This window comes from Mobula hypostoma, chromosome 18, assembly GCF_963921235.1.
Source record: "Mobula hypostoma chromosome 18, sMobHyp1.1, whole genome shotgun sequence".
Lineage (NCBI taxonomy): Eukaryota > Metazoa > Chordata > Chondrichthyes > Myliobatiformes > Myliobatidae > Mobula > Mobula hypostoma.
The window spans coordinates 6,870,081-7,446,796 of NC_086114.1; the positions used below are offsets into that span (position 1 = coordinate 6,870,081).

Sequence of the window (576,716 nt, forward strand, 5' to 3'; positions counted from 1 at the left end):
AAGAAAGTGAATCTCAGAATCAGAATCAGGTTTATTATCACCAGCATGTGTCATGAACTTCGTTAACTTAGCAGCAGCAGTTCAGTGCAATACATAATCTAGCAGAGAGAAAAATAAATAAACAAATAAATCAGTAAATCAATTACAATATACGTATATTGAATAGATTAAAAATCATGCAAAAACAGAAATTATATTAAAAAAGTGAGATAGTGTCCAAAGATTCAATGTCCATTTAGGGATAGGATGGCAGAGGGGAAGAAGCTGTTCTTGAATCGCTGAGTGTGTGCCTTCAGGCTTCTGTATCTCCTGCCTGATGGTAACAGTGAGAAAAGGGCATGTCCTGGGTGCTGGAGGTCCTTAATAATGGACGCTGTCTTTCTGAGACACTGCTCTTTGAAGATGACCTGTGGACTTAGTGGGCTAGTACCCAAGATGGAGCCAAATTTACAACCCTCTGCAGTTTTTTTCGGTCCTGTGCAATAGCTCTCCACCGCGCCCCCCCCCCTCCATACCAGACAGTGATGCAGCCCGTCAGAATGCTCTCCACAGTACATCTATAGAAGTTTCTGTTGACATACCAAAATCTCTTCAAACTCCTAATGAAGTATAGTTGCTGTCTTGCCTTCTTTATAATTGTATCGATATATTGGGACCAGGTTAGGTCCTCAGCGGTCTTGACACCCAGGAACTTGAAACTGCTCACTCTCTCCACTTCTGATCCCTCTGTGAGGATTGGTATGTGTTCCCTCATATGCAACCTCAGAATTGTATATGGTGACATACAGTATATGTATTTTGATAATAAATTTACATGGAATTTATATTTATTTTGACTATCCATTGTTAGACAACAGATGGAGAGCCCAATTTGAGAAAACATTACTTCTATCTTTAAAAGCAAAAAGAGCAATCCTATTCAAGTTTAAGTTCAAGCTCTGTTTGTCATTCAAAGTGTACACATATCCTGCCCAATTTAACAACACTCCTCCGGACCAAGCATGTTGTGGTGTACAAAATTTTGTAAAACTATTCAATGAAAGTCAGAACAATGCCAAGTGACACTTTAACTCTTTGTGAGCTCACAGCATATAAGGTGTTGGTACAAGTTAAACACTGCAGATTTGTTAAATGTTTGCTAGTAGCAGCTGAATTCTTTTTGGCCTCAAGCACCAGTGCCGTGAGAGCAAAAGACCAAAGAGTTTATCTGCCTCTGTGTGTCTCTCAATGCTTGTGGATTGAACCCCTATTTACACCTCGCGCTCGGTTCTTGGTACTTCACCTCAGAAATATCGAGGAATCATAATCGTCGGTTCCTAGGACTGACCCAGGGTGGTTTCACGAGTCAGACTTCTGAGTTCCCCTGACAGCAGCAACAATCAAGTCCCCCGACGACAGCAACAATTACCTGGAGACTAATTATCACGAACCATGAACTCTTTGTGGAAATCTTTGTAACTTACTATGTAGTGCTTAGTGTAATTTATTTGTGCTTTCTGTTTTATGATAATAAATTAGGCTTAAGTTACTTTGTTGTGTTTGTACACCTATTACCACATCTCCTGGACACTTAATTGGTTTGGGTCTTCTGGGTCTGATCCAAGAAGATCAGACCCAGAAGATTACACCAACGGGCACAACACAATGCATGTAACTCACGCACATAACACATAAAGTAATATTACCACATGTAAATTAACAAATAATAAGGTGCATTTATGACACAAGGTAAAAAATAAACAGTATAATGCTCGATGTGCAATGAGACCTGGGTGGTGGCAGGAAGTTCAGTAGTCATATGGCCTGGGGGAAGGAGCCGCTTCCCACTCTTACAAACCTTGTCCTAATGGTACGATCCCTCCTGCCTGATGGTAGGGGGTCAGAGAGATCGCTGTACGGACAGGAGGGATCACTGACAATGCTAAGTGCCCTGCGTATGTGCTGCTCATGATAAATATCTCTGATAGGTGGAAAACAGACTCTGATGATTCTCTGTAGGGACTGTGGCCAGATGCCTTGCAGTTCCCATAACAGACGCTGATGCAGGTGGTCAGGACACCCTCGAAAGTGCTCCCGTGAACATCGGTTAGAACTGGGGGACACCGGAGCCTCACCTGAATCAGTCTGCTCAGGAAGTGATGTTGCTGTGCCTTCTTGACCAAAGAGGCGGTGGAATTGACCTGCCGAAGGCGCCTTGCCATGGACTTTGCACCTTTCTTGTCTACCTGCACCTCTTCTGTAACAATATCCTAAGTATTCTGTTATTGATTTCTTTTTGTACTACCTCGATGTACTTTTGTGTGGAATGACCTGTCTAGGTGACATGAAAACAAGCCTTTTCATTATGTGTCACAATATCAACAGTCAGGGATCCACTTTATTTGCCAAATATATTTACATATATACAGATATGTTGAATTCCCACTGCTTTCCGTAAGGAATTTGTACGTTTTTCCCATGACCGTCTGGGCGCTTCGGTTTTCTCCCACAGAACAAAGGTATATTGGTTGGGAGGCTAATTGGTCATTGTAAATTGTCCAATGGTATATAATTGAAAGCCCCTTTCTTCTCAGGCATCTCAGGAAATAGCTCGTTAGCTCTTGCTAGCAGTCTCCTAAAGGCCAATTTATACATGCATCAAATCGACGCCATAGGTACGGCGTAGCCACGTACCCTACGCCATACCCTATGCCGTAGCCTGACGCACACCTCTCCCAAAATGTAACTACGCATCGTGGCGTCGCAGACCGCAACAACTGTGATTGGTCCGCTTGGTAGCATCGCATTTCCTCCTACGCTGCAATAGCTTGCCATTGGGCGACTGAAGGGCAGGGAAGGAACTCTGGCTGCAATGCTTTCCATAAAGCTTTACAGACCTCCGAAATTATGGAGGACCCTGTGCTTGACGCCAGTTTGTAGCTAGCTGCTACAGCCTGTTGACTTCCACCTGAAGCTAAAACTCGAATGGTGATTGCCAGTCTCTGAGTACACTGTGTGTACGCTGATGCGAAATAAACAGTTGGAGACGATGAACCAAATCGTCAAGTCCACCTGCTGACATCCGAAAATATTTGAAATGCATTTCCTCGTCCATGTCTCTCAGTGGCCAGACAAGCACAGAAAATTCACCCTCCTTCAGTTTCAGTCACCATTGTTTGAAGTTTGAGTTTCTTCATGTTGAGTTTCAACATGAAGAAACTCAACACAGTGGCATAGAAACCCCACCGCCAACTAGCGTTTTGGCGGTGAATTGCAGAGCGACGCAGACACACCAACACACAAATATAAATGCTCACAACGTCATAGCCCACTTGTGTAGGCTATGGCGTAAGCTAGTAGGCACAAGTATAGCTCAGTGCCGAGACACACACCTTTCTCCGGCCTCGTTCATCTATGGTATACACACTATACAGAGTTTGGGATGTTTCACCCACCCATGTACCAGTTTGCATGAATGCTGTGTGATTTGCCACCCTGTTACAGCGCGGTGCAGGAAATATCAGATTGCACGCTGCATACAATTAAAAGAAGCATATTCATGAATATTAACTAAACTAAAGAGTTAGTAGAGAAAAGAAAGAGGAAAACAGAAAGGCTCTATTATAATGAAACAGTCAAATGTGCAGGTTGGAGCTCAAGTTTTCCAAAGGCCATCGTCACTGACCCCCAGTGAACTTCCGCACCTTGCCTCCATTGAATCAAGGTCCTCACCGGATCATGTCCTACGACTGATGCTGCCCAGCGTCTTCTCTCTTTATCTCACGCCGAACAAAGACAAAGACTCCCACCGGTGTCAGGCACAAACCCCCCACCCCCCCAGTCTTCTCTCCTGATTGGATGGCCCACATTTCTAAACACACCTTATCTCTAACAAAAGCCCAAAGATCCAAGCACTGAAATCTTTACCAAGGCGTTAAATAATGATTAAATACCCTGCTGTATTTGTTTTGTTTATCTATGCATAATTCATTTGTAGATCTAATTCTTATTTCCTAAATTATTGTGTGTTATGTGTATAACTATGCTTTACACCCTGCTCTGGAGAAACATAGTCTTGTTTTGCGATGTACATGTCTACAGTTAAATGACAATACTCTTGACTTGATTAGGTCAGGATCAATGCAGAAACTGCTGGGCAATGTGTCTCGAAGGTCTGGTAGGGCCTACTCCCTGCTGTATTTTAATAAATAAATAAATACATATATCAAACATTTGCTGTGGTGTGTTGGTGCAACATGCAACTACAAAAAAACCCCCATAATATTCAACAATTGTGAAAGATAAAGAATTATATAAAAAAAACTAAAGTCAGAAGTTAAAATATAAATATGGATCAAATTCGTGAACAAATTTCACGACACATGCTGGTGATAATAAACCTGATTCTGGAATAAAATGTGCATGAATATATAAATACCAGTATGTATTTGCAATGTAAACAGCATTAGTAAAAGTGGTTTTAAAGTGTTTACACCACAGCAAATGTTTGATATGACTGAGGTAATAGATAGAGGAGGGTGTGGGAAGGTAACTAAAATTGTTGATCAGGTTAACGGCCTGAGGGAAGAAACTCTTAATCCAATAATATAAAGCTAATCACCAATTACCTATTTTCTAAAAACATATTCTCCCTCAAATATCCATCAACTCAAAGACATAAGAGATTCTGCAGGTGCTGGAAATCCAGAGAAACACACAAAATGCTGGAGGAACTCAGCAGGACAGGCAGCATCTATGGGCCTAGACCCTTCATCAGGACTGGAAAGGAAAGGAAAGGGGAAGAAGCTGGAAAAAGAAGGTGGGGAAGGGGAAGACGTACAAGCAAAGAGGTGATAGGTGAAGCCAGGCAGGTGATAGGGAAGCCAGGCAGGTAACAGATGAAGCCAGGCAGGTGATAGGTGAAGCCAGGCAGGTGATAGGCAAAGCCAGGCGGGTGATAGGCGAAGCCAGGTGGGTGATAGGCAAAGCCAGGCAGGTGATAGGCCAAGCCAGGCAGGTGATAGGCCAAGCCAGGCGGGTGATAGGCGAAGCCAGGTGGGTGATAGGCAAAGCCAGGCAGGTGATAGCGAAGCCAGGCAGGTGATAGGCCAAGCCAGGCGGGTGATAGGCAAAGCCAGGCAGGTGATAGGCCAAGCCAGGCGGGTGATAGGCCAAGCCAGGCAGGTGATAGGCAAAGCCAGGCGGGTGATAGGCGAAGCCAGGCGGGTGATAGGCAAAGCCAGGCAGGTGATAGGCCAAGCCAGGCGGGTGATAGGCGAAGCCAGGCGGGTGATAGGCAAAGCCAGGCAGGTGATAGGCGAAGCCAGGCAGGTGACGGGTGAAGCCAAGCAGGTGAGGAAAGGGGAAAGAAGTAAAAAGCCGGGGGGTGACAGATGGAATGGGTGAAGGGCTAGAGAAGAAGGAATCTGACAGGAGAGGAGAGTGGACCATGGGAGAGAGGGAAGGAGGAAGGATAGGTAGGAGAGGAGAAGAAAGAGGTAAGAGAGAGGCCAGAATGGAGAATTGAAGAAGAGGGAAGGAGGATTAAGAAAAATTACTAGAAGTCAGAGAAATCAATGTTCAGTTGCAGCTACCTAGATGGAATATGAGGGAATATGAGGAATCATTTTTGTGAACCTCCTCATGACCCTCTCCAATCTCCACCTAGAGAATGGCCTCATTGAGGCAGTAGAGGAGGCCTACACCAGCATGTTGGAATGTGAATGAGGATTGGAATTAAAATGGATAGTCACCGAGAAATCTTGCTTTCAGCCTATTGAATCTGCTTTGCCATTCCAGCATATCAGATTTATTATCTTTCTCAAACCTGTTCTCCTGCCTTCCTCCCATAACCTTTGATGCCCTTACTAATCAAGAATCTATTAACCTGCTTTAAATACGCCCAATAAGTCTCCACAGCCACCTGTAGCAATGAATTCCACAGATTTCCCATCCTCTGGCTAAAGAAATTCCTCCTCATCTCAGTCCTACTCCGGTGCCTAGCATCACTCTATGGGCTACAATCAATCTATGTATATCAGCTATTTTATGTATTTATATTTATTGTGTTTTTTTATTATTGTGTTCTTTGTCTTGTTGTGTTTCTCTTTGTGCTGCATCGAATCTGGAGTAACAATTATTTTGTCTTATTGTGTTCTTTTGTGTTGCATCTGATCTGGAGAACAATCTTGAATCTTGAAGCTGTTATTGAAAATGTTACATCAGGCCATTTTTTATGGTAACAGGGCCATCTAGCCCAAACGACCCACACTGCCCAATTACACCCATGTGACCAATTAACCTACTACTGTAACACTTTTGGAACGAATCCTTTTTCAAACTCTTTCCACCCTTCATTCCTTTCAAAGGCAAATGCCCTGTAACACTGAAAGAGAGATCACATTTCAGTTCTGCTTCACTGTAGATGAAATAGCAGGAAGATACCTGTAAATCCACTTTTCATTCACTGAATCATGATAAATGTATGGAACAAGAACATAGAACAAGAGAGCACAGTACAGACACTTTGGCCTACAATGCTGTGCCAACCCTTTAATCTACTCTAAGATCAATCTAACCTGCCCCTCCTACATAGCCCCATTTTTGTTTTTCCATGTGCCACAGAGTCTCTTAATTATCCCTAACGTACTTATCTTTACCACCATCTCTGGCAGTGCGTTACATGCACCTTCCACTCTCTGTGCAAAATAACCTTTCTCTGACCACTGCCACCCACCCCCCACGTAGTTTCCTCCACACATCATGAAATTATGTCACCTCATATTAGCCATTTCCACCCTGGGAAAAGTCTGGCTGTCCACTCTATGCTTCTTATCTTGTACACCTCTATCTTACAGGCATCCATTAGTCTCATGAGACCATGGATTTGCGCCTTGGAAGGTTTCCAGGGCGCAGGCCTGGGCAAGGTTGTATGGTAGACCAGCAGTTGCCCATGCTGCAAGTCTCCCCTCTCCACACCACCGATGTTGTCCAAGGGAAGGGCACTAGGGCTGATACAGCTTGGCAGCGGTGTCATCGCAGAGCAATGTGTGGGTAAGTGCCTTGCTCAAGGACATAACACGCTGCCTCAGCCAAGGCTCGAACTAGCGACCTTCAAATCACCAGACAAATGCCTTAACCACTTGGCCACGCACCAACACCTCTATCAAGTCACCTCTAATCCTCTTCTTCAAAGAGATAAACCCTAGCTTGCTCAACCTTTCCTCATCAGACGTGCTCTCTAACCCAGGCGGCAACGGTAAATCTCTGCGGCCTGCATCCTTCCTATAATAAGGTGACCAGAACTGAACACAATACTGCTTAGTGTGATCTAACCGGAGTTTTATAGAACTGCAATATAAAATGGAAATATCAAAGCTATTCTGCACTAAAACAGTTTGCTGACATCTGCTCCTATATTTTATGGTCTTATTTCCTAATTTGTTCATTCTACAACTAATTATAGAGTGAACAGAAACAGGCTATTTGACCAACTGAACAGTGCTGATTATTAAACCCAAAATGTTTCTCATTCTATGTTAATCCATTTTACTCTCCACATGTTTCCCACCCACTCTCCCTCCTTTTCCTTGCTGGTCAGAGAGGGAAAAGAATAAAAAGACCTTCGCAAACACGAGGAAATCTGCAGATGCTGGAAATTTCAGCAACACACACAAAATGCTGGGGGAACGCAGCAGGCCAGGCAGCATCTCTAGGAAGAGGTACAGTCGATGTTTCAGGCCGAGACCCTTCGTCAGGACTAACTGAAAGAAGAGATAGTAAGAGATTTGAAAGTGGGAGGGGGAGGGGAGATCCGGAATGATAGGAGAAGACAGGAGGGGGAGGAATGGAGCCAAGAGCTGGAAAGTTGATTGGCAAAAGGGATACGAGGCTGGAGAAGGGAGAGGATCGTGGGATGGGAAGCCTAGGGAGAAAGAATCGGGGGGGGGGAGTGCCAGAGGATGGAGAGCAGGCAAGGAGTAATTACGACAGGGACAGAGAGAGAAAAAAGAGAGGGAGGGAAAAAAGGGAAAAAGTTAAATAAATAAATACCCCCATCACTTATTTATTTATTTGTTTGTTTGTTTAATTGTTCTTTTTTATTTTTTCCTTTATTTCCTCTCTCTCTCTTTTCTCTCTCTGTCCCTCTCACAATTCCTTGCCTGCTCTCCATCTTCCTCAGGCACTCCCCTTCCCCTTTCTTTCTCCCTTGGCCTCCACCAGCATTTTGTGTGTGTTGCATTAATAAAAAGACCTTCATCACTTTCATACAAACAACACTGGTTTTGGCTCCCTGCATCTTTTAGATTTGATTTTAAAATTCTCTTACCAGTTCTTAAAGCTCCCTGTGGTCTGAGACCAGAGTACATCGCAGAATCATTTTCATTTCATAATCCTGCTCGAGCTCTCAGGTCCTCTTAAATTTAAACAATCTCCCTCATAAGATAATGGGCAGGTCAGCTTTTCTGAACTATGCTCCTAAACCGTGGAATTCAATACCTAAAACTATAAGGGATTCAGACTGAGTTAACACTTTCGAACACCAGTTTCAACCTATTTATTTAACCTTGCTTTTAATTAACATCCTTCAGTCTTTTATTTTCATGTTTGCTCTTTATCCCATTGTAAAGCACTCTGAACTACATCACCTGTATGAAAAGTGCTCCGTAAATAAGTTATTATTATTTATTATTAATAATTAATATTACATGCTGGATAACAAAGATGAGGCAGCACCTATGGATAGAGAAACAGAATTAGTATTTTATCAGTAATGTATCTGTAGGAAAGCAAGTTACATTTAACTCACAGAGAGAGTTGGGGAAGGTGGAAAGAACAAAATTCACTGAATAGATTAGGGATTTTGAATAGGTATAGGAGAATGAGGGGGGATTTGATAGAGATATACAAAATTATGAGGGGTATAGATAGGATACTTAGATACTTCTAAGAATTTTGACGACAAGAGCTAAAAGTAAGATACAAGCTGAAATAGGTAAAGAACAATGTGATTTTATGAAAGACAAAGGTACAAGAAATACGATATTGATGTTAAGGGTATTATCAGAATGAGCTATTCAAGTGCAAAAAGATTTGTTTGTTTTTATCGACTACACAAAAGCATTTGATAAAGTGAAATACAATAAGTTATTTGAAATATTACAGAAAACTCTAGATCTAGATTCGAAAGACAAAAAAAATATCTGAGGATGTCATGAACAGAGCAAGCACAAAAAGAGAAATAATGTATGAGATCATGGAAAGGCAATATAACTTCATTGGACATGTGATTAGGAAAGAGGAGTTAGAATGCACGGTAATTATGGGAAAGATTGAAGGGAAGACAGCAAGAGGAAGACAAAGACAAATGATGATGGAGACAGCAGTCAGAGAACTGGAAATGAGTACCAATGAATTGATCCACTTGACCTGAAACAGGAGTGTGTGGGCCATGGCAGTCAAAGCTCAAACTGGGCATGGCACCTGATGATAATGATGATGACAGATAGGATAAATGCAAGCAGGCTTTTTCACTGCAGTTGGATGACACTAGAACTAGAGGTCATAGGTGAAGGGTGAAAAGTGAAATGTTTAAAGGAAACCTGAGGGGTATCTACTTCACTCAGTGGGTGGTGAGAGTGTGGAGCATGGTGCCAGTGGAAGCAGTGGATGCAGGTTCGATTAGAAGTCCATACCCCTCCCAACCAGGTACCTATATAAATTTCACTTAAATGTTGCAATTGAACCCGTTTCCACCACTTCTGTTGGCAGCTCGTTCCACACTCTCACCACCCTTTGGGTGACGAAATACCCCACTCAGGGGAATGAAGCCAGAATAAGCAGGTGTGGGGAGGGCAATGAGTATAAGCTGGCAGGTGATAGGCCCTTGGTCTGAAACGTTGACTGTTTATTCCCCTCTATAGACGCTGCCTGACCTGCTGAGTTCCTCCAGCATTTTGTGTGTTGCTCCACGTTTGCCCTAAGCTACTGGGAAACTGCCCCAGTGCTGGTGATGGAGAGAATGGCCCGAGGGGGTTGGGAAGCTAATAAGACTCAACGCATCAGATCACGTGCAAACTCCAGATCATTACCACCTCCTGCCACTCTTATTTACGGAATCAGCACGTTCCAGGACAACGCCTCGGGAAGGCGGCATCCATCATTACAGACTCTCACCGTCCAGGACGTGCCCTCTTCTCATTGCTACCATCAGACAGGAGAGCCAGGAGTCTGAAGACACACACTCAATGATTTAGGAACAGCTTCTGCCCCTCTGCCATCAGATTTCTGAATGGACAATGAACCCATGAACACTACCTGATGTAATGAGAAGGGGGCAAGTCCTGGATGGCGAGAATCCTTAATTATTTTGCTCTCTTTTTGCATTATTTTTTGTGTGTATAAATAAATAAATAAATAAATAAATATATTCTTATTGTATGTTATAGTAATTTTTACACATTGTACTGTAGCCAAAAAGCAACAACATTTCACGACATATGACAGTGATAATTAATCTGATTCTGATTCAAGGGTTTCCACCTTGAACACCTCTGTGAAGAAGCAAAGAGTGTAGTGGGATACAACACTCTTTACCTGGGGTTCAGTACTTTGGCGTCCCTGACCAAAGACACTGCCAGTACAACAAATTGAGATACCCTATCCCAAAATATAGTTGTCAGACTGGGACAGTGGGACATGGGAAACAAACCCACTCCGATAATTTCCAGCATCTGCAGAATTCCTGTTGTTTCCAATAATATGTTCATTTGTTCGTTATGTGTCAAGTCATATGACATGGGCAATCATGGTCTTTCCACAACCATGATTGTTCTTGGTAAAGTTTTCTACAGAAGTGGTTTTCTATAGCCTTCTTGAGTGTATTTGTTGACATGCCAAATCTGTTCAAACTCCTAGTAAAGTATAGCTGCTGTCTTGCCTTCTTTATAACTACATTGATATGTCGGGACCAGGTTAGAACCTCAGAGATCTTGACACCCAGGAACTTGAAACTGCTCACTCTCTCCACTCTTGATCCCTCTATGAGGATCAGTACCTGTTCCTTCATCTTACCCTTCCTGAAGTCCACAATAAGCTCTTCCGTCTTACCGACGTTGAGTGCCAGGTTGTTGCTGTGGCACCACTCCACTAGTTGGCATATCTCACTCCTGTTCGCTCTCTTGTCACTACCTGAGATTCTACCAACAATGGTTGTATTGTCAGCAAATTTATAGATGGTATTTGATCTGTGCCTAGCCACAAGTCATGTGTATATGGATAGTACAGCAGTGGGCTAAGCACACACCCCTGAGGTGCACCAGTGTTGATCGTCAGCGAGAAGGATATGTTATCACCAATCCACACAGATTGTGGTCTTCCAGTTAGGAAGTCGAGGATCCACCCTTAATAATTTCTCTCTTCTTGCTCCTCACCAGACTGTCTAGCCCTGCCTTGACAATTTGTGAAGATTCTGCTCTTATTACCTTGAGGAAAAGTTATTTTAATCAATGACTCCTCATACTAGATTCTCACACAATTGCAAACATTCTCATTCACACTTACCTTGCTCAGAAGCCTTAGGATCTTATATACTTCAGTCAAGCTCCCTCTTGGTCTGCAAAGCACCAACAACAAGCTCACACTGTCCAATAATTACTCCTAGGACAACCTATCTGTTCCTGGTGCAAGCCTAGTAAACCATCTCTGAGGTAAGAAGATTAATATTGTTACACTGTACTTCAGTTATGATTTGATCAATGTCCTGTACAATAGATTCCCGTTAACTGAGCTATTAGTTATTCAAGATGCTCTTTATTGATTACATTTCATCATTCAATGCTATCATCACCTTAAAACTAATCAATAAACTTCAGGACCTTAGCCTCAAAACCACCTTGTGCAATTTGATCCTCAATTTCCTCACTTGCAGATCCCATTCAGTTCGGATTGACAACAACATCTCCTCCGTAATCTTCATCGGCACAAGTGCATCAAAAGGTTATGTGCTTGCCCCCTGCTCTATTCGCTTTACACTTGTGACTGCATGGCCAAGCACAGCTCCAAGTTCACTGTGACACCACTGTTGTGGGCTGAATCAAAGGTGGAGATGAATCAGTATATAGAAGGGAGATTGAAAAATTGGCTGAATGGTGCCATTGTTACATGCTCAAGGAGATTTGATTTTTTTGTGAGAATGATGTAATGGTCTTTTGGAGGTCACCTGATGTAATTTTCCCGCCGATGTGAGGTCACGTGATGACATGTGCACCATGAGTATTTAAGGGTCAACCCAGGTGATGCAGTTGGTTTTCAGTTTGTAGATTTCCAGGTAGAACGTGCTGTGTCTCCGTTTCTGTTGCGTGTTTGTTTTTGTGACGCAGTTTCATTTTTAAAACAGAGTGTTGCGTTCTGTTGCAAGATACCATATTATTGGACTGGAAATTTTTGCTAGATGTGTTGATTTACCCAATTTCAACAGTAGAAGGGAGAGTGAAGAATTTATCGAAGTGCAGGACCAAAGGATCGAGAGGAGTCGGCATCGTTTGGCAGTTTAATAAAGGATCGAACTTATTGAGTCTTCGTTGGAGGAGTACGACCTGCATTATGGATAACTCTTGCCAAAAAGAGCAAGGAGTTCATGCAAAGGTGTGCTCTCTCTCTAAAGGAATTTAAGGTCAGTTGATTTAAACTGTTTATTTTCGGCATCGTGAATCCTGTGGACAGAACCAGCAGGAAAGTTGCATCTGTGAAGAAATCCTTCTTCAGAGAAGTCTCTCCCAATTGAACGTGTAAATCTGTTGGACTTTCGAAGTATCGCTTTAAGAACTGTATCTGACTGTATTGCTTTAAGAACTGTTTTCGCATTTAACGCTTTAAGAACCAGAGCCGAGTGACGAGTTGGTGAACGGCTGCCTATCTGTTAACTTCCGGTTAAAGTTTTCGTTTATTTTTTTTCTTATCGTTTGGTCCGTGTTTAATAAATGTTTGGTTGTTTTTATATACCCTGTCTCGATTGATATTCATTGTTGCTGTTTACGTAACACCATAATAAAAACTCTTGCCCAATATCAACAAGACCAAGGAGCTGATTACTTACTATAGGAGGGGGAAACCAGAGGTCCATGAGCTGATCATCATCAGCGGAATAGCGGTGGAGAGGGTCAGCGGCTTTAAATTCCTCAGTGTTATCATTTCAGAGGACCTGTCATGGGTTCAGCATGTAAATGCCATTACGAAGAAAACACAGCAGCACCTTTACTTTCCTAGAAGTTTGTGAAGATTCGACTTGACATCTAAAACTTTTATAAACTTCTATAAGTGTGCAGCGGAGAGTATTAGAAACACAGAAACATAGAAAACCTACAGCACAATACAGGCCCTTTGGCCCACAAAAATGTGCCGAACATGTCCCTACCTTAGAAATTACTAGGGTTACCCATAGCCCTCTGTTTTTCTAAGCTTCATGTACCTATCCAAAAGTCTCTTAAAAGACCTGATCGTATCCACCTCCACCACCATTGCCAGCAGCCCATTCCACGCACTCACCACTCTCTGCATAAAAAGCTTACCACTGACATCTCCTCTGTACCTACTTCCAAGCACCTTAAAACTGTGCCCTCTCGTGTTAGCCATTTCAGCCCTGGGAAAAAGCCTCTGACTATCCACATGATCAATGCCTCTCATCATCTTATACACCTCTATCAGATCACCTTTCATCCTCTGTCACTCCAAGGAGAAAAGGCCGAGTTCACTCAACCTGTTTTCATAAGGCATGCTCCCCAATCCAGGCAACACCCTTGTAAATCTCCTCTGCATCCTTTCTATGGTTTCCACATCCTTCCTGTAGTAAGGTGACCGGAACTGAGAACAGTACTCCAAGTGGGGTCTGACCAGGGTCCTATATAGCTGCAACTCCTAAATTCAATTCCACGATTCTTGGCTCCTAAATTCAATTCCACGATTGATGAAGGCCAATACACCGTACGCCTTCTTAAACACAGTCAACCTGCACAGCTGCTTTGAGTGTCCTATGGACTTGGACCCCAAGATCCCTCTGATCCTCCATACTGCCAAGAGTCTTACCATTAATACTATATTCTGCCATCATATTTGACCCACCAAAAAGAACCACTTCACACTTATCTGGGTTGAACTCCATCTGCCACTTCTCAGCCCAGTTTTGCATCCTATCAATGTCCCGCTGTAATCTCTGACAGCCTTCCACACTATCCACAATACCTCCAACCTTTGTGTCATCAACAAACTTACTAACCCATCCCTCCACCTCCTCAACCAGGTCATTCATAAAAATCACGAAGAGTAGGGGTCCCAGAACAGATCCCTGAGGCACACCACTGGTCACTGGCCTCCATGCAGAATATGACCCGTCTACAACGACTCTTTGCCTTCTGTGGGCAAGCCAGTTCTGGATCCACAAAGCAATGTCCCCTTGGATCCCATACCTCCTTGCTTTCTCAATAAGTATTGTTACAATATGGTTACTCTATTCTTCAGTTATGATCTGATCAATGCCAGGCAATGCATTGGGCCTTTGGTTAATTGGGTAACTGCTTATTTGGGACAACTCTTAAATAACAAAAACCAAATGAGAAAATAGCTGGGATTTTTAAAATAGTGGCTTTGGATCACTTGGACAATAAAAATACCCATGTCAGGATACCGTTTATTGACTATCGCTCAGAATTTAACGCCATCATTCCTGCAATTCTGATCGAAAAGCTACAGAACCTGGGCCTCTGTGCCTCTCTCTACAAGTGGATCCTTGACTTCCTAACTGGAAGATTACAATCTGTGCGGATTGTGGTGGCATGGTAGTGTAGTGGTTAGCACAATGCTTTACAGTACAGGCAACACGGGTTCAATTCCCACTGCTACCAGTAAGGAGTTTGTACGCTGTCTCTGTGACTGTGTGGGTTTCCTCCGGGTGCCTCAGTTTCCTCCTACAGTCCAAGGACATACAAGTTAGTAGGTTAACTGGTCATTGTAAATTGTCCCATGATTAGGCTAGCATTAAACTGGGGGATTGCTGGGTGGCATAGCTCAAAGGACCAGAATGGCCTATTCATGCTGTATGTCAGTATAATAAAATAAAACATTAAAAACATCTCCACTTCGCTGAACAATCAAGAATATGTGGTTAGCCCACTGCTCTGCTCTCTCTACGCCCGTGACTCAGTGGCTAGGCACAGCTCAAATGCCATCTATAAATTTGCTGACGATATGAATATGGTTGGCAGAATTTGAGATGATGACAAGAGGGCCTACAGGAGTGAGATTAACCAGCGAGTTGAGCAGTGTCACTGCAACAACCTTGCACTCAACGTCAGTAAGGCCAAAGAGCTGATTGTGGACTTCAGAAAAGTTAACCAATCCTCATGCTGAAATCAGAAGTGGAGAGAGAGTGAGCAGTTTCAAGTTCCTGCATGTCAATATCTCTGAGGACCTAACCTGGACCCAACATACTGAAACAACAGGAATTCTGCAGATGCTGGAAATTCAAGCAACACACATCAAAGTTGCTGGTGAACGCAGCAGGCCAGGCAGCATCTCTAGGAAGAGGTACAGTCAACGTTTTGGGCCGAGACCCTTCGTCAGGACTAACTGAAAGAAGAGCTAGTAAGAGATTTGAAAGTGGGAGGGGGAGGGGGGAGATCCAAAATGATAGGAGAAGACAGGAGGGGGAGGGATGGAGCCAAGAGCTGGACAGGTAATTGGCAAAAGGGATATGAGAGGATCATGGGACAGGGGGTCCAGGAAGAAAGACAAGGGGGGGGTGACCCAGAGGATGGGCAAGGGGTATATTCAGAGGCACAGAGGGAGAAAAAGGAGAGAAAGAAAAAGAATGTGTGTATATAAATAAATAACGGATGGGGTACGAAGGGGAGGTGGGGCATTAGCGGAAGTTAGAGAAGTCGATGTTCATGCCATCAGGTTGGAGGCTACCCAGACGGAATATAAGGTGTTGTTCCTCCAACCTGAGTGTGGCTTCATCTCTACAGTAGAGGAGGCCGTGGATAGACACGTCAGAATGGGAATGGGATGTGCAATTAAAATGTGTGGCCACTGGGAGATCCTGCTTTCTCTGGCGGACAGAGCGTAGGTGTTCAGCAAAGCGGTCTCCCAGTCTGCATCGGGTCTCGCCAATATATAAAAGGCCACATCGGGAGCACCGGACGCAGTATATCACCCCAGCCGACTCACAGGTGAAGTGTTGCCTCACCTGGAAGGACTGTTTGGGGCTCTGAATGGTGGTAAGGGAGGAAGTGTAAGGGCATGTGTAGCACTTGTTCCGCTTACACAGATAAGTGCCAGGAGGGAGATCAGTGGGGAGGGATGGGGGGGGGGGGGACAAATGGACAAGGGAGTTGCGTAGGGAGTGATCCCTGCAGAATGCAGAGAGAGTGGGGGAGGGAAAGATGTGCTTAGTGGTGGGATCCCATTGGAGGTGGCGGAAGTTACGGAGAATAATATGTTGGACCCGGAGGCTGGTGGGGTGGTAGGTGAGGACCAGGGGAACCCTATTCCTAGTGGGGTGGCGGGAGGATGGAGTATGAGCAGATGTACGTGAAATGAGGGAGATGTGTTTAAGAGCAGAGTTGATAGTGGAGGAAGGGAAGCCCCTTTCTTTAAAAAAGGAAGACATCTCCCTGGTCCTAGAATGAAAAGCCTCATCCTGAGAGCAGATGCGGCGGAGACGGAGGAATTGCGAGAAGGGGATGGCGTTTTTGCAAGAGACAGGGTGAGAAGAGGAATAGTCCAGATAGCTGTGAGAGTCAGTAGGCTTATAGTAGACATCAGTGGATAAGCTGTCTCCAGAGACAGAGACAGAAAGATCTAGAAAGGGGAGGGAGGTGTCGGAAATGGACCAGGTAAACTTGAGGGCAGGGTGAAAGTTGGAGGCAAAGTTAATAAAGTCAACGAGTTCTGCATGCGTGCAGGAAGCAGCACCAATGCAGTCGTCGATGTAGTGAAGGAAAAGTGGGGGACAGATACCAGAATAGGCACGGAACATAGATTGTTCCACAAAGCCAACAAAAAGGCAGGCATAGCTAGGACCCATACGGGTGCCCATAGCTACACCTTTAGTTTGGAGGAAATGGGAGGAGCAAAAGCAGAAATTATTAAGAGTAAGGACTAATTCCGCTAGACGGAGCAGAGTGGTGGTAGAGGGGAACTGATTAGGTCTGGAATCCAAAAAGAAGCGTAGAGCTTTGAGACCTTCCTGATGGGGGATGGAAGTATATAAGGACTGGACATCCATGGTGAAAATAAAGCGGTGGGGGCCAGGGAACTTAAAATCATCGAAAAGTTTAAGAGCGTGAGAAGTGTCACGAACATAGGTCGGAAGGGATTGAACAAGGGGTGATAAAACAGTGTCAAGGTATGCAGAAATGAGTTCGGTGGGGCAGGAGCAAGCTGAGACAATAGGTCGGCCAGGACAGGCAGGTTTGTGGATCTTGGGTAGGAGGTAGAAACGGGAAGTGCGGGGTGTGGGAACTACAAGGTTGGTAGCAGTGGATGGGAGATCCCCGAGCGGATAAAGTCGGTGATGGTGTGGGAGACAATGGCCTGGTGCTCCTTAGTGGGGTCACGACCTCACCGCACCTTGTCCCCATTCCAACCTCACTCCTTCGGAACGCTCTGCTCTCCACTCCCTCCGCACTAATCCTAACCTTATTATTAAACCCGCCGATAAGGGGGGTGCTGTTGTAGTCTGGCGTACTGACCTCTACCTTGCCGAGGCACAGCGACAACTCGCGGATACCTCCTCTTATTTACCCCTCGATCGTGACCCCACTAAGGAGCACCAGGCCATTGTCTCCCACACCATCACCGACTTTATCCGCTCAGGGGATCTCCCATCCACTGCTACCAACCTTATAGTTCCCACACCTCGCACTTCCCGTTTCTACCTCCTACCCAAGATCCACAAACCTGCCTGTCCTGGCCGACGTATTGTCTCAGCTTGCTCCTGCCCCACCGAAGTCGTTTCCGCATACCTCGACACGGTTTTATCCCCCCTTGTTCAATCCCTTCCGACCTATGTTCGTTGCACTTCTCACGCTCTTAAACTTTTCGATGATTTTAAGTTCCCTGGCCCCCACCGCTTTATTTTCACCATGGATGTCCAGTCCTTATATACTTCCATTCCCCATAGGAAGGTCTCAAAGCTCTACGCTACTTTTTGGATTCCAGACCTAATCAGTTCCCCTCTACCACCACTCTGCTCCGTCTAGCGGAATTAGTCCTTACTCTTAATAATTTCTCCTTTGGCTCCTCCCATTTCCTCCAAACTAAAGGTGTAGCTATGGGCACCCGTATGGGTCCTAGCTATGCCTGCCTTCTTGTTGGCTTTGTGGAACAATCTATGTTCCGTGCCTATTCTGGTATCTGTCCCCCACTTTTCCTTCGCTACATCGACGACTGCATTGGCGCTGCTTCCTGCACGCATGCAGAGCTCGTTGACTTTATTAACTTTGTCTCCAACTTTCACCCTGCCCTCAAGTTTACCTGGTCCATTTCCGACACCTCCCTCCCCTTTCTAGATCTTTCTGTCTGTCTCTGGGGACAGCTTATCCACTGATGTCTACTATAAGCCTACTGACTCTCACAGCTATCTGGACTATTCCTCTTCTCACCCTGTCTCTTGCAAAAACGCCACCCCCTTCTCGCAATTCCTCCGTCTCCGCCGCACCTGCTCTCAGGATGAGGCTTTTCATTCTAGGACGAGGGAGATGTCTTCCTTTTTTAAAGAAAGGGGCTTCCCTTCCTCCACTATCAACTCTGCTCTTAAACGCATCTCCCCCATTTCACGTACATCTGCTCTCACTCCATCCTCCCGCCACTCCACCAGGAATAGGGTTCCCCTGGTCCTCACCTACCACCCCACCAGCCTCCGGGTCCAACATATTATTCTCCGTAACTTCCGCCACCTCCAACGGGATCCCACCACTAAGCACATTTTTCCCTCCCCCCCCCCTGCATTCCGCAGGGATCACTCCCTACACAACTCCCTTGTCCATTCGTCCCCCCCATCCCTCCCCACTGATCTCCCTCCTGGCACTTATCCGTGTAAGCGGAACAAGTGCTACACATGCCCTTACACTTCCTCCCTTACCACCATTCAGGGCCCCAAACAGTCCTTCCAGGTGAGGCAACACTTCACCTGTGAGTCGGCTGGGGTGATATACTCCGTCCGGTGCTCCCGATGTGGCCTTTTATATATTGGCGAGACCCGACGCAGACTGGGAGACCGCTTTGCTGAACATCTACGCTCTGTCCACCAGAGAAAGCAGGATCTCCCAGTGGCCACACATTTTAATTCCACATCCCATTCCCATTCTGACATGTCTATCCACGGCCTCCTCTACTGTAAAGATAAAGCCACACTCAGGTTGGAGGAACAACACCTTATATTCCGTCTGGGTAGCCTCCAACCTGATGGCATGAACATCAACTTCTCTAACTTCCGCTAATGCCCCACCTCCCCCTCGTACCCCATCTGTTACTTATTTTTATACACACGTTCTTTCTCTCACTCTCCTTTTTCTCCCTCTGTCCCTCTGAATATACCTCTTGCCCATCCTCTGGGTTTCCCCCCTGCTTGTCTTTCTTCCCGGACCTCCTGTCCCATGATCCTCTCATATCTCTTTTGCCAATCACCTGTTCAGCTCTTGGCTCTATCCCTCCCCCTCCTGTCTTCTCCTATCATTTTTGATCTCCCCCTCCCCCTCCAACTTTCAAATCCCTTACTCACTCTTCCTTCAGTTAGTCCTGACGAAGGGTCTTGGCCTGAAAAGTCGACTGCACCTCTTCCTAGAGATGCTGCCTGGCCTGCTGCGTTCACCAGCAACTTTTATCTGTGTTGCAACATACTGATGCAGCTACAAGGAAGGCAAGACCGTGGCTATATTTCATTAGGAGTTTGAGAAGATTTGGTTTGTCCCCAAAACACTCAAAAACTTCTACAGATGTATTGTGGAAAGCATTCTGACTGGCTGCATCACCGTTTGGTATGGGGAAGGGGGTTGTTGGTGCTACTGTACACAATTGAAGTAAGCTGTAGAGAGTTGTAAACTTAGTCAGCTCCATCATGGGCACTGGCCTCTGTAGTATTCAAGGAATGGTGCTTCAAAAAGACGATGTCCATTATTAAGGACCCTCATCACCCAGGACATGCCCTCTTCTCATTGTTATCATCAGGAAGGAGGTACAGAAGCCTGAAGGCACACACTCAACGATTCAGGAACAGCTTCTTTCCCTTTGCCATCCGATTTCTGAATGGACATTGAACCCGTGAACACCACCTCACTACCTCTGTATTGCTGTTTTTGCACTATTTATTTTAGCTATTTTAATATACTTTTAAATACCTGCTGTAATTTGTTTTTTCTCGATATTTATCATGTATCGCATTGTACTGCTGTCATATTGCCTTTGTTTATTTGGGACACTATACTGGTTTATTGGGGCAGGAGATTGTTGCAGAACAGTTTCTAACTCGGCCTCAGTCACTAACTTGCTCTTTCTGTTTCCCAGTACTTTCGGGGTCTTTCAACTTTAAATTTTCTATCGACGCTGCCTGATACACTGAGTGTTGTAGCACCACTCACAACATGCTGGAGGAACTCAGCAGGTCGGGCAGCATCTGTGGAAAAGATCGGTCAATGTTTCGGGCCGGAACCCTTCATCAGGATCCATGGATGCTGCCCGACCTGCTGAGTTCCTCCAGCATGTTGTGAGTGTTGCTTTGACCCCAGCATCTGCAGATTATTTTGAGTGCTGTAGCACTCTGTTTGAATTCTTGCCGACCAGATTAGATTTAAAAATCTAAAGATTAGCTGTATTTGTCACGTTATTTGAAACATACAGTGAAGTGCATCTTTTTCATCAAATAAAATCAGCGAGGATCGTGCTGGGCAGCCTGCAAGTTTTGCCACACTTCTGGTGCCATGGGAATGAACAAGCAGTCGATGTTTCAGGCCGAGACCCTTCTTCAGGACTGGAAAGGAAGGGGGAAGATGCCAGAATCAAAAGATGGAGGGAGGGGAAGGAAGCTAGTTGGTCGGTGAAACACCAACGACTAGGGTTCAATTCCTTCCACTATCTGTAAGGAGTCTGTATGTTCTCCCCATGACCATGTGGGTTTCCTCCAGGTGCTCCTGTTTTCTCCCACGTTCTAAAGTAAATGGCGACACGGGTACAATTGGGTGGCGCGGGCACACTGGGTACAGTTGGGTACAATTGGGTGGCATGGGCACACTGGGTACAATTGGGTACATAAGAACATAAGAACATAAGAAATAGGAGCAGGAGTAGGCCATCTGGCCCATCGAGCCTGCCCCATCATTCAATAAGATCATGGCTGATCTATCTATAAACTCAGCTCCATCTACCTGCCTAATCCCCATAACCCTTAATTCTCTTACTGTGTAAAAACCTATCTAACTGTTTCTTAAATATATTTAGTGAAGAAGCCTCAACTGCTTCCCTGGGCAGAGAATTCCACAGATTCACCACTCTCTGGGAAAAACAGTTTCTCCTCATCTCCATCCTAAATCTTCTCCACTGAATCGAGGCAATGTCTCCTAGTTTTAGTATCACCTACCAATGGAAACAACTTTCCTCCTTCTATCTCATCCATTCCCTTCAAAATTTTGTATGTTTCTATAAGATCCCCTCTCATTCTTCTGAATTCCAGAGAGTATAGTCCCAGACAACTCAATCTCTCCTCATAGGTTAACCCCTTCATCCCTGGAATCAACCTGCATTGCCTCCAAAGCCAGTATATCCTTCCCCAAGTATGGAGACCAGAACTGCACACAGTACTCCAGGTGCAGCTTTACCAGTACAATTGGGTAAAATTGGGCGGCGCGAGCATACTGGGCTGGAAGGGCCAACTACCATGCTGTATCTCTAAAATATAAAAAAAGTATTGATGTAACATTTTTAATGATAGCTTTTAACAGTTTCACTTCAGCAGATGTTAAGCCAGCTGCTCTGTAGTTTCCTGTTTTGTGTCGAACTCTCATGAGTAAAGGATTTATTTATTTAGAGTACGTTATACAGGTGCTGCAATATGTGGCAACACTTACAGGCTGGCTGCCCTCAGAACATCTTTGGATGTGTCGTCACATTTCCCTGTATGCTTTGATTTTCGTGTGATAAATAAGTCTGAACCTGAATCTGAGATAAAGCCTGGTGATAGGACCTTCTGGCCAATGAACGCATGATGCCCAATTACACCCCTGTGAGTAATTAGTCTACTCACCCGAATGTCTTTGGAATGTGGGAGGAAACTGGAGCACCCAGAGGAAACCCACGCAGCAATGGGGAGAAGGCACAAACTCCTTACCGACAGCAGCAGAACTGAATCAGGATCTTTGGCACTGTAATAATGTTACGCTAACCACTACACTACTGAATTACATTCATTATTTTCAAATAGTCATAGAAAAGTATGGCACAGAAACAGGCCCTAGTCCACGCCGAACCATTTAAACTACCTTCTCCCATTGATCTGCACTGGGACCATAGCCCTCCGTTCCCTTACAATCCATGAACCTATCCCAACTTCTCTTAAATGTTGAAATTGAGCTCGTGTGCATCACTTCTGCTGGCAGCATTGTTCCACCCTCTCTCAACCCTCTGAGTGAAGAAGTATCCCCTCATGTTCCCCTTAAACATTTCACCTTTCACCCTTAACCCATGACCTCTAGTTATAGTCTCACCTAATCTGAATGGAAAAAGCCTGCTTGCATTTACCCTATCTATATCCCTCGTAATTTTGTATATCTCTATCAAATCTCCTCTCAATCTCTATCTTCCAAGTAATAAAGTCCTAACCTATTCAATCTTTCCTTATAATTCAGACCTGGCAACATCCTTGTAAATTTTCTCTGTAATGGATTTCTCTGACTTGGATAGCTGTATATTCATTAACTGCAGTTAAGCTGTGGATTAGATTTCTGGATATTGGAGGCCCTCACTCAGTGTTTCAGGAACAGCTTCTTTCCCCCTCCCATCAGATTTTTGAATGGACCATGAACCCAGAAACACTACCTCGATTTTCGGCTTTTGATCTATTAATCCTGTAATTTACAGTAATTTCTATATCTAGCACTGTACTGCTGCTACAAAACAACACAAATTTCATGATGTATGTCAGTGATCATAAACCTGATTCTGATTCAAGGCAAATGGTGTAGCCATAGAGCTCTACAGCCCTGAAACAGGCCCTTTGGCCCATCTAGTCCATGGCAAACTATTATTCTGTCTAGCCCTATTGACCCACACTAGACCATAGCCCTCTGTAACCCTCCCATCCATGTACTGTACTTACCCAAGCGATCTTAAGTGTTGAAATCAAACCCACATCTATCACTTCCACTGGCAGGTTGTTCAGGTTGTTCCACACTCCAACCACCTTCTGAGTGAAGATATCCTCTTTCGTGTTCTCCCTAAAATTTCACCTTTCACACTTAACCTATGATCTCAAGTTATATTCTCAAACATAGAAGTAGCTAATCAGCTGCAACCTCATTAGAATAGCAGAGCAGGTTCATGGACCACCTTTGACCACCTGCTTCTACACTCAATAGCCACATTATTAGGTCACCTGTACACCAAATGGTTAATGCAAATACCTGATCAGCCAATCATGTGGCAATAACACAATGCATAAAAATATGCAGACATGGTCAAGAGGTTCAGTTGTTCAGACCAGGTATCAGAAGAAAATGTAATCTAAGTGACTTTGCCTGAGGAATGATTGTTTGTGCCAGATGGGGTGGTTTGAGTATCTTCGAAATTGCTGATCTCCTGGGATTTTCATGCACAGCAGTCTCCAGAGTTTACAGGGAATGGTGCGAGAAAGAAAAAAAGAACAAGATCCGGTAAGTGGCAATTCTGTGGGTGAAAACACCTTGCTAATGAGAGAGGTCACAGGAGAATTGGCCAGACTGGTTCAAGCTGACAGGAAGGCAACAGTAACTCAAATAACCACGTGTTACAACAGAGGTGTGCAGAATGGATGCAGCATCTCTGAATGCACAAGATGTTGAACCTTGAAGTGGATGTGCTACAGCAGCAGAAGATCATGAACACATAGCCAATGGCTACTTTATCAGGCACAGAAGGTACCTAATGAAGAGGCTATGGAGTATATATCGTACATGTGATGCTTTCACTGATCTACTTGTTGCAAATGTGTCTGTCCATAAGGACACTGGTAGAAGCCGTCATTTCTCAATGTAGACACAAAGCTTTGACCTCACATTGAAGATGCTCTCCACTGTACAGTGAGGCACCACTGCGTGATAAATGGTTAAAGTTTAGGATATTATAAGTCATTGAAAACTGGTTTCCCTCTCGCCCCTTCTTTTCAGGTCACTTACCCATCACCCCTTGCTGGGTCCCCTCCTCCTTCCCTTTCTCCCATGGTCCCCTCTCCTCTCCTATCAGATTCCTTCTTCTCCAGCCCATTACCTCTTCCACCTACCATCTCCCAGCTTCTCACTTCCTCCCCTCTCCCCCCACCCACCTACCTGGACACCCTCACCTTGTTATTCTGGTTTCTTCCACCCACCTTCCATTCCAGTCCTGATGAAGTGTCTTGACCCAATATGTTGACTGTTTATTCCTCTCCATAGATGCTGCCTGACCTGCTGAGTTCCTCCAGCACCTTGTGTGTGTTGCATTGAAAACTAGTATTTGTGTGTCTCTCTGTGCCATTAAGAATAAAATTGTTTTTCACTCTTATCTGTAATCGATCACCACTCATGTACCACAGAACTATCGTTATTAACAGTGACTTGAATGATATGAAATTTGTTGTTTTGCAGCAGCAGTACAGTGCAAAAACAGAAAATTGTTACAGATGAGAAAACTACAGATCCTACGGCCTACAAATTCACTTTCAAGGACTCTACAACTCGTGTTCTCAGTATTTGTTTCTTGTTTGTCTTCTTTTGCACATTGGCCGCTTGTCAATCTTTGCCTGTTTATGTGTAGTTTTCCATAAATTCTATTGTATTTCTTTTTCCCTGTAAGAAAATGAATATCTAGGTAAAATACTGTATATGTACTTTGAAGATAAATTCCCTTTGAACTTCGACGTGTTGTCAGTAAGTTTCCACAGTACCTGTACCTGCAGATGACTTTACTTGAATGGGTGCCACAGTAGTGTAGCCGTTAGCGCAATACTATTTCAGCTCGGGTGTCGTAGTTCAGAGTTCAATCCCAGCATCCTCTGTAGAGAGTCTGTACATCTTCCCTTTGGAATGTGTGAGTTTTCCCCGGGTGCTCAGGTTTCCTTCCAATTGTCCCGTGATTAGATTGGGGTTAAATCGGGGGTTGCTGGGGTGATGCTGCTTGAAGGGCTGGAAGGGCCTTTTTGTTCGAGATTCCAACATCTGCAGCATAGTGTTTAATTTTTATTCCCAATTCCAACATCTGCAGTGTATTTGTTTTTGTTCCAGATTCCAGCATCTGAAATCTCTATTGTCTTCAAGATTACTACATGCATTCAAACTTCTTGCAATAAAGGTCAACCGTATTCTTTATCTTCTAGTTGCTGCATGTTTACCTACCAGTGATTTGTCAGGGGCACCGAAGCCCCTCTGAAGACCATCTCTTTTCATATGTTCACCATTTAAAATATTCTCTGCTGTTCTTCCCAAGGGGATAACTGGATATTTTTTCTGCATTGCGCTCAGATTGAGTGGATCATTCAGATCGTTGATGTGGATTGCATGCAAAGCCCGAGAACCTTGTAGAATTCCTTTGGTCATTCTATTTTTCACTTAGAAGATTATACATGTCTTGGTTCCCCTTGCCCTACTGGAACCATCTACCTATCCCTACTGAGACTCCTCCCTCTACAGTTCCCATCTCTCCATCTCCATCTCTCCCACTGGGTTCCCTCCCTTCAGAGTTCCCATCTCCCCATCCCCATCTCTCCCATTGGACTTCCTTCCCTTTGCTGTTCCCATCTGCCCATCTCCACCTCTCCCACTGGGTTCCCTCCCTCTGCAGTTTCCATCTCTACCAAAGTGAGGTTATCCACTTTGGTAGCAAGAACAGGAAGGCAGGTTACTATCTAAATGGAGTCAAGTTAGGAAAAGGGGAAGTACAACAAGATCTAGGTGTCCTTGTTCATCAGTCACTGAAAGTAAGTATGCAAGTACAGCAGGCAGTGAAGAAAGCTAATGGCATGCTGGCCTTCAGAACAAGGGGAATTGAGTATAGGAGCAAAGAGGTCCTTCTGCAGCTGTACGGGGCCCTGGTGAGACCACACCTGGAATATTGTGTACAGTTTTGGTCTCCAAATTTGAGGAAGGACATTCTAGCTATTGAGGGAGTGCAGTGTAGGTTCATGAGGTTAATTGCCGGGATGGAGGGACTGTCATATGTTGAAAGATTGGAGTGACTGGGGTTGTATACACTGGAATTTAGAAGGATGAGAGGGGATCTGATTGAAACATATAAGATTATTAAGGGATTGGACATGCTAGAGGCAGGAAACATGTTCCCGATGTTGGGCGAGTCCAGAACCAGAGGCCACAGTTTAAAAATAAGGGGTAGACAATTTAGAATGGAGTTGAGGAAAAACTTTTTCCACACAGAGGGTTGTGGATCTGTGGAATGCTCTGCCTCAGAAGGCAGTGGAGACCAATTCTCTGGATTCTTTCAAGAAAGAGCTAGATAGAGCTCTTAAAGATACTGGAGTGAAGGGATATGGGGAGAAGGCAGGAAAAGGGTACTGATTGTGGATGATCAGCCATGATCACAGTGAATGGTGGTTCGAGCTCGAAGGGCTGAATGGCTTACTCCTGCACCTACTGTCTATCTCCCCATCCCCACCTCTCCTGTGTGTTCCCCTCCCTCGGCTGTTCCCAGGTGCCCATTTCCCCCTTTCCTACTGGGTCTTCTTCCTCTACTGTTTCCATTGGCCCACCCCATTTCTCCCAGTCGTTCCCCTCCCTCTACTGTTGCTATCTGACCACCCCACCTGTCCCACTGGATCTTGTCCTTTTACTGTTGCCATCCGACCATGCCATCTGTCTCGATAGGTCCCCTCCCTCTGAACACCCCACCTGTCCCACTGGGTTTCATCCCTCTACTGTTCCCCTCTGACCACGCTATCTTTCCCTGTAGGTCCATTCCTTCCACTGTTCCCCTCTGACCACACCATCTCTCCCAGTAGGTCTACTCCCTCTACTGTTGCTATCAGACCACCCCACCTGACCCACTGGGTCTTGTTCCTCTACTGTTGTCATTGCCCATATCTATCTACCTGCCCTGAGTTTGGTGGAGCAACATCTCAAATTCCATCTGGGTAGCCTCCAACCTGATGGCAGGAACATCGATTTCTCTAACTTCCAGTAATTTCCCCCCTCCCCTTTCCTCTTTTTCCTTCTGCACTCTGGCTCCCCTCTTTCCTTACCTCCCTATAACATCCTCCTGATGCCTTACCTCATTCCCTTTCTCACATGGTCCACCTTCATCTCCTCTAAGATCTTTTCTCTTCAACCCCTTACTTATTCCACCTATCACCTCCCAGTTTCTCACTTCATCACCCCTCCCCAACCACCTGACTTCACAATCACCTTCTAGCTATACTTTCCCTCTCCCACTGTCATATTCTGCCTTCTTCCCCCTTCCTTTCCAGTCCTAATGAAGGGTATTGGTTAGAAACATTGACTGTTTATTCCTCTTGATGGATGCTACCTGATCTGCGGAGTTCCTTGAGCATTTTTTATGTGTTGCTCCCTTATTTTACTCCACTTTCCTCTATTGTTAGAGAGCCCTTTGTTACCTCAAAATATTACCTCCCCAACTCTGCTATTTCCACTCTTCCCTCATGCATCTTCCTCACCTGAATTTACCTGTCGCCACTCCCCACCTGGATCTACTTATCGCCTGCCAGCTCTTGTTTCATCCCTTCCCTCCACCTTTCTATAGTAGCTACCTCCCCTCTCTGGTGACGGGGTGGAGATACGTCGCTATCAAAGGAGGCATAAGGCACTCCTTCCCTCCGCTGACCTGTAGATCACCTTTGGGCAAGGTGTAGCACCAGCTTAGCCCTCCGCTCCCCACCCCCCACCAAGATCAGGGTCATGTGAAGCCATGGGAGCAGGTGGTGGATGGTCGTATGAGCAGCTGGTGCATATAACAACATCACATGTCCAGCTTAGGCAATCTCTGAAGAGTATTGATAATCGATGGGGTCACCTGTGTTGAAAAGGCACTACCCAGAAGAAGGAAAAGGCAAACCACTTCTGTTTGGAAACTACTTTCTGCTTGGAAAATTTGCCAAGGGAAATCACAGTCAAGGAAAGACCATGATTGCCCACATCATATGACACAGCACATAACGAATGAATGACCCTCCTCTCTAACTTTCAGTCGCAACCCAAAACATTGTCCATTTCCCTTCACAGATGCTGCCTGACACACTGAGTTCTTCCAGCAGTTTGTCTGTTGCTTCAGATTGCAGCATTTGCCAACTCTTATGAGTCCAGATTACGCACGTGTCCACTTTTGACAGTTAAACAAGTTTTCCTCAAAAACATTGGGTATGAAAATTAAAGCAGTTGCACACAGTTTCATCTGAATACATATTTATTAGATAAATATTAGGTTGTCACATCATCTAACTACATACAGTTTGCAAGACTAAAAATCACAATTAGTTTTCTGACCAGTTTAAAGTATGAAATGATTGCATTGTACATACAATGTACAAACGGGAAAAAAAACAATGGCCATATTTGCAAGTGACACAGGAGATTGTACCCTTTTTGAATTCCTGAATGATCATGATATCAAAAATTGTACAAACTATGAATTTGGTTACAATCTTTTTTTTTAACCCCCCCCCCTCATTTTCTTCATTAATTTTGTAGCACCTTAAAAATATGCAGGTGATCTACTTGATAATACACTGAAGCTAAATATTACACGTAGGTAAAACAAAGGTTTCATCTGAAGGATCAGCGTATATTACAGAGGTGAATGAATGTCAAGACTTCACGTAAGATAACAAACAGTATATCTCTTTCCACACAGTCACTTCTGATGAATTTCAAGCCGGTTGAGACAATGCACATTTCAGGAAAATGAATGCACTTTTCTTTACATTGAACATGTCTCCCTTTATCATTTACATATGTACACGTCCCTTAGTCCCTGCTATCTGTCTCTGTATGTCTGTCTGCTTTGTCCTTACAGAAGTCCGAGCAGGGACTCAAAGATCACCAAGGTCCCTTCCCAGCCAGGTTTCCACAGTGATACTTGTAAAACCATGGAGACTACGTGCGTGAAACAGCTCTTTAAAAAAAAATCAACACAAAACATGCCAGTGCTCACTCACTGGCCTTCTTCTTTGTTTTAAAGTAACATTACAACATGTTAGAATTTTTTTTCTGGAAAAAAAACTCATTGGCAGTGCATCATCTGTCATTGGAAACTCTTCACTTATCCTAGGCATTTTGTTGAAGCCATTTCAAATGAACACGCTCCCACTTTGGAACCAGTACCTTGCTGGACCAAGAGACTGGCTGCCCTTAAGATGGGGATAAATTGAAATGAAAGGTGCAGGAAGTAGTCTGTGATGGCCACACAGCCAGGGCAAGAGTCACTTCCTGCTGGGTCAATTGAGCCCAGTGAGTGGGGAAGAGGATTCTTAAGGATGTTAGGTTATACTGAGAGCCAACTGCTGACGTGGTCACGCATGTAACCTTCTCAGAAAATGTAGATTTATTTATACCTTGGGCAATCACATTATAGTCTCAAACTATAAGGATAGGATACTTCTCAATAATTGTCATCCAATATGCCAGGAACTATCCAACATTCATGCCTGGATGAAACATACGACTGTCATATGTTTAAGATCATTTTGACTTCCTCCCTTCTTTCTGTACACCTTATTCATTAACATGTTTAACAGGATAAATCCCTGCAAATTGAGTACCTTTATACACAACCTGTCATTCATCAAACATTTTTGACATTTACAAAGACCAATGAAGAGATTATATTTCGCAATTTCTCTTTCCGTTAAAAGAAACCATAAAACCAAGTAACAAAACATAAACTGCTTATAATGCCAGCAAGTGAAACACATCACTCATTTAACAGAAGTGAACTACACTGCACTAGTGACATGTTCTTCCCTATAGTTCAATTGAGCACACTTGAGATTTAAGAGGGCTAGAAAGGGTATGGCAACATTACTTCTATATTTCGGGAAGGGTGGAGAATGGTTCCTCTGCTCTGTGGAAGAATGGACGGGACACAATTTAAAAAGCACAGGAAAAGACAACCAGTCCCGGTCGTGGAAAAATGTTGAATATTATCAAAGACGTTTCTAAAATATTCACAAAGGTATTTACAATCGCATTTTAAACAGTTTGCAAACGGAACATTGTGTTTTACAGGAGATGGGGGGGGTGGGGCATTTCAGGAGTATTTATTTACCTGGCAGGTTTCTACAGGACGATTACAGATTCAGTACTGCTACTAACAAAGGCAAATAGTCATTCATTTTCATATCTACAGCTGCATACTGGAAACTAGCATACAATATACAGCAGTTATGGATCAGATGTCATCTTCTTTGAAAGGGAGCAAAGAGGGTGGACAGGAAACAGGAGGTGGCTTTGGAAGTGAAAGCATCGAACAGGCTTCCAGCATCAAGCTTTATGTTGGGGAAAAAAATCAGCGCAATAAAAATGAAAAATAAAATAAAACAATAACTATAAGGAAATGCAACAAATTCCTTTGACACTGGCAGATGATAGTGTCACAGGTTAAAAAAATATATGATTTTTGGGAGTGTAGTTACTTGATTCCTTGGTGGGTGTAAAAAAGGGTCAGACTGTATCAACTACATGGGTACAGGCAATTGACTCGCACAGGCAGTTTTTCCTCTTTCTTGTCAGACAGCTATTGAACAACGCTGAGGAAGGTACATCAGGACAGAGGACTAGAGAGAAGAGGTGGCTCATGCAGATAAACTGGAGGCTTGCATGACAAAAGAGGAAAAGGTTCACTGGTGCAAGGACTTCAGTATTGTTTCAAATCCCAAACTTGCAAGGAGAGCACCTGTCTCCGAGGGAAAGCAGAGACCAGGGAAAGGTTGCCAATGCCTTCAGTCCCTGATCATCAGGGCTCCCGGCTCTGCCGGTGGATCCTGTCTGGTTGTCAGTCTGTCCACTGCAGCCAACTGCCCTAGGATCGCTGCTGTCACCGTGAGCCTTCTGAAGAAGACTGAGTCACAAATGAGAGAGGTCCATCCATCGTCCTCTCGGGAAGGACAGGACGCTGGCTTGTCAGACCCTGTTGGCAAAACAGCTGAGGACTGCTCTAAGATACTGCAAGGAGGGGATGCGCTTGCATACAGACAGCAGGCTGTCAGCGGCCCCTTGCATTGCCGAACAATGAGAAAAGCAAGCTGGAGGAGACCTCTGTACAGAAGACTTGCTGGGTGTGGAAGTCACGACTTCTCATTCACTGCTTTTGCACCAATTTCCCAATTTGATATCCAGGTCAGTGGTTTTGTGCTTTCTTGTTGCATTCTGACCTAAATACTCTATGCCTGTGACTCCTTAGGTCATTCGCTCCTTCCGCAGGAGCTGCCGTGTGGAAGATTACAGCTTCTGGCGATTTAAAGGGACTCGGGACGGGGATAAGAGTGGGTGTGGCGGTAGTGGAAAGGAACATCTTGGAGACTGGTCTGCGAAGATAATTTCTTCCCGCTCTTCGTTGCTGTTTTCTCAAATTTAGCACCTGAAGCTCTTCCTATTTGTTCAGAACACCGGTTTGATAAAGCTTACAAGAATGTTTCTGATGAAGGCAAATACCCGGAACTCAGTAGCAAGACCTAAGAAGCTGCCTTCCCCACCCCTCTGCCCACGCTGCTCTCTGCCTGTGGAAGTGTGTAAGAAGATCATTCCGGAAGGACTAGGATCCTTTTGCACCATTTCATCTAGTGTATGGACGCTTGCAGAAAAGGGTGTTTGACTTCTTGTGTGGCTACCTGGCAAAGGATGGACGAAGGGCTGGGCTCTCAGTTGGTCTCAAACAGAGAAAGGAGGTCATCATTGCTATTGCTGGGCAAGTCAGGAGGGCCAAGGTAGGAGAGGAGCTCATCTGGATTTGTGAATTCTGGAATAAGCTGCAACAAGATCAAAAAACAAACATTCAGTGATATCCTGGGTACAACAACACAAGTCATAACTCAACAACAAGACAGCATTAATCAAAGAAAAATGATCAGAACGGAAAGGCTGTAGACTACCCATACATTTTGATTGTAGATTGTTACCAGAGCCATTAAACAGTACATTTTACTAAGTTATAAAAAGAAATTTGCTCCCATCATACTGCAGCAATGGGCAAAGTGTAGTATTCTCACTGGATTAAATTGTATCTTGAAGCTTATTGAGTTAATGATGAAACTGTTCTGCTGTAAAAGGCCTCATCAACACCTTAATTTCTTCTCCCCATTTCATTTTGAAAAGAGATGGTAAGAAATGTCTGGCGGGATATCAGACAGTTTTGGACCACTGATCCAGAGATTGAAATTTTATTTAGAGATACACTGCAGAATGCTCGCTTCCAGTCCAACGAGTCACACTGTTCAGCAACATACTGTCTTAACCTTAGCCTAATCACAGGACAATTCACAATAACCAATCCATCTACTGACTGGTACATCTTTGGACTGTGGGAGGAAACTGGAGCACCTGGAGGAAACCCACATGGTCACAGGGAGAACGTACAAACTCCTTACAGACGGGGACAGAACTATACTCCGAACTTCAATGTCCCGAGCTGTATTTGCGTCATGCTAACCGCTACACCACCTAACATGAGTTTATCAAGTGGCTCACTTGTCTGAGTCTAAAGTGCGCTAGTTCAATGAAGTTGTGGCTCCAAAGTGCTGCTGAGAGTACGCTGTATCTGAGGGCCAAAATACCTTGGTTCAGGGAGCATTTGGGAAAATCTAAATGTCGCTGGTTAATTATAGCACTTACACATTGTGATCAGGGTGTTAAAAGTACAGTTTGGCCATTTAGAACTGCAAAGATATTCCTTCACACAACCAGATGAATCTTTAGAATTCCCAATCCTGATTCCCAGTGGTCAGTCATTAAAATTCAATATCCCAAAGCAGCTGAGTTAATTGAAAACTGAAACCAAAGGATTTTGCGATTTTTATAGAAATCAAGGGATATGGGGTCAGGGTAGGTGTTGAGGGAGAGATGGACAGCAAACATAGTGTTGAGATGCTGAAATATCTATTTCTGCTCCCATTTCTAATGTTTGTTCGATTCATTGTAAAGTACCTCATTAACATTGTAGTTTGTCCACTCAATTTCATTTCAAAAACAGGTGGGTAATTTATTCAGATTACCTGTTATCTAGAACTTCAAGCAACATGGTAATTTCATAGATATTGGATGGGTGAAGGTGTAGTCTAACCTACATAATACTGGGTGGCACGACAGCGTAGCGGTTAGTGCTAACACTTTACAGTGCCTTTAACCCGAGTTCAATTCCTGTCACTGTAAGGCATTTGTACACTCTCCCCATGACCACCTGGGTTTCCTCCAGCTACTCTGGTTTCCTCTCACATCCAAAAAACAGATGGCTTAGCAGGTTAATCGGTTACTTGGGCCACCTGGCTCGTTGAGCTGGAAGGGCCTGTTACCGTGCTGTATCACAAAATACAAAAAAAAACACTTGATTTACATTAACCTGTCAGTTCAAACCACTTTCAAAATTTGACATAGTAAACTAAAGCACCAGAGGCGTGTGCTTAAGGTGATGGGGGAAGTTCAAAGGAGATGAGCAGGGCAAGTTTGTTTTTTTTACACAGAGGGTGGATGCAATGTTTGAGGGATGTGATAGATGCAGATATGATAGAGGTGCTCAGGAGGCTGTGAGGCAGGGAAAGGAGGGATAGATCAAGTGCAGGTAGAAGGGATTCAGTTAAATTTGGCATTGTGTTGGGTGCAGACATTGTGGGCTGAATGGCCTGTTCCTGTGTTGTTCCGTCTCTTGGAGAGTTTTGAGCATTGGCTCTGTAAGAAAAGTCATTTTAAAGATTTAAAAAGATGAGCTTTATTTGACACACATACATCGAAAAGTACATTGAAATGTGATGTTTGCATCAACAACCAACACAGTCTTAGCAAGTACTGGGGGTGGCCGTATGTGCCCGTAACTTACTAACCCTAACCCATTGAGATACATAAGGTTTTGAGGTGGCAGGAAGGGAGAGTTTCAAACGAGGGACAAAGTTACAGAATAAGGAATGGTGATTTCAAATGAAGGTGCCTACAAATTTCCTTCTCCCGTGTTCTTGTGCTCCTGCATCAAGAAGCACAGCAAGTGTATCTGTTTGGGTTATCTGGAGAAATCTGAGGTAGCAGAACATTGCATTCGCAATGCCCATAGGATTGAGTTTAATGGCACAAAACTACTGTGCCACGCCAAAGGCTTTTGGGACCGCCTGGTAAAGGAAGCCATTGAAAAGAAATTTAACAAAGACGAAGATCTTGCTCTAAGTAAGAACTGGAATTTGATTGTAAACAAGGCGAGACAGCAGAAATCTGATTGGATGAGGACTAACCAATCAGGATGGATGGACAACAGGGGTATAAATACCATCGGACTAGACATGCCCAGGCATCATCCCTGATGAAGGTGGTAGGGTTTGTCACTGAAACGTCGGATAAAATTGATACCTGTACCCAGCTGTAAGTCCGAGAAGAGTTTATTTGTAATATCCGTCGGGAAAGCTCTTGCTCCTTCTTCAATCTCAGGGTGACATATGCATACTTTGATAACACATTTACTTTGATCCCCAAAGAGTAGGGAAGCTAGATCATTAGAAGTATTTGAGGTTGATATTTTTGAAAGATAGGGGAATTGGAGCCTCTGGCTGGGGAACTGGTGCAGAAGAGGAGATGAGATCAGTGGAGCTCAGCCAAGATCACACAGAATGATGGAGTAGAGTTGAGGGACCTACTCTTGTTGCACTTACTTGGTGTTTTTGTGACACCAATGTCTTCCATGAACTAAGCACCTCCTTCTACCCAGATATAAGCTGGCAAATGGTGGATATCAAAACACAGCCAGATTGGAAATGTATACAGAAAACTAAGTGGAAAAGGGCACCTTTGTCCTGATCTACTTTTCATAATTTGATGAGAGATATATTGCAGAATCAAGGATCCAACATGAATGAGGAATTGAGGGAAATAAATAGGTGTCAGAACATTGTACTAGAGAAGTTGGTGAGCTTAAAAGCTGATTGACATTGCAGACTTTTGAAAGAGCTGGCTTATTTTTATTTATTATACTTTATTTAGAGATACAGTGTGGAACAGGCCCTTCTAGCCCAACGAGCCACACCGCCCAGCAACCCATCAATTTAACACTAGCCTAATTGCAGGACAATTTACAATGACCTAATAACCTGCTAACTGGTACATCTTTGGAGTGTGGGAGGAATCTGAAACATCTGGGAAAAGCTCATGCAGTTCATGGGGGAAGGTACAAACTCCTTACAGATAGTGCCAGCATTGAACTCCAAACTCCGGAACGCCGTGAGCCGTATTAACATTGCGCTAACCACAATGTTATCATGCCACCTCTATGCTACCAGAGTTTCAGGGAGAGTGATCCTCTGATTCTCAACTTCCAAAGTCCAACAGGTTCTGGGATTGCTTTGGTGATTGGAGAATCACAAATGTGATCTCACTACTTGAGAAGGGAATAGAGATGGGATACTTAATGTCAATGTCAGGGAACATTCTGGAATCTAAAATAATGTCATAGAAGCATCTATGGAGGGGAATAAATTACTGACATTTTGGACCTGATGAAGGGTCTTGGCCTAAAACATTGATCATTTATTCCCCTCCATAGATACTGCCCGACCTGCTGAGTTCCTCCAGCATTTTGTGTGTGTTACTCTGGATTTCTGGCATAAGCAAAATCTCTTGTGCTTAAAATATCATAGAAGAACACGCAGAAAAAAATAATAGGACCCAACGGAGCAAGCATGGAGAGATGAAGAAAAATCATGCTGGAATGACGTGCTGCAGTTTTTTGAGGATGTGGCTGTTCCAACGGATAAGGTGGAAACGAATGGATGTGACGTAGTTGGACCTTCAGCAGGTATGTGATGAGATCCCACATAAGAAGCTGGTCAGCAAAGTTTGAGCACATATAGTTGGGGGTGGTATACTGACATGCAGTAGGAATTAGTCACAGGACAGAAGATTAACTTTGTCACTTGTACATCAAAACATCAAAATATACAGTGAATTACATCGTTTACATCAGTGACTAACACAACCCAAGGATGCGCTGGGGGCAGCCTGCAAGTATTGCCGTGTTTCCAATAACAAAGTCGCTGCCCACAACTAATTAACCCTACACCATACATCGTGTTTTGGACTGTGGGGAGAAAGCAGAGCACCCGGAGGAAATCTACATGGTAACAGCAAGAAGGTACTGTAAAGTGTTGCACTAATGACTATGCTACTGTGCCACAAAGGAAGCACAGGGAACAGGGAAATTAATTTTCCTCAGGATAGCTGATGGGGTACCACAGGAACTGGTGACAGGGTTCAGCTTCTCACAACTTTGCTGAGGGGTTTGACTGAAATCCTGCCAAGTTACCTAATGATACTAAGCTAAGTGGAACTGTCAATACACAGGAGGATGTAAGTGTTTTTTGTTTATATATATTTTTTTCTTTTTATTTCTTTTTTTAATGACTAATTTCATTACGAGTTTGGAAGTCTTTTATATCTATGTTACTTAAAATTCATTTTATATATGCTGATTAACATTATTCCAATCTCTCTGTACCAAATTTGTTATTGAGTTTATAATTTTGAAAATTAATAAAAAGATTTAAAAAGAAAGGAGGATGTAAGTGGACTTTAAGCCTCTCTGCTCATTAATACAATCACAAAGAAGACATATCAGTGGCCATACTTCAATTGGAGTTTAAGGACAATTGGTATACCACAAAGACTCCAGCAAATTTCTGCAGATTTACCATGGAGAGCATTCTAACTGGTTGCATCACTGCCTGGTATGGAAATTCCAATGCACAGGATTGGAAAAAGCTCCTGAGGAATGTGGACTCAGCCAGCTCCATCACAGGGATTAGCCTCCCCCCCCATAGAGGGCATCTTCAAAAGGCAATGCACCTGTCTCTAAGGACCCTCACCATCTGGGACATCACTACTCTCAGGGAGGAGATAAAGATCCACACTCAAATTTTTAGGAACAGCTTCTTCCCCTCCACCATGAGATTTCTGAATGGACATTACTTCACTATTTTGCTCATTTTTCACTTTTTAAATATGTATTTCTTATAGCAACTTATAGTAAATTTTTAATGTATTGCACTGGACTGCTGCCAACATATTTCATGGCACATGTCAGTGCTATTAAACCTGATTCAGACTCAAGGAGAAATCGACAGCACCGTGAGTGGGCAGGAACATGGCAGATGGAATATAACGAGGAACAAAAGGAAAAATCAAGATGGGACTGCACTGAGGTTCTTCTGCTGGAGGTACTGCCTCACAAGATTAGTGACCCTCCACTGCTCTCTGTGTGGAGTGTGCAGTTCCTCCCGCATGTGTCCTCCCTCCCACCCCACGATCCCAGTTACATCTCACATCCCAAAGACCTGCGAGTCGGGTGGGGTACTTGACTTTCGTTCCGGTGACAAAAACTGTGGTGAATTGATGGGGAGAATAAAATGGCTAGCACAGGCTTGGAGGGCCGAAGGGCTTGCTTCTGTGCTGTATGAGTCTATGTACAGAAGAGTGGACTATTATTCACATATGAGAGTCTGAATGGTAACACAACACTATTACAGCACCAGCGGTCCAGGTTCAATTCCCATTGCTACCCGGAAGGAGCTTGTGCATCTTCCCATTGCTCCACCTTCCTCCCACATTCCAAAGATGTACGGGTTTGTAGATTAATTGGTCACACGGGTCTATTTAGGTAGCGTGGGCTCACTGGGCCAGAGGGCCTGTTACCGTGCTGAATGTACAAACAATTAAATAAATAACGTTCACACTCAGAAGGACTTGGACGTGCTCTGAGAAAGTTCACATGAAAGCTCAGTAATCATTAACAAGGGTTGGCAGGGCAGTGTAGTGGCTAGCACGAAGCTTCACAGTACAGATGACCCTGGTTCAATTCCTGCCACTGTCTGTACGGAGCTTGCATGTTGTCCCCGTGACCATGCGGGCTCCTCCCAGGTCCAAAGGTGTACCCGTTGGTGGGTGAATTGTCCTGTGGTTAGGGTAGGGTTAAATTGGGGTTACTAGGTGGTGCAGCTCAAGGGGCCGGAAAGGCCTGCTCCACACTATATCGCAATCAAAATTTTAAAAAGTCTAATGGTAGATTAGTCTTCATTGGATCTTACTGGGATTTAAATACAAATAAGAAGAAGTCTTATTGTAATTATACAGACCACAACTGAAGGAACGCATAAATTGTTGGTTTTTTCACCTAAGACAGAATGGATATGGACAGAAAGAGACTGGGGAGGAGGAGAGAACGGGTAGATCAAGAGTTTAGAAGAATGAGAGGAGATCTCATGAAAACTGAAAACTTTCTGAAAGGATTTGACAGGCTAGATGCAGGGAGGAAGGTTCCTCTGTACTTTGTGGACTGCCCCCAGCACATCCTTAAGTTGCATTGGATGTTAACACAGCTGACACATTTCACTGAATGTGAGGAGATCAAAGGAGATGCCAGGATGCTGCCTGGACTAGAGAGCAAGTCTTATGAGCATAGTTTGAGGGAACTAGGGCTTTTCTCCTAGGAGTGAAGGGAGATAAGAGGTGACTTGATAGAGATGTATAAGATGATAAGAGGCACAGATCGAATGATTACAACCAGAGACTTTTTCCCAGTGTAGAAATAGCTAATACGATGGGGCATAACTTTAAGGTGATTGGAGGAAAATATTGGGTTAGGTTTTCTTTACACAGGGAGTGGTGGGTGCATGGAACGTGCTACTAGGGGTGGTGGTAAAAGCAGATCCATTAGGGACACACAAAATGCTGGAGGAACTCAGCAGATCAGGAAGCATCTATGTAAAAGAATACACAGTTGATGATCCAAGCAGAAACCCTTCATCAAGACTGGAAAGGAAAGGGAAGAAGCCAGAATAACAAGAATGAGGGAAGGGGAAGGAGGACAAGCTGGAAGGTGATAGGTGAAGCCAGGTGAGGGGGAAGGGTGGGACATTTAAGAGACTCTTAGATAGGCACATAGATGATAGAAAAACGAAGAGCTATGTGGGAGGCAAGGGTTAGATTGATCTTAAAGTAAGTGAAAATGATGGCACGGCATTGTGGGCGAAAGGACCTGTGCTGTTCTATTTTCTATGAGATGGAGATACCGCAAGAAAACGGTGATGAAATGAGCCCTGATCTTGAATAACAGTGGAGGAGGCTTGAACAGCAACCTGAGGATGGGAATACTTGTTGCTGACACATGGAAATTTTATATATCGAGCCCTTGTCAGCTGATTCATTTTTGTGTGATCAGTGAAGACTCAAAATATGTTTGCTTTTCCACAATTCTCAATTAGAACATCTTATTCATTTTGATATTTTTGGAGGATTCTGACTGAAAATATGTTAACTATAAATCGGCAAAAATAAATTACCTGTATAAGTGCACAGTCTGAAAATATTTGCAAAAAACTAGTATAAAGGGAGAGCCATGATTGAAAAGTGAAACTGAATGTTTTTCCCTCGTAGGAAGGGTTTGCTTTGTGGCAGTTAGGGATTCCTGAAGTCAATTTAGACCGCATGAATGAAGTGTGGTAAATATTCCTGCAACAAATTAAAATGAATTGGGCATACTCATCACAGTTTGCCGTCGGTATATGTTTGAAGTTATAAAATGCTGGAAGTTTTTAAAAATAATCTTCTTGAAGTGTATTCCCAATAATAAATTTGGAGCTGCAGACCACACAGATTGAATGCCCCATGTGCTGATTAAATCCAAGGTTTTTTAAATGCACTTAAAATATTTACATGTTTTTAAATGTATCGCAGCTTCATAAACCCCTACTTAGGCTGCATCTGGAAATTTGCATTCACTTCTGGTCGCCCCATCGTAGGAAGGACGTGGAGTCTTTGGAAAGGGTGCAGCAGAGGGTCACCAGGATATTTGCTGCCTGGGTTAGAGGGCATGTGCTATAAGGAGAGGTTGGACAAACCTGGGTTGCTTTCTCTGGAGCAGTAGAGACAGGGGGAGACCTGACAGAAGTCTGTAAGATTACCAGGGGCATAGATAAGAATAGACAGCTGATCTCGTTCTCCTAGGGTCGAAATGACTCATATTAGAGGTGAGAGGGGGCAAGTTCAAAGGAGATGTGCAGGTTTTTTATTTTGGATTGAGTGCACTGGGTGCCTGGAATGCGCTTCAGGGGTGTTCGTAAGAGTCAAATAGGATAAAGATATTTAAGCAGCTCTCAGAAAGGTACATTAATATGCAGAAAATGGAATGATATGGACTTCGTACAGGAGAAAGGATTACAGTCAGAGTCATAGAGCACTACAGCACAGAAACAGGCCCTTTGGCCCAACCAGTTCACGCCAAACCATTATTCTGCCTAGTTCTATCAACTTGCGCCTGGACCATAATTCTCCATACCCCTTCCATTCATGTACTTCTCCAAACTTCGTTAGTTTAGTTAGATGTTTAATTACTAGCTTAATTTGCTAAGAATTTCCTTCTTAATTTATTCACAGCATGTTGTAGTGGTGTACTGTTCTCTGTTCTGTGTATATTTATGTTTGCTGAGGGCACTTGTCCTGACATTATACTGCCACTTCCTGCATTAAACACAAACAGGAATAATGGCGAATGCATGGGTTCCAGTACAAATGTGGGATAAACCACGTGAATCCTTTGCACATTATTTTTTGCTATGTTTAATGTAACAAAAAATCTAAAGATGCATGCTTATGTGTATGATTTCCAATTGTAATGTGGAGGAAAGAAATGTGGAAAAAGATTAAAAAAACACTAACTCCAGCAGTCACTTTTAAACTTGGATCCTTTTTCAGTGGGTGCCACATCCTTAACACTTCTATTTAATGTAAATCAGTGGAGATTTTTGGAGTGGACTTCGTGTCCTGCACATAAACATCGTGTCACAAATGCTGTTTCCTATAGTGGATGGGACAATTAGCCATTCCTTTTGGAAGAAGGGTCTTGGCCTGAAACGTTGACTGTTTATTCTTTTCCACAGATGCTACCTGACCTGCTGAATTCCTCCAGCACTTTGTGGGTGTAGCATTTCTTTAACAGCTTTATACCTGAAAACTAAGTTGAAATTTGTACTCCTGTGTGTTTGGGAAACTCAGCTACCCTTTAGTATTACCCAACACACTGGGGAGTTAAGGTTAAATACTCACAGATGCTGACTATCCACAAAATAGTTTGTTTCTTTCTGTAACATGATCAGTTTTGAAACCATTTGAACACAGTTTTACAATATTAATTCTTCTTTCAAGGGGCAATGGGGTGAATGTTACAGACATTACTATGAATCGTAAATTATACGGAACAATTTGATTGATGGTTGGAGGTGAAGAAGTCAAATGTCAAGAGCAGTTTAAGAAGGGAATTCAGCTGTATAGAAGGCCCAGTCTCGGTTGAGTCCAGTTGGTAAGGCTGCTCCAACTCATTGAGACTGGCTCTTCCCGTTCTCTGTACACCAATTTAATCCCAATCTTAGCCATAGCTGAGTCCACAAGTCATTCCATAGGCTTGGAAAACTGTCCTGTTGTTTCAAATGCTGGAAATCTTGCACGACATGCACACACACACACACACACCCACACCCCAAATGCTGGAGGAACTCAGCAAGTCAGGCAGCATCTCTGGAGGGGAATAAGCAGTCGACGTTTCAGGTCGAGACCTTTCATTGAAATTAGGTAGACTACAAGTTGGCAGATAACAGGTGAGACCAGATGAGGGGAAAGTGGGTGGGTGGGGAGGGGGCTGAAGTGAGAAGTTGGGAGGTGATAGGTGAAATTGGTAAAGAGCTGAAGAAGAAGGAGTCTGATGAGAGGACAGTGGACCATGGAAGAAAGGAAAGGAGGAAGGGAACTGAGGGAGGTGATGAGTGATAGGGTAACTTGAATTGGGATGGGGGGGGGTAAGAAATTACTGGAAGTTGGAGAAATCAATGTTTATGCCATCAGGTTGGAGGCTATCCAGATGGAAACCTATCCCCTTCTCAGCTTCTTACTATCACCTGGCAGCTTGGAATCCTTCCCCTTTCTTTCCAGTCCTGATGAGGATTCTTGGTGCGAAATGTTGATTGTTCATTCCCCTCCATAGATGCTGCCAGACCTGCTGAGTTCCTCCAGCATTTTGTGTGTGTGTTACTCAGGAAAGGTTGTTTCCAGTTGGTCAAAATGTTTAAGAGGAGATTGCTCCATCTTCAGCACCAATTAGAACTTGAGCCTTTCCTGTTTCCTATTCTACACCCTCCAAACCCCCAAGATAAGCAGCAAAGTTGGAAATTCATGGCTTCATTTTGGCCAGCGAGCAGCAGCAAGTAATGGGCGAATGATCAATGAGTCCGCACCACTGGAGTTTGTTAGGAAAGCAGAACAAACCAAAATGATGAATGAAGCGAGGTGATAAAGGAAAGTCATAAGATAGGCTGGACGTGGTGGAGTGGGAAAGGTAAGTGAGATCTCACTTTTCCTGTATGATCGCAATTTATTGTGCCAGAGCATTCTGGAAGTTGGAAAAGTTTTGAATCCATTGGGATGAGGCACAACCAGCACTCACTGCCATTGAGAATGTGCTGATGAGGTGCAATTTTGAGCCTTTGCTGCCTGTGTGATGATTGTGTTCGGACAGTGCTTTTGGAGGGGGAGTTCCAACATTGTGATCCAGGAGTTTTGTTTCCAAGTTGGGGTAGTGTGTGACTGACACTGAACTTGAAGGTTGCCTGAGGGATAAAGGTTGTGAGTTTGGGAGATGTTGCTAAAGCTGATGGGAAGGGTGTACAGAGGGTGATGAGGTCATAACCTCTGTAACTAGGGCAATTTCCAATTTCTTTGCTACCCTCTCACTGGTTGTGCCATGTGAACAATCACCTCCGAAGGATTGGAGAGCCTCATGCTATCACACGTAACGTTTCCCTTCTCACATCACCCAGTCTTAATCACTTCTCGGAGACAAAAACGGGGCCGAATTATAGTGATGTGCCCATCCCCCGCCAGGAAAGACTCAGAATGAGAACTTCCACAACACAGAGTGAACCATTTGAGCCTCATGCAGTCTCAGCATTTGCGTTTCTACACCACCGATCCCCACAAGAGGTGAGGTGGAATTAAAATTGAACCCAATGTCCCGTCCCATGCCAGGAACCAACTCTGGACAGTTTCTAAACCCCTGCTGCTATCAATCTTAAAACGATTTAAAAACAGATCACGTTAAGAAAGCATTTGTGTTACAGCCAGCCTTTTGATTGTCTTCCCAACTGCTTTTTATGTATTTTAGGATGACTTGTCAGTCATTAGAAAATCTGCTGGACTCTTTGCCTCACTGTATGAACCAATTCTTGTTTCCTGATCACTTTGCTTCCTTTCCCGTTAGATCATTCTGATGTGTTGTACAATAAACGGTCATTTCTTTAACAGAACAACAGACAGGTGAATTGAGCAGCCAAGTATTCTATCCTCTCCCTAGAGTGCTGCAGTACAAAGTAACACGTGAAAATGTATGACACAATGGTGTGACATGAGGTGCATTTCTGTGCCCGGAATTTGCTGGCAGTGGATGGGCAAGCAAATGAGAGCACGACACACACTTACATCCAGTGATGGTTCCGGCATGTCAGACGCTCCCTGACCACCAGCCTGACCTTCCAAGGTGGAGGGCGGGTGAAAGGTCAGATCACTGTGTGGATGGTTGCTAGGAACAACCTGCCGGGGTTGCTGGGCAGGACCACTGTGATGTAATGGCTGCCCTGATTGGCTGCTGGGGTGAGGTGCGTGCATACCTTTCTGCATGGAACTATGGGACTGATCAGTACTGCCAGGATGAGACATCTGCGGAGGAGGAAGCAGCACAGAGTGAGGCCACAAGGTACAGTGCTCAAGACGTCTGAAGAATGTTAATACCAAACCCAGCCATTAGACAGGAGCGAAAGCCAGTCCCCACTCAAGACCTTCCAAATCTCACTGGAGGAATAGAAGGAAATCAACTCTGCAGCATTAACTTGCCTAACATCTGCCAAGCCTAAAGCACCTTTAAGAACATTTACCCAGATTTCTGCAGAACAGCTGAATTTTAAGATGATTTACACAGAATTCTAGAGAACAGCTGGATCTCCAACAAAATTTCTAGGGATTAGCTAGATCTGCAGGAAAATTTACAAGATATCTCGAGAACGGCTAGATCTTTATCAGAATTTCAAGGGAACAGTTGGATCGCTAAGAAAATTTACAAAATTTCTTTAGTTCAGTGTGATCCTTAATAAAATTTCCAGAAAACAGCTGGATCTTAAAGTAAACTTACAAAATGTCTTGAGAACAGCTGGATCCTTACTAAAATTTCTATTGAACAGCTGGATCTTGAAGTAGATTTCTAGGGAACAGCTATATCTTTAAGAAATTTTTTAAAGTTTTGAAGGAGCAATTGGATCTTGAAGAAAATTCATCCAGAATTCTAAGAGAACAGCATCACTTAATAATTTAATTCAAAATAATAATTTAAAATCTCTTGATATCCAGCTCTTTTTACACCATTAACAACATATCAGGGTCAGGTTGTGCTCAGATGTCTAATAGGACGTTCCTTTGGTTTGGTCTATTTGGGCTGAAATATATTACCAAGTAAAGTTAGCCCCTCTGTAAAGAAAGTGACTCTTTTCTAAATGATGTTTTATTAACTTTAAGGGAAGGGAAACACGTTGAGGATCTTGATGGGGATTTACATTTGGAAAGAAAATTTAGAAAATATAAATTGATACAGAAATTTTCATTACATGGTTCAGAATGAGGCCCTGGCCGTGAGCAGAATTCTCTGTTTAGCTCAAAGAAAAAGGCAGTGGGAGGGAAATTTGTTGGTTATTTGTGCAAGAAATCAAGATAGTTGTGAACTATGCATTGTACTGAATTGCTTCATCCGATTCTGTCAACTATCATACTTTAAGAACAAGAAAGATTTCTGCCCTACGCATGAACCATATAGGGGAGGATGCTTTATTCGTGCTCCAAAGAGCCTTTTATTATTAAGTTTAAACCTTCCAACCAGCAATCTTATATCATCTTCAAAAACATATACTGTCAGCTGAATACTGCAGAGTTGGGAACATTGTTCCTCCCTTTTAAACAAAATCCTTACTTGTGTGTGCATGTATTTCCCCGGGAAAGCTTGCTAACGGCAATCGTACCTTTCCAACGTCAAAGGTCAGACATGCACGTACTGTCCACTTTGACATGGTGGAGGTAGGTGAGGGGTTGGCAGCACCCAGTGACATCGTTAACATTCTCAGCACCAAGCAACTGCTCGGCAGAACTTTCTGCTCAACACTTTCCGATGCAGACTTTTGTTTTGGGCGGGGACAGCAGTGAGAAGGACTGGGCAGGAAGGAGAAGCTTATCCAGTTGTACCAGAAGATTGGTCAGACGACACTGGAATATTCTGAGCAGTTCTAGGCCCCTTATCTAAGAAAGGATTGGAGAGGGTCCGGAGGAAGCCCACAAGAATGATTCCAGGAATGAAAAGGTTAATGGATGAGGAGTGTTTGATGGTTCTAGGCCTGAACCCACTGGAGTTTAGAAGATTGGGGAGGGGGCATGATCTCATTAAAACCTATTGAATATTGAAAGGCCTAGATAGAATGGATGTGGAGTGGATGTTTCTGATAGTGGGTGGGCCTAGGACCATACGGTAAACAACCTCAGAATAGAAGAATATCCCTTTGGAACAGAGATTAGGAGGAATTTCTTTAGCTAGAGAGTGGTGAAGCTTTGGAATTCATTGCCACAGACAGCTGTGGGGGCCAAGTTACTTGGGTATCTCTAAAGTTGAGGTTGATAGGTTCTTGATTAGTAAGGGCGTACAGAGTTATGGGGAGAAGGCAGGAGAATGGGATTGAGAAAGATAATAAGTCAACCGTGATGGAATGGTGGAGCAGACTTGATGGGCTGAATGGCCTAATCTGCTCCTGTGCCTTATGGTACGTCGGGAAGTAGTTGAGCATAATTTAAACAAGCTGAGGGAAGATCTTCTTTTGAATCACCTTGATCTGTATTTAAGATAAGCCATGTAAAAAAAAGCTGTCAACATGGTGAGGCAGCTCGTGTCTCCAGCCCTGGGGTCCACCAGTGAGTGACAAAGCAATGGGACGCTGGCAGCAAGTTCAGCAACATAAAGTGCTAATTGCCCTCAAATTCCACTTGTACGAGACAACAGTGAAATAAGCACACACAAAAAGCGGACCAGGTTTGTATGGAGAGAGGAAATAAAACAAGGCAGATGAATAAAAATGTCAGCGCTGTATAGAAACATTCCAAGCCACACTGTACACTCAGAAACACAATCAGACAGGAGTGTTTGCAGAGAATTAGTTAGAAGGACTCTAGATGGCAGATATGCTAAATTAATCTCTGTTCTTTCCGTGACATCAGTAGCAGCCGGTGGGGTTTTGCTACACATCATCCTGTCCCACTTATGTCATTCTTATCTGTGCTCTCTGTCCTGTGTTGGCATAGTTAGCATTCCGGAACAGTTGTAAAAGAAATACAGTCCCCGTCCCCTCCCTCCTTGCCCCCACCCCCCACCCTCCCTCACTGGATGCCCCTCTTAGGCTGAATGTATCCCAAGTGCAAGTGTAAATGGTCACTGTATGAGACAAAGGGAGAGATGGACAGAAATGGTGTCACTTACCTGGTCTGGCATGGAGTGGCTGAGAGGCTTGTCAGGAGTCATAAGGCTGTTGGGCATATCTGGAGGGTGCGACAACTGGGGCCCATGCATGAAGTCGTTCATTGAAGCACCGGCAGGGTTACCATGTGGGAAATCAAAGTTCCCATGGCTGGGGTAAGTGTTACCTTTTGGGGGAGGATTATGACAGTGTTATTAACAAGTCTACCTTCTCAAACAATCTGCATCCCTGTCTGGACTGAAGCAGGTTCAGTGTAACCAGCTGGTGCATCCCACACTGAAAGCCATCGCCAACAAAATGGGAGTGTCATTTTGCCCAATTCCTCTTTTGTAACTTGGTACACTGTGTTGCTAGCTGCAAAACTTAACCAATTCAAGAGGGCATCCTAATTGAATGGGTTAATGAAATATAATTCAGTTCACAATCACCCTGGAAAAGCTGAGAGGTACTTTAACCGAACTGACTCTGCCTCCTCAGATGCTGCCTGATCTACTGACCACTTCCAGCATTGTGTTCTTATTGCCAATATCCATCACCTTAATATACAGTGGATTCCAGTAAATTGGAGCAGCTACTATTTGTGACAACTCCTAAAGAATAAAAACTAATCAAGAAAATAGCCGGGATTCCCTTCATTTATTTGGGACGCTACACTGCTTAATTAGGACAGGAGACAGTTGCCAAACAATTTCTAACTAGGGTCAGTTGTATGGCTGCAAGTCATGCTTGGAGTGAACGGGTTTCAAATAGCATCAGTAGCGTGTGTTTGTATTCAGAAAGCAGTGATTTTGGTCACTGATAGTTGGCAAGAAGTAAACAGTAAGACAATTCAGAACTGTTTTGCTTACTGTGGTTTTAAGCATTCAGGCTTGGAGATGCCAGAAACAACCGAGAGTGAAAATGAAACAATTTCACTACTTTGAAAAGTTAGAAACTACGGAGAATTTGAAGATATTGTCAAGCATCTTGAAAATGAAGATTTGGAGGATGCAATCGTCGAAAGCAATTGTATGAAGGCAGTTCATTATCTACATTAGGTGTTTGTGCTGATTTTGTTCATTCAGTCAATCAAAAGAACATGTCAGCACTCATTGGAAGGGTTCCCCTGTCAATAACTATTATAGTACTGCAGTAGAATCAGAATCAGGTCTATTATCATCGGCATGTGATGTGAAATTTGTTAACTTAGTACTGGTAGTAACTTAGAATTGGTAGTGTTTTAATTTATTCTGTGTTTCATTTAAATACAAAATTTGTTATGGTATTTGTTATTACAAAATGGTAGTTTGTCCTTTTTTACACCTTTTATACTACTTCCATGATACTTCAGCCAGTCGGGCAGCTGCTTAATTGGGCCAAAAGGCACTGGTCCCGGTGAGTCCCAATTAACTAGAGTCCACTGTATTTGCTTTTAGACATATTCTTCTTCTCAAAGGAAATATTCTACCCATTCAACCCCATCTCCAGTGGTGGAGTCAACGCGTGACTTATCAGAATTTGGTTTCCTTTTACTCTGTAACCCAGTGAGTGACAACTGCATTCGTTGCTTGAAGGTCTGAACAACCATTTTTGCCTATTCCTGTGTGTATAACTACATGATCTTATGTTTGACAGTGGAATAAATCTGTTTCCTCTCTGTGGTCTATATGTCTTTTTTCTATTAAGTTTAACTGACCCTCCATTCCTCAGCCATTGCAGTGATGAATTAAGTCAGAGTATGTTCTTGATGTGGCTTTGTGATTCAGAGCAAACATCTACCACAGACCCTAGGTTCCATTTCGCATTTAACTTAAACTGCACATCACCAAGGTTCCCGTACAACCTAGCTGTTGAAATACCAGGTCCCACTGATCACTGAGGCCACTGCAGCTGTGTAAGGTCTAAGCTAAGGTTGGTTTCGATCGGGGTCCATGGAACCCTTGCTTAATGGTGTTGGTCCAAGGCATTAAAAAAAAAGTTGGGAACCCTGATTTAGATAATTTTTTGTTAAGTAAGGATTGCTTGCTCAATACCTATCAAAACATCAGAACTGTGAGATAAGGAAAAATCGAAGGGACCCATCAATATGACTACATTTACATCATATGTTGTCCATACCATGAGGGACTCTAGACCAAACTAGTTGATCACCCTACGCACAGGTTTATAAATCCTTGAAGAGTTCTTGCTCCAAAAGAAAAAAAATACTATCCATGTCAAAAAATTTATGTCAAGTTTTTACTCTCTTCAGCTTGCGTCTATTACTATAAACACCAAATTCAGATGGTTTCTTCTTGGAATTAAAGTTGTTCATCACCACTGCCAGAGTCTGCTGATCTACACTTCAGGATGTGATTATTCCCTCAAATAATTCTACATTTCTACATTGATAGTGGTGTGAGATCGCCCTAAAGGAAGGTGAATGGAATGTGTTCGATCTGTACTTTTGGTATTCCCTCCTGAGTTGTTGGCCAAATTTATTCCATCTTAGGGTGGATTCAAGCCTAGAGTTCAACTAGAAAATGAGAGAAGGTCTTCAAGGGGCTGGTTTCGAAGGGTTGGACTAAAGCTGCTCCCTGTATCTGGTACATTGGTACTGGGGGTACAACGGTCAACAATCAAAATACACTCATACTAATGTGTTGACACATACAAAAGACACATATTAACTGGCATAATGAAAAATAATAATATTGCACAAATACCATGGTTGAAAAGAACAAAATAAAATCTCTCGACAAGAGCTTTATTCAATACCCCAGCAAGCTGGATAAACACAATGCTAATGATATGTATGTATGGATAAGGAACTTTAATGTCATTGAGAAACCTACCCGGATTGCCATACTCATTGCCACTGCTGCCCCCTGGAGGTGGAGGTAGGGAAGGGTATGGTGACGGACCAGGCCCAAGGGCTGCTATCATCTCCATGACATTGGGCATAATCATCTGGCTGGGGCTCATGGTCTTAAACCTCTTGGAGAGTGGACCATCGGGATCATCTTTAATGTGAATGTCGGACTTCAGTGGGACTGGTCTCCAGCTACAGGTCGGATCAATGGTGACTTCTTCAAACTCAGAACTGCAAAAATAAAAATAAATAAATATCTACAAGGAAATGTGACATAAGTATTAAACTATGTGCTTCCGTTACTGACATCTGTAAAATGTCTGGATTGTAAAATGAAGTTTTAATATATTTTTTTGACTGTAATAGAGATTTATACAATATTGAGGAACATACACTTAGTGGCCATTTTAATAGGTACACCTGTACACTTGATCGTTAATCCAAATATCTAATTAGCCAGTCATGTGGCAGCAGCTCAATGCATAAAAGCATGCAGACATGGCCAAGAGGTTCAGTTGTTGTTCAGTTCAAACATCAGAATGAGGAAAAATGTGATCTAAATGACTTTGACCATGGACTGATTGTTGGTGCCAGAGGGGGTGGTTTGAGTATTTCAGAAACCGCTAATCTCCTGAGATTTTCACAGACAACAGCCTCTAGAGTTTACAGAGAATGGTGTGAAAAACAAAAAAAAAGTGAGTGGCAGTTCTGTAGGTAAAAACACCTTGCTAATGAGAGAGGTCAGAGGAGAATGGCCAGACTAGTTCAAGCAGACAGGAAGGTGACAGTAACTCAAATAAACACACATTAAAACAGTGGTGTGCAGAAGAGCATCTCTGAATGCACAGCATGTCAAACCTTGAAGTGGATTGTCTATAGCAGCAGAAGACCATGAGCATACACTTTATTAGGTACAGGGGTATAAATAAGATGAATGATCACAGGCTTTTCCCTCAGGATAGGGGAGTTCAAAATGAGATGGCATAGTTTTAAGGGGAGAGTGCAAAGGTTTAAAGGGGGATCTGAGATGGCGGCTTTATCTACACAGATGGTAGTGAACACATGGAGCGAGCTTGCAGAGAAAGTGGAAGTTAAAAGATAAGTTTTATTTGTCACATGAACACCTAGCCATTGAAATATACAGTGAAATGCATCGTTTGCGATGTGCTGGTGGCAGTGCGCATACTTCCAGCTCCTCCACAGCATGCCCATATCTTACTAACCCTAACCTGTATGCCTTTGGAATGTGGGAGGAAACCAGAGCACCCGGTGTAAACCCACATGGTCATGTGACTCCTCACAGTCACTGGTGGGAATAGAACGCAATCAGTGATCGCTGGAGTTGTAAAGCGTTAGCACTGACCGCTACGCTACAAGGCAGGCACAATTACATTTAAAAGACATTTGGATGGATGCATGGAAGGGAAAGGTTTCGAAGGATATGAGTTAAATGCAGGATTATAATGCTAGTTGGGTGAGGCAGTTTGGTCAGCACGGACAAGTTTGGCTGAAGGGACACGACGCCAATAATAGCCATTTCACACTAGGATCTGCTGACATGATGGCAGTTGTTGTTGTTGTTCCGTCTCATGCCTTGCGATGCATTGGGTGGCATTTTTGTCACTTCTGTAGCATTTGACTGTTTTTTACGAGGCTGCGTTGCTAGCTTGATGCTCAACCTAGTACGGATGGAGAGAGTGCAAGGAGCCAGCTGGGTCTGAACTCAGGGCCAGTCACCTCGAAGTCCAGAGCTGACGCCACGACACCACTGATTGGCATGGGCCTGTTTCCACTATTCTTTGTAATTGCTCAACACGTAAGTGTATATGGCAATTAAAGTTAATCATTGACTACTACATTGTGATGAAGGGTTTCAGCCTGAACTATCAACTGTTCATTTATTTCCATAGATGCTGCCTGACCTGCTGAGTTACTCCAGCATTTTGTGTGTATTACTCTAGATTTCCAGCATCTGCAGAATTTCTTGTGTTTTTTACTACAATGTGGTCAATAGTGTCATCAATGGTGTCCTAGACCGTGACTTCCAGATCCAGGAAATAAATTAAAACCATAAATTAAACATCATATTGTCTATTGATTGGGGATAATTTATAGTCATTGAGTTCTACAGAACCAACTCAAAATACACTCAGTGGCCACTTTATTAGCTTGTTAATGAAATATCTAATCTGCTATTCATGTGGCAGCAACTCAATGCATAAAAGCATGTAAACATGGTCAAGAGATTGTTGTTGTTCAGACCAAACATCTGAATGGGGAAGAAATATGAACTAAGTGACTGACTATGTAATGATTGCTGGTGCCAGATGGGGTGGCTTGAGTATCTTAGAAACTGCTGATCACCTGAGATTTTCATACATAACAGTCTCTAGAGTTTACAGAGAATGGTGTGAAAAAGAAAAACATCCATTGAGTGGCAGTTCTGTGGGCAGAAGCACCTTGTTAATGAGAGAGGACAGAGGAGAATGGCCAGACTGGTCCAAGCTGACAGGAAGGTTGACAGTAACCACGCATTACAACAGTGCTGCGCAGAAGGGCATCACGGAACGCACAACATGCTGATCCTTGAAGTGGATGGGCTACAGCAGCAGAAGATCACAATGAGTTCCACTCTTGTACCTAATAAAGTGGCCACTTGGGAAGTGAAGAAAACAAAGTCGAAAGCAGCAGAGAGAAAGGAGATCGAAGTAGAGATGGTGCAGAAACCACCCAGGTACATGATTTTACAGGCTCACTGTGGCCTGGATATAAACCCAATTGCGTCACCCCTCCTGCTTGTGGTTAATGATTTGGAGGCAATGAAACAGAGCTGCCTTTCTTTAGAGCCACACTCATGTGTTCAGAACTGAATGTACATTCCTTAAAGATGAATTTCACAGTATTCTTAAAAGGGAAATGAAATAAAAAACTGTTTACATCATTTCGTTTTACGTTCTATTTTTGATTAGAGATATGGTGCGGAATGGAACTTTCCTGTCCAATGAGCCTCACTGCCCAGAAACATACCCACCAACTGTATCTAACAATAGCTTAATCGCAGGATAATCTGCAATGACCAATGAACATCTTTGGACCGTGGGAAGAAACTGGAGCACCCAGAGGAAACCCACACAGTCATGGGGCGAACATACAAACTCCTCACAGGCAGCGTCAGAATTGAACTCCGAGCTCAGGAACACCCCAAGCTGCAATAGCGTTGCGTTAACCACAATCACGAGCCGTAGCAATTGCACGGAAGCCTAACACTGCTCTGCAGAATGAGCTCAACTTCATTAACAGTGTATAGACAGGCAAATGCATTGGTTGGTTGGCACAGCAGTTAGTTTAACGCCATTACAGCGCCAGACACCTGGGGTGAATTCTGCCGGCGTTTATAAGGAGTTTGCGCATTCTGCCGGTGACCGCGTGGGTTTCCTCCCAGCGCTACAATTTCCTCCCACATTCCAAAGACATTCCCGTTAATAGATTAATTGGTGGTGTAACTGGGTGGTGTGGGCTCATTGGGCTAGAAGTCTAAACAAAGATTAAATCTAAATCAGGGATCAAGGATCAACTTTATTCACCGTATACATCTACAGTTTTAGAAATCTGCACTGGTGTGTAGGTCAGGGCGTGACAAGCAACCAAAAAAAAAAATCAGCAATTATAAAGCATTAAATATATAAAGAACCTCATAAGGTTAGAGGTTAAAGGACAGATATGGAATGAAATATGTATAAACACATCAATAACAGCGTGTCTTTACAATGTAAACAGCGTTATAAAAAATGGTTTAAAGTATTTACAGTACAGTGCAGCAACAGGGATAATGGAGGGGCCGGCTAACTAGAATGGTTGATCAGATTAAAAGCTTGGGGAAGAAACTTTAAAGATGATGTGAAGTTTTTGTTTTAATATCCCCATGGTGCTCTCTAAAAAAGGCAGTGTGCGGGGTGGGTTGTGCCCTGAATGATTTTCCCTGCCCGCTTTTTGTCCTACACACATACAGGCCCTGCTCTGATGGGAGGCTGCTTTTCTACTAATGCAACCTATCGCTGTAGTTTTTGTACACTGTGAGAGGATGCTGCACCAAGCCAGACAGTAATGGCTGATGTGAGGACACTCTCTGTTTTGGCAGTCTAGAATTGCACTGGTATGTACTGGGGAAGATGGAATTTTACCAACCGTCACGGGAAGTACACACTCTTACAGGGCTTTTCTGTTAATGAAGGAGATATGGTTCTTCCACACAAGTACCGTGACAAGACTTATTTAAAACTAATAATGGAATGTGTCATTATTTCACATAACACACGTGCAAATCTGGTTACACATATAGATACAGATTCTGAGACACACAATACGTAAGGAACCAGGATGAAACCTACTTTTGTATATTGGAAAGGATGCTCCACATGTACTGGTCGACCTCAAGTCCTTCCAGGAGTGCCGTTTTACTGTAGAGAGTGAAGACAATATCATGAACAACTCCTTCAAAGTCAGTTTTTTTTAAAAAAAAAACTCTAAACCTGTATTTTCAGCTATCATTTGAAGGTTCCCATACCAATAAAACCTTGAGATGTTCTGATAGGATAGAGGGTCATTTGCAATCAGTACAAGGTGTGGGCATAAAAGCTTTGTGGACCAGCAAACAGAGTTCTGGAGCAGTGATCAGGAGAAAGATGGCAACTGGGAAACTTAAATTTGGAATTGCAATCAGAAAGCAGAACTATGAAACCAGCAAACTATCATAACAAGTCACCTGGTTCATTAATGCCTTTTGAAGGAAGGAAATCTGCCATTCTTTGGCTGCATGAGATTCCAGACCTACCCAAGTGGATCACTTCACTCACCTCAACACTGAACTGATTCCACAACCTATGGACTCACTTTCACGGACTCTACAACGCATGTTCTCAGTATTATTTATTTACTTTTGTTTTGTATTTACACTATGTCTTCTTTTGCACATTTTTGTCAGTCTTTGTGTAGTTTTTCATTGATTCTATTGTATTTTGTTCTACTGTGAATGACTGCAAGAAAATTAATCTCAGGATCATATACGGAGACATATATGTACTTTGATAATAAATTTACCTTGAACCTTTTTGAAATTTGAAAGCATAACTGGAAAATACTGTTAATCCATTATAAAATTAACAATTATTCATTATTCATTTATTGCAGTTTGCATTCTTTTGCACATTGGTTGCTTGTCTGTTGTTGTTTCTGTGTAGTTTTGCATTGATTCTATAGTATTTCTTTGTTCCACTGTGATTGCCAGCAAGAAACTTAATCTCAGGGTTGTATAAGGTGACATATAAGTATTTTGAGAATAAATTTGCTCTGAACTATTAAGTGTCTCCTTGCGTCAGAGGCAATTAAAGATGGCCAAAAAATAGTAGCAATATCACAGATCCAAGGAGGAAATGAACTAAAATATATGTTAATTGAGGAAAAGTTCTAGTGGAAGAAAAAGGTGAATTTCTTGCTATATGTTACGACCTTGAACGCACATCCTCAGAGTGTAGTGAGAGCAAATCAAGTAATAATTTCTATTGGAGAATTAGATACACAATTGAAAAGGAGAATTTTGCAGGACATTTAAGTAGAGGTAAGGGATTAATTAGATTTGTCTTTTAACAAGCTGGCACAACCACTGTAGTGAGTAGCCCTCTGGTGAGACATTCCACTCGAAGGAAATGAGGTGAATTTCCAGATAAAAACAAAATACTAGGGAACTCAGCAGGTCAGGCAGCATCTGTGGAGGGAGCAGTGGACCATCTTACACTCCACCATCAGATTTCTGAATGGACAATGAACCCATGTACACGACCTCACGATTTTTTGGTCCCTTTTTGCATAACTTCTTAAATTTAATTTAATTTTTATTTATGTATATTTCTTATTGTAATTTACAGTTCTTTTTATTATTATATACTGCAATGAACTACTGCTGCAAATTTCATGACATATGCCAATGATATTAAACCTGATTCTGAAATGATAGTCTATGTTTTGTATCAAGACCTTTCATCTCTTTACGCAAAATATTTCCTTCCGCAGATGCTGCCTGACCTGCAGAATTCATCCAGCAGTTTGTTTGTTGCTCCAGATCCCAGCATCTGCTGTGTCTTGTGTCTTTAAGCTACAAACCAATTCTTCGAAGATATGTTTTTTCACCCCAGTTTTAGATTTCCCCGGAAATAAATATGAGCCTGGGATCTGGTAACATAGCAACAATTGTCCGGTTTACAATCTGGTGTTGGAAGCATTTCAATAGCATGTTTATGGTAGAGTAACTTCAGAGCAACCTGGAAAAGGTAAGCAGATGAAACTGTTTTCAAAACAGCATTCAAACACTAGTCTAATCACAAAGTGACATACTGGAGGAATTTAGTATTCAATCGGCCCAGCTGATCAAAACTAATAAAAGCAATGAGAATTCTCTGTTTGGAATTGGCTTGGTACTGAGGAATGGTGTTTAATAGTTTTGGTAATACAGGTTTACAGGGCATCAAATCAATCAAATTTGGCTCATAAGGATGTGAAACCGGCAAAGCCCCAGGAGATGTGGAATGTAAAATCCAACAGTTGATAACGTCTAGAGACAGCTTTAAGTATACTCCACATCTGTTTTGGGGGGGGGGGGAAGGAGAGGAAGCAAGAATACTATGAAAGACTCAGCAAGTATGCCTTACATAATTTATCATGCATAAATCTGGACAGTGTTGAAAGAGTTGCTTAACTAGAAGGTGATACACTTTATTTCAGCATTCACTAAATGTCAATCTCAAAGTAAATGTCAGTACAATACTTAATTTACCAACATCAATGACTGGCAGAGAAAGAAAATTCTCCACATTTGATGGGGAAAGCCAAAGAGTTTATTTTCAATAGTTTATTGGAAAAACAGCCCAGTGTATCTGACAGAGTTAAGATCTCCCTGCAAATGTTTCTTCCATTCTTTACAGTGAAAAGGTTGCCCAGATTTATGTTCCTTGCAACACCTCAATTCATTTATGGTATGGAACATTGTGTACCCATATGTCGTCTAATGCACGGTAAGTAATTCATGGAGGTGCTGAACGTTGGAACTGTGGCCAGGATCCTGAGAAAAGGGACTGCTTACCTGGAAACAAAGACAAGGGGGTAGAAATTGGATCTTGCTTGCTTCAGTGTGTTTTACACTACTTATGGAATGCATTATCACTGATTTCAATGGAACCAAATTAGACAGAAACTGTTTACAAACCACAGCCACATCTACAGTGGATGTTGAGAAGTGATATTAAATCTGATTCTGAAAATTCCATCTTCAGGGAGGCCCAGAGGAATTTTGTGTCTCGTCTCATTATGTTGCCAAGAAGTAACTGGGACAAATACAGGGAAGTGAGTATTCGCAGAAAGCTCCCCAGAGTTGCAAACTTTAGACAAGGACACACATTTCTCAGGTGTTCAATATCTTCACTTACTTGCATACAGGACACCGCCAAGTTCCTCTCTCACAGTTCAGCTGTAAGTACGATTCCAAATCAAAACACTGCAGCAGCAAAAGACACAAGGAAGACAAGCCCATTAATTCTTGTTCCATATAGTATGAATAACAATAATCATATTTAATCTCCCAGCAGATTGGACGATACAAAGATAGATGGAGAGGCAGTGCTGAGGAAGCAGGGAGTCTGCAGAAGGGCTGAGACAGATTGGGAGAATGGGCAAGGAAGTGGCAGAAGGAATATAGCGTATGGTCATGTACTTTGGTAGAAGGAATAAAGGTGTAGATTACTTCCTAAACAGAGAGCGAATTCAGAGATTGGAGATATGAAGGAACTCGGGTTTCATTAACCATTAACTTGCAGGCTGAGTCAGTAGTAAGGAAGGCAAACATAATACAAGTATTCATTTTGAGAGGACTAGGATATAAAAGCAAGGATGTGATGCTGAGGCTTAATAAGGCATTGGGCAGACCACACTTGGAGCACCGTGAGCAGTTTTGAGCCCCTTATCTAAGAAAAGATGTGCTGGCATTAGAGATATACGGGAATGATCCCTGGAATGGAAGGGTTAATGAATGGGAATCCTCTGACGACTCTGGCTCTGTGCTTACTGGAGTTTAGAAGAAAGTGAGGGATCTCATTGAAACCCAAAGAATATTGCAAGGCCTAGATAGAGTGGATGTGCAAAGGATGTCTCCAATAGTCAGTGAGTCTAGGACCAGAGGGTACAACCTCCGAATACAAGAACATCTCTTTAGAACACAGACAGAGAGGAATTTCTTCAGGCAGAGTGTAGTAAATCTGTAGAATCCATTGCCACAGGTGGCTATGGAGGCCAAGTCATTGGATGTATTTGAAGTGGAGTTTCATAGACTCTTGATGAATAAAGACATCAAAGGTTATGGAGAGAAGGCAGGAGAATAGGGGAGAATAAAATGGCCTAGATCAAATGGTGAAGTAGACTTGATGGGCTGAATGGTCATGCTTTGCTCCTATGTCTTATTGCCTTATTATCACTTCCACGTAGTTAAACCTTCACATGGAATTTAAGGTTCAAGATGATAAACTTTGATTTCAGATCCAATCTCACAATCATTAAACACACACCTCACAAATAAGTTAATCGTTATAAAAGCTGATTCTTGGCCAAGATCTCCTTTGAATACACTGGTCTTCTCTGAGGCTATAATGTAGGATGTTGCACTTGGTTACCTGTACATGTTTACAATCGTGACCTCTTGCTGGAAGTTGAATCCTCCTGAAGGTGATGGGACATTTCAGCGACACCTTGATTGCCGTCTGCTCCACTCCATCCTCCCCGTTCAAAGTGGCGCCACCCGAAGAGGCTGCCACACTGCTGAAGTTTCTTTTTACTGGTTAACAAGAAGGTGGGTCAGAGTTCACCAGTGATGCCATCAGCACAGACACACTTGCAACACTACTCACACCCAATTGGTGTTTTAGCCAACTAAGTGAACTAACTTAACAGATTAAAGAACAACTTCTTCCCCTCCACCATCAGATTTCTGAATGGTCCACGAGCCCAAGAACACTACCTCACTATTTTTGTGTGTCATGCACAAAATACTGGAGGAACACGGCATGACTGGCAGCATCTGTGGAGAGGAATAAACGGTTAACGTTTTGGCTGAGACTCTTCATCGGATTTTGGCCCAAAACGCTGGCTGTTTATTGCTCTTCATAGATACTGCCTGACCTGCTGAGCTCCTCCTGCACTTTGTGCGTGCTGCTCTGGATTTCCAGAATTTATTGTGTTTATTTTGGAGACACGGAGCAGAACAGGCTCTTCCGGCCCTTCAAGCCGCGACACCCAGAAATCCCCCAATTTAACCCTTGCCTATTCCCAGGACAATTTACAATGACCAATAACTTACCAACCAGTACGTCTTTGGAATGCAGGAAGAAACCGGAGCACCCAGAGAAAACCCACGTGGTCACGGGGAGAATATTCTGACTATTTTTGCTCTCTTTTTACACTGATTTATTTATATATTTTTAAAATTGTAATTTATAGTATAATTATGTATTGCACTGTAGAGCTGCTACAAGTGTACAAGTATAAGGCATTGGTAAGGCCAAATCTGGAGTATTGTGTACAGTTCTGGTCACCGAATTATAGGAAGGATGTCAATAAAATTGAGAGAGTACAGAGGAGATTTACTAAAATGTTGCCTGGGTTTCATCTCCTAAGTTACAGAGAAAGATTGAACAAGTTAGGTCTTTATTCTTTGGAGCGTAGAAGGTTGAGGGGAGACTTGATAGAGGTGTTTAAAATTATGAGGGGGATTGATAGAGTTGACGTGGTTAGACGTTTTCCATTGAGAATGGGGGAGATTCAAACAAGAGGACATGGGTTGAGAATTAGAGGACAAAAGTTTAGGGGTAACATGAGGGGGAACTTCTTTACTCAGAGAGTGGTAGCTGTGTGGAACGAGCTTCCAGCAGAAGTGGTTGAGGCAGGTTCTATGTTGTTGTTTAAAGTTAAATTGGATGGATATATGGACAGGAAAGGAATGGAGGGTTATGGGCTGAGTGCAGGTCGGTGGGACTAGGATAGGGTAAGAGTTCGGCACGGACTAGAAGGGCCGAGATGGTGTGTTTCCGTGCTGTAATTGTTATATGGTTATACAAAACAACATGTTTCACGACATAGGTCAGTGATAATAAACCTGATTCTGATTGTAATTCACATTAGAAAGGCTGTGGAGATTGTGGCGAGGGTGCAGACGAGGTTCACTAGGATGATGCCTGGACCAGAGTGTGTGAACTATAACGAGAGGTTGTATAAACTTCTGTTGGTTTCTCTGGAGCAGCAGAGGCTGAAGGAGGTGACATGATAGAAGATTATGAAATTATGTTAGAGGTAGACAGTCAGAATCTTCTTTTCCTCCCAGGGTGGAAACATCAGAGAACATGCTTTTAAGATGACGGAGGAGAACTTCCTAAGATGTTTGGGACAAGTTCTTTTCACAGAGAGAGTGGTAGGTATCTGGAACGAGCCTCTGGGGGTAGTGATGGAAGCTGATACAACAGCGGTGTCTCAGAGATTTTTAGGCAGACACAAAACATGCAGGAACAGAGGGACATGGATCATGTACAGGCAAAATAGATTTAGTGTAGTTTGGCATTGATTGGCATAGACATCATGGACTAAAGGGCCTGTTCTTGTGCTACGTTCTATGGCTCTTAATCATCCCTCCCTCCAGCACTGCCTGGAGATTATTTCCATGAATTTTCAATTCAGTACAACTGCTTCTAAGGTTTAGCTCTGGGTGAAACCTCTCCCAAGGACGACGTTAGCCTTTGAGTGCTGTTTCATTGGCTTTCAGTCAAGGGCATGAGGTTAAGACCACCCTTGGTTTCAAGGTCTGTGTTTCCGCAGCAAAGACCAATGGGAAAAGCTGATCCCCAACTTGCATTAAAAGTGAGAAATGTAAAGATTCTGACCACTAACCAGTTTGTAGCCGCCTAAATTGGTACACTATCTGAGCAGGTACTAGGTGAGTACTCAGGAGTATTAACCTTATTTCACTCAGACACACACACACGGTTGTTTGGAGAAAGAGAAAATAAATTAGTGCCTCAAATTACTGGCTAGACTGGGAGTTAATAACATCAGGAAACAAATGGAACTAGAGACTTACTCCTTGCTGTTTCTTGTATCAAAGAGCAGAAACATGACCCCACAGTCTTTGTCTTAACTCGGATACCATGTATGTCCTACAGACATTCCCCTCAAAAGCAGATCACCGTTTTATACAAAACCTTTGTCAATTTTTCCATCCTGGTCAGTGACTCATACAACTCCATAATAACTTTCTAATAAAATCTCCAGCTAAACACACGTCCTGTGACAGCAGGCAAAGAGATATGTGCATGTGCATGCCTGAGTAGGACAGGCTGCTCAAACTAGACCATCCCCAAAGAAAACTAACCAAGTCTATCTTCAATTGTAAATAACTAATCACTGATTTAAAATTCAGTCATCGTTGATGCAGGAGTTTTCAGAAAGCTGAGGCCTTTCTACAATTATTTGAAAGGACTTCCTTTTCTTGAAATTGACACAAACATGTATTTTATGAAAAAAAAATCCATGCAAACTATTACTTTGCACACAGCTGCTGTGTCTAACAAGGTAGCTGTGCTCATGAGGTTTCACATGGATTCTCCAACAATTTATCATGTCTCTGGAGACAGCAAGTCATTTGAATTCAGAGCTTTCCACGAGCTCAGGCCTAGAATGGAGTCTACGATATTGAAAAGTTCTTGGTGTTTTTGAAACAGCAAATTAAAGAAACCTTTCAGAATGTTGAATAAAGGAACTGAATTTCCCCTCTAAGGGCCACTCAGGCTTTCCTCCTAACCCCTGGAGAGATTACTTGAGAAAGCTGAACACTACAGACCATCTCACCATGATGGAAATTTAAGATTTAAGATTGTTTATCGTCATTCTTCAGTATACGATTGTGCTGTAGATTTCTATGTTCTATGAAATGTTTGCTACTCTGTATTTGATCCAGCATTAAAAAAACACAATAAGCTGTAAATAAGATTGAAAAGAGTGCAGAGAAAATTTACAAGGATGTTGCCAGGTCTGAAGGGTCTGAAGGAAAGATTGAACAGGTTAGGACTTTATTCCGTGGAACATAGAAGATTGAGCTGAGATTTTTTTAGAGATATACAAATTATGAGGGGTATAGATAGGGTAAACGCAAGCAGGCATTTTCCACTGAGGTTGGCTGAGACGAGGGTGAAAGGTGAAAAGTTTAAGGGGAACATGAGGGGAAACTTCTTCACTCAGAGAGTTGTGAGGGTGTGGAACGAGCTGTCAGCACAAGTGGTGCATTGCGAGCTCGATTTCATAGTTTAAGGGAAGTTTGAATAGATACATGGATGGTAGGGGAATGGAGGGCTGTGGTCCTGGTGCAGGTCGAAGGGAGTAGGCAGTTTAAATGGTTTGGCATGGACTACATGGGCCAAAAAGCCTATTTCTATGCAATACTTTTCTATTTCTCTATGACTCTAAGCATAAAGAACACAATAAATAAATATATATCACATATAAATAAGACCAGCTTATTGCATAGACTGATTGTATGTACACAAAGTAACTCCAAGTACTGGAATATCTGTACATAATATGGAGTTTCCTTCTGTTCTGTTGCCAGTGTGATTGCTTAGACTATAACCCACTCCTAATGCATAGGTGAGAAGTTTTCAAAAGAACAGACATAGCAATCTGTAATTAAACACTTACTTTTTGTGATGCAGTGCTCAGCGGGGAGAAGCCTCTTCTTCAGCAAGCCTTGAAGGACTGATCGAACTGACGGTCTGTGAACCAGCTGAAGTACGAACAAGTGTGACTGCAAGAGGATGAAATGGGTGGATTGGTGAGGACAGAATCAGGCAGTTCTCGAGGCAGAAATTGAGATTTAAGGTTTTTAGTTTTATTTGTCACATGTACATTGAAACCTACAGTGGAATGCATCATTTGCGTGAAATTGAATTAATGAGGATTGCGCTGGGCAGCCCGCTAATGTCGCCATGTTTCTGCTGCCAACATAGCATGTGCACAACTTATAAACTTAACGGTATGTCTTTAGAATGCGGGAGGAATCCGGATCACTAGGCGAATGTAAAATCTTACAGGCAGCGGTGAGAAGTGAACCCTGATCAGTGAACGCTGGTTGGCATTAAGAAGTAAAATGCTAACGGTTACGCCACCATGCCGCCCTAAAACGTTGTCACGTTAACAGAACACACTAACCCCTCGTTCAAACACACCAAGCCAGCTGGAGATTTCAATTTCAGTTTACTACATTAATTTGAAGTAGAGATTAGATTAGCCGCTGCTGTAGCCCATCTACTTCAGGGTTCAACACGTTGTGCATTGGAGATGCTCGTCTGCACACCCCTGTTGTAACGTGTGGTTATTTGAGTTACTGCCACCTTCCTGTCAGTTTGAACCAGTCTGGTCATTCTCCTCTGATCTCTCTCATTAACAAGGCGCTTTTCGTCCACAGACCTACCACTCACTGGATGTTTTTTTGTTTCTTGCAGCATTCTCTGTAAACTCTAAGAGACTGCTGTGTGTGAAAATCCCAGGAGATCAGCAGTTTCTGAGATACTCAGATCATCAGCAATCATTCCCCAGTCAAAGTCACTTAGATCACATTTCTTCCCCATTCTAATGTTTAGTCTGAACAACAATTGAATCTCTTGACCATGCCTGCATGCTTTTATTCATGGAGTTGCTGCTACATGATTGGTTGATTAGATATTTGCATATACGAGCAGGTGCACCCAATACACTAAGTGTTCCCGCTGATGGGGGAGTCCAGAACCAGAGGCCACACTTTAAGAATAAGGGGTAGGCCATTTAGAACGGAGTTGAGGAAAAACTTTTTCACCCAGAGAGTGGTGGATATATGGAATGCTCTGCCCCAGAAGGCTGTGGAGGCCAAGTCTCTGGATGCTTTCAAGAAAGAGATGGATAGAGCTCTTAAAGATAGGGGAATCAAAGGTTTTGGGTTAAGGCAGGAACTGGATACTGATAGCGGATGATCAGCCATGATCACAGTGAATGGTGGTGCTGGCTCGAAGGGCCGAATGGCCTACTCCTGCACCTATTGTCTATTGTATTTTCTTTTACTTTTGGTGCATTATATCAATGTTCTAAGTAAAAGATAAGTGGGCGACATGGAAGCATAGCAGTTGGTGTAACATGTTAAAGTGCTAGCAAACTGGGTTCAATTCCCACTCCTGTCTCTAAGGAGTTTGTATGTTCTCCCTGAGACCACACGGTTACCTCCAGATGCTCTGGTTTCCTCCCACAGTCAATATACGTTTATACTGGTTAGTAAGCTAATAAGTCAATGAGTGTAATTCGGTGCATTGGACTGGAAGGGCTGGATACCACGCTGTTCCTCTAAATATAATAAGCTTGCCCAGAGGAAGGTTAAGACTGATTCACTCACACAGCAACAGGCAGTAACTGTGATCTGGATGGTGTTCCTTCCCGGTTGGCAGACATGCTTTAGGTGCAAGGGCTTGTGTGACGTCTTGTTGTCCCCTCTCTCGATGGTGAGCGGTGTGGCGTTCACGCTGACCTGCACTGACGCTGGCCAGTTTGTGTTCATCTGTCTGTCCTCATGGTGGTAGCACTTGAACTGAAGCTCCAAGTCAGACCTGAAACGGGAAGCCATTTGTCCTTGTTAATGTTTGATGGATTAGCCTCTGCAACACAGAACCCGAGGCCCAAGCAGTATATGATTTTACACAAAGCCTTAAATTCCAGTCTGCCCATTTCCTCTCCAAGAAGGTTCAAGCCACCTTGAATCTTCCACACCATCAAGGACATCGTCAAGAGGACATGACTCAAGAAAGTGGCATCTATCATTAGAGACCCTCACCATGTGGGATGTACCCCCCTCTTACTAATACCATTGTGCAGCCTGAAGACCCACACTCAATGATTCAAAATCAGCTTCTTCCCCTCCACCAGCAGATTTATGAACAGTTCATGAACCTATCTCATTATTTCTGTACTATTTATTCAGATTTTGTAATGTATAGTAATTTGCACTGTACAGCAGCTGCAAACAACAGCCTTCATGTCATATAAATCCTGTTGGGGGCTCTTGGCCCGATACGTTGACTGTTTGTTTCCCTCCATAGATGCTGTCTGACCCGCTGAGTTTCCCCAGCATTGTGTGTGTGTGTGTGTGTGTGTGTGTGATTTCTAGCATCAGCAGAACCTCTGATAGTAAACCTGATTCTGAACCGTTGAATGTTCTGAAGAAAAGCAACACACACAAACGCTGGAGGAACTCAGCAGGTGAGGCAGCATCTATGACGTGAATAAACAATCAACATTTCAGGCTGAGACCCTTCTTCAGGACTGAGAAGGGGGAAGATACCAGAATAAAAAGGTAGGAGGAGGAGAAGGAAGACAGCTGGAAAGTGATAGGAGAAGCCAGGCGAGTGAGAAAGTTCAAGGGCTGGAGAAGAAGAAGAGAGTGGACCATAGGAGAAAAGGAAGGAGAGGTGATTCAGGAGGAGGTGATGGGCGGGTGAGGAGAGGTAAAGCCAGATGGGGAAATACAGGAAGTGGGTGAAAGGGAGAAAACTTTTTTTACTGGAAGGAGAAATCGATTTTCATGCCGTCAGGTTGGAGCTACCAGATGGACTATAAGGTGTTGCTCTTCCACCTTAAGACTGACATGTTGGAACGAGAATGGGAATTGCAAATTCTCAGCAGGCAAAACAGCTGCCTGTTCAAATAGAATTGCAGTGAAGATTTCCTTCCCAACCTCCACCCTACAGTGCATTGCTTGTAGTAACCTAGCTGCGGCTGCTAAACCATTTCTCCCCCTTGCCCTTCCTGAAGCCGTCAATTCCCGTCTGGTTCCCACAGGTGTTGGACACCCTGCTTTATCGGCCAAATTTACATGCACACGTATGTACAGAGTATGATTAGAGAGCTACAGTGGATTACAGGCATACCCTTTCCTGCAATTACACTGACTGTAAATTGTTAATGCTGAGGCTTTATAAGGCATTAATCAGACTGCACTTGGGGTATGGCGAGCAGTTTTGGGCCCTCTTATTTGAGAAAGGATGCACTGGCATTGGAGAGAGTCCAGAGGAGGTTCACAAGAATGATCCTGGAAATGGAAGGGTTAGCATATTAGGAGCATGTGATGGCTCTGGGCCTGTACTTACTGTGCTTGTTCTAAAGGGATGTCACTGAAAAATACTGAATATTGCAAAGCTCAGGTCGAGTGGATCTGGAGAGGATGTTTCCAGTGTCGGGGGAGTCTTGGACTAGAGGGCACAGCCTCACAAGGACACCCCTTTTGAACAAAGATGAGGAGGAATTCATTTAGCCAGATGGTGTGAGAGGTTACGGGGAGAAGGCAGGAGAATGGGGGTGAGAGGGATAATAAATCAAACATGATGGAATCATGGAGCAGACCCGGTGGGTCGTGTGGCCTAATCCTGCTCCTAGGTTTTATGGTCGTTTGGCTGTTGCATAAGCCCCAAGCCATTACCTCCCTCACTCTCACCTCCACATCAGCGTCTGGTGCACCGACTGTCGCAGATGGAACACGTGGTTGCTGACGGCCAGGTTGTGCTCCAGTCGGAAGGGCTCCAACACGACGCCGTCCCGCACCGGAAAGGTCAGCCGCAGTTCGTCGTTGGCTGAGACCAAAGAGGGAGAGAAAGTGTCAACTTTCCCTTTAGCATCTGCGGTACAGCAAATCGTAGCGTCACAAGGCTTTCATCGTGCGCAAGTTCAGCTTCCGACCAGATCAACCTTCCGGTTAGACCAGGGGTTCCCAGCCTTTTTTACGCCATGGACCAGTACCATTAAGCAAGGGGATCGTGGACCACAGGCTGGGAACCCCTGGGTTAGACGGAGTGCGGCTGAAAATAATCACGAATCAGACTGGAAAGATATGCAACTCTACCAACTTATCAACTTTAACCCTACCAACTTTACACCATTTAATCCCTTTAAGAGTGAACTTATATCGTTTAAAGTCTGTAATATTCTACATTGGGTTGGAGTTGTCAAATGTTCTTACTCTTAACATGGAAAATTGTTTCTGAAATGGGCAGCAAAGTAACATAGTAGTTAGCTTAAGACCAATACAGTGCCAGCGACCCGGGTTCAATTCCACCGCTGTCTGTAAGGAGATTGTACGTTCTCCCCGTGACCAGCTGATTTCCTCCAGGTGCTTCACTTTCTTCCCACATTTGGAGGATGTACGGGTCAGTAGCTTAACTGGTCACATGGGTGTAACTGGGCAGCGTGGGCTCACTGGGCCGGAAGGGCCTGTTACTGTACTGAATCTCCAAACAGGCAAAACTAAAGTTTCATCTTGTCATCCACGCATCTTTCCGAATGGACAGTGAACCCGTGAACACTACCTCAGTTTTTTTTCCCCTTTTTTACCCTCTTTTTGTGCTACTTATTTAATTCATATATTTTTTATTGGAAAACATAAAAATAATAAACTGTAAATTACAATGTATTGCTGTCAGAAAATAACAAATTTAATGATATATGTCAGTGATATTAAATCTGATTCTGATTCTGAAATAAATAAAACTCCGATAGTTTGGAATCCAACATTCAGAAGTGCCGAATGTCTGGCACCTTGCTGAAATCCAGAGGTTCAGAGTGTATGTTGGGTGTGAGGCTGGAGCTGGGCTTCCCATACAAAACACCAGGAGATCTGTAATGTGGCTGGGTTTGCAGTCGGAGCCAGCGTGAGGAGGTTTGTGCATATCCTGCTTTCTTTAAACTCACCGGGTTCATTGGAAAACGAATAGGAGTATTGCCCAACAGGCTAGTCCGACACCACCAAAGTCCCAAGATTAATACTGTATCCCCAAAAACACCAATTTTAGGGATAATACTGTATCCCGACACACTTTGTCAATCGTCTGCTTGGAAACTTGTTCTAGGTGTTTGTTACTCCTGGTAATACCTCATCAGATCCGACCCCATCTGCAGTTGCTAATTTTGCAGAGAGGTTAAGGATTAACCTTTATGTGTAACGATGAAAAGGGAAGGTCATTAAAAAAGGAAGAGGTAGCAGCATTCTTCAGCAAGTGTCCTGTAATGGATAAGTTCCTGGACTAGCAGGATGGTCTGGACCAATAATGCCAGCCTAGAATGAATGCAACCATCAAATCATCAGATGAAACAACCTGATAGGACAACCTTATCCAATGTGCTCTGCATGTGACTCAAGATGCACTAATGAGGTTGACTGTTAATTGTTGAGGGGAATTAAGGATGGACGATAAATGTCCAATGGTAAAGCTGCCCAAAAACCCAGTCAAAGTGACCATTTGGAAAACTTCAACACCTTCATGTAGGACCTTGATACACATAACATTATTTGCGTAACTTTACACAAAACCATTTATCAGTACAGGAGCAATGCACCTTACAAACCCAGGACCATTTTCTCCTGACCAGTTAACCTGATACATCAGGACACTAAAAATAATAAAAATTAAGAGGAAAATTTCAACAAGACGTGAAGGTGAAGGGAGCTTTGAAGGCAAGGATCCAAATTAACTCACAACTAACACATATGCCATTAGATGTGGTCACCTTTCTGCTTTAATCTCTGTCATTTTTGTGGAGCCTCAGATATTTGTCAGTCCACACCAACAGCACAAGGTGCAAGGTACAGCTGAACTGAGCTTGCTCAGGTCTGACCTGGAAAAAGGTTCTATTCACTGGGCATCAGGCAATTTACCCTAACCCTTCTGATCTTTTTCCTAAGTTCCCATCTGATTCACCTCCTCCCACAACTGCAAAGTCAGGGAGGTTCTTGATTAGGAATTTAAGATCAGAAAGACAGAAACAATTTAGAATTGGGATAAAAAGCTTGTGATGCCATGGCAACCATTGCAAGGCTATCTAACACTTTATTTAGAGAAGCAGCATGGTAACAGGCCCTTCTGGCCCAAAGAACACATGCTGCCCAATTACACCCATGTCACCAATTAACCCATTGTACGTATTGGGACTGTGGGAGGAAACCCACACGGTCACCGGTTGAAGGTACAATTCCTTACGTACAGTGGCGGGAAATGAACCCAGGTCACTGGCGCTGTAAAGTGTTACGCTGACTGTGTGGCCTACTTCTACAGTCAATGCCGGGCATCTTGGGATCATACTCCACCCCTAGGAAAAACTCAGCAGCAATGGCCATTCCCACTGATGTTTGTTCCACCAACGTGAGTGCAGTAGACTGGGGCTGTCATATCAAGGTCACTCTTTGAGCTACGCCCAACCAAACAATTCATTCAACAATAAGGCACTCCTGTTCTTTTTAATCATTATATTGAAGAGGCCCTCAAAGCAATATGGAGCCTTGTAGGGAAGTATGTCACTACATCACAACCTCTGCATTCGAAATATTTTGCATTGCTGTTGACGTCCGACTCACTTGGAGGTGGTGGCGGCAAGGAGCTCAGGTTGGGTTTAATGTCCGGCGGGAAGGGAGGCTTGACATCCTGGTTTGGAGACAAGTATGGCGGGATACTGCTTCCTGGAGTCATAGGTGGAGTGGGATTTCCCGGCACAGGAGAATGAGGGTAACTTGCCACAGACCTTGGAGGCTAGAAGAAAAAAGAAAAAAAAAGTGATGCTGAGGTGGAATACTTTACTGAGGTCATACACAAATCCATGCATGGTGGCTCTATTTTGGCCAATTATCACATCATGCAGAAAAATTAATACATTTTAATCCACTCAAACTTTTCCAAAATCTTACTAATAGTTGATTTCAATCAGTCGTTAGAATAAGCTACTGCTGTAGTTGGGGCAGCTGGTGGAAGTGACCCATTCCCCTCTATTTCACAACTGCCCCCATCCACTATGGGTAAACAGATGTCCAATAGCACGATCCATTAGCAAGGGGCCACCTCCTTTAATGACAATTCCATTTCTAACACCATCAGCTGGGACGGAGAAATGTATCAGACTGAGTGAAATCCTGTTTCAGGGCATGCACACAGGGCAGTGAGATGCACAAATTCAACTTCCAAATATTTGGTCTGAACTATTGACTATGGAATTTTGACGATACCTGATATGTTAAGGCTTTGCCTTGGCTGAATGGTTTCATTATTGTGAAGTATGGTGGGAACAGGGGATTAATCCCATCTTGTAAAATAAAAAAGACTGACTGAATTATTTCATTATCCCTGAGCCAGCAAGGTTTTTTCCTGATCCTCTGAATTTTAATTTCTTGCTTCTGAAAGGTTACCTACAAGTTCTACCTCCTCACAACTTAATGATTTTCACATCATCCCTGACTCAAGCTTGAACCTTTCCCACAACCTCAACAGCCCCCTTAACTCTGACCAGTCTTCAAATTCTTGAAACCTTCAACCACAAGACTGGAGTCTTCTTAACATTTTGCAAGGACAACTTTGTTCAAAGGGAAGTGAGACATGAAAATAGAATTCCCAGGAAGACCAGAAGGAATAAAATTTCTGAAGAAGTCTGTCCCACTTCCACTTCTCTCCAGGAATCCCATAAACAATGAGAGATGGCTCAGAGAAAATTGCCTCTCCTTCCTCCACTCACTCCCAACCTGCACATTGGGGACCCATCTTCAAATGTCCTTTAATGGGTTCAGTGCCTCCTCTGAGACACTGTCGTCAAAACCTGTTTTAAAAGACTATTAGACAGAGGAGAAGAATTAGGTCTTTCACCCCATCAAATCTGTCCGGTCATTCCATCATGGCTGATTTATTATCCCTCTCAACCCTATTTTCCTGCCATCTTCCTGAAACTTTTAATGCCATTACTAATCACGGGGTGGAGATACGTCTCTACCGAAGGAGGTGTAAGGCACTCCTTCCCTCTGCTAGCTTGCAGGCCACGCTTGTAGCACCTGCTTAACACCCCCTCTCCACCCCAATCAGGGCCACGTGAAGCCACTGGAGCAGGTTGTGGATGGTCACATGAGCAGCTAGTGCATATCACAAGTCCTGATTATGCGACCACAGTGACGCCAGGCAGACAATCTCTGAAGATTATTGATAATTGCTGGGGTTACCTGTCTTGTAAAGACACTGTCCAGAAGGCGACAATGGCAAACCACTTCTGTAGAAAAATATGCTGAGAACAATCATGGTCATGGAAAGACCATGATCAATCATGTCTTAGGACATGGCACATAACAAGCAAACTAATCAAGAACCTATCAACCTCTGCTTTAAATATATCTAATGACTTGGCCTCCACAGCTGTCTGTGGCAATGAATTCCAGATTCACCACCCCCGGCTAAAGAAATAACTCTTCATCTCTGTTCTAAAGGGGCATCGTTCCATATGCTTATCTTTACTCTGTTTAACCAAGTACCCTGCTCTAGAAGCCATGACACTCCCTGTACTCAAAAATACCTTAACATCTAGAACAGGGGTTCCCAACATGGGGCCCACGGACCCCTTGCTTAATGGTATTGGTCCATGGCATAAAAAAACGTTGGGAACCCGTGATTCTAGAAGATTACCGCCAAAACATTCCCCTGGAGATATCAGTAGTCAGATACTAAATGGTTGTAGATGCCGGCATTGTAACTGAACAGATATCAGCTCTAAATTTGCTAAATAAACAAAAAAAAGTTTCTTTTTATGCAATTTATTTTGTCTAATGTGTGGAGAAGGATCACTAAGAGACAATGTAATCTTACTTTGGTTTCTTTTCCATTCCCAGCATTAGTGATGGAGAGACAGAGAGGACACTACCCAGGCAGTCAGCGATCACAAGAGGATGGGACGTTTCCAATTATTGTGTTGATTAATAATGAAAAACAGAATTGGCAGGTTTACTGTACTGCAAAAAACTTGCTAGCTCAACATTGAAAAAGCAGTGCTTTCTGTATGTGATATAACCTTTAGAAAAAGCCATTGCTAAAGCATTAGGGAACCTACATTTTGCATTTCCACATATTACGTCAGTGTTGTTATAGAAAGGCACTGAGGGACATTTGGTTCATTTTCCAAGGATGTGGCCGTGGCTGGGCAAGAAAAGTGAGGGTTTGTGACAACCAGAAATGCTCAGGTCAAGTGTAATGTGAAAACTATACGTCAAATGGGGAAAAAAAAAGGATGAACATGAATTGGGAACAATGAGACCCATCAAGAAAGAAGGAAAAACTATGTCTCAAGAATTTAAACTGTGGTACAAAAATTAGACAAAAATAAATGCCTAAAATACTGTGAACGAGGGCAATTTTATCAAGTGACATGGATCTGTTAACAGAAGTCCAACACATAGACAGCATTTTGAAAGACCAAAGTTGTCAAACAAACAGAACTGTAATAGTTCCTTCATTCCTTTCAATTCAAACCTTATCCATTGGCTTAGAGTGCATTATGGATGTCAAAAATCGCACTAACCATTGTCAAAATCATTGATCACTTACTAAAATAATGGATTCATTTACAAGAGAAACCCCCAAAAAGTGATCGGTGAATGAAACACATTGGGAGACAGACAAAATAATAGCAAAATATTGGGTTTAAAAAATAAAATTACCAACAGCAATCCGTAGAGAATCTTAAATAAGTATAAGGAGAATGGGGATAATAAACACAAGAGAAAATCTGCAGATGCTGGAAATCCAGAGCAACACACACAAAGTACTGGAGGAACTCAGCAGGTCAGGCAGCATCTATGGAAATGAACAAACAGTCAATGTTTCGGGCCGGGACCCTTCATCAGGACTGGAAAGGAAAGTGGCGGGGGGGGGGGGGGAATAGAAACCAACAGGAACAGAAGCAGACATGGCTTTTCCCTCCTTCCTTTCCAGTCCTGATGAAAAATGGAGATACCTACCTGAATGGGTTGGTCAAAATGGTGGAATGAGATACATACACAAACATGCAAGCCTTAAATATATCATTTGTATTCAGATAAATCCATTAGCCCCTTCTTCTGTGAACATGTGAGCCAAAAACAAGCCAGCAAGAAAGAAACAGTGTGTCTGAGTGACTGATTTTAACATGCACACAACATGCTTACGGTGACAGTCTTGGTGAAGGGTGAAAGGACCTACAATGAGTGTTGGAAACCACTGGACTGACAAAGTTTAACACAATGTTCTGTGGCCAGCATTTTCAAAATCATTCATCATTCCCAATGGGGCAGAAAGATCCTTGTTTGCTGCCCTTCAAATTTAACATAAAAATCCGCGGGGCAATGTACAAAATTCCTGTTCGAGATCCTTGTCAGAATGTACTCAATGTGTAAAATGAAAACTGGAGGCTCAGCTTTTTTTTGTTGAAGGTCCTCCAATGTTCAGGAAACAAGTCTTTGGAACATTTAATGTTATGATGTGGAGGGAGGGGGTGGGTTAGTGTGGGAGAACCAGTGAGAAGAGAGGTGGGACAGTACGTTACGTCACTACCCCATTCACTAACCCTCTGTTGCCTGACCTTTTTTTATATTGCGAGGCAAGAGGTCATGGGTTAAGGGTGAATGATGAAATGCTTTAGGGGAACTTCTTCACTCAAATGGTGGCAAGAGTGTGGACAAAATGCCAGTGGAAGTGCTGAGTACAGGTTCAATGTCAACATTTAAGAGAAGTTTGGATAAGTACATGGATGGGAGAGTTATGCTCCAGATAAGAGTAGGTAGCATGATAGTTTGGCATAGACCAGATGGTCTGTAGGGTCTGTTTCTGTACTGCAGTGTTGTATGTAGGTAACATCAGGAATCGGGAGTGGACAATAATGACTCAGGATGGCCTATGAGATTGTAGTACTTCAGTCCGCACTGTGGCACCTCAGTTGCACTGTAGCCTTCCAGCAAAGAACAATTCAGTCAGGAAATGTTGGTGGTAATTGGTTTGCGGTTGGGACGTGTGACTGTAACTCTGAATTGTATCTGCCTCCTTCCCAATCTCCAAGCCTCCCTCATGACATTGGCTGTAAAAGCTCATGAATACATGATGCTCTGCAGACGCTGGAAATCCAGAGCAACACGCACAAAGTGCTGGAAGAACTCAGCAAGTCAGGCAGCATCTATGGAAAGGAATGAACAGTTAACATTTCAGGCTGAGTCCCTTCATCAGAATTGGAAGGAAGAAGGAAAATTCAGGATTGGAAAGGAAGGGGGAAGAAGCCAGAATAAGGTGGGTGGAAGGGGAGGAGTACAAAGTGGTGAGTGAAAGGTCAAGACCCTTCATCAGGTCTTCTATCAAGTTGTAAGAGGTCAGTGTAGGCCAGTTAAAGAATATTCCCAGACAATATAAGCTTTGGTTGTGAACAAGTCAGATCCTACATTCTGTAAGACTCATTTACCATGCTAAACAGATCACATTTCTATGCAATGGACTTGCCAAAAGTCTTTCCCTGATTCAGTGGGAGACTAAACGGCCCTACAAGAGTGTTAGACCTGAAGCTGAATTCAGAAGGTGCATAAACAAGAGACGGGGGGGGAAGAGCCCTCCCTCTCTCATGAACTTACCCCATTCAGACTACTTTGACTGTAGGTGTATCCACTTCCAGCAAAACTGTTGTTCTGCCCGTTAAACTGCTCTGCCTGTGGTTGTTAGGGACACATATTGATAAAGTGGGGTTGGAAGAAACAAGTAAATAACAGTCAGTGGCCAGTTCAACTCAAGCACCAAGATAAACCAAGCAGCGATCAAGAGAAGGATGGATTACCTTGTAATACTGAGGCATGTTAACAGGGGGCGGCGGGTACTGGCCTGTGCTTTGCTGGCCTGGCATCCTCTGTCCTGGGTAACCGGGCGACGTAATGGGCCTCTGGGAGTTGGCAGCAGGGTACTGCCCAGCCTGGTTGGGGAATTGGCTGTTTGGTCCATACTGCTGGGCTCCGTAACTTGGCTACAGAAACACAAAAGCAGAAGGAAGGATTTACCATTTGTCCGATACGGTCAGCAAAGTAACTTGTGAGAAGGTCACAAAGAATCTGAAAAAGTTTAGACAGGTTAAGTGACATGGAATAAAGAGAGCAGATTCAGTGTACTTTCCTGTTGTATACACCTGGGAGCAGTGAAGTTCCTCAGAGGCAATGATCACTACAGCACAGAAACAGGCCCCTCGGCCAATCTAATTCAGGCTAACATGACCTTCTAATTCCCAGTTCTCATGAAGGGTCTCAACCTGAAACGTCAATTGATTATTCCCATCCATAGGTGCTGCCAGACCTGCTGAGTTCCTCCAGCACATTCTGCGTATTAACCTGATCCTCCAGCACATTCTGCGTATTAACCTGAACTTCTGCCTAGTTCAATCCACCTGGACCCTGACCATACCCCTTCCATCCATGTACCTATCCAAACCCATCAACGTATCTATCCAAACCCATCAACGTATCTATCCAAACCTATCAACGTATCTATCCAAACCCATCCATGTACCTATCCAAACCCATGCATGTACCTATCCAAACCCATCCATGTACCTTCCAAACCCATCAACGTATCTATCCAAACCCATCCATATACCTATCCAAACCCATCCATGTACCTATCCAAACCCATCAACGTATCTATCCAAACCCATCCATGTACCTATCCAAACCCATCAACGTATCTATCCAAACCCATCCATGTACCTATCCAAACCCATCAACGTATCTATCCAAACCCATCCATGTACCTATCCAAACCCATCAACGTATCTATCTAAACCCATCCATGTACCTATCCAAACCCATCAACGTACCTGTCCAAACTTCTCTTCGCTTCCTTGCTAATGTGAAGTGCACAAGCAGCTTCCCATCTGCCATCAGCTTCCTGAACAGTCCAGGAACACTTCCTCATAATTCCTCTGTTGCACTACTTACTTGTTTAATTTTTTATTGTAAGTTATAGTAATTTTTATGTCTTGTACTTTACTGTTGTCACAATAACAACAAATTTCACAACATACATTCCTTGGCCACTTTATTAGGTACACTGTACACCTGCTTGTTATGCCAATATCTAATCAGCCAATCATGGGGCAGCAACTCCATGCATAGAAGCATGCAGACATGGTCAAGAGGTTCAGTTGTTGTTCAGACCAAACATCAGAATGGGGAAGAAATGTAATCTAAGTAACTTTGACTGTGGAAAGTTTGTCAGTGCCAGATGAGATGGTTTGAGTGTCTCAGAAATTGCTGATCTCCTGGGATTTTCATGCGTAACTATCTCAAGAGTTTACACAGAGTGGTGCGAAAAACAAAAAACATCCAGTGAGTGGCAGTTCTGTGGGTGAAAGCACTTATTAATGACAGAGGTCAGAGGAGAATGGCCAGACTAGCTCAAGCTGAAGGTAGGTGATAGTAACTGAAATAACCACATGTTACAACAGTGGTGTGCAGAAGAGCATCTCTGAATGCACTAAATGTCGAACTTTGAAGTGGATGGGTTACAGCACCAGAAAAGCACACTGGGTTCCTCACCTGTACCTAAGAGTGTGACCACTGAGTGTATGCAATGATAATAAACCTGATTCTGAATAAATACAGTGATGAACACCAAACAGCAGAATGGGGCAAATTAACAGAAATGTCGCATGAACCAAAGTAGCAAGATATGCTGACGTCAGAGCCTGTACCCCAGTGTTATCAGACTCCGGAATTGACCTCCTGTAAGACCAGGGTGCACTCTTGACCTCACAATCTTCCTTGTCAGATTCAGATTTATTTATTTATTTATCATGTGTATCAGGCTAGCACGTGGGGTGAAGATACGTCTCTACCAAAGGAAGCATAAGGTGCTCCTTCCCTTCACTAGTCTGCAGGTCACCCTTGGACAAGGTGTAGCACCTGCTTAGCCCCCGATCATGGTCATATGGGCAGGTGGTGCATATCACAAGTCCTGGTTATGCCACCACTGATGGCAGGCAGACAATCTCTGAAGAGTATTGATAATGGCTGGGGTCATCCGTCGTGTAAAGACACTGCCCAGAATAAAGCAACGGCAAACCACTTCTGTAGAAAAATCTGCCAAGAACGATCAGGGTCAAAGACCGTGATCACCCACGTCGTACGACACGGCACATAATGACATTAAAACAAAGTGGAATGTGTCGTTTGTGCAATCAACCAACACAATCTAAGAATGTGCTGGAGGCAGCCCGCAAATGTCATCATACATTTTGGCACCAACATACCATGGCCACATTGCAATAACATGCCCAAGATGTTGTGCTGACCTATAAACCTACCTAAGCGTCAATCTAACCCTTCCCTCCTACACGGCCCTCAATTTTTCTAGCATCCATCTGCCTAAAAGTCTCTTAAATGGCCTAATATATCTGCCTCTACCACCATTCCATGCACCCTCCATTCTCTATGTAAACAAAACTTGTCTCTGACACCCCCATTACTTTCCTCCAATCACTCCTTATGCCCATTGTCTTAGCTTCACTATCTACCAGATTATTCATGTATTTGCAATGATAGGATTAGCTAAGCAGGACTGGGAAAAAAGTTCTAAAGAAATCCAACGCAAGACAAGGCTTGAAGGCTGAAACTCTGGGCCCACGAGCCCACAAGGAAAGTTAGAGGCCCAGTGTCTGAGAGTCCGCGAGTCCACTGGAGCCTGGAGGCCCAGAGGCCTGTCCTGGGGTTGGAGGCCTATCTGAGTGTGTGAGTGTGTGGGCAGGAGGGAGGGAGAAAAGGGCCTTGTTTTGCTGTTGCTGTTGTTGTTGCTTGTGTTGTTCCGCTGAACGTGGTAGGGATGTTATAAAGGTGCCAGAATGTGTGGTGATATTTGTGGGCTGCCTCCAGCACATCCTTAGGTTGTGTTGGTTGTTAATACATTTCACCGTCTGTTTCAATGTACAAATGATAAATCAGTGAATCTGAACCTGAGCCTGCACGGATCGGCGCCATGGCTTTGCTCACCTCTCCTGGGTACGGTCGCTTCACTCCCTGTATTGCTATCTGCTGAGGTGGCCTGGGGCCTGGGTAGCCCTGCTGCGCCACTCGCTGGCCATGGGAGGCGAACACTGGGCTCATTCCGGGTGGACGGGGCTGGCTGATGGGCATGGGCGGCCCGCTCATGCTGGACGGGGTCATCCCCGTTCCCATTCCCCCCGGATTCATGCTGCCTTGAATGGTGGAAGGTCCTCGAGTACCTTGCTGGTTCATGAACTGGCTGTTGTAGGCCTGGGCCGGACCCATCTGGAGAAACCGAAAGAGAAGAGAGTCAGAGCAGCACAGAAGGCCGACAGGTCCCTTGGTCCAACTTGTCACATCAGAGGTTTCTGCAGGTGCCGGAAATCGTAGCTCTGCACGCAGGATCTTAAAGAGCACAAGCTGGAAAGTGGCAGGTGGCTGGGTGCAGAGGGGGAGAATGGAAGGAAATGGTTTGAGGTGGTGAAAGGTGATGGGTGGGGCAGGTAAAGACCTGGGGAAGTAATGTGACAGAAGAGGACAGTGGACGATGGGGAAAAGGGAAGGAGGAGCAGAGCTGGCCAACCAGGATGAGGGAAAGCAAAGGAGGTGGGGGAATTAAAATACAGGGAGTGGCTACTGTAAGTTAGAGAAATTGAGATGACCACGGTGGAATGTCCAGGATTTCCAGCATCTGCACAATCTCTTCTCAGCAAGACAGTAGCTCACTTGTACCAACTTCCACAGGTGCTCAATGACAGCACCTGTAGGCTGCCACCCAGACCGGGCCTCCTCCTTACCGGTCCGTACTGGTTCATCTCCTGGTTCTGCTTCTCCTGCAGGGCAGCCACCGTCGCCGTCGCCGTGGCAGTGGCCGTTGCCGCGGCGGCTGCAACTGCTGCTGCGGCCGCTGCCGCTGCAGGCTGCGTGAAGTCGGTTGGCGGCCTGCTGTGCGGAGGAATGCCCATGGAGCCAGGAGCGTTGGGGCCTCCGGGGTAACTGGAAGAGATTGGAAGACAAACACAACAACCAGTGAGCTTATTGTTCTTCCAAAGAGTGTAAACCCCCCCACCCCAACTCCGCAGTAGCTACTCATGACCAGATTCTGGGGGACACAGTGATTCTACTCCCCAGAATCAGAATCAGGTTTATTCTCACTGACGTAATCACCTGCTTCTTATATCTAATCAGCCAATCATGTGGCAGCAACTCAATGGATGAAAGCATGCAGACATGGTCAAGAGGTTCAGTTATTGTTCAGACCAAATATCAGAATGGGAAAGAAATGTTATCTAAGTGACGTTGATCATGGAATGATAGTTGGTGCCAGACGGGGTGGTTTGAGTATCTCAGAAACGGCTGATCTCCTGGGATTTTCACGCACAGAGTCTCTGGAGTTTACAGAGGGTGATGCGAGAAACAACAAAACATCAAGTGAGCGACAGAATCGGTGGTCGAAAATGTCTTTTTAATGACAGCTCAGAGAAGATGACCAGACTGATTCAACGTGACAGGAAAGTGACAGTGACTCATATAATTATGCTTTACAACAGTACCTGGCGTGCAGAAGAGCATCTCTGAACACACAACACACTGAACCTCGAAGTGGATGGGCGACAGCAGCAGAAGAGCACACTGGGCCCCACTCCTGTATCTAGCATAGTGGCCACTGGGTGTATGCCATGATAACAGAGCTGATTCTGACTTGCACATATACTGGGGCCTCTGCTGCTCAGCCACAATGCACCGTGGCGCCAGAGTTCGGAGGGCAATTCCTGCATCCCCTGCATCTAAGTTCTTTCTGGTGTGTGTGTGGGTTTCCTCGCCCAGGTCAAAGACGCACTGGTTAGTAGGTTAAAACGTCATTGTAGGTTGTCCTGTGATTAGACTAGGGTTACATCAGGGATCGCTGGCTGGGGCAGCTCAGTGGGCCAGAAGGGCCGGTTTCACGGTGTACCTCTAAATAAAATAAAATACACAGCGTGTGCTCTACCTGCTGCCAAAGTTGCCGCTCCCGGGGTAGTTTGGTCGACCATACATGCTCTGCTGCATGTACGCTTGGCTGGAGCCACCTTTGCCTGCCGAGAACTGCTGCTGCTGTCCAGCAAACTGGGGCGAGTTTATCCCCGGGTTATTTCCCGACATGCCGGATCCCATCGGGTTGCCTCCCGGGGTCATGGGGTTGCTTGCATTTGCCATCGGATTCCCCAGCACCTGCTTGCGTTGAGAAGAACACAGATGACGTTAGACGGTGGTGCTGCAAGATGCACACACAGCACGGACTTCTACTGCATTGCCCCTTGGTGTGAGTCCAACATCCAACTCCTGTGTGACTCCCGGTGGCACCATCTGAATTACTTCAGCCTACCACTAAACAGACCATTCAGTCCACTGAAGTGATACTAACTCCTGGCTTGAATACTGTTATCTCATCCCCATAACGCTGCATGTTATTCTCACCCAATGTCATTACTACCCTTTTCACCATTCTTTGCAATCTCTTCCATTATAGACACTCCAGCCATTGCCCTCTTTAAAGGGTCCTCCAACTAAAGTACTGTGCAAACATCTCAGGTAGATGCAAAAATATTCTGTAAAGCCATCTTCCAAAAATAATGAAGAAGTTTTTAAATGTCAAACAATTTATGATAAAGAGCAGTGAAAAAACAATCAAATCAATATTTGGTGTGACCACTCTTTGCCTTTAAAACTGCATCAATTCTCTTCGGTACACTGTCGTGCAGTTTTATAGGAAAATCAGCTGGTAGGTTGTTCCAAGCATCTTGGAGAACTTGCCACAGTTCTTCTGCAGACTTTGGCTGTCTCGCTTGCTTCTGTCTCTCCAAGTAATCTCAGACAGCCTTGATAATGTTGAGATCAGGGCTCGGTGGAAATCATATAAAAAACTAGGGTGCCTAAGACTTTTGCACAGTACTATTTTTTAATTAATTGCACAGCATTATTTTTCTCAGTCCACTGGATAACCGACCATGTTAACCTCATCTTTATGCCATAGGCTACTTTGCAGCTAAATTCTTCGTATGTGTTTCAGTGGCAAACAACAAAAAGGAAATCAGCTTCTTTAGTTTAAAAGATTAGCTTTATTTGCCACACATACATCGATACAGAGAAAAGCATCATGCGTGTCAGCATAGTCTGATGATGTGCTGGGGGAAATTAGTAAAAGTCGCCCAGCTTCTGATGGCAACGTAGCATGCCCCTAACTTGCTACTCTGCACCTAGGGAACGCTTAGGGAGGGATCCCGAGCAAACCCATGTGGCCTCTGGAAGAAGGTACAAATTCCTTACAGACAGCGGCGGGATCAGAAACCCCTTCACTGGGACTGTAACGCCTTACGCTAACCACTGTGCTACTGACCATCTTTAAAAAAATGAAATGCTTCACAACTTTGTGTGTCACCCTTCCCCCTCTCTTGCTCACTCCCTGGTTTCTACAAAACACTTTAAATCTACATCTCCTGGCTGTTACGTCAAATAGGTCCTCCTTCCTTTTCATGTCACAGTTTGACACAGCACTGGTCAAGATTTTTCAAAGTACATATATGTTACCATATACACCCTGAAATTCACTTTCTTGCGGGCATTCACAATGAATATAAGAAACACATTAGAATCAATGAAAGACCACACCCAACAGGACAGACAGACAACTAATGTCTAACAGACAACAAACTCTGCAAACACAAAAATAGAAAAAACAAATAATAATAATACTACTAATAAATAAATAAATAAGCAACAAATATCAAGAACATGAGATGACGAGTCCTTGAAAATGAGTCCACAGGTTGTGGGAACAGTTCAGTGATGGTGCGAGTGAAGTTACCCCCTTTGGTTCAGGAGCCTGATGGTTGAGGGTTAATAACTGTTCCTGAGCCTGGTGGTGTGGGTCCTGAGACTCCTGTACCTCCTCCCTGATGGCAGCAGTGAGGAGGGAGCATGGCCTGGGTGGTGGATGCTGCTTTGCTGTGTCAGTGCTCTGCACAGAAATGCTCAGTGGTGGGGAGGGCTTTAGCTGTGATAGACTGGGCCGTATCCACTACTTGGATGTCTTTGCTTGAATCCACTTTGCAGTCAACTTCAGTCAGAAGCTGCAAGATCGTTGCATAGTTTTACCCTGTAGCAAGGCTGTCTGGCTTTGTGCTGTATGTACATTGTAAACTCACACCTGAACTCAACACGGTAAAGCTGCTCTTACCTGGCTCTGTGATGTGTTAGTGACTCCCCACACTGTCGTAACTACAGACAGCGAGCCTGGAGGCTGACTTGTGTTTTGTTGCCAAGGGACGGGGTCATAGGTAAATGACCCATCACTACAAGAGAGAGAAACACAATTATTCAGAGATACAATGTAGAATAGGGTCCTTTTCAAAACGCAAACACGAGAAAATCTGCAGGGAATTCAAGCAACGCACACAAAATGCTGGTGGAACGCAGCAGGCCAGGCAGCATCTATAGGAGGAGGTACAGTCGACTGTACTTCTTCCTATCGATGCTGCCTGGCCTGCTGCGTTCCACCAGCATTTTGTGTGCGTTGCCAGAATAGGGTACTTCTGGCTCTTTGAGCTGTGTTGCCACAGTTAGCCCTGACTTCCCTGATTTACTTTAACCTACTCACAGGACAATTTACAACGAACAGTTACCCTACCCGATGCATATTTGAACTCTGAGAGGAAACCAGAGCACCCGGTGAAAACCCACGCATTCTGTGGTGCAGGATGTACAGAGACCCCTTACAGAAGAAGCCGGGACTGAACTTTGAACACTGACGCCCCAAGCTGCAATAGCGTTGTACAAACTGCTACACCACCACTAGCACGGGATAATCCTGCCCATTCATCCATGTGAACTATTGCTTGTGATTGTATCACAGGAGCTGAATTTGGAACATCAAATCTCACCAAGGGAATTAAAATTTATAATCAGATAAAAATGAAAAATTAAGGTGTTAACAGTGACCAGAATGTGATAGAATCTTGTCCGGTTGATTGATGACCTCTGCTGAAGGAAGTCTCCCGTTTTGCCCCAGTCAGGTATTTCTGTGAGCCTACAGTGGCCGGACCTTGAAACAGTCCAACAAACTGCTCAACTCAGGTCCAGTTTAGGATGGTCAACTAATATTGCACTTAACTATGGAGTTTTGAATTGGAATTGGTTTATTAGTGTCACACGAGATACAGTGATAAACTTGTCCACACTGTTTACACAGATCATTACAAAAGTGCATTGAGGTAGAACAAGATAAAACAATAACAAAATACAGAATAAAGTGTAACAGCTACAGAGGAAGTGCAGGGCAGGAAAAAAAAGGTGAAAGATCATAACGAGGTAGATTATGAGGCCAAGAGTCTAAATTGTGATACTAGGAAAATATTGAAACAGCAGGGTAGAAGCTGTCCTTCAACCGGGTGGTGTGTGCTTCAGGCTTTTGCACCTTCTGCCTGATGGGAGAGGGAAGAAGAGGGGGGAGTCATTATATCAGATGCTCCACTGAGGCACTGACAAGTGTAGACAAAGTCCATAGAGGGGAGGATGGTTTCTGTGACATTGTCATCTGAGTCCACAACTCTGTAGTTTATTACAGTCACTTGCAAAGCAGTTGCCATACCAAGCCGTTGTGCATCTAGGCAGAATGCTTTCTGTGGTGCATCAATAAAAATAGGTAAAGGCTGGCAGGCACATCCCAAATTTTGCTCAGCCTTCTGAAGAGGTAGAGGTGCTGGTGAGCTTTCTTGGCCGTGACATCTATGTGCTTGGGCTAAGACACACTACTGGTAATGTTCACAACTAGGAATGACACTCTCAAACACAACACTGTTGATATAGACTGGAATGAGCCTATCTGCTATCAATTTAAACTAAAACACAACTCAGAAAATAGTCTTTGAAATGAACAATTGGTGATGAACTCCAAAGGTGCTGGTAGACCCCACAGCCTCTAAAGATTTATTGTTCACGACAGTTTCTGCACACTTGCTTGTCCTGGAAATTGATTAAAAATCAACTCCAGTAAACACTAGCTTCCTTCCTTCTATTCCAAAATACTCTTGACACCTACTCTTTTTTCTTATTGCTATTTCTGAGCGATTTTGTTTTGGGGCGCTTCAATGCAGACTGACACAGTGTTAAATTGATCTGAACTGAATATTCCTAGCAAGTTGTAATGCGTACAAAGTGCTGGAGGAACTCAACAGGACAGGCAGTATTTTGTGTGTATTACTTTGATTTCCAACATCTGCAGATTTTCTCCTGTTTGTGATTCCTAGACGTTTCAAGGACCCTGTGGTTTGATGCTCAATATTATGTGTGCTATTCACTTTATTTTTGCCGTTTACACAATTTGTTCTTTTTTTTTTGCGTGTTGTGTGTTTGATGTTTACTCTGATTGGTTCCATGCTGTTTCTTTGTTTTGTGGCTGCCTGCGGGAAGATGAATACAGTACAAGTACTTTGATAATAAGTACTGTCTATCTTGAACCTTTGTAATCCTCATAGAGGGTTGAATGATTGGAGTTCCATTTGGGGAATTTGGGATACTTAGAGTGGCAGCAAAAAACAAAATAACCTTTAAGAATATTATGCTAATGAGGATATTTTGTAAGTAGTGGTCAATTGCAACCATATTTAGAATGATTTACAGTTGGCAAGGAAGGTAACCATTCATAGCCCTCTCTTGTACATGATTTAGTCTCCTCTGTGTCAACTGGTTTCTAAGAGGGGGTGGGTGTGTGGAATGTGCTGCCTGGGGTGGTGGTAGAGGCAGATACATTGGGGACTTTTAAGAGAATTACAGACACATGAATGAGAGGGAAAGAGAAGGATATGGACATTATGCAGACAGAGGGGATTGGTCAATTCATCACTAATTTATTTGTTTTGGCATAACAGTGTTGGCTGAAGGGCCTATTCCTGTGCTGTACTGTCCTGTGTTCTAAGGCACCCAAAAGTCCATTCACGAATGACTCTTGGCACAAACAGAAACCCAAATTTGTTCAACTTCCCTTTTCCTGGTTCCAATTCTCATTTGAAGTTCCAGGTACTTTTCTGACATTTATTTCTTTGTTTGTTTTTCCCATCCCAAGTTCCTGCTCAAGAGGCAGGACAACCCAGTTCAGGTCCACTGTTGCTCTCTGCCTTGTTTAAATTCCATGACACTTCATAAACACGGGCATGTATGGCCCTGCAGTTAATCAGCAGTTGAACTAGAAGTGGGGTTCATAACCAGTTCCATGTATCAGATCACCAGATGACAGCTTCGGCCCCCTTCGACCCTCACCCAATTTTTATCAATTCATCACAGAAAGCATCCTGAAGGGTCTCGGCCCGAAACGTCGACTGTACCTCTTCCCAGAGATGCTGCCTGGCCTGCTGCGTTCACCAGCAGCTTTTATGTGTGTTGCTCTATGGACGTATAACAGATTGGTAAGGCAACTGCTCTGCGCGTCACTGCAAGAAACTGCAGAGTTGTGGACGAAGTTCATGGAAACCAGCCTCCCCCCCAGGGATTCCTGTCTTAGCTTCGCACTGCCTCAGTAAAGCAGCCAGAATAATTGAAGACCCCTCCCAGCCCGGACACTCTCTCTTCTCCCCTCTCCCATTGGACAGAAGATACAAAGGCCTGAAAATGCATACCACCAGGCTTCTGCCCGACTGTAATAAGACTATTAAGTAGATTCCTAGTGGGATAAGATGGACTCTTGACCTCACAACTTACCTCATAATGATCTTGTACCTTATCGGCTACCTGCACTGCACTCTGCCGTTGTTACACTTTATTCTGCACCTGGTATTATTTTACCCTGTTCTACGTCAGTGCACTGTGTAATATTTGATCTGTATGAACAGTATGAAAGATCCTGGTACATGTTACAATAATAAACCAATTCCACTATTGACATTAACAATTTATTAGCCCTTGAAGTGCCAGCCATGATATTCCTCTGATGAAGATATTGAGCAGCATCCACCACTACCCCAGCGGCAGTGGAAGTCCACCCTGGTTTCCCCACTGATTAGCCCAGAGAGAGAGAGAGAGATGGACAGTCACTGACCTGTGAGGCCCAGGAGGGAGTGTGGGCTTCATGGAGTTCATGGGGTTCATCGGAGGTTGCATGGGCAGCTTCCCTGGGGTGTCGTTCTGCCGGCTTTTCTGATGGCGTAGCAGCAGGAGCCGGCCCAGGTCCTCACACCAGGACGACAGGAGAGCTGTGCAGAGAGAGCAGACACAACATAAGCACCTCAGCACCGTGAGAGAACCCGCTGGCGATCCCCCTCCTCAAAACGGTACACAATCAGTGAAGGAGGAAGGCGCTCAGTCGGGGGAATTTAGTCCCATCACCTCAAGGTGAACATTACGCTCAGCATTGTGGGAGTGGTATATCAGTGCCGGGACGCGCGGCGACACTTGCCGGTTACCCTTGTGTTGGTTGTTAAAACAAACAACACTTGACTGTTTTGATGTACGTGTGATTAAAAAAACAAACCTGAATCAGAAGGTGCACACATACACGCACACGTGTGCGTTCCCATATATATGTACATACACACATACAAGCACACGCACATACTGTACAATACACTTACACACAGGCACCACCACGCGTATGTATTCTCACACACTTAGAACATTGGAACAGGCCATTCGGCCCACAATTTAACACCTAATCCCTTCCGTTTTCACAACGTCCGTATCCCTCCACTCGTGGACATTCATGTGCAAATCGAACTGCCCCTTGAATGCTTCACCTCAACCCCAGGCAGTACATTCTAGGCTGCACACACGCACGAACCCAGACACACAAACGGGCATGCAAGGAAGCACACTTGCATAGACCCACATGCATGCATATCCACATACACATGAACGCAGACACACCTGCACGCACACACATGCATCCCCACAGATGCGTACGCCTCCACTGCATAAACAAAAGCTCATCGTTAATCACTTAACTCCACTCCGCGCCTTTAATATCTGCAGGATTGCACCATACTGCTCCATCTGGCATTTTACAGACTTACACATCCACTAATAAAGGAGTGCTGTTAATTTTCCTGCTTGCACTGTGATTGTGATAATTTATACTCATCTGGGGGCCACTTGTGATAATCCGGTTAAGTCTGTAAAATTCCTGACCTCACAGTGAAGTTTTTATTGACGGAATGAGTGGCTTCCCTCTGTTCTTGTCTGGGGGTTTTATTTATTGCAGCCCATTCAACACGAGTGCCTGATATGAGTGTTTTAGCTCAAGTACCAAAGGGAGTTCGATGGGAGAAGAAACTGTTTAAAGACTGAGTGCTCCCTCCTCAAGGATACTTACCACACAGGCAAAAGACAGTCCGAGCAGCAACCTTAGCTCACTTAATGTGGATAGGCAGTAAGTGTGGACAAGAGGCAGGGAGTGATATCAAACGTAGAACACTACAGGCTGATCGGCCCATGATGTTTTGCCAATCCTTTAATCTCCTCTAAGATCAACTTAACCATCCCTCCCCAACAAAGCCCTCCATTTTCCTATCATCCATGTGCCTATCTAAATGTCTCTTCAATGTCCCGAATGTATCTGCCTCTACCACCATCCCGGCAGCATGTTCCACGTACTCTGTGTAAAAACTTACCTCTGAGATCCCCCCACCCCCGTACTTTCCTCCAATCACCTTAAAGCTATGCCCACTCATATTACCCATTTCCACGCTGGGAAAAAGTTCCTGGTTATCCATTCTATCTATGCCTCTTATCACCTTGTACACCTCTCATCCTCCTTCGCTCCAAAGAGAAAAGTTCAACTTGTCCTCATAGCACATGCTCTCTAATCCAGGCAGCATCCTGGTAAATCTCCTCCGCACCCTCTCTAAAACGTCCACCTCCTTCTTATAAAGAGGTGACCGGAACTGAACACAATAGTCCAAGTGTGGTCTTTATAGAGCTGCAACATTACCTTACAGCTCTTGAACTCAATCCCCCGACTAATGCTCAACAAGGAGATGGTGTTGGACTTTAGGAAGATTAAGCCTGCATTGCTCCCTATTACTATTGATGGTGAGGATGTGGATGTGGTGAGGAACTACAAGTACCCAGGGGTGCACCTGGATGACAGACTTGAGTGGAGCACCAACACAGGGTCCGTGTACAAGAAGGGCCAGAGTTGCCTCTACTTCCTGAGGAGACTGAGGTCCTTTGGAGTATGCAGGCCTCTCCTTCACATGTTCTACTAGTCCGTTGTCGCCAGTACAATCTTCTATGCAGTGGTGTGCTGGGGCAATGGCATCAACATGGGTGATGCCAACAGGCTCAATAAACTGATTAGAATGACTGGCTCTGTTATAGGAGTCAAACTGGACACACTGGAGGCTGTGGTAGAATAAAGGACCCTACAGAAAATCCTGGTAATTCTGGGCGGTGTTTCTCACTCCCTGCATGCCACCTTGGCTAAACAGAAGAGCACTTTTAGTAATAGACTAAGACAACTGCCCTGCTCCAAAGAGTGCTTTATGAAGTCATTCTTATCCTCGGCCATTAGGTTCTGTAAGGAGTCAATCTATAGCTGGGGAAGTGATGACCCCCTCCTGTTAGACTGTTTGTAGTAACCTATCTTTTATTCTTTCTACTTCTCTTCTAATATCTCTATCTGGGCACTTGTAATGCTACCATGGCACTGTAATTTCCTTTGGGATCAATGAAGTTTCTATCTATCTGTCTATGAAAGCCAGATATTTCTGCATACAGTAAACTAATTTCCAAGTCCAGTATCATGGGTTATGAACAAGAGAAAATGTGCAGTTGCTGGAAATCCAAGCAACACACACACACAAAATTCTGGAGGACTCCTGTTGAAGGGTCTCAGACCGAAACGCCGACTGTACTCTTTTCCATAGTTGCTGCCTGGCCTGCTGAGTTCCTCCAGCACTTTGTGTGTGATCATGGGGGTCATAGTATGTTTGAGAAATTTAGTTCTAGCCTTGGGATCCAACCAGCAAAACAAGTCCTAATGATACTAGGAACAACCAGCAGGTGGCAGCCCTACCCAGCCATTACGCTGATGACACCCCACACTCACACACAACAACCCCCCCACCCCGTCAGAGGTGGGAATTTACCAATAAGCATTTGATCAAATCAGATGGATCACAATAAACGTGTCAATTACAGGCAGCCTGTGTCCCCTTTTTACCAACCAGACAATATCACAGTACTGCAACTGTCAGTGATGCTCAGAAACTGCCTTTTCACTTCGAGTGTGGTGGGCTGCCAGTGTATCTGGGGGAAGAACTACCCAGGCAAAGAGCGGCCATATTTTATATTTTACTGATACTATTACATCAGTATTATGTTTTATTCTGAGTATTCTTTTATATTCTCAGAATTTTTTAATGTTCAGCATTATGTTTTATTCTGAGTACTATTTTTATTTGCAGTTTTGCAAATTGATTGTCAGTATCTGTTTATGTATAGTTTTTACTATATTCTATTGTGTTTCTTTATTTTCCTGTAAATGCCTGCACAAAAATGAATCTCAAGGTAGTATATGGTAACATATAGTTACTTCGATAATAAATTTTGCCCTGAACTTTGAACTCTGATATCAGACCGCCCCAGCCTTCACTGTGCAATAGAAACCAGCCATTTTCAGAGAGGAACTCACACTGGTGACAGTCTACACTCACACCCACACACAATCCTGTTCTCAACCCCCACCCTGCGCTCCTTGGAGTTGCTCTGTAAAGAATGACAAATTAACTGAAGTCGAGGGAGAATGCAGAACTTGCACATTCTGGTGCCAAGCAATTTCTTTATGACAAGCCCCTCGTTTCTTTGACTAAATATTTAGTGAGATACAGAACAGGGTTTAAATGGAGGCACAAGATGCTGCACGAAAGCCTGATTTAGCTCTCTCTGCATCTCCCTCCCTCTCTCCCCTGCAGTCCCCACCACAGAGCACACATCTGTAAACGGGTTTGCACGCACATTCCAGTCCTGAGGTGAGGCCGTAATAAATTATTCATTTTCTCTCTCAGACGTGCCGGGGTGGCAGATGCAAACTCGCTGACGCTCACTGAGAAACGAGTGTGTGGCTGACACCCTATAAAGCCGGCAGCGGGCTGCAACAAAATGGCTCACTCTCTGCTTACGAGATGAGGGTTAGACCTGTAACACAGGCAGTCACCTCCTTTGTACAATCTGTGTCCTGCCAATGGGTATCAAATATCAATTGCCCCATAGACACAAATCATTATATAAAACAAATATAATATTTTAAAACACACCGCAAACGAGGCAGTATATAAATAGCAACATGAATAACAAAGACATTACTTATGGTGCTTTAAAATTTCTTCTTATTGTTTTGGTATGAGAACATAAAATATTGAACATTACGGGGCTTTTGGCCCAAGATCTTGTGCTGACATTTTAATCTCTAAAATCAATCTAACCCTTCCCTCCTACATAGCCCTCGTACTATCTAAGAGTCTATTAAATGTCCTTAATGTATCAGCCTCTAGCCCACCCCAGGCACCAAGCTTGATGCACTCATTGCTCTCTGTGTAAAAAAAATGGTTTGTTGCCTCCCGGGTGCCAGGGTCCGGGATGTCTCTGACCGGGTGCACGACATCCTGGTATGAGAGGGAAAGCAACCAGAAGTCGTGATACATGTTGGCACCAACGACATAGGCAGGAAGAAGGATGAGGTCCTGAAGTGAGAGTTTCGGGAACCAGACAGAAGGCCGAAGAACAGGACCTCAAGAGTGGCGTTCTCAGGATTGCTGCCAGTGCTACGTGATAGTGATGGTAAGAATTGGAGGAGATGGCAGTTGAATGCGTGGCTGAGGAGTTGGTGCAGGGAGCAGGGTTTTAGATTTTTGGATCATTGGGATCTCTTCTGGGGAAGGTGGGACCTGTACAGACGGATAGGTTGCATCTGAACTCGAGGGGGAGCAATATCCTTGCAGGTAGGTTTGCTCGAATGGTTTGGGAGGGTTTAAACGAATTTGCAAGGGGGATGGGACCTGGAGCGATAGAGCAGTGGAAGAAGTGCATGGAGTAAAGCCAGATCTAACATATAGAGAGGCTTTGAGGAAAGAGAAGCAGAATAAACAGTGTAAAGGTAGAAAGATAGAAGGGCTAAAGTGCGTGTACTTCAATGCAAGAAGCATCAGGAACAAAGGTGATGAACTGAGAATTTGGATACATACATGGAATTATGATGCAGTGGCCATTACAGAGACTTGGCTGGCACCAGGGCAGGAATGGATTCTCAATATTCCTGGATTTCAGTGCTTTAAAAGGGATAGAGATGGGGGGAAAGGGGAGGAGGGGTGGCATTACTGGTCAGGGACACTATTACAGCTACAGAAAGGGCGGGTAATGTAGCAGGATCCTCTTTTGAGTCAATATGGGTGGAAGTCAGGAACAGGAAGGGAGCAGTTACTCTATTGGGAGTATTCTATAGGCCCCCTAGTAGCAGCAGAGATACAGAGGAGCAGATTGGGAGGCAGATTTTGAAAAGGTGCAAAAATAATAGGGTCGTTATCATGGGTGACTTTAACTTCCCAAATAATGATTGGCACCTGATTAATTCCAATGGTTTAGACGGGGCAGAGCTTGTTAAGTGTGTCCAGGACGGATTCCTGTCACAGTATGTTGACAGGCCGACTAGGGGGAATGCCATACTAGATCTAGTATTAGGTAACGAACCGGGTCAGGTCACAGCTCTCTCAGTGGGTGAGCATCTGGGGGACAGTGACCACCGCTCCCTGGCCTTTAGCATTATCGTGGAAAAGGACAGAATCAGAGAGGACAGGAAAATTTTTAATTGGGGAAGGGCAAATTATAAGGCTATAAGGCTAGAACCTGCGGGTATGAATTGGGATGATGTTTTTGCAGGGAAATGTACTATGGATACGTGGTCGACGTTCAGGGATCTCTTGCAGGATGGTAGGGGTAAATTTGTCCTGGTGAGAAAGATAAAGAATGGTAGGGTGAAGGAACCATGGGTGACAAGTGAGGTGGAAAATTTAGTCAGGTGGAAGAAGGCAGCATACATGAGGTTTAGGAAGCAAGGATCAGATGGGTCTATTGAGGAATATAGGGAAGCAAGAAAGGAGCTTAAGAAGGGGCTGAGGAGAACGAGAAGGGGGCATGAGAAGGCCTTGGCGAGTAGTGTAAAGGAAAACCCCAAGGCATTCTTCAATTATGTGAAGAACAAAAGGATGACAGGAGTGAAGGTAGGGCTGATTAGAGATAAAAGTGGTAAGATGTGCCTGGAGGCTGTGGAAGTGAGCGAGGTCCTCAATGAATACTTCTCTTCGGTATTCACCAATGAGAGGGAACTTGATGACAGTGAGGACAATATGAGTGAGGTTGATGTTCTGGAGCATGTTGATATTAAGGGAGAGGAGGTGTTGGAGTTGTTAAAATACGTTAGGACGGATAAGTCCCCAGAATATTCCCCAGGCCGCTCCACGAGGTGAGGGAAGAGATTGCTGAGCCTCTGGCTAGGATCTTTATGTCCTCGTTGTCCACGGCAATGGTACCAGAGGATTGGAGGGAGTGAATGTTGTCCCCTTGTTCAAAAAAGGTAGTAGGGATAGTCCGGGTAATTATAAACCAGTGAGCCTTATGTCTGTGGTGGGAAAGCTGTTGGAAAAGATTCTCAGAGATAGGATCTATAGGCATTTAGAGAATCATGGTCTGATCAGGGACAGTCAGCATGGCTTTGTGAAGGGCAGATCGTGTCTAACAAGCCTGATAGAGTTCTTTGAGGAGGTGACCAGGCACATAGGTGAGGGTAGTGCAGTGGATGTGATCTACATGGATTTTAGTAAGGCATTTGACAAGGTTCTGCACGGTAGGCTTATTCAGAAAGTCAGAAGGCATGGGATCCAGGGAAGTTTGGCCAGGTGGATTCAGAATTGGCTTGCCTGCAGAAAGCAGAGGGTCGTGGTGGAGGGAGTACATTCAGATTGGAAGATTGTGACTGGTGGTGTCCCACAAGGATCTGTTCTGGGACCTTTACTTTTCGTAATTTTTATTAAGACCTGGATGTGGGGGTAGAAGGGTGGGTTGGCAAGTTTGCAGACAACACAAAGGTTGGTGGTATTGTGGATAGTGTAGAGGATTGTCGAAGATTGCAGAGAGACATTGATAGGATGCAGAAGTGGGCTAAGAAGTGGCAGATGGAGTTCAACCCAGAGAAGTGTGAGGTGGTACACTTTGGAAGGACAAACTCCAAGGCAGAGTACACAGTAAATGGCAGGATACTTGGTGGTGTGGAGGAGGAGAGGGATCTTGGGGTATATGTCCACAGATCCCTGAAAGTTGCCTCACAGGTAGATAGGGTAGTTAAGAAAGCTTATGGGGTGTTAGCTTTCATAAGTCGAGGGACAGAGTTTAAGAGTTGCGATGTAATGATGCAGCTCTATAAAACTCTGGTTAGGCCACACTTGGAGTACTGTGTCCAGTTCTGGTCGCCTCACTATAGGAAGGATATGGAAGCATTGGAAAGCGTACAGAGGAGATTTACCAGGATGCTGCCTGGTTTAGAGAGTATGCATTATGATCAGAGATTAAGGGAGCTGGGGCTTTACTCTTTGGAGAGAAGGAGGAGGAGAGGAGACATGATAGAGGTATACAAGATATTAAGAGGAACAGATAGAGTAGACAGCCAGCACTTCTTCCCCAGGGCACCACTGCTGAATACAAGAGGACATGGCTTTAAGGTAAGGGGTGGGAAGTTCAAGGGGGATATTAGAGGAAGGTTTTTTACTCAGAGAGTGGTTGGTGCGTGGAATGCACTGCCTGAGTCAGTGGTAGAGGCAGATACACTAGTGAAGTTTAAGAGACTACTAGACAGGTATATGGAGGAATTTAAGGTGGGGGTTATATGGGAGGCAGGGTTTAGGGTCGGCAATGTTCTATGTCTATAAAACTTACCCGTGATATCCCCTATACTTTCCTGCATCACCTTAAAATTATGGTCCATTGTTTTAGCCACTTATGCCACAGGAAAACTTCTCTGGCTATCCATTCGATCTATGTCTCTTATCATCTTGTACACCTCTATCAATCCCCCTTTCATCATCCTTTGCTTCAAGGAGAAAAGCCCTAGCTCGCTCAACCTATCTTCATAAACATGTCCTCAAGTCCAGGAAGCATCTCCTCTGCACCCTCTTTAACTCTTCCACATCCTTCCTATAATGAGAACTGAACACAATACTCCAAGTGTGGTCTAACCAGAGTTTTACAGAGCCCTGATGAAGGGTCTCAAGCCGAAATGTCGACTGTTTATTCCTTTTCTATCGATCCAACTTCTGCAGAATCTCGTGTTCTTCATAGAACTGTGCATGAACTCGCAGCTCTTGAACTCAATCCTCCAAAAGGAGCACAAGCTTGTCACAGGGTTTGGAGGCTTGTGTGTCTCAATGACCCAGAGAGCCAGCCTTATGCTTTGGCTCTTGGTAGGGTCACCCATGCCAAACAGGTCAAAGAGTAGAGGCCAGACTAAGAGTGGTCGACTGGTGTTCCTGGTTCGCGGGTTCAGCTCAGGGCCAACAACCCTGACAGGTCAAAAGAAAAAGCTGTGACGGAAAAAGCAATGAAGAACCCGTCTACAGCTGTGTGCAGCAGAGATGAAGGACCTTGACTGCACCAGTGGTGTAACGGGCAGTAATTAAAATTAGTTCTTAAACAAATTTTCAGTCCCACTGAAACCCATTGGGTTTTTAGCCCATTCCCCTAACCGCTCAGCCATGATCACCACGTGGTGTCACGGTAGCCTAGCGGTTAGCCTAGTGATTATAATGAAATCCTGGCAATGCTCAGATGCAGACGAGCCTCAGACAGAATTTATACTGGAGATGTACAGTAACAACCGTGTCTGAGACAAAGTGCTGCTTAAAATGCATTTGAATGCCAATTTACTTCCAGTCTCAAGCAGTGATGGAGAGGGATAATTGTTCCAAGTGGTTTAAAATCTCATTGGTATTCAGCGGGCTGCATTCGCTTGCTGCCTTTCCTGCAGCAAAGGACCCGAGGGATTTTGCAGGGGTGCAAGGACATGTACAACAAGTGGATTGCAGCTGGACACATAATGCAAAGGGCTGAACTACTGATCATGTACGACACGAGTTCAAATTCTCCCACGATGGATGGGGCATTTACATTCCAACTCATTCAATAAAAGATGCTAAAGTATAAGTAATGTTAACCATAAACCTGTCTGATTGGAGTGAAACAGGATGCATGATTTAATAATGGCCTCTGTGGTGCAGAATATCACTCATCCTAACATTACCGTCAAGCAGGGGTGGCACGATGGCGTAGCGGTTAGCAAAACGCTATTACAGCGCCAGTGATCACTGATTGGTGTTTATTTCCTGCTGTTCTCTGTAATGAGTTTGTACGTTCTCTCTGTGACTGCATGGGTTTCCTCACTACCTCACAATTTTGCTGTCTTCTCCCGCTATTTATTGACTTTTTCCTATATATTCTTAGTATAATTTATAGTATTTTGACAATATGTATCATGTTCCCTGAGTACAGTAGAGTAACGTAGCAGTTAGTGCAAATGCTTCACAGAAACCAACTGTGTACGATCGGGTTTCCATTCTCTGCCGTCTATATGGAGCATGTACGTTCTCCCCCACCTATAGGGAGTGTGTACATTCTCCACCGTCTATAAGGAGCGTGTAAGTTCTCCCCGGATGCGTGGGTCTCCTCCCAGTGCTCTGGCTTTATCTCGCATTACAAAGACACACGGGTCAGGGTTAGTGAGCTGTGGGCACATTATGTTGGCACTGGAAGTATGGTAACACTTAGGGGCTGCCCAAAACAATCCTCGCTGATTTGATTTAACAGAAAATTTCTCTGTATGTTTCAACGTCCATGTGACAAATTAAAAGCTAATCTCAATCATTAAACCATGGAACCTGCTCATGATTGACAAGGACACAGAGATTTTATTTATTTAAGGATATAGCATGATAACAGGCCCTTCTGGCCGAGCGAGCCCGCACCCGCCAATTACACCCAACTGATTAACTAACCTACTAACTCCCATGTCTTTGGAATGTGGGAGGAAACCAGAGCATCTGGAGGAAGATTGTAAATTGTTACACTAACTGCTAATGCTATCGCACCACCAGGGAAACAGGCCATTCAGCCCAACTCATCCATGTTAGCCAAGCTGCCAAGAGAAGTTCCTTCCATATGCCTTTGTTTGACCCATATCCCTGTAAACCAGGGGTTCCCAACCTTTTTTAGGTCATCGACCAATATCATTAACTGAGGGGTCTGTAGATTCCAGGTTGGCAGCCGCTGGTCTAAATCTTTTCTGTCCATGTTCCTGTTTCAATCTTCTTAGTGCTGCAATTGCACCAACCCCTACCACTTCCTTTGTCAGCAGGCTGCCCAGCAATTGCTCACTGATCTGATTTGAGGGAAATGATACATTTCACTGCATGTTTCGATGCACAGGGGACAAATAAAGTTCATTTTGTCTTTATGGTAATGGCTAACAGTTTGGAAGGGAATTTCCAGATTTTCAGGAGAGAGCCTCCAGACTTACAGAGCTCCAGTTTCCATTTTTTCCAGAGAAAAGAATTGTGCTGAATGAGAATTCAACCAAAAGCAATGCACAGATGGAGAGTTGTGAGAGATTGAGATGCCAAGACAGTATCAAGGTCGGGGCAGAGAGGAGGGAAAAGAAGAAAGAAGAAAGGGGAGAAGAGAGAGAAAGGAGATTGTGAATAGAGAGAAAGAATGAGATGGAGGAAAGAGTGAGACAGAGAGAGAGGATAGAGTTGAGAGGAGAGAGAGAGGAGACTGAATAGAGACAGCAAGAGAGAAAGAAGACAGAGGGAGAGAGAGGAGTAAAGAGGGAAGAGGGGAGAAAAGAGAGGAGAGAGGAGACAGAATAGAGAGAGAAGGAGAAGGGAGAGAGAGGAAGAGAGAAAGATACAGAGAACAGAGAGGTGAAAGAGAGATACAGACATAAGGGGAAAGAAAGAGATGGAGAGAGATTGTTACAGAGATAATGAGGAGACAGTGAGAAAGATACAAAGTGAAAGAAACAACGAGATAGAAAGGGAAGGAAGGAGAACAATCAAATGAGCCTGGGTCAGTAAAGAGAGAGAGAGACTAACAGGGATAGAGAGGAGAGATAAGACTCAGAGATACAAAGAACAAAGGAGATAACAATTTGCGCATCCACATCACGGGATGATACCACGGCTACCTCACTTATAAATTTTGACAAACCTAGCCAGTAATAACCTAGATAATTCAGCTAAACAAGTTCAGTGTTGCTTCTGCCCATGTCAGGCAACAAGCTTTAAGCTCTTTATATTAAATTTGCATAAAACAATGAGTAGTCCTATTTCTAACTGAGATACGCAAATCCTGTTTACTTGGCCATGCCGGCATGTTCCCTCACAGAGGTCAGGACTAAGTAAGAAAACAAGGAGGACCTGCTGACTGGGAAAATGCAGAGAACTGAATATAAAGTTCATACCTACAAACACACTGAGCAAATCTGCTGACTGGTGAAAATATAGCTTGGCCACCCGTACAGTGAAAAGGGAGAGAGAATGGGAAGTGGAGATTGTGAGAGGTGACAAAGAGGTAGATGTAGGATGATGACGGACTAGCTGATGTAGAAAGATGTAGATATAGTGATAGATAGATAGATAAGGAGATTGAGACTGTAGGAAGGAGAGACAGAGATGGTTACACAGATAAAGCACACAAAATGCTGGAGGAACGCAGCAATTCAGACAATATTTATTGAGGGGAATGAATAGTCAATGACTCAGGCCAAGTCCCTGCACCAGACTGAAGGGGAAACAGCCAGAATAAGGAGGTGGGGGAGGGGAAGGAGGGCAAGCTGGCAGGTGACAGGAGAGACCAGGTGGGAGGGAAGTTGGATGGGTGGGGTGGGGGAACGGTGATGAAGTAAGAAGCTGGAGGTGACGGTTGAAGAAGTAAAGGGCTGAAGGAGGAGAATCTGGTCAGAGAGGAGAGTGGACCACATGGGGAAGGGTGAGAAGGTGAGGAGAAGAGAAGGGGTACGAAGGGAGCGAAAAAGGGGAATGGAAAGAGATGGGAGGGGGCTCAGGTTGGAGGCTACCCAGACAGAACATGAGGTGATGCTCCTTCAACCTGAGGAATGGCATTGGAGAAGATCACGGGCTGACATGTTGGAGTGGGAGTGGGAGGTGCAATTAAAATTGGTGGCCGCTGGGTAAACCCGCAGATGGGGTGAAAGAACTTCCCCAAGTTTATGTCAGGTCTGACCGATATAGAGAATGTTGTTAGGACACTAGTCTCACTTGCAGTGGTCAGTGTTGGGTGGGGGAGAGAGAAAAGAGAGGGGGGAGAGAGAAAAGAGAGAGGGGAGAGAGAGAGAGAGGGAGAGGGATGAGAGGGGAGAGGGATGAGAGGGGAGAGAGAAAAGAGAGGGGGGAGAGAGAGAGAGGGAGAGGGATGAGAGGGGAGAGAGAGAGAGAGAGGGAGAGGGATGAGAGGGGAGAGGGATGAGAGGGGGGAGAGAGAGAGAGGGAGAGGGATGAGAGGGGAGAGGGATGAGAGGGGAGAGGGATGAGAGGGGGAGAAGAGAGGAGGGAGGAGGAGGGGAGGGGGAGGAAGAAGTGAGTTAAGATACACAACTGATTTACAATTATTTAAGAACTTGGATAAACCATTTCTTTCTTTAATGAATATGTTGCAATCTGATAAGTTAGTTGTAGACAAGATGGTGAATTTGAACTCTGGAGTTCTGGCCTGCTATATAAACGCTAATGTCAAAGAATGGAAAAACCTACAGAAGGTGGTGGATACAGCCCAGACCATCATTGGAAAAGCCCTCTCCGCCATTGAGTGCATCTACAAGGAGCATTGGAACGAGAAAACAGCATCCATCATCAAGGATCCCCACCATCCAGGCCATGTTCTCTTCTCACTGCTGCCATCAGACAGCAGGCACAGGAGCCTCAGGTCCCACACAAAAGTTACTACCCTGCAACCATCAGGCTCCTTAACCAATGTGGGTAACATCACATCACAACACTGCACTGATTCCTCAACCTACAGACTCGCTTTCAATGACTCTTCAACTCACGGTCACAATATTAAATATTATCATTTTTATTTGTTTTTGCATAGTGATTGTTTGTCAGTCTTTTGTGTGTAGCTTTTCACTGATTCTATTGTATTTCTTTGTTCTACTGTGAACGCCTGGATGAAAATGAATCTCAGGGTAGTATATGGTGATATATACGTACTTTGATAATAAATTTACTTTGAACTTGTGAACTATTATTCGAACGGCACAATGGCTTGCATTTTGCTGTGATTTCAGTAAGCAACTTAAGCACTGCACTCGAGCCAGCTCTGCACCGCGAGCACAGTAGTGTAACGCTTCACAGCGCCAGTGAGCAGCGATCAGAGTTCAGTCCCACCGCTGTCTGTAAGGGGTTTGCATGTTCCCCCTGTCAGCAGGTGGGTTTCTGCCCACAGTCCAAAGACGTAGGGGTCAGGGTTAGTAAGCTGTGGGCACGGTATATCGGTGCTGGAGGTGTGGCAACACTTGTGGGCTGCCCCCAGAACATCCTCAGACCACGCTGGTTGTTGATGCAATCAATGCATTTCACTGTGTGTTTCGATGTACATCTGGCAAGTAAAGGTAATTTCTTAAAAACCTCTAAATCAAATCTCCCTGAGGGTTTCACACTTTTCCACTTCAAGCAGCTGAATTCAAATCAAGTCTCAGCCTCACCCTGCTGGTTGGGCTTCTGAACGATCTGGAAAATCATCCCAGCTGGACTAATCTAAAAGAACTCCTGACTTTGCAGCTCCTGCCGCCAAGGAAGGCAGGGGCAGAAGGTGCTTGGGTACACCGGATTCTATCCCACTGTTACCAGACCTGTAAATGGACCTCAGTAGTACTCAGGACATCTTCAAGGAGCAAAGACTCAAAAAGGCAGCATCAATCACTAAGAACCCCCATCACCCAGGACATACCCTCTTGTCATTGCTACCATCAGGAAGGAGGTACAGAAGCCTGAAGGCACACACTCAGCGATCCAGGAACAGCTTCGTCCCCCCTGCCATCCGATATCTGAATGGACACCGAACCCATTAACACTACCTCAGTACTTTTTTATTTCCATTTTTGCACTACTTGTTTAATTTAACTATTATTTATTTATTTATAGAACATAGAAATCTACAGCTCATTACAGGCTCTTAGGCCCACAATGTTGTGATGATTATGTAATCTACTCTAGAAACTCCATGTACCTATCTCAGAGTCTCTTAAAAGTCCCTATTGTATCCAACTCTACCACCGTCGCTGGCAGTTCATTCCACGCACCCACCACTCCCTGTGTGAAAAACTTACCTCTGACATCCCCCTTGTACCTGCTTCGAAGCACCTTAAAACTATGCCCCCTCGTGTTAGCCATTTTAGCTCTGGGAAAAAGTCCCTGGCCAACCACACAATCAATGCTCCTCACCATCCACCAGGTCACCTCTCATCCTCCATTGTTCCAAAGAGAAAAGGCCAAGTTTACTCAACCTATTCTCATAAGGTATACCCTCCAATCCAGGCAACATCCTTGTAAATCACCTCTTTGCTAATACCCCAGTGACAATGATCAATGGCTGGCAGTTGGCTAAAGTCTCTTGGGTAGATAGTCCATGAGTGGCGGAAATCCACACACCCAACAACTGAATTGGAGGAGAACCAGGATCTGTTTTTAGAAGCCTGGGCATCCAATACGGCCTCTAATGTTTAGAACTGTTAAGGTGGAGACACAGGACATTGCAGAATCTAAAGCATGGGTTCCCAACCTTTATGCCATGGACCGACACCATTAGGCAAAGTGATCCTTGGACCCATGATCTAGAGCAACAATCAATCTGTTGGAGGAACTCAGTGAGTGGAGCAACATCTGTCTGGGGGAAAGGCACTGACGACAGTTTGGACTGTTAGGATTCTGGGTGTGAGCCGGTTATCAGAACTTTTCCTGCTCCAGGTTTTAAGTGCCATTGAACATAATCTTCACTGCGAGTTATGGGATATAGAAAGTACACTGTAAATGATCAGCAAAGTAGCTGGAAATTTAACCAATTAAATATAAAATACAAAATAAATGAGCCTGGCTGAGCTGAGATAAAAAACCAGAAAATATTGGAAGCACTCTGCAGGTCGGACCGTATCTGCAGAAGGACAGATCTGGGACCTGTTTTTCCCTAACAAAAAACAAGTGTTTCAGCATTTCATATATTGAACACCTGCAATTGTTTGAATTTTGTAGGTTTTGTCAAATGATACACTTCAGTCCCTCAGTCAACGACAGACTCCAAGCACAATGATTTCCGCCTCTGGTTTGGCCAACTTTGGACAAATTTCACAACACGTGCCGGTGATAATAAACCTGATTCTGAAGTTCATAGAATGATAGACACAGGCTATTCAGCCCAAAGAGCCCATGCCCCCTCCCTCCTTTCCTCGTTCAATTCTATCAGTTGTCAAATTAGTCTCAAGACTAAATCTGAGAATACTGCAATACTCAGTAGGCCAGGAAGCATCTGTGGGAAGATAATCCGAGTTAATACTTCAGGTTGAAGACCTCTTCCTAAGAACAGATTTTCTCAATTCCCTTCTCCCTGACAGAGTTGTTCATCCTTCCCTTAAATTCAACTACCTGCTAGCCTGACCTATTGTGCTAAGCTCCACATTTTATCTATTTATTAAGAAAACGTGCGAAGTAGGCCCTTCTGGTCCTTCAAGCCATGCCACCCAGGAATCCTCTGATTTAATCCTAGCCTAACAATGGGACAATTTACAATGACCAATTAACCTACCAACTGGAATGTTATTGGACTGTGGGAGGAAACATGAATACCTGGAGGAAACTCCCATGGTCACAGGGAATTCCTTACAGGCAGCGGCAGGAATTGAACCCAAGTCACTGGTACTGTAAAGTGTGTGCTAACCACTATGCTACATGCCGCCCCTGAAATAGGAAGCCGTTTGTCCTTGTTAATGCTTGATGGATTAGCCTCTGCAACACAGAACCCTCAGCACTCATTTGGTAATGAGACCTTTGCTGAGTTCTCCATTTGTTTTCCTGGTGTCTGCCCGTAATGACACCTTCTATAAACACAAGAGATGCTGGAAATCCAGAGCAATGCACAACTGTCTGACCTGCTGAGTTCCTCCCACAGCTTTCGGTTATCATCTTTCACTCAAATAGAAATATCCTTCCTAAATCCACTCTATCAAACCCTTCCATCATTTTAAGAACTCTGTTAGGCCACCTTTCAACCTTTGCTCCTCAAGAGAAAAATATTGTTTTAATTTCTTTTTATGTCTTCTTGTAGTACTTTCCCACATCTTTGGTGTCATCCCTGTAAATCACTAGGGAGGCCCTGTCTAGTATGTCAAGATGCTTCTTCAAGATGCTACCCAGATGTTTCAGCTTCCAGATGTTGATGGACTTGCTGAACATTTCCTGCATCTGCAGTTTTTCTCTCAACTGCAGAAATGGATGACTGAAAGAGGAAAATGTGAGGTAATTGAACTTTTAACAGCTCCAAATTGTAGAGTTTAACTGTTCTTCCCCCTGTCCCACTGACCACACTATGCACATACACAGTCCTCTAACACCAGGACAGGCTGTCTTCTTTGGCTTCCAGCGGGCTTGTGGATTCACAGACACAGGGCCCTGTCTTCCCCAGCGGACTCACAGAGGTGGCTTTGGCCACCGAGTCTTGGCTGGACCTGAACACTCTACAGCCCCTTCAGCACCCAATGTCTGCACTGAACATGATGGCAAATTCAACTAAGTCACTTCTGCCTGTACATGATCCATATCCTTTCAGTTTGTCTAAATGTCCATTAAACGTTGCTGTCACTTCCACCAATTCCCCTGGCAGTGTGTTCCAACCACAAATACAAAAAAAAACTTGTCTTGCATATCTCATTTAAATTCCCCCTCCCCCGCCAAATAACACCCATATCTTTCAGTATTTGACATTTCTATCCAGGGTGCCACGGTACCATAGCAGTTGGTATGAAGATATTACAGTTCGAGGCATTTTGGACTTTGGAGTTCAATTCCGGCACAATTCCGTAAGGAGTTTGTATGTCCTCCCTGTGGAATGCATGGGTATTCCCCAGGTGCTCTGGTTTCCTTCTACAGTCCAAAGACATACCGAGTAGGTGAATTATTCATTGTAAATTGTCCCATGATTAGGTTGGGTTAATTGGGGTTGCCAGCTGCTGGGTTAGTATGGCTTGAAGGGCCAGAAGGGCCTACTCCATGCTATATCGCGAAAGAAATATTTTAAAAACACTATCTTTACCTCTCATAATTTTAGATACTTCTATCAGGTCACCCCACCCCCCACCCCAGCCCCCAACGGTCCAGAGAAAACAAGCCAAGTTTGTTGAACCTCTCTCTCCTTATAGCTAATCCTCTCTAACCCAAGCCACATCCTGGTGAACCTCTACCGCACCTTCTTGTAATGTGATGAGCAGAATTACAAACAATACTCCAAATGTGGCCTCACCAAAGTTTTCTACAGCAAAAACCAATGTGCAGTTTGAAGCTTGATTTTTCTTTATAGCAAATTGGGAGAGAATTTCTTACACCACACCCAAAGCAACGTACCAAAAACAGGGCCAGTGAATCTCCTTCCTAGTTGCACACATCATTTTGAAGCTTTGGGTGGGGTCTAATTACTCTGTTTCTCACGAAAAGCAATTCCTTCATTCTAACTGGATGCACACTAATATAATTACCACTTTAAAACTTTCTCCCTTTATACTTAAACACAAGAGATTCTGGAGATTGCTGGAAATCCAGCAACACACTCAAAATACTAGAGGAACTCAGCAGGTCAGGCAGAATCTATGGAGAGGAATTAACAGTCGACGTTTCAGACTGAGACCCTTCGTCAGGACTTTATACCTGATCAAACCTATTTAGGATTTGATTACTCTCTGCAATTCTCATCAACAATGCATTAAAAATGTTGCTCTGACACACACTGCCAATGCCCATGATAAATTCCCACATTATTTATTAGCAATACAGCACAAAGCAGGCCCTTCCAGCCCTTCGAGTGGTGTCACCCCAGCAACCCCATAACCCCGATTAACCCGAACCTGATCACAGGACAATTTACCATAACCAATTAACCTACCCGGTAGGGCTTTGGACTGGGAGAGGAAACAGGAGCACCTGGGAAAACCTCCACAGGGAGAACGTACTGAGACTCCTGCAAAGGGCCTGTTTAAACTTGTTCAGCCTTGTAGTTCCCAATGCCCCAGTTTATGGTGGAAACACATACGACATGCAGCTTGTTTCCAACAGTACTGATTTTTTAAAAATAAAGTCACAGAGTCATACAACCTGGAAACAGTTCTTTTGACTGCCTGTTTCCCAACTGGACTAGTTCTACTTGCCTGCTTGTGACTCACAACCTCCTAGACTTTTCCTGTCCAAGTAACTTCTAAATGTTGGGGATTCATCAGGCCAGGCAGTATCTGTGGAAAGGAATAAACAGTCAGCATTTTGGACCGAGACCCTTCACTGGGACCAATAAGGATTCAGGAGTCCTGATGAAGGATCTTGGCCCGAAATGTTGACTATTTATTCAGCAAAAAGAAAATTACAGACCTATTAGTCTGACATCGGTGGTTGGAAAGATATTGGAGTCAATCCTCAAGGATGAGGTTATGAAATACCTCAAGGTGCATGACAAGATAGGCCAAAGCCAGCATGGTTTCATGAGGGGAAGATCCTGCCTTACCAATTTATTGGAATTTTTTGAGGTAATCTCGAATAAGATTGACAAGGGAGAGGCTATGGATGTTGTGTATTTGGATTTTCAAAAGGCCTTCGATAAGGTGCCGCATATGAGGCTGCTTAATAAGATGAGAGCCCATGGAATTATAGGAAAGATATTGAAATGGGTGGAGCATTGGCTGATAGGTAGAAAGCAAAGGGTGGGAATAAAGGGATCCTATTCTGATTGGTTGCCGGTTACTAGTGGTATTCCGCAGGGGTCGGTGTAGGGGCCGCTTCTTTTTACGATGTATATCGATGATTTGGATTATGGATTAAATGGTTTTATGGCCAAGTTTGCGGATGGCACCAAGATAGGTGGAGGAGCAGGAAATGTTGAAGAAACGGAAGGGTTGCAGAGAGACTTAGTCAGTTTAGGAGAGTGGGCAAAGAAATGGCAGATGAGATACAACGTTGACAAATGTACGGTTGTACATTTCGGAAGAAGAAATAATCGGGCAGATTATTATTTAGGTGGGGAGAAAATTCAAAAATCGGAAGTGCAAAGGGACTTGGGGGTCCTCGTGCAGGATACCCTAAAGGTTAACCACCAAGTTGGATTGGCGGCCTATTCACAATGACCAATTAACCTCTGAACCTGTATGTCTTCGGATTGTGGGAGGGAACCAGAGCATCGGAGGAAGCTCATGAACACACAGGAAGAATGTACAAACTTTCTTACAGAGTACACCAGAATTGAACTGCAAAGCTCCGAGGTGTAATAGCGTCGTGCCAACCACTATGCTATCAAAGGAAATGGCTCCCCACCAGGGACCCTTATGATCTTCAGTTTAACACTCTCCTAACTGAGCAGCTGCTGTTAATATATCTGCCTCAACCAGTTCCTTAGGCAGCTCATTCTACACTCAGCACTCTCCGGGTTAAAAAGTTGTCCCTATTAAATCTTTCCCCTCTCACCCTATGCCCCCTAGTTCTTGGTTCCCTAAATATGTGCATTGATTCTATCTATATTCTTTATGATGTTCTTGGGACCTGAGGTGACGATCAGGCTGATTCAGCTTGCTGTCTCCGCGGCAATGAGGCTGAGGGACTGCTCCAGCTGCTCTGCGCTTCATGTCTGTGAGCCTCGCGGCAATGTGCCCTGCTGTGTGAGGAACCGAGGCTGAGGCTGAGGGCCTACTTTGGCTGCTCCGGGCTTCAGGCTTATGCACTCATTTTTGTTCTGAATGCTATCCCTCCCTTCTATTGTTTACGTGATTTTGTGTGTTTTTTTTTCTGTCTGCGCATTTGGCATTGGCCTTTTTAAAAAAATTTGGTTCATTCGTGTTTCTTGCTTTGCGGCCACCTGTAAGGGGACGAATCTCAAGGTTGTACAATTTATGCATACTATGAGAATAGATCTACTTTGAACATCATAAGATCACTCCTTATTCTCCCCTGGTCCAATGAGAGAAGTCCTAACCTGCTCAACCTTCCCCTGGAACTCAATAGTTCCAAGTCCTGGCAACATCCTGAAGAAAGAGGAAGGAAGATTCTGATAGGTGGGTCTGTAGACCATGGAATAGAGGGAAGTTGGTTAGGAACCAGAAGGAAGTGAGACAGGTTATAAGGGCAGTGGGGTATCATTCCAATACCATTTGGTTAAAGCAACTTGATGGTCTAATTCTTGAATGTAAATATAACCCAGCGACCTAATAGCTTAAGATATCCATAACATTCATCAACACCTTTCCTTGGAAGCAGGACAGCAGCACTTATCCAAGTCATCTCCAGTCAAGTGCCTCATGAAATTAGTGTGCAAAGATTTGAATACATATGACATTTATGAAATACTGAACATCCCACAGACCAAAATCACCACCCACAAAGCCACGTCATAACCTAATCAATTTCCTGTTCTTACTTTTCCCAGTTAGCAACATCCACCTCTCAGTGCACAGTGACAGAGATATCTGCAGCAAGGCCAGCACCCTGTGAAAAATGCTGCCCTGCCTCCAATTCTGTGACTTGCAAGTTCACGGACCTGGATAGTTGGGCACACGTTGTTTGCTCTGAAGCCTTCCCTGCCAGGAGACTTGACAACATGTGCCCTGCCTGCTTGAAGAGGTTTCAGTAGAGCCAGAGAAGCCTCTGTGTGCTCTCTGATGTCTCCCAAGAGAGCAGAAGATGTCATCTGTAGTTATGGGGGAATTTGCAGGGGGATGGAGAAACTGAGTAAGGCACACAAAATTTATTTATTTATTGTTTATTGAGAGACAATGTGGAATAGGCCCTTCGAGCCACGCTGCACCAAAGCACCTGATTAATTTTAGCCTAATCAGAGGACAATTAACAATGACCAATTACCCTACCCGGTACATCTTTCGACTGTGGGAGGGAACAGGGGCACCCAGAGAAAACTCATGGATTCCATGGGGAGGGCGTACCGACTCCTTGCAGGTGACATTGGAATTGAACTTTGAACTCCAACACCCCAAGCTCTAACAGTGTCTCATTAACCGTGACGCTACCGCACTGCCCTGGAGGAATCCAGGAGATCAGGCAGCATCTAGGGTGAGGAATAAACAGTCGACATTTTGGGCTGAGACCCTTCATCAGGTCTGGAAAATTAAGCAGAAAGAAGCCAGAACAGCTAACGTTTTAGCACTGGATGGTTTGTTGACCGACTGGGCCAAGTGGCCTCCTCCCTGTGCTTTAGTAACACGTTTCTCAGTGCTTCCTCACTGTGGGCCCGAAAAGCTTGGAATACCCTCCAGTGGAGATCCCCACTGTCAGCCTCCAGTGGTGACTTACAGAGTCACAGAGCAACACTGCAGCGAAACAGGGCCTTTGGCTCAAGCAGTCCATGTGTAATAGACAGCACTCAGTAAACATACCCCGTACACACGTGCACTGACTCACATCCTGCTCGTTTTCCATTACCATACTCACAATTGTTAGGCTTGTGTGTGAGTGAATGTGTGTGTGTGTGTGTGTGTAAGGAGTACACTTACCGAGCACTCTCCATCACACCCTGCTAACCAACAACCACTCATTTCTTACCATGATCCCATTTTATTCTCAAAGTTCAAATATGTCACCACACACAACCCTCAAATTGATTTCTCTGTGGGCATCCTCAGCTAATCTATAGAATAGTAGCTGTAACAGGATCAATGAAAGATCAACCAGAGTGCAGAAGACAACAAACTGTCCAAATGCAAATATAAGTAAATAGCAATAAATAATGAGAACGTGAGACAATGAGATAGTACTTAAAGTGAGATCATTGGTTGAAGGGACTTCTCTATAGATGTGTAGTTATCCCCTTCTATTCAAGAGCCTGATGGTTGAGGGCTAGTAACTCTTCCTGAACCTGGCATTGCGAGTCCTGAGGCTCTTGTACCTTCTACCTGATGGCAGCAGTGAGAAAAGAGGATGGCCTGGGTGGTGGGGCTCTCTGATGATGGATGCTGCTTTCCTACAACAGTGTTCCGTGTAGATGTGCTCAATAGTCGGGAGGGCTTTACCCGTGATGTACTGGACCAATTCCACTACTTTCTGTAGGATTTTCCATTTAAATGCATTGGTGTTCCCATACCAGGCCATAATGTAGCCAGTCAATATATTCTCCACTACACATCTATAAACTATTACTTCCATCATTTTCCCCCCAGATTCCATCACTCAAGTACACACTTACTCATGTCTTTGGGATGCGGGAAGAAACTAGTGTATCTGATAGAAATCAACATGGGTGACAAGGAGAAACACAAACTTTGCCCGCGCACGCACACCCACACACAGCACCTGCGGTCAGGATTGAATCCGGGTCTCTGACACCATGAGGCAGCAGTTCCACCCACTGCGCCACTCTTCCCTCCAGTATGAACTGTGCTGTTGCATTGTCCCATAGGTGGTTAGGTTGTGGAGCAGCTTTTAATGTGTCATCTTTCTAGAAAGGGATGATACTCAAATGGGGAGAGAGGGCGTAGCTGCTCACACAGTTAAACGTAAAAGAACCCATGACACCAAGGCTGAAGAGGAATTTTCACTGGTGCCTCGAGTCTGTGATTTTCATTGGCTGTGTAGTGTGTTGGAACTATCTGAAAGGGAAGTGAAATGCAAATCTTGTGTTTTTTGTTCTCAGGCTTTACTCAAACCAGTCATCACCTTGACCGAAACTAAACCATCTTGCTCAGATGATTCAGTGTTTTAAAAATTAGGCAGGGCTGGCCCTCCGCCAACCTTTCAGCCTCCTGTTTTTCTGTTCATTCCAGCGAGGAGGAACGAGGCTGAGGAAGGTCACTACACTCTCTACGAGAACAACATATTTCACTCAGGCCCAGCTCAGCTTCCCCCATTCACTTTCTCCAGCCATACCCCGCCTCCAGGGTTGTCCATGCAGTGATCTGACGGCTTCGTCGTTAAGTCATTGCACTCTCAGCCAGAGGCTTTGATCATTGATCCAGGGACAGGAACGTAGGAACAGGCTGTTTGACTGACTATGTCTGTGTTGAGCGCAAGGGCAAAAGAAGCAAGGTCACTTTTGCCTGTGGCAAGATCCGTATCCACATCTTTGGGTATGGAGGGGCCAATGCACAGGATCGGGAAAAAGCTGCAGAAAATTGCAAACTCAACCAGCTCCAACATGGGCAGTAGCCTCCCCAGCATTGAGGCCATCTTCAAAAGGCCATGCCTCAAAAAAGTCACTAACGACCCCCATCACCCAGGGCATGCCCTCTTCTCATTGCTATCATCGAGGAGCTGGTATAGAAGACTGAAGATACACACTCAAATTTTCAGAAACAGCTTCTCTGATTAAATGTTGCTGTCATTCCTGGTTCCACCACTTGTGCTGGCAGCACAGAAAATTGCTTTTGCACGTCTTGCTTAACACTTTCCCCCGCAGGTTACTCTCATGTCTTTTCAGTATTTGACATTTCTGCACTGGGTAAAGGTCTGATTATCTATCCTATCTCTGCCTGCCATAAATTTATATTCTTCTATCAGGACATCCCTCAGCTCTGGCACTCTAGAACACAATGAGTCCTTTGCAACTTCTCCCAATAAAAACAAATTCATTCCTCCAATAAAAGGTAGAACACATTTCAAATTAAGACTGCACTCAAGGCATAAAGTCTGAGCCATAAGACCATAAGAGATAGGAGCAGCATTGGCCATTTGGCCCAGCGAGTCTGCTCCACCATTCGATCATGGCTGATCCTTTTTTGACCTCCTCAACCCCATCTCCAGCCTTCTCCCCATAAGACCATAAGATATGGAAGCAGAAGTAGGCCATTCGGCCCATCGAGTCTGTTCCGCCATTCAATCGTGGGCTGATCCAATTCTTCCATTCATCCCCACCCCCCTGCCTTTACCCCATACCCTTTCATGCCCTGACTAATCAAGAACCTATCTCTGCCTGCAATGCACCCATGACTTGGCCTCCACAGCTGCTCATGGCAACAAATTCCACAGATTCACCACCCTCTGACTAAAGTAATTTCTCCACATCTCAGTTCTAAATGGACGTCCTTCAATCCTGAAGTCATGCCCTCTTGTCCTAGAATCCCCTACCATGGGAAACAACTTTGCCATATGTAATCCGTTCAGGCCTTCTAACATTTGGAATGTTTCTATGAGATCCCCCCCCCCCATTCTCCTGAGCTCCAGGGAATGCAGCCCAAGAGCTGCCAGATGTTCCTTCAATGTCATGTCCGATCAAGAACCTGTCAAGCTCTGCCCCAATACACCCAACGAACTGGCCTCCACAGCTGCCTGCGGCAACAAATTCCACAAATTCATCACCCTCTGGTTAAAGAAATTTCTCTACATCTCTGTTTTAAATAGATTCCCCTCTATCCTGAGTCTGTGCCTTCTTGTTCTAGACTCTCCCACCATGGGAAACATCCTTTCCACATCTGTCTATGCCTTTCAACATTCAAAAGGTTTCAATGAGATCCCTCCCTCATCCTCTAAATTCCAACACATAGAGACCAGAGCCATCAAACATTCCTCGTATGATAACCTTTTCTTTCCTGGAATCATCCTTGTGAACTTTCTCTGAATCCTCTCTAATGCTAACATATCTTTTTATAGATGAGGAGCCCAAAACTGTTCACAATACTCAAGGTGAAACCTCACCAGTGCCTTATAAAGCCTCAGCATCACATCCCTGCTCTTGTATTCAAGACCTCTTAAAATGAATGCTAACATGGCATTTGCCTTCCTCACCACCAACTCAACTTGCAAGTTAACCCTTAGGGTGTTCTGCATAAGGACTCCGAAAGGCTTTTGCATCTCAGATTTTTGGATTTTCTCTCCATTTAGAAAATAGTCTGCACATTTATTTCTTCTACCAAAGTGCATGATCATGCATTTTCCAACTTTGCATTTCATTTGCAGCTTTTTTGCCCATTCTGTTTAAACCCTTCTGCAGCCTACCTGTTTCCAAATTACCTCCCCCTCCACCAATCTTTGTATCATTTGCAAATTGGCAACAAGGCCATCTAGTCCATCATTTAAATCATTGGTATACAGCACAAGAAGTGGTCCCAACACCGAGCCCTGTAGAACACCACTAGTCACTGGCAGCCAGCCAGAAAAAGATCCTTTTATTCCCACTTGCTCCCTCCTACCAATCAGCCATGCCAGCAACTTTCCTGTTATACCATGGGCTCTTAACTTGGTAAGTAGCCTCATGTGTGGCACCTTGTCAAAGGCCTTCTGAGAGTCCAAATATACCATTTTTCTTAACAACTAATTTCATTACTTAGCCTAATAGGTTAGATTTACCACAGTACATAATTATCTATTTAAATGTTTATTTTGCTTTTATATCATCTCAATGTGTACTTAAGAATGTATAAATAATTGTAGATTTATACATATAAAAAAATGGAAAAGGTTATATGTGTGAAAAAAGTACATGATAATTGTGAACTCCTTATCCAAATAAAAATAAAATTAAAAAAAAAGAAAGTCCAAATATACAACATCCACTGCATCCCCTTTATCTATCTGACTTGTAATCTCTTCAAAGAATTCCACCAGGTTCATCAGGTAAGATTTTCCCTTAAGGAAACAATGCTGACTTTGTCCTATCTTGTCCTGTGTCACCAAGTACTCCATAACTTCATCCTTAGCAACTGCCTCCAACATCTTCCCAACCATTGAAGTCAGGCTAACTGGTCTATAATTTCCTCTCTGCTGCCTTTCTCCTTTCTTAAGGGGTGGAATGACATTTGCAATTTTCCAGTCCTCTGACACCATGCCAATCATTCCAATCATTTTTGAAAAATTATTACTAATGTCTCCATAATTTCTAATGCTACCTTTTTCAGAACCTTAATGTGCAGTTCATCTGGTCTGGGTGACTTATGTACCCTTATGTCTTTCAGCTTTTTGAGCACCTTCTCCCTTGTAATAGTAACTGCACTCACTTCTCTTCCCTCACACCCTTCAACATCTGGCACACTGTTAGTGTCTTCCACAGTGAAAACTGATGCAAAATACTCATGTAGTTCATCTGCCATCTCCTTGTCCCCCATTATTATTTCTCCGGCCTCATTTTCTTACAGAACTATATACACTCTCATCTCTCTTTTATTGTTTACATACTTGAAAAAGCTATTACTATCATCTTTGATATTACACTAGCTTGTTTTCATAGTTCATCTTTTCCCTCCTAATGATCCTTTTAGTTGCTCTCTGTGTTTTTAAAAGCTTCCCAATCCTCTATCTTCCCACTAATTTTTGCATTGTTGTATGCCCTCTCTTTTGCTTTTACTTTAGCTTTGACTTCCCTTATCGCCCATGGTTGTACTATTTTGCCATTTGAGTGTTTCTCTATTTTTGGAATGCATCTATCCTGCACCTCCCTCATTTTTCCCAGAAGCTCACATTATTGTTGCTCTGCTGCCCTCCCAGCATCTCCTTCCAATTTACTTTGGCCAACTCCTCTCTCATACCACTGTAATTTCCTTTATTCCACTGAAATACTGCTAAGTCAGACTTTACTTTCTCCCTATCAAATTTCAAGTTGAACTCAATCATATTCTCATCACTGTCTCCTAGGGGTTCTTTTACCTTGAGCTCCCTATTCACCTGCAGTTCATTACTTAACACCCAATCCAGTATAGCTGATCCCCTTGTTGGCTCAATGACAAACTGCTCTAAAAGCCATCTCATAGGCATTCAACAAACTCAACTCTCCTGAGATCCATTACCAACCTGATGTTCCCAACTGACCTGCATGTGAAAGTCTCCCATGACTATCATAACATTGCCCTTTTGACATGTCTTTTCCATTTCCTGTTGCAATGTGTTGTCCACATTCAGCTAACTGTTGGGAGGCCTATATATAACTGCCATCAGGATCCTGTTACCCTTGCAGTTTCTTCACTCAACCCACAAGGATTCAACACCTTCCGATCTTATGTCACATCTTTCTACTGATTCGATGCCATTCCTTACCTGCAGAGCCACACCGCCACCTCTGCCTACCCTCCTATCTCTTCAATACAACATGTAATCTTGGATATTCAGCTCTCAACTACAACCATCCTTCAGCCATGATTTAGTGATGGCCACAACATCATACCTGACAATTTCTAATTGTGCAACAAGATCATCCACCCTATTTCTTCTACTCTGTGCATCAAGATACAACACTTTGACTACTCTGTTCACTACCCTTTTTGATTCTACATCCCTATTGCACTGATACTCACCCTGCTGGCTGCAGTTTTGTCATCTGTCTGCTCTTCCTGACAGTCTGAGTGCATGCTATCTTTGCTTTTTTACCATCCGATCAATCCTGAGTCCCTTCACTCCAGTTCCCACCCCCTCCAAAGTAGCTTAAATCCTCCCCAACAGCGTTAACAAATTTGCCTGCGAGAATATTGGTCCCTCTTGGGTTCAGGTGCAACCCGTCACTTTTGTACAGGTCATACCTCCCCCAAAAGAGATCCCAATGATCCAACAACCCGAAGCCCTGCATCCTGCACCTGCCCAACCTATCCTTCTAACTCAGCCCTCAAGTCCTGGCAACAACCTTGTAGATCTATTCAACACTCTTTCAAGTTTAATAACATGTTCTCCATTGAAAGGCAACTACAACTGAATGCAATATTCCAAGGATGACTTTATCAGTGTGACCTCACAACTTTTATACACATACACCTGACTAATTTCCTGGAGGCCACTCATTTTACTTCCAATCCCCATTCCTATTCCAGCTTGTCGGTCCCTGGCTTTCTCTAATGCCATGATGAGGCCACTTTCAGGTTAGAGGAGCAACAGCTCATATTCAGTCTGGGTAGCCTCCAACCTGACAGCATGAAAATTGATTTCTATACCTACCGGTAAAATTCCCCCCCTCCCCCTACTTCTTCCATTCGCTACCCGACTCCCCTCTTCTTCTCTTCTCCTCTCCTGCCCATCACCTCCTCCTGGTGCCCCTCCTTCTTTTTCTCCCATGATCCACTCCCTCCCCTATCAGATTCCTTCTTTTCCAGTCCTTTACCTTTTCCGCTCATCTCCTTTCCACCTACCTCCCCCCTCACCTGGCCTCACCTACCGCCTTCTAAGGTTGTAATCCTTCGTCTTCCTCCATCTTTTTATTCCAGCTTTTTCTCCCTTCCTTCTCAGTCCTGATGAAGGGTCTTGGCCCAAAACTTCGACTGCTTATTCCTCTCCATTGATGCTGCCTGATCTGCTGAGTTCCTCCAGCACTTTGTGTGTGTTACTCTGCATTTCCAGAATCTGCAGAATCGTTTGCGTTTATCATCCCAAATGATTCTCATCTTACAGTGAACTAACAAAACTGCTGTTGCCCCACATCTAGTGAGCAACCATTCTGGTGACCACGAACTCTCTTCTCTCAAAGTGATTTTCATCCTAAAACTTCAATGGAGTTAAGGGGAAGTTAAAGATTACAAAAAGAAAAAAAAAAGCTAATGAAGATTGAGTTTGAAGCTGCAGATGTAAAAGGTCTTTATTCAATACTTTACAAATAGGCAGACAGGCCAGGTGGAAGAATCTTCCCAGTCTAATAATGGAGTTATGATTCAGAACGGTCATGATCTAATGTCAGCTGTGGGTCTGTGGGTTCTGCTAATTTCCTCTGAGTCAGAAGGTTGTGGGTCCTGAGCAACAAATTTTTGAGCTGCAAAATACTGCATTGCTGATGAGATCAAAACTGAAACTGTCTGCCCTCTCAGTGGCACACAGAGAACTCCAAAACTCTAGTCGACCAAGAACTTAACTTCGTATCAATATCACTGACACACAGTATGTTGTGAAATTTGTTGTTTTATGGCAGCAGTACAGTGCAATACTTAAAAATACTAATTACACTAAGAAATATACTCAGTGGCCACCTGTACACTGCTCGTTAATGCAAATACCAGCCAATCATGTGGCAACAACTCAATGCATAAAAGCATGCAGACATGGTCAAGAGGTTCAGTTGTGGTTCAGAACAAACATCAGAATGGGGGAAAAAATGTGCTCAAATTGACTATGACCATGGAATGATAGTTGGTGCCAGATGGAGTGGTTTGAGTATCTCAGAAACTGCTGATCTCCTGGGATTTTCACATATAACAGTCTCTAGAGTTTACAGAGAATAGGGCAAAAAAAATTTCCAGTGAGCAGCAGTTGGGTATGAACATTTTGGTAACGAGATTACAGCAGCGGGAATTGATCCTCGATCTGTGATCGCTATTGTCAAGTATTGAAGTGCAGAGAAAAACTTTGTTTTGCTTTCTGTCCATATCGATTATTTCATCACAACAGTGCATTGAGGTAGTACAAGGGAAAACAGTAATAGAATGCAGAATAAAGTGCTACAGTTACAGGCAAAGTGCAGTGCAAGCGAACAATGAGGTGCAAGATAGATTGTGGGGACAAGGAAATGTTCGCCTTCTGGTTTAACCCTTTTGAGACCGGTATCATTCTGTGAACTTACACTGCCTATATTCCAAGATTAGATGAGGTGTGAGGGCTTGAAGCAAAGCATCATGGCTGGAGACTCACAGCCACTATAGAGAACACAAGGCAAAACATTAAAGATACATTTAAGCAGGAACTGAATAAATTCTGGAGGACTATAAGACATCAGAGCAAAGTTAGGCCATCTGGCCCATCAAGTTTGCTCTGCCATTCCATCATGGATGATTTATTATCTCTCTCAATCTCATTCTCCTGCCCTAATAATCAAGAACCTATCAACCCATGCTTTAAATGTACCTCTACAGCCATCTGTGGCAATGAATTCCACAGACTCACCACTTTCTGTCTGAAGAAATTCCTCCTTATCTCTATTCTAAAGGGATGTCCTTCTAATCTGAGGCTGTTCCCTCTAGTCCTAGACTCACCCTATATAAGGAAACATCCTCTTCACATCCACTCTATTCAGGTCTTTCAATATTCGATAGGTTTCAATGAGTTTTCCCCTCATTCTTCTAAACTCCAGCAACTACAGGCCCAGAGACATCAAATGCTCCTCATGTTAACTCTTACATCAAAGTACAAACAAAAAGTACAAAGAATACAAAGTACATTTATCATCAAAGTATGTAAACATCATGCATGAGACTCTGCTCCTTACAGGCAGCCACAAACAAGAAATCTAAAAGAACCCATTAAAATTTCTCACATTCCCAGGATGAACCTCATTTGGTTTTATAAAAGTACTTAAAGTGTTCATGTAAGTTAAAATGTTTTCCTCCATGTGTACATATAAACCTTTTGTAAATTACCACGATAAGAAAATCAGTATGACATTTCTGCTATTCAGACTGCCCTGTCTGCAACTCAGCAACATTTCTGAGATCACCCTGCAATTTAGATGAGGCCTTACGCAATAATCTACTCATTCTGTGCGGAGGTAATATTTTCACCATATCACTGAGGGTTTTTGAGACTACGGTCGGCCCAGTACACCACTCTGCTACTGAAGCACACATCTACACTTCCTTTTTCCGAGGGCCGCTGGTGTAAAAATATTTTTAACATTGGCTTGTTAAAAATAGCTGCTTCCTGACATTAGAATAGAATGTAGAACATGATACAAGCACATGGGTCCACAATGTTATGTTGACTATTTAATGTACTCTAAGATCAATCTAACCCTTCCCTCCCACACGACCCTTCCTTTTCTTTTCATCCATGTGCCTATCTAAGTTTCTCAAAACTTCCCTGATATATCTGCCTTTACCACAACTACTGGCAATGTGATCCACACACCTACCACTCTCTGTGTAAAAAACCTACCTCTGCTTTTCTATCTCTAACTTTCCTCCAATCACCTTAAAATTATGCCCCCTTCTACTAAACCATACATCTCAGTATTAAGAATTGCCCAACAGTTATAGTGTGCTTTGCAAACCTTTCTATCGTCCATGTATCAATCTAGGTCTATTAAATGTCCCTAACATATATATCTGCCTCTACCACCACGCCTGGGAGGGCGTTCCATGCACTGTTTGCTGTAATTTAATCTCTCATATGCCCATCAACTTTATCGGAGTCTCCTGTGACCTAATCTACATCAGGATTTTCAGGATATTCCACTTCTCACGTTCGATTTGATTTAATATTTTCCCACAATAGCGATGGAGGCATTTCATCCAATCTGATCTATGTCAGCCCTTGAAGCAATGTCGTGAATCCCATCCACCAATTACATCGAACGTGGAACACGACGGCACAGTCAAGCCCTTCGGCCCACTATGTTGTGCCAACCAGAACACACTGTAAGATCCAACCCTTCCCTTCCCACACAGACCTTCATTTTTCCAGCATTCAACTGCCCTATCTAAGTGTTTCTGTAAATACGCTAGTTGGTCCCTTTTTTGTTTTCTTTGCCTAAAATTACATTTGTGTGACACCTTTCATGATCTTAAATGCCCCAAAGTACTTTACAGTTAACTGAACTACCATTTTTAAAAATGTTTTATTTAGAGACACAGCATAATAAAAGTACTTTGCAGTTAACTAAACTATCATTTTTTAAGATGTTCTTTATTTAGAGACACAGCACAATAAAAAGGCCCTTCCAGCCCAACGAACCTACGCTGCCCAATTACACCCATGTGACCAATTAACCTCCTACCATAACCCAGGGGCACCAAACAAGGCTCCACGGAACCCTTGGTTAATGGTAGGGGTCCATGTCATAAAAAGGTTGAAACCCTGCCCTAACTTATATGTCTTTAGGATATGGGAGGAAACCAGAGCACTCTGAGGAAACCCACACAGTCACGAGGGAGAACATACAAACTCCTTACGGACACCAGTGGGAATTGAACCTGAGTTACTGATGCTGAAAAGTGTTACACTAATGTGCTGCTTTAGTTTCAAGAGTTAGTTACTGCTGTACAAAATTAGTTCCTGATGTTTGGGATCACCAAGATCCACTCGGTAGAGAGGATTTTAATTTTAATCCTACCAACTTTTCAAAGTGCTGCTTGCAAAGTCATGCCTTTTGAAGTGTTGAAGAGAATAGCTGACCACGTGGACAGTGGAACAAGGAAACCAACCAAATACTTGTGCTGCTTTTTACTCTTCCAGCTTTCCACTCTCTGGCTGATAGTGACAAGCACCTCACTGCAATTCCCACTAATGGCAACTTGTTTCTTTCAAGGATTCACTTTCTCTCTGTTGATGTACAGCTGCTCCCTGGAATGAGTTCCAGTGTTTTTGAACTGGCTCACCCCCAGGACAGTTGTTGGGTCACCCAGTGATCCCCATGATCAGGGACGCAAGCCTGCGGGCCCCAAATATGAGGGCTAGTAATTTCCCCCACCTTGCCCAAGGTTAGTAAGTAATAGGATCAGGGATTCCTGTGGGGCAGGACCGGAGGCCCAAGGTCAGTCAACAGGTCTGGATGTTGGGCTCCAGCTATCCCCGAGGACAGAGGTCAGGTTGGCAGGTGCTGAGGATGAAGTCCAAAGATCTCTGTGGTCAGGGACTGTGGATGACAAGCCCCAAGGGCAAGGGCAAGGTCAAGGGCCGGTGACCCCACTGAGCTCAGTGAGTCCCAGGGTCAGAGGTCTGCGTGGGGCAGGTCCGGACGCCAGGCTTCAGCAGTCCCTGACGACGGAGGTCAAGTCGACAGGGGCTGAAGGTGAAGATCAGTGATCCCCGTGGTCAGGGTCTGTTGTTGGTGAGCCAGAGGATGAAGGCCAGTGACGCCCGATGGGTGTGTATGTGTGTGTGGGGGGGTGGGGGGGTAGGAAGGGGTTTGCTTTGCTGTTGTTGTGTCTGTCTGGGTATTGTTTAACATTGTAGGCATGCTGCCTTGGTGCTGGAAGTATGACGACACTCGCCGGAGGCCCCTACACATCTGAGACTGTTGGTCGCTAATGCAAACGCCACATTTGTCTGTCCTGGAAAAGCAGAAGAGTTAGCGTGACGCTCAGCCGATATGGATCCTTCACCAGAAAGACTGGACAAGTGCTTTTTTATCATTTTTATTTATGCACATTTCCTGCTTCCTGTTTACAGACCGGGAACTTCCTGTTTACTTCAGCACAAGCTGCTTAAGTGCTACAGAAATGAGAGTCACAGTCACAGCACCTTTGGCCCACTGAGTACACACCATCTACAAAACCCATTTACACGAATTCTTCCTGCATTCCCATCAATGGCCCTCAGATTCCATTGCTGATTTACAGACTTCACAGTGATCAGGTAACCTGCCAACCCTGCACGTTTTTGGGATGTGGGAGGAAACCAGAGCAGCCGGGAGAAAACACACGTGGTCACAGGATGAACATGCAAACTCCACACAGAGAGCACCCAAGGTCAGGGCTGAACCCGACTCTCTGGTGCTGAGAAGCAGTGGCTTGACTCACTGCAGCTCAGCCAGAGTTCAGCAGGGAACGAGGCAAAAGATTGACAGCTTAGGGCAGTGGACTCTTTGAATGAACTAAGGGACACCATGAAGACATTTTGTGCTGTAATGGACAACTTTGATAGATATAGCCAGCCCATCACAGGCAAAGCCCTCCCCACCATTAATCACTTTTCAAGGAGTGCTGCCACAAGAAAGCAGCATCCATCACCAAACACCCCCACCATGCCCTCTTCTTACCACTGCCTTCAGTCAGGAGGTTCAGACGCTTTAGGTCCCACACCACCAGGTTCAACAACAGTTATTACCCTACAATCATCGGGCATCGAAACCAGGGTGCATAGCTCCACTCTGATTTCAAACTTCGAAACTGATTTTGCAACCTACAGACTCACTTTCAAGGTCTCTAACAACTCATGTTCTCAGTATTATTTATTTTTTATTCACACAGTTTGTCTTCTTTTGCACACTGGTTGTTGCCCCCTCTTTATGGATAGTTTTCATGTAAATTCTATTCTGCAAGTAATTGAATCTCATGGTTGTATATGGTGACATATATGTACTTTAATAATAAGTTTACTTTGACAAGAAAGACTTGCTTCCTTAACTGATATAACTGGTGATCAACTGGATCAGGGTAACGAGGCTTTTTTTAAACCCAGGGCAGAAATGGCTAATATGAGGCGGTATAATTTTAAGGTGATTGAAATAAAGTATAAGGGGGATGTCAGAGGTAGATTTTATTATACACAGAGAGTTGTGGGTGCGTGGAACGCCCTGCCAGGGGTGCTGGTAGAGGTAACTCTTAAATAGGCGCATGAATGATAGAAAAGTGGAGGGATATATGTAGGAGGGAAAGGTCAGATTATTCCTGCTGCTACCTGTAAGGAGTTTGTACGTTCTTCCCATGACCGTGTGGATTTCCTCCAGGTGCTCCTATTTCTTCCCGTAGTCCAAAGATGTACCAGTTAGTTGACTAAATGGCCATTATAAATTGTCCTGTGATTCGGCTGGGATTAAATCGGGGGTTGCTGGGTGGTGAGATTCAAAGGGCTGAAAGGGCCTGTTCCACATTGTATCTCAATCAATAACTAAATAAATGTTGGCACAATATCATGGGCCAATAGACATGTACTATGCTGTAGAATCCAATGTTCTAAAACATTTTTCTTCATTCATGCATGTAAACTGGAAGAGTGAGATGCACAGCAAGGCTTCCTCTGCTCTTCCTCAATGACTTTCCTCAGTCAGACCTCTGGGCAAGAGGGGAAGAGGAATGGACTTAAATACAAATGATCCAGCTGAATTCCAGGATCTTAGTAGCTAGAATAGCCTCAGGATTGTTTCTCTGGCCTTCACTAGCATTGAGAGAAAGGAGGATTGAACTAGGGCCAATTATGTGTCCTTGCATGGCTCAGAATTCTGAATTATTTCACTGAGAAGGCAAGCAAACAAAGGGCAGAAGAATCCCACCAGACTGGATCCCTCTCATCTCTGATAGTTCTAAATATCAATGGTTATATGCAACTCCAAACCTTCTACCAGTTTATCCAAAAACTTTTCTTATATTTGATTTCCCACTCATCCAGGTTCATCATGACACCAGCTACTCCACCATTGAGAACATCGTCAAGACGCAATACCTCAAGGTGGCACCCATCATTACTACCATTAGAGAGGAGACTGAAGGCCCACACTCACATATTTAGGAATGGCTTCTTCTCCTCTGCCACCAGATTTCTGAATGGGATATGAACCCATGAGCATACTTCGTTAATCATTTTCGTCTATTCCTCCATTTACCAATCAGCTCATTGCCCTTACCCATCACTTCCCTTCTCCTCTGGCTGATTTGCTTCCATCATGAAGGACCTTCACCGTCAGGGATCTGCCCTCTTCTCAATACTACCATCAGGGAGGAGGTCCAGGAGCCTGAGACCTACACTCAACGTTTTAGGAACATCTTTTAGAGCCAGTATCCCAAGAAAGCAGCATTCATTATGAAGAACCCTCACTATCTGAGACATGCCTTCTTCTCATTAGTAGCAGTGGGGAGGAGGAAACAGGAGCCTGAAGATCCACAAACACTGATTTAGGAACAGCTTCTTCCCCTCCACTACTAGATTCCTGAACAGCCCATGAACATGAGCTCTTTTTCACTATTTAAGTCTTGTAACTTTCCATAATCTGTATGTTTTGCACTTGCACTGCTGCCGCAAAACAACAAATTTTATGACATATGTCAGTGATTTTGATGTAAATTAGTTGAAGTTGCAGTCGAACAGTAGGCCAAGCAAGGAAGAAAATGGAGAAGTTCTGGGTCAGTTGTGATTCCTCAATTCCATAACTCAGACAACTGAAACCCAATTGTGGAAGCAGAGTATAGTTACGTGACTCAGGGGTATGGGAAAGCTCACAACCTGGAGTAGCTGACACCCACAAGTGCTTGCAGAAGATTCTTGCTACCTTGTGGCCAAGGAGAATCACTGACCCAATGGTATGTCAGAAGCCGACCTGAAGGAGCTTATTCATCCTCTCTGAGACTGTGTGGTTTCCTCCTGGTGCTCCAGTTCCCTCTCCCATTCCAAAGACATAAGGCTAGGGCTAGTGCTTACTGTGTCTGACTCCAGAAGCTCTGGAAGGTGATCTGACTAACAATAACCTGGCATTGTAATGTAACAGCCAGTGTAACGCTTCTCAGTGCCAGTGATCAGCGACACGGGTGCAATTCCTGCTGCTGTCTGTAACGATTTGGTACACTCTTTCCATGACTGTGTAGGTTTTCTCAGGGTGCTCTGGTTTCCTCCCACAGTCCAGATACCGGTAAGTAGGTTAATTGGTATAACTGAGCAGCACGGGCTCATTGGGGCAGAAGAGCTTTTTATTGTCTCACATCTTAGGGAACATACATTGAAGGTGAGGGGGGTAATTTCAAAGGAGACGTGAGGGGCAGGGTTTTTTTACATACAGAGAGTGGTGGATGTCTGGAATGTACTGTGGTGTGGTGGGAGAGGCAGATACATTACAGACATTTAAGAGACGTTTAGATAGATACCTGGATGTGAGGAAAATGGAAAGATATGGACATTGTGTAGGCAGAAGAGATTAGTTTAGTTAGCATTTGATTACTAATTCAATTGGTTCAGTTCAGCACTGTGGGCCAAAGGGCCTGTTTCTGTGTGCTACTGGTCTATGTTCTTTCTACCTTTAAATACAAAATAAAAGTGAAACCAGGTATACACTGATGAGGAGTACAAAGTTGATGAGTGAGGATAAGTTTACAGAGAACTGAACAAGTTAGAACACAAATAACTTCCAATAACGAACACTTCAGCAAATTTTTTTCATGTTAGAAGCGTCAGAGAATACAAGCTGCAGATCAGCGATTTCCAAAATCACAGCACAATCAAATGAAATACCGGTATAATACAGTCTGACAAGTTTTGGTTTTGAGTAACACACAAAATGCTGGAGGAACTCAGCAGGTCATGCAACATCTATGGGGAGGAATAAAGGCCCGATGTTCCAGCAAGACCATTGATCAGGGCTTTATATTCCCCTCTGTGGATGCTGCCTGACCTGCTGAGTTCCTCCAGCATTTTGTGTGTGTTACTCTGGATCTCCAGCATCTGCAGAAGCTCTTGTGTCTGAGTCCTGGGCTTGAACTTTGCCCCAATCTGAATGTTGCCGATGACCTGCATTAGACGTGGGTAGGGCGAACATCAGTGAAGGCTAGCCACCCACATGCCAGCAGTACACACTTCCTCTTGACTGTTTGCGTGGGCCTCAAACTAGACCAGCAACAATCTGAATGTCAGAATGACTGTCAAATGCCACAGTTGAAAATGATGGGACTTCTTCAACTAACTACTGGCACAGACTCTTCCACAACTTCATCAAACACAGACCAAGCCCCTCATAACAACCTCTGCTGTCAAGATGAGGCCACTCTCAGGGTGGAGGAGCAATACCTCATAGACAGCCTCCAACTGACAGCATGAAAATTGACTTCTTTTTGTTTTTTTTTGTTTTGCTTTTCCCTTTCTCCCTTTCTTCTTCTGTTCCCCACTCTGGCCTCTTACCTCCTCTCCTCACTTGCCTATCACCTCCCTCTGTTGCCTTCCTTCTTCCCCTTCTCCTATGGTCCACTTTCCACTCTAATCAGATTCCTTCTACAGCCCTTTATCTTCCCCACCCACCTGGTTTCACCTATCACCGTCTAGGTTCTCCTCCTTCCCCTCCCCCCAGCTTTTTACTTCAGTATCTTTCCCTTCCTTTGGTGAAGGGTCTCAGCCTGAAATGTTGCCAGTTTATTTATTTCTATAGATGTTGCCTGAGTTTCTGAGTTCCTCCAGCATTCCGTGCATGTTCCTCGTAACAACAGTTCATTGTAGATGTCCACACACCAGTAGGGACTCCATGTGAGAGAAACCCACATGGTCTCGTTTACCAATGTTCCAATAACCAACGAGCTACAGTTCTTCCACCGAGGTGTAAATAGCCATTTCTGTCACCTGGAAAGACCTGAAGCTGGCCTACTGTGCCATTAGCAGGGAAAGTACCTCCATCCCCTTCTACAGCTTGCAGAACTCCCCTTGACTGAGGGTCAACAGCACCAGCCTTCACCATACCTGCCTCACGTGTTTCATGGAAAGCCACTGCAGACAAACCTCTCAGGTCTTGTGAATCGCTGTTTAGAAACGAGAAGCTTCCCTTGACTTCAACCTCCAAGCGCGCTCCCTTGGTTTGGCCCAGGTAATATAAAGCAGGAAACCCTGGAAAGAAGGCTGGTTCAGCCTTTCTCTCTCCTTCTCTCTCCCCCATGGGACCCCCTTAGCAACCATGATAGTGGCTTATAAAATCAGGGCCCCTTTCAACTTCCAACCCCTCCTCTGAATCTTTTGCCTCCAGGCAGTACAGTGAGCAGCCATCATATGCAAATGTGTTCTACTTTCCTGTTGTAATCTGTTTTTTTAAAAAAAATTCTCTCTGCTGCCTGCTCCACTTGACAGCACGCCACCTTACCCATAATCCTGCCAGGAGAAAGAAGAAACAAAAAAAAGCGTGCACACTCGCTCCTTTCAGCAGGCCACTGCTGCTTCAGAACTGCAATGTTCACTCCTCGTCCCCCCCCCCCCAGCCCACTGACCGTGCCTCCTCACAACCTCCACCACCATGCCTGTGTGCCCACAGCCGAATTCAGGAGGACAAAGGAAGTCAGAGACGGCCTTAATCTCAGAGGGCAGCCTTCTCAGGGCACTCTGCGTTCTCTCTCTCTCTCCCTTTCCCTCCCTCCCCCTCTCTCTCTCTCTCTCCCTTTCCCTCTCTCTCTCGCTGTCCTGCACAATGTACATTAATTATTCATTGCCAGCCTCCTGGCTTCCAGGAAAAGCCAATCACAGATGGAGCCCGCTAATACAACCATGCCAACGGGCTTAGACAATGGAGCCAGAATCAAACTGAACAAGACCCCCTTTGCAAATAAACTTGACAGCCATTTATTGCACCAGGGGCAGGCATAAATCCTGTTGCATTTAGCTGTGGAATATGTCTAGACTGCTTTAAATGAGAAGGAAAAGCAGTCACTGGGTGCTAATGAGGGCGTGAGAGGAAATCTTTCTCTTCCAACCACCCCCCCCCTCACTCCAACACGATCAGGAAAAAAAATCAAGCAGTCACTTATCTGTTAGGCTCAGTGGAGGAACGCTGTTACTGATGATCTTCCAGTTTAGCAGTCATCCATCTCCCTCTCCCCTCTACACACATCACACGGGCAGCCACGGCACTTTGCCAGAAGGGAAAAGCGGAAAAAAAATCCAGGCAGCTTACATTTCAAACTCCTGCAGGGGTGATGCGTCTCACAAAGCAAAGCGAGCACCGTCTTGGAGCCCAGCCAAAGTCACAAGCACCGATCAATTCAGTCGGCAGGAACCGCCACAAGTGTGCACGGCGAATTACTGAGGCATCACCAAGCAGGACAAGGAGGGAGGAAACCCTGGGCATTTAGCAAGATAAAACACCTAACGCGGTGCTTTCCCCCTTCAGAGTGCTGTTGTCTAAATCCATCAAAGTAGCCATGCTAATTAGGCTACAGAAAAGACTCTGCATTTAGGCAATGCTGGTGGCTGTCTGATATGCAGAGTTAGAAGAGGCAGTCTTTTTGTGTGTGTGTGTGTGTGTGTGTATGTGTGTATGTGTGTGTTGCCTGGATTGTGGAGGAGGGAGGAGGGGTTACAGCAGCTCTAGTCAATTGCACAGCCTCTACAGCACTGAATATTAGTGGATTTTAAAAAAAATGTGTTTTGTGTGCATGTCAGTGTGAGCGTTTCATTGCACGCTGCCCTACTAACTGTTAGAAAATACTGGATAAAATAAAAGACATATTGCAAGCTGCGCTGTTCAGTGTGGGAGCCTTTCCTGAAACTATCATGTGGTAGCCACCACTTCCTTCACAGAAGTAACCTCTCTCTCACTCACTCACTCACACTCTTTCTTTCTCACACACACTCCCCAGTACAGATACAACATTCTGCACACACTCCCACTGCCCCTCCCCATACTCACACACACACCACAGACCCCACTCCACATACACACACATGCTTCCCTCTCTCACACATGCTCACTCCTAGACTCGCTCTAACCACAACCGCCCCCACTCTTAACTCTGACATGCATTGACTCTCATGCACACACATGCATTCCCAGTCACGCACACATGCACTCTTTTTCGTACGCACAATCTCTCTCGCACCCATGCAGTCTCTACCTTGGACAATCGCACCCTGGCACCTGTGCCTGAATCCCTGCACTTTCTCTGTGAAGCACACACTTCTGTGCTCTCTCCGATACACACTTCTGCACTCTCACTCGACCACAAGCACTCATATTCACTTTCACCTGCGTTTCTTCTCATCTGCACACACTCATTCCCCATACAAAATCTCTCACTCTCATACACACGTGTGCTCCCACACACACACTCACGCATGGCCCCCCACACTTTAACACCCACTCCCATACAGGAAGTGGCTGAATGAGGTACATAAGCAACATTTAAAAGATTAACTTCACTTGACTAACTCTGTTTATGTTGCAACTTTATTTTACGCTGTTTAGGCCACAGCTGGAGTATCGCACATAGCTCTGGGTGTCCAGCTTTAGGAAGGATGTTGGGGCTTTGGAGAGGGTGCAGAGGAGGTTTACTAAGATTCTGCCTGGATTAGAGGGCATGTGCCATAACGAGAGGTTGGATAAACTTGGGCTGTTTTCTCTGGAGCAGCAGAAGCTGAGGGGAGATCTGATAGAGGTTTATAAGATTATGAGAGGCATTGATAGAGTAGATGGGGGTATCTTTTTCCCAGGGTTGAAATGTCTAACACCAGAGGGCATGCATTGAAGGTGAGAGGGGGTAACTTCAAAGGGGGATGTGAGGGTTAAGTTTTTTACTCAGAGAGTGGTGGATGCCTGGAATATACCGCCAGGTATGGTGGTAGAGGCAAATACATTAGAGGCTTTTAAGATCATTTAGGTAGACGCATGAATGTGAGGAATATGGCAGGATATGGACATTGTGTAGGTAAGGGATTAGTTTTTGGGTTTAAAAAATTACCTTTTTGCTGGTTTAGCACAACATTGTGGACGAAATGGCCTGTTCCTGTGCTGTACTGCTTTCTGTTCTATGCTGCCATGTGTACATTGAAACATACAGTGAAATGCATCAATTGCGTCAATAACCACCACAGTCCGGGGGTGTGCTGGGAGCAGCGCGCACGTGTCCCCAAGCTTCTGACGCCAACGTAGCATGTTAATCCTCCTAACCTGTACGTACGTTTTTGCAGTGTGGGAGGAAACTGCAGCACACGGAGGAAGTGCAGACAGTCATGGGGAGGCTGTACAAACACCTTACAGGCAGCCGTGGGAAGTGTACTCCTATCACTGGTGGGGTAAAATGTTACAGTAGCCACTACATGACTGTGCTGCTCCCAAATACATACGGAATGCTTCACAAATTTGTGTCATTGAAAAGATACCTGCGTAGGTACATTAAAAAGAAAGGTCGAGAATGATATGGAACAAACACTTGCAGTCCAAAGACGTACCGGTTAATTTTATTTATTTATTGAGATACAGTACAGAATAGGCCTTTCTGGCCCTTTGAGTCGAACCGCCCAGGAATCCCCCTGATGTAACCCTAGCCTAATCACGGGACAATTTACAATGACCAATTAACCTACCAACAGGTCCGTCTTTGGACTGTGGGAGGAAACCAGAGCACCCAGAGGAAACCCATGCAGTCACGGGGAGAACGTACAAACTCCTTACAGGCAGCAATGGCAAATAAACCCAGGCCACTGGTACTGGAAAACATTGTGCTAACCATTACGCTACCACGCATTATAAATTCTCCTGTGATTAGGCTAGGTTTAAATAGGTGGGTTGCTGGGTGGTGAGGCCTGTCCCACCCTGCATCTCTTTCACCAACTTCCCAGCTCTTTACTTCATCCCTCCCCCTTCAGGTTTGACCTATCATTTTGTATTTCTCTCCCCTCCCCCCCCTCCATCTTTTAAATCTACTCCTCAGCTTTTTCCTTCAGTCCTGCCAAAGAGTCTAGGCCCGAAACATCGGTTGTACTCTTTTCCATATACACTGCCTGGCCTGCTGAATTCTTTAGCATTTTTTATGTGTTGCCTGGATTTCCAGCATCTGCAGATTTTCTCTTGTTATAGATAGATTGGATTAGATTAGATTAGATTCAACTTTATTGTCACTGTGCTGAGTACAGATACAAAGCCAATGAAATGCAGTTAGCATCTAACCAGAAATGCAAAGAATAGTGTTATTTACAAAATAACTGCAAATAAAAAGTAAGTGCTACAGCACACAAATATAAAAGTACTGAGACAGTACAATATGGGTGCAATACTGCTTAGCGCTGTGATGTGAGGTTCAGCAGGATCACAGCCTCAGGGAAGAGGCCCTTCCTGTGCCTGCTGGTGCGGGAGTGGAGGCTCCTGTAGTGCCTACCGGATGGGAGGAGAGTAAAAAGTCCATGGTTAGGGTAAAATGCATCCCTGATAATGCTTTTTGCCCTGCCCAGGCAGCGTTTATGGTAGATGTTCTCAATGGTTGGCAATTGGGTGCCGATAATCCGCTGGGCAGTTTTCACCACATGCTGGAGTGCTTTGCGGTCCGATATGGGCCAATTGCCATACCACACTGAGATGCAGTTGGTGAGTATGCTCTCAATGGTACAACGGTAAAAGTCCGTCAGTGTCCTGGGACAGAGGTGAGCTTTCTTGATGCTCCGCAGGAAATAAAGATAGATAGGATTCACTGAGTGGACATCTTTGCTGACATGGACCATTTGGACAGAACGGTCTGTTTCTGTGTTGTATCATTATGACTTACTGGGAGGTGTGCACTACCAAAGCTTTTTCACACACACAAAAAGCTGTCCTGATGTTCCAGGGATGAGTGAGGAACCAACGAAATGGCATCTGCTGTGGATCTGTTGCTCTGGTAGACAAACTGGAGCAGATCCAGGTCAGCTGTCAGGCAGGAGTTGATATGTTTCACCATCAATGTCTCAGAGCACTTCATTACAGTGGATGCAAGTGCAAATGGACCAAAGTCATTAAGGCAGGTTACCGGTATGATTGACGCCTGCTTGAAGCAGGTGGGTATCTCAGATAGCCAAAGCGAGAGGTTAAAGATACTGGTGGACACACCAGCTAGTGGATCAGCACAGGTCTTTAGTACTCTGGGCTGGATGCTTTCCTGGGTTCACTCGCCTGAAGGAAGCTCTCATGGCGACCTCAGAGTCTGAAGTCAAAGGTCATCAGGGGTTGCGGGAGTTTGTAGAGATTCCTCCATGTTTTGATGGCCAAAGCGAGCATTGAACATATTGAGCTAATCAAAGCTCTATTGTCACCTATGTCGCTTGGTTTCATCTTGTAAGAGGCAATAGCATTCAAGCCCTGCCACAGCTGTCGAGCAGGCTTCATTGATTCAAATTTGATCTGGCATTGCCACATCGCCCGTGAGATGTCTTTCCAGAGGTCGTACCGGGACCTCTTGTAGCTTATGTGGTTGCCAGATCTGAATGCCATTGATATGGCCCTCAGCAGATTGCCCAAAGCAATGTCACCGTATACAACACTGAAATCCATTTTCTTGCAGATGTTTACAGTACGTACAAGAAACTCAACAGAACCAGTTAAAGACCGCACCCAGCAGAATGGACAACAACCAATGTGCAAAAAAAAAACAACAAATAGAACTATATTAGATTGTCAGAACAATTTCCAAACAACTCACAGAGGAAGATACAATAAACTACATAAAGCATGTCTACAGGTCTCAGACATCACAATTCTTATTTGCCCCTTGTTCCTAAAGTTGTCATAGTAATGGGGATAAGCTTCCACTACCTATTAAATGCTCCCAATAGTGTGTGTCTCAAGTAGCTTCTGCCAACCAAGTCCAGCTCCTGGCCTTCACGTGTGGCTTGGCTACTAAGCCCAGTGGTAACGCTTCTACTGACAGGAGAAGGGGCAAAGATTGGCGACTGGCACCTTAAAACCTGTGGCTTTGGGCAGGAGAGGCTTGTCAGCCATTGTTGGCAGTTCATCTCAGAGAAGAATAACTATGATCTCATACCTTTGCTGCCTTCTCACTATACCCACTCATGGGGAAGGCTTCAGGAATAAACCCCAAAGAAAAATGCGGAGCTGGAATCCCTAAGGCAGTCCTATGTTGAGTTCAATGCTGACTGGCAACTCCTGCAACACTGCCGATGCCAAACTATATCGGTCTCTGCCGTTGCTTTAGATTCATCAGCTGTGTGGAGAGGGAGACGCTGCTGCACGGGTAACAGCTTGTTCTCCATATTGTACTGCCCTGGCTCGTGTATCACGTAGGATGCAAAATCCATGCTTCAGTGTTGTGATTCCCTCCTATCTCACAGCTCAGGAATCAGCTCCCGCCACGAGAAATGGGTCTGTTTATCTTCAGACCCATTATAAACATATCAAGTTAAACACTTAGAATAGAACTATAGGCCTAGACATTCTTCTGTGAAATGGGAGAACTAGACATTAATGTAGCATCAACCAGTTTTGCACAAGCTTCTGGGAGAAGTAATGCTGGGTTGATACTGCACTAGGCAGGACGGTACCATAGCATTTAGCAGAACATCATTACAGCTCCAGTGAAGCGGGTTCAAATCCTGTCACTGCCCATAAGGAGCTTGCATGTTCTCCCCATGACTGTGTGGGTTTCCTTTGGCTGTTCCAGTTTCCTCCCACAATCCAAAGGTGTACACTTACTTGATCACATGGGTGTAATTGAGCAGTGAGGGGCTTGTTGGGCCAGAACAGCCTGTTACTGTACCGTATCACTAAGTATAGAATAAATAAGCTGCTTCCCACTATTGAAGTAAAGACTACAATTCAAACGGACCTCACTGGCTGTAAAGCTGTTTGGAAAGAACGTGACAGACAACTCACTTCCTCTGGGTTGATGCAGCCAGGCTGCAGACTGCTGTATGACGGGCAATTTCTGCAGTTGTTTCAACTCTCCAAGTCTGACTCTGAGAGTGAATTCCCAACACACCACACGACTGTTACAACCTGCCATACACTTCACACTGTGCTTGGGCCTCCTGGTCTGTTGCAGGATGGTGCGCAGAACCAGCTTTAGGAGGGGTATGGGGCATGCATGGGGACTTTATCACCATGGGGTAAATGTGCACGTAGGTGCATATGTGTGCATGTGCATGTTACCCGGAGAAATCAGCGGTAGCAGAACACTGCATTCGCAACGGACATAAGATTGACTTCGACAGCAGAAACTACTGCGCCGCACCAACGGCTTTCGGGACCGCCTGGTGAAGGAAGCCATTGAAATAAAATTAGAGAAAAAGAATTTTAACGAAGTCTTGCTCAGAGTAAGAACAGGAATTCAATTGTAAACAAGGTAGAAGAACTGAAACCTGATTGGATGAAGACTAACCAATGAGGAGGGACGAACGATGGGGGCTTATCTACCACCGGACTAGGCCTGCCTGGGCATCATCCCCGATGAAGATGGCAGGGTTTCGCATCAAACATTGGTTAAAATTGATACCTGTACCTGGATGGAAGCCGAAAGGAGTTTATTTATCCCATAACAAATATATATGTTTCTTATTGTAATTTATAGTTTTCTAAATTTTTGTATACTGCACTGTGCTACTGCTGCAAAACAACAAATTTCATGGCATATGCCAGTGATATTAAACCTGATTCTGGTTCTGATCTCAGCTTGCACAGATAACATAACAGTCAGACAGTTTAAAGAGAAGCAGACAACTTGGTGCCTACTCATGCTTAATTATTGGTGGTTGGAATGAAGTTAAAATAACACAAGCCTATTGAACTTCAGACATCAACAGGCTGTACAATGGGAAGCTGGATGAATGGAACCAGAAGAAAGTGATGCAAAATTCAACAATAGGATTAGTTGGTAGGAGTCTCCATTGGAGATTAATTGGCAACAAGACTGGGGGAGGGTGGGATGGAGTTCAAAGTACAGAGAGTAAGTAAATCTATTATCAGAGAACGTAAACACTCTTCGGCCACTTTGTTAGGTACCTCCTGCATTTAACAAAGTGGCCTCTGCACGTATGTTTGTAGTCTTCTGCTGCTGCAGCCCGGGCTCTTCAAGGTTCTACATGTTGTGCGCTCAGAGATGCTCTTCTGCACACCACTGTTGTAATGTGTGGTTATTTGAGTTACTGTCACCTTGTCAGCTTGAACCAATCTGCCCATTCTACTTGGACCGCTCTTGATAACCAGGCATTCCCACCCTGAGAACTGCCACTCCAGGGATGTATTTTCCCTTTCGCATCATTCTTTGCAAACTCTATGGACTGTTGTGTGTGAAAATCCCTGGAGATCAGCAGTCTCTGAGATACTTTGTAAATATGGGCCACGGCGGCAGAGCGGTTCCTGCGACACGACTCTGGCTTGGCTTAGCGGGGTACAGAGTTCAATCCCAGCATTCTCTCTAAGACGTTTGCATGTCCTTCCAGTGGGATGCATGGGGTTCCTCCGGCTGCTCCAGATTCCCCCCACAGTCCAAAGGCGTACCGGTTAGTAAGTTAATAGGTCATCGTAAATTGTCTTGTGATTAGTCCAGGATGATATCAGGGGTTGCTGGTGCCATGACTCAAAGGGCCAGAAAGGCCTATTCCGCACTTTATCTCTAAATAAATTTTAAAAAGCACCCCACCTGGCACCAACAATCATTCCATGGTCAAAGTCACTTAGAGCACACTTCCCCAATCTGAACCTCTTGACCATGTCTGCATGCTCTTATACATTGAATTGCTGCTACATGATTGGCCGATTAGATATTGTTATAGGAGTCAAGCTGGACATACTGGTAGAACAAAGGACTCTACAGAAAATCCTAGCAATTCTGGACAACGTTTCTCACCCTCTGCATGCCACCTTGGCTTAACAGAGGAACATTTTTAGTAATAGACTAAGACAGCTGTGCTGCTCCAAAGAGCGCGATATGAGGTCATTCTTACCCTTGGCCATTAGGGTAAAATGAGTCAACCTACAGCCGGGGAAGTGATAACCCCCACCTGTTAGACTGTTTGAGGTAACTTACTTGTTATTCTTCCTTACTTCTCTTCTAATATTTTTATATTTGTATATCTGTGCACTTGTAATTCTACTGTGACACCGTAATTACCTTTGGGATCAGTAAAGTATCCATCTATCTACCTAATGAGAAGGTGTACAGGTGTATCTAATAAAGTGGCCAAGGAGCGTACTGAACTTCAGACCAATAGCCAGCGGTCAAACTATTCACTACATGTCCCATACAAATGGGAAACAGGATGAATAGAACGATGCAAAATTCAACAAAAGGATTAGTTGGTGGAAGGAATTTCTATTGGAGATATATCTCAAAGTAGATGTCAGCAGATACTAAATTGAGCAACACACATAAAAATTGCTGGTGAACGCAGCAGGCCAGGCAGCATCTCTAGGAAGAGGTACAGTCGACGTTTCAGGCTGAGACCCTTCGTCAGGACTAACTGAAAGAAGGGATAGTAAGAGATTTGAAACTGGGAGGGGGAGGGGGAGATCCAAAATGATAGGAGAAGACAGGAGGGGAGGGATGGAGCCAAGAGCTGGAAAGTTGATTGGCAAAAGGATATGAGAGGATTATGGGACGGACGGGAGGCCTAGGGAGAAAGAAAGGTGGGGGGGGGGAAGCCCAGAGGATGGGCAAGGAGTATAGTGAGAGGGACAGAGGGAGAAAAAGAGAGAGAGAAAAAATATATAATAATAATAATAACGGATGGGGTACGAAGGGGAGGTGGGGCATTAACAGAAGTTAGAGAAGCCAATGTTCATGCCATCAGGTTGGAGGCTACCCAGATGGAATATAAGGTGTTGTTCCTCCAACCTGAGTGTGGGTTCATCTTGACAGTAGAGGAGGCCGTGTATAGACATATCAGAATGGGAATGGGACATGGAATTAAAATGTGTGGCCATTGGGAGATCCTGCTTTCTCTGGCAGACAGAGCGTAGGTGTTCAGCGAAAGTCTCCCAGCCTGTGTCGGATCTCGCCAATATATAGAAGGCTGCATCGGGAGCACTGGATGCAATATATCACCCCAGCCGACTCACAGGTGATGGGTCGCCTCACCTGGAAGGTCTGTCTGGGGCCCTGAATGGTGGTGAGGGAGGAAGTGTAAGGGCACTTGTTCCGCTTACAAGGATAAGTGCCGGGAGGGAGATCGGTTGGAAGGGATGGGGCGGATGAATGGACAAGGGAGTCGCGTAGGGAGTGATACCTGCGGAAAGCAGGGGGGGGAAGGGAAAGATGTGCTTAGTGGTGGGATCCTATTGGAGGTGGCGGAAATTACAGAAAATTATATGTTGGACCCGGAGGCCGGTGGGGTGGTAGATGAGGACAAGGGGAACCCTATTCCTAGTGGGGTGGCGGGAGGATGGAGTGAGAGCAGATGTGCGTGAAATGGGGGAGATGTGTTTGAGAGCAGAGTTGATGGTGGAGGAAGGGAAGCCCCTTTCTTTAAAAAAGGAGGACACCTCCTTCGTCCTGGAATGAAAAGCCTCATTCTGAGAGCAGATGCAGCAGAGACGGAGGAATTGCGAGAAGCGTATGGCATTTTTTGCAAGAGACAGGGTGAGAAGAGGAATAGTCCAGATGGCTGTGAGAGTCCGTAATTGAGATTCATTTTCTTGCAGGCAATCACAGTAGAACAAAAAAAAATACAATAGAAACAATAATAAGCTTCACATAAACAAAGACTGACAAACAATCAATGTGCAAAAGAAGACAAATTGTGCAAATAGTAAAACAAGTTAATAAATAATACTGAAAACACGAGTTGTAGAGTCCTTGAAAGTGAGCCTACAGGTTGTGGAACCAACTGAGTGCTGAGGTGAGTGAAGTTGTCCATGCTGGTTCAGGAGCCTGAAAGTTGTTGGGTAATAACTGTTCCTGAACCTCGTGGCGTGGAACCTAAAGTTCCTACATAACCAGGGAGTTGTGGTGTGAGCAACCCATTTTTGCCGGATGTCTTCAATGTATGAATTGCCAGCATTACCTGCTCAACATTTGTGCTGTCACAAGGAGATGAATAGAGCTAAGTAAGTGCAAAATCTGCTATCTAATCCGCATGGGCGGTACTCTTGGAAAGTAACAGGAAGGAAGCCATTCTGCCCATCATTCCCATGCCAGCAAAGGAAAACAAGTCCTCACAATCTACTTGCACCTTGCGTCGACCTGCTCTGCATTTTCTCTGTACCTGTTCTCCCTCATTCTGTTTTAACTTGTACTGCCTTCCCCCATATAGCCCTTCATTTTTCTATCATCCACGCGCCTTTCTAAGAGTGTCTTCAATGTCACTAATGTATCTGCCTGTACCACCACTCCTGGCAGGGCGTTCCATGCACCCACAACTCTCTGTGTGAAGAGCCTACCTCTGTCATCCCCTCTCTACTTTCCTCCAATCACCCCCTCATACTAGCCATTTCCATCCTGGGAAAAAGCCTCTGACTGTCCACTTTATGGATGCCTCTAATCATCTTCCACACCTCTATCAAGTAACATTTCATCCTCCCTTTCTTCTATATCACTCATAATGCTCTTTAATCCAGGCAGCAGCATCTTGGTAAATCTCCTCCGCTCTCCACAGGGCTGGGAGAAAGCATCCAGAAGGCATCCAGCATTGAGAACCACTGTTCTAGCTGATGAATCACTTCTGAGGTGTCATCAGGCTGATCAAAGCTGATTTATTATCTCTCTCAACCCAATTTTTCTGCCTTCTCCCCATAACCTTTGGTGCCCTGACTAGTCAAGAACCTATCAGGCTCCACTTTAAACATACCCAATTACTTCATCTCCACAGCCACGTGTGGCAATGAATTCCACAGATTCACCACCCACTTGCTGAAGAAAATCCTTCTTATCTCTGTTCCAAAGGGATGTCCCTCTATTAGTTAGTTCATTTTAGTGCCATTAGTTAGTTCATTTTAGTGTCATTAGATAAGAAGCAACACAAAGCAGGGGAAACCCCACTGCCCACCGCAGGGGCTAGACAAGACCTTTACTCCACTAGACAAGATCTTATCCAAAGGATAATCTCAGGCAGTGCAACTCTCTCTCAGTACCATACTGATGCTCATGCCCTAAATGAAATGAAACTTAAGTTTGCAGACAACACACATCAAAGTTGCTGTTGAACGCAGTAGGCCAGGCAGCATCTCTAGGAAGAGGTACAGTCGATGTTTCGGGCCGAGACCCTTCGTCAGGACTAACTGAAGGAAGAGTGAGTAAGGGATTTGAAAGTTGGAGGGGGAGGGGGAGATCCAAAATGATAGGAGAAGACAGGAGGGGGAGGGATGGAGCCAAGAAGCAGATTAAATTTGCAGATTAGATGGAAAAACTTAAACTGTGTTGGTCATGTCTAAACTGATACCAATCCTCCCTGTGGGTCTCATTGTTTGTTCATGTCCTCTGTAGAGACACGAGTAGAAATATCGAGCCCCAAGCCCCAGCAACTCATATTTGGAAGAAACATTAAACCAGGACCCTCCAGGCTGTGCTTTTCTCTCACTGCTGCCATCAGGAAGAAGGTACAGGAGCCTCAAGTCCCATATCACCAGGCTCAGGAACAGTTAATATCCCTCAAAGAACAGACTCCTGAACCAGAGGTATAACTTCACTCACCCCAGCACTGGACTTATTGCACGATCGATGGACTCCCTTTCAAGGGCTCTATAACTCGTGCTCTCAATATTCATTGCTTATTTTATCTATTATTATTTTTTTCTTTCCTTTTTTGTATTTACACAGTTTGCTGCCTTTTGCACATTGGTTGTTGTCCACCTCTGTTGTGTGCAGTTTCATTGATTCTGTCGTGTTTCTTTCTACTTACAATGAATGCCCACAAGAAAATGAATCTCAGGGTAATATATGGTGACATATAGAGTATGTACTTTGATACCAAATTTACTTTGAACTTTGAAGACCATTGTGGTTTCTGAAAGATTCTGGATACTACTGTGAAGAATGGAAGATTTATCCCAGAAGGCTGACTGGCAAAACCCTAATCACTGCAGTGATTAGCATCACATGATCCCTCTCCAATCAGATTCCTTCTTCTTCAGCCCTTTACCATTTCCAACAATCACCTTCCAGCTTCTTACTTCATCCACCACCGCCCCCCCCCCCCGGTCAACAAACCAACTTCCCCCTCACCTGGTCTCATCTATCACCTTCCAGCTTGTACTCGTTCCCCTCTCCCTCCAACCAAATTTTCTCATTCTGGCTTCTTCTCCCTTCCTTTCCAGTCCTGATGAAGGGTATTGTCCAAAACATTGACTGTTAATTCCTCTCCATAGATGATCAACTTCTAGTTTGCGAAAGCTTGCTGTGTGCATATTGGCTGGGAAATTTCCAAGATCAGAACGGTGACTACACTTTATTCTTTCGCACTGTAACAGGCTCTTCCATCCCAATGAGACCAAGACTGCTGAGTCCATTTATACCCATGTGACCAATTAACCCACTAACTGGAACATCTTTGGAATGTGGGAGGAAACAGGAGCTGCCAGAGCAAACTCACGCGGTCACAGGGAGAACATACAAACTCCTTAGACAGTGGCGGGATTTCAAAAGTACTTGCATGGGGACATGGTCAAGAGGTTCAGTTGTTGTTCAGACCAAATATCAGAATGGTGATCTAAGTGACTTTGACTGTGGAATGACTGTTGCTGCCAGATGTGGTGGTTTGAGTATCTCAGAAACTGTTGATCTCCTGGGATTTTCACACACAACATCCATTAGGGAAGGGGAGGGGGAGGGGGCCGCTGCTGAAACACAGAGCTGTCTTGCCGTTGTATGTCCTCGTTGTGGGAGAGGTGGGGGATAGGTCTCAGCCCACTGAAGGGTCTCGGCCCAAAACACTGATGGTTTATTTCTCTTCAGAGATGTTGCCAGACCTGCTGAGTTCCTCCATCAAAGTTCAAAGTTCAAAGTAAATTTTATCTAAGTATGTTTATGTCACCACATGCAGCCCTAAAATTCATTTTCCTGTGGGCATACTCAGCAAATCTACTGAATTATAACTGTAACAGGATCAATGAAAGATCAACCAGAGTGCAGAAGATAACAAACAGTGCAAATGCAAATATAAATAAATAGCAATAAATAATGAGAACATGAGGTAACGAGATAAAAAATCCTAAACGAGAGATCATTGATTGTGGGAACATCTCAATGATGGGGCAAGTGAGTGTAGTTCAAGGGTGAAGAGACAATTTCAGACGAGGTTGGAGGCGACATCGGATGCACGACAACTCTGGCAGGGTCTGCAAGACATGACTTCCTGCAGAGTGAACCCTGTATGTCAGCGATGCTTCACTTCCAGACAAACTCAATGCCTTCCATACACACTTTGAAAGGGAGAACACAACTACAGCTGTGAAGATCCCTGCTGTACCTGATGACCCTGTGATCTCCATCTCAGAGGTCAACGTTAGGCTGTCTTTAAAAAGAGTGAACCCTCGCAAGGTGGAAGGTCCCGATGGAGTACCTGGTAAGCCTCTGAAAACTTGTGCCAACCAAATAGTGGGAGTACTCAAGGACATTTTCAACCTCTCACTGCTACAGGCGGAAGTTCCCACTTGCTTCAAAAAGACAACAATTATACCAGTGCTTAAGAATAATAATGTGAGCTGCCTTAATGACTATCACCTGGTAGCACTCACATTGACAGTGACGAAATGCTTTGAGAGGTTAGTTATGACTAAAATGAACTCCTGCCTCAACAAGGACCTGGACCCATTGCAATTTGCCTATCGCCACAATAGGTCAACGGCAGACGCAATCTCAATGGCTCTCCACAGGGCATTAGACCACCTGGACAACACAATACCCACGTTAGGATGCTGTTCATCGACTATAGCTCAGCATTTAATACTATCATTCCCACAATCCTGATTGAGAAGTTGCAGAACCTGGGCCTCTGTACCTCCCTCTGCAATTGGATCCTTGACTTTCTAACCAGAAGACCACAATCTGTGCAGATTGGTGATAACATATCCTCCTTGCTGACGATCAACACTGGCGCACCTCAGGGGTGTGTGCTTAGCCCACTGCTCTACTCTCTATATACATATGACTGTATGGCTAGGCATAGCTTAACTACCATCTATAAATTTGCTGATGATACAACCATTGTTGGTAGAATCTCAGGTCGTGATGAGAGGGCGTACAGGAGTGAGATATGCCAACTTGTGGAGTGGTGCCACAGCAACAACCTGGCACTCAACATCAGTAAGATGAAAGAGCTGATTGTCGACTTCAGGAAGGGTAAGACGAAGGAACACATACCAATCCTCATAGAGGGATCAGAAGTGGAGGGAGTGAGCAGTTTGCAAGTTCCTGGGTGTCAAGATCTCTGTGGATCTAACCTGGTCCCAACATATCAATGTAGTTATAAAGAAGGCAAGTCAGCGACTATACTTCATTAGGAGTTTGAAGAGATTTGGCATGTCAACAAATACACTCAAAAACTTGTATAGTTGTACTGTGAAGTGCATTCTGACAAGTTGCATCACTCTCTGGTATGGGGGGCTACTGCACAGGACCAAGGGAAGCTGCAGAAGGTTGTAAATCTAGTCAGCTCCATCTTGGGTACTAGCCTACAAAGTACTCAGGGAGCGGTGTCTCAGAAAGGCAGCGTCCATTATTAAGGACCTCCAGCACCCAGGGCATGCCCTTTTCTCACTGTTACCATCAGGGAGGAGATACAGAAGCCTAAAGGCGCACACTCAGCGATTCAGGAACAGCTTCTTTCCCTCTGCCATCCGATTCCTAAATGGACTTTGAATCTTTGGACACCACCCCACTTTTTTTTAAATACACAGTATTTCTAGTTTTGCACTTTTTAAAAATCCATTCAATATACAGTACATATACCGTAATTGATTTACCTATTTACTATTATTTTTTTTTCTCTCTGCTAGATTATGTATTGCATTGAACTGCTGCTGCTAAGTTAACAAATTTCACGTCACATGCTGGTGATAATAAACCTGATTCTGATTCTGATCTTGAATCTTGAAGCTGCTGCAGCTGGTACCGAATAAGTGGTCACTGAGTGTACTGACATAATGATACAATGATGATGGACTTTTTAAAATACCACAGCACTGTTACAGATATGAATTGAAAATCAGCCTGAAGCTCCTATCTAATTCCCTGGGCTCCTTTATTAGTGAAACTATTTAACCAAGTCAATCTCACTTTATTTGTGGCCCATTCTGGTGTACAATATGTTAAGCCAAAGGAAAACCATAATTGCAGTCTAAGATTTGGACCCCTTATCTAAGAAAGGACGTGATGGCATTGGAGTGTGTTAAGAGAAGGTTCATGAGAGTGATCCCGGAAACGAAAGGGTTAATATATGAGAAGTGTTTGATGGCTCTGAGCCTGAACTTGCTGGAGTTTAGAAGAATTGGGGCGGGGGGGGGGGTCTCATTGAAACCTATCGAATATTGAAAGGCCTAGATAAGAGTGGATGTGGAGAGGATGTTTCCTTGTAGAGGGGGAGTCTGGGACCAGAGGGCACAGCCTCAGTATGGAAGGACGTCCCTTTAGTACAGAGATTAGGAGGAATTTCTTAAACTGTGGAATTCATTGCTATAGGTGGCTGTGGAGGCTGTCATTGGGTATATTTAAAGGGGAGTTTCTTGCTAAATAGATGCGAAGGTTAAGGGGCGAAGGCAGAAGATAATAGGTCAGCTGTGAATGAAAGGTGGATTGGAGCCCAACGGCTGAATAGCCTAATTCTGCTCTTATGTCTCAGGATTCATATTTTGAGCTCATTCAAACTTCGCTTAGAGAGTTATCACATTTTAGAGAATTATACTTCTAAGTTAAACATACTATTTTCTGAGAAACAGTTCAGGCTGGACTGCAGTATGGTGTACTGGGCTGTGACTTCTGGAGGCTAGGAAATGCACAACAATAAACGGTCAAAGCACTAAGTGGCTTGTTGTTTCATTTGCTCCAATGAAATTTTATGTCAATGAGTTAACTATGTTCCCATGGAAACATGCTAATATGGTGGTGGAGGAAAGCAACTTCACCCAACTTTGTGACTGAACTCTGTGAACTAAAGCAAGTCCTTTTTCACAGATGCTGCCTGACTTGCTGAATTCTTGGCAGTTCCATTGATTTATTTATTTACAGACACAGTGTGGAACAGGCCCTTCAGCCCAACGAGCCGTGCTGCCCAGCAACCCAGCGATTTAACCCAAGCCTGATCACTTGATTTCCAGGGTCAGCAGAACCTTTTGTACTTATAGAACAGACTCCGTCCATTTTTGTAGCACATGGAACATTACTGCACAGTACAGCCCCTCGGCTCACAATGTTGTGCCAATCAGTTAACCTATACTAAAATCAACCTAACCCTTTCCTCTTACATAGCTCTCTGTTTTCCTTTCACCCAGGTGCCTATCTTAATGCACAGAAAGTCGCTGTACTCTCATTCACCACAACCAATACTATATAATATTCCTCATTCTGAATATAAGTGTGTGCATTTGAAAAAAGGAACCAGATGACCAAGGTGAAGACTGTCTGAATGGTGATCCTGGTGCCTTGTTCACCTCACACATCTTATATGAGTCTGAGTTCAGTTTTCCTGTCGTCATATTTACCCAGGTTAAGTACTGAACCAGCTCTCTAATAGATGCAAGGGAAAGGGCAAAGGATTAAGAGGATACAGTAATCCCTTGATTTACATTCAATTTATGATGTATCATTCCAATGCCATTGGCACTTTGGCTTATATCTTTTCAAATTACAATGTTAGTTTACACTGTAACAAATGATACATTGCCAAAGCAAGCAAAATACACTCTGCATGTCTTAATTATGAAGTTTTGTTGAATTAAATGCTTTTCAGTGCTGTGGTTGGGTTCAGATTTAAGTGTGGTTGGTCGGTTGCAGATCAGCTGTGGACTGGGTTCAAACTGGGAGTGGACTGGGTTCAGATTGGGTGTGGACTGGGTTCGGACCGGGCTTCGACTGGGTTTAGACTGTGTGTGGACTGGGTTTAGATCGGATTTGGACTGGGTTCAGACCGGGTGTGGACTGGGTTCAGATCGAGTGTGGACTGGGTTCAGATCGGGTTTGGACTGGGTCCAGATCAGCTGTGGACTAGGTTCAGATTGGGTGTGGACTAGGTTCAGATTGGGTGTGGACTGAGTTCAGATCGGGTGTGGACTGGTTCAGGTTGGGTGTGGACTGGGTTCAGATTGGGTGTGGACTGCATTACAATTAGACAGGGTGATGAAAAGGTATTTAGCATGCTGGCCTTCATAGGGGGCACCAGTACAGGAATTGGGACATTATGTTGCTTTTGTGTGAGGCTACATTTGGTAGGGTTAGTTACCCTATTATATTGTTAAGCTGGTTAGACTGCAGGAATGATTTATGAGGATATTACCAGGACTATAAAGCCTGAGTTATAGGAGTAGATTAGCCAGGCTAAGCCTTTATTCCTTGGAACAAGAGAATGAGTGACAACCTTATAGAAATATTTAAAATCATGAAAGGCATAGACTAGGTGGATGTAACATTCTTTTCCCCAGGGTAGGGATGTCCAAAACAAGGGACATATGTTTTGGGAGGGAGGTGTCAGAGTGGAGAGACTTATAAGAGACTGGTGGGGTAACCTTTTCACACAGAGTGGTGAGAGGTACAATAACATCATTTAAGAAGCACTTTCTAGATCTCCAAGGAGGGGCAGGTCTGAGAAGGATATGGGCCAAGTGCAGGAAATTGGGACTAGGTGGGTGGGCACATTGTTGGCCCTGGCTGAAGGGCCTGTAACTGTGCTCTACTGCCCTAAAATGGTTCAGGGTGGGTGTAGCCTGATTGGGTTCAAATTTGAGTTGAAAGGTTGGGACAACGTCATGGGGTGAAGCGCCTGTACTGTTCTAGGTTCTAAATTTGTATTTGAGCTGACTTCCAGTAGTTTAGAGGGATTTGAGACGTGCAAGCCTGTGATGGAAAGCACTTGGTAAACACAATCCTTATACATTCACACACACACTCACAAGCATTGCCCTGTCACTCTGCAGGCATTGTTCTGAGCGTGCACTCTTCAATGTCTTCCCCAGTATATTCTCATAATGGGTCTGAAACCGAGCTGATGTGCTCAGGTTGTCTTTATGGTGCCTTTCCCACCATACACGGCAGAATTCTTCATTTCTTTAGCGATGGGGGTGCGTAGATATGTACATGTTGTTTGTGTACTCCATTTAATGTACATGCTTCTGTTTATTTTGTAATATGGTTGTAACTACATTGTGGGATGCACCAGATTCTAATTCAAGTGCCATTTTAATTGACTTTGTCAGTAATTAAAGATGGTATGTCAAAAAGGGGATGATTTCCCTCAGTGGGGATGCTGCGGACTGTGACATCAAAACAGTGAGCTGTTGGCACCCCCTCTCACTGTGGCAGGAGTGATACCTCTCCCTTGTTAGTGAGAGAGTGAGTCTGTGGGATGTTGAACTGCTGGAATGGACAGTGATGGACTCTAGATCACGGTCTCTCTGGAGGCTTTGCTTTTGCTTGCATGGTGGGGGCTGATGCTTTTGCTGAGGAAGGTGTGGGGAGGGGAAGGGGCAGGGTTGATCCTTGCTGCTGCTTGTGCATGGGTGGGGAGGGGTGCTTTCGGGGTTCTAACGTTCTTCTGTCATTCATTCTTTGAGGATTTTCTTCTGTTTCAAAGATGTCTATGAAGAGTAAGAATTTCAGGTTGTATACTGTATATATTTCTGATGTTAAATTGAACCATTGAACTGGCAAAAAGAATCAAAGTGGACTTGATGGTCATGTGTGGGAGATAATTAATTGCAGTGGTACAGAGGTATAAAGAAGGGGAACAGAACTAATGGGATTGCTGCCAGGGAGCCAGCACAGATACAATGGACCAAAGGTCCTCCAGTTTGGCTGTAATTATAACTTGAGGAACTATAATAATTAAATGAAGATAGAAAATGCATGAAATGCTCAGCAGGTCAGGTAGTATGTGTGGAGCAAGAAGCGATGCTAACCCAGCAGAGAAGTGTGGAGGAGTTGGAGGTCCTTCCTGCTGGGAGTTTCCTTCATTCTCTGTTTAGAACTGAAATCAATTGCATCATAGGGTAAACTTGTTTAAACCCTTCAGGCTAAAGCACGTGACATGGAGTTTGGCAACTTGACGCTTCACACATTAACAGGATGCATGTCATATTTTGAGCAAAGTGTGTAAAATGTCACAAAGTCACTTTTAGATTGGGCCTGAATTAGCCTTGAAGTGTGGAGAAGGAACTGGGTGGTGGGAAAGTCAGTCACCCTATACGTGGAAGGTGAGGGTGGTATAGATATAATTCCGAGAAGGAGTTTAAACACTGGCCTTTCCAATTAATAGCCCAATCACATCATCCATGTTCCTTTCTCCAGTAATGGTGGTAGCTGACACAGTCTATAGATATAGGAAAGAATCATTGGCCCATCACGTCTGTTCCAATGATCATGGCTGATTTATTTGAACACCATTCTCCTCCCTCCTCCCTGTAACCTTAACCCCCTTACCAATCAAAAAGCCATTAATCTCTGCCTTAAATAACCCTAATGGAGGACCTTGACAATTCTCTATGGTAACAAATTCCACAGAACCTTTGCTGTTGCTTTGCTCACGCTTGAGCGCTCAGTGGCGGGTGCCGATGCTTTTTTTTGCCGGTGGAGGGAGGGGAGCTGGGGGGTCTAATATTTGACTGCCATTCATTCTTTGGGGCACTCCTCTGTTTTCTTGGACGGTTGTGAAGAAAAAGCATTTCAGGATGTATATTGTCTACATTTCTCTGACATTAAATATACGTTTGAAACCTTTGAGAATCACCAACCAGCCTATGGCAGAGAAAAATTCCTCCTCAGTTTAGTCTTAAAGGGACCTCCCTTTATACTGACACTGTGCCATTAGATGATAAACCCTTCTACTAATAGAAATATCCTCTTCAGGTCCACTCTCTCCAGGCCTTTCAGTATCTGGCAGGTTTCAATGAGATCCCCTCTCATCCTTGAGGAGGAATTTCTTTAGCCAGAGGGACTAATTGCCACAGCTGTAAAGGCCAAGTGATTGGGTATATTTAAAGCAGTTACTGATTAGTAAGGGCGTCAAAAGTTACTGAGAGAAGGCAGGAGAATGGGGTTGAGAGGGATGATAAGTCAGCCATGATGGAATGTATCGATGACTGAATGGCCTAATTCTGCTCCTATGTCTTATGGTCTTATCATGTGGCCCAATAACCCACTGGGTCACCTACAAGGAATCCTTTGAAGTTCAGAAGGAATTGAGATGTACAATATTCTTTGCAGAGCAGATGTGGAGTTTCTCAGGCTTCTTATTTAGGAAAAGGAATCACCATCTCAAAAGAACGGGTTGATGAAGATGAGGAGAAATATCTTCAGTCAGAGGGAAGTGAGTCTTTGGAAATCTTTATGCAAGGCAGCATGGTTGTGTAGGGGTTAGCATAATACTTTATGCTACAGGCAACCCGGTTTCAATTTCTGCCACTGTCTGTAAGGAGTTTGAATGTTCTCCCTGTGATCATGTGGGTTTCCTCTGGGTGCTCCAGTGTCCCCCCCACAGTCCAAAGATATACTGGTTGGTAGGTCATTGTAAATTGTCCCGAGTTAAGGTTAAATCAGAGGATGCCAGGGGGAGCGGCTCAACAAATAAATAGATTGCTGTGTGGGTTTAGAAGGTTAATGTATGCAGCACAGGGATAAAACTAAAAGTTTTGGATAATATAGGAATCAAGGGATATTGGGTTTTTGCAGAAAAATGGAACTGAGTTAATAGTCTAGTCTGGATCTGAATGAATGATAGACTAATCATGTGAATCTTGCACATGAATCAGAGTTTATCTTGCTTAACAGATGATTTGTTGGCCTGATGCTTTGCTACATTGGCTAGGGAAGGAAAATCCGAGTAAAAGTATCAGGAGTTCATTTTTTTAAACTTGGCTCTGAAGTGTGCAAATGCAGGAGTGCAGGACAGGGCAGTCAGCCAGTGCTGGCCAGAGTGAAGTGCTATGGTTTGAAATGGTAGGATTTCAGCAATATGTGGTTACGTAATTCAATGGCAAGTGACACATTCACAAACAAAAAAGGGAACAATGGAGAAAAATTCAGTTTTTGCTTTAGCCCTGCAAATCTTGCTCCTTTATATCTTATCCGTAAAGAAAATCTCTTTGTCTAACAGTGATGGAAGAAATGTTCAGAAGTAAAGAGCTCTTAAGTAGCACCAGAAATTGATAAGAGTTTAAATTATTCTGCAGAAATCCCTCTGTAGTCAGTAAAAGTGACTTCTGCAAATTCAGTCCTCAGAGAAGAATTTGCTGCTTAGTTTCAGCCCACTGTTGAATGAGGAGACTAAACAACTGTATTCAGTGACCACTTTATTAGATACCTCATGTGGCCTCTGAGTACAGTGTACGTTCGTGGTCATCTCCTGCTGTAGCCCATCCACTTGAAGGTTCAATATGTTGTGTGTTCAGAGATACTTTTCGTACACCACTGTTGTAACGTGTGGTTATCTGAGCTACTGTCTCCTTCCTGTCAGCTTGAACCAGTCTGGCCATTCTCCTCTGACCTCTCTCATTAACAAGGCGTTTTCACCCACAGAGCTGCAGCTCTCTGGACTTTTTTTTGTACCATTTTCTGTAAACTCTAGAGACCGTGGTGCATGAAAATCCCAGGAGATCTGCACTTTCTCAGATACTCAAACCAGCCTGTCTGGGACCAACAATCATTCCCTAGTCAAAGTTACTTTGATCACATTTCTTCCCCATTCTAATGCTTGGTCTGACCAACAACTGAACCTCTTGACCATATCTGCATGAGTTCCTAGGCACCTTATTGGCTGATTAAATAACTGCATTAACAAGCAGATGTACAGGTGTACCTAAAAGCAACACTCACAACACGCTGGAGGAACTCAGCAGGTCGGGCAGCATCCGTGGAAAAGATCCACGGATCTGCAGATTATTTTGTGTGTACCTAATAGGTTTAGCTCTTCAAAGCTTCAGTGAAGCTTCACTAGAGAAAACAAAGGAAAGAAAAGTTCAAGATTTTTTTTCTTCACGTCTTTATATCTGCTCAGCTAAGTGGTGATGACAGGCAGGATAGTGCAATGCTCTTCTCATAGGATGTGGGAAGGCAGGGAGACCTCCAGTGCCCCTGACCACTACAACTGCGAGGAATGCATCCTGTTGAAGCTTCTAACAATCAGTGTTAAGGAGTTGGAGCTGGAAGTAGATGAACTCTGGATCATTCTGGAGGCTGAGGGGGTGATAGCTTGGACATATATTACACCTAAGGTGCAGGACACAGGAAACTGGGTGACAGTCAGGAAGGGGAAAGGGGTTAAGGAGCCATTGCAGAGTATTCCTGTGGCCATCCCCCCTCAACAACAGGTATATCACTCTGGATATTGTTGGGGGGTGACCTAACAGAGGAAAGTCGAGTGGCTGGCTCTCTGGCACTGAGTCTGCCTCTGTGACTCAGACAGGAACAGACAGGAGGTTCTGTGGGCGAGAACAAGAGATTCTGCAGATGCTGGAGATCCAGAATAACACACAAAATGCAGGTCAGGCAGTATCTATGGAGGGGAATAAATAGTTGAGGTTTTGGGCTGGGCTCTTCATCACTGGGGCACCATGGTAGCAGAGTGGTTAGTGTGACACCAATGCAGCTCAGGGCATCAGAGTTCAATTATGAAGTCCTCTGTAAGAAAGTTTATACGTTCTTCCCGTGTATGTGTGGGTTTCTTCCGGCTTCTCTGTTTTCCTCCCACACGCCAAAGAGGTAATGGTTAGCAGGTTAATCGGTCATTGTAAATTTTCCTGTGATTAGGCTAGGATTAAATCAGTGTGTTTCTGAGTGGAGCAGCTCGTTGGGCTGGAAGGGCCTGTTTTGTGGTGTACCTCTAAATGAATAAATAAATAAAACTAAGGACCCTCGCCATCCAGGACATGCCCTCTGCTGTAAGATTTCTCAACTGGCCATGAACACTACTTGTCCTTATGAAAGATCTTGGCCCATAACTCCTCCATAGATGCTGCTTGATCTGCTGAGTTTCTCCAGCAATTGGTGCGTTGCATCTTAAATATTGCTGAGATCTGTCTCCACCCCTTCTCTGATGGCATGTATCAGGGACCTAGCACTCTTGAGGTAAAATCTTGACTCGTAAATTTCCTTTAAACTTCCCTAACTCAGCTTAAAGATGAGCTTGACATCCACATTTGACATTTATATTCTGGGGAAAAAAGCCAGTCTACTCAATCTCTGCCTCTCAAAATTTTATAAAGTTCTGTCAGGAATCCCCTCAGCCTCCAGTTCTCCAGAGGAAACAATCTAGGTGTGTCCAAGCTCTGCTTATAGCTAATGCTCACTTATCCAACAGCATCCTGGTGAACCTTTTCTGCACCCTATGCACATCTTTCCCCCCCCCCGCCATAAAGAATAATCAGAACTGCACACAATGCTCTAAATGTGTGTAATTTTTTTTATACAACTACAACATGACTGACGAAGGTAAGCATGCCATAGACCTTCAAAGCCTCCCTACACCTTCTTTGCCATCCTTGTGATGCCTCTTTCAGGAAGTTATACACTTGCACCCCAAAATCCCTCTACACGTCATTGCTCCTGATGATCCAGCCATTTAACTATATATTTTCCTTTTACATTTGACCTCCAGGCCTAAAATAACCTCCCTGTTCTTTAATTCTCTGCCTTGGCGATTAAAAGAAAGCACCTAAATCCTCTGTTAACAATGCCTGTTTAATACTTTGTCTACCTGAACTGATAACTTGAAGGATCCTTGTGCCAATGTTCCCCCAACCTCCTCAATATCCTTCCATTTATTGTATGTTCCTTTGCCTTGCTTTTTCCACCAGAGGTCAGGAATGAAATCAGCATTACATTGCAACTCTCTGCATTAAATTGCATTTGCCACCTCTCTGCCCAACAGACCAAGCGATCTCCGCCTCCTCTTTGCCAGTCATGTAGTCAAGGCAAGGATAGAAAAATCCTTAGAGACACTGAGGGAATGCCCACCTTTGAGCACATTTACAAAGAGCACTGCCACAGGAAAGCAGCATCCATCATCAAGGACGTGTACCATCCAGGCCATGTTTACTTCTAACTGCTGCCATCGGGAAGGAAGGACAGGAGCCTTACTGAGGTCCCGTACCACCTGGTTCAGGAACAATTATTACCCTATCAGGCGCCTGAACCATTGTGGAAAGCTTCACACTGAACTGATTCTACAACCTATAGACTCACTTTCAAAGACTCTATAAGTCATTCTCAATTAATTATTTACTTATTTATGTATTATTAGTATAATTTGCATTTTTTGTATTTTCACGGTTTGTCTTTTTGCACATTGTCTGCTTGTCGGTCTTTGTGAGTAGTTTTTCATTGATTCTATTGTATTTCTTTGTTCTACTGTGAATGCCCACAAGAAAATGAATCTCAGGGTAGCATCTGGTGACGCATACTGAACATATTTTGATAATAAATGTACTTTGAACTTTGAGGAGAGGTTTAGGCAGGAGACTGGAGTTAGGAAGAGAGAATATAAAGCCATCTTAATATAAGCTGCAGTACACAGAGTGCTGGAGCAACTCAGCAGGTCAGGCAGCATCTGGGCAGGGAAAAAAACAGTTCAGATAAAGGGTCTCGACCCAAAATGAAGGCTTTCCATTTCCCTCCACTGATGCTGCCTGACCCACGAGTTCGTCCACTGTGCTGCTCTGGATTCCAGCACCTGCTGTCTCTTGTGTCTCCTATTAAATCCAGAATGCAGTGCAATGCAGAAGTGGTTCAGTTCTTTGGCCCTTGAACTTCCCCTCCTTCCCCCCCAACCCCGCCCCCACTGCCAAACAAGCCCCACAGAAGCCTGGTCACATTTAGTTTCCTGAGAGTAGAGCTCAGCAGCTCAGCTTGGCTGGAATTCTGTACAGAACTGTGGTAAATTCACTACTAGAGCAACACACACAAAATGCTGGAGGAACTCAGCCATCCAGAGAGCATCTATGGAGGGGAATTAACAATCGACGTTTCAATCAGTCCTGACAATGTACTCCTTCCCCACCTTCTTACTCCAGCTTCTTCCCGATGAAGAGTCCGGCCCAAAACCTCAACTATTTATTCCCCTCCATAGATGCTGCCTGACCTGCATTTTGTGTGTGTTATTCTGGATCTCCAGCATCTGCAGAATCTCTTGTTGAAGTTCACTTCTATTTGTATTGAGCCTTCCTGGTAATCAGTCAGTCTTCACTCCAGTGCTTTTCTTCTGGCCTTGCAGCCTAACACTTGAATTGTTGGATTTAGTGGGATCTCTGAGCCTTTAGTGTGAGATTTGTTTTAGGGGCCATTTTATTAGACCCTAACACCATTATATATAGGAGCAGAATTAGGTCATTTGACCCACCAAGTCTGCTTTGGCATTTTATCATGGCTGATCCAATTTTCCTCTCGGCCCCAATCTCTTGCCTTCTCCCCATATTCCTTCATGCCCTGACTAATCAAGAATCTATCCTTAAACATACTCAAAGACTTGACCACAAAAAACTCCACAGATTCACCAACCTCTGGCTAAAAAAATTCCTCCTCATCCCCTTTCTAACAGGACACCATCTATTCTGAGACTGTGTCATCTGATCTTAGACTCTCCCACCAAAGGAAACGTCCTCTCTACATCCACACTATCGAGACCTTTCACCATTCAATACGTTTTAATAAGGTAAATCCTCATTCTTCTAAGTTCTAGTGAATACAGGCCCAGAACTATCAGACGCTCTTCATATGACAAGCCATTCAATCCTGGAATCATTTTCGTGAATCTCCTTTGAACCCTCTCCACTTAAGTGAAAGGCTGAATTGGAAAATTAGCTGAACTGAGGCAGAAGTGAACGGGCCTGAGAGCATATTGAAGCAGCAGGGCCCAGGTCCGAGAGCAAGAAATAACACGAAGTTTGGACAGTTTAAGTTCTGGGCGAGATTGAAAACGTCAGGGTGTTAGGGCCAGAGGTGAGGAATGTACGGCTTGAGGGGATATGGGCAATTGGGATTATCTGGGTGGGTATTGTGGTTAGCATGTACTTGTTGTGCCGATGGGCCTGCATCCTTGCTGCATTGCTCAATTTATGACTCTACAAATCTGATGAAGGATTTTGGCCCAATTTGTCAACAGTTGCTTCCCCTCCATAGATGATGCCTGACATGTTGAATTCCTCCAGCATTTTGTGTGTGTTGCTCAATTTCTCCAGCATCTGCAGAGTCTCTTGTGTTTATGATATTCTTACGCCTGGTTAAGTGGGGGCATTAAGATATGAGCCCTCCCCATCACTGTTAGCTTTTACAGGAAGCACTGCCTCAGGAAGGCGATATCCATCATCGAGGATCGTAGCAGGTGGCAGCTATCATCATTGAAACTATCGAATATTGAAAGGTCTGCTGTAGATGCAGTGCATGTAGAGAGGACGTTTTCTACGGTGAGGTGTCCAGGAGCAGAGGGCATGCCTCAGAATACAAGGATGTCCCTTTAGAACAGAGATGAGGAAGAATTTCTTTAGTCAGAGGAATTCATTGTCACAGACGGCTGTGGAGGCCAAGTCATTGGGTATATTTAATGCTGTGTTTGATAGGTTTTTGATTAGTCAGGGTGCCAAAGGTTATGGGGAGAAGGCAGAAAAATGGGTTTAAGAGGAATGATAAATCAGCCACGATTGAATGGTGGAGCAGACTCGATGAGCTGACTGGCCTAATTCCGCACCTATGTCTGATGGTCTTATTAAAGCTGGCACGGACAGGAATACTGGAGCTCCAATACTGGGATAAGCAGCGGGAGTTTCTACATTAGAGGCTCTACCATTAGTCTGATCAACTTTTACAAGACAGACAGACACACACACACACACACACAAATGCACACAGAAACACACACACGTGCATGCACACACACACAGTCACACGCACACATACACAGACAGATGCGTGCATACACACACACACACAGGGAGTATGTCCCACAATACAAACATCATAAACAGCTGTCAACTGTACTGTTCATCATTTACTTCTGCTGTGCACTACATGCATCTTGAATTACATTTTTGTTTTCTGTGCTCTGTGTGATATATGTTCTGTGGGTGCACCATGGTCCAGAGGAACAATGTTTTGTTTGGTTGAGATATGTATTGTCAGATGACAATAAACTTGATGGTAATAAACTTGAACTTGAACAGAGATCATGGTCAATACTGTTTAAGTTTATGTTACACCTTCCCCTCGCCCCACCTGCTTGGCCTGTCGATTGTCCTCTGCAAACAGTGTGGATGTTTGGAACCGTGGGTGAATTGGCTGTCAGGCCACTCCACATCGCTAAAGGAATGTTACTGCCTGCCTTCCATTTCTTGCTTTTAAAAACAGTTCAAATGCTGGCTGAGATAAGGCCGAGAAGATGAATAAAATACAATCCCAATAGAAATGTGCAGCCGTATCACCAGTCCATAAAATGCCCTCAAGCGGTTAAATTTGTCTGAGTCTCATTTAAGGGAGAGCAATTTAAGATCAATTATCTCCTCTCCTCCCCCACCACCATCAGCTTCTCCCTTCAGGAATTCCCTAGTGCCTGTTCACACAAGAACCTCCAGAACACTTCACTCTGACCTGCACAGGAAGAGCAATAATAAAGCAGTTTGCTTCGCAGTAGCTACAGGAGGAATGTACCACTTCTCAGCTGAGGGATGCAGCCCTCGATCTATTAAAAGCTGAGAGACGAGACAGAACTAGATTCCTGTCAGGGCTTTGATCTGTGATATTGTTAGTCTAATGGTGCTCACAGAGGAGACCCAGTGGTAACCAGACACTCACAGGCCTCCATTTTGCCCAACATCCTGGCTACTGTATCAAGCAATCAAAGATTACCTTTGTAAAAATCAACCCCATTTACGTGTGATTGCATGAACATCAAAATGTCTTACCTTGTTGCTGTCACGTAGAAGAGCAGGCACAGAAGGGAATTAACTGACAAACCCCTTATTGCCAAGGCCATAGCCCAAGGACCGGTACACAGCACTTGGATGGCTCCTAAGATTCCAAAGTGCTTTGTTTTCCCTCCTTTGCAAGTTAAGTTCAGTTTTAACCCATTCATTGGCTTAATGCTGCTGAGATGGATTGAACTGTGTTCGCTGCCTCTCACACAGAACTGGAGGCTCTGACTTGGAAACGGGACCCTTTGCTGGGATCTTAGGAACTGAAGCCTTGGTTAGCTAAGCTGGCAGAAATCTGGTCGTGCCACCGAATCGAGCCCAATCAATAGAACCATGGAACACTACAGCACAGAAATCAGGCCATTCGGCCCTTCTAGTCTGTGCCAAAACATTATTCCGCTAGTCCCATTGACTTGCATCCAGTCCATAACCCTCCAGACCTCTCCCATCCATGTACCTATCCAATTTGTTCTTAAAACTTAAGAGTGAGCCCACACTTACCATGTCAGATGGCAGCTCATTCCACACTCCCACCACTCTGAGTGAAGAAGTTCCCCCTGAAGTTCCCCCTAATGTTCCCCCTAAATCTTCCCCCTTTCACCCTAAAGCCACGTCCTCTTGTATTTATCTCTCCTAATCTAAGTGGAAAGAGCCTACTCACATTTACTCTGTCTATACCCCTCATAAATTTTGTAAACTTCTATCAAATCCTCCCTCATTCTTCTGTGCTCCAAGGAATAAAGTCCTAACCTGCTCAATCTTTCCCTGTAACTCAACTCCTGAAGACCCGGCAACATCCGAGTAAATCTTTTCTGCAGTCTTTCAATCTTACTAATATCCTTCAGTTAGGTGACCAGAACTGCACACAATACTCCAAATTTAGCCTCACCAATGTCTTATACAACCTCACCATAACATCCCGACTCCTATACTCAATACTTTAATTTATGAATGCCAGGATGCCAAAAGCCTTTTTTACAACCCTGTCTATCTGTGACGGCACTTTCAGGGAATTATGTATCTGAACTCCCAGATCCCTTTGTTCCTCCGCACTCCTCAGTGCCCTACCATTTACTGTGTATGTCCTACCTTGATTTGTCCTTCCAAAATGCAACACCTCACACTTGTCTGCATTAAATTCCATCTGCCATTTTAGTCATAGTCATAGTCATACTTTATTGATCTCAGGGGAAATTGGTTTTTGTTACAGTTGTACCATAAATAATAAATAGTAATAGAACCATAAATAGTTAAATAGTAATATGTAAATTATGCCAGTAAATTATGAAGTAAGTCCAGGACCAGCCCATTAGCTTAGGGTGTCTAACCCTCCAAGGGAGGCGTTGTAAAGTTTGATGGCCACAGGCAGGAATGACTTCCTATGACACTCTGTGCTGCATCTCGGTGGAGTGAGTCTCTGACTGAATGTACTCCTGTGCCCAACCAGTACATTATGTAGTGGATGGGAGCCATTGTCGAAGATGGCATGCAACTTAGACAGCATTCTCTTTTCAGATACCACCGTCAGAAAGTCCATTTCCATCCGCACAACATCACTGGCCTTACGAATGAGTTTGTTGATTCTGTTGGTGTCTGCTACTCTCAGCCTGCTGCCCCAGCATACAACAGCAAACATGATAGCACTGGCCACCACAGACTCGCAGAACATCCTCAGCATCGTCCGGCAGATGTTAAAGGACCTCAGTCTCCTCAGGAAATAGAGACGGCTCTGACCCTTCTTGTAGACAGCCTCAGCGTTCTTTGACCAGTCCAGTTTATTGTCAATTCGTATCTCCAGGTATTTGTAATCCTCCACCATGTCCACACTGACCCCCTGGATGGAAACAGGGGTCACCGGTACCATTTTCTGGCCCATTTTTCCAGTTGGTCCAGATCCCTCTGCAAGCTTTGAAAGCTTTTCTCGCTGTCCACAACACCTCTAATCTTAGTGTCATCAGCAAACTTGCTGATCCAATTTACCATATTATCATCTAGATCATTGATATAGACAACAAACAACAATGGTCCCAGCACAGATCCCGAGGCACACCACTAGTCATAGGCCTCCAGTCTGAGAAGCAATCATCCACTACCACTCCCTGTCTTCTCCCACACAGCCAATTTCGAATCCAGTTTACAACCTCTCCATGGATATCTAGTGTCTGAACCTTCTGAACTAACCTCCTATGTGGGACCTTGTCAAAGGCCTTACTAAAGTCCATGTAGACAACATCCACAGCCTTTCCTTCATCTCCTTTCTTGGTAACCTCCTCGAAAAACTCTACAAGATTCGTTAGACATGATCTACCACGCACAAAGCCGATTAAAGTCCTTAATCAGCCCTTGGTTGTCCAAATACTTGTATATCCGATCTCTCAGAACACTTTCCAATCACTTACCTACTACTGATGTCAGGCTCACTGGCCTGTAATTACCTGGTCTACTTTTGGAGCCTTTTTTAAACAATGGAACAACATGAGCTACCCTCCAATCCTCTGGCACCGCACCCGTGGCTAAGGACATTTTAAATATCTCTGCCAGGGCCCCTGCAATTTCTATACTGGTCTCTCTCAAGGTCCGAGGAAATATCATGTCAGGCTCGGGGGATTTATCTACCTTTATTCGCTGTAAGGCAGCAAGCACCTCCTCCTCTTTAATCTCTATATGTTCCATGACACTACTGCTTGTTTCCCTTCCTTCCATATATGCTAAGCCAGTTTCCTGAGTAAATACTGATGCAAAAATACTGTTAAGGATCTCCCCCATCTTGTGAGGCTCCACACATAGACGACCACTCTGATCTTCTAGGGAACCAATTTTGTCCCTTACTATCCTTTTACTCTTAATATACTTGTAGAAACCTTTCAGGTTTACCTTCACATTATCTGCCAAAGCAACCTCATGTCTTCTTTTTGCCTTCCTGATTTCCTTCTTTAGTATTTTCTTACATTTTCTATACTCTTCAAGTACCTCATTTGTTCTTTGTTGCCTATACCTGCTGTACACCTCTCTCTTTTTCTTAACCAGATTGCCAATATCCGTTGAAAACCAAGGTTCCCTATACCCGTTAACTTCGTCTTTAATCCTGGCAGGAACATGCAAACTCTGCACTCTCAAAATTTCGCCCTTGAAGGCCTTCCACATACTGAACACATCCTTGCCAGAAAACGACTTATCCCAATCCACTCTTCCTAGATCCTTTCTCATTTCCACAAAATTAGCCCTTCTCCAATTTAGAACCGCAACTCGAGGACCAGACCTATCCTTATCCATAATTAACTTGAAACTAATGACATTATGGTCACTGGACCTAAAATGTTCACCTCCACATACTTGTCACCTGACCTGTCTGGTTCCCTAATAGGAGATCAAGTATTGTATCCTCTCTCGTTGGTATCTCTATATATTGATTTAGAAAACTTCCCTGAACACATTTGACAAACTCCAAGCCACCTAGCCCTTTCACAGTGTGGGAGTCCCAGTCAATATGTGGAAAGTTAAAATCCCCTACTATTACAACTTTCCGTTTCTTACATCGGTCTGCTGTCTCTCTACAGATTTGTTCCTCCAATCCTCTCTGACTATTGGGTGGTCTATAATACAGCCCTATTAGTGTGGTCACACCTTCCTCATTCCTCAGTTCCACCCATATGGCCTCTGTAGACGAGCCCTCTGGGCTGTCCTGTCTAGGCACAGCTGTGATATTTTCCCTGACTAGTAAATGCCACTCCTCCCTCTTTCATCCCTCCTCTTCTATCACGTCTGAAACAACAGAACCCCAGAACATTAAGCTGCCAGTCCTGCCCCTCCTGCAACCAAGTCTCACTAATAGCAATAATGTCGTAATCCCATGTGCCAATCCACGCCCTAAACTCATCTGCCTTACCTACAATACTCCTTGCATTGAAATAGATGCACCTGAGAACATTTCTATCACGTACAGACCTTTGATTTCTGTCTATACATGCAGTCCTCGCATGACCTTTATTCTCCTCCACCTCACTATCTGCTCTAACACGCTGGTTCCCCTCCCCCTGCAAATCTAGTTTAAACCCCACCAGAGCAGCACTAGCAAATCTACCCGCAAGGGCAGCCCCCTCCAGTTCAGGTGCAAGCTGTCCCGTCGGAACAGGTCCCACCTTCCCTGGAACAAAGCCCAATTATCCAGAAACATGAAGCCCTCCCTCCTGCACCAATCCTCCCATGATTCTGTGTCAATCAACACCAACTCCATCATGCGCACTAGCCTTGCCTCCATCAAGGACATCTTCAATAGGCAATGCCTCAAGAAACTGGCATCCATCATTAAGGACCCTCACCCTTACCATTTAGGACATGCCCTCTTTTCATTACTACCATTAGGGAAAAGGTACAGGAGCCTGGAGACCCACACTCAACATTTTAGTAAAAGCTTCTTCCCCACCACCATCAGATTTCAGAATGGACCATGATTTCATGAACACTATGCCATTTTTCCCTTTCTTTTTTTCACTCATCATCATTATGTGCCATGTCATATGATGTGGGAGACCATGTTCTATCCATGACCATGATTGTTCTTGGCAATTTTTTCTACAGAAATAGTTTGACATCACTTCCTACTGGCATTGTCTTTACAAGTTGGGTGATCCCAGCCATTATCAACACTCTTCAGAGATTGTCAGCCTGGCATCAGTGGTTGCATAACCAGGACTTGTGATATGCACCAGCTGCTCAATATAACCATTCACCACCTGCTCCTATGACTTCATGTGTCCCTGATCGGGGGCTAAGCAGGCGCTACACCTTGCCCAAAGGCCTGCAGGCCAGCGGAGGAAGGAGCACCTTTCACCTCCTTTGGTAGAGATGTATCTCCACCCCACTAATTTTTATATACATTTCTTATAGTAACTTTTCATGTATTACACTGTACTGCTGCTGCAAAACAACAAAGTTCGTTACATATGTCAGTGATAATAAACCTGATTCTGATTCTAAATACTCGTGACCGACTTTCAGAGTAATGGCAATCCAGTTGCCGAATGTTGCTTGGACCAATTACTTGCTTGGATCATCAGGTAGTTAGTCCAAGTCAGATAATCCCTCAAACAGGAGTTCCTTTCCACTGGCAGAACAAAAGTCTGTGTCATATTGTCTGCGAGTTACTTCACACTGTGACTCTGGTATTTGGAGAGTACACTGGACTCCAGTTAATTGGGGCATCACTTTGTTGGCACAGCCACTTATTTGGCAAGAAATAAGCAGTAAGACAGTTCAGAACTGTTTTGTTCACAGTAGTTTCAAGCATTCAGGCTTGGAGATGCCAGAATAGCCACTAGACATTATGGAGCGAACAGTTTTTAAAAAGCGTCAATTGTGTGTGCTTATATTATCCATTTGGGCCGATGGACGTTGATTCAAAAAAACAGTGATTTTTGATAAACATACACAAAATGCTGGAGGAACTCAGAAGGCCGGGCAACATCTATGGAAAAAAGTACAGTCCTCTGAAGATTTTCTCTTGTTTGTGATTTTTTGATAATTTTGTTTTTTTTAAAAATGAAGGCAGTCCATTATCTACACAAGGTATCTGCTGATGTTGTTCACTTACAGTCAATGAAAAGAACACAGCAGCATACACTATAGATAACTATTAGGAACATAGTTTTATAATACAGTAGTAGCATTGGTAGTGTTCGAATTTGTTCTCTATTTCATTTAAATATATCATTTGTTACTCAGTTTGTCTTTTTTATATCTTTTAACCATCTCCATGAAACTTCAGCATACTGAGGCAGCTGTTTAATTACTGGTCTGATGTGTTCTGATTAACCGGAATCCCGGAATCCACTCTATTTGGAAGCAGGGACAAATTACAGAAAGGGCAAATTAACCCATCTCTCGGCATGTTGGAAAGAAGAACTTCCTGACTTAAGTCCTTGTGTCAGTGATAATAAACTGGAATTGTCTTGAATGGGGTTGCTGTGGGGTCTGTCGCCCTGTCCATTCAGAGCAGAATGAACAATCGAGATCTGCGACACAGATTCTACAGATGCTGATAATCTTGAGCAACGCACACAAAATGCTGGAGGAGCTCAGCAGGTCAGGCAGCATCTATGGACAGGAATAAGCAGTTGCCGTTTTGGGATGAGAACTGCTCGCACCTCTCCCACACTGAGCGCACGTAACAGTGAGGCAGCTCCATGGCTCGGCAGCCCCTCAACTGGTGCTGTTTCCCCACTGACACCCCAACTCTCATTCTTCAACAACTTCCATGTTCATTAGTTAAAGGGGTTGACTTGCCACCAACTCCTAACAGAAATGAAGGAGAGGAAATAAATGCGGGCCTAAATATGATGTGAAAAATGGAAAAAAAAGAGTTCCTTCTCCCTTTTATAGTGATAAGAATCTCCTTAAACGCACATGTTCCACGTTTTCACAACACCATTTAACAGACACCATCTTGCCTTTATGAACCTGGCTGCCAAACATCATGATCAAAAAGATAAAGATTTGCTTTATTTGTCACAAGTACAAAGAAGCATGCAGTGAGATGTGTTGTTTGTGTCAAATTAAATCAGTAAGTACTGTGCTGTGGGCAGACTGCAAGTATCACCATGCTTCAGGTGTCAATGTAGCATGCCCACAACGCACTAACCCCGACCTGTATGTCTTCGGAATTTGGGAGGAAATTGCAGAACCTAAAGGAAACCAACGGGATCATGGAAAGTCCAACTTCCTTACAGAGGCAGGAGTTGAACCGTGATTGATTGTCTGGAATAGCACTGAGAAATGGAGGCCATGTATATTAGGGGTAGCACATAATTGCAGCAGTTAGTGTAATGTTATTATAGTGCTCGTGACCCAGGTTAAATTCCCACTGCTATCTGTAAGGAATTTGAGTGTTAATTTCCCTGTTAATTTCCTTCAATTTCCTTCCACATTCCGAAGGGTTCGGGTTAGCAAGCTGTGGGGATGCGATACTGGCAGTGGAAGTGTGGTGACACTTGCGGGCTGGCCCCAGCACATGTTCAGACCAAGCTGGCTGCTGACACAAAAGACGCACTTCACTGTATCTTGCGATGTTTCCGTGCACATGTGACAAATAAAGCTAATCTTGAATCTATCGTTATTGAGATTGCATCGAGCTAAGAGGAATGATTATATGACTTATTATCAACCCAGTCATCTGCTTTCTCATGTGCCACCTGTCATGGGTTAGGGTTTGTAAATTGTGGGCATGCAATGCTAGCAGTGGAAGCATGGATACACTTGCAGGTTCCCCATAGCACGTTCAGACTGAGTTGGTTGTTTGAGATGTGAAGACGTATTTGGGAAGTCACATTAAGAGGCAAGATATTTACAATGGACCGTCATTCTGTGATTTACCGTAAGACCACATCAAGTCTTCTCCACCATTCCGTTATGGCTTAAGTTATTATCCCTTTCAACCCCCCACTCCTGGCTTCTCTCCAAAATCCTTGACACCCTTACTAATCAAGAACCTACCAACCTCTGCTTTAAATGTACCCAAAAGACTTGGCCTCCATAGCTGTTGGTGACAATGAATTCCACAGATTGGCAAATATAGTTTAGAGAAGTGAGTGTCTGTACAGACGGAGGAAGGGGAGGAGGTACTGCAGGGTTTGGGTGGGAGAAACAGTGGGCTGAGGGGACGAATGCCCTGATGGTTTGAACTTGAATAGTAGAGGTGATGGGCTACAGGCAGAAGCTGGTGGAGATTGATAAAGCACCCATAGGGTTAGGTCATGCTGGAATTTGATTAGGCTATGCAGAGCATGCTAGAAGAAAGAGGGGGTTCTCATTGAAACTTATTGAATATTGAAAACCTAGACGGAGTGAACCTGGAAAGGATGCTTCCTAAAGTGGGGCAGCCTAGAACCAGAGGGCACAGACTCAGAATGGAAGAATGGAAGGAAGATGAGGCGGAATTTCTTGAGCCAGAGGGTAGTGAATCTGTGGAGTTCATTGCCACAGACAGCTGTGGAGGCCAAGTCATTGGGCATATTTAAGGTGGAGTTTGATAGGTTCTGGATTAGCCAAGGCATGAAAGGGTTGCAAGAGACTGGGGTTGAGACGGATAATATATCAGCCCTGATGGAATGGTGGAGCAGACTCAAAGGGCTTAATTCTGCTCTTATGTCTTCTGGCCTTGTAGAATTTGCATGTGCAAATAAAAACAGTGAATCGAAAATAGCCCCATCAGGAAGGGGCTGATGCAAGACAGGGAGAGTCTAATGTTTGCACGAGTTCGGAGTATTCTAAGCCCGAAGGGAAACTGGTCCTTCAGCCCAACTGGCCTATACTGGACCAAGATGCCCAGCTAAAGTGAAATAAGAGTGAGATGAGCTTCATTGTTAGTGAGACTGAGGTAAAGATGGAGGTGGATCGTTTTTAGGGGCAGAGGTATGGGATGGGATGGGGACAAAGAGATGTGGGAAACAGTGACTTCATGCGATAACACCGTCCAAATGTTCTTTGTCCTCGGTGACAATGTGAGCTAACCCTCTAAATCCTCCAGCTTTGACAATTTTGTACAGGCTTTATTTCCCACACCACCTCCAGTAGAAGTCCTTCACTTGGTGGGGATCGGGAATTAGTGAATTTCCAGATGTCATCTGCAGAATCTCTTGTGAGCACTGAAGTGAAATAACAAGAAAGAGTACTTCTGAAACAGAAGGAATTCTGTAGACGCTGAAAATCTAGAGTAACACACACAAAATGTTGGCAGGACTTAGATCAGGCAGCATCTATGAAGTACCCCGATGAAGGGTCTCAGCCTGAAACATCGACTGTTTATTCCTCTCCAGAGATACTGCCTGATCTGCTCTGTTCCTCCAGCATTTAATGAGTACTTTTCTTGTCAACTTTTAAAGATGACTAGAAATTATAAAAGGTAAGGAAAAATTCAAACAGTAGTTCACAATGGACATGCATAAAATATTGATAGCAACCTTTCAGTGATCCCAAAACAAGAAACAACCTTCAAAGTTTGGCACAACCCTCATATTTTTGCATGCCATAATCTGGAACTTCGCCACATCAACATCAGTCCTGCTTAACAACACAAAGGCACCCGATTAATTTTACCAGACCAAAACCCACTCCTATTTTTCAAGAAGAAAACTTCTCAGTTTCTAAAAGATTAAGCAGAAACAATGCAAAAATCATTACTTTAAATCACACTTTTACTCTAACAGAAGAAGGAAAGAAATATCTTATGCAAACCTGTCAGCTTTATCGCTTCCTACAGTAAAAATGTAGTCTGTAAAATCTACTGAATGAAACACAGGCCCAACAGGAAATGGTAAGGGCTGCATAAGTTTACATCATGTAAATGTGGTTTTCCTCTGTGAACAGTATTTTTTAATGGAGTCCGTAAGCTGCTAAATTCCTTTCTGCAATTATCAGCTTTGGCTTTGGAAGCAAGATCTCACCCCATCAAAATCAGAGTGTTCAGATTCCACCAGCATACAGCAATAACTGGCATTTATGGCTTTACTTTCTGATTGCAGAAAAATTCAAGATTCAGTACGTATTGTTAAAAATCATTTACAGTACACAAGCGTTCAGGAGAGTGAAATAATCATCACTCCGGATCTGATGCAGCAAAAAAAAACGATAAGACAAAGAACACAATAATAAAAAAAATCACTCAATAAATGTAAGGACAGCTAATATACATAGATTGATTATATGTCCATAAAGGGACACTGTGCACAGGAGTGTCTGTACATAAGGTGACTGACAGGAAATGTTAAAAGTATTAGTGTGAGGTATGTGGAGGGGTGGGTCAGTGGATGGAGGTGTTGATCTGTCTTACTGCTTGGGGAAAGTAACCGTTTCTGAGTCTGGTGGTCCTGGCGTGGATACTACGTAGCCTCCTCCCTGATGGGAGTGGGACAAGCAGTCCATGAGCAGAGTGGGTGGGATCCTTCATGATGTTACTGGTCCTTTTCTGGCACCACTCTGTACATATGAACACAATCTGGCATCTACTTGTGTTCTGGGAGAGGGAGCCAAAGAATGGGGTCAGAGAGGGAGGTTCTGAGAGAGGATTCTGGGGGTTATCACCTTGTCCTGACTGCTCTTTTCTTTATGCATCGGAGTATTTTGCCTGATGTAGAAAGTCAAAGAGGATGCCGGGTGGATGGGTGGGATCTTTAATAATACTAAGGGCCCTGCGGATGCAGTGCTCTTGATATATGTCCCCAATGGAGACCCTATGATTTCCCACAGCCATTCAAACAGTCCTTTGTAGGAACTTCCAGTCGGATGCTCTGCTGCTTCCGTACCAGATGGAGATGCAGCTTGTCAGGACGATCTTAATGGTGCTCCTGTAAAATTCACTCAAGATGGGAAGGGTTTCCATCCCACTCTTGTAACACCATTGAACAGGTTCCCTTGTACGATCACACAGACCTCACAACCTAACTTGCTGTGACCTTGCACCTTATTGCCTGTCTGCACTGCACTCTCTCTGTAGCTGTAACACTTTATTCTGCCCTCCGAACACTTTAATGCACCATTGTAATGAAATGGTCTGTGCGGACAGCACGTAAGACGAGGTTTTCACCGCATGTGACACTATAAGCTACTAATAAAACTGTCATAAGATGAGGCTGAAGGCATTGCTGCAGAATATTTGATGGATTTAATGGCCTCCTTCTGTGCCAGAACAGCCCCAGGAGTCTACGAATAATGTCCTTCTCTTCCTATTATCTACGCAGCCCCACACCAGCAGCAGCGATCTGCCAGTGTTCCTTTGAAGTCAAACGAGCTGCATTTTGGTGCCCAGTCGATACTCGATTGACCCGCCCCTCTGTGGCAAATCTATGCCCAGCCCTTGGGCTGCCCTGAGCCCTCCTGAGTTGCCTCAGACCCCGTGCCACCATCTGTTCTGTCAGAAGGCTCACTACCATCGCTGCCAACGTGTGATTGGTTTAACTGTCTCCCCGGCAACCGCACAACCTCATCTTCACCAGGCGATCCACCCCTCAGGGCCTTCACTCGAATACTGACAACAGCATTTGCAGCTTGTGCCTGTTTCCTTTATAGCAAAACCATATGTTGGGCCTCATCAAATACTGAATGCCCTACCCTGGCCCCTGGCAAAGACAAGGAGCTTGAAAATACAAGGAACATTCTTGGCAGAACGACTTCATGTCTTGCGTCAATGACCACAGGAATCCCATTAACCATTTCAGCTCTCCTCTGTCTACACATCGAAAGAGCAGAAATAAGAGTCCAGGAAGTGACCTTGGCACCTCCACCTTGAGGCAAGATAATGACTAATCCTGCAGACTCCCTAGATTTCATCCCCCCAGGGTTTTCCAATTATTAATGGACGTTATTGAATCTCCAGGGAGTCTGGATGGGAGATGCTAGCTTCAAGTTATAAGGTTAGCTTTATTTGTCACGTATACATTAGGTGGCGGGGTGGAGGAGGATTTCTACCAAAGGAGGTGTAAGGCACTCCTTTCCTCCGCTAGACTGTACGTCACCCAGGGGGCAAAATGTAGCACCTGCTTAGCTCCCCGATCAAGGTCACGTGAAGCCATGGAGCAGGTGGTGGATGGTCGTATGAGCAGCCAGTGCACATCACAAGTCCTGATTATATGACCACTGATGTCAGGCGGACAATCTCTGAAGAGTTTTGATAATGGCTGGGAGTTGTGTGTGGTGGTGGTGGGGGGGGGGGGGGTCACCTATCTTGTAAAGACACTGCCCAAACTACTTCTGTAGAAAATTTGCCAAGAGCAATTATGGTCGTGGAAAGACCATGATTGCCCACGTCATATGGCACGGCACATGATGATGACAATGTAACACAGAATGAAATACATCGCTTTTGCATCAATGAGCAACACAAGCTGAAGATGAGCTGGGGGCAGTCCACAAGTGTTGCCGTGTTTCTGGTGTCAGTGTAGAGTGCCCAACGCTGAAACCCACACAGCCTGTTCTTACACACATGCTTACACCAAAACAAACAGGTTTGACTCACAGTGATGCTGCACATCAGGACTGGTTAAAGCACTGGAACTAATTCAGAAATGATTAAATAATTAAATAACTCAGAAACCATTCAGAAATTATTCCTATTCTCACCAGTTGGAAAAGATCCACATTGCATTGCCAAATGAAATAATTAAAATTTAAAGATTAGTTCTAACTGTCACAAGTCCATCAAAACATACAGTGAAATACATTGTTTGTGTCACAAATGAGTAGAGGACAACCTGCCCGTGTTGTCAACATAGCATGCCCAGAACTGACTAACCCTAATCCTTGGTCTTTGGAATGTGGGAGGAAACTGGAATAGCCAGAGGAAAGCCACGTGGTACGAGACAGAACGTACAAACTCCTTACAGGCATATGTACAAACGAACGTACATACAGGCGAACGTACAAACTCCTTACAGGCATACGTACAGACGAACGTACGTACAGATGGACGTACAAACTCCTTATGGGCCGTGGCGGCATTGAACCTGGAACACTGGCACTGTAATAGCATTACGCTAACCATTAATCATTTTAGTCAGGGGGGGCGGGTAGAAGAGTGGGTGCAGGGGCTGGGAGAATGGTGGGGGGGAGGATGGGGGCTTTATAGTCTCATTTAGTTGGGGAAGGGGAGGGATGGTGTATGCAGAAGCGGGGCAAGGGGTCTCAATAATCAGCGGATAGGGAGGAGTTGGGATGGAACTGATAACAGCCAGTGATAATTTGATGCAAACATTCCCTAAACCAGTCTATATGACGCACTGATGTCCCAATTGTTGACTGTGGCTACGAATGCCACTGCAATATTATTATTATCATTGGCTACAACAGGACATTGTCATAGGTGTTGTCATCGGTTACAACAGGACATTGTCATAGGTGTTGTCATCGGTTACAACAGGACATTGTCATAGGTGTTGTCATCGGTTACAACAGGACATTGTCATAGGTGTTGTCATCGGTTACAGCAGGACATTGTCATAGGTGTTGTCATCGGTTACAGCAGGACATTGTCATAAGTGTTGTCATCGGTTACAACAGGACATTGTCATAGGTGTTGTCATCGGTTACAGCAGGACATTGTCATAGGTGTTGTCATCGGTTACAACAGGACATTGTCATAGGTGTTGTCATCGGTTACAGCAGGACATTGTCATAGGTGTTGTCATCGGTTACAGCAGGACATTGTCATAGGTGTTGTCATCGGTTACAGCAGGACATTGATCGGGTGCAGAGCTGGGCTAGCTGGGGTTTAATCTGGAAAAATGTGAAGTGATTCACTTTGGAAGGTGAAACTTGAAGGCAAAAAATAGATGATTAATGGAAGGATTCTTAGCAGTGAGGAGCAACAGAGGGATCTTGGGGTCTAGGTCCAAAGATACCTCAAAAATTCCATGCAAGCTGATGGGGTGGTTAAGAAGGTTTATGATGGGTTGACCTTTCGTGGTCAGGGGATTGAGTTCAAGGGCTGTGAGGTAATGTTGCAGCTCTATAAAACTCTGGTTTGATCACACTGGGAGCATTCTGTTCAGATCTGGTTGCTTCATTACACAAAGGATGTGGAAGCTTTAGAGAGGGTGCAGAACAGATTTACTAGGATGCTGCCTGGATTAGAGAGCATGGTTTATGAGGAGAGGCTGAGTGAGCTAGGGCTTTTCTCTTTGGAGGGAAGAAGATTGAGAGGTGATTTGATTGAGATGTACAAGATGATAAGAGGCATGGATCAAGTGGATAGACAGGAACTTTTTCCTAGGGTGGAAATGGCTAATATGAGGGGGCAAGATTTTAAAGTGATTGGGGGAAAGTATAGAGAAGGGTGTCAAAGCTTTTTTTTACAGTAAGAGTGGTGGTACATGGAATGCTCTGCCAGGAGTGGTGGTAGAGGTAGAAGCATTAGGGATACTTAAGAGACATGGATGATAGTTATGGGGGAAGGAAAGGGTTAGATTAATAATGGAGTAGGTTTAAAGATTGGTACAACATTATGGGCTGAAGGGGCTGTACTGTGTCATAATGTTCTATGTAACAGCTCCAGTTCATCAGAACCCAAACAACCTAACTGGGGGAGGGGGGGAGGGTAGTGCCTTTCACTCCAAAGTTCAAAGTACAAAGTAAACATTAATTAAAACCACAGTTAATACATCTTTGATCGCTCATCACTGAAATAAACAGCCCCTCACAATCTTATTCCTTGAGCGAATGAACTGACACACACAGAATCAGCAACCTTTGTTACTTGAGAGGAGTCCTCAGCCATGGATCCAGTGTCACAATGACATCATGCAGGCAGCACCGTCTGCCTAATGAGAAACAGGGCGCTCTGGTTAAGGACTCGGCTGTTAAGTGTTTGTGCCCCCTGGCTTGGAATTGCCTGCAGTGGCAGGATTGGGAGTCCCACTGCGGAGCTTACAAACAATGCTGACGAGCTGCATTCACTGGGGCAGTCACTGATTACGAACAGGAACGCTAAGAGAAGAACTATCATTGAAAAGAGGCTTAACTCCAGTATTGATTAAATAGGCTTAACAGATTGCTTCTGTGCTGTGAAGATCAATCAGAGTGAAGTGTGACACACTAAGATTTCCTGGATTACTTTACTGTCTTTAAGGAAGGCCATTAGAACGAGTTGCAGAATTAGGCCATTCGGCCCATTGAATCTGCTCCATGGCTGATTTATTATTCTCTCTTAACTCTATTCTCACAAATGTCTACAGATGTAACATGGAGAACATTCTAACTGGTTGCATCACCGTCTGGTCTGGGGGTGGGGGATGGGGCTATTGCACGGGATTGAAGTAAGCTGCAGAGAGTTGTAAACTCAGTCAGCTCCATCGTGGGCACCAGCCTCTGTAGTATCCAAGACGTCTTCAAGGAGCGATGCCTCAGAAAGGCGGCGTCCATCATTAAGGACCCCCATCACCCAGGACATGCCCTGTTCTCAACGCTACTGTCAGGAAGGAGGTACTGATTCCTGAGGGGGAACAGCTTCATCCCCTCTGCCATCTGATTTCTGAATGGACATCGAACTCAATTGCATGGTACCGCTGCTGCAAAGTCAACAAATTTCACGATATAGGCCGTTGATATGAAATCTGATTCTGATTCTGCCTTCTCCCCGTAACCTGTGATGCCCTTCACTGATCAAGCACCAGGCAACCTCCTCTTTAAATACACCCAATGACTTGCCCTCCACAGCTGTCTCTGGCAATGAATTTCACAGATCGTAATCTAAAGGTTAGATTAATCTTAGAGCGGGTTAAAAGATTGGCATAACATCATATGCCACAGGGCTGTCCTGTGTTGTAGTGTTCTGTGTTCTACGTTCAAACATTGCCTGTAAACAGGTCAGTCTGATGACCACTCAAAAACCATTGGCAATTTAATGATGAATATCACAGGGAGTGTTAAAAAGTAATATTATTGTTTAAGTTAACAATTTGTCAGATCTGACTAATTTTAATTGTCATTTTCTTTGCAGTTTATCAAACAATTATTTGCTTGTATTTTAAGTAGCCCTTATATACATAACAGTTTAATATGTCTCTAGTGGGCTATACAAAGTATAATTCTAAAGCTCCCTAATCTCCCACCACTCTATCTGGGGTAGGATTCCTCTTGTCCTCACCTACCACCCCCAACCAGCCCCCGCGTACAGCACATAATTCTCCGAAACTTCCGCCATCTCCATGGGATCCCTCCACCAAGCACATGATCCCCTCCCCCCCAACTTTCTGTTTTCCGCAAGGATCACTCCCTATGCGACACCCCTGTCCATTCGTCCCTTCCCACTGATCTCCCTCCTGGAACTTATCCTTGTGAGCGGAACAAGTGCTACACCTGCCCCTACACCTCCTCCCTCACTACTATCCAGGGCCCTAAACAGTCCTTCCAGGTGAGGCAACACTTCACTTGTGGGTCTGTTGGGGTCATATACTGTGTCCGGTGCTCCCGATGTGACCTCCTGTATATCGGTGAGACCCGACCTGGATTGGGAGACTGCATTGCCGAGCACCTATACTCTATACGCCAGAAAAAGCGAGATCTCCCAGTGGCCACCCATTTTAATTCCACTTCCCATTCACATTCCGGTATGTCCATCCATGGCCTCCTCCTCTGTTGTGATGAGGCCACACTCAGGTTGGAGGAACAACCCTTATATTCTGTTTGGGTAGCCTCCAACCTGATGGCATGAACATCGATTTCTCAAACTTCTGGTAATGCCCCCCACCCCCCGCCTTCACCATTTCCCATCCCCTTTTCCCTCTTTCACCTTATCTCCTTGCCCACCCATCACCTCATTCTGATGCTCCTTCCTCCTTTTTCTTCCATGGCCTTCTGTATCTTTCACCAATCAACTTCCCACCTCTTTACTTCATCCCTCCCACTTCAGGTTTCACCTATCACCTTGTGTTTCTCTCTCCCTCCCCCCACCTTTCAAATCTACTCCTCAGCTTTTCTTCTCCAGTCCTGCTGAAGGGTTTTGGCCCGAAATGTCGACTGTACTGTTTTCCATAGATGCTGCCTGGCCTGCTGAGTTTCTCCAGCACTTTGTGTGTGTTGCTCAGATTTCCAGCATCTGCAGATTTTCTCTTGTTTATAATTCTAGAGCTTTTTTGTTCTTTCATAAGTGGCTAGTATTTTCTCATTGATTAATGTCACGGCAGTATGGAATAAATATTTTGTAATTGGTTGTCTTTCATCAATGGAAATTTCTTATCCTTTGGGTATAAAAGTAGCTGTTTTATGCTAGGCACCATCTTTAGATCCACTTTTTCAAGTGGTAAAACTCCCTGTTATTGTTCTGTTCCTGTTCCCTTTGTTCTGTCAACTCTTAATGAAACGATTGTGAAGCAACAATCCTGAAGAAGAGTTTTGGCCCAAAATGTTGACAGTTCATTCACTTCCATAGATGCTGCCTGACCTGTTGAGTTCCTCCACCAATCTGTGTGTGTTGCTTTGGATTTCCAGCAAATCTGGATTTCTTATGTTTACAAGTATCATGCCTCGTTCCTGATGTCTAGAAGAACTTTGGATTTAAACAACAGAATCCAACAAGTTGCACTTCATCTGTGTACCTCTGGCAAAGCCACCCTATCATCCGAAACAAGAATTCATGACAAATACTCAACATAGTAATCAAATTGGCCAGCATTTTATAACACATAAGGCAGCAATCTGACATTCAAGAACTTCACAAGTAACATAACCAACGTCTGATGGTACAACTGCTGCACTGAAAGATCTGTTTTTATTTTAATCATCTGCTGTGTTTGCATCTAATCTTGTTTCTCACCACAATGTCTCCACATAGCTTTTTGCTTATCCCACGTTTCCATTCACAGTGACAATCTTTGGTGACACTCTCCGGTATTTACTTCATGTAAGTCACTCATCATGTTGTAGTTACACAACATGCAAACAGGCCCTTCAACCAACGTAGCAATGGCTAAGAGGAAGTTCCCACTCAGGGTTTCCTTAAATAATTCATCTTGGGCGTAATTTTAAGGAGGTTGGAGGAAAGTATAGAAGTAGTTTCTGCTTACACAGAGAGTGATGGGTGTGTGGAACACCCTGCCAGGGCTGGTGGAAGAGGCAGATGGATGATAGAAAAATGGAGGCATATGTGGGAGGGAAGGGTTAGATTGATCTTGGAGTAGGTTAAAATGTTGGCATAACATTGTGAGCTGAATGGAATGTATTGTGCTGTCATGCTCTATGTTCTAATCTGTGGCTCCACCGCCGCAGGGTCTGAGATGGTTGGTTTGATGGATCCGGCAGAGCCCGATCCAGCCCCCAGCAGTGATCGTGCGGACACTTTCACTTTATGACTTGGATAAGCCACCAGGAAAGACTTCATGGAGAAATTCATTGACTGGAAAAAGAGCTGGGGGACCTGAGAGCATTTCTTTTCACACAGAGAGCGGTGGCTATGTGGAATGGGCTGGCAGAGGTGGTGGTGGAGGCAGGTACAACTACAACGTAAAAAAAAATTTGAGTAAGTAACACACACCAAATGCTGGACTCAGCTGGTCAGGCAGCATCAATGGAGGGGAATAAAGAGTTGATGTTTAGGGCCGAGACCCGTCGTTTGGATTAGAACCTGTTCGGCAAGATTTGGAGGGATATAGGCCAAAGGGGACTAACTCTTGGTTGGTATGTGTGCATTGGGATGAAGGGCCAGTTTGTGTATGGTCTAACTCTATGGATCTATGAAATAATGAGTTTGTTTCTCTCTACAGATGCCACCTGCTCTACCTGCATATTTCCAATATTGTTTGCTTTTGTTTAAACCTCTCTCTAGACCAGGGGTTCCCAACCTGGGGTCCACAGACCCCTCGGTTAATGGTAGGGGTCCATGGCATAAATAAGGTTGGGAATCCCTGTTCCAGACCCAAGTAAGGAGCTTCCCAGTAAGGTAAAATGAGTCAGGTTTTTTCAAACAAGAAGTGACGACTTTAAGAGAGACACCCACATCTGATACTCTCCTTTGTGTGGTTATGTGAACTTAGTGCCAGCTCACGTTCGGAGTGCTGAGCCTTCACGGCAGCACTCCAACTGGGACAGGTCCAAGCAATACAAGTGTGAGAGGTCATCCCAAAGACGTAGCTCTCCTGTGGTCCAAGATAAACAATAGGCCCCAGTGCATTGATTGTCGAATATGCAATCTCAATCTTGCAACACACATACAATATCCTGTTCAACTCAACAAACATAACCACCAGCATTAACAAGCACTTTCTCTCTCTCTCTCTTGCTTAAGCATTTTGATCCTCAAGGGTCTTATTGATGAAGTATCAGAGCACTGGCTGGTTGGATATGTGGGGAGTTGGTTACTTCAGATACAACACTGGAAAACAGCTATGGTTGAACAGAATGTAATTATTTTACAAAAGCCAGAATTTGCATCTGTAGGAAAGCAGTGGGAGAGGTGGTGGTGGTGGGGGGGGGGGGATGGTGAGGAGGAGTGGGGGAGGAGGAGTGGGGGGAGGGAGGAGGAGTCGGGGGAAGGAGGTGTGTGGGGGAAGAGGAGTTGGAATTACAGGAAGCAGACACAAAAAATAAAAGCTCCTTCCTACCTGCAGACTTTGGCGTGAACTTGTCGCGGTTTGCAGCACACACAGCCAGCAGCCGGTATCCCAGGTCCAAATCGAACCCTTGCTGAGCTGCTACTCTGCTGACAACCTAAACCGGAAAGAAAACAGCACACCAGTCAACCCCTGGCAGATAGCAAGCACAAACAACAGGCAACGCATGCCAGAAGGCACCGGACTAGAGTCAAGTAGAGCAAACACGGTGACAGATGTTTTACAGATTCCTCACATCTTTCCTTTGGCTGCTCTGGCTCCGTGCTTTAAGCTGACACCGACTATCGGCTTGTTTCGCAGAGGTGCAGGAGGAGTAGGAGATAGCTTTGGGCTTGCATCTCACACGGGCTGGGCTTACAGCCAACTCTGGCTGTGTGCTCTCTCGTTTTCTCTTGGCAGGCCACCTTCGCTGGGTTTATCATTAACACATCGTGCTCTAGGGTGGCCCCTTAATGGGTTCAGGCATTAATTTTTAGAGGCACTTTCTGCAGTGAACGGTTTGTACTGAGGCCATCCAGAAACTAATTTCTCAGAGACCTGGTATCGCTGAAGACACTTGACCTGTTAGGTCCTGATCTTTGGGTCTCAGTTTTGATCAAATGCAACCCCCCCAGTCTTCAAGCTGAGGAGATCACGAGTCTTCAAAGAAAGATCAGCATTAATTGGCTCAAATCAAATCAGCAAGGGCAGACAGGGCAGCCCGCAAGTGGAACCACATTCCCAGTGCCAACATAGCATGCCCACAACTCACATCTTCGGAATATGAGAGGAAACCAGAGCACCCAGAGGAAATCTACACAGTCACGGGGAGGACGTACAAACTCCTTACAGACTCTGATCGGTTTGCTGCCGCTGTAGAGCAGTGCTCTACAAGGCTTTCTTAAAGAGATGGTGGAAGAGTACACTATTTTCTGTCCTTAAAAACCTCAGGGATATACTTTAGTGATTGGATTGATTTTTGAGTCGGAGCTTTCATTCAGACTGTAGTCCATGAACATGTGCCCTGGATCTGCTGTTCGTAGACTATTAGAATCTGCCCTTGGGCTCCGATCTAATTCGTCAATGCTAATAACTTCACTATTGTCTTCGTGTTATTGATCTCTGAAACACACACACACACACAGAGGCACAAACAGGCTTTTAAGTACACACTTCAATGACATCAGTTTATTTACTTATTTAGAGATACAGCACGGAACAGGCTCTACGGCCTACCGAGCCGCATCACCCAGCAACCCACCGATTTAACACCAGCCTGATCACAGGACAATTTAAATGATCAATTACCCGTACGGTGGCCTTTGAATTGCGGGAAGAAACCACAGCAAACGGAGGAAGCCCATGCGGTCACGGGGAGAATGTACAAACTCCTTACAGATGGCACTGGAAATGAACTCTGAACTCAAGCTGTAATAGTGACATGGTAACCACTATGGTACTGTGGCACTCAAAGTTAGGCAAAACATCTTCATGGATGAGTTAAAAGCAGTGAGCTAGGAAGCCTATCAGCGAGAATTCAAATAAAGGTTACTTGTCCAGTCTGGATGACCATCACTACCATCCTTGCTACATGCCCCTTCCTTTCCCATAGGGCTTATGGTGAGAGGGCAGCCCAGTAAATGGAACAAGCAAACATGAGGAAACCTGCAGATGCTGGAAATTCAAGCAACACACATGAAAGTTGCTGGTGAATGCAGCAGGCCAGGCAGCATCTCTAGGAAGAGGTGCAGTCGACGTTTCAGGCTGAGACCCTTCGTCAGGACTAACTGAAAGAAGAGCTAGTAAGAGATTTGAAAGTGGGAGGGGGAGGGGGAGATGCAAAATGATAGGAGAAGACAGGAAGGGGAGGGGTGGAGCCAAGAGCTGGACAGGTGATTGGCAAAAGGGATATGAGAGGATCATGGGACAGGAGGCCTAGGGAGAAAGAAAGGGGGAGGGGGGAAACCCAGAGGATAGGCAATAACGGATGGGGTACGAGGGGGAGGTGGGGCATTGACGGAAGTTTGAGAAGTCAATGTTCATGCCATCAGGTTGGAGGCTACCCAGACGGAATATAAGGTGTTGTTCCTCCAATCTGAGTGTGGCTTCATCTTTACAGTAGAGGAGGGCGTGGATAGACATATCAGACTGGGAATGGGATGTGGAATTAAAATGTGTACGAGCAGTGGTTGAGGCAAGTACATTAACAACATTTAGAAGGCACTTGGACAGGTACATGGATAGGAAAGGTTTAAAGCAGGGGTTCCTAACCATGAAAGATCCTTTGCTTAGTGGTATGAATCCATGGCATAGAAAAGGTTGATAATCCCTGGTTTAGAGGGATAAGCGTCACCTATGTGCAAATGTGACCAGCTTCAATGGACCAGATGCGCCAAAGACTCTATGATCCGCAAGCTAAGATCAAGAGCAAGAGGATTGTCGGGCTGCGTGGGCAGAGAGTGAGGTGGGTACCCAGAGGGTGGGGAGATTGGGGTCTCAGTTGGACAGCTGCACTCTAGATCAACACTTTTCATATGTCATAAACACAAGAAAGTCTGCTCATGCTGGAAACCAAAGCAACACCCACAAAATGCTGAGGAACTCTGCAGGTCAGGCAGCATCCATAGAAATGAATAAACAGTTGATGTTTTGAGCCGAAACCCTTCTTCAGTTTTCAAGTGTGCAATGTGCATCTAGATTTCTAGGTCATTACTTGTCGTGAAATCATTGATGTTGCTGGGAGCTGGCAATGACATTATACTCTTGGTGAGAACTTACTGTGTACAAGTATGCAGCTAAATTACTACAGTATTTGGGGCTAAACAGTCGATGTTTTGGGCCGAGAATCTTCATTAGGACTGGAAAGGAACAGGGCAGAAGCCAGAATAAGAAGGTGGGTTGAGGGTGTTGCTGGCAGGTGATAGGTGAGACCAGGTGAGGGGGAAGGCGGGTGGGTGGAGGAAGGAGATGAGATAAGAAGCTGGGAGGGAATGAGAAGTGGAAGAGGCTGAAGAAGAAGGAATCTAATAGAAGAGGATAGTGGACCATGTGAGAAAGGAAGGAGGATGGGGACTAGATCAGCAGGTGAGAAGAGAAGGGGTGAGAGGGGAGCCAGCATGAGGAATTGCAAAAGATAGTGGGGGGGAGGGGGAAGAAATTACTACAAGTTATAGATATCAAAATGATGAAGAGTATTGGCCTGAAACATTGACAGTTTATTCCCCTCCACGGGTGCTGCCTGACCTGCTGAGTTCCTCCAGCATTCTGTGTGAGTTGCCCTGAATTTCCAGCATCTGCAGAGTCTCTTGTGTTTATTACAGGGTTCAAGCAGAAATCTGAGAAATGGAAGCAATTGATGCTGCAGAAATACAAGCCTTTTACTTCCCTCATTATGACAGTATATAACACATGATGATCACATGTTCCACTGTTCCAAAGAGTTTTCTGACTTCCCGTATTGGTGGAAGCTTTACACTTTACTTTGACATCTCTCCAATCAAAATATTACAGCATCACATGACCAAACATACACAGGCATCACAAACAGCTTGCATCTCCAGCTCGGTAAATGACATGACCATTATCCCATTGGCATTAGAAAATCCGAACAAGGAGAGTCTATCTCGGCATAAATTGTGTGCAACACTTTAATGGGGTTCTTGCAGCAAATAAAAGCTCAACAGAAGAATAATTAGTTGCTGATGGTGATTGAGAATGACCAAGATGCTTAAGCCCAGACCATCTCATGTCTTGACCAGCACCTAGAGTTCTGGACCATGGCTCCAGAGACCATCAAAGCAGCCGAATGAAATTCTACAGACAAGAAATTCTGCAGATACTGGGAATCCAAAGCAGCACACACAAAACATCGGAAGTACTCAGCAGGTCAGGTAGCATCTAAGGAAATAAAATGGGGAAGTTTTGTTTCTAAAAGAAAAAAGCTAGTTTCAGTGACGATAAATGTGGACAGCTTCAAAATACATCTGGCTCAGTTCAGAGTTCCTCCAGAGTTTTGTGTGTGCTGCTCAAGATTTCCAGCAGCTGCAGAATCTTTTGTGTTTAGATCAAGTAGAGCCATAGAGTCATAGAAATATACAACACAGAAACAGGCCCTTTGGCCCACCTCATCTGTGCTGAACCATTTAAACTGCCTACTCCCATTGACCTGCACCGGGATCATAACCCTCCATACCCCTACCATCCACATACCTATCCAAACCTCTGTTAAATGTTGAAATTGAGTTTGCACGCACCACTTGTGCTGGCAGCCCATTCCACACTCTCACAACCCTCTGCACAGAAGTTTCCCCTCATTTCCTCCTTAAACTTTTCACCTTTCACCTTTAATCCATGACCTCTGGTTGAAGTCCCCCCCACCACCTCAGTGGAAAAAGCCTGCTTGCATTTACTCTATCTGTACCCCTCATAATTTGGTATACGTCTATCAAATCTCTTCTCTATCTTCTATGTTCCAAGGAATAAGTCCTAACCTGTTCAATCTTTCTTTATAGTTCAGGTCTTTCAGACCGGCAACATCCTTGTAAATTTTCTCTGTACTCTTTCAACCTTATTTACATCTCTCCTGTAGGGAGGTGATGATCCAGTCATTCCCGTCATGTTGTTGCAGGGAGTTTACTGTGCCCAAATTGGCAGCTGTGGTTTTATTTAGAGCTGACAGCACAGTAACATATCATTATGAAGTCACCCACATGATAGAGAAAGGGTATAAATGTAGAGAGCAGTTCAGGCTTATTAGGAATGGGGAAGAAGTACATCAGGAGGTATGAAAGAAACATAAGGTGAATTCAAATCCATTCCTTTGGCTTTGCTTTCTATGACAGATGATTTGTTCATCTGCATCACTGATGTGTCTTTTTAAGTTTATAGGAACTGTACCTTATGTCTTGGTGATCCTTTGTCCTTTGTTATTTGGAAATGTTTAAGATAGAAATCCTCTGTGAGTTTTAGACGCGTTTTATGAATCTTGTTTGGATTTAAATGTGTATCACTGAAAATAAATGAACTGTTTAAACTACTTTGTCAGGTGGAAGTAGGGAGGGGGGATCCACCACTCAAATCGTGTGTATTGGCAACTAAACTCACTATGGAGGGTAAACAGGGAAGTGAACTTGTCTTTGGTGATTGACTAGTTCCAGTTTAATCTCCCTTTAGTGAGAGTACTTGTGGCTATTTATATCAGACAGGGCTAAGCTCTTCATCTGAGTTTAGAACTTCACGGTAAACCATGGAAATCCTGGCCCAATAAGCCCCCACCACTCAATTACACCCATGTGACCAATGAACCCACTAGCCTGTGCATATTTGGAAAGTGGAAGGAAACTGGAGCACCTGGAGGAAGCCCATGCGTCAGGGATAGAACAAGTTTCCTCACCAGACAGCGGTAGAAATTGAAGCCAGGTCACTGGCGCTGTAACAGCGCTACGCTAACCTCAATGCTACCATGCCGCCAAAATGCATCGTTTGCATCAAATCGAATCTGCGAGGATCGCGCTGCGCAAGTGTCGCCATGCTTCCAAGCTAACACAGCATGCCTACAACTCACTAATCCTAGCTGTACATCTTTGCAATGTGGGCAGAAACCCACGTAGTTACGGGCAGCAACTGAATCCTGATTGGGGATCACTGGTGTTGTAAAACAATGCACTAACCTTTGCACTACATGACTGTCTTACAGAACTTGCCATGTTAGAACATTAGCTAGACTTCAAAAATTATTTCAGTAGCTGTAAAGCCAGTTGTGATGTTTTGACAGGAAGATGAAGGGCATTATGTATGTTTTATTGATTTTAAAGCATCAATAGCTAGCATTTGTATAGGCCCTTCCTCTTACTGAAAATATCCCATGTGCTGTCGTTGGTTAACAAGTTACATGAACCACTAATCTAGAAGTGTTCAAAAGTTAGGTTAAAGAGCTGGGTTGGAAATGCTGTAAGAAAGGGGGACGAGGGGTAGAAAAAAAAGGAAAGAGGGAGAGAGAGAAAAAATGGAAAAGGAGCAGAGTGAGAAAGGGAGGGAGGGAGTGGGAGAAGGAGGGAGAGAGAGGGGTGGAGAAGGAGAGGGGGAGGGAGGAAAGGAGAGAGAGGATAGAGGTAGGGGAGGAAGGAAAAGGAGGGGGAAAGACAGAGAGAGAGGAGGAGATGGATAGAGAGTGGAAGAGGGAGAAAGAGGAACAGAGAGGAAGGGAGAGAAGGGAAGGGGGAAAGAAGAAAGGGGAGAGGAGAGAGGGGGTAGAGAGACAGGGAGAGGGGGAAGAGGGAGGGAGGGAGAGAGAGAGGGAGGGGAGAGAGAGGGAGGGAGAGAGTGAGAGAGGGGGAGGGGAGAGAGAGAGAGAGAGAGAGAGAGAGAGAGAGAAAGAAAGAAATGTAAGGTGTCTGGAGGGAATTCCAGAGATTTGGGCCATGATAGAGGGTTGAAAATCAGCCATTTATAAACGACCAGAATTACCCCTCTCAACTTTAGTCACTTCAGTACAGACATTTTTTTTTTGCAAAACGTATTGTAAAATGACTCCTTGGGTCTGGTCCAACTGCCATATGTTTCCACTAAACCGCGTGGACTCAGTGCACCTTCTTTTGGTTATACCCCAGTCTCAGTGGAATAAATGATAACATCTGTCAAATTTTAAGGTTGATTTAATGAAAAGGGGGATGGGTGACAAAATAAGTCAGTAGATGTACTTTTCAAATTTATAATCCAGCTTGTAGCTTTTTTAAATATTTTCCACTCTGGAGAAAACTGCACTGCGAAAGGACAGGAAGGCTCTATATGAGTAGTCAAAACTGCCCAGCGCATCACAAGCATCAGCCTACCCACCATCACGGACATTTATACAGAAATGTACCAGAAATGGGTCAGTAATATCATGAAGGATCCCACCCTCCCTGTTCATGGACCGTTCGTCCAACTCCCATCAGGGTGGAGGCTACATAACATCCAGACCAGGACCACCAGACTCAAAAGCAATTACTTTCCCCAAGTAATAAGGCTGCTCAACGCCTCTACCCACTAACCCACCCGTCCACACCCACAACAACCACTCCTTTATCATTTCCTGTCAATCACCTTATGTACAGACACTCCCGTGCCTCGCATCACCCTATGGGCATACAATCAATCTATGTATATAAGCTATCTTATGTATTTATATTTATTGTGTTTTCTATAATTATTGTGTTCTTAGTGTGTGTTTTTTGGATGCATCGGAGCTGGAGTAACAGTTATTTTGTCCTCCTTTGCAGTTGTCTACTGGATATGACTTTAAACAATCATGAACCTCGAAACTTTGAAAGTGAAGGCTGTATTTAAATAGCATCTCTCATGACTAGGATTGTTATGTTTTGTAACCTCAAAATATTAAAACTTATTTAAGAAAGACACAGAAGTCCGAAATGTTGGTGTAACTTTGTCTTTACTTTCAGCGACTTACTTACTGCCCATTACGCCACTGGCGTTTAGGGCAACAATGAAGGTCCTCCATTTCTGTTTGTCCATAGCACCACACACGGATATAAAAGGATTCTTCATTGCTGTTTCTGTAACATTTTGTTTTACCAGTCAGGGTTGTTAGCCCTGAGCTGAACCCCTAAATCTGAAGGTTCAGTTGACGACTCTTCGTCTGATATCTACCCTTTGACCTGTTTGGCATGGGTAATGCTACCAAGAGCCAAAGCCAAGGCCCTGACTCCAGCCAACATAACTCTTTGGGTCATTGAGGTATGCAAGCCACCAAACCCTATGGCAAGGTAGTGATCCTCTTGGAGAACTTTAAGTGAGGTACGCACGTATCATGTGGTAGCAAGATGACATATGAAATTAATGTATTTTTTACATATAACCTGTAATTAATTATTTAAACAAATAAGAATGCTTAATGAAACCATATAAAATGCCTATAAAAATTATTCACCCTCCCCTTGGAAGTTTTCACATTTTATTGTTTTACAACATTGAATCATAGTGGATTTAATTTGGCTTTTTTTTGACACTGATCAGCAGAAAAAAGACTCATGTCAAGGTGAAAACAAATCTCTACAAAGTGATCTAAATTAATTACAAAAATAAAACACCAAATAATTGATTGCACAAGTATTCACCTCCTTTAATATGACACAGCAAATCATCAGTGGTGCAGCCAATAGGTTTTAGAAGTCATATAATTAGTTAAGTAGAGATCACCATGTTCAATCCAGGTGTTTTAATTAATTGTAGTAAAAGTACACTAGTATCTGGAAGGTCCAACTGCTGGTGAGTCAGTATCCTGGCAAAAACTACACCATGAAGATAAAAGAACACTCCAAACAACTCCGTAAAAAGGTTATTAAAGTCAGGAGATGGATACAAGAAAATTTACAAGTCACTGAATATCCTTTGGAGTACAATTAAGTGAATCACCAAGAAATGGAAAGAATATGGCACAGCTGTAAATTTGCCTAGAGGAGGCCGTCCTCAAAAACTGTGTGACTGTGCAAGAAGGGGACTAGTGAGAGAGGCCACCAAGAGACCTATGACAACTCTGAAGGAGTTACAAGCCTCAGTGGCTGAGATGGGAGAGACTGCACATACAGTAACTGTTACCTGGGTGTATCACCAGTTGCAGCTTTATGGGAAAGTGGCAAAGAGAAGGCTACTGTTGAAAAACACTCACATGAAATCTCGGCTAGAGTTTGTCAAAACGAAATCAGCTGGAAGAAGGTTCTTTGGTGTGATGAAACTGAACTTGAGCTTTTTGGTCGTCAGACTAATGCTATGTTTGGCGTAAGCCAAATACCACACATCATCAAAAACACACCATCCCTACCATGGCGGTGGCTGCATCATGATGTGGGAATGCTTTACTGCAGCAGGCCCTGTAAGGTTTGTAGAGGTAGAGGGAAAAATGAATGCAGCAAAATACAGCAAAATCCAGGAGGAAAACCTGATGCAGTCTGCAAGAGAACTGCGACTTGGGATAAGATTTATTTTCCAGCAAGACAATGACCCCAAGCTACACAGGAATGACTTAAAAACAACAAAGGTAATGTCATGGAGTGGCCAAGTCAGAGTCCAGAGCACAACTAATTGAGAATTTGCGGCTGGATTTGTAAAGGGCTGTTCACTCACAACCCCCACGTAACCTGACAGAGCTTGAGCAGTTCTGTAAAGAACAATGGGGAAAAACTGCAGTGTCCAGATGTGCAAAGCTGATAGAGACCTATTCACACAGACTCAAGGCTATAATTGCTGCCAAAGGCGCAGCTACTAAGTACTGACTTGAAGGGGGTGAATACTATGCAATCAATTATTTTGTATTTTATATTTGTAGAGATCTGTTTTCACTTTGACACAAAAGAATCTTTTTCTGTTGATCAGTGTCAAAAAAAAAGCCAAATTAAATCCACTGTGATTCAATGTTGTAAAACAATAAAACATGAAAACTTCCAAGGGGGTGTTTACAGGCACTGTATATACAAGATTACTCAAATATTAATGAAATATGAAATACACAACAAGGATGTCTACAGTTCAGGAATTAGCTTTGAGGTGTCCAATCTGAATCAGAATGAGAGCAGTACAACATGGATACAGTATTGTCCATGCTGACTACGGTGTCCACCCAGCTAGTCCCTATTTCCCACATTCCACCTATATTCTTCTGGGCTGCACTGCTCCACCCACTCATTCATGTGCTTCTGAAATAATACTATAATATGTCTTTAGCTGAGAAAATGTTGTTAAAGATAAGACTTTGGAATTTTCACTAATTCACCTTCAACACTTGCAACAGTGTTATTCTCTTTCTGTCCAATAGTCAGAATAAGAATCAGATTCATGGGTTCAATGTGCATTCAGGAATCGGACGGCAGAGGGGAAGAAGCTGTTCCTGAATCGTTGAGTGTGTTCTTTCAGGCTTCTGTACCTCCTCCCTGATGGTAGGTGTGAGAACGAGGCATGACCTGGGTGATGGGGGTCCTTAAGGATGGATGCCAGCTTTTCGAGGCATCGCTCCTTGAAGACGTCCTGAAAACTACGGAGGCTAGTGCTCAAGGTGGAGCTGATTAAGTTCACAACTTCCTGCAGCTTCTTTTGATCCTGTGCAGTAGCCCCCCACCCTCCAATACCAGTTGGAATGCCAGGTGGCAATACTCAATCAAGAAATGTGTGTATGCGTGTGCTCCACTGGAGCTTGATTGCACCAGTCAAACACTGTACTTCAAAGCTATTAGTAAACTGGTTTATTATCATCATCAGTGGAATGTCATCCATGTATATCTTTTTATCATCGGTACACGAGGGAAAGGCAATAACAGAATGTAGATTAAAGTGTTACAGTTAAAGAGAAAGAGCAGTGAAGACAGACAATAATGTGAAAGGCCATGGTAAGTTGGATTGTGAGATCAGCAGTCCATCTCATCGTATTAGAGGACTGTTCAATATCTGTCCGTGAGCCATTGCGGAGACAGGCACACAAATGCCTGCAGGGTAGTGTAGCGGTTATCACAACACTCTGCAGTACAGGCAGCCTGGGTTCTGTCCTGCTGGTACATTCTCCCCGTGACCACAAGGGTTTTCTCCGGGTGCTTCTGTTTCCTCCCACAGTCCAAAGACGTAACGGTTGCTAGGTTAATTGGCCATTATAAATTGTCCGGTGATTAGGCTAGGGTTAAATCAGGGCATTGCTGGGTGGTGACCAAGACAGGACCACTGGCAAGATGCTGTGTGTTTGAACTTCATCCACGATTAGTTTGGCTCATTGCAATAAGGGGTATAAAGTTTGTGAGGTAGATGTGGACTGATGGAATTGGAAAAATCACAGAACATCTACATTGTGTTAATCTGCAAAAACATCAATTTACAATCCTTAGTAATACACCGTCATATAGAGACATAAATCTCCTATGTCAGAGGTTAAGACTGCAAGAGCACTTATGCTTCCCCCAGGGTAAGGAACTGTTAAACTAATTCTTGACACACTTAACAAAGGTCTTTGCACGTGAGATAAATTGTAATAATTGGGAAGTAAGGGAGTTTGCCAATGAAACTCATTCGATTTTAATGGCTCTTTCAGTAGTTACTACAACTTTACTTGAAAACACAACAGCAATCTGAATGATAATTTCAGTTCCCCAAAATGAAGCAAATCATAGTCAATCATAAACAATTGCAACGTGAATTGAAAATAATTTTACAGCTTTAGTCTACCACAGAATTCCAAATTTCAGTGTGATGATATTTGGTTTGCTGTCCGCGAAGTTCTGAAATCAAACGAAGACCTATTGGACATAGACAGCTATGGATATCCACACTAATGAGAAGTTGTACTGTAACCACCTGCTCTTCAAAGGCTAAATCCCTGTTTATCCTCTATGGTGATGGAGGGCCCCCCTTCCTACCAAGGAGAAGGCTACTTTCAGCTAGTGAAGTAGTTCAGACAATTGACTTATTTTTAGTGATAGATGTTTAAATTCAGGTAAAATTCTTGAAACACATTCTCTCTTCTACTCCCACCTCACCCAGCAGAGGACAGAAAAGCCTTAAAGCACGTACCTACAGACCCAACGACGGCTTCTATCCCGCTGCTATAAGCCTACTGAATGGTCCCCTAGTATGACCGGATTTATTTATCTTATTTACTCAGAGATAAGTACAGAATAGACCCTTTCGGCCTTTAGAGCCACGCTGCCCAGCGGCCCCTGACAACCTCGATTTAAACATAACCTAATCACAGGACGATTTACAAATGACCAATTAGCCTACCCGGTGTGACTTTGAACTGTGAGAGGAAACTGGAACACCTGGACAAAAACTATGCAGTTCACGGGGAGGGAGTAGGGAGACTCTAACTCCCAACTTCGACGCCCAGAGTTGTCATAGCATCATGCTAACCACTATACATTACCGTGGTCACATAAAGATAGGCTGGTCTCCTCAAAATCTACCTCTTCATGGCATTGTTGTCTGCCTGCATTGCACTTTCTCGGTAACTGTAACACCAGGTTCTGCATGCTATTACCGTTTTCCCTTGTTCTACCTCTGTGTACTGATGTGATGGAGTTATCCGTATTGATGCCAAACAAAACAAAGTTTTTCACTATGTCTTGTGACATTTGACATTAATAAAACAGCATACCAATCTAATTTCATGAAGGTAAATGCCTCCTGCCATCTGGGGCTGCAATACTCCAGCACGCACTGTGTAACATAAGAACACAAGAAACAGGAGCAGGAGTCGGCCATCTGGCCTGTCAAGCCTGCTCCGCCATTCAATAAGATCATGGCTGATCTGGCCATGGACCCTCCACCTACCTGCCTTTTCCCCATAGCCCTTAATTCCCTTACTATGCAAAAATTTATCCAACCTTGTCTTAAATATATTTACTGAGGTAGCCTCCACTACTTCACTGGCAGAGAATTCCTCAGATTCACCACTCTCTGGGAAAAGCAGCTCCTCCCTCATCTCCATGTTGGGAAAGTTTCTCGTGGACACTATTTACGTGGGAAAGGAATCAGAGGAAATATACATGGATGAGGACTTCTGCAATAGGGACGTGGCAACATGCTTTCATCAGGCCAATCACACAACAGAGATAAGCTCATACAGTGAGAAGGCCGATAGTCTCAAGATCACACTTGTGGAGGGAGAAAACAGCATTGTCTCAGGTCAGTTTTGAGGAAAAGTCATTGATCTAAAACACTTGCTTTGCTTCTTTTCCGGCAGGCACTGTTTGACCTGCTGAGTATCTATGGCATTTTAAGTTTATTCTAGATCAAATCTGTTTGAATAAACAGCAAAATATGGAAATCTAGAAATGATCAATTCTTTGGACTTGTGCCCAGAAAAGCAAAATGGAGTTAATATTTCAGGTGTTGGAAATTCCCCTGTCAGTTGCCCTAAAGTTTAGTGGAATAAATTTCAGAGACCACAGACACGCCCTAATACTGCTACGTTGTATGTTTAGTGCTATTGGCGAGAAGTGAAAGCCCTGGTGCCACTGCCAGTGACTTTCACCCTCCCAATAATCACAATGAATGCCCCTGTGATTATTGGAATAAGATGGACTTATGGAATACTTTGTAGTTCTTTCCCCAAGCAGTAAGGCTGATCAATACCTCCACCCACTAACCCACCTCTCCACAATCTCCACCACGACGACCTTATCATTTCCTGTCAGTTACCTTATGCACAGGCACTTGTATGCCTAGTGTCAATAAAAAAACTGTAAATTACAGTAGGCTTATTTATTTTTAAAAAGCTACATTAAATTAGTAATGGCTACGATAGATCCTCAGAGATATTGACACCCAGGGACTTGAAATTGCTCACTCTCTCCACTTCTGATCCCTCTATGAGGATTACTGTGTGCTCTCCTGCCTCCCAACCAGTTCTTTGGTCTTACTGACGCAGAATGTGAGGGTATTGTTGCGACACCACCCAACCAGCAGATCTATCTTACTCCTCTATGCCTTCTTGTCAATCTATGTAAATAAACTATCTTATAGATTTCTATTTATTGCGTTTTTAGTGACTGTTCTTTATCTTAATGGGTTTTTTGCGCTACAGCAGATCCAGAGTAACAACTGTTTCATTCTCCTTTACGCTTTTGTACTTGAAATGACATTAAACAATATTGAGTATTGAATCTTGAATCTTCAATGCCACTTGTAAAAATTCTACAACATGTATTTAGTCATGTTAACTCAGTGGTAATTATAAAGAGGATTAACATGATCCCTAACCAGCAATAAAATATCCCGGAATTTAATGTCATAAGATGGATTGTGTCCTATTGTGATACTATAAAACACAGATCTATTAGTCATACAACTCATTGGGTTGGAAACTATTCTCAGCACTGAGAGGCTTGGACACATCACTTCAGTGATGGAGAAGTTCAAGTTTACACTCAGTGGCCACTTTAGCATTTACGTCCTGTATCTAATAAAATGGCCACTGAGGGTATCTTTGTGGTCTTCTGCTGCTGTAGCCCATTCACTCCAAGGTTCGACGTGTGTTGTACTTTCAGAGGTGCTCTTCTGCATACCACTGTTGTAACACCCGGTTATTTGAGTTACTGTCGCCTTCCTGTCGGCTTGAAACAATCTGGCCAAATCCCTCTAACCTCTCTCATTAACAAAGTGTTACCTCCACAGAACTGGAACTCACGGATTTTTTTTTGTTTCTTGCACCATTCTCTGTAAACTCTTGAGACTGTTTTGTATGAAAATCCCAGGAGATCGGCAGTTTCTGAGATACTCAAACTATCCCGTCTGGCACCAATAATTGTTCCATGGTCACCATCACTTAGATCACATTTCTTCCCCATTCTGATGTTTGGTCTGAACAACATCTGAACCTCTTGACCATGTCTGCATGCCTTCATGCATTGAGTTGTTGTCACTACTTTGAGTGATTAGATATTTGCATTAATGAGTGGGTGCACACGTGTACCTTACAAAGTGGCCACTGAGTATATTTCTCACATGTAAAACAAAACATACAGTTGAATGCATCATTTGCATTAAGAACTAACACACCCAAGGGTATGGTGGGGGCAGCCCACAAGTGTGAAGCACTTTCAATTACTCCAAAAGACTGAGGTTTGGTAAAATACTGAAAGGTTTTTATCCGCTGCACAATACGACCTTCACAGTGAGAGTCTGCCCCCCGGACTGAGGGGGAGGGGCAAGGCGAACACCTTTATACAGGATTCTGTGGGAGGAGCCACAGGGGCAGTCAGCAGAGGGGTGTGTCCAGACAGGTAACTGAGTTACAACATATATACATGGTTTACCACATTCACCCCTCCTTTTTAAAAAAAGAGTCCCGCGTGGTGAAGTGACTGACAATATTTACAAGAAGTATATTTACAGGTTAAGTCTATCAGGCGGTCGAGTCCATCGCTGTGACCTACGTAGCACCAGCGGTAATTGCACCGGTGATGGCAGTTGTGCTGGCTCCGGTCTGACTTCAGGTGCCAGCACGTTAGGTGTCGGTAATCCCTCGTGCATGTGCGTCGCGCCTGGTATGGGAGTGTCGTGTGGTGTCTGTATAGGGTTTGGGGTGCACGGTGTCTCGTAGGTACATACATTGGTGGGTACGGGGTCAATAGTCACCACGGAGTGTTCAGGGTAGGGGCCCGGAGCTCCTGCGGGCGCCAGGTCGCGGATGGAGACCGTGTCCTCCCGCCCATCAGGTAAAACCACGTAGGCGTACTGGGGGTTCGCATGAAGTAAGTGAACCCTTTCGACTATCGGGGAGTATTTATTGCTCCTCGCATGTTTCCAGAGCAGCACTGGCCCCGGGAACGTCAGTCAAGATGGTAGGGTAGTTCCAGTGGTCGATTTTCGGGGAAAAGAAAAGAGCCGCTCATGAGGGGTGGCATTGGTGGCTGTGCATAACAGGGAGCGGATGGAGTGGAGTGCCTCGGGAAGGACCTCCTGCCAGCGGGAGACCGGCAGTCCCTTTGACCTGAGGGCTAAGAGTGTGGCTTTCCACACTGTGCCATTCTCCCTCTCTACCTGTCCATTCCCCCGGGGATTATAGCTCATGGTCCTACTGGTTGCAATTCCCCTAGCCAGTAGATATTGGCGCAGCTTGTCACTCATAAACGAGGACCCTCTGTCACTGTGGATATAGCATGGGTATCCGAACAGAGTGAAGAGCTTGCGCAGGGCTTTTATAACTGACGTGGTAGTGGTCTCAGGGCAGGGGATGGCGAAGGGGAACTGCGAGTACTCGTCAATTACGTTAAGAAAGTACACATTGCGGTCAGTGGAGGGAAGGGGGCCCTTAAAGTCAACACTCAGTCGCTCAAAGGGGTGGGTGGCCTTGATGAGTGGTGCCTTTTCGGGTCGGTAGAAGTGCGGTTTGCACTCTGTGCAGACTTGGCAGTCCCTGGTCATCATCCTGATCTCCTCAAGGGAGTAAGGCAGGTTCCGGGCTTTCACGAAGTGGAAAAGCCGGGTGACTCCCGGGTGGCAAAGGTCTACATGTAGGGCGTATAGCCGGTCGATCTGTGCGCTGGCGCATGTTCCCCGGGATAGGGCATCGGAGGGCTCGTTGAGCTTCCCAGGCCTTTATACAGGACTCTGTGGGAGGAGCCACAGGGGCAGTCAGCAGTCAGCAGAGGGGTGTGTCCAGACAGGCAACCGAGTTACAACATATATACATGGTTTTCCAGCGCCAAAATAACATACCCACAATGCTCAGCAAATCAACACAGACCACGACAACAACAGCAAAACAAGCCCCCTTTCTCCCTCCTGCCCATCCGTGCAGATGTACAATCCTTTAAACTCAGAACAGGCCTCCAGCCTCCAGCAGACTTCGACTTGGGTCTGTAGACATTGAGTTTCAACCTCCCCAGTGGAGCTGCAGAGATTCCCAGGACCAGCATTCCCGGAAGGAATGGATTGGAAGTCGAGGCCCAACAGCCAGATCCCTGAATGCCTTAGCTCACTGGGGAAGTCGAAGCCTGATGTCTACAAGTCCACAAGTCCTCTGCAGGCTGCAGGCTGGAGAGGGCTTGTCCTGGGGTTGGAACACTGTGTATGTGTGTAAGTGGGAGAAAGGTACGGGTCCTAACTTGCTGTTATTGTCTTGCTGCTTGTTGTGTTCTGCTGAGTACTGTGGGCATGTTATGTTGGCACCGAAATGTGTGGTGACACTGGAAGGCTACCCTCAGCACCTCTTTATGTTGTGTTGGTTGTTAACACAAATGACGCATTTCACTGTATGTTTTGATGTAAATGTGGTGAATAAATGAATGAATCTGATCGAGAATTTCTCATCCTGGGCTCTGGTCCTCTCGGCCGTGTGCTGGACTGAGTACAGCATCAAGATCTAGTTTGCTGCTAGATTCGGTTCTCGTCAGAGATCTCAGCCTACTGACATAGCTTACAAGCCACAATCCAAGGTAGAATCATTACTTTAGCCCCAGGCGGAGGTAAATTGGGTGGCGGGGTCGAGATAGGTCTTCATCGAAGGAGGTGTAAGGTGATCCTTCTCTCTGCTAGCTTTCAGCTCACCCTTGGGCAAGGTGTAGCACCTGCGTGGCCCCCGATCAGGGTCACGTGAAGCCATGGGAGCAGGTGGTGGATGGTCGTACAAGCAGCCGGAGCAGATCACAAGTCCTGGTTATGTGACCACTGGCACCAGGCAGACAATCTCTGAAGCGTATTGATAAGGGCTGGGGCCATCCGTCTTGTAAAGACACTGCCCGGAAGAAGGCCAAGGCAAACCACTTCTGTAGAACATTTGCCAGGAACAATCACGGAAAGACCATGCTGGCCCACGTCATACAACATGGCGCATAACGATGATACTTTCGATTTGAGATTTACTAGAATGGTCCTGAAAGGATGTGGCTGTGAGTTGGGAGAGATTTCAGATTCAGATTCATTTTATTTATTACCATGTAAATAGAAACATACAGTGAAATGAGTTGTTATGTTATCAAGAGACCCAAGGTTGTGCTGGGGGCAGCCCCCAAGTGTCCTCAGGCATTCCAGTGCCAAAACAGAACACAATGAGTAACAAACAACAACAGCAGAAACAGCCCCATTCCTTTCTTTATTGTACCTTTGCAGTTATTGAGTGTTTCTAATTAGGCTGTGACTGCTGCGGCCAATCTTTCTCAGCAGATTCTGACCTAACATTTGCAGCAGTGAAATCGCCTTCTCAGCCTGAATGATTCTCTCTCCCAGTGGTAATTTTTCTGTCGGTTTCTTGCAGAGGAGGAATCAATATTTTTGAAAACTATCGTGTCATTGGTGAAGAAGCAATTGGGTTCGATGTTGTTCTGGAGAGAGTGAGCAAAACACAGTGATTTGGAATTCTTGTATGCTGCTCCTTCAAAATGACAGGACACACCAAGGTGTTGGGTATCACAACACTTGGGCTAAATAGAAGTCTAGGTTACAAAAGTTATATCTTCGTCAGGCCACAACTAGAGCACTGCACAATCGAATGGGGTTTATTATCACCCTCAGATGTCATGAATTTTGTTGTTATACGGCAGCACTACAGTGCAATACATAAGATATACTATAAATTACAATAGGTATATATGATCAGTGGCCATTTTTTTAGGTACATCTGAAATATCTAATCAGCCAATCATGTGGCAGCAACTCAATGCATAAAAGCATGCAGACACGGTCAAGAGGTTCAGTTGTTAGTTCAGACCAAACATCAGAATGAGGAGGAAATGTGATCTAAGTGACTTTGACCATGGAATGATAGTTGGTGCCAGACGGGGTGATTTGAGTGTCTCAGAAACTGCTGATCTCCTAGGATTTTCATGCACAACAGTCTCTGTGTTTAAAGGGAATGGAGCAAAAAAAAACAAACATCCAGTGGGTGGCAGTTCTGTGGGTGAAAACGTCTTGTTAATGAGAGAGGTCAGAGGAAAATGGCCAGACTGATTCAAGCTGACAGAAAGATGACAATAACTCAAATAACCACACGTTATAACACTGGTGTGCAGAAGAGCTACTCTGAATGCACAACAAGTCAAACCTTGAAGTGGATGGGCTACAGCAGCAGAAGACCACAAACATACACTCAGTGGCCATTTTAATAGGTATAGGAGATGTCCACTGAGTGTATGTATAAAACGAATAAGTGAGTACCGAAATTAGAGAGCAAAATTAGTGAGGTAGTGTCCATGGACCATTCAGAAATCTGTTCCTAAAACACCGTGTTTGTGCCTTCTGGCTCCTTTGTCTCCTCTCTGATAGCAGTAGTGAGAAGAGGACATGTCCTGGGTGGTGGGGGTCCTTAATGATGGATAATGCCTATTTTTTAATGTTTTATATTTCTTACTATAGGAAAGCTACCATGTGTAGTGAGCTTCTGTAAACATCTGTGGGACAATCTGGTGGTCAAAGATTGTCTAAAAGGCCACGGATAACTGCTCTTCAAAACATTGCCATGGGATCAATCATCTCCCCCAAAGGCGGATCAACCCTGGTTTGACATCTCACCTGTACAACTGACCCCTCCACACTACCATGCCCACCTAGAAGAATGGAATGAAATTTCAGGTTCCGGGTTCGAGTATCTGGAGAGGGATCAGTTTCTCTCTTTAACTAAAAACATGTTCGCTTCTTCACCTTCCTACTTCAGTTCTGCAACACTGAATGCTTCCCTCTCCTCAGATGCTGCCTGACCTGCTGAGTATCTCCAGGACTTCCTGTCTTTTTTTTATGTCATATTAGAAGGCCTCATGCCTCTCTTCAGAGAGAATAGAAACACTATGTTGTCAACAGTTAAGGGCCCCACATCTCAGAAAGGATATATTGTTATTGGAGAGAGTCCAGAGGAGATCACAAGGATGATTCTAGAATGAAAGGGTTAACATATGAGGAGTGTTTGGCAGCTTTGGGCCTGTACTCACTGGAATTTAGAAGAATGCATGGCGATCTCTTTGAAACCTACTGAATGTTGAAAGAACTAGATAAGGTGGACGTGGAGAGGATGTTTCCTATGGTTGGAGTACCCAGAACCAGAGGGCACAGCCTCAAAATTGAGGTAAGGAGGAATCTTTTTAGCCAGAGAGTAGTGAATCTGTGCAATGTTCTGCCATAGATTGTGGTGGAGGTCGAGCCCATAGGTTGATCATTTCTTCATCGGTCAGGGCATCAAAGGATATGGCAAGAAGGCAGGTGTATGGGGTTGAGTGGGATTTGGGATCAGCCATGATGGAATGGTGGAGCAGCCTAATTCTGCTCCTATGTCTTATGGTTTGATGGTCTTATGAGTGAAATGGTGGCTGGGTGGAATTATGTCTCTACCAGAGGAGGTGTAAGGTGCAAGTCTGTAGGTCACCCTTGGGCAAGGTGTAGCACCTGCTTAGCCTCCTAATCAGGGCCTTGTGAAGCCAAGGGAGCAGGTGGCAGATGGTTGTATGAGTAGCTGGTGCATATCATTAAGTCCTGGTTATGCGAACATTGACAATCTCTGAAGGGTATTGACAATGGCTGGGGTCACCCATATTGTGAAAACACTGCCCAGAAGGAGGTAATGGCAATCCACTTCTGTAGTAAAATTTGCCAAGAACAATCATGGTCACGAGACCATGATCATCCATGTCATACAACACGGCACAGAATGATGATGAGTGAAATGGATCGAGCGTAAGCCCCATCATACTCCCCCACCCCAAGGAAGATGCAGGTGACCCTTCTGACCCAACACACAGTGTGCTCCATGTCAACCCAAGGCTGCTTGATGGGGCTAATGTGTAGAGGTTGGACAAGCTTCCTCTCTGAGTAAAGATGTCCCCTCCTCAACGTAGACACAACAGACTGCAGACACTGGGATCTGGAGCAGCATCTGTCAGGGGAAAGAACCAGATGGAGGGGTTTTGATCAGAAACATAGAGAGATCCCCCCCCCCCCCCCATCAGCCTCCAGGTGCTGCTCGACCCACTGAGATCCTCCAGCAGGTTGTTTGTTCCATGTCAGTCTCCAGTTGCAGGCTGCGTCCTAATATGTTGTCATGGTAACGCGTTATCTGGAAGGGTCTGACAATGAACATAATAGATGGCAGACAAAAGCAAAGTAAAGCATCGTCTGCCTGTTCAATGCAATAGCAACTTGCATTTATTTAACATGCCCGCAATCAAGTCAGAGAGTTTATACAGCGTGGAAGCTGTTCATCTCATCCGTTCCAGCCCAGTGGCCTACCTGAGCAAATCCCATTGGCCCATGGCTCCCTCAACCCTTTCTTCAGCATGTACTTGTTGAACTGTCTTTAAAATGTTGTAATTGTACCACTTTCTCTGACTGCTTGTTCCATACACCCACCGCCCTCAGTGTGAGAAACTTGCTCCTCACCTTGAGTCAGTGGTAGGGAAAGCAAATGCAACGATAGCATTCATTTCGCGAAGACTCGAATATAAAAGCAATGATATAACACTGAGGCTTTATAATGCATTGGTCAGTCCGCACTTGGAGTACTGTGAGCAGTCTTGGACCCCATACCTAAGAAAGGATGCCCTGGCATTGGAGAGAGTCCAGAGGAGGTTTTGGAGAATTATCCCAGGAATGAAAGGGTTAACCCATGAAGAGCATTTGATGGCTCTGGGCCTGTACTCACTGGAGTTTAGAAGAATGGTGGGGGTGGAACCTTATTGGCCTAGATAGAGTGGACATGGAGGATGTTTTATATAGTGGGTGCAAGTCTAGGACCAGAGGACACAGGCTCAGAATACAAGGACGTCTGTTTAGAATGAGGAGGAATTTCTTTAGCTGAAGGTTGGTGAATCTGTGGAATTCATTTCCACAGAAGGCTGTGGAGGTCAAGTCCTTGGATGTATTTAAACAGAAGTTGATAGGTTCTTGATTAGTGAGGGTGTTGTAGGTTATTGGGAGAAGGTAGGAGAATGCGGTCAAGAGGTATAATAAATAACAATGATGACTCAATGGGCTGAATCACCTAATTCAGCTCCTGTGTCTTATCTCCTACTGGGAGTGATGGGAGCTTGGAATTGGAATTGGTTTATTTTCTCACATGTGCCATGATAATAGTGAAAAGCTTTTGTATTCTGTGCCATGCATATAGATCATTCCACACATACTTACATCGAGGAAGAGTGTTGTAGTTATAGAGAAAGGGTAGTACAGGTAGGTGAATAAAGTGCAAGGGCTACGACGAGGAGATCAGGAGTTTGTCTTTTAGCGTATGAGATGTCGTCTGTTAAGGGTGGGATAGAAGCTGTCTTTGCATCTGGAGGCACGTGCTTCCTTTCTTTCTTTGGCTGCATGGTTCTCCTCAGCCCAGTGAGGACTGAGCTCGAGCTCACTTAGCTGGGGACAGCTGTATATCCAATGGACCAGCAATTTGGTCCCATTGTCAAGCCCCAGAAATGTTCAGCAAATGGCTTCCATTGGTCCCCAGGATCAAAGTGTTCTCCTTCTTCAGAAACACTCCATCGTGAACTTGACCGTAGAAGAGGAACAGACCCCTCAAGGTCCCTTTGCCCAGGTCAGTTCGTTAAACTTTGACACAGCGACACAGCAGTTACAAGTGGCATGGTAGTGTCGTGCTTAGCATAACTCTACTGTGCCAGTGATCAGAAGGCTGAGGTTCAATTCCAGTTGTTGTCTGTAAGGTGCTTTTACATTTCCCTGTAACTGCGTGGGTTTCCTCTGAAATTATAGGGGTGATGTCAGTGATAGGGTTTTTACACAGCGAGTGGTGGGTGTATGGAACACTCTGCACGTGGTGCTGGAACAGGTCATTTAAGAGACTCTTGGACAGGCACGTGGATGAAAGGCAAATGGGTTGACAGGTTAGATTGATCTTGGAGTAGGTTAAAGAGTTGGCATAACATCATGGACTGAAGAGTTTATAGTGCACTGTACTGTTTTATCTTCTATGAAGTGGCTAATTTTGTTATCCTGTTTGTCCATAAAATTCACTTTTCACGTTGTCAAGGAGCTAAGAGACACTTTGTGAAGTCAAATTTCTTCCTCCTCATCTACCAGTTGCCCATGACATCCCATCAATCAATACCTCAAGAATTCCAGCACGACAAGCCAAGATATCTTGCAACGCCCCGTCTTACCGACATCGCAGAGGGCACCAGGCTCTGCGTTCTTCCTCAGCACCCAGATATCAAAGTATCATGTGTGTACTTTGATAATAAATTTACTTTGAACCTTGTCCTATCATGCATCTCACTAATCACTCTCTCTTCAACATAACCTTTCCCTTGATAGTGTTTCTCTGTAAACACAAGTCCCTGTAATTTTAAGCAACAGGCAGCCATTAAACATGCTTTGTATTGCTATAACTAAACAAAACACAGGAAATCTTCCAAAGTAAATGTCCTATAAGAAGCTGCTGGTTAAACAACTTCAAGGAAAAAGGAGAGGTGGACAGCTTTAGGGGTGGAATTCCAGACAGCAAGACGTTGGAGATCTCTGGTATGTATGGTCACAAGCCTGGCTGTAAAAGGAGAAGCACTGGGTATGGGGTTAGCAACCCCATCCCGTAAAAGCCCACGGCTACAGAAACGCCAGCAGAAGCTCCAAAGATCTCATCCCTGGGAGAGGAAGGACCTAGCCGTATGATGGGCTGCAACTTGAAAGACTGGTCTAGGATAAAGGATTCTAGTGAACTGTCTTCGGCAGCCTTGCCCCAGTCGGGGTGCTGGGTTTTAAGTAAGTAAGAAGGACTTTGGAGGGTGGTGATGAGCTGAAGGGAATTGGGGAGTATAAAATCATATTAAATTCCTTACATGTGGAGTCACACAGCAGGGAGTTAGACCTTCGGCCAATCGAGTCAATGCAAACCATCAAACATTCACTTATACTAATCATACACTGATCCCATTTATTCTTCCCACCAGTTTCTAACATTTACCTACACACCAGGGGTATTTATAGTGGCTAGTTAACATATCAACCCATATATGTTACGGGAGGACCTGTGGGAAACCCACGTGATCATAGCCAGAACATGTAAACTCCACACAGACAGTGCCAGATGTCAGGACTGAGCCTGGGTCACCAACACTGTGGTGACAGTGGCTCTGCTCGTGTGTGCAGTCCTACACACTAACTTACCCAGTGAACCGACTAACCCACACATTTGTAGGATGTGGGAGGAAACTGATGTGGTTGGAAGGAACCCATACGGGCCCCAAGAGAACGTACAAACTCCACATAGACAGCGCCCAAGGTCAGGATCAAACCTGGATCACTAGAGCTGGGACACACTAGGACTACCACACAAATATAAAGAAGGCTATTCTGCCCATTGCACTCAACCTATCCCTCTCTCCTGCAAGTGAGCATGCCGCCCTGCAGGTCACAGTTCTTCAGGGACACGTCCAAGGACAGCTTTGGTGCGATAAGGGTCTCTGCCTCTCCCACCTTTTGTGAGATCCACACTCCACCAACCATTGGGTGTAAAAGAGTTTCCTCATCTCTCTGCTCCTTCTAATAGTTACTGCAAATCAATAGCTTTTGGCCCTCTTGTAGGTGTTTCTCACTGTGTGCAGGATGCTCATGATGTTATACATGTGTCTCTCCCCCTTGGTCTCCTCTGCTCTAAGTGGTGGACTCAGCCAAGCTGCTGCCTCACAATTAGTGACCCAGGTTCAGTCCTAACCTTTGGCTCTCTCTGTGTGGAGTTTGCATCTTCTCCATGCAACATCCACCACAAGCAGGACTTCTCGGTGGCCAAACGTTCCGATTCCCATTCCCATTCGGATCTGTCAATCCATGGACTCCTCTTGTGTGAGGAGGAGCAAACCTTATATTCCATCTGGGTAGCTTCCAACCTGATGTCATGAATGTCGATTTCTCCTTCTGGTGAACAAATTCCCCCCCACCCCCCATCCTCTATTCCCCACTCTGGCCTTTTACTACTTCTCGCCTGCTTATTACTTCCCCCGGAACCCCTCCTCCTTCCCTTTCTCCTAACGTCCACTCTCTTCTCCTATCAGATTCTTTCTTCTCTAACCTGTGACCTTTCCCACCCACCTGGCTTCACCTATCGCCTTCCAGCTAGCCGCCTTCCCCTCCCCCCATCTTTTAATTCAGCCACCTCCCCACCCCGAGTCTTGAAGAAGGGTCTTGGCCCGGAATGTTGACTGTTTATTCTTTTCCATTGATGCTACCTGACCTGCTGAGTTCCTTACGTGTGTGATGTTCTTCCTGTGACCAAGTAGGTTTTGTTGCAGTGCTCTGGTTTATTGTCTACTAACACTGCTCTTTCTCTGTAGCTGTTACACTTCAATCTGCATTGTTATTGTTTTGCCTTGTTCTACTTCAATGCTCTGTGTAATGAATTGATCTGCATGAACAGTATGCAAGACAAGCTTCTCACTGAACCTCAGTACATGTACAGTTCTGTGCAAGAGTCTCAGACACCCTAGTACTGTATATATATGAGACTTTTGCACAGCGCGATATTTGTAGTGGAATTGGTTTACTGTCCATCACATGTAGCTGAAATATTGAACAGTTTGTCTTGTTGATGCAGATTAAATCATGACAGCGCATTGAACTAGACCAAGACAAAGCAATAACAGAATAAAGTGTAACAGCTACACAGAAAGTGCAGTGCAGGAAAGCACTGAAGTTCAAGATCACAACGAGGTGGATTGTGAGGTCGAGAGTCCATCGTATCCACAGGAGGTCTTTTCAGGAGTCTGATAACAGCGGCATAGGAGCTGTCCTGGAGCCTGGTGGTATGTGCTTTCAGGCGTTTGTATCTTCTGCCCCGTGGGAGAGGAAAGTGATGAAGAAGGACAAGAGGCCACCCGATAGAGATGTACAAGGTCAGCAGAACATTATGGGCGGAAGGGCCTGTACTCTGCTCTAAGTTGAAGAAATGTGAGTTTGAAGTACTGTATTCAGTTGCTAACATTACATTTGCCACTAGAGGGCGAGCCCTGTTTGCTAATGCGGTCAAACGGGCCGTTTGCATTCTTAAGGACTCCATCCGTTCGCAGAGCGGACATAAATCACCGCGGCTGGTCCAGACCTCACATAAAGCCCTGCTCAGGCTTTCCATTTGGTTTTCAGCTTCTGGTGTGGACGGTCAGATTGCTTCCATACATCACCCTGCTCATTTCTCCTGGGGGAAGAGACTGACTTGGTGTTTATATCAACAGAGACACAGGAGGGCGCAGCTAGTGGAAAATGGAGTGTAAAAAAGAGCAAGCTACTGTCAGAACTCGGCGGGTTGGGCAGCATCTGTGGGGGAATGGAATTGATGGCGTTTCTGGTTGAAACCCTGCATCAGGATCTTGCACTGCAACCCCCACCCCCCCCCACGCCCACCACTGAGTTCCTCAGGTAGTTTAAGCAACACACATCAAAGTTGCTGGTGAACGCAGCAGGCCAGGCAGCATCTCTAGGAAGAGGTACAGTCGACGTTTTGGGCTGAGACCCCTCGTCAAGAGGAATTGAAAGAAGAGATAGTAAGAGATTTGAAAGTGGGAGATTCTCAGGTAGTTTGTGGTGTTTATGATGTTGAACATTAATCCAAAGCCCACTTAATTAATTAAAGATCGCACGAATGACCAGAAAACCCTCAAATTGTGATCAAAATTACAACAGGCCAACACAGTCACAACGCTTTACAGGGACAGAAATCAAGGTTCAATTCCTGGCGCTGTCCGTATGTTCTCCTGGTACACAGGTGGGTTTCCTCCGAGAGCACTGCTTTCCTCCCACATTCCAAAGGGTGTTTAGAAAGTTGTGGGCACCCAAAGCATGGCGACACTCGCTGGCTGCCCCCGCACATCCTTGTGATGCAGAATGATGCACTCCGCTCTACGCTTTTGCGTTTCGGTGCGCACGTGACAATGTAATCTCTTTAAAAATCCACCTGGTTGGTTAATGCTTATGATGCTTTGAGTTGCTGCCACATGATTGGCTGATTAAATATTTGCATTAATAAGCAGGTGTACAGGTGTACTGGGTGGTGGGGTGGAGATGCACCTCTACCAAAGGAGGTGTCAGGTGCCCTTTCCCTCCGCTAGCCTGCAGGTCACCTTTGGGCAAGGTGTAGCACCGGCTTAACCCCCCAATCAGATCACATGAAGCCATGGGAGCAGGTGGTGGATGGTTATACGAGCAGCAGGTGCAGATCACAAATCCTGGTTGTGTGACCACTGACGCCAAGCAGACAGTCCCTGATGAGTATTGATAATGGCTGGGGTCACCTGTCTTATAAAGACACTGCCCAGAAAAAGTCACTGGCAAACCACTTCTGTAGAAAAATTTGCCGAGAATTCATGGAAAGACTGATTGCCTAAGTCATATGAAACAGCACATAATGAACAAACAGGTATCAAACAAGAGAAAATCTGCAGATGCTAGAAATCCGAGCAATACACACAAAATGCTGGAGGAACTCAGCAGGCCAGGCAGTATCTGGGAAAAGAATAACATCAAATGTCAGACATCCCACCCTGCAAAAACCCATTTCAGGGAGGTAGCACCATCAATTTGCAGGAGACTTCCGGGAGAGGTGGGATGTCTGCAATAGAGTAGCTCCTTAGCAGCTGGCCAGCTATGTTTGTAGTTTAAATAACGTTAGCTATGCTAATGAATGAATGACACCGTTAAACTTAACCTCAACATGTCTTTTACAGTCTTAACCCACCATGGGCAATAGAAAAGTCACTGTTGCAAACAGTGCAGCGAGCAACACTGTCATTATTTTGACCCCTATTAGGCAGGGGTACACTTTAGTGTAGTCTGGGGTGATGTACATTTTATATTTTTTTTGGAACACTCTGCCATGGCGCGCTCTCGCTCGCGCGCGCTCTCTCGCTCGTGGTCGCTCACGCGCTCTCTCTTGCTTTTCTCTCGTGCTCTCGCTCTCTCTTGCCTTTTCTCGCTTGTTCTCAAAAAAATTGATTTCCGTGACATTGTATATAATTTGTGGGCATCAGGGAGCCACTATTAATATGCGGGAGACTCCCGAAAGTTCCGGGAGAGGTGGGATGTCTGGAATGTACTCTTTTCCTAGATGCTGCCTGGCCTGTTGAGTTCCTCCAGCGTTTTGTGTGTGTTGCTCAAACATACAGGTAAACCTAATAAAGCGGCCACTGAGTACACACACTTCGATAATAAATTGACTTTGAACATTTCAAATACAGAGTTCTGTGTAATCACCAACGCTAACACTGACCACCGCTCTACTGTAGTAACTAAGGCACAGCAGAAGCTAGATTTCATGGAGGCACATTCTGATATATATATGCAATGCATGTTGCTCTGCTTTTAGATATTTACATGTTCAACACAATCACATTTCCCATTCATTAGCGGTGAACTGTGCAGAGACCTCTTACAATGCTGAAGTTGTAATGATGCCGAGAGGTTAAATGGGTTTTAATTTGTCTCCCAAACACAATAAACACAGAACTAATCTGTTTTTTAAAGGCTACTGAGAGGGTAAAAAAAAAATGAAAGGATGCTCCATCTGTAATTAAAATAACATTGCAGTGGATGGGTGACCCTCAGCCCTGCAGGAAGCTGTGGACCTTCTGAAGCTTCACTCTCAGAGTAAAATTGCTGACAGAGCCTGAGATAGTTACAGCAGGGAAACGGGGCCTGAAGCTTAATGAGTCTGCACTAATCTTCACTCTGTAGAGAAAATTTACAAGGATGTTGCCACAACTTGAGTTATACCAAAAGGATGAACAGGTTAGGACTTTACTCCCTGGAGTTTAGCAGAATGAGGAGAGATTTGATAGAGGTATACAAAATTATCAGGGGTATAGACAGGATAAATGGAAGAAGGCTTTTTCCACTGCAGTTGGGTAAGCCTAGAATTAGAGGTCATGGGTTAAGGGTGAAAGGTGAACTGCTTAAGGGGAGAATGAGGAGAGATGTCTTCACTCAGAGGGTGGAACAAGCTGCCAGCAGAAGTGATGGCTTCACATTTGATTTCAACACTTAAGCGAAATTTGGGTAGGTACAAGGATGGGAGTGGTATGGAGGGCTATGGTCTGGGTGCAGGTTGATGGGACTAAGCAGATTAATGGTTCAGCATGGACTAGATGGGCTGAAGGGCCTGTGTTCTGAGCTGTAGTGTTCTATGCCTCTATGGTCATCCAACCACCCATTTACTCTAATCCTAACTCAGCCCACTGTATTTCCCCTCCATTCCCATCTACTGCTCCCAGGTTCGACCACTCACTCGCACACCAGTTCAAAGTTCAAAGCAAATTTATTATCAAAGTACGTATATTTTTAACCACATACTACCGTGAGATTTATTTTCTTGCAGGCATATACCAAGGGCAACTTACCAATGAACCCTCCCAACCTCCACGTCTCGGGATGTGGGAGAAAACAGGAGTACCTGTGACCACATGGTCACAGAGAGCTCGTGCGAACTCCGCAAGGATGCCAAGATTGAAACAGGGATTCTGGAGCTGTTTGGTGTAAACAGCACTAAGATTAAGGCTCCTGATCCTGCCGTGTAGGCCAAACCTTCAGTGCTGTTTATAATCATAACACTGCCCCCAGAGCAATCTAAAAGGAGCTCAGTTGCCCAAGTCCACAGTTAAATGGTCCAATTTAATACCAGAGAATGTATACAGTGTACAACCTGAATTCTTACTCTTCACAGACATCCACGAAACAAGACTCCTCAGAACCCTGAAGCCCACCTTGCCCTCTTCCATCACACAAGTTTAATTGTCAGTCAACTGGACATGAATACCCAGGGATACAGCCAAACCAGATTGCGTTCCTCTGGTGTTAAGGTACAAGACACAGTACCAACAATCATACACAGCACAAAACAGATATTAGCACAGATAAGATACAGTAAACAAAGAGTCACACAAAGATAATAATCTAGCCCAAGTCCCTGAGTGTCATGTCATAGAGATTGATGGTGTATGGGACGTTGCTGGCAAGAACAAGCCTGCAGCAGTCCTATCATCACGCACTAGTGCCACCGCAGAGAAACACAATCCAGCTTGTCTTCTGTCAAGTGAACACTGGAGGGCAGCACTGACAAGAGAGGCCAGACCCTAACACGGTCTGAATCAACTCAGTTTAACTCTGGGCTTCTTCTAACCTTGGCTTATGTACCTGGATCAGTAGTCAGGGCAGAACAATTTGGAGTAATGTTCCAAGCACCCCAATGGAATAGTGAAATTGTAATCAATTAATTTTTTGATCTGGTATTAAAAAGTTAGCATTGTCAATGGTGTCTGTTAAAATATATATCTGTCTCACTCACTAATATACTCAGGAGAAGGAGATGGGATGAATGGCCTCTTTCTGCTCCTATGTCTCCTAGTCTTTTTATGCTTTTTTTAATGTGTGGCTTTCCTGCTCTGGTCTGAATGTGAGACACTAGACTCCAATCAATAGATAGTCCTGAACTAGGTTCATTTCCAGACCAACCACTGTTTATGGAAAAGAGCCCATAAGACGCTGGAGGAAATCAATGGGTCAGACAGCAAGCTGTGGAGGGAAACAGATAGTCCACGCTTCAGATCAGGAGACCCTCCATTCAGACTGAAAGATGTTCAGGTGAAGCGTCTCAACCTGAAACCTCAACTGCCCATTTCCCTCCAAAGAAGCTTCCTGACCTGTTGAGTTCCTCCAGCAAATTGTGTATTCAATCTGCAGTCTCCTGTGTCTCCGGGATACCAGACTCATCAAGTCAGGAGCATTGGAGGTAGGAACCACATCAGCAGGTTCAGGAACAGTTATCACCCTTCAATCATCAGGCTCCTGAACCAGTGTAGCTAACTTCACTCACCTCAACTCAAAGACCCCACAACTCATGCTCTCAGTATTAGTGTATCTATCTATCTATCCATCAATCTAGTTATTTTTGTCTTCTTTTGCAAATTGGTTGTTTGTCAGTCTTTGTGTAGTTTTTCATTGATTCGAATGTATTTCTTTATTCTACTGTGAATGTCTGCAAGAAAGTGAATCTAAGGGGAGTATATGGAGACATATATGTACGTTGAAAATAAATTTACTTTGAACTTTGAAAGAAAAGCAAAAAACTGCAGAAGTTGGAAGTCTGAAATAAAAAACCAAAAGAATATTGGCAGCATCAGAGTTAATGTTTCAGGCCAATCAAGTATTAAGTCTGGAGTACCTGAAATGCTAACTTTGTCTCTCTCTACAGATGCTGCCTGACTTGTTGGGTATTTGTGCTTTTAGAGCAGGGGTCCCCAATCTTTTTTGCATTGTGGACCGGTTTAATATTGACAATATTCTTGCGGACCGGCCGATGGGGGGGGGGGCGCGGTAGGGTTGCCAACGGACAAGAGTAGCAGTCAAATAGGTTGTGTTTACCCTGAGAAAGACTCCAATGACCATGAAGCTTTGCGCGGGCATCAGTGCGCATGCATGTACGTGCTGATTTTTTTCTACAAATCGTTTTTGGCGATTCTGTCTGGGGGGGTGGGGAAGGGTGATTGTTAATCACGACTGGAATATAGGTGATAAGTGGCTAATACACTCAATTTCATGTCTAAAAGGGTTTATCTAACGAATTTAATATTAAACACACAGCACATATTTTCCTCACATGAATATAGTGATAAGTCAATTATCAGGGGAGGACAGGGGAGCTTGAAGTAAGTGTTGAACGAACTTCCAGTAGAAGTGGTAGAGGCAGGTTCGATATTATCATTTAAAGAAAAATTGGATAGGTATATGGACAGGAAAGGAATGGAGGGTTATGGGCTGAGTGCAGGTCGGTGGGACTAGGTGAGAGTAGCGTTCGGCACGGACTAGAAGGGCAGAAATGGCCTGTTTCCGTGCTGTAATTGTTATATGGTTATATAAGTCACTTACAAGTCAATAGCATCATAACATTTTAAGTAATGTTTGGATATTAAACACACAGCGCATATTTTCCCCGTATGAACATATAAAATCATTGCAACACACAAATATCACTGAATCAGTGGGAGCCCTGGGCTTATTTCCCTGCAACAAGACGGTGCCATCGAAGGGTGATGGGAGACAGCGATACTCGAAGGGGGTTCCTTATGTCCAGTCTATTCCACAATTTAGTTTTTGTTGCATTCATTGCAGAGATACGTTGGAAATAGAAGCAACGTTTTCAGTGCTTTCGTGGCTATCTCAGGATATTTAACCTTGACTCTGATCCAGAATGCCGGCAGAGATGTTATGTCAAACATACTTTTCAGCCCGCCGTCATTTGCAAGCTCGAGGAGTTGATCTCCTTCCCGCGCTGACATGGATGACGTGTGGGTAATGACCTCGCATGCGTAATGGCTCAACAGTGGCCGTAACAGGGAATGAGGAAAGGTGCAGTTGACTCATATCGTTTCCTCGCGGCCCGGTAGCACATGCTTTGCGGACCGCTGTTTTAGAGAAGTGGACAGTAACAAACACAAAATGCTGAACACACTCAGCAGGTAAAGCAGCATTTATGGAAACGAATAAGCTTTCACCATTCCAGGCCAAGTCCCTTCTTCAGGACTGGAAAGGAAGAGTGAAGGAGCCAGGATAAGAAGGTGGGGAGAGGAGGAGGGGGCAGTAATTACCGATGTCCCACTGAAAATAACTCATATTAAAAGGACAGAGTTTTTCATCTTCTTTCAGACATCAGCAGACAAGCACAGATGGGCCTGTTTCAGTGGTGCGAGAATGGGTGGCAGCTCTTGCAGGCAGCCCCCAGCACGTGCTTAGTTTGCATGGGCTGTTAACTCAAAAGGTGCATTTTGATGTACACGTGACAAATACAGTAAATAAATCTGACCTGATTCCCTGTTGGTAGTAATTGAGAAGAGGGTGTGTGTGAGAGTGGGTGGGAAAGATGGGAAAGGGGCTTGCTTTGTTGTTGTTGGTTTGTTTTCGTGTGCTGTTCCTGTTGCTCGTGTTGTTTTGCTGAACGTTGTGAACTTGCAACATCGACACTGGAATGCGTAAGCGACACTTGCCATCTGCCCCCAGCACATCCTCAGACTGTGTTGGTTGTTAAGGCAATCGGCACTTTTCAGTGCATGTTCCAATGTGCTCCAACAGATAAATGTATCTGAATCTTTCGGGGCGCCTAGGCACGACTCGAGTAGCAGCAGAACTCTCAATGGATATGATTAAATATTCCCGTTTCAGCCTGATACAGCTGCTTCCAAGGTCAGTACAGTCAACAAAGATGTCTTAATGTGATTAAACGAACTATTGCTGCTTAAAACCGACGGAAACAACCCCTCAGAGGAAGCGCGGGCGTATATCAGGGTTACAAGTGCGTTTAAGGAAACGGGGTTTTAAACTCCCAATACCGACTATCTTGCTGGTGAATAAAATCGATGATCTCAGAGCCAGGGTGCTGAATCAGAGGGACATTAGGACCACGTGTGTCCTTTCTTTCACGGAATCCTGGTTAACCCCTTCCACACCGGATGCAGCGATCCAGGTCGACGGGTTTACTATACACCGTCAGGATAGATCTATAGAGTCTCTCAAAAGGAGAGGTGGAGGAGTATGCTTCATGATCAACAGACCTGGAATATCTAGCAGTAAAGTTCCGTCCTTTTTACCTACCACGGGAGTTCTCTGGGGTCATTTTGGTAGCAGTTTACATTCCACGTCAGGCCAATGTCAAGCAAGCTTTAGATGATCTGAGTAATGGGATCAACATGCACGAAACAGCACGGCCTAATATCTTCACCATCGCTTTGGGAGATTATAACCAGGCCAGACTGAAAAAAATCACTAAGCAACTAACATCAACAGATCACTTGCAATGCCAGAGGAAACAACACACTGGACCATTGCTACACCACCATCAAGAATGCCTACCGTGCTATTCCACACCCTCACTTCGGGAAGTCTGATCACCTGGCTGTACTTCTACTCCCTGAGAACAGGCAGAGACTGAAGACTGCAGCACCAGCAGTGAGGACCAAGAAGGTATGGACAAGGGAAGCACAGGAGCGCCTACAAGACTGCTTTGAATCGGTGGACTTGTCTATATTCAGGGATTCATCTTTGAATCTAGATGAGTATGCTGCAGCTGTTACCAAATTCATTAAAACCTGTGAGGATGAGTCTGTGCCTACAAAGACTAACTGTACATTCCGAAACCAAAAGCCGTGGATGAACCAGGTGGTACATCGTCTGCTGAAACCTAGATCTGTGGAATTCAAGTCTGGCAACCCAGGCTTTTACCAGAAAACCAGGAATGATTTGCGGAGGGCTATTTCAGGGGCAAAGAGACAATTTCGAGGTTGGAGGTGACATCGGACGCACGGCAACTCTGGGAGAGTCTGCAAGACATTACTTCCTACAAACGGAAACCCAACAGCATGAATGACAGTGATGCTTCACTACCAGATGAACTCAACGCCTTTTATGTATACTTTGAAAGGGAGAACACAACTACAGCTGTGAAGATCCCTGCTGCACCTGATGGCAATGTGTTCTCCGTCCCAGAGGCTGATGTTAGACTGTCTTTAAGAGAGTGAACCCTCGCAAGGTGGAAGGTCCCGATGGAGTACCTAGTAAGGCTCTGAAAACCTGTGCCAACCAACTAGCGGGAGTATTCAAGGACATTTTCAACCTCTCACTGCTACAGGTGGAAGTTCCCACTTGCTTCAAAAAGGCAACAGTTATACCAGTGCCTAAGAAGAATAATGTGAGCTGCCTTAATGACTATCGCCCGGTAGCACTCACATCGACAGTGACGAAATGCTTTTGAGAGGTTGGTCATGACTGGACTGAACTCCTGTCCCAGCAAGGACCTGGACCCATTGCAATTTGCCTATGGCCACAATAGGTCAATGGCAGACGCGATCTCAATGGCTCTCCACAGGGCTTTAGACCACCTGGACAACACAAACACTTACGTCAGGATGCTGTTCATCGACTGTAGCTCAGCATTTAATACCATCATTTCTACAATCCTGATTGAGAAGTTACAGAACCTCGACCTCTGTACCTCCCTCTGCAACTGGATCCTCAACTTCCTAACCAGAAGACCACAATCTGTGCAGATTGGTGATAACATATCCTCTTTGCTGACAATCAACACTGGCACATCTCAGGGGTGTGTGCTTAGCCCACTGCTCTACTCTCTATGCACACATGGCTGTGTGGCTTGGCATAGCTCAAATACCATTTATAAATTTGCTGATGATACAACCATTGTTGGTAGAATCTCAGGTGGTGACGAGAGGGCGTACAGGAGTGGGATATGCCAACTAGTGGAGTGGTGCCACAGCAACAACCTGGCACTCAATGTCAGTAAGACGAAAGAGCTGACTGTGGACTTCAGGAAGGGTAAGACGAAGGAACACATACCAATCCTCATAGAGAGATCAGAAATGGAGAAAGTGAGCAGCTTCAAGTTCCTGGGTGTCAAGATCTCTGAGGAACTAACCTGGTCCCAACATATCGATGTAGTTACAACACGGCAAGACCACGGCTATACTTTATTAGGAGTTTGAAGAGATTTGGCATGTCAACAAATACACTCAAAAACTTCTATAGTTGCACTGTGGAGAGCATTCTGACAGGCTGCATCACTGTCTGGTATGGAGGGGCTACTGCACAGGACCAAAAGAAGCAGCAGAAGATTGTAAATCTAGTCAGCTCCATCTTGGGTACTAGCCTACAAAGTACCTAGGACATCTTTAGGGAGCAGTGTCTCAGAAAGGCAGTGTCCATTATTAAGGACCTCCAGCACCCAGGGCATGTCCTTTTCTCACAGTTACCATCAGGAGAAGAAGCTGCAGAAGATCGTGAACACGGTGCAGCACATCACACAAACCAATTTTCTATCCGTGGACTCATTTTACACCGCACGCTGTTGGAGCAGTGCTGCCAGGATAATCAAGGACACGACCCACCCAGCCAACACATTTTTCATCCCTCTTCCCTCTGGGAGAAGGCTCACGAGCTTGAAGACTCGTATGGCCAGATTTGGGAACAGCTTCTTTCCAACTGCGATAAGACTGCTGAACGGATCCTGACCCGGATCTGGGACGTACCCTCCAAATATCCGGACCTGTCTCTCGGTTTTTTTGCACTACCTTACTTCCCATTTTTAAATTTTCTATTTATGATTTATAATTTAAATTTTTAATATTTACTAATTTTAACTATTTTTAATATTTAGTATTTGTAATCCAGGGAGTGGGAAGCGCAGAATCAAATATCGCTGTGATGATTGTATGTTCTAGTACCAATTGTTCGGCGGCAATAAAGTATAAAGTATAAAGGTAGGAGATACAGAAGCCTGAAGGCACACACTCAGCGATTCAGGAACAGCTTCTTCCCCTCTGCCATCCGATTTCTAAATGGACATTATTCTTTGGACACTACTTCACTTTTTATTAATATACAGTATTTCTGTTTTTGCACGTTTTTAAAAAAAATCTATTCAATATACATAACTGATTTACTTGTTTGTTTATTTTTTATTTTATTTTTTTCTCTCTGCTAGATTATGTATTGCATTGAACTGCTGCTGCTAAGTTAGCAAATTTCACGTCACATGTTGGTGATAATAAACCTGATTCTGAATTCTGAATTCTGAATCTGAATATATTCATCATTTGGCAGTGTGTAAAGGGGACATTTGTTCCTCTCAATGATTTATTTCAAACTGCACTGGAGGCCAGGGACTCCTGTCCCTGTTATGTTGGCCACCAAAGGCACTGAGGGGAACAAGGAACTGAACGGTGGTAAGGTATGGTGATGGAGTAAGGTTTGGTTCGGTAGTCACAGTCCACTTCTCTGAAAGCAAGTCAGGCAACATCTGTGGAGAGAGAAACTTTTAATGTTTCAGGTCCTTGATGTTTCATCAGATTTAACACCTCATTGACCTGAAGCATCAACTCTGATGCCGTCTGAATATTCCCAGCACTCTCTCTGTTTTTTATTTCAGACTTCCAGCATCTGCAAAATTTGATTTTTCTTTCCTACCTTTCAAAAGGCTCTTGAATCGATGAGTTTGCCATCCCGGAGATGCATTCTTTCAGTCGGAATCCCAAACATTACCCTTTCCCTTGGAATCCTGGGATGACTTACATAAATCTAACATGAATTGTTGGTTTTTAGTTGAGCTGAATCAATTTTCAAACCAGGATGAATACCTTTTTAATGAGCTTCAATGTGAAAACCATAAATCATCACTAGCCTTCAAAAAAAAAGGCATTAACATTTAATTACATTGTATTTTCTATCTCAATAGCCTCCCTGCAGTAAAAGGAAGAAAACTCCTGGGGAAGCCTCGTGACTTCCTGTTGGCAGATTGCAGCCATGTTTCTTGGGAACCAGCATTGGCAGAAAGGGGTTGTCCATGAGACCATAGACCGTATGTCAGAGGAGCAGAACTAGGCCAAGTCAGCCTGTTCAGTCCATTCTGCCATTCCATCATGGCTGATTTGTCACCCCTCTCAACACCATCTTCCTGCTTTTCCCGGTAATCTTTGACACCGTCACTAATCAAAAAATGTACAATCTGTTTTAAATATACCCAATGACTTGGCCTCCACAGCTGTCTGTAGCAATATATTCTATAGATTCTGCACTCCCCCGCTAAAGAAATTCCTCCTCATCTCTGTCCTGTAGCTATGTCCCTGTATTCGAAGACTGTGCCCTCTGGTCCTAGGCTCCCCCACCGTAGGGATGATCTTATAGAGGTGTATAAGATCATGAGGGGCATAGATAGATTGAACGAGGGATGATCTGATTCCATGTCCATTCTACCTAGGCCTTTTGATGTTCATGATATACGTTAATGACCCATGAACTCAAGGGTAAGTGACCCTCACATCAGTTTCAAGCTGGGGTCCAGACAAACCGGCCAGGTTCGGAAAGGCTTGTTGTCGTGCTATAACCTCTAGACCAACTACAGCTGGCAACGAGGAGAAAATGTCCGGGGTAACTCACCGTCAAGCATCCCATCAGACTCTGCTCGAAGGGCCGCTGAAACGCTCGCGGGTCGCCACACCAGTCAAGCAGCTCGGTGGCTGCAGTCTGGAAGTTTGCTGGGTTCTGTAGGTGCTGTGGGATGGAGAGAGATCAGTTGAGAGTCGTAAAGCACAAAAACAAGATTTCAGTCTGCATATATTTATATTTGTACATATTTATGAATGTGCACGTGTGTTTGTGTGTGTGTTAGTGAGTACATACACGGGTACACTCAATGGTCACTTTATTACGTACACCGGTAAACCTGCTCGTTAATGCAAATATCTACTCAGTCAATCATTTGGCAGCAATTCAATGCACAAAAAACATGCAGACATGGTCAAGAGGTTCAGTTGTTGTTCAGACCAAACATCAGAATGGGGAAGAAATGTGACCTAAGTGACTTTGATCATGGAATGATTGTTGGTGCCAGATAGGGTGGTTTGAGTATCTGAGAAATGGCTGATCTCCTGGCTTTTCACACACACAGTCTCTAGAATTTACAGAGAATGGTGTAAAAAACATCCAGTGGGTGGCAGTTCTGTGGGTGAAAATTCCTTGTTAATGAGAGGTCAGAGGAGAATGGCCAGACTGGTTCAAGCTGACAGGAAGGTGACAGTAACTCAAATAACCACACGTTACCAGTGGTGTGCAGAAGATCATTCTGAACACTCAGAACGTCAAACCTTGAAGCAGATGGGCTATAGCAGCAGAAGACCATGAACATAAACTCAGTTACCATTTTATTAGGCAGAGGAGGCATCTAATAAAGTGGTCACTGAATGTAACGTGTGAATGTATTTGCATATATGTACATGCATGTCTAAGTATTTATGCGTGTGCATGTTTGAACAGAAACCTAACCTGGTCCCAACAAATCGATGCTGCTAGGGAGAAGGCAGGACAGTGACTATACTTCATTAGGAGTTTTAAGAGATTTGGTATGTCAACAGAAACACTCAAAAACTTCTATAGATGTACCGTGGAGAGCATTCTGACAGGCTGCATCACTGTCTGGTATGGGGGGGCGGGGGTGGGTTGCTAATTCACAGGACCAAAAGAAACTGCAGAGGGTTGTAAATCTAGTCAGCTCCATTTGGGTACTAGCCTCCAAAGTTCCCAGGACATCGTCAGGGAGCAGTGTCTCAAAAAGGCAGCTTCCATTATTAAGGACCTCCAGCACCCAGGACATGCCCTTTTCTCACTGTTACCATCAGGTAGGAGATACAGAAGCCTGAAGGCACACACTCAGTGATTCAGGAACAGCTTCTTCCCCTCTGCCATCTGATTCCTAAATGAACACTACCTCACTTATTTAATATATATTATTTCTGTTTTTGCACAATTGTTAATCTATTCAATATACATATACTATAACTGATTTATTGATTACTTTCTTCTTCTATATGATGTATTCCATTGAACTGCTGCTGCTAAGTTAACAAATTTCACGACACATAAATAAACCTGATTCTGATTCTGCACGCAAGCAAATAGACATGCAGAAGGACTAACACATTCAAACTCTCCCAAACACAGATGAATATAGAAACACATATACAAGCAAAGTCACACACACACACACACACACACACACACACAGAGTTCCTTAACTACTATTCTGTTACTAGTAAAGATGATGGCTTATATAAAGCTTCCTTTGTTTCCCTCTCGGCTGAGATCTACAATCAGTCGTGGGTTTGAAAACGTGCTGTTTCATACAGATAAGGAGGGAGGAAATCGGCACTTTAAGTTTCCAAAGCAAAAACCAAGTTTGGGAGGAGAAGAAAACCCGAAGACTCCTGACCTCTTCTGCATCGAAATAACAAACCATATCTAACATGAAGACTTGGTAGAAATGTCCCCAAGGGCCTATTGCCTGACCCAGGCTCCTGCACTTCTCCAAAATGTCACAGTGTCTGGTGTTTGCCGCTTGGCCCATTGATTCTATGCTGATTTACAAATGAATACAGCACCTCTACAGAGGCGTTGAAAGCAATGGACAGCTTGGTGGAATAAAAGAGGAGAAATGCCTCCAGATGCAAATGGTGGAATTTTCCATGGATAGAAATGTCCACAAAAGTAATGAATAGAGCTCAGACACCATCAGGAAAAGCTCTCCCCACCAGTGATCAAATCTGCAAGGAGTGCTGCCACAGGAAAGCAGCATCCATCATCAAGGACCCCCACCATCCAGGCCGTGCTCTCTTCTCACTGCTGCCATCAGGAAAGAGGTACAAGAGACTTAGGTCCCACACCACTAGGTTCAGGAACAGTTATTACCCTCAACCATCAGGCTCCAAGAAAAGTGTGGATAACTTCACTCCAGCACTGGACTGATTCCACATATGGACTTATTTTCAAAGACTGCAACTTATGTTCTCAGTATAATATATTTCTTATGTATTTATGATGGTTACTATTTCTTTTTCATGTATCTGCACAGTTCTCTACTTTTGCACATTGGCTGTTTGTCCATCTCCGTGCATAGTTTCTCATTGACTCTATTATGGTTCTTTGTGTCTGCTGTGAATGCCCCCAAGAAAATGAATCTCAGGGTTGTAGGTGGTGCCATATATGTACTTTGATCATGAAGTTACTTTGAACTTTGACTTGCAATAATTCCCTCAGGAATCAAATGGGAGTTGAATAGAAGCTTTATTACCAACAGATTCAAGATTTAAGATTGTTTATTGTCTTTCTTCAGTACACTAATATAAAGGAGAACAAAATGAATCGTACCCCAGATCTGTTACAGTAGAAAAACACATCAAACTTAAATAATACCACAAAAAAACAAAAAAAAAACATAGAATAAATATAAATATGAAAGTAATCCTGTATGTACAAGTAACCGTTATATACATAGGAACACACTCGAAATGCTGGAGGAACTGAGTAGGTCAGGCAGCATCTGTGGAGAGGGATGAACAGGCGGTGTTTCGGGCCGAGACCCTTCAGCAGGTCTCAAATGGAAGGGGGAAGAGGCCAGAATAAAAAGGTGGAGGGAGGGGAAGGAGGCTAGCTAGAAGGGATAGGTGGAGCCAAGTGAGTGGGAAAGGTAAAAAGCTGGAGACTGATTATACACTGAGTGATTGTACGTACATAAAGTGACACTCGGTGATGTGGTGGTGGGGTGGATTAATGGGTGGAGGTGCTAATCAGCCTGATGGCTTGGGAGGCAACTGATTAATGGTGGATTCAATAATCTCAGTCCATGAATTCAGACTCAAACTAAAATGTAAATCTCTCAACTTCAGATTCCTTCCGTGGTCTCTAAGAAGAGGTTTCATATTTCATTTTACAGTGCACCACTTCCTTCAGCTTCAACTACTTTTCAGACTTCCCCTGAGTAGAGATACATAATTAAATCCTGGAGCTACAATTATTGGAAACCAAAATGTAATAAGAACTGGCCTTGAAAATACTTGAAGTATACAGTATATGTAAGCTTAATGACCTTGTTTTAAAAATACATATTTGAGTAAAATAAATATATTTTTATATTTATTTTACTTAGAGATACAGTGCAGTAACAGGTCTCTCTGGTCTAAGGAGCCAATTACACCCACGTGACCAATTAACCTACTAACCTGTACGCCAGAGAGTGGTGAATCTGTGGAATTCTCTACCCAGTGAAGTAGTGGGGGCTACCTCAGTAAATATATTTAAGACAAGGTTGGAAAGATTTTTGCATAGTAGGGGAATTAAGGGTTACAGGGAAAACATGGTCAGGTCAGCCATGATCTTATTGAATGGCAAAGCAGGCTCGACAGGCCAGATGGCCGACTCCTGCTCCTATTTCTTATGTTATGTTCTTATGTCTTTGGAATGTGGGAGGAAACTGGAGCACCCTTATCTCCCACAGATGCTGGTTGACCTGCTGATTTCTCCAACAGATGGTTTATTGCTGGAGGGTATATTTAAAGTGCAGGTTGATAAGTTCTTGATTAGTAAGGGTGTCAAAGGTTATGGGGAGAAGGCAGGCGAATGGGGTTGAGAGGAATAATAAACCAGCCATGACTGATGGGCTGAATGGTCAACTTCTACTCCAATGTCATATGTTCTCTCCTCCTGAGGATGTACCCAAGTGATTGCCCTTGGCTTCCAGGAGGTTGTGTATTGATCCACCGACACAGTCACGGGGAGAATGCTCGAACTCCTTACAGCCAGCAGTGGAAATTAAACCCAGCTCACTGGCGCTGTAAAGCGTTACGTTGCTATGCCACAAGGTTGTCCTTGATAAGGTATACTTAAAATATATTCATCAGGTGTGCACGGCCAACAACAAAGGATTTAGTGAATGAAAGAATGATGCACAGTTATACCAAGCACGTTTATAACTGTGAACGCTTTCTGAATGGTTTTGTGTGAAAGATACACATTTACTCCTTTAAACTGTAAAAGATGTACAGCATGAAGCAAGTTAAAGTTTTACTGTTATGACTTCATGACTGTAAGTTCCTATGAGGTTATCCATCTTGGCAAAACATTCCAGTAACTGCAGGCAGCTGACAGATTGAATTTCCTCCTCTGCCTTCAAACTTTTATTATTTTTTGTCTGCCTGTTCAAAACGTGTGTCTGATTCTTTGCTGTATCCTGCTCCTTAATTCTTCCCTCCTGTTTGTCCCAAGCTCATTCACAGGCTCTCTGAAGATGAGTTCACAGACTGATGTTAAATAGCTGGCTAAGAAACCTTCTCAGTTCCCTCCTTCCGCCCCACACTGTTACCAACTGTACCCTTCCCAACTTATTCCCCAACACATATCTTCAAGATGAGTGAACATGAGTGGACAAGATGAGTGCATTCCTAGTGAACATAATATGACCATGGTTTGACCTATAGTCATCATGAAGAAGCATTGATGCAGGTGGAGAAAACTCTCCCAAACAAACTTCCATTAATCCATAGAATTAATGCTTTGACAACATCAGCGACCCGGGTTCAATTCCCCCACTGTCTGCAAAGAGTTTGTACTTGCTCTCTGTGACTATGTGGGTTTCCTTCAGATGCTCCAGTTTCCTCTCACATTCCAGACGTACTGGTTAGTAGGTCAAGTGGTCACATGGGTCTAATTGGGCGGCACTTTTCAGACCATAAGAGACCATAAGACAAAGGAGCAGAAGTCGGCCATTCAGCCCATTGAGTCTGCTCCGCCATTTTATCATGAGCTGATCCATTCTCCCATTTAGTCCCACTCCCCCGCCTTCAAACCATAACCTTTGATGCCCTGGCTACTCAGATACCTATAAATCTCTGCCTTAAATACACCCAATGACTTGGCCTCCACTGCCGCCCATGGCAACAAATTCCATAGATTCAACACCCTCTGGCTAAAAAAATTTCTTCGCATCTCTGTTCTGAATGGGCGCCCTTCAATCCTTAAGTCATGCCCTCTTGTACTAGACTCCCCCATCATGGGAAACAACTTTGCCACATCCACTCTGTCCATGCCTTTCAACATGCAAAATGTTTCTATGAGGTCTCCCCTCATTCTTCTAAACTCCAAGGAATACAGTCCAAGAGCGGACAAACGTTCCTCATATGTTAACCCTCTCATTCCCAGAATCATTCTAGTGAATCTTGTCTGAACCCTCTCCAACGTCAGCACATCCTTTCTTAAATAAGGAGCTCAAAACTGCCCACAGTACTCCAAGTGAGGTCTTACCAGTGCCTTATAGAACCTCAACATCACATCCCTGCTCCTATACTCTATTCCTCTAGAAATGAATGCCAACATTGCATTCGCCTTCTTCACCACCGACTCAACCTGGAGGTTAACCTTAAGGGTATCCTGTACGAGGACTCCCAAGTCCCGTTGCATCTCAGAACTTTGAATTCTCTCCCCATTTAAATAATAGTCTGCCCGTTAATTTCTTCTGCCAAAGTGCATAACCATACACTTTCCAACATTGTATTTCATTTGCCACTTCTTTGTCCATTCTCCCAATCTATCCAAGACTCTCTGCAGACTCTCTGTTTCCTTAGCACTACTGGCCCCTCCACCTATCTTTGTATCATCAGCAAACTTAGCCACAAAGCCATCTATTCCATAATCCAAATCGTTGATGTACAATGTAAAAAGAAGTGGCCCCAACACGGACCCCTGTGGAACACCACTGGTAACCGGCAGCCAACCAGAACAGGATCCCTTTATTCCCACTCTCTGTTTCCTGCTAATCAGCCAATGCTCTATCCACGCATGTAACTTTCCTGTAATTCCATGGGCTCTTATCTTGCTAAGCAACCTCATGTGTGACACCTTGTCAAAGGTCTTCTGAAAATCCAAATATACAACATCCACTGCATCTCCCTTGTCTAGCCTACTTGTAATTTCCTCAAAAAATTGCAATAGGTTTGTCAGGCATGATTTTCCTTTAAGGAAACCATGCTGAGTTCTGCCTATCTTGTGATATGCCTCCAGGTATTCTGTAACCTCATCCTTGACAATCAACTCCAACAACTTCCCAACCACCGATGTCAAGCTAACAGGTCTATAATTTCCTTTTTGCTTCCTTGCCCCCTTCTTAAATAGCGAAGTGACATTTGCAATCTTCCAGTCCTTCGGAACCATGCCAGAATCTATCGACTTTTGAAAGATCATCACTAATGCCTCCGCAATCTCCATAGCTACTTCCTTCAGAACATGAGGGTGCATTCCATCTGGTCCGGGAGATTTATCTACCCTTAGACTATTCGGCTTCCTGAGTACTTTCTCTGTCGTAATTGTGACTACTCACACTTCTCTTCCCTAACGCCCTTGAGTGTCCGGTATACTGCTGATGTCTTCCTCAGTGAAGATTGATGCAAAATACTCGTTCAGTTCCTCTGCCATCTCCTTCTCCCATTACAATTTCTCCAGCATCTTTTTCTATCAGTCCTATATCTACTCTCACCTGTCTTTTACTCTTTACATACTTGAAAAAGCTTTTAGTATCCTCTTTGATATTACTTGCTAGCTTCCTTTCATAGTTCATCTTTTCCCTCTTAATGACCTTCATAGTTTCCTTTTGTAAGCTTTTAAAAACTTCCCAATCCTCTGTCTTCCCACTAATTTTTGCTTCCTTGTATGCCCTCTCCTTTGCTTTAACTTTGGCTTTGACTTCTCTTGTCAGCCACAGTTGCATCCTTTTTACACTCGAAAATTTCTTCTTTTTTGGAATATATCTGTCTTGTACCTTCCTCACTTCTCGCATAAACTCCAGCCACTGCTGCTCTGCTGTCCTTCCTGCTAGTGTCCCTTTCAAGTCAACTTTGGCCAGTTCCTCTCGCATGCCACTGTAATTTCCTTTACTCCACTGAAATACCGACACATCGAATTTCGGCTTCTCTTTCTCCGATTTCACAGTGAACTCAATCATGTTATGATCACTGCCTTCTAAGGGTTCCTTCACCTCAGTCTCTCTAATCACCTCTGGTTCATTACACAATACCCAATCCAGTACAGCCGATCCCCTAGTGGGCTCAACAACAAGCTGTTCTAAAAAGTCATCTCGCAGACATTCTACAAATTCTCTCTCTTGAGATGAAGTGCCGACTTGATTTTCCCAATCCACTCGCATGTTAAAATCCCCCACAATTATCATAACACTGCCCTTCTGACAAGCCTTTTCTATTTCCTGTTCCTTTCCTATTTTTGGAGCAGAAGGGCCAGTTACTGTGCTGTGTCTCTAAGTAAAAGAGGTAGGAAGTTCTCAGTGACTTATGACTCCAAAGGAACCACTTGAATTCTCCCACTGGACTGCAATGCTGACTTATAAAGATGAATATAAAATAAAATAAACATAAATAAATAAATACCAGTATGCATTTACAATGTGAACAGCACTGGAAAAAGTGGTTTAAAATTTAAAGGAAGTGTGAAGAAGCCAGAATAACAAAGTGGGGGGGGAGGGAAGGAGTACAAGTTGGCAGATGATTGATGAAGCCAGGTGAGGGGAGAGATGGGTGGGCAGCTGGGAGAGGAGCGATGAAGTGAGAAGCTGGGAGGTGATAGGTGGAAATGGTAAAGGGCTGAAGAAGAAGGAATCAGTGGACAATGGGGAGAAAGGAAGGAGGAGGGGCACAGGAGGGAGATGATAGGCAGAAGGGAAGGGGCAAGAGGGGAGCCAGAAAACGATAGGTTTCAATGAGATTCCCCCCCCCCCACCACCTTCCTGTCAGCTTGAACTAGTCTGGCCATTCTCCTCTGACCTCTCTCATTAACAAGATGTTTTCACCCACAGAACTGCTGCTCACTGAATGTCTTGTCTTTTGTTTCTCTATAAACTCTAGAGAATATAGTACATAAAAGTCCCAGGAGATCAGCAGATTTTTAGATACTCAAACCACCCCGTCTGGCACCAACAATTAATCCACAGTCAAAGTCACTTAGATCACATTTTTCCCCCATTCTGATGTTTGGTCTGAACAACAACTGAACCTCTTGACCATGTTTGGATGCTTTTATGCACTGAGTTGCTGCCACATGATTGGCTGATTAGATATTTACATTATCAAACCTGTGTACAGGTGTACTTAATAGTTAAAGAATCAAAGAACCCTATAGCAGAGAAGCCAGGCCCTTTGGCCCATCTAATCAATGCTGAACTATTAATTTGCCTAGTCCCATCAATCCATACCTGGAGCATAGCCTCCATACCTGTCCCATACATGTATCCATTCAGATTTCTCTTAAATGTTGAAATTGAACACACATCCACCATTTCCACTGGAAGCTCATCCCACACCCTCACCACCTTCCCCCCCCCCCCACCACCAATCTTTTTGAATGCCATCGAGTATAGGCCCAGTGCAAGGACACATGATGACTTTTTCCACAGTGGATTAGGGTGAGGCCATGCTGGTTGTTAAGACAGATGAAACACTTCACTGCATGTTAATGTATACATGTGAAAAATACCCTCAGTGGCCGTGGTCACTATATTAGATACCTCCTGTACCTAATAAAGTGGCCACTGAGCGTATGTTTGTAATCTTTTACTGCTGTAGCCCATCCACCTCAAGGTTTGACTTGACGGGTGTTCAGAGATGCTCTTTGTAACATGTGGGTTATTTGAGTTACGTGTTCGTGGTCTTCTGCTTCTGGTTCATCTATTTCAAAGTCTGAAGTGTTGCATGTTCAGAGATGCTCTTCTGCACACCACTTGTAATGTGTGGTTATTTGAGTTACTGTCACCTTCCTGTCAGCTTGAACCAGTCTGGCCATTCTCCTCTCTCATTAACAAGGCACTTCTGCCCACAGAACTGGGGGGGGGGGGGGCGGGAATTAGATGGTTTTTGTTTTTCACACTTTTCTCTGTAATCTCTAGGGACTATTGTGTGTGAAAATCCCAGGAGATAGTGCTTTCTGAGATACTCAAACCACCCCATCTGGCACCAGCAACCATTCCATGGTTAAAGTCACTTATACCACATTTCTTCCCCATTCTGAAGATTGCTCTGAATGACATCTGTACCTCTTGACCGTGTCTGCATGCTTTTATGCATTGAGTTGCTGCAACATGATTGGCTGATTAGATATTTGCGTTAACAAGCAGGTGTACAGGTGTACCTAATAAATCGGCCACTGAGTGTAAATCTGAATTTGAATCAATGTCTGATCTTCATTCTTCACGGTGGTCTCCGTTAATTCCACTATATTTTCAGCCGGCTGTATCTGAACAGGGCGAGAGCTCTGACACAGAGAGCATTTTCCCCTTGGGGGCCAGCTAGCATTAATGCCAGCTGCCTGCTGCCTCTTTGGCAGTGACCCAGTGGGAGCTTCTGCAGCATGGTATGTGTCTGTGTATCAGCAAGCCAGAGAGGAAATAAAATGGTGCAGCCACTCTGCTTGTTTAAAGCACACCCGTTGAAAAAAGGAGATTTTCACATAAATATCCAGATGCTTCACGACGGAGAGGCAGTGTGTTTAAAGGAGCACGTTGTCTGGGCGCAGGGCCGTTCCACAAGGCTTGTTTAATGTTTGCAAGTGGATGAACCGGGCTTGCCTGCCAGCTGGGCGCACCTAGTGAGAAGCACTCCTTGCTCATGTTATTCACAGCTTTAATGATGACGGTTGTGTTGTGGTGCTACAGACCATGAGATGAACGAAAAAGGCACCAAGCTGCAATCCAGTCCAGCAAAACAGGATAAGCGAATGACAAAACAGAGAATGCAGAATCAACCCATTGTTACAACACAGAGGGGGGCCAACTTCAAGTAGAGCAGTCCCTTTGGCCTATGATGTGGTGCTGACTCTTTAACACACTCCAAGATCTAACCCTTCCTTTCTACATACCCCTCTATTTTTCGATTATCCATGTGCCTATCAACACGTTTCATAAATGTCCTTAATGTATCTGCCTCTACCAACACCCTTGCCAGCACATTCCATGTAACCACCCCTCTCTGTTAAAGAACTTACCTCTGACATCCCCCTGTATACTTTCCTCCAATCACCTTAAAATGATGCCCCCTTGTATTAGCTATTTCTGCTCTGGGAAAAGTCTCTGGCTGTTCACTCTATCAATGCCTCTTATCATTTTATATACTTCTATCATCTTATACACCTTCCATCTTCCTTAGCTCCAAAGAAAAAAAAGCATAGCTTGCTCAATCTAGCCTCATAAATCAAGCTCTCTAATCCAGGCAACATCCTGGCGAATCTCCGGCCCCGTTTTTCCAAGTGTGGTCTGACTAGGGTTTAATAGAGCTGCAACGTCAGCTCATGGCTCTTGAACTCAACCTCTCACCTAATGAAGGCCAACACACCATGCACCTTCTTAACAACTCAATGAACTTGCGTGGCAAGTTTGAGGGGCCTATGTTCGTGGACCCCAAGATCCCTCTGTTCCTCAGGCTGCTAAGAATCCTGCCATAGCCCTTGTATTCTGCCTTGAAATTCAGCCTTTCAGAGTAACTCACTTCACCCTTCTCTGGGCTGAACTTCACCCTTGATCCCTGATGCTTCCTCATGACTCAGCAGCTTGTTTTGCCGATTGCTCCTCAATTCCTTTTTGAAAGCCCTGCTCCACTAGCCCTACCGATGATGAGCTCTAGATCACAAAAATTCTCTCATTCTGTAGCTTCAGACGTACATTTGCAACAAGCCTGGGTGCATTGCTCAAATATACATATTCAGTACTTAAAATATAAAAGAGAGGTGAGAGTAGATATTGGAGCACCAGAAAACAATACTGGAGAGGTAATAATGGGGGTCAAGGAAATGGTGAATGAATTGAATAAGTATGTATTTTGCATCAGTCTTCAATGTGGAAGACACTAGCAGGATGGCGGGGGTCAAGACGTGTGTGAAGTTACTATTACTAGAAAGAAGGTTCTTGGGAAACTGAAAGGTGTGAATGTAGACAAGTCACCTGGTCTAGGTGGCATACACCCTAGGTTCCTGAAAGAGGTGGCTGAGAAGATTGTGGAGGCATTAGTAATGATCTTTCAGGAATCACTAGATTGTGGAATGCTTCTGGAAGACTGGAAAATTGCAAATGTCACACCATTGTTCAAGAAGGGAGAGAGGCAGAAGGAAGGAAACTACAGGCCAGTTAATCTGACCACAGTGGTCGGAAGATGTTGGAATCAATTATTAAGGATGAGGTCTCAGGGTACTTGGAGGCACATGATAAAATAGGCTGTAGTCAGCAAGGGAGGATCTTGCCTGACAAATCTGTTGGAATATTTTGAAGAAATAACAAGCAGGATAGACAGAGGAGAATCAGTTGATGTTGTGTACTTGGATTTTCAGAAGGCCTTTGACAAGGTGCCATACATGAGGCTGCTTAACAGGCTACGAGCCCATGGTATTACAGGAAACATTCTAGCATGGATAAAGTTCTGGCTGATTGGAAGGAGTGGGAATAAAGGGAGCCTTTTCTGGTTGGCTGCCAGTAACTAATGGAGTTCCACAGGCATCTGTGTCAATGCTCCCTCTAATTCGTAATGACCAGTGTGTGCAAAATTCTTGCAGTGTGCAATTTTTTTGCAAAGTGACAACATGTGTGCACTGAATAATTTCTTCAATAAAAACAGTTGGCTGCCAGTTCTAAATCTGCAGAGAAATCATCACAAACTCCAGGTTGTCAATACTGTCCGCATCAGAAACTGGAAAAGGAAATGTGATTGTGTACGATGGTGAAGTGTACTTAACATGCCAACGAGGCAGAAGGTGACAACCTTTTGTGTGCAGTTTAAATTCCTTTGTGTGCTAGTGGCAACAGATGTGTGTGCATGCATACGCGCACACCTTAAAGGGAACATTGGTCTGCGTTGGGACCGGTTTTTTACAATATATGTCAATGATGTGAATAATGGAATCGATGGCTTTGTTGCAAAGTTTGCAGCTGATATGTAGATAGGTGGAGAGGCAGTTAGTTTTGAGGAAGTAGTGAGGCTACAGAAGGGTGTAGACAGATTAGGAGAACAGGCAAAGAACTGGCAGATGGAATAAAGTGTCGGGAAGTGTATGGTCATGCATTTTGGTAGAAGAAATGAAAGGGTTGACTATTTTCTAAGTGGAGAGAAAATATAAAAAACTGAGGCACAAAGAGACTTGAGAGTCCTTGTGCAGGATTCCCTAATTCCAGTTGCACAGCAACAAAGGCTATGTGCGTGGGAGAGTTTCAGTCACTGTTGTGGCCATGCACCCAAGCAGCTTAGCTGGAACAGTGACCATCATCTGAGCTCTACTCAGTGCCTTTCCACCTCCTTCTTAATTAGCCGCTGGTCTGTTATCTTTAGCGGCCAGCAACAACATGCTAGGTCCCTGCTGCACCAATTATCTACCTGTCCAAAGTGCAAAATCCTTATGTGCAGCCACGCTTAATTTAGGAAGAATACCACAGGACAAGACCATTCAGCCCTGGAGACAGAGACAGCTATGCAATTAAATTTAATACCTGGAAGAATTCTCTACCAATCTGCCTGCTTTCACCCAAAGTCCAATTTGATTGACAGCCTTTCCACACCCTAAAGATACGTCCTTTCCACCATAAGCTCTACAGTGGAACAGTTAATTAGATGGTTACTCATAGTTCAGTTCACTCCTGACTTCTGATGCTCTCTGTGTGGAGTTTGCATGTTCTCCTTGAAACTGAGTGCTCTGGTTTCCTCATCCCAAAGACATGAGCCTCAGTGGGTTAATTTGCCACCATCAATTGCCCCAAGTGTGTAGCTCAGAGGCAGAACCTGGGCAGAGTTGATGGGAATATGTTTGATTAAATAGCATTACTGTAAAGGAGTTTGATTGCTAGCATTCCCTGATAGACTGAAAGGTCTGTTTCTTTGCTATAGAGAGGGTACAGAGGAGATTTACCAGGATGCTAGCCAGGCAGAATCCATGGAGAGGAATAAACCAGTCTTGACCAAAATGTTGACTGTGTATAACTCTGCATAGATGCTGCCTGACCTGCTGAGTTCCACCAGCATTTCATGTGTGTTAATCTAGATTTCCTGCATGTACAGAATCTCTACAGGATACTGCCTGGATTAAAGAGCATGTCTTATGAGGATAGGTTGAGCAAGTTAAGGTTTTTCCCTTTGAAGCAAAGGAGAATGAGAGGTGACTTGATTGAGGTGTACAAGGTGATAAGAGGCACAGAGAGAGTGGACAGCCAGAGACTTCTCCCTGGAGTGGAAATGGCTAATACGAGGGGGCATAATTTTAAGGTGACTGGAGGAAAGTGTAGGGATGGATGTCAGAGGTAAGTTTTTTACACAGAGAGTGGTGGCAGAGGCAGATACTTTAAGGACATTTAAGGGACTCTTAGATGGGCCCATGGACAGAAAAATGGAGGGCTACGTGGGAGGGAAGGGTTGAATTGATTTTAGAGAAGGTTAAAAGGTCAGCATGTCGTGAACAGAATGGCCTGCAGTATGCGGTACTGTTCTATGTTCTCGGACCCAATGGGCCATGTTTGCAATCTGTAGCATCTACAACACGCACTGCAGCTACTTGCTCGGGTATTTATTTACTTAGAGACACAGCATGGAATAGGTGCTTCCAGCCCTTCGAGCCGCAACGTCCCAACGACATCCGATTCAACCCCAGCCTAATCATGGGAGAATTTACAATGACCAATTAAACTACCAACCAGTATGTCTTTGGAGTGTGGGAGGAAACCGGAGAACACCCACACGCCCACGGGGAGGATGTACACAGACTCAGTACAGGTGACGTTGGAATTGAAGTGCAAACTCTGACAACCCAAGGTAATAGTGCTGCGCTAACCAATCTTCCGTCCGTGGACTCAATTTACACCGCACGCTGTCGGAGCAGTGCTGCCAGGATAATCAAGGACACGACCCACTCAGCCAACACACTTTTCGACCCTCTTCCCTCCGGGAGAAGGTTCAGGAGCTTGAAGATTCGTATGGCCAGATTTGGGAACAGCTTCTTTCCAACTGTGATAAGGCTGCTGAACGGATCCTGACCCGGATCTGGGCCATACCCTCCAAATATCCGGACCTGCCTCTCCGTTTTTTTGCACTACCTTACTTCCCATTTTTCTATTTTCTATTTATGATTTATAATTTAAATTTTTAATATTTACTAATTTTAACTATTTTTAATATTTAATATTTGTAATCCAGGGAGTGGGAAGCGCAGAATCAAATATTGCTGTGATGATTGTACGTTCTAGTGCCAATTGTTTGGCGACAATAAAGTATAAAGTATAAGTATAACCGCTAGCTACTGTGGCACCCAAACTCCCACAGCATCTCCCACCACCAAGAGGGACAAGGGCTGTAGGTGCAGTACAACATCAGGACCTGTCGTTTCTCCTCCACGCTGCAACTACTTTGACCTGGAGATACGTCATAAATTAGTAATGGGTAACAGATGCTCACCTCGCTGGGAGTGGTGGTAGAGGCTGAGACACACTATGGACATGTAAGAGAATCTTTGATAGCCGCATGGATGATAGGAAAATGGAGGGCGATGTGGGAAGGAAGAAGTAGATTGATCATGGAGTAGGTTACAACATTGTGGGCTCAAGGAGCTGTACAATGAAGTACTGTTCTACACCCAGTGGCTCCTTTATTAGGTATCTCCTGTTCCTAATAAAGTGGCCACTGAGTGTGTGTTCGTGGTCTTCTGCTGCTGTAGCCCATCCATTTCAAGGTTCGCCATTGTTCAGAGATGCTCTTCTCCACACCACTGTTGTAACGCGTGGTTATTTGAGTCACTGTCACCTTCCTGTCAGCTTGAACTAGTCTGGCCATTCTCCTCTGACCTCTCTCATTAACAAGATGTTTTCACCCACAGAACTGCTGCTCACTGAATGTCTTGTCTTTTGTTTCTCTATAAACTCTAGAGACTATAGTACATAAAAGTCCCAGGAGATCAGCAGATTTTTAGATACTCAAACCACTCCGTCTGGCACCAACAATTAATCCACAGTCAAAGTCACTTAGATCACATTTTTCCCCCATTCTGATGTTTGGTCTGAACAACAACTGAACCTCTTGACCATGTTTGGATGCTTTTATGCACTGAGTTGCTGCCACATGATTGGCTGATTAGATATTTACATTATCAAACCTGTGTACAGGTGTACTTAATAGTTAAAGAATCAAAGAACCCTATAGCAGAGAAGCCAGGCCCTTTGGCCCATCTAATCAATGCTGAACTATTAATTTGCCTAGTCCCATCAATCCATACCTGGAGCATAGCCTCCATACCTGTCCCATACATGTATCCATTCAGATTTCTCTTAAATGTTGAAATCGAACACACATCCACCATTTCCACTGGAAGCTCATCCCACACCCTCACCACCTTCTGAGTGAAAAAGTTCCCCCTCATGTTGCCCCTAAACATCTCACCTTTCACTCTTAACCTCTGACCTCTAATTCTATTTTCACTCAACTTCAGTGCAAAAACCCTGCTTGAATTGACCCTATTTATACCTCTCATCATTTTGTATAACTCAGTAAATCTCTCCAGAATCTTCTATGCTCTAGGGAATAAAATCCTAACCTGTTCAAACTTTCACTGTACCTCAGGCCCTCATGTTGCGGCAACAACCTTGTAAATTTTCTCTGCACTCTTTCAATCTCACTGACATCTTTACTGTACTGACCAAACAGCACACAGCACTTCAATTAGCCCTCACTCTTGTCTTATACAACTTCAACATTGAATTCCAATTCCTGCACTCAATACTTTTTTTCAACCCATTTTTCCAGCCGGTCCAGAACCCGTTGCAAGCTTTGATAGCCTTCCTCGCTATCCACAATATCCCTGATCTTGGTGTCATCGACAAATTTGCTGATTCTATTTACTACGTGATCAGTCAGATCATTGATATAGATCAGCGGTCCCCAACCACCGGGCCGCGGACCGGTACCGGGCCGCAAAGCATGTGCTACCGGGCCGCGAGGAAACGATATGAGTCAGCTGCACCTTTCCTCATTCCCTGTCACGCACTGTTGAACTTGAACATAGGGTTGCCAACTGTCCCGTATTTGCCGGGACATCCCGTATATTGGGCTAAATTGGTTTGTCTCGTATTTCCCCCACTAAGGTAAATCGTTCCTATGAACCCTTTCATGTCAAAATGACGTGAAGCGAAGAAACAATTACCATTAATTTATATGGGAAAAAATTTTGAGCGTTCCCAGACCCAAAAAATAACCTACCAAATCATACCGAATAACACACTAAAACCGAAAATAAATAACACTAACATATAGTAAAAGCAGGAATGATATTATAAATACACAGCCTATATAAAGTAGAAATAATGTACGTATAGTCGGAAAGATGAAGGCAAAACCGATTCGTGGGGGAAAATATCGGCACGTATGCACATGCGCACATTACATGCATACGTCACGCATGCGCACACAAATGCCCGCGCAAGGCTTCATGGTCATGGTAGTCTTTCCTGGGGTAAAGGGTCCTGGGATTTGACTGCTACTTTTGTCCCTTATTTGGGAGTGAGAAAGTTTTACTGTAAAAGGCATGTTGAGGTGAGTTTAACCCTACTTGAACACCACCCCCCCCACCGCCCCAGTCGGCCGGTCCGCAAGAATATTGTCAATATTAAACCGGTCAAAGCTTGGGGACCCCTGATATAGATGACAAACAACAACGGACCCAGCACCGATCCCTGCGGCACCCCACTAGTCACAGGCCTCCAGTCAGAGACGCAGCCATCTACTACCACTCTCTGGCTTCTCCCACAAAGCCGATGTCGAATCCAATTTACTACCTCATCCTGAATGCCAAGCGGCTGAATCTTTTTGACCAATCTCTCATGTGGATCTTGTCAAAGGCCTTGTTAAAGTCTATGTAGGCAAGATCCATTGCCTTGGCTTCATAAACATTCCTTGCAATTTCCTTGAAAAACTTAGACATGACCTACCACACACAAAAGGGGGACGAGGGGTGAGGCACTGCCGAGGAGTATTTTTCCTTACCTGTTTAATACACTGCAGTCGATCATTCGTCTGTTGGATGTGTCTATCCATTGATGTTACTGTGTTCATCTTTATTCTCTCTTCCTGCCTTCTACCTGTAAGCCATTAAACTCTTCCACTCTGCAAAACAAAAAAAAACGGAATTACTGGTTGGGGATCTGAGAGCCCAACTAATGCACTGAGGCACATCACAGACGGCTCAGAGCGATTTGTCTTTGCAGAATGACATGTGGTGACAGTGAGTGAGTGAGCAAGAGGCGACATTCTATTGCCATGATGTCACGGAGCAACAGCTGACCTGACCAGGTTGGCACCAACTCCTTCTGCAGGACCTGTGCTGTCGGCCCATTCAACAGCACAGCAGTGCAGCCTTCACTTCTGGAGGGATTCCCTTGAGTTTAATCCCTTAATTTTCCCTCCACTGTTTACTGATAAGTTAAAGTTGACATCCTATAAATAAGTAACTTAATAACTATACTCACACACTAACAAACTCTCCCAGACACAGACAAACATAGAAGCACACATACAAAGTCACACGTAGTGTATTCACATGCGAGAGAAAATCTGCAGATGCTGGAAATCAAAGCAATACACACAAAATGCTGGAGGAACTCGGCCCCAAACATCGACTGTACTCTTTTCCATAGATGCTGCCTGGCCTGCTGAGTTCCTCCAGCATTTTGTGTGTGTTGCTGTATTCACATCATCTCTTACACACACACACACACACACACACCCACACACACGCCAAGTTGAGTTTATTGTTATATTCACAATTATATACATGCACAGGCTCATCGCATTAGGCAAATATCATTCACAAGAAAAACATATTACATAAAAATTACTCAAGGAAAAACATAATTAGAAGAAAAAAATACCCATTGTTTCGTGAAGTGGTCATAGTGTTACTATGTTGAGCTAATGTTCAGAATTTGGCATCAAGAACCAAGCTATTGAAGGGAAGTATCTGTTTTTAAATCTAGTGGTGTGGGATTTCATGCTTCTGTCTAACTGTAGCTGCGAGAACATGGCATTGCCCGGATGGTGGGGATGTTTGATAATAGATGCTGTTTTCAGAGGCATTTTCAAGTTGATACTACTGATGGTAGGAAGGGATGTATTTATGATGATACTACTGATGGTAGGAAGGGACATATTCATAATGATACTACCAATGGTGGGAAGGGATGTATTCTGATGTAATGGACTGAGTCCACTCCTCTCTGCAGCTTCTTACGTTTCTGTGCACTGGAGTTCGATCCACACCACAAACAGGAAGCAAACATTCACACACATTGATAAATATATCCAGGAAGGTAGATTTATTTCTTAATGCTAAAAGGTTCGAAGTATTAAGGGGGGAATGTTGGGGTTTAGCATTTGGATGATCAGCTATGATCAGCCTGAAGGACAGAATGGCCTTCTTCTGTCTCTGTATTTTACATCGAAGCATTCTGAGGGTTTGGAACCCCGAACTGCAGCACAGCTGAACTCTGGAAGCCAAGGTGCTTCCATAATTTCTCAAAGACATGGCCTTAAATCCTAGTAGTCGGCTTAAGTCAAGATGTGATTTCAGAAAAAAGTCATCAGGTAAGACTGTTACACTAACAAGACAGAATTGATTGTGAAACAAAACTGTAACTTGATTGAAGTATGCTAAAATATTGCTAAATATGGAAGCATAACTTTTCCACAAAGATTCTGTCACATACACACTGGGTCTGAGTAACACGGACTTTGACTCTCTCTGGAAAACACTACAAAAATTTTCTCAAAACCACAAGAGTAATAAAGATGTTGGAGAAAATTCCACCCCTGTCAGCTTCCTCCACTCTCCCTCAGGAACTCTGATGTAAACAGTTGCCTTCCCACACTGCCTTTATCTCGCGTTCTGCTCCAATCAGATTCCCCAGACCATGGTGAGCTACTGTTTACTTGGCCTATCTCAGTCTGATTGATCGTCCCTCTGCGAACCAGAAACAAAGTCTTCATTCAGATGGACGGCCCAGTTCTTCCAAACAAGGGTGACTGGGATCATCGGAAATAAGTCAAGACCTTCATATGGTCTTCCGCACAGAATATTAGGTACGAACTGATCTTGATGTGACCACGGAATCTCGGCTTGGCTGTAATCATCCATACCATCCATGTAAACCTTCATGCTCCAATCCAACCACAGGAACACTCACAACACGCTGGAGGAACTCAGCAGGTCGGGCCGCATCCGTGGAAACGATGAGTCAACGTTTCGGGCCGGAACCCTTTGTCACGACTGTAGGGGGAAGGGGCAGAGGCCCTATAAAGAAGGTGGGGGAGGGTTGGAAAGGCCCGAAACGTCAACTCATCGTTTCCACGGACACTGCCCGACCTGCTGAGTTCCTCCAGCATGTTGTGAGTGTTGCTTTGATCTCAGCATCTGCAGATTATTTTGTGTTTACGAATCCAACCACAGGACCTGACCGTCTCTAGCGACACACGCACGCTGGGTCAGGCAGCATCACCCTCCAGCTCACGCTCCTCCCACTCCTCCAACCTTTTATTCTGCCCCGTTCCTGATGAATGGCCTCAGCCTGAAATGCTGACTGTTCATTTCTCTCTATAGATGCTGCCTGACCTGCAGAGTTCCTCCGGCATTTTGCATGCATTGCTCCAGATTTCCAGCATCTGCAGTCTCTCGTTGTCTCTGTCTGATCATCCCTTAATTTTAATTGTTCACCTGACGTCAGCCATGGTTACGGTTGCCAAGGGCCTAAGCTCTGGAATTCCTTTCCCCAGATCTTCCCACTTCCCTTTCCTCCTTTGCAACCCTGATCCTGATGCAACGGCTATCCGACTCTCGCAATGGCCAAGCACTTTGTAACTGACACCAACATCCATTTGAGTGACTCAACATCAGTTTCCGATTGATAAGCTCACTGCACTACACACTGCCTCCTGAGCAGGCATCCATCATCAAGGATCCCCAGGGCATGCCATCTCCTCACAGCTACCATCAGGCAGAAGGTACAGAAGCATGAAGACCCATGGGACCAGGTTCTGGAACAACTACTCCTTAACCATTTGGTTCTTGAACCAACCAGCACAATCCTAACCTACCTTAGTAACAGAACATTATAGACTACTCTGACACAACTACAGGCTTACCTTAAAATAAGTTTTTGTAGTTTTACTGTAAGGGTTTGCTGTTGTATATTCTTTTTTCACTGTATAGAATTATTTTATGGATAATGTATCACCTTAGTGAGCAGGTCCTGTGAGAGGTTCCAAGACTGCGTGAAAGCTAACATGGCACACGCTGGGCTCGTACTAAAACGGCTGGAACGGAGTGCGCAAGACCGGAGTGGCTGGCAAGCTTGGTTAGAACTGCTCACAACAACCTGGAGGGCAGACGACCGGCAGTACTAACCGCTGCCCGACAAAGAAGGAAAGCACTCCCCGATCCAGCAGTTTTCATGTCCGTTGTCACTCACAACTTGGACTCAGCAGCATCTACGAACACACAACAGGACTACACAAATCTAACTGGCACCGCCGGATACGACGGACAGCCAGTCATTCTGGGTGTTGTCTGCATCTACGTGCCTGTAAAGTTGCTGCAAGCCAATGTTTAATTGTACTTGTACCTCACGTGACGTTAAACTCAACTTGACTGGGGACACCATTGCCCTGTAAGAGGTAGAAGGTAAATGGAGATGATTTCCAGCGGCACTGATGTTTTACGGTACTGGTCTGTGGCCGCTCCCACCCTTGGGAGGCAACATCTCCGAGGATTGACCTTGGGCCCATCACCTTGACGCAATCGTGAAGAAGGCCTGCTAGCATACTTCACGAGGAGTTTGGGAAGATTTGAAACGTCACCAAAGAAGCCTGAAGAAGGGCAGCCTCCATCATTAACAAATCTCACCACCCAAAACATGCCCTCTTCCCATTACTACCATCAGGGAGGAGTTAAAGGAGGCTGAAGGCTCACACTCAACGTTTTAGGTAAAGCTTCTTCAGCTGCGCCATCAGATTTCTGAATGGTCCACAAATCCACAAACACGACCTCACTATTTCGTTGTCACTATTTACATTTCTTTAACTTATAGTAGTTTTGAATATTGAAAGGCCTCGATAGAGTGGACATGGAGAGGATGTTTCGTATAGTGAGGGAATGTAGGACAGAAGGATGTCTCTTTAGAACAGAGATATAAAGGAAGTACTTTAGCCAGACAGCAGTGAACCTGGGGAGTTGATGGCTGTGGAGATGTGGAGATCAAGTCACAGAGTATATTTATAGTGGAGGCTGATAGGGTCTTGATTACTAAGGGTGTCAAAGGTTACCGGGAGAAGGCTGGAGAATGGAGAAGAGAGGGATAATAATTCAGCCATGATGAAATGGTGGGGACAGACTTGTTGGGCTGAACAGCCTAACCCCACTCCTATGTCTTATGTTCTTATAGTGATTTATTGTAACTTATAATAACTTGCTCTGCCTATATTGTGCTATAGTCACAAATCACAAATTCTGCAACACACACAAAATGCTGGAGGAACTCAGCAGGTCAGGTAGCATCTATGGAGAGGAATAAACAGTCGATGTTTCAGGTTGTGATCGTTCATCAGGACTGAGTAGAAAGGGGGGAAGATGCCAGGGTAACGGTGGGGGGAAGGGGAAGGACAATATCTGGAAGGTGATGGGTGTAGCCGGGTGGGTGAGAAAAGTAAAGGGCTGGAGAAAAAGGAATCTGGTAGGAGAGGAGAGTGGATCATAGGAGAGAGGGGAGGAGGAGACAGTGATCTTGCCTCTTAGGACAGGCATGACAAGTGCCTGTGACAGTAAACCTGGTTCTGATCCTGGGGATCATTTACCTTGTTCAGGTCAGTCGTTATGAGAATATGGTTCTTCCAACCTAAAGATACTGCTAACTTATTACCCTGGCTTCCTTTGATCACTTTTTTCATCAACTCTCATGGAATTAAATTAAATCCACTCATATTCTGATGATATTTTCTATCCAGTCGCCAGATAAAGAGTCTTATAACGAAAACCCTGTTGAAGGCTTAAAGGTTAATTCTAGCATAAGAGGGGCCAGTAAAGCTTACACACTAAGGATCAAATCCATCTGCGGAGGAATGGATGTCTGACCTGAATATGCAGGTTCAGATCCCACCACAGACATCGGGGATTTTTAATTCAACTAATGAAATAATTTTGCAATAAAAAGCTACCACTAGTAAGAGTGACCATGAAAGCAGAAACACATCTAGTTTGCTAATTGCTTTCAGGAAAGGAAATCTGCCTGTCTTACCCTGTCTGAGACGTATGAGACCAGTTTCAGGAACAATTATTACTCATCAATCATCAGGCTCCTGAACCAGCGTGGATAATTCAACTCACCTCAACGCTGAACTGATTCCATAATCTACAGACTCATTTTCAAGGACTCTACAATTCGTGTACTCAGTATGATTTAGTTACCTATTTATTTATCTATTATTCACATTCGCAGTTTGTCTGCAATCTCAGGGTAATATATGGTGACATATATGATGCAGCTTGAACTTTGGACATGAGACCCAGAGTGAATATGAACACAAGAACTGTGTGTGTGTGTGTGTGTGTGTGTGTGTGTGTGTGTGTGTGTGTGTGTGTTTGTGTTCAGCACATCTTGCCCTGACTGGTGAATGCTTGCAGCTTGCAGGATATGACAGCTGACGCCAAGCGATAGTGACAGGCACCCTGTCACAGACTGACCCGCTGATGGCGGAGATGAGCAGACTCGATGGGCCGAATGGCCTACTTCTGCTCCTTTGTCTTATGGTCTTATGGATTCGCACAAAGGTGAGATCAGCTGCAGCAGAGGTCCTCACAGCCCTCAGGAGTGTGGGGCTAATGGGCTGTGAACAGAAGCAGGACTGGTGGGGGTGGGGGGCAGGCAGGTGTGGGATACTGGGTGCTCATCACCCCCTGAATGAACCTCTGCCTCTTCCGTGCCCCCTGCCTGTGGTGGCCACAAGTTGTGATGCTATTGAACTTTACTGCCCCACTCCCTGGAAGTCAGCACAGCCCAGAACTGCAACAGAAACACTACCCAGTAAACCCAGAGCAAACTGCACATGCTTCCCAATCTAGCCACATCACCCAATACTGTCAGGAACCCGTCACCCCAAATAATGCATCTCAGTCAGTGCCACCGCATGTTCCCACTGTCACGGGGGCACCAGAAAACTGGCTCCCCCTACGGTTAGAAATTACCAGGCACTCTACCTCCTGTAGAGGTCCACACTACAAAGCTAAACTAAAATGTGCACTTTAGGCATATCTAAAGGCAAATAAAAAAAAAAAAAAAAATAAAAAGGCGAAAACAAAATTAGTGCATCAAGAAACAAATCCTATGCAACTAATAGAATGTAGGAATATTGTCACGCTCCTGATTTAGACTCTGAAATGAGCCTTTTGTTTAAGAAGCTCTTAGGCACATGAATGGGATAAAAATGAAGGGCTATGTAGGAGGGAAGGGGAAAGGTTAGAGTGATCTTAGAGTAGGTTTAAAGATCGGTATCATACAATGGGCCAAAGGGCCTGTAGTATGCTGTAGTGTTCAAATTTCTACGTGACTACATTGTCTACAACTCCACCTATTTCAGGGCAATACACACAACGTGCTGGAGGAGCTCGGCAGGTTAGGCAGCATCTATGGAAGGGAATAAACAGTCCACTTTTCAGGACGAGAACCTTCATCAGGAGTAAACTTTGACTGTGCATTCCCATCCATAGGTGCTGCCTGACCTGCTGAGTTCCTCCAGCACATTGTGTAGGTTGCTCTAGGTTTCCAGCATCTGCCACCTACTTCCACTAACTGACCAAACATGCTTTGTACAATCAAGTGAAATGGAAACCAAAGGTCGAAGTAAATTCATTATCGAAGTGCAGTCATTGAAAGTGGGCATGCAGGTACAGCAGGCGGTGAAAAAGGCGAATGGTATGCTGGCATTCATAGCGAGAGGATTTGAGTACAGGAGCCGGGAGGTTCTACTGCAGTTGTACAAGGCCTTGGTGAGACCACACCTGGAGTATTGTGTGCAGTTTTGGTCCCCTAATCTGAGGAAAGACCTTCTTGCTATAGAGGGAATACAAAGAAGGTTCGCTAGATTGATTCCTGGGATGGCAGGACTTTCATATAATGAAAGACTGGATCGGCTAGGCTTATACTCTCTGGAATTTAGAAGATTGAGGGGGGATCTGATTGAAACGTATAAAATCCCAAAGGGATTGGACAGGCTAGATGCAGGAAGATTGTTCCCGATGTTGGGGAAGTCCAGAACGAGGGGTTACAGTTTGAGGATAAAGGGGAAGCCTTTTAGGACCGAGATGAGGAAAAACTTCTTCACACAGAGAGTGGTGAATCTGTGGAATTCTCTGCCATAGGAAACAGTTGAGGCCAGTTCATTGGCTATATTTAAGAGGGAGTTAGATATGGCCCTAGTGGCTAAAGGGATCAGGAGGTATGGAGAGAAGGCAGGTACAGGGTTCTGAGTTGGATGATCAGCCATGATCGTACTGAATGGCGGTGCAGGCTTGAAGGGCCGAATGGCCTACTCCTGCACCTATTTTCTATGTTTCTATATATGACCATATACTACTCTGAGATTCATTTTCCTGTGGGCATTCATAGTACTGTGGATACAAATGGAATTAACGAAAAATTATATACAAAGAAAGACTGGCAAACAACCAATGTGCAAAAGAAGACAAACTTGCAAACACAAAATAAATAAGTAAATACTGGGAGCATGAGTAGTGAGTCCATAGGTTGTGGAATCAGCTGTGTTGAGGTGAATGAAATTATCCACTGTGGTTCAGGGGCTGGTTGGTTGAGGGATGATAACTGTTCCTGAACCTGGCGGTATGGGTCCTGAGGCTCCTGTACCCCCTTCCCGATGGCAGCAGTGAGAAGAGAGCATGGCCTGGGGTGGTGGGGGTCCTTGATGATGGATGCTGCTTCCCTGTGGCAGTGCTCCCTGCAGATGTGCTCAGTGGTGGGAAGGGGTTTTCCTGTGATTGACTAGTCTGTATCCACCACTTTTTTCACCAGAACTCAATAAGGAAATTGAGAAAGAGTAAAGGATGAGATTGTGAAATTTATGTTCATACCCTCCTCCTTTCCAATATCCTGATAAACCCAGTGCCACAACAGCGATTACAGTGAGAAGCTGTGAGTAAAACCCTTCCATTCAAAGGGAGGTCATATTTCTTTGATGTGCCAACATGAAGTAAACGATGCAGACAGCAGACTTCACATAGAGCCGATTTGATTCAGGCAAGTGTCCCAGGATGCGCCTGGGCAGTTCACCAAATTCCTTACTCGAACGGGATTTGTTTACCGAAGGTACAAGTATTTTCAAAAATGATCTTTGCGTCAGCAGGGGGCTCGCTGGGTGGTTTACTTAGGTTCAAGTCTCAGACAGCAGAGACATGAACATGAATATCAAGGTAGTGAAACTGGGGAGAGTGGGGCTGTTGCAAGCATTCTCTTTCACACAGGACTGATCGAAAGCTTTTTCAGAAGTCAAGAATGAGGCACAAAACTCGTTGCCTTTCACTGTTTTATTAAATGTTACACCAGCGAAGAAGGAGAAACGTGAGGAAGAGAAATAAAGGAAATCAGACTAAATAGTAGTTGTGGTCTTCTCATACCAGATGAGAGATAACAGAAATTCCATTGACAACAGTTAACCAACAAGAGCATCAGATTCAAGTAATCTGACACCCACCACTGAAACCAAGACGTTTCCTCAAAATTACAGAGGCAACTGGATCATAATTACTTGAAAACTCAGTGAACAATTATGTGTACATAGATGATGATATAAAAATACAAACGAGCATAGGAAAATTAAACTACAAGAAAAATAATAATTCTACTGCTTAATCCAACAACCTCTCAAGTTAGCATAAAGACTCCTCCCATGCACTATCTGAGGGTAGGGGTTGGAGGGAGAAGTCCTCCCTCATGTCCAGAGCTGTCCTCTGCCAACCTTCACTGGTCTCTTGCATCCACCAACAAGCCCCACTTAACTGTGGACAGAACAACACTCACAACACACTGGAGGAACTCAGCAGGTCGGGCAGCATCCATGGAAAAGATCGGTCGACGTTTCGGGCCGGAAACCTTTGTCAGGACTGTAGGGGGAAGGGGCAGAGGCCCTATAAAGAAGGTGGGGGGAGGGTGGGAAGGAGAAGGCTGGTAGGTTCCAGGTGAAAAACCAGTAAGGGGGAAGGTAAAGGGATGGGGGAAGGGAAGCAGGGAGGTGACAGGCAGGAAAGGTGAAGAAGGAATAGGGGAAAACACAATGGGAAGTAGAAGGAGGCGGAACCATGAGGGAGGTGATAGGCAGCTGGAGGAGGGGGCAGAGTGAAATAGGGATAGGGGAAGGGAGGGAGAGGGAATTACTGGAAGTTGGAGAATTCTATGTTCATAACAAGGGGCTGGAGACTACCTAGACGGTATATGAGGTGTTGCTCCTCCAACCTGAGTTTAGCCTCATCATGGCAGTAGAGGAGGCCATGTATGGACATATCTGAATGGGAGTGGGAAGCAGAGCTGAAGTGGGTGGCTACTGGGAGATCCTGTCTGTTGTGGCGACGGAGCAGAGGTACTCGATAAAGCGGTCCCCCAACCTGCGTCGGGTTTCACCGATGTAGAGGAGGCTGCACCGGGCGCACCAGATGCAATAGATGACCCCAACAGACTCACAAGTGAAGTGTTTCCTCACTTGGAAGGACTGTTTGGGGCCCTGAATGGTGGCAAGAGAGGAGGTGTAGGGACAGGTGGACTGTGGACAGATGCTGCTGTGTCTATAACTCACGCTGGAAGTATTGTTTATCTTTTATTTGCACAATTTGTCTTCTTTTACTCATTGGTTATTTGTCAGTCTTTATTTATGTGTAGTTTTTTTGTACAAATTCTACTGTATTTCATTATTTTCTTGAAAATGCTTGAAAGAAAATGAATCTTGAGGTAGCATATGACAACATATATGTACTTTGACAATACATCTACTTTGACTTGTTAGAAACCATCTAAGTGAAATTTAAATAAAGATTGTCCTTCCTTATCGATTAAAGTTTAAAACAAATACTTGGACTCTGCTGGAACACTATCCGAGTGTGCAGCACTTAATATTTTTAGCATAGGATTATCTGTTGAGTATGAAGTCAGGAGGTCATGGTGCAGTTGTACAAAATACTGGTAAAGCTGCATTTGGAGTACTGCCACGATGAGGCCACTCTCACGTTGGAGGATTTCATCTGGGAAGCCTTCAACGTGATGGCATGAACATTGGTTTTATCTAACCTCTGGTATTTTTTGCCCCCCTTTCCCTTCTCTCTTTCTTCATTCCCCATTCTGGCTCCCCACTTACCTCTTCATTTCTCCTCACTTGCCTCTGATGCTCTTCCTCCTTCCCATTCTCACTTGGCCTACTGTCCTCTCCTATCAGATTCCTTATTCTTCAACCCTTTATCTCTTCCACCTATCATCTCCCAGCTTCTTACTTCGTCCCTCCCCGATCTTCCCTCTCACCTGGCCTCATCTATCACCTGCCAGCTAGTAGTCCTTCCCTCCTCCACTTTCTTATTCTGGCTTCTTCCCCCTTCCTTTCCCGTGTGATGAAGGGTCTCGGCCCAAAATATTGATTGCTTATTCCCCTCCACAGATGCTGCCTGACCTGCTGAACTACCCCGGCATTTTATGTGTATTACTCTGGAGTATTGTGTTCAGTTTTGGTCTCTGTGATATAGAAAATATGTCACTACAGTGAAACGATAGCAGAAAAGATTTACAGCATGTTGGCAGGACTTGAGGGGCTGAGTTGCACAGGTGAGGACATACTTTCCTTGGAAAGTAGGAGACTGAGAGGTATCTATATAGAGGTGGATAAAACCATGAGGGACAGGGATAGGGTGAAAGCACTCAGTCTTTTCCCCAGAGCTGGGAAATCAAGAACTAGAGGCCATTGGTTTTAAGATGAGAGGGGAGAGAGGGTCAACTTCATCACCCAGAGAGAGGAAGGCATATGGAAGGAGCTACCAGAGAAAGTGATTGAAACTGATACAATATCAACATTTAAAAGACAGTGGATAGGAAAGGTTATCAGAATCAGAATTATTATTACTGACATATGACATGAAATCTGTTGTTTTGCAGCAGACATACAGTAAAAAAATAAAAAAATTATAACCATAACCATATAATGATTACAGCACGGAAACAGGCCATCTCGGCCCTTCTAGTCCGTGCTGAACTCTTACTCTCACCTAGTCCCACCGACCTGCACTCAGCCCATAACCCTCCATTCCCTTCCTGTCCATATAGCTGTCCAATTTAACTTTAAACGACAACATTGAACCTGCCTCAGCCACTTCTGCTGGGAGCTCGTTCCACACAGCTACCACTCTCTGAGTAAAGAAGTTCCCCCTCATGTTACCCCTAAACTTTTGTCCTCTCATTCTCAACCCATGTCCTCTTGTTTGAATCTTCCCCATTCTCAATGGAAAAAGCCTAAACACGTCAACTCTATCAATCCCCCTCATAATTTTAAACACCTCTATCAAGTCCCCCCTCAAGTTTCTACGCTCCAAAGAATAAAGATCTAACTCGTTCAACCTTTCTCTGTAACTTAGGAGATGAAACATTTATTATGAAATAAATAAATAGTGCAAAGAAAGAAAGAAAAAAAGAGTGATATACTGTTCATAGGTTCATGGACCATTCTGACCGTGACCAGTGATTCAGCTGTTTCTAAACCACTGAGTGAACCTTTGGACTTTGGTACCTCTGCCCGGATGGTAGTAATGGGAAGAGGGCATGTTCTGGATGGCGTGGGGCCTTAACACTGGCAAATGGGACTATTTTGGATGGAATGTCTTGGTTGACACGGTCTAGTTGGGCCGAAGGGTCTGTTACTTTGCTGTATGATTTATGATTCATCTATTCAGAGCAAGATAGGATATTCCCTGGAAATGGGAACATTCAGAGAAGAACGCTAATATCCCACGTTGGTGAAATATTGATTCAACTTTGACACCACTAGGTGTACGATTATGGATTATAGATCAGAATTCCTGGATTGTAGCTGGGAAAAACTGTTTTGGATTTGGAGCAATGAGAAAGGTACAAATGGCTGCAGGTGGAATGAGAGACCAACTTATAAGATGATAAACTGGAAGCAATTGAAGTACTTTGGCGCAAGATTGAAAACAAATTGATGCAAGTGTCAACCATCTCCTGTATATCACTGACACCAGTTAACCAAATCTGGCAAGTGACAGCAGTGAAGAGAGGTAATTCTGAGATGAGACTATCTTAAAGACTTGTCAGAAGCCTCACGAGTTTGACCAGAACATTCCCACAATGCATAAATTAATTATAGAGCCCACAAGGTCAAATTAACTCGAATTCTAAGAGCCATCTCAACATAAATTGAACATAGAACAGTACAACACAGTACAGGCCCTTTTAACCTACTCTAAGATCTATCTAATGCTTCCCTCCTATGTAACCCTCCATTTTTCTATGGTCCGTGTGCCTACCTAAATCTCTTGAATGCCCCAAATGTATCCGCCTCTGTGTTGGTTGCCACCTGTGATCGGGTTGTATTGGAAACTATGGATGTAACTACGATATGCTATTGAAACTTTTATTAGCTGTCAGCAATTTTTTTGAGCTTCCTCTTTCAACAGTGACCACAGTTCTAAAATATTTCACTGGCTGTAACCTCCCAACAGCATGAATGGGCTGTAAAATGCAAGTTCTGCTTTCTTCTTCTTTCAAGATCAGCCTAAGCTTTTTTTCTCTGCATTGATAATGACAATGGAAAACAAACGGATTCTGCATCGTTTGCAGTTGCCTTACGGCGCCAGTGATTACAGATTGGGGTTTGACTCCTGCCGCAGTCTGTAAGGAGAATACACATTTTCCCTGGTGACTCTGTGGGTTTCTTCTGGGTGCTCCAGTCTTCTCCCACATATTAAAGACACACGGTTAAGTGGTCACATAGATGTAATTGGGCAGTGGGGGGCTTGTTGGGCTGGAAGGATCTGTTACCAAAAATAAATAAAATAAACAAACAACTAATGCGTTGGGTCCCTCACTGAGCAAACGGTGAAGATCAAGAAGCTCCAGATGTGGGAAATCTGGAATAAAATGCCGGAATTACACAACAGGTCAGGCAGCATCTATGGAGAAGAATTAAGAGTTGCTGTTTGAGAACCTTCATATTTTCTGATTCATGAGACCTTCAAAGTTCAATGTTCAAAGTAAGATTTATTATCAAAGTACATATATGTCACCATATACAACCCAGAAATGCATTTTCTTGTGGGCATACTCAAATCTATAGAATAGTAACTATAACAGAATCAATGAAGGACCACCAAACTAGGCCTTTCTGCTAGAGTGCAGAAGACAACAAACTATGCAAATGCAAAAAGAAACAATAATATATATAAAAGCAATTAATTTCAAGGACACGAGATTAAGAGCCTTTGAAAATGAGTCTGTTGGCTGTGTGAACGTATCACTGATAGGGCGAATGAAGTTGAGTGAAGTTATTCCCTTTTGTTCAAGGGCCTGATGGTTGAAGGGTACTAACTGTTCCTGAACTCGGTGGTGCGAGTTCTTTGGCTCCTGCACCTTCTTCCTGATGGCAGCAGTGAGAAGTGAGCATGTCCTGGGTGATGGGGTTCCTAGTGACGGATGCTGCTTTCTTGCGACAACGTTTCATGTAGATATGCTCAATGGTTGGAAGGAAGAACCCTTTATCAGAAGTGTGAATGAAAGCAACATATTCGATTTAGAGAGAGTGGAAAAAGGATGAAAAGGATGAAAAGGATGAAAAGGATAAAGGGAATGTGCCTGATTCTATCAAATGAAATTAGACATATTCCTTTGTTCTATCCAACTGTTCCCCACTCTCTCTAAATCAAAACAGTTTACTATTCCCTTTGTCTTGTCCATTTCTCCCTTACGCTCACTGCAACTTAAAACTAACCTGATCTTCCCCCTCCCCCCTTTCCTGTCCTGATAAAGGGCTTCCACACCGAAACACTAACAAGGCTTCTCCTTCCACAAATGCTGACTGACCTATGGAGCATTTTTTGATTTTTTAGAAAAGTGTGCCCCTAGTGGCACTATCTCCAGCACGTCTTTTGAATGTGACATGGAGACAGACGAGCCAGCATGGTCTTGAGATTCTACACCAACAGGCTCGGGGTGATGGGGGTGATGGGGGCGGTGGGGTTAGGTGGTTGCAGGGGGCAATGAGGATTAAATCAAGGTCAACCATAGCTGCTGAACAAAATCTTCCCAGCAAATTACTCTTTATGGCTACTTTATTAGGTACAGCTGATCATTAGTCCGAATATCTAATCAGCCAATCATGTGGGAGCAACTCAATGCATAAAAACTTGCAGACGTGGTCAAGAGGTTCAGCTGTTGTTTGAACCAAACATCAGCATGGGGAAGACATGTGATCTAAGTAACTTTGACTGTGGAATGATTGTTGGTGCCAGACAGGGTGGTTTGAGTATCTCAGAAACTGCTGATATCCTGGAATTTTCATGCACAACAGCCTCTGGAGTTTACAGAGAATGGTGTAAAAGAAACAAAAAAAAAATCCAGTGAGCAGTATCTCTGCGGGCGAAAACGTTTTGTATATGAGAGAAGACAGAGGAGAATGGCCAGTCTGGTTCAAGCTGACAGGAAGGTGACAGTAACTCATAACCACATGTTACAACAGTGGTGTGCAGAAGAACATCTCCAAATGCAATGTCAAACCTTGAAGTGGTGGGCTACAGCAGTGGAAGACCACACCGGGTTCTACACGTTCGCCTAATAAAGTGGGCACTGAATGTAGTTTCTGTTTTATTTCCTGGGCTGTCTGGTTCTAGTCAATTGATATGGACAGGATGCTGCATGTTTTTGAATGCATGGGCATTGTTTACACATGTAAAGTATTGTATGCAGAAAGGCAGCAGGAAATGTCAAGGCAATCCTTTCCAAGTCAATAGATTCAGTATTTTCCAGGTTCAGCAACAGGGAACATCCAGAGCCCAGCCTCCCCACAAGCGAGGGCGAGGACATCTTCAAAAGGCAATGCCTCTAAAAGGTGGCATCATTCATTAAGGACCCCATCACCCAGGACATGCCCTCTTCTCATTGCTACCATCAGGGAAAAAGTACAGGAGCCTGAAGGCACACATGCAAAGTCTTAAGAACAGCTTCTTGTATCAGATTCAGGCCATTTGGCCCATCGAGTTTGTTCTGCCATTTCATCATGGCTGATCTATTTTCCCTCTCAACCCCAATCGCCTGCTTTCACCCTGTATCAACTTCATGTCCTGAATAATCAAGAATCTATCAACCTCAATCTTAAATATGCCCAATAACTCAGCCTCCACAGCTGCCAGTTGGCAACAAATTTCACAGATTCACAACTCCCTGGCTAAAGAAATTCCTCCTCATTCCTGTTCTAAAAGGACGTCCTTCTATTCTGAGGCTGTGTGCTCCGGACTTAAGACTCCCCCACCCTAGGAAACATTCCCTCCACACCCACTCTATCCAGGTCCTTCAACACATAGCCAGTTTCCATGAGGTTACCCCTCATTCTTCTAAATTCCAGTGAGCACAGGCCCAGAGCATCAAATGCTCCGCATATGACAAGCCTTTCAGTCCTGGAATCATTATGTGAACCTCCTTTGAACCCTTCCCAATCAGATTTCTGAATGGACAACGAAGCCAAGTACAAACAAGAGAAAATCTCCAGATGCTGGAAATCCAAGCAACACACACAAAATGCTGGAGGAACTCAGCAGGCCAGGCAGCATCTATGGAAAAGAGTAAACAGTTGACGTTTTGGGCTGAGACCCTTCAGTGGAACTGAAGTACACTACCGTAGCATTTTGTTCTCTTTTTAATGCTACTTATTTAATTCAATTTTTAAGTATTTCTTATTGAATTTATAGATTTTTAAATTATGTATTGCGATGTACATCTGCCGCAAAACGAATTTCACGACATAGGCAGTGATATTAAACCTGATTCTGATGAAATGACACATAGAGGCTTGACTATCATCAGGGTTTTGTGTGAAGCGAACGTTGCCAGCTTCACGCCAGCAGGTGGCGCTCGCCACTGCCGAAGCCTCGCTTTCTCGCCCGGATTACACAGACCTACGGTGACACACACACACACACACACACACACACACACACACACACACACACACACACACACACACACACACACACACACACACACACACACACACACACACACACACACACACACACACACACACACCTCACCAGCGCTGAGACAGCCCGCCTGACCTTGTAGTTATTGATTAACAATCTTTCCCGTTCTGCTCTCCCGCTACGCTTCACTAATGAATGCGGCTCGCTAACCCGAGGGCAGAGCTCGTCGCTGCCTGCCGCTGTTGAAGCCACTGCACCTCTGCGACCGGGTGAGAAGCAAGAAGGAATAAAAATACATTTTCTTTCCTCTCCCCCCCCCCCACCATTTTTAATGGAGCATCGCGCCATTCCCACCTCGCTGTTACTGATAGACCAATTTGTGACAGTACTAAATGGCTGCCCAGTGACCGCCGCTAAGCTCACAGAACAAACAAAGCAACCAGAAGGTGGAGGAGCAGGGGTTATAGGTTAATTTAATCATTAAACACTTGAGGAAAGGAAATTCTCTTTAATAAACCTCCTTGTGGTAGACGGTGTAAAATGGGCCACAGCTGCTTGGCTGGTCTTTGTAAAAGGCAGTGTCAGACAAACAGAAGCTGGCTGGAAGCAGAGGGGTTCGAGATGTGTCTCCTGCCCACGAACACAGAAACATTTCCATTGTTCCTCTGTAAACGCGTTTGTAAACCGAAACAGACCGAGGCTGTCCTGGGTCACACACTGTGTACGTGTGTGCGCACCTACACACACACACACACACACACACACCACTCAGACCATGTACCCCACAGGTGCACAGCCACGGCACGCAGGCACACTTAACCCACCCACAGCATACAGACACACAACACATACATGCACACACAAACACACAACATACTCAGAATGAACTGTGGGACACAAAACATGCAAACAACACACCCCCACAACAAGCAGACTCACAACACACACACAATGGAGTAAAATATATCACTGCTCCAAAAGTCCATTAGGTAATATATTTACATAAAATGCTCACAGACGAACGAGTGGAGATTTGGTCTCTGTTTAACAGCCAGACTCCAGGCAGTAAGAGTGGGGGGGCTGAAAAGAGGCCTACATGCTCGTCCCCCCCTCCCCACCCCAGCTCAAGAATAATGAAAGCCACATGCGACAGCGGGAGTGTGGAAGGGGCACAGAACACACCGTCTGCAAACAGCTCTCACTCATGGGCCGCAGTGTTCCCTTGGTGCCAAGGTCTTCGGTCTCCCTCTGCATCAGGATTACATTGTCTGAGAGGTGACAGACAGAAATATCATACCGACTGGACCTTTGGAAGGAGAGTGGGATTTGCAGTCACTGTTGTACATGGTGTGTGTGTGTGTGTGTGTGTTTTATCTTTGTTTGTTTATTTATGATTGTGATACAGCATGGAACAGGCCCTTCGAGCTCTACGAGCCGTGCCACCCAGCAACCCCTGATTTAACCCTCGCTTAATCACGGGACAATTTGCAATGACTAATTAACCCACCAACTGCAGCGTCTTTGGACTGTGGGGGAAAACTGAAACACCTGGAGGAAACCTACGCTATCACAGGGAGAAGTACAAACTCCTTACAGGGAGCGATGGGAATGGAACCGGGTCACCTATACTGAAGCATTGTGCTAACCACTACACTACATTGTGCTAACTCTACATGCACAAGACATGGCAGGATCTGAAATCCGCAGCAGAAAGCAATCTACTGGAGGAACTCAGCCTGTCGGGCAGTATCTGTAGGGGGGATATGGATAGATGATGTTTCGGGTCAAAGACCATCCTATGCACCAGGTGAGGGGCCTCAACCTGGAATGGTGACTGTCCATCTCCATCCACAGAGGCTGCCTGACCCGCTGAGTTCTTCCAGCAGACACAAGAGGCGGAAGATGCTGCAGTCTGGAGCAACAAACTGCGGGAGGAACAAGAAGGGTCGAACAGCATCTGTGTTGAAAGAAACTCTCAATGTTTCTGGTCCAAGTTCTGGTGCATGGTTTTGACCCAAAACGTAAACACTCCTTTTCCTCCCACAGGTGCTGCCTGACCTGCTGAGTTTTTCCAACAGTTTGTTTGGAGGCAACTTCTGTGCATTAACTTTGCAATGAGTCTGTGTTTCTAACTAAAAGCTTGATTGATGGTGGTTGGAAAAGAGGGAGAAAAATCGAAAATGTTGTTTCCTTTCTGTACTGCCTCTTGATCTCCTTTCTCAAATGACAAAGGCAAAGAAAACCAAGCATGACGGGGTGAAGTACACAGAATTAAAAGGTGGCACGGTGGGTGGGGGGGAAGAGTGTTTCCAGATCAGGGGATATGGAAAATTACAGCATGGCAGGTGACCCTTTGCAGGGCAGTGATTGAAAGCCCGTTTCACCAAATATTGAAAGGCTTAAAGTGGATGTGGAGAGAATGTTTCCAATAGTGGGGAGCCTAGGACCAAGACAGCACAGCCTCAGAATACAAGGAGGTCCCTTTAGAACAGGGATGAGGAGGAATTTCTTTGGTCAGAGGTTGGTGAATCTGCAATTCATTGCCAGAGACAGAAGTGGAGGCCAAGTATATTTTAAGTTCAGCTTGACAGTTTCTTGATTAGCAAGGGTGCCAAAGGTTACGGGGAGATGGCAGAAGAATGGGATTGAGAGGGATAATAAATCAGCCAAGATGGAATAGCAGAGAAGACTTGATGGGCTGAATGGTCTAGTTCTACTCCTCCAATGTCTTACGGTCTTAAGCCACAAAATGAGAACATCACCAGTTAAGCTGGCAGCCAGGACAACGTCCCCATGTGTTCTGGATGCCTCAGATCCAGGACTTCAACAGCGTCCCATGTTTCTGAAAATATAAATCTTAGAACAGTACCGCACAGTACAAGTCCTTTGGCCCATGATGTGCCAACCTTTAAACCTACTCCGAGTTCAATCTAACCCTTCCCTCCCACACTGTCCTCCATTTTTCATTCATCCACGTGCCTATCTAAGATTCTGTTAAATATCCCTAATGTATCTGCCTCTACCACCACCCCTGGCAGGGTGTTCCACACACCCACCACTCTCTGTGTAACAAAAAACTTACCTCTCACATTCCACCCCCAAATCACCTTAAAATTATTCCCCCTGCTATTAGCCATTTCTGCCCTGGGAAAGTCACTGCCTATCCATTCGATCTATGCCTCTTATCATCTTGTACACCTTATCATCTATGCTTCTTATCACCTGCCTGACAGATTTGATTAAGGTCTTAAATAAAACCGTGTCCCCACCCACTGCTCTCCCACCACCTCTTCTTCCAGAGAAACATTCATTAGGCCAGGGAGCAAGGAGGTTAATTATCACCTGATGAAGCACGGGACAGCAGAAATACGGTGGTGTAGCAAATGAGACGTTAATCTGTAGGTGTGCTGGATATTCCTTATGCTGTTCATTTTGACCGCCCACTCGGGAGACCTGATAGGAGAGAAAATTGGGAATTGTTTTCCACAACCTGAGCTATCAGAGATTCAGTGGTGGTCTGGGTTACTCTCAGCTTCCTGAGGACGAACAATCTCCCTCGCCGTGGCCTTGCAGACACTGGCGGAACTGAATTCCCATTGCTCACGCTGTAATAGCATGACGCTAACTGCTACGCTACCTGCGTGTCCGGAAGGCTTGCAAACGTTTTCCACATGTGACAACAGTAGCCCGAAACGTGTTTGTCCGCCAGCGCATCGAGATGTCTGCTGGAGGAATGCTGCTCACCGGCAGAGTCTAGACCGCTGCAGTACGTGCTGAGGGACGTACGAAGCTTGGTGCAGCCACAGCACGGGCCTGCTGGGGAACGGCCACGGTGAAGGCTTCTTCTCCTACTGGAGAGGGAGGGGCCAAATTGGGCTAAGAAGCCCCTCAATTATTGTAGTAGTTAGCAAACCGCCCCTCCAAGAGGACCACGTCCTTGTTATAGGGTTTGGAGGCTTGTGTGCCTCAATGACCCGGAGAGCGATGTTGGCTGGAGTCAGGGCCTTGTGCTTTGGCTCTTGGTAGGGTCACCCATGCCAAACAGGTCAAAGGGCAGAGGCTGGACTAAGAGTGGTCCACCAGTCCTCCAGGTTCTGGGTTTCAACTCTGGGCTAACAACCCTGAATGGTCAAACAAAAATTATTACAGAAACAGCAATGAAGGATCCTTCTGCACAGACAGAGATGGAGGGACCTCCCTTGCTGCCCTAAACACCAGTGGTGTAACGGGAAGTAAGTAAGTTCGTACACCACTCCAGAGGACCACAAGAGTGGCAACAGTGCTATTGACGTGTAGGAATGTTATAGAACAGTAGGGAAAGCATCGATCATGCCTCTAAAAAATAAAAAAGGCATTGAACGCTTTATTCCTGTAAATAATTCTTTATTATGAATAAAGTTTATTTAGTTTAAAAAAATAATAAACCAATTCCAATACAAAGGCGATGAAAGGAAGCAGGGGTGTGTAGATGGGAATAGAAGAATTCTTTCAAGAAGGATTTTGGAGGGTTCTGTATGACTTGCAGGCAAAAGAGATTTATTTTAATTTGGCACTGACATTGTGGGCCTAAGGGTCTGTTCCTGTTCTATGCTGTTCCAAGTTCTATGTACAAACGTTCAGCAGTTTACCCTTCGACAGAGAAGTGTCGGGCAGCAAGTTAAAGCAGGGAAGGTGTTAGAGAATACGGCAGCAGTTCGCACAGTCTGGCATTCACAGGGTAGTGTGTTAGCCTCGGCTCGGCACAATGCACGGCAACCTTTAACCTCTGCTTCATGACTCAAACAAATGAAACATGAAAACCTCTGTCAAACACGGCCAATGGGAAGCCTCAGTCTAAAGGGGTGGGGGGCCCCACGGGTGGAGGGAATGTAATGAGGAGGTCAGAGGCCACATTACTGCGCCACTCAGAAGGCAAGGCAGGCCACATAACAAGGCAAATCTGCAGCGAAAGTCAGCCATCCCCTTCACACTTATCCACAGCCTTTCTTGACCAGCAACTGTATCTAATTTTCAATGCTGCATTTCACGGTTCAAATCCCTCCTAAGCAGGTTAAGTTAGCGAAAAGACAAACTGTTATTTACCAGCTAAATTTGATTTACAACTTTGAAGTAAACAGAATTGCAAATCTCGCTCACAAATCTTCCTTATCACCCGTTGTGGGACGTGCAGGCTTGTAATGAATTCATGAGAACATACAAGCCACAACCTTCTCTCACCTACACAAGCGTAACACTTACACCTCTAATTTGCTGGTGATTGCTTTTTGCCGTGTCTAAATTGTCCTTGTGCTTGTGTTGTGTTGGCAGAGGGCATGTCTTACACTGAAGCAGTGTACTAATTAGCATGAAAGTACGGGGAGACAAGGGCTTTCTTTATCTAGGCTGGGTGCCGTGAACAGGAGTGTATCAGGCACCCAGCAACCGAAAAGTTTTGCTTCGACAAATGACAAAATGGCAGAGGTAGGCTGGAGAAACTGGGATTCTTTCCCTTGGGAGGGGTAAGACAAGAGATACTTAAAATCTTGAACGAACAGAGAAACTGTTCCAATTGGCAGAAGCGCGGTGAACAAGGGGACACAGATTAAACGTGATTGGTGAGGAGAAGCTCCAAAAGGTTGTGGGTGGCCAGGGTTTGGAAAGCACGTATAGGGGAGAGAGGAGATAGATTAAAATATGGCATCCAAATGGGAGACTCAGCCAGCTCCATCATGAGTACAACCCTCCCCGCCATCGAGGACATCTCCAAGAAGAGGTGGCTCAAGAAGGTGGCATCTATCACCAACATTTGGACATGGCTTCCTCATGTTGCTTCAACTGGATAATTACTTTAATCACTTGTCCATCACGTCCTTCTGATTCCCCTCCTCCCTCCCTTTCTCCCACGGTCCACTATCCTACTAGAGTCCTTCTTCTTCAGCCCTTTACCTCTTCCAATTTCTTATTTCATCCGTCCCCCATCCATACACCTTCCCCCTCACCTGGTCCCACCCATCACCTGCCAGCTTATACTCCTTCCCCCTCTCCCCACCTTCTTTATTTTGGCCTCTGTCCCCTTCCTTTCCATTCTGGATGAATTTTCAGATGTTTATTCCACTCCGTAGATGCTGCCTGACCTGCAGAGTTCCTCCAACATTTGTGCGTGTGTGTTGTTCAAGACTTCCAGCATCCGCAGGCTCTCTTTGTGTCTATGACATTAAACCCGGCAAGTGGGTAAGCTCACCCTGCTGAGGACAAAGGGTTTGAAGAAATGGCCGGACCGGAGTGGGAACTGGCTTCCGTCGTTGACAAAAATGCAAAAACACCCACACGCGCCACCCAGCCCCAGCTGCCTATTGTTCTAATTTCCTTTCCAAGTGTCGGATGAAAATATTTGTCTTCTCAAATATTCTTATCAGCTTGCATATGCTTTTGATTAAAACAGCAGGCTGTTTAGAAATGATGGCATCAGGGATCTGTTAAGTGCATCCTAAGAATTCTGAACACTCCAAAACACCTCAGACACAGTTTCTCTGCACACTCTTTCCCACCAACATAGTTTTAAACTCTTAATACTAATGCATTAACAATATTTTATGTGCTGTATGTAATCTATATACAGTGTTTTGTACTGTGGTCCCTGAGGAACATAGTTTCATTTAGCTCTATGGTTCAAATCAAATGGTTTAATTTAATATCAGAGAATGTATACAGTATACATCCTGAAATTCTTACTCTTCACAGAAACATCTACCAAACAAGAAACCCCAAAGAATGAATGATTAGTGGTAACAGAACCCCAAAGCCCTCTCCCCCTCCCACACACAAGCAACAAGAGAAGCACTGACCCTCTCCTCCCCTCTCCCCAACTGCACCAACAAAAGCACCGATGCCCCTCCAATGTAAGCAATAGCACAAGCCCCCAAAGAGACCTTGATCTAGAAACCATCAAAAACTACAATCCATAACCCAGCACCAGTATCTCAGCAGGCCAGGCAGCAACTTTGATGTGTGTTGCTTGAATTTCCAGCATCTGCAGAATTCCTCGTGTTTGCACCAGTATCTCAGACAGGCTCTCCTTTCCCATTGAGGGAGAGGGAGAGCACTCCTGCAACAACGCAAGCGGGAGACCAGCAGCTCACTGTTCCAATCTTACAACCTTCCATGCCCTTTCTCTAAGCCCCACGACCTGGGAAACCGACCGGCTCTCACCCTCCGTCGAGAGAGTGAGAGGAATTGATTGAATGACAATGAAGCTGAACTTGAAATAAAATTAAGGAATCATGAAATTCTTGCACTGAAGGTCATTTGGCCCATTAAGTCACTGATAGTTCCTAGTTTCTCCCTCTCCCACAAATCCCACTCTCTCAAGTGCTTCTCCAGTTCTCTTATTAAGATCTCAATTAACCCTGTTTCTGTCTCTCTTGTGCCTTTTGTAAAATCTTTTAAATCTAGTCTTTGCTCGGGAATATTGAATCAATCTGGAGAGACCTCGGTTCCCTGACTCAAACCTGACAGGACCCTGCCCTATGTAAACACAAGAGATTTTGCAGAGGAAATGCAGAGCAACACGCACAATTCTGTGTCGGCACAAGTCAGGTCAGGTCAGTCTGAGTAAAAAGGAATAAACCCCTCCAGCTCAGGGCAGATCACGCCTGGGCTGGCAGCTATTTATAAATGAACTGGCTAACGAGGTCTCCAGTTATTTCACCGTTTCAAAACAAGGCTTAGTAAATTAATAAATTGGTGGCACAGTAGCATTGTGGTTAGCACAATACTTTACAGTACCAATGGCCAGGGTTCAATTCCCACCACTGCCTGAAAGGAGTTCATACATTCTCGCCAAGACCACATGGGTATTCTCCGAGGGCTCCTGTTTCTTCCTGCAGTCCAAAGACGCACCAGTTGGTAGGTTACTTGGCCTAGGGTTAAGTCAGGGTGGCTGGGTGGCATGGCTCGAAGGACTGGAAGGGTCTGTTCCATGCTGTATCTCAATAAAATAAAATAAATTTAAAAAATTACTGCCCTCTGTTCAGCATCAGAATCAGGTTTATTATCACTGACTTATGTTGTGAAATTTGTTATTTTACAGCAGCAGTAGAGTGCAATACATAAAAATACTAAAAATTACAATAATATGCACATGTAAATAAATATGCAAAAATGGTGAGATAATGTTCATGGGTTGGCTCATTGTCTGTTCAAAAATCTGATGGCAGAGAGGAGAAGCTGTTTCTGAAACATTGAGTGCAGGTCTCCAGGCTCATGTACATCCTGCTTGATGGTGGTAATGAGAAGAGGCCATGTCCTGGATGGTGGGGGCCTTTAATGATGGGTGCTGCCTTTCTGAGGCATTGCCTTGACGCTGGGAGGCTGGTGCCCATGATGGTTGCTCTGTTTTATGCTGTCTGGGTTACATAGAGGAGGTCTGGTGCTGAATGCATCTCGTCTCCATGAGGGGGAGGTCTGCCATGTTGGAGTAACCAGGGTGAATCCCGCCAAATGCCAGGGAAAGCCCCCGCTGGAGTGGGCAGAAGGTTTGGACTGAACTGAGGAGACTCTGCGATGGAGCGTCAGCGAGATAGGAGCAGAGAGGGAGTTACCTTTAATGCTGAGATTTATAATCAGGAAGGGAATCAAGGGTCGTAGGGTAAAGGGCAGGAATGGGGGAATGTTGGATCTCCTTTGATCCCATTGAATTGCACATCAGAATTGTAGGGCTGAATGGCCTGCCTGTTTCTCATCTTATGAAGTATGTGCAGGCTTTGGGAATTTGGATGGCGGGACTCACTTTACATCGCACTCTGTCGGAGCAGTGCTGCCAGGATAATCAAGGACATGACCCACCCAGCCAACACACTTTTCGTCCCTCTTCCCTCCGGGAGAAGGTTCAGGAGCTTGAAGACTCGTACGGCCAGATTTGGGAACAGCTTCTTTCCAACTGTGATAGGACTGCTGAACGGATCCTGATCCGGATCTGGGCGTATCCTCCAAATATCCGGACCCGCCTCTCGGTCTTTTTTGCACAACCTTACTTTCCATTTTCTATTTTCTATTTATGATTTATAATTTAAAATTTTAATATTTACTATCGATTTGATAGGGAGCGGGAAGTGCAGAATCAAATATCGCTGTGATGATTGTACGTTTTAGTATAAATTGTTTGGCGACAATAAAGTATAAAGTTCAGGTTTTAAGATTAGACCCCTCAAGGCTGATTCATACTGGTGTGAGTTGTGTGAACATTTTCTACACTGGGAACATTGGTGATGGTTGGATGAAGTTGGTTATCAGTAAAAACCACTCATCGGGTTCAGATTGACTGAGTCTGGCTTATTTCGAAGCAAGTTATTTGCCAGTGGAGACACAAAAGACAGCAGGTGATGGAACCTGGAGCAAGGCATAACTTGCTGGAAGTACTCAGTGCATCAGACGGCATGTATGAATGAAACTGGACAGTCGACGTGTTGGATTGAGCCTTTTCATGAAAGGTCTCAAGCAGAAGTGTTGACCGCCCGTTTCTCTCCATAGATGTTGCCTGACCCAGCGAGTTCCTCTGGCACTTTGTGGGCTGCTGCATCTTCAGGCCCAGTTTACACAAATTCCACTGGGCATCAGTGAAAGTCATGGCGCAGGCAAACACACAGCATGCAAGAGAATTCCTAGAAGCATGGTTTCCCGCAAACAAATCCATAAACAAACATGCAGAACTCAATCCCATTTATAAGCCAATGCGGGCAAAATTCCAGACAATGCACAGGGTTCACCACGCAACCAATCAGAGACGAGACCCCCTCCCTATGTCATGATTGAGTTTCCATAATGACGATCAATCGATTGATTGATAAGTATATAAAGACCAAGCACTCAGGATACACAATAAGTGAACAGTGCACTGATGATGTCTCCACATATGGTGACAAAACGTTTGCACATGGATTGCCAAGATTGGAGAACAACCCAACCAGTTTACACTACCCTTACCCTACCGGGGTGTGTGACTTCAGACCCTCGGTTTACTGAAGCAGTTGAAGGAGAGTTATGGATGGGCAATGAACAGTAGTCTTGCCAGCAACACCCATGCCGACTCACTCAATTTGTTGATATAGAAAATTGGAAGATCATTTGAATATATAAATCCCTCTCTCTCTCTCTGTAAGGTCCAACAGTAAGGTAGGTTTTCAACAGATCACACCAAAATGAAGACAAAAGAGCATTCAAGGCAAGTCAGGAGAATGATAACAGAGAAGCACAAATCTGTGGAAGGGTAAAAGACCATCTCAACTGCACTGAATATATTGTACCTCGGAGCTCAGTGCAGTCCATCGTGAAAAAGTGGAAAAAATATGAAACCATAGCCACACTGCCTAGGTCAGGCTGCCTCTCTAAATGTAGTCACTGGAGAAGAATGGCACTTGTAAGAGAGGCTACCGTGACACCAATGGTCACTGAGTGACCTGCTGAAGTCAGTGGCTGCAACTGGAGATGAAGTTCATGGCTCCACAATTTCTAAGGCCTTACACAAAAAGGGTATTTATTGAAGTGTGGCAAGGAAGAAGCCCTGGCTAAAAATAAAAGCATATCCTTGCCCCTAAAGACTTTGCTAAGCGTCATTTAGAAGATACTGTAAAGACGTGGAAGAAGGTCTTGCGGTTGGATGAGAGTAAAGTGGATCTTTCTGGCCTCAGCACTAAACAGTGCATGTGGTGTGAATCTAATCAGCCAGATAACACCATCCCTACTGGAAAGTACGGTGGAGTAGGGATGCTTTTTAGCAGCAGGAACTGGAAACCTTTGAAATTGGTGGGAGGATGAATGCTGCCAAACACAGAGAGATCCTGGATAAAATCCTGTTAGCCTCTGCCAGAATGCTTAAACTGCGGAGGAAGTTAGTCTTTCAGCAGGACAACAACCCAAAGCACACTGTCAAGAGGAACCATGGAGTGGCTTCAAATGAGGAAAATCAATGTCCTTGAGTGGTCCTGTCAGACTGCAGACCTTAACTGATCAAACATCTCTGGCAAGACCTCAGGAGTGCTGTCCACCACTGTTTTCTAAGTAACCTGGCACAGCTTGAGTAATTTTGCACGGAGGAATGGGCAAACCTTGCTCCATCACGTTGTGCAAAGCCAATAGAGACTTGCCCAAAAAGACTACCGGGCTGATATAGCTGTAAGACATGGCTCAACTAAGTACTGAGCAAAAGGAGGGTGAATACTTTGGAGCTGCTGGCATTACAGTTCTTGATTTTTTAGTTTTTCGTACTTTACAGTTTTCCCTGTTTTTAGGGCTGTACTGTGAAAAAAGGAGCATGTGATTCACAAATAAAAATTCTCAGTTAAAATGATCAAAATCCCTGGTTGTAATACTCATTTATGTGCACAAAGAGTTGGGGACAGAGTACTTTTACAAGGCACTGACTAAACTCTCAAACACATGGACTACGTGCAGGAGTCAGTCACTCAATCCGCCAGACTGCCCCAGCTTTTCATAAGATCGGGCCCGATCTGACAGTAACTTCAGCTTCACACTCCTGCTTCGACATGAAGAAGGCTCGTTAGCACCTCTAGTTTATTACAAGGTTGAGGAGATTCAGCACGTCACCAAATGCTCTGACAAACTTCTACAGAGGAGAGCATCCAGCATTGTGGCTTGGTACGGCAAACCCAATGCAAAGGAATGCAAGAGGCTGCACAGAGTAGTGGGTAGAGCTCAGTCCATCATGGGTTCAGCCCTCCCAACCACTGACAGCATCTACAGGAGGTGCTACCTCAGGAAAGTGCATCTTCAAGGAATCCTACCTCCTTAGGTCCTTGAAGGTGAGAAAGGTCATCCCTCCTTCTCACTGCTACCATCAAGCAGGAGATGGAGAATGCTGAATTCCCAAACCATTAAGGCAGCACGGTAGTACAGTGGTTAGCACAATGCTTTACAGTACAGGCAACCTCGGTTCAATTCCTGGCAGGGGAAGTTTGTACGTTCTCCCCGTGACCACATGGGTTTCCTCCAGGTGCTCCGGTTTCCTTGCACAGCCCAAAGACATACTGATTGGTAGGTTAATTGGTCATTGTAAATTGTCCCGTGATTAGACTACGGGTAAATTGGTGGGTTGCTGTGTGTTGCGGCTCGAAGGGTCTATTCCACACTGTATCTCAATGAATACAATAAACTGGAAGATTCAGGAACAGTTACTCTCCTACAACCACTTTGAACTGACCCCAACCCTACCTCAGCAATGGAACACGACAGACTACCTCTTGCATTACCATGGACTTGTCTCTGATTGCAGCCTTTTTTTGCATGAAGGACTTTTTACAATCCTTTTACCTCTGGACTGTCTTGTATAATTGATATATGACTTACATTCTCTGTACCTACATGCCTGTTATGTTGCTGCAAGTAAGTTTTTCATTGCACCTGTATCTCACCATACTTGTGCATGTGACAATAAGCTCGACTTGGCTTGGTTCCTGATAACCTTTCACCTCCTTTTTTACCAGGAATCTATTTATTGGGTTGAGTTGTTTTTCGATCTTGGCAATTGTTTCACCACCATACGAGGAGACATTGTCAATGGGCTGTTGAGTCCCGTGTGTCCTCTGAATGCTCGGTCTTTGTATACTCATTGGACGTCATTTCGGAAATTCAATTGCGATGTGGGGAGGAATTCTCATATCTGATTGGCTGGAACTTCATGCGTTTGAACAGTAAATTGCCAAGATCGGAGAACAACTCAACCCAACTATCAATCACCTGAGCTACACTTTTCCCGTATTATTTCCAATCGATTTATTATTGCAATTCATTTATTGTTATGTTTTCATTTAAAATTGCAGCTGAAATATTCCCTCCTACTCACTGACCAGTTTCAGTTCCTCTCCACCCCCCACAGACCCTCACGTACGGTCCAGAGGAGAGTCTTGGCAATTCCTTTCCCCTCCTCCCTCCGCCCCCCCCCCCCCACGGCCACAGTTGCTGCTTGATCTGCTGACTTCCTGCAGAAGTTTGTTATGTGTCCTGTGCGCTGTAATATCATTGCCCTGCCTCCTTCCTGGCACTGACACAGCTGTGCGTGAATCTCACTAACGGCATTTAACCAACTTTTATTTGATAACAAACACAACTGACTTTTAGCACTAGCCACTTATGGCACGAAAATCAGATAAACCCTTTACTGCAGAGAACAAGCTCTTTCTGCGAGTGCTGGTCTGCTGGTGGACGGGTTCCTGCTGTAGCTGCCCCCTCTCTACTGCCATTCCTCTGGGATCTTTGCTCTCTGTACTGCAGTTCCAGAAGCAGGTCAAAGCAGCCAAGGCAGAAGGGAGTTGATGTAGGTGGGGACGAGGCAGAAATATCTCTCACTCGACGTCAGCAAAACCAAAGAGCTGATTATCAACAACAAGAGAAGTATAAGCTGTGAGACCATGAGCTGCTTATTATTTACGTGCAAGACTAACAAAAAAATAATGTGTAAAAGAAACCAAATACTAAAAACACAGGGTTAGCACGACACTTTTCCAGATCAGCGTGTCAGAGGTCAGAGTTTGATTCTGGCTTACTCTGAGCAAGTTCGTACATTCCTAACCAATAGACCTCAGGCAGTCAGGATGCACAACTCTCCTCCTGCCCCACCACTTGATTTATTTATTTATTGAGGTACACCGTGGAACAGGCCTTTCTGGCCCATTGAGCCGTGCTGGCCAGCAACACCCGATTTAACCCTAGCCTAATCACAGGACAATTTACAATGACCATTTTGACCTACCAACTGGTATGTCTTTAGACTGTGGGACAAAACCTTCATGGTCATGGGGAGAACATGCAAGCTCCTTACAGACAGTGGAAAGAATTGAAGGCAAGTCACTGGTGCTATAAAGCATCGTGCTACCCTGTTGCCTTATCTATTATCCTCAACACGGGTTACCCCCCCAGGGCTGTGTGTCCAGCCCATTGCTGTACACTCTGTTCATGTATGACTGCACAGCCCCACAGAGAGCAGGTGGAAGAACTTGAGTCCTGGAGCCAGACAAATAACCTCTTCCTCAGTGTCCACAAGACAAAGGAGATGGTTATCGACTTCAGGAGAACTCGCACCACTCACATCCCTCTACATCGATGGCATGGCAGTGGAAACTGCGAGGAGTTTCAAACTCCTGGGAGTGCACATCTCACACAACCTCTCATGGTCCCAGAACATATTCTACACAATCAGCAAACATCACCTTTCCTGAATGCATCGAGTGTGTCAACTTTCTGGGGAGGCTGAAGAGACCTGGACTACGCACCTCCATACTCATGTCATTCTACATTTGTGCAGTACAGAGCATCATAACCAGCTGTACCACTGCTTGATACAGAAACTGCAGTGTGGTGGTCTACAACTGCCCAACGCATCACTGGCACCAGCCTACCCGCCATCAAGGATATATATACAGAAAGATGCCCGAAAAGGGCGACTAACATCATGAAGGATCCCACCCACCCTGCTCATGGACTGTTTGTCCCACTCCCATCAGGGAGGAGGCTATATAGCATCCACTCCAGGACCACCAGACTCCAAAACAGTTACCTTCCCCAAGCAAACAACAGGAATTCTGCAGATGCTGGAAATTCAAGCAACACACATCAAAGTTGCTGGTGAACGCAGCAGGCCAGGCAGCATCTCTAGGAAGAGGTACGGTCGACGTTTCAGGCTGAGACCAGGTCCTGACGAAGGGTCTCGGCCTGAAATGTCGACCATACCTCTTCCTAGAGATGCTGCCTGGCCTGCTGTGTTCACCAGCAACTTTGATATGTGTTGCTTGACCTTCCCCAAGCAGTAAAGTTGATCAACACCTCCACCCACTAACCCACCACACCACATCCACAACACCAACACTTTATCATTTCCTGTCAGTCACTTGTAATGATTGTAGTAGTTTTATGTATTACACTGCACTGCTGCAAAAAAAACCCAACAAATTTCATGCCATATGTGAGTGGTGATAAACCTGATTCTGATATGGGTCTCTATTGTGGGCTAAGAATGGGAATGGGGCAGGAAGAAGGAAATCGTGGTTGGGAAAAGGGGGAGGGAGAAGGGAGGGAATGGGAAGCACCAGACAGACATTCTGTAATGATCAATAAACCAATTGTCTGGAAGCAGATGACCTTGCCTGGTGTCTCGGGGCTGGGTGTGTCTGCCTCCGTGCCAGCCCCCACGCCAGCACTCCTCTGCCACCTGCCCCACACTCCTCCCACAGCACCCCACCCTCCCCATTCCCACCACCCTTTGCTCCTGCCAGATATACAAACTCGCTCTCTGCTCCACGTTGACAAGTATAGTACTGTGCAAAGTTCTTAGGCACCCTGGCTGTACATATATGCCAAAGACTTTTACACAGTGCTTTTTTTATTGTACTTTTCTTATTATTATTGTGCTCTTTATCATATTTTGTTTCTTTTGTGCTGTATCAGATCTGGAGTAGCAATTATTTTGTTCTCCTTTACACTTGTGTGCTGGAAATGACATTAAACAATTTTGAATCTCCTATCTTTAAGGTATAATTTTTCGTGAACTTTATTGTATTTCTTTATTTTCCCTGTAAATGCCTGCAAGAAAATGGATCTAGGGTAGTATATGGTGACATATACATACGTCGATAATAAATTTACTTTGAACTTTGACTTACTGAAGAATTTGGTAGAGTGTAACACAGAGATCTCACAAAATCCATGTGATATATAGCCAGTTCATCACCAACAGAAAGTAACACAGCTGGCTGTCATGGTGTCATGGTTGTAAATCTAAGCGGAAATCCATTTAGAATTCCATGAGAAAACTTTAAAAGTGTTTAAGTCTCCTGTGAAGGCATTTACTCAACTGAATTGAAGATCTGTTTTGATTTACAGTTTGCCTAAGTTTCTGAATCTCCAGAGAGAGAGAGAGAGAGAGAGAGAGAGATTAGCTTTATTTGTCTCAGCATATTGAAACATACAGTGAAATGCGTCACTTGGGTCATCATTTGCGAGTGATTCGGGCAACCTGCAAATATCAGCACGCATCTGGCACCAACATAGCATGCCACAACTCACTAACCCTCATTATAGATTTTTGGAATGTAGGAGGAAACCGGAATATCCAGAGGAAACCCTCGCAACATTGGGGAGAATGTACAAACAACAGCAGGAATTGAACCCTGATCTTACAGATGGCATTGCAAAATGTCACACTAACCACTACACTATCGTGACATCCTGTTTAAGTCCTCTGTGAAGGCATGAACTAAACATAAGAATCCATTCTGATTTACAGGTTGTCTTTAGATCCTTGGCTTCCATTGAAAATTTATGGATCATGTGCTTCCAGTGAGATACAAGGTCCGGTGTTGTCAAGTATCCCTGGGGGTCGAGCAGGAAAGAGAACTTTTCTTTAAGTAGTGATTAAAGAGGCTTTGGTCTGCCATGGGTAGCAGAGGTGGTAGATTCAATATTAATGTTCAGAATGTTGGTAAGGATGGAGTTTGATGGGCTTTAGGGGAATGGAGGAAGATTGGGTGAGCTGGATTGCTCTTGCATGCTCTTTTCATGTTGTAACCCAAATGTGATTTCTCAACTGACCCAAAACATCTAAAAATCACAAGCTATCGCATCGAAGTCTGGCAGAGGAAAGAGAGTCTAATAGTTAGAAAATGGTCTTGACTATTTTGTCCCTGTGTTGGCAGTCCAAATCCCTGACTGGAAACTGGCTTCATACTGGCTGGGCAGGGGGACAACACTGACATTATGTAGATGTATAAACAATATGGAAACTCTATTTCTCCCTCCCGAGATGCTGACCGACCTGCTGAGTGTTTCCAGAACTTTCTGCGTTAAATTTACAATGGAATATCAGAAAAGGGGTTGCTCTGCTCATCATTGACTGCATTTAATTCTTCGTAACGGATTGGAGGAGAGTATGGATGACATGTGAGAGGTAGAATTTTTACAGAGAGTGGTGGGTACATAGAACTCCCTGCTAGGCGTTCTGGTAGAGGCAGATACATTAGACACATTTAAGAACTCTTAGATAGGCACATGGATTGTATTTTAATTCTTAGGAATTTTATTTTTGAAACCTTTAAAGGCCAGGCCTTAATTATGCAATTTGGCTCTATATTTGAACCAATGAGCTACAGGCAAAATTGTGCCTAATACACTGCACCTTTTTGTGCGATGGATGTGACACTCACAATCTATTATCTCAAATTGCTTCCACTACTGCCGTGAGTGGTGACAGACCTTTAACCAACAATACTTCACCTTCATATTGTATCTCTCCAATTACCCTCCCCGGGAACAGACACGTTTAGAGAGAGTCTGCACTGCCTGGTGATTCTCACAGGTCAAGTTGTCATGATGTGAAAATTTCACTCACCCACAATTATCCTTTGACTAAAATTTTGCCAGCAACATATGCGCAGCCATCATAATCTAATGCAGTGTGATCACTAAGGGTATTCTACACACAACAGGGGTAGATTATCCTGTGCCTTATTTTGCCAGCACTGATCAACGATAAATCATTTTTAGAAAGCTTGCTGATGTGTCTCCAGCAGATACTCTGACAGTATATTGACAACGCTGTCAGCATGTTGAACAGATACATTGACAATCTGGTTTGAACTAAAATACGGCTGTTAGCGAAATTACAGTGAAAGGACTGAGACATAATGTGATGAATTTGCTCTGTGAGTGGTGGATTACTGTCGCATCCCACTTACTTCTTAAGAAAATGTCAATCACTTCCTTATGAGAGGTTTTCAATGTGCAATGCATTTGTTTAAATGGGAAATACACTGGGACCTGCAAGTTAATAGGCTTTGTGGTCCTAACCTTTAATTTGTAATTATATATTATTGGTACTTTCTGAACAGTTAGGTTTTTCCAGACCGCGTGTGACTTGATAACCATGAAACCAGTAAATATATTGATAAAGCAACACGCGCACAGTGCTGGAGGAGCTCAGCAGATCAGGCAGCATCTGTGGAAACAAATAAACAGTCGACGTTTCGAGCCGAGACCCTGCTTCAGGAATAAATTTAGAACCCAAGGGAAACTTCAGAAGGAAGGTGTGAAGATCCCTCATTCCCTCACGTTCGGGAGCAGTAACTCTGCCTTCAGAACATCCCTCACCGACAGCTGACAACACTGGACCTTGTGTTGCATTGGATACAGTGGGTCTCAAACTACCGAGGAGTTTTGGGAGAGGTGTTGCCTAACGAAGGTCTAATGATGCTGGGGGGTGCGGGGGGGGGGTGGTGAGAGGGGTGGGGATTTAAGGGTGATGGCCAAAGTTTCTGGAAAAGAAGGAAACTATATCACATAACCACAGGGGAAACTTTAAAGTTCAAGAGGTCTGGATACTTTGATATTCAGTTGCTGACATTTACACTCAGTGGCCACTTTATTAGGTATAGGAGGTACCTAATAAAGTGGCCACTAAGTGTAAAAGTGATAGGAGAAGGTACCTCAATGATATATATGGCTAAACATATGAACATTACTCAGTGTTAGAACACAGTACCATAGGGCACAGGAAGAAGCCCTTTGGTGCCCGATATTGTGCTGAACCCAATTAACCCATGAAGCATGGTCCATTTTCCTCCATTCCCTCCATCTGAGAGCCTTTCAAATGCTTATCATCATGTTTCTACAACCACCCCTGGTAGTACATTCCAGGCACCCACCACTCAGTTTATCAAAAAACTTGCCCCACACATTTCCTTCTAACTTACGCCCCTCTCATCTTAAATGCAAGCCCTCAGTTTAACCCTGAGGAAAAGACACTCGTCCCCTCTGTCCATTGCCTACTCCACCAGCGGACCAGACTGTGAGTGTTAGGTGACCATTCCCTCATGACTGCATCTGGACGGGTGCTGAACCGCAGACTGAGGGAGGGTGAATGGTGGAGGAGAGAAGAACAAAAGTCTGAACCATCGTCACATTATGAAAGTTGGAAACCCTTTGAATTGACCAATTCACTCCAGGAAAGATCACCAACGCCTATACTTCCTCAGGAGGTTAAAGAAATTTGGCATGTTCACTGTCAACTCTTGTCAATTTTTAATCAATGCACCAAAGAAAGCATCCTATTTAGATGTTCACGGATCTGCAAGTGACCACAGGAAACTGCAGAGAGTTGTGGACACAGCTCAGCACATCACGGAAACCAGCCTCCCCTCCATGGACTCTGCCTCCCTCTCTCACAGCCACCATAATCAAAGACCTCACCCACCCTGAGTATTCTCTCTTCTCCCCTCAAAAGGCTGAAAGCACATACCACCAGGCTCATGGACAGCTTTTAACCCACTGTCTCAAGACTATTAAATAGTTTCCAGCATAAGATAAAACTCCACCTCACAATCTACCTCATTATGATTTTGCACTTCAAAGTTTGAAGTACATTTATTATCAAAGAATGCATACTTTATACAACATTAAGATTTGTCTCCTTACAGGCAGCCACTTAATGGTTTTCCTGCACTGCACTTTGTCTGTAACTGTTACACTTTATTCTGCATTCTGGTATTGTTTTATCATGTTCTAGCTCAGTGCACTGTGTAATGATCTGATCTATATGAACAGTATGCAAGACAAACTTTTCACTGTATTTCAGTACATGTGACAATAATAAACAAATTCCAATTCAAAGATTCCAAAACAATGTTCTTCACATAAACTGTACCCAGCACTAGACTGTGGGAAGGTCAATGTTTTTGTACAGCAGAGAGCTGTCTGCATTCTGACACCACCCACAGCACAATTACAGATACAGGCTGAAGTTAAACGCTCTATCCTCAGTCTTTATATCAAGATGTGTTCATTCCATCTTCAGCAGTCCTCGTATTGAAGGGTAAAACTCAGGTTCAATCCTGCCGCTGTCTGTAGGGAGTTTGTATGTTCTCCCCGTGACCGTGTGGGTTTCTTCCCACATTGAGTATAGGAGCAAAGAGGTCCTTCTGCAGCTGTACAGGGCCCTGGTGAGACCACACCTGGAGTACTGTGTGCAGTTTTGGTCTCCAAATTTGAGGAAGGACATTCTTGCTATTGAGGGAGTGCAGCGTAGGTTCACAAGGTTAATTCCCGGGATGGCGGGACTGTCATATGTCGAAAGATTGGAGCGACTGGGTTTGCACACTCTGGAATTTAGAAGGCTGAGAGGGGATCTTATTGAAACATATAAAATTATTAAGGGATTGGAGACGCTGGAGGCAGGAAGCATGTTCCCGCTGATGGGTGAGTCCAGAACCAGAGGCTGCAGTTTAAGAATAAGGGGTAGGCCATTTAGAACGGAGGTGAAGAAAAACTTTTTCACCCAGAGAGTGGTGGATATATGGAATGCTCTGCCCCAGAAGGCTGTGGAGGCCAAGTCTCTGGATGCTTTCAAGAAAGAGATGGATAGAGCTCTTAAAGATAGCGGAATCAAAGGTTATGGGGATAAGGCAGGAACTGGATACTGATTGTGGATGATCAGCCATGATCATAATGAATGGCGGTGCTGGCTCAAAGGGCCGAATGGCCTACTCCTGCACCTATTGTCTATTGTCCATTGTCTATTGCTCTGGCTTCTTCCCACATTCCAAAGACATCTTCTGAAGTTTCAGTGCATCTCATCTGCCCCCATGAGATTACCCTCTCTAGCATCATGTTGCTAGTATTAGAATTGGAATATAATCATCATGAGGACTGATTTATTGTTAAAAACTTAGTTTTGGATGCCATCCCAACAGATCACTTCAAAACACAAGTAACATGCTGGAGGAACTCAGCAAGCTAGGGGGACATCTTTGGAAAAGTGTAAACAGTCAACGTTTCGAGCTGAGACACTTTGTCAGAACGCAGAACATCGTGTTACAACGCAGGGAGAGGGCAGTGGATGCAGGTAAGTAAGGTATAAGGACCATAACAGTGAAGGGCGTGACACTATTACAGCTCAGGGCATCAGAGTACGGAGTTCCATTCCGGAACCCTCTGTAAACAAGTCTGTATGTTTCTTCCCACGTGCGTGGGGATTTCCTCTGGGTGCTCTGGTTTCCTCCCACAGTTTGAAAGCGTACTGGGTTAGTGGGTTAATTGGTGATTGTGTATTGTCCTGTGTCTAGGCTAGGGTTAAATCAGTGAGTTGCTGAGTTGGGCTGTCTGAAGTGCCAGAAGAGGCTGTTCCATTCTGTATCTCCAAATAAAGATAAAGTGAGTAAAAATGCTGAGGAGATTGTAAAGTACAGAGTTCAACATTTTTCAAAAATCTTACTGCAGTGGCGTAGTGGCTGCCTTTGAGCCAGGTGGTGCATGTTTTACAGCTTTTGTATTTTCTGTCTGATAGAAGGGGTCGAGGGGGGGGGGGAATAGACTTTTGCTGCTTTGACTATGTTTCTGCAAGCCCCTATCCCCTTTGTTTGTTTTTACAGATTTCCTCACTCTCATAAACTTGGATAGCCCTCAGTTACACACCTGCAACGAACGTACTTCCAAACCTTTCATGTGGAAAATGTTCAAATTAAATGCATGCAAGTTCTGCACTGCAAACCAGATCGAGCTGAACGGAATGGAGAAATCGGTTCTCTCTAAAACTAATAATGAAAAATTTGTCTCCTGCAATGTTACTTTAAAAAAAATCGATGCCTTTCTGTGAAAAGGCAACTCAAACTGCTGGTCTGACTGAACACTGAGTGTTCTTTGTTGATTCTGAGTCCACTTTGTTCATCTGGCCCACTCTGTCCTGAAAAAAAAGCCTGGCCTCGGATGGCAGTTACCACGGCAACCGTGTTCATTCAATACTTGCAAACAATGAAGACAATGTGTTTTCCATTTAGATGAGTTCAGTGTATTTGAAGGAGTCCTACACTTAACAACTCCCCTTGTCTGCAGGGATAATGCCAGCAGTTTGTATCAGTACCTGTTAAAGAGAGAGGCCTACACCCAAACCACAAATGACCTTCTCCTACTGCTCGCTGAGGTGACATGTGTGCTGCCATGAAAGTGCTAATTATCACTGGTATGGGTAGACATTGTGCTCTTCTGTGTAAACATATCTAACACTGTACTTGGAGAAACACAGCTTGAGATTTCCTCTTCTGACTCATGACTGGAAAGCGATTTGTTTAAGATGGTTACATTAGGACACACCTCTTCAGTACCACTGCCCCTTCGAGTGGTCATTTCTCAAAAGAAAGTTTGCCACTCCTCAGACAAAACAGTCTGCCAGAGGAACCAAGAAGGTATGGACAAAGAAGGTGCAGGAGTGCTTACAGGACTGCTTTGAATAGGTGTATTGGACTGTATTCAGGGATTCATCTTTGAGTATGACTGAGTAAACTACACAGCTTGTAAACTTCGCTCCATCATGAGCACAAGCCTCCATAGTATCCAGGACGTCTTCAAGGAGCGATTCCATCATTAAAGACCCCCATCATCCAGGACATGTCCTCTTCTCATTGCTACCATTAGGGAGGAGGTACAGGAGCCTGAAGGCACGCACTCAATGATTCAGGAACAGCTTCTTCTCCTTTGCCATCCGATTTCTGAATGGACTTCCTCACTTTTTTGCACTACTCATTTAAGTTTGAAATACATATTTTCTTATTGTAATTTATGGTTCTTTTTATTAAGTATATATTACACTGTACTGTTGCCACAAAGCAACAAATTTCCTGACATATGCCAGTGATATTAAACTGGTTTCTGATTCTGAGCAGCATCTGTGAGGATGGGGGAAGGAAATGTCGGCATTACCATTGGAAACTCTGTGTAAGGACTGAGGGCAGAGAGGCGAGATGGCTGGTGTACAGAGGAGAAAGGGAGTGATGGGAAAGGGGTTTGGGGTGAGTAGTGGAAGAAGGAGGGGCATAAGAGATTCTGTAGATGCTGGAAATGTTGTGCAACACACACCAAATATGGCTTCTATGTCACATGGTCTCACGGTCTGGTCTTCGTGTGCAGCTCAAGAAGACAGGCAGCTTGTGCCAGGTGGAGTTGGAAGACAGTGGCAGATGGATAGAGATAGATACACAAAAATAAAGAAAAAGGGGGAATGAGGTGTGGGGAGGGGAGGGTAAAGATTGAAGAAGCTGCTGGAGGTTGATAAGCAGGAACACAAAGGGTTACCAGTGCCGGACTCTGAGAAGATTCTGGAGCTTCATCAGCATTCCAGCTGCAGTCTCTTGCATCTCCAGAGTAACTGAGGGATTCACTGGGTGCATTTCCACAGAAGCAGCCAGCAGCTTTCTCTAAGGTGGTCCCCCTCAGCAAAGATAATACATACCTCCAGACATGACCTGTCCCACTAATGAACTTGGGAGTGCTTGAGTCCTCCAGAAGCCTGGTCCTCAAAATGAGGGTCTCCAGGGTAGAAGATCGTCCAGGGTTCAGGGACTCCATTTTGCAGAGCAAGTCTACCTGAGGACGTTGCCGAGTTAGGATTCCCTTCTGAGATTCAAACTCTGGGATTACTTGAGGAACAGTATGCAGTTTGACCTATTAACTACCACATGGTAAGGTGGCAGTTTGATGGGCAACCCTTCAACAGAAACAAGGCATCCCTTAAATAGTGGAAAGGGGTTTTTTCAGAATGTACTGCAATGGGCATTTCCCTCCTATCATTCTTCTCCTGCGTAATACTTGATCCATAGAGCTTTACAGTCATTGCAGCCCAAGAGCGAGGGAAAACTTTCAATGAGAAGCTATCGTGATCCAAGTATCTTTAGGGTATAAGCATTCCTAGCCTGAAGTAGTTGGCTACTGGAGTATAGTGGTGGCTGTGAGAAAATAATATGCAGGGCCCTAGGGATAGTCTTGCATGGAGACAGTATAGACTCAGTGGACTGAATAGCCTCATTCTATGTTGGAACAACAAGATCCTGCCAGGGCAAAGTAGAGTTCCATTCCTGTGAATTGTTTCCAAGGAGAACAGATTGTAAGATGGAATTGAGCTTCCAGGTGACAGGAGATGCCGTTAGCTAGCAAACCCACCCACCAGTCTCCCAAATATTTGTTTGTATGTACGGCCTGTATATAGGCTGGGTGTTCATAACCCAGGGAGGGCCTGTATTATGTATTCCTGTTTAAATCCCACCTTGACAGCTGAAGAATTTAATTCTGAAATGATCTAGTATCAGGAAAAGCCAGTACACTGCCTGGTTTACTAATAAATTCCAGTGAATGATACCTGCTCCTTCACCCAGTCTGGTCTCCAGGACGACCAACGTGGTTGACTCTAAACAGTTTCCCGAAATGACACAGTTCATTAGGTGTTAGGAGAGGGCAAGAAGTGGTCATCTTGCCTGCATCCCAAAAAGAAATCAGAGGTCAAGGGTTAGAAGGCCAAGTGTGATATTATGCCTCAAGTTGGTCTACCAATTAAATGACAAATTTCTCAGGCTGGACAGCACACGACATGCCACAGCTGAGGGCTGCAGTTTGATCTCTGAAAGATGGAACTCAAGCATCATCTAGCCTGGCATGTTTTAGCACAGCTCTGGTTGGCAGATGACAGCCAGTTATTAACAGTTACTGAACAGCCATCCAAGCTGCAGACAACATTGCCCCTGCCCCTTCAAAAGGCCCTAAACAAAGGGTACACATGGCCATCTGGCATTCATGCCAATCAATCTCAACAAATAGAATGAGGAATGTGACGATACCCTCCTCCATTTATTTTGGAAGCTGGTAATGAAGGATATCCAAAGATTTATGTGGTCGGGATATTAAGTTGTGGGCATGCCATGCATTAGGGCAGAGGTTCCCAACCTGGGGTCTACGGACCCCTTGCTTAATGGTATTAGTCCATGGCATAAAAAAGGTTAGGAACCCCTGCTGTAGGGGAAAAACGCAATGGCCAGTTAATGTACTAATGAGCAAATTCTGAGATATGGAAGCTAGCGTCACGCTTTACAGCGCCAGCAATTACAATCATGGTGCAATTCCTGTTGCTGTCTGTAAGGAGTTTTTAATGTTCTCCCCGTGACCGCGTGATTTTCTTCTGGGTGGTCTAGTTTCCCAAAGACCTATGCTTTTGGCTCAGTGAGTTGTGGGCATGCTACGTTGGCGCTGGGAGCACGACAACAATTGCAGGCTGCCCCAGCACATCCTCAGACTGTATTGGTTGTTGATGCAAAGGACAGATTTCACTCTATACTTCAATACATGTGGGACAAATAAAACTAATATTTGATCCTTAACCCTTATTACCTGGAACTGATAATAACTTGACAGGGTACTTCTATCTAAACAATTACAGAATTTTTTTTCCCCCTTCTGGCCCTTTCTTAAAAAGCTACACCAATGGAAAACAGGTTCCCTGGTCCAACACCTCCACCTCAACCACCAAGCACCTAGTGGCACTAATCCAACGCAAATCCCAAGGATCTACAGGAGGCGGTGTCTCAGGATGGCAACATCCTAAGCCACCCTCCCCCCCTACTGTCCGGCAGGAGGTACAGGAGCCTGAAGGCCCCCATCTCAAGGTTCAACAACAGCTTCTTCCCCACTCCCATCAGATTCTTGAACCAACTTGAAAGATCAACATTGCTTAAGACAATATATATTTTTCCTTTGTCTCTCTGTATCTGTAGAGATTCTTTACTTAGTCGTTCATGTTTATGGACATATGTAAACTATACTGATATGTGTAAACTGATTCTGATTTAAAGTAATTTAGGTTCCTGTCAGCTTTTATATGCCTGCATCTGGTAATAGGGGAAGACGGAGAATGCTCCTGAGCTGCTGAGGATAACTTCACTCACCACCACTCTGAACCGATTCTATGACCGACAGCATTTCTAGGAAGAGGTATGGTCGACGTTTCGGTTGACAAAGGGTCTCGGCCCGAAACATCGACGGTACCTCTTCCTAGAGATCTGCCTGGCCTGCTGCGTTCACCAGCAACTTTGACATGTGTTGCTTGAATTTCCAGCATCTGCAGAATTCCTCGTGTTTGCTATGACCGACAGACTCACTTTCAAGGACTCTCTGCAACACTCGTGTTCTCAGTATTATTTCTACTTGCACAGTTCATCTTCCCTTGCACATCAGTGTTTGCCAGTCTCTTTTATGCAGAATTTTTTTGTAATAGATTGAACAAGCCAGGGCTTTTCTCCGGAGCAACAGAGGATGAGTGGCAACTTGCTAGAGGTGCACAAGATGATAAGTGGCATAGATCGACTGGATAACCAGAGATATTTTCCCAGAGTGGAAATGGCTAATATAAGGGAGCATAATTTTAAGGTGATTGAAGGAAAGTATGGGGGGGGGGGGGTGCGGATTGTCAGTTTCATGTGTTCTTTTTCCACAGATTGGTGGGCACATGCAACACCCTGCCAGGGCTGATGGCAGGAACAGAAACATTAAGGATATTTAAGAAACTCTTAGCTAGGCACATGATGATAGAAAAATGGAGGGTTATGTGGGAGGAGTAGATTGATCTTGGAGTAGCTTAAAAAAGTCAGCGTAAGATTGTGGGCTGAAAGGCCAGTAGTGTTCAATGTTGATTCTACAGCCTACAGACTCACTTTCAAGGACTGTTTACAACTCCTGTTCTCAGTATATTTATTTGTACAGTTGGCTTCCTTTGCAAATTGGTTGTTTGTCAATCTTTGTTTATGTGTAGTTTTTGGAACAGTCTATTGCATTTATTTTTCCCCTGTAAATGCCTGCAAGAATTTGGATCTTAAGCTAGTGTATGGTAATGTATACATACATTGACAATGAACGTACTTTGAATTTGAGGCAGAAGCTGGTGGGTGATGGGTGGGGAGAGAAACAAATTAGATGATGCCAGTTGGGGAAGTGAAAGGGACTGGAAGGGGATCAGTGGAACGATGTAAGGAAGAGGTGATGGGCAGATGGAACCAGGTGGAGGAGAGGATGAGAGGGACAGGGAAGAGAGGAGGTACCCATACCCTCTTTTCTGTTCAAAGAGATCATGACTGATCTGTGAACCAGCTCTCTCCTTGTTCTAATGAAAGCTTATTGATCACATAAACTAAATCTCCTCTTGAAGACCCACCTTTAACACTATAGGGATATTCTCTGCCATTATATAGATCCATAGAACATTACAGCACAGAAACAGGCCTTTTGGCCCTTCTTGGCTGTGCTGAACCATTTTTCTGCCTAGTCCCACTGACCTGCACCTGGACCATATCCCTCCATACACCTCTCATTCATGTCCCCGTCCAAGATTTTCTTAAATGTTAAAAGTGAGCCCGCATTTACCACTTCATCTGGCAGCTCATTCCACACTCCCACCACCTCACCATTTTGCTGCCTTTTTGCACAATTTCTTCATTTTTCCCCCATATTCTCAATGTAGTTTATAGTAATTTTTATGTATAGCAGTGTACTGCACAGTAACGTTGCGGTTAGTGCAATCTTTTACAACAGATTGGGTTTTGATTCCCACCCCTGGAAGGAGTTTGCACATTTTCCCTGAGACAACGACGGTTTCCTCCCAGATTCCAATGGTTAGTGAGTCATGGGAACATTATGCAGGCTGCCCAGCACAATCCCCACTCGTGTGATTTGACACAAATGATGTATTTCACTGTATGTGTGACAAATAAAGCCGATCTTTAACCTTTGTTAGTGATTCTGATTCTGCTGATTCACGTGAGATGTGAATCTGGGGCACAGAGGAACAGGGATTTCTCCCTGTTCTCCCAACCAATATTTACCCCATCATCAACATCACTCCAACAGACTAGCTGGCTAATGACCTGCTTATCCTTGTTGGGGCTTGCTTTGCCAAGCTTCTGACATTGCATGGATACACACACTGTCATACTCATACTCTCACAAGCACACTGGCCTTTGCACCTTATCTGTCTCCCTGTACTGCAGCTTGCCTGTAATTGTAACACTCTCTTCAGCATTTTGTCACTGTTTTCTACTCGTACTGCCTCAATGCACTGATGTATGGCATGAACTGTCCGAATGGCATGCAAACAAAAGCTTTTTGACGTGTGTGACAATAATCAACCAGTTATCAATTACACAGATACGCACACAAATATATATAGAGACTTGGCGAAGAGACAGAGTTATACACACACGTAGACAGGGAAAAGACGACAGAATCAGAATCAGGTTTAATATCACCGGTAAATGTTGTGAAATTTGTTGCCTTTGCGGCAGCAATACAATGCAATACATAATAACACAAAAGAAACTGAATTACATTAAATATATAAATAAAATAGTTAAATTAAATAAGTAGTGCAAAAATAGAAATTAAGAAGTAGTGAGGTAGTGTTCATGGGTTCAATGTCCATTCAGAAATTGGATGGCAGAGGGGAAGAAAGTGTTCCTGAACCATTGAGATTGTTGAGTGTGTGCCTTCAGGCTCCTGTACCTCCTCCCTGATGGTAGCAATGAGAGCAAGGCATAACCTAGGTGTTGGGGGTTCTTAATGATGGACGCTGCCTTTTTGAGGCATCACTCCTTGAAGGTGTCCCGGGTACTATGGAGGCTAGTACCCAAGATGGAGCTGACTAAGCTTACATCTCTCTGCAGCTTACTTTTGTTCCGATCCTGCATTATAGTGCCCCGGATACCAGACAGTGATGCAGCCAATTAGAATGCTCTCCATGGTTCACAGACCCGAAACACATGTCATGCTACAAAAGTACTGCAAGGGCTGGGAAGTACTTTGAAGGTCTTAAAAGGTGCCACAGTAAACAAGGTCTTTGTTACTCTCCCCCATTAGTGAACCCATACTCCTCACTTCCCTGAAGCAGAATCAGAATTAGATTTATTATCACTGACATATGTTGTGAAAATTGTTATTTTGCGGCAGGAGTACAGAGCAATACATTAAAAATTACTACAGGTTACAATAAAAAAACTATAAAAATAAATAAGTTGCGTAAAAAGAGAGCTAAGTAGTGATGTTGTGTTCATGAGTTTCATGATCCATTCTGAAATCTGATGGCAGATGGAATGAAGCTCTTTCTAAAGCATTGAGTGTGGGCCTTTTGGCTCCTGTACCTCCTTCCTGATTGCAGCAATGAGAAGAGGGCATGCCCTGGACCGAGAGGGTCCTTAATGACTGATGCTGCCTCTTTGAGGCAATGCCTATTCAAGATGGCCTCCATGGAGGGGAGACTTGCGCCCATGGAGGAGCTGAGCCTACAACCCTCTGCAGCTTTTTCCAATCCTGTGCAGTGGTGTCTCCATACCAGATGACAATGCAACCAGTCAGAATGCACTCCATGGTACATCTGCAGAAATATAGCCACTGGCATGGCTTCTTTGTAATGTTGGGCCTGGGATAGATCTTCAGAGATGTTGACATCCCGGAACTTGAAACAGCTCAGCCTTTCCACTGCTGATTCCATGATGAGGAGTGATGTGCACTCTCACATCTTTGCCACTTCTGAAGTCCACAATCAGTTCCTCGATTTCACTGACGTTGAGTGGAAGGTTGTTGTTGTGACACCACTCAACCAGCTGATCGATCTCACTCCTGTATGCCTCCTCGTCACCATCTGAGATTTTGACAACAATAGTTGAGTCACCAGCGAATTTATGGACGTATCGAGCCACGCAGTCATGGGTGTAGAGAGTAGAGCACGCGTCCTTGAGATGCACCTGTATTGATTGTCAGTGAGGAGACGTTATTTCGGATCTGCACAGAGTGTAGTCTCCTGGTAAGGAAGTCTAGAATCCAGTTGCAGAGGGAGATACAGAGGCCCAGGTATTGAAGCTTGTCAGTTAGTACTGAGGGGATGGTAGATTTGAACTCCGAGCTGTAATCAATAAACAGCAGCCTGACGTAGGTATGGGGAGAGCGACTTCAAGGCAGACTGCTACCTGTGTAGTAACGTCCACCTGGGGAACAGCCCACAGCAGATGGCAGCTCTCACTCAGGCACAACTGTTCTGGTAACTTTGAGCTAACTGTCTCACTGAGATAATTCTGTGACAAAGCAACAGAAAAAAAATCCAACCGCCTGATTTGGTATCTTATGCTCAAGAGACACACACTGCATTTCCATATTAATGGGGCCTTTATACTCGATAATTGTTTTGTTTTATATTGGTAAACAAAGCATTTAAATCCTTGAATCCATAATTCTCAACACCGTGCAGCTAACTTGAGCAATTTATTATGATAGATGCTAAATAATTAGCGAAGTCACCTGGCTCAAACTGAAATTATGGAACGTTTGCATTTTATTATGAGTTCCATGCTGGTTTGGCATTTTGTAAATCATCTGCATTCCACAATGCTTTACCTTCTGCAGTTTGTCTGAAAGTGGAAAGTAACAGCACTGGTTATATGCAGTCCAGATACCCGATGAAACAGGCTTGGGAGTCAGGAGATTTCAGAGACTGCAATAAATTTTATAATTAGGAACACACTGGTCTTCTGGACTTTATCCCTGGCTGAAGTAAGATTTTATTCTCAGTGCTAACACACACACACACACACACACAAGCACACACACACTCACTCAGAGACACGTGCAGTCTCACATTCACACACATGTAGCTTCACATATGGAACAGTTTCATGTATACACACACACATGCACAGTCTTACATTCACACACTCACACACACATAGGTAGTGGATTCAGACTGTATATCACAGGTAAAGCCCTCCTAACCACTGAGCACATCTACATGAAATACTGTCATAGGAAAGCTGCGTCCATTATCAGAGATCCTCACCACCCAGGTCATGCTCTTTTCTCGCTGCTACCTCTCAACCATCAGGCTCTCGAACGAAAGGGGATAACTACACTCATTTGCCCATCCATTGAGATGTTTCCACAACCACTTTAAAGACTCTCTCGTTATCTCATCTTCTCATTATTTATTGCTATTTATTTATATTTGCATCTGCACAGTTTGTTGTCTTCTGCACTCTGGCTGATCTTTCATTGATCAAAGTTAAAGTAAAATGTATTATCAGCGTACATACACGTCACCACATAGAACCCTGAGATTCTTTTTTCTGCAGGCATACTCAGCAAATCCACAGAACAGTAACTGTTACACAAGATCAATGAAGAACAAACAGTGCAAATACAAATATAAATAAATAGCAATAAATAATGAGTATGAAATAACAAGATAAAGAGTCCTTAAAGTGAGATCATCGGCTGTGGGAACACCAGGAGTGTAGATATCCCCTTCTGTTCAAGAGCCCGATGGTTGAGGGGTAGTAACTGTTCCTGAACCTGCTGGTGCTAGTTCCGAGGCACTTGTGCCTTCTACCTGATGTCGGCAGTGAGAAAAGAGCATGGCCCGTTATAGTTACTACTCTGAAGATTTGCTGAGTATACCTACAGGAAAATGAATCTCAGGGCTATATATGGTGACATATATGTACTTTGATAATAAAATTTACTTTGAACTTTTTGACCTTTGATATTTCTCGAGCCATATCCTTCGTACATTCAGAAAAGCAGGTCACCAACATATACAAACAAAAGACCCATATACAGACATAGAACACATCCATATACAGAAACACACATGTATTCCCACGCAAGCAATGGCTTCCCAAAGACCTAAGTCAGTGGCTTTGATATAATCAAGAGGGCTGAAATATAAAAGCAAGATGCAATGCTGAGCCTTTATAACACACTGGTCAGACCTCTTACCTAAGAAATGATGCGCTGGCTTTGCTGTGGCTCCAAAGGAGGTTCATGAGAATGTTTCTGGGAACGAAAGGGTTAACATATGAGGAATGTTTGATGGCTCCAGGCATGTACCTTTTTGGAGTTCAGAAGAATGGGGGCCAATCTCATTGAAACCAATTGAATATTGAAAGGTCTGCGGAGAGGGTGTTTCCTATAGCAGGGGAGTCTAGGGACAAGAGGGCACAGCTTCAAAATAGAGGGACATCCATTTAAAACAGAGATGAGAAGGTATTTATTAAGCCAGAGGGTGGTGAATCTGCAGAATGCATTGTTACAGATGGCTATGGAGGCCAAGTCACTGGGTATTTTTAAAGAGAAGGTAAAAAGATTCTTGATTAGTTGGGGCGATGAAGATTACGGGGAGAGGCAGGAGAACGGGGTTGAGAGGGATAATAAATCACATGGCCCAATTCTGTTCATAAGTCTTATGGTAGCAGGCCCCAATAGAGAAGGGGGAGGGGAGGGAATCTAGGAATGCTTGCTCCCTGTTCACAGTTCCACTGATCTGTGAACATATGTGTGGAGGTGTGAGCTGATTCCAGGTCCTGTTCCTCAGTGACCGCCCCTTCTCCTGGGAGCAGGCTGCACAGGGCTGACAGGCACCCTGCTTCAGAGACCTGATTAAATCAATGTGAAAGAACGTCCAGACATCAGTAACCAGCTGTCTGAGTTTAGAGACATTCCTGCCACACGTTACATTCTCTAAATAGTTCCAGATGTTCCAGTCAGGGAGGCTTGGTGACTGCTCTGCAGTTCTGGCCAGCGTGTGCCAGAGAGTGCTTTGATCTGCATAGTGTCTGAGCTCAGCTGGGTCCCAGACCAACACGAGCCACTCCCTGGCAGACATCCCGTCTGAATAAAAACATCTTCAGCCTAGATGGTGCAGGCTGTGCCTCAGTGGGGAGGACATCTGCTTCTGGGTCAGAAGGTTGTAGGTTCCTGTGCTACACCTGAGCAAAGAAGGCCAGTGCAGTCCTGAGATGATCACTCAGGGCTGATGCTGAACAGAAAATACCTGTACGAGGAAGCCCTATAAAATGGGTGATGGGTCCAAATGGGTTCTCACATGCACATGGACTGGGCAGAGTGAGATCTTAGGACAAGACAAGGAGATCATATGGCGAGGAAGTCCAATGGAAAACAATTCCAATGGTAAGGAGGATCGAGGGTAAGGAAGACTAATGGCAAAGAGGACCAATGACAAGGCGGACCAATGGCGGGGAGTCCAATGATGAGGAGGTCCTATGGCAAGGAATCCAACGGCAAGGTCTAAAGATAGTCCAATACAACAGGACCAGTTTCTGCTGCAAGTGGGTAAACAAACGCTCCCAAGGACACAACTTCCCTTCAGTGAATGGTACAGTAGACTAATCTGTTGTGGTTTTCGATCAATTTAATCCTCCTTAACCATGAGGGTTTCTGGAGTACAGCAGAGATGAGGTTGGGTATGAGGTCTGTGCAATTGTTGGAGAAGTGTTTTGGAACTGCGCGTGGCAGTCCAGAGGTTCTGTTCCTCCGACACGAAGTTAGACCAAGGCTGATCACTCTCATTCTAAGAGCAAATATGGAGACGTGGTCACTGGTCCAGAGGGAGATGCTCCTGGAACCAGTGCCAAAAACTTCACTGATCCACTTAAAAATGTCCAGGAGTGCGTAGTGAAGCCGACATAAGCAACGAATGGTGTGAGAAAATCTTCTCCCATTCTAGGTGGAGCTGGAATATCTGTGGCTTGAAATAGTGTTTAATCTAGTCAAATTTCAGAAGCGGGTTGCAATTAGTCATACAGAACAAAGGCCTTTTGGCTCAACTCAACCATGCTGACTCAAGATGACCATCTAAACTAGCCTCAATTTGCATGCATTTGGCCTGTATTCCTCTCAAGTCAGTCAACATCAAGTTTACCGTTATATGCTCAAGTGCGTGTCTGCATACGGTGGGTGCAATTAAAAGGCACAAGGTATCAGTGAAGAAGCATTTCCAACAAAGACGCAAATTAGACAAATTCGACATAGTTTTTACAAGAAAGGTCACAGTTGGAACAGAGAAAACAAAGACCATCTTATCGCAATGGGATCACCGTGTTGTAATGTAATAAAACTTTCCGATTCCTGTCCTCCTTATCCAAATGCCTTTTAAATGTTATTCCATTTCTGAAACATCATTATGCTATGTCTTCAGTGCAGATAACAAGGGAAGGATTTCAATCCCAGGAGGTTTGACAGCATGTAAAGTCTAGATTTAGCTATGGAAAGACAGGATGATTGTGTGGGGCATAAATGACAGAATGGGGTAATTGGGACAAATGCCCAGTTTCTCCACTGTGTCTATTTACTTAATTGTATTTCAGCCTTTCTGGCCCTTTGAGCCACACCGCCCAGCAACCCCACTGTTTAACCCTGGCCTAATCACAGGACAATTTACAATGACCAATTAGCATATTAACCGGTACGTCCTCGGAGGAAACTGGAGCACTTGGAGGGAACCCACACAGTCACAGGGAGAACGTACAGGCTCCGTACAGAGAGCAGCAGAATGAACTCTGACCTCCCACACCCTGGGCTATAATAACGCCGCAGTAACCACTATGCTACTGTGATGCTCTCTGTAAACATTCGATGCTGAAAATCTGAAATTAAAAATAAAATCAGAAAATTCTGGAAACTGTGTGCAGGTTAGGCAGCATCTGGAGAAAGAGAGAGAGTCAGAGACCCTTGGCCCTGTCCTGAAGAACTGTTTCATTTTCCACAAACGCTGTTTGAACCAGGGGGTCTTCCCAGACTTTCTTCTGTCATGTAGTTAAGAGTGGCATCCCCCGCTCCCCACTTCCTTGTGAAAACAATCAATCCCATGACTGAAAACCACCTTTAACTTGACCAATAAACACAAGCAATTCTGCAGATGCTGGAAATCTAGAGCAACACACACAAAATGCTGGTGGAACTCAGCAAGTCAGGCAGCATCTACAGAGGGGAATAAACAGTCGACTATTCAGGCTGAAACCCTTCATCAGGAATGGAAAGGAAAGGAACAGAAACCAGAACGAGAAGGTGGGGTGAGGGGAAGGAGTACAGGTGAAAGGTAACACCAGGTGAGGAGGAAGGTCGTTGCCTTTTATCTTTTCCACCTATCACCTTCCAGCTTCTCACTTCATCCCATCTCCTTCAGCCAGCTACCTTCCCCCTCATTTGGTCTCACGCATCACATGCGAGCATTGTATTTCAATACAATTAGTTTCTTTTGTAATTCTCTGTATTTTACTTTGTAAATATGTTACTCTGAGAAGAGGTTCACAGGCTTCACTGGACTGCCAAAGAGGTCCACGGCATACAAAAGTTAGAACCCCCCTTGCCTAAAGTAGACAAACAAAGAAAGTCTCCAGTCTGAATCAGTGTCATTCTGATCAGGAACATCACTGGCATCAAAGTCACTGCCGATGCAGCTTTGACTTGGATGGTGGCACTGTAGTGTGGAACCAAAGTTCAAGCCCCACTCCAGGCGAGAGTGAGAGAGATAGAGAGGAGAGGAGAGAGGAAGAAAGAGGGAGGGAGAGAGGAAGAGAAAGGAATGGAGAGTAAGGGAGAGAGGAGAAGTGAAGAAATAGAGGGAGAGATATGAGGAGAAAGAGAGAAAGGGAAGCAACAGCGAGAGATGCGAGTAAAGCGTGTGTGAAAAAGAAGGAGAATAGTAGGAACTGCTGTTTTTCAGATTATATTTCAAATTAAGTATTAACATTAAATGTTAAACAGGGGGGGCGTGAAAGAGAAATGTGGAGGGATTTAAAGAAAATGGGATTTGGGTGATTATGAGGTTTGTATAGGGGAATGGGGTGTATTTTTCTTTTCATTCAATGATCAACAGGAGAGGGGGAGAGAGAGAGAGAGGTGAGAGAAGGGAGAGATACAAACAAATGATCAGTCAGTCAGTTAGATCTCAGCCAAAGTCCTGAGGAGGAGTTGTGTGCTCTAAACTCAGAAACTAGAAAATGAAGCAAAGTACACAGTAACACACAAAATGCTGGAGTAACTCAGCAGGTCAGGCAGCATCAATGATAAGGAATAAACAGCAGAAATTTCAGGCCAAGGCTCTTCATCAGGACTCAGCTGTACGGCCAAGTACAGCTCTGTCTTTTAACAGATATCACTGACACAGCCATCTTCTCTAAATCAACCAGTAGCAGTCTTGAATACTAATCTGGTTGGCTGATTAACTTGATCACAAAAACAGCAGCGCACACTACACCAAGTACCCGTGCCTGACACCATGAGAGAGAAGCCACTGGTTGCAACAGCTGTCTCCACAAGAAGTGCTGACAATGAACATAAACCTGATCTGGCTGGCCCCACGTCAGGTTTTTCCACGCTCCTTAAGGGCAAATGCTATGTTTTATTCACTTAACATCACCAGTTGTAATAAGCTCATGGTTAGTGCCCTTTGCAAAGGGACCTACTGGTTTATTGCACCTACATGGGACACTGGTAACATGAGCTCATCACGGTGCCCTGAATCAGAATCAGAAGGTGAGAAGGTGGCATCCATCATTAAAGACACCATCACCCAGGACATGCCCCGCTCTCAGGAATACACACACTTCCTGTAATTCACATTTTTTTCCTCTATTATTATTTATTGCAATATACTGCGGCGGCAAAGACAACACATTTCACAACAACTGCTGAACCTGATTCTGAATCAGGTTTATTATCACTTATATTTTCCGGCGGTCCAATCAAATCGGGAATGAGAGAGGGGCAACTCAAAGGTCTGCGAGTGAGATTTAGAAGGAATGTTCATCGCCTTTCTGCACTGTCCAGCTGCCCAGACAAATAGGGACTCATTAGCAAGGGAACTAAAAATAAGGTAGGGGCAAGCAGAGTGGCCATTGTGTGAGTGGATCAGTGTTAGAGCGGGGAGGCTTTGACTCATTAGGCTTCAGCGAGAACAACCTTGGGCAAGGTACGTATCTGGTAAGTTTCTTCCTTTTCATTCTTCATTCTTTATCTGTTAGTGCATAGTTAGAGCAGTGAGAATAAATCCAGAGGCTGTGTTGTGTCCTTTGTGTGTGATGTGGGAATTCAGGGAGACCTCCAGCCTGGTGCACTGAGCTGCAGCTCCTCAGAGAACGTGTTAAGGAACTGGAGCTGCATCTCGATGACCTTCAGCTCATATGGGAGACTGAGGAGGTGATAGACAGGAGCTACAGGGAGCTAGTCAGCCCTACATTGCAGGAGGCAGGTACAAGACCATAAGACATATGGGTATGGGTACCTGAGTGACTATCCTCAGGAGAAGGAAAGGAAATGGACAGCCAGTGTAGGCAAGTTTGCTAGAACTGTTGGGGATGGGAAACTGAGTGACAGGGCTAAGGATGGGGGAGTTAATATACTATTAGAAACAGTGTGCAGTGAGACTGCCTGGAAGGACAAGCAGATAATAAGGCAAAATTGCACTCAGTGGAATGAGTTGCAGTGTAACAGGGGAACAAACAGAGGACTGAGCTTGTTATATTTGAATCCATGCAGTGTACAGAATATAGTAGATAATCTTGTAGCGCAGTTAGAACTTGGCAGGTATGACATTGTTGGTACCATTGAAACGTGGTTGAAAGAAGATTACAGCTGGGAGCTTAATACCTGAGGATACACAATGTATTGAAAGGACAGGCAGGCACACAGAGTGGGTGGCATGGTTCTGTTGGTAAAAATTTAAATCAAATTCTTAGAAAGAGGGGATATAGGATCTAGATATGTAGAGTTATTATGGGTAGATTTAAGGTACTGTAAGGGTAAAAAGACCCGATGGGAGCTATATACAGGCCTCCAAACAGTAGCCAGGACATGGGCTAGAAATTACAACAGGAGATAGAAAATGCATGTCAGAAGGCATGGGGACTTATAATATGGGGAAAATCAGGTTGGTGTTGATTTTGAATCCCAAGAGAGAGAATTGTAGAATGCCTCTGAGATGGCTTTTTAGACCAATTTGTGATTGAGCCCACTAAGGGATCAGCTATTTTGGATTGGGTGTTGTATAATGAACTGGATTTGATTTGTGAGCTCGAGGTAAAGGAACCCTTAGGAGACAGTGATCATGATATGATATAATTCACCCTGCAATTTAAGAGTGAGAAACTAAAGTCAAATGTATCAATATTAAAGTGGAGTAAAGGAATTATAGAGGCATGAGAGAGCAGCTGGCCATAGTTGATTGTTAGGAAACACTAGCGGGGATGATGGCAGGGCAGCAATGGCTATAATTTCTGGGAGCAATTTGGAAGGCGCAGGATAGATACATCCCAAAGAAGAAGTATTCGAAAGGTAGGATGATAAAACTGCGGCTAACAATGGAGGAGAAATCCACCATAAAAACGAAAGAGAGGGCACATAGTAGAGCAAATTTAGTGGGAAGTTAGAGGGCTGGGAAGCTTTTAAAAACCAGCAAAAGGCAACTAAAAAAAGTCATAAGGAGGGAAAGGATGGAATATGAAGGTAAGCTAGCTAATAATATCAAAGAAGATACCAACTTTTTTTTGCAGATTTATAGAGTTGAAAAGAGGTGAGAGTAGATATTGGACCACCGGAAAATGACCCTGGAGAGGTAGTAATGGGGGACAAGGAAACAGTGCATGAATTGAGTAAGTATTTTGCATCAGACTTTACTGTGGAAGACATTAGCAGTATGCTGGGAGTTCAAGAATGTGGGGGTAGACGTGAATGCAGTTGTCATTACTAGAGAGAAGGTGCTTTGGAAGCTGAAAGGTCTGAAGGTAGATATGTCATTTGGACCACATAGACTGCACCCCAGGGTTCTGAAAGAGGCAGCTGAGGGGAGTGTGGAGGCACTTATGATTTTTCATGAATCAATAGATTCTGGCATGGTTCCAGAGGGCTGGAAAATTTCAAATGTTATTCCACTCTTCAAGAAGGGAGGGAGGGAGAAGAAAGGAAATTATAGGCCAGTTAGCCTGACCTCAGTGGTTGGGGAGATGTTGGTGTCGATTTTTAAAGATGAGCTTTCAGGGTACTTGGAGCCACATGGTAAAATAGGCCAAAGTCGGATCACAAACAAGGGAAAATCTGCAGCTGTTGGAAATCAAGTAATTCACACAAAATGCCAGAGGTCAGCAGGCAGCATCTATGGAAAAACAGTTGATGTTTCAGGACTGGAAAAAAGAGATTAGAAGTCAGAGTAAGAAGGTGTGGGGGGGGGGGCAGAGAGGAAGAGGTACAAGGTACAAGGTGATAGGTGAAACCGGAAGAGGGAGAGGGTGAAGTAAAGAGCTGGGAGGTCGATTGGTGAAGGAGATAAAGGACTGGAGAAGGGGGGATCTGATTAGAGAGGACAGAAAGCCATGGGAGAAAGGGAAAGGGGAAGAGCACCAGAAGGAGGTGATGGGCATGTAAGGAGATAACGTGAGAGAGGGAAGTGGGAATGGGGAATGGTGAAGGAGAAGGGGATTTTCATGCCATCAGGTTGGAGGCTACCCAAACAGAATATAAGGTGTTACTCCTTCAACCTGAGTGTGACCTCATCGCGACAGTACAGGAGGCCATGGACTGACGTGTTGGAACGGGAATGGGAAGCAGAATTGAAATGGGTGGCCACTGGGAGATCCGGCTTTTTCTGGTGGACAATGCTCGGCAAAGTGGTTTCCCAATCTATGTTGGGTCTCATTGATATACAGAAGGCCACACTGGGATTGCCAGATACAGTAGATGACCCCAACAGACGCACAGGTGAAGTGTTGCCTCACCTGGAAAGGCCGTTCGGGGCCCTAAATGGTAGTGAGGGAGGAGGTGTAGGGACAGGTGTGGCACTAAGTCAGCATAGTTTCCTTAAGGGCAAATCTGGCCTGACAAATCTGTTGCAATTCTTTGAGGAAATGGCAAGCAGGATTGGCAAAGGAGAATCGGTGGATGTTGTTTACTTGGATTTTCAAAAGACCTCTGACAAGTTCCACACATGAGGATGCTTAACAAGGTAAGAGCCCATCGTATTACAGGAAAGGTAGTAGCATGGATACAGCATTGGCTGCTTGGCAGGAGCCTAGTAGTGGGAACAAAGGGAACCTTTTCTGATTGGCTTCAAGTGACCTGCAGAGTTCTGCCGGCGTCAGTGTTGGAACTGATTCTTTGATCTGGATGATGGAATTTATGGCTTTGTGGACGATACAGCAGTTATTGTTGAGGAAGCAGCGAGGCTGCAGAAAGACTCAGACAGACTGGGGGAATTAGCACAGGACTCAAGACAGATTGTAACATACTGTAGGGAAATCATAGTTGTGCACTTTGGCAGATGTAATAAAAGCATAGACTATTTTCTGAACAAGGAGAAAATTCAAAAATCAGAGGTGCAAAGGGACTTGGGAGTCCTCATGCAGGATTTCCTAAAGGTTAACTTGCAGTTCAGTTGTGATGAGGAAAGCAAATGCAGTGTTAGTACTCATTTCCAGAGGGCTAGAATATAAAAACAAGGATGTAACGCTGAGGCTTTAAAAGGCACTGCTGAAGCCTCACTTGGGAGTATTTTGAGCAGTTTTGGGCCCCTTGTCTAAGAATAGACGTGCTAAAACTGGAGAGGGTTGAAAGGAGTTTCATGAAAATGATTCTGGGGCTGAAAGCTTATTATATGAGGAGCTTTTGATGGGTCTACGACTATACTCACCAGAATTCAGAAGAATGGGGGGGAGGGGGTCTCATTGAAACCTATCCAATATTGAAAGGCCTAGATAGAATGAATGTGCAGAGGAGGTTTCCTGAAGAAACAGAATCCAGGACCAGAGGGTACAGCCTCAGAATACAAGGGTGTCCCTTTAGAATAGAGATGAGAAGGAATTCCTTTAGCCAGGAGTTTCTGAATTTCTGGAATTCATTGCCACAAATGGTTGTGGAAGCTACATCATTGGGTATGTTTAAAGCAGACGCTGATAGGTTTTTGATTAGTAAGGGCGTCAAAGGTTTTTGGGAGCAGGCAGGAGAATGGGATTGAAAGGGATAATAAATCTGCTATGATGGAATGGTGGAGCAGGCTTGATGGGCCAAATGGCCTAATTTTGCTCCAGTGTCTTATGGAGCAGAAATGAACAAAAATCAAACTAGTTGGAACACTTTAATTTCCTTCTCCCACATCCAACCTAGTTGCTGTTCTTCTCAGGTCATGCTTCTTTATCATTGCTCCCCATTTGTCTTGTACTCGGTCTAAATTCACCTGTAGAATCTTTACTGAAGCCAAGAAAAATTCTTTCACCCTCTATCACGAATCTCTGTATGTTCATAACCCAATCAGAGCTGCCAATTGACCATCTTATCCTGTGGAAAACCAACTGTTATCTCTCATTAATTCTCCTCTCCTCCAAAGTAACTCACAGATTACAACGAAACATTTATTTCTGTCCCAGAAAAGGCTAACAAAGAATGACTCAAAGTGTGTGCCAGCACACTATGACAAACAGTGAGCTTGAGACAAGGTGAGATTTTCAATATTTAGTCCACGAAAGACTCATGAGTGAAGATATGACAGTCTCCCAACAAAAGTAGACTGATTGGGAGAACAGTTATGTGAAATGAGATAAAAATCTATCCCCATCACCGTAAACAGTTCTTTCTCCCTGTGGGATTGTGGGATTGTGGGAGAGAGGATCAGGATAAATGTTTCAAGCCTTTCAGCTCACAATGATGTGCCGGCCTTTTAACCTATTTTGAGATCAATCTAACCCTTCCTTTCTAAATAACCCTATATTTTTCTATCATCCATCTGTCAATCTAAGATTTTCTTAAATGTCTTCAATGTATCTGCCTCTACCCTCCATCCCTGGCAGGGTGTTCCACAGACCCACCACTCTCTGTGTAAAGAACTTACCTTTGACATTCCTCCTATACCTTTTTTTCAATCACCTTAAAATTATGCCCCCTCAAATTAGTCATTCCTGCCCTGATAAAAGTGTCTCTGGCTATTCACTAAATCTATACCTCATCATCTTGTGCACCATTATCAAGTCACCTCTCTCCATCCGTCAATCCAAAGAGAAAAGGCCCAGCTCAGTCAATCTCTCCTCATAAGATGAGCTCTCCAGTCCAGGCAGCATCCTAGTAAATCTCTACTGCACCCTCTCTAAAGTTTCCACATCTTTCCTGTAATGAGGCAATCAGAACTGAACAAAACACCCCAAGAAAGTATTCTACAGATCGAGCCCAATTGAATTCTTTGAGGAAGTGCCAAAACAAACTGATGACTGTAGAGCAGTGGGCGTGGTATATATGGATCTCAGTACTGTGTTTGACAAAGTTCCTCAGCGTAACTCATTCAGAGTTTCAGGAGACATGAGATCTTGGGAAACTTGGCTGTGTGGATCCAGAATTGGCTTATCCATAGAAGGGAGGGGGAGGTAGAAGACAAACAAAGGAGGTTGGTGATCAAGGACAGATTCACATGGACAGGCGGAGACTTTTCCCCAGGGCAGAAGTGGCTAATATGATAGGGCATATCAGAGGTGGGTATTGCACACAGAGAGTAGTGTATGTGTGTGGAACACCATCCCATGTTGGTGCCATAAGAAAGATGGAGAACTGTGTGGAAGGAAAGTGTTTGATTGATCTTCGAGCAGGTTAAAAGTCTGACACAACATTGTGAGCCAAAGAGCCTGCACTGTGCCATAATGTTCTATGTTCTAAGTTCCCAGACGATGTTAGTAAGCTACATTTTAATCTTGCAAGCCTGAAAATATTTGCTCTTTTAAGGATGTTGCTGGGACTGGAAAAAATGAGTTATATTGAAAGATTGAATAAGTTAGAACTTTATTCTCTATAATGTAGAATATTGAAGGGAGATATACTAAATTATGAGGGGTATATATCAGGTAAATGCAAGCAGGCTTTTTCCACTGAGGTTGGGTGACACTACAACTAGAGGTCATAGGTTAAAAGTGAAAGGTGAAATGTTTCAGGGAAACATGAGTGGAAACTTCTCATGTTTTGAGAGTGTGACGTGTAAGTGGTGGATGCAATTTCAATTTGACTGCTTAAGAGAAGTTTGAATAGGTACATGAATGGTAAGGGTATGGAGGGCTATGGGCCGGGTACAGGTTGACGGGAGCAGGCAGTTTAGATGGTTTGGCATGGACTAGATGGGCTGAGGGGCCTGTTTCTGTGCTGTAGTTTTCGACGACTATTGATCTTTCCAGAACCAGTTAATGACAGTTTTGAGGTCAACAGTGGAACTGATCAATACGAGTCAGCCTCTGGATGTCAATGACAAGAAAACATTTCAGTGAGCCGAGGATTTCATTGTGGCTGAATCCAGAATGAATACAAATAAAAGGAAAAGCTCTCATAATCAAGGCAAATTTCTTGCAAAGGAATAGAAAAATCCAGGAAAATAAACTTGGTATAGATTTAGAGACTGCTTCTCGTTTGCCTGATTATGTTCATTTGCACGGATCTATCCTAATCTCAGAAGGCCATGTTATCAGGCAGTAGAATGCTCACTTTGGTTTGTCCAACCAAGATCTGGACAACTGAGCAGAATTAGCCATTTTGGTGCAGATGTGCAAAGGAATAAAAATAAGTTCATGGGAGCCAGATGTGCAATAAACAACGCAAAAAATACTGGGCTAGCAATGGAGAGATAAGAGAGAGGCAGAAAAGGGGAAGAAAAAGAGAGAGAGGGAGACAGGGAGACAAAGAAAGAGAGGTGCAGACAGAAAAATAGAGGGAGAGAAACAGGGAGAAAGAGGAACTGAGAGGTGAAAATAGAGAAAGAGAGAATCAGAAGAAAGGGGGGAAAGAGGGAAGAGGTACAGAGAGAGGGAGAGAGCAAGAGAGAAAGAGAGAGGGGGGAGCAGAGAGAGGGAAGGAGAGGGATGCAGAGAGAGGGGGAGGGAGCGAGAGAGATGGAAAATTAGTGAAATTGGTAGGGAAGGGAGAGTCAAGGAGACAGTGGGAGTAAGAGTGGAGATGAAGGGAATGAGGAATAAAAACTCCCCCTCCCACTTTCAAATCTCTTACTAGCTCTTCCTTCAGTTAGTCCTGACGAAGGGTCTCGGCCCGAAACGTTGACTGTACCTCTTCCTAGAGATGCTGCCTGGCCTGCTGCATTCACCAGCAACTTTGATGTGTGTTGCTGGAAAAGTACAATACAGGAACAAAAATGTCAAAACCAGAGAGTTGGTTTGACATTGGTGGTTTGATTCTACTGATCCAGGTTTCCACTGCAGAGGAAATGAGTCATTTCTGGGCCCTGAGGACTCTGGTGGGTGCACTCTAATGTTATATTTAGTAAAGTATTCCAGTGAATGCGTCTGTCAACCCAATGAAGCCCAATCTCCTGTGGAGATACTTTGCAGTGCCTCCAGTGCTTGGCCATACCAGTTTTGGTTGGAAGCCGAGAAAAGATGGATTAGTTCCGGAAAAAAAAAATTGATGATCCTATATCACTGGAAGGAGAAGACTGTCAGAAAGCAGGACAGGAAGTTTAACTGGGAAGGCCTTTTCAAAAGTTATAGTGGTTACAGTGCTTTGAATGGTTCCTGTCGACAGTATTTGACTCCATGCTTCTAAATTTCACAATTAGCATCAAATTTAAAGTAAATTCAGTATTAAAGTACCTATATGTCACTATATGCTACCCTGAGATTCATTTTCTTGTGCCACTCACAGTACAACAAAGAAATACAATAGAATCAATGAGAAAATACACACAGACGGACAAACAAATATGCAAAAGAAGACAATGTATACAAATACAAACAAACTAAATAAATAAACAAACAAACAAATACATAATACTGACAAGCTGAGTTGAAGAGTCCTTGAAAGTGAGTCTGCAGGTTTGTGGAAGCAGTTCAGAGCTGAGGTGAGTGAAGTTGTCCACAGTGGTTAGGAAGCTAGATGGCCAGAGTTCTTGAACCTGGTGGTGTGGGACCTAAGGCTCCTGTACCTCCTTCCCAATGGCAGCAGTGAGAAGACGGCATGTTCTGGATGTTTGGAGTCCTTGACGATGGATTCTGCTTTCTTCTGGCAGCGCTCACGGGTGGGGAGGGCTTTGCTTGCGATGGATTGGGCTGTATCCACTGCTTCTTATCGACTTTTTCATTCTTGGACATTGGTGTTTCCCTACCAGGCTGTGATGCACCAAGTTAGTCTCCTTTATTTTCAATTCTTAACACCTTTGGTCCTTGCACTAGACCCAACTGCCTTGCCACTTAGCAAGAGACCCACTATAAACTTCTGTTACTGTTGACATGTCAGGACTATAAGCACCAATTATATCTGCTGGATTACAATCCACAAACTGGGGCAGACCATGTGGGCACCAGTGGCTCTCATTCACCAAGATGTGTGACTTTAATTTTTTGACCCCAGCTACAGCAGGAAATGCATTAATCAATTCAAGACACCCAAATGGGAGAGATACAGAGAAAACAAACACTATCACCAGAACAGATAGTATTGGTGTGCCCCAAGATGTTGTTGCTATTATTATAAATAATTGCTCAAACGCCATCTATAAATTTGCAGATGACTCAACTATAGCTGTTTCAGATGATAATGAGGAGGTGTATGGGAGTGAGACAGATCAGATGGTTGAGTGATGTCACAACAACAACCTTGCACTCAATGTCAGTAAGACCAAGGAACTAATTGCGCACGTTAGAAAGGGGTTGTCGAGGGAATACACATCAATCCTCATCGAGGGATCAGCATTGAAAAAGGTGAACTGTTTCAGGTTCCTACGTATCGACATTTCTGAAGATCTGTCCCGGGCCCAACATATTGACGCAATTACAAAGAAGGCTCGCAGTGGCTATTTCATTAAGAATTTGAGGAGAATTGGAACATAACCAACGGCTCCAGCAAATTTCTACAGGTGTACTGTGGAGAGCATTCTGATTGGTTGTATCACTGTCTGGTATAGAGGAGCCGCTGAACAAGATTGGAAAAAGCTGTAGGAAGTTGTAAACTCAGCCAGCTCCCTCCTGGGCATGAGCCTCCTCACTACTGAGGACATCTTCAAAAGGTGATGCCTGGAAAAAGTGGCATCCATCATGAATGACCCTCATCACCCAGAACATGCCCCCTTCTCATTGCTGCCATTAAGGAGGAGGTACAGGAGCCTGATGACACACACAGCATTTCAGAAACAGTGTCTTCCCCTCCACCATCAGATTTCTGAATGGACAATGAATCCATGTAATTACATGAAATAAATTGTGCAAAAAGAGAGCAAAAAAAAGGCAGTGTACATGGATTCATTTCAAAGATGCTACCTGACCTGCTGAGTTCCTTCAGCATCTTATGTGTGTTGCTCTGGATTTCCAGAATCTGCAGAATTTCTCATGTTTCATATATTTCTCACTATAATTTATATTTTTTTGTTTTATATTGCATTGTACTGCTGCTGCAAAACAACGAATTTCACGACCTATGCTAGTGATATTAAACGTGATTCTGATTCTAGTGATTAGTTTCATTTATTAAGCTGCCTTCCTCATCCCGACACTGAACGTCTGTAATTCAGGTTCAGTCTGCAGTGGAATGGTCATGTCTCTTCAGCACTGAGAACTGTCACTATCATAGATCACCCAGCCACACTGTCGAAAAACCTCAGAGGGCGTTTGAGGAACTGAATTTCTGAACAGATTCAAACCACCACCGGGGAGAAAAAAACGCCTGCAGAATAACAAAGTGGTGGAAAGTAATCAGTACCTTTCCTCCTCTGCAGCCCAATCCATTTCGATTGAGCTGGCTGGCAAGCAAAAGCAGATTTTAATGGATGGCTTCTGTAACACGCTTTCTATTCCGACTGTTTATCATGTTCTCTGGCTGGCAAAGCATGACAGACAGACACATTCATGCGCGCACACACAGACACAGATATACATGTACACATAGAAATAACCACTTCCCCAAACACACAGATATTAACATATGAGTTTCACGTTAATGCATGAGGAGTGGTTGATGGCTCTGGGCCTGGACTCGCTGGAGTTTAGATGACAGTATTGGGTTTGCTGTCCCTGAAGTTCTAGTACACTCAAGCAAAGATGTTAAGCCCTTAAACCTACTGAATATTGAAAGGCCTGGATAAAGTGGATATAGAGAGGATGTTTCCTATAGTGGGGGAGTCTAGGACCAGAGGGCAGATCCTCACAATAGAAGGATGTACCTTTAGAACAGAGGTGAGGAGGAATTTCTTTAGCCATTGGTGAATCTGTGAAATTCAATGCCACTATCGGCTCTGGAAGCCAAGTCATTGGGTATATTTAAAGAGGAGGTTGATGGATTCTTGATTAGTCAGGGTGTCAAAAGTTATGGAGAAAAGGTAGGAGCAAGGGGTTGAGAGGGAGAATAAATCAGCCATGATGGAATCATGGAGCAAATTCAATGGGACAGATTGTCTAATTCTGCTCCTATGTCTTATGGTCTTAAATCCTCTATAAGCTCAGTACCACTCTGCATACTTGTACACACATTTACAAGATTTACAACGATGGGCACGCACACACACACACACACACACACACACACACACACACAGAAATATCCACTAACAGAACACACTCTCTCTCAAACACACACATAGGGAGGTTACAGGACACGCAGCCTCGACTTTGACATGATTCCACTCCCCCACTCCACCTACCAACACCTTTGGAGATCCAAAGCATGAACCTCCCTGAACCTTCCCTTCACATTACAGTGATCAGAGATTGAAGATTGGAAGGACAGAGAAGTGCAAAGCCTCAGTGTTTGATTACTGTGCCAAGTTGGTTCCGTTTAGCCGGGGTTGAGAACAAGTGTCCCTCAGGTGTTTAACAAATGGACAACAAGATGTATAACAAGTGTTTCTAGGATGAGACGGCAAGATCAACTTGTTCTGGTACACAAGCCACTCTATTTTCCTAAAGATGGTTTGTTTGATCCTTATCCTGCTGCTGATAGTTACAACACGGTGTGTGAGCCTCCACTGTTGTTGCTGGCACCCGGGGAAGATACTGCTGGCCCTGTCTCCATGGCAGGGAACAGCACTGAGCCAACAAACCTCCTACTTCTTCCACAGCAGGGGCCCTGCCATATTGTTGTGACAAACAGTTGGCCAAGTAGGTGTTTGTCGAGAAAGCTGAAAGTAGGTTCAAGTGCAGCTACTTCCTTTTAGGCATTCAACTCCTCAACTAATCTAATCACTACAGTTTAGCAGCTCCATCTCGCGAGACAAGTTGTCTACCAGCATCTTTTATAAGCTACTGATTTCCATGACAGTCTTTACTATACCTGTCTCCTGTAAAAATGCTATTCCCTTTCCTCAGTTCCTTTGTCTCTGCCACATCTGTTCCCAGAATGTGGCTTTTCCTTTCTAGGACATCAGAACAGAGTTTCCTTTCCTCCACCAGTGATGCCGCCCTCACCTGCACCTCCTCCATTTCCTGGACATCCACGCTCACCCCATCTTCCTGTGGCCTTAACAGTGGTAGAGTTCCTCTTGTCCTCATCTACTACCCCATGGGTCTCTGCATCCAACACTTCATTCTTTGTATCTTCTGCCATCTTCAATGGGATCCTATAAGGAAATAGCTCTTTGCCTCCCTCAACTTTCTGCTTTCCTTAGGGATCACTCCCTCTGTGATTCTCTTGTCCATTCGCCCCCCCCCCAACTAATTTCCTTCCTGCCACGTATCTCTGCAAGCGATAGAAATGCTACATTTGCCCATTCACCTCCTCCCTCATCTCCATTCAGTGGCCCAAACAGTCCTCCCAGGTGAGTCAACACTTCACCTGCAAGTCTTCTGGGGGTTGTCCACTGTATCCCAAAGTTGCCTCATCTACATTGGTGTGGCCTGATACAAAATGGGGGAACGGCTTTGCCATGCATCTCCGCTCCATCTGTGGAAAGCAGAATTACCCGGTGGCCAAGCATTTTACTTCCAATCTCCATTCCTGTTTCAACATGTCGGTCCACGGCCTCCTCTTTTGCCATGATCAGGCCACTCTCAGATTGGAGGAGCAACATCTCACATTCCATCTAAATAGCCTCCAACTTGATGGCATGAATATTGATTTCTCCTTCCAGTATTTTTTCCCTGTCCACTTCCTTTCCTTCTATTCCCCATTGTGGCCTCTTACCTCTTCTCACCTCCCTATCAACTTGTGGCTTCTCACTTCATACCTCTTCTCCAACCCACCTAGCTTCACCTATCACTTCCTAGCTTGTCCTCCTTCCCCTCCACCCACCATTTTATTCGGGCATTTTCCCACTTTCTGTCCAGTCTCAGCCTGAAATGTCGACTGTTTCTTTTTCCATAGATGCTGTCTGACCTGCTGAGTTCCTCCAGCGTTTTGTGTGTCACTATGACCGCATTGATCACTCTGCATGAAAATATTTTTAAAGTTGCATTATTCCTAGTAAAAGATTGTATATATTTTATGTTTTTTCTTATCAATGCTGCTCAAGTATGGTTTTCATTACAGGTGCTTACACCTATCAGATTTCCACAGATGTCCATGGATAACATTCTGACTGGTTGCATCGCTGTCTGGTACAGAGGCTCTGATGCACAAAATCAGAAAAACTGCAGAAGGTTGTAAACTCAGCCAGCTCCAGCTCTAGCTTGGGCACTAGTCTCCACATCATCAAGGACATCTTCAAAAGCAATGCCTCAAGAAGGAGCAGAATTAGACCATCTGGTCCATCAAGTCTGCTGCGCCATTTCATCATGACTGATCCATTTCCCTCTCAGCCCCAATCTCTCACCTTCTCCCCCATATTCCCTACATGTCCTGACTAATCAAGAATCGAACAACCTTTGCCTTAAATATACCCACTGGCTCGACCTCCACAACCACCTGTGGCAATGAATTCCACAGATTCACCACCCCTCTGGCTAAAGAAATTCCTCCTCATCTCCATTCTGAGGCAGTGTTCTATCAAAGTCTTAGAGTCTCCCTCCATAGGAAACGTCCTCTCCACATCTACTCTATCATGGCCTTTCAACATTTGATAGGTTTCAATGGGATCCCATCTCAGCCTTCTGAAGTCAGTGAACTGTCAAACACTCCTCAGATGACAAGCCTTTCAATTCCAGAATCATTCTTGTGAACCTCCTTCGAATGCTCTCCTTTCTTAGATAAGGGGCCCAAAACTGCTCACAATACTCCCAACATACATCAAAGTTGCTGGTGAACGCAGCAGGCCAAGCAGCATCTATAGGAAGAGGCGCAGTCGACATTTCAGGCCGAGACCCTTCGTCAGGACTAACCTGTTAGTCCTGATGAAGGGTCTCGGCCTGAAACGTCGACTGCGCCTCTTCCTATAGATGCTGCTTGGCCTGCTGCGTTCACCAGCAACTTTGATGTATGTTGCTTGAATTTCCAGCATCTGCAGAATTCCTGTTGTTTACACAATACTCCCAAGTGAGGCCTCAACGATTCCTTATAAAGTCATAACATTATATTCTCGCTTGCACCTGGATCATCAGGTACAGAAGACGAAGCTGACAGATTTGCAGGTGGGTGCGTCACCTCACCTGGAAGGGCTGTTTTGGGCATTGATTGTGGTTGGGGAGGAGGTGCAGGGGCAGGTATGGCACTTGTCATGCCTGCCAGGAGAGATTGGCAGGGTGGCAGGAACTGAGAGTCCAATCTGCCTGTTTCCCCGAGTTAAAACCTTCACCTGGAATTGAAGCAACACCGTTCCAGAGAGAGATTATCCTGTGAGAGTTTTCTTTTCCACTGAACCTGGGATACTTTTGCCTCTCCTGTTAATTCTCTAAGTTTCCAGAAAATACGAAACCCTGCCAGCTTTGAATTTGATGCAAAACATTCCCTAAGCAAGGAATCTATTTTTCTTCTGGGAAAGCCATGTGTTTATTTCCTTCATTTCCACGTGATGCTGATGGAGGGACTGCCAGGCCTGGCATGGCCACACCAGTATTTCCACAGCACAGCCTTCCAGTGCGTGATTCAGAATCTGGAATCAGGAAAGGGGCTGTGGCTGCCTTTAAAAATCAGCTGCAAAGTCTGTTTTGGGTGGGGATGGAGGAAGAGGCATCACCACTAACTACTGCATGCTTTTTAAAAACAATTATATATGAAGTATTCTCAGGCACACCAAGCAAACACTGGGTAACTCCTGATCATCTGTAACTTTCAGAACTATGTCGCACTGAGGCTTATTACACACACAAAATGCTGGAGGAACTCAGCAGGTCAGGCAGCATCTACAAAAAGGAATAAACAGTCGAGGTTTTGGACTAAGACCCTTCATCAGGACTGATGAAACTTTACAAGCTTTACCTTCTCAGCTTCTCAACTGAATAAAGACTAAAGCATTAATTCCATCACCATGAGTTGCTTATCCTCTCACTAGCTTAACAAGTGCTTGTTAGTTTGCCCGGTGGCTGTTCATTGTGTGTGACTGCTGCCTGTGTCTGATCCCAGAGCCAGTCTGCTTTTCCCATGAATGCCTTTTGCAAACTGGCTCCTGTAAGGACAGGATTTAAAATTTCTAACACATTCAAATTCCCCATCCGCTCAGCGCTGTTCCACCCAATCACATCACCCAAGTTGGAGACATCAGACCTCTACCAGTTCAGGCCTCTCACATGTCTTTCACTTCCTTTATTCCACCACGGGTGATTTCTTTGGTTGACAGAACCCAGAGTTCATTAATTCTCCCTCCTCCATTAAGTCAATCCTTATCGAGGATAAGCTTTTTGGTCATCTACCGTCTTGTTACCAGGCTTGGTGACAAAGGGTACCTGGTGTGCTTGCAAAAACCCTTTGGTTGTTTAAACAGAGGCAGCACGGTAGTGTAGCAATTACCAACGCTTTACAGTGCCGGCTGTAAGATCAGGGTTCAATTTCAGCAGCAGTCTAAAAGGAGTTTGTACCTTCTCCCCATGACCATGTGGGCTCCCTCCAGTTGCTCTGGCATCTTCGCACATTCCAAAGACCTGCAGTTGGGATCAGTGAGTTAGGTTGGTGCTGGAAGTGTGCAGCACTTGCAGGCTGCCCAGCACACTCCTTGCCGATTTGGTTTTATGTTATTCACACATTAATATTATTTGTTGCACGTTTTGATGTACATCGCTCCCTCTTCCCCTCTCCCTCCACCTCTGTCTACCCGCTTTGCTCCATCCTTTCCATTGACTCTCCTATTCCACATGCCTCTCTCCAACAATTTTTCCCTCTCCCCTTCCCCTCCCCTCTCCTTCCCTCCATATCTCCATCCCACCCTCTCTCCCTCCCAGTCTCTCCCCCATTCACTCTCCACATGCCCCTCCCTCTCCATCCCTCCTCCTCCTCCACACCACCATCACCATCTTCAGCTTTATGTGTCATGTCATGGGTGATAATGGTCTCATGACCATGATTGCTCTTGGCAAGTTTCTCTACAGGACTGATTTGCCATTGCCTTCTTCTGGGCAGCGTCTTTACATGACCGGTGACCTTAGCTATCTCAATACTCTTCAGGGATTGTCTGCCTGGTGTCAGTTCCTCCACTCCACCCTCTCCCTGAATCAGTGAACTCACCATCTGATGCTGCCTCATCCCCATATATATAATTCATATATACATATATAAAATTTTGGATGGGATGTGCTGTCATATATCTGAAATGAGTTCTTTTGGCCTGTGTGGGGCGCTGAAGAGCATTGGGCGCTGAGGTTTTAAGAGCACCTGAACTGGTTTATTGTTATTTAACGAGAGTCGTTAATCATTTAGAGTTCCTTGTCTTTTTCTGGAGCGACTTGCTCTTTGTAACGTGGTCTCCCAGTGCTTTCCATTTAAGCTTGTTAAGTTTATTTTGATAGGCTTGGGGATTCCATGTTTGTTGTATTATTTATTCGGATGCCTGACTAGCGCTAATCCTGAGGTCCTAGTTTTGAGTATATTCCTTCTTGCAGTGTCGCTTGGCTGAGGCACCGATATTCTTTTGGAATGAAATGATGAAATGATTATGAATGAACGCCTGTCGCTGCCCTTACATCAAAATCTGTCTTCCCTCTGCACTTGGGTTCCGATATTGCTTGCACACATCGTGACATACATAAGACAGCAGATAGTACCTCCAACACCTCTCCCCCACCACCAACATGTTAACATCTTACAGCTGAAAACATATTGCTTGCTCTGGGGAGATGAACAGTTGATGCACAATCTCCAAACAGGGGATTTCATTTAAAATAGATGGTTATTACAGCCTGCCCTTCACTTCAAGAGCTTCGCCAGAGAAGAGTTAAAAAGGTCCAGTCAGACTCATTCCTGTGAGGGCAGCGTGTAATCATGGCGTTTGCTCTAAATCACTGACCTACTTCTGTCACACTGAAAGCTACTCGAAATGCTGTGAATTTAGTAACAGTGTCACTGGTCTGAGTGGCCTGCTTAATGTATTTATGTAACTCTGCTTCAGTAGCACAGCAAGCCATTGATGAAACTGCAGCACAGCACCACACTCTGTCCCAGCACAGCCGGAACGCTCCCTGCACACACGCCCACTGCTCGACTTGCCAAAGCCCCGGCCAGTTTCCACTCCCACTGCCCATGCTGTTGTGCAAGAACAGATGTTCCTCCGTGCATTAATTGACCTGGGGGGGGGAGCATGGATTTTCCGCAGTGGAAGCTGGACTAATGAATGTTGAGAATAGAAACAAGCCAGTGTTTGCAATGCTGGAGTTACGCTGCAGGGCAGGCGGTATCTGGGGAGAAAGAATAGCGCTGAAGTTTCAGGTTAATGACCCTCGATCAGAAACAGAAAAGGCTGAGAGATGTAACAACTTGACCAACACGCACAAAATACTGGAGGAGCTCGGCAGGTCAGGCAGCATTTATGCAGAGGAATAAACAGTCGCCGTTTCAGGAAGGGGGAGGGAAAGGAGTACAAACTGGCAGGTGATAGGTGAAGCAGTTGAGGGGGAAGGTCGAGAGTGGGAGGAAGGAGGGATGAAGTACGAAGCTGATATGTGGAAGAGGTAAAGGACTGAAGAAGAAAGAATCTGATGGGAGAGGATGGTGAACCATGGGAGAAAGGGAACAAGAGGGGAACCGAAGGGAGGTGATAGGCAAGTGAGGAGAAGTGGGAGGGGGCAGAAAATTACTCTAAGTTAGAGAATTTGACGCTCATACAATCAGTCTGAGCTATGTGAAGTGTTGATCCTCCAGCCTAAGTGTGGCCCCTCATCTTGGCAGCAGAGGCGGCCATGGACAGACATGTCAGAATGGGAATAGGAAGCTGAGCTGAGCTGGATGGCTCTGGGAAACGCAGCTTTGAATAAGTTTTTGAAAGACATTTGGACAGTTACAGTTACATTAAAGGCTAAAAAGTTATGGGCCTAACACAAACAAATAGAACTAACTTGGATCAGACATCTTGGTTGGCATGGATCAGACGGGCTGAAGGGCCGTTTCTGCTGAATGACTCTATTAATCTAGGTTAGAGCCAGAGTCGGCCGTTCAGCCCCTTGTACCTACTCTGCTGTTGAGTAAGACTGTGGCTGACATTTTACCACAATACTAGGGCCTGAGGACACACTCTCAGAAGAGAGAGACATCCATTTAGAACAGAGATGAGGAGAAATTTCTTTAGCCAGAGGGTGGTGAATCAGTGGAATTTGTTGCCGCAGGTAGCTGTGGAAGCCCGGCTACTGGGTATTTTTCAGGTGGAGGTTGATAGGGTCTTGATTAGTCAGGGCATGAAAGGTTACAGGAAGAAGGCAAGGGGAACTGGGTTTGAGAAGGAAATGGATCAGAAATAGAAATGAAATGGCGGATCAGATGCGATGGACCGAATGGCCTAATTCTGCTCCTATGTCTTATGGTACTAATTTCCTACACCAATCCCCAACCCTGCAAAACATCAAAAAAAACTATTGATCTTAGACTTGAATATTTTCAATAACTGAGCTTCCACAACTGCTCAGGTAGAAAATTCCAAAGATCCACAGCTTTCCAGATGTAGAAATGTGTTCTCAACTCAGTCCTGAATGGTTGAGCCATTAATTCTGAGACCGTGTCCCTGGTTCTCACCAACCTTGCCTGTGGAAACATCACCTGCACGTGTACTCTGTCAGGCTCCTTTAAGAATTTTGTACTTTTTAGTGAATCACCTCTCCTTCTTGGACACTCAAGAAAATCTGCTTAAACTCTCCTCATATGACAAACTAGCCGGCTCAAGAATTAATTTATTGGATCTTTGTCTTATCCTTGTTATTACAGTATCTTAGACCAGGAGAAGGAAACCAGAGATCCATGAGCCAGTCCTCATTGGAGGATCAGAGGTGGAGAACCAATTTCACTTTGACTGAAGATTGCTCACTGGGCTGTATTGGAGTCTAGGGAGTCCTGCGGTCCTGTCCTCTTTAATGCCAAGTACTAGTCTGTTTATAGATATTTTATTTCATTTTTTATATTTTATTTTGAGATACAGTGTGGAACAGGCCCTTCCGGTCTAATGAGCCACTCTGTCCAGCAACCCACCTACTGAACCCAAATTAACCTAATTAACCCACTAACTGCTACGCCTTTCGAATGTGGAAGAAACTAGAGCATCCAGAGGCAACCCACGCAGTCATGGGGAGGACATACTGGCTCCTTACAGACGGTGTCAGAATTGAACTCCAAACTCCCAAGCTGTAATAGGGTGGTGCAGAACTGCGGGGGCACGGACTGTCTCTAGCCCAACCAAGAGGACCAACGGTCTCTCACCCTGACTGTGGCCCCTCTGTGGAACGCATACGTTTAATTCTGTGGCTGAAAGACTTGTGTTTCTACAGTAGCTTCTGGGGCAGCCCAAGGTGCCATCCAAATGCAAGTCCTCTTGCTCCAGATTCTGCCTCAGCACGCGATGTCTTTCAGAAGTGCAGGATGGCAGCTGCCAGAAAATGCACGGTAAGCTTCCACAGACAGAAATGATATAATGATCAGGTAAACTGCTCCGATATCACAAGAAGTAAAAAAACAGACAATTTGGGCCCTCCTGTCTCTCTACTATGCACAGCAGCTCATTCACCTCAACACAACCTCCGTGCACCGGTCTTTGTTCTCTGAACACTTACGCAGAGATATCCAGTGCCTGAGGAGTAATTACTGGCCAGGGATAACTTTCCAGTTCTTCCTCAGAATAGGGTCATGTGAGCATTTCTCTCCCACCCAGGAGAGCAGAAAGAGCTTCATTTAGCCTCTCAGGCTAAATGTGTAAACAAGAGATGCAGGGATACCTTCTTGCTCTACAGCTGTGTCATGGAGAGTATATTGACTGGTTCTATCAAGGCCTTGTATGGAAACCAATGCCCTTGAATGGGAAATCTAACAAAAAGTAGTGGATTCAGTTGCATACTACATACATACTTTGATAATAAATGAACCTTTGAACAGCCTATCATGGGTAAAGCCCTCCCAACCATTGAGCACATCCACATGAAACGCTGTCATAGGGAAGCAGCATCCATCATCAGAGATCCTCACCACCCAGGCCGTGCTCTCAAATCAATGCCGCCATCAGGAAGAAGATACAAAAGCCTCAGGACTCGCACCATTAGGTCCAAGGACAGTTACTACACCTACCCACTTGGTTCCTGAACAAAAGGGGATTACTACACTCACTTGCCCATCCACTGAATGTTCCCATGACCAATTATCTCACTTTAAGGACTCTTTATCTCAGTAACTCAAGTTCTCATTATTTATTGCTATTTATTTATATTTGCATTTGCACAGTTTGTTGTCTTCTGCACTCTGGTTGATCTTTCATTAACCCTGTTATAGATACTATTCTGTAGACTTGCTAAGTATGCCCACAGGAAAATGAATCTCAGGGTTGTATGTGGGGACATTTTTGTACTTTGATAATAAATTTACTTTGAACTGCTGCAGGTCCACATTGAGATCAGCACAGAAGATGCCCATTTCCTGCCACAATTAAAGGCACACAGCACAGCTACAGACCCATCAGCCCACTGAATCCATTTGGCACCCACTTACACTAACCCCCATTTATTCTTCCCAAATTCCCATCAACTACCTCCGGATTCTACCACCATTCACCTACACACTGAGAGCAATTTATATTGAGTCCAGCTAACCCACCAATCTGCATCTTTTTCAGGATGCCGGAGGAAGCCCACATGGTCACAGGGAAGACATGCAAACTCCACACAGACAGTTGCTTTAGCTGTGCTATTTGGCCCTCATGTTCACCCATTTTAAGCCACTGTACTCACAGACACAATGCTTGTCCTTTGTCTCCCGATGAAGGTCAGATCTGAGATATTCAGGTGGGGGGGGGAGGCGGGGGTCTGAGACAAAGATTAGAGCTGAGTGTTTGGTTGCCGCAGCCACCCTCCCCCTCTCGCTGCCCCACCCAGCCCCGAAGCAAACGTCCGACAAAAGCGAAGGCTGCCCAGCACCATAAGCCCAATTATTAATGGCAGCGCGCCAAGCTTCTTCAGAGAGCACACTGACGCTCTGCTGGGCCAATCTGATGCTCTCACTGCGATAAAATGCTCGAACCTGGGTCAAGGAAATGATGTGAGCAATCACAGCCAAGGTTTCTTATTGCAGGCCGTCAAGGTTTGTAGGGGAAAGGTCACTGTGACATTACTTAACTAGCCCTGTTGCAAAGAATGTTGTGTGTGTGTGTGTGTGTGTGTGTGTGTGTGTGGTGTGTGTGTATGTGATTGTGTGAGTGAGTGTGTGTGTGAGTGCCTGTGTTTGTGTGTGTGTGTGTGTGTGTGTGTGTGTGTGTGTGTGGTGTGTCTGTGTGTGGGTGTTTATATGTGATTATGTGAGTGAGTGAGTGTGTGTATGTGTGTGTGTGCGTGAGAGAGTGAGTGTGTGTGTGATTGTGTGAGTGAGTGTGTGAGTGAGTGAGTGTGTGCGTGTGTGTAAGTGACTGAGTGTGTGATTGTGTGAGTGAGTGAGTGTGTGTGTGGGTGTGTGTGTGTGAGCGTGAGCGTGAGAGAGCGAGTGTGTGCGTGATTGTGTGAGTGAGTGTGCGGTCTCTGTGTAACAGCAGCACAGGAACATTCCACAGGGCACTAAGATTAAGAACATAGAACATTACAGCCCTTCGGCCCACAATGTTGTCCCTGAGAACTGTCTGTAAGCCCACAGGGAACAACTGTGGATGGGAGACTGGAAGAGTGATGAGCAGGCGCAGGAAGAACAGCTCACCAACTCAGCGAATGAGCGAGTGAATTTGCTCAGAGCTCCTAGCTCTGCTGGGCTTCACACAGCCCTGGACTGTTGCATGCTCGAGGGAGGAATAGGGAGAGGAGAGGTGGAAATGTTCCATTCCCACCCAGAAGAAGATGCCTGTAGTCCAACAGCTTCTGACAAATGAGTCCCCCTCCATCCAGCCAGTCTCCAAACACCTGATTGCATGTACAGAGTGTCCATAGCCTAGGTCGGACAACTGTAAGTAGACAAGTGGTTACTTCCCCCATGGTGAACAGACCGCTCGCTGACAGATGCCCACATACTTTCTTCACTTCAACTGTGTATCAGTGTGGTACGGTACGGGCGCGGCAGCCTAGAGCCCAGCGTAATGCTATTACAGTGCGAGTGATCACAGGTTGCGATTCAATTCACACTGCTGCCTGTAAAGAGTTTGCATGTTCTCTCCATGATCGCGTGGGCTTCTGCCAGATGCCTCGGTTCCTTCCGACACCCCAAAGCTGCACGGCCTGTGCTCCTGAGTTGTGGGCATACCATGTCGGCGCCTCACACCTGCGGGCTGCCCAGCACAACCCTCATTGATTTGATTTGATGCAAACACATTACACCGTATATTTTGATGTACACATAACAAATAAAGCTAGTCTTGCAAAAAAAAGATCTTTAATCCTTATCTCAAGGCAAAGTTCCCTGCTAACCATCCCACATTAGGACAACAACTTCTTCCCCCAGGCTGTGAGACGACTGAACTCCCTGCCACCACCGAGGATTCATCACACCAGTAGTGTTACACTGTTTACTTTTTAACTTGTATCATAAATACACCTTATGCTAAATGTCAAACTTTTGGAATATATTTTATTATTTGTTACTTTATTTACTTTACTTTATACCTTATTGTCGCCAAACAATTGATACTAGAGCGTACAATCACAGCGATATTTGATTCTGCTCTTCGTGCTCCCTTGAGTACAAATCGATAGTAATTATTAAAAATTTAAATTGTAAATCATAAATAGGAAATAGAAAAGGGAAAGTAAGGTAGTGCAAAAAAACCGAGAGGCAGGTCCGGATATTTGGAGGGTATGGCCCAGATCCGGGTCAGGATCCGTTCAGCAGTCTTATCACAGTTGGATAACTGTGGAAATATTACTTTATGTGTCGTGAGTTTTATGTAATGTGGCATGCACCATGGTCCGGAGGAATGTTGTTTCATTTGGCGGTATACATGTTTACGGTTGAGTGAAAATAAGCTTGAATTTGAACTTCCAGTTCAAAAGTTCAAAGTAAATTTATTATCAAAGTACATATATGTCACCATATGAAACTCTGAGATTCATTTTCTGGTGGGCATTCACAGTAAACACAAAGAAACACTAAAGACTGCACACAAGACGGACAAACAACCAGTGAAGAGTCCCTTAAAGTGAGTCCATAGGTTGTAGGAACATTTCAACTATGAAGTTGAGTGAAATTATACCTTCAGGTTCAAGAGCCTGTTGATTGAGAGGTAATAACTGTTCCTGAAGCTGGTGGTGTGAGTCCTGAGGCTCTTGTACCTTCTGCACAATGCCAGTAGTGAAAAGTGAGTATGGCCTGGGTGGTGGGGGTCCCTGATGATGGATGCTGCTTTCCTGCGACAATGCTCCGTGTAGATGTGCTCGATGGTGGAGAGGGCTCTACCTGTGATGGACTGGGCTGCATCTCCTACTTTTTATAGGCTTTTCCATTCAAGGGCTTGAACCTGCTTCCAAGCACTGTGGAACTTAGCTGCCACTGAAGGATAGTCAATACTGAAATGCATTTCAGCCTTCCAGTTGCAAGGCACTTTAACTGTGCTTCTCACTCCCACACTGACCTGTCGCTCCTGCAGTGAGACCAAATACAAATTGTGACAACATCCCATGATCCACTTGGGTGGACAACAACCAAATGGTACGAATGCTGAAGTTTCCAGTTTCAGGTAATCCACACCCTCGTGTCTTCTCTCACACACTTTCCTATTTCACCTAGTTTGCAATTCTCTTTGTTCACCATTGCCATTCCCTTCCTCCAACTGTACATCACCCCCTCCCCATCTGGCTCCCATTATCATCCCCCAGCCTCCGTACTATCCCTCTCTCACACTGCCATACGCTAGGCAGTCTTTTCCCTCTCAGTCCTGATTCCAGGTCTTGACTGGAAAAAACAACATACGTTTTCTTTCCACTGTAGTCTTCCAGCATTCTGTTTTTCTTTGCAGATTCCAGCATCTATAGACCCTAACACAAGAGATTCTGCAGATGCTGGAAACTCAAAGTAACACACAAAATGCTAGAGGAACTCTGCAGGTCAAGCAGCATCTATGGAGAGGAATAAAGCGTTGATGTTTTGGGCTGAGACCCTTCATCAGGACTGGAAAGGAAGGGGGAAGAAGCCAGGATAAGAAGGTAGGGGGAGGGGAAGGAGAACAAGCTAGAGCAGGAGGTCCCAAACTTTTTAGTGCCATTAATCCCTACGATTAACCGAGGAGTCTATGGACCCCAGGTTGGGAACCCCTATGCTAGTAGGTGATCTGTAGACTCATTTGCTCCAACACTCAAAATTGGCCCATTTTAACCAAAGCAACATACAAAATGCTTAATCAAAGTTGTTCTTAGCCAAGGCAGAGGGAGCAGCTGGATAATCAGCAGTCAATGCGCACAACTAACCCCTATCACTCAGTTTGTGAACATCAGCCTTTGCTACAACAGAACAGAGGGAATTCTATTCTAATCCCTCACAGTCTTAACAGAATCAGGTGTTTTTCACTGACATACACTCAGTGGCCACTTTATTTGGTACTTGCTGTCCTTACTAGAGTGGCTAATGATTGTATGTTTGTGGTCTTCTGCTGCTGTATCCCAGCCACTTCAAGATTCGACATGTGCATTCAGAGATGGTCTTTTGCATGTCACTGTTGTAACATGTGGTTATTTAAGTTACTGCTTCCTTCCTGTCAGCTTGAACCATTCTGGCCATTCTCCTCCGACCTCTCTCATTAACAAGAGTTTTCGCTGCAGAACTGCCACTAACTTGATGTTTTTTTTTGTTTTTCCATACCATTCTCTCTAAACTCTACAGACTGTTGTGTGTGAATGTCCCAGGAGATCAGCAGTTTATGAGATACTCAAACCACCCCATCTGGCACCAAAGTTCAAAGTACATTTGTTATCAAAGTATGTATACTATATATAACCTTGGGTTTCGTCTCTTTCCTGGCAGCTACAAAACAAAGAAACTCAATAGAACCCATTACGAAAGAAGACTGTCAAACATATAATATGCAGAGAAAAAAAAACAAATCGTGAAAACCAACAAGCATTTCACGGTCAAAGTCACTTAGATAACATTTTTTCCTCATTCTGATGTTCAGTCTGAACAACAACTGAACTTCTTAACCACGTCTGCATGCTTTTATATATTGAGTTGTTGCCACAAGATTGGCAGATTGGGTATTTGCATTAACGAGGTATACAGGTGTACTTAATAAAGTGGCCATTGAGTATAATCTGAAATTTACGGTTTTGCAATTATTTTCAACATAAAATTACTATAGACTACTACATGAAAGATAAATAAATTAACAGTGCAAAAAGAATCTGAATCTGGTTTATTATCACTGATGTATGTTGTGAAAATTGTTGATTTCTGGCCCCAATACAGTGTAAGACATAAAATAATTATTATAAGTTACAACAAATGATATAAAAATAAATGTAGTGCCTAAAGAGAGCAAAACTATTGAGATAGTGTTTATGGGTTCGTGGTCTTGTTCAGAAAACTGATGGTGGAGGGGAAGAAGCTGTTCCTAAAACGTTGAGTGTGTGTCTTCCGGCTCCTGTACCTCCTCCCTCAAAACCATTCGAAAGGAAGTTAATATCCGGCAGGTTCCTTCAAATGTATACTGGAGGGCCCCCAGTTGTTCTCAAGCCACAGTCCAACTCAGCTTGTACTAGCAAAGAGAATCAAGCATCAACTTTATTCACCATATACATCTACAGTATTAGCACTTTGCTGTGGTGTGGTGGTGTGACATGCAACAATTTTAAAAAATAAAGATTAACATAAAGTTATAAGTTAAAGTACAGATATACAGTAAAATGTGCATAAATACATAAAATACCAGCATCTATTTACAATGTAAATGGGGGTAATAGATAGAAGGGGGGGCAGGGAGCTAACAGGAATGGTTGATCAGATTAACTGCCAGGGGAAAAAACTTTTAAGATGGCGTGAAGTTTTTGTTTTAATAGCCTGACAGCGCTTTCCAGCAGGGAGCTTTTGGAAAATACAGTTTGGAGGGCGGGTAGTGCCGCCAATGCTTTTCCTGCCCGCTTCTTAGTCATGGTCACATAGAAGTCCTGTAGCGTTGGTAGACTGCAGACAATCACCTTTTCTGCTGACCTGACAGCTTGCTGCAGTTTCTGTTCTGTGAGAGAAAGTCACCTTTGACAACCACACAACTTCCTACCCAGTGAAGTGCAGTGGTCACTTTGACTAAAAGAGGAAAAAGTAAATAGTAAGTTAGGGTGGCAGAGGGGACAGCTGGTACAGCCACTGACTGACAGCTCCAGTGATCAGGGGAACATCATGACATTGGCTGGGGTTTGCATGTCCTCCCTATTTCTACTTGGGTTTCCTCCAGGGGCTCTGGTTTCCTCTCACATTGCCAAAAGGACAAGATGGTTGGTAAGCTGCTCAAAGTGTGTGAGTGTGTGTTGAGCTCTCTTAACACTGCTGCAGGGAGCATTAAACAGGGTCAGTGTAGGATATGGGTCAAAATGGGGCCAACCCATGAAGACTACCTCACTAATTTTGCATGACTCTTTTAATTTACTTTTTAAATACATATTTCTTATTGTAATTTTTCATGTATTGCTCTGTACTGCTGCTGCAAAACAACACATTCTGATTCTGAATGGGACTGGCTTGGTGGGCACCATCGTTGTCAGGGACGAGTTGAGCCGAAAAGCCTGTTTCTGTGCTGTTTTATGCACTCCACGACTCCAGTGTGAAGTGGGTGCTTGAAGTTCGGTGAGAGCTCAGCTAGTTGAAAGACCTGTTTCTATGCTGTACGACTATTTGAGGGGAATCCACACGATATTAATGAAAGCTGAAATGGTTTTGACTCAATTGTCAACAGAGGCCCTATCTCCCATCAGAACAAACACCAGTCCTGAGCCCTTCCCTTCACCGAAGGGCTGGGATCACGCTCTGCATAGCAGAGAGTGTGACATGAAAACTTAATCAGTATGGATCAAAATTATAAGGACTTTTGAGATAAACTCTCAAGGTCCAAGTTTATTTGTCTTGTGTACATTGGAATATACAGTGAAATGTGTTAATTGTGTGAACAACCAACCCAAACAAGGGATGTACTAAAGGCAGCCTGCAAGTGTCACCACATATTCCAGCAGCAACATAGCCTGCCCACCGTGCTCGACAAAACAACACAGAACCTAACAAGCAACAAACAGTGGCAGCAAAAACAAACCTTGTTCCTCCCTCCCATCCACGCACACAAACGGGCCTTTAATCCCAGGACAGGCCTCCAGTCTCCAGTGAACACCGGCCTACAGACACTGGGCTTCAACCTCCCCAGTGAACACTGGCTTCTACCGGCCCGGTAGGTGACTAAGCAAAGGACACGGATTGAAAATAAATCGGCAAGGGAAGCAGAGGGCTGACAATGAGAAGCCCTTTTTTAAAATGCAGGCTGTTATATTTTGAACCAGACACGAAGCAGATCCAGGAGTAAGTTGAAAAAGGAGAATTGGACAAATCTTAGAAAATGTTTAAACTGAATAGGGCTCTGGAGAAAGATGAGGACTAAATCCTTTCTCTGAGCCAGAACAGGCAATTGAAGGTCAAACGGGTAGATCAATGCCTGATTTCAGACCAGTGAAACCTCCATTATTTAGGGTCAGTCTCACTAACTAAAAACCAGACATGCGACAATGAATTATGCCAGGTTTAATTTGATGGGAATGAATGGTTAGTTTGGGGTTTGTAGTGGCTGGGAGACAAACTCCAAATGGTGAGCTTCAGTCCAAATTCTCCTGTTCCCGTCTGTTCACTCTCTGCGTCCAGGTGGCTGCACACATAGCCTTGTGTTGTTTCCACTGTAAATGAGTAAAGCCTGTGTTCCGAGCTCACAGACAAACACCTCCCTGTCTGGAAAGGTATACACAGACACACACACACACCAAGTCTTTCTCCTGCTGCAGCTCACAGATACACTGACCAAGATTTACACATGAGTAATGGGGAGGCACATGGAATGCGATGGAACAGTCGGCACCACACTGCAGGGTTCTAGCAGACCAAACCAGCCGAATCCAGGGGAATGTGTGAGGAACAGATTTAGTCTGCCATCTGGTTGAGAGGAATTCTCATTGCTACTTACTCCCAGTTTGAGAGGAGGGGAGAGGGGCGGAGGAGAAAGGAGGGTGAAGTGAAAGCGAGGGCGGAGACGTATGAGAAAGAAAAGGGAGAGGGGGTGAGCGTGTAAGAGGGAAAGAGAGGGGAAATTCAAAGTTCAAAGTTCAAATGATATTATCAGTGTGCATATACGTCGCTATATAGATTCATTTTCTTGCACACATTCACAGTCGATACAAATACAATAGAAACAATAAAAAACTACACACAGATTAACAAACAACCAATGTGCAAAAGAAGACAAACTGCGCAAATATAAAAGGAAACAAATAATAATAGTAGTAATAACAATAATAATAATCACCACTAGAATAATCTGAAAGTTCCTAGCAATTGAGAAATTAGTGTACTTGGCTATGCCCGTACCTTAGGTTTGAGCTGAGAAAAATATTATAAAAATAACAATAATAAATAATACTGAGAATATGAGTTGTAGAGTCCTAGAAAGTGAGTCTGTGGGTTGTGGAATCAGTCCAGTGTTAGGGTGAGTGAAGTTATCCACATTGGATTAGGAGCCTGATGGTTGAGGAGTAATAACTGTTCTTGAACCTGGTGTTATGGGACCTGAGGCTCCTGTATCTCCCTCCTGATGGGAGCAGCAAGAAGACAGCACGCTCTGGAGAAGAGGAAGGAAGAAAGAAAGAGAGAGTGAGAGACAGAGAGAAAGAGAGCAAGAGAAAGAGAGGGAGAGAGAGAGAGACTGGACAAGAGAGGAGATTGAACTAAATTGAAAGAAAGAATGACAAGATAGAAGAAGAGAGAGAGTGTGAGGCTGAGGAAAAGAGAGTTGAGAAAGAAGGAGCACAGCGAATACCTGCCCCCGCACCCTTGTAAGCCGTACCTTTAAGAAGCTGTTCAGGGGCTACCGAGCCGTGTTGCAAAGCAGTCCTGTGTGAAAGGCCAGGGCAGGCTTTATGTGCTAACTTTCAAAACACAGGATGCACATTGGTTTCCCTTCCTGTCACAGTTCCAGCAGTCGCGACCCATCATTCACTCTAGAATATTCTAACGGATAACTGAAGGAGGAAAGGGTTCAAGCGGCCGGGCCATGGTTCACAATATGGGCGCAGATTAAGTGTTTTGCTTTGCTGCTGTCCGGGTGTGAGACTCTTCGTCTGCAATGGGGACACTGAGGTTCCAATCCCAATCCCACCAGTGTTGATGGGATCTCTTCTCCTGGGCCCTTGGATAGAAATTTTCTTCTTCTCTCCCTCAAAGTCAAGTCTTTGACTTCTACTGGATTGTTAGGCAAGCTACACAGCAGAAGCCATTTAATGGGATTGTGTCAAGATGACAAACATCAGTCAGGTAAACTGAGCAACCTGAGACATGGGGACCAGTGTGAATCTGAGCCCATTCCATCTTCAAGCAGACAATAAACACAAGAGGCTCTGCTGATGCTGGAAATCCAGAGTAACACACACAAAATGTTGGAGGAACTCAGTAGGTCAGGCAGCATGGATGGAGGGCAATAAACAGTCGACATTTCAGGGCTGAAAGTTTTAGATGCAGAATTAATGAAAATTGCAGCACAGAAACAGGCCCTTCAGCCCCTCTAGTCCTTGCCGAAACATTTAAACTGCCTACTCCAATCGACCTGCACCGGGACCATGGCCGTCCATACCTCTACCATCCATGTACCTATCTAAACTTGTCTTCAATGTTGAAATCCAGGGCTGGGAAGGAAGGGGGCAGGATAAGAGGTGGAGAGAGAGAGGGAGGTGTACAAGCTGGCAGGTGATAGAGCTAGTCCTACTTGCCTGAGTTTGTTGAAAGAAGGTGCACACTTTGTTGCGAGCTAACACGGACATCACTCCTCACTTTGTGTGGGAATGAATGCGCAATGAAACTGGAGCAAACCCACACGGTCACAGGGACAATGTACCAGAGGAACTCAGCAGGTCGGGGACAATGTACACACTCCTTAGAGGCAGTGGTGGGAATTGAACCTGAATCACTAGCACTGTAATTGTGTTACGCTAACCACTACGGTGCCCTGCTGCCCATGTTGGCGGGATGCGGTGGCACTGGGACTACATTGCCAGGGCTTGGGAGTTATGGTGATGAGGAGCCACCACCTGGCTGGGGTTGCCTTCGCTGAAGCAAAGGAGTCTCAGGGGATGTTCAAGTGAAGTGAGGAGTCCACAACAGAGTGATTGGCAATGATCTAATTCCCTCTCCAGAGAGGTGGATAAGACCATAAGACATAGGAGCAGAATAAGGCCACTCAACTCATCGAGCCTCTCCACCATTCCATCATGGCCGATTTATTTTCCCTCTCAACCCCATTCTCCTGCCTTTTCCAGGTAACCTTTGATGCTCTTACTATTCAAGAATCTATCAACCTCTGCTTTAAATATACGCAATGACTTGGCCTCCACAGCCGTCTCTGGCAATGAATTCCACAGAATTGCCACCCTCTGGCTAAAGAAATTCCACCTCATCTCCATTCTAAAGGGACATCCTTCTATTCTGAGGCTGTGCCCTCTGGTTCTCAACTCTGCCACTATTGGAAATATCCCGCCACATCCACTGTCTAGGTAGGCCTTTCAATATTCGATGGGTTTCACTGAGGTCTGCCCCTCATTCTTCTAAACTCCAGAGTGTAGAGGCCCAGAGGCATCAAATGTTCCTCATTCCATAACTGGGGGAGGTGGATTTGTTAATTGGCAGAACTAGGAGGGAGATAAGAAACATTTTCCTCACCCAAAGAGTATTGTGTGTCCAGAATTATCGATCTGCACCACATTCCAAAGTGGCTAGAAGCACAAAAATGCACAAAGCCACAGCTGGAGAACAGTAACGACCTAAACAGCTCCTTTTGTCTGGGCCGGTGGGGACAGAGAGTTCAGAGGTGTTCTGCTCTGCAGTTGATTGGCCATTCCTGAGTTACACCAAGAGCACATCTGTAAGACTCTGCCCTGCCTCCAACACCCCCACCATTCCAATTAGAGGACACAGCATGAAGCAAAATAGGCAAATGTGATCTCACTTCAGAAAGGAGGTAGCAATTCAAGAAGAGAATTCCTGGGCTGGTTTTGGGACGGGGGGCGGCGACAGCAGCTGAGAGCGTGGCTCCCAATGGTGCAAGTGATTAAAACATGTAGCCGGCCGTGCAGGATGAGTTGTTGGAGAATTGTCATCAGATTGGAAGTTACAGAAATGTAGGGCGGGACATACCAAACTAATTACAAACCAGATAGTTCCAACGAAAGCTGGACTATGACATGGATTAAATAAAGTTTTCCAGAGTCAGCCCAACAAGGGGTTAATTTTTGATCTCTGACCTAAATTAGGAATGGTCCAGTGAATTCCTTCTTTCACTTTAAGGCCTGGTTTCTCCACAACAGCCAAAGAAACAAAATGTACTTGCTAAATCTGATGACCAGCCAGAGGGAGTGCATCAGGTTTACCTTGGCATTTCCCGCAGTTACTCAAACCCTGGGTGCCAGAAGTCAGCAGCATGGCTGTAAGTGGCCCGAGTTTTGCTCGACACAAAAGTCAAGTCACTTTTTTAAAATTCTTCCATGGGATGTGGGTTTTGAATGTTCCGAATTGCCTTAAAGCCTTGCTGGGCCATGACACATAGCACCTAACACTCAGAGGCTGGAAATCCAGAGTAACACACGCAAAATACTGGAGGAACTCAGCAGGTCAGGCAGCACCTATGGAGAGGAATATACAGTCAACAGAAAGCCTTCATCAAGTCCTTGACCCAAAACGTCAACTTTTTTTTCCTCTTCATAGATGCTGCCTGACCTGCTGAGTTCCTCCAGCATTTGTGTGTGCAACACTCCACCACATTGGCATGTGCCTGGAGGCCTGAAGAGAGTGGACTTGGAAAGGATGTTTCCTATAGTAGGAGAGTCTAGGGTCTGAGGGCACAGCTTCAGAAGAAATGGAGCTCCATTTCGAACTGAGATGGGGGGAGGATTTTCTCCAGACAGAGGATGGTGAATCTGTGGAACATGTTTCCATTGAGGGCTGTGGAGGCCAACACATTGGGTGTATTTAAGGCAGAGACTGATCTTGATAGATAGAGGGATTAGGAGTCATGGGAAAAAGGCGGGAGAACGGGACTGAGATAAATAAAATTGGCCATGGTGGAGCAGACTTAATGGGTCAAGTGTCCCAATCTGCTCTTACATCATATGCCTGTAGTCTTATGAGTCACAGGTAAGTCAGACCGAAAGATCATTAGTAAATCAAATAACTTCCAAAGCAGGATTACTAAAATTAACTTTTTATCCAGATTTACTGAAACTAGCTGAAATTTCATGAGCTGTATAGTGTGTTTTGAACTGTGTCTCTAGCTCAGTGGTACATATCTATGCATCACCACTCCAGGAATATGATTTGCAATAATAACTGGAGACAACCCCTCCCTGTACCACGTTACCACCATCACTTTACAGCGCCAGTGATCTCCGATCTCCCGCCGTCTGTAAGGAGTCTGTACGCTCTCCCCATGACCACATGGGTTTACTCCGGGTGCTCCAGTTTCCTCCCACAGTCCAAAGACATACAGGTCAGGGCCACAAACATGAGGACATCTGCAGATGCTGGAAATCCAAGCACCACACACAAAATGCTGGAGGAACTCAGCAGGTCTGGCAGCATCTATGGAGTACACAGTCCACGTTTCGGGCTCAAACCCCGTCATCAGGACAGGTTTGGGTCAGTAAGTTTTGCACATGCTATGTTGGTGCCAGAAGCTGCCCCAGCACATCCCTCAAAATGCAAATGACACATATGTTTCAATGTATATGTGACAAATTATATTATATTTTAAAAAAAAGCTGAAATAGAAGACTTTGCACCAAACTCATATGCCCTTATGTTTATTGTGTAATGGGGGTGCATATTACAGACAAACCTGATTCTGCCCTCAGTCAGGAATACATGCAACTCTCTCCACGCACACACGTATGCACAGATAAAGCATACACTCACAGAAACACAGAAAGAGACAGACGGAGAGACACACACACACACACACACACACACACACACACACACACACACACACGTACATACACAGAGCACTGTTTTATATAAACAGGTGAAGAAATAGGAATCAGTAACACAGACCCTCGAATCTCATCTGACAATGAACTGATAAGAAATAAGAGTTAAAATCAGACGTCACTTTCCCCGTTCCCTACATCTCGGGCCAACAAAGGTTTTGGATTGCAAATCCATTCTGCCAGACTTTTCCAGAAATATCCCCTCACTGTTCAAAATTCACTGGCAATGTCATGAAGATACCAGGGATTGAACTGGGACCTCATACATGTGCTCTCCCACTGAGCTATATCCTGACAATCTAGGTTTTCCCTTCTCTTTTCTGCCTTGACTTCCCGGTAGTTGAAAAATCCATGCTAGTCTCAAACATATTTAATGATTGAGCACCAGAACTTACTGGGGTAAAGTATTCCAAAGAATTACAACTACCTGAGAGAAGAAATCCTCCCTTATTTCTATCTTAAATGGACAAGGCCTCATTCTGATTGTGATTATCCCGCAAGGAGAACTCCCTCCCAGCATTCATCTTGGCAATTTCTTTCAGAAGCACAGAAATGAGAGTCTGCGGGAAATCAGAAATATAAACAAAAAATGATAGATACTTAGCAAGTCAGGCAGCATCTTTGGAGAGAGAAACAGAGCAATCTTTTCACCACCAACCTGAAATATGAACCAATTTCTCTCTCCACAGAGGGTGTCTGTCCTGCTGACACCACCAGGTTCAGGAACAGTTATTCCTTCAACCATCAAGCTTCTGTACCAGAGTGGACAACTTCACTCACCTCAACTCTGAACTGATTCCACAGCCGATTGAATAGAATAGAATCAAACTTTATTGTCATTGTTCAAGACAATGAGACTGCACCGCTACTGCAGTCTGTGCAAAACAGATATTTACAATACATGCAGTATGGTTTAATTTAAAAAAATCCCATATTTGCATGCAACAAGTGACTTTGATAGTCCCTAACAATCAAAGGCCATTGACAAGCTGGGGTGGAGTATTACTCAGCTGCACAACAGCCCTCGGGAAGAACCTTGTTTTTCAGTCTTACTGCCTTGGCCAAGATGTTTCTGTATCTCCAACCAGATGGCAGGAGATTGAACAGACAGTGTCTGGGATGGGATGGGTCTTTAATGATATTACGAGTGCTCCGTCGCCATCGAGAGCTGTTGATTGTCTCCAGGTTAAGTAGTTGAGTCGCAGTGATGGGCTGAGCCATCCTAACCACCCTTTGGAGTGTTACGGACTGGTTTCAAGGACTCTAGAAATCAGATTCTCGGGATTGATTGATTACCTGTTTTTATTTATGTGTGTATGTACATATGTATTTTCACAGTCCGTCTTCTTTTGCACATTGGTTGCTTGTCAGCCTTTGTGTGTAGTTTTTCATTGATCTATTGTATTCTATGCCTGCAAAAAATGAATTTCAAGGTTGTATGTGGTGATATAGACGAATGCTGATAGTAAATTTACTTTGAAATTCAAATATCTCATCTATTTTCTGTTCTCCTTCAAAATCTTAAATATTTCTATAAGATTATCTCTTATCCTTGCAAGATCAACCTTTCTCCATATGAGAACCTTCTTATTCCAGGAATTCATGTGGCCAATTATTTTTGTACTTACCCTTGTACAAGTACACTCTTTAAATCAGGAGACCAAAAGCACATGCAGCACACCTGATATGGTCTCACCAGTGGCTTTTGTAGCAAGACCTTCTCTCTTGTACACCCTGATTGCAACAAAGACCAGCTTTCTAACTGCTTGCTGCGATTGTTTGCTCTGTTTCATGTCCAAGGACATCCAGATCCCTCTCTACAGCAGTCTCTCATTTAAATAATATTATGCTTTTCAATTATTCCTATGTTCTGCCAAATCTTTGTCCACTTAACTTAATTATGCCTTTCCAGACTCTGTGTCCTACTCACAACATGACTCGTGCATGATACACACAACCCTTGTATATCTCCATCCACTTTGCAAGTCTGTATGTACACATGTGGCCAGAGACAAACTCGGACTTCTGTAGGACCCGTACATAATGCTTAACAATCCATGTGTGGTATTATTTATTTATCTATTGAGATACAGTGTGGAGAAGGTTCTTCCAGTCCTTTGAGCCGCTCCGTCTAGCAACCCCCAATTAAACCACAGCCTACCCATCCTCTGGCAGGCATTCACATAGGTGCACGTGAAAGATGCGGTCACCTTTCAATGTTGGTCTCTCAGATGTCTCAAGGGCTTGCTGCCCTTGTATCTATGCACACAAAATGCTGGAGCAACTCAGCATTTATGGAGGGAAATAAACGGGACTCCTCAGCCTGAAAAGACAACTGTTTGTTCCCTTCCACAGATGTGGCCTGACCTGCTGGCTTCCTCAAGCATTTTTTGTGAGTTACTCCAGTTTTTCAGCATCTGCAGTCCCTCTGTATTGGCACTGGTTTACTATTGTCACAGATGCTAAGATACAGTGAAAAGCTTGTCTTCCATATTGTTCATACGGATTAGATCATTACATAGAGCCAGGTTTCCCAACCTGGGGTTCACAGACCTCTTGCTTAACGGGATAACAAGGGTTGGGAACCCTGACATAGAGCTTTAGGGTAAAACAATAACAGAATGGGAATAAAGTGTTAAAAAGTTATAGAGAAAGTGAACAATAAGGTGCAAGATCATAACAAGGTAGATTGTGAAGCCAAGAGTCTACGTATTGAACAAGAGGTCAGTTCAAGACTCTGATAACGGTGGGAATGAAAGTGTCCTTGTGCCTAATGGCATGTACCTTCAGGTTTTTGTATCTTGCGCCCGATGGGAGAGGGGAGAAGAGAGAACGTTCAAGGTGGATTAGGGCTTTGATTATGCCGGCTGATTTACTGAGGCAGCGAGAAGTGTAGAGAGAGTCCACAGAGGGGACGTTGGTTTTCATAATGTGCTGAGCTGTGTCCACGACTCTCTGCAATTCCTTGCGGTTACGTACAGAGAAAATTGCCATACCAAGCCGTGATGCATCCAGATAGAGTGCTTTCTATGGTGAGGGTCTTGACAAGGATTATCCAGATTAAGCTCACTCCGGGGATCGAACCAGCTTCACCAGACTTTCATTTCCCAGTGACATCACAGGCAGTGCACAAGGCTGAGAATGGGGAGTCTGTCACACTCATTTCATAGACAAAGCACTGGCAAGGAGACTCACCGTATTTCAGACAGGGAGGTTTGTTCCATCAGCTCTTCGATAACCAGACAGCCAGAACAAACCCACTAAATGCAAGAGATTCTGCAGATGCTGGAAATTCACAGCAACACACACAAAATGCAGGAGGAACTCAGCACGTCAGGTATCATCAGGCAAGCACCTTGTGAAAGGACTCAGCCCGAAACGTGACTGTTTATTCCCCTCCATAGATACTGCCTGACCTGCTGAGTTCCTCCAGCATTTTGTGTGCGATCCCCTTGTACCCAGCTCCTGTTGCCTGGCGCTGGGAGTGCCCACTCCATCCAACCCCACACTGCCTCAGTAGTACAATGACATCTTCCAGCAAAGGAAACACAGCCTACAGCCATGCTGCAGGGCCAGATAGACCTACAAAAGAGTGTAGCAGAGACACAGAAGTCATAACATTATGTCAGCCATCACACTCGCCAGCACCCTGCTGGTGGACTGCAAAGAGGTGTCAGTCTTGCATTAGTAATTTGAGCCGGCGTTCCTGCAGCTGCTGAATGCTTAGGGCATTCATTCCCTAACTTGGCACTCTGAAAACAAGCCCTCCCAAAAGGACTGAATCTAATTAACCGTCACAGAAATGCATTAAGCAATTAAATTCACAAATCACAAAGTTTTACAGATTGCACACGCAAAAGTACAGCTTGCAATTTGCACTCCTTCCTATTTTAATTAATTACAACTAAATAAACAGTGCAGACAATTAGCAGAGGGCTCCAACAAGCAGGCTGGTTTCGTTCAAAGAATTGCTGAATGGTTCCAGAGAAGGCTAACAAGAATTGTCCCGGGAATGAAAGGGTTAATGTACGAGGAGCATTTGATGGCTCTGGGCCTTTACTTACTGAAGTTTAGAAGAATGAGGGGGGACCTCATTGAAACCTATTGAATACTGAGAGGAACACACATCAAAGTTGCTGGTGAATGCAGCAGGCCAGGCAGCATCTCTAGGAAGAGGTACAGTCAACACTTCGGGCCGAGACCCTTCGTCAGGACTAACTGAAGGAAGAGCTAGTAAGAGATTTGAAAGTGAGAGGGGGAGGGGGAGATCCAAAATGATAGGAGAAGACAGGAGGGGGAGGGATGGAGCCAAGAGCTGGACAGGTGATTGGCAAAAGGGGTACGAGAGGATCATGGGACAGGAGGCCCAGGGAGAAGGAAAAGGGGGAGGGGGGAAAACCCAGAGGATGGGCAAGGGGTATATTCAGAGGGACAGAGGGAGAAAAAGGAGAGAGAGAGAAAGAATGTGTGTATATAAATAAATAACAGATGGGGTACGAGGGGGAGGTGGGGCCTTAGTGGAAGTTAGAGAAGTCGATGTCCATTCCATCAGGTTGGAGGCTACCCGGACGGAATATAAGGTGTTGCTCCTCCAACCTGAGTGTGGCTTCATCTTTACAGTAGAGGAGGCCATGGATAGACATGTCAGAATGGGAATGGGATGTGGAATTAAAATGTGTGGCCACTGGGAGATCCTGCTTTCTCTGGCGTACAGAGCGTAGATATTCAGCAAAATGATTTCCCAAAACATCGACTGTACCTCTTCCTGGGGATGCTGCCTGGCCTGCTGTGTTCAGCAGCAACTTTGATGTCTGTTGCTTGAATTTCCAGCATCTGCAGAATTCCTCGTGTTTGCAAATACTGAAAGGCCTGGGTAGAGTGGATGTGGAGAGGATGTTTCCTATAGTGGGGGGAGAAGACCAGAAGGCACAGCTCTGAATGGAAGTAAGCCCCAGAGACGAGGAAGAATTTTTTAGCCAGAGGGTGGTGAGTCTGTGGAATTCGTTGCTACAGACGACTGTGGGGGCCAGGTCATTGGGTATATTTAAAGTGGAGGTTATTAAGTTCTTGATTAGTAAGGGTGTCAAAGGATAAAGGTGGGGAGGGGGGGGAGAGGCAGGAAAATAGGGTTGAAAGGGATAATAAATCAGCTATGATGAAACGATGGAGCTGACTGAATAGGCCAAATACCCTAGTTTCGATCCTACGTCTTATGGTTACAGCAAAGGGTGGAGACCACTCAGCCTTTGATTAACTGTCTGTAATCCAGTTTGCCCACAGTCAGAGGTTGAGTGGATAACTTCACTCATCTCAATGCTGAACAGACTTCACAGCACATTGACTCATTTTCAAGGATGCTACAATTCATATCCTCAGTATAATGTATTTACCTTTTAAAATTTTAATGTCGACACAATTTGTCCTTTTATGTACATTGGATGTTTGTCAATCTTTATCATGTCTAGTTTTTCATCAGTTCTATCGTATTTTTTGATTTTCTTGTAAATACCTGCAAGAAAATGAACCTCAGAATCTCATCACTACATGGCAGCATACAGTGGACATACTTTGATCTTTGAACTTTGAACTCTCGTTCAGGAACCTGATGGTTGAAGGTATTAACTGTTCCTGAACCTGGTGGTGTGGGACCTAAGGCTCCCGTACCTCCTTCCCGATGGTAGAAACAAGAAAAGAGCAAGGCCTGGATGATGCCCATACCACAGATCAGCGGGGTCTCCATGACCCTTTCAGAAGGATGTTGTCCAGTTTATACTGAGGTCTCCTCCCGTCCAAGGAATGCTCATATGTCTTTGCTTGTCTGTTTACTTGCTTCCCAGGAAACGCCATGGCAAACATCCCAGCATTCCCTGCAGATGCTCCACCACCACTGGCCAAGCGCCAGAGCAAAGCTTCCTTTCGCCGGGTTAGCTGTGGGGAGGCTCAGAAACAATGGGCCCAGACACTCCCTCAAACTGCAGACAGGGGTGGTGGGGGGGGGGTGAGAGAGGCACATGTTGTGAGTTGATTCAACTGGCTGGCCGCGATCAGAACATCCATCTGGCTCCTGGGTCAGAAAAAAAAGCAGCATTTGTGCCTCCTCAGAATTATTATTTTAAGAAAATATTTTCTACCATCTTCTGCTGCCAGAAACAACAGCTCACTGCATTCCTGAGTCGCAGTTGCCGAAAAGAAAACACTTCAACACATTTCACCAGCTTTTGGTTTCAAACAATGCCGAGATTTTCAGACACAAAGATGCCCCTGATGTCCCCAGTTTTGTTTAAGAGGTTCAGCATGGTAACAGGCCCTCCAGGTGAGGCCTCGCCACCCAGTCCCACCCATGTGATCAACCTACTGACCTCTACATCTTTGGGCTGTGGGAGGAAACTGGAGCACCCAGAGGAAACCTACACAGTAACAAAGAGAATGTACAAATTCCTTACAGTCAGCGATGGAACTGAACCCAGTTCGCTGGTGCAGGAGCCACCACGCTACCTGTATCTTGGTACATGTGACAATATCAAACTTTCCTGGGAGGCGAGCAGCCTTGAGGACAAGAAGCCTAGAGGCCACAATCGACTCCATTTCCCGCCAATCCAGCTGATTAAAGTGTCAAGGGAGATTGAAAACATTGCGGCGAGTGCCGAAGGCGAGCGAGTGTTCCGCGCCGTTTACCAGCCTCTTGCTCGCTGCTGTTGGAGGAAGGAGTTTGCATGTGACGGTCCCTCTATTTCTCTCACATGCAGCTCCCAAGGGAAGGCCCTCGTGTCCGATTGGCCTCTCTCTCTCTCTCTCTCTCGATACTGTAGGGGATGGTACTGAAGTTCTGGGTCTGCGGTTTGTGGATTGCACTGTAACTCCTTTTCCTGTTGCTGTTTTGCTATTTTGGCGACTGAATTGGTGCAGCCCGGAGGAAATGAACACTGAGCTGCACTGAATATGGAACCTTTCAATTCTGTGTTTTTATATTCTGTGCTTTTGTTCATTCTTTCTTGTTGATGTTTGTGCGATTTGTTTTTGCACATGGGGGGGTTAGGATTAATGTTTTTCATTGAACGTGTTCCAATTCAAAAGAGATGAAAGTTTCCGAGGAAGAAGGGGTGTGTAGATGGGAATAGAAATCTTGCAAGAAGGGATTTTGGAGAGATATGGATCGTGTACAGGCAAAAGAGATTTATTTTAATTTAGCATTGTGTTTGGTACCACAATCTGAGACCGAACCCAAAACCACTGAAGGTTGGAGGCCAAGGAAGATGGCCTGTCTTGGGGTTAGACAACTGTACATGTGTGAGGGTGGCAGTTGTCGTTATTTTGTTGTTTGTTGTGTTCTGTGTTGCTCTATCGAGCAATGTGGGCATGCTCTGCCAGAATGTGTGTTAACCCTTACAGGCTGCCCCCAGCACACCCTTGAGTGTGTAGGTTGTTAACGCAAAGGGTGCTTCACCGTATGTTTCGACGTACGTGTGATAAATCAACTTGAATCTGGAACAGATGCTGCCTGACTTGCCTACTTCATCCAGTATTTTGTGTGTGTATGTGTGTGTGCGCGCACGTGCGCGGCTGGAGAATTTCCAGCATCAGTGGAATTTCTTGTGTTTAAAACCTACCCGTTTTCTCACATTTACAGCTCTGACAGAGGGTCATCAACATGAAATATTAACTTTTCTTTCTGCTTCACATTTGCTTCTTGGCCTGCTGAGTATTTCCAGAATGTTGTGTTTCTTTTCTTCGAACAGAGGACCTGGCAACGTACAACGTTGCACTGTCTCCTGCAGCGTAACAATGACTGCACTACAAGACTGCACGCTTGCCACTGCACTTTCGTGGCTTTTGAAACGTGCTATTAAAACAAAAGCTCAATCTTGGTCTTTTTTCCCAGATACATATCTGCTTCACTAAGCCGGTAAAAAAAAACCCAAGTCACAGTGAGCTGAGCTCTGCAGTGAAGCAAGTGGTTGAACTTCTCAAATCCTGGCATGGTTTTAAGACCTTAGAGCAAACGACTCAATTCATAGCACAATGAAATGATAGCTCCCATTAGAATTTCACCCCACATGAATGTGGTAACTTAACTTGCTCAGCCACGCTGGACAACATCCTCAATGATTATTCATGAACACCAACACTTCAATATCAATTCAAGATTCAAGATTGTTTCATGTCATTTTCTGTACAATGTGTAATTGCGGCACCAAAAGACACAATAAGATAAAAATGTAGTAAATATAAATACATAAGAAAGGTTGTACATAAATTGATTGTACGTCCATAAAATGAGACTAGGCTGTACATAAGGTGACTGACGGAAAATAATAAATTAGCTGTGGGGTGGTGGTTAGATGTTGGAATTAAGTAGTTTGACCATAAGACCACAAGACACGAGCAGAATTAGTCCATTTGGTCCATCAAGCTGGCTCTGCCATTCGAACATGGCTGATTTATTTTCCCTCTCTACCCCATTCTCCTGCATTTTCCCCGTAACCTCTAATATCCTTACTGGTCAAGAACCTGTCAATCTCCACTTTAAATATACCCAATGACTTGGCTTCCACAGCCGTCTGTGGCAATGAATTCCACAGATTCACCACCTTCTAGCTAAAGAAGCAGACATCCCACCCTGCAAAAACTCATTTCAGGGAGGTAGCACCATCAATCTGCGGGAGACTCCTGGAACTTCCGGGAGAGGTGGGATGCCTGCAATAGAGTAGCTCCTTAGCAGCTAGCCAGCTAGTTTAAATAACATTAGCTATGCTAATGAACGAATGACACCTGTTAAACTCACCTCAACATGTCTTTTACATTTTAACCCACCATGGGCAATAGAAAAGTCACTGTTGCAAACAGTGCAGCGAGCAACACTGTCATTATTCTGACCCCTATTAGGCAGGGGTACACTTCAGGGTAGTCGGGGGTGACGTACATTTTATATTTTCTGTTTTTGGAACATTCTGCCATGGCGCACGCACTCTCTCTCTCTCTCTCTCTCACTTGCTTGCTCTCGCTCTTTCTCTTGCTTTCTCTTGCTCGCTCTCAAAAAAATTGATTTCTGTGATATTGTATGTAATTTGCGGGCATCAGGGAGCCACTATTAATATGCGGGAGACTCCTGGAATTTCCGGGAGAGGTGGGATGTCTGAAGAAGTTCCTTCTCATCTTTGTTCTAAAGGGATTTCTTTCTATCCTGAGGATGTACCTTCTGGTCATCGACTCTCTCACCGTTGGAAACAAACTCTCCACGCCCACTCTATCTAGGCCTATCAAGATTCTGTAGATTTCAAAGAGATCCCCCTCCCCCCACCCCATTCTTTCAAATTCCAGCAAGTACAAGGCCAGAGCTATCAAATACTCCTCATACAGGTTCTGGTCATTTGTCCCATAGAGGACATACTTCCCATATGTTAACTCTTCGATTCCCAAGATCATTCTTGGAAAACTCCTCTGGACCAGCTCATTCTTTCTAAGATATGGGAGCCAAAACTGCTCACAATACTCCAAATGTGGTCTCACCATTGTCTTATAAAGCCTCCGCTTTACATCCTTGCTTTTGTATTCTAGTCCTCCCGTTTGGTGAGATAGAAGAGGATTTCTGCTAATCTGTGGGGAAATTGCATCAAATCTCCTTAATCTTTCACTGCTTTGCCAGCTACAAGTTTATTGTCATGTGGACAAGTTGGGTGACGTACAGTACATTGAAAAACATGCTTGTAGCAGCATCACACACACACAGACACACACACACACACAGACACACACACACACACACACACACACACACACACACACACACACACACGTAGGTACAGACAACCACACAACATAAATTAAACATAAAATTACACCATACAGTAGAAAAATAAACTGGAAAAAAGCAAGGCCTTAGTACATAAAAAACAAACAATTAAAGATAATTAACACCATGGTAGTGCAAGAGGTGGTCTGTACTTCTCCATTGCCATGGTAGGGTTGGGGATGTGCAAGTTGGAGACCACGTTAGTGTAGCGGTTAGTGCAATCACTTATCAGTGCCAGCAGTCACCGATCGGGGCTCAATTCTGTAAGCAGTTCGTTTGTTCTCCCTATGACCATGTGGGTTTGTTCTGGGTGCTCTGGTTTCATCCCACGTTCCAAAGACATATGGTTAGCATTAGGATTAGTAGTTTTTAAAAAAAATTTGGCATCCTCCGCCTTCCTTCTCAGTCCTGATGAAGAGTCTCGGCTCAAAATGTCTGCTGTTCTCTCTTTTCCGTAGATGCTGCCTGACCTGCTGAGTTCCTCTAATGTTCTCTGTGTGTGTTGCTTAGGGTTAGGAAGTTGTGGGCATGCTATGTTGGCGCTGGAAGCATGGTGATTCTTGTGGGCGGCCCGTAGCACATCCTCGGACTGTGCGGCTGTTGATGCAGACGACACATTTCATTGTATGTTTTGATGTTTCAATGTACTTGTGAGAAATAGAGCTAATATTTAACAAAATCTAATTTTCAATCATGAACATGATGATTCCTCATGTCTACACAGAGTGGCTTACTGTGCAGATGCCTTCTCTGTAATAAAGTTGTTATTTTATAAATTCAAAGCCATTGAAGCATGCTATCCTTTGTTTGCTGCGTGCAATTAAACTGTAAACTCATTCATACATACCAATTTATGAGTTTGCTACCAATAAACAAGAGGCAGTCTCCTCTCCCACCACCCACTTCCATAGCTCTGCTCCTTTGTGCCTTTGAACATTACATATGCATTGCATAATTAAATGATTCTTCTATGAGATTAAAATACAGTGGATTCCACTTAATTGGGACACATCAAAAGCAGCAGATTTTGGCCCAATTAAGCAGCTGCCCTAATTAGCCAAAGTTTCGTGGCAATAGTTAAAAAGGTATAACAAGGACAAACTGAGTAACAAATTATGTGTTTGAATTAAATACATAACAAATTACAACACTACCAACAGCACTACAGTTCTATAAAGCAGTGTATTAGTTCCTAATACTTGTTGACAGAGGAATCCATCCAGTGGACAAAATGAACAAAATCAGCTATGGTGCAGATAATAGACTGCCTTCAGAAAATGTCATCAATGATTGCATCCTCCAAATCTTCATTTTCATTGTAAACTATTCAAGATGACCGTTGACGTCTTCAAATTCTTCATAGATCCAAACTTGTTGAAGTCATGAAATCATTTCTATTTCACTCCTGGCCATTTCTGGCATCTCCTTGAAACTGCAGTGAGCAAAACAGTTTGGAATTGTCTGACTGCTTATTTCTTGGCATCTATCAGTGACAAACATCACCACTTTTTTAAAACATAAACACACACAACTGACGCTACAAAAAAACTGTTTGCTCTAGGCACAGTAGTCTAACAAGTGCATGACAGGTGTTAGTTAAAACCTGCTCAGCAAAATTCTCCTGCCCCAATTAAGCAGCCTGGTGTCCCAAATAAACAAAGGGAATTTCAGCAAATTTCAGCAGGTTTTGTTCTTTAGCAGATCTTCCAAATAAGCGGCTGCCACAATTAACCAATGGCCCAATTATCCAGAAACCACTGTATTGGTGAAGTTGCCTAATCCCTGGATCACAAAGAGTAAATTGAATTGTCACTCAATTTAAATATATAACAGAAAATCTACATACAGCACAGTACAGGACTTTCGATGTTTTGCCGACCTTTTAACCTATTCTGAGCTCTAAGGGAGGTGGGGAGGCAGGAGAAGTACAACTTGGCAGGTGATAGGTGAGATCAGGTGAGGGGAAGGTGGGATGACGAACTAAGAAGCAGGGAGGGGATAGGTGGGAGAGGTAAAAAAGAAGGAAACTGATAGGAGAGGACAGTGGACCATGGAATAAATGGAAGGAAGTGGGGAACCAGAGGGAGGTGATGGGCAGGAGAGGAGAAGGGGTGAGACATGAACCAGTATGATTCTGGTCTCTAGATGTAGACTGAGAGTGGGAAGGGGACAGGGAGAGGGGAATCATGATTGGGAAGAGGGGAAGGGAGAGTGAAACACTAGAGAGACATTCTGTAATGATCAATAACCAAATTGTTTGGAGTCAAATGACCTTGTCTGGTGTCTCAGGACTCCCTGCCACCTGCCCCACAATGCTTCACCGTCACCATTCTTAAAATCCTTTACTCCTGCCAGATTTTAAAATTTGTTCTCTGCTCCACATTGATCAACATATTACTGTGCTAAAGTCTTTAGGCACCCTAGTTTAATATATATGCCACCCCATTCTGGAAATGAAGATGAAACTTGCCTCCTATTGTATGCACAATTTGCACTAGATTGTGTATTGAGCTCACAACCACATTTTGATTGACTTTAATGAACAGTCTGTTTTGAAGCACAGTCAATTCACCGGGGCCATTGTACACAAAAGGCCTGAGCACTGTTGAGGATCCCTACCACCCATCCCACAATCTCCTTGACTCACTACCATCAGGAAGGAGGTACAGGAACATCAGAACTAGGACTGCCAGACTGGGTAACAAATTCTTCCCTCAGACTGTGAGACTAATGAACACTCTGGCACAACCAAGGACCCATCACTAGGATGGCAAACTTTTTAATTGTTTACCTGTGCTGCACACTGCATGCATTTGGAATGATATTTCATTAACTTATTTGTGGTAATATTTTGTTTTATGTGCCGTGTGTGATATATGTTTTGTAAGTGCACTGTGGTCAGGAGGAACATTGTTTTGTTTGGTTCTATATATCTTCAGTCAGGTGACAATAAACTTGAACTTGTACAATGCTGTCCCAATCCGTACACTGCAGGTGTAACTGAGAATTTCCACCCCAAGTTCAACCTGTCAATCAGTTGTCAAAAAGAGCCAATTCTCTTTTCAACCTACTTCTGAAATAGTTCTTCCCATCGAAAAAGAAAAATAGCAGCTTCTAATGTCCTGACAGTAATCCATGGATTACTGTCAAAATTGCTCTTGAAAAATATGAACAGTAATTTAAACCGGAAGCCACACTTTCAAAATGAAGAATAAAACATTTATGCCCTCCAAGCTATCATTTAAAATGCTGACATTTCAGCAGAAGTAGTCCAAGGCCCAATACCTCTGCATCCGAATCCAAATCCGAGCGCACTGCAGGCCGAAGAAACAGACTGTCTTGGGGTTAGAGGGCTGCGTATGTGCGTGAATGGAAGGAGTGGGGCTTGTTTTGTTGTTGTTTTGTTGCTTGTTGTGTTGTGGTGTTCTGCCAATTATGATGGGATGCTATATTCGTGTTGGAATGGAATGGGATGCGATACGTGCTGGCTGCTCCCAGCACAACCTTGGGCGTGTTGGTCACTGCATACTTCCATGTACACCTGTCAAATAAACCTGAATCCTGAATCGTGCTTTTTGCAGACTGAATTCGGTCCATGCTCACATTGTAGACTGACCAAACATTCCTCACCATTTTCAGACTCTTCTGTAAGACCATTGACCACACTGGCTACGCTAGCACAGTGGTTAAGTTACTGGATCAGCAGCCACATTTCTTAGACCATTCATTGAGATACGAGTGTTCAAATCTCACTGTGGCGGCTAGGAAAGTTACTCAGTAAACTTGGGTCTTGTTTTAGAACTACGAAGTTCCTGAATTGTTATAAAAACTCATCTACAATGGCAATGTCCTCAGGACCTCACCCCTTTCAAAGTTCAAAAACTCAAAGTTAGTTTATTATCTAAGTACGCATATGTCACCATATATAACCCCAAGATTCATCTTCTTGCGGGCATTCACAGTAAATACAAATACACACAATAGAATCAATGAAAGACTGCACACAAGACAGACAAATGACCAAACTGAAAAAAGAAACCTATAAAATAATAATAATAAATAAATAAACAATAAATATCGAGAACATGAGATGAAGGGTCCTTAAAAGTGAGTCCATAGGTTGTGGGAACAGTTCAGCGATGGAGTGAGTTAAGTTATCCCCTCTGCTTCAAGGGCCTGATGTTTGAGGGGTAATAACTGTTCTTGAACCTGGTGATGTTTTCAAATGATTCCAGTCCCCCCAATATGGTTGACCATTGACACCAGCATAAGCTTCTTTCACTAATTGAAAAGCAAAATACTTGACATTCATTGGATTTATCCAACAAGCAGCACCCTGTGTCCCTCTCACTCAACGCCAGTAAAACTAAATAATTGACTGACTTTAAGAGGGGAAGGGACAGCAAACATGCGCATAATTTCATTCTGTTCTTTAACCAACATCCAGAACCCTAACCATACCTCAGTGAAGTAACATGGTGACCACTTTGGCCACTTTGCACCACAAAGGCCATTTTTTGTTCCAATTGTGTCCTTTCTTGTATAATTGAACTTTTTTTCTTGTGAATGCTGTGTCTCTAATGCTACATGTCTGTGATACTGCTGCAAACAAGTTTTTTGTGGGGATGGAACTGGACTCCCTGACGGTGGTGTCTGAAAGGAGGATGCTGTCCAAGTTGCATGCCACCTTGGACAATGTCTCCCATCCACTACATAATGTACTGGTTGGGTACAGGAGTACATTCAGCCAGAGACTCATTCCACCGAGATGCAACACAGAGCGTCATAGGAAGTCATTCCTGCCTGTGGCCATCAAACTTTACAACTCCTCCCTTGGAGGGTCAGACACCCTGAGCCAATAGGCTGGTCCTGGACTTATTTCCTGGCATAATTTACATGTTACTATTTAACTATTTATGACTTTACTACTATTTATTATTTATGGTGCAAAAGTAACGAAAACCAATTTTCCCCGGGATCAATAAAGTATGACTATGACTATGACTATTTCACTGCACCTGTGCATGCAAAATACATTTCTGATCGCCAAAATAAATGTTCAAATCAATTCCTTTTCAACCAGAAAATTATTTGTGTTCCAATTTGCCATTAAAGAAGAAGCAAAAATCACAGCCTGCAAAACCTTATATAGGCATAAAAGTCCCATTCCCATTGCAATATGTCGGGTCCATGGCCTCCTCTGCTGCCAAGATGAGGCCATTTTTGGTTTGGTGGAGCAAGACCTCACATTCCATTTGGGTAGCCTCCAATCTGATGGGGCAGGAACATCGATTTCTCTAATTTCCAGTAACATTTACCCCTCCCCCTTCCTCCTCCTTCAATTCCCCTCTTACCATGTGCCTATCTACACCCCCCGTGTCACACCTCTTTCCCCTTCTCCCATGTTCCACTCCCCTCCCCCATCAGATTCCTTCTTCTCCAGCCCGTCACCTTTCCTACCTATCACCTCCAGCTTCTTACTTCAACTCCCTCCCACCCCTCTCACCGCTGAAATGTCGCCTGTTGATTCATTTCCATAGATACTGCCCGACCCTCTGAGTTTCTCAAGCATTTCGTGTGTGCTGTTCTAGGCCAGGGGTTCTCTCCCCAGGATCCATAGATCCCTTGCATAATAAAGGTTGGAAACCTCTGCCAGGCATAAAAGTTTATAGGTAGCATCTAGTGACAAATAAATTTACGCTGAACTTTGAAACCACACTGATTAGTGTTGCGTAGGCTGGTTCAAGAACTGAGTCATTGATGGGAAGTGGCTGTTCTTGTACCTGGTGGTGTGGGACTTCAGGCTTCAGTATCTCCTGCCTGATAGTACCTAGATAGCGAAATGTGTAAAAAACCTAATAATTTCCTTTTAAAGTGGTGAGGAACTGGGAACTGCTGATATTCAAAGGGATTTGGGTGTGCACAACTCAATGGAAATTAAAATGCCTTTGGAGCAGAGAAAGTTAGGAAGGCAAATTCCTCTTTTATCCCCTTCCTTCTTCCCCTTCTCTCATGGTCCACTCTCCTCTCCCATCGGATTCCTTCTTCTCTACCCTTTACCCCATCTACCTAAACCCCTCCTCCTTCTCTTTCTCCCATGGTCCACTCTCCTCTCCCATCAGATTCCTTCTTCTCTACCCTTTACCCCATCCACTTATCACCTCCCAACTTCTCACATTAAACTCCTTTACCTCACTCACTCATCTCCCCCCTCACCTGGTCTCATCTAACACCAGCTTGTATTCCTTCCTCTCCCCCAACCTTCTTATTCTGGCTTCTGCCCCCTTCCTTTCCAGTCCTGATGGTCTCGGCTCGAAATGTTGACTGCTCATTCCTCTCCATAGGTGCTGCCTCACTAGAATTACATTCTTTAGAGTTTCGATAATATGGACATTGGAAGTATCAAAGTTCAAAAGTTCAAAGTTCAAAGTAAATTTATTAGTAAATTATGTAAATACCACCATTTATTGTAATTTAACTCTCCTCTGCTCGCTTATAATTTTTATATAGCCACTTATATAAAAATATATACTGATTCTGTATTTTCTAAAAGATTCAGTTTTTCTGCCGCAGTTGCATCATTTGAAGATGAAGATATAAGTTAATTGTTGCCACTGGAATGTTATCTCCAGACTGAGCGTGAGATGACCACAACTCCTTTTTCTTTGTCTTTTTTCTATGTTCATTCTTTGTTCTTGAAATATTTAATAAAATGGCTGCAACTATTAACATTTTGCCTCATTCTTGATTTCTGAAGTTACTCTGGATCAAAGTTCAAAGTAAATTTATTATCAAAACTATATCTATGTCACCTTAGGATTTATTTTCTTGTAGGCATTCACAATAGTACAAAGAAATACAATGGACTCAATGAAAATCTATTCTCAAAAAGAGACAAAGAACCAATGGGCAAAAAAAGTGAAAATGTAATATAAATTAAAGTGTAATATAAATTGACTACAGTAACAATGATAATAATTAAATAAATATGTAAATCAACAAGTTGGGGAACATGAGTTGTAGAGTCATTGAAAAGGTTTCAAACTTAAGCTGGAGTACAATCCTGATTGGTGAATTTTGTCAAAAAATTGTTCATGTATCAGCAAAAGTATTTGAAATGTTGATTAAGTCAAGATGTATCAGCCAACGCTGGCTAGATTTTCATTGGTTCGTTTGTTTGTTGTGTGCATGTCAAATGATGAAGGTGTTCATAGTTTTTCCATGACCCTGATTGATCTTGGCAATTTTTTCTACAAGTGGCTTACCATTCCCTTCTTCTGAGCAATGTGTTTACAAGACCGGTGACCCCAGCCATTATCAGTACTCTTCAGAGATTGTCTTCCTGGCACCAGTGGTCACATAACCAGGACTTGTGATATACACCGACTGCTCAGGCCACCATCAGCCACCTGCTCCCATGGCTTAACATGACCCTGATTGGGAGGCTAAGCAGGTGCTACACCTTGTCCAAGGATGACCTGCAGGTTAGTGGAGGGAAGGGGCACCTTATGCCTCCTCTTGTAGAGACGCATCCCCACTCCACCACCTGCTTCATGGGTTACTTTAGTTGATATTCAAGGTTGCTTGTGGAGGAACGTTTAAAATGGGGTAAGGGGGATCAATTCTGTGACTGCAAACTGAGATTGTTGAGGGAATCCTTCCTTCCAGCTCACTGAGCATTGAAAGGAGGCTGTGTGTGTCACCAAATACATACGGAAGTTCGTACTTGTCCGTGAGGGTCGGTTTTAAACCTACGTGGTTGTTTTGAATGAACCGTATCAGCCTTGAACGTAATCACTCCATCACAGGCACCTCTGCCTTTAGCTGACCAAGCCCTACATATTAACCCCTCTCTGCCTCTCCATCTCCCTTTACTCCTCTTAAGATGAAGCTGAAAGCCAACTTTTTGATTATATCTGTTCTTTCCCTCCCCGAGTCTTAGTGTCAATATATACTGCCCACACATCAGTAAGGACACCACCCCCTGCCCCCATCTGGGACATGCTCTTTTCTCATTACCACCATCATGAAGGGGTGCAAGAGCCTTAAGACAAACCATGATTCAGGAACAGAATCTTCTCCTCCACCATCGGATTTCTGAATGATCCATGAACCCATGAACACTACCTCATTATTCCTTTTTCTTAATTACTTAATTATTTTAAAGTTCAAAGTAAATTTATTATCAAAGTAAGTATATGTCACCATAAACTACCCTGAGATTCATTTTCTTGTGGGCTTTCATAGTAGAACAAAGAAATACAATAGAATCAATGAAAAACGACACACAAAGACCGATAACCAATGTGCAAAATAAATAAAAATAATGATGAATAATAGTAATAATAGTTAATTTTGCAATTTATAGTACTTTCAATGTTGGTTCTGCTGCCACAAAACAACAAATTTCATAATGTTTTCTACGTCAGAGATAATAAACCTGATTCTAATGAAATGAGGAGAGAGGAGGAGAAGGAAAAGGGAGAGGGAAGGAGGAAGGAATGTTGAGAGGGAGGGAGGGAGGAATGTTGATAGGGAAAGATAAATCTGCTCTCAAGCTCCCCTGCCATTCCCAAAATTCCACTGTTGCCTGGATTGATCAAGGCCTTTCTCACAAATGCAACAAATTTGCCTTCAGACTGTGAGTTATTTCCTCTTCTGGAGGTGTGGTGGGATTTACAGGGAGGTTTGAGCCCACTGAAGATTTTTGTTAAACAAGCTGGTTATTTGCCACATCCCTTCCTTCAGGAGGAGTGAGCCATTCTAATCTGTTATCTTATCTCCACTGCAGAAAGATCAAACATAACCAGGCAGAGCAGTCAGACAGGCCCTGACACAAAACAGCAGCCCGTGCACTGGCCAATAAGTGACGTCTGCAGCTTGGGGCAAGAAACCAGAAAGCTCAAAACATTTTGTTAGAGTGCAGGTTTGCAGATGAAATTCTTGGTAAGATTAAAAGTGAATTGAGAGAAGAATGGGATCACGAACCCATGCACATTAACTGATTTTTCTCTCCTTTTGAACGATTTTATTTATTTTATTTTATCTTAAAAATATTATATATATATATATATACACACACACAAAATGCTGGAAGAACTCAGAAGGGTCTCAGCCCAAAACGACTCTTTATTCCTACCCATAGATGCTGCCTGACCTGCTGAGTTCCTCCAGCAAGATAAAGATTAGCTTTATTTGTCATATGTACACTCACTCATACAATGATATGCGCCATTTATCTCAAATCAAATCAGGATTATACTAGGCAGTGTGCAAATGTTGCACGTTTCTGGTAGCCACGTAGCACCCCCACAACTCCCTACCCCTAACCCATACATCTTTAGAACGTGGAGGACACTGCATAACCCGGAGGAAATGCACACATTCACAGGGAGAACATACGAACTTACAGCAGCGGGAATCGAAGCCTGGTTGATTTTACAGCTGCCACTGTGAAGCGTTGCACTAATCTCTTTGCTACTGTGCTGCCCATTAATCTATAGCCTACAGTAATTTACAGCAATTCTTTTTATGTCTTCCACAAAACAACAGATTTCACGACTTATGTCAGTGATAGTAAACCTAATTCTGAATCTGGCTGTGGAAGAGGCATCTTAGATTAGAGAGCACGGGTTTTTATAATAATACTTACATAATAATAATACGTTTCAAGATTCAAGATTGTTTAATGTCACTTCCTGTACACAAGTGATGGGAAAATTAACTAATTGTTACTCCAGATCCGAGACAGCACAAAAAAAGACAAAAAGGTAAAGAACACTAATAAAAACAACACAAACAATAAATACAAATACATAAGATAGCATATATACATCAACTAATTGTGTGTCCATAAGGTGACTGATGGGAAATAATAAAGTTCAAAGATCAAACTAAATTATATTTTCAAAGTGCATATAGGTCACCATATACAACCCTAAGATCCATTTTCTTATTGACATACTCAATAAATGTATAGATTAATAACCATAACAGAATCAATGAAAGACTGCCCAACTAGGGGGTTCAACCAGAGAGCAGAAGACAACAAACTGTGCAAATATAACAATAAATAATAAGAAGAAATAAATAAGCAATAAATATTGAGAACACAAAATGAAAAGTCCTTGAAAGTGAGTTCACAGGTAGTGGGAATGTTTCAATGATGGGGCAAGTGAAGTTGGGTGAAGTCTTCATCCTTTTTTGTTCATAGCCTCTTCTCCGATGGAGGAAAAGTAATACATCTTTTTAATGTCCTGCTGCCGCAGAACAACAGATTTTCCAGCATATGTCAGTGAAAATAAACCTGATTCTGATTCTGAAGAACCAGTTGGGTCAGTCAATGACAAAAAGTGGACTGTAAAAACCAGACAGAGTTAAGGAGGCACAACATCGCAATCGTCCACAAATCCGATCCTGCTCAGGCACAGTTGGGTGAAGAAATTTCAATGGGCTGCGATGTCGGGTGGAGAGATGTAAGGAGGTTACAAAATGCCGATTAATCCCTGTTGAATAGGCAGCGTAGTGGCAATGGGTTGCTCTGAAGCGCCAGGATGGACTGGGAGGCTGCAGCTAAACCTGCATTCAGACACTGAAAGGCCCCATTGTGCAGCAGGGATCCCTTCAGCTTTCTCTTGGACTGCCTCGGGGGCACCCCTGGCCACCACGCCAAAGGGAGGGAAAGAAAGGGAGGGGACAAAAGAAAAGTTTTGGGAGGTGTGGGAGGGTGGGGGTGGGGAGGTCAAGGGAAGGGCACTGAAACCCACCAAGCTTCCGAAACACCACCCCCCACCCCCGGACCTATATGTGCTCTGTCTTGGTGAACGTGGAACACAGAACACAGAACAGTACAGCAGAGCCACTCTCTGGTCCCCTGTACAGTGCTGACCTTTTATCTTGTTCCACAATCCACCCCTTCCCCCTGTATTACCCACAACCCTCCAGTTTTCGTTCATTCATGCGTCTCTCAGTCTCTTAAATGCCTGTAGTGTATCAGCTGTGGTAATGTAATGTATCAAACCCCTGGGCACTGTGTTTGAGGTACCTAGCACTCTCTGTATAAAAAGGACACCTACCTCTGACATTCCCCCCCCCCCCATACTTTCCTCCAATCACCATGAAAGGACATCCTCTGGTAATAGGAATTGGTGCCTTTGGGAAAAAGGTGCTGATTTCTCTCTCTACCTATTACATCGAACAACTCATTTTCTCAAAGGTGTTGCTTTTGTTTATGCTAAACCACTTAAAGCTCAACACAAACATAATCTCAGACTAATTGTATCATGTAGGAATTTGGAGAAACAAGAAATTAACTTTTATTGAATATAATGCATAATGGTGCTGACACTTTGCAATAGCGCAACGAAGCTAAGGATGTTTTGTTGTTGATTTTCATTTGTACTCAGTGTCTGAGGCTTCTCGCTTCAGTGACAAACAATAATCAGCTAGCACTGATGGATTCCTGTTGCCCTGATGTCCTGGTGAAATCTTTCACTGTGCTTGTCACTGACAGTGCCAAGATTTGCAGGGAAGAAGTCTAAATGGGAATGCAGAAAATGAATCTTTAGTGACATGTTGCACTTCATGGTTTTGTATGCTTGAAGCATGTTGTCTACCAGTAGTCTGGTGCTCTGTAGTTGCCAAAAAATGTTCAAGAACATCCTTGAATACTTTCCATGTGATTTTTTCCAGTCCCACTGGAAATTCTTTGAATTGATGACCTGCTGGATTTGCGGACCAACAACGATGCCTTCCTTAATCTTGGCATCAGTTATTCTGACTTGAGTTATGAATTGAAATAACAAATGTAGGCAATTAAAAAAAAAATGGTATATGACAGAGAAATTTCATGGTGATTTTCATGATCAGCAGCCCAAGATCCATAAGGTACAACCAAAAGTATTCAGGAAGCAAAGTCTTTGTTGTCCAGTGTAATCTTAATCCTGATGTTTGCAAGTCTGTCTGTGCGTGTGAGTGGGTGGGTAAGCAGCTTGTTTTGCTGTTGTCCTATTTTGATGTTGCTGCTTGTGCAGTTCTGCTCAACCTTGACGGCATGGCATGTTGGCACTGGAATGAGCGGATTGGCTGCCTCCAGCATATGGGTGTGTTGGCTGCAAGAGCAAAACGGTGTATTTCACTGCATGTCTCGATGCACATGTGATAAATAAACCTAAATTTTATACACCTCTATCAGTCATCTCTCATCCTCCCACACTCCAAAAAGAAAACCGCTGGCTTGCTCAACCTCTCCTCATAAGACGTACTCTTTAGCCCAGCTCTCTGAACCCTCTTGAAAGCTTCCACATTTTTCCTATAAGGAGCCGACTGGAACTGAACACAATGCTCCAAGTGTGGTCTAATCAGTTTTATAGAAATGCAGGATTGCCTTAGTAGGTGACAGAAATATTGCAAAGGGGTGTCAATGTAAATCCTACAGCCAACCAGGCTCCAGAGAAAATTATTTGGTCATTGTTTCTAATTGCTGTGATCTTGCTGTGTACACACTGCTGAATCAGGACAGCCTGCTCTGTGCCTGACCGTCGAAACCAACATCAAACAGTGAAAGTTAAACAGTGGAGGAGGGCTGGGATATCAACCCTGTATCCACAGTCTACCAGCACCAACACTGCCCTTTACAACAGGCCCTAAACATTCACCAACCTCAGCAGAAAATCAAAAGTAAAAACTTGTTGACTCTTTCAAAGGATGTTAGGTGGTTATCTGAAGAGACAGCTTGGCTTTATTACCAAGTATCAGATATCATCTTTCAGAGGAGCGAAAGCCAGTCTGCACAAGCAGAACAAACGGTCCCCTGTGTCTTTCCAAATCCTCCTCACAGCACAAATAGTTTCTGAAGAGAGGGGGTGGGAGAGAGAGGAACTGTGATTCAGGTTCCTCAGAACACAGAGTTCTCTGCCTTCTTTTTGCTCGTCTGAAATTTCACAAGGGATCTTTATCCAACCTGTACTTAGGCTCAAAGGAGCTGCCAATGGTTGACACTGCTTTCTGGTGGCTGCAGATTTACCACAATCCGGACTGGCTGCCTCATGGCCTGGTGTGGAAACACCGATGCCCAGCAATCAAAAAGTCTGCAGAAAGCACTGGATACAGCCTAGTCCATCACAGGAAAAACTCTCCCCACCATTGAGCACATCCTCGCAGAGGGTGGTTAGGGGAGCAGAGAAGGTTACTGGGGTCTCCCTACCTTCTGTCCAAGACCTCTTTCAGAGTCGATGCCTCCAGAAGACACGGTACATCATTAAAGACCCCTCACACCCTCTCCATGAACTGTTTGTTCTTCTGCCATCAGGCAAATGTTACAGGAGCATCAAAACTAAAACCACAAGGCTACTAAACAGCTTCCTCCCACAGGCAGTCAGACTGCTAAATAGCTGCTCCACCTGATTCTGCTTTGGACACTTTTAACCTGCACTGGACACTTATAACTTGATTTTAACTGACATGTGGCTGTTGTGTTTTACTATTTATTGTTATGTTTATTATTTAGTGTTGCGTTTGTTATGTTATAATTGCACTGCTCCTGAGAAACGCTGTCTCATTCTGCCCTGCAGAGCTGATGTACGGTTAGAATGACAATAAAGATTTTTTTTGAATCTTTGAACCTTTTGAATCTACAAGGAGCAATGCACAAGAAAGCAGCATCCATCATCAAGGACCCCCACCATCCAGGCCGTGCTCTCTTCTTATAGCTGCCATTGGGCAGGAGGTACAGAAGCCTTAGGTCCCACACCTTCTGGTTCAGGAACAGTTATTGCTCTTCAACCATCAGCTCCTGAACGGCTGTGGATAATTCCACTCAACACTGAACTGGTTCCACAACCTATGGACTCTCTTTCAAGGAATGTTTACAACTTAAGTTCGCGGTTTTATCTGCACTACTTGTCTTCTTTTGCACATTGGTTGTTTGTCTGTCTTTGTGTACAGTTTTTCATAAGTGCTATAGTATTTTATTATTTTCTTATAAATACCTGCAACAAAATGCATCTCAAGGATATCATTATAGAAAACATTAGCTTATTTACTTCCCCATACAGATTTATTACTAATCCATACATCTTTGGAATGAAGGAGGAAACTGGAGGACCTGGAGGAAAGCCACACAGTCATGGGAAGGATACTCAGCCCCTTACAGACAGTGGCATCAGTGAACCCGGTTCAATGGTGCTGTAATGGCATTACTCTAACCACTATGCTACTGTGCTGTGTACCACACCATACAGTGCAGAGATGTGCCTGGTCATGCACTTTAGTAGAAGGAATGAAGGCGTAGACTATTTTCTTAAAGGGAGCAAATTCAGAAATTGGAGGCGCCAAAGAGCTGGGAGTCCTTGTACAGGATTTCCTAAAGGCTAACTTGCAAGTTAAGTCGCTGGTAAGGAAGGCCCTTCTGGCCCTTCAAACTGTGCCACCTAGCAATCGCCCAATTTCATCATAGCCTAATCATGGGACAATTTACAATGAACAATTAACCTACCGACCGTTACATCTTTGGGTTGCGGGAGGAAATCGGAGCATCATGGATGAAACCCACGCAGTCCCGGGGAGAACGTACAAACTCCTTACAGACAGCAGAGGGAATTGAACCTAGATCACCTGCAATAGTAGCATTCATTTGAAGACGTCTGGAATATAAACCAAAGATTTATAAAGCATTGGTCAGACTGCATTTGAATGATTGTGAGCTGTTTTAGGCTCCATATCTAAGGAAGGATATGCTGGCTTTGGAGAAGGGTTCAGAGGATGTTTACAAGAATTATCACAGAAATAAAAGGGCAAATATACGAGGAATATTTGATATCGCTAAGCACTGGAGGTTAGAAAAAGGAGGGGGATTTCATTGAAAATGTCTAGACAGATCAGATGAGGATAGGATGTTTCCAAAAGTGGGAGAATCTACGACCATCAGAATAGAAGGGAATCCCTTTAGAACCAGAGATGAGGTGGAACTTCTTCAGCGAGAGGGTAGTGAATCTGTGGAATTCATTACTACAGACGGCTGTGGAGGGCAAGTCATTAGGTGTACTTGCAGCGGAGGTTGGTAGGTCCTTGGCAGTAAGGGTTTTAAAGGTTATGGGGAGAAGAAAGAAGAATGCAATTGAGAAGGAAAATAAATCAGTCATAATTGAATAGTGGAGCAGAATTGATGGGCTGAATGGCCCAATTCTGCTCCAAAGTCTTACAAGGTCCATCTCTCTTGGCCAAGTCCTGCTCAAGTGTTCCATCTGAGGTTACTCTCCCGCCAGAGACTTATCATGACTTATCTACGGAAAGGGCATCAAACGATTGGCATCCCTGGGCAACAGGCATTGGCCGGCTGCCTCCGTCCAGTGCCATGGAGTGTGGCGCTCCCTTTGTCATGCGACACCAAGCAACCGTCGATCAGTGCCAACACAAACGGCCTGTAATTACCGCTCTCTGCTGCTGAATGACCTGATGCCAGTTTCCTCCCGCAATGACCTTGGAAGCTCTCGCTACAAAATACTCCTTTATCTTTCTCAGGTTAGATGGTATCTCTTCTGGCAAATGAAGCAGGGCTGAGGTTAATTTGAAATGCAGGGCTTGGTAAGTGTTTGTTAGAAGTGTTAAAGGATTAGGGAAAAAGGCGGGTGTATAGAATTAGATCAAATGATCACAGAGCAGTTACAGATTTCATTCAATGGCAGGACATCTGCAGGGCCTCTTCAAGGCCTTTAGCCATTCTTTTTAAACTGAGCCACTGATATACTGTACAGCTTGAAATTTAATTCTGGGGAACAGAAGAGGCTTCATGTTTACAGATCAGGTTCAGAAACAAAGTTCAAAGTAAACTTATTATAAAAGTACGTATATATCACCATATACTACCTCGAGATTCGTTTTCTTGCAGGCACAGGAAAATAAAGAAATACAATAGAATTACACTCAGACCCTGCTTAACGCCGAGGATGTGTACCTCGGAGGTGGAGCGCCATGTAAATCAGCGCTATGTGGGGTCATTATAACATTATGTGAATGGACATGTGTGCCTGATTAAAGAAATCAAACCCGAGATAAATGATATGTTATTTTATGTATACAAATTAATTTGTGGAGTAACAAACGTGCAAATAGGCCTAACCTAAAAGTACATCAGTGGAGCAGCAACACGTCGCAACAGCAGCAGCGGAGGGAAGTGAGTGGTGGTTACCTCTCAGAGGAGGGACCAGGCTATGAGTCCTCTAACTTTGGCTTCTTCTTCAAGTAGGCGTCGAGATTTGACTGTCTTTTCTTAAGTTTCCTCTCATGAAGCAGTTCTTGGTAGCAGGCAATCGTATGGAGAACTGTTTTATTCCTTCACTCCCAGTCAGGGTCATGATTTGTGTGATCGTGGCGATGCCAGTGCTGAGTTTTCTTGCTGGTCTTTCCTCTTGTCAATCCGTGTCCTCAGATTCACTCAGGATGTGTTGCTCTGCCAATTCTCGAAGCTCTTCATTATTCAGACTCTCACCATGAGAATGCAGCAACACTGCCATCACTAGCATTCTCTAATCCCACTTCACTGGCCAGTTCAGCGATGTTCTGGGTGACTGGTTCTGCCTGAAATCTTAAGATGTCATTGCATACTTCTGGCCAAAGCTTCTTCCACACTCTATTCATGCAGTTTGAAGTTGCAGGCTGTTTTTCAGACATTATGGATGAAAAAAAAGGAACAAATTGGCGAGGGAGCAAGAACATTTGCATACGTGCGGAGAAGGCAGAGTGCGAACTAATATGTGATTGACTGTGATTGGTTCGAGAGTGTATGTAAAGCGCTCTCATTGGCTGATTGAATGTTTACTGTGGTGGCGACCATTCTTGAGAAGTTTTGAGTGTTGTTTAGAATGAACTTTTGTCATTTAAAAGAATTTCAATAAAGAATTGAAAAACCGCATTGTAACGAATCAGCACTGTGCGGGGGCTGAATGTAATGAAAATCTGTACAGAAAAGCTGACAAACAACCAATGTGCAAATGAAAACAAATTCTGCAAATAAAAAAAATATTCTGGCATCTTCCCCTTTCCTTTCCACTCCTGAAGAATTGACTCAGTCTGAAACATCGACTGTTTATTCCTTTCCATAGATGCCACCTGCCCTTCTGAGTTCCTCCAGAATCCTATGTGTGTTGCTTTGGATTTCCAGCATTTCAGACTTTCTTGTGTTTAAAAAAAATAATACTGAGAACATTAGTTGTGGAATCATTGAAAGTGAGCCTGCAGGTTGTAGAATCAGTTCAGAGTTGAGGTGAGTGATGTTATCCACACTAGCTCAGGAGCCTGATGGTTGAGGGTTAATTACTGCTCCTGAACCTGGTGGTGTGGGACCTAAGGCTCCTGTACCTCCTGCATGATGGTAGTAATGAGATGACTGCATGTCCACGGTGGTTAGGGTCTTTCTTGATAAATGCCAGAGCAGACGGGTGACAGATGACACCACAGCAGAATTGACTCCCAGGTTATGGGAACAAAGGTCATTTGCAGGACGAAACAAGAAATTTCTTTCAAAGTCAGAATGGGACAAAGAAGACTCCATCTGCAGTGCTCGTTCTCTCAGCTTTTATTGCCTCATCCATGTGAGGACAGTAAGTAACTATTTAAAACTGCAGCTATTTTCCTGAAAGGAAGACAAGGTTATTGACCTGGAATTTAATCAAGTTCTACAGCATCGCCCCTGATAAATAAATCCTGCAAAGCCAGCTCTTGATGGTAACAATGCAAGGAAGGGAGGATATGTTTTGGGGAGGACCATAATTAAATATTCTCCACTTGTACATTCAAGCACAGTTCCAACAATACTTCAGAAAGTCAGCACAATTAAGGACAAAGTTGTTGGCTTGAATAGTTCTCCATACACCACTCAAAACGCTCATTCTCTCTATGGGCAACACCTTACAGCTACAAAATATCCTGCGTTTAATCACCTGGGCTACTCAAAGAGCACCGCCCAAATCTGCAGCCCCTACAACCAAAGAGAGCAGATGCATGAGAACATCCATCCTACAGATTCCCCCTTCGAGCCACACAGTTTCTGACTAACTTAGCCCCGATTCGACATGTTAACTAAAACGTTGACAAAATTGTATAGAGTATCCTGATTGGTTGCATCATGGCCTGGTATGGAAACATCAATGCTCAAGAATGGAGAGGTCTACAGAAAGTGGTGGATACAGCCCATTCCATCACAGGCAAAGCTCTCTCCACCAATGAGCAAGTTACAAAGCGCGCTGTCTCAAGAAAGTAGCACCCATCATCAGGAACCCCCACCATCCAGGCCATGTTCTCTTCTCACTACTGCCATCAGGAAGGAGGTGCAGGAGCCTTTGGACCTACACTGCCATGTTCAGGAACGGTTATTACCCTACAACCATCAGGCTCCTGAATCAGCGTGGATAACTTCACTACCTCATTGCTGAACTGATTCCACAAACTACAGATTCACTTTCAAAATAATTGTCTCAATACTATCTATCTATCTATTTATTTATTTTTATTTTCATAGTTTGCCTTCTTTTGCACATTGGTTGTTTGTCTTTGTGTGTAATTTCTCATTGATTCTATTGTAGTTCCCTGTTATACTGTAAATGCCTGCAAGAAAATGAATCTCAAGGTGAAATATATGTACTTTAATAATAAATTCACTTTGAATTTGACTTGGAACAATATTCACATTCCTCCTTTGTTGCTGGCTCTGAAGCCTGGCACTCCTGACCCACCGATGTTTGTGGTGGCACCTTCACTCAAAGGACAACGGCACAGCGCCACCTTCCCGAGGCAATTATGGATACGCAATACCTGCTACCATTGTCAGTCGTGCCCACATCCTAAAGGATGAGTAAAAAGATCCTAATTTAATTAACAAAACTCAAGCTCCCCAGGTACTGTGTGTGGGACTTATATCTGTATCAATCCAAGGTCCCTTCGATACCAAGTCTGGTAATACAACCTTGGCCTTTAGTAGGGCTTGCATTTCCAACAAACTCTTCCACGTCCTTTGCTGAAGATGGCACAGAGTGCTGGTCTCTGTTGAGGTCATGGCTTAGACTTTGTTTATTTTTAGGTTTGCAGGGATGGTTTTTTGGGGATAGAGAGAAGAGGGTGGGGCCACATTTGGGTTTTGGGACAGGGATGCAGGGAATTGGAGGACAGACTGGAGTTTAAACTTCAGCTCTGTGTTCAAAGGCCACCGACATGGATGCGGTTGGTCGTAGGGCCAGCGCACCAACAAGGATGTTAGGGGTCCTGTCACTGGCAAGTCTGGGGCTGAAGGCTTGGTGTTTGGGTGTCCATCCAGAGTCTTCATTCATCAGTGGTGAGCCCCGAGTCTGGAAATCTCTGCCAGTCCGCTGGGGAAGCCAAAACGCAACGCCTATGAATCCATACATCTGCCGGAGGCTGGAGCCGAGGCCTTAGAGGACTGTGTATGCGCACGGGTAGGTGTGTAATATGGAGGAATGGGGCTTCTTTTCCTGTTACTTTGTCGTGTGGTATGTCCGTTTTGTTCTGCTGGGCACTGTGAGCATGCTCTGCTGGTGCAGGGAAATGCAGTGACCCTCGCGGGCTGCCACCAGCACGTCCTTTTTAACATTTCACTGTCTGCTTCGATGTGCATGTAATACAGAAATCAGAATCTCTACCAGCGCACATTTGGGAGGAGAAGCCAGTGATGACACACTCAGTGAGTCACATCCATTGAAGCACTGCATCACTCTTTCTGTGATCTTCCTCCAGACTAAGTACCCCCAGAGACTCCAGTGCCACTTTTTCTGTACCTGTGAATATTGCAGCTAAGAATACCCAAACACATTTGCACTCACTGTAACAATTTATTCTAGTGCAATTTGTGCTGATCGCACACGAGAGTTTGGAGGGCTGCCTCTGGGGAGCATTGACAGGAAATCCCACAAGAAGTTGCACTGAGCTGTTAAACACGAATAACACACTCTCTTTAAAGGAGCATTACCTTGGAGGGAAAAAGTGCTTGCAAAGCTCTTACTCACAGTTTGTGTTCTGAGCTCGGCATTAGAGTTGGCAGGTGAGGGGCGGGTGGCTGGACAATACAATACGGGCATTGGTCCTGGGTATTAGGGACAATAGCAGTACATCAAGTATCAACTTTATTTGCCATGTACATTTACACGGTGGCATAGCGGTTATCGTGATGCTATTACAGCTCGGGGAATCCCAGAGTTTGGAATTCAGCTCTGATGGCGTCTGAAAGGAGTATGTACATTCCTTTCCATGAGCACATGGGTTTCCTCCAGGTGCTCCAGTTTCCTCCCACCTTCCAAAGACATATCAGTTAATTGGTCATTGTAAACTGTCCTGTGATTGGGCCAGAGTTGAACAGGTGGGTTGCTAGGTGATGCAGTTCATTGGGTCTGATCATTAGGTTCCGTGTTTTATCTCCTAAGAAAATTTTTTTTAAAATTTGCTATGGTGTGTTGGTTAGGGCATGATATGCAACAGAAACAACATTCAACCATAATAAAGAATAAAGTATTATATAAAATACAAAGAACAGATATGGAATCAAATGCATAAACGCATAAATACCAGCATGTATATACAATATAAACAGCAACATAAAAAGTGGTTTAAGGTATTTACAGTGCAGTGCATTGAGGTAGAACAAGGTAAAACAATAACAATGGAGAATAAATTGAAACAGCTGAAGCGAAAGTGCAATGCAGGTGGACAATAAGGTGCAAGATCAGAACATGGTAGATTGTGAGGTCTAGAGTCCAATTTATCATACTAGAGAACTATTTATTAGTGATGGGGGTAATAGATAGAGAAAGGTCGTGGGTGGGAGAAGGGGGGACTAACTTGAATTGTTGATCAGATTAACTGCATGGGGTAAGAAACTTTTAAGGTAGTGTGGTTTTTGTTTTAATAGCCCTGTGGCACTTTCCGGAAGGGAACTTTTGGAAGAGGCAGTTTGCAGGGTGGGTAGTGATCATTATGAGCTTTCTGCCCATTTCTTTGTCCTGGACACATGATGAGAGTTAGCTTGAGAAAAGAGGTGGAAAATGCTAATTCTTAAAATTATTTTCAGTGAAAATAGGACAAGGAGCCTCAGGTTCAAACCAAGAAAAGGCATGGCTCAACAAGGGATCTACATTTGGAATCGTCAGACCAACAAAGAGAAAATACTCGGTAACCAATAAGGGAATCATACCATCAGTTTAATCATTTGGGATACATGAAATAGGATGGACCAAAGTAAGTCTGACAATCACCTCTCACTTTCTAGCTTGTATTTCTTCACCACCACTCCCCTGCCTTATTCTGGCATCTTCCCCCTACCTTTCCAGTCCTAATGAAGGATCTCGGACTGAAACATTAACTATTTATTCCTTTACATAGATGCCGCCTGACCTGCTGAGTTCCTCCAGCATTTTGTGTGTTGCTCTGGATTTCCAGCATCTGCAGAATCTCCTGTGTTTTCTACAATGTTCTGTTGTCTAATCCATAGATCAACAGAAGACAATGTGGGACATTCTCTCTTCTCCCCTCTTACATTGAGCAGAAGATACAAATGAATGAAAACATGTACCACCAGGCTCAAGGACACTGTTATAAGGCTAATAAATAGCTTCTTAGTAATAAAAAACGTCATGTGAGGAGCATTTGACAGCTCAGGGCCTGTACTCACTGGAATTCAGAAGCATGAGGGGAGACCCCGTTGAAACCTAACGAAGGTTGAAAGGCCTCAATATGGTGGACGTGGAGAGGATGCTTCTGATGGTGGGGGAGTCTAAGCCCAGAGGACACAGCCTCAGAACAGAGGAGCATCCTTTTAGAATGGAGATGAAGATGAATTTCTTTAGCCAGAGAGTGGTGAATCCTGGGGTTCGTTGCCACTGGGGCTGTGGAGGCCAATCAAGTCATTGGGTATACTTAAGGCAGAGGTTGATAGATTTTCATTAGTCAGGGCATGAAGGGATACAAGGAAAAGGCAGGAGAATGGAGCTCAGGGGGAAAATGGATCAGCCATGATGAAATGGATTTGATGAGCCCAATAGCCTTAATTCTGCTCTTATATCTTACGGTCTTATAAATTGGACTCTTGACCTCACAATCTACCTCATTATGATCTTGCACCTCATTGTCGGCCTGCACTGCACTTTCCCTTCAGCTGTTCATTTTATTCATTCTGCATTCTGTTATTGTTGTCGCTTGTTCTACCTCAATGCACTGTGTAATGATTTGATCTGTACGAACAGCATCCAAAGTAAGCTTTTCACTACATCTCAGTATATGTGACAATAATAAACCAATTCCAATTTGATTTCCAATAATATTCATAACCACATGCTTTATATCATTATTCACATCCACTAAGATCCTGAAGAAATAAACGCTGACCACTGTTTTCTGGTGCCCATCCGAACTGGCAATGTTTGAAAATTAGCATTATTTTCCATAAAACGGAGTTCTCTGTTAGTTTATTTCATAGTTGCCTGCTCCTAATCAGCCTGCTTTCCAGTGAGTCCAGCACTGGTGCGCAGTTAGCTCCCTTCTCATCCTTGACTCATAGGATCCTGACATTATGATCAATAGATTTCTAGACATTAATAAGATCAAGGAAAATGTATTTGGAGCAGGAAAGTGGTGCTGTGAGATCAGCCATGAGCAGACACACACAAAAAAATTGCCAACTCCTGTTTCTACACTGTTCTGTTGTAGAGTCGAATACAATGCTCGCACAAGCACCAATTATAATGATAGGAAGGTGTACTACGTTACAGGAAAAAATAGTGGGGGAGTGAGATTTGTATGTCACGAAAGATCCTTGCAGATTTCTTCAGATGTACCGAGGGGAACGTTCTAATTGGCTACACACTGTTAGGTATGGAGGGGCCACTGCACAAGATTGGAAAAAAGCTGCAGACAGTTGTGAACTCTCCCAGCTCCATTACGGACACTAGCTTTCCCAGCATCTTCGAAAGACGATGCCTCAAAAAGGTGGCATCCATCATTAAAGACCCCCATCATCCAGAACATGCCTTCTTCTCATTGCTACCATCAGGGAGGTGGTACAGGAGCCTGAGGACACACACTCAAAGTTTCAGGAACAGTTTCTCCCCCATCCGCCAGCAGATTTCTGAATGGACAATGAACCTATGTAGACTGCCTCACTTTTTGTGCTCTCTTTTTGTACTACTTTTTAAATTTAATTATATATATATATATATCATATTGTAATTTTTTTTGTATTATCATGTATTGGAATGTACTGCTGCTGCAAAATGACAAATTTCAAGACATATGGCAGTGATATTAAACCAGATTCTGACTTCTCTCTGAGCTGGCATGGATTTGATGGGCTGAGTAACCTCCTGTGCTAGATGGAAATGTCCAAGTTGTGCTGGTCTCAGGTTGAGTAGTCAGGGAGCACCTTGCACCAATATGGCAGGCAGGCAGCTCTTTCCTACAAGTTGCTTGCTCTAGAGAGAGAGCAGAAAAGATTGACACAGATGTTGCCTGGGCTGGAGTCTTGAGACACAAGGAGAGATGGGATAGGTGCATCCATTTTCCTGGGAGCAAAGATGACTGAGAGGTGAGGATAATAGAGGAAAATAAAATTATGAGAGGTGTAGATAGGGTAGATAACCAACTGCTGAGGATATACATTAGAACAAAAGGACTTAATAAATAGCAGGATTTTGCAGGTCAAACCTGCTCTGATGTTCATCAAGATCCTGCTGGGTCTGACCACAATCGCTACTTTGCATTCCTGCCCAGTCCCAGTAACCATGCATTCCTTGCTTCTCAAGAACCTAACTATCTCCACCCTTAAGAACATTCAAAAGCTCTACTTCCATTGCCTAGAACCGAAGACTCACAATCGATGGAGAAAACCTGTACCTCATCCATCGTATATGGTATTTAAGCAGTAATATCACCAAACTGAGAACATTTCACAAGAACGTATTCCTTTCTGAGTCCAACCACTGGAACCCAGTCACAACTTCACCAGGCACAACGAGTAGGCAGGAACTGAACAAGCCCAGCACTGGACGACTGGATAAATGGAAAAGGCTTACTTACCACGTGGCACGGGAGAGGCCGGGTGGGCACGCAGTGTTGGGGGCGAACGGGTGATTCCAGGTCCTTGCCACTGCCACGACAGAGACTTCTCTTCTAGCTTACAGCCCACCCAGCTGGCACTGGCTTGGGTCGTGGGCCACCACCATCAGTATCTTCTTTTGAGCTCGCCACGCGAACAGTTGGCCAATCTAGGCAATGAGAGAGAATGGATTAGCTAGTAGCTTATTTACCCGGCATTCCCTATTTTGAGGTTCATTTTTATTTTATTTTGAAATACAGCATGGTGACTGACCCTTCCATCCCAACCAACTCATGCCGCACAGTGACCAATTAATCTGCTAAACTGTATACATTGGAACGTGGGAGGAAACCAGAGCACGCGGAAGAAACCCACGCAGTCACAGGGGATACGTACAAACTCCTTACAGACAGCAGTGGGAATTGAACCTAGATCGCTGGCGCTGTAATAATGTTACTTAACTGCTATGTGTCACCCTAAAACACCAGCGTTACTTCAAACACTCCCACTTCAACCCTTCTTTACCCAGTCTCTTATAGCTTGTGTTCTCTTCTTCCCGCCTCCAATTTAATTTCATTTTCTCTAGAGGCCCAACACATCTTCAGTTCTACCGTGACTTCTCATGTTAAAGCTGCTTCACCTTAATGTGATTGTTGACTAACTGAAACCCTCAGGCTAAGAAGGGACAAGTGGTCCCTGGTGAAGGATTTCAGCCCAAAGCGTCCACTCTTTTTAACTTTCCATTGATGCTGCCTGACCTACTGAGTTCCTCCAGCATTTTGTATGTTTTACAATGGGCTGAGATCCTCTTCAAAGTTCAAACTACATATACGTCATCATATACAGCCCTGAGATTCATTTTCTTGTGGTTAGACACAGTAAATCCAAGAAGCCAAGAGAATCAATGAAAGACTGCACCCAACAGGACTGGCTTGGGTCATGGGCAAACAAACAATTTGCAAAAGCCAACAAACTGTGCAAATATAAGAAGAAAATAATAAGTAAATAAGCAATGAATATCAAGAATATGAGATGAAAAGCCCATAGATTGTGAGAACAGTTCAATGATGGAGCAAGTGAAGTTATCTCCTCTGGTTCAAGGGCCTAACTGTTCCTGAACCTGATGGTGTGGGTCCCGAGGCTCCTGTACCTCCTTCATCAGTAGAAGAGAACACGGCCTGGGTGATGGGGGTCCTGCACGATTGATGCTGCTTTCCTGTGACAGCGCTCTGTGTAGATATGCTCAATGGTGTGATGGATCGGGCCATATCCATTACTTTTTCATTCAAGGGCATTGGTGTTTCCATGCCAGGCTATGCTGCAAACATTCAATACACTTTCCACCACACATCCATAGAAGTTTGTCAAAGTTTTATTGTCATTCCGATTCTTCACAAACTTCCAAGGAAGTAGAGCCGCTGCCATGCTTTCTTTGTAATTGCGCTTATGTGCTGGGCCCAGGACAGATCCTCTAAAATGATAACACCGAGGAACTTAAACTTGCTGACCCTCTCATCCTCTGATCTCCTGATAAGGACTGGCTAATGGACTTTTGGTTTCCTCCTCTTGAAGTTAATAATCAGCTCCTTGGTCTTACTGACATTGAGTAAGAAGTGGTTGTTGTGACATCACTCAGCCAGATATTCAATACCCTCCTTTATGATGATTCGTCACCACCTCTGATTCAGCTAATGTGGAGAGAGCCAAGCATGTGAACCAGATGGGAGTCCAGATGGTTACCCTTGAGAACCACCAGTGAAATGCAATGAATGATGGGGCCTTAGTTAAAACGTGACTGAAAAAGGGAGGACGATGAGGTTGGTACCGGAAACACTATACACCACCAATACAGAGGACAGATTTGCTCCTTACATACAATGCAAGCATAGGACTCTGACCAAACATTGCATGGAAGTCCAACTCATCTCCTCTGGATAACTCATTGTTGTAATGTGCAGGCATGGAAGAAATATCCAACCATAAACATGAGAAACTCTGCAGATGCTGGAAATCGAGAGCAACACACACAGATTGTTGGAGGAACCCAGCAAGTCAGGCAGCATCTATGGAAAACAATACAGCTGATGTTTCGAGCCGAGATCCTTCTTCAGAACCATGGAAGGGGTGTATAAAGTTGGAAGGGGGTTAGGAAAGGGTACCAGGGACTGAGGCTGAAGAAGGCAAGGAGAGTTGAGGAGAGGGGAAGCAGTGAGGATGAGGGAACCGTGCAGGTTGAGGAAGTGGAGGAGAGGTGAGGGTGGTGTGGTCCGAGGAGGGAAAGTGGAGGTGTGGGAGAGGGCAAGGGTGTGTAGTCATCTGAATCACAACAATTCACTGGGGCAGTATGGTAGCACGGAGGTTAGCATAAAGCAAATACAGCACCAGTGACTCGGGTTCAATTCCCACAAGCTTCTGCAAGGAGCCTATGATCTGCCCGTGACTGTGTGGATTTCCTCTGGGTGCCCAGTTTCTTCCCAGACACTGGTTAGTGGGTTAATTGGTCACATGGGTGTAACTGGGCTGGACGGACCTGTGAGCATGCTGCATCTCGAAATGAAATAAGTAAATAAAAGATGTACTGGAGAGGTGCTCTAACATGAGAGCATGAGGAAGAGTTCAGGCAGTTTGCCAAAAGCGAATGAACTCGCCATGCACAGAGGAAATAAATCCTATCCTGGTTAACACCGACGTGTTCAAATCAAAAGCTTATTGTGCAAGCAAACCAAGGGGTACCTGGTGGAGCAAGGAGGGAGGAGGGGGCATTTTTCACCGCTGCCCATTCCCAACTCTTCAGCCTGGCTCTGAACAGGGATGCGGTGCTGACAGAGAGATTACTATTATGGGACTGCTTCAGGGCGGCTGCACAGTCCCTGTGCCAGCCGTCCCGCAGAAGGAGAATCAGACGCACACACATGCCAGGCTGCAGTGCGAGCCAAGGAATTTCCTAACAGCACATTGTTGCAGGGTCCCTGGACTCGGTTTGGGGATAATGTGGGCCTGCCTCAACCCTCGCAGCGAGGAACTGCATCGGGATACGCATTGCTAGAGTCACCAGCGATGCGTTCACGGCAGGAGTGCAGGCAGTAGGGGAATGAAGTGCACAAGGGTTTACTGAGCAGCTCACCTGAATCTCCACCGACTCTGCTGAGTACTGCGGCTGGAACTGGGTGAGGAGATATCTGTTGGGGGAGTGGAAGGGAGGGGACACAGGGAGATATTTCTAATACGCACTCAGCAGCCATGCATTGTTGCTATCAGCACTGGCATGGCATGCACAATCACACAATGCCCCTCCTCCTCCTTTCTCCAATGGTCCACTCCCCTCTCCTATCACATTCAGCTCCTTTGCCTTTTCCACCTTCCACCTGCCAGCTTCTCACTTCATCTCCCCTCCCCCACCCGCCTACCTTCCCCCCACCTGATCTCACCTGTCACCTTCCAGCTTGTGCTCCTTCCCCTCCCCAACCTTCTTATTCTGGTTGCTTCCCACTTCAGTTCCAGTCCCGAAGAAGTGTCTCGGCCCAAAATGTTGACGGTTTATTCCTTTCCACAGCTGCTGCTGGCCTGCTGAGTTCCTCCAGCAATTCGTGTGTGTTATCACATGTGCAGTTGTCCATGCATTGGTCCTTCAGCACCTCCATACATATTTGCAATGACTTCCTTCGATGTTCAGCAAACCACGGCACAAACAAAGCCAATGAGCTTGTAACACTGGTATTACTAATATTATACTGATAACCACATATTTCATACAGCTGTCATCAAAACCTTCTGTTTCCATTAGTCAAATTTATGCAAATACTGAAATAACTGCAAAACACCAAGTGTCACAAGGTACACACAGCGGTCACTTTATTGGGTACGCCTGTACCCCTGCTTGTTAATGTAATAATATTATCAGCCAATCGCGTGGCTGCAACTCAATGCATAAAAGCACGCAGACATGGTCAAGAGGTTCAGTTGCTGTTCAGAACAAACATCAGAATGGGGAAGAAATGTGATCTACTTTGACTGCGGAATGATTGTTGGTGCTGGACAGTGCAGTTTGAATATTTCAGAAACTACTGATGCCCAGGATTTTCATGCACACCACTCCTCAGAGTTCACAGATAATGGGGCGGAAAACAAAGAACATTCAGTGAGCGGCAGTCCTGTGGATGAAAACACCTTGTTAATGAGAGAGGTCAGTGGAGAGTGGCCAGACTGGTTCAAGCTGACAGGAAGGTGACAGAAACTCAAATAACCAGACATTACAACAGTGGTGTGTAGAAGAGCACCTCTGAACAAACACATTGAACCCTGAAGTAGATACATTCAGTGGCCACTGTATAATCCATTTCAGAATTTATTTTTAATCGTGTTTCAAAATAACCTGACCCATTTAATCCTTTCCTGCTGAAAGCAGCTATAAAAAAGACATTAAATAATTTCCCCATGTCACCTTCCTGGAATTATATCTTCACATTTCCTAACCTTTGTCAGGCAATCAGAAGCTTTTAAGTTGAATCTGTAGGTCTCAATGCCACAGGCACCTGTGGAGACCAAGTCACCGGGTGTACTTAAAGCGAGGTTGATAGGTTCTTGATTCGTAAGGGTTTCAAAGGGGAGAAGGCAGGAGAATGGGATTGAGAGGAATAATAAATCAGCCAAGATGGATTTGCAGAACGGATTTGATGGGCCCAAATGGCCTAATTCTGCTCCAAGGTCTTATGGTCTTATGGGTAGAGCCCCTGGGTTTAGACCCAATGATGAAGGGCCTGTGATATATTTTCAGGTCATGACACAGGATGATGTGACATAGCCACATCCCTCTTGATTGGTAAATTCCTCTGGCTTGAGAGATGCTGTCAAGAGTATTTTTAAAAAAATATTTTGAAGAACCACACAATAACAGACCCTTCTGGCCCAACGAGCCTTCTCGGCCCAATTTTAACCGACAACGTTGTATGACCTTGGAATACAGGAGGAAACCGGAGCACCCGGAGAAGGCACGAGTTCCTTAAAGACAATGACAGAGTCAAACCCAAGTCGCTGGCACTGTAATAGCTTTACGCTACTGATGGCTTGTATTTTGTAGCAGGGAGACACTGAAGCCACAACGTGCCAGTGTGGAGCATGGTAAGATGGAAGGCCAGCCACAGAGAGCACACTGTCCAGGACAGCTCTGAGCCCCTTCTGACTACATTCCAGGGCTTGAGACTCCAACCAGTGAATCGGTCTCTCAGTCCCAACCTGACAACCCCTCTACAACTGTGTCTCAGTATAGTCACTCATCTAAGCTCCTGAGAATTTAGGTCAATCGTTATTTATTCATTTATTGAGATACAGCATGGAATAGGACCTTCCAGTCCTCTGAGCTGCTCTTCCCAGCAATCCCCCAATTTAATCCTTGTCTAAACATGGGACAATTTACAATGACCGATTAACCTACCAACCGGTATGTCTTTGAGTGTGGGAGGAAACCAGAGCACCTGGAGGAGACCCATGCAGTCACAGGGAGGACACACAAACTCTTTACAGGGAGTGGTGGGAATTGAACCTGGGTCTCTGATACCGTATTGTGCTAACCACTACGCTATGCCTCTTCCTCAAAGAACAGCCATGTCACCCCAGAAAACAGCCGCGTAAACTCTCAAGAGTACTGCTCATTTTGTCCTAATTCCTGTGAAGTGGATTATGGGATGTAGGAAGAAAGTTTTAGATTCATCATGGAGATCTATATGGGACATCACAACGTTGTGTGTCGTAGGACCTGTTCTGTAATCTAATGTTCTGTAGGACTGGGAAGAACGATTGGTTACTGCTGTGCTGAGATCTGGTGACCTAGTGAAAACAGAGATCATACTTAAGATTTTTCTGGTCTTCAGGGTAAAATTTTGAGGCAACATGGTAACATAGAGGTTAGCGTAATGCTTCCCAGTGCCAGTGATCAGGGTTCAATTCCACCAGTTTGTATATTCTTTGCATGACCAGGTGGGATTTCGCGGGGTGCTCCAGCTTCCTCCCACACTCCAAAAATGTACGGATTAGAAGGGGTTACTAAACTGTGGGCATGGATGTTGGTGGCAGAAGGATGGTGACACTTGCGTGCTGTCCTGTTGGTTGTTGGTTCAAACGATGCAATTCACCGTACGTATTGACGTATATGAGAAATAAAGCTGATCTTAAAATCAACTGTGGACTGTACCTTTAAGAACGCTCTCCAATGCTGACTTAATTCAAACGTGCATCCTTCCCATGTCTTCCAATTACTCAAGAACAGAAAATAAGAGTGTCTGAATATTGCAAAGCCTTTCCTGAGGGTGACATGCTCCCCAGTGCCAGTTAACCACACGGGGAATCAAGTCAACTGTAGCAGATCCGAGTCTGCTGTAACACAGGAATGCAATCCTTCATCTGAAGAACATGGGGAGGAGATACAGCTGCACTGGGTGCTGCCCGAGACGGTGGGGGCGGAGGGCGAGGAGTAATAAACTATCCAAAATGACATGGAAATTTATTCATCAAAAGAAACAAGAAGCCTCCAGGCAACAGGGAAAGAGCAACTCACACAAAATGCTGGAGGAACCCAGCACGTCAGGCAGCATCTATAGAGAGATATGAAGAGTCAACATTTCTGGTCGATACCCTTGATCGGAACTGGAAAGGAAGTGGTAGAAGCCAGAATAAGAAGGTAATAGGAGGAGAAGGGATACAAGCAGGTGACAGGTGAAACTAGGTGATGGGGAAGGTAGGTGGGAGGGGGAGGGGGAAAGGAAGTGAGAAGTTGGGAGGGAATAGGTGGAAAAGTGAATGATGGGAGAACGGGAAGGAGGAGCGGCACTAGTGGGAGGTAATAAGCAGGCAAGAAGGAGTGAGAATGGAACCAGATTGGGGAATGGAAAAAGAGAAAAAGAAGGAACCTGATAGGAGATGAGAGTGGCCTTTGGTAGAAAGGGAAGGAGAGGTGGGACCAGAGGGAGATGATGGGCAGGTGAGGAGAAGAAAAGGGAGCCAGAATGTAAATAGAAATTATGGAACCTGATTGTTGGAGGGGATTGGTGGAAAAGGTAAAGGGCTGAAGAAGAAAGAATCTCATAGGAGAGGAGAGTGGACCATGGGAGAAAGGGACGCTATAAGGCATCAGGGAGAGGTTATGGGAGCTGAGGAGAGGAAAGAGAAACCAGAATGGGGAATGGAAAAGAAAGTGGAGGAGGGAGAAATTTACGGAAGTTGAAGAATTCAATGCTGGTGCTGTCAGTTTGGAGGCTATGCAACTGTCATCTGGCTGTGGTGTGTCAGTCAACAATACTGCAGCAACACACAAAATGCAAACTCGGCAGCATCTACGGAGGGCAGCAAACAGTCAACATCTTGGGCTGTGACCCTTCAGCTGCTTGAGATTTCCAGCATCTTCAGAATCTCTTGTGTTGATTATTCTGCAGCTCAGTCTCAAAATGGCCTTTACCTTTGTTACACAGGAACACACTGGCTGAGAGATATAACTTTGCGTGATAAAGAGACATAAAGCTAAGAAACAGGTTCTCTGGCCCATCTCAACTGTGCCAAAATGCTATGCTTTGCCCTGTCTGAAGCAGCCATCATCTTTGTGCACTCTACCAGATATCCTTTCAGCTTCCTCTGCTCCCATCCAAATCCAGAACCCCAGGAACTATTCCACAAAGGATTGACATCCTTTGTCCATCTGTCTCCTGAGCCATTTTGGATAACTTCCCTCACTTCTACGCTGAACTGATTCCACAACCTACAGACTCGACCACTCATGTTCTCCATGTCGTTTATTTATTATTGTATTTGGACAATTGTCTTCTTTAGCACACAATGATTGTTTGTCAGTCTTGGTGTGTAGTTTTGTCATTGATTCTATTGTATTTCCTTGTTCTGTGAGTGACTGCAGAAAATGAATCTCAGAGAAGCATAAGAGGACATATTCATACTTCAGTAATAAATTTACTTTCAGCTTTCTGAATCCTCTCAGGAAGGTTGTGATGTCCTACAGGGTGATGACACGAATTGGACAGAAGACTGCAGTTGCAAATTAGCCAGTATTTTATGCAGTTTCAACATCGCGTCCTCAGTCCGGCACTCTGTGCCTCTCATTATAAATCCCAGGGTTGCAGATCTGGAGATATCAGGATGGAGCTAGAAAATGGTATTGAGCCAAGTCAGTTAGAGTAGTTGTACGCTCAAGGGGCCAGATAACAAACTCTTGCCGTTCCTTGTGTCCTGATATCTGCACTGTGTTACTTCAGTCATGATGCGTGCAAAGTGGAGACAGTAAATTGGTTTATTATTGTTTGATGTACCAAAGTACAGTGAAAAACCATCCACATGGATCATCTCATTACAATGGTGCAATGAGATGTGGTGCAAGGTAAAACAATAAGAATGTAGAATAAAGTGTCACAGTACAGGCAAAGTGCAGAGCAAGTAGACAGTAAGGTCCTGGGTCTTAAAAAGGTAGATTGTGAGGTCAAGAGTCCAACTTTTTGTATTAGTAAGCCATTCAATAGGCTAATAATAGCAGGGTAGGAGCTGTTCTTGAGTGTGGTGGTATGTGTTTTCAGGGTTTTGTATCTTCTGCCCAATGGGAGAGAGGGAGAAGAGATACTGTCTGACGTGGGAGGACTCTCTGATTATGTTGCCTGCTGTACTGAGGGAGTGAGAAGTATGGACAGAATGTACGAAGTGGAAACTGGTTTCTGTGATGTGCTAAGCTGGGTCCACAACTCTACAGTTTCTTGTGGTCACGGAAGAGCAGTTGCCCAAGTTGGTGCTGACTTTCATTGAGTCTACTATGGCTATTAATTCTATTATGCATTTACTGAGTATGCCCAAAAGAAAATTAACCTCAGGGTTGTATATGGTGACATATATGTGCTTTGATAATAAATTTACTTTGAACTTTTGAACAGGCTAAGACTGGTGCCTTAAAACCAGACACTTCAGGTAGATGGGGTTGACAGCTCATCTCGGAGAAGGAAAGCTCTAATTGCAAACCTCCGCTGCCTTGTGGCTGCACCCACTCATGGGGAAGACTTTGAGAGCAACGGGGAAGGCTTTGAGAGTAAACCCCAAGGAAAAATCAAGAGCTGGAGTCTCTAAGCTGGTAATCTGTTGAGTTTAACATTGACTGGCAACTCCTGCGATGCCGCTGGTGCCAAATTGTATCAGTCCCTGCCGTTCCTTTGTATCCATCAGCTACGTGGAGAGGAGGGGCCTGCTACGTGAGCAACAGCTTGCTCTCTAGATTGTACTGCCCTGGTTTGCTTATCACGTAGACAGCTGGGATGCAACATCCATAGTCGACTCTGACTAACAGAAGGCCTCAAAGCAATGTAGTCCAATGGCTATAGTTGACAATATTGTCTAAACTCATCCCCACATTTCAAAGGGGCAATCTTATTTTGCCTTTCAAAGCCACTGTTTAAGCCCAGCACCTGTCACTGACTCAGTACAGGCAGCAACCCAAGGAAAACTCTGACTTACAAATGGAAAGAACAGATAAATCCAAAGGGAGTCAGGTCACGCAAAGTGCAGTGCAAATCCACACCGCAGTTTGTGTGATACAACACTAACCACTGATGTAATATTGCACATGAGCGCTATAAATAACCATGCCAAACAAGTTTTTCAAGAGGCGGTCTGCAGTGAGCCTTGTTGCTAAGTGGAGAACATCTGACTCATTGTTGCTAAGCTCTTGCTAATATGGGATGATTTTTTTTTCAGGAGATCTCAGAAATCCTTGCTCCATTCAACATCATCAGTTTCCAATCTCAAACTTGGTATCCCACCAAAGACTCTCGCAAATTTCTACGGATGTACCGTGGAGAGCCTTCCTACCGGTTGCATCGCAGCTCAACGCATCATGGAAACCAGCCTCCCCTCTGCGGGCACTCTACAATTCTTGCTGCCTCAGCAAAGCAGGCGGTATAATCAAAGACTCCAACCATCCTGGACATTCCTCTCCTCTCACCAGCCCATGAGGCAGAAGATATAAAATCCCGAAAGTACGGTATGTACTACTAGGCTCAAGAACAGCTTCAATCCTTCTGTTAAAAGACAACTGGTACAATAAAATGGACAATTGACTTCATAATCTATCTTTTCACGGCCTTGCATGTTATTGTCTATCTGCACTGCACTTTCTCTGTAGCCGTAACACTTTACTCTACATCAGGGGTTCCCAACCTGAACTTCCTTTTTGAATAACACTTCATGATCTCATGCTCATCAGAGGGAGCTGGCAGAATCTTCAGGTCTGGAGGGCTGGTGAACCTCACAACATACTCCCTCACCAAGTTAAGATGCACTGTGAAGATCTGACACATGATTGGTTCATGAAGGCCTTGCCCTGTACAGTACATCAAATTGGATAGTGTCCCATCATCGCAAGGTTGCCAGTCATTCCAGGAGCCAGTATAAGGAAGTCTTTATACAATTCTACACCATTTTTGGTGCAATGTTTACCTTGGGGTCCTCGTTTAAGGAGTGGTGCTTTGGAGCCGAGTCAGAGAAGGTTCATCAGACTTATTCCTGAGGTTGTGTGGTTGTTTTAGAAGCAAATTTAAACAGGTCATGCTGATTCTACTTGGAATTTAGAACAATGGGAAATGATTTTGTTATAATATTCTGTAGCTATGAGTATGAGGAGACATCAGATCCATGTACCTGCTCTACCATTCAAAATGGCTGATCTTGTACCTTAGCATTTCAATGTCACTTTCCTGAACTAATTCCCTTAATATCCAAGGATTGAAATAAAGGATTGGAAGGTGTCTGGTATTGGTATATTATTGTTGCAGATACCAAGATACACCGGAAAGCTTTTGTTTGTGTGCCATCCAGTCTCGGTAGGCTGGATGTTGAGAAGAAGTTTCTCCTCATGGGGAGGAGATCTTGGATCAAAGGGCATAGTCACAGAAAAGGGGCAATAAGGAGGAATTTCTACTCTCAGGAAGCAGGGAATCTTTGGAATTCTCTTCCAGAAGGTGGAAGTTCAGGGATTATCTATTCAAAGTTGAGGCACACTTTTGAGTTACAGGGGTGGTTAAAGGTTGCCTGAGTGGGTAGTCAGATCAGTCATTCAGCCCTTAAATAAAGGAGGTTCTGGGTTTGATCCTTTGATCTTCTTTGGGAGGATTTCAGTTTGGACAATGTCCAGAAATACAAAACAGGCATAATAAGAATTCAGAATAGGAAAACGAGACAAGTTTGTTGTTGTGATCTACACCAGCGGTCCCCAACCACCGGGCCGCGGGGAAACGATATCATTTGGCGATATGAGTCAGCAGCACCTTTCCTCATTCCCTGTCACCCACTGTTGATCCATTACGCATGCGAGGTCATGACCTGCGCGTCATCCATGTCCGCGCGGAAAGGAGATCAAGTCCTCGAAGTATGTTTGATATAACATCTCTGCCAGCATTCTGGATCAAAGTCAAGGCTGAATATCCTGAGATAGCCACGAAAGCACTGAAAACATTGCTTCCATTTCCAACGTATCTCTGCGATGAATGTAACAAAAACTAAATTGCGGAATAGACTGGACATAAGGAACCCCCTTCAAGTATCGCTGTCTCTCGGCACCCCTCGATCGGACCATCTTGTTGCAGGGAAACAAGTCCAGGGCTCCCACTGATTCAGCGATATTGGTGCGTTGCAATGATTTTATATGTTCATACGAGGAAAATATGCGCTGTGTGTTTAATATCCAAACATTACTTAAAATGTTATGATGCTATTGACTTACTTATATAACCATATAACAATTACAGCACGGAAACAGGCCATCTCTGCCCTTCTAGTCCGTGCCGAACGCTACTCTCACCTAGTCCCACCAACCTGCACTCAGCCCATAACCCTCCGTTCCTTTCCTGTCCATATAGCTATCCAGTTTAACTTTAAATGATAATATCGAACCTGCTTCTGCCACTTCTACTGGAAGTTCGTTCAACACTTACTTCAAGCTCCCCTGTCCTCCCCTGACAATTGACTTATCACTATATTCGTGCGAGAAAAATATGCGCTGTGTGTTTAATATTAAATTCGTTAGATAAACCCTTTTAGAAACGAAATTGAGTGTAATTAGGAACTTATCACCGATATTCCGGTCGTGATTAACATCCCCCCCGCCGAACAGAGTCGCCAGAAATGATTTGTAGAAAAACATGGGCAGGTGCGCGCATGCGCAAGTCACACATGCGCACTGGTGCCCGCGCAAGGCTTCATGGTCATTGTAGCCTTTCTCGGGGTAAACACGACGTATCTGACTGCTATTCTTGTCCGTTGGCAACCATTCCCCCCCCCCCCAGGGTCGACCGGTCCGCAAGAATATTGTCAATATGAAACCGGCCCACAGTGCAAAAAAGGTTGGGGACCCCTGATCTACACAAGGCAAATTTCAATGTTAGCATTTACTTTGAGAGGACCAGGAGATACTGCAAAAGTGAGGATGTCATGCTGAGGCTTTATAAGGCATTGGTCAGACCACATTTGGAGTATTGTGAGTAGTTTTGGGCACAATATCTGAGAAATGATGTGCTGGCTTTGGAGAGTCCAGAGGAGGCTTATGAGAACCTCTGGAATGAAACGGTTAATGTATGAGGAGAATTTGATGGATCTGGGCCAATACTTGCTGGAGTGGAGAAGAATGAGGAGGGATTTCCTTGATCTTGTCGAATGGTGGACTGGCCTCAATCTTATGAACTCCAGAAGCCATCATTCTGTCAAGTGCATGGAATTTACAGACATTCCCTTTCCACTAATCCAGTATTTAACTAAGTTGAAATTGATTCAAGGGACAGAGTGACCCAGTATTTTAAGAGATGTTACAGCACAATACAACTGTCCTTCACTTCAGCAAAGGTTCCCCAACACAGTACCTCTACAGGCAACAGATATCCAAAAGCAAGGGTAAGAAAAAAGAGGGAAATGATTAAAGGTTCCAAGAATGAGCAACAATTTTCTGTAGATACAAGATACAATAGTTAAACATTAGCTCTAATGCACATCATTGTGTTCAAGGTTTGGAGCAATTTGGGTGTGCAATGGGCTGAGCTATATAATAAACTGAAAAGCTGCAGCACAGTAACACACATAAAACATTGGAGGAACTAAGCAGGTCAGGCAGTATCAAAAGACCATGACACATAGAAGCAAAATTCGGCCCATCGAGTCTGCTCTGTCATTCCACCGTGACCGATTTATTATCCCTCTCAACCTCATTCTCCTGCCTTCTTCCCACAACCTTTGACACCCTTACTAATCAAGAACCTATCAGCCTCCACTTTAAATATACTCAATGATTTGGCCTCAGCAGCCGTCTGTGGCAATGTATTCCACAGATTCACCACACTCTGGCTAAAGAAATTCATTACCTTTATTCTAAAGGGACACCCTTCTGTTCTGAGGCTATGCCCTCTAGTTCTAGACCTTCCTACTATCAGAAACACCCTCCCCATGTCCACTCTATCTAGGCCAGTGGTCCCCAACCTCCGGGCCGCGGACCGATTCTGGGCCGTGAAGAATGCAGCGGTGCAGCGGTAGCCAGAATGCACCCAGCACATCTTTAAGAAAAAAGCCGAAATAAACAAGCTAATTGATTAGGTGCCGCCCGGCATGTAAGTGTTGGCCCAGATCAGAGGCGATTGCCGATTGCGTCGCCTCTGATCTGGGCCGATATTTACGTGCCGGGAGGCACCTAACTAATTAGCTTGTTTATTTTGGCTTTTTTCTTAAAGATGCTGCCTGACCTGCAGCATTTCCTCCAGCATTTTGTGTGGATTTCCAGCACCTGCAGAATCTCGTGTTTATGATCCACCTCCTCAATGTGTGTGCAAACACCATCACATCCCCTCCCACCTCCATATCTCAAGTCACAGAGAACTCAAGTAATGTTTAGGCCGGGATCTTGTGGAAAAGATGCTGCTCTTTGCAATCACTGAAAGCTTGGCTTTCAGCTCTGTCAAAGCTCCAAGTGGTACAAACTCCTGATGTACTTTTTGCCCCAGAGACACTTGTCATGGCTTAAGATCTGAGGTACAGTCAGCCATTTCGAAATTTTGCCAACTGAGAGTGGAGAGGGGAAAGAGGAAAGGGTAAGAGGTCTGGAGGGGCGTGAAAATACAAGTGAGAGAAAAACAGAGAAAATGAGAGAGAAACTTAGAGAAAGAAACAGAGAGGAACTGAGTAAGAGGTAGCACAATGCTTCACGGTACCAGAAACCCATGTTTAATTCCTGCTGCTGTCTATGAGGAGTTTGTATGTTCTCCCCGTGACTGCATGGGTTTCCCCCAGGTGCCCTGGTTTCTGCCCACCGTCCAAGGACATACCGGTTGGTAGATCAATTGGGCATTGTAAACTGTCCCATGATTAAGCTGTGCTTAAATGGGGGGGCGTTGCTGGGCAACAAGGCTTGAAGGACCTACTCCGCGCTGTATCTCAATAAATAAAATAAATAATTGAGAGACAATAACAGAGAGAAGAACAGGGGGAGAAACTGAGAGAAAGAAGCAGAGAGAGAGTGCAGAAGCGGGGCCTATGGCCCAACTTTTGTGTGCCAATCTGTAATTTTGTTTGCCTAGTCCCGTCGACCTGCTCCTGGACCATTGCCCTCCCCAGTTCTCCTGCCAATTTACTTCAAACCGATCTTAAAAGGTGAAATTGAACTTGCATCCTCCACTTCTGCTAGAAGCTCATCCCACACTCACACCATGAGTTGTGTGGAGAAGTTCCCCCTCAGGATCCCACTAAGTATTTTACCTTTCACCCTTAACCTATGCCCCTCTAGTTCTAGTCTCACCCAAACTCAGGGTTTCCTGTACGACCACCTCCACTTGGGTAAGTGCTGAGATATTTGAAGGTCCCCTTACCATTATCCCCACAGGGCTGTCTCTCTTATTTCAGATAAGAACCCCTCAGTGCTGTAGAGAGGACACTGGGGCCAAGAGACACCTAGATCAAAACATATGCCCACCAACCATCACACCCCCTTTCCTCTTCCCCAACTCTAAGCCGAGATCTCCTCTGTTTTTCCTGGTTAACTGGGTTGACAAGCGTGACCAATCACGGAAGCGGGAAAACAAGAAAGATCTGTGGCTTTCCAAAGCAGCTGGCCTTTGTCAATATAAATTATCGAGCCACACTGCAGAATAATTGAATAACACAGCCAAGGTAGAATGCACAAAACCTCTTCAAGTAACATTTTGTTCAGCCAAAGCAGGACTTCGTGTTTTTTTTTCCTTTTAAAAAAAATAGAGCTTAGATTTGTGTGAAGACAAAGCTGGCTAGCATGTGGGAGAAGACTGAGAAAGAGCCAGTTATGGCCGCAGTGTGTCTGACACATTGAAAACAGGTAGTTGCTTTCTTTGTTAACACCCTGGCAGTACCAGGCACCAGCGGAGCTGTGAATTCTGACCCCATTCATCATCCCTGCTCCAACCTGCCAATAAAATTCCTCCCAAGTGCAAATCACCCGACTACCACTCCGGCACCCGTACTCTCCATTTGAAGAAAAGACCCCATCACCAGGTTTCGGAACAGTCCATGAACACTATCTCACCATGTTTGCTCTCTTTTTTGTACTGCATACATGTATGTAGTGCAAATATTTCAGTTATCTTTTTGAAATTTATTATTGTGATTTATGGGATCAGAGGAAGCTGCAGAGGGCTGTGATCTCAGCCAGCTCCATCATGGGCACAATGTTGAGGATATCTTCAAAAGGCGATGCCCCGAGAAGGCAGTATCCATCATTACGGACCCTCACCGCCCAGGACATGCCCTCTTCTCATTACTATCATCAGTTCAAAGTACATTTATTATCAAAGCACGTATACTATGAACAACTTTGACATTCATCTCCTTACAGGAGGCTCCTTCTTCGCTCTGTTTGCCCCTGGCAAGTAGCCACTGAGCTTCACCAAAACGGGGAAGACACACACTCAGCATTTGAAGAATAGCTTCTTCCCTTCCACCATCATATTTCCGAACGGTCCATGAACACTACCTTGTTATTCAACTTTTGCACTACTTATTTATTTGGCATTTTGTAGTAATTTTTATGCCTTTCACAATGCTGCTGCTCCAAAAACACGTTTCATGACACGCCACTGATAATAAACCTGATTCTGAAAATAATTTGTTTTTCAGGTTGGAGGACTGTGTGTATGCATGTGTATGTGAGTGTGTGTGTGTGTGTGTGTGTGTGTGTGCGTGTGTGTGTGTGTGTGCGTGTGTGTGTGTGTGAATGTGTGTGTGTGTGTGTGTGCGTGTGTGCGTGTGTATGTGTGTGAATGTGTGTATGTGAGTGTGTGTGCGTGTGTGTGTGTGTGAATGTGTGTATGTGAGTGTGTGTGCGTGTGTGTGTGAGTGTGTGTGTATCTGTGCGTATGTATGTGTGTGTGAGAGAGTGTGTGTCTGTATGTATGTGTGTGTGTCTGTGTGTAAGAGTGTGAGTGTGTGTGAGAGAGAGCGAGAGAGTGTGAGACTGTGAGTGTGTGTATGTCTGTGCAAGAAAGAGAGAGTAAGAGAGTGTGGGAGTGAGTGTGAGTGTGTGTGAGAGAGAGAGTGTGAGTGTGTGTGTGTGGATAGGTGGGTGGATGGACATGGAGGAAAGCGGCTTTTTCTGCTGTTGCTGTTTGGCTGAACATTAAGCATGCTATATCATCACCTCATTATAGGAATAATGTCGAAGCTTTAAAGAGGGTGAGAGGAGATTTATTAGGATGCTGCCTGGATTGGGGGGCATATCTTATGTGGGTAAAACCACAAGACCATAAACTATAGGAGCAGAATTAGGCCATTCGACCTATCAAGTCTGCTTTGCCATTTCATCATGGCTGATCCAATCTTCCAGCCCCAGTCTCTTGCCTTCTTCCCATATCCCTTCATGCCCTAACCAATCAAGAATCTATCAACCTCCGTCTTAAATGTACGTAAAGTTTGGCCTCCACAGATCTTTGTGGCAAAGAATTCCACAGATTCACTACTCTCTGGCTAAATAAATTCCTCCTTACCTCCGTTCTAAAAGGTTACCCTTCTATTCTAAGGCTGGGTCCTCTGGTCTTAACTCTCCCACCATTGGAAACATCCTCTTCACATCCAGTCTAGCAAGGCCTTTCCTCATTCGAAAGTTTGAATGAGGTCACCACTCATTCTTTGGAATTCTAGTAAACAGGCCCAGAGCCATCAAACGCTCTTCATATGACAAGCCTTTCAATCCTGGAATCATTTTCGTGAACCTAATTCGGTAGGTGGAGTGAGCTAGGGCTTTTCTCTTTGGAGAGGAGGAGGATGAGCGGTGACTTGATATAGTTGTACGAGATGATAAGAGGCATAGAATAGATAGTCAGTGACTTTTTCTCATGGTGGAAAAGCCTGGTACCAGGTGGCACAGTTTTAAGGTGATTAGAGGAAAGTATGGGGGGGGGGAGGAAATGCCAGAGGGATTTTTTTTTAACACAGAGAGTGGTGGGTGTGTGGTATTTGCTGCCAGAGGCAGATACATCAGCGACATTTCAGGGACTACAATGAAGTATAATGTTGGAAAGTGTATGGTCATGCACTTTGGCAGAAAAAATAAACGGGCAGACTATTATTTAAATGGGGAAAGAATTCAAAGTTCGGAGATGCAATGGGACTTGGGAGTCCTCGTACAGGATACCCTTAAAGTTAACCTCCAGGTTGAGTCAGTAGTGAAGAAGGCGAATGCAATGTTGGCATTCATTTCTAGAGGAATAGAGTATAGGAGCAGAGATGTGATGTTGAGGCTCTATAAGGCACTGGTAAGACCTCACTTGGAGTACTGTGGGCAGTTTTGGTCTCCTTATTTAAGGAAGGATGTGCTGACGTTGGAGAGGGTACAGAGAAGATTCACTAGAATGATTCTGGGAATGAGAGGGTTAACTTATGAGGAACGTTTGTCCGCTCTTGGACTGTATTCCTTGGAGTTTAGAAGAATGAGGGGAGAGCTCATAGAAACATTTCGAATGTTGAAAGGCATGGACAGAGTGGATATGGCAAAGTTGTTTCCCATGATGGGGGAGTCTAGTACAAGAGGGCATGACTTAAGGATTGAAGGGTGCCCATTCAGAATAGAAATGTGAAGAAATTTTTTTAGTCAGAGGGTGGTGAATCTATGGAATTTGTTGCTACAGGCAGCAGTGGAAGCCAAGTCATTGGGTATATTTAAGGCAGAGATTGATAGGTATCTGAGTAGCCAGGGCATCAAAGGTTATGGTGAGAAGGCAGGGGAGTGGGACTAAATGGGAGAATGGATCAGCTCATGATAAAATGGCAGAGCAGACTTGATGGGCCGAATGGCCGACTTCTGCTCCTTTGTCTTATGGTCTTATGGACTCAGTTAGGGACATGGATGATAGAAAATGGAGGGCTCTATGGGGGGGGGGAGGCTGAGATTGATCTTAAAGTCGGTTAAAACGTTGGCACCTCATCATTGATGTGATGTTCAATGTAAGAGGAGGCGCTACAGAATCCGCAGTATCTACTTGGGAGAAGTTTCAGCAGTTCATCCAAACAGGAGAGAATTTCAAGAGTGAGAAGAAGACTGTCCTGCTCAAACCCCTGGAGTTAGAGGCAAACCCCTCATCGTTCCACGACCCACTGATCCATTCTGCTCCTGATTACCGTTAATGCTGCGCTGCATCTGCACCTTTCAGACAAAGTCAAACATAAATATAGGATTGCCAAAAATAATGAAAGCATTATTTACACAAAACATAATGCTTCATTGCTGCAGTTTAATAAGCCTTTCACATGTTGCAATGGCAGTTCAGCACGCCTCATTTTAGCATACAGTAAATCCCAGACAGTCGGAGGTGTGGTATTTAAGGCAGCAAGTGCTTATTCTGTTTATAGAATATGATCCGACTCCTTTCCTCCTATGGCTTACCCCTTGTAAACACCCAATGTGATACTTCCATCCATTAATAGCACCAACTCTTAACCCATTCAGCACAGGAGTCTGTGCTAACTGTGAACCAGTGCCTATCCAAGCACACATTAGAATGCCAGTCCGTTTTTCACCCCCTCTGCTAAACTTATTAAGTTTAATCAGTTAGCAAGGTCATGGCTAACTAGGTACAGTTTCTGTGCCATATACTACTTGAAAGTTTCACCAGTCCATCACAGGCCTTCCCCATCATTAAGGACATTCACCAGGAGCACTACCACAAGAAAGTAACGGTCATCATCAGAGACCCCCAACATTCAGGCCATGTCCTCATCTCACTCCTACCATCAGGCAGAAGGTGCGGAAGCCTGAGATCTCACACCACCAGGTTCAGGAACAGTTCAAACATCTGGCTTCTGAATTACTTCACTCAACCTCAACTGATTTCACAACCTATAGACTCAAGTTCAAGGACTCTACAACTCATGTTCTCAGTATTATTTATTTTCTATTTACATAATTGTCTCCTTTTGCACATTGGTTATTCGTCAATTTTTGTGTATGTATAGCTTTTCATAAATTCTATTGTATTTCTTTATTTTCCCATAAATGTCTGTAAGAAAATGAATCTCAGGGTAGTATACAGTGACAAATACATTCTTTGATAATAAATTTACTTTGACCTGATACCCAGAGATGAAAGGGTTGGCTACAAATCACCTTGCTGTCAGATTTCAGCAACTGGGTGATAGCAATTGCACATTCTGATCACACAGAGTGGAAATTTGTTTGGAAAGAGAGTCGGGTGTGTTGGTTGTTGATGCAAAGGACGCATTTTCGATGTACATGTACGGTTCAGATGTTTAGATTTATGTGTCAAATCTGAATCTGAATCTGGAAGTGTGGCAACGCTCGCAGGCTGTACCAGAGCATCTCTGTTCTGTATTGGTCATCACTGCAAGTGACTCATTTTACTGCATGTTTTGATATCTCCCTGGACATGTGAAAAATAAAAAAACACAAATGGGCTGCTGTGCTCCCCTATAATTAAAATTCAAGGTAAATTTACTATCAAAGTACAGATATGTCAGCATATGCTTCCCTGAGATTCATTTACTTGTGGGCATTCACAGGAAATACAAAGAAACACAATAGAATCAATGAAATACTACATACAGCCAAAGGTGGACAAACAACCAATGTGCAAACAACAACAAATAAGGCAAATACAAAAAGAAAATCAAAATCATAACAATAGTTAAGCAAGTAATAAATAATGTACGTTAAGAACACGAGGTGTAGAGGCCTTGACAGTGAGTCCACAGGTTGTGGATTCAGTTCAGGGTTGGGGTGAGTGAAGTTATCCCCACCGGTTCAGGAGCCTTGAGTGGTCACAGCAGTGAACACACTTCAACAGCACTGTCAAGGATCTCCTGAAAGGGATGTCACAGGTGCTACAGAAATGAAAGTCATTTTTTTTCCCCCAGACAGCTCCATTTTGTGGCTCATTACACTACAGCTGGCAGGCTGTGGAACAACCACAATTGGAGGAGTAAATCTAAAGAAGTAACCTCTGTGAACATCTGTCGGCAGTGAAGTGCGGAATGTGCTCATCGGTGATACAATGAAGATTACAATTGTCACACTGTCAAGCGAATCACAGGTTAATACTTGCCAAGTACCTCGGGAGAGCCCTTTGATGGGTTAGCAGGGTTGTACTATATCGGGGCTCTGCAAGTGAAAGATTCTATTTAAAGCAGCTCTCAAATTGGCCAGGTCGAGGGATGGCTGAGATGAGCGTAAGCTGGGTAGGGCTCTCTACTTAAAATGAGCTGTGCTACAGCAGTTCATCTCATGCCAGGGACTGGTTGTGATGATTACAAACAGCACAAAGTTCAAAATAAATTTGTTATCAAAGTACACGCTGTAAATGTTACCATATACTAGCCCGAGATTCATTTTCTTGCAGGCATTCACAGTAGAACAGAGAAATACAATAGAATTAATGAAAAAACAACAAAGACTGACAAACACCCTATTCGCAAAAGTAGACAAATAGTGAAAATAAAAATTAGGTCAATAAATATTGCTGAGAACATGAGGTGCGGAGTCTTTGAAAGTGAGTCCATAGGTTATGGAACCATTTAAGAGTTGATGTGAGTGAAGTTATCCACACTGTTTCAGGAGCCTGATGGTTGAAGGGTAATAACTGTTCCTGAACTTGGCGGTGTGGGACCTAAGGCTTCTGTATTTCCTTCCCGACAGCAGCAACAAGACGAGAGCATGGCCTGGATGGTGGGGCTCCTTGATGATGGATGCTGCTTACTTGCAGAAGCACTTCTTGTAGATGCTCCCGATGGTGGGGAGGGCTTTTCTTGTGATGGAATGGGCTGTATCTACCACTTTTTGTAGGCTCTTCCATTCTTGGGCATTGGTCTTTCTATATCAGGCCATGACACAACCAGTCAGGATACTCTCCATTGTTTGTCAAAGACAAGTTTGTCAAGGTTTTCAATGTAAACCAACACAACGGACAGGTGAAGAGTCAGAGAAAGGACGTTTATTGTCAGCTGAAAATGCACATCCCTATACAAGGTTTTTAATGAGATATCTACCTGGTGTAAACTTTAAAATACCGGCTGCTGATTTGAGCAAAATCAAGCACAAGGCGTACTGTTTACTCAAGTGCAAAAGTTCAAGAGACAATCTACGGCAATCAAACGTAGCTGCTTCAAGCACACAGATCACCTGTCTCAGGACTACAACCAACCGTGCTGGGTTTAAACGCATAAACCAAATGTGTATCAATTAGACCGAGCAGTATTACAGTGACTTGGGTTCAATTCTGCCACTGTTTATAAGGAGTTTGTAGTCTCCCCGTGACCATGTGGGTTTCCGCCAAGTGTTCCCATTTCCACCCACATTCCAAAGATGTACAGGTTCAAAGCCAAATCCATCAAAGTACTGTACCTACACATCATCATATACCATACTCAGATTCACTTTCTTGCAGGCATTTACAGGAAAGTAAAGAAATACAATAGAATTTATGAAAAGCTTTTCATAAACAAAGATGACAACAAGTTCGTAGGTTGGCAGGTCACATGAGTGTAATGGGGCATCTTGGGCTCGTTGGGCCTATTGCCATGCTGTACCTCTAAATAATGACAAATAGTTTTTCTTTTCTGGTGAAGTGAATGAAAGCAAAGGAGTATTATCTGCCTGATTTCCACACTCCTACATTTGATTAAAATGAAAAGTTGTTACCACTGTGTTCTCCTTCATTGTGTTTTTTTTTGTTCTCTCGAGTATTGTGGGAGGGCTATGTTGACACTGCTGGCTGCCCCAGCACTTCTTTAGTTTGTGTTGGTTGTTAATGGAAATGACATATTTCAGTGTCTTTTTCAATGTACATGTGACAATTTATTTATTATTTACAGAAACAGCAGCACAGGCCCTTCCGACCCAACGAGCTGCCATGTCTAGACCAGTGATTTAACCCTAGCCTAATCATAGAATAACTTACAATCACCAGTTATTCTATGAACCTCTATGTCTTGGGAATGTGGGAGGAAACCAGAGTACCTGGAGGAAACCCATATGCTCATTGAAACATACAAACTCCTTACAGATGGCACCCCGAGCTAAGTTAGTGTCGGGTTAACTGCTATGCTACCGTGTTGCCCCGATACTGTTTTGTATTCCACAGTCAGTAACTTGGTTAAAATGAAAACTTGTTTCCACTGTGTTCTGTGCTGTCCTACTGAGCATTGTGGCACGCTATGCTGTCGCCGGAATATGTGGCAGCACTTACAGACTCCCCTAGCACATCCTTAAATTGTTTTGGTTGTTAACACAAATGACACATTTCATTGTATGTTTCCACGTACAAGTGATAACTAAATGAATCTGAATCTGAAGAACTCCAGGCCGTTTTCGCTATTTTCACTTCCACTTACACCTTAAGGCAATGGGGAACTTAATTCTCGACAGAAAAAGGATGTAATGTTGAGGCTTTATAAGGTATTGGTGAGGCCTCACTTGGAGTATTGTGAGCAGCTTTGGCTCTGCTGACATTGGAGAGGGTTCAAAGGAGATTCACAAAAATGTTTTCCGGATTGAAAACTTACTTGCTGGAATTTAGAAGAATGAGGGGAAATTTCATTGAAACCTGTCAAAAGTTGAAAGACCTCGATAGAGTTGATGTGGCGATGGTGTTTTCTATAGTGGGACAGCCTAGGACCAGAGGGCACAGCCTCAAAATAGAAGGACGTTCCTTTAGAATGGAGATGAGGAAGAATTAATTTAGCCAGTGGTTGCTGAATCTGTGGAATTTGTTGCCACAGGTGGAGGCCAAGTCTGGGTGTATTTAAAGCCGAGGTTGATAGATTCTTGATAAGTCAAGTTGTGAAAGGATATGGGGAGGAGGCAGGAGAATGAGGTTGGGAGGGAAATGGATCAGCCATGATCAATTGGCAGAGTAAACTCGACGGGCCGATTGGGTTAATTCTGCTCCAGTGACTTATGGTCTTAATTGTGTCATTAGATGAAGTTCCTCATCAAACCGATGCTGAGTACATACACTTCAAAGCACACTGCACAAGGTATACGTCAGAGAGATTGAAAATTAAATGGGGCTTTGGCCGCGAGCTCTGAATGTGTATGGGAGAGTTGGCTCCCCGCCAGACCTAATCTTCACAGATCAGGAATCACCGTCAATTAATGGTGTGCTCCAGGTCTCTTTGGGGAGAACAGTCCCTTTGTTTCCATCCATCTCTGCTCAGTGATTCCCATACAGTCATGCAGAGAGTCTGAGGCAAAACCTCACCATTATATGCCATCAGTTGGGTTATTTAAAGCTGTCAGTTCACAGGTGAGAGGGGTGGGGGTGGCTGCGGGTATTCCCCGAGTAAACACCGTAGAAAGTGCTGGTTTAATAAGGCAAATTGCAGCTGACACATTGCTACTGGGAGCTACCGTTAATGCAGCAAGAGCCAGCGTCTAAGCCAGTAGGAAACAGATTCATTCTAGTCTCTAACAGATGAGGGAGACCGAGGAAATAGGAGGATGTCCCTTTAGAACAGAGATGAGGAGGAATTTCTCCAGCCAGACAGTGGTGAATCTGTGGAATTCATTGCCACAGATGGCTGTGGGGGCCAAGTCATTGGGTATGTTTAAAGTGGAACTTGACTGGTTCTTGATTATTTAGGGCATCAAAGGTTACACAAAGAAGGCAAGAGAATGGGGTTGAGAGTAAATCAGCCATGTTGGAATGACAGAGAAGACTCAATGGGCCAGATGGCCTAATTCAGCTCCTATGCCTTATGGCCTATTGCAGAGAGGGGGAGAGAGTGGGGAAGGGGGAGGAAAAGCAGGGGGGAGGAAGAGGGGAGGGAGGAGGGGGAAGGGGGGAGAAAGAGAGGGGAGGGGAGCGGGGGAGAGGGGGAGGGGAGAGGTGGAGAGAGGCAGGCATAGGGGAGAGAGAGGGGAGCGAGGGAGAGGGGGACAGGAGGGGAGAGGTAGAGAGGGAGAGAGGAGAGAGGGGGTGAGAGAGAAAAAATGGAAAAAAGAGGGTTTTGTTTACGAATCAGACATTAATAATAGCCAGAATCCTACACTGTACCAATTGTCTTTCAGTATTAAATCCATGACCAGAAATAATAAGACACTGTGTTCTGTTCTTTAATCATATAATTCTTGTCCATTTACATTGGCAAAAAGCAAACAACCTAACTCTGCTGAAAGAGAATGTCTTAGCAACAGCATTCTCTGAAGGACTGGAGCCATTTGCATGAGAGATGCAGGGAGGTGGGGGGGAATGATGGGTGAAGGGTTTCTTTTCCAGATGGGAAAAGAGGAGCAAAATGGTTGAAACGGTAAGTCTGGATCATGCTGAGAGAGGATTGCCACTGTCTGCCAGGTGACCAGCTTCCAACACACTTCCCATTCCAGGAAGAACCAGTCTTATTGGCAACAGCCTATATCAGCCAATCTGAACAACATGGATTGATTTGCTAATTCTGGTTGGTTTATCATATGACCTACCACTCACCTAAGTCATTATTCCCTTGATTTTTTTAATACCAAACTTAGTTTATATATTTAAAAAAATAGCAGAAATTTAATTTTCAAGTTTGTGGAACAAACAGTCCACAGAAACGGAGTACAGTCCAGGCAAAACACATGTGCTTTCGGGAATTATCAGAACAGAGGCGGAACAAAGAGGGCCAATGATAAACAGAAGAGATTCTACAGATGCTGGAAATCCACAGCAAGACACACAAAATGCTGGAGAAACTCAGCGGGTCAGGCAGCGTCTATGGAGAGGAATAAACAGTCATTGATTTGGGCTAACACGTCTGGCTTCTATCCCCTTTCCTTTCGAGTCCTGATGAAGGGTCTTGCCCTAAATGTCAACTGTTCATTCCTCTCCATAGATGCTGCCTGACCTACTGAGTTCCTCCAGCATTTTGTGTGCATTAAAAGAGAGCCCAGTGGACAGAAGGGATGACAAAGGTACTAACCCATTACCAGGTGGTACCTGTGAGCTCCCCAAGACCAGATGATGACAATAAAGCTTATTCACCAAGAGCCGCCAAGGTAATAGATTCACCTCAGTCCTTAAAAATCTAATCACCAATTTAATGGCATGCAACAGAAGATATGGCAGGCAGCAGAGCATATTAGGAAACCTCACTATCTCCACATTTCAGTTATACTGTTCTTTTTTTTCACGTGAAGCTGACTGATATCGAGAAATTGGAAGGATAATCCTCAACAATGCTTCAAAGGGCCTGAAGCATTGTTGAGCAGGGGTTCCCAACATTTTTTGCACTGGGACTGATTTAATACTGACAATATTCTTGCGGACCGGCCGACCGGTGGGGGGGGGGGGGGCGGGCCCCGCGGTGGTGTTCAAGTAGGGTTGCCAACTTTCTCGCTCCCAAATAAGGGACAAAAGTCAAATACGGGACACTTGTGTTTACCCCGAGAAAGTCTACCATGACCTTGCGCGGGCACCTGTGGCGTATGCGTGTACGTGCCGATTTTTTCTACAAATCGGTTTTGGCTTAATCTTCCCGATTCTGTTAAGTGAGACTACACTGTACATACATTATTGCTACTTTATATAGGCTGTGTATTTATCATATCATTCCTGCTTTTACTATATGTTAGTGTTATTTTAGGTTTTATGTGTTATTTGGTATGATTTGGTAGGTTATTTCAAGTTCAACAATGCGTGACAGGAAATGAGGAAAGGTGCAGCTGACTCATTGCTTCATATCGCCAACTCATATCGTTTCCTTGTGGCCCGGTAGCATATGCTTTGTGGCCTGGTGGTTGGGGACCACTGTTGTTGAGGACACCTACCACCCATTCCACCATCTCTTTGACCCACTACTCTCAGGGAGGAGGTACAGGAGCATCAGGGCTAGGAATGTCAGACTGGGTAACAGCTTCTTCCCTCAGGCTGTGAGACTAATAAATACCCTGCACCTCCATGGTCTCCTCACCAGGATAGCGAGCTGTTTACTGTACTGTATGCTATTTACAGTTTACCTTGATGCACATGACATGCACTTGAAATTATATTTTATTAATTTATTTGTGGTAATATTTTGTTTTATGTTCTGCCTGTGATATATTTTATGGGTGCACTGTGGCTTAGAGGAACATTGATATGTTTGGCTGTCTATATGTACAGTCAGATGACGATAAACTTCAAAGTTCAAAGTAAATTTATTATCAAAGTCACATAACCCTGAGATTCATTTCCTTGTGGGCATTCAATACGCCCAATAACCATAATAGAATCAGTGAAAGGCCATACCAACAGGGTGGACAACCAGAATGCAAAAGACAACAAACTGCAAATACAAAATGAAAGAAATAAGCAATGGATATTGAGAACATGAGATGAAGAATCCTTGAAAGTGAGTCCATTGTTTGTGGGAACATTTCAATGATGGGGCAAGTGAAGATGAGTGATGTTATCCCCTCTGGTTCTGGTGCAGGGGTAATAACTGTACCTGAACCTGGTGATGTGAGTCCTGAGGCTCCTGTATCATCTTCCTGATGGTAGCAGCGAGCAGAGAGTATGGCTTGGATGGCGGGGATCTCTGATGATGGATGCTGCTTTCCTGTGACAATGCTCCTTGCAGATGTGCTCAATAGTGGGGAGAGTTTCACCCGTGATGGACCGGGCTGTGTCCACTACTTTTTGATCAAGGGCATTGGTGCTTCCATTGGCAGATACACTAGTGAAGTTCAAGAGACTACTAGACAGGTATACGGAGGAATTTAAGGTGGGGGCTTATATGGGAGGCAGGGTTTGAGGGTAGGCACAACATTGTGGGCAGAAGGGCCTGTACTGTGCTGTACTATTCTATGTTCTATGTTCTATACCAAGTTGTGATGCAGCCAGGTTGAACTTGACAGCATTGAAGGATCTACACACCGGCAATAGAAAGGCAACATGGTGAGGATGGGAGGGTGGGGGTAGGGAATGCACAGCAGCTTGTTTTTACAAAGGATATGAAACAAAGTCATTAAATATTATTTTAACTGGGGTGTATGGGGTATCGGGGGGTGGGGGAGGTAACCTCTCTAGTGAAGGAGTTTGTGTCTGTACTGGGGCAACTCATTCACCTTTGGTTTGCACAGGACACTCAGCTCCCACCTGTGGCCCTGAATAGCAATTTGCATGCGACAGCAGCCACATCCCAATACAACAATTTATAGGTGGGTTAAACCAGCTGAGGGTAGCCAGAGGGCCTCATACCCCCGTGAGAAAAGGACATGCCTGTCCTAGCATGCAAAGTCAGCGCCGATGGACCAGGCAGATGAGATCCACAGTGAGATCTAATGGCCAGGAAGGTGGTACTGCAAAGCTCCATGGAGAGCGAAGGGCATGACAAAGCACAGAAGAGGTCATGGTCATCTACAGCAACCATGGAAGACCCTTGTTTCTGACTACGGCTCGTACCATTGTGCCTGGATCTCTGATGTCGAGAGAGTGTAAGTAATGCAATGGCTTTTCCATTTTAAAACCTCCCCCGTACAGCTTTCATTGAATATGATGGTCAACCAATCAATTATCTTTTTAAGTAGAGAGCCCACTGCACATCAGGAGGCAACAATTGTCTTACTAATTTGGTGGTGAAATATTCATTGCTCAAAGTTGGTTTTGTGCAGCATTGTGGATAACAGTGGGCTGTGGTGCAAGCAAAGGCAAAAGTACATCCAATACTCCTCCAGAGACAATTGCCATGTGACTTATGGATCTGAACACTGTGCTCCAATATGTTAAGGATGCTCTAGTCTCTTGAATGAGTCAAATTTATATCCATGGGCATGTGCCTGTGGCAGAGGAACAGGGGTGAAATATGGCTTGAAGAATAATTCCTATGCACATTTACTATTCCAGTAACACGGAACAGACAACAGCCAGCGATAAATTGGGTGATGCGTTTTAATAGATCCGCAGGCACTTTCTAAGTAAGTAGCTCCTCTAATAGTTCATTAGGTCATTTCACTGCTTCACTGATCTCGAGCCTAAGCACAGTCGAACAGCCACACAATGCAAGAAAAACCCAGCAGCAGCAATTAACAAAAACGATTCAATACATCCTCCAATTTCAGGAACCTCTAATCGCCTATTACTCTAATTTTCTCCTTCTGTCCCACCCCAATTCTGACCAGCATTTGGCCTTGTACACCATTCCAGCCAAGCCTAAAGTACCACTGAGAAACAACATCTTACCTTTTGACCAGGCCTGTTACACCCATCAAAACTCAACACTGATTCAATAATTTCAGGTAACCAGCATTTCCAAGTTTTCAGCAGGCCAGGTTACATCTATGGAAAAGAGTAAACAGTCAACATTCAGGCTGAAACCTTTCATCAGGCCTGAAGCATCGACCGTTTACTCGTTTCCACAGATGCTGCCTGGCCTGCTGAGTTCCTCCAGCATTTTGCAAGTGTTTCTTTGATTTTCAGCAACTTTAGATTTCCTTGTCTTTTCCAGTTCTTATTTGTTCCAATGGAAGGTCAGCAACCTTTGAGCTGCAGAGAGTGGTGGATGGTAAACACAAAATAGGGAGTAGTGGACTCTGCCCATAACATTGGTAGGATCTACAAGAAATGGACACTGCCTGAAGAAGGAACATTCATCATCAAACAACCCCACATTCGGGCTATATCATCTCCTCACAGCTACCATCGAGCAGGAGGTACAGGCGCCTGAAATCTCACACAATCAGGTTCAGGAACAGCTTCTTCTCTTCAGCTGCTCCATTCCTGAACCAACTAGCACAACCTCATCACTGCAATATGGCCACTTTGAATCGTTTGCACTAAAATGTGCCCTGGGTTTTCTTACGTTTTGTGTTTTTTTTCTTGTAAAAATTGTGTATAATTTATGTTTTTCTTGAGGACGTTCCTTCTGTGTTGCTGTGTGCCAGTGATGCTGCTGACAATGGTTTCCATTGCACCTCTACATGTATTTGCATAGATGACAATAATCTTGACAGTGACCTATAATTTAACCTGCACAGTGAAAGAAGGGTTATGTAAGGTTACCACAGGATCCAGATTAATTTAGGGTGGCATGGTAGTGTAGTGGTTAGCACCAAGTTTTGCAATTTTGACCCAAGTTCAATTCCCACCATTGCCTCCTCGTCTCTGTTCTAAAGGAACATCACTACTGTATCTTCTGAGGCTGTGGTCCCTGATTTAAGACTCGCCCATTAACGATAGCATCCTCTGCACGTTTACTCTATCTAGGTCTTGCAATACCAGCAGGTTTCAATAGGATTTCATCCCCACCCCCCCATTCTTCTAAACTCCAGTGAGTACAGGCACAGAGCTTTCAAATGCTCCTCATACTCTAACACTTTCACTCCTGGGATCATACAATGCCAGCACATCCTTTCTTAGATTATATTAACATCGTTAACAATGAGTAGAAACCGAGGCAAGCTCTCTGTTGTTATGTGACACTGGTTGGGCAGTTGAAAACGTACAAGATTAGACAAGTCCCTAACTGGCCACAGGAGACTCCACCGCTGTGCTGGTTGTGGACAGGTGAGGGAGGTTGATTTGGCTCACTACTGGAGAAAGTGGAGTGAGGAGACTGAGGAGGGAAACAATAAAAGAGAGAAAAAAGTAGAGATTGCAAAGGGTGAAGAGAAGGTCAGAGAGATAAAATGAGCAGGGGAATGAGAGGGTGAAGGAGAGGAGAGAGAAGGGAGCAGAAAGAAAAAGACAGCAGAGAATGGGTAAAGAAGGTTAGACACAGATGAGTGAGAAGTTACCAGCGAATGTCCTTGCGAAGAACACCAGCTGCTATACTCCTCTGGAGGACTGGCATGCTGAGACTGGACAAGGAGATTAGAAGAGATGAGGAGTAATTTCTTTAGCCAGAGAATGTAACTCTGTTGAATTCATTGCTACATATGGCTATGGAGGCCAAGCCACTGTGTATATTTAAAGTGGAGGTTGTTATTTTCTTGCTTTATAGGGGCGTCAATGGTTACGGGGAGAAGGCAGGAGAAATGGAGTTGAGGGGAATAATAAATCAGCCATGATGGAATGATGGAGAAGATTCGATGGACCAAATGGCCTAATTCTGCTCCTATATCTTATGGTGTACCACAGTAAAAGTTTTCTGAACATCAGGAAGCATATTTCTCCCAGGATACTGGTATACTACTCATCAGTTGATTCCAGCAAGGAAAAATCAATGGTCTCCACACTGACAAGTGTCCACAGAAACAGAAAAACATCTGCCGCAAGACAAATTAGTTTTAATAATAGAATTTAACACCAGCATAGAGGCAGCAGACTGCAGGACCACAGTGATTAAACCAGCAGGGTCCCTGCACATTGTGCCACTCCGCTCACCGTGTCAATAGCAAATGTCACGTTTAAGCTGCACGCCGGTAGAACCACTTGACAGCCCAGTCTCCACGTCACACGTGTGGGAGGCACTAACGAGAAGAATGAGTATGGAATAGCTTGAATTTCAATCAAAGCTAAGATTTACATTTTGACTGCATCTTCTGAATTCTTTTCCAAATTTTCCAGAGATCTCTCCAGTCTGTAGATGAAGTAATTCAGCACAGAAACCTGCCCATTCCCTCTTCACTCTTCTGGGAGAAGATACTGGAGCTTGAAGGCCCAGATGACCAGACTCAGGAAGAGCTTCTACCCCACTGTCATTGGACCCTGAACCACTCACTTCCTTCACATCCACTTCTCAGTGGTGCTGCCATATTCTCGAACCCTGAATTCCAAATCTTGCATACATTATTGTCCCTTTGGCATTCCTTATATTTCACCTCAACTCTGAACTGGCTCCACAACCTATGAACTCGCTTTCAAGGATTCCATCACTGATGTTTTCAGGTTTTCTTATTTCCAGTTGTTATTTATTAATGGCATGATTTGTTCTCTTTTGCACATTGGATGTTTGTCAGTCTTTGTTATGTATAGTTTTTTATAAATTCTTATTTTATTGTAATTGTCTGCAAGAAAATTAATCTCAAGGTAGTATATGGAACCTAGCAGAGTCCGCAGGCTGTGTCACTGCTGGAGACATCACAGCCAGACCTGATCCTGATTTTCAGAAGCACTTTCCAGCTGGACCCTTTGAATAATAGTCTGGCAGGTGTTCCTGCTGATCTCTCCTTTCCTTTCCCAAAGGCACTGTCCATTTGATTTCATACGTACAGACATATGAACCGTCAGCAGCTCACTCTTTGCTAACTCGGGTCAAGCACTACTCAGAGAAAAGGATCCGTTGCATATACTCAGTAAGAAAATGTTTTCCCCACCCACTCTAATTCCTAGAGCAGCCAGAATCCCTTTCATTAATTTTAGGAGGAGTGTCTACAAACACAAGTCAGGGTAGGAATGGGGGGTTGGGTCCAGAATTGGGAGCAAAGGGCAGGGGACATTGGATAGGAAAGGAGAGATGATGTGTAAAATGCCAATGATGAAATGAGGAACAGGAAAGCAAAGTGTTCCCCTTTCTCCAGGCCCTTTGTCCTCTCCTATCAGGTTCCTCCTTTTTCAGCCCTTTACTTCTTCCTGCTATCCCCTCCCAACTTCGAACTTCATCTTCCTCTCCCACCCACTCACCTACCTTCCTCCTTACCATGTCCCACCTGTCTTCCCCCTCACCTTGTCTCACCTGTCACCTGCCAATTTGTATTCCTTCCACTCCCTCCAACTTCTTATTCTGGCTTCTTCCTTTCTGGTCCTGGCGAAGGATTTCAGCCAGAAATGTCAGCTGTTCATGTCCTTGCATAGACGCTGCCTGACCCGCTGGTTCTCCCTGCATTTTGTGTGTGTCATTAAGCTAAGGGACCCTGTTTCATTGCAGGTCAGGAGGCCGAATTGTAAAGAGACAGTCATTGAATGGAGAAGTCTTGAACGAAGAACTTACAATGGATTGATTCTTTTATCCTTTATATGGCATGGATGTCAGTGGCAAAACCACTCATACTCATTTTAATTCCCCCTGAGGTTGTCCACTTCACAGCCAATTGCATGTCCATTCCAGGACGTGGGAGACAACACTGCAGCCCCATTTGGCCTGTTGAGCCTATCCCAGGACTCCAAGGATTTGCAACATCCCAATCCTCCAATTATTTCCCGGCAACTATTCTCTGTCATGTGCCTGTCAATGCTTTCCCCCCCTTGATTTCCTGCCACCTACTACACCATCATCATCTTTACCATCATGTGCTGTGTCATATGTCATACCACGGCCATGATTGTTCTCGGCAAATTTTCTGCAGAAGTGGTTTGCCTTTGCCTTCAACATTCGGATCACTCTTTGGGCAAAGAACTTCCTTCTACTGGATTTCTTGGTCACAAACAAGAGAAAATCTGCAGTTGATGGAAATCAAAGCAATCCCGACAAATTGCTGGAGGAACTCAGCAGGCCAGGCAGCACCTTTGGAAAAGGGTACAGCGTCAACGATTCCAGCCGAGACTCTTCATCAGGAACGCGAAGGGTCTTGGCTTAAAATGTCGACTGTTCTACTCTTTTGCTTGGCCTGCTGAGTTCCTCCAGCATTTTGTGTGTGTTGCTTTGATTTCTTGATGTCTGTTTTACATTGAAATTCTCCAGCTATGCTCTCCTTCACATGTATCCATCCTATCGAAACCTCTTACAGGTAAACGCATCCATCAAGTCGTTTTTCAGACACTTTGCTCAAGAGATAAGCCACCTGACAAGTCTACCTTTCCCCATATGTAGATCCTTGCATTACTGCGGTCCTACACACCTTAGTTGCTCACTTTTTATTGTTAGCACAATCTGTTCTTTTTTTTGCACATTGGGATGTTTGATGATCTTTTCTTAATGGTTTCTGATGGGTTTCTTTGTTTTGTGGCTGCTTGTAAGGAGATGAATCCCAAGGTTGTATATAGTATGCATACTTTGAACATTCTACCAGATCTGCTGATGTGACTACAGAGGATCTGTCCTGCCACCAGCACGAAAATGCCATCGCAAAGAAGGCATGACTTCAGCACTACTTGCTTATAAGTTTGAGTAGGTTTGTTACATCAGCTAACACTCTGATGAATTTCAATAGATGCACAGAGGTGAGTATCCTAACTGGCTGCATCACAGCCTGGTATGGAAATATGTACCAATGCCCAGGAATGGAAAGGTCTATAAAAAGTGGTGCACACAGTCCAGTCTGTCACAGGCAAAGTCCTCCCCATCACTGAGCACACTTCAAAGGAGCGGTGCCACAAGAAAGCAACGTCCATCATCGAGGACCCCCACCAGCCAGGCCGTAATCTCTTCTTGCTACTTCCATCGGGCAAGGGGTATTGGAGCCTTGCGTACCACACCACCAGATGCAGGAACAGTTATTACCCTTCAACCATTTGGCTCCTGAACCAGCGTGCATAATTTCACTCACCTCAGCTTTGAACTGACTTCATAACTTATAGACTCACTTTCAAGGACTCTGCAACTCAAGTTCTCAGAGTTACTTCTTTTATTTGCACAATTAGTCTTCTTCTGCACATTAGTTGTTGTCAGTCTTTGCACACAAAGATTGACAAACAACCAATCTGCAAAATACCAATTCATCGATTGAATTGTATTTCACTGATTGTATTGTATTATATTTTAGATATTTATTTGTTTGTTTAATTTATTTATTTAGAGATGACAGGCCCTTGCAGTGCAACAAGCTGCACTGACTAGCAACCTAGCCTAGTCACAGGACCATTTACAATATCTAATGAACCTACTCACCAGTACGTCCGTGGGCTGTGGGAGAAAACCGGAACACCTAGAGGAAACCTACGCACTCATGGGGAGAACGTACAGACTCTGTCCAGAACTGTAACAGCATCGTACTAACTGCTATACATCTGCGGCGCCCTAAAACGACGGCAGGAGTTGCGTTTTATTGACCCTAATGTATTTCTGTGTTTTACTGCGAATGCCTGCAAGGAAGTAAATCTCAGGGCTGTATATGGTGACATATACGTACTTAGATAATAAGTTTACTTTGAACTTTGACATGCAATCTCTGGCATCTTGCCCTCGGCTTTCAGGACACACAAATTCTCTGCACACTGGGAGAGGCAGAAGACACAACTGTACTCCGGGGTACTCCTCGCAGTTCAGCCGCATAAACGTTTCATACAATCAGCATCGTGACTTAGTGCAGTGCTTCATGAGTTACTGATCTTCCAGTGACAACACTGCCACAGCCCAGAGTTACAGTTTACATGATAAAAAACACACCTGATATGATCCATCTGCCACAGCTCTGTAACTCAGCTGCCTTGATTGCCATTAATGTAAATGCAAAGCACAACGCTGCTTCTCTGAGGTTCAATGTATGTGTGAAGGACATACAGTATTTGATGACAGACGGGAACAATTTCATCTTTAGATGACAGGACACTCGCCCAGCTGGTTCTGACACTCAAGGTGAACCCAAACAAAAAACAGTGAACACTTGATTTGAGACTTCTACCATAAGACATAGAAGAAGGATTGGGCCTCTTGGCCCATCAAGTCTGCTCCACCATTTCATCATGGCTGATTTTTTTATCCCTCTCAATCCCATTCTCCCGCCTTCTCCCTATAACTTTTGATGGGCCTACTAATCAAAAACCTATCAACCTCTACTTTAAACTTTAATGACTTGGCCTCCACAGCCATCTGTGACAATGAATTTCGCAGGTTCACCATTGTCATCTCTAAAGAAATTCCTCATCTCTGTTCTAAAGTAATGTCATTGTATTTTGATGCTGTTCCCTCTGGTCCCAGACTTACCCACTACAGGAAACATCCTCTCCATGTCCACTCTATCTAGACCTTTCAATATTCAATAGGTTTCAATGAGATTCCCTATCATTCTTCTAAACTCCAGTGAGTGCAGGCCAAGCACCATCATTTGCTGCTTCCATGTTAACCCTTTCATTCCCAGAATCATTCACATGAACCTCCTTTGGACCCTCTCCAATGCCAGTACGTCTTTTCTTAAAACTGTTCACAGTACTCCAAGTGCAGTCTGACCAATGTCCTATAAAACCTCAGCATTACATCCTTGCTCTTATATTCTAAATCGAGCAGCATCTGTGTAGGCAGGGTGTTGAACTGGAATTGGTACATTATTTTCACAAGTACCAGGATATAGTGAAAGTCTTGTCTTGCATACAGTTCATACAGCTCTATTCATTACACAGTGCACTGAGGATTGGTCGATGTTTTGGACTGAGACAGTTTCAGGAGTTAAGCAAGGCAGTGTAGACTATTGTACCCCTTGTGTCCATGCCCAGTTGCTGAGAGATCTTACTAATTAGCATCTTCCTTTGTTGCTAAAATTCCTGTGGTCCTAGGGATCTTACTTTTCATTTTAACATACTACAGTTCAACAAATTTCCTTCCAAAGGTCGCTACTGAATCTACCTCCACATTCCTGTCTTCAGCTTGTTTTAGATTGGAAAAAGTCACAGACTGAAAATAGTTCTACTCACCCCCTTTGGCTTTTATGCCAATTATATCAAGTCTGTGCTCTTTGGTTACGTACCCTCCTGCCAGCTGAATGTATTACAGGTCTCTCAACCATTACCTATTTCCTGTAACTAACACTGTTATATGTCACAAGATTTGCCCTCTCATTCAGTAATAACAATCCCACTGCTCTCAAACAGTGTTAACCCAAGTCACCTACATTAACGCTATGGGGAGCATTCCACTTTGTAAGGAAATGTCATTTCTTGGAAAAAATTCAGGGTCTTGCCTGCGATATTAAATTGCAGCAATTCAATTAATGTGCAAAACGCCCCTCTTTGCCACCATGCTGGCAAGCCTTGTATTTATCACAATACTGGAAAGCCTTGAATTTTTCTCAAGAAGTCAATGGTTAAAGATGTCTGCTATTGCAAATTGTGCATCAGTGAGATTTCAGGACCTATTTTTCTTCAGGACATGAGCTGCAATGATATAAATTTTCCCAGCTGTAAAGGATACTTCCTACGACAGAACATGACTCCCATTGTCCATCAAACTGGCTCACCAATAACAAAACACAGCACTTTTTAAGACTTCCTCCCTGTTCAGTTACAAGTCACCAAACGCCATGGGAATATGGCAGTTAGCACGACGTTATTCCAGCTCTGGGTGTTCCAGAGTTCAGAGTTCAGCTCCAGTGCAGTTCCGTAAGGAGTTTCCGTACATCCTCTCCCTGGAATGGCTCTGCTTTCTCCAGGTGTTCCGGTTTCCTCTCACAGTTCAAAGAAGTGCTGGGTAGGTTCATTGGCTATTGTAAATTGTCCTGAGATTAGGTTGGGGTTAATCAGGTTTATTGGGCTTGAAGGAAGGGCGTATACCATGCTGCATCACTACAATAAACAGGGGTTAACCCAAATCCTCTTACAGGATCCAATCATTAAATGGCTTTTATCCCATTCATCTGAGCAGCCACCAATCTGATGGCATGAACATTGATTTCTCTAATTTCTGATAATTTTCCCCTTCTCTCTTATTATTTAATTATTGAGATACAGTGGAGAATAGGCCCTTCTAGCAAACCAGCAACCCCCAATTTAACCGTAGACTAATCATGGGACAAGTTACAATGACCAATTACATCTTCGGACTTTGAGAGGGAACTGGAGTAGCTAGAGAAAAGCAACACAATTCCATAGGGGTGACATCCAGACTCCTTACAGCTGACATTGGAATTGAAATCCAAACTCTGATGCTCTGAACTATGATGGCATTTCACTAATCACTAAACCAGTGGTCCCCAACCTTTTTTGCACCGCGGACCGGTTTAATATTGACAATATTCTTGCGGACCAGCAAACAGGGGTGGGGGGGGAGGTGTTCAAGTTCAACAGTGCGTGACAGGGAATGAGGAAAGGTGCAGCTGATTCATATCATTTCATATCGCCAAATCATATCGTTTCCTTGCGGCCCGGTAGCACATGCTTTGTGGCCCGGTGGTTGGAGACCGCTGCACTAAACTACTGTGGTCCACTGATTCCACCTCTCATTTCCCAGTCTGGTTACCCTCTTAGTCCTTCTCCTATCCTCACCCACTTCTGGATTTCCTCATCCTTCCCTTTCTTCTGCAGTACACTATCCTCTTCTGTCAGATTCATTCTTCTTCAGCAATTTACCTCTTCCACCTTTCTCCTCCCAGCTTCTTACTTCATCCCCCTTCCTCCACCTACCCACCTTCCCCCTCACCTATTTATTTAGAGCATGGGTTCTTATACGGGGGTTCATGAACTTGGATGGGAAAATATTGCCCTGTAAAGTGAACTATGGAAGATATAAGTCAATTTGCAACAAAATATCCTTGCAAATCAGGATTTTCAATACCTGCAACCATTAAAATGTCTGCTCATTTAACCCATGGTATTACATGAAAGATTCTAGCATGGATAAATCAGTGGCTGATAGGCAGGAGGCAAAGCGTGGGAATAAAGGGAGCCTTTTCTGGTTGGCTGCTGGTGACTAGTGGTGTTCCACAGGGGTCTGTGTTGGGACCAATTCTTTTTACATTATATGTCAATGATTTTGATGACAGAATTGTTAGCTTTGTTGCAAAGTTTTCAGACAATATGAAGATAGGTAGTCAGTTAGTTTTGAGGAAGTAGAGAGGGTACTGAAGGACTTAGACAGATTAGGAGAATGGGCAAAGAAATGGAAAATGGAATACAGTGTCAGAAAGTGTATGGTCTTGCGCCTTGGTAGAAGAAATGAAAGGGTTGACTATTTTCTAAATGGAGAGAAAATATGAAAAAACTAAGGCACAAAGGGACTTGGGAGTCCTTGTGCAGGATTTCCTAAAAGTTAATTTGCAGGTTGAGTCTTTGGTAGGGAAGGCAAATGCAATGTTAGCATACATTTCAGGAGGACTAAAATAGAGTATAAAAGCAAGGATGTAATGTTGAGACTTTATAAAGCTCTGGTGAAGGGCCTTGATAGAATGGACGTGGAGTGGATGTGGAGAAGATGTTTCCTAAGGTGTGAGAGCCTAAGAAAGACCAGGAGATACAGCCTAGGAATTGAGGGGTGTCTTTTTAGATAGAGAGGAGGAGGAATTTCTTCAGCCAAAGAGTGGTGAATCTGTGGAATTCTTTGCCACAGGCAGCCAAGGAGACCAAGTTTTATGTATATTTAAGGCAGAGGTTGATAGATTCTTGATTGGTCAGGGCATGAAGGAATGCAGGAAAAAGGCAAGAGATTGAGGCTGAGAGGAAAATTTGATCAGCCACATTGAAATGGTGGAGCAGACTCGATAGGCCAAATGGCCTAATTCTGCTCTTTAATCTTATGGTCCAAAACAAAAAACCTGAAATCAATTGGGTATCCAGCAAGACATGCATGTTGCTTTGTCAAAGACACCCCACAGTTTAATGTTCTCATTCAAGCTAAGCAACAACAGCCTTCACACTGACATGTCTTTAAAAATTTCAACTTGCCTATTTCAAATGGATAATCTTGTTAATTAATTTGTTAATAAAGAAGTGCATATATTACAATATCACAAATGTGTTTTTTTAATATTTTGATAACTATATTTCAATAGAATTGGTTCCTTTTGGTAATCCTAGATATTTTATTTTGTGTATTTAAATACATTATTCCTGAGAAGGAGTTCATAGGCATTACTGGACTGCCAAAGGGGTCCATGACATAAAAAAGATTAAGAACCCTTGACCTAGAGTAACACACTCAAAATGCTGGAGGAATTCAGCAGTTCCAATACTGGTGAAGGGTCTTGGACTGAAACATTGACATTTATGCTTCTGCATAGATGCTGTCTGACCTGCTGAGTTCCTCCAGCATTTTATGTGTGTGCTTAAATGCCTTTGATTAGCTTTCGTCAATGTTCAAGCAGCAGTGGCAAAGAGGAATGCCAATAATTCTTCTCCATTGTAAAGCCATAGCATTACTGAAATACTACAGGTACTAAAGTCTGGTAACTGCACACTTCCGCATTAAGTTTCTACAACCACATTCCCGTAGCCTAGGGAATGTGGTTTACACTGCTTCAGAGTCTAAAGATGAGTTGGAAGAGGGTTTTAAAGGTAAAGTTTAGTTTTATTTGGCACATGTACATTGAAATATCGATATACACAGTGAAATGCACTGTTTGCATCAATGAACAACATGTCTGAAGACGTGCGGGTGGAAGCGTCGCCACACCGATATGGCATGTCCGCAGTATACTAACCGTAACTCGCACGTCTTTGGAATGTAGGAGGAAACTGGAGCATCTGGAGGAAACCCATGCAGTCACAGGGAGAACGTGCAAACTCCTTACAGACAGCAGAGGCAATTGAACCGGGTTGCTGGTGCTGTAATAATATCACGCTACCATGCTGCCCACATTAACTACCTATTCATTAAACCCTCACACACCCTGAAATCTGCCCTGAACTTTTGGCTTTAGATTTTTTTTTAAAAGAGTCTTCCAGTGAAAGATTCTTCTCTTTATCTAATTAGTGTTCCATGGGAGGACCAGCTTGCAAATCACCCAAACCCACTGCGATCACCTTAACCACACTAAATTCTAAATGTTCACTCGCCACTGTTGCAGCAATGTGTAGTTCCACCTATTCTCCAGAAACTTATTCCCTCTCTTCAGCACTCTTGCCAGAACCATCAACGGCTACTGGCACTTCCTCCCTGCAAAGGCCCACTCTTCTCTGCCTACTAAAGACTCCTCAAGACCAGGTTGGTCTGTGTAAACTTTCCTTTTACTTAACATTGTCCTTGAGGAGCATTTGATGGCTCTGGACCTGTACTCACTAGAGGCTGGAAGAATGAGGGGGCACCTCATTGAAGCCGGCCAAATTTTGAAAGGTCTATCTAGAGTGAAATGGAGAAGATGTTTCCTATAATGGGAGATTCTAGGATTAGAGGGCTCAGCCTTCTGCATCCCTTGAGAACAGTGTTGAGCTGAAATTTTAGCCAGAGGGTGATGAATATGTGGGATTCATTGCCGTAGACATTGTGGAAGCCAAATCATTGGGTATATTTAAAACGGAGGTTGATAGGCTCTTAATGAGTACGGGCATCAAAGGTCATGGGAATAACTCAGTAGAAGAGGGGTTAAGAGGGAAAATAAAACAGCCATGATCGACTGGCAGAAGATTAAATGGCCAAGTTCTGTTATGATGTCAAATGGACTTGTGGTCTTCTGTACCTAAACTGAAAAAAATCATATTGAAATTATACAAAGAAAATCAGGTAGTAGCTCAAAGATTAGTGTCCCACCAGATCATTTCCGGATGATCACACACAAAATGCTGAAGGAACTCAGCAGGTCATGCAGCATCTATGGAAAGGAATAATGAGATGATGTTTTGGGCCAAGACACCTCATCTCAACCCAAAATGTCGACTCTTTATTCCTTCCCATAGTTGCTGTCTGACCTACTGAGTTCCACCTGCATTTTGTGCATGTTACACTGGACCTCCTGCATCTGCAGAATTTCTTGTGTTTAACATTTCTGCATGAAGTCAGATTGAGATGGAAGGCAGGATCAAAATGGAAGAGGCAGAGGTTTTGTGGCGAACTGTGAAGTCAACTTTTAGAGAACTTGGGTGCGCTCTTATATGAGATCACGAGAGATTGAGAGAGAAAGAGAGAGAGAGAGAGAGAGAGAGAGAGAAAGAGAGAGCAGGACTGAAGCTGGGGAGGAATAATTGGAATCACACAGAAGTGACATCCACACACTGGTTATTAGCTCCAGTGCCTACAATGTAATTTGCATAAATTAGAGGGTGAAATTCAGCCACTGATCTGATGAGGAACGACTGCTTCAAGCAACATTATTAGAGCTGCTGTGGCATTAAGGATGGAACATAATCAATGCATTTGTTATTGAAATTGATGCTCAAGGGCTAACCATGTGGAATTGGAGGGGTCAGGGGTCAAGAAGGGAGGAGATGCAGGGACAGAAAATGCCCATCTTTAATCAGTTATAGCTAGCCTTGGTGGAAGAAACAAATTAGCATGGTCTTTTTATGGGTCTGTTGAGCTATTTGTCATCAAATGACCATCATTGTTCATTGTGTGTTCCAAGTGCAAGTTGATTAACTTTGGTTCTAAAGCTGGACTTCAAAGGAAATTGGAAAGGAGGTGTCTGTGGCAGTACAGTTGGCATAATGCTTTACAGTGTCAGCGATCTGCAGTTCAAACTATGGACCTACTACACAAGTGACTCTGGAGACGACGGAAATCCAGAGTAACACATACAAAATGCCTGATGTCCTGAAGGTCTTGATCTGAGATGTTGATGGCTTTTTCCTCCCTATATATACAGTGGCATGCAAAAGTTTGGGCACCCCTGGTCAAAAACTCTGTTACCGTTAATAGCTAAGCGAGTAAAAGACGGTGTGCTGTTTGCTTCCAGAATTTGCTGGTATTTAATTGAATTCATTCTTCCCTCTACCAGTGAAATGTTCCCCGTGCCACTGACTACAACACAAGCCCAAAGCACGATCGATCCGCCCCCGTGCTTAACAGTTGGAGAGGGGTTCTTTTCATGAAATTCTGCACCCTTTTTTCTCCAAATATACCTTTGCCCATTGTGGCCAAAAAGTTCTATTTTAACTTCATCAGTCCACAGGACTAGTTTCCAAAATGCATCAGGCTTGTTTAGATGTTCCTTTGCAAACTTCTGATGCTGAATTTTGTTGAGGATGCAGGAAAGGTTTTCTTCTGATGACTCTTCCATGAAGGTCATATTTGTGCAGGTGTCGCTGCACAGTAGAACAGTGCACCACCACTCCAGAGTCAGCTAAATCTTCCTGAAGGTCTTTTGCGGGCAAAGGGTTTTGATTTGCCCTTCTAGCAATCCTACGAGCAGTTCTCTCAGAAAGTTTTCTTGGTCTTCCAGACCTCAACTTGACCTCCACCGTTCCTGTTAACTGCCATTTCTTAATTACATTACAAACTGAGGAAACGGCTACATGAAAATGTTTTGCTATCTTCTTATAGCCTTCACCTGCTTTGTGAGCATCATTTATTTTAATTTTCAGAGTGCTAGGCAGCTGCTTAGAGGAGCCCATGGCTGCTGATTGTTGGGACAAGGTTTGAGGAGTCAGGGTATTTATAAAGCTTTGAAATTTGCATCACCTGGCCTTTCCTAACGATGACTGTGAACAAGCCATAGCCGTAACAAGCTAATTAAGGTCTGAGACCTTGGTAAAAGTTATCTGAGAGCACAAATCTCTTGGGGTGCCCAAATTTTTGCATGGTGCTCCTTTCCTTTTTTTCACTCTAAAATTATAGAAAACAAAAACAATACACTAATCTTGCATAAAATGTTGAAAAGAGTGTTTCATCTTTAACTTTATGACTTTTGGAGATCAGTTCATCTTCTACTCACTTAACTATTCACAGTAACAGAAATTTTGAGCAGGGTGCCCAAACTTTTGCATACCACTGTACTACCTGACCTGCTGAGTTCTTCCAGCATTTTGTGTGTTGCTATAGAACTTCTACTAAAGCCCAAACTGTCTTGCTAACTTATTAGCTCCTTGGGAACACTTTCTGGCATGTAATAATTGTGTGCATACTGAGTCCCAGTGTTTCAGTCATGCTTGTTTCAAGTTAAAATTGGGAAGTGCCTCAAATAACAATGGCACATCTTCATGTAGCACATTTAATGTCAGATGTCTTACCGCTTGTCACTGTCACAGCAGAGCTTAACAGGTGCAAGTGTTGGCAGAAAAGGAACAACTAACCTCCCCCCACCCGACCAACCCCTTGGGTGGCAGGTTAGATTCCCACACTGTCTGTAAGGGGTTCTGCACGTTCTCCCTGTGATTGCATGGTTTTCCTCTGGGTGCTCTGGTCTCCCTCACACAGTCCAAAGATGTACAGGTTAGGGCAAGTAAGTTGTGGGCGTGCTACCCTGGCACCGGAAGCATGGTCACACTACAGGTTGCCTCCAGCACATCGTTAGGATGTCTTGGTCGTTGATGCAAATGATAGATTTCACTGTATGTTTTCATGTACACACGTCAAATAAAGCTAATCTTTCTAGTTTGTCTGTCATCGTGAGCCCACACCATAAAGCAGAACCTGCACACTAGAGCTACTGTTATGAACTGGAATGGCTAAAATTTCAAACCCATGAAAGGACAAGAAATTTGACACAAATCTGGCCGACAGAAATGTATTTAATTTGTAGTGATCACTGCCTTTTCGTGTGGTCCATGCCACTGAAAGCCAAAGCCAACTGGAAGACTGGTAATTCCACTTTCTCATATCATCTGTTCACTAAGCCAGCTTCCTCCACACCTGGCTTTACCAAGCTAGCTTGTCCCCTTTCCCCACCTTCGTAGTCTGGCTCCCATCCCCTTTCTTGTCAGTCCTGATGAAAGATCTTGGCCCAAAATGTCAACTGCTTATTCTTCTCCATAGGGGCTGTCTCATCCGATGAGTTCCTCCAGCATTGTGTGCATTACTTGAAAGTACAAGGCAAATTTATTATCAAAGTATCTATATGCACCATATACCAGCTCGAAGCTTGTTTTGTTGCAGGCATTCACAGTAGAACAAAGAAATACTAATACAATAGAATCAATGAAAAACTACACACAAAGACCGACAAACAACCAATGTGCAGAAGAAGGTAAACTGTGTTAAAAAGAGAGGATAGAAATAAATAAATAATACTGAGAACATGAGATGTAGAGTCCTTGAAAGTGAGCACATAGGTTGTGGAATCACCAGTTCAACATGTCTTCTAGCTAATCGTCAGTCCAACCGCAGCTGGTCTTTGTGGGGTTAAATGACCGGAGAGTGAGCTCACACACACTCATACACACACTAACTCCCTGTGGCTGCTTGTTCATAATGTCATTACTTCCACATTTCATTGTTTTATAAATGATTCATTGGTTACAAAAGACCTTAAGATGTTCTGAGGTATTAAAAAGGATCCGCCAATCCACAAATCCTGATTTGGATTTTGAAGTGGTAATGAATGGGAAATCTGTTATTATATCCATAGCTAAGACACCATTCAAGATTCAAGATTGTTTAATGTCCATTCCAGTATATAAGTGTAAAGGAGAGCAAAATAATTAATGTAAATTAATTATAAACAACTCCTACAGTGAAATACAAAGAGGTACAGCATAGAAACTGGTTCTTAGACTATCGAATCCACCCTGACCATCACTCATTTATACCAAGCCTGTTCTCCTGATGTCCAACCAACTCCCCCTAGATTCTACCACAGTGGATAATAATAATAATAATTTATAATAACAATAATTATTAATTAAGAAGATTTTGGTAGGAAAGATTTTTTGTAATGATTCTTATGACAGTGGAGCTGAATGAGTCTGTTTGAAAGGGTGCTCTGCTGCTTATTCAGTAGGTCATGGAGAGGATGTGCCAGATTGCCCATAATTGATAACAGTTTGTTTAGTGACCTCCTCTCCACCACTAACTCAACAGAGTCTGGGTTGTAGCCAAGGACAGATTCAGCCTTGTTGATGAGTTTATTTAATCTTTTTGCATCGCCAGCACCGATGTTTCCCAACAGAAAGCTGCAACGACCGCACTTGCTACAACAAAGCTGGAATATTTTTTGGGACGTGGGAGGAAACCAAACCTTTGTTTCAGCAATGTCAAAATTACATTTCAATAACATACAGGTTGGTAGGTTAACTGACAAATGTAAGATGCCCCTAGTGTATACGTGTGTGATACAATCTGGTGGGAGTCCACAAATTCTGGTGGAAAGCCTACAAAAAGTAGTGGATATGGCCCAGTCCATCGCTCGTAAAGTCCTCCCCACCATAGAGCACATCTACAAGGAGTGCTGAAAGACAGCAGCATCCAGCATCAAGGACCCCACCAACCAGGCCATGCCCTCTTCTCTCTGCTGCCAACGGGAAGGAGATACAGGAGCCTCAGGACCCACACCACCAGGTTCAAGAACAGTTATTACCTCGTAACCATCAGGCTCTTGAACCAGAGGGGATAACTTCATTTGCCCAAATACAGAATTGTTTGCACAACCTATGGATCCACTTAAGTGACTCTTCATCCCCTGTTCTCAATATTTATTGCTTATTTATTTATTATTACTTTGCTTTTTCTCTCTTTTTGTATTTGAACAATTGTCTTTTGCACGTTCATTGTTTGTTGGTCTTTGTTGGTGTGTAGTTTTTCTTTAAATCTATTGTGTTTCTTTGTATTTACTGTAAGGCATCCGTTAGTCTTGCGAGACCATGGATCTGCGCCTGGAAGGTCTTCACTCTCCAGGGCGCAGGCCTGGGCAAGGTTGTATGGAAGACCAGCAGTTGCCCATGCTGCAAGTCTCCCCTCTCCACAACACCAATGTTGTCCAAGGGAAGGGCATTAGGACCCATACAGCTGGGCACCAGTGTCGTCGCAGAGCAATGTGTGATTAAGTGCCTTGCTCAAGGACACAACACGCTGCCTCGGCTGGGGCTCGAACTCACGACCTTCAGGTTGCTAGTCCAATGCCTTAACCACTTGGCCACGTGCCCACATTTACTGTAAATGCCTGCAAGAAAACACAGTGTTGTATATGATAACATATACAGTTGTAAGTAAAAGTTTGTAAACCCTTTGCAATTACATGGTTTCTGCATTAATTACTCATAAAATGTGGTCGATCTTTGTCTAAGTCACAATAGTAGACAAACACAAGCGGCCTAAACCGAGAGCACACAGTTAATTGTACTTCTTCTCATCAATAGACCATTTCAACAATCACAGTCCAGGTTAAAAAAAAGTACATGAACCTCTGGGGCAATGCCTTCTACAAAATCTATTTGGAGTCAGGTTTTCCAATCAATGAATGCTGAAGGAAGTGAAAAAGAACCCAAGGGTAACAGCAAAAGATCTGCAGAAATCTCTAGAACTTGCTAATGTCTCTGATCGTATGTCCACTATAAGAGAAACACTGAACAAGAATGGTGTTCATGGAAGGACACCATGGATGAAAACATTGCTCTCCCAAAAAAGAAGAAAACAACAACCATCGCTGCACACCTCAAATTTGCAAAAGACCGCTTGGATGCTCCACAAAGCTTCTGAGACTATGTTCTGTGGATAGATGAGAGAAAAGCTGAACTTCATCAGCAGAAATGCACACGAACAACAAAACCTCTTCCCAACTGTGAAGCATGGTAAAAGGAGCATCATGGTTTGGGGCTGCTTTGCTGTCTCAGGGCTTGGACAGCTACACAATGAATTCAAAATTTTATCAAGACATTTTGCACAAGAATGTCAGGGCAGCAGTCCATCACCTGCAGCTTAATAGAAGTTGGATGATGCAACACGACAATGATCCAAAACACAAGAGTAAATCAACAAAAGAATGGTTTGAAATGAAGAAAATTTGTGTTTTGGAATGGCCAAGTCCCGATCTTAACCCAATCGAGATGCTGAGGCATGACCTGAAGAGGACTGTTCATGCAAGGTATCCCAGAAATATTGATGAACTGAAACAGTTTTGTGTGGAGGAATGGTCTAAGATTCCTCCTCGGCATTGATCAGCAGCTACAGGAATCGTTTGGTGGTGGTTATGGCTGCTAAAGAAGGTTCCACCAATTATTAAATACAAAGGTTCACATACTTTCTCCAGCCTGGACTGTGAATGATTAAACAATGTGTTCAATAAAGTCATGAGAAGTACAATTGTTTGTGTATTAACAGTTTAGGAAGATTGTGTTTCTCTATTATCATGACTAGATGAAGATCAGACCACATTATATGAGTAATTAATGCAGGAAATCAGGTAATTACAAATGGTTCACAAACTTTTTCTTGCAACTGTATGTACTCTGAAAATAAATTTACTTTAAGCATGTATTTGAGTTGATGGAATTGTGGGAAATTGTAGGATTAATGTCAATAGTCAAGGTTGGCTGAAGGAGGAGGCCAGAAGGTGGTCTTGGTTTCACTCCTCATCCAAAAGGCACCTTCGTCAGGCAGTACACCGTCAGTGATGCATTGACGTGTTGGCCTGGATTAAATTCAGATTAGTTTATTGTCATATACACCAACATACAATTACATTTCTTGCTTGTGTGAAGCTCTCAAGAGATTATTGTGCTTCAGCCTACAGAGTGTAACTAAAACCTACAATCTTCTGATTCAGAGGTAAGATACTACCAATTGACAATTCACATTTCTATGACCCATACTCAGTAACTGCTCAATGTGTTTTTTCTTCTGCTTATGCCATAGTTGTTGGTTATTTTTCTCCTGTCTTTTGAAATTCATGGAAAGTTTCTCCCAGCCAGTCAAGATCAGCATTGGTTCCTAAGCTATGCACTGCATGGAAGACCAAATTCTGAGGAAAACTATTTCTTGAAAGCTTGTCTAGATTAATGTTAGTCAATCGTTATTAAAAATCCTCACAGCAGCAAATCTATGGGAAACAATCATGAATCCTGTGGTTCAGCATCGTTTGGAATAGCTTTGATTATTTTGTTCTCCCCTCACAATCAGTGTAGTGTAGATAGAGGGGAATTGTTATCTCGAAAGTTATTAATGACAGATCTTTGCCCCACACTTCAATTAACTGGATCTATTTCAGGTGCTTATTTGCTAGCTTCTTTTGAAAATCCCTTCCTTGCCACATACAGCGTCTCCATAGATATTCAGCAACGGAGCCCAGTAAAACTCCTAAAAGCATGGAAATCCCAAACATCAATCCTGACCACTCTGAAACAATAGGTAACTCCTCCCAATCATTTCCCCCACAGAAGCCCTACAAAAGTCAATCTACAGTATCTACCCACCAACCTGACAGGACCAGCCTGTTTAGGATTACTGCAAGATAAACTGATTTGCATTAAAAATTACTATTATTGTGGCAATTCATTAAACTTCTTGGATTTACTGCAGCAAACCACTACTTACAATTTACTCCTGATTAAACAGGTTATCTGCATGCCTGGAGCATTCAGTTAACACTCTGTACAGTATCTGCCTTGGACGAAAATAGTCAGGTCTGATGTAAAACCTGAGTGATTTGCTTACAGTTAACCTCTGTCCTGCTTCCATGAAAACACTTGTCACAGGCTAGGGTGTAGAGGGGTACTGAGGAAGTCCAAAATCCAAAATCCAAAATCCAAAAGAATAACTCCTCCTGGGAAGGGTCTTGGCCGGAGAAGTTATTCCCCTCCATAGATGCTGCCTGACCTGCTGAGTTCCTTCCAGCATTTTGTGTGTCGCTCTGGATTATCAGCACCTGCAGAATCTTTTGCCTTTATTAATTACCCTAGTTAGGACAAATTATCTTTGAACCTTTACTTCCATAAAAAGTATGCAGCAGGTTATAACATTGAAACAGCGACCTGCTGGTCTCCTGCTCTTGTTTGTTGCAGGAACGAGCTCTCTCTCCCTCGCTAGCGAGAACGAGCCTGTCTGAGATACCGAGGTGCAGGGACTCCAGATTCTAGATGGACTCTAGATCAAGGTCCCTTTGGTGTCTTTTGTTATTGCTAGTACGGTGGGGAGGAGGGGGGGGGTCAGTGCTTCTGCTGGTGTGAGGGGGGAGGGGGAGTGTCAATGTTTTTGCTGCCGTTCATGCATGGGAGGGAGGGGGCTTTGGGGTTCTGGTTTCTGTCATTCATTCTTTGGGGGCGTTGGTTTCATGAATGTCTGTGAAGAGTGAGAATTTCAGGTTGTATAGTATATATATTCTCTGATATTAAACTGAACCATTGGTTGGAAAACTGGCGAAGCGTCCTGTCGGACATTGAACAAGTGACAATCCTTCAAGCCTCAACTTCAACAGGCACAAATAAATCACTTCGAATGATCCTCGGCACAGTGTGCCTGAGCTGGAAGGCAAGCTGCAGCTGCCAGGAAGGGTTAACGACTGAATAAAGTGATGTCTGCCACCCCCACGTGAGTTTGTACAAACTGTCAGAAGCAGTAAGGGCAGGGTGAGGACCTGGAAAGCTCTTGTGGACCGTGCATCTCTCACCGCTAACTAATCCAGCTTGGGTCAACAGACACCTGTGGGGATCTCACACTGTCAATGGCCCAAGTAACACCATTAAACTGGTGCTGGAGAGCAGGCAACCTTTCTCTGACACAGCTCCAGCCGCTGTTCTTTGAGGCTCACTGACAAGGGATCTGTAACCACACTTCGATTAGCCAAACCTTTTGCAGCCTCCGTCCCACATTCACATCTCAGACTGTGCAGCAGCCAAAAGAGCAGGGAATAAATATGGATGAACAGTCTTGGTCCGGAATGTCAACTGTTTATTCCCCTCCATAGATGCTGCCTGACCTACTGAGTTCCTCCAGCATTGTGTGTGCTTTGTTTTGGATTTGCAGCATCTGCAAGGTCTCTTGTGTTTGGGGAATAATGCCCAATGAGCCCACCAGCTTGGTAAAGCGTGGGGAACACAAAAGAGACTCTTTCCCAGCAGGAACAATGTCCAAAGTCCAGCCCCCAATCCCTCCCTCCCTATTACTGAGCACATCCACAGAGTGGACTCATGGGCCAAGTGGCCGAACTCTGCTCTTACGTCTTGTAATCTTATGGTCTGAGGAGCACTGCCACAAGAAAGCAACATCCATCACCAAGAACTCCTCCATCCAGGCCATGCTCTCTTCTCACTGCTACCATTGGGAAAGAGTACAAAAGCCTTAGGTCCCACACAACCAGCTTCACAAGAGTTAATACCCTTCAACCATCAGGCTCCCGAACCTGCGCCGAAAACTTCAGTCACTTCACCCCCGAACTGATTCCGCAACCTCCAGGCTCACTTTGAAAGACTCTACAATGCATGCTTTGAGTATTATTTACTTATTAATTAATTTATTATTATTTGTACTTGCACAGTTTATACATTGGTTGTTTGTGAATCTTTTTGTAACACACATTAAATGCTGGAGAATCTCAGCAGTTCAGGCAGCTTCAATGGAAATGAGTAAACAGCCTTTTTAATGAATTCCATTGTATTTCTTTGTTCTACTGTGAATGCCTGCAAGAAAACGGAATGGATCTCAGGGTAGTGTATGGTGACATGTACTCCATGCAATTTGGCAATAAAATTTACTTTGAACTTTGCTTACCCTTCTTATTTTACTGGGATGCCACAATACTCAGGGACACAAGTTGACAAATATACACATCCCCTGCCTACAGACCAGGCACCCCAGGACATAAGTCAGCAGGGTTCTACAATTAGTTGCTTCTCTCTCTTGCAGACTAACAGCCAGGAGCAGCACCATTCTGGGGGGGGGGGAAAGTGTTGCATTCAGAACAAATAAACAGGCAGGAAAAATAAGACTATTAAAACAAAAAACTTATGCCATCTTAAAAATTTTTTTCCTCACACAATTAATCTGATCAACCATTAGCCCCCACCACTCTCTATTGCCCCCGTCACTGCACTGCACTTTAAGCCACTTTTATAAAGCTGTTCACAGTGTAAATACATGCTGGAGTTCATTTACTTTTGCACATTTTATTCCTTATCCATCTTTATCCTCAAATTTCATTCGCTTTTTATTTACATATAATTTTTTATCCTTTCTAATTGCTAAACGTTGTTTTTTGTTGCATGTCAGGCCCGACCAACACACCACAGCAAATTCCTAAAACATGTAAATGTTTATAGCAAGTAAAGATGATCCATTTGGATCCAATTGTACAGGTTTTACTTACAGACTCTCATTACGTTTGTGTTTGGAAGTAGGGGGTAAAATATTAAATAAAACAGTTAATCTCACAGGCCCCTCCAGCTCTCAGTTGAGTGGCTAGTTTGTTGTCTGTTCCATTATTGTCACATGTAACGAGGCACGTTTAAAGGCCTTTGTCTTGCTTACTGTTCATACAGATCAGATCATTACACAGTGCACTGAGGTAGATCAAGGGCAGACAATAACGGAATGCAGAATAAACTGTAACGGTGACTGAGAAAGTGTGGTGTAGGTTCATGGAGTGTCTATGGGAGAGGTTCAAAGTTCAAGGTAAATTTAATATCAAAGTACATATACATCAAGATGCAAGATCAGAAAGGTAGTTTGTGAGGTGAAGAGTCCATTTTATCATACCAGGTAACCAACAATAATCTACAACATGAAATGAAGAGTTTTTGGTTGTGGGAATAGTCCAGTTATGGGATAAGACATGATTACTAAAATGCTAAAATCGAACACATACCATTTAAGAATAACATGGGCTGTGGTTTAGATCAACGGTCCCCAACCTCCGGGCCGCGAGGAATGCAGTGGTGTAGCGTTAGCCGGAACGCGTCCAGCACATCTTTAAGAAAAAAGCCGAAATAAACAAGCTAATTAATTAGGTGCTGCTCAGTCTGATCAGTCGGATCTGGGCCGACATTTACGTGCTGGGCGGCACCTAATTAATTAGCTTGTTTATTTCGGCTTTTTTCTTAAAGATGTGCTGGGTGCATTCTGGCTACCGCTGCACCGCTGCATTTTTCGCGGCCTGGAGGTTGGGGACCACTAGTTTAGAGAGTGGACACCTCTCCCACAGAGCTGTCAAATGCTACAACAATACCACATGCAGTTCTCCAACTACTGAGCACCCAAAGGTGCTATGCTGTAGCCCAAATACAACACTAAACTATCTCCATGGAATAGCTGTTAAAATGCAAGATGAATACTTGATCTGACTCAGGTCCACTAGGTGAATTAGGAATTGTTTTCCTGCTTTGTGACGATTCCCAAAAAATTAGGAATGGAGATTCTCTGCTCCAACACTTGCTGGAAGGCAGCAAGAGAGAAACCTTGGATAGAACATTCCAGCTGCACCTGTCCAAGAGAGCATGGACTTTCATAAGACCATAAAATATAGCAGCTGGATTAGGCCATTCAGCCAGACAGGTCTGCTCCACCATTTGATTATGGCTGATTTATTTTCCGTCTCAACCCCATTCTCCTGCCTTCTCCCTCAAATGTATGAAACCCTTGCTAATCAGTAATCTATTAACCACTTTAAATACACCCAATGACTTAGCGTCCACAGCCAATTATCGCAATAAATTCCACAGGTTCATCACCCTTGGCTAAAGAGGTTCTTCCTCATCTCTGTTCTATAGGAGTGCCTCTCTATTCTGAGGCTGTGCCCCCTGGTTCTAGACTCCCCCACTATTGGAAATCTTCTCTGCACCTCCACTCTTCTGTGGTCCATTTTGGAACTTGCAGGGACCATGAATGGGTGGGTGGCCTACAGGTCGGAGAACACATTAACATTTACACACATCTGATTAAATTATGCATAGCTTGGAGTAACTCAACTACATCACTAAACTTTGCCCACACAGCAGCTGTTAATAACCAAGCATCGGCCACAAAACACATGCTGCTGGAAAAATTCAGTGGGCCTGACACCAACAGTGGAGGCAGCAGAGACTGCGAATGCTGGGATCTGGAACAAGAAGTTGTTGGAGGCAGCCAGCAAGACAGGTAACTTCTGTGGAGGGAAGTGAACCATTGACATTTGTGGTAGAGACTCTTCATCAGGATTTAAAATTAGAGGTGACATAGCCAGTATTAAAAAATGGGGGTTTTGGAAGTGAATCCTCAAGAACACAACTGCACAAATAAATCTACAGCCAAAGAAGACGGATCATGTTTAATATTGATAACCATAGATATTAAGGGAGAAGCTGGGAAGACAGTGCACATACAACAATGGGTCGTGATTTTATTGAATGGGAGCAAGTGTAAACCAGCAAATACAGACGTGAAGTGTGAACACGACCTAGAGCTGTTTATGACAGAGACGAATGAATTTCCTATAAGCACGTTTAATGCACAATGTGCTTGATGAACAATACATCGTAGTGATCCCTACACTAGCTCTAGACGGCAATCTCAAGCATTCATGAAGTGAAGCAGCAGTTCATTACTGAGGAACTCACTGCAGTTTTGGTCAAGGAGGAGACCCGCTTAGTAACAAAGGAGGCAAATTCTACTCAACGGAGAGAGCAGTTCAACTGACAACGAAGGCATCTGCCAATCAACTTCTGACGATGAGACTTCACTGGCATCAAAAGAATGACTGGTTTTTTACAAACATGAGAAAGTCTGCAGATGCTGGAAATCCAGAGCAACACACACAAAATGCTGGAGGAACTCAGCAGGTTAGGCAGCATCGGTAGAAAAGAGGAAACAGTTGACGTTTCAGGCTGAGACACTTCTTCAGGGTAAATTTTACTTGTTGAGTAAATGGACTTTCTTCCCCTCCCAACTGCTCACCCCTACCTCCCTCATTCGGTTCCATGTTCTGCCTTCCTACCCACCAGACTGGGCAACACGGTAGCGTAGTGGCTAGTGTCATGCTAATGCAGCAATCTCTGATCGGGATTCAGTTCCTACCGCCGCCAATAAGGAGTCTGCACGTTCTCCCCGTGACAGCGTGAGTTTCCTCCCACAAGTCCACAGACGTACAGGTTAGGGTTAGGGAGTTGTAGCATGCTATGGTGCTGCCAGAGAAGTGATGACACTTACCGGCTGCCCCGGAAATCTCCACATAATCTTGCCCAGAAGGGAAGAGCTAGAGTGATTTTAGAGTAGTTTAAAAGGTCAGCACAACATCGTAGTCTGAAGGGCCTTGCACTGCGCTGTAGTGTCTATTTTCTCAGAAAGTGGGGGATTGGAAGGACTCAAGAGGCCGGATGGCCAACATTGTATGAAAATATGGACTACCTGCTGTAGAAAAGTTCTGTGATCCAAATACACTTACAATCTCTCTTCTGAATTCCTCACTGTCTCATACCTTTGGCCCCTAGTTTAACTCTCACCCAAACTGTGTTGCTAGAATACCAAAAGTTTTAAAAAGTAATGCTGCTAAAAAGGTTAATTTTTCTAAAAGTACTGCAAGTCTTTCACGAACCACTATCCATTGGTAATTCTTCAGGCTTGACTACCATCCCCATCAGTGTGTCCCAGGCACCCATCTGTCTGTGTAAAGATTCTACGCCTGACGATTCTCCTAAACTTCCCCTCATTCACCTTAAAAGGCTGTCGTCTGGCACAGGTTTCCCCCGCCATCCGAAGGTAGAGCGTTCCTATGAAACGGTTCGTAAGCCGAAATGTCGTAAAGCGAAGAAGCAATTACCATTTATTTATATGGGAAAATTTTATGAGCGTTCGCAGACCCAAAAATAACCTACCAAATCATGACAAATAACACATGAAACCTAAAATAACAGTAACATAGAGTAAAAGCAGGAATGATATGATAAATACACACCCTATATAAAGTAGAAATACTTTCCCACAATCATTACTGAACTGTTCTTCGTAGCGAAAATCTCACGCAAGCGCCGTCGGCAGAAAATCTCATGCAAGTGCTGTTGGCAAAAACACGGCGCAAGTGCTCTCCAGTAACCTTTAAGCTATGAAGCTGCCAAATCATACCAAATAACACGTAAAAATACACAGCCAATATAAAGTAGAAATAATGTATGTACAGTGTAGTATCACTTACGGGAATCGGGAAGACAGCGCTGAGCACATTGATGATGGTGTGTTAGACTGAGTCGTTGCAGGTTGGGTGGTGCAGTGGCCCCCACCCTCCAGGCCGCCGAGTGATACATTGCCGCGAAGCATGCAGGGGTGCAGCGGTAGCCGGGAGGCATCCAGCACATCTTTAAGAAAAAAGCTGAAATAAACATGCTAATTAATTAGGTGCCGCCTGGCACGTAATTGTCAGCCCAGATCAGTGCCGATTTCTGATCGCTTCGTCTCTGATCTGGGCTGACAATTACGTGTTGGGTGACACCTAATTAATCAGCATGTTTATTTCGGCTTTTTTCTTCAAAGATGTGCTGTGTGCCTCCTGGCTACCGTTGCATTCTCCACGAATTGGTATCTGTCCGTGGCCTGGTGGTTGGGGTGGTGGGACACTGGGGTGTCATCTCGTCGTCTGTTTCCATTAGAGCAGGCAGCTTATCTTCTCCTATGACTGCCTGCCTTGATGTCGAAGGTCGAGGTTCGTCATCTGCTGTGGCTGATGTGGAAGGCTTGCTTGACTGCTGAGCCTTGCGCATTTTTCTATCACATAGCTCTTTGTAAGGACTCAAACCATCCTGCAAATATCTCCTAAACCGACGTACCCTTTCAAAATTAAAGTCGTACTTTATCATTACTCATTCTGTTTTGATTGTTATCCTTTTTTCTTCCAATTGCATCAGCTCTTCATCTATCAGTTCTTGGTCATGGGATGCCAAAACCTCTTCAACATCATCTTCGTCAACTTCCACAAGCCAAACTCACGTTGTCCTTACTTCATTCACTATGATCGGAATGCTTAATTATGTCTAGTTTTACGCTAAGTGTAACACCCTTACGAGCTCTTTTAGGCTTTTCCGATACCGTAGAACTTCATCTTGCAAATGGCTGCTCACAGGCACGTGTTTAAGCAATGCCGGCGAGAATCTGGGGAGAGTGGCTGCTGGGGGCGCACGCTGCCTCTTATCGCGCGCTGATTTTTTCACGCGCTGCTTTTTTTTCGTAACAGTGAAAACACCTTCTGAAAGCGAAAACAGGGTACTAATGTAGATCTTTTGTAACAGTGAGGTTTTGTAAAGCGAATGTTCGAAAAGCGGGGGACACCTGTATTGGCCAATTGGGGTAAAAGGCACTGGCTGTCCACTCTAGCACCTTGTACACATCTACAAGTTGCCTCTCAGCCTCTTGGCTCCAGATTTTAAAAACTACAGTTTTTGAGTTAAGTGCTCACGTCAGAGATGGAGGTCAAACAACCTTAAAGGTGTCAGCTCAGTCTTGGAAATGAGCAAAAGCTGCCAAGAGTTCAAACAACAATCCCCAAAGAGAGTCTACAAGGCCAAGTAGCATGTAAATATAAGCCATAACTCTAAGAGTGCAGTGGGACATCAGTCTGAAAGCAAGGCTTGTGATCTTTGACCTTCCAGTGTGGCTTAGTCAGGTGTCATTCTGACTTACACTTCTGTAGCACCTTTCACATCCTATCCAGAACATCCCAAAGCATTGCTATTTGTTCTTTTATTTACTTATTGAGATACAGTGCAGTATGGGCCCTTCTGGCCACTTGAGCCTCACTGCCCAGCAATATCCCAATTTAACCCTAGCCTAATCACAGGAAAATTTACAATGACCAATTAACCTACCAACAGGTCTGTCTTTGGAGTGTGGGAGGAAACCGGAGCACCCGGAGGAAACCCATGTGGTCACGGGGAGAACGTACAATCTCCTTACGGGCAGCAGCGGGAATTGCACCTGGCTTGCCTGCGCTGTGAAGTGTTGTCTAATCATTACGCTACTGTGCCGCCCCCCCACCCACAATCAGTGAGGTTCTTTGGAATTGTTATATTTGTATAAGACCATCAGACATAGAAGCAGAATTAGGCCATTCAGCCCATCAAATCTGCTCCACTATTCAATCATGGCTGATTTATTATTCCTCTAAATCCCATTCTCCAGCCTCTCCCCATAACCTTTCATACCCTGACTAATCAAGAACCTATCAACCTTCAGTTGAAATATACTCAATGACTTGGCCGCCACATCTATCTGTGGTAATGAATTCCACAGGTTCAACATCCTGTGGTTAAAAAGATTCCTCCTCATCTCTGTTCTAAAGGGATGTTCCTCTATGCTAAGGTTGTGCCCTCTGGTCCTAGACTCCCCAACTTTTTTTATTGCAAATATCCTTTCCAGGTCCACTCTTTCAAGGCCTTTCAATATTCGATAGCTTTTATTGAGATGCCCCCTTACAATGATTTTTTTATTGTGACATAGTAATATTTTACGTCTTGCACTCCACTGCTACCACAAAACAACCAATTTCGTGACATATTAAGGACCCACACTGCTCAGCACATGCTCTCTTCTCATTACTACCACCAAGGAGGAGGTACAAGAGCCTGAAGACCCACACTCAAGCATCATATCCTGCCTCTCCACCCCTGTCCCACCCATCAGACCTCTGAATGGTCAATGATCACTACCTCGCTAATCCTCCTTAGCACTATTTATGTTTTTATTCAGTTTACAGTAATTTATACAAGAGGATAATTCTAAGGTGTTTCGAGGAACGTTCAGGGGGGATGACAGAGGTAGGTTTCTTTTCCACAGAGAGGGGTGGGTGCATGGAATGTACTGTTGGGGGTGATGGTTAGAGGCTGATACATTAGGGACATTGAAGAGTAGCTTAAAAGGTGACCAAAAATTGTGGACAGGAGGGCTTGTACTGATTTATATGTTCTAAATAGTAATGCGAAATTGACTGGATAATTATTTTGAGTGAAATTGAAATAGCGTTAATCATTGACAGGACTTTTTTTAAGCGTCTGCAGGTGAATTAGCGTACCTTCTGACAGATGGTGCCCACAATATTGTAGCACACCCTCAGTGCAGCACTGGAGGGTCGAGACATTTTCTGTCTCCTCGCTAGGGAGTGGGACTCAGCTCGCAATCTCTGACTTGGAGGTAAGACGACAGTGTGGCCATCTCCACTGGAGCTGATGGGGTTCTCTAAAGTACATCGGGTAGGCAAGCAGCCGAAAGCTTCACTTGATCATTCCCTCTACTGAGACTACAGGCCGCTGGAGCACAGCACAGCGCATCCCGCAGCCCTTCCACTTCAAGGTTTGACTTGTGAGTTCAGAGATGCTCCTCTGCACAACGCTGCTGTAACATGTCAGAATCAGAATCAGAATCAGCTTTATTATCACCGGCACGTGATGTGAAATTTGTTAATTTAAAAGCAGCAGTTCAATGCAATACATAATCTAGCAGAGAAAAAAATATAAATAAAAATTTTAAAATAATAATAATAAATAAACAAGTAAATCAATTATGTATAGTGAATGCTTCTGTACCTCCTACCTGATGGTAACAGTGAGAAAAGGGTATGCCCTGGGTGCTGGAGGTCCTTAATAATGGACGCTGCCTTTCTGAGACACCACTCTTTAAAGATGTCCTGGGTACTTTGTAGGCTAGTATCCAAGATGAAGCTGACTAGATTTAAAACCTTCTGCAGCTTCTTGCCTTCCTGTCAGCTTGAACCAGTCTGACCATTCTCCTCTGACTTCTCCCATCAACAAGGTGCTTTTGCCCACAGAACTGCCACTCACTGGATGTTTTTTTGTTTTTCGCACCATTCTCTGTAACTTTAGATTGTTGTCTGTGAAAATCCAAGGAGATCTGCAGTTTCTGAGATACTCAAACAACCCCATCTGGCACCAGCAATCATTCCACGGTCAAAGTCACTTAGGTCACACTTCTTCCCCATTCCGATGTTTGGTCTGAACGACAGGACCTCTTGACCATGACTGCATGCTTTTATGCATTGTGTTACTGCCACATGATTGGATGATTAGTTATCTGCATTAACGAGGTGTACAAGTGTACCTAATAAATTGCCCACTGTGTGTACATGTACACACACACACACACACACACACACACACACACACACACACACACAATTGCAAAATGTGTTGCCATTTGTGATGTGCTGGGGCAGCCCACAAATATACACACACAGTTTTAACTGTGCAGACGTCAAAGGCCTAGTCAAAAACATGCTCAAAGAAAAAATATTTTTTCCATTTTCCTCTGTGCTATGCAGTGCACTTCAGTTCAACAAAAGCATCTTATCAATGCTATCTAGTCTGTGTGATTAATTAACCTCCAGTTAAGTGAACTAGCTGCAGAACCAAGTTCCAGATGTTATTAATTTGGCGTCTTCAAGAGTTCCCTCTCATCTTTCATGGGTAACACTCAATAATTCCCTGTTTCTATTGCTGGAGGTCTGTCTTGTCCAGAACAAAACCAGTGCATTTGCACGCATTGGTTTGTTTGCAAACATGTTTGCTTAAGCAGAAATGAAGACTTTAACTTAACTGCCATTAAATACTTCACAGCTCATTCTGACCTAATAGGTAGAACCTTGGTGTGGCTTTGGCGTACTAAAGCAGGTAACAGTACAGTACAGTATAGGCTATTCAGCCCATGATGGTTTGCCAAACGTTTAACCTCCTCGGAATTGAATCTAAACCTTCCCTCCCACATAGCCTTCCATATTATATCATCCATGTGTTTATCTAAGTCTCTCTTTCTAAATAATCCCTAATGTATCTGCCTCTACCACTAATCTTAATCACAATTTGTTTACTGAGGCAGAGATACAGCACGGTAACAGGCCCTCCTGGCCCAATAAGTCCGTGCTGCCCGATTACACCATACTAACTCGTAGGTCGTTGGAATGTAGGAGGAAACCAGAGCAACCGGAGGAAATGCATGCAGTCATTTGGAGAACGTACACACTGCTTACAGGCAGCAGCAGAAACTCTGGTCACTGGCACTATAAAGTGTTACGCTAACTGCTACAATACCGCACCACTCCATCTTTGACTTCCCCTTCCAAGTATTTAAACTGGATTAAAGTCTAAAGAGTAGCTTTGTCACACATAACGTTGAGACACCGAAGTGTGTCGTCACCTGCGATGTGCTGGGGCCAGCCTACAAGTATTGCCATGCCCAAAAGCCCAAAACTTGCTATCCCTAAACAACATAGTCATAGTCATAGTTGGGGGACTAGTCATAGTCGCTCCAGGGTTGTTTTGAGGTGACAGACTGGCAGGCACTCTGTGAGCCACATGGAGAGGATATTGATGGGCTCACAGAGTGCATCACTGATTACATCAACTTCTGTGTGGACTGTAACGTTCCAACAAGAACTGTCCTTTGTTATTCAAATAACAAGCCAGGACATTAGGGACATTTAGAGATGGAAATAGAGAGGAATGTGTCTCTCTGGAATGTGGTAGGAAACTTGGGCACCTGGAGGAAACCCACATGGACACGGGTACAAACTCTTTACAACAGTGGCAGGAATTGAACTCCAATGTTCCGATTGCTGGCACTGTGATAACATTAAGCTAACTGCCGGTATAATTGCCGGAATAAAAGAGGATTAACTCTTTATCACTGGCCTGAAGAGGGGGGAAAACCCTCAGAAAATACAATTGTGCTTCTTTGGGAAGCTTCATCTTGCAGTTATACTGAATGGTGAATGTGCACATGATTTAAAATGAGTATTGTGAAATAATGTGTCCCCATTAACAGCAGGAGGTATTTCTGAAGCAAAAACACATCACTCCCCTGCCCTTGACTAGTTATTCAATATCGATTTCCTTCCTTGGTAAAATGCAGTCCCATGTTTCTGCCCAGGAAACAGGGCATTTAAAAATAAAATTGAGCTTGACAAATATTCATGCACTGCAGGTCCTTCACAGCTTGTTCCTTTCCAAGAACAGCCTTCCCCGTTTATAATATTCCCATGTTTAAACTTCAAAGATCACACACAGTGATGGTGCAGCAAGTACACAGCATCCAGATGAGCTTAAAGCTGCGATGCTCTTCGATGATTTCACTGAGCTTCTGCATGCTAAAATAAGAGAGCTCATCTTAGAGTGATGCACACAAAATGTTGGAGGAACTCAGCAGGTCGGGCAGCATCTATGGAGCGGAATAAACAGTCGACGTTTTGGGCCAAGACCCTGACGAAGGGAAGGACTAGAACGGAAGAGGGGGAATCAAGCCAGAATAAGGTGTAGGGAGGGGAAGGGGTACAAGCTGGAAGGTAGATGGGTGGGGAACGGAGGATGAAGTGAGGAGCTGTGAGGTGATAGATGGTAAAGATAAAGGACTGAAGAAGGAGCAGAATAGACCATAGAAGAAAAGGAAGGAGGGAGGTGATAGGCCAGTGAAAAGAGAAAAGAGGGAAGCCAGAATGGGGATTGGAAGAAAGAGAAATGGGAGTGGGGGGAGAAATTACGAGAAGGAGAAATCGAGGTTCATGCCATCAGGTTGGAGGCAACCCAAATGGAATATGATGTGTTCCTCCAACCTCAGAGTCGCCTCATTTGTGGCGGTAGAGGGGGCCGTGGACAGACAGTCAGAATGGGAATGGGGAGTGGAATTAAAATGGTTGGTCACAGAGAAGTTCTCCCCATTGCAGATGGAGCGAAGGTGTTCATAACCTGTGTTGGAGAAGCTAGTAATTGCAGCACATGTCATAGCAGCTCCAAGAGGAGAGGCAGAAAGAGGAGTGAACGGACTAATTACTGGAATCGCCATATTGGAAATACAGTAAATATGGTTCTTGCACTAAAGCAGTTAACAGGCAGAAGGAAAGCAATACTCAGAATCGATTAAGACAAAGGAGATGGCGATGAACTTTAAGAAGTCTAAGCCTGCACTGCTCCCTGGTGAGGACCTACAAGTACCTGGATGACAGACTTGAGTGGAGCACCAACACAGAAGCTGTGTACAAGAAGGGCCAGAATCACCTCTCCTTCCCGAGGAGCCCAAGGTCCTTCGGTGTATGCAGGCCTCTCCTGCACATGTTCTATCAGTCTGTTGCTGCCAGTACAATCTTCTGTGCGGTGGTGTTCTGGGGCAATGGTATTAATACTGGTGATGCCAACAGGCTCAATAAACTGATTAGAAAGGCTGGCTCTGTTATAGGAGTCAAACTGGACACACTGGAGGCTGTGGTAGAACAAAGGACCCTACAGAAAATCCTGGCAATTCTGGACAATGTTTCTCACCCTCTGCATGGCACCTTGGCTTAAAAGAGGAGCACTTTTAGTAATAAACTAAGACAACTGTGCTGCTCCAAAGAGTGTGATATGAGGTCATTCTTACCCTCAGCCATTAGGCTCTATAATGAATCAACCTATAGCTGGGGAAGGCTGTTAGATTGTTTGTGGTAACTTAATTTTTATTCTTTCTTATTTTTTTTCTAATATTTGCATATTTGTATATCTGTGCACTTGTAATGTTACAGTGACACTGTAATTTCCTCTGGGATCAATAAAGGATCTATCTATCTATTAGCACATGATTTAGGTTTAATTAGTGAAACCTCTGTTGCGGTTATAAACAACGGTGCCACAGTCTACAACAGACGTAGGTAGCCCTCACTCAGTTATTCACAGCAGCCTTAAAGTTCCTGAACCTGGTCCTAACCTAGGGGAGGAAGGAAGAGAAAAATAATTAACATTGGCCCCTCCCTCTCTCCAGACTCACTAACGTTCTTGACAATATCATCACTAGGCTCTCACTGTCCCAAAATGAAAGACAAATTAAAATGCAAATAATATTGTGTATGTAATGACACTGTTCTTATATAATCTCCCTCCGCACAATAGAGCAGCAGATGGCACGACCGACATCAAAATTAGCGTGCGTGTAGTCACCAGGCTCCTCCTCCCTTCCCCCACTCTCCACAGGATGCTCTTTGGCTCGAACACAGCCTGTAGTCGAGAGTGGACAGCAACTCTACTGGAGTCTGAAGTTTGCTGCAGCTTAGAGCGTGCTTCGCTGTGAAACGTGATTAATAATCATCAGCAGCACACACAGAATGCTGGAGGAAGTCAGCAAGTCAAGCAGCAGCTATGGAGGGGAGTAAAAAGTCGATGTTTTGGGCCGAGACCCTTCATCAGTCTGACCTGCTGAGTTCCTTCCAGTATTTTGTGTGTGTTGTTCTGAACTTCCAGCATCTGAAAAATCTCGTGTATTAATAATCATCAGTTGACTTTGCTAGTGTGGTATTCACTGACCCATGTTATGTTCAAGCCTGATCTTGCATCAAGGCGATACAACACCTGTCCTTTCATCTCCTTCCTTTATACCATCCAAGAATACAAACACTCCTTCCAGCTAAAGCGGTGATTCACTTAAACCTTTTCCAGCCTGAATTATTCTATTTACTGTTCACCACCTACAATGGGAGGGCAAACTCGGACAGACAAAGAAGTTTTCACATTTCCATACAATCCACGAGGAGTGTCCCAAGCTTCTAGTTGCCACTACACCCACACTGATCCGAATCAGATTTAACATCACTGGCATGTGTTGCGATGTGGCGGAGCCCTGCTGCTGCCTGTAAGGAGTTTGTACATTCTCCCCATGATCGCGCGAGTTTCCTCTGGGTGCTCCGGTTGAAAGGACAGACAGGCTGGTCAGTTAATTGATGATTATAAATTGTACCACGACTAGGCTAGGATTAAATTAGGGCCTATTCCACACTGTATCTCAATGAATAAGTAAATAAAAAGTATTTACATTTATTTTTATGTATTTGCAATACATAATAAAATATTTACAATTATGTATACATACACACACACACACACACACACACAAATAATTAAATCAAATATGTCATGAAAAAAAGAGCAAAATATATGAATAGAGGAGCCGAGTTGATGACATTACTGAATGTATTCGATTTAAGATATTGGTCTATCCTTGTTTTGTTCCGTTCGATTTCTTTTCAGGTTTAGTATTTAGTTTTATTTTTTTGGGGAGTTTTTCTTTGCATTTTTTTTCTTTTTATTTCCTTTTTCTCTATGATTAACTATATTAAGAGTTTGGAAGTCTATTACACCTGTATTATTTGAAGTCTTTTCTGTACATGTTTATCAATAATAAGATTATTCCAATCTCTCTGTATCAATACTGTTATTCTGTTTATAACTTTGGAAAACTAATAAAAAGATTTTAAAAGAAAGAAAGAAAGAGAGCGAAAAAGAAAAGTGGAATCTGAAGCTGTCCGTAAAAGGTTGAGTGTGTCCCCTCAGGCTCCTGTACCTCCTCCTTGATGGTAACGATGAGAAGAAGGCATGGAGATCCTTATGGATGCCACTTTTCTTGAGGCATTACCTTTTGAAGGTGTCCTCGATGGTGGGGAGGCTGGTGCCACGATGGACCTGGCTGTGTTTGCAAATTCTGCAGCCTTTTCCGATTCTGTGCAGTGGCCCCTTCATACCAGCTGGTGATGCAACCAGTTAGAATGTCTCCACCCTACATCTGTAGAAATTTCCTATTGTCTCTGGTGACATACGAAGTCTCCTCAAATTCCAAATGAAATATAGCCACTGCCATGCCTTCTTTGTGATTGCATCGATATATTGGGCCTAGGATAGGTCCTCAAATGTGTTAACGGCTAGGAACTTGGAAGTGCTCACCTTTTCCATTCACTGGAATCCTGATCCCGGTGTCTTTGGCCTTCTACATTGTTCCAATGAAATCCACATTTTACCTTCTTTCTAGCAACACTGGCCATCAGGATTCAAGAATGAATTCTGTAATTTCAGATAACCAACAATTCTGCCCTCAACCATAACCCCAGCATTCACAGTTCATCTTCCCCAGTAAATTCAGATGTTATCCATTTAATTACCCCATCCCCCCCACCCACGCACACAACTTTAGTTATTCACCAGTTCTCTCCACTGTCTCTCAACCAACACGAACAGCTGTATCATTCACTCACCTTGTCATCAATTTTCCATCCATAGAGCTCTCTGGTATGATAGCAAAACTCTACTTGAACCTGAATCCAATCTACTGTAAATTCCGGCTAAACGGGCCAGAAGACTGATAATTATTTGATATCCAACACAATCAAAACCCAACAGGCAGTTCAGTTTCTGCAGGCAGCTAGGATCTATCACTTGTTCCATCTGACCAGAAGCCCATAAGACAGTAGAGCAGAATTAGGCCATTCAGACCATCAAGTCTGCTCCGCCATTTCATCAAGGCTGATTTATTATCCCTCTCAAACCCATTCTCCTGCCTTCTCCCTGTAACCTTTGGCACCATGACTAATCAAGAACCTATCAGCCTCCATTTGTGTAGGCGCCACACTGAGCATGGTCGATCGCAATTCAATTCTGGAGCCTTTCTGTAAAGAACCTCTGTACGTCCTCCCCATGAAATGAGTGGGTTTTCTCCAGGTGCCCCGGATTCCTCCCACAGTCCAAAGACGTAATTGGTAGATTAATTGGTCATTGCAAGTTGCCCCACGATTAGGCTAGGGTTAGTCGGGTTTGTTGGGATATGTTGGGGCAATGTGGCTTGAACAGTCTGCTCCGCTCTGTATCACTAAATAAATATTCCCAGTAACTTGGCCTCCACAGCTGTCTGTGGCAATAAATTCCATAAATCCACTATCCACTGGCTAATGAAATTCCTCCTCACCTTTGTCCTATAGGGACATCCTTATATGTTCTAGACTCTCCCACTAATGGAAACATCCTCTCCACATCCATTCTATCTAGGCCTTTCAATATTCCATGGAGTTTAATAGGATCTTCCCTCAATGTTCGAAACTCCAGCAAGAACAGGCCCAGAACCATCCAGATTAAAGTTTAGCTTTATTTATTGCTGAAAAATACAGAGAAATGCTTCATTTGCGTCAAATCAGATCTATGAGGGGTTGTTCTGGGGGCAGTCTGAAAGTGTCACCACACTTCTGGCAACAACATAGCATGTCCAGAACCTACTAATCCTAACATGTACATCTTAGGAATGTTGGAGGAAACCAGAACACCAATGGGAAACACACGATCACGAGGAGAAGGTACATTGGAAGTCTGCCAGTTGCACAAAGAACTTCAAAGTTCAAAGCAAATTTTGTTATCAAAGTAAATTTTATTATCAAATTAACACAGATCACCATATACAACCCTGAGATTCATTTTCCTGTGGGCATAGTCAGCAAATCTAAAGAAGAGTAAATATAACAAGATCAATGAAAGATCAACCAGAGTGCAGAAGACAACAAACTATGCAAATGCAAATATAAATACATAGCAATAAATAACGAGAACGTAAGATAATGAGTCCTTAATGTGTTATCATTGGTTATGAGAACATTTCAATGATAGGGCAAGTGAGTGTAGTTATCCCCTTTTATTCAGGAGCCTGATGGTTGAGGGGTAGCAACTGTTCTTGAACCTGCTGGTGGAGTCCTTGTTAGTCATTGTGTGTAGATTTTCATTGATTGTATTGTATTTCTTTAATCCACTGTAAATGCCTGCAAGAAAATGAATCTCAGGGTGATACGTGGTGATATACATGTACTTTGATAATAAATTTACTTTGAACTTTGACGTGGAAAAGCATCCTCCATCCCAGTATGTTTCAGAAGCCTTTAAGTTCCCTCCACTTGAACTCTGAATCTCTCCACAGTATACACAGGAAACTACCAAGCATTGACTTAAAGATACACTTTGAAGGATTAGCTTGCTCAAATACTGTCTGAACTGTAATCTCACCAGCTGCATGAAGCAGAGATTTCAGACCGACGGTCTGGTTTTACTTGTGCGGAACAGAACCAGCAATTCCACAGTATTGATTTGGCTTCAGATGCCTGTCTGAGTGAGAAAGAAACTGTCAGGGAGTAGGATTTATCAAAAACAAAACAATCCGACTATAGCCTCACTGTGATGTTACTGGGTGCTCAGCAAGACCTGAACTTCACAAAATGGAGGAAGTGAATACTGGGTCAATGTTAAAGACCTCTGTCTACCCTCACAATCTTACATTTCCTGGAATATCCATGTATGGGAGGAAAATTGCGCCGACTGCAAAGATAAGAATTTCACCCCAGGAGATGATTTTCAGTGATGTCTAATCTTTACATCTCCTAAAACATTCATCTTTTTAAAAAATATCATAACCTATGGACCCACTTTCAAGGACTCCACAATTCATGTTCTCTGATTTACTTATTTATATTTTGTTTGTAATCTTTTGCACATTGGTTATTTGTTAGTCTTTATATGCTGTTTTTCATCGATTCTATCGTATTTTTATGTTCCACTGTGAATGCCTGCAAGAAAATGGATCACAAGGTAGTATCTGGTGAGATAGATGTACTTTGATAATATATTTACTTTGAACTTTGGGCACACCTTAGCATTTTCACATTCCATGATCAACTTCCAGCTTTTAGAGATTGTAAAATCTGCAGTTGGTTGAATATCTACAGAAAGGGCTGGAAAAGCTGAGGGCACGGGAGGAGATGTTGGTAGTATTTGCACAATGCAGCCAAAGACACTCCTGAAGCATCTTACAGCCCATAAGGGACTCCTGGTGTGAAAATCCGTAACATAATGTGCTCCACAAACTTCTCACCAACCCTCTCACAAACCATGAGGTACTCCTGATGTGTAATCCATAATGTAATGTGCACAACAAACAGGGAGAAGGCCACATAGCATTCAGCATCCACGCCTGTAGCACCAGACTCAAAAACAGTTACTATCCCCAAGCAGTGAGGCTGATCAATACCTCCACCCACTAACCCACCCCTCCACACCCTGACCAGCGCTACTTTATCATTTCCTGCCGAACTGAAGGAGCATCCCCATCCACTGCAGAAAGAAAACAGAGTTCGGGTCTCTGGTGTGAGACTAAAACTCTCACCGTTCCAACAGAGCTGCGAATGCTCACTTCTTTGCCAAAGTTGAGACAGCCTTGAGAAGCCTTCTCAAGCCACAATCCCAGAAGGAGCTGCCCTGAACTTCAGAACCTTTCAAATGGATCAATTGACTTACTGAGTGAAAAAGCAGACTGCACAGAATCCTTCCCAGTCTCTCAACAAAAGCTACACTTCGACACAAAATAAAGATAACGATTAAGACAAAGATTAGCTTTGTCACATGTCATAGATGTAATGGGGGCAGCCCTCAAATGCCACCTCAGTCCCGGTGCCAACATCACATGCCCACAACTTACTAACCCTAATCTACATGCCTTTGGAATATGGGAGGAAACCCAGGCAGTCAGTCACAGGGAGAACATATAAACTCCCTATGGACAACAGTGGAATCAAACCCCAGTTAGCATGGGGACTGTAAGGCGATTGAACTAATCACTATGCCATTGTGCTGTTTCACAATGCAATTTTCACCAAACTAATATTGAGGGAATTTATTTTAATTTCTTTTGCTTTAAGCCGTATTTGATTTTCAAATTGCTCATAAAAACTGATTGGGATGAACTGGCCAATCGCACAACATTGGGGACAGAGTCCAAGGGGGTAAAGGAGCGGATACAAGGAAAGAAACAGAAAAGCAATTGTGACAGATAACAGGATTAGGGTGAGAAGGGAGAGATATAATGAGAACCTGAGGGGCAACTTTTTCCACCCAGGCACTGGTCTGTATATGGACTGGGCTACTGGAGGAAGTGATTGAGTCAGGTGCATTAACAACATCTGAAAGGCACTTCGACAGGTACAGTACCCGGAGAAGAAGGGTTTAGAGGGATCAATTCTGGGCCAATAGGGCTCGTCAGCCGAAGTTGGCAGCTCATCCAAGAGAAGGAAAACTGATCTCAAACCTCTTCTGCCTTGCAGGGGGAAGGCTTCGGGAGTAAACCCCGAGTAAACGTCCAGAGCTGCAGTGCCTATGTTCAATGCTGACAGGCAATTTCTGCAATGTCGCTGGTGCCAAACTGTATCGGCCTCTGCCATTCCTCTAGATTCATCAGCTGCATGAAGGGGGAAGCCAGCTGCATGGGCAACAGATGGTCTCAATACCTTACTGTCCTTACTGGGCGTACTGGCTTGTCATTGACAGGACACAACATCCATGGTCAACCCTGACCACTTGCCACCATTGAGCAGATCCACATCTGCAAGGAGCGCTGCCACAAGAAAGCAGCATCCAACATCAAGGATTCCCACCATCCAGACCATGCTCTCTTCTCACTACGACCATCGGGAAGGAGGTACAGGACCAATACCACCTGGCTCAGGAACAGTCAGGAACAGCATCCATCAGGCCCATGAACCAGCATGGATAACTTCACTCACCAACACTGAACTGATTCCACAACCTACAGACTCATTTTCAAGGTCTCTGCAACTCGTTCTCAGGGTTGATTTTTTTGCACATTGATTGTCAGTCTTTGCATGTAGTTTTTCATTGATTCTATTGTATTTCTCTGCTCTACTATGAATGCCTGCAAGAAAATGAATCTCAGGGCAGTATATGGTGACGTGCAATCATTTTGATAATAGATTTACTTTAAACTTTGAAATGCTAGCAAATGGGACTAGCTTAGATGGGAATCTTGTCTGGTATGGATCAGTTGCTCTGAATGGTCTGTTTCCGTGCAGTATGACCTGATAACTCTATGAAGGAAAATAAGAACTTTTTCTACGTAACTAAGATAAAGTCTGATCTAGTTTGTAATGGTTATATTTATAGATTTCAATCTAATTTTGATGCCAAGGTTGATGGCTCACAAGTGAAGTTTTTATAAAGCGTTTTTATAGTGTTTGATGGCTCAGGGCTTGTACTCACTGGAATTCAGAAGAATGAGGAGTAACTTTGTTGAAACCTATCAAATGTTGAAAGGCCTCAATAGAGTGGATGTGGAGAGGATGTTTCTTTATAGAGGGGGAGTCTAGGACGAGGGAACAGCCTCAGAATGGAAGGATGTCCCTTTAGAACAGAGATGAGGAGGAATTTTTTTAGCTAGAGGGCGGAGAATCTATACAATTCATTGCCAAGGGCAGCTGTGGAGACCAAGTCATTGTGTAGATTTAAGACAGAGGTTGATAGATTCTTGATTAGTCAGGGCATAAAGGGATATGGAGAGAAGGAAGGAGATTGGGGCTGAGAGGGAAAATGGATCAGCCATGATGAAATGGTGGAGCAGACTAGATGGGCCAAATGGCCTAATTCTGCTCCTATATCTTACGGTCTGCCCAGCAATAAGCAATGGGGATAAACACTCCACCAATCAGAGAATTAGTATCTGAATATACATCACTGCGAGATTTATATCTGGTTTAAATGTGAATTGCACGCGCACACACATATGATACAGTTTAATCATTTACCAACACCAAACAAACCAGACATAGTATAACATTAATCACTGGAAATATATTTTTGAAACAAATAGACAAAATAAATATTGTGCCACTTTTGTGATTAGCATTAGAGCACACTCACCTGATATACAAAATAGATGATCTCCTCACCATTAAGATCACCTACGGCCAATAAGCAACTCATTAAGGCTTCAAAACCACCCCAGCCGCCGTCAAGTTAATGGGGATTCCAAACAAATCCAATTAACCATGCTTGGTCAGTAGCCAACCTGCAGCTAATGATATCCTGGACTAACACTTTCAGTCTCAGCATTAAGCTCAGTTTAGGGTGCTGGTGAATATTGGTAACTTGGGTTGAGGTGTTTGACATTGCGATGTTCGCAGATCTTGGCAAGTAGCTTGCAGACGTCTCATCACTAGTCGAGGTGACATCAACAAACCCCTAAGAGCCAAAGAAATGCGAGCCAATAGAATTCAAAGGTCAGCTAAAGGGGTAGCCAATCAGGACTAAGGCAAGCGAACGGGGACTATATAAATGCAAGTGTGCCCAGACAGAAACACCAATAACTGCACACTGAGGAAGCTACCTTCACTGGTGATGAAACACAGAGAATTGAGTAAACACAACTTTTTATTCTAGTAGCTGGCCTTCAACTGAAACTGTAGTCCTGGTACACTGTTGTAAGAGAAAACCTTAAGGCAGCAGCAACCTTTCAACCTGAACATAGTAGTCTTTCTTAGCAGCTAATAGACACGTGCACCGTCTGATCCGCAGGAAAGCACTGGAGTTAGAGGTCCAATTGTCACAGGAAAGCAGCATCCATCATCGGGAACCCCTACCACCTGGATATGCTCTCTTCTCACTGCTGCCATCAGGAAGAAGGTACAGGAGCCTCAGGAGTCACACCACCAGGTTCAGGAATAAGTACGACACCTTGGACTCTTCAACTTCACTCAACTTCACTTCATCATTGAAATATTCCCACAACCTATAGACTCACTTTCAAGGACAATTCATCTTATGTTCTTAATGTTTGTTGCATGTTTATCTATTATTGCTGTTTCTGTCTTTTTATATTTGCACAATTTGAGGTCTTTTGCAGTCTAAGTTGCAACAGTCTTTCACTGATTCTATTACGGTTATTCTATTATGGATTTAGTGAGTATGCCCCTTAGAAAGTGAATCTCAGGGTTGTATATGGTGACATATATATACTTTGGTTCCTTAAGTTTGTTATAGCCGGGGGTGGTAATGGAGACAAGCTCCCACTGCCTATTAAACGGTGTGCGCCTCAAATAGCCTTTGACAACCAAGTCCTGCTCTTGGCTTTCCTGGCAAAACCATTTCTACTGAAAGGAGAAGGGGCAAGGGCAGGTTACTGGTGCCTTAAAACTAATCACTTTGGGCAGGTGGGGCTCATCAGCCATGGTTGGCAGCTCATCTAGAAGGAAAACTCTGATCTCAAACCTCTACTGCCTTGCAGCTGTACCCACTCATGAGGAAGGCTTTGGGAGTAAACCCAGAGGGAAAATCCAGGGCTGGAGTCCCTAAGGCAGTCCTACATTGAGTTCAATGCTGACTGGCAACTTCCGCAACACTGCTGGTACCAAACTGTATCGGTCTCTGCTGTTCCTTTGGGTTCATCAGGTGTGTGGAGAGGGGGAGCCTGCTACATGAGCAACAGAGTGCTCTCCATATCGTACTGCCCTGGTTTGCATGTCTAGGGAGCTAAGGTGCAATATCCATGGTCAACTCTGACGGACGGAGGCCCTCACTGCTCATGTATATACTTTGATAAGAAATTTACTTTGAACTTTAAAGGTCTAGGAGACTGGGGAAGCACTGGTGTTAGAGATACAAGGTGACTGGGAAAATACTGGAGTTAGAGATACAAGGACACTGAGAACGTACTGGAGTTAGAGCAACAAGGACTAGGAGCTGAGAAAGCAAACAAGGCAACACACACAAAATACTGGAGGAGCTCAGCAGGTCAGGTGGGATCTGCGGAGAAGAATAAATAGGCAACGTTTTGGACTGAGACCCTTCATTGGGACTGGAATGGAAGGAGGCAGAATCTAGAAAAAGGTGGTACGGGGAGAGATGGGAGTACAATCTGGCAGGTGAGAGCAGATGAGGGGGAAGGTAGTTGAGTGGGGGGTAGGGGTGATGTAAGAAGCCGGGAGGTGATAGGTAGAAGAGATAATGTGCTGAAGATGGAATCTGATAGGCGAGGACAGCTGTGATGAAAAAACATTTCCAGAAATATAGCTCATTCATAAAATTTGCCAGTAATTCAGGAATGTCACCTCCACGAGATTTATATATCAATGCAACATTAATTAATCTTCTTTCACATTCCAAGAGCAGTAAGTTGGAGACATCTTCATCTGGTTCCAACCCCTCAAGGTCTAAACTGCAGCCTTTTCCCATGAGGACTTTGGACAGTTCATCAGACAGAAGTTGACACTTAGCTGTTTTAAAGAGAATCTTAGAGCAGCAAGAGCTCTTGGGAAGGATTTCCCAAATGTTACACCTCAGATCTGATCACAAACATGCTTGGGGTCAAGTTGGAGTATTATGAGTTGCAGAGTTGTAAAGACGTTACAGATTTCAAGAGTTTGGGAGTTCAAAAGAAATGCACCTTATTATCTGTTAATTTATTCACGCGTTGTGTCTGAGTTATATATAGTGTGTTTCGTGTGTTAGTTAAATATAGAGTGTTGTACACCTTGGTTAGGACAAACATTGTTTCACTTGGCAGTATATATCTGTACGGTTGAATGACAATAAACTTAAACTTGAAGTTGCAAGTCCATAAACAACTTTGAACACCAAATTTTTTTCCCCATCTAATCACTGACTGCTTCTGAGGCTCTTTTCTCTGCTAGTCACCAGCTCCACTCACGAAACATGAATATAATATTATGTATAATTTATATTGTGTTGTCTGCACCGACCTGCCTATGTTGGTGCTCCAAGAAAGATTTTCATTGTACTTGTACCTCACTGTACGTGTGCAGATGACGAAAGACTCTCGCTAACTTACTCTCCTCTCTCCTTCCACTTTGTCAGTCCCCAACACAGGATCCCAACTTCCAACTTACTTGGTTGCCTACATAAATACAAGATATTCTGCAGATGCTGAAGATCTAGAGTACCACTCAAAATGCTGGAGGAACTCAGCAGGTCAGGCAGCATCGACAGAAAGGAATAAACAGTCAACGTTTCAGGCTGAGATGTTTCATCAAGACTGAGCACCTTGGTTGGTCACCTCCTTTGTCTGGCAATGTTCTCCCTACACATTGCATTTTACAAATAGAATGGGATCCAAGTAGAATTTGAAAACTGCACACAGGCATATAGCTTGCTAAAGTTAACCAACTCAATCATTGATTAGGCTGGATGAGGAAAATATTGGTTTCTGAATGAATCATTTGTTCTAACATCAGCTGTCAAATGCCAGGAATCGCATCACTAAAGTACGTTCAGTGGCCACGTATTACATACAACTGCTCATCAATACAACTATCAAATTAGATAATCATGTGGCAGTAACTCAATGTATAAAAGCATGCAGACAAGCTCAAGATGCTCATTTGTTGTTCAGTCCAAACATCAGAATGGGGAAGAAATGTGATTTAAGTGATGGTGACTGTGGAATAATTGTTGGTGCCAGATGGGGTGGTTTGAGTATCTCAGAAACTGCTGATCTCCTGAGATTTTCACGCACATTAGTTTCTGGAGTTTACAGAGAATGGTATGAAAAACAAAAAAAAAATCCATTGAGCAGCAGTTCTGTGGGCGAGAACGCTGTATTAATGAGAGAGGTCGGAGGGGACTGGTTTAAGCTGACAGGAAGGTGACAGTAATTCAAATAACCACACGTTACAACCATGGTGTGCACAAGAACATCACTGAATGCACAATACATTGAACCTTGAAGTGGATGGGTTACAGCAGAAGAAGACCACAAACATACACTCAGTGGCCACTTTATTAGGTGCAGGAGGTATCTGATAGCGGCCACTGAATGTATATCCATGGTAGAGAAATGTTAGACCAAGAGATGCTCTAATCTCATCTACTCTACTTTCATCACTTAATTCAATCCCAGGAAAACTGAGCAACTATAATACCTGACTACCTGCAAAGATTAGCATAAAAGTATCAAGTTTAACTCCTGATCAAATAAAGAACCTATTTTGATTTCACACCAGATATAATGCTGATTAGGCAAGTAGTCCCATTTAGACAGGGACAATTAATTTGGTTTCCCATGTATTTAGAAGTATTTTGCATACATCTTGATGGGTGAATTGTTCCTCTTTGTCCAAATTATCGCAAATATAGTCAAAGCCATCACTTCTGTACAAACATTCCCTGTTTTCCATCCAACCCCTCTCCCTTCCAAATCGATCCCTGGAATAGCTCGGCGCCATGATTCCTCAACCATTGAACCTTTGGCCTCCGATGGCCACAATACTTCTGCAGAGCAACACCTTTAAAACGAGTTAAAATTGGGCGGCACGGTTAGCATAACAGTGTTACAGGGCTAGCGACCAGGGTTCAATTCCGCCACTGTTTGTAAGGAGTTTGTATGTTCTCCTGGTGACTGCATAGGTTTCCTCTGAGTGTTCCATTCTAAATGTGGGAGTAAGGGTTACTTCATTGATTGTCACCTGAGTGTAACTGGGCAGCATGGGCTCTTTGGGCCAGAATGGCCTGTTACCATGTTGTATCTCTTAAATAAAAAAATCTCAGCCTGTCCCCCTGGCTGTTCCCCCTGAACTAGCAGTCCATACTCTGTGATGGCTGGCTGATAACAAATGTGAGCAGCAAATCTGGGCAGGTTGATGAGTCTATCATCTATATTAGGGAATTTTATTTTATTTTATTCAGAAACACAGAAAAGCTACAGCACAACACAGGCCCTTTGGTCCACAAAGCTGTGCTGAACATGTCCTTACTTTACAGTGCAGACAAGGATCTTTCAGCCCTTCGAGCCACACTGCCCAGCAAGCTCCAATTTAATCCTAACCTAATCAAGGGACAATTTACAATGACCAATTAATCTATTGATGGGTATGTCTTTGACAGTGGGAGGAACCCACAGGACCCTGAGAAAGCCCACATATTTCATGAGAAGGATGTACTGAGACTCCCTACAGAGGACGCCGGGGTTAAACTCCAAATCCGACACCGCGAGCTGTAGTAGCGTCGTGCTAACCGCTATGCTACCATGAATACAGCATGCCCACAACTTACTAATCCTAACCGTACATCTTTGGAATGTGGGAGGAAACTGGAGCACCCAGGGGAAACACATGCAGTCACAGGGAAAACTTACAAACTCCTTACAGAACCCTTATCAGTGAACGTTCTAAAGTGATTTCACTAGCCACTAAGCTACCGTGCCACCCAACTTACTGGGAAAAACTCCAAGGAAGAGGATTAGACCTCACTTGGAGAGCATGTGGCTTTGTTCAGGGGAGAACCCGATTGACTTAAATTTCTTGCAGTGCTAACTGATGTGTTAATGAGGGTAGTGTGGCTGATGCCCACGACATGGAAGCAGATCGGATAGGGACGTTTAAAAGGCTGTTGCACCGACACATGAACATGCGGGGAATCGAGGGATATGGATCGTGTGCAGCCAGAGGGGATTCAGTTTAATTCAACATTGTGGGCCGAAGGGCCTGTGCTGTGCTATTCTATGTTCTACGAAACCTTTGCCCAGAGCAAAGATGTTTAAAATTAAAAGGTATATGTTTATGCATAGGATAAGAGATTCAAAGAGGACCCAAGGAAAGTACTCTGAGTTTGGTACAGAAGCGCCAACACACGGAAACACAAGAGGCTACGGAGAGTGGAAGACCCAGCCAGTTCCATCCGGGGTACAACTCCCCCCACTGATGTCTCAGGAAGGCGGCCTGCACCGTTGGGGCCACGTCCTCTTCTAGATGCTGCCATCAGGCAAGAGGTACAGGAGCTTGAAGATCCACAGCTCAAGATTCATCAACAGCTTCTTCCCCACTTCCATCAGCTTCCTAAACCCACCTGAAAAAGCCTGACACTACTTCAGACTATATTTCCCTGAACTTGCACATACGTTCAGTTGATTTTTTAATTTATCAGGTAAGTATAAATGATGTTAGTTTACAGTAAGTTTGTATTGTGCTGCTGCTGTAAAAAAAAACTAATTTTCATGGCATTTATATCCTAGGTATGCCCGTCCATGACAATAAACTGGAACTTGCTCACCAGAGTGCGGCTGAAACCCACAGCACGCTCCCCGAGGTGGTACAGTCAGAGACTCTCACATTTAAGTATCTTGATGAGCATAATGCCACAAGGGCAAGGAAAACTGTGCTGGGAAATGGGATTAGCACGGGTGGGCATTTGATGATTGAATGGACATGATGGGCTGAAGGGTCTCTGCAACATTGCTTGCTTAACTTGACTTCACCTCCTTTTCCACTCCCTCTAACTTAGATCAGGGGTTCTTAACCGGGGATCCATGGATAGATTCCAGAGGGTCTGCGAACTTAGATGGGAAAATATTTACATCTTTATTTTCACTAAACTCTAATTGAAATTTAGCATTTCCTTCAATTATGACTGTAGTATTTTGATCCCTAGATCCCCTACTCCTTCCCTTTCTCCTATGGTCCATTCTACTCTTCTAATCAGATTCCTTCTTCCCCAACCCTTGACCTTTCCCATCCACCTGGCTACATCTATCACCTTCCAGCAAGCCTCCTTCCCCACCCCCCCACCTTTTTATTCTGACATCTTCCCTCTTCCTTCTCAGTCCTGAAGAAGGGTCCCGGCCCGAAATGTCGACCGTTCGTTCGTTCCTCTAGATGCTGCCTGACCTGCTGAGTCCCTCCAGCATTTTGTGTGCGTTGCTCTGGATTTCCAGCATCTGCAAACTTTCTCGTGTTTAGTATTTTGATAACTGTATTTCAATATAATTGGTTTATTTTGTAACAGTATGTATTTTGATTTATATATTTAAATACATTTTTCTGAGATGAATCCATAGGCTTCACTAAACTGCCGAAGGGGCCCATGGCATAAAAAAGATTAAGAACCCCAGTTCATATTTTGCTATATATTGTAAATATCAATTAATTCCTTGTTTGCATGATGCTCACAGAGCAAACAGTAAACACAGTTATGATAAATACAGATATAACAATAAATGCAGTTACGCATGCAAAGCAGCAGAAAGGTGCAAGATTGTTCAAGGTTTAAAGTACATTTATTGTCAAAGTATGCATTAATTATACAACCTTGAGATTTGTCTGCTTACAGGCAGCCACAAAGCAAGAAAACCGAAAGAACCCAATTTAAAAAAAAGACCAATCCCCAATGCACCGAGAACGAGGAAGAAAAACACAAACCATGCAAACAACAGAAGTGAGCAACAACAACAGCATTCCGAACCAAACTGAGTCCTTAGATCAAAATCGCTGGAGCAGCCCAAAATAGGCCCACAGCCTCGGGATTCAGTTCATCATGTTTGCGGGACAAATCACCACAAGGTTTGCAGACACGAAGCATAGCAGCCAGGGTAGTCACATAGCCTCAGCATGATATTGGCTCGACCTCTGGTATTAACACCTTACCTTTCCAGTCTATCTGGAAAGATCGTCATACACACGCTAAGAGTTTCACATGGCGCATGCAACAGAACACAAAGCTATTACTTTCCATCCCTTGCTACCTTCCACAGTCAAACATTTATTCACCAAATATTTGCTCACCATTGCTCAATGCAGTCATGAATAACTCTTTAATTTCTGCATTGGAACAGCGGACTCTGCAACACAGGTTGTACATTTAAAACAAGCGGTGCACAGAACCTACGAGCTCGAGTATTTGTCTTAACACTGGTGATTCAAAGTGGAAAACCACCACGGGTTGAGTGATGTGGCTACAACAACCTTGCGCTCAACGTCAGTAGGAGCAAGGAGTTGCAAGAGCCAGACGGGGTGGGGGGGGAGACGGGGGGGAGGGGGAGGGGGAGAGGGAGAGATCGACACACATTCACCAACCAAAGTTGATGGAATCTGGATCAAGGTCTCTTTAGGGGCTTTTGCTGTTGCTTGCATGGTTGCGGGGGGGGGGGTTTACGTTTCTGATGGCACGAGCGGGGGTGTTTGATGCTTTTGCCGCTACACGTGTGGAGGGTGGGGAGATGGGGGCTTCAATGTCCTATCATTCATTCTACAGGGTCTCCTTGTTTTTTGGATGACTGTGAAGAGTACAAATTTCAGGTTGTATACTGTAAACATTCTCTGATATTAAATAAATTGCAATGAAATGATTGTGGAGTTCGGGAAAGGTAAGTCAAGAGAACACGCACCAGTCCTCGTTGAGGGATCAGCAGTGGAAAAGGGTGAGCAGCTTCAAGTTCCTAGGAGTCAACATCTCTGAAGATTTGCCCTTAGGTCCAACATGTTGATGTAAATCAATATTGATTTGTGACATCACCAAAGACCAGCAAATTTCTACAGGTACACTGTAGAAAGCATTCTGACTGGCTGCGTCACGGTCTGGTATGGAGCTGCCGCTGCACAGGATCAGAAAACCTGTCATAAGTTGCAGAGCCAACCAGCTCCACTGTGGTCACTCGTCTTCTCAGCATCAGAACGGAATCTATCTTTAAGGACCCCCAGGTAAGGTAGCATCTATGGATCCTGAAGGATCTCAATCTGAATCATCAACTGCTTATTCCTCACCATAGATTTAGGGGACGGTTGGATTTCTAGACACCACGGCTATGAGGGGAGAGAGAGAGAGAGTACAACACTGAGGAAGAGGATGAGCTGTGATCACACTAAGTAGCAGGACTAGGTTAGAAACCTAAATGACCTCACGTGGAGTGGCTGAGCATTTGACACAATTCCACATGACATCTCCAAGGAGACACACCAGCAATCCACCCCCCCCCTTACCGCTCCTGGGCACCTCAGCTGTGTTGGTAACAAGCTTGCTTCTCGGGTGAGAAGGTTGTCAGTTTAGGCTATCCTCTCCAGGATCAGGTTCATAGTATGTACAGTACTGTGCAAAAGTCTTAGGCACGTATACAGTATATAGCTAGGGTATCTAACTCGTTTGCACAGTACTGTATATACAATCAGTCCATGTCTTTAACAGTTACCTGCACATACTTTATACTTTATTGTCGCCAAACAATTGATACTAGAACGTACAATCATCATAGTGATATTTGACTCTGAGCTTCCCGCTCCCTGGATTACAAATCGATAGTAAATATTAAAAATTTAAATTATAAATCATAAATAGAAAATAGAAAAATGGAAAGTAAGGTAGTGCAAAAAAACCAAGATGCAGGTCCGGATATTTGGAGGGTATGGCCCAGATCCAGGTCAGGATCCGTTCAGCAGTCTTATCACAGTTGGACACATTGTGTCACATAAGAGACATTGTGTCTTAAAGGATTTCTTTTTTTGGTTTTTTTTGTGTTCTTTATGCTTATTGTGATTTTTTTTTAATGCTTCATCAGGTCCACAGTAACGATCATTTTGTTCTCCTCTACACTTGTGTACTGAAGACTGACAATACACAGTCTTGGATCTTGAAGTTGTGAAATGTGTTGTTTTGTGGCAGCAGTACGGTGCAAGTACATAAAGAATTACTACAAGCTGCAATAAAATTAAATCAGTGAGAAATTGTTTGGAGGGCTATGGTGCAGCTAGATGGGACTAGAGAGGAAATCAAGCTGGTACAGACGAGATAGGCTGAAAGGCCCATTTCTACGCTGTTGTGCTCGTAGATCGGAAGGGGTTAGAGACACTGAGCCCAGCTGGTAAGCAGGAACAGCTTTGGCAGAGAACCCTGTGTGGTCAGGCTCGCAAGCCGGCTGAACAGTAGGAGACTGTCCCATCGCTGCCCCGGCTGCAACAGACTTCCCTGTTCAAACCCTATTGGCTGCTCTGGACACACGAGTGGAAAGCAGAGCTATTCAACCACAAGATTTATTATTTTTTTTTAACTTCGGCAGCGCAGACTTAAATAAAGAGCCACTGAATAAGCACACAACTCCAGGGTTTACTTATGTACGAGCCCCCTGTCTGCAGCAGTGAGTGGAGAGATTGAAAGGGAAGCCCGTGACAACAAAGGGTTAGGGCATGGATTTCAACAGCAGAGTCCGATTCCAGGATGGACGGATTTGGGGGCTGGGATGGGTTTTGTTATAGGGTGATAGACACGTACAAGCATGGGAACAGGCCCTTCGGCCCAACTCATCCATCCCAACTGTGCTGTCCAGCAAGTCTAGTCCCATCTTTACTCGCTTTGGTAGCTCATGGCTGCGGACTCACTTTTGCTGACTTTACGGTTTAATGTTTAAAGTTTTGTGTGTTGTTCGCTCTTTGCTGTTTACGCGATTTGTTTTTTATCGCACATCTGATGGTCGTGTTGTGTGGGAATTTTCTTTAAACGGGTTCTATGGTGTTTTTGGCTTGGTGGTTGTCTGAAAGAAGACAAATCTCAAGGTTGGATACATGGTTTGATAATGAGTGTACTTTGAATTTGAATTGAAACTTTGAATCTGCCTGCACCTGTCCCATATCCTCTCTGTACCTCTTCCATCCATGTACTTACTTACATGGCTTTTAAATGTTGTAAATGTGCCCTCCTTAACCACTATTTCTGGCAGCTCATTCCAAATGTGCACCATCCCTTGCGTGAAGAAGCTGCCCCGATATCCATTTTAAATCTCTCCGCTCTGATCTTCAACGTGACTACGTGTTGTCCATCTTCGTCTGTTCCCTACCTGAACAGAGTTGTGTCTCTCTATCTAGTCATTCCACCACTAGTACCACTGTGTACTTTCTACAAGATGCGCTCCAGTAATTCACCAAGTCTTTTTTGGAAGCACCTTCCAAACCCACTGCCTTTACGGATTAGAACAAGAACAGCAAAGGCAATGGGAACATCACCACCTAGAAACTGCCCTCCAAGCCGCAGACCTCCCTGATTGGGAAATATATCAGCAATCCTTCACTGTTGCTGCATGAAAATCGTAGATACCTAACAGCATGGTGGGTGCACCCACACCTCACAGACTGCCATGGCTCAAGAAGGCTGCTCACCACCATCTTCCCAATGGCAACGGGAGAGGGCCAATCAAATGCTGGCTCAGCCTGCGAAGCCCACATTCCTGGAATGATAAGGCGATTTCTTGTCTGCGCGTGATCCATATCCATCTGTTCCCTGCCTGCATGTTTTTTATGACGAGGTACAACACGGTAACAGGCCTGTCCAGCCTACCAAGTCAATGCCACCCAATTACACCCATGTGACCAATTAACCTACTGACCCATATGTCTTTGGAATGTGGGAGGAAGCGAGAGGAAACCCACGCAGTCACGGGAAAGATGTACAAACTCCTTACAAACCGCAGTGGAATTAAACCTGGGTCCGTGATAGCATTACACTAAACTCCACGCTACCATGTGGTGCATGGGTTCAATTTCAGAATCAGAATCAGGTTTAATATCACTGCCTTATATCATGAAATTTGTTATGTGGCAGCAGTACATTGCAAAATATTAAAAATGCGAATTAAAGTATATATAGAAAGTTAAATAAGTAGCGAAAAAAGCAGTGAGGTAGTGTTCATGGGTTCAATAGCCAGTCAGAAATCTGATGGTAGAGGAGAAGAAGCTGTTTCTGAATCACTGAGTGTGTGCCTTCAGACTCCTGTACCTCCTCTCTGCTGGTAGCAATGAGAAGAGGGCTTGTCCTAGGTGATGAGGGTCCTTAATGATGCATGCTGCCTTTTTGAGGCACCGGCCTTGAAGGTGTTCTGGATGCTGGGGAGGCTCGTGCCAATGACGGAACTGACTGAGCTTACAACTCTCTGCGGCTTTTTCAGATCCTGTGCACTGTCCCCACCTCCCCCACCCGTACCAGACGGTGATGCAGCCAGTTAGAATGCTCTCCACCGTATATCTGAGCTTCACTCCAAGCTCAAGTGTACAAAGGTCCAGGCTAATGGTTTTTGCAGTACTGAGTGTCTGCTGTACTGTTAAAGGTACAATCTTTTGTATGAGATACTTCTCTCTACCTGCGGTCTCCCATGAATACTAAACCTTCAGTGAGTCCTCGTAGTATTCAAGACCAATATTTATCATTAATTATTACTTATTAAACTAGATTATCTATCGTTATGAGGCTGCTGTCCTCCTCAAGATTTGGCACAAAGGAAAGGTTTGGAGAAACATGGGACAAATGCAGGACGAGCTCAGATGGGCATCTCAGTCGGTGTGGATGACGTCTTTCCATGCTGTATGACTTCAGTGGAGCAGAGATGAGGCTAACCATCACCGGCTATAATGGGCTCAGGAGACCAAGGGTGTTTGCACGTCCAATAACAAGATGAAGGGGTTATCACACAATGCAGACCACAATGTCACAGGAAAGGATGGTGATTAATTGTAATCTAAACAGTACTGAGGGACTGAATAGCCTACTCCTGGTCCTGTGTGTGGTGTACTTTAAGCCGTTCCATTTATACGTATGCCAAAAGTTCTCCATTAGATCCAGAGCATTTTCAGGTGTCCCACTGGGCACGTGAATATGACAGGCAAGCTGATCTCTACATGACAGAGGTGGGATTCTAAAATTACCCCAAAATGCATTAAACACACACAGCGCAATGTCTTCATGAAACACAGAAAAGATTGCGTTTCAATGAAGACATTACACAGTGTGATTTTAAAATCACAAAAGAAGTGACATTTATTGCCTTGACAGCAATTTAAACTGGTTAGTTGAAAGATTCTCACTGTAAACAAGAATTTTACATTTACAAAGCAGATGTATCTTACTTCCCAATAGAATCACATATGAAAACACACAGAGACACAAACGGAACAGCAGGCACATGCTTAAAGGACCAGGAATATGTCACTCAGTCTCTCAATACCGTTCCAGTTGTTTAGATTACAACTGATCACACAGGAACCCAAAGATTTTGCTTCCTGAATACTTTCGGGGGTATCTTATGGATTTTGGGCTGCAAATCATGAAAAACGCTATGAAATTTCCCTACCACACATCATTTAAAAGAACATCTATATTTGCTATTTCAATTCATAATTCATAATCTTGATGCCAAGATTAGAGAAGGCAGTTTTGTTGGTCCACAAATCAAACAGGTTATCAATGACAGACAATTTAAAGAACATTCTAGTGGGACCAGAGAGAATCACACGGAACGCATTCAGGATGTAGTTGAACATTTTCTTGGCAAATACAGAGCACCAAACTACATGCAGCTGGTTGACAACATGCTTCGAGCATACAAAACCATGAAGTGCAACATGTTACTAAAGATTCATTTTCTGCTTCCGATTTAGACTTCTTCCCTGCAAATCTTGGCGCTGTCAATGTCGAGCATGGTGAAATGTTTCACTAAGACATTCCAGGGATGGAGAAATGGATCAGGGCAACTGGAATCCATCAATGCTGGCTGATTGTTGGACACTTAAGTGAGAACCCTCAGACACTGAGTAGAAATGAAAATCATCAACAAAACAGTTTAGCTTAGTTTAACTATTGCAAAGTGTCAGCACCATTATGCAATTAAATGCATTATATTCAATAAAAGTTAATTTCTTGTTTCTCCAAATTCCTGCATGATACAAGTAGTCTGAAATTATATTTGTGTTCAGCTTCAAGCAGTCTATCATAAACGAAACAAAAATTTCTGAGGAAGCAACAGTTTTGAAAACACTTGTCCAGTGTCACCATCCTTTCCTGTGACATTGTGGTATCCGTTGTGTGACATTTCTTTCATATTTTTTATTGGACTTACAAACATCCTTCGTCTCCTGGGCCCATTATAGACTGTGATCGTTAGCTTCAGCTCTGCACCATTAGTCATGCAGCACAGAAAAACGTTCTTTGGCCTATTTCATCCATGCTGATTGAAATGCCCACCTAAACAAATCCTCTGTTTGACCCATATTGCTCTACATCATATGCAATCCAGGTACCTGTTCAAATGTTAATATTCCTGTCTCAACTACTTCCTCAGGTAGCTCATTCCACCCTCTGTGTGTAAAAAAGTTGCCCCTCAGGTTCCTATTAAATCTTCCTGTTCTCACTTTAAGCCTCTTCCTTCTAATTCTAGATTCCCCACCCCTGAGAAAAATTATTTTTGATTAATTTATCATGCCATACTGCAAATCCCCTCATCCAACCCCATCAGTAGCTCTCAGTTTTCCATTTTCTTTTCATCCTCCACATGGCCTGCCTTTCACCCATATACTGCACAACTTGGTCCCCTATCCCATCATCTCCACCCACCAATCCCCCCCTATGCTCACCATCCCTCCTGCCACCAACTCAATCTACAGCAGGGGTTCGCAACCATTTTTGTGCCATGGACCCCTATCATTAACCAAGGGGTCTGTGGACCCAAGGCTGGGAACTCTTGTATATTATACAGGTTTGCAGATGATACCACTGGGCCACATCTCAAATAATGATGAATTGGAGCAAAGGAAGGGAGGAGAGCAAGAGCCTGGTGATCTGGTGTCATGACAACGTTTTCCTCAAATGCAACAAAACAGCTGGTCATTGACTTTATCAACAGCAATGAGGCTTAGAGGGTTGAGAGCTGCATGTTCCTCAGTGTGAACATCACCTATCTTGGTCTGACCATGTTGATGTCACAGCCAGGAAAGCTCACCAACAGCTCTACTTCTTCAAGAGGCTAAAGAATGTCGGCATGTCCCCATTGACTTACCAATTTTTATCAATGCACCATATTTAATGTGTTCTAGTTGGATGCATAACGGCTTGGAATGGAAACCACTCTGCATATGACCTCAAGAAACTGCAGAGTGGTGGCCACAGCTCCAGACCCCCTTCTATTGACCCTACCTACCGTTCCTGCTTCCTCAGTAAAGTAGCCAGCATCATCAAAGATGCCAAACGCCCCAGACATTCTCTCTTCCCCCCTCCTGTTATGACTTCCACCTACTATGTCATCTCCTCCCCAGCTGCCCATTGACCCCTCCCTACTAGGGTCCACCTTTCCCTCACCATCCTCCAGCTCGCCTCTCACCTTCACCATTTTATACTTGGTTGGCATTGACCAGCTGGGCCGAAAGTCCTGCTTTCGCACTGTATAGAGCGGGTGTATAGGAAATATGCATATATTGTGCTGTACAGGAAAGACCAGTCATGAAATTATTGACTAGCAGAGCTGACTTGAAGGACTCTTGGCTCATTTCTACCTGTGGTTTAGATCACTCTAAAGCTTCATTCACCTAGTGCCAAGTGTGGGAGGTTTTCCTGCAATGGGAATGGCTCTGGATGGTAAACAGCCCAAGGAGACTATGGCATTAAACTGAGGAATAACCTCCTGTGAGGATGCGAAAATAATACGTAATCCTCAATTCTAACGACTTTCTACAGGAGCACCGATGAGAGTGTGCTGTCTGGCTGCATCACTGTGTGGTACAGAAGCTGCAAACTATTGGAAAGCAGGCCCTACCTAGGGTAGTAAAAACCAACGAGAAGATCATTGGGGTCTCCCCCCACCCCACTATTTGTGACATTTACCAGAAGCATCGTATACAAATGGTTGGAAGCATTGTTGAGGATCCCTACCACCCATCCCACAATCTCTTTGACCCACTACCATCGGGAAGGAGGTACAGGGGCATCAGGACGAGGACTGCCAGGCTGGGTAACAGCTTCTTCCCTCAGGCTGTGAGACTAATGAATACCCTGCCACCACCGAGGTCTCGACACTCGGAGCTGTTGGCTGTTAACCTGTGATGCACGCTACATGCATTCTGAATTATATTTGAGAAACTTATTTATGGTAATATTTTGTTCTATGTGCTGTGTGTGATATATGCTTGGTGGGTGTAAAGTAAACAAACATTGCTCTGTTTGTTTGTCTATATGTCCAGTCAGATGGCAATAAAGTTGAACTTGAATTCATTAAATAAACAGAATTTATCAAAGTGCTCTAATGTTGCATTCACAAATTCAGTTGTGCCTAAGCTTATACGTTGATTGAACACATTCTGTGAGCACCATCAGTGTGCAGCTCCCCGATTTCCAATTTATTAGAGAAAAAATAGCAAACAGAAAATGTCCCACAGCAATATGCGGAAAACTGAAGGAACTCAGTGGGTCAGGTAGCTTCTGGAGGGGGAATTGGATAATCTACATTTTGGGTCAAAGTCCTTTTTCTGGGCTGCTAAGTCTGAAAGATGAAGATTGGCAGGTGATTGGGGGGGGGGAAGGGGAGAATGGGAATACTGCCAGAAGCTGGGAGGTGATAGGTGGAAGTGACAAAGGGCTGAAGATAATGGAACCTGATAGGAGAGGAGGGTGGAGCATGGAATAAATGGATGGTAAGGGCAGATTGGGGGAAGGGAACCAATGGGAGGACTGTGTGGTTGATGCCAGGTGGAGAGGGTGGAGCAGGAGAAACAAAGTGATAGTGGAGCTGGGTTGAGCAGGAGGAGAGAGAAAAGGGTCAAACAAGGAATATCCTACCCTGTGTTTCTCTTCTCCCTAATTCTTAGCCAGTGAGACTACTTTTACATCATCTGGGTCAGGCACGTCAAGAATCGTGGAGACACCAGAGATTAGGATCTGGAACAACAAGCAATCTGCTGGAGGAACTTAGTGGGTTGAAAGCATCTGTGGAAGGAAAGGTCTGTTGACCTTTTGGATCAAACATCAGGACCAGATGAGGGTCCTGATTTTAAACATCCACAGGTTCTTTCCTCCCACAGATGCTGCTCGACTAGCTGAGTCCTCCGGCTAATTGTTTTGTACATTAAGAACAATGTTCCTCCTCCCCTTACCATAGCAGAGTAAATAGTGGCCAAGTTGACCAACTTTCAGACAATGTAGGACCTTCCAATTTGCCTGCAGGAAGGTACACAGGAGTGGAGTGGGAGCTGTGGACAAATCTCAGATTTGGACTGGATAGGTTCAGGTCTAAGGTCCCATTTTAGACTGATGCCCTTTGTTGCTAGCATCTACATTTCTGGTTTGTTCTGCTTGAACCACTGTAGTCCATGGTTTTAGCAGCCAAATGCACTTAGGCTGATGTTGAAACCATCAGTTGCTGTACTTTCTTTCAGAAAAAAAACAATCAACTTCCAACTCACTGTATGCCCAAATTCAAAGTTCAAAATAAATGTATCAAAGTACATCTATGCCACAATATACAACCTTGAGATTAATTTTCTTGCAGGCATACTCAGCAAATCTATAGAATAGTATCTATAACAGGGTTAATGAAAGATCAACCAGAGTGCAGAAGGCCACAAACTGTGCAAATGCAAATATAAATAAATAGCAATAAATAATGAGAATGTGAGAAAATGAGATAAAGAGTCCTTAAAGTGAGATCATTGGTTGTGGAAACATTTCAATGACGAGGCAAGTGAGATATCCCCTTTTTATTCAAGGGGCTGATGACTGAAAGGTAGTAACTGTCCTCGAACCTCGGTAGAGACCTCTGATAATAGACGCTGCTTTCTTGCGACAGCATTTCATGTGGATGTGCCTAATGGTTGGGAGAGGTTTGTCTGCGATGTACTGGGCCAAATCCACTAACCTTTGTGGGATTTTCCATTCAAAGACATTGCTGTTTTCATACCAGACTGTGATAAATTAATGAGAATTAGCCATCATGGGCACAAGCCTCCCCACCATTGAGGGCATCTTCAAAAGGTGGAGGGCAGCATCCATTACTAAGCCCTTAAGATCATAAGACATAGAAGCCAGATTATGCTATTCGGCCCATCAAGCTTGCTCCACTGTTTCATCATGGCTGATTTATTATCCCTCTTCTCAAACTTAATTCTCCTACCTTCTCCCCGTAACCTCTGGACATCCTTACTAACCAAGAACCTGCCAACCTCACATTTAATTATACCCAATAACCTGGCCTCCACAGCAATCTGAGGCAATGAATTCCACAGATTCACCACCCTCTGGCTAAAGAAACTCTTTCTCATCTTTGTTCTAAAGGGATGTCATATTTTGTGGCTATGCGTTATGGTCCTAGACTCTCCACTTTATCGAGGCTTTTCAATATTTGATAGCTTTCAAAGAGAACCCCCACTTTTCTTCTAATTTCTTCCCTCACAATATTTTTTATTACAACACAGTAATTTTTTACATCTTGCACTGGACTGCTACCACAACTCAACCAATTTCATGACATATTAAGGACCCACACTGCTCAGCACATGCTCTTTTCTCATTCTTGCCATCAGAGAGGAGGTACAGGAGCCTGAAGATCCTCGCTCAGCTTTTTAGGAACAGCTTCTTCCCCTCCGCTATCAGATTTCTGAACTGTCCATGAACACTACCACACTAATCCTCCTTAGCACTATTTATGTTTTTATTGTGACTTACAGTAATTTTTTTATGACCCACACACACAAACGCTGGAGGAACTCAGCTCAAGCAGCATCTATGGAAATGAACAAACAATTGACCTATTGGGCCGAGACCCTTCATCAGGACTGTCAGTATCTACAGAATCTCTTGTTAGTGTTTTTTTAGGTCATCCACTCCACCTTTGTCGTACAACAACAAACTTCACAACATATGTTGATGATGGGAAACCTGATTCTGAATCTGATGGCGATGGCTCAAATTCCAATAGGTCAAGTGTGAGCACAACGAACACAAAAACAGCAGGTTAAAGGCTGGAAGAAACCTCACCACAGTGTTTGACAGACATCAGATCACCTCTGGTGTGAAGTTCTGAATTCTATCGGAGGCAGTCAGTCCACATTCATTAAGCAATGTATGATTGGCCAGACACTGTCTTACCAACATTAACAATGCATCAGTTTCTTGAATTACAACCAAAACAGCTGGATTGATTTTTTATTAAATACAGGGTTGCTAACGTTTCATTCCACTTCACCCAATCTCTACAAATCAGAATCAGGTTTTAATATCACCGGCATATGTTGTGAAATTTGTTGTTATGCAGCAGCAGTACAATGAAATGCATAATAATAAAAACATAAATTACAATAAGCTATATATATATATATGAGAGAGAGAGAGAGAGAGAGATAATATATAATTTAATTTGTGTGTGTGTATATATATATATATATATAAATTAAATTTAATAAGTAGTGGAAAAGAATTTTAGGGGGAGAAAATAAGTAAGATAGTGTTCATGGGCTCCTTGTCCATTCAGAAATCTGATGGAAGAGGGGAAGAAGCTGTTCCTGAATCATTGTGTGTACGTCTTCAGGCTACTGAACCCCCTCCTCGATGGAAGCAACGAGAAGCAGACAAGTCCAGGGCGATGGGGGTCCTGAGTGATGGATGCCATTTTATTGAGGCATCAGCTTTTTAAGATGTCCTCAAAGATAGAGGTACCAAGATCTAGGCTGACTGAACAGCAGAGTGCACTCGGGTACGCGACTTCCCCAAGGTTTCACCTGTCCTCTCAGGTGGACACAGGAGACCTGGTGGCTTGATTTCAAGGGGAAAATAAGAGAGCTCTTTTATTCCTTCTTATCAGTGGCACCACAGATAGGGGCAGGCACCTTTCTTACAATAACCTCTTCAAAAGTCTGCCAAGATTTCAAGACTCTTATCACATGTACATCGAAACATACAGTGAAATGCGTCATTTACAATAACAACCAACATTCCTGAGGCTGTGTTGGGGGAAGCTTGTCCTCTATTTCCGTACATCACTGTTCCTAATCCCTAACCTGATCCATAACTCCCCTCTGTCCCCAAAATCATCCCCTTGAATCCAAACAAAAACACTAAAGAACAACTAAAACTGAGCCATGTCCTTAATGGATGTCACAGCCTGGAGCCTCTAGAATGCTGAGCTTTCAGATATGTCGAACACAAAAAGCTAGAAAACATTTTACCCATAAGATACATGACAAGATAGCCAGCCAGTGGCGTAGTGGCATCCTCACTGGACTTCGATGTGAGTGTTCCCAGGTTCGAATCCAGCCAGCTCCTTGCATGCTTTCCATCTATGCTGGGTTGAGCATCGAGCTAGCAACTCAGCCTCATAAAACATACCAAAAAAAACGCAAAAGAAACAGCAAGGTTGCCACCCAATGAACCACAGGGTGGAGAAAGGAACAATGATACAGGACAAGAAACCAGTTAGTTGACTGCTTGACTCCACTGCACCACTCAACACGATCTCTGGTCTCCTGAACTCTCCTTCCTGCCTGTTCCCCATAACCTTGATTCCCCTACAATGCAGGAAGTTCTCCTGTCTCGTGACTGAAGGGGTCGGGGGGGCGTGGTTTCACGTCTGACCCCACTTTAAAGTGCAGACAATCTGCTGTGTTTCAGCATCGAGCACACATGCAACAACTAATGGCTTGGAGTCCTCCAGTCAACCAGCCGGTGGGAAATTGTGTCGACTACTACAATGCTGACTGGCCTAAAGAAAGATGTCCCCATGTCTGCCCTTGGTTGAGAAGAGACCGGAACTGGAGCTGAGGGGTTTGTCAAGTGCAAGTGAATCAAGGCGACTGTTTACTTGTTAACTTAAGAGATACAATCCACAACAGGCCCTCCCAGCCTAATCACAGGACGATTTACAATGGCCAATTTCCCTACTAACTGGTATGCCTTTGGACTAGGGGAGGAAACCCACCGGCTCACAGGGAGAATGTACAATCTCCGTTACAGACATTGCTGGAAATGAACTTTGAACTCCGGAGTGCCTCGAGCTGTAATAGCGTCACAGTAACCGCCACGCTACCATGGCACCACAGGACCTGCACTATCAGGCCTCGTCTCCAGTGGAACCAAGAGTCAATATTTTCTTCAACTGCCCTGTGCTTTCTTGCTTTAATGTCCCACCAGTTTTATTTTTATTTATTTATTTAGAGATCCGGCACGGTAACGGGCCCTTCCAACCCAACGAGCCCACGTCACCCAGTTACACCCATGTGGCCAATTAACCTACTGACTTCTGCATCTTTGGAATGTGAGGGGAAAGGGGTGGACCCGGTGGAAACACAAACGGTCACAGAGAGAATGTACACATTCCTTATAGACACCAGCAGGGCTGGGCCCGATCAAGAATATGGTCCTGGTCATGCTCTTTTCTCATTGGCCGCCATCAGGCAGGAGATACAGACGCCTGAGGTCCCACACCACCAGGTTCAGGAACAGTTACTCTCAGGAATAGGTCTTGAACCGACAGGCACATCCTTTACCCTACCTCAGCCATGGAACACCGCAGATCACCTCTTGGACCATGGACATCTCTGATTGTGATTTTTTTTTGGACTAATGTCTTATTTTGCTCAATCCTTTTTTTCCACCTCACTGTCATTTATAATTTATGTATAATTTATATTCTGTGTGTTGTCTGTACTGATTTGTCTGTGTAGCTGCTGCAAATGCTTTCATTATACTTGTACCTGACCGTTTCTGTGTGCATAACAATAAATTTGACTTAATTCTAACAATCTCCTGTTCGGGCAGAACTGCAATTCAATATTCACTATCCAAGCCTTGTCTGCTATTAAGGTGCCGGAAGTGGGGGAAGGGGTGGGATTTGAGGGGGATCCGGAGTGGAATGGGGCAGAGGATGTGTTGTAGCTCCAGGCGGCCATTTAGTTTTTTTATATATCAAAGGCTGGAGCTTAACAACCGGTAACTCTCAGTACACAGCCTTCTACATTTAATGGTGTCAGGGCTTTAATCCTCCCCTGGCCTCTCTCTCTTTATCTCAAATTAGTATATAAAACAAACAAGGCTGAGTATACTGTTCTTGAGGATTTAACAAAAAAATTAACCCATTTCCCTGACCAAAAAGTATGTCAGTATCAAAATATACTTTATTCACAATAAAAAATATTTACAAGAATAAAATGGTCAATGCCTTTCCATTGATAGTCCATAATTTAAGTACTGTATTCTTTAAAACCTATAGCACTGGTGCCACTTGTGTGACACCCTCCCAGTGAGAGAAGGGCCCGACACCGCGTCCTTTCCCCACTGAGTCCTTGCAGTGGCAGCACCAAGCTTCAGTGCATCTGTCAGCATACACACTCGAATATTTTTTTAAACAAACAAACTTTACTCAGCATAAAAGAATTATTTGCAAGAATAAACGGTTCAATGCCTTTTCATTCTTTACATTCATAGTCAATGCTTTCTGCCGTGTTCTGTTACATTCCTGCACATCAATAGTACTACTGCCACTCTCGTGGCACTCTGGGGAGGTGTACTAGTGACTACAATAAACGGGGGGTTTCCTCTCCCATCCGACCCCTCCCTCTCCATTAGGAGAAGAACCCTACACCATGGTTCCTCCCCACCGAGCCCTTGCTGTGGCAGCACTAAGCTACTGTGCATCCCTCAACACATCCTCTCGCAGCCTGGAATGTGCCAGTCGGCCCTTGCCAAAACCTTAAAAACCACGTGATTGGCATCCGTGCTATTGATGTTTCCTTCTCTCACCCAGGAGTGGAAGCTGGAAGCTCACGAAAGCCCGATTGGTATGGTGATGGTGTACCGACAGTGTCGGCATATCTTGTGCTTGCAGTGTTTGCTTCCGCCTCTTTTCCAGCTTAAAGTAAAAGGCAAGATTGGTTTTCTTCTAATCAGACACATTTGGATCAGGCCCAGAATTGGCAGATTTTACACTGTCACAGTGCATTCTGGGAGTTCTGCCAATAGGTTCACTCTCCGGAAATCTCGGTTTCCCATTGGTGAAGTCAGCGGAGAGAGAGGGGTGCAGGAGCGCAAAGCACGGTGCATTCTGGGAGTTCTGCCAATAGGTTCACTCTCTGGGATTCTCGGCTCCCCATTAAATTCAGTGGGGAGAGGGGTGCAGGAGCACAAATCATGAGGCGGAAGCAAGAGAAAAACAAAGCGGGATTCTGAAAGGCCTGATTTGTGGCCCACTCACTTCTTCTTTTCCCTTTCCTTTTCACACAAATGAGAAATCACACAGGCAGAGCAGGGGACTGAATCTGTTACAGCTATAATGTTGGCCTGTATATGACTGTTCTTCCTAATAATCAATGGGAGGAGGGTCATAGGCAGAATCTAAACAGCAAATTGTGACAAAGACCTGAACATTGCAACCTCACTGGGAAGGACATTTCTTCAAATGTTATTGCATAATCTAATTGACAGAGTGAATCCATTTAAGTTTATGCACTGCTGCATAAAACAATGGGTAAAATCTACACTCTCTGCACTTCCAAAATCATTCAATTTATTGAATGAACTGCCAGTTCTCAGGTTATTAATTTTGCTCAGGAAGTTACTTTGATGGTTATATTTTGCCTTATGTCCAGGATTAGAGGGGTAATCAGCATCAGAAAGGCCAGCACTGTATGTGATTCATTTAGTTCAGCTCACCCCATTACAGGAAAGATGTCAAAGTTTTAGAGAGGGTGCAGAAGATGTTAGCCTGGTTTTAAAGATTAGCTTCATTTGCCACATGTACATTCAAACATCCAGTAAAATGTGTTGTTTGTGCTAAGTCAAATCAGCGAGGATTGTGCTGGGCAGCCCACAGTGTTGTCACACTTCTGGCATCAGGGAATGCGCACAGCTCACTAACACTGAATCTAACCGGACGTCTTTGGAACGTGGGAGGAAAATGGAGCACCCAGAGGAAACCCACGTGGTTATGGGGAGACTTTACAAATTCCTCACAGACAGTGGCAGGAATCAAAGACCGATCTTAAAGCAGACACTGTAGAGTGATGTGCTAACCGTGCGGCCGCTGAGTTGCTGCCTGTTGAGAGCACGCTGTACATGGAGAGGATGGACAAACTAGGGTTACTCAACAAGAGTTACAGGAACTGAGGGGACACCCAATAGAAGTTTATAGGATTATGACAGGCATAGATAGAACAGACAGCCAGGATAGAAATGCCTAATACTAGAATTGCTTGAAGTTAAGTTAAGAGGGAATAAGTTCAAAATATAATATGCAGGGCGAGTGTGTTTTCTTAACACAGGGGTGATCTGGAGGTGTGCAATGCACCTTCTGATTCACCAACTGGAGCAAATTAGTCGCATTGAAACGTTTGCTTTCTGGGGAGCCATGTCCTCAAGACCATTGAGGAACTGGCAGAGAAGAGGCATTGAGGCTTGGGGCAGATCAGCCGTGCTCACATTGAATGTTGGAGCAGGCTTGAGGGGATGAGTGGCCTAATCCTACTATTTCTATGGCATCGCTCCTGAGAGACACCATGGCCTATTACAAAGTTCAAAGGAAATTTATTATCAAAGTATGTATCTGGCACCATGTACTCTCCTGAGATTCATTTCCTTGTAGAAATTCACAGTGGAGCAAAGAGAGAGCGGAATCAATGAAAAACGACACACAGAGATGGACAAACAACCAATGTGCAAAGGACAAGGTGTGGAAATACAATAAATAAATAAGTAGACAGATAAATAAATAACACCGAGAACATGAGATGTAGAGTCCTTGAAACTGAGTCCATGGGTTGAAGAATCAGTTGAGTGTTGAGATGAGCGAAGTTATCCATGATGGTTGAAGGATAATAATTGTTGCTGAACCTGGTGGTGTTGGTTCTGAGGCTCCTGTACCTCCTTCCTGAAGGCTGCGGTGAGAAGAGAGCATGGCCTGGTTGGTGAGGGTCCTTGATGATAGATGCTGCTTTCTTTTGGCAGCGCTCCGTGCAGATGTGCTCAACGGTGGGGAGGGCTTTGTCTGTGATGGACTGGGCTGTATCCACTACTTTTTGTAGGCTTTTCCATTCTTGGGCATTGGCGCTTCCATACCAGGCTGTGGTGCAAACAACAACAAACAACACACATAAAAGTTGCTGGTGAACGCAGCAGGCCAGGCAGCATCTCTAGGAAGAGGTGCAGTCGACGTTTCAGGCCGAGACCCTTCGTCAGGACTCGAACAGTGGTGCAAACCTCTGCAATACCTCTTGTTTCGCTAAGACAAAGAGTTTTAAAAAGTGCAAGCGGTGGTTAATCCAGTGAAGGTTACAGAGATGGGGAGGTGGGTGTGTGTGTGTGTGTGTGTGGGGGGGGGTAATGGGTATTGTCACAAGTTAGCACATGAATAGATTCAACATCAATGATCTGAACAGCTGTACAATGCAAGGAAGGAAGAGGGAATAAGCAGCACTTTACTTGGGATTCCAGCCAACATGGGAACGTTAAATCTGTGGCAGACCACAAACATGCCGCTACATGAAGGACCACCCAACATTCATGTGGGATGTACTGTGGCAGAACATTCCTCTAGCCTTCGTACTGCTGATGTCCCATAAAGGAGGAAGACAGCCATCTTATCAGCATTCTTCTGAAACTCAGAGGCCACGGTTCTCTGTAAGAGTTGTCTTCAAGTGCGAGGATGATTGTGTTTCTAAAATGAAACGTCAGCAATGAATTCTGATGGCACACAATAACAGTTTTCGATGGCTCTCGTTTTCCACTAATTACTGCTTGCTGGATATCATCAAGGAAAAAAAGCAAACATGAAACTCAATCCACGTTTGCAGGCTTTGCAACGCACTCAAGAGTGGGGCATTATGAAGTGGAGCACATACAGGCGAGAGAATTCTTAGGTTTTGAAAGCAGTAACAGCTCTAATGTAGCTGATTTGCAAAGTGACAAGTAAAGTAAGATTTGAGAGAGAGAGGAGGCAGAGCCACATAAACAAAACTACTAATCACACAACCCATGCTTAGCTGAGAGGGCTCAACAGGGGTCATAAAGCTCTCTAAGCTCACAATCGCTGTGCCCTCTCAACGTCCGACCTCAAACTGCAGAACAGGGGCAATCAAAGACAGTAACTAGATTAGTTATTCTGAGGGAGTGCCCTTTTCTGAACAAGAATAAGCTCAAATCAGGTAAAGGCTTCAAGGGCACAGGCTCCCTGGGAAGTAAGAACTCCAGTGTTTATACAGCCCCGGTTGGTAAATCAGGAAGTTCAACTGAACTGCTGCAATACAGACTTCCAGCCTTCAAGGTTCCCATCTTCAGAATAAACACAGAGCGTCGATGTGGTGTCACTCCCTCATCTGGCATTCGCAATGCTTTGTGGAAGCACTGTGATCTCCTAAATCGAGTATGATGTCCCCTTGAGGGGTTGTCTAATGGTGGGGCTTCAGGTGGCTGCACAGACCAGTCTGGGATCCACATATTCTGGTGCAGTGTGGGCAAGTAGTGGCTGTGGTCAGAGGTTTTGTCTTTTGGTTGTTTGATGCCTCCTTTCACAGCTGCCACTTGTTCTCTGAGGGACAGCGGAGGATGTTCTCATGTCGTGCAGCTCCCTCTTGAACAGGTTTCCCCCAGGTGTATCTGTTGAGTGCAATGTCTTTCCAGTTTTTAGATGTAATGTTGACTTTCTTCATGCTGATTTTGATGTTATCTTTGAAGCGTTTCCTTCGCCCTCCAGGGGCTCGCTGACCTCCCTTCAACTACGGATAAAGGGGAGATGAGAGTTTGGCATCCGGAGGACATGACCCATCAATCGGAGTTGGTGTTGCTTTATCATAGTGGACATGCTGTTCACGCTGGCCTCCTTCAGTACATCTGTCCTCCTAATGCCTGATGCACTGTCGGTGTCTCACACACAAAATGCTGGAGGAACTCAGCAGGTTAGGCAGCATCTATGGAAGTGAATAAACAGTTGACTGTTTGGGCCGAGACCCTTCTTCAGCCCTATTGATGTATTTCTTCCCCTCTCAACACCTTCAGATTCTGGCTCCCCCCACTTCCTTTTCAGTCCTGATGATTGGGGATGGGGAGAAAAGGAGAAACCGAGAGTGAAACTCACTGCCTGAACAGGAGGGAGAAGAAGACACCCCTCCCTCAATAGTATTAGGATAATTCCTTGGAGAGTTCTGATCTGCAGGGCAGTGGACTTGGTGCAGCTTCATGGGCTTAGGCTGAGTATCTAATTTCCTCCTAGCCCAACACAATAGGCTGAGTGGTCTCCTCAAGCATAATACATTATTGATGACACAACGTTCCAAGCAAGGTATATTTCCACAGCATTCATCAGTTAAAGAGAACACATATTCCTTTCATAGGCGTCACACAGTGACTTCCACCATGTCCACAGTATCCCACCTCTGCAACCCAACCAATGGTTGGGAACACACCATGGGTAACAGCCAGAAATTACCAGCGGAACTGGGTTAGACATTGGGGTTTGAAGTATCTTTCTTATCGTAATTTATGGTATGTTTTTATATATTACACTGTACTGCAACCACGAGACAACAAACTTCATGACATATAGCAGTGATGTTAAATCTGATTCTATCCAAACCTAAATGGCATTGTTTCACTCCTCAAGAGAGCCTTTTGTGAAGTCAGGTCTCAGCACACTCAACAATATAATCCTTATTCCTAGCCATCAGTGGGCCAGTTGTGAGACCCAGAAATAATGCAGAACCGATACAAAAACAAAATACCGAGTAGCAAATACTCTGCTCATCAGTCAGCAGCTGGGGAGGGGGAACTGATAATGCATGACACACCCTTTCCTCAGAGCTCACTAACACAACACTGGTGTCCTGTTGGAGGTCACAATCAAACACTTTATTCAAGGTACTGCGGTGTTATCAAATATTGAAAGGCTAGAAAAAGTGAACACGGGGATGATGTTTCCTATAGTGGGAGAGTGTAGGATTAGAGGGCACAGCCTCAGGATAGATGGGCGTCCATTTAGAACAGAGATGAGGAGGAATTTCTTCAGCTAAGGACTGATGAATCTGTAGAATTCACTGCTACAGGAGGCCAAGTCATTGGGTGTATTTAAAGCAGAAGGAGTGGTTAGCACGACGTTATTACAGCTCGGGGTGAAGCTACAAGTTCAATTCGAGTGTCATCTGTAAGCAACCTGTGTGGCCTCCCTAGTGAACGTGGGGGTTTTCTCCCATGCTCCAGTTTCCTCCCACATTCCAAAGATATACTGGTTAGTAAGTTAATTGGACATTGTAAATTGTCCTGTGATTAAGCTAGGGTTAAATTGGGCAGCACAACTCGAAAGGCCAGGAGGCCTATTCCACACTGTATCTCAATAAATATTAATTAGTTGGGGCATCCAAGGTTACGGGGAGAAGGCAGGAGAATGGGGGTTGAGAGGGAAAATAGATCAGCCATCATGGAATGGTAGACCCAGACTCAAAGGGCTGAATGGCCTAATAGGGTCTTATAATCACAGCCTGCATTGATCTACACCTGGTATCTGAGAGGGCCTGGTACACACACAATGGGTGCTTGCAGTAGAAACCATTTCATTTTCCCACACTTGAAAAATCTAGCTGAGAAACCACAAGATGCAAATTCCATAGAAATCAAGTTATCCATCTCTCCATATTTCAAATTACAACTCAGGGAAATGAAAAGCATTCTACCTTCTACCAGGTAAAAACAAATTTACATAAGAACCAACAGGAATACCTAAAAACAAAAGATACAGGATTAAAAGAGCAACTAATTGTGAAGATGTTCTCAACCAGCACAGCTGGTAAACTGGCAATCTGCTCTCAGAGGGAGTTAATCTCTCATGGAGCTGTGTCAGGGTTCAAGTGACATTTGGCAAAATTTCAAGTAACTTTGTGAGTTGTTTAAGACCAGTGCACGGGTGATCTCTGCCCAGAAGGTTACAGGGAGTTATCTAGCCATTCTTACACTGTTCTCTGTGGGAACTCAGTCTGAGCAGACTGGGTCTGGGCCTTCCTAAATTACAATAGCGACTGTGCTTGGAAAAAAAAGTAGGCCGTAAAGCACTTTGGGACCATGGAAATGTAACACAAATCACCTTAAGTAAATCATCTGCAGTGTGAAAAGGCAGCCTCTGTGCATTGATGGATTTTGCCTTTGAGGAATATTCATGCAAAGGTGGTGACGCATGTCAGAATCGCTGAATACAAACGAGATGTCTGTGTGCACAGCACACCTACTTGGTACCTAATGTGCCAAGATCAGGTGAAAGGGAATATATGGTCCAAGGGAAAAGGACCCAAAGCTTTTTACTCAAAGTCTCTTCGCAGGCTGAGCACTTAAATTTAGGCATGGGGATTAATAACAAGACAGAATTTGACAATCATGTATGATAAGCTTCACATTTGGACTACATAATTTATGATTTTGAGAAACTGACAATGCTGATATTACAGACTTTAATGCAGTTAACTAGTTGAACAGTAGGAATTTTCTACAGCACAAAATAATGAGCAAACCAGGGTGAAACAGTGTGAGTATTATGATCATTTCAAGTATAGGAAGACGCTTCTCAAAGTTTACAAAGAGCACCTTAGCTTGTAGAAAAGATACATACAAGTAGATCTCCCAAACCATTTAGCAGAAATGCGGAGTGAGGAATGGTATTTCATACAACGAATTACACAGTCAAAGTGGAACTTTGGTCCTCTCTGGACGGCAAAGTCTAAACAGTAAGTAAACAAACGGTCAGGTGATGCAGTCTGATTGGTGTTCTGTCGGGGAACTTTGAACATTGGAATGCCAGAGTCAGTTATAGAAGAAAACAATTCACGTTACCAAACCAAACGAGTCTTAAAATATCTGGAGTGTAAACTGCCTGTGCACCTAATACAACTCTTAATATATATGGGAATAAAAGCTAGATGTGTACAACCTACTGATCTTTAAAGTCCTGACTGATTAGCTATTTGACTGAGTAAAAATTATTTGGAAAGGGCTATCCCATAAATTCAGCTCAAAATATACTGTTTGAACTGTAAATCAGAGAGCCCACCAGTAACAAAAGTGGGTGCGACCTTGCTCATTTTTTAGGATGAAATTTCAGACTTTCTCCGAGCGCAGGAGGGAAAACCAGTCACTTCAGGATCCGAGTCAGGTCGCAGGTGAATAATCCTCCATTGTACGTTCACAGAAGAATCTTATATATTTAATGGAAGTGACCCTGTTCAATAGAACCATCCATCACCACCACAATACCCCTCCAGGGTGGAGTGGAACACAGCCGCAGCTGACCCACTTCCAGCAGGGTCACCGAGGCAAATAAATTGGTACTTCAGCCTTTAGCCTGACTGCATGGGCGAGATCAAATAATTGGAGGATTATATTAAAGATAAAGATTAGTTTTATTTGTCACATGTACAGTACATCAAAAGTACAGTGAAATGCGATGTGTGCAGCAAATTGGCGAGGATTGTGCTGGGAGCAGCCCGCAAGTGTTGCTACACTTCCAATGCCCTAACCCGCACGTCTTTGAAACGTGGGAGGAAACCATTTCCAGGGAGAATGTGCAAACTCCGAATGGACAGCGGTGGGAATCAAACTCCAATCAGTGATTGCTAGAACCGTAAAGAGCTTGCACTACCATGCTGCCCCCCGCATACTCCAGCACGAAATGAGAATGTGAAGAATAAATAAAACAGGGCGCCATGGTGGCGTAGTGGTTAGCATGACGTCATTACAGCTCCGGGCATTCCGGAATTCGGATTGCAGTTCTGATGCTGTTTGTAAGGTGATTGTACATTCGCCCCGAGACAACGAAGGTTTCATCCCCCAGCTCAAAGATTAGCATGTTAATTGGTCATTGTAAACTGTCCTGTGATTAGGCTAGGGTTAAACTGGCGGGTTGCTGGGCTTTTTTTAAAAGAGGTATAGTACGGAACAGGCTCTTCTGGCCCAATGAACCACACCACCCAGCAACCCATCTTTGGAATGTGGGAGGAAACTGGAGCACAAATTCATGAGAAAGATGTACAAATTCCTTACAGGTGGCACCGAAATTGAACTCCAAACTCTGCCACGCTGAGCTGTAATAGCATTTGTGTTAACTGCTATTGCTTCTGCTCTGTAACTCTAAATAAACTTCTAGTAGTGGTGGGAGAAAGTCTCTCGCTTTGTAAGTTTTCTGATTCCATCTGCTGTATTTTGCATCTGGAGCTCTGGGGTAAAATTACCTCACATCCGGCATGTCCTGAATATTTCCAATATTTTATGGGTTGTTATTTCCTTACTCAAGGAACTCTGTTAAATTTCCCTGGCTGGAATGTGATATGTTAACCCAGCATAAACAGCCTGGAACAAAAAACAATCTGCTGGAGGAACTCAGCGGGTCGAGCAGCATCCGCGGGGTGAGACAGATTATCGACATTTCAGATTGAAACCCTACCCGGAACTTTGGCAGTTCTTCCGCTGCCACCACAGTGGCTGCTCAGCCTGATGGGCTCCTCTGGCCCGAGCAGCATTGCTCAGGATTTGGCTGTGCGAACCTGGGGCACATCTTAAATAGAATCCAGTAAGTGTGAGCAAAGAGTTGTCGTTGGTATCCTGCTGGCTCGATGGCAGGCTATTTATCCATAGCAAGCCTTCCTTGTTGTGCTCGGGTTGTAGGGGTGCGTGTGTGTGTGTGTGTGTGTGTGTGTGTGTGGGGGGGGGGAGGGTTGGTGGGTGGGCGAGAGGAAGGGAGGGTTAGAAAGGGGCTTCACTGTTGTCGCTTACGTTGCTCTGCTGAATGTTGTGGGCAATCTGTGTCAGTGCTGGAATGTGAGCTGATAATTGTGGGCTGCCCCCAGCACATCCTTACATAGTGTTGGCTGTTAACGTAAAACAATGCATTTGACCTGCATATTTCAATGTATACACGATAAACAGATCTGAATCTGAATCAAATGAGGAGAATGTCAATGGAGAAATAATATTAACCACAGCACGAAGGAATGAGTTCCACTCTCTTCAATAGACATTCCACACAATGGTCTTTCCACACAAGAAGGCAGAGAGACACTGCCTTAACATAAAGAGCACTACAGCACAGAAACAGGCCTTTGGTCCATCTATCTGTGCCAACCTGTTCTACTGCCTAGCTGCATCTTCCTGCATGTGGGACTATATTGCACCATGCCTCTCCCCAGACCTCTCTTACGTTTCAATCAAACCCACACCTACTACTTCAGCTAGCAGCTTATTCCACACTCACACCATCCTCTGAGTGACAAACCCCTCCCCTCACGTTCTCCTTAAATATTTTACCAACTGCCTTAAACATATGACCTCTAGTTTCTAGCCTCACCCAAGCTGAGGGGGTATTCACCCTAGCACGAGGGGCAGATGCACTGAGGCAGTTGTCATGCTTGCAGGGATAAGGGCCAGGAGGGGAGATCAGTGGGGAGGGACAAATGGATAAGTGTGCCAGGTAGAGAAAGCAGAGGAAAGATGTGCCCCGTGATAGGATCCCTTTGGCGATGGTGGAAGCTATGGAGAATGACATACTGGATATGGAGGCTTGTGACATGACGGTGAAGGATAGGGTGAGGGCTGATGTGCGGGAAATAGGGGAGATGGACACACGCTCGTCGTCTGTGTGTGTGTCTGGTCCACTTGAATGAACGGGAGAAAAATACACCAGTCAGTAGTCAGATTCAGTTTTATTATGAGACTGTCAAAGGGAGGCAGGTGGAATCAGAGGGGTATTTTTCCAAACCGAAACAGGACTGCCGGGAGACAACCAGGGCCTTGTATGAAAGAGAGCCGGGTGTCAGAAACCTTTCCTGTATTAATGCACATTTGTGAAGCGACAATGAACAGTACTACAGGCACAATGGGGGCCCTCAGCGCACGCAGGTCATCACTGCCGACCCACATCAGCTGCCTTTGCAAATGGCCAGGGATGCTAGTTAAAATAATAAACCCTATTCAGCTGATCCCAGCTCTCTGCGGGTCTTGCAGTGCTTATGAGGAGAACGTCTCTGAGGACATAATACCATATCTCACTTGTCAGCAGCAGCCACCCAGGAGCACTGTACAGTATTGATAATCTAATATCCATTGAAAAAAAATAGCACTGAACCTCAATATCCTCACAACAGCTGAGTTTAAACACCCAGAACCTGTCACAGCGTTACTGCAGTCCTTGGGCGGACTCACCTCTGGCCACACAGAGAGAGGGTGAAGGGGTGCAGGGAGGAGGGAGGGGGAGGGAGGGGAAGGAAGAAGGGTCTGCTCCTCTGCTGCTATTGTGTCCTGTTACCTGCCGAGCAAAGGCTGTTTGCTGTTGGGATTTACACACAGGGTTATCTCGGGCTGCTCAGTTTACAACATTCCACTCAATACATAGCCTGCCTCTGCCGTCTTCATTTACTGCCCACAAGCTGTCAGCTTTGCGCCATTTTTATCGTCTTTCTCTCCATTGAACACAGAAGACCCCTACAGATAGCTAAGGAGCCACAATTTCCAAAACAAAGCAAATACAATTCTTAATTAAGTGCAGTGAGCTTAATGTCCAATAAAATTTAGCTGTTAAAAAGCTTGAATGTCACTTCATTTTCTAAAATCCCCTACGCTGACAAAACATGTTACATGTTTCTTAAACACAAGAGATTGTGCAGATGCTGGAAACCTAAGGCAAGACAAACACAAACTACTGGAGGAACTCAGCAGGGCAGGCAGCATCTATGGAGGAACTAAACAGTCGATCTCTCGGGCCAAACAAATACTTTTATTTATTTATTGAGATACAGCATGGAATAGGCCCTTCCAGCTCTTTGATTCACACCACCCAGCACCCCCCGATTTAACCCTAGCTTAATCACGGGACAATTTACGATGACCGATTAACCTATGAACCGGTACGTCTTTGGACTGTGGAACGATACAGCAGCATCCAGAGGAAGCCATGCAGTCAACCAGTTCTGATGAATGGTCTTGCCCAATTCCATTTATTGACTCTACTGTAGTTCTCTATTCTACTGCGAATGCTTGCAAGCAAATGAATCTCAAGGTAGTATATGATGACATATACGTAGTTAGATAATAAATTTACTTTGAACATCAACTGTTAGATGCTTCCTGACTTAATGAGTTCCTCCAGCAATTTGTCTGTGCTGCTTATTTCTGTTGCTTACGAGCCGGAGAGTTTAGGTAGATTTTGCCATTTTCCAAATCCAGAACTGGCACCGATTTAACAAGAAGATTATCCTTCAGTAATGTGCAGGCTTTTACACAGATCCTCAAGAAAGAACAGATGAAGCCAAGATTCAAAGATTCAAAGAACATTTATTATCCAAGTACGTATGCAGAATATAACCTTGAGATTTGTCTTCCTGCAAACAGGCATAAAACAAAGAAACACCATGGATCCCGTTCAAAGAAAACATCAAACGCCTGACGCACGACAAAATACAAATCATGCAAATGGCAAAAAAAACAGGAGTAGCAACGGAATATTAAACATCAAACCGCAGAGTCCATGAAACAGTCTAGCTATGTTCAGTTCAATTTAGTGCTGTGTTGTTTGACTGCAGGCCACAAAGCCAGCTGGGAGTGAAAAGAGGAATTATTCGAAAAGAAGACAGAATTGGCCACACGAACCTGATGTAACCAGTAGAACTACCCTCTGCTTCAACCTCCAACCCCAACCAGTCCACAGTTAACTCCTATGCGAAGATAAAACGGTGTAATTGCAGTGTTCAGACAGAGGTGGCTCTGCTGTTCAGTTGCTACAACTTTCCGTTGGCATGGTGGACAGAGAACCCAAGGGGTAAGGTGAATAAAATATTCACTGGGACAAGTATGTCCATCGATGTCCTGACCTTGAAAAGAGGAAGTAAGAAAAAAGGGCCATGGTTTTGCTGGCATCTGCTAGCATTTCTGAGCCTCAGTCCCAATCAGTTTCTGGACTCGAGTGCAATGCCAAACCTAACGGCCAAGCTCCTCCAGCCCTCTCCTGGCTGTGTCCTTTCTGCAGTATCCAGTTATGAACCAGTCTAGCTGAGATTCCCCGCTCACTTACCTCAGGAAACTTCTGTCCGGTCCATCACAGGATAAGCCCTCTCCACCACTGAGCACGTCTACAAGCAGCACCGCCACAAGAAAGCAACATCCATCATCAGGAACACCTATCATTCAGGCCATGATCTCCTGTCGCTGCTGTCATCAGAAAAAGTGCAGGACACAACACCAGGTTCAGGAATAGTTCTTACTACCAGGCTCCTGAACTAGCGTGGATAACTCCACTTACCTCAACACGGAACTGATTCCACAACCTAAGGACTCTATGGAGGCCTTGAAAGTGAGTCCATAGTGCCCCATCTTCTCAGTATTATTTACTTATTCATTTATTATTATTATATTTTTTTTGTATTTACCAAGTTTGTCTCATTTTCCACATTGGTTATTTGTCAGTGTGTAGTTTTTCAGATTCTATTGTATTTCATGGTTCTACTCTGAATGCCTGCAAGAAAAAGAATCCCAGAAAATTGTGACAGATGTGTACTTTGATAGTAAATTCACTTCGAACTTTGATCCACAAGCCCGCTGACTTCAACTGGAACTTAAGATTCTGGATGAGTTAGGATGAAATAAGTTTTTATTTCAAATTATTAGTAGTTTAAAAACAATTAACACTTAAAATCTTAATTTATTTTCTTTCATTTTAAGATGTAATAATTAAAATGTTGATTAGATTTTAAACCCTGGCAGCTTGCCAGACTGGAGGCAACCCTTTCACAGCTGCCAATGCAGTTCTGTGGGCAAAGCCTATACCAGCCCACACACACCACTCCATTTGAGATTCATTAAAATCCAGACCATTAATGAAATGATTGCCTCCCAGTTGTAGAGTCATAGAGTACCACAGCACATAACATTGGATTCAGTGCGATGCTATTACATCTCGGGGCAGAGTTAGGAGTTCAATTCCAGCACCCTCTGTGAGGAGTTTGTACATTGTTCCCGTGATCATGTGGGTTTCCTCTGGGTGCTACAGTTTCCTCCCACACTCTAAAGATGTACCAGTTAGTAGGTTAATTGGTTATTGTAAATTGTCCTGTGATTGGGATAGGGTTAAATAACTGGGTTGCTGGGTGGTGTGGCTCATTGGACCAGAGGGCCCCGTTCAGCACTGTATCTCTAAATGTAATATGCAGGCCATTTGGCGTGCCTAGTCAATGCCAATCAGTAATTCTGCCTCATCCTCATCCTGCACCTGGCCCATGCTCTTCCATACTCCACCCATCCATGTACTGATCCAAACTTCTCTTTAGGAGGCATTGGTTAGCTCACGTTTGGAGTATCATGAGCAGTTTTGGGCCTCTTATCTTAGAAAAGATGTGCTAGTATTGGAAAGGGTCCAGAGGAGGTTCACAAGAATGGGAACGAAATAGTTAAAATTTGAGGAGCAATTTGATGGTTCTGGGCCTGCACTTGCTGGAGTTTGGAAGAATAAGGAGGGATCTCATTGAAACCTATCGAATATTGAATGAGTGGGTGTGGAGAGGTGGTTTCCTACAGTGGGGGAGTCTAGGACCAGAGGGTAAAGCCTCAGGATAGAAGGGTGTCCCTTTAGAACAGAGATAAGGAGAAATTTCTTTAGCCAGAGGGTGGTGAATCTGTGGAATTGATTGCCACAGATGGCTGTGAAGGCTAAGTCATTGAGTATATTTAAAGCAGAGGTTGATAAGTGCTTGGTCAAAGTTTACAGGGAGAAGGCAGGAGAATGGAGTTGAGAGGGATAATAAATCAAGCATGATGGAATCGTGGGGCAGACTCAATGGGCAGAGTAGCCTAATTCTGCTACTATGTCTAATGCTCTGAGACAATAACAATCTTCAAGAAGGGGACTGATTTAACCTGTGCTACTCTGTCCTCAACGGTGCCAAGATGCAGTATTAAAGTCCACAATGAAAATTATAGATAGCTAGGGCTGATATTAGTAAGGAACAATCAGGAGTAGCCACAACAAATATATTTCTTAATAGAGGGAACAAATATAATGGTTTGGATTCAACCCTCTATTAGCATTTACCCTGTAGTTAAAGACTCTAAACAATAATCATCAGAAAAGTGCACTCACTGTGAACAAGCTAGCACCTATTCAAAGCCCTGCTCAAACTCTGTATGGCAGTGGAAGCACATTGAAGTGGTTTTAGGCAGAGCTAGGTGCATTGTAGCAGTTCCAATAACAATTACTCTCTCACATATATAAAAAATTAAGGTATAGTATGTAAAAGGTGGCAGATTCTCTTCTGACAACCAGCTTTTGCTTAAAAGTTGAAACAGTTAGCTAACGGTACATTATACTGTTCCTTGTCTTTTACCCAAATGACATCCTTATTTTTCTTTTTATATTTAGAGATACAGCAGGGAACAGGCCCTTCTGGCCTAATGGGCCACCTCGCCCAGCAACTGACCTATGTAACCCTAACCTAATCACAGGACAATTTACAATGACCAATTAACTGACTAACTGGTACATCTTTGGACTGTAGGAGGAAACCAGAGCACCTGGAGGAAACGCACGCGGTCACAGGGAGTACGTACAAACTCCTTACATACGGCACCCGGATTGAACTCCAATAACCCGAGCTGGAAGAGCATCGCGCTAACCGCTACGCTATAGTGGCGCCTCCTGTAACAGAAGTGAAGGTATAGTATGCATAACTGATGATAACCAGCTTTCACTCAACAGAAACTAGCTTTTGCTTAACAGTTTAAAGTTAGCCACCATTACTGCCTGCCTGTCACCCAGTTGAAGAGGCTCCTGTGAGACGTGAATGCAGTTGGACTTGCAACAGAGGGAGGTGGGGGAGGTGTGAGTGAGGGCAATGCAGGCCTCGCTGTGATGCCCGTGCCTTGAATACACAGTGGCTGAGTGGACAGCAGCCACCTGTTGTAAAGAATGGATCTCAGTGCCTGGGACTGTGGCTGCACTAGAATTAGCATGCAAGTGAAGGAGGATGAGAGGCGGCTTGGTAGAGGTGTACAAGTTGATATGAGGCACAGACTGAGTGGAGGGCCAGAGACTATTTCCCAGGGCGGAAGTGGCTAATACCAGGGGGCATCATTTTAAGGTGATTGGGGGAATGTATAGGGGTGGGGGAGTCAGAGTTAAGTTCTTCACATAGAGTGGCGGGTGCATGGAAAGTCCTGCCTGGAGTGATGGTGGAGGCAGATATCAGAATCAGAATTAGAATCAGGTTGAATGTATGTCATGAAATTTGTTGCTATGTGGCAGCAGTACATTGTAATTCTTTACAAACTTTACAACTCCTCCCTTGGAGGGTCAGACACCCTGAGCCAATAGGCTGGTCCTGGACTTATTTCCTGGCATAATTTACATATTACTATTTAATTATTTATTGTTTTATATTGCTATATTTATACTCTATTCTTGGTTGGGGCAACTGTAACGAAAATCAGTTTCCCTGAGGATCAATAAAGTATGACTATGACTAATACATAATAATATAAATTGTGAATTATAAGAAATATAAAGTTAAATTAAATAAGTAGCGCAGAACAAAAAAAAGCAGTGAGGTAGCATTCATGGGTTTAATGTCCATTCAGAAATCTGGTGTCAGAGGGGAAGAAGCTGTTCCTGAATTGTTGAGTGTGTGTCTTCAACTCCTGTACCTCCTTCCTGATGGTAGCAATGAAAATAAGGCATATCCTGGGTGATGGGGGACAGTTAAGAAACACTTAGGCATATGGATGATAAAAAAAATCTGGAGGGCTAGGTAGGTGAGAAGAGTTAGATTTATCTTAGCAACATATACAAAATGCTGGAAGAACTCAGCAGGTCAGGTAGCATCTGTGGAAATGAAAACAGGCTGAGACCCTTCTTTGGGATTTATCTTAGAGCAGGTTAAAATGTCAGCACAGTAGTATTGGACCAATGGGCCTAAGCTAGGTTCTAAGTTCTAAACTGTATGTAAGGAACTCTTGAACAACACTGAATGGATCAAGCAGTGAATGAACTTCAGTTGAATTTTTAAAAATTATGTCATTACCAATGTTGAGTCTAGTTAAAACAATTGGTTACTTCACGCGCAATATATAAACTGCTGGTGGAATTCAATGGGTCAGGCAGCAACTGTGGAGGGAAATAGACAGTAGCGCTCTGCTTCCCACCGCAGATACTGCCTGACCAGTTGAGTTCCTCCAGCAGTTTGCTTTTTACTTCAGGTTCCTGCATCTGCAGTTTTAAGTGTTTCCTAGCTGTGTGAGAAGATTACTGTGGCAAATTGGCAGAGATATCTTCTCAAGTGTCCCTCTAGGAATCTGTTATCCACATCTCCAAAAGCACACAGGACCATGGGTGTATCACTGCTCTGATAGACTGTATGCTCAAGTTTTGAGGTTGAAGTTTTATTCTAAGACTCCCTCAGAGGCTAAAGGCTAGACCAATACACGGGAGACAGTGTTGAATCTGCTTACATTTCTCACTGCCTTGGGAAAGCAGCCAACATAAAAGACCTCTACTATACGGGACATTTCCCTTCTAGAAGGCAGACGATACAAAAGCTTGAAAACACAGACCACCAGGCTTAAGGAGAATTTTTATCCCATTGTTTTAAGATTACATTAAGATGGACTTTTCACCATATAATCCACCTCGTCCTGGCCTTCCACTTTACTTCTCTGTAGCTATAACACTTTATTCTGCATTCTGTTTCCCCTTGTACTACCTCAATACACTGATGAAATGAAATGGGTGGCATGCAAGACAAGTTAGGTCCCACACCACCAGGTTCAGGAACAGTTATTACCCTTCAACCATCCAGCTCCTGAACCAGCGTGGACAACTTCACTCACCTCAACACTAAACTGATTCCACAACCTATGGACTCTCTTTCAAGGATACTACAGCTTATGCTCTCTATTATTTATTTACCTTTTTTTTGTATTCACAGTTTCTCTTTTGCACACTGAATGTTAATTTTTATTTGTGTGTAGCTTTTCATCAAATCTCTTGTATTTAGTGTATGTACTTAGATAATAGTTACCTTGAACTTTTAAGTTTTTCACTGTACCTCCGTGCATGTGACAATAATAAACTAATTTACCAGTTTTTCAGCAGGTGACCCCCAAGATTTGGAAATCCACGTTTTCCAAGGTCTGTTTGTGGACCAGGGGTGGGACGAACATCAAGTGACGGGTTCAAGTTGGTATAACAACTCTCAAGCATACAGGAGAAGGAATTTTACACAAGGCATCCAGAAGAGTGAAAGAACCCACAATGACTTGGAGATACACCTCCAATTGTGTGTCTGGCAAGTCATTGCCCATTTCTTAGCAATGACCAAGGCTAGGACAATCTTGCTTCTGGAATGGAGGTGGTGGTTGAACAACTCCCTTTTCAGCCCGCACATTCATTCCACACCAGTGTGAGCGCTGAAAGAGGGATATAGTATTGCAGTGAGGAAACTTGAGAAGATGATGGCGAGGTGATGAAACATTTCTTGCCCCAGTCTGCAAGTGATTCTCCGTGGTGGAGCCACTGGTTTAGATCATGGCTTGTAAGTTCTCTTCAACAGTTCTGGAATGGCATTGAATTCCCTCACTCCAAAATCATGTATGAGCTCAGTTGACACAACCTATCTTTTCTAGATAAAGGAATCCAGATGAAAGACTTGCTTCAAAAGGAAGTTAGCATAATGCTATTACAACACCAGCAACCCGGGTTCAATTCTGCTGTTGTCCGTAAGGAGTATGGATGTTTTCCCTGTGACCACATGGCCTTCCTCTGGGTGCTTTGATTTCATGCCACATTCCAAAGATGTACATGTTAATAAATCAATTGTTCACATGGGTATAATTGTGCAGCGTGGGCTCATTGGACTAGAAGGGCCTGCTACTGTGCGTTGGGTCTCAACGTCTCTCTCTGTAACTGGACCCTGGATTTCTTGACAGAAAGGCCACAGTCAGTCTGCGTTGGCAGAAACATCTCTGGCTCCATCACACTGAGCACCAGGGCTGCACACTCACACTGCCGATGCATAACTACACTGCTAGATCCAGTTCAAGTTGAATCATCGAGTTCGCTGACGACACAACAGTAGGTGGCCTCATCAACAACAATATGAGACAGTGTACAGAGAGGAGGCAGAGTGGCTGACAGAATGGTGTGACACAACAACTTGAATCTCAATGTTGACAAGACCAAAGGCGCAGTCTGACCACTCCTCACTGCCCATACACACCTCCTCCATGGAGAGGGTTTGCAGCACCAAGTTTCTGGGAGTGCACATAACAGAAAATCTCACCAGGTCCCTCAACACCACCAATTTGGTCAAGAAAGCACAGCAGCATCTCCAATTCCTGACATTATTTGAGTGAGGCTCCCCCACACCCATTGTAAACAATTTTTACAAGGGCACCATTAAGAATGTCCTGACCAGCTGCATCAGTCTGTTACAGGAACTGCAAGGCATCTGACCACAAGTCCCTACAAAGGATTGTGAGGATTGCTGAGAGGATCATCAGGGTCTCTCTCTTCCACCCATCAGAGATATTTACCAGGAGTGCTGTGTATGCAGGTCCTTTAGCATCGTCAATGATCGCTCCCATTTGTCCAACAATGTCTTTGACACCCCCCCCCCCCATCAGGCAGGAGGTATTGTAGCATTAGGACAATAACTATTAGGATGGGAAGCAGCTTCTTTCCCAGGCCATATGGCTACTGAACTCTCTGCCATCCCCCAGATCTCATCACACATGAAGCACCAGTACTGTCATACTGTTTACTTTTTAACTTGTGTCATAAATGCGCCTTATTTTTAATTTACTCGTGTTACGTGTGTGAGTTATATGCACTGTGTTGTGCATTGCTGTACAGAGGAACAATGTTTTGTTTGGCTATATACATGTGTACCGCTGAATGACAATAAACTGAACTTGAACTTGAAAACAGGTCTGCCAGATTACAGAACTTGAGCATGGCGTTCCTCAGCTCCAGTGCTATCAGATGGGCTATCCAACCTTTGCCATGCTGGGTTGATAGCAAGACTGTCATCGATAAAGTTGATGGTTTAGGGACAAGGCCATTCATGTCAAGGGCAAAGTCTGGATTGAGATGTTCTGAGCTCCTCACAGTGAACATTGACTCACTCTCTGCCTAGGAAGATCTCCTCTGTCCTCAGTGCGTGGGGTCCTTGGACGAGAGATGATCTCGATGATGCTGAAGGTCATGGTTATTGGTTAATGGCAGCAGCTTAAAGATAGCTTTAATTGTCACATGTACATCGAAATAAACTGTGCAACGCGTTGCTCACGTCCGTCATAGTCTGAGTATGAGCTGGAGGCAGTCTGCAAGTGTCAGCATGTTTCTGGTCCCAAACTAGCATGCCTACAACTCATTAACCCTTAATAACCCATATATCTTTAGAACGTGTGAGGAAACCAGAGCACCCTGATGAATCCCACGTGATCACGGGGGAAACATACAAACTCCTTATAGACCTTGCCAGGAACCGAACCTTGACCAGTCATCGCTGGCTCTGTAAACCTTTGCACTAACTATTGTGCTACCATGCCACCCACGAAGCAAACAAAAATTTGTTATTCCTATATGCAAAGAGAATAGAAACACAGCTTCATGAGTCATTGGCTTGATTTGCTCGATGTCAGGCAGGCACAGCATACTGTAGGTTCTTAAACAAAAGAAACTGAGTCATTCATTCAGTTTTGTTGTCACTTCTTCTTGCTGGAGTTCTCCATGAACTCTAGGAGGTTTGGCTGTCGGACTGGGAGCCACCCTCCGACAGACTGCCACACCTCCCTCATTCACACACACATCTCAAGCGTGGCCTCATGCAGAATTAATAACAACTCAGTCCCAGCCATACCCTCACTATAAAAGATTGGCATTGAGAAGGAATTTGACTGAAAACCACAAGATTCTGAGGGATACTGGGGACTTAGAGGGGGAATGAGCTCCTTGGGTCATGTTTGAACCAAAGTTTATTTATTATGATACAGAGTGGAACAGACCCTTCCAGCCTCTTGAGCAATGACGCCCAGCGGCCTTCAGTTTAACCCTAGCCTAATCATGGGACAGTTTACAATGACATATTAACATAGCAACCGGTATCTCTTAGGAGTGTCGGAGGAAACTCACGAGGTCATGTGGTGAATGTACAAACTCCTTACAGAGTGCAGCGAGAATAGAGCCTGGGTCGCTGGTACTGTACAGCGCTGTGAAAACCATTATGCTACTGTGCTGCCCCAGATATGACCATAAGAACATAAGACAAAGGAGCAGAGTTAGGCCATTTGGCTCATATAGTCTGCTCCACCATTCAATCATGGCTGATTATTTTTTCTCTCAACGTTATTCTCCTACCTTCTGTCCATAACCTTTGACACTTTTAGTATTCAAGAACCTATCAACCTCTACTTTAAATATACCCAATGACTTTGCCTCAGCTGTCTGTGGCCATGGATCTCACAGTTTCACCACCGTCTAGGTGAAGAAATTCCTCCCTATCTGTTTTAAAGGGATATCCTTTTATTCTGAGGCTGTCCCTCTCGTCCTAGACTCCCCCACTATTAGAAACATCCTCTGCACCTCCACTCTATCCAGGCCTTTGAATATTCAGTTGGTTTCAATGAGATCCCCATCATTTTTCTAAACTCCAGTGAGGACAGGCTCAGAGTCATCAAACATTCCTCATATGCTAACCCTTTCATTGCAGAGATTCTCATAAACCTGTTCTGGACCACCTCCAGTGCCAGTACAGTCATATGTCAGATATTGTGCTCAAAACAGCTCACAATATTCCAAATACGGTCTGACCAATGCCTTGTAAAGCCTCAGTATTACATCCTTGCTTTTATATTCTATCCTGTCTCAATGAATACTAACATTGCATGTACCTTGTGTAGATCACAACTACAAACTCTCTAGTTTCCTTTTCAGGCCTGTTTTATTTTTGGGGGGGCGGGGGGGGGAAGAAATCGTGGACATTGTCCGAACTGAGATCCTCCCAAAGAGAATCAGAGGATCAGACCCAGAAACTCTTCAATTTAGAGGCTCAAGAGTTCATTATTATCGCCCTGTCCAAACCTCATGAACGCAACTATTCCTTGGGATAGGAAAGGAGCTTGTTTTGCTGTTGTGGTGTTGCTGCGTGTGTTGTCCTGTAGAACACTGTAGGCATGCTATGTTGGTGCCAGAATTTGTGCTGACACTTACTGGCTGCCCTCAGCACACCTTTACGTTGTGTTGGTTGTTAACTCAAATGAAGCAGTTCGAAATGCATGTGATAAATCTGAATCTGAGCGCCTGCAAACAGAAGAGACAGCAGGTGCTGGAACATGGAGCACAAAGCAAGCTGCTGGAGCTCAGCAGGTCAAGCAGCATCTGTCGAGACAGAGGGATAGTCGATGTCACAGGTTATGTGACATGCTTCAACCAGAGAGCTTATAGGATGGGGAACGCAAAACTGCACAGGTTCTGATGATAGTCATGAGTCACAATTACAAGCAAATGTAGATCTCACTAATTCCAATGCACACAATCCACCTCCACAGCCCTTCAGAAGGAGGTAATTAAGGGCCGCCGTCACATAGGACATGCCCTCTTCTCATTGCTACCATCAGGAAGAAGATACAGAAGCTGAAGACATACACTCAATGACTCAGGAACAGCTTCTTCCCCTCTGCCATACAATTTCTGAATGGACATTGAACCCATGAACACTACCTCACAACTCTTTTTACACTGCTTATTTAATTTAACATTAATACTTACTGTAATTCACAGTTTTTATTCCTACGTATTGTATTGCTGCCGCATAACAACAAATATCATGACATATGCCGGTGATATTAAACCTGATTCTGATTAACTTGAACATTTACATTTCTTATTTAGTTACTCAAAAGTACCTCTCCAGCCAAAACCTCTGATAAACAAAGGCAGTGGCTGCAGACCGGGCAGAGGTCCCTCGCTTCCAACCAGCCTATCAATTCCAACTATTCTGTTCCTAGAGTACAGTGCAAAAGTCTTAAGCACCCTAGCTATACATATGTGCTTAAGACTTTTGTACAGTACGGTATTTACCAACGCGGAGCAGAGAACAAGTTTGTAAATCTGGCGGGAGCAAAGGATGGTGGGGATGGCGAGGATGGTGCGCTGTGGGAAAGATGACAGAGAAAGAGTGAAAGTAACAGTTGTGTGGTGGGGGGGGGGGGGAAGGAGGTGTTGGTAAGGGTGCTAACACGCCCAGCACTGTGACACCAGACAAGATCATTTGATTCTAAACAATGGGTTTATTGATCATTACAGAATGTCTCTCTGGTTCCTCCTGCTCTCTCCCCTTTCCCTTCCCCTTTTCCCAACCATGACTCCCCCCTCCCTGCCCCCCCTTCCCACTCTCAGTCCACAACAGAGACTCATATCAGAATGAGGTTTATCAACACTTGGGCATGTCATGATTTTTTGTTGTGGCAGCAGTACAGTGCGATACATAACATTACTACAGTATTGTGCAAAAGGTTTGAGCTCCCAAGCTAGATGTATGTACCTAAGACTTTTGCACAGTACTGTAATTTGCCAGCAGACACGGCCTTGAATCTTCGACCGTGCCACAAACACACACTTACACTTAAGGGACTATGAAACCACTAAGATTGCTAAGCGTCTCGGTGTGCTAAGCGGAGCACCCATACAAGAAACAGAATTATCCCACAGTTAAAAGCATGCCATAATCTCTCAAAATGTGTTTAAATTGCAAAACATCTCCCTATGTCTGCAATTCTAAATGTTGTATGCCATTTGGACGTATCCCAGTGTTGTGAAACCAAACTCCACAACCCGAAGCACTGCCTCGGTATAGCAATGTCATAACCACATTGCTCTGTAATAGACATTTTTTGCTCCAATTGCTCTTTATTGTATAATTTCTATTTTACTCTTCAGTGTTCTGTCTCTCATGCTATATGCCTGTGATGCTACCGCAAGTAAGCTTCTCACTGCATCTGTGCACGTACTTAAGCATATTGACAATAAACACTTTCAACTTTGACTACCTTTCCTCAATGGATAAGCTGAGAAATCACTGAAGTTCAAGGAGAAACACATCACAGGTCCATCTTGGGCACTAGGTTTCATAGCTTCAAGGAGTGATGCCTCAAAAAGGCAGCATCCATCATTAGGACCCCATTCACCCAGGGCATGCCCTCTTCTCACTGCTACCATCAGGGAGGAGCTACAGAAGCCTGAAGGCACGCACTCAACGATTCAGGAACAGCTTCTTCTCCTCTGCAATCCGATTTCTCAATGTACATTGAACCCATGAACACTATATTTACTGTAATTCACAATTTTTATTATTATATATTGCACTGTACTGCTGCCACAAAAACAACAAATTTCACGACATATTCACTTGATACTAAACCTGATTCTGATTCTTATTCAGGATATGCACACTCAAATACTATTTCAGACAGGACCACTGAACCAGATATAAAAGGTGAAGCCAATGTTGGGGCTTTCTAAACACTGCAAGGACAGGCTAGTCTTTTTGAAGAGGACGTATCAAATCTCTACCACTAATACTTGGAGATGTTTCACAGACATATTCATGAAAATGAAAAGATCTCACAGATTAGGAGTGATCAAATTCTGTGTACACTGTGGCACGCAGAACTTAGCAGGAATTTAAGAGCCCCTAAAATTGTCTCAGTGGGCATATAGTTGGCATGGGTTGGCATTGGCCATCTAAATGCCAAAGTTGTGAATTTCATTCTCACAAGAGTCAAGGTGTCATCTTTTACATGAAACTTTCAGAGCTTTAATTTTAGGTCTTCCAACCACTTTATTGCCCTTCTCATATCCTTAGCACTTTGTCTCTCTGTACTGCTCTACACATTCTCTGTGAATATAAAATTATGTCCTGCATTCTGTTTTCTTTTTTTACTACTTTGTTGTACAGTACTTGTGTATGGAACGGTCTCAGGGTGGGTGAGCAACACCTCATACTCTGTCTGCGTAGCCTTCAAACTGAAGGCTTGAACATCAATTTCTCCAAATTCTGGTAATTTCTCCCCCTCCCTCCTCTCTCCTTTTCCACTCCCCATTCTAGATCTCCTCTTACCCCTTCCCTTCTCCTCACCTGCCCATCACCCCGCCCACCCACTACAGGTGCTCCTCCTCTTCCTTCCCCTTCTCCCATGGTTCACTCTCCACTCCTATCAGGTTCCTTCTTCCTCAGCCCTTTACCGTTTCCACTAATCACTTCCCAGCTTCTCACCTCATTCTCCCTCCCCCACCAACCTACCTTCCTCCCTCACCTGGCTTCAGCCAGCACCTATCAGCTTCCCCTTCCCCCACATTCTTCCCCCTTCCTTTTCAGTCCTGACAAAGGGTCCCGGCCTGAAAAATCAGCTGTTTATTTCTCTCCATGGATGCTCCTCGACCTGCTGAGTACTTCCAACATTTTGCACGTGTTAGGCTGAATTTCCAGCATCTGCAGAATCTCTTGTATTTCTGGTGTGATCTCTCTGGATGACACTCAAAAGCATTTCATTGTACTAAGATACATGTCTGGGATAATAAATAAGTCATGATGGGACGGTGGAGCAGACTCGACAGACCGAATGGCCTGATTCTCCTCCAATGTCTTATGGTCTTAAATTACAAGAATAAAGCAATTCCAAGACGCCACCGTGCACAGTATTTGCCCCGTGGCTTAATCAGGTTTTTCACAGTCATAGCTAGGCTAAGCTTTATAGCACCTTTTGTGCTTCAGATGACCACACTGTCTAAGCTAGAGTTCTTCAGTTCAGGGAAGTCCTCAGGCTCCCGGCAAGATATTGTACCACTGAGTTGTATACAAGGTGTTTATTTGATTGCAGAAGGTACTTTCTGCCCAATCTTTCTGCACAGTTCTTTGGAGTTATGTTTGGTTACGTGCAGGAAATGGCTCCTGAGATCAGGGTAGCCCCATAGAGGAACTGATATCAAAGTGTTAATGATTCAACACCAACACTTCTTTGAAATTACATCCTCAAGATACCAAAGCTATATCTAGCAAACAGGGCTTCCTGGTCAATGCTGAATGACCATATGGCCTGTGATTCAGTTGTACAAACAATCCTACCCCACAGAAAACTAAAGCAGCCATTTCCATTCTGAATAGACAACTAATTTCTAAAGTAAACTGACCGAACCCAAGTTCTAACACTTTTCATGCTCTTCAAACCATCTATTAACTTAGGATCACAACCCACCAACTGAAGTAAAAACCATATGGTATGATTGTACTCACTCCACAGGCACTTGAGAAAGACCTTTGGAAGCACAGTGGTGCCCATTTGTAATTCATTTATGGGAACTGGAATCTACTCTCAATGCCAGTGCTGAATGTCCACCCGCGTTTGCTCCTTTTCACAGCAAAATCAAGAGTGAAGCACATTGGTAAGCACAGACCAGGCAAGACAGCACTGAAGGGCATTGGTGATGTGGATGAGTTTTTCCCACAGCAATCCAAATTTCTTGATCCAATGTTACTTTAATTCCAAGTTTTTCATTCTCTGTTGCCCTGATGATGTACAATTCCATTACTTTCTCACAGGGTTGATTCAGTTAGCTCAATATGCAGTCCCCAGGAGCAATACTTGTTGGCAGGTATTCAGGAGATAAGAGCTGTCAAAGCTGTCAGCAAGCCAGGCAGCAACCATGGAAGTCAACGTTTCAGACCGAGACCCTTCATCAAGACTTCAGAATGCTGAGTTCAGCATTTCATCAAAATTCTGAGATCTTTCAGCATTGTGTGTGTGTTGCTCAACATTTACAGCATTTCCAGAAACTCTTGAGCTTATCAAATAGCACTACACATTTGTGGAAAATTCACCAGACTCCTTTTGTGGGATGTGTTGGCGCGCAGCCAAGTGGTTAAGACATCAGTCTAGTGATCTGAAGGTCGCTAGTTCAAGCCTCAGCTGAGGCAGCGTGTCGTCTCCTTGAGCAAGGCACTTAACCACACATTGCTCTGCGACGACACCGGCGCCAAGCTGTACTGGCCCTAGTGCCCTTCCCTTGGACAACATTGGTGGCGTGGAGAGGGGAGACTTGCAGCATGGGCAACTGCCGGTCTTCCGTACAACCTTGGCCAGGCCTGCGCCCTGGAAACCTTCCAAGGTGCAAATCCATGGTCTCATGAGACTAACGGATGCCTATAGTGTGGGAAGTGTTAAAACACAAAATGTTCAGAAGGTCAAGCAGCGATTGTAGAGGGAGAAACAGAATATAGTGTGATCATGGCTAATCTCTGCTTCTGTGCCAGCTCCCCATACCCATAATTCCTTGATCTTTAAAGTAATTATCTACCTTCTTACAACTATCTAATGATCAGGCCTCATGGGCAGAGAATTCTAGGTTCACAAAGTTCTAGGAAACTTCTATGCACTGATTTTAAATGACCAGCCCATTACTTTGTTGCTATGTCCCCTTGTTTCTGACTTTCCACCTGCTGGAAACATCTCTACACCCAAGCCCTATTAGCATCGTAATGTTACCCTTTATTTTGCTGAACTCTATAGAATTCAGATCCAAAATATCCAAACCCTCTTGAAAAGATAACCCTTACATTCCAAAAATTAACTTTTAAGAGGGCCACAACCTTGTTGTTGGGTTTGGAGGCTCGTGTGCCTCAATGACCCGGAGAGCTATGTTGGCTAAAGTCAGTGCTTTATGCTTTGGCTCTTGGTTCAAAGGGTTGAGGCCAGACTGAAAGTGGTCCTCTGGTCCTCCAGGTTCGGCGGTTCAGCTCATGGCTAACAACCGTGGCTGGTAAAACAAATTATTCCAGAAACAGCAATGAAGAATCCTTCTACATCTGAGCGCAATGGTATTCCTGAGCCTCCACCAGCATGACTGACAGTAGCAAAAAGTGAGAGGACACTACTGACATGATGAAGGAAGCCCTGAACAACACCAGAGATGGAGGACCTTCATTGCTGCCCTAAATGCCAGCAGCATAATGGGCAGTAGCAAGAAGCCAAAAATTAACTGGTGAATCAGCAAGATGCCCTCCAATGCTACTATTATGTGGAAAAGGAACCAAATAGTTCTGTTATCTAAAAAAACAAAAAGCATTAATGGAGGATAGTGATGCGCACTTACTAAGGACTGCACATATTCTTAATGGCAATAAGACGACGAAGGTGGCTGTAAGGGCATGCAGGAAGTTATCTTATTTTAGACAAGACATAGAAAATAAGATTGTATACAACATTAGTTATGCCAGTTCCTCTAATATATACAGTACAGTACTCATCTCCAGATTACAAGAATGGTATGACTGTAGTGAAAAAGAAACAGAGGAGATTTGAGTATATTACTCGGATTGAGAAGTTGTTTTCATAACAAAGAGAATGGATAAACTAGTGTGGTTGCTTTATATGTATCAGAGGAGCAAGCAGAGGAGAAACTGAGTTGGAAGCATAAAATTTATGAATAGACTAGATAAGACATGAAGGATCTATTTCCCAGGGTCATTAACCACTGAGCGACTTAATGTAATGAGTAGAGAGATTGAAGGAGGTACGATGACAAATGCTGGCACCAAGAGTCTGGAACATGCTAACTGAAAGGGGTAAAAAGGAGGGATCCTTAATGAATTTAAACAGCACAGTTCAGTACCAAACTAGGCAAAAACAGATTAGGATGGTGACATATTTTTGATGACACGTATATGATGGACAGAGTGGTCTCATTCCAATAAATTTGCTGTTCATTTTTTGCCAACAGATTTACTTCATTATAAGTGTGACTACACATCAGGTAATAATTCCTTGGCTTTTATGGAGATCTCTAGGTCAAGCAATAAGCCATAAATTAACTTTAAAAGATTAATATTTGCCACATACACATCAAAATGTACAGTGAAAGGTGTCATCTTGCGTCAATGACCAATACATTCCGAGAATGTGCTGGGGGCAGCCACAAGTGTCGCCACACTTCCAATGCCAACATAGCATGCCTACAACCCACTTCCAATGCCAACAGAACATGCCTACAACCCACTTCCAATGCCAACAGAACATGCCTACAACTCACTACCAATGCCAACAGAACATGCCTACAACTCACTACCAATGCCAACAGAACATGCCTACAACTCACTACCAATGCCAACAGAACATGCCTACAACTCACTACCAATGCCAACAGAACATGCCTACAACTCACTACCAATGCCAACAGAACATGCCTACAACTCACTTCCAATGCCAACAGAGCATGCCTGCAACTTATTAATTCTAACCCTCACCTGCACATCTTTGGAATGTGGGAGGAAACTGGAGCACCTGGAGGAAATCCACGTGGTCACAGGGAAAACGTACAAACTTCTTACAGACAGCAGTGGGAATCAAACCTTGATCAGTGATCACTGGTGCTGTAAAGTGAGTGCACTAACTGCTATGCTACTGTGCTATCTTTCTGAAGACTTTCGTGAATTCCCTTTAGAACCCTCATGGCAGTTTGAATAAAAGAAAAGATTCCAAATATTCAACAGGTTGAGCATTGTCCATGAAAGAAATACATTTTAGGCCCATGACTTCTCACACAAACTGCAAAAAAAAATTGAAGGAAAAAGCAAATCTTTAAGTAGCAGCAAAAGAGGGCAGAGACATCCAAAGGGAAGATCTAATAGGGTCGAGGTCAGGAGTGATTGAAACACACAAGCAATGATGGTGCCAGCAGAGAAGACGAGGAAGGCTTAAGTGTAAAACAAAAATGTACCTGAGTATGGTACAACCCTGGAGTCGGCATAGTAGCATAAAAATTAGCATAGCACTTTACAGTACCAGTGACCTGGGTTCATTTCTCTCTGCTGTCTGTTTAAGGAGTTTATATGTTTATTCCATCACCATATGGGTTTCCTCTGGGTTTTCTTCTTTGTGCCCAAGACATATGGGTTAGTAGGTTTATTGATCACGTGAATATAATTGGACAGCATAGGTTCATTGAGCCAAAGAGCCTGTTACCATGTTATATCTCTAAATAAAATAAATGGTGTGAAAAAACTGGCAATGATAAAGTAGAAGAGCGAGAAGAAAAAAAGTGGATTTACACAAAAGGCCTTGAAGGAATTCAGCAGGTCAGCCAGCATCCGGCTGGGAAATGGACCAAAAACCTTCATCTCAACTGGGGCTCCCAATCAGTGGTCTGTGGACTCCTCAGTTAATGGTAGGGGTCCATGGCATAAAAAAAAAGGTTGGTAACCCCTGATCTAGACTGCTGGGTCTAGTAGGAAGGTCTCAACCCAAAATGTTGACTATCCTTTTCCCTCCAGAGTTGCTACCACCATTTTAAGTTGCTGCATTTGGCTCCTCTAATGTAAAGGACACCAGATATCTGCACTGAGTGAGGAACATGCAAGTGAAAAAGTGAATCCCTGCTTCACATGGAAAAAGTGTTTGGGACCCTGAGCCTAGGAAGGGAAAAGGTAAAAGGAAATGTGGTTGCTCTCTAGCAGTTTCCCCACGGGGAGAGGGTATGGAGTGGAGGCAGAGAAGGAAATGAGATGGCGGACGTGATCCATCAGGTTGGAGGTATTGCAACTCATGGAGGAAGATCTTTTAGGGTAGAAGATGAAGAGAAGGGGAGAACCTGTCCTAGGTGGAGGAGGGGCAGGAGCTGAGGAACGGGACAGAAGGGACCGAGAGTATTATCAACTCTAGTGATGAGGAGACTGTACTTGAGGGATGAAAGATAATTCAGATGCAGCAGATCCGATGAAACTTAGAGAATGCATTGGAGTCACTTGGGATAAGGATGGGAGGCAGTGCAGTTTTACGGCTGGGAGAGGCAGGAACTCATTTGGCTGACTGGTGGTGACCAACTTATCTTGTGAAATAGAGACTTCTGCCGGTTTCTACATTGCTTAAGGAGATAACACCTTCAAAGGCAATGCAGCAGGAGGAGACAATGTTAAACAGTCCTGGAATAAATGAGTAAAGGGCACCTGCAGGTCTGAAACAAGTTTCAGATATTTCAGATATGCTTGTGCCCCTGTGGATTTTCAGCGTTTAGTTTTCTCTCTCTGTTCTGCGAATTTCAAACGTCTCCTCACCAGATCCCACAGGTATATATTTTGTTATTTACTACCACCAAGGACAGGGCAGTAGATGTTCGGGTACATTACTGCTGCCTGGTTTAGACGGCATGTGCTATCATGAGAGGTTGGACAAACTTAGGTTGTTTTCTCGGACTGGCGGAGCCTGAGGGGAGATCTGATAGAGATTTATAAGATTATGAGAGGCATAGATCTTTTTCCCGGGGTGTATCTTTTTCCTAGGGTAAAAATGTCTAATACCAGAGGGCATGCATTGAAAACGAGAGTGGAGAGGTTCAAAGGGGATGCGAGAGTTAAGTTTTTACTCAAAGAGTGGTGGATGCCTGGAATGTGCAGCCTGGCATAGTGGTAGATGCAAATATATTAGAGGCTTTTAGGAGCTGTTTAGACAGGCTCATGAATGTGAGGAAGATAGAGAGATATGGACATTGTGGAGGGATTAATTTTTGGGGAGTTTTGATTTACTTTTTAGGTGGTTTAACACAACACTGTGGGCTGAATGGCCTCTCCCTGTGCTGTATGTTCATTATCATCGAGCCTGAATTCCAGAACACCCTAATAGCAGTGCTGCGGGACTATCTCCACCAGAAGGACCAAGTAGCTCAAGGTGGCAACTGAGCATCATTTCCACATGGGCAATTATGAATGTGCATTGAATGCTGACAAGAGATGCCCAGATCTTGGAAATCGAGATGTTACCTCCTTCACCCACTACCCTTTGTGTTTCTCAGTCCCACAAGATTCTCTCTGTCCTTGTGTCATCTTCTCAACAACTTCTCCCAGCTTGTCCATATTCTGACCAAAGGTCACTGACCTGAACTGCTAACTACTTTTATCTCCACAGTGTCTGTATGACCTGTTGAGTGCATAATACCTTTGTTTTCCCACCCTGACTGCCAAAAAAAAATCAACGAGCAGCAGGAATAACTCTTTGGAGAGGTTAAAACTCTCGGCTACATGGCCCGTAAATCCACTGTGGTGGTGATTTGTGGAGACAGAACATTAAGTGACAACATTTCAAATGTTATAGTCAAACATTATAACCTCCTCACGTCTCCACCTCTGGTTGCTGGAGACGAACGTAAACACCAGCTGCCCTGTTCTCAACATCAGATATTAAAATGCATCGATTTGCATATCAGTCAGGTGGCACAGGTCCAACCCTTCATCCCACAAGGGCACTGTCCCCTACCCAAGCAACCTAACACCACTGGTCATTTCTCCGCAAGACCTGGTAGGGCTGGCGTGTCTGGAGAGACAGTACCTCAAGCACACAGACTATATTATACAATGGACCAGATGGTCAGGGGATACATTACAGGCCTCTACATGTCAGACCTTCAGCAGGTCGAATCTTAAATGCACACTCACAGTTTCATCATTAGTGCACCTCTTGACCCTGAACTAACTTATGACACAAATACATCTGTACCTGACCCAGGCCATCTGTTATGACCCAGTGGTTTCAGCGCCTGCTGATTGTATTTATAAATATCCATCACAAATCATGCATTCACCTTGATATCCATCCACTTACTGATGGGACGCCGCTCCACATAGAATACCCTCTCAAATGAGATAAACTCCTGATTGTCTTTATGGCAGGACCATCTATCGAAATAACATGACTCGACATCTTTCACTAAATGCAACTCCAGTAACATTTCTGCTTGTCTGTGTAGTTACAGCAACTTCAAGTCAAGTCAAGTTTATCGTCATTCAACTAAATACATGTCAAGCGAGACAACGTTTCTCCAGACCAGGGTGCAAAGGAGAGTAGTACACATTAACATACATACAACACATAATAACTTAGGAAAGTAAGGATTAAAGCTACAAATGAATTACGCATGAAAAAACAAGGTAAAGTGCAAAATTTAAATATTGTAGGATACAGAACAAATTAACTGGTGATTCTTTGAATATGATGCAGCAGGGAGTTCAGAAGCCTAAAGACCTGAGGGAAGAAGCTGTTCCCATCCTGACCGTTTTTGTCTTTATGCAGTGGAGTCTCCTGCCTGATGGTAGAAATTCAGAGGATGCTGGATGGATGGGTGGGATCCTTGATAATACCAAAGGCCCTGTATACATAGCACTCCTGATATACGTCCCCACTGGATGGTAGAGAGACCCCTATGATCCTTTCCGCCATTCTCACAGTCCTTTGTAGGGACTTCTGGTCTGACGCTCTGCTGATCTCATACCAGATAGAGATGCAACTTGTCACCTACATTGCCCCAAATGCTTATCTCAGACAAACCTCACTCCACTCAACTTCACTTAACCCTATGCTAAACATCTTCCAACAGTTAGGTCACATGTCACTTATTTATTTTGTCTTTAGTAGGCAAAGATACAGAGCAATAATTAGCTCCATTGGGCTGTGAGTTCCAGGCACAGGGATAACCCAGTATTCTATCATAACTTCTTAGAGACTAATCCTCCGAGGACCACTACCTTGTCGTAGGGTTTGGAGGCTTATGTGCCTCAATGATCTGGAGAGCTATGTTGACTAGAGTCAGAGCCTTGGTAGGTCACCCATGCCAAACAAGTCAAAGGGTAGAGGCCATACTGAGAGTGGTTCACCAGTCCTCCAGGTTCAGAGGTTCAGCTCAGCCCTAACTGGTCAAAAAAAGTTATGGAAACTTAAAGACTAATACAAGCAGGCATAATTTCAAAGTGATTGGAGGAAAGTGTGTTAGATGTTGGAGATAAGTTTTTTTTCCATATAGAAAATGGTGGGTGTGTGGGATATGCTGCCAGCAGTGGTGGTAAAGGCAGATACATTGGTGAGATTTAAGAGACTCTTAGAGAGGCACATGGACGATAGAAAGCTGGACGGCCATGCAGGAGGAATGGGTTAGAGTAGGTAAGAGGTCAGCACAACATTGTGGGCTGAAGAGCCTGTACTGCGCTGTAATGTTCTACGCTCAAAACCATACTGCAGGAAATATATGGTATGTACTGACAAAGGCACAGAGATGTGCAACAATTTCACCAAAACTAAAAGGTTGGCACATCAGGGTGAAAGGGCCTGTCCTCAGTTGTAATGTACTATGTTCTGCTAACCACCCAATTATACTTCAGTTACCTACAATGCAAGACAAGCCAAATTCAGCACATATGGGAGCAAATCTTGCTGCGCATTGTGAATGGAGTTGCGGGATATGGCCCCTCCCATCCCCATCCTGTCAAAGATCATGTTAACCCATGCCACATATCACCAAGAGAAGAGCAATGTGTGCACCCTTGTGTGGTATACACCCTGGTGAATTATAGTTAAAGACAAGTTCTTCCTCGTGTCAGATAATATTGCCGGAGACACGGGCTTGCACGTGCTCCAGTGCAGATTTCAGTTGCTTTGTGTCTTTGTTTATTATGGGGCATTTCAACATCTCCGACGAGGTCACGGCGGTGCATCCATTGATAACGCTCGAGCATCTAACTCAGGTCAGTTAACGCAATGCATTCCTTAATCGATACCCTTCATCACCAGCCCTCTGAGCCCCTGTGACTGGGGAGCACTTGAAACAGACTAATGCACAACGATGTCTATTCAGAATCCTAATGGACAATTCGGAAGAGCAATCTCGAAGAAGGCAGCGCCCAGAAGATCCTCCAGGTCATACAACCTTCTCTTTCACTGAGGCTGCCTTTGATGGAATATTTGTTGGAATCGCTAAGTTAAATGCTTCTTTCTCGTCTCAATGAATTCAAAAGACAGCCGTACATCAGATTCACGGGCCACAGTGGAAACTGAGGATCAATTTCCCCGACACTTAATATTCACTGAACTGTTGAAGCATCACAAATTATCTTAACAAGATGCGCGTGTACATAAACCCCAAAAAGACCAACGCACAATAAAAACAAACCAAAAAATTTTACTTTATGCCACCAAATTTCCATTTGAAATTTAAAAAGGTAAACATGAAATAGTTAGCATTAAACCGATTTCAATTTTACAATTACAAGTACAAAAGATCATTTGTTTCCGAACTATTCTAAGGCATTATACAGCACAAGTGATATTTTTAAACATCTTAATATCCTTGAAATATTACATTCCTTTAGTGTTTCGCTATTCTTGTAAGCAACATCAATAACCTGAAGTGTCTCTGCCATTTCCACTGTGACAGTGGTAAGAAAGCATAACTGGCCAGTTCTTCTTATTTGCCTCTTATCTTTCCCTTTCTCTGTGTGTGTGTGTGTGTGTGTGTGTGTGTGAGCTGTTTCCCTGCTCCTTGCTTCCTGGACACATGTACACCAGTCCTTCCTTCTTCCTGCCCTGTTCAGAGGCCCAAGTCTCAACTGCTTCTCATTTGCAGAGGGAGGGAGAGAGGAAAAAAAACGTTCACTTCTCTACCATATTTTTCCTTTAACAAAAACTACGCTGAACTCGCAACTGACCAGTAGATTGTGCCTGACCAGGAGGCTGCACGGAAGCCCCCCTCCCCAAAGATCCCATGTATAAAAGTCGCTTCAATCCACGCCAAACACTTTGCTTGCCTTTCACTCCCCAAAGATCTCCCAGCACAAGGGAGGGACTTGGGCAAAGAATACCTTGTACCCGATTCCCTATCTGCGTGTATTCCATGCCAACAGAGTGAAAAATAAGAAGGAGTCTGGAATTCGGCGAGAACTAAACAGACCGCCAAACAACCAGCGCCTGCAAAATAAAAGGAGGAAAATAGAGAGAGAGAGGGGGGGAGAGGGAGAGAGAGAAGAGAGAGCAAACCGTCTCCTTAACTGCTTTCTGTATCAGTGACCCCCATTGTTCCACTAGAGAGAGCCCGTGGCAGACCCATACACTGGGAGCAAAGGCTCCTCCAGCCAGCGAGCAGAGACAAAAAAAGGTGTGAAATGCCAAGAAATTGACATGAAACTTACTTACAGAATATCACAGCTCCGGAATGAGAAATTCCTTGCGGAGGCGTCGGTGTTTCTCTGCTCCGTGTGTTCCCCCAGTTTTAAAAAAATGCGAGAGCGAGAGAGAGAGAGAGAGAAAGCGGCGACTTAATGTTAGTGCGTGAGTAAGTGAATCAACTCACATAGAGCGAGCAAGTTGAAGTGTCAAATTACATCGGCTATTCTATTACCAAAGGGCCATTCTTGGTGGCTGTTGACAAAATCTGTCCCAGATCTCCCACACACCGTCAAGCAGAAGGAAGAGGAGTCAGTGGGGGCGACGCTGGCTCACTCGCTTTCTCATTTTGTCATTTCCAAGGTTACACAACAATTTACAGAGCGCTCCGGAGTCTGTCCTTTCGACCGGAAATTAAGTCGTGATTGGGATGGGGGTGTTGGATGGGGAAAAAGGGGGGGGGGTTCCAAAATAAATCACCTACAAAATCGCTAAGGAATCTCGCCTAGGTGCAATTTAGTAACTTAGAAGAGATGAGAATGCAAGTTGTTTTGTTAAAGACTTTCGCGCGGGGCATTATTTAAAGCGGGTGAATAAATCTCTCCCCCTCCCCTCGCAAAAAAAAAACTCCCTTCAAGATTGCGAACCGGAGTAGTTCGCAGAGAGCTTGCGTTATTACGGTTGACTCCGCGGTTCCTGAGAATTTGCCCGTACCTAGAAGACTGTGACCAGCTCCACGGTGAGTCTGATCCGGCTTTTGCGGGCTACTCTTGTTCCCTTAGATGGAAAGCCTCTGAAATAACAAAGACATGTTTGAGAGCCGGGCTGGCTGCGTGACGTCAAGGGACAATGACGGTGCCAGCATTGGGTTAGTGGTGCCGTCGTTAAGAAGGTTACTCTCATAGCCAGAGCTCTAGGCTCACTTTGCAGCCGCGTTCTACACACCAAGGGCGATCAGGGCCCAGCACAGTTACAATTTATCACGCACAAGAAACGCAGGCGAGTCTCCACAGCTCAACCGCCAGAGATGTCCACTTGCATCGACATTCCACGCAGCTCTAGCGCGCCGAAGAACTATTTACAAGTGTTTTTTTTTGTGTGTGTGTTTTTACAAGTTTCAGCTGCTGAAGCAACTTAAGCGCCGGTTGGTAATGCAGTGTAATGCACCTCCGTGCTCTGTTAGCTAGGTTGAATTACGCTCAACAAACAGGTTAAAAAGGCCCCGGTTCCTGTAGGGCAGATCTCGTCGAGCGCCACTCCAAGAGTGCGCGCGGGTAAATACCTTCTAAATGTAATAATCGACAGAACTGTCACTTTTCGTTTCCAGGTTTCGAAATTACTACTTCTATTGCAAAGCTGAAGTTATGTTAAGACGTTCGTGGGGCCTAATTTGGAGTACGGTGTACAATTCTAATCACCTACCTACAGGAAAGATATCAATAAGATTGAAAAAGTACAGAGAAAATTTACAAGAATTTTGCCGGGACTTGAGAGAGGCATGAATAGGTTAGGACCTTATTCCCTGGAGCGTACGAGAACGAGGGAATGAGGAGAGATTTGATAAAGGTATACAAAACTGAGGGGAAAAGATAGGGTAAATGCAAGTGGGCTTTTTCCACTAAGGTCGGGTGAGACTTAATCATAGTTTAAGGGTGAGAGGTGAAAATTTTAAGAGGAACATGAGGGAGACTTCTTCAGACAGCGGGTGGCGAGAGTGTGGAACGAGCTGCCAATGGAAGTATTGGATGCGGGTTCGATTTCAACTATGGTCTGTATGCAGACGGATGGGACGAGTTCGGCACAGCCTGGATGGGCCGAAGGACCTTGTTTTTTTTCGCTGTGGTGGTGTATGTCTCAAAGGAAGCAAGTCAAATTCAAGTCTAGATACAGGAAACGGGTTGTCCAACGTGGGGGAATGGAATCTCTGTAAAAGGCGTGAGGAGGAGCGAATAGGGTTCAGCTGACCTAAAACTAAGCCAATTAACTCCTCTGAACGGCGTCTTCAAACCAGTAAAACGCCCGTGCCACGGTATGATCTAAAATACCACGGTTCATTGTCATTTGATATATTGGTGTCAATAACGTCGAAAAGTGGGCATTAATTATCTAAGGCAAAATCCCGCTAATGCCGGAAACCTGAAATGAAGCACAATGCTGGAAACACGCGGCAAGCTGGGCAGCGTCTGTAGCGAGAAAAGCAAACAAATCTGGAAAATGTTCAGGGACCTAAAAATGCGTTAAAATGCAAAACAAAAGGCAGGAAGGTGGCGCAAGGGTTAAAATGATATGTTGGGAATGTGGGTAGACTCCAGGCAGCCGAACGGCCAGCTGCGGATCCAATTTGTGGATGCCAAGATTGGGATCCCAGCTCTCTGTCGGCAGCACGCAGCCTGCGGGTCTTCCCCCGCACTCTCTGGAGCCTTTGCCTCTGCGGTTCCAGAATCTCGAGAATGGCGGAGATCAGGAAATAACCTTCGGGGGCCAAGATCCTCACCTCTGGTTATTGGCTGAAAACATGAACAACTGTCTGCGACGGTCAAAATTTCCAAGCAAAAAAATTCGGCGACAACGTGAAATAATTAATGTTAAATACGCGCCTAAAGCGTCACATTCCTGTAAATACACTGAGGTTCAGAATGTTTTTCAAACGAGGCTCATTTATTTCCGTGACACAAGAGATTCTGCAAATGCTGGAAATCCAGAGTAACACCTACACAAAACGTTGGGGGAACTCAGCAGGTCAGGCAGCACCTATGCAGGGGAATAAACAGTCGTCGTTTCGGGTCGAGACCCTTCATCAGATCTCGTTCTGAAGAGTTCCTCTAGCATTTTTGTGTGTGTTGTTCATTTAATTCGGTCTTGCTGAGATATTTATAAATAAAAAAGGAGCGCTCCAGTTGACAATTTTTTGGGTCTGGCCCCTTCTACTTGTGTTGATACCCAGAGTGGTACCCTAACTCAGAGAGAGCGAGGGGCGAGGAACATTTTCGACATTTTCCCCACGAAAGCTGCTGTTTATTCAGCGGTTCGGCGTGGTTCATTCCGGCTCTGTGCAGCCGTCCCCCTAACGGTGCTCTCGTTTTAAGACGCTGAGGCAGACAGAGCTGTTTGAACAGTGCACCGAGCCAAGTCTGAGTCCGTCACACAGGACCGACCACCAAAGTTTTCCAGGCGCCCTCCCTGAGTCCGAGTGAAGGCGACGCAGTCCCTCAGGACTCAGTTCCTCCTGCACGCTGAATGGATCGAAGAGGGAGAGAGATCCCGCACTTCAGCGTGCCCTGCAAGGATTCGGAGAGTGTCAGAAAGAGGGGGCGCGTAGCTGAATCGGATTGAGGCGATTACTTGAGCCACGCCATGTGATAAAGCGCAGAGTCAAGCAGACGTTTTCATCTCCGATGTTGACTGCAGAGGGAGACAGAAAGTGGTTTAGGAGCACAGAGCGGCAGATAAATAACTCCCCATTAGAGAGTTAACAGGGGCGATAAATCCACCGGCTTCAGCGCACACGGACACACAGTGAGGGATTTAGAGAGGATGGGATATTGTGCTCCTGGAGGTGAGGGCGAGAATGGTAATCTCGCAGAGCCCGACCAGTGCCGCACGCAGGCGAGCAGAGAGCCTGCCTGCCTGCCGCTGGGTGACTCCCCGGGTCCGGGAGGGGACCAGACTCACTCGGATCCCGGGGCAGAGTAAGACAAGCGAATTCAAGAGGCGGGAGCACCCACAGACTCAAGGGAGGGGCGGGGTGGCTGGGAGAGGTGGAGGTGAAGAAAGAAGGGTGTGGATGGGCGAGCAAACGGGAATGGGGTTAAAGTTTTGGGAGGAAAGGATGGTGGTGGGGGTAGGATGGGGAGGAAAGGTGTGGGATGGAAAGCGGCAAGGGTGATGTGTTGGAAAGGGAGGCCGGTGAGGGGGAGATGGGGTGGTGGGGTGGGATAGGTTAAGGTGAAAAGTGAGATGTTTAAGGGAACATGAGGGAAACTTCTTCAATCGGAGAGTAGTGAGAGTGTGGAACGAGCTGTCAGCACAAGTGGTGGATGCAGGTTCGCTCTTAACATTTAAGAGAAATATCGATAGGTCCATGGATGAGAGGGGTATGGACCAGGTACAGGTCAATGAGACTAGGCAAAATAGCTTGACACCGACTAGAAGGGCCGAATGGCCTGTTTCTGCCCTGTAGTGCTCTATGAGTATTGTTTCTAAGAATCTACAATGCCTTCTTCCAGTTCTGCTTCTCAGAATCAGAATCAGGTTTATCATCACGGGCATGTGACGTGAATTTTTTTTTTAACTTAGCAGTTCAATGTAATACATAATCTTGCAGAGAAAAAAAGTAATAATAATAAACAAGTAAATCAATTACGTGTATTGAATAGATTAAAAAACATGCAAAAACAGAAATACTGAATATTTGAAAAAAGTGAGGTAGTATCCAAAGATTCAATGTCCATTTAGAAATGGGATGGCAGAGGGGAAGAAGCTGTTCCTGAATCGCTGAGCGTGTGCCTTCAGGCTTCTGTACGTCCTATCTGATGGTAACAGTAAGAAAAAGGCATGCCCTGGGTGCTGGAGGTCCTTAATAATGAACACTGCCTTTCTGAGACACCGCTTCCTAAAGACGGCCTGGGTACTTTGTAGGCTAGTACCCAAGATGGAGCTGACTAGATTTACAACCTTCTGCAGCTTCTTTCGGTCCTGTGCAGTAGCCCCTCCATACCAGACAGTGATGCAGCCTGTCAGAATACTCTCCACGGTACATCGATAGAAGTTTTTGAGTGTATTTGTTGACATGCTAAATCTCTTTAAACTCCTAATAAAGTATAGCCGCTGTCTTGCCCTCTTTATAACTACATCGATGTGTTGGGACCAGGTTAGATCATCAGAGATCTTGACACCCAGGAACTTGAAGCTGCTCACTCTCTCCACTTCTGATCCCTCTATGTGGATTGGTATGTGTTCCTTCGTCTTACCCTTCCGGAAGTCCACAATAAGCTCCTTCGTTTTACTGACGTTGAGTCGCTGCGGCACCATTCCACTAGTTGGCACTCCTGTACGCCCTCGGACTGATTGGGAATTTGTTGAGGAAGCCTCAAGTAGAGCGAGCTTGGTCATTAGCTCAGGATAAATGGTTGAAGTGGAGGAAATAAGAAAACATCCAACCTGGGATTGATGAAACAGCCTTTTCCATCTTGTTGATCCAAGAAAGACTGCAGATGCTGGAAATCTGGAGCTACACACACACAAAATGTTGGAGGAGCTCAATAGGTCAGACACATCTCTGGAGGGAAATAGACAGTTAGCATTTCAGGTCGAGGCACTTCGTCAGGAAACAGTTTTGCGTCCTGCTTTCTTTACCTCCTTTGCACTGTTGCAATCTAAATGCGATTTCTGATCCGACATTGAGGAACAGTTCATTACAATGAGACACACATAACTTCCACAAGTGAACAACAATACTGATTCTATTCAGACTAACACACACAAAATGTTGGAGGAACTCAGCAGGTCAGGCAGTACCTAGAGAGAGGAATAAAGAGGCGACTTTCGGACTGAGACCCTTCATCAGGTCTGATGAAAGGGGAAGAAACCAGTTCCAGATTATACTCCTTCTTCTCCATTCTCTTCCAGTCTCTATGAAGAGTCTGAGTCTTTTTATTCCTCTCCACAGATGCTGCCTGCCCTGTTGAGTTCCACCAGCATTTTGTGTGTGCGTTACTTTGGATTTCCATCTCCTGGGTTTATCGTTCTATTCAGCTTATGGGAGCTGATTGCAGAGTTAGCATAGATCCTCTGGCTATCTGTAAACTACACTTAACTCAATTTTAAGACTTTTGATGCTGAGTTCCAATGGGAAATCATTAAAAAGGGAGTTGAAATAATTCAATGTAATATTTGTTTCTATATATTTAGATTCAAAGTGTGGTTTCTTAACTATGTAGAAGAAATTAAAGTTTAAACCTTTTTGTAAGTTTAGAGCATTTTCTGTTAATTCAAGTTTTCTTTAACAAATATATTGTAAGTTTCATTTAAATATAAATCTTCCTCTTTGTACAATGATTGGCTCCTGTGCAGTTAACCACCAGTCAGCTACTAAAGAAGTGAGTGTGTACAGAGGGGATTCTCTTCACTTTTTATATAGCCATGTTTAACACATTTTTTTTACAATGAATAGGGTTCCACATCAGAATTGGTTATGGTCCAACATATCTGTTAAAATCCAGTCTCTACTCCAGACATCCCAGTTCAAGGTCTCACATCTTGCTGGCGTGAAATGAATCTCAAATAGAAAACCTTATCCTTTTGAATTCAATCTGCATGACCAGCTCAGGAACAGCTTCTTCTCCACTGCTATCAGACTTCTCAACCAGTTATCTCTATCACATCCCCTTCCCAGTGGTGCTGACACATGTTCCAATGTTCAAAGTTTCATTTATTATCAAGGCATGTATCCATATACAAATATGAAGTTTGTCTTCTCAAAATAGCCATGAAACAAAGAAAGAATGTGAAAGTTGTTCAGAGAGAAACACCAAACCCCTCTGCATGAAAAAGGACGGCATTCTGATCTTCACCCCCAAAATTCTCCTCCCCCAAACAGAACAGAACAAGAACATTGACACCCCAAAAAACAACCCCTCCCCACACAAAAAACTAACAGATCACAGCAGACCACAAGGTATACAGTAGGAGTTGGATTAGGCCATTTGGCCCATCAAGTCTGCTCTGTCATTCCATTGTGGTTGATTTATTTATTATCCTTTTCAACCCCATTCTCCTGCCCTCTCCCTGTAACCTTTGATGGCCAGACTAATCAAGAACCTATCAACCTCCACTTTAAATATACTCAATGACTTGGCCTCCGCAGCCATTTGTGGCAATGAATTCCACATAGTCACCACCCTCTTGCTAAAGAAATTCCTCCTCATACCTGTTCCCAAGGGATGTCCTTGTATTCTGAGTCTATGCCCTCTGGTCTTAGACTCCTCCCACATAGGAAACATCTTCTCCATGTCCACTCTGTACAGGCCTTTGAACATTTGATAGGGGTTAATGAGATCCACCCTCATTCTTCTAAACTCCAGTGAGTACAAGCCAGAGCCTTAAAACTCTTCTCATATCCCCTTCCATTCTCTGGATTATTTTTGTGAACCTCCTCTGGATCCTCTTCAACGCCAGCACATCCTTTCCTAGGTATACGGTACAAAATTGCAAGTGTGGTCTGGCCAATGCTTTATAAACATGCTTACTTACTTAAGCCCTTCACCCCTTCTGGGTGAACTGACAGCAGCAAGCAGATTGTCAGAGTCCTCTGTCCTGGGCCTGTCTTTCAAACTGTCCCCAGGTGTAGCACATCTTGTAAGTGAAGATCCTTCCTCTCCCAGCAATGAGGTCTTTGGAGCTTCCATTGGTGTTTCTGTAGCTGTGGGCTTTTATGGGATGGGGTTACTAGTCCCATGGCCAACTCTCCTCCTTTCACAGTCCAGCTTGGGACTGTCCATAGCAGAGTTAATACCTTATAAAACCGCAGCATTACGTGCATGCTCTACCTCTTCCATCTTCATACACTGCTTGATATTGCACTACATTCTCTGCACCATTCTGTTGCAAAGCTGGTCAAGCAATCTGAGGCAGTACAAAAGACGCACTGTATCTACAAACGTATATTTCTGCAGATATCTGAACGGTCCATGAACACTACCTCGCTATGTTGCTGTCTTTTTGCACTATTTATTTTTTTTATATATATTGTAATTGTAATTTGTAGTAATTTTTATGCCCTGCTGCCACAAAGCAACAAATTTCATGTCTTATGTCCATAATGCCATGAGATACAGGAGCAGAATCAGGCAATTTGGCCCATTGAGTCTGCTCCATCATTTCATCATGGCTGATCCATTTCCCTCTCAGCCCCAATCTCCAGCCGTCTCCCCGTACCCCTTCATGCCCTGACTAATCAAGAATCTATCAACCTCTGCATTAAATATTCCCAATGACCTGGCCCCCACAGCCAACTGTGGCAACGAATTCCACAGGTTCACCACTTTGGCTAAAGAGAGTAACAATAAACCTGAATCTGCTATTCATTGTTGCATTTATTATCACTGTGCTTATCATTACTATGTTTACTCAAAGTTCCATGTACATTTCTTATGAAAGTACATATATGTCACCATAATACTACCCTGAGATTCGTCTTGCAGGAAAACAAAGAAATACCAAAGAATTTATGCAAAACTGTACAGGAACAAAAGCAACCAAAAGAAGACAAATTATGCAAAAATAAATAAACAAACAAACAAACAAACAGATGGAGAGACAGATGGATAGATAGATACATAGATAAATAAGTAAATAATACTGAGAATATGACTTGTAGAGTCCTTGAAAGTGAATACCTAGGTTGTGGAATCGGTTCAGAGTTGAGGTGAGTCAAGTTATCCATCCCGGTTCAAGAGCCTGATGGTTGAAGGGTAATAACTATTCCTGAACCTGATGGTGTGGGACCTAAGTCTCTTGTACCTCCATCCTGATGGCAGCAAAGAAAAAAAGCATGAATCTGATGGTGTGGGACCTAAGGATCCTGTACCTCCTTCCCAATGGTAGCCGTGAGAAGAGAGCAATGGCTGGATGGTGGTGATCCTTGATGGGCGCTGCTTTCTTGTGGCAACACTCTGTGAGTTTCATGCAAAGAAGGAATTTCCACACACCTTGTTGCATATGACAATAAACAGATCAAATGTTGCAGTTTATCCATTCTCTTTGTCATTAAAACAACTTCCCAATCCTGGCAACATCCTCAGCTCCCATCTCTATCCTCTTCACTGCAGTTATATCCTTGTAATCTGGTGACCAGAACTGTACTGAATGTATTAGCTAAGAAGTGGTCTAAGTAATGTGGTGTACAGTTTTATTTTCTATGCCTTGTCTAAAATAAGATAACATCATACATGCTCTTACAGCCACCTTTGTCATCTTATTGCTGTTAAGAATATGTGCACATGTACTCCAAGCTTCCTTCGTATGAGGTGTGTTTGAGGGCTCTGGGCCTGTATTCACTGGAATTTAGAAGAATGAGGGGGTGACCTAATTGAAACCTATCGAATTTTGAGTGGGTGTGGAATGGACGCTTCTTATGGCGGATGAGTCTAGCACCAGAAGGCACAGCCTCAGAATAGAGGACTGTGCTTTTAGAATGGAGATGAGGGGTAATTTCTTCAGCCAGTGAAAGGTGAATCTGTGGAATTCTTTGCCACAGGCAGCTGTAGAGGCCAAGTCTTTATGTATATTTAAGACAGAGGTTAATAGCTTCTTGATTAGTCAGGGCATGAGGGGGTACAGGAAGTAGGCAGGAGATTGGGGCTAAGAGGGAAAATGGATTAGCCATAATGAAATGGCGGAGCAGACTTGATGGGCCAAATAGCCTAATTCTGCTCTTATATCTTATGGTCTATGGTCTCATTGAAAAACACCTTCAATGCTCCGCGACTCCTTCCTCCTCCTCCATCTTCCCCTCCCCTTCCAGGTCCACTCCCCCGCTGCAAATTAAAACTCTCCTGAGCCCCCTGCTGTGTTAATTCACCATTCTGCCTTTTAGCCTTGAACAGAGGAGCAACTATCTTCTCGGCTCCACGTTTGTCAGTATAAAATTCAATTTGCCTTTAGAAATACCATGGGATGTCCACCAGAGAATACAGCGGGAAAAAAAAAGAGTTGGTAAAACACCAGCAGTTCCTTGGCTACTGAAAATAGAAGTAATAAATTAGTGCTTGGGATGTAGAACCTCTTTTCTCCTGAGAAACTGACGAAGTGTCTCTATCCAAGACAGATTACTGTCCAGAGCAGACAAAACACATTGCTTTGGTTCTGTGTGTGAAAGATTAGAGTGCTCCACTCAATCCTGACAAAGAATCATGAGTTGCTAAAAGAAATATATATATTGTATTGTATTTTCAAAACCCTGATTTCAGACTGACTAACATCACTTTTAAACCTACATGAAATACATCCAGTGGCCACTTTATTAGGTATAGGAGGTGACTAATAAAGTGGCCATTGAGTGTATGTTCGTGGTATTCTGCTGCTGTAGCCCATCTACTTCAAGGATTGATATGCTGTGTGTTCAGAGATGCTCTTCTGCACAGCACTGTTAGAATGCGTGGTTCTTTGAGTTGCTGTCACCTTCCTGTCAGCTTGAACCAGTCTGGCCATTCTCCTCTGACCTCTCTCATTAATAAGGCATTTTTGCCCTCAAAACTGTTATTCACTGGATTTTCTTTTGTATTTTGCACACGTCCTCTGTAAACTCCAGCGATCGTTGAGTGTGAAAATCTCAGGAGATCAGCAGTTTCTGAGATATTCAAACCACCCCATCTGGCACCAACAATCATTGCATGGTCAAAGACATTTAAATCACATTTCTTCCCCATTTTGGTGTTTGGTCTGAACAACAACTGAGCATCTTGACCATGTCTGCATGCTTTAATGCATTGAGTTGCTGCCACATGATTGGCTGATTAGATATTTGCATTAATGAGCAGGTATACAGGAGTATCTAGTAAAATGGCCTCTGAGGAGTCTATTCTAAAGGCACGCACAGTAGGGCAGCACAGTGGTGCAAATTGTAAATCTTCTGTTTTACACTGCCAGGGACTGGGTTCGATCCTGACTTCCAGCTATGTCTATGTGGAGTTTGCATGTTCTCCTGGTGGTGCATGGGTTCCCTCGGATGCTCCTGAAAGAGAGCGGTGGAATTGAACCCACATCACCTGGCACAATAATAGTGTTACACTAACCACTATGATGCCCTGTTGCTCTGAAGTTGCTACCTGACCTAGTTCTGTTTGCCTCCATTTGGCTCATAACCTCCTAAGCTTTTCTTGTTCATGTGCCTGTCCAAGTGTCCATTAAAGCCTGTAATTGTACCTTCTTCCATCACTTCCTGTGGCAGCTCATACCAGATACCCTTCACCCTCTGTGTGGGAATGTTTCTGCCCAGGTCTACTTTAAATCTTTTCTCCCTCATCTTGAATCTGTGACCTTTAGTTTTAGACTCCCCTACCCTGGAGTGAAAGATTATACTTGTTCACTTTAACTGCACACCTAAAAGGTCAACCCTCAGTTTTCTACACTGCAGGAGAAGTCCTAGCCTCCAGCTTCTCCTTATAACTCAAGCCCTCCAGTCCTCATAACAGCCTCATGAATCTTTCATGCACCCTTTTCCAGTTTAATGACATCTTTCCTATAGCTGGGTGACCTGAACTGTGCAGAATACAAAGGCACTCTCAGGTTGGAGAAGCCAACACCTAATATTCCATCTGATTAGCCTCCAACCTGATGGCATGAACATAGCTTTCTCTAATTTCTGTAATTTTCTCCCCTGTCCCCTTTTCTCTTTTTTCACTCTCCATTCTGGCTCCCCCCTTACCCCCCTCTTCTCTTTACCTGCTTATCACCTCCCCCGGGGTCCTTCCTCCTTCCCTTTCTCCCATGGTCCACACTCCTATCAGATTCCTTCTTCTTCAACCTTTTACCTTCTTCACCTATCACCTTCCAGCTTCTCACTGCATTCCACACTCCTACCTTTCCCCTCACCTGGTCTCACCCATTACCTTCCAACTTGTACTCCTTCCCCTCCTCCTACCTTCCTATTCTGGCTTCTGCCCCCTTCATTTCCAGTCCTGATGAAGGGTCTCAGTCTGAAACATTGACTTTTTATTCTCCTCCATTGATACATAGAAACATAGAAAACCTACAGCACAATACAGGCCCTTCAGCCCACAAAGTTGTGAAGAACATGTCCCTACCTTAGAAATTGCTAGGGAGACCCATAGCCCTCTATTTTTCTAAGCTCCATGTACCTATCCAGGAGTCTCTTAAAAGACCCTATCGTATCCGCCTCCACCAGCATTGCCGGCAGCCCATTCCACGCACTCACCACTCTCTGAGTGAAAAACTTACCACTGACATCTCCTCTGTACCTACTCCCCAGCACCTTAAACTTGTGCCCTTTTGTGGCAGCCATTTCAGCCCTGGGAAAAAGCCTCTGACTATCCACACGATCAATGCCTCTCATCATCTTATACACCTCTATCAGGTCACCTCTCATCCTCCGTCGCTCCAAGGAGAAAAGGCCAAGTTCACTCAACTTGTTTTCATAAGACATGCTCCCCAATTCAGGCAACATCCTTATAAATCTCCTCTGCACCCTTTCTATGGTTTCCACATCCTTCCTGTAGTGAGGTGACCAGAATTGAGCACAGTACTCCAAGCGGGGTCTGAGCAGGGTCCTATATAACTGCAACATTACCTCTTGGCTCCTAAATTCAATTCCACAATTGATGAAGGCCAATACACTATATGCCTTCTTAACCATAGAGTCAATCTGTGCAGCTGCTTTGAGTGTCCTATGGACTCGGACCCCAAGATCCCTCTGATCCTCCACACTGCCAAGAGTCTTACCATTAATACTATATTCTGCCATCATATTTGACCTACCAAAATGAACCACTTCACACTTATCTGGGTTGAACTCCACCTGCCACTTCTCAGCCCAGTTTTGCATCCTATCAATGTCCCACTGTATCTTCTGACAGCCCTCCACACTATCCACAACACCTCCAACCTTTGTGTCATCGGCAAACTTACTAACCCATCCCTCCACTTCCTCATCTGGGTCATTTATAAAAATCAAAAAGAATAAGGGTCCCAGAACAGATCCCTGAGGCACTCCACTGGTGACTGATCTCCATGCAAAATGTGACCAGTCTACAACCACCCTTTGCCTTCTGTGGGCAAGCCAGTTTTGGATCCACAAAGCAATGTCCCCTTGGATCCCATGCCTCCTTACTTTCTCAATAAGCCTTGCATGGGGTACCTTATCAAATGCCTTGCTGAAATCCATATACACTACATCTACTGCTCTTCCTTCATCAATGTGTTTAGTCACATCCTCAAAAAATTCAAGCAGGCTCGTAAGGCACGACCTGCCCTTTGACAAAGCCATGCTGACTATTCCTAATCATATCATACCTCTCCAAATGTTCATAAATCCTGCCTCTCAAGATCTTCTCCATCAACTTACCAACCACTGAGGTAAGACTCACTGGTGTATAATTCCCTAGGCTATCTCTACTCCCTTTCTTGAATAAGGAAACAACATCTGCAACCCTCCAATCCTCCAGAACCTCTCCCGTCTCCATTGATGATGCAAAGATCATCGCCAGAGGCTCAGTAATCTCCTCCCTCGCCTCCTACAGTAGCCTGGGGGTATATCCCCTCCGGTCCCAGCAACTTATCCAACTTGATGCTTTCCAAAACTCCAGCGCATCCTCTTTCTTAATATCTGCATGCTCAAGCTTTTCAGTCTGCTGCAAGTCATCACGATAATCACCAAGATCCTTTTCTATAGTGAATACTGAAGTAAAGTATTCATTAAGTACCTCTGCTATTTCCTCTGGTTCCATACGCATTTTCCCACTGCCTGACCTGCTGAGTTCCTCCAGCATTTTGTGTGTATGTATTACTCTGGATTTCCAGCATCTGCAGAATCTCTTGTGTTTACACAATACTCCCAGTATGGTCTCCCCGATGTCCCCACCTCCTTTACTAAATGCCCTGATTGATGAAGACAAACACCTTTTTTCTCATCCTATCTACCCATATTGTAACTTTTAGGGAACTTGGTCCCTGCACCCCTGGGTCACTCTGAAACCCTTCCCTTCTCCTGGAACTCCAACCGCTCTCAAATGGCTTGAGAAGGAAAAAATGGATTCAAAATACCTTAAAATTGTTGTCATTGTCCTGAGGACCAACTGAATCTCTCTGGGGCATTAACAGGAAGGTATACCTTTCATAACAGCCCACAATTTCCCAGTGGTTTATTTACATCCATTCATTAGACGTAGGTGTCACCAGCAAGGTCACTATTTATTGTTCAATCCTAATTGTCCCCTGAACTAAAAGTCTTACTGAAAGGACGTTAAAGTCAAACACATTGTGTTAGGTCCAAAGTAACATTTGGACCAGAAACCTCATTTCCTCTGCTTAAGGGTGTTTGTATGCAGACGAACTTTTTAAAACAACAATCTAGTTCACGGTCAATAGTACGCATGCTCGATTTCATCCCAGATATTTTTAATTGACCTGAAATTCCCCCACTGCCTTGCTGGGATTCTAACTCATCGTTCCAGGTCGATAGTCTGGGCTGCTGAATACTGGTCTAATAACTAAACAGTGATTTACTGCTCCCAACCAACTTCAAGTACCTTTCTACCTCTCGTTTAATGTCCACACTCAGAAAAAACAATGCAAATAATTGCAAGTAAATATTCATGAAAGACAAGGGAATACTCTGAATATTTACTAGTATCCACAATGCATTGGGAATCAATTGTTATATACTATGTGGTTATTGATTTTGGTTGAGTATTTTGTTGTGTAATGCCATAACGTGCAAATTTCAGTTTCTGTTTCAGTTAATGCTGCTGATATTATGTGTTTCTCCTCCTCTTCCCTCTCTCCTCCTCCTCCCTCTCTCTCTCTCTCTCTCAAAAGGTTAAACAAGGGGCACCTATTAATAAGGACCCCCTTCATCCAGGATATGCCCTCTTCTCATTGAGGAAGGAAGGAGGAAGTACAGGAGCCTGAAGACATGTTCTCAACTCTTTAGGAACAGATCCTCCCCTTCTGTCATCAGATTTCTGAATGGACATTGATCCCAAGAACACTACCTGACTATTTTTTGCTCTCTTTATGCACTACTTAATTAATTAATGTTTTATATATTCTTATTGTAATTTATAGATTTTTTAATGTATTGCATTGTACAGCAGCACAAAATAACAAATTTCACGATGTCTGTGATATTAAACCTGATTTTAATTCTGATTCTGATTTTCTCACTCTCCTTCTCTCCTTTTCTTCCCTCTCTCTATATCCCTTTGTGTTCTCCACTTGCTGCTCTTATTCTCCCCTCCCTCACTCCTCCCACCTCATCTCCCTTCCTTCTTATCTCCACCTCTCCTTTCTTCTTACCCCTTCCCCATCATCTCCACCCTCTCCCTCCATCTCCCTCTCCCTCCCTGTCTCCCTCCATCTCCCTCATCCTCTCCATGTCCTTTCCCATCTCCCTCCCCCACTCACCCTGCCTCCCTCCCCGACATCCTTCCTCTCCCTCTCCTTCCCCTCCCCTCCCCTCCCCTCCCTCCTCGTTCTCCTTCCCCTCTCCCTCCCACTCCCTGCCCAGGGTTGGGAGCTAACCTTGTAATTTCTTCAGGCATTATGTCTGCACCATAGCTAAAAACAAATTCATATGTGACCGCACGATTTGTTACAATCACCGAAAGGCTGCAGAAATAGGCGACTTCTCAAATGAACTGGATAAATCATTAAAAAGAATAACAACTTTGGAATCAAAAGGTTGAAGGATGTGTTCGGAGTGTATGAGTCTGCAATTCATGCTGGGGCACCGTGGTAACATAGAGGTTACCGCGACGATATTACAGCTCGCCACCTCGGAGTTTGGAGTTCAGTTCTGATGCAGCCTGTAAGAAGTTTGTACGTCCTTCCCGTGAGTGTGTGGATTTCCTCTGGGTATTCTGCTGATCAGAGATAGTGTCACGGCTGCAGAAAAGGAGGAAGTCATTGAGGGATTGTCTACTGAGTCTCTGTGTGTGGAAGTTAGAGCAGGAAGGGGTTAATAACTCTACTGGGTGTTTTTAATAGACCACCCAATAGTAACAGGGACATTGAAGAGCAGATGGGGAGACAGATTCTGGAAAGGAGTAATAATAACAGGGTTGTGGTAGTGGGAGATTTTAATTCCCCAAATATTGATTGGCATCTCCCTAAAGCAAGGGGTTTAGATGGAATGGAGTTTGTTAGGTGTATTCCGGAAGGTTTCCTGACACAATATGTAGATAAGCTTACAAGAGGAGAGGCTGTACTTGATCTGGTATTGGGAAATGAACCTGGTCAGGTGTCAGATCTCTCAGTGGGAGAGCATTTTGGAGACAGTGGTCAATTGGAGAAGGATAGAAACAGACAAGTTAGGAAAGGGTTTACTTGGAGCAAGGGGAAATATGAAGCTATCAGACAGGAAGTTGGAAGCATAAATTGGGAACAGATGTTCTCAGGGTAATGTACGGCAGAAATGTGGCAAATGCTCAGGGGATATTTGAGTGGTGTTCTGCATAGGTACGTTCCAATGACAGGGAAAGGATGGTAAGGTACAGGAACTGTGGTGTACAAAGGCTGTTGAAAATTGAGTCAAGAAGAAAAGAAAAGCTTACGAAAGGTTCAAAAAACTAGGTAATAGTAGAGATCTAGAAGATTATAAGGCTAGCAGGAAGGAGCTTAAGAATGAAATTGGGAGAGTCAGAAGGGGCCATGTGAAGGCCTTGGTGGACAGGATTAAGGAAAACCCCAAGGCATTCTACAAGTATGTGAAGAGCAAGAGGATAAGATGTGAAAGAACAGGACCAATCAAATGTGACAGTGGGGAAGTGTGTATCGAACCGGAGGAAATAGCAGAGGCACTTAATGAATACTTTGCTTCAGTATTCACTATGGAAAAGGATCTTGGTGATTGTAGGGATGACTTACAGGGAATTGAAAAGCTTGAGCATATAGACATTAAGAAAGAGGATGTGCTGGAGCTTTTTGGAAAGCATCAAGTTGGATAAGTCTCCGGGACCAGATGAGATGTACCCCAGGCTACTGTGGGAGGCGAGGAAGGAGATTGCTGTGCCTCTGGCAATGATCTTTGCATCATCAATGGGGACAGGAGAGGTTCTGGAGGATTGGAGGGTTGTAAATGTTGTTCCCTTAGAGCAGTATATGTAGTGTATATGGATTTCAGCAAGGCATTTGATAAGGTACCACATGCAAGGCTTATTGAAAAAGTAAGGAGGCTTAGGATTCATGGGGGCCTTGCTTTGTGTATCCAGAATTGCCTTGCAAAGAGAGGTTGTAGACGGGTCATATTCTGCATGGAGGTCGGTGACCAGTGGTGTGCCTCAGGGATCTGATCTGGGACCCCTACACTTGTGATTTTTATAAATGACCTGGATGAGGAAGTGGAGGGATGAGTTAGTAAATTTGCTGATGACACAAAGGTTGGAGGTGTTGTGGATAGTGTGGAGGGCTGTCAAAGGTTACAGCGGGACATTGATAGGATGCAAAACTGGGCTGAGAAGTGGCAGTGGAGTTCAACCCAGATAAGTGTGAAGTGGTTCATTTTGGTAGGTCAAATATGATGGCAGAATATAGTATTATTGGTAAGGCTGTTGGTAGTGTGGAGGATCAGAGGGATCTTGGAGTCTGAGTCCATAGGAAGCTCAAAGCAGCTGTGCAGGTTGACTCTGTGCTTAAGAAGGCATACAGAGCATTGGCCTTCATCAACCATGGGATTGAGTTTAAGAGCCGAGAGGTTGAGTGAACTCGGTCTTTTCTCCTTGGAGCGGCGGAGGATGAGAGGTGACTTGCTAGATGTATATAAGATGATGAGAGGCATTGATCGTGTGGATAGTCAGAGACTTTTTCCCTGGGCTGAAATGGTTAACATGAAAGGGCACAGTTTTAAGCTGCTTGGAAGTAGGTACAGAGGAGATGTCAGGGGTAATTTTTTAACGTAGAGAGTGGTGAGTGCATGCAATAGGCTGCCAGCGATGGTAGTGGAGGTAGATACGACAGGGTCTTTTAAGAGACTCCTAGATAGGTACATGGAGCTTAGAAAAATGGAGGGCCATGGGTAACCCTAGGTAATTTCTAAAATAGGTACTTGTTCGAAACAGCATTGTGGGCCGAAGGGCCTGTATTGTGCTGTAGGTTTTCTATGTTTCCTCCCACATTCCAAAGTTGTCATAGTTCATAGGTTAATTGGTCATTGTAAATTGTCTTGTGATTAGACTAGGGTTATATAGGTGGGTTGCTGGGGGACATGGCTTATTGGGCTGTTCTGCTCTGTATCTCCAAATAACTAAATAAACAAAGTCAAAGTAAATTTTTTATCAACGTACATTTATGTCATCACCTACAAATCTGAGATTTGTTTTTTTGCAGGCTTACACAGTAAATCTATGAAACACAATAGAATCAGTGACAGACCACACCCAACAGGATGGACAAACAACCAGTGTGCAAAAGACAGCAAACTGTGCAAATACAAAATAGTAATAATAAATAAATAAGCATTAAGTATCAAGAACATGAGGTGAAGAAGAGCCTTGTTCAGACATTGGATGTTTTGAGAGGAGGGAATTTCAGTCAGGTCCACTGCCCAAGTACAGAAGGGAGCAGTGGGTTGCTGCCATGAAATAGATCTTCGACCAGCAACCACTCCAGACTTTGGAAGTTTTGAGAGGAGGGGATTTCACTCAGGTCCACTGCCCAAGTACAAAAGAGAGCAGCAGTTTGCTGCAGTGCAACAGAGCTTTGACCAGCAACCAATCCGGACACTGGAAATTTTGAGAGGGTGGGATTCCACTCGGGTGCACTGTCCAAGTAGAAATGTCGCTACGGTGAAATAGAGCTTTGACCAGTGACCAGTCAGCATTTTGGATTGATTAGCAAGAGCAAATTAAAGGAAAGCTGTGGCAGTTGTCTGAGTGGACAGTGTCAGAGTGGTGAACTTGAGGCTTTAGGCTCTTCAAGGCTTCAGTCAGACAAATCAATTCAAAGAAAAGAAAAGCTCAAGGTTAAATTTTTTTTCCCCCTTCCCTTCTTCGTATCTGCTCAGCTAAGACAGTAGCGATGCCAGGCAGGAGAGTTGAATGCTCCTCTTGCGGGATGTGGGAAGGCAGGGAGACCTCAGTTTTTCATTAATAATATCTTGGTTCTTTGTGTTTATTGTGAATGTTTGCCAGAAAATGAATGTCGTGGCAGTATATAGTGACACATAAGTACTTTGATAATATATTTACTTTGAACTTTGAACTGTAGTGTTCAGCTACTGTGGTAGGGTTAGGCTTGTGCAGTTCAATTCAAGAACCTGATGGTTATAACAAATTTCTCACTGTTACCATCAGGTTGGCAGCAGGCTGAGGGTAGCAGACACCAACAGAATCAACAAACTCATTCGTAAGGCCAGTGAAGTTGTGGGGATGGAACTGGACTCTCTGACGGTGGTGTCTGAAAAGAGGATGCTGTCTAAGTTGCATGCCATCTTGGTTAATGTCTCCCATCCACTACATAATGTACTGGTTGGGCACAGGAGTACATTCAGCCAGAGACTCATTCTACCGAGATACAGCACAGAGCGTCATAGGAAGTCATTCCTGCCTGTGGCCATCAAACTTTACAACTCCTCCCTTGGAGGGTCAGACATCCTGAGCCAATAGGCTGGTCCTGGACTTATTTCCTGGCATAATTTACATATTACTATTTAACTATTTATGCTTTTATTAGTATTTAATTATTTATGGTGCAACTGTAACAAAAACCAATTTCCCCCGGAATCAGTAAAGTATGACTATGACTATGAGGTACAGAAGGCTGAGGGCACACAGTCAGCGATTCAGGAACAGCTTCTTCCCCTCTGTCATTCTATTCCTAAGTGGACATTGAACCCTTGGGCACTACCTCACATTTTTTAGTATATAGTATTTCTAATCTATTCAATATATGTATACTGTAACGTCGCTGATAATAAACCTGATTCTGATCCTGATTCTGGATTCTGGATCTAGATTATAAAATGGAGTTCCCGTGAGTAGGCACAATTTAACCTGGTTGCCCATTGACGTAACTCTGCAAATAGCAACAATCTGCTCCCTAGCTTGGAAACAAAACAAACGAAAGAGGATTTCTGGGCATGAATGAAGCAGTTTATTCTCTGCTTCTGATCAACAATCATCACCACAGGCGATTTTCTCCTCCTGAGAAGTAGATTTTCCGCGGCGTTCAATGGTCAGCACTTCCACTTTTTTTTCATTTACCCCGCCAGTTAACAGGCTGCCTGTTTCTAGCAGTGGTGACTGAGTAACCAACAGTGAACTGGAAGCTACATGGACCATCCATGCAAGACTAATCTGTGATCAGTCACTGTCACAGAAACATTCACACTATGCCCTCTGTACGATCAAGAGTTCAACAAGTACTTCACTTTGAACCACAAAGAGATGATATTATAAATTCCAGTCCCCTCAGGTTAGTTCATTCCTGGCGAATGGTGATAGAACGTAAAACATTGAACAGTGCAGCATACGAACAGGCTCTGCGCTCCACAATGTTGTGCCAAATCAATTAAATTAGTAATCAAATAGCTAACTAAACTAATCCCTTCTGCTAAATGTCCATAACCTTCCATTTTCGTCATATTTGTGTACCTATCTAAAAGTCTCTTAAAAGTCCCTAATTTCTTTGCCTCTACCACCACCCCAGGCAGCTCATTCCAGGCACCCTCCACTCTGTGTAAAAAACTTGCCCCTCACATCTCCTTTGAAATCACCCCCTCAAATCTTAAAAGCATGCCCTTTGGTATTTCAACCCTGGGAAAAAGATAGTGGCTTTCCACTCTATTGATGCCTCTCATATTGTTATAAAACTCTATCCGATCTCCCCTTGGCTTCCGCCACGCAACAGAAAACAACCCAAGTTTGTTCAACCTCCCATTATAGCACGTCCCCTCTAATCCAGGCATACTACAGTTTTTTGATGAAATTTTAAGGTTACCACCAGAATTTTTAAATCATGCTTTGATGTGATCAGCCTGTGACAACACCCTGGAACAGGTTGGTTGTGTTAAGGGCACTATGTAAATGAAAGTGGTGTTTGTTGTTTTTATTCATTGGGATTGCCAATGTTCAGCCTTGCTGAGATGATTCAGTAATTCCCCTGTCAGTTATAGCTGCAAGGAAGAAAGATCTATACATTAATATCTCCCACTAACTTTTTTTTTGGAGTAATTACCCTGTTTGCTGTGGCTTCCATCCCTTCTGAATATTAAGTAGATTCTACTTCTGAGTAAATTTCCCTTCCCTGGTGCAATAGACTGCTTCTCGTGAGTCAGATACCTCCACCTCCATTACACTGGCTGCTGCTGCATTCTTGACAAATACTTTGATTGCCAAAACGCTGGAGTGACGTAGGTGATGGCTCATTGCAAAAGCACTTAAAAAAAATCTCATATCTCCTCTCACACACAGCAGTGCTGTTTAAGTGCAACCCACCTGCAACAGGGAAAAATAATGAATTGCAGAATATTGGATTATTTAAATCATAAAATCTTGTAGGCTGACTGGATATCTTTCCTGCTATGTCTATCATATGTAGGAGCAAAGTTATGCCATTCAGCCCATCGAGTCTGCTCTGCCATTCGGTCATGGCTGATATTTTTTCAACCATTCTCCACTTTCTCCCGTAACCATTAACCCTTTTACCAGTCAATAAGTATACCCAATGACTTGGCCTCTACAGCTGTCTGAAACAATGAATCTCACAGATTCACCACCTGCTGGCTAAAGAAATTCCTCCTCATCTCTGTTTTAAATGGATGTCTTTATTATACCTCCAGGAGCCTGGGTTTGATCCTGACCCTGGGACAGGAATGGAGTTTGTAGCCTGAATGTGAGCTTATGATCACATGGTTTTCCTCCGGATGCTCCTGTTTCCACCCACCTCACTTACCGCTAAACAAACAAATTAATGGGTTGATTTCATGCTGGTCGTTCTGGGAGTTTGCTTTGGAGAACATGGCTGCTGCTTTTCTCATCTCACAGCATTGAACACCCACTCTGGACATTCTCGAGTTCAAGTTTATTGTCATCTGACCATACATATATGAGTGAGTGAAGCTTCTGTCAGTCAGGGTCGACCATGGATAATGCATCCTGGCTGTCTAGATACACAGGCCTGGGCAGTACGATATAGGGAACAAGCTGTTGCCCATGTAGCAAGCTCCCCCTCTCCATGCATCTGATGAACCCAAAGGAACGGCAGAGACCGATACATTATGGTACCAACAGCATCGCAGGAGTTGCCAGTTGGCACTGAACTCAATGTAGGACTACCTTTGGGACTCCAGCTCCCGAATTTCCCCTCGTGATTTACCCCCGAAGCCTTCCCCATACATGGGTATTGCCACAAGGCAGCGGAGGTTTGAGATCAGAGTTTTCCTTCTCCGAGCTGAACTGCCAACCATGGTTGATGACCTCTATCTGCCCAAAGCGACTGGTTTTCAGGCACCAGTTATCCAGCTTTGCCCCTTCTCCTGACAGTTGAAACAGTACCACCAGCCACAGCAGCTCAGCCGTGTGTGAAGGCCGGGAGCTAGACTTGGTTGTCAGAGGCTATTTGAATTGCACGCCATTGGGGACATTTAATAGGTGGTGGGAGCTTATCCCAATACCTCCTCCCGGCTATAACAACCTTTAGGATCCAATACATACATACAACCAAATGAAACAACATTCCTCTAGACCACAGTGCACCCACAAAACATATATCACACACAGCACATAAAACAAAAATATTACAAGTAAGTTAATAAAGTATAATTCAAAGTTCATGCAGTGTGCTGCACGGGTAAACAGTAAACAGTAAACAGCTCATGTCCTAGTGATGAGACCTCAGTGGTGACAGGGTATTCATTAGTCTCACAGCCTGAGGGAAGAAGCTGTTACCCAGTCTGACAGTCCTAGTCCTGATGCTCCTGTATCTCTTGTAACAAAACACATTGATGAAGGTAGAGCAGTGGATGTAGTGTATATGGATTTCAGTAAGGCATTTGATAAGGTTTCCATGCGAGGCTCATTCAGAAAGTAAGGAGGCATGGGATCCAAGGAGACCTTGCTTTGTGGATCTAGAATGGCTTGCCTACATAAGGCAAAAGGTGGTTGTAGATCGTTCGTATTCCGTGTAGAGGACGGTGACAGTGGTGTTCCAAAGGATCTGTTCTGGGACCCCTCCTGTTTGTGATTTTTTTATAAATGACCTGGTTGAGGAAGTAGAAGGTTGGGTTAGTAAGTTTGCTGATGACACAAAAGTTGGGCATGTTGTGGATAGTCTGGAGGGTTGTCAGAGGTTTCATTAATAGGATGCAGAAATGGGCTGAGAAATGGCAGATGGAGTTCATCCCAGATTAGAGTGAAGTAGTTCATTTCAGTAGGTGAAATTTGAAGAATATAATATTAATGGTAGGCCTCTTTTCAATGTGGAGGATCAGCAAAATCTTGGGGTCTATGTCCATAGGACATTCAAAGCTGATGCGCGGGTTGATAGTGTTGTTAAGAAGGTGTATGGTGTGCTGGCCTTCATCAACTGTGGGACTGAGTTCAAGAGCCGTGAGGTAATGTTACAGCTATATAAGACCTTAGTTAGACCCCAATTGGAGTACTGGGTTCATTTCTGGTCACCTTACTACAGGAAGGATGTGGATACTATAGAGAGAATGCAGAGGAGATTTACAAGGACGTTGTCTCGATTGTAGAGTGTGCCTTATCAGAATAGGTTGAGTGAACTTGGCCTTGGATGAGAGATGACCTGACAGAGGTGTATAAGATGATGAGAGGCATTGATCATGTGGATAACCAGAGGCTTTTTCCCAGGGCTGAAATGGCTTACACAAGGGGGTCATAATTTTAAGATGCTTGGAAGCAGGTACAGGGGGGATGTCAGAGGTAAGTTTTTCACAGAGAGAGTGGTGGGTACGTGAAATGCATGGCCAACGATGGTGGTGGAGGTGTATACAACAGGGCCTTTTACGAGCCTCTTAGACAGGTACATGGAGCTTAGGAAAATAGAGGGCTATACGGTAGGGAAATTTCAGGCAGTCGCAAGAGTAGGTTACATGGTTGGCACAACATTGTGGACTGAAGGGCCTGTAATATGCGGTAGATTTCTATGTTTTATGTTCTCTGTTCCTTCCTAAAGCACATAGCACCACGGTCAGGGACAGCTTCTATCCCAGTTATCAGCCTCTTGAACAGATCTCTCGTACTATATGGATTCTTAGCCTCACAATCTACCTCATTATGATCTTGGACCTTATCAATTACCTGCACTGCACTTTCCTCATCGCTTTAATACACTTCATTCTGCGCTGTTATTTTTTCTTCAACTTGTTCTGCTTCAGCCGACTGTGTAATGATTTGATCTGTAATAATCGGCAAGAAAAACTTTTCTTTGTATCTTGGTAGAAGTGACAATAATAAACCAGTACTACGATGTCAAAACTATCTACATGGTGCTTTTGGACTTTGAAGTTGTGACAGATGTTATAGAAATACAAATCCATGTTTTTTTAAAATGCTGTACCAGAAAATCAAATACATTTGGGAATCAGAAATTTTTAAAGAAACCCAGAGCAACAATAACCTGTTGGATTATACAAGACAGATTCTGAGAAAGAGGACACATTTTTCCAGTTATTTCTTTCAAACTTCAAAGTACAAAGTTCAAAGTAAGGTTATTATCAAGGTACATATATGGTATGCCACATGTACAACCCTGAGGTTCATTTTCTTGCGGGCATACTCAATAAATCCAAGAAACATAATGTGCAAAAGACAACAAATTGCAAATATAAAAACCCCAAAATAATAATAATAAATGCATAAGCAATATATTAAGAACATGAGAGTCCTTGAAAATGACTCACAGAAGAGTTTTGTGTTGGCGTGAGTGAAGTTGAGTGACAGTACCCCCTCCTGTTCAAGAGCCTGACGATTGAGGGGTAATAATTATTCCTGAACCTGGTGGTGTGGGTCCTGTACCTCCTTCCTGATGGTAGCAGTGAGAAGGTACTTTCTGACAACCTTACTGAAGCAAGGCAGGACACTTGATTGAGTGACGCCACAGTAACAACCTCTCGCTCAACGTCAGTAAAACTGGAGAGCTGATTGTACACCAGCAAGGGGAAGGAAGGTGACAATGCACCTGTCTACAATGGAGGTGAAAAAACTTTGCTGGTGTGGTGGAGAGTCAGCAGCTTTAAATTACTGGGTGTTAGCAAATTGGAAAACCTGTCCTGCGCATGGCACATAGGTGCCAATCAGAAGGAAACTGAGCCAGTATCTTTACTTTCTTAGAAGATGAAAGCTTGTCAAATGCTAACAAACTTGTGTAGATGTACTGTTGAAAGTATCCTGGCTGGATTGAGTTGGCATTTGGAACGCACAGGAACATAAGAAGCTGCAGTGCACAGTGGACTCTTCCCAGTACATCACAGACACATCCACACTCCCCACCCCCACCATCGGTGGCAATGGTCATGAAGGCAACATCCAATCATCGGGCCATGACATCCTCTCACAGCTACACGGACGGTGATGGAACCATGCTCTTTTCTGCACCTCCATCTAATTCATTCCATTCCCCATGAGCCGAAGGATGTCATTGCAGATCACCCAAAGTTTCTTAAACGATCTCGTTTGACAGGATTGTCTGCTTAAAATTTGGTGAAATGGCTGTATTGTGAACCAAAGCAATACCTCACTTGTGTTGAGACCAGAGGCACGGGTCGGGCCATTTCTGCTTGCTGCTTGGAGAAGTTTACTCTGCTGTTTGCTGAACTGAGCCTGAGGCTGTGGCCTGCTCGGGGCACGGGGACTGTGGGCTCCGCACCATCTACTCCACTATGTGCTGAACTGTGCCTATGCCTGTGGCCTGCTCTGGCTACTCTGGGCTCCATATCTGGACTCATTTTCATTCTAAATGCTATTTGCTTACTTTGATTGTTTGCACAACTCGTTTTGCTCCTCTCTGCACATTGGGCGTTTGTTGGTCTTTTTTTAAATGAGTTCTTTTGGCTTTCTTGTTTTGTGGCTGTCGATAAGGAGATGAATTTTTAAGGTTGTATGATAATATACTTTGAAATAAATGTAATTTGAACTTTGAGATTTTGTAAATACCTATTGGGGAAACTATTGATAAGCAACTACTGATCTACATTGGTGAGACCAAACACAAACTGGAGGACCATTTTGTCAAGTGTATGCGTTCCATCTGCTGCAAAAGGTAGGATTTCCCAGTGGCTACCCATTTAAAGTTGTCTTCCCTTTCCCATTTTGATACATCTGTCCATGGCCTCCTCTACTGCCTTGATGAGACCAAACTTAGGTTGGAGGAGCAATACCTCATACTCCTTTTGGGTAGCCCCCCAACCCGATACACGATCATCAATCTCTGTAACTTTCGGTAATTTCTCCCACCTTCCTCCTTCTCTCTTCTTCTATTCCCAGTTCTGGTTACACTTTCACCCCTTCTCTTTTCACTTGCCTATCACCTTGCTTTGGTTGCCCCCTTCCTTCCCTTTCTTCCATGCTCCATTGCCCTCTCCTATTAGATTCCTTCTTCTTCTCCAGCCCTTTACTTCTTCCACCTATCACCTCCCAGCTTCTTACTTCATTCCCCCTCCAACTGGCCACCCATCTTCCCCCCCACCTAGTCTTACCTAACACCTGCCAGCTTGTACTCCTTCCCACCCCTCACTTTCTTATTTGCCCCTTCCTTTCCAATCCTGATGAGGGGTCTCAGCCCAAAATGTCGCCTGTTCATTCCCTCCATAGATGCTGCCTGACCTGCTGGGTTCCTCCAGCATCTGCCGGATCTCTTAGACCATAAGACCATAAGACAAAGGAGCAGAAGCCGGCCATTCGGCCCATCGAGTCTGCTCCACCATTTTATCATGAGCTGATCCATTCTCCCATTTAGTCCCACTCCCCTGCCTTCTCACCATAACCTTTGATGCCCTGGCTACTCAGATACCTATCAATCTCTGCCTTAAATACACCCAATGACTTGACCTCTACTGCCGCCTGTGGCAACAAATTCCATAGATTCACCACCCTCTGGCTAAAAAAATTTCTTCGCATCTCTGTTCTGAATGGGCGCCCTTCAATCCTTAAGTCATGCCCTCTCGTACCAGACCCCCCCACCATGGGAAACAACTTTGCCACATCCACTCTGTCCATGCCTTTCAACATTCGAAATGTTTCTATGAGGTCCCCCCTCATTCTTCTAAACTCCAAAGAATACAGTCCAAGAGCGGTCAAACGTTTCTCATATGTTAACCTTCTCATTCCCGGAATCATTCTAGTGAATCTTCTCTGAACCCTCTCCAATGTCAGCACATCTTTTCATAAATAAGGAGCCCAAAACTACACACAGTACTCCAAGTGAGGTCTTACCAGTGCCTTATAGAGCCTCAAGATCACATCCCTGCTCATATACTCTATTCCTCTAGAAATGAATGCCAACATTGCATTCGCCTTCTTCACCACCGACTCAACCTGGAGGTTAACCTTAAGGGGGTCCTGCGCGAGGACTCCCAAGTCCTGTTGCATCTCAGAACATTTGAATTCTCTCCCCATTTAATTAGTAGTCTGCCCGTTTATTTCTTCTACTAAAGTGCATAACCATACACTTTCCAACATTGTATTTAATTTGCCACTTCTTTGCCCATTCTCCCAATCTATTCAAGTCTCTCTGCAGGCTCTCTGTTTCCTCAGCACTACCGGCCCCTCCACCTATCTTTGTATCATCAGCAAACTTAGCCACAAAGTCATCTATTCCATAATCCAAACCGTTGATGTACAACGTAAAAAGAAGCGGCCCCAACACAGATCCCTGTGGAACACCACTGGTAACCGGCAGCCAACCAGAATAGGATCCTTTATTCCCACTCTCTGTTTCCTGCCAATCAGCCAACGCACTATCCACGTATGTAACTTTCCTGTAATTCCATGGGCTCTTATCTTGTTAAGCAGCCTCGTATGGCACCTTGTCAAAGGCCTTCTGAAAATCCAAATATACAACATCCACTGCATCTCCCTTGTCTAGCCTACTTGTAATTTCCTCAAAAAATTGCAATAGGTTTGTCAGACATGATTTTCCTTTAAGGAATCCATGCTGAGTTCTGCCTATCTTGTCATATGCCTCCAGGTACTCCGTAACCTCAACCTTGACAATCGACTCCAACAACTGCCCAACCACCGATATCAAGCTAACAGGTCTATAATTTCCTTTTTGCTTCCTTGCCCCCTTCTTAAATAGCGGAGTGACATTTGCAATCTTCTAGTCCTCCGGAACCATGCCAGAATCTATTGACTTTTGAAAGATCATTGCTAATGCCTCCGCAATCTCCACAGCTACTTCCTTCAGAACACGAGGGTGCATTCCATCTGGTCCGGGAGATTTATCTACCCTTAGACTATTCAGCTTCCTGAGTACTTTCTCTGTCGTAATTGTGACTGCGCACACTTCTCTTCCCTGACACCCTTGAGTGTCTGGTATACAGCTGATGTCTTCCTCAGTGAAGACTGGTGCAAAATACTCGTTCAGTTTCTCCACCATCTCCTTATCTCCCATTACAATTTCTCCAGCATCATTTTCTATAGGTCCTATATCTACCCTCACCTGACTTTTACTCTTTATATACTTGAAAAAGCTTTTCGTATCCTCGTTGATATTATTTGTTAGCTTCCTTTCATAGTTCATATTTTCCCTCTTAATGACCTTCTTAGTTTCCTTTTGTAAGTTTTTAAAAACTTCCCAATCCTCTGTCTTCCCACTAATTTTTGCTTCCTTGTATGCCCTCTCCTTTGCTTTAACTTTGGCTTTGACTTCTCTTGTCAGCCATGGTTGCATCCTTTTTCCATTCGAAAATTTCTTTTTTTTTGGAATATATCTGTCTTGCATCTTCCTCACTTCTCACATAAACTCCAGCCACTGCTGCTCTGCCATTCTTCCTGCTAGTGTCCCTTTCCAGTCAACTTTGGCTAGTTCCTCTCGCATGCCACTGTAATTTCCTTTACTCCACTGAAACACCGACACATCAGATTTCGGCTTCTCTTTCTCAAATTTCACAGTGAACTGAATCATGTTATGATCACTGCCTCCTAAGGGTTCATAGAACATAGAACATAGAATGGTACAGCACAGTACAGGCCCTTCGGCCCACAATGTTGTGCCGACACTCAAACCCTGCCTCCCTTATAACCCCCCACCTTAAATTCCTCCATATACCTGTCTAGTAGTCTCTTAAACTTCACTAGTGTATCTGCCTCCACCAGTGACTCAGGCAGTGCATTTCACGCACTAACCACTCTCTGAGTCAAAAACCTTCCTCTAATATCCCCCTTAAACTTCCCACCCCTTACCTTAAAGCCATGTCCTTTTGTATTGAGCAGTGGTGCCCTGGGGAAGAGGTGCTGGCTATCCACTCTATCTATTCCTCTTATTATCTTGTACACCTCTATCATGTCTCCTCTCATCCTCCTTCTCTCCAAAGAGTAAAGCCCTAACTCCCTTAATCTCTGATCATAATGCATACTTTCTAAACCAGGCAGCATCCTGGTAAATCTCCTCTGTACCATTTCCAATGCTTCCACATCCTTCCTATAGTGAGGTGACCAGAACTGGACACAGTACTCCAAGTGTGGCCTAACCAGAGTTTTATAGAGCTGCATCATTACATCACGACTCTTAAACTCTATCCCTTGACTTATGAAAGCTAACACCCCATAAGCTTTCTTAACTACCCTATCCACCTGTGAAGCAACTTTCAGGGATCTGTGGACATGTACCCCGAGATCCCTCTGATCCTCCACACTACCAAGTATCCTGCCATTTACTTTGTACTCTGCCTTGGAGTTTGTCCTTCCAAAGTGTTCCACCTCACACTTCTCCGGGTTGAACTCCATCTGCCACTTCTCAGACCACTTCTGCATCCTATCAATGGCTCTCTGCAATCTTTGACAATCCTCTACACTATCTACAGCACCACCAACCTTTGTGTCGTCTGCAAACTTGCCAACCCACCCTTCTACCCCTACATCCAGGTCGTTAATAAAAATCACGAAAAGTAGAGGTCCCAGAACAGATCCTTGTGGGACACCACTAGTCACAATCCTCCAATCTGAATGTACTCCCTCCACCACCACCCTCTGCCTTCTGCAGGCAAGCCAATTCTGAATCCACCTGGCCAAACTTCCCTGGATCCCATGCCTTCTAACTTTCTGAATAAGCCTACCGTGCGGAGCCTTGTCAAATGCCTTACTAAAATCCATATAGATCACATCCACTGCATTACCCTCATCTATATGCCTGGTCACCTCCTCAAAGAACTCTATCAGGCTTGTTAGACACGATCTGCCCTTCACAATGCCATGCTGACTGTCCCTGATCAGACCATGATTCTCTAAATGCCTATAGATCCTATCTCTAAGAATCTTTTCCAACAGCTTTCCCACCACAGACGTAAGGCTCAGTGGTCTATAATTACCCGGACTATCCCTACTACCTTTTTTGAACAAGGGGACAAAATTCGCCTTCCTCCAATCCTTCAGTACCATTCCTGTGGACAACAAGGACATAAAGATCCTAGCCAGAGGCTCAGCAATCTCTTCTCTCGCCTCGTGGAGCAGCCTGGGGAATATTCCGTCAGGCCCCGGGGACTTATCTGTCCTAATGTATTTTAACAACTCCAACACCTCCTCTCCCTTAATATCAACATGCTCTAGAACATCAACCTCACTCATATTGTCCTCACCATCAATCTCTCTAATCACCTCTGGTTCATTACACAATACCCAATCCAGTACAGCCGATCCCCTAGTGGGCTCAACAACAAGCTGTTCTGAAAAGCCATCTCGTAAACATTCTACAAATTCTCTCTCTTGAGATCCAGTGCCAACCTAATTTTCCCAATCCACTCACATGTTAAAATCCCCCACAATTATCATAACACTGCCCTTCTGACAAGCCTTTTCTATTTCCTGTTGTAATTTGTAGTCCACATCACTGCAGCTGTTAGGAGGCCTATAAATAACTGCCATCAGGGTCCTTTTACCCCTGCGATTTCTTAGATCAACCCATAAAGATTCTGTACCTTCCGATCCTATGTCACCTCTTTCTAATGACTTAATATCATTTCTTACCAGTAAAGCCACGCCACCCCCTCTGCCTACCTGCCTATCCTTCCGATACATCGTGTATCCTTGGACGTTCAGCTCCCAGAGACATGCATCCTTTAGCCACGTCTCAGTGATGGCCACAATATCATACCTGCCAATCTGTAGCTGTACGACGAGATCATCCACCTTATTCCTTAAGCTGCGTGCATTTAAGTATAACACCTTAAGACCAGTATTTGGTGGTACTTGCTTTGATTGCACTGCAACTCATCCCAATGGCTGCAAATTTGCCCCATCACCTGCCTGTCCTTCCTGACATCTTTACTGCTCACTATCTTAGATTTATTTCTGTTTTCCCCCTCCTCCGCTCTATCATTCCAGTTCCCATCCCCCTGCCAAATTAGTTTAAACCCTCCCTAACAGCTCTTTTAAACTTTCCCGCCAGGATATTTGTCCCCTTCGGGTTCAGGTGTAACCCGTCCATTTTGAACAGGTCATACTTCCCCCAGAAGAGATCCCAATGATCCAAGAATCTGAAGCCCTTCCCCCTACACCAGTCTCTCAGCCACACATTCATCCGCCTGATCCTACTATTCCTGCCCTCGCTATCACGTGGCAGAGGTAGCAATCCCGAGATTACTACCCTGGAGGTCCTGCTTCTCAGCTTCCTTCCTAACTCCCAGAAATCTCTCTTCAGGACCTCCTCCTTTGTCCTGTCTATGTCATTGGTACCAACATGTACCAAGACAACTGGCTGCTCACCCTCCCCCTTCAGAATATTCTGGATCCGACCCGAGACATCCTGTACCCTGGCACCTGGGAGGCAACACACCATGCGGGTATCTCTATCAGGCTCACAGAATCTCCTGTCTGTTCCCCTGACTATGGAATCCCCTATGACTACTGCATTCCTCTTCTCCCTCCTTCCCTCCTGCATAACAACGCCAGGCTCAGTGCCAGAGACCCGGTCACCGTGGCCGTCCCCTGTCAGGTCAGCCCCCTCAACAGCATCCAAAACGGGATACTTGTCACTGAGGACAGCAGCCACAGGGGTGCTCTCCACTGTCCATGCATTTTCCTTCCCTCTCCAGACAGTCACTCAGTTTTCTGACCCCTGTAGCCTAGGGATGACTACCTCCCTGTAGCTCCTGTCTATCACCTCTTCACTTTCCCTGACAAGCAGAAGGCCCACCAGTGCCTTTACTTCCTGAGGAAGCTAAGGAAATTTGGCCCGTCCTCTGAAACCCTCACTAATTTTTATAGATGCACCGTAGAATGCATTCTTTTGGGGTGCATCACAACCTGGTATGGAAGTTGTCCTGTCCAAGACCGGAAGAAGCAGCAGAAGATCGTGAACACAGCCCAGCACATCACACAAACCAATCTTCCATCTTTGGACTCACTTTACACCGCACACTGTCGGAGCAGTGCTGCCGGGATAATCAAGGACACGACCCACCCAGCCAACACACTTTTCGTCCCTCTTCCCTCCAGGAGAAGGCTCAGGAGCTTGAAGACTCATATGGCCAGATTTCAGAACAGCTTCTTTCCAACTATAATAAGACTGCTGAACGGATCCTAACCTGGATCGGGGCCATACCCTCCAAGTATCCGGACCTGTCTCCTGGTTTTTTTGCACTACCTTACTTTCCCTTTTCTATTTTCTATTTCTGATTTATAATTTAAATTTTTAATAATAATTACTATCGATTTGTACTCCAGGGAGCACGAAGAGCAGAATCAAATATCGCTGTGATGATTGTACGCTCTAGTATCAATTGTTTGGCGACAATAAAGTATAAAGTATAAAGTATAAAGTCATCAAGCTGCAGCTCCAGATCCCTAACATGGTCTCTGAGGAGCTGCATCTCGGTGCACCTGGCACAGATGTGGCCATCAGGGAGGCTGGAGGTCTCCCAGAATTCCCACATCTGACACCCTGAACAAAGCACTAACCCTGCAGGCATGCTATCTAATTCTACAGGAGTGAAACAAGGAAAAATAAGTCTACTCACCCACTTACCTCGCCAAACACATGAACTTTTTAAACCGTTAGCTCCTCCTGTTAGTTGTGTGAGCTCTGCTGTTCCTCTGTCTGTCTGGCCGATTTGTCAGGGGGAAAACAAGAATTGGTGCCTTGCTCTCGCCTCTTCCGGTCACCGTCTAAGCCCATTGAGCCAAAGTCCTACACTCTGCTGCCCGCTCCGACCGCTGCCCGCTATATAGGGTGTTCTCCTTTTTAAATTCTCCATGCTGTCCTGTCTACATCACGTGCCTGCGCAGTCTCGTCCTTCTTGTACTCGAAGAAGTTTTTTAAAAAAACTGCCTTCCTTCAGAATTCAGCTCTCATGCTGCCCTTCATGTCCCGATCCAAAAAAATTCTTGTGATTATTGGTGAATAAATCTGTTTAATCGTTTGGCTTGTTAGATGTCCACCTTAAGGATGGCTGATATTATCCATCTGCTGCAGTGATATGAGGCTTGATTTAATCACCTTGGTTAATGTGATGCTATTACACCTCGGGGTGTTCCGGAGTTCAGAGTTCAGTTCCAGCGCCGTTCTGTAAGGAGTCTCTGTACGTCCTTCCTGTGAAATGCATGGGTTTACCCGGCTGCTCTGGTGTTTACAAAGGTGTACCGGGTGGGTTAGTTGGCCATTGTAAGTGCCCCGTGACTAGATTAGGGTTAATCGGGGTTGTGGGGTTGCTGAGGCAGTGCGGTTTGAAGGGCCAGAAGGATACTCTGCACTGTATCATTAAATAAATGAATAAAAATAAATATTCCCTCAATGCTATCTGTTAACAGTTAAAAGATTCTCTGTTTTTAGGAACAGGAGTCAAGTTTTTGGGAGTAAACACACTGTAGTGGACACAAGGGACAAGTTACAGGATTAACTTGAGTCATATCATTGCCCACACAAAATTGGGAGGAATAAAGAGCCGATGTTTTGGGCTAAGTTCCTCCAGCTTTTTGTGTGGGTAACTCTGGATTTCCAGCATCTGCAGATTCTCTTATGTATATCATTGCCCATATTTTGTTTTACTGTTGTGATAAACACCACTTGCTTGTGGCAATCAGCTAAGATCAGAGTAATGCACCTTTAAACACAGAACATCTGGGTATCTGTGTGTACATTCAGACTGTGAACCTTTTTGGATAGAAGAGTCACGTGGTGGCCTTGCTTCTCGAAATACAGTCACACCAATATCTAGATAACACAAACAAAATGCTGAAGGAACTCAGCAGGTCAGGCAGCATCCATGAAAGTGAATAGATAGTCAAAGTTCAAAGTTCTAAGTAAGTTTTATTATCAGAGTACATACAGTATATGTCAACATATACAACTGTGGATTTAATTTCCTGTGGGCATTCTCAGCAAATCTATACAATAGTAACGAAAACAGAATCAATGAAGTGCAGAAGACAACACACTGTGCAAATGCAAATAGCAATAAATTACAAGAATATGCGATAAGCAGATAAAAGGTCCATAAAGTGAAATCATCGGTTGTGGAAACATTTCGATGATGGGACAAATGAGTGTAGTTATCCCCTTTTATTCAATAGCCTGATGGTTGAGAGGCAGTAACTATTCTTGAACCTGGTGGTATAATCGTAGACGTTTCTGGCTGAGACTCTTCTTCAGGACTGTTTCACCAATGGTCAGGTTTACATGAAGGACTTAGAGACTCAACATGCAAATAACGTACAGGTCTGCCTTGTACATCCACGTCACAAGGTAGATACTATATACCAGTCATGATAACCAGCCTCCCCCTCATGGACTCTGCCTATGTCTCTCACTGCCTTGCAAAAGCAGCCAACATAATCAAAGACACTGTGGGCATGCTACATTGGTGCTGGAATGTGTGGCAATACTCGTGGGCTGCCCCCAGCACATCCTTGGGTGTGTTGGTTGTTAGCGCAAATGACGCTTTGCACTGTATGTTTCAATGTACGTGTGATAAATAAATCCAAATCTGAAATTGGAATTGGACCCTTCTACCCTGAACATTCTCTCTTCCGTCTCCTCCCAGCAGGCAGCAGATACAAAAGGCCAAAAGCACGTAGCACCAGGCTCAAAGACAGATTCTATCCCACTGTTACAAGACTATTGGATCGACTCTTGTTAGATAAGATGGACTCATGACCTCACAATCTACCTTGTCGTGGCCTTTCAACTTATTGTCCACCTGCACCACACTTTCTCTGCAACTGTTCTGGTGTATTCTTAATTTTGGTGTTGCTTTACCCTTTTAGTACCTCGAACGTTGCTATGACATGACAGGGTGGCACAGTAGCATAGTGGTTAGCACAACGCTTTACAGTGCCAGTGACCTGGGTTCAATTCCCGCCACTGCCTGTAAGAAGTTTATATGTTCTCCCTGTGACTGTGTGGGTTTTCTCCAGTTTCTTCCTACTATCCAAAGACCTACCAGTTTGGTCATTGACAATTGGCTTGTGGTTAAGCCTAGGTTAATTTGGGGATTGCTGGGTGGCGCAGCCTGAAGGCCAGTAGGGCCTATTCAATGTTGTATCTCAAAAATAATAATCTGTTTGGATGGAATGAACCTCTGTTCATGATTCAAAGTAGATTTATTGTCAAAGTATGTATGCAATGTACAACCCTGAGATATGTCTTCCCCACAAACAGCCACAAAACAAAGAAAACCATAAGAACATAAGAAATAGGAGCAGGAGTAGGCCTTTTGGCTCGTCAGGGCCTGCTCTGCCATTCAATAAGCTCATGACTGATCTGGCCGTGGACTCACCTGCACCTACCTGCCTTTTCCACATTGGTTCCCCTACTATGCAAAAATCTATCCAGCCATGGAACCTGTTAAAAGAAAAACATTAAACCCTCCCACACGCAAAAAAAATCATGCAAATGGCAACAAAGAAAAAGAATGAGAAACACAGACTATAAAGCACAAAAATGAAAGAGTCCAGGCATATTCACTCAGCTCAGTGTTGGTTGTCTGCAGGCCTTTCTGGCATGTGACAATAAAAAAACTTACCGACCCATACAGGTATCACAGGCAGTTCGGCATTGAAATCCAAAGGCTTGAAACTGAATGGTCCACTGTACAATAAGCCTAATAAAAATACAACTTGTCATCAGCCTTACAACTGAGATGTAGTCATAGGCAAATAAAACCCTGCCCAGAAAGCAAAGGCATCATTTGACTTATGTTTTTAAGAATGCAATGTGTTAATTCCTGCCAACGTTGCTGACTATCAAAAATTAACCATTGTCAGTGTGGAGACTCATCTCTCTAGAATTAATTACTAGTGGTTCACAATGTGAGAAGTGTTTCCATGAAGTTGTTTTATCCAGTTGTGCCCTGTCTCTTTCTGTTTCTGATTTTACTTTAAACCCATCCAATCTTACCAGAAGAGATAGGCAAACACGAGGAATTCTGCAGATGCCGGAAATTCAAGCAGCACACATCAAAGTTGCTGGTGAACGCAGCAGGCCAGGCAGCATCTCTAGGAAGAGGTACAGTCGACTTTTCGGGCCGAGACCCTTCGTCAGGACTAACTGAAGGAAGAGCTAGTAAGGGATTTGAAAGTGGGAGGGGGAGGGGGAGATCCAAAATGATAGGAGAAGACAGGAGGGGGAGGGATAGAGCCAAGAGCTGGACAGGTGATTGACAAAAAGGATATGAGAGGATCATGGGACAAGAGGCCCAGGGAGAAGGAAAAGGGGGAGGGGGGAAAAACCCAGAGGATAGGCAAGGGGTATAGTGAGAGGGACAGAGGGAGGAAAAGGAGAGAGAGAGAAAGAATGTGTGTATATAAATTACGGATGGGGTACGAGGGGGAGGTGGGGCATTAGCGGAAGTTAGAGAAGTCGATGTTCATGCCATCAGGTTGGAGGTTACCCAGGCGGAATATAAGGTGTTGTTCCTCCAACCTGAGTGTGGCTTCATCTTTACAGTAGAGGAGGCCGTGGATAGACATGTCAGAATGGGAATGGGATGTGGAATTAAAATGTGTGGTCACTGGGAGATCCTGCTTTCTCTGGCGGACAGAGCGCCAGAAGATATAGATATAGGAAAAGATTTTGGCCATTCATCCCATTGCGTCTCAACTGTTATTCAAACGTGGCTAACTTTCTTTGAACCCCATTTTCCTGCCTTCACCTTGTAACACTTAACTCCCCTACCAATCAAGAGCCCATCAGTTTCTGCCTTAAATACACCCAAATGACTTGGTCTCTCTTGCCCTCTGTAGCAACAAACTCCACAGACTCACCACACTCACTTGCTGAAAAAATTCCTCCTGATACCAGTTTTAAAAGGACGGCCCTTTATTCTGAGGTTGTGCCCTCAGATCCTAGACTTTCCTACTAATGGAAGTATCCTCTTCTCAGACTTGGTGCCATTAATTTCACAGACGTTCATACCCATTAGTTTACAACAGCTTTCATTGTTATAAAGTTCAAATTTCAAAGTAAATTTTATAATCAAAGTACATACACGTCACCATATAAAACCTTGAGATTCATTTTCCTGTGGGCATACTCAGTAAATCTATAGAATAGTAACTATAACAGGATCAATGAAAGATTAATTAGAATGTAGAAGACAACAAACCGTGCAAATGCAAATATAAATAAATAGCAATAAGTAACAAGAACATAAGATAATAAGATAAAGAGCCCTTGAAGTGAGATCATTGGTTGTAGGAACATTTCATGATGGGCCAAGTGAGTGTAGTTATTGCCTCTTATTCAAAAGCCCGAAGGTTGAGGACTAGTGGTGCAAGTCCTGAGGCTCTTGTGCCTTCTACCTGGTGGCAGCAGCGAGAAAAGAGCCTGGACTGGGGGGGGGGGGGGGTTCCTGATGATGGACGATGCTTTCCTATGACAGCATTTCATGTAGAGGTGCCCAGTGGTGGGGTGAGCTTTGCCCATAATGGACTGGGCTGAATCCACTATCTTTTTTGCAATTTTAATGTACAAAATGTGACAAAAGTACCTGGCAGGAATGTTATCCAGAAGAGAAAAATATCAACTCCAAACAACATAGGATACATCTGGTAAAATGGCTAAAACCTTAAGATTTTTACTTAAGGTATTTGGGAATGATGAGGTCTCGAGGGAGACCTTTACTTTGAATCAAATTTATTCGCCATATGCATTTACAAGTTTTAAGGAATTTGCAGTGGTGTGTTGGTACAACATGCAACAAAAACAACATTCAACAAATATGAGGAATCATGAATTATTTAAAAAAATACAGTCAGAGGTTAAAGGATGGATATGGAATAAGATTTGCATAAAGGTGGATTAAAACAGCATTAGTAACTTGCGGTAATTGTGCTGGAAGTAATTTGAAACGTTAAGCTTGGGCTAACTCCCTGGTGCCATACCATATCTGTTTCACAGTGAGATGCTGCCTTGTAGGTGAAATATTCTCTGAAGAGGACATAGCAGATCTCACAGAACCAATGTGAAGGGAGGGAGGGAGGGAGAAATTTCCTAATTTTCTCCTAATAAAGACATTTCTCCTAATAAAGACAGGTTATCTGGTGTAATCATATTACTGTTTATGAGATCTTATTGTGTTCAAGCTCACTTCCCACATGGGAACACCAATTATATTTCGGGAAGATTTGGTTGGCTGTGAATCCGTTTGGGTTGTAACAAAAGGATGGTGAAAGGCACTATGGAAATACAATCTTCTCTGCAGGAGGGGAGTGAGACTATGTGAACATGGCTAAGAGCAAAGATGAGAACCTTGGCGCCAAGTTGCTGCTTAAATTGGGGGTAGGTCAAGGGTGGTGGGGTGGAGATACGTCTTCACCAAAGGAGGTATAAGGTGCTCTTTCCCTCCGCTGGCCTGCTGGTCACCCTTGAGCAAAGTGTAACACCTGCTTAACCCCTGGATCAGGGTCATGTGAAGCCATGGGAGCAGGTGGTGGCTGGTCGTACATCACAAATCCTGGTTATGCGACCACTGACACCGGGCAGACAATCTCTGAAGAGTATCGATAATGGCTGGGGTCACACCTCTTGTAAAGACCCTGCCCAGAAGAAGGCAATGGCAAACCGTTTCTGTAGAAATATTTGCCGAGAACAATCATGATCATGGAAAGACCATGATCGTCTATGTCATATGACATGGCACATAATGAAGAAACAAAAGTGCAGGGATACTGTGGCCCAGTGAGAGGCAGACTGTAGACCGTTGGGTGACAGCAAGTTTACAGAGACGGTGACCATGAGAAGGGAAGAAGGTTCATGTCCGGAAGTTCAGAAACAGATGAGTGGAAAATGGAGTCAGTCAATGTTATCGAGGGTGCAGTCGTGCGATCACTTGAGTGTTTTCCAAAGGGGTTGTCAATTGGTGGATCCTCAGGTGCTGCAGAGGCCAATCTGGGACCCACATAAACTGGAACAATGTGGGCACGAGTAAGTGGTAGCTGTGGTTAGTGGTTGGGTCTTTTGTTTGTTCAGTCTTTGCCTTTTCAGTTGCTGCTTGTTCTCTGTGCAGAGTGGTGGACATTCCCATGTAGCTCAGCTCCCTCTTGAACAGATGCCATCCCTGTGTATCTATTCATTCATTCACGGGATGGGGGTGTTGCCAGCTAAGCTGGCATTTATTGCCCATCCGTAGTTGCCCTTGAGGAGGTGGTGATGAGCTGCCTTCTTGAACCACTGCAGTCCCTGAGGCATAGGTACGCCCACAGTACTCTTAGGGAGGGAATTCCATGATTTTGACCCAGTGATAATGAAGGGACAGTGATATGTTTCCAAGTCAGGATGGTGAGTGACTTGGAGGGGAATTTCCAAGTGATGGTGTTCCCAGGTATCTGCTGTTCTTGTCCTTCTAGATGGTAGTGGTCGTGGGTCTGGGAGGTGCTGCCTTAGAAACTTTGGTATGTTGTTGCAGTGCATCTTGTAGATAGTACACACAGCTACAACTGTTCATCAATGGTGGGGGGATTGGATGCTTGTGGAAGGGGTACCAGTCAAGTGGGCTGCTTTGTACTGGATGGTGTCGAGCTTCTTGAGTGTCGATGGACCTGCACTCACCCAGGCGAGTGGCGAGTATTCCATTACACTCCTGACCTGAGCCTTGTTGGTGGTGGGCAGGCTTTGGGGAGTCAGGAGGTGAGTTACACGCCGCAGGGTTCCTAGCCTTTGACCTGCTCTGGTAGCCACGGGGTTTATAAGGCTAGACCAGTTCAGTTTCCTGTCAATGGTAACCCCCAGGATGTTGATAATAGGGGATTCAGTGATGGTGATGCCACTGAATGTCATCAAGACTATTGAGTGCAACGTCCTTCCAGTTTTTAGATGCAGTGTTGAATTTCTTCAGGCTGATTTTGATGTTATCTGTGAAGCGTTTCCTTTCCCCACCAAGGGCTCAGTGACCTGTGAGTAAAGGATCTGTTTGGGGACCCACGAGTTAAGTATGACATGACATGACTTCAGAGTTGTTATTGCTTTATCGTGGTGGAGATGCTGTTCACGACGGCCTCCTCCAGTACGCTGGTGTTAAGAGGATGAAATAGCAAATCAGAGGATGATATAATGTTGGTGTTGTATGCTCAGAGAAGTACCAACATTGAACCTGTTCTCTCACTTTACAGATCCCCAAGATTAGCAGCTCAAGCTAACAAATGCATGCAAACCTTTCAACCCCACCCCACCTACCACACACAAGGACAAATCAGACTGCTATATATATGGGTGCCTCAGTGTGTTAATGGACTTTACACGCAATCCAAATTAACAACAAAATTTAACAGGCTAAGTGCCTACATTACTATTTGCATGGAGGTCTGGATTCAGAACAAGTTTCACCTCTGCGCATTTTCATAAAAGGTTTGGGTGCAATTGTGTTCAAACTCTTGGTCAGAGGGACAACACGACAGTCAGAGACAGAATCAGGTTTAATATCACTGGCATATTTTGTGAAATTTGCTGTTTCGGCGCAGCTGCACAGTGCAATACATAATAAAAACTATAAATTACAATAATAAATAGATATACATATATAAATTAAATAAGTATTGCAAAAAGAGAGAAAAAATAGTGAGGTGGTGTACATGGATTAAAAAGTCAGAGTTGTAGAACATTACAACACAGAATCAGGTCCTTCTGCCCATCTAGTCTATGCTGAACTAATCTTCTGCCTAGTCCCATCTATCTGCATCTAGGCCATAGCCCTCCATATCCTTCCCATCCTTGTTACTGATGTTTTTCCCATCGTATCTGGGTACAAGATAATAAAAAAACCAATACCAATACCAATCCAAACTTGTCATATATTTTACAATTGAACTCCCATCTATCCCTACCAATTGCAGATTGTTGCACCCTTGCAACACCCTCAGAGTAAAGAAGTTCTTCCTTAGATTCCTGTTAAATATTTAATTTTTCACCCTAAACCCATGATTCTAGTTTAAAAAGATAAAGAATAGCTTTATTTGTCAGACATGTCAATGAAAATACAGTGAAGTGTGTTGTTTGTGGCAAATCATATCAGCAAGGGTTGTGCTGGCCAGCCCACAAGAGTCAACATCCTTCCGATGCCAACATAGCATGCCCACAACTCACTAACCCAAACACAAACTTTTGTGGACTGTGGGAGGAAACTGGAGCACCTGGAGGAAATCCACAGGGTTATGGGGAGAACATAGAAGCTCTTTACTGACTGCAGTGAAAATAGAAACCTGATCTTTATAGCCGGCACTGTAAAGCATTGGACTAACCACTACTGTACCATGCTGCCCAGGGTACGCTTGGTTGGGTTCTAGTCTCACCCAACATGAGGAGAAAATGCCAGCAGGCAATCACCTCATAATTGATACTTCTCATAATTTTATTTACTATAAGACCATAAGACATAGGAGCAGAATTAGGTCATTTGGCCCATCGAGTCTGCTCCCCCATTCAATCTTGGCTGATCCTTTTCTCCCCTCCTCAGCCCCACTCCGTGCCTTCTCCCCGTAACCTTCGATGCCGTGGCCAATCAAGAACATATCAATCTCTGCCTTAAATACAACCAACAACCTGGCCTCCACAGCTGGCTGTGGTAACAAATTCCACAAATTCTTCACGCCCTCGCTAAAGAAATTTCTCCGCATCTGTGTTTTAAATGGACACCCCTCTACCTTGAGGCTGTGCCCTCTTGTCCTAGACTCCCGCACAATGGGAAACATCCTTTCCACAACTACTCTGTCAAGGTCTTTCAACATTCGAAAGGTTCCAACAAGATCAGTCCTCATTCTTCTAAATTTCAGCGTGTACAGGCCCAGAGCCATCAAACATTCCTTATATGATAACCATTTCATTCCCAAAATCATCCTTGTGAACCTCCTCTGACCCCTCCCCAACGCCGGCACACCTATCCTTAGACAACAAGCCCCAAACTTCTCACAATACCAGACATCCCACCTCTCCCGCATATGAATAGTGGCTCCCTGATGCCCGCAAATTATATACAATATCATGGAAATCCATTTTTTTGAGACCGAGCGAGCGAGAGAAAGCAAGTGAGAGTGCGAGAGAGCGTGTGTGAGAGAGAGAGAGAGAGAGAGAGAGAGAGAGAGCAAGCAAGAGAGCGAGAGAGCGCAAGCGCTATGGCAGAGTGTTCCAAAAAAAAAGAAAATATAAAACATTCATCACCCCAGACTACACTAAAGTGTACCCCTGCCTAATAGGGGTCAAAAATAATGACAGTGTTGCTCGCTGCACTGTTTGCAACAGTGACTTTTCTATTGCCCATGGTGGGTTAAGACTGTAAAAGACTCGTTGAGGTGAGTTTAACAGGTGTCATTTGTTCATTAGCATAGCTAACGTTATTTAAACTAGCTGGCTAGCTGCTAAGGAGCTACTCTATTGCAGACATCCCACCTCTCCCGGAAGTTCCGGGAGTCTCCTGCAAATTGATGATGCTACCTCCCTGAAATGAGTTTTTCTAGGGTGGGGTGTCTGCAGTACTCAAGGTGATGCCTCAGCCTGCCTTTACATTCTAGTAGGCCCAATGACAAGTTACTCTAAAAAGCAGTCTCATAGCCATTCAATAAATTCACTCCCTTGAGATCCATTACCAACCTGATTTTCCCAAACTACCTGCATGTTAAAATTAACATTGCCCTTTTGACACGTCTTTTCTATTTCACCTTGTATTCTGTAGTCCACATCCCAGCTACTGTTGGGAGGCCTGTATATATCTGCCATCGGGGTCCTTTTATCCTTGCAGCTTCTCAACTCAATCCACAAGGACTGAACATCTTCCGATCTTATGTCACATCTTTCTGCTGATTTGATGTCATTCTTTACCAGCAGAGTCATGCCAATCCCTCTGCCTACCTTCCTATCCCTCTGATACAATGTGTGACCTTGGATATTCAGCTCCCAAACACAACCATCCTTCAGCCAAGATTCAGTGATGGCCTCAACATTGTACCTGACAAACTGTAAAAGTACAACAAGATCATTCACTTTATCTCTTATTCTGCATCCCTAGTGCACTGATACTCACCCTGCTGGCTGCAATTTTGTCCTATCATTTGTATGCCTTTCCTGACAGTCTGGTTGCACATTATCTTTGCTTTTTTACCATCTGTCCTATCCTGAGTCCCTTCACTCTGGTTCCCATCCCTCTCCCAACAGCTCTAACAAACTTGTCCACGAGAATATTGGTTTCCTTGGGGTTCAGGTGCTACCTGTCCCTTTTGTGCAGGCTATACTCCCCCAGAAGAGATCCCAATGATTGAAGAACCTGAAGCCCTGCCCCCTGCACCAGCTTCCTAGCCATGCATTAATCTGCCAAATCACACTGCTTTTACCCTCACTGGCTCATGGCAAGGATTGCAATCCAGAAATTACTACCCTGGAGGTCCTGCTTCTCAACATACCTCTATAACATGTACCTCTCTACCATATACCGTGTCTCTATAACATGTCCACTCATTCTCCTGTACTCCAGGGAATAACTACACTTATAAAACAATGAAAGAAATGAAACAGCCATCAGAGTAGAAGTTGAGGTAATATATGCACTATTGCAAACAGAAAAAGTTGAAATCTCTCCTTTATCTCTATTTCCATTTATTATAAATATATATATATATATTACCATAAAACCATAAAATATTGGAGCAGAATTCGGACATTTGGCCCATTGAGTCTGCTCCGCCATTTCATCATGGCTGATCCAATATTCCTCTTGGCCCCAATCTCCTGCCTTCTCTCCGTCTCCATTCATGCCCTGACCTATCAAGAATCTAGCAACCTCTGCCTTAAATATTCATCAAGACATGGCCTCTACAGCTGCCTATGGCAAAGAATTCTACACCACTCTCAAATTGAAGAAATTCCTCCTCCTCTCTGTTCTAATAGGATGCCTCTCTATTCTGAGGCTGTGTCCTCTGGTCTTTGACTGTCCAACCACAGGAGACACCTTCTCCACATCTACTCTATCAACACCTTTAACCGTTCGATAGGTTTCAATGAGGTCACCCCTCATTCATCTGAATTCTTATCAATACAGGTGCAGAGCCATCAAACGCTCTTCATTTGACAAGCCATTCAATCCTCAAATCATTTTCATGAACCTCCTTTAAACCCTCTCATTTCAGCACATCCTTTCTAAGATAAAGGCCCCAAACCTGTTCATAATACTCCAAGTGAGGCCTCACCAGTGCTTTATAAAGTCTCAACATTACATCTTTGCTTTTATATTCCAGTCCTCTTGAAATAAATGCTAATATCACATTTGCCTTACTCACCACAGAGTCAACCTGCAAATTAACCTTTAGGGAATCCTGCACAAGGACTCCCAAGTCCCCTTGCATCTCACTTTCTTGTATTTTCTCTCTAATTTGGAAATAGACAATTCTTTCATTTCTTCTACCAAAGTGTATGACCATGCAATTCCTGACACTGTATTCCATCTGCCATTTCTTTGTCCATTCTCCTAATCTGTCTAAGTCCTTCTGTAGCCTCTCTACTTCCTCAAAACTACCTGCCCCTCCACCTATCTTCATATAATCTGCAAACCTTGCAACAAAGCCACCAATTCTGCCATCCAAATAATTGACATATAACGTAAAATCGGTCACAACGCAGACCACTGTGGAACACCACTAGTCACCAGTAGCCTGCCAGAAAAGGCTCCCTTTATTCCCACTCTTTGCCCCCTGCCAATCACCACTGCTTTATCCATGCTAGAAACTTTCCTGTAATGCCATGGCCTTTTTAACTTGTTAAGCAGCCGCATGTGTGGCCCCTTGTCAAAGGCCTTCTGAAAATCCAAGTACAGAACATCAGCTGATTCTCCTTGGTCTATCCTGCTTGTTATTTCTTCAAAGAATTCTAACAGATTTGTCAAGCAAGATTTTCCCTTGAGGAAGCAATGCTGACTATGGCCTATTTTATCATGTGCTTCTAAGAATCCTGAGACCTCATCCTTAATAATTGACTTCAACATCTTCTCAACCACTGCGGTCAGTCTAACTGGCCTATAGTTTCCTTTCTTCTGCCTCTCTCCCTTCTTGCAGAATGGTGTGGCATTTCCAATTTTCCAGTCTTCCAGAACTATTCCAGTATCTAGTGATTCCAGAAAGATCATTACTAATGCCTCCACGATCTCTTCAGCCATTTCGTTCAGAAGTCTGGAGTGTACACCATCTGGTCCAGGTGGCTTATTCACCTTCAGACCTTTCAGTTTCCCAAGAACCTTCTCTCCAGTAATGGTAATTTCACACTCTTCATGATCTCTCACACCTGGAACTTCCACCATACTGCTTGTGTCTTCCATAGTGAAGACATTTTACAGCAGTCCAATATCCACTCTCATCTCTCTTTTACACTTCATGTAAAACAGCTACCTCATCTTCAGTACTGTCACCCGCCTTCCCTATGATACTTCTTGCACTGAAATATTTATCAACCCCCCTCAGCCATCATCTCAAAGAGTGGATATGGGTACAGGTTCAAGAGTGGAGTGACCATCACACACCTCCTGTGCATTGGTGACATCAATCTGTACGCCAGGAATGAAAGAGACTGACGCACTAATCCACCTGACAAGGGTGTACAGCAGAGACATTGGGATGTCATTTGGACTGGAAAGGTACAGCCGGATGATATTGAAAAGAGGCAAATTCATCCAGACTGAAGGAGTCGAGTTACCAGGAGGCCAAATACCATATGTACAGGATAGCTACAAATACCTGGGGATCCTGCAGGTGCATGGAAGCTACGATGAGGGCACAAGGAAGGCTGCAACATCCAAATACCTTCAAAGAGTGATTAAGATTAAAATCTGTCACGAGCCTTGTGGCCCATCAGGCCAGTGCTTATGCCGGTTTCTGTGGCGTGAAGCGACTGAGAGTACAAGACTCCTCGCCCCCCCCCCCCCGGATAGGATGCCAGTCTATCGCGAGGTTAACCCCCAGCATTTTTGCCATTACCCATTCTCAGCTGGGTAGACTGGAGCATTGTGTGGTTAAGTGCCTTGCTCAAGGACACACACACTGCCTCGACCAAGGCTCAAACCCACGACCTTCAGATCGCTAGTCCAACGCTCTAACCATTTGGCCACACGCCACACCCAAAGAGTGAGACGTGTCTTAAAAAGCTAGCTGAATGGGAAGAACAAAATCAGAGTTATCGACACATTCACCTTATCACCTACCAGTTATCAGATACCCAGCTGCAACAGTGTGTTGGCCATGGAACGAACTGGAAGCCGTTGATATCAAGACCTGGAAAATACCAACAATTCCTCAGACAGCAGGCAGGGGATATGGAACTGGAAGTGGGTGAAGCAGAGCCAGAGGACCAGAGGCCATGGCAGGACAAGCCACTGCACGGGATGTACCATTGCAGATATCAGAGGTGGCTGACATAAGAAAGTCCTACCAATGGCTGGAACAAGATCAGACGCTGAGCACAAGAGCAATAAAAGCAGAGGTCAATCATACCAGACAAGACCTAAGATGCAGACTATGCAAAGAATCTACTGAAACCATCCAGCACATAGTAGCAGGGTGCAAGATGCAGGCAGGGACATCATACAAGGTGTGATTGATAAGTTTGTGAAAACCTAGCACATTTATTTTTCAACATAGTCCCCTCCTACATTTACATACTTAGTCCAGCGGTCATGGAACATATAGATCTTGGACCTCCAGAAAGTGTCCACAGCAGGGGTGAGTGATAAGTTCGTGGCCTAAGGTAGAAGAAGATGAGTTATACAGCTCTCATTAAATGCACATGCAGTTCAACTCTTTGAGTGATTATGCAGAAAGTTTGAAGTTAACAACTCATCAGTTAATAACTCACCAGGGGTGATTGATAAGTTTGTGGCCTAAGTTAGAAGGAGATGAGTTATTAACTTCAAACTTTCTGCATAATCGCTCAAGGAGTTGACCTGCACGTGCATGTAACGAGAGCTGTATAACTCATCTCCTTCTACCTTAGGCCACAAACTTATCAATCACCCCTGCTGTGGGCACTTTCTGGAGGTCCAAGATCTGTCTGCTTCAGGACCGAATGGTCAAGATCCATATGCTCCACGACCGCTGGACTAAGTGTGTAAATGTAGGAGGGGACTATGTTGAAAAATAAATGTGCTACATTTTCTAAAATTGACTCCTTCTACCTCAGGCCACAAACTTATCAATCACCTCTCTTATGCTGAACCAAGTTGCAGGACTTGTGTACAGGACATCTGCGCTGAGTATGGATTGAACACTCTCAAGTTCAAATAGAAAACACCTGAGAAGATAATGGAGAATGACAGACCTAAGGTCCTGTGTGACTTCCAAACACAGACTGATAAGCAGGTACTGGCCAACCAACCAGACATAGTAATACTGGACAAAGAATAGTAGAAAGCAATAGTAATAGATGTGGCAATCCCAAATGACAGAAACATCAGGAAGAAAGAATATGAGAAGCTGGAGAAATACCAGGGCTTGAAAGAGCAGATATAAAGGATGTGGAAGGTTAAAGCCAAAGTAATCCTGGTGGTGATAGGAGCACTTGGAGAGTGGCTCCAGCATATCCCGGAAAGAACATCTGAGATCCCGGTCTAGAAGAACAAACTACTAGGATGTGTGTGTTTGTGTGTGTGTGTGTGTGTGTGTGTGTGTGTGTGTGTGTGTGTGTGCATGTATATAGCATTGACTGTATAGTGATGCCTTCCTTCCTGATACTCTAAGCAACTATTATGCATGCTTTGAGACATGCAATACAATACTGGCCAAGTGACTGTTTGCAACAGCAGCAGATATGAGAAGGAATCTGCAGAGAATCATATCCCGAAAGGAGGCCGGGCCAGACAACATCCCAGGCCAAGTACTCAGGGAGTTTGCACACCAGCTTACTGACAGTTTTATGAACTTCTTCAACACTTCAATCATCCAGGCAACTATCCTCACAGGCTCCAAGTCAGCCACCATCGTTCTTTTCCAGAGGTCCATTTAAGATCTCTGGCAAGCCACCTCATGAGCAGAGTGGCACTTCCGAACTAAACTTGAATCAGTGAAGGACACTCAACAGTGTGGCAGGGCTTGACTACTATCACCTCATAAAGTTAAATCAAGCAACATAGGTGACAGAAGCACTTCGCTTTCAGGTGAGCTCAATGCCTTCTATGCTCGCCTTGACCATCAAAACATGGAGGAACCATCACGAACTCCCACATCCCCTGATGATCCTAACATTTCAGTCTCTGAGGCTGACGTATGAGCAGCCTTCTGGAGGGCGAACCCACGGCCCAGATGAGGTTCCTCTGTTGATCAACTGGCTAGAGTGTTCACTGAGATCTTTAACCTCTTGCTTTAGCAGTGTGTGGTATCCATCTGCTTTAAGCAGACTCTTATACCGGTGCCCTAGAAGACCATGGTGACCTGCCTCAATGACTATCAACCAGAAGCACTTATATCCACAGTGATGAAGTGATTTTGAAGAGGTTGGTGATGAAACATATCAAACCCTGCCTGAGAAACGAATTGGATCCACGCCAATTTGTCTACCAGAGAAACAGGTCTGCAGTAGATGCCATTTCACTGGCTCTTCACTCAACCCTGGAACATCTGGACAGAAAACACGCATGCATCAGGATGTTCTTCATTGACTGCAGCTCGGCATTCAATAGCATCATCCCCTCAAATCTAATCATTAAGCTCCAAGGCCTCAATATATCCTTGTGCAATTGGATCCTCTGTTTCCTCACTTGCAGACCTAGTCAGTTCAGGTTGGCAACAACATTTCCTCCACAATCTCCATCAGCACAGGTGCACCATAAGGCTGTGTGCTTAGCCCCCTGTCCTACTCGCTTTTCACTTATGACTGTGTGGCTAAGCACAGCTCCAATGCTGTATTTAAGTTTGCTGATGACACCACTGTCACAGGCTGAATCAGCGGTGCTGACAGATCAGCATATAGGAGGGAGACTGAAAATCTGGCTGAGTGGTGCCACAGCAACAACCTCTCACTCAATGTCAGCAATAACAAGGAGCTGATTATTGACTTCAGGAGAAGGAACCCAGGCATTCATGAGCCAGTCTTCATCAGAGGGTCAAAGGAGGAGAGGGTTAGCAACTTTAAATTCCTCGGTGTTATTATTTTGCAGGACCTGTCCTGGGCCCAGAACGTTAGTGCAATTGTGAAGAAAGCATGGCAGCATCTCTATTTCCTTAGGAGTTGGTAGAGATTTGACAGGGCATCTAAACTTCTATAAATGTGTCATGGGAAGTATATTGACTGACTGCATTACAGCCTGGTATGGAGACACCAATTCCCTTGAACAGCAAATCTTACAAAAGGTAATGGATATGAACCAGTCCATCGGGGTAAAGCCCTTCCAACCATTGAGCACATCTACATGAAACACTGTCGTAGCAAAGCATTATCCATCATCAGGGACTTCCAGCACCCAGGGCATGCTGCCTTCTTGCTACTGCCATCAGGAGAAGGTACAGGAACATCAGGATTCACACCAGCAGATTCAGCAACATTTATTACCCCTCAATCATCAGGCTCTTGAACCAAAGGGGATAACTTCACTTGCCTCATCACTGAAATATTTCCACAACCAATGGACTCACTTTCAAGGACTCTTCATCTCATGTTCTCAATATTTATTGCTTATTTATTTATTATTATTTAACTCTTTTTGTGCTTGCACAGTTTGTTGCCTTCTGCACTTTGGTTGAACACCCAAGTTGGGCAGTCTTTCATTGATTCTGTTATGGTTATTATTCTATAGATGTATTGAGTATGCCCACAAGAAAATAGATCTCAGGGTTGCATATGGTGACGTACATGTGACTTTGATAATAAATTTACTTTGAACTTTGAACCTATACCATAGAACTCTACACCTTCAGAACTAAATGACTACTGCCCACTGGCACTCATGCCAATCATCATGAAGTGCTTTGAACAGCTGGTAATGGCACATATCAAAAGCTCCATTCCTGTCACATTGGACACTCACCAATATACTGACCGACTGAACAGCTCTAATTTGTCATGCACCTGGCCCTGACACACCTAGAAAGCAAGGACACATATGTCAGCATGCTGCTTCTGAAGTTCAGTTCAGCAGTCCCAGCAACACACACAAAATGCTGTAGGAGCTCAGCAGGCCAGGCAGAATCTATGAAAAAGAGTAAACAGAAGACATTTTTGGCTGAGACCCTTCATCAGGATAGTTGCCTGGCCTCTGAGTTCCTTTAGCATTTCGTGTGTGTCACTTGGATTTCCAGCATCTGCAGATTTTCTCATCTTAACACTATTGTCCCACAGTCTTTGGTGAATGGTCCAACTCCTTAGTCTAAATACACCACTGTGCAACTGAGTGTTTGGCTTCCTAATGAACAGTGCACAGACAGTCACCCCCCCCCCCCTTTACATCAGTGACATATCTGGGAGAACTGCAAAGAGTTTCAAGCTCCTGGGAGTACACATCACACACATTCTCTCATGGTCCCAGAACACATCCTAGACAGTCACGTAAGCTCACAAATGCCTCTACATTCTGAGGAGGCTGAGGAAGGCTGGACTTTGTACATCTATACTTATGTCATTCTACAGATGTGCAGTAGGGAGCTTCGTAACAAGCTGTACCACTGTTTGGTACGGAAACTGCAGTGTGTCAGGCAGGAAAGTTCTACAGCAGGTAGTCAAAACAGCAGAACTCATCACTTGCACAAGCTTACCTACGATCAAAGACATATAGAAAGATACCGGTAAAGGGCCAGTAACATCATGAAGGATCCCACTCACCCTGCTCATGGACCGTTTGTTCCACTCCCATCAGGGAGGAGGCTACGTAGCATCTATGGTGGGTCCACCAGACTCAATAACAGTTCCTTTCCCCGAGCAGTAAGGCTGATCAACACCTCCACCCACTAACTCCACCACTACTTTATTATTTTCTGTCAGTCATCTTATTACATAGATGGTTGTAAGTCCATGAAGTGATAGCTCAGTGTCACTTCATGGACTTACAATCATCTATGTACATAAGCTATCTTATGTATTTGTATTTATTGTGTGTTTTTAAAATTATTATTGTTGTGCTCTTTAACTTTTGTGTTATATTTGAGCTGCATCAGATTCAGAGTAACAATTATTTCAGTCTCCTAACACTTGTGTACTGGAAATGACATGAAACAATCTTGAATTTTGCATATATGAGTATGAATAATCTTGAATATACTGTACATGTATATTTCTTACTGTAAATTTATAGTTTGCAATATAGTATTGCACTGTACTGCTGCCACTAAACAGCAAATTCATGACATGTGACAGTGATATTAAACCTGATTCTTATTTACATTGTCCTCAGAGAGGCTGGGACCAATGAGGTGTTCTAAGAACCCAACAGAAATGGATAAATCTGGACTGAGATTTAGATTTGCAGGATACAATATTTAGAAATTGGAGAGAGTGAAAACAAGGATGCAGTTATGTAAAAGAGACAACGCAATGGCAGTGGGAAAGATGACTTAGCTTTGGATAAAACAGAATCAAAAACCAATTAGAAAAGGACTAATAAAAAGGATGAATGGTACTAATCAATGCTTATTAACTAATAAAAGGAATGCAGAAGAAGATTCGTGCAAGCAAATTATGTAAACTATTAACAGAGCTAGAATAATTTAGTGGATATAGACTCATCCACAAATCAATTGGTCTAAAATATGAGATAGAGTGGAGAAGCGACTAGCACGTCTACAGTATCCCTTTTCAAGTGAATGTACAAAATGCTGGTGTAATGAATTGGAATGAACCAAGGCAAACTTGGGGAACCTCTAGGCAACAGCAATCTAAATAAATTATTAAGCTAACAAATGGGATTTTATTTTTAAAAAGTCAATATTTTACTTCAGCTTGCATTTTGCAACATAGATGTAGATGTTGTGGCTCTGCATTATGGAAAATTGCAATATATGTTATCTTAGAGACATAGAGTTATAGAGCACTAGAGCACAGAAACAGGCCTAACTGGCCTATCTATTCTCCATACCAGACCAATCCATGTACTTAACCAAACTCCTCTTAAATGTTGCAATTGAACCTACATCCACAACTTCCACTGGCAGCTTGTTCCACACTGTCACCACCCTCTGAGTGAAGAGGTTCCCCTTAAATATTTCAACTTCCTCTTTAATCTATGACCTTTAGTTCTCATCTCACCTAACCTCTGTGGAAAAAAACCTACTTGCAATTACCCTATCTGTACTCCTCATAATTTTGTATACCTCTCTCAAATCTCCCCTCATTCTCTTACACTCCAGGGAAAAGTGTCCTATTAACCCATTCCCTATAACTCACATCCTCAAGTTCTGGCAACATCCTTGTAAACTTTCTCTGTAAACTCTTTCAATTTTATTGATATCCCTCCTGTAGGTAGATGACTAGAACTGCTCACTAAACTTCAAAGCGAATTTCCTGGGAATGTAGCCCTGTACCCGATACTTCTGGGGTCACCGGTCATGATAATGCCACTCCAATGATTGGTAATTCTATTCTCAGGGCATCCAAATGACCACACTACTGTGAATGAATGTGTTTAAACTGAAGTCATAGCTCAAGTGTAACTATCCCCCATTTCTGACATTTCTACTTTATTAAACTCTCTCCAACAATTTCTGCTGCTTCTTCTCTTTAAAGAAAATGTTTTTTGAATAAATTGGTTCCTGTATATAAGTAACCACTGACCAAGTCCCAACATACATCATAACTCATGTGCCCCCCAATAGGCTAATATAGAAATACCAATAAAGTACTCGAAGATGGACTTGAGAAAGACTTGTTCATTAACTCACTTAGAGATAATAGAAGATGAGGGTAATGTGATAGATGTAATTGTCCTGGTTTCCAAAAATGTGTTGAATAAGATTCCAAATAAATCAAGATGAGAACATGTAAAATAACTCTCTGGGCCACACCATAAATCTAAGGACTATGAGTGAATGTATGTACTGTGTTTTGCACCTCAGCCCAGAGGAACAATGTTTCATTTAGTTGTCTGCATGGTTGATTGCCAGCAAACTTGAACTTGAAGTTGAAAATCACTGTGGGGAGGGGGCAGTGCAGTGACTTCAAACCAGAACAGATGGGATAGGAATAAAAGTAATTCTTCCAAGTGGCAGAGATAGGAATGAGGTTTCACCAATGTCATGTTATGTTGAAGTTGTATAAGACATTGGTGAGGCCTAGTTGTAGTATGTGTGCAGTTTTGGTAACCTCCCTACAGGAAAAATAGATTGAAAGAAAACAGGGAAAATTTACAAGGATGTTGCCAGGACTGGAGGACCTGAGTTATAGTGAAAGGTTGTATACGTGAGGAATTTGTACCCGAGTGATGAAGGCTGAGGGGAAACTTGATAGAGGTATACAAAATTATAAGGGGCATAGATAGGGTAAATACAAGCAGGCTTTTACAACTGAGGTTAAGTGAGAGGAGACCTAAAAGCCATGGGTTAAAGGTAAAAGGTGAAATGTTTAAGGTGAACATGAGGGTGAGCTTCTTCATTCAGAGAATGGTGAGTGTGTGGAATAAGCTGCCAGCAAAAATGGTGGGTATGGGTTCCATTTCAACACTTAAGAGAAATTTCAAAGGTACATTACCTGGATTGGGGGCTTATGAAGGGCTGTGGTCCAGGTGCAGGTCAGATTAAGAGTTTGGCATGGACAAGATGGGCTGAAGGCCCTGTTTCTGTCCTGTAGTGTTCTATAACTCTTTGAGTCTATCAGTGCTGGTCCACAGTTGTTCCAATTTTGATAAATGATGTAGACTTTGGAATCAGAACCACAGAGTTTCCAAATTTGGTCACAGCACCCAACCAGGGGATGGGAGTAAATCACTAATGCTGGGAAAGAATGCAACAAGTCAACCTAATAATCTTATTAAACCATCTTCAGCTGTTTCGACATCAGCATTCCCTCCCTCACAAGGTCAGAATGGGAAATGCTTGCAAATGATTGCACAATGTTCAATTCACTTTGTAATTCCTTGCAGTGAAGCAATCTGTGCTTGAACACAGCAAGAACGGAACAATCAGATGTTGGTCATTAAGTCAGAAGAATACACAGTGACCACTTTATTAAGAATCTCCTGTACCTAATAAAGTGGCCACTGAGTGTATGGTTCTGGTTGCTTTCTACTGTACCCCATCCACTTCAAGGTTCAATATGTTGTGCATTCAGAGATGCTTTTCTACATACCACTGTTGTAATGTGTAGTTATTTGAGTTACTGTCACCTTCCTATCAGTCTGGCTATTCCCCTCTGACCTCTCATTAGCAAGGCATTTTCACCCACAGAGCTGCCAATCACTGGATTTTTTTTTGTTTCTTGCACCATTCTCTGTAAACTCTAAATACTTTTTTTGCCTGAAAATGCTGGAAGATCAGCTGTATCTGAGATACTCAAACCACCCCATCTGGCACCAACAGTCAAAGTCACTTAGGTCACATTTCTTCCCCATTCTGATGTTTGGTCTGAACAAAAACAGAACCTGTTGACCATGTCTGCATGCTTTTATACATTGAGATGTTGCCACATGATTGGCTGATTAGATATTTGCATTAATGAGCAGGTGTACATGTGACCTAATAAAGTGTCCACTGAGTGCAAATTTGTGCCATTGGAGCTTAGTAAAAAGCAGAAGCAGGATGATTGGCTCATCAAACTTGGCTGTTGACCCTCCTCCCACCTTCTCTCCTCATCAATTCAATGGAATGATCTCGCTGAGTGGCATGCAAACAAAAGCTTTGCTATATCTCGGTGGGTGTGGCAAATATTAACCAATTCCAATATCCCACAATCCCTTTGACTCCCTACTACCAGGCAGGAGGTACTGTAACATTGTGAAAAGCAGGCCATGAGGCTACTGAACTCCCTGCCACCAACCTGGTCTCATCGCGTATGTGGTGTTACACTCTTTAATTTTTGACTTGTGTCATAAATGGACCTTATGCTAAATGTCCCTCCTTTGGGATATATTTAATCAATTGCTAATTTATTTGTGGCAATGTGTCTCTAAGGCAGCCCTACATTGAGTTTGACGCTGACTGGCAACTCCTGCGACGCTGCTGGTGCCAAACTGTGTCGGTCTCTTCCATTCCTTTGGATTAATCAGCTGAGTGGAAAGGGGGAGCTTGCTGCAGCTTGCTCTCCCTATCGTACTGCCCTGGCTTGCGTATCGCGTAGGTGGCTAGCATGCAACTTCCAAGGTCCAGCCCGACCAGTGGAGGGCCTCACTGTGGCAACGTTACTTTATGTGTTGTGTGTGAGTTACATGCACTGTGATGTGCACCTTGGTCCAGAGGAACATTGTTTTGTTTGTCAGTATACATGTATATGGGTGAATGACAATATATTTGACCTATAACTTGAACTTGATTGCTTGATCACTTTTGTATGATGAAATGTTTACCTTCTTGAATACATTCAATAAAATGTAATATTTCTTGCCATCAAATTTCTTATGATCTTTATTCTAAATGTTGTGGTCTGTATCCTGAGCTTATGACTCCTGCTTCTAGACTCTCCAGCCTTCATGACTATCTCACTGTATGTAGCCTGTCCATTCCTGTTAGAAAGTTATAAGTTTCTGAGATCATCTCTCTTCTAAGCGCTAGTGAATATTGGTCTAATCAACACAATATCTCTTTCCTACCATCCCAGGAATCACTCTCACAAATCTTTGTTGCACTTCCTCCCACGCCAAGAACATGCTTAACAGAGATAGTTGAGTAGCTTACTCCTGATCCCCTGAAGCCTTTCCACCATCTACAAGTTGTTCATTTCTCATTATAGGAAGGATGTGGAAGCTTTAGGGAGTGTGCAGAGGAGATTTACCAGGATACTGCCTGGATTAGAGAGCACAACTCACGAACTCTAACCTGTACATCTTTGGAATATGGGAGGAAACTTGAGCTCCAGGAGGAAACCAATGTAGGTCATGGGGAAAATATACAAACTGCTGACAGACAGCAGTGGGAATCGAACTCTGATCAGTGATTGATGGCACTGTAAAGTGATTGTATTAACTGCTATATTACCCACCTTAAAGATTTCTATAAAAGAGTCCTGAGATGATTAACTTAGAGGGTATCTTTTTGCTAGTCTAAATGTTGTTATTGTCCTGTGGAAGAGACCTCACACAGGCAGAGATGAACACATTCTCTCTGCAAGAGTGGTTTCACTCACTTTAAGTTTGGAACTTATTTAAACAGCAGCGAACATTTTCAATCTACTATCCGTGGCCATTATATTAGATATTAGATTTCTCCAGTACTTAATGAAGTTGCCACTGAGTGTGTGTTCATGGTCTTCTGCTGCGGTAGCCCATCCACTTCAAGGTTCATGTGTCGTGCATTCAGAGCTGCTCTTCTGCACATCACTGTTGTAACCCCACATGGTCATTTGAGTTACTGTCATTCTCCTTTGATCTCTCTCATACAAAGCAATTTCACCCACAGAGCTACAGCTCATTGGATGATTTTCTGTTTTTCTGCACCATTCTCTGTAAACTTTAAAGATTTGTTGTGCATGAAAATCCCAGGAGATCAGCAATTTCTGAGTTACTCAAACCACCCTGTCAGGATTATATATTTGCATTAATAAGCAGATAACTCAAATTACCACACATTACAACAGTGGTGTGCAGAAGAGCATCTCTGATGCACAATATGTTGAATCTTGAGGTGGGTGGGCTACGGTAGCAGAGGACCTCAAACATATACGCAGTGGCCACTTTACTGGGTACAGAAGGTACTTAATAGAGTGGTCACTGAGTGTATTTGTAAATAGCATTTTCTGTGTAGGTGGTATGCAATCAAATGTTCTTCATGTATCTAGGTATACATTGCAATAATAGACAATACCAACTCCTAATACTGCACAGAAGGGACACAAATCTGCACAGAAATGGTGTCCAACTTGACAACATTGTTGGATATTCTACCTCCGGACTTCAAGAGATGAGTAAATCATCCAAATCAAGGGAGAACATTTTGAGCGTTCTGCTCAAATAATTGGTTAATTGGCAGCTTTGTTTGGCATTACTGGGTAGTTGCTTAAACCTGTGCAAACCTGGCCATTTATCTGAAGGTGTTTATCAGCCTGACTTGTTCAATCAGAGTCTGCCGATTGTCTCTAAACAAGATTAGTCAAGGCAGATAGCTTTGACAGATAGTGAGAGCTGAGCAATGATACATACGGCTACATATGAAAATATATATGTCATTGGCACAGAAGTCATGAACAATACATTACTCAAGAAGAATTTAAGTACAGTAATATCTATAATGTGTCTCTGTTGCTATTTGCTTGTTACTTTACTCTTAAATACATTTTTTATTATCAAAGTATTGTATACAGGATACTACTCTCAAATTCATCCTCCTGCAGGTAGCCACAAAACAAACAAATACCATGGAACCTGTTCAAGAAACATCAAACACCCAATGCATGAAAATATGGAACAAATTGCGCAAACAGCAAGAAGTGAGCGAACAACACATAGAATACCAAGCATCAAGCCAGTAGTATTCAATTTAGTTCAGTTCATCGCCATGCTGCTAGCCAGTGCAGGCCACAGAGCCATTATTTACTGAAGTCCCTCAGTCCGCATTAATCAAGCCACTCAGAAACAGCAAAAAAAGAGAGTTCTGCTGAAGGGTCTCGGCCCGAAATGATTGTACTTTTTTGCATAGATGTTGCCTGGCCTGCTGAGTTCCTCCAGCATTCTGTGTGTGTCACAAAAAAGAAAGAGTAACTGGAATCCGGGAAGACATGCAACATGAACCTCAAAGTCACCCCAAAACGAGTCCACAGCCTCACCAATTTATCCTAGCAATGCAGATCCCAAGACTCCAGCACTTTCCTCTGACCACAGCTAGTCAAAGGGAGAGGAAGACAGATCAAATGCAGGCAGACAGTGATGAACACTCGTCCGTCCTCCGCTCTCGCCCTTATTGACTTTAACCTTGCTGGATGCCTCAATTGGAGAAAAGCAATGGAGTCAACTATTGGCGCGCACTGTGTCTCCAGGGTTCCAGGGTTCCAGGCCTCCAGGCTGCACACTCCGCTCCAAACCTCACCGAACTCTCTTAGAGACGGCAAAGCACTGGATCCCTGAATCAGCCCAAAACCACACCACCAGGATGTAAACCCCAGGTTCCAATCGCACACAGGTTAGTGGCAGAATCATGTTTGAAGGAAGTAAAAGAAGCAGTTCTGTGAACTGTCAGCAGAGCATTGCCATTTCAAGTTCAAAGTTCAAAGTAAATTTATTGTCAAAGTACATATATGTCACCATATACAACCCTGAGATTCATGTTTTTTGGTACATACACAGCAAATCCAAGAAATGCAATAGTACAATAGAATCAATGAAAGATGACACCCAACAGGACAAACAATCAATGTGCAAAGGACAACAAACTGTGCCAATATAAAAGAGGAAAAAATAATGATAAATAAATAAACTATAAATGTCAAGAACATGAGATGAAGAGTTCTTGAAACTGAGTCCTTAGGTTGTGGGAAAGGTTCAGTGATGAGGTGAGTACATTTGAGTGAAATTAAAGAGAGGCTGATGTTACATAGAAACATAGAAACATAGAAAATAGGTGCAGGAGTAGGCCATTCGGCCCTTCGAGCCTGCACCACCATTTATTATGATCATGGCTGATCATCCAACTCAGAACCCCGCCCCAGCCTTCCCTCCATACCCCCCGACCCCTGTAGCCACAAGGGCCATATCTAACTCCCTCTTAAACATAGCCAATGAACTGGCCTCAACAGTTTGCTGTGGCAGAGAATTCCACAGATTCACCACTCTCTGTGTGAAGAAGTTTTTCCTAATCTCGGTCCTAAAAGGCTTCCCCTCTCTCCTCAAACTGTGAACCCTCGTTCTGGACTTCCCCAACATCGGGAACAATCTTCCTGCATCTAGCCTGTCCAATCCCTTTAGGATCTTATACGTTTCAATCAGATCCCCCCTCAATCTTCTAAATTCCAACGAGTACAAGCCCAGTTCATCCAGTCTTTCTTCATATGAAAGTCCTGCCATCCCAGGAATCAATCTTGTGAACCTTCTTTGTACTCCTTCTTTGTTGTGAGGTAGTAACTGTTCCTGAGCCTGGTGGTGTGGGTGGTGAGGCTCCTGTACCTCCTTCCTCACAGCAGCAGTGATAAGAGTTCCTGGGTGGTGTGGGTCCTTGATGATGGATGCTGCTTTACTGTGACAATGCTCCGTGTAGATGTGCTTAGTGTTGGGGAAGACTCTATCTGTGATGGACTGGATGAAGGGCTTGGGTGTTTCCATATCAGACCATGATGCAACCAGTCTCACCACCACACATCTATAGAAGTTTGTCAATGTTTCAGATGTCATGCCAAATCTTTGCAAACTTCTAAGGAAGTAGTTAAACTCTGTCAAAGCCTGAAGTGGTTATTTAGTTACATTGCAAAGATAAGACAGATTTTCCCAGGGTGATAACAATAAAGGCAGTAGCTGCAATACACTCACTTGTACACCTGCTCGTTAATGCAATATCTAATGAGCCAATCATGTGGCAGCAACTCAATGCACAAGAGGTTCAGTTATTGTTCTGAGCAAACATCAGAATGGGGAAGAAATGTGATGTAATCGACTTTGACCATGGGATGATTGTTGGTGCCAGATGGGGTGGTTTGAATATCTCAGAAACTGCTGATCTCCTGAGATTTTCATGCACAACAGTCTCTAGAGCTTACAGAGAATGGTGAAAAAAAAAACAAAATAAAATCCAGTGAGTGGCAGTTCAATGGGCAAAAACATCTTGTAAATGAGAGAGTTCAGGGGAGAATGGTCAGACTGGTTGAAGCTGACAGGAAGGCAACAGTAACTCAAATAACTACGTGTTACAAGAGTGGTGTGTGGAAGAGCAACTCTGAATGCACAAAATATCAAACCATGTAGTGGATAGGCTACAGCAACAGAAGGCCACACTAGGTTCCATTCCTGTGTCAAACAAAAATGGTCACTGAATGTGACCTATATTAGTTAAAGTTCAAACATGCACACAATACTTCTGGTATTATCTAACCAATACCTTGTCATCATCATCCACAATTATGTGCCATGTTGTATGACGTGGGCAACCATTGTCTTTAACCGTGATTGTTCTTGGCAAATTATTCTACAGAAATAGCTTGCCATTGCCTTCTTCTGGGCAGTGTCTTTACACGACAGGTGACCCCAGCCATTATCAATACTCCTCAGAGACTGTCTGCCTGGTGTCAGTGTCACATAACCAGGACTTGTGATCTGCACCGGCTGCTCGTACGACCATCCACAACCTGCTCCCGTGGCTTCATGTGACCCTGATTTTTTTGGGGGGGGGGCTGCACCTTGCCCAAGGGTGACCTGCAGGCTAGTGGAGGGAAGGAGCGCCTGACACCTCACTTGGCAAAGACGTATCTCTACCCCGCCACCCATCAATACCATGTATCATTGTAATAAAACTGCCCATGGTACAGTACGCTAAAACGCTTGTAATGAAGCCCAAAATGTCGTAACTTCTTAAGTACTTGCTACATGTATGCTCTCAAGGAGACCAAGATCAAAATTTCTCTATTTATTACTGTTTAAATAATTGGTCTTCCTGTTTCTTCTACTGAAGTGGAGAAGACATCAATGTTTATAATGTGTATAACTTGTTCATACGCTCAGCTTATCTAAATGGGCTCGAAGCCTCCTTGCATTCTCATTGCAACTGACAATCCCGTACATTCTTGTGATATTAGAGCCTAAGGCCTAGGAGCAGAATTAGACCATTTGGCCCATTGAATCTACTCCACTATTTAAACATGGCTGACTTATTTTCCCTGTCAACCTCATTGTCCTTCATTCTCCTCTTAACCTTTGACACCCTTACTAATCAATAACCTACTAATCTCCACTTGAAATATACCAATTGATTTGGCCTCCACATCCATCTGTGGCAATGAATTCCACAGATTCACCACCCTCTGGCTAAAGAAATTCCTCCTCATCTCTGTTCGAAAGAGTGTAGTTCTATTCTGATGCTGTGCCCTCCGGTCATAGATTCTCACAGTATTGGAAACATCTTCTCCACTTTCACTCTAGCTTGACCTTTCAATATTAGACAGGCTCAATGATATCCGCCTCCCATTCTTTTAAATTCCAGCAAGTACAGGCTCAGAGCCACAAAACGCTTTCATTCCTGGAGCATTTTAGTGAACCTCCTCTGAACCCTCTCCAATGCCAGCACATAATTTCTTAGATGTTATACCAGCTTTTAAATACAGGGCCCAAAATTGCTCACAATATTGACCAACTTAGAGATATTACTTTCAGTTCTCATATCCTTGATTTACTTGTGAACAGCAGATGCCAAAGCACTGGACCCTGCTGGATTGGACTTTTCCCAGGTATCAATTTCCACCCTGCAAGATTATTCATTCTTCAGGTACCAAAGTAATCAATTTTCAATCTTTCCAAGCAGATCTCCACCAATCGCTTCAATGTTGCACACGAAACCCTCGTGATATTTCCGAAAATCCAAACACACCATAGCCACTGGTTGTCCCTTAACTATCCTGTTACATTCTCAATTAAAAAAAAACCCAGAGGCTTGGTTGCACACAATCTCTCTCCATAGTTAAATGTCACTTTGTCCAGTGGAGCATACTAAAGAGCTGCTGGAGGGACTCAATGGGTCAGGCAGCATCCGTGAAGGAAAATAGGTAAAGTAGGCAACCCCCACCAATCTGGCTTCAGCTATCACTTTCTAGCTTGTAATACTTTTGTCTCCCCAACTTATTCTGTCTTCCTTCCCCTTCCTTTCCAGTCCCGATGAAGCACCTTGGTCTGAAGTGTCGACTGTTCATATCCCTCCACAAATGCTGCCTGACCTACTGAGTTCCTCCAGCATCTTGTGTGTATTACTCAAGATTCCAGCACCTGCAGATTCTCTTGTGTTTATGAAATGGACAGTTGATTCTTTGGGGCAAGATCCATCATTCAAACAGAATGTTGATTGTCCATTTCCCTCCACAGATACAGCCTCTTACCCATTGTCTTCTCCTCATTCCCCATCACCTCCCTCTAGTTCCCTTCCTTGTTGCCTTTCTCCCATGGTCCACTCTCCTTTCCTACCAGATTCCTTCTTCTTCAGCCCTTTGCTCTTCCACCTATCACCTCCCAGCCTCTTACTTCAAACTCCCCCACCCTCCCCTCAGCTGAACTCCTGTGTCGCCTGCCAGCTTGTATACTTTTCAATTCCCCTCCCTTCTGACCCCTTCCTTTCCAATCCTGATGAAGAGTGTTGGTGTAAAATGTTGAGTATTCATTTCCCTCCCGGGATGCTGCCTGAGTTCCTCCAGCATTTTGTGTGTGTTGCTCAAGATATCCAGCACCTGCAGAATCTCTTGTGTTTAGGAATCTACAATTTGAGAGGGAGAAGGGAAAATCGGAAGTGTCAACATTACAGTTGAACAAAGGGGACTATGGAGCCATGAGGGAGGAGCTGGCCAAAGTTGACTGGAAAGATACCCTAGCAGGGATGACTGTGGAACAACAATGGCAAGTATTTCTGGGAATAATACAGAAGGTGCAGGATCAGTTCATTCCAAAGAGGAAGAAAAATTCTAAGGGGAGTAAGGGGCGACCGTGGCTGACAAGGGAAGTCAAGGACAGTATAAAAATAAAAAGGAAGAAGTATAACATAGCAAAGATGAGCAGGAAGCCAGAAGATTGGGAAACTTTTAAAGAGCAACAGAAGATAACCAAAAAGGCAATACGGGGAGAAAAGATGAGGTACGAAGGTAAGCTAGCCAAGAATATAAAGGAGGATAGTAAAAGCTTCTTTAGGTATGTGAAGAGGAAAAAAATAGTTAAGACCAAAGTTGGGCCCTTGAAGACAGAAACGGATTCTCACTGGAACTGAGGGTGCATCATGCAAGAGTAACAACCCTATGGCGGTCACAGGTTTGTTTTGATTATGGATTAGTTTTTGCCACTCAACATCAAACTTCATAAGTACTATATCTTACTATCACATCCTGTATTATACACTGTAGTATTTTTTTTCTCCCACTAATTTTAGTCTAAAGGTCTGTAGTTCCCTATTTTCACTTCTCGAATGTTTCATATATATAAGTACTTCTGGAAATTTTCATGTGTACAACCTCATTGTTCAGGAAGTTAACCTTAAAGGGGGTAACATCACCAGTCCATCCACCTCACTTACTTGCTTTCAGTCGGAATTTACAGACCTTTAGTTAAATCAGACTCAAACATTTTCTTTAGTAGGCTGTGTAAGGAGTGGTTTGTGATGTAACTACCGTGCCCCTGAACTTGGTCACACAAGCTCAGGGCATTCCGGAGTTTGGAGCTCAGTTCTAGGGTAGCCCCATAAGGAGTCACTGAACATCCTCCCTGTGGAATATGTGGGTTTTCCTCCCACAGCCCAGTGACGTACTGAGTAGGTAAATTAGTCATTGTAAATTGTCCCATGATTGGGTTAGGATTACTCGGGGTTGTGGGTTGCTGGGGCAGCATGGCTCGATGGGCAGAGGGGGCCTACCCCGCACTGGTCCGCTAACTAGCTAAGTAAGTAAACAGACAAACAAACAAATAAAGTTCAGGGTTCAAACAAAGAACAGCTAAAGAAGTGAAAGCAAGAAACGTTTCCTGCATTTAGATAAGATTATCTGCCACCGCCACCCCCAGATAACTTTACCATGTACACCAACTTTTCTTGTAGACACTATATAAATATCTTTAGACTTCTAGATAATAAGAATGTCAGGTGTATCTACTAAACTGGCCACTTCTACCCTCAGTGGCCACTTTATTTTGTACATCTGTATCTCTTTCGTTAATGCAAATATCTAATCAGACAATTATGTGGCAGCAAATGGATGTATAAAAGCATGCAGACATGGTCAAGAGGTTCAGTTGTTGTTCAGACCAAACATCAGAATGGGGAAGAAGTGTGATCTAAGTGACTTTGGCCGTGGAATGATTGTTGGAGCTAGATAGGATGGTCTGAGTCTCTCAGAAACTGCTGACCTCCTGGAATTTTCACACAAAACAGTTTCTGGAGTTTACAGAGAATGGTGCAAAAAACAAAAAAACATCCGGTGAGTGGCAGCTCTGTGGATGAAAATGCCTTGCTGATGAGAGAGATTAGAGGAGAATGGCCAGAGTGGTTGCAAGCTGACAGGAAGGTGACAGTAACTCCGGTAACCACATGCTACAACAGCTGACAAGACGCAAATAAACCATGTGTTACAACAGTGATGTGCAGAAGAGCATCTCTGAATGCACAACTCGTCAAACCTTGAAGTGGATGAGCAGCAGAGCAGAATCAATCACTCAGCGGCCACTTTATAATGTACAGGAAGTACCTAACAAACTTGCCACTCAGTGGATGTTTCCGGTTGCACTTGAGGGCTGCAATCAATAGTCCCTGGTGATCAGTAACAGTGTGAAAATGCAGAGTAAGTGCAGAATGAACTGTTAATGTGTTTCGAGCACTGTGGTGCATCAGCATCATTAGGTTATGCAGCATGGAAACTGGCACTTCGTCAGCCCAATTTGTCTGTGTCAATCAAGTCTGATGTGTTTTTGGTTGCCACTCTTCATCATTTACTTACTGGCCATTACGCTGCTGGTGTTGAGGGCAGCAATGAAGGTCCTCCGTCTCTGGCCGTGTTCAGGGCTTCCTTCATCATGTCAGTAGGTTTTCACTACTGTCAGTCATGCAAGTCCCGGGTGGAGACTCAGGAATACTGTCGCATTCAGATGTAGAGGGATTCTTCATTGCTGTTTCCGTGACAATTTTGTTTTACCAGTCAGGTTGTTAGCCCTGAGATGAATCCCCAAACCTGGAGAACTGATGAGCCACTCTTAGTTGGGCCATTCTTAGTCTGGCCTCTACCCTTTGACCTGTTTGGCATGGGTGGCCTTACCCAGAGACAAAGCATAAGACCCAAACCCCAGCCAACATAGCTCCTCAGGTCACCGAGAGACGCAGACTCCAAACCATAAGGTTGTGGTTCTCTTGTGGGGATCCTTCATCAGTCTAGATTCAATTCCCTCCACAGATGCTGCCTGACCCATTGAGTTTCCTCAACAGTCGTTTCATCCTCCAGATTTCAGCATCCGCAGCCTCTCGTATCTCCAATATGCTATGTCAGTACCGGAGAGTGGCACCAAGATAAACGATCATCGCCATCATATTGAATGGTGAAGAAGACTGCAGGGACTCAATGGCCAAGATGAGGCCACTCTCAGGGGGGAGGAGCAACATTTCGTCTGAATACTCTCCAACCTGATGACATAAATATCGGTTTCTCCTTCTGGTAAACAAATTTTCCCCTCTCCCCCTCCTCTATTCTCCACTCTGACCTTTTACTTCCCCTCACCTGCCTATTCCTTCCCCCTGGCTCCCCCTTCCTTCCCTTTATCCTATGGTCCATTCCCCTCTCCTATCAGATTCCTTCTTCAGCAGCCCTTGACCTTTCCCACCCACCTGGCTTCACCTATCACCTTTCAGAAAGCCCTCCTTCCCCTCCCCCCCCCCACCCCCGCCGCCTTTTTATTCTGGCATCTTCCTCCTTGCTTCTCAATCCTGAAGGAGTGTTTTGGCCTGAAATGTTGTCTATCTATTCCCTCCAAAGATACTGTCTGACCAGCTGAGTTCCTCCAGCATTTTGTGTGTGTTACTTCTTCCACTGGTACATGTGTCCCTCTACTGACATTATTAATCCAAAGGATTAATTTTATTTAGAGATACAGCACAGTAACGGGCTCATCCAGCCTAGTGAGCCCGAGCCACCCAATTACACCCATGTGACTAATTAACCTACTGAAGTCTTTGGAATACCCAGAAGAAACCCAAGTGGTCATGGAGAGAATGTACAAAGCCCTTACAGACAACGGTGGGAATTGAACCCATGTCATTGGCTTTGTAATAGCGTTATGCTAACTGTTACGCTACCTTGCCACCCCAGACAATGTAAATGCTTAACTAGAAAGCAGAATTAGATGGGCGTTATTCCAGCGCATTTAAGGAATACTGATAGAGATTTTAATTTTTTTTTAAGAAGCAGACCTCCAAATTACAAAGTCATCTACGAGAGGAGAAGATTTTATGTACGATTTGTATCGTCCGCCTTAAATCACTTGAATGTTCCATCATGAATTTTAACTGATGCTTTGATTTATAATGGTTAGTCAAATAACGTTTCTCTGAAGTACACACATGCTGGTAATTGACAAACTGCTGTGTACTTAACCCGTAATTCACTCTCTTGTAGATCTTGCACTGAAGTGAATAACTATTTCCTTCCCTGTGGCCCAAGTGCTCAAACTATTTGTATTCTTCAGTCTATATCTGACAACTGTAAAAGGTATTATTAATATAATGAGATAGTAGCATTGCCCATAAATATAGATTCATGTTCCTCACTTGGCATAATGTCCTATCAAGGTTGGGGTAGGTGATAACAGCCTTGGTTGCCAAGCTTCTGGAAGGTGGCTTTTATCTTCAAATGCCATGTGACATCAACATGCTAATCAAGTTTAAAAGGCTTCACTTTGTGTGATGTGAGCGAGATGGTTTTAAACGGGAATGTACTTCCCAGGCTATTTAAAGGCAAATGGATTGTTTCAGCCTGTGAGAAAGAGAGAACTTGCAATCTTGGCAGCTAGAACTGCTCCTGGGTGCAGCCTGTGGGGGCTGCAGTGTGCTGTGGACAGTTGACTGAAAGACTCACAGCAGTCATTCATGTCTAGAGCAGAGTGTGATTCTCAAAGGTCAGGCCTTTGCATTGCTGCTTGGGTTTTGTAATAGTTCTACTTATTTAATTACTGCAAATAAATCCAATTAGTCAAAGCCCAGCTCAAGTGTAGTGTGTTACCAAGAATAGAATGGAATCAGCTTGGAAGGAAATGACACATGTTGCACTCTGGAGATCCTGGACAGAAAGTCAGCACCTGGTACAGGTTAAAATTAAGTGACGTTTAACCAATTTTCTGTATAAAAACAACATTAAGTTCCAGCTCTTCTGTTGGGCGGTAATGAACCATTAAGCTGGATGCCAACCGCCGTCAAACAAGATACAGAGAGAGAGCTCTTCTGTTGCATCCATCATTAAAGACTCACAGCATCTGGGTCGTGGCATCTTCTCATTACTACTCTCAAGGTGCCTCAGCAATTCTGGAACAGCTTTGTCTCCTCCACGATCAGATTTCTGAACGGTTCACGAACACTACCTCAGTTTGTCTTTGTGTCGCACTGTTTATTTTGTAATTTAGAGTAATTTTATGCCTTTGCAAAACAACTAATTTCAAAGTTCAAGATTCAAAGTAAATTTATTATCAAAGCACATAGATGTCACCATATACAATCCTGAGATTCACTTTCTTGAAAGCATACACAGCAAGTCTGAGAAACAAAATAGAATCAACGAAAGACTGCACCAAACATGACGGACAAACAACCAATGTACAAAAGACAACAAACTGTGCAAATACAAAATGATAATAATAATAATAATAATGAATGAATAAGCAATAAATCTTAACAACATGAGATGAAGCGTTCTTGAAAGTGAGTCCATAGGTTGTGGGAACAGTTCAGAGGCTAGTTTATCTTCATATTTCATCTTTTCTCCCCTTATGGCTTTTTAGTTGCCTTCTGCTGTATTTTAAAAGCTTCCCAATCCTCGAACATTCCATTAATTTTTGCAATATCATAAAACCATAAGATATAAGAGCAGATTTGGGCCATTTAGCCCATTGAATCTACTCTGTCATTTCATGAAGACTGATCCATTTTCCCTCTTAGACCCAGTCTCCATCCTTCCCCACCCTATCCCTTCGTGCCCTGACCAATCAAGAATATATCAACCTCTGCCTTAAGTATACATAAAGACTTGGCTTCCACAGCTGCCTCTGGCAATGAAGTCCACAGATTCACCACTATTTGGCTAAAGAAATTCCTCCTCATCTCCATTCTAAAAGGATGCCCCTCTATTCTGAGGCTGTGATCTCTGGTCTTAGACTCTCCCATCATAGGCAACATCCGCTGCACATCCGCTCTATCAAGGCCTTTCATCATTTGATAGGTTTCAATGAGATTAGATTAGATTATGAGGACATTCAGTCCTCGTTTATTGTCATTTAGAAATGCATGCATTAAAAAATGATACAATGTTCCTCCAGAATGATATCACAAGAAACACAGGACAAACCAAGACTAAAACTGACAAAACCACATAATTATAACATATAGTTACAACAGTGCAAAGCAATACTGTAATTTGATAAAGAGCAGACCATGGACATGGTAAAAAAAAGTCTGAAGGTCCCGATAGCTCCATCATCTCGTGCAGACGGTAGAAGGGAGAAACTCTCCCTGCCATGAACCTCCAAGCGCCGCAAACTTGCCGATGCAGCACCATTGGAAGCACCCGACCGCAGCGGACCCTCTCCAGTTTCAGTACATTCTTTCTAAGATATTATCATGGAAAAGGATAGAATCAGAGAGGACAGGAAAATTTTTAATTGGGGAAGGGAAAATTATGAGGCTATAAGGCTAGAACTTGCGAGTGTGAATTGGGATGAAGTTTTTGCAGGGAAATGTACTATGGGCATGTGGTCAATGTTTAGAGATCTCTTGCGGGATGTTAGGGATAAATTTGTCCTGGTGAGGAAGATAAAGAATGGTAGGGTGAAGGAACCATGGGTGACAAGTGAGGTGGAAAATCTAGTCAGGTGGAAGAAGGCAGCATACATGAGGTTTAGGAAGCAAGGATCAGATGGGTCTATTGAGGAATATAGGGAAGCAAGAAAGGTGCTTAAGAAGGGGCTGAGAAGAGCAAGAAGGGGGCATGAGAAGGCCTTAGCGATTAGGGTAAAGGAAAACCCCAAGGCATTCTTCAATAATGTGAAGAAAAAAAGGATGACAGGAGTGAAGGTAGGACTGATTAGAGATAAAGATGGGAAGATGTGCCTGGAGGCTGTGGAAGTGAGCGAGGTCCTCAATGAATACTTCTCTTTGGTATTCACCAATGAGAGGGAACTTGAAGATGGTGAGGACAATATGAGTGAGGTTGATGTTCTGGAGCATGTTGATATTAAGGGAGAGGAAGTGTTGGAGTTGTTAAAATACATTAGGACGAATAAGTCCCTGGGGCCTGACGTAATATTCCCCAGGCTGCTCCATGAGGCGAGGGAAGAGATTGCTGAGCCTCTGGCTAGGATCTTTATGTCCTCGTTGTCCACGGGAATGGTACTGGAGGATTGGAGGGAGGTGAATGTTGTCCCTTTGTTCAAAAAAGGTAGTAGGGATAATCTGGGTAATTATGGACCAGTGAGCCTTACGTCTGTGGTGGGAAAGCTGCTGGAAAAGATTCTTAGAAATAGGATCTATGGGCATTTAGAGAATCATGGTCTGATCAGGGACAGTCAGCATGGCTTTGTGAAGGGCAGATCATGTCTAACAAGCCTGATAGAGTTCTTTGAGGAGGTGACCAGGCATATAGATGAGGGTAGTGCAGTGTATGTGATCTACATGGATTTTAGTAAGGCATTTGACAAGGATCCACATGGTAGACTTATTCAGAATGTCAGAAGGCATGGGATCCAGGGAAGTTTGGCCAGGTGGATTCAGAATTGGCTTGCCTGCAGAAGGCAGAGGGTGGTGGTGGAGGGAGTACATTCAGATTGGAGGATTGTGACTAGTGGTGTCCCACAAGGATCTGATCTGGGACCTCTACCTTTTGTGATTTTTATTAACAACCTGGATGTGGGGGTAGAAGGGTGGGTTGGCAAGTTTGCAGACGACACAAAGGTTGGTAGTGTTGTAGATAGTATAGAGGATTGTCAAAGATTGCAGAGAGACATTGATAGGTTGCAGAAGTGGGCTGAGAAGTGGCAGATGGAGTTCAACCCGGAGAAGTGTGAGGTGGTACACTTTGGAAGGACAAACTTCAAGGCAGAGTACAAAGTAAATGGCAGGATACTTGGTAGTGTAGAGGAGCAGAGGGATCTGGGGGTACATGTCCACAGATCCCTGAAAGTTGCCTCACAGGTAGATAGGGTAGTTAAGAAAGCCTATGGGGTGTTAGCTTTCATAAGTCGAGTGATAGAGTTTAAGAGTCGTGAGGTAATGATGCAGCTCTATAAAACTCTGGTTAGGCCACACTTGGAGTACTGTGTCCAGTTCCGGTCGTCTCACTATAGGAAGGATGTGGAAGCAATGGAAAGGGTAGAGAGGAGGTTTACTAGGATGCTGCCTGGTTTAGAGAGTATGCATTATGATCAGAGATTAAGGGAGTTAGGGCTTTACTCTTCGGAGAAAAGGAGGATGAGAGGAGACTTGATAGAGGTGTACAAGATAATAAGAGGAATAGATAGAGTGGATAGCTAGTGCCTCTTCCCCAGGGCACCACTGCTCAATACAAGGGGACATGGCTTTAAGGTAAGGGGTGGGAAGTTCAAGGGGGATATTAGAGGAAAGTTTTTTACTCAGAGAGTGGTTGGTGCGTGGAATGCACTGCCTGAGTCAGTGGTGGAGGCAGATACACTAGTGAAGTTTAAGAGACTACTGGACAGATAAATGGAGGAATTTAAGGTGGGGGGTTATATGGGAGGCAGGGTTTGAGGGTCGACACAACAATGTGGACCAAAGGGCCTGTAATGTGTTGTACTATTCTATGTTCTATGTTCTATGTTCTATAAGTGGCCCAAAACTGCTCACAATACTCCAAGTGAGGCCTCACCAATGCCTTATAAAGCCTTAACATTACATCCTTGCTTTTACAGTACCTATAAAATGTATTCAGCCCCCTTTGAAGTTTTCATGTTTTATTGTTTTACAACATTGAATCACAGTGGATTTAATTTGGCTTTTTTGACACTGATCAACAGAAAAAGACCCTTTTGTGTAAAAGTGATAACAGCTCTCTACAAAGAGATCTAAATTAATTACAAATAGAAAATAGAAAAGACAAAATAATTGTTTGCATAAGTATTCACCCCTTTTAACATGACACACCAAATCAGAACGGGTGCATCCAATTGGTTTTAGAAGTCACATAATTACTTAAATAGAGATCTGTTTTTGGAGCCCTGTGTGCAAGTCAAGGTGTTTGTAGTAAAAATACACCTGTATCTGGAAGGCTCAATTGCTGAGTGGACCTGGCAATAACTACACCATGAAGACAAAAGAACACTCCAAGCAACTCCATGAAAGGGTTATTGAAAAGCACGTTAGGAGATGGATAGAAGAAAATTTCCAAGTCACTGAATATCCCTTGGAGTACAGTTAAGTCAATCGTCAAGAAATGGAAAGAATATGGCACAGCTGTAAATCTTCCTAGAGCAGGCCGTCCTCAAAAACTGAGTGACCGTGCAAGAAGGGGACTAGTGAGGGAGGCCACCAAGAGACCGATGACAACTCTGTAGTAACAAGATTCATTTGCAGAGATGGGATAGTCTGTGCATTCAGCAACTGTTGCCTGGATGCTCGACCAGTTGCAGCTTTATGGAAAAGTGGCAAAGAGAAAGCCACTGTTGGAAAAAAAAGCTCACATGAAATCTCGGCTAGAGTTTGCCAGAAGGCATGTGGGAGACTCTGAAGTCAGCTGGAAGAAGGTTTTATGATCTGATGAAACCAAAACTGAGCTTTCTGGCCATCAGACTAAACGCTATGTTTGGCGTAAGCCAAACACTGCATATCATCAAAAACACACCATCCCTACCGTGAAGCGTGGTGGTGGCTGCATCATGCTGTGGGGATGCTTCACTGCAGCAGGTCCTGGAAAGCTTGTGAAGGTAGAGAGTAAAATGAATGCAGCAAAATACAGGGGAAATTGGAGGAAAACCTGATGCAGACTGCAAGAGAACATTGACTTGGGAGAAGATTTGTTTTCCAGCAAGACCATGACGCCAAGCATAAAGCCAAAGCTACACAGAAATGGTGTAAAAACAACAAAGCTAATGTCCTGGAGTGGCCAAATCAGAATCCAGACCTCAATCCAATTGAGAATTTGTGGCTGGACTTGAAAGGGGCAGTTCACTCACAATTCCCATGCAATCTGACAGACCTTGAACAGATTTGTAAAGATGAATTGGGAAAATTGCAGTGTCCAGATGTGCAAAGCTGATAGAGACCTATCCACACAGACTCAAGGCTGTAATTGCTGCCAAAGGTGCATCTACTAAATACTAGCTTGAAGAGGGTGAATACTTATACAATTAATTACTTCATGTTTTATCTTTGTAATTAATTAACTTTGTAGAGATCTGTTTTCACTTTGACATGAAATAGTCTTTTTCTGTCGATCAGTGTCAGAAAAGCTAAATTACATCCACTGTGATTTAATGTTGTAAAACAGTAAAACATGAAAATTTTCAAGAGAGGGAAATACTTTTTGCAGGCACGTAAATTCTAGTCCTCTTGAAATAAATGCGTTTGCCTTCCTCATCACAGACTCAATTGGCAAATTAACCTTTTAGGGAATCCGGCACAAGGAATCCCAAATCTCTTTGGGACTCAGATTATTGTATTTTCTCTCCATTTAGAAAATAGTCAATCTTTTCATTTCTTCCACCAAAGAACCTGAACATACACCTCCTTGGGTTCAGGTGTAACCCACACCTTTTATACAGGTGGTATATTCCCCGGAAGAGATCCCAATGATCCAGAAACATTGTCTCCTGCTCCAATTCTTTAGCCATGTGTTCATCTGCCAGAGCATCCTATTCTTATCCCCATGTGGCACAAGCAGCAGTTCAGAAATTACTACCCTGGAGGTCCTGTTTTTCAGCTTTCTACCTAGCTCCCTAAAGCTCTCCTCAGGCCCTCCTCACTTTCTCTACCTATATTGGGAAATATTTTGGGACAATATGTACCAAGAATTCTGGCTGCTCACCCTTGCCCTTGAGAATGCCATGGACATGATCCAAGACATCTCCGATCCTGGCACCATGGAGGCAACATACCATCCGGGTATCTCTATAATGCCCACAGAATCTCGTCTCTGACTAAGGAACCTCCTATCAACACTGTTGTCCTCTTCAACTCTCTGCTCTTCTGAGCCACAACATCAGACTCAGTGCCAGAGACCCGGTCACTGTGGTTCCCTCCAGTAGGTCGTCCCCCTCAGTAATATCTAAAGTTGTATACTTATTGTTGAGGGGAACAGCCACTGGTGCACTCTGCACTGGCTGTGCATTTCCCCTCCTTCTCCTGACAGTCACCCAGTTACCTGTCTCCTGCAACCCAGAGGTAACTACCTCCCTGTTGCTCCTGTCTGTCACTTCCTCTTTCTCCCATATGAGTCAAACGTCATTGAGCTGCAGATCCATTTCCTTAATACGTTCTCTCAGGAGCTGCCGTTTAGTACACCTGGTGCAGATGTGTTTATCTACACTGCCTCTGGAGCCATTCTCACTAAACTACAATGCGCTAATAGGTGAGGAATGAACAAATAAAAACAGAGAGAGAGTGAGAGAGACACTTATCAGATAATCTGCCTGACCCAAGCCTGATCTCACCGAATTCCAATGAACCAAAGCCACTCTAAAGACTGGCACATTGCAAATATATGTCTGCTCTGCTTGAACATGGGTTATTCCTATTGGCCCTTTCTAATGAATCCCTCTTGCTGATTGGTTGCTCCTCAACTCTGAGAAACTGGCAAAAATCTCACCCTTTAAAATTCTGATCGCTGGTCTGATTAAAAAGTAGCTCTTTCTATGCAGTCCTAATGTGGATTGTCCAACTCAGAGAAAACTGGCTCGAAGCTCTGCTTTTTAAATCTTGAACATAGATCTGACTGAAAGGTGGCTCTTTTTATGGACTCCTGTTGTGAATTGTACAACTCAGAGAGAAGTGGCTCGAAGCGGACTGGCAATAAATGTGCAAAAGAAGGCAAACTGTACAAATATATTAAAAAAAGGATCATAAATAAATAAATAACACACAAGTTGTTGAGGCCCTTAGAGTGAGTCAATAGGTTGTGGAGTCAGTTCAGTGTTGAGGTGAGTGAAGTTATCCTCTCTGTTTCAGGAGTCTTATGGCTGAAGGGTTAGAACTCTTCCCAAACCCAGTGGTGTGGGACCTAAGTTTCCTGTACTTCCTTCCTGATGGTATGTTAATAATTGATAATAAATATGATTCAAAGCAAATTTATTATCAGAGTATGGATATGCGATCAAATACTACCCTGAGTTTCATTTTTTGCAGGCATTTACAGTAGAACAAAGATGTACAGTACAATATGCTGATGACACCAAGATTGGAAGTGTCGTGGAGGGTGAGGAAGTCCACCATGGATCAGCTGGAAAACGACAGATGGAAGTTAACGCGGAGAAGTGCGAGGTGTTGCATTTCCGAAGGACCAATTAGTGTAGGTCTTACACAATGAATAGTAGGGCACTGAGGAGTGTGGTAGAACAAAAGGATCTGGGAATACGTGTCCATAATTCATTGAAAGTTGCGTTACAGATAGATAGGGTGGTAAAGAAAGCTTTTGGTACATTGGCCTTCAAAGTATTGCGCACAGGAGATTGGATGTTATGTTGAAGTTGTATAAGTCATTAGTGAGGCCTAATTTGGAGTAATTAGTGAAGTTTTTGTCACCTACCTACAGGAAAGATGTACATAAGATTGAAAGAGTACAGAGAAAATTTACACGGATGTTGCTGGGTCTGGAGGACCTGAGTTATAAGGAAAGATTGAATAGGTTAGGACTCTATTCCTTAACATGTAGAAGACTGAGAGGAGATTTGATAGAGGTATACAAAATTATGAAGGGTATAGATAGAGTAAATGCAAGCAGGTTGTTTCTACTGATGTTGGGTGGGACTACCAGATGTCATGGCTTTAGGGTGAATGGTGAAAAGTTTAAGGTGAACATGAGGGCAAACTTGTCATGAGAGTGTGGATAAGCTGTTAGCACAAGTGGTGCACGTGAGCTCAATTTTAACGTTTAAGCAACGTTTGGATAGGTACATAGATAGAAGCAGTATGGACGCCTATGGTCCTGGTACAGGTCGATGGGAATAGGCAGTTTCAATGGTTTCAGCATGGACCAGATGGGCCAAAGGGCCTGTTGCTGTGAAAATCTTTACAATGACTGAATAATAGAACTAATGAAAAACCACACTCAAAGACTGACAACTGTGCAAATACAAAAAGCAATAAATAATAATACATAAATAAATAAACAAACAAACAAATGAACAAATAAGTAAAAAATAGAGAGCATGTGAAAGTGGTTCCAAAGGTTGTGTTCAGTGTTCTGATGAGTAAAGACGTCCGTGCTAGTTCAGGAGTCTGATGGTTAAAGGGATACCGGACAGGCGCCCAGCCTTCAGCGTTTACTGGACTGAAACTCGGATCTGCAGACAGTGAGTATGAAGGGAGTCCCTGCCACATTAGACCTCCAGTTAACCCACTCCACATCAGCCAGTGTTGAATATTCCTTATCTCCTGGACTCAGCACACTGCCACACATTGCTCTCCTGTACCCCTCCAGTTCACTGTCACACCAAGATCTCCCATACACTAGTGGTGTACTTACTTGTTTGTAGTTTGAATCTCAGTATGCAGTCCCTCAGGACTTAGTAATAGGGAGAGGATAGATAGGCTGAGCCTTGACTACTTGGAGTATTGGAGAATGGGATGTGACTTCAGTAGCTATATAAAATTATGTGGGGCTTAGACACGATAAGTCATAATCACAAGAGATCTGCAGATGCTGGAAATCTGGAGCAACACACTGAAAGTGCTGGAGGAACACAGCAAGTCAGGGACCACCTGTGGAGAGGACTAAGTTGCCAATGTTTTGGATGAGACTTTTCATCAGGACTGGAAAGGAAGGGAAAAGAAGCCAGAAGAAGGCAGGGGGTGAGAGGAAATTTTGCATCTGGCAAGGGGGTCGATGAAACCAGGTGAGGGGGATGGATGGTGGGTGGGGAGGGGAGTGAAATAAGAAGCTGGGTTGTAATGGGTGGAAGAGGTAAAGTGCTGAAGAAGGAGGAACCTGATCGATATGGACAGGACCGCGGACCGTAGAAGAAAGTGAAAAGGATGAGGGACCCCAGATGGAGGTGATATGCAGGGGAGGGGAAGGGAAAGGTGAGAGGGGTGTCAGAATGGGGAATAGAAAAACAAAGAAGAGGGGGAGCAAAGAAATTACTGGAAGTTGACTACAGGTTGGAGGCTACCCAGTTGGAATATGAAATGTGAACCTCGTGGAGGAGCTCAGTGGTTCGAGTAGCATCTTTTGGTGGTGGTGCTGGGGTGAGGGTCGATGGGGGAAGTAAATGTATGAAGGAACCATCAAGATTTCAGGTTGAAACCCTGCGTCAGGTTTTGAAATATGAGTTTTGTACCAGGTCAAAAGTTTTGACCTTTAGACACTTCTCCTCACCCAGAGACAGTGCATAAAGTCATTAGCAATTTTTCACTGTTTTCGGACATTGCCGACAGACTGACTTGCCAAGTGGAATTGCCAAATGGAAGCATGGAAGGTCCCACTGGCTTAAAGGTTAATGCACTTGTACCCAGAACTTGTCCAAATCCATCTGTAGGAAGTGGAATAACTATGCAGCTAAGATTGGTGACAGTGAATTTCAAGCAAGGCTCAAGGATGGGAGTGTTACAATACCTAGCTACCAATGCACCCAAATGCTCTTCTATCACCTGCCAGCTTGTATTTCTTCCCCTCCACCTCTTTCTTATTCTGGCTTCTTTCCTGATGAAGGATCTCAGCCCAAAATGTCAACTGTTTATCCCCCTCCATTGATGCTGTCTGACCTGCTGAGTTCACTTGGCATTTTGTGTGTGGTTTTCTCCTCTCTCCTCATACCACTCCCCCACCAAATACTCCAAGTCCTGGAAGATCACATTTTCAAAGTATCTTCTCATATTTCCCACTTTTGCTGCTTGTTTCAAGGCTTCAGGCAGAAGCAGAATTGAAATGTGGGAATGTAGCTCAGAAGTCTTTCTTCAAGGAGCTCATTTGAATGAGATGGGGTCTCAGTACATGGCTGTGCCGAGTACAAACTTGGTTGATATTGACTGTAAGAAACTATTGTATCCATTTAGGTGAGATAGTTGCTAAATTACTTGTAAAGTAGAACTTGCTCTAGCAATGAGCAATGATTCTGGAATGCACAGGCTTTGCATCATTGAGACAGACTTCCTGAAACTCATCTTACTCTCTTTAAACCTATGTCTCTGGATGCTTAATTATTTGAATGTCATTGTACCAGCATGCATTGGGTAAAGTTACTTCGAACCATCTCTAAGCCACACCCAATCAGAATGGCGAACGTAGGAGAAAAGCTCGGGAAAGGGTGGAGTCATCCTCAGTTATGTCACCTCCTTTATGAGAGTCTAGACTAGGGGTTCCCAAGTTTGAGTCCACGGACCCTTTTCTTAATGGTATTGGTCTATTGGTTGGGAACCCCTGATCTAGACCATGGATAATGGTTTTGTTGTCTGGAGTCCAATATAATTTAGCAGGATCACACCTTAAACAATGCTTTACTCCTGAGGTTTCCAGGTTTAATGTTTAGCATCTGATCACTGGATATTATCCTGGATCCATAACCTTTACTGTATCTGCTGCTCTGCCAGTTACTGCTTGTTTTCACAAAGTCAGAATCAAAATCAGGATTATTATCATGTTGTGAAATGTATTGTTTTGCGGTAGCAGTAGAGTGTAATACATAAAATACAGAGTAAATACAATTATATATAAATTAAATTATCTACAAATTAAATACAATTATATAGAAATTAAATTATCTATAAATTAAGTAAGTAGTGCAAAAAGAGAGCAAAAGTAGTGATATAGTGTTCATTTGTTCATTGTCCATTCAGAAATCTGGTAGTGGAGGGATAGAAGCTGTTCCTAAAATGTTGAGGGTGTGTCTTCAGGGTCCTGTACCCCCTCCCTGATGGTAGTAATGAGAAGAGGGCAAGTCCTGGGTGATGGGGTTCTTGATGGTGCTGCCTTTTTGAGGCATCGTCTTTTGAGAGTGCCCTCGATGGTGGGGAGGGTTGTGCCCCTGATGGTATTGGATTGGCTGAGTTTGCAACCTTCCGCAGCTTTTTCCAGTCCTGTGCATACCAGACAATGATATAATCCGTTTAGCTCCACAGTACATCCGTAGAAATTTGATATAGAGTCTTTGGTGGTACATAGGACAAACAAAAGCTTTTTGGGTGGTTTAATGTCCTACTAATTCACCCCAAAACTGATTTTTTAATTACAAGATGGATGGCTGTATCACTTCCATTCGTGCAGTTTGGACGCCACATGAATCTTCCAATGTGGTTCGTCCTCAAGAGTCTTAAAGTAAATCAGGCCACCTAAATAGCAAGTAAGAACAAATCAGGATTATGTTACCCAACAAGTTATGCAGCTGCTTGTGCGAGCACTGCAACATACAGGGGGTTGATAATTATCAAATAAATGACATTTCTGTCGAGCTATCTTTTCAAGACGAGGGAGTTATGATGCTAAAAATGACCTTGTTGTCATTTGATATACAAGACGTTACAATGAGTTCTGCATATCCTGATTTGTCCTTGGGTAAAACCTGTTCTACACCTCTGCCGACGCCTGCTGCTGTCAAGTACCCATCGTACATATTTAATGACCTTTCCAAGCAACTTAATCAAGCAAAATACACACCCACTTGCCAAACAGCTGAATGCATCAGTGGATCCTCCTTGCCAATGAAATGCTGACAATTTGTACAGGGCAAGAACAAAATGAATATTTGGACATGTTTACTTGGAGCCCAGATCCCAGATTCTTGTTACAAGTGGCTGTTTGCAGAGATTAAATGGAGGAACTTTAGAATTTCAAGGCATTCGAGATGTTCAAGAATAATTAACATCATTTCCAGTCATTGTCATCATCATTATATGCTGTTGTATGACGTAGGCGATCAGAGTCTCATGACCAGGATTGTTCTTGGCAAATTTTTCTGCAGAATTGGTTTGCCATTTCCAATACACAAGTGTGAAGGAGAACAAAATAATTGTTAATCTGGATCCGATGCAGCAAAAAAAAACACACAATAAGATACAGAACACAATAATAAAAAAAAGCAGTAAGGCTGATCAACACCTCCACCCGCTAACACACCCCACCACACCCCTCCATAATTACTTTATCATTTCCTGTCAGGCACCTTATGTACAGACACCTTATGCCTAGCGTCACTTTATGGACAAACAATCAATACGTGTATATAAGCTATCTTATGTATTTTAATAATAATAATATTAGTAGGTACTGTACTTTATTGATCCCAAGTGGGAAATTATTTTGTTACAGCAGCAACATTTAATAACACACTTAGCAATACTAATGATATATAATAACAATGTGAACTAATAAAGTACAAAATAATAAAATGCACAATAATGTGCAATTATCTGCACAGTATTATTAATATTGTATTTATTGTTTTTTTATTATATATGTATTTTTTTGTGCTGCATCAGATCTAGAGCAACAATCATTTTCTTCTTAATACTTGTGTACTGGAAATGACTTTAAACAATCTTGAACATCCAGCTGGCCTGATTTGCCATTAACAGGAAATCATTGAATTTCAATGCTGGGATAAGCTTTTTGGTGCCATCTAATATACCAGAGTATTTCATCACCCCTTCTCTGGCCATTGTTTTGTTACTTTCTAATTCAGAATCCGAATCAAATTTACTACCACCGGCATGTGTTGTGAAATTTGTTAACTTAGCAGCAGCAGTTCAATGCAACACATAATATAGAAGAAAAAAAATAATAATAAATATTTCCAGTTTCCACTCGGATTGAAGCAGATTCTTTGCTTCACCTGCTGAGGGAGGGAAATCATAGAAACATAGATAACCTACAGCACAATACAGGCCCTTCGGCCCACAGTGCTGTGCTGAACATGTCCTCACCTCAGAAATTACCGAGGGTTACCCATAGCCCTCTATTTTTCTAAGCTCCATGAACCTATCCAGGAGTCTCTTAAAAGATCCTATCATATTTGCCTCCACCACCGTCGCTGACAACCCATTCCACGCACTTACCACTCTGCGTAAAAAAACTTACCCCTGACACCTCCTCTGTACCTACTTCTAAGCACCTTAAAACTGTGCCCTCTCGTGTTAGCCACTTCAGCCCTGGGAAAAAGCCTCTGACTATCAACACGATCAACGCCTCTCATCATCTTATACACCTCTATCAGGTCACCTCTCATCCTCCGTCGCTCCAAGGAGAAAAGGCTGAGTTCACTCAACCTATTCTAATAGGGCATGCTCCCCAATCCAAGCAACATCATGTTCTAAAATTTTGTATTAACCACCTTAAATTGATGGATTATAATTATTTAATTAATTTAATAAGATTGCAGCACAGTGGTTGTTATAGCCGGGGGTGTTAATGAGGATAAGCTCCCAATACGTATTAAATTCTCCTAGTGGCGTGCATCTCAAATAGCCCCTGACAACTAAGCCCAGCTCCTGGCATTTATGTGCGGCTTAGCTACTAAGCCCGGCAAAACCATTTTTACTGACAGGAGAAGAAGCACCTTAAAACCAGTCGCTTTGGGCAGATGGGGCTTGACAGCTGTAGTTGACAGCTCATCTAGGAGAATAAAAACTCTGATCACAAACCTCCGCTGTCTTAGAAACATAGAAAACCTACAGCACAATACAGGCCCTTCGGCCCACAAAGTTGTGCCGAACATGTCCCTACCTTAGAAATTACTAGGGTTACCCATAGCCCTCTATTTTTTGAAGCTCCATGTACCTATCCAAAAGTCTCTTAAAAGATCCTATTGTATCCACCTCCACCACCGTTGCTGGCAGCCCATTCCACACACTCACCACTCTCTGAGTAAAAAACTTACCCCTGACATTTCCTCTGTACCTACTCCCCAACACCTAAAACCTGTGTCCTTTTGTGACAGCCATTTCAGCCTGGGAAAAAGCCTCTGACTATCCACACGATCAATGCCTCTCATCATCTTATACACCTCTATCAGGTCACCTCTCATTCTCCGTCACTCCTAGGAGAAAAGGCCGAGTTCACTCAACCTGTTTTCATAAGGCATGCTCCCCAATCCAGGCAACATCCTTGTAAATCTCCTCTGCACCCTTTCTATGGCTTCCACATCCTTCCTGTAGTGAGGCAACCAGAACTGAGCATAGTAATCCAAATGGGGTCTGACCAGGGTCCTATATAGCTGCAACATTACCGCTCAGCTCCTAAATTCAATTCCACGATTGATGAAGACCAATACGTTGTATGCCTTCTTAACCACTGCGCAGCTGCTTTGAGTGTCCTATGGACTCGGACCCCAAGATCCCTCTGATTCTCCACACTGCCGAGACTCTTACCATTAATACTATATTCTGCCATCATATTTGACCTACCAAAATGAACCACTTCACACTTATCTGAGTTGAACTCCATCTGCCACTTCTCAGCCCAGTTTTGTATCCTATCAATGTCCCGCTGTAACCTCTGACAGCCCTCCACACTATCCACAACACCCCAAACCTTTGTGTCATCAGGCTACTAACCCAACCCTCCACTTCCTCATCCAGGGCATTTATAAAAATCACGAAGAGTAAGGGTCCCAGAACAGATCCCTGAGGCACACCACTGGTCACCGACCTCCATGCAGAAAATGACCCGTCTACAACCTCTCTTTGCCTTCTGTGGGCAAACCAGTTCTGGATCCACAAAGCAATGTCCCCTTGGATCCCATGCCTCCTTACTTTCTCAATAAGCCTTGCATGGGGTACCTTATCAAATGCCTTGCTAAAATCCATATACACTATATCTACTGCTCTTCTTTCACCAATGTGTTTAGTCACATCTTCAAGAAATTCAATCAGGCTTGTAAGGCATGACGTGCCCTTGACAAAGCCATCCTGACTATTCCTAATTGTATTATACCTCTCCAAATGCTCATAAATCCTGCCTCTCAGGATCTTCTCCATCAACTTATCAACCACTGAGGTAAGACTCACTGGTCTATAATTTCCTGGGCTATCTCTACTCCCTTTCTTGAATAAAGGAACAACATCCACAACCCTCCAATCCTCCAGAACCTCTCCTGCCCCCATTGATGATGCAAAGATCATCGCCAGAGGTTCAGCAATCTTTTCCCTCGCCTCCCACAGTAGCCTGGGGTACATCTCATCCTGCCCCGGCGACTTATCTAACTTGATGCTTTCCAAAAGCTCCAGCACATCCTCTTTCTTAATATCTACATGCTCAAGCTTTTCAGTCTGCTGCAAGTCATCACTACAATCACCAAGATCCTTTTCCGTAGTGAATACTGAAGCAAAGTATTCATTAAGTACCTCTGCTATTTCCTCCGGTTCCATACACACTTTCCCACTGTCACACTTGATTGGTCCTATTCTCTCACATCTTACCCTCTTGCTCTTCACATACTTGCAGATACACACCAGGCTCTTCTTCGACATCCAAACTCAAGTTCCAAAAAACGTGCCTTTCTGAGTGCAAAATCAACTTTGCAGAGGCAGCTCAGAGCTATGAAAAAAGACCAGTGGTGGGCCAACAAGGCCAAGGAGTTACAAGCCTTTGCTGACTGTAATGACTCAAGAAGCTTATGTATGGTCCATCAAAATAAGGCACCTCACAACTCCTGAGCAGGGACAGTACATCCATCTTCACTGAGAAGTCAGAGCACATGAAAAGAAGGCAAGAACACTTCCACGAGCTGCTGAACAGACCAGGAACCATCAGCGATGAAGCACTGGGCAGAGTACACCCTCGACTCATACTGTTCGAGCTAGATGCTCCCCCTACTCTTCACGAGGTCATCAAAGTCATCAAACAGCTAAAACCCAACAAAGCACCAGGGCCTGATGGTACCGCAGCTGAGATCTACCAGTATGGTGGTCACACACTGACATCATGTCTGCTCCAGCTGTTCATAAAGTTGTGGGGAGCTGCAGAACTACCATACGACTTCAAAGACACATCAATTGTGACCATCTACAAGAACAAGGGAGATGAGAGAGACTGCAACAATTACCGTGGCATCTCTCTTCTGTCAGTTGCAGGAAAATGCCTCACGAAGATCATCCTTAGACGCTTGGTGTCCAACATCAGTGACAATATCCTTCCAGAAAGCCAGAGTTGTTTTTGAACAGGCCGTAGTACAGTGGACATGATCTGTTCACTGAGGCAGCTCCAAGAGAAACGTGTTGAGCAGCAGAGAAGTGTCTATGTCACATTTGTTGATCTAACCAAAGCGTTTGACACTGTTGGTAGAGATGGCCTGTGGAAGCTCCTACCAAAATACGGTTGCCCCCCATGCCTAACCAATAACATCCGTCAGTTCCACGAAGGCATGGAAGGCCGCATCAACACGTGTGGTGAGTTGTCAGACCCATTTTCCATCAGCAACGGCGTAAAACAGGGTTGTGTTCTGGCTCTGTTTGGACTATTCTTCACTGCTGTTCTTCAGGATGCCACGTCAGACCTGAAGTTAGGGGTCTTCCCACAAACGAGGGCTGATGGCCGGCTTGTCAACCTCGCAAGACTGAGAGCAAAAACAAAAGTCAGGGATATTGTGGTGCATGAGCTACAGTTTGCTGTTGACTGTTCATTGGTTGCCCACTCTCTCAAAGACATACAGGAGATCACCAGTCACTTTGCTAGTGCAGCCAAAAGCTTCGGACTGACAATCTGCCTGAAAAAGACAGAAGTTTTGTACCAACTGGCTCCTGGCTCAAGCTACAAAGGACCAACTGTCCTCATTGATGACACTCGTCTCAATGCTGTCAGCAAGTTTTGCTACCTGGGCAGCATAATAACATCCTCAGCTTCTCTGGATGTGGAGATTGAGACAAGAACCGGAAAAGCCTGCTTTGCCTTTGGTCAGCTGAAAGATCGAGTTTGGTCACAGAACATCAGGTTGGCCACTCTTGGCAGTGTGGAGGATCGGGGGGATCTTGTGGTCAGAGTCCATAGGACACTAAAAGCTGCTGCACAGGTTGACTCTATGGGTAGGAAGGCATATGGTGCATTGGCCTTCATCAATCGTGGGATTGAGTTTAAGAGCCGAGAGGTAATGTTACAGCTATATAGGACCCTGGTCAGACCTCACTTGGAGTACTGTGCTCAGTTCTGGTCGCCTCACTATAGGAAGGTTGTGGAAACCATAGAAAGGGTGCAGAGGAGATTTACAAGGCTGTTTCTTGGATTGGGGAGCATGTCTTATGAGAATAGGTTGAGTGAACTCGGCCTTTTCTCCTTGGAGCGATGGAGGATGAGAGGTGACCTGATAGAGGTGTATAAGATGATGAGAGGCATTGATCATGTGGATAGTCAGAGGCTTTTTCCCAGGGCTGAAATGGCTAGCACGAGGGGGCACAGTTTTAAGGTGCTTGGAAGCAGGTACAGAGGAGATGTCAGGGGTAAGTTTTTTTTTACGCAGAGAGTGGTGAGTGTGTGGAATGGGCCGCTGACGACGGTGGTGGAGGCAGAAACAATAGGGTCTTTTAAGAGACTCCTGGATAGGTACATGGAGCTTAGTAAAATAGAAGTCTATGGGTAACTCGAGATAATTTCTAAAGTAAGGACATGTTCGGCATAGCTTTGTGTGCCGAAGGGCCTGTATTGTGATGTAGGTTTTCTAAATTTCTAGAACAGGCCTTTTTGGCCCAAAGGGTCGCACTGCTCAGCAGCCTACCTATTTAACCCTAGCCTAATCACAGGACAACTTACGATGAGCAATTCACCCTCTAACCGGTACGTCTTTGGAATGTGAGAGGAACCTGGAGCACCCGGAAGAAGCTCACATTGTCACGGGGAGAATGTACAAACTCCTTACACACAATGCTGGAATTGAACTCCGAACCCTGATGTCCCCGAGCAGTAACAGCATTGCGCTAACCACTACGCTACTGTAGCACCTGGAAATGAAGGTCAGAGGTCTGGGAGGAGATGATGAATACCATCTTATTGATGGTATTCAGTGTAGCCATTTCTGTGGGTACATTGGATGGGAATGCTAGTTTATGACTAGCCTGTCATTACTGGCCTGTAACGAATAGGAATTGGGATTGATAATTCACACCATCAAAGCTATTAAAAATGTAAAAATCTCAATTTCTCTTCTCAAGGGTCATCCTGAGCCCATATTTTATACCAAAAATAACATTGTGTTAATCCACTCCTTGCTTGGGACTCTGTTGTAATACTGTATTTGAGAGAGATGGGTGGGTGGGAAGTTGGGCAGGTTGGGAAATGGGCTTGTTTCATTCTGTTTAACACTCAAAGTGCTGGAGGAACTCAGCAGGCCAGGCAGCATCTATGGAAAAGAGTACAGTTGGTATTTCAGGCTGAGACCCTTCAGCAGGATTGGAGAAAAAAAGATGAGGGGTAGAGTTAAAAGGTGTTGGGAGGGGAGAGAGAACCACCAGGTGATAGGTGAAGCTGGGATGGGGAGGGGTGAAGTAAAGAGCTGGGAATTTGATTGGTGAAAGGGATAGACAATAGACAATAGACAATAGACAATAGGTGCAAGAGTAGGCCATTCGGCCCTTCGAGCCAGCACCGCCATTCACTGTGATCATGGCTGATCATCCACAATCAGTATCCAGTTCCTGTCTTATCCCCATAACCTTTGATTCCGCTATCTTTAAGAGCTCTATCCATCTCTTTCTCGAAAGCATCCAGAGACTTGGCCTCCACAGCCTTCTGGGGCAGAGCATTCCATATATACACCACTCTCTGGGTGAAAAAGTTTTTCCTCAACTCTGTTCTAAATGGCCTACCCCTTATTCTTAAACTGTGGCCTCTGGTTCTGGACTCACCCATTAGCGGGAACATGCTTCCTGCCTCCAGTGTGTCCAATCCCTTAATAATCTTATATGTTTCAATAAGATCCCCTCTCAGCCTTCTAAATTCCAGAGTATACAAGCCCAGTCGCTCCAATCTCTCGACATATGACAGTCCTGTCATCCTGGGAATTAACCTTGTGAACCTACACTGCACTCCCTCAATAGCAAGAATGTCCTTCCTCATTACAGGGTAGGAGAAGGGGGAATATAATAGGAGAGGACAGAAGACCATGGAAGAAAGAAAAGAGGGGGGGAGCACCAGAGGGAGGCAATGGGCAGGCAAGGAGATGAAATGAAAGGGGGAAATAGGAATGGGGAATGTGGAAGTGGGGGCATTATTGGAAGTCGAGAAATTGATGTTTATTCCATCAGATTGGAGGCTACCCAGACGGAATATAAGATGTTCCTCCAACCTGAGTGTGGTCTCATTGTGACAGTGGAAGAGGCCTTGGATAGACACATCGGAATGGGAATGGGAAGCGGAATTAAAGTGGGTGGCCACTGGGAGATCCTGCTTTTTCTGGCGGACAGAGCATAGATGCTTGGTGAAGTGGTCTCTTAATCTATATCAGGTCTCACTGATATACAGGAGGCCACATTGGGAGCACCAGAATCAGTATATGACCTCAACAGACTCACAGGTGAAGGGTTGCCTCACCTGGAAGGACTGGTTGGGGCCCTGAATGGTAGTGAGGGAGGAGGTGTAGGGGTAGGTGTAGCACTTGTTCCACTTGCAAGGATAAGTGCTGGGGTGAGATCAGTGGGGAGGGACGAATGGACAAGGAGTAGGGAGGGATCCCTGTGGAAAGCAGAAGGTGGGGGGGGGTGGGCAGGAGAGGGAAAGATGTTCTTGATGGTGGGATCCTGTTGCGGATGGCAGAAGTTGCAGAGGTTTATATGCCGGACGCGGAGGTTGGTGGGGTGGAACGAAGAAGATGTCCTCCTTCTTCAAAGAAAGGGGCTTCCCTTCTGCCATCATTAACACTGCCCTCCACTGCATATCTTCCTTTTCACACACATCAGCTCTCTCCCCATCCTCCTGCTGCCCTACCAGGGGTGGGCTTCCTCTGGTCCTCATCTATTACCCCTGAAAATGAATCTGGAGCAACAAAAGAAACATACATCTATACCTACATATATGCATACATTTATTTTTAAAATCTATTTATTTATTTATTTGTCCGTTTGCCTATCTATCTGTCTATCTAACTATCTATATTTCTATCTATTTATTTATCAATTGAGATACGGCATGAAATAGGCCGTCCAGCATTCTCCGATTTAACCCTAGCCTAATCACAGAACAATTTATCACGACCAATTAACCTCCCAGCTGGTACGTCTTTGGACTGTGCGAGAAAACCATAGAACCTGGAGAAATCCCATGTGGCCATGGGGAGGACATACAAACTCTTCGTAGACAGCGGCGGGAATCTTCTGGAGGAACTCCATAGGTCAAGCAGCATGGATGGAAGAAAAGGACTTGTCGATATTTTGGGTTAAAACCCTGGGCTTACCCCGGCTGTTTCCCCTCTCCACTCAGAGTCCTGATGCAACATTTCAACCCAAATAATCGACAGCTCCACCCACTGAGCTCCTCCAGCAGATGGCTTGTAGAAGATATGCCTCACAGTTGGATTTAGATTCAGATTCCGTAAGGCCAAAAGATAGAGGAGCAGATTAGCCCACACAGCCCATCGAGTCTGCTGTAATAAATTATGGGTGATTTACTATCCTTCTCAACCTCATTCTCCTGCCTTCTCCCTGTAACCTTTGACACCCTGACTAATCAAGAACATATCAACCTTCACTTTAAATATACCCAGTGACTTGACCTCCACAGCCTTCTGTAGCAATGAGTTCCACAGATTCACCACCATCTGGCTTAAAAAATTTCTCTTCACCTCTGCTCTAAAGGAAGATCCTTCTATTCTGATGCTGTGCCCTCTGGTCCTAGACTCACCCACGATAGGAAACATCCTCACCACATCCACGCTATCTAAGCCTTTCAATATCTTTTCAGATTTATTTATCACCTGTACATTGAAATGTACAGTGAAATGCGTCATTTACATTAATGACCAATACACCAAGGATGTGCTGAGGGCAGCTCACAAGATTTAACATTTTGTTATAAAGAATCTAACTGAGAAATATTAAACTTGTCAGAGTCTCCAATAGTGAAATTTCAACTCACCATCCTCTATCTTTCCCCACAGAGAGCTGCGGTTAAAGATACATTGTGACAGTAATTTTATTTAAAACCACAGTTTTGCAGCCCTTATGAGGAATTTGCACATAAGAGCAATGATTAATTTTTCCCTATTCGCACTTTTGCAAATGCTAAACTGTTCATTGTTCTTCCAAATAGATGTATTAATGCCATCATTATTCATTAGGGTCGAGAGTTTACCTAGCGCTAGTGTGATATTCGGACCTTTTTAAAAGTATCCCTGCATCACCACTTAAGTGGGAATATGAGACAGATTCAGAATATGACTCAGAGGAAAATTGTGAAGGTCACTGAGAGAGAGATTTACCAGAAGGATTTCAGCTCCAAGGTTGGAGTGGGGAAGCTGGGATTGATTTCCTTGGACCAAAGGTCATTGAGAGGTAGCAACCCACATAAGATGCTGGAGGAACTCAGGAGGTCAGGCAGCATCTATGGAAATGAATAAACAGTCAATGTTTCCAGCCAAGGCCCTTCATCAGGAGTGGAAAGGGAGGGGGGAAGTCAGTGTAAGAAGGTGGGGGGAGGGGAGGAAGAAGAACAAGGTAGTAGGTGGAAACTGGATATGGGGGGGGTGAAGTAAAGAGTTGGGAAGTTGACTGGTGAAAGAGATAACGGGCTGGAGAAGAGGGAATCTGATAGCAGAGGACAGAAGACCATGGAGGAAAGGAAAGAGGGAGCTGATGGGCAGGGAAGGATACAAGGTGAGAGAGGGAAACGGGGATGGGGAATGGTGAAGGATTTCCAGCATCTGCTCATTTTCTTGTATTTGTTGATGGTTGAGAGGAGATTTGTTCAAGATGCACGAAATCCTGATGGGATAAGCAGAGGTTTGGGGACAAGTGGTCAGGTGAGTATGAATCTGAGGAAAGAGAAATGAGATAGTGTTTCATGTCAATGACCCTTCATTAGAACTGGGAACATAGAACATAGGACAGTACAGCACAGTGCAGGCCACTCAACCTACTATATTGTGCCAAGCTCTTCATCTACTCTAAGATCTATCTAACTCTTCCCTTCTACATAACCCGTCATTTTTCCATCATCCATGTGCCTGTCTAAGGGTCTCTAAATATATCCCTAATGTGTCTTGGGGACAACAAATAGCAGATGAATTGAATAAGTATTTTGTATCGATCTTCACTGTGGAAGACACTGGCAGTATTGTGGAAGTTACAGGTGTCAGGGGTCATGAAGTGACTGGAGTTACCATAACTCGAGAGACGGTTCTTGGGAAACTGAAAGGTCTGAAGGTGAATAAGCCACCTGGACCAGATGGTGTACACTCCAGACTTCTGAACGAAATGGCTGAAGAGATTGTGGAGGCATTAGTAATGATCTTTCTGGAATCACTAGATACTGGAATTGCTCTGGAAGACTGGAAAATTGGAAATTCCACGCCATTCTTCAAGAAAGGAGAGAGGCAGAAGAAAGGAAACTATAGGACAGTTAGCCTGACCTCAGTGGTTGAGAAGATGTTGGAGTCAATTATTAAGGATGAGGTCTCAGGGTACTTAGAAGCACATGATAAAATAGGCCACAGTCAGCATTGTTTCCTCAAGGGAAAATCTTGTTTGACAAATCTGTTAGAATTCTTTGAAGAAATAACAAGCAGGATAGACCAAGGAGAATCAGCTGATGTTGGGTACATGGACTTTCAGAAGGCCTTTGACAAGGTGCCACACATGAAGCTGCTTAACAAGCTAAAGCCCATGGTGTTACAGGAAAGACTCTAGCATGGATAAAGCAGTGGTTGATTGGCAAGGGGCAAAGAGTGGGAATAAAGGGAGCCTTTTTTGGATGGCTGCTGGTGACTAGTGGTGTTCTATGTCGGTTTGTAGTGGGACTGATTCTTTTTATGTTATATGTCAATAAATTGGGTGATGGAATTGATAGCTTTGTTACAAAAATTTGCAGACGATATGAAGATAGGTGGAGGGGCAGGTAGTTTTGCGGAAGTAGAGAGGCTACAGAAGGACTTAAACAGATTAGGAGAATGGCAAAGAAATGGCAGATGGACTACTGTGTCAGGAAATGAATGGTTGTGCACTTTGGTAGAAGAAATGAAAGGGTTGACTATTTTCTAAATGGAGAGAAAATACAAAATAGTGAGGTGCAAAGGGACTTGAGAGTCCTTGTGCAGGATTCCCTAAAGGTTAATTTGCAGGTTGAGTCTGTGGTGAGGAAAGCAAATGCAATGTTAGCATTCATTTCAAGAGGACTAGAATATAAAAGCATGCATGTAATGTTGTAACTTTATAATGCATTGGCGAGGCCTCACTTGGAGTGTTGTGAGCAGGTTTGTGCCCCCTATCTTAAAAAGGATGTGCTGAAACTGGAGAAAGTTCAAAGGAGGCTCACGAAAATGATTCCAGGATTGAATGACTTGTCATATGAAGAGCGTTTGATGGCTCTGGGCCTGTATTCACTAGAATTCAGAAAAATGAGGGGTGACCTCATTAAAACCTATCAAATTTTGAAAGGCTTTGATAGAGTGGATGTTTCCTATGGGGGGGAGAGTCTAAGACCTGAGGACACAGCTTCAGAATAGAAGGGTATTCTTTTAGAATGGAGATGAGGAGGAATTTCTTTAGCCAGATAGTAGTGAAACTGTGGAATTCTTTGTCACAGGCAGCTGTGGAAGCCAAGTCTTTATGTGTATTTAAGGCAAAGATTGATATATTCTTGATTGCTCAGGGCATGAAGGGATACAAAGAGAAGACAGGAGATTGGGGCTGAGAGAAGAACTGGATCAGCCGTGACGAAAAGGTGGTGCAGACCTGATGGGCCAAATGGTCTAATTCTGCTCCTGCATCTTATCGTCTTACGGTATCTGCAGCATGTTCCACACACCCACCACTCTCTATAAAAACTTACCTCTTACACATTCCTTATACCTTCCTCCAATCACCTCAAAGTTATGTCCTCTCATATTTGCCATCTCCCCCCTGGGAAAAAGTCTCTGATTGATCACTTAATCTCTGCCTTTTATCATCTTGTACACCACTATCAAGTCACCTCTCATGCTTCTTCTCTCCAAAGGATAAAACCCTTGCTCACTCAACCTATACTCATAAAACATGCTCTCTAAGCTAGTCAGCATCCTGGTAAATCTCCTTAACACCCTCTCTAATGCTTCCACATCCTTCCTATAATGAGGAGACCGGAACTGAACGCAATTCTACAGATGCTTCCTGATCTGATCAGTGAATTTGTTTACTGCTTCTCATTTCACTTCTGACTTTGCCTGTTTCCAAAGAAAGGTCATCAGCCTGAAACTATTAGTTTCCCTAGAGGCAACTTGATCCATGGAGTATTTCCTGCTCTTTAAATTCTGATTTCTGGTATCTGCAGCATTTTGCTATTACATCTAGTTATAATGCCACAGGAGCAGAATTATCCACTTGGCCCATCATGTCTGCTCTCCATTCCATCATGGCTGATTTATTATCCCTCTCAACCCCATTCTCCTGCCTTCTCCCTGTAATCGTTAAAGCCATGACTAACCAAGAAACTATCAACCACTGCTTTAAATATCACCATTATCATTATGTGCCATGTCGTATTTTGTGGGCGATCATGGACCCATGACCATAATAGTTCTTCGCAAAGTTTTCTACAGAAGGGATCTAAATATACTCAATGAAATCGAGTTTTGTGAATTTATGCTTTGATTTTAACTCTAAATGCCTATAATAGTCCCATATCCTGCAACAAACATAACTGAGATGACTATTTTGCAGGACAACTTCATTCTGGCTATAAGAGCTATAAATCTCAGATATAAACGGTTTATGTTGTCACATGTACCAAGATGCAGTTAAAAGCTTTTGTCTGCATGCCAGGCACAAGTATATCGAGGAAGTACAGAACAGAAAGCAGAATATAATGTTGTAGTTACAGAGGGAACGCAGTGAAGGTGGAGAAATAAGGTGCAGGGATCACAAAGAAGTAGATCAGATATCACGAGTTCATCTTCTGTGAATAAGCGGTCTATTCAAAGTAAGTTTAAGTACATATGTGTCACCATATACTACCTTGAAATCCATTTTCTTGCAGGTGCTTAAGACCATAAATCATAAGATAACAGAGCAGAATTAGGCCATTTGGTCTATTGAGTCTGCTCCACCATTCCCTCATGGCTGATCTATTTCCCTCTCAGCCCCAATCTCCTGCCTTCTCCCCGTGTCCCTTCATGCCTGGACTAATTAAGAATCTATCAACCTCTGCCTTAAATATACTCAATGACTTGGCCTCCACAGCCACCTATGGCAATAAGAAATTACAGGAAAAATAAAGAAATTTATGAAAAACAACACAAAGACAGGCAAATAACCAATGTTCAAAAGAAGACAAATTGTGCAAATAGAACATAAATAATACAGGAAATATGAGTTGAAGAGTCTTACAACAGTCAAATAGAAGCTGTTATTGAACCTGATGATGTGTCTTTTCAAGCTTTTGTATCTTCTACCCAGTAGAAGAGCAGACAAGATAGAATGACCAGGCTGGGTGGGGGTCTTTAATTACACTAGCTGCTTTCCCAAGGCAGTAGAAAATGTAGACGAGGTCGATGGAATGGAGGCTGATTTTCGATATAGACTGGGCTGTGTTCACAACCCTCTGCATCTCCTTGATCAAGAGCAGGGGTTCCCATCCTGGGGTTCATGTACCCCTCAGTTAATGGTAGGGGTCCATGGCACAAAAACACTTTGAGAACCCCTGATAGAGGTTGTACTGTATCAGCTCTTAAATGGCCTTTAGAAAAACAAAGTACAATTGCCATGGTGAGGTAGAATGGGAAATAAGGAGTTCATTTTTGGTGTATAAGATATATTTATGTACCAAAACACATAGTGTAAAAAGTATATTTACTAATTTCAGCTTAACAAACAATTATTAAGAGAAAGAGAAGAAAGAAAAGAGAGAAAATGAAAGGGCCCATTACAGTTAAACCGGTCTAAATGTGCACATTACATTGGAACTCGTACTGGAGTCATCTTTAACTCATGTGCTGGACCGACAGTCTGCGTGAAAGTACCCATCACATTCTGAACTTCCCTCAAAGTTTATCTTGAATAAACTGGCTGTCTCTCAAGAGTATTGGCCCTTCCTCCTCAAAGCCATTCATCAGCACAAAGCGCTTTGTGCTACGGGGTCTGTCCCTCCAACAGCATTCTGTGGCATCTTCCCTTCAGCACCGCTCTGCTTCTCCCACCAAGAGACCCCTAACTGGACTGCTGTCCATCACCAAACTCTCTCCGTGCTCTCTAGAACTTTCTCCCAATCCCACCATCCTGATTGGCTGAAACAACATTCCCAAGATAAACGACATGGCATCTTATCTCTAGCCGAAACCAAAACCGTACCAGCAGGACACATACATCAAAGTTGCTGGTGAACGCAGCAGGCCAAGCAGCATCTGTAGGAAGAGGTGCAGTCGACGTTTCAGGCCGAGACCCTTCATCAGGACTAACTGAAGGAAGAGTGAGTAAGGGATTTGAAAGTTGGAGGGGGAGGGGGAGATCCAAAATGATAGCAGAAGACAGGAGGGGGAGGGATAGAGCCGAGAGCTGGACAGGTGATTGGCAAAAGGGGATACGAGAGGATCATGGGACAGGAGGTCCGGGAAGAAAGACAAGGAGGCGGGGGGTGACCCAGAGGATGGGCAAGAGGTATATTCAGAGGGACAGAGGGAGAAAAAGGAGAGTGAGAGAAAGAATGTGTGCATAAAAATGAGTAACAGATGGGGTACGAGGGGGAGGTGGGGCCTTAGCGGAAGTTAGAGTAGTCGATGTTCATGCCATCAGGTTGGAGGCTACCCAAACGGAATATAAGGTGTTGTTCCTCCAACCTGAGTGTGGCTTCATCTTTACAGTAGAGGAGGCCGTGGATAGACATGTCAGAATGGGAATGGGATGTGGAATTAAAATGTGTGGCCACTGGGGGATCCTGCTTTCTCTGGCGGACAGAGCGTAGATGTTCAGCAAAGCGGTCTCCCAGTCTACGTCAGGTCTCGCCAATATATAAAAGGCCACATCGGGAGCACGGGACGCAGTATATCACCCCAGCCGACTCACAGGTAAAGTGTTGCCTCACCTGGAAGGACTGTTTGGGGCCTGAATGGTGGTAAGGGAGGAAGTGTAAGGGCATGTGTAGCACCTGTTCCGCTTACACGGATAAGTGCCAGGAGGGAGATCAGTGGGGAGGGATGGGGGGGACGAATGGACAAGGGAGTTGTGTAGGGAGCATCCCTGCAGAATGCAGAGAGGCGGGGGGAGAGACACATTGCTTTTGCAGAAAACTGCTAAAATGAAATACCTACAGCATAGCAGTAGAAATCTCAGCCAGGGCATTACGCATAGGAGTAGAATTAGTGTATCTGGTGTATCGAGTCTGCTCTGCCATTCCATCATGGCTGATTCATTATCCCCCTCAACCCCATTCTCCTGTCTTCTCCCCATAACCTTCTTGGAGAATTCAATATTTCTACTACAAAATACTTCCCAATATTTTTCCCCAACACGGGCTTTAATTTTGAACTATAACATCTTTGTTCTGTACCCCTCCACCAGAACAAAAGACTTTCTCTCCTATCTATTGGATCTAATCCTTTAAACACCACAATTAGATTAGCCATTAATCTTCTCTTCTCAAGGGAATACACCTAGTTTGTGGAGCCTGTCTTCATTATTAACCCTCCACCTCCTGCAGCTGGGAAAGGCCATACAAATGAATATGAACAGCTACTCCACCCACACCATGGTCAAGTGGATATATTTAGAAAATTCTATAGATATTGAAATCTGAACAAAAGCAAAAGTTACTGGCATACCAACAAATGAACATCAATTTTCCTCTCCCCTTTCCCGCTTCTTCCATTCCCTGCTCTGGTTCCCCTGTTATTTCTTCTCTTCTCCTCACCTGCTTATCACCCCCACCTGAGTGTCTTCTCCTGTTTTTCCCATGGTCCAGTCTCGTTGAAGCTTTATAAGGCAGTGGTCAGACTGCATTTGGAATATTGTGAGCAGTTTTGGGCCTCTTATCTAAAACAAGATACACTGGTATTGGAGAGGGTCCAGAGGAGGTTCACGGGAAAGAAAGGTATGAGAAACATTTGAACCTGTACGCGCTGGAGGTTAGCAGAATGAGGGGTTATCTCATTGGAACCTATTAAATATTGAAATGCTTAGATATAGAGGAGATATTTTCTATAGGACCAGAGGGCACAGCCTCAGAATAGAGGGATGCCCATTTAGACAGAGATGAAGGTATCAAAGGTTATGGGGAGAAGGCAGAAAAATAGGTTTGAGAGGGGTAATAACCAGCCATGATAGAATGGTGCAGCAGACCTGATGGACTGAATGGCTTAATCCTGCCTCTATTTCTTATGGTCTTATTGTCTTATAGTCTTTTCTCCTATCACATTCCTTCCTTTTCAACCCTTTTTCTCTTCCACCTCTCACCTCCCAGCTTCTCACTTCCTCCTCCCCGCCCCCGCCACTTACCCACCAACCTGGCCTCACCTATCATTTTCTAGCTTTTACTGCTTCCCGTCCTCCCATATTGATATTCTGGCTTCTGCTCCTTTCCTTTCCAGTCCTGATGAAGGGTTTATGGTTGAAATGTTGATTGTAGCAGACACCAACAGAATCTACAAACTCATTCGTAAGGCCAGTGATGTTGTGGGGATGGAACTGGACTCTCTGATGATGGTGTCTGAAAAGAGGATGCTGTCCAAGTTGCATGCCATCTTGGTCAATGTCTCCCATCCACTACATAATGTACTGGGTGGGCACAGGAGTACATTCAGCCAGAGACTCATTCCACCGAGATGCAACACAGAGCGTCACAGGAAGTCATTCCTGCCTGTGGCCATCAAACTTTACAACTCCTCCCTTGGAGGGTCAGACACCTTGAGCCAATAGGCTGGTCCTGAACTTATTTCATAATTTACTGGCATAATTTACATATTACTATTTAATTATTTATTACTATTTTTCTATTACTAATTATTATTTCCATGACTATTACTATTTACTATTTACTAATAGTAGTATCACTATTACTATTTATTACTTATGGCGCAACTGTAACGAAAACCAATTTCCCCCTGGATCAATAAAGTATGACTATGACTATGTTTATTCCTCCCATAGATGCTGCTTGACCTGTACTTTGGGACTACTGCTCTAGATTTCCAGCATCTGTAGAATGTCTCGAATGCCAGCAGTTCAGTCAGCACCAACAGAGAACAGAAGCAAAATAATGTTTCCAGTATCACCAATCCCAGCCACAATCCAGATAAAATTAAATAAAAGAATTATCCTCCTTTCTCCCTTGGGAATAATCCTTCCCTTTTGCTAGCATCTCAAGGGGTAGTCGTGAGCACCTGCATGGCCATAGCTATGCCTACCTTTTCGATGGCTACATGGAACAGATCATGCTCTGAGGCTTCCAATCTCTTCCTATTGCTACATTGATGATGACTCTATTAGTGCTGCTTTATGCACCCATGCTGAGCTCATCAGTTTCATCAATTTTGCCTCTAACTTACCCCCTTCCCTTAAATTCATTTGGTCGATTTCTGATACTTCTTTCCCTTTTCTTGATCTCTCTCTCTCCATCCTTGGAGAGTAATTAAAGGAAAGGAAATTGCCTTTTAAACTCACGAGAGAGCGTAGGCCATCAACTTTTTGCTGTTGATGTTTCTGTAGCGAGTAATTTCTTTTTTACGAGCTCAAGTTGCTAGCTCGACGCTCAACCCGGCACGGATGGAAAGCGTGCCTGGGGAGCCGGCTGGGTTCGAACTCGGGAGCCTTCGCTCCGAACTCTGGCGCTGATGCCACTACACCACCAGCCGGCCTTTGGAGGGTAATTGCTTGCCAGTATCTTTTATAAACCTACTAATTCCCACTGCTATCTTCACCATATCTCTTCCCACCCTGTTATTCTCTTTATTCTTAAGAGAACTGTTATTCTCTTTCCACATTTCCTTTATCTCCACCACATCTAGTCCCAGGATGAGGCTTTCCATTTGAGGACATCAAAGATGTCTTCCATCTTTAAAAGATGGGGTTTCCCTTCCTCCACCATTGATGCTGTCCTCACCCACATCACCTCAATTACCCATACATCTGCACTCACCTCATCTTCCCACCACCTTAACAGGGATAGAGTTCTTCTTGTCCTCACCTACCAACCCATGAGCCTCCGCATCCAACACATCACTCTCCACAACTTCCACCATCTTCACAGGGATCCTCCTATCAAACACATCTTTGCCACTCCCCTCCACCCCGCTCTCTGCTTTCCACAAGAATCGCTCCCTCTGTGATTCCCCTGTCCATTTGTCCCTCCTGGCATGCATTCCTGTAAGCAACAGGAATGCTACTCCTGCCCACTTACCTCCTCCCTCACCTCCATTCAGGGCCCCAAACAGTCCTTCCAGGTGAGGCAAATCTACTGGGGTTGTTTATTGTATCTGGTGCTCCCGATGTGGTCTCCTCTACATTGATGAGACCCATTGTAAATTGGGGAACCTCTTCATTGAGCTCCTTTGCTCCATCTGCCACAAGCAGAGTGTCCCAGTGGTCAAACTTTTTTATTCCAATTCTCATTCCTGTTCTGACATGTCAGTCCATGACTTTTCTTTGGTACAATGGGGTCACTCTCAGACTGGAGGAGCAACACCTCATATTCTGTCTAAGTAGCCAGACAGAAAGGCATGAAATTACCAGTGTGTTTGGTTCAGTGTTCAGAAGGTTGTGTTCCCTTGCTGTGCTGTTCCATGTTGGTGAGACCACAGCTGGAGTACTGTGTGCATCTCTGGTTGCCTGCCTGAGGAAAGACATGATTAACCTAGAAAGGCACAGTAAGGATTCATGACCTTTGGAGGTCTCGAGTCAGGAGAGGACAGGATAGTGACTGTGCACTGATCCAAAATTGAGGGTGATGCAACACCGATTCTCCTCTCTGCCACTACAGGCCCCACTGTCACGATGCAATTTTATATATTTCTTGACTGACATCTGTGCAAAGCTGCTTGCCCAATTCATGTCACTAAACATCACGTAGTATTTGTTTCCCTCTGCCTTGCTTTGGGGAGTTTGAGATGTAATCAGACATAAATGTATACCTCTCAAATATATTCCAGTATGATATTTTGCAGAGAGTTTGGACATACCTTAGCACCTCATGAAAACCATCTTCTTATAGTACGCACCCAACCGTGCCAGCCTCTTGGTTTAGAATTTCAGATTCTCCCGAGTACGAATAGTTGGCGCACTCCCTTTAAAGGTTCTGTCCTGCTCCGCTAATTTGCGGCCATGTTTTGGTACCAAGATTTGGATATTTAAACAGCACCTGAACACAAGTTTGGCACTCAATCATCAGCTCAACTTGGGTTCAATCTGTGATTGCATTTAGGATTTCTGACTCATTTGGATTCTCGGCTAGTCTTGTCAAGTTCTCATTGAGCATTAAATCAAGAACTTTGTTCTTGTCTCAATCTCAAAATTGTGTCTTGATTCCAGTCTTTGGTACTCCAGAACTTGGGTCCTGACCATCCTTGCCTAGGCCTCTTGTCATACATCTCTCTGCCATGGACATTGTCTCCCTGCTTCAGTAAATGTCCAGCATTACCAAAGGCCCAGTCAGCCCGGACAGTCTCTCTTCTCCCCGTCACACAGATGGTGCAAGAGTCTGAAAGCACATACTACCAGGCTCAAGGGCAGCTGAATGGTCCCCCTGTACAACAGAATGGGCTTTTGACCTCAGAATTTACTTTGTTACGACCTTCCACTCTCCGGTCTACGTGCATTGCACTTTCTCAGCAACTAACACTTTATTCTGCATTATTGAAAGTATTGAAATGCAGGCTCTGGATGTGGCAGATGGACTGGGGGAGGAAACAGCAACATCTCCCAGAGACCCGTGCACTCAGGGAAACAGTAAGATGCTTCGCAGAGAAACCTGAGGCAGTGAAACAGCAGAAGCAGTAATAGTACTAAAGCAAGAGGCATTATGAAGGAAGTAAAAGACTATTAAAAGGTATCAATGCCTATTAAAAGGTATTCAACCCCCTTGGAAGTTTTCATGTTTTATTGTTTTACAACATTGAATCACAGTGGATTTAATTTGTTTTTTTGACACTGATCAACAGAAAAGGACTCTTTGGTGTCAAAGTGAAAACAGATCTCTACAAAGTGATCTAAATTAATTACAAATATAAAACACTAACTTATCACTGGTGCAGCAAATTGAGAGCATCCTGACTGGCTGTATCATCGCCAGGTACGGGAACTGCACCAACCTTGATTGTTGGGCACTGCAGAGAGTGGTTTGGACAGCCCAGCACATCTGTGGATGTGAACTTCTCTCCATTGAGGACATTTATAGCAGCAGGTGCAGAAAGAAGGCCTGGAAGATCATCAGGGACATCAGTTACCCTGAACATAAACTGTTTCAGCTGTTTCCATCTGGCAAACAGTGCACCAGCATTAAAGCCAGGACCAACAGGCTACAGGACAGCTTCTTTCTACAAGCCATTAGACTCATAAATTCACATGTCTGTACATTGCAATGGAGTCATAACACAAACATTATTACTCCCTCACGTTGTAGGACAGATGTAAGATTTAAATAAATTCAAATTCAAATTGGTTTTAGAAGTTACATTGTTAGTTAAATGGAAATGTGTTTTTGGAGACCTGTGTGCAGTCAAGGTGTTTCAACTGATTGTAGTAAAAATACACCTGTATCTGCTGGTGAGTCAGTGTCCTGGCAAAAACTACACCATGAAGACAAAAGAACCCAAGCAACTCCATGAAAGGTTATTGAAAAGCACAAGTCAGGAGATGGATACAAGAACATTTCCAAGTCACTGAATATCTCTTGGAGTACAGGTAAATCAATCATCAAAAAATGGAAAGATTATGGCACAGCTGTAAATCTGTCTACAGCAGGCTGTCCTCAAAAACTGAGTGACTGTGCAAGAAGGGGACTAGTGGGGGAGGCCACCAAGAGACCTGTGACAACTCTGGAAGAGTTACAGGCTTTAGTGGGTGAGACGGGAGAGATTGCACATACAATAACTGTTGCCTGGGTGCTTGATCAGTTGCAGCATTATGGGAGAATGGCAAAGAGAAAGCCGCTGTTGAAAAAACTCCCATGACAGCCCGGCTAGAGTTTGTCAAAAGGCATATGGGAGACTCTGAAGACAGCTGGAATAAGGTTCTATGGGCTGATGAAACCAAAAGTGACCTTTCTGGCCATCAGACTAAATGCTGTGTTTGGCATAAGCCAAACACTGCACATCATTAAAAACACACCATCCCTACTGTGAAGCATGGTGGTGGCTGCATCATGCTGTGGGGATGCTTCACTGCAGCAGGCCCTGGAAGGCTTGTGAAGGTAGAGGGTAAAATGAATGCAGCAAAATACAGGGAAATCCTGGAGGAAAACCTGCTGCAGTCTGCACGAGAATTACGAATTGGGAGATTTGTTTTCCAATAAGACAGTGACCCCAAGCATAAAATCAAAACTACATAGGAATGGCTTAAAACAACAAAGTTAATATCCTGGAGTGGCCAAATCAGAGTTGACACCTCAATCCAATTCAGAATTTGTGGCTGGACTTGAAATGGGCCAGTCACTCAGGATCCCCATGCAATCTGACAGAACTTGAGCAGTTTTGCAAAGAAGAATGGGGAAAAATTGCAGTATCCAGATGCGTAAAGCTGATAGAGACCTATCCACACAGACTCAAGGCTGTAATTGCTGTCAAAGGTGCATCTACTAAATACTGACATGAAGGGGGTGAATACTTATGCAATTAATTATTTTCCATTTTATATTTGTAATTAATTTAGATCTCTTTGTAGGATTTGTTTTCACTTTGACACGAAAGAGTCTTTTTCTGTCAATCAGTGTCAAAAAAGCCAATTTAAATCCACTGTGATTCAATGTTGTAAAAAAATAAAACATGAAAACTTCTGGGGGGTTGGGGGTGTATACTTTTTATAGGCACTGAATACAGAGCTGAAAGTGAAAGAGAGGGGGAATAGGTAAAGAAGCGGGTACAGGCAGGTACAAAACAAGATACCGTTTTCTGATAAATTAAAGAGGGATTTTGTATTCAAGGGAAGATTGTCTAATGGAAATGACCATTATACCAGTGAACAAAATAGTTGCAGTAGATATATATGATCCATCCTGATGAAAGACGTTGGCCCAAACTGTTGGCTGTTTATTTCTCTCCATAGCTGCTACCTGACCTGCAGAGTTCCTCCAGCATTTTGTTTTTGTTACCAGGAATACTACTTACTCTGTGGAAGGGCGATGAAGGTGATTGACAAATTACTCCATGTTTGCAGACTGTTTGCCTACACTTTAGGAGCTGAATAGAAAATTAAAGATTAGCTTTATTTGTCACATGTACATCGAAACATGCAGTGACAGGACAGTCGAAGGATGTGCTGGGAAGTCCGCAACTGTCACCATGCCTCCGGCACCGACATAGCGTGCCCACAACTTACTAACCCCAAGTGAGGTTCAATTCCCACCGCTGTCTGCGAGGAGTTTGTACGTTCTCTCCGTGACTACATGGAGTTCCTTTGGATGCTCCGGTTTCCTCCCATATTCATTCAAAAAGATGCATGGATCGTAAAGTGTGGGCATGTCATGTTGTTACTAGAGGCAGGGAGACACTTGCAGGCTGTCCCCAGCACATTCTCGAACTGCATCGGTCGTTGATGCAAGCAGCACATTGCACTGTATGTTTTGATCTACGTGTGATAAGTAAGCTCATCTATAATTATGATAGTTACTCATTCGACTGTTCCAAAATTAATGACAAACCAAAGACTTCTTCAAAGTTCAATGTAAAACTTTTAACAGAGTACATACATGTCACCACATACAAC

General features: G+C 44.1%; 1 protein-coding gene across 12 annotated transcripts; it reads right to left on the bottom strand.

Annotated features, from left to right (window-relative positions):
• Positions 1-28,588: 28,588 nt before the first annotated feature.
• Positions 28,589-475,125, bottom strand: zmiz1a (zinc finger, MIZ-type containing 1a). Of its 12 annotated transcripts, none has more exons than XM_063070398.1 (24): positions 474,982-475,125; positions 474,298-474,350; positions 346,390-346,577; positions 226,991-227,110; positions 209,550-209,663; positions 172,179-172,284; positions 85,823-85,976; positions 81,971-82,085; positions 79,745-79,968; positions 78,552-78,750; positions 77,761-78,039; positions 74,565-74,747; positions 74,365-74,439; positions 71,585-71,635; positions 69,328-69,499; positions 66,418-66,598; positions 64,327-64,537; positions 62,607-62,712; positions 58,541-58,701; positions 57,305-57,372; positions 54,218-54,286; positions 49,813-50,060; positions 47,002-47,165; positions 28,589-32,182 (listed from the first exon to the last, which is right to left on the bottom strand). In XM_063070398.1, the coding sequence occupies exons 4-24, from the start codon at positions 227,057-227,059 to the stop codon at positions 32,075-32,077; spliced, it is 3,057 nt and encodes a 1,018-aa protein (XP_062926468.1). In that variant the 5' UTR covers positions 227,060-227,110; positions 346,390-346,577; positions 474,298-474,350; positions 474,982-475,125; the 3' UTR covers positions 28,589-32,074. The 12 variants fall into 12 exon arrangements, with proteins under 12 accessions (XP_062926468.1, XP_062926469.1, XP_062926470.1 ...); XM_063070399.1 differs by lacking the exon at positions 474,982-475,125 and adding an exon at positions 474,503-474,692; XM_063070400.1 differs by lacking the exon at positions 474,982-475,125 and adding an exon at positions 474,503-474,692 and having other exon boundaries at positions 474,294-474,350.
• Positions 475,126-576,716: the final 101,591 nt, after the last annotated feature.

What these genes read in the sequence shown, in the direction of transcription:
- zmiz1a (XM_063070409.1), bottom strand. Translation starts at nt 227,059, where the DNA reads ATGAACACAGTAACATCAATGGATAGACACATCCAACAGACGAATGAT. An exon ending in GTTCACGCCAAAGTCTGCAG is followed by an intron (nt 85,977 to 172,178) that starts GTAGGAAGGAGC and finishes CTCTCTGCACAG; the next exon opens with CTCTCCTGTCGTCCTGGTGT. An exon ending in CAGTTACTGCCTGTTGCTGT is followed by an intron (nt 62,713 to 64,326) that starts GTGAGTGAATCA and finishes ATCCTCTTGCAG; the next exon opens with TCACACTTGTTCGTACTTCA.